At 42.6% G+C, this 576,716-nt stretch overlaps 4 protein-coding genes and 1 long non-coding RNA gene across 11 annotated transcripts; 2 read left to right on the top strand and 3 right to left on the bottom strand.

The window, feature by feature from the left end:
* The first annotated feature begins 48,245 nt into the window (after positions 1-48,245).
* On the top strand, positions 48,246-89,969 carry prpsap2 (phosphoribosyl pyrophosphate synthetase-associated protein 2). Of its 5 annotated transcripts, none has more exons than XM_063059320.1 (12): positions 48,246-48,420; positions 48,831-48,943; positions 51,898-51,950; positions 65,531-65,597; positions 66,551-66,723; positions 73,591-73,706; positions 74,668-74,723; positions 76,520-76,668; positions 77,054-77,124; positions 80,981-81,127; positions 81,310-81,421; positions 89,214-89,969. In XM_063059320.1, exons 2-12 carry the CDS (start codon positions 48,861-48,863, stop codon positions 89,231-89,233), a joined length of 1,047 nt encoding a protein of 348 aa, XP_062915390.1. In that variant the 5' UTR covers positions 48,246-48,420; positions 48,831-48,860; the 3' UTR covers positions 89,234-89,969. The 5 variants fall into 5 exon arrangements, with proteins under 5 accessions (XP_062915390.1, XP_062915387.1, XP_062915388.1 ...); XM_063059317.1 differs by having other exon boundaries at positions 48,258-48,420; positions 87,859-89,969; XM_063059318.1 differs by having other exon boundaries at positions 48,259-48,420; positions 81,310-81,454.
* A 20,771-nt stretch (positions 89,970-110,740) lies between these two features.
* On the top strand, positions 110,741-296,916 carry slc5a10 (solute carrier family 5 member 10). Its single transcript, XM_063059316.1, has 15 exons — positions 110,741-110,919; positions 118,484-118,555; positions 130,720-130,824; positions 139,042-139,101; positions 139,196-139,300; positions 163,166-163,271; positions 190,373-190,453; positions 199,158-199,363; positions 201,296-201,431; positions 287,058-287,165; positions 289,750-289,900; positions 290,995-291,163; positions 293,506-293,721; positions 294,012-294,117; positions 296,014-296,916. The coding sequence occupies exons 1-15, from the start codon at positions 110,809-110,811 to the stop codon at positions 296,205-296,207; spliced, it is 1,926 nt and encodes a 641-aa protein (XP_062915386.1). The 5' UTR covers positions 110,741-110,808; the 3' UTR covers positions 296,208-296,916.
* Positions 199,346-254,667, bottom strand: LOC134352111 (protein FAM83G-like). Of its 2 annotated transcripts, none has more exons than XM_063059313.1 (5): positions 254,097-254,667; positions 242,648-242,815; positions 215,225-215,349; positions 210,281-211,823; positions 199,346-199,924 (listed from the first exon to the last, which is right to left on the bottom strand). In XM_063059313.1, exons 1-5 carry the CDS (start codon positions 254,571-254,573, stop codon positions 199,481-199,483), a joined length of 2,757 nt encoding a protein of 918 aa, XP_062915383.1. In that variant the 5' UTR covers positions 254,574-254,667; the 3' UTR covers positions 199,346-199,480. The 2 variants fall into 2 exon arrangements, with proteins under 2 accessions (XP_062915383.1, XP_062915384.1); XM_063059314.1 differs by lacking the exon at positions 254,097-254,667 and adding an exon at positions 247,406-247,769.
* On the bottom strand, positions 255,101-269,124 carry LOC134352113 (uncharacterized). Of its 2 annotated transcripts, XR_010019346.1 has the most exons (5): positions 268,898-269,124; positions 268,044-268,175; positions 261,972-262,049; positions 259,361-259,563; positions 255,101-257,323 (listed from the first exon to the last, which is right to left on the bottom strand). It is a non-coding gene; the product is annotated as an uncharacterized LOC134352113 (long non-coding RNA). The 2 variants fall into 2 exon arrangements; XR_010019347.1 differs by lacking the exon at positions 261,972-262,049.
* A 9,331-nt stretch (positions 296,917-306,247) lies between the features above and the next one.
* LOC134351404 (GRB2-related adapter protein-like) lies at positions 306,248-379,170 on the bottom strand. The gene is made up of 5 exons (XM_063057504.1): positions 378,844-379,170; positions 356,303-356,400; positions 348,936-349,058; positions 307,931-308,099; positions 306,248-306,916 (listed from the first exon to the last, which is right to left on the bottom strand). The coding sequence occupies exons 1-5, from the start codon at positions 378,919-378,921 to the stop codon at positions 306,731-306,733; spliced, it is 654 nt and encodes a 217-aa protein (XP_062913574.1). The 5' UTR covers positions 378,922-379,170; the 3' UTR covers positions 306,248-306,730.
* Positions 379,171-576,716: the final 197,546 nt, after the last annotated feature.

The following is a 576,716-nucleotide window of genomic DNA, read 5'->3' as shown; positions in this document are numbered from 1 at the left end:
AGTATCCGCCTCCACCACTGACTCAGGCAGTGCATTCTACGCACCAACCACTCTCTGAGTAAAAAACCTTCCTCTAAAATCCCCCTTGAACTTCCCACCCCTTACCTTAAAGCCATGTCCTCTTGTATTGAGCAGTGGTGCCCTGGGGAAGAGGCGCTGGCTGTCCACTCTATCTATTCCTCTTATTATCTTGTACACCTCTGTCATGTCTCCTCTCATCCTCCTTCTCTCCAAAGAGTAAAGCCCTAGCTCCCTTAATCTCTGATCATAATGCATACTTTCAAAACCAGGCAGCGTCCTGGTAAATCTCCTCTGTACCCTTTCCAATGCTTCCACATCCTTCCTATAGTGAGGCGACCAGAACTGGACACAGTACTCCAAGTGTGGCCTAACCAGAGTTTTATAGAGCTGCATCATTACATCGCGACTCTTAAACTCTATCCCTCGACTTATGAAAGCTAACACCCCATAAGCTTTCTTAACTACCCTATCCACCTGTGAGGCAGCTTTCAGGGATCTGTGGACATGTACCCCGAGATCCCTCTGCTCCTCCACACTACCAAGTATCCTGCCATTTACTTTGTACTCTGCCTTGGAGTTTGTCCTTCCAAAGTGTACCACCTCACACTTCTCCGGGTTGAACTCCATCTGCCACTTCTCAGCCCACTTCTGCATCCTATCAATGTCTCTCTGCAATCTTTGAAAATCCTCTACACTATCTACAAAACCACCAACCTTTGTGTCGTCTGCAAACTTGCCAACCCACCCTTCTATCCCCACATCCAGGTCGTTAATAAAAATCATGAAAAGTAGAGGTCTCAGAACTGATCCTTGTGGGACACCGCTAGTCACAACCCTCCAATCTGAATGTACTCCCTCCACCACCACCCTCTGCCTTCTGCAGGCAAACCAATTCTGAATCCACCTGGCCAAACTTCCCTGGATCCCATGCCTTCTAACTTTCTGAATAAGCCTACCATGTGGAACCTCGACTGCTTCATTTGCGACACATAAACGTGGCAGCTTGCAGAATTAGAAGTAACCTGATTGCATTATGGATTGATGATGTCTGGAGCCCACCATAGTGGAGACAATGTGTGCTGGATCGTGGTCAGCTATTGAAAACAACCTGCAGCTTCTTTCCCTGTTCTCTTGTCAGGATGTAAGCCAGTATGGTTTGCCCATCCCTAAGTGCCCACCTGAGGTGTTCCTGAGCTACTATAGTCCATGTGGTAAAGTGGGAAGGTTGGAGCCACAAACATTGGTCAGAAAGAACTACAGTCTACAAATCAGATTCGGATAAATCAAGGACAGTGGAAGTAGACAAACCAATTGTCTTTGTTTCCTCCCATTTTGTGAACTCTGAACTGATCCTGGCTCTGGGATAATCCAATCAGAGCAATTGAATGTGGACACAAGGAGCTTCAGCTAATGACCTGCTATACCTGAGACCATTCTTAGGTGAGCAGCTATTTATTATATAAAGTGGTAGACTTACAGGGTGTGGGCACGAGGCCAAGTGGTTAAGGCGTGGGACTAGTGACCTGAAGGTCGTGAGTTCGAGCCGCAGCCGAGGGAACGTGTTGTGTCCTTGAGCAAGGCACTTAATCACACATTGCTCTGTGACATCACTGGTCCCAAGCTGTATGGGTCCTAATGCCCCTCCCTTGGACAACATTGGTGTTGTGGAGAGGGGAGACTTGCAGCATGGGCAACTACTGGTCTTCCACACAACCCTGCCCAGGCTTGCGCCCTGGAGAGTGAAGACTTTGCAGGCGCAGATCCATGGTCTTGCCATCTGCCACTTCTCAGCCCACTTCTGCATCCTATTAATGTCTCTCTGCAATCTTCAACAATCCTCTACACTATCTACAACACCACCAACCTTTGTGTCGTCTGCAAACTTGCCAACCCACCCTTCTACCCACACATCCAGGTTGTTAATAAAAATCACAAAAATTAGAGGTCCCAGAACCGATCCTTGTGGGACACCACTCGTCACAACCCTCCAATCCAAATGTACTCCCTCCACCACGACCCTCTGCAATTCTGAATCCACCTGGCCAAACTTCCCTGGATCCCATGCCTTCTAACTTTCTGAATAAGCCTACCATGTGGAACATTAAATCTCATTAAATAAATTAATTCATTAATTAATGTTCTTGATATGAATTACTATTTTTTTTTCTTTTACCTCCGCAGAATTTGTTGTCTTTTGCACACTGGTTGTTTGTCTGTCCTGTTCTAGTGTGTTCTCTCATTAATTCTATTATGTTTCATGGACTTACTAAGTATGCCCACAAGGAAGCAAAAGTCAAGGTTGTAAATGGTGACATATATGTACTGTACTTTGATAATAAATTGACTTTCAACTTCACTGACACTAACCACTGCACTACCGTGGCTTCCTGAGAAAAGGGTTTCCAATCTGCCTTTCTCCATGGCCCTGTAGACATCTTGCATTCCCAAGCAGAGATTCCTTTTGGACCATATTTGTTTTTATTGCCCTAATAGATAACAGATTCCTGTTCACAATAAAACTTTGTCTTTCAGTGGCTTTTTGCTGATTGTTTAAAATATTTGATATTTTGTACAGTTGATGCAAATGGTTCCTCCTTTTATAACTTCCATCAGAAACCCTCTGAAACTTGAAAGTCTTCTATAAATCAACTATTAATCCTCAGTGTGGCAGGTAGGATGGTCCCAATTTCTATATAATTTCTCCTTTATCTTGGTTCTAGTTACAGCTTAAACTGCAGAATCAGTTTTGCGCCTCTTATCTAAGAAACCATGTACTGGCATTGGAGAGGGTCCAAAGGGGGTTTATGAAAATGATCCCAGGAACAAAAGAGTTAGTATATGTGGAGCATTTGATGGCTCTGGGCCTGTACTCGCTGGAAGTTAGAAAAATGAGAGGGGATCTCATTGAAACCTACTGAATATTAAAAGTCTGAGATCAAGTGAACATGGAGAGGATGTTTCCAATAGTCAGAGAATCTACAACCAGAGGGCACAGCCTCAGAATACAAGATGTCCATCTAGAACAGAGATTAGGAGGGATTTCTTTAGCCGATATTTGGCTGTGGGGACCAAGATATTTGGCATATTTAAAGCAGTAGCTGATAGGTTCTTGACTTGTAAGGGTGCCAAAGGTTACGGGAAGAAGGCCGGAGAATGGGATTTAGAGGGAAAAGAAATCAGCCATGATCAAATAGTGGAGTAGACTCGATGGGCCAAATGACCTAACTCTGCTCCTGTATCTACTGATCTTATAGTCTTTGGAATGTCTGGAAAATATCTCCATTCAATCAGCTGCCAGGATGGTGTAAGACAAACATGGGCCATCTTTGACTATTGGTTCTTACATTCTAAAGACTGGAAGAACTTTATTTGATGGAGGGTTGCAGATTCTCAAGTATTTCTCAAAACACAAGAGATTCTGCAGATACTGGAAATTCAGAGTAACACACGTACACGAAAACGCTAGAGGAATTCAGCAGGTCAGGCAGCGTCTATGGAAGGGATTGAAGAGTTGATGTATCAAGCTGAGACCCTTCATCAGGACATCAGGTGAATCCTGATGATGGGTCTTCACCTGAAACATCAACTCTTCATTCCCTTCCCTAAGTGCTGCCTGACCTGCAGAGTTCCTCCGGCAGTTTGTGTATGTGTGTTACTTGAGAACGATATTTTCCTGTGTTCTGTATTTCTCTGCCGCACAACGAAGACTGGGTTGTACATTATATCTCTGCAAGAGTTCAGTTCCCCAGGGTGAGCTTCACCAATGCATCGTTCAGAGAGGTTTCTAATGGGCTAAATTTTCACTGTCACTGGAAGTAAGAAATGATCAAATTTTCTACAAACGTTTGTATAACAGCAAAAGCCTGATAATCCACTATTTGATCATTAGGAAATCCTGATGGATCAGTGTCTAGCTGACTGAGTGATGTTTCCCACAGTCCATTTGTACTCATTAGACAATCAAGGCCTCACTTGAAACTCTTCAGGGCCCCATTTCCTGTGCTCCACTCAAAACTTAACAGTTTCAGTGGAAAATTTATTATACCACTGTGTAACAACTGCTGCTCAGCATTTTTTTTTGAATTGTGGATCAGTTTTTATTTATTTTGAACTTTTAATATATTTTAGAGATACAGCTTGGTAAAGGCCCTTCTGACCCAACGACTCCATGCACCCATGTGACCAATTAATCAATTAACCCATATGTATTTGGAATGGGAAAGGAAACTGGATCTGTGCTATAGTGTCCGACAACTTTATATGGAGTCACTTGCATTTACATGTTGGACGTGCTAATGGCTCTGATTCTACCTTTCTTGCAGACGGTGATTTCCAGACCTCTTCTACTCTCTGGGTGAAAAACTACTCCTCGTCTTCTCTTTAATTTAAACCTGTGCCCTTTGGTGTTTGATAAGCAAGGCTGGCCCTTCCCATCTACTCTGTCCAGGCACTTTGTGTTCTTACACAAGTCTCCTTTGTTTCAAAGAAAGCAGTCTCAGCCACCTCATCACTTGGAGATCACCTACCAACCTGAAATTCATCAGCAGGTCTTAGCCGGTGAGCTTAGAAATCCTGGGATGCTGTGCAGGACCGCCATCAATCTGACCTGCACATATCCACCCAGTTCCTTAATGTGTTGGGCACGTGGCCAAGTGGTTAAGGCGTTCGTCTAGTTATCTCAAGGTCGCTAGTTCGAGCCTCAGCTGTGGCGGCGTGTTTGTGTCCTTGAGCAAGGCACTTAACCACACATTGCTCTAGTCTGTGCGAGGAGTGGCGCCCCACACAGACTTCCAACCTGCGCCTTGTAAGGCATGAAAATGCCCGACGCAGGCCTCTCGTGGTCTGAGTCGACGTTCCCCTCCCCCTCCTTAATGTTGTTGTTGCCTGGAGTGGTAGTGGGGATAAGCTCCCACCACCTCCCAATGGTGTGTACCTCAAAAGACCTCCTGCTCCTGGCCTTCAAGTGTGGCTTAGCTAATAAATCCAGTGGAACCATTTCTACTGAGGTGAAAAAGTGTCTTAAAACCAGTCACTTCCAGCAGGTGGCGCTCATCAGCCATGGTCAGCAGCTGAACTAGGAGAAGGAATAACTCCGAACTCAAACCTCTGCTGCCTCGTGGCTATACTCACTGACGGAGGCCTCAGATTAGTAGTAGTAGTAGTGCAATCAAAGCTTGATGTTCTCCAAAGGAATTGAATTATACCCAACGGATGTAACCAGTTACCTGATTATAACCAGCAGGAGAACAGTGGACAAAATGGCCTCACAATCTGTCATCAATCTTTTATGATTGCTTATTCCTTAAGACCAGTGGTCCCTAACCTCTGGGCCGCGCACCGATACATTGCCACGAAGAATGCAGCGGTGCAGCGGTAGCCGGAACGCACCCAGCACATGTTTAAGAAAAAAGCTGAAATAAACAAGCTAATTAATTAGGTGCCGCCTGGCGCGTAAACGTCGGCCCAGATCAGAGGCGATTGCTGATTGCGTCGCCTCTGCTCTGGGCCGACATCTATGTGCTGGGCAGCACCTAATTAATTAGCTTGTTTATTTCGGCTTTTTTCTTGAAGATGTGCTGGGTGCATTCCGGCTACCCCTGCACTCCTGCATTCTTCGTGGCAATGTATCGGTCCGCGGCCCGGAGGTTGGGGACCACTGCTTAAGACCATAAGGCATTGGAGCAGAATTAGGCCATTTGGCCTATAGAATTTGCACTGCCACTTCATCACAGCTGATTAAATCTGTTTTGTCATGAAGTATTATTTTAGTAGTAGCATTATGTGGACAAGTACAATTCCTTCTCTTAACCATGTGATTTCAGGTTGAAAAACTGACTACCTTCCCCCCCCCCCATCTCCTTTCATTAGATGTTAAATTTCCTTCACATTGGCTTTAGTAACGTTTCTCAAAGAAATACCCTGCAGAACATTAGAACATGATAGATGAGTGGCCTCTGCCAAGGAATTGTCAGATTCTCTATGACGGCTCACTGTAGTTACATCACTTACAATTGGATGGTTGGAAACATTGACAGGTTAGGCACAGAGGAACTATTTTCTCTAAAGGGGAGACAAAGACAAGAGTGAAGTAACTTAAGAATTAAAACTGAGCTGCTCTGATGTGATGTCTGCCCCTTGGGCCTGGTTGTAGATTCTTTTTGACTTTGTGTCCCCTGCTGATGGGAGAGGGGAGAAGGGAGAATATCTGGGGTTGGTGGGGTCTTTGATATGGCTGGCAGTTTTACCAAGCAAGCGAGGAATATAGACAGAGTCCATGGAAGGGAGGCTGGTTTCTGTGACGTTCTAAGCGGTGTCGCGCGGAGCAGTTGCCATGCCAACCCATGATGCATCCTGATAGGATGGTCCCTATGGTACACCAATAAAAATTGGAAACGACCATTGTGGATGAGCGGAACTTATTCAGCCCATTGAACTTTCGCCTGTTCTCACTGGAACAATCCCATCATTCCCATTCCATGCTCTTTACCCAAATGGCATCATGCATTGACATCATAAGCTGCAGGGCCTGTTCCAGTCCTGTATTGTTGTATGTTTTACGTTTTAAACTGCAACCTCTTGTTTGAGATTCTCCCACAGGAGGGAACATTCTCTTCGTATATATTCCAATCAAGCCACCTCTAACTTCCATGTTAAGCTAAGACTAGCCAACTTCTACAGTGGTACAGTGGAGAGCATGCTAACTGGCTGCATCACTGTCTGGTATGGAGAGGCCACTACTCAGGATTGGAACATGGTGGCTGTTGTAGCGTGGATGAAATCACTGGAGAGACAGAGTCACTGGTAGATACAAAGCAGCTTCTTTATTCGACACAACAAGCAGGCATCATACAGACGGAGACGCTTTCCGTAGAAAGGCCTGCTAGCTCATTGCGGGCTCGATATTTATATGCTAAATACAAAGGCAATTGCTACTTAAATAGTTACAGCCAACGCTTCCTTCTGAAGCTACATACAAAATATCACACCATCCTTTCCTTTTGACGCCAACATGTCTGGGTTGGTATCCACAGCCTTTAGGATTTACTTGGCATTTTACGTGCTAACATAGAAGACAATTAATATTTATAATGTATAGATAATACTGTCTTCGAAACTACAGCGCCAGAAGCATCTGGCGTTCACACCTTTTTAGGAAGCGCATTGTCGTGGACTCAATCCACAGTACTTTGTCAAATAGAAGTCTGGTGGCCAAAGTCATTTAAGAGTAAATAAATCATCTACCCAAAAAAAACTCGCTCTGACAGTGGCATTGCAGTTAGCACAACGTTTTACAGTACCAGTGACCCAGGTTGAATTCCCGCCACTGTATGTAAGGAGTTTGTGTGTTCTCCCCGTGATTGCCTGTGTGTACTTTGGGTGCCGTGGTTTCCTCCCACATTTTAAAGGCGCACTGGTTCGTCGGTTACTTGGTCATTGTAAATTGTCCCGTGATTAGGCTGGGGCTAAATCAGTGGGTTGCTGGGCAACGTGGCCCAAATGGCCGAAAGGGCCTATTCCACGATGTGTCTCAATAAATAACTGCAGAAAGCAGCAGCCTCAGCCAGCTCCATCATGGGCACCAGGCTTCCCAGCATCGAGCACACCTTCAAAAGGCAACGCCTTAAACACGCAGCTCCATCATTAAGGATGCCCATCACCCAGGATATACCCTCTTCTCATTGCTACCATCGGGGACGAGCTACAGGAGCCTGAATACACACACTCAACATTTCAGGAACAGCTTATTCCCCTCTGCCATCAGATTTCTGAACGGGAAAGGAACCAATCCAAGAACACTACCTCACTATTTTTACTCTCTATTTACGCAACTTATTCAATTTCATTTAACTTTTTTTATATCTGTTTCTCATTGTAATTTTTACATATTGTGTTGCAATGCTGCCACAAAGCAACAAATTTCATGACATTCGGTATGTCAGTGTTATTAAACCTGATTCTCATTTTGATTCTTTTCCTCACAAAACAACCCAAAATTTATCAGAAGTGTCTGTGTAGTTTCACTAGCTTACTCCCATCAGAACTCACCTCTTTGCAATGAGACTGTAAAGAGAGATGAAACTCCAACATGTGTGGATCCTTCCTTGTCTAAAATTCCTGCCCACACCAGACTCTGACCTGAAGCCAATAAGCTAGTTTCCTTTCTTCTTGAATCAGAATCAGAATTAGCTTATATTCACTGGCATAGGTCATGAAATTTGCTGTTTTGCAGCAAGAATGCAGTCAATACGTAAAAAAATGCTATAAATTACAACAGGAAATTTACATATATAAAAATTAAATTAAACAAGTAGTGCAAAATGAGAGCAAAAATAGTGAGGTAATGTTCATGGGTTCATTGTATGTTCAGAAGTTTGATGGTGGAGGGGAAGAAGCTGATCCTAAAACATTGAGTGTGTGTCTCCATGTTCCTGTACCTCCTCCTTGATGGTAACAATTTGAAGAGGGCACGTTCTGGGTGATGGAGGTCCTTAATGATGGATGCCACCTTTGTGAGGCATTGCCTTGATAGTGGGGAGGCTAAAGCCCTCTGTAGGGTTTTTCCGATCCTGAGCAGTAGCCCCTCCATACCAGACAGTGATGCAACCAGTTTAGAATGCTCTCCACGGTACATAGAAACATAGAAACATAGAAAATAGGTGCAGGAGTAGGCCATTCGGCCCTTCGAGCCTGCACCGCCATTTATTATGATCATGGCTGATCATCCAACTCAGAACCCCGCCCCAGCCTTCCCTCCATACCCCCTGACCCCTGTAGCCACAAGGGCCATATCTAACTCCCTCTTAAATATAGCCAATGAACTGGCCTCAACTGTTTCCTGTGGCAGAGAATTCCACAGATTCACCACTCTCTGTGTGAAGAAGTTTTTCCTAATCTCGGTCCTAAAAGGTTTCCCCTCTATCCTCAAACTGTGACCCCTCGTTCTGGACTTCCCCAACATCGGGAACAATCTTCCTGCATCTAGCCTGTCCAATCCCTTTAGGATCTTATACGTTTCAATCAGATCCCCCCTCAATCTTCTAAATTCCAACGAGTACAAGCCCAGTTCATCCAGTCTTTCTTCATATGAAAGTCCTGCCATCCCAGGAATCAATCTGGTGAACCTTCTTTGTACTCCCTCTATGGCAAAGATGTCTTTCCTCAGATTAGGGGACCAAAACTGCACACAATACTCCAGGTGTGGTCTCACCAAGGCCTTGTACAAAAGTTTGGCTCGAGGGATGACTTTCAGTAGATCGCAGCGAGGTAGCTGCTCTGCTACTTACGAAACCCTGAGCCCGAATTAGGTCGTCTGCGAATATTTTAGCACCGGGTTCCCCACGAACATTCGGTGTGCTAAACAGGTTTAGAGGCGGCGCCCATCTGTCCGCGCTCCAGGCCAGTAGCAACGGTACTTCTCGCCGGCCGCATTTGCAGAGCGTTGCTGGAATCTTTGTGAAATACCACTTCTCCTCAAGCTCCTAATAAAATATAGCTGCTGTTATGCCTTCTTCATAAGTGCATCCATATGTCGGGCCCAGGATACATAGATCTTCAGGAACTTGAAACTGCTCACCTTTTCCACTGTTGATCCCTCGATGAGGACTGGTGAGGAATCTTTTTCAACTCCATCCTCTTGTCTTCTCCCAATAATTCTTACACCCTTATGAGTGAAGAACCCATCAATCTCTGCCTTAAATACTGGAGCCATATTCAGCCCCAACACCAACGACTTTCATTTAAAACGGTTAAGTATCAAGAGCATAGAAATTAGGAGTTGGCCTCTCAGCCCCACAAGTCTGCTCTGCAATTTAATGAATGATCATATTGTAACCACACTCCCGCCTACCCTGGTGATCTGGATCTCATTGAAACTTATCGAACATTGAAAATCCTCGACAGAGTGGATGTGGAAAGAAAGCTTCCCGTAACGGGGAAGTCTAGAACTACAGGGCACAGTCTCAGAATACAAGGATGTCCCTTTAGAACAGTGATGAGGAGAAATTGCTTTAGCCAGAGAGTGGTGAATCTGTGGAATTCATTACCGCAGACGGCTGTGGAGGCCAAATCGTTGAGAATATTTAAAGCAGAGATTGATAATGATATATAGCCACTGGCATGCTTTCTTCATGAGTTGTATCAATATGTTGTGCCTAGGATAGATCTTCAGAGATGCTGACACCCAGGAACTTGAAACTGCTCACCTTAATGAAAACTCTGTCTCTAAACTGTAAGATCCAAGAATAGATGGGGTTCAGTTGAAAATTTCATTATCTGACAGCACTTGCAGCATGAACGTAGTACTCCCTGACATTAAGTAGAGCAGTGGAACCCGGTGTGAACCCATCTACTTTAAGGTTCAACATATTGTGCTTTCAGAGATGATCTTCTGCACATCACTATTGTAACATAGGGATAGTTGAGATAAAGTTGCCTTCCGGTCAGCTTGAATCAGTCTGGCCATTCTCCTCTGATCTCCATCACTAACAGGGCATTTTTTTCCCTCAGAATTGCCACTCACTGGATTTTTTTTTTGTTTTCCACGCCTTTCTCTGTAGACTCTAGAGACTTGTGCGAGAAAATTCTGGGAGATCAGCAGTTTCTGAAATATGCTAACCACTCCGTCTGGCTCCAGCAATTATTCCACAGTTGAAGTCGCTTCAACCACATTTCTTCCCCAGTCTGACATTTGGTCTGAACAACAACTGAACCTTTTGACCATGTCTACATGCTTTTATGCATGGAGTTGCTTCCAGATAATTGGATGATTAGATATTTGGATTAACGAGCAGGTGCTCGGGTGTACCTAATTGTGTATCTGGAAGGAGATCTCCACAGTCGGAAAATGTTGCTGACTAAGCTACACAGAGCAGGAATGAACAATCAACGCAGAACACACCATCGGCTGTTCAAATTGGTTCCAACCCCTTGAGGTTTGTTAGATTTGACATCACAGGAAAGAGCAAAATATCACAGAGAATAAAAATAACAGGCTCATTGCCAACAACAGCAAAAGCAGTACAGATACCCTGAGGAAGACCCGGGAGATAGCAAAGATAAATCCCTGATTCCCAACAGAGCGAAAAATACATCAGAAGTTCACTCTGTGGAAAATTACAAACAAGGCAGAAGGATTCCAAAACTAATTTAACATGTAAAATTGATGATAGGAATTAAACTGTTCACTAATGACCTTGATGGAAACGAGTAAGTATGTTATGTATCCGGATGCCTAACCCACATCTCCCCAATCAGATCCTTTATTCACAATAGAGGTAAAGTCAGTGAGCCCCTGGTGGGCAAGGGACATGCTTCCAGGATAACCTCAAAAGCCACCTGAAGGAATTCAACTTTACATCTAAAAGCTGGGAAGACATTGCACTCAATAGTTGCACCTGGAGGAAATCTGTTCAAGAGGGAGCTGCACTACACAAGAACGACCTCTGATGTGCCACAGGGAACAAGCAGTAGCTGTGAAAGGAGAGACTGGACCACCAAATGACCCAACCACTAACCACAGCCACCACTTACTCTTGTCTACACTGCACCAGAATATGTGGGTCCCGGACTGGCGTCTACAGCCACCTGAGGACCCAGGAATAAACAACCCTTTTGGAGAACATTATTCTCTATTTGAGTGATTACATTTCTACTACTTGGAGAATACTACAAGTTTTGTTGGGTTTGAAATGGAGGGACGTAAGGCTATGGAATGGGTCCCTGGATAGCTCTTGCCTCACCATCTACCTCATTAGGAACTTTCGCCTTATTGTCTACCTGCATTGCACTTTCTCCGTGGCTGCTACACTTCATTTTGTTGTTTTACCTTGTACCACCTCGATGTACCGTGTAATGAATTGATCTGCATGAACAGTACAGAAGACAAGGTTTTCACTGTATTTCGGTCGTCGTCATGTGTGGTGTCATATCATAGTCATAGTCATACTTTATTGATCCCAGGGAGAAATTGGTTTTCGTTACAGTTGCACCATAAATAATAAATAGTAATAGAAATAGTAATAGAACCATAAATAGTTAAATAGTAATATGTAAATTATGCCAGTAAATTATGAAATAAGTCCAGGGCCAGCCTATTGGCTCAGGGTGTCTGACTCTCCAAGGGAGGAGTTGTAAAGTTTGATGGCCACAGGCAGGAATGACTTCCTATGACGCTCTGTGCTGCATCTTGGAGGAATGAGTCTCTGGCTGAATGTACTCCTGTGCCCACCCAGTACATTATGTAGTGGATGGGAGACATTGTCCAAGATGGCATGCAACTTAGACAGCATCCTCTTTTCAGACACCACCGTGAGAGAGTCCAGTTCCATCCCCACAACATCACTGGCCTTACGAATGAGTTTGTTGATTCTGTTGGTGTCTGCTACCCTCAGCCTGCTGTCCCAGCACACAACAGCAAACATGATCGCACTGGCCACCACAGACTTGTAGAACATCCTCAGCATCGTCCGGCAGATGTTAAAGGACCTCAGTCTCCTCAGGAAATAGAGACGGCTCTGACCCTTCTTGTAGACAGCCTCAGTGTTCTTTGACCAGTCCAGTTTATTGTCAATTCATATCCCCAGGTATTTGTAATCCTTCACCATGTCCACACTGACCCCCTGGATGGAAACAGGGGTCACCGGTACCTTAGCTCTCCTCAGGTCTACCACCAGCTCCTTAGTCTTTTTCACATTAAGCTGCAGGTAATTCTGCTCACACAGAATATGACATACACAGTCACGGCAAATTTTTCTACAGAGTGGTTTGCCACTGCCTTCTTCTGGGCAATGTCTTTACAAGACGGGTGACCCCAGTCATTATCAATGCTCTTCAGAGATCGTCTGCCTGGCATCAGTGGTCACGTCACCAGGACTTTGTGATATGCGCCAGCTGCTCAAACTACCACCCACCTCCTGCTCCCATGTGAGCCTGATCGGGAGGCAGAGCAGGTGCTGCACCTTGCCCAGGGGTGACCTACAGGCTAGTGGAGGGAAGGAGCACCCTGCACCTCCTTTGGTAGAGACAAATCTCCACCCCGCCGCCCAATATCTCAACAATAAATCAATTTCAACCCCGTTTCCTCAGTGATGTCCCTGTACTGCCAGAGGAAGATTTTTACAGACATGCAGTAGCACCGATAGGGCATTCAGAGACCTGACCAGTTGATCTGATTGCAACCTTAACCTCACATTCTGTTAGAGCATAAGAATTATCAGCAGAAATACTGGTGCAAAAGAAAGCAAAATAATGAGGTGATGCTTATCAAGCCTCTGGGACCAAAATGGAGCACAAAACCTTCCAAGAGAATCTAGTTTTACTAACTGAATCATGTATGAAATCTCTGCTGTGTAAACTGTCACTTTCAAATAAATTTGAAAAAAAAAGAAGTCTTGGTATCATATTATTATCCTCTTTGCGTTATGTTTCTTCCACAGACTGTAATTTTCACGATAAAATCCTTTTGCTTACACTGACTGACCTTCAGCTTGTTTGGTGTCTTCCCACTGTTGGAGATACCGGTAGTAACAGAATAACATTTCACGTCTCAATAATGATATAAATCCTTCTAATGCACAGTGATTAGTATGTGTTAGTCTCTCTCAGGTCACATTAGGCCACCATGAGCTTCCACAGATTTCTGCAGGAGTTTTACTTTTCATTATTTTCATTCAATGGAATGAAAACAATTTTCAGTGGCTTGGAAACATTTTCAAACAGTCCCCAGCCATACAATAGTGAAAATATTATTTCAGTATTGTGAATTGGCTGTGCTTAATTTTACTGGAAGCAAGCTCCAAATTTCCAAAAAAGGATTATGTGTGAAAGCATTTTATAATTCTCGTGTCTATGCCATTTATACTCACTGGCCAGTTTATTAGGTACAGGAGTGGAAGCGGTGTGGTCCTCTGCTGCTGTTAGTTCATGAACTTCAAGGTTCAACGTGTTGTGTGTTCAGTGATGCTCTTCAGCACAACACTATTGTAATGTGTGATTATTTGAGTTACTGTCACCTTTTTATCTCCTTGTATCAATCTGGCCATCCTCCTCTGGCCTCTCTCATTAACAGCAACACACATCAAAGTTGCTGGTGAACGCAGCAGGCCAGGCAGCATCTGTAGGAAGAGGTGCAGTCGACGTTTCAGGCCGAGACCCAGGACTGACGAAGGGTCTCGGCCTGAAACGTCGACTGCACCTCTTCCTACAGATGCTGCCTGGCCTGCTGCATTCACCAGCAACTTTGATGTGTGTTGCTTGAATTTCCAGCATCTGCAGAATTCCCGTTGTTTGCGTCTCTCATTAACAAGTCATTTTCACCAACAGGACTGCTGCTCTTCGGATGTCTTTTATTTTTACACCATTTTGTTTTCACACCATTCTCTGCAAATACTACAGACTGTTGTGCTTAAAAATCCCAGGAGACTAGCAGTTTCTGAGATACTCAAACCAGCCCGTCTGGCATCAACAAATCATTTCACATTCAAAGTCACTTCAGGCTACGTCCACACTACGCTGGATAATTTTGAAAACGCCGGTTTCCAGTAAAAACAACAGGCGTACACACTAAGTGTTTTTCAAAATATCTCTGTCCACACTGATGCGGATATTTGGGCGAATCTCCTCTACTGGGCATGCGCAGGACACACAGAAAACAAGTGAAGAGGAAACGGTATACTTAATGTGCGATTGTCCAGTTACAGACTAGAAAAACTTAAAAGGAATTGCTCTTGGCTCTCGCGCAGGAGGACTTAAAACTAAAAAAAACAAATACTGGAGTGTACGGAGGCAACCGACAGGGAGTTCACGGACAGTATGACCCGGCTGACGACTAACATTGAAAAGCTGACTAACTCTGTTGCATTAATAAAGCATAAATGTATAAAACATGTCTGCATCAGTGTTATCTTGTATTTCCATACAATGTTACATTAGGCTGTTACACATCTATTGTCAGAGAAGTACTTGCATAAATAGGTAAAACACCTTCACACAAGCAAGGACAGAAAACAGGGCAAAGTGAGTATACTTATTTATTCAGTAAGCTATGAGTCAAAGTATTTGGTGAGTACATTTCTAACTCTTCTGGCTTCAGTCTTGCTGCCATCTGTTCTGAAATTGTTAGGTTCTGCGAAGCGCAGAATCAAATATCGCTGTGATGATTGTACGCACTATTATCAATTGTTTGGCGACAATAAAGTACTAATAATAATATTAAGAAGAAAACAATGAAATGCCGGGCTGCTGCCATCTGTTCCGGCACGTCATGACAGCGGTTTTAAAAAGCTCCGGTTACCCCGTACCCACTGCAACGGATATTAGGCATTTTCAGATTTATTTACTCTGGAGACTGTTTCTGAAAATCTCTGTTTTCGGGGGATGAAAACACCGTTTTAGTGTGGGCAGAGGGTCAAAACAAAGAGAAAAAGCTTCATTTTCAAAATTATCCGGCGTAGTGTGGACGTAGCCTTAAATCACATTTCTTCCCCATTCTTATATTTGGTCTGAACAACACATGAACCGCTTGGCCATGATTGCATGCTTTTATGCATTGAATTGCTGCCACATGATTGGCTGATTAGATAGTTGTATTAAAGAGCAGGTGTACAGGTGTACTTTACTTAATAAGATGGCCACTGAGTGCATATGAGCATCAGTAAATAAGAAAATGCAATTAATTTTAGAAATGTAGAAACACAGAAAACCTACAGCACAATACAGGCCCTTCGGCCCACAATGCCGTGTCAAACATGTACTTACTTTAGAAATTACCTAGGATTACCCATAGTCCTCTATTTTTCTAAGTTCCATATACCTCTACAAGACTCTCGTAAAAGACCCTTTCGTATCTGCCTTCTCCACCGTCGCTGGCAACCCATTCCACGCACTCATCACTCTCTGCATACCCCTGACATCTCCTCTGTACCTATTTCCAAGCACCTTAAAACTGTGCCCTCTTGTGTTAGCCATTTCAACCCTGGGAAAAAGCCTCTGACTATCCACACGATCAATGCCTCTCATCATCTTATACACCTCTTTCAGGTCACTTCTCATCCTCTGTCGCTCCAAGGAGAAAAGACTGAGTTCATTCAACCTGTTCTCAAAAGGCATGCTCCCCAATCCAGGCAACACCTTTGTAGATCTCCTCTGCAGCCTTTCTATAGTTCCCACATCCTTCCTGTGGTGAGGCAACCAGAACTGAGCACAGTACTCTGTGGGGTCTGACCAGGGTCCTATATAGCTGTAACATTACCTCTCGGCTCTTAAACTCAATCCCGCGGTTGATGAAGGCCAATGCACTGTGTGCCTTCTTAACCACAGAGTCAACCTGCGCAGCAGCTTTGAGTGTCCTATGGACTGGGACCCCAAAATCCCTCTGATCCTCCACACTGCCAAGAGTCGTACCATTAATACTATATTCTGCCATCATATTTGACCTACCAAAATGAACCACCTCACACTTATCTGGGTTGAACTCCATCTCCCGTTTCTCAGCCCAGTTTTGCATCCTATCGATGTTCTGCTGTAATCACTGGCAGCCCTCCACACTATCCACAACACCCCCAAACTTTGTGTCAACAGTAAATTTACTAACCCATCCCTCCACTTCCTCATCCAGGTCATTTATGAAAATCAGGAAGAGAAGGGGTCCCAGAACAGATCCCTGAGGCACACCACTGTTCACTGACCTCCATGCAGAATATGACCCATCTACAACCACACTTTGCCTTTTGTGGGCAAGCCAATTCTGGATCCACAAAACAAGATCCCCTTGAATCCCATGTCTCCTTACTTTCTCAATAAGCCTTGCATGGGGTACCTTATCAAATGCCTTGCTGAAATCCATATACACTACATCTACTGCTCCACCTTCATCAACATGTTTAGTCACATCCTCAAAAAATTCAATCAGGCTCATAAGGCACGACCTGCCTTTGACAAAGCCATGCTGACTATTCCTAATAAGAACATAAGAACATAAGAAATAGGAGCAGGAGTAGGCCATTCGGCCCATCGAGCCTGCCCCACCATTCAATAAGTTCCTGGTTGATCTGTCTGTATACTCAGCTCCATCTATCTGCCTTTTCCCCATAACCCTTAATTTCCCTACTATGTAAAAACCTATCTAACTGTATCTTAAATATATTTACTGAAGAAGCCTCGACTGCTTCCCTGGGCAGAGAATTCCACAGATTCACCACTCTCTGGGATAAACAGTTTCTCCTCATCTCCGTTCTAAATCTTCTCCCCTGAATCTTGACGCAATGTCCCAATCATAATATGCCTCTCCAAATGTTCATAAATTCTGCTTCTCAAGATCTTTTCCATCAACTTAACAACCACTGAAGTAAGACTCACTGGTCTATAATTTCCTGGGCTATCTCTACTTTCTTTCTTGATTAAGGGAACGACATCTACAACTCTCCAATCCTTCGTAACCTCTCCCGTCCCCATTGATGATGCAAAGATCATTGACAGAGGCTCAGCAATCTCCTCCCTGGCCTCTTACAGTCGCCTGGGGTATATCTTGACTTATCCAACTTGATGCTTTCCAAAAGCTCCAGCACATCCTCTTTCTTAATGTTTCTATGCTCAAGCTTTTCAATCGACTATAAGTCATCCCTACAATCACCAAGATCCTCTTCCGTATTGAATACTGAAGCAAAGTATTCATTAAGTACCTCTGCTATTTCCTCCAGTTCCATACACACTTTTCCACTGTCACATTTGATTGGTCCTATTCTCTTACATCTTATCCTCTTGCTCTTCACATACTTGTAAAATGCCTTGGGGTTTTCTTTGATCCTCCTTACCAAGGCCTTCTCATAGCCCCTTCTGGCTCTCCTAACTTAATTCTTAAGCTCATTCCTGCTAGCCTTATAACCTTCTAGATCTCTATCCTTACCTAGTTTTCTGAACCTTTTGTAAGCTCTTCTTTTCTTCTTGACTAGATTTACAACAGCCTTTGTATACCATGGTTCCTGACCCTACCATCCTTTCCCTGTCTCATTGGAACGTACCTATGCAGAATGCCACGCAAATATTCCCTGAACATTTGCCACATTTCTGTCTTACAGTTCCCTGAGAACATCTGTTCCCAATTTATGCTTCCAAGTTCCTGCCTGATAGCTTCATATTTCCCCTTACTCCAATTAAACACTTTCCTAACTTGTCTGTTCCTATCCCTCTCCAATGCTATGGTAAAGGAGATAGAATTGTGATCACTATCTCCTAAATGCTCTCCCATTAAGAGACCTGACACCTGACCGGGTTCATTTCCCAATACCAGATCAAGTACAGCCTCTCTCCTCTTGTAGACTTATCTACATATTGTGTCAGAAAACCTTCCTGAACACACCTAACAAACCCTACCCCATCTAAACCCCTTGCTCTAAGGAGATGCCAGTCAATATTTGGGAAACTAAAATCTCCCACTGTGACAACCCTGTTATTATTACACCTTTCCAGAATCTGTCTCCCTATCTGCTCCTCGATGTCCCTGTTACTTTTGGATGGTCTATAAAAAACACCCACTAGAGTTATTGACCCTTTCTTGTTTCTAACTTCCACCCACAGAGATTCAGTAGACAATCCCTCCATGACTTCCTCCTTTTCTGCAGTCGTGATACTTTCTCTGATCAGCAGTGCCACGCCCTCAGCTCTTGCCTCCCTCCCTGTCTTTTCTGAAACATCTAAAGCCTGGCACTCTAAGTAACCGTTCCTGTCCCTGAGCCATCCAAGTCTCTGTAATGGCCACAACATTATAGCTCCAAGTACTGATCCACGCTTTGTGCTCATCCGCTTCGTTCATGATGCTTCTTCATTTTTAGCTCTTAAATTTTGCTTTGAACCTATAGATATTAAGTGTTCTGATCAATGTAGTTATAATCAGACTACATTTTTTTCCATTTTCATCTTTGTAATGACCATCAGGTTCTTAAACCAAAGGAGATAACTTCACTCAACTTCACTTGAAAATTTCTCAAAGCCTATGGACTCATTTTCAAGGACTTCTTATCTCATGTTCTCAGTATTTATTGCTTACATATTTATTATTTTTTTCCTTTTAGTATTTGTGCAGCTTGTTGTGTTTTGCACATTGGTTGAACACCCAAGTTGGAGCAGTCCTGCAATGATTCTATTATGGTTATTGAGTAAGCCCTCAAGAAAATTAATCTCAGGGATGTATATGGTGATACATATGTACTTTGATAATAAATTCACTTTTAACTTTGATCAGCAAAGCTTTTGTGAAGGCTCACAACTACTGCTCAAAGGTTACGTCAGCTGGGAGGACGGCAAAGTATCTAAAGGAGCTGTGTGCTGCTTAATATTCAAGAAACAAACCAAGTCAGTCTGCTCATGAACTTTGAGATATCACTCCATCCTTGCAATGGTTTGCAAGCAGAGATATTTCTGTTTCTCAGTTCTCTTCCTTCATGTTTGCACAATGCTGACACCCAGCTGTATTTCTAAGATACATATTTTTTAAATTCACATTTCCATGTGAATCAGAATCAGGTTTAATATCACTGATACATGTGATTTTTTTTCTTTTGGGGCAGCTGTGCAGTGCAATACATAAAATGTACAATAAATCACAATAAGAAAAATACGTTAACAAATAACTAAATAGTGCAAAAAAAAGAGCAAAAATAGTGAGGTAGAGTTCATGGGTTGGTTCATTGTACGTTCTGAAATCTGATGACATCCTTTTGAAGCAGGTGGGGATCTCCCACTGCAGCAGTAGCAGATTGAAGACAACTGGAATAAATGAAAACTTTAGTATATGTTTGCAATTCCTAGCTCCAAAATCCATCTTTCTATGTTACTACTCCAGCTGTGTCAATAGTTCTTAATAAATCCAAATGACTACATTTATTATGGGATTTTTCTATCAGAGAACCATTTCCACTTCAGTTATCTTCACCCGAATATGACTGCCCCTCAATTTGGAAAATCACAGCTTCTGAACCCAATACTTCAATAACATTACTATGGAGAAGCCAAATGTAGTTGTCTGCTTCACCTTCTGTTTTACTATTGAACTATATAAATATTTAACAGATCTGTCCATAAATCTGTTCCTTTCCATTATGAAGATCTAGCTTCCACCACTTTGAATAAAATTGGAAGTCTAGTCATGCCACAGAATTATTAAAGCTTCCTTCTGTTGGTAAAGAGTGGAACCTGACATTTAAATCCTCCAATTCCTCAGTCTGCCTTTTGAAAGGCTCTCTCTAATCTTCTTCTTCTCTACACAATTGCAGGAGTATTTCACTTAAAGCACAACATTAAAATAAATAAAAAACATTTCCTGAGTAGCCACTTTATTAGGCACACCTGCTCGTTAATGCAAATATCTAATCAGCCAATCGTGTGGCAGCAACTCAATGCATAAACACACACAGACATGGGCAAGAGGTTCAGTTGCTGTTCAGACCAAATATCAGAATGGGGAAGAAATGTGGCCTAAGTGACTTTGAACGCAGAGTGATTGTTGGTGCCAGACGGGGTCATTTGAGTATATCAGAAACTGCTGATATCCTGGGATTTTCATGCACGACACTCTCTAGAATTGACAGAGAATGGTATACTATCAAATGAGACAATGTTTCTCCAAACCAGGGTGTAAATGAGAGTAATTAACACACTTTGTTAATAATGAGAGGGGTTAGAGAATGGCCAGACTGGTTCAAGCTGATAGTTACTCTGCGTTACCACAGCGATGTGCAGAAGAGCATTTTCTGAACGCAAAACACGTCAAACCTTTAAGTGGATGGGCTTCAGCAATGGAAGACCACCAACATACTCTCAGTAACCACCTTATTAGGTATAGGAGGCAACAAATAAAGTAGATACTGGGTGTAAATTTTACTTAAAGCACAACATAAAACATAAATAAGAATTATACAGTGTATGTGACTTTAAAAAGTGAATTGCATTTTCATTCTCTGACGCCTAGAGTCTAGACCAATTATTTCCAACCTGTAACCTCATTTGAACCAAATAATACACTTGATTTTTGCTCTTATTATAAAATGACATTTGAGATTCATTAGGAATTTAAAAAAAGGTTAGAATATACGTATAACATGATATCAACCAAATTGCTGTCCTATTATCCAGGTATTGTGACAATATCACAGCACAGACTGGAGGCATCTCATTTGTTACCCGTTAATCTACTCCACTAACTGTTTCACAGATTCATAGAAATGATTGCACGCATACAAACAAATTACCTATTTTATTAAAGATACATTTAATAGATAGATTCTCATAAATAGATTGAATAATTCATTATGAAGTACAATTTTTTCCATTTACACATTGAATTCGATCACAAAGAGGTAGTAGAAAGATAATGATCTAAAAAGTAATTTGCTGACAGCTTTATTTGAAACTTCATTACAACCTTCGCTCTTGTGGCATGAATTTTGAAATATCTAACATTTAGTTGATGAGCAATATGTTAAACCTATTAGAAACAAAGTAGTACAATAAGAAGAAAACATTTTTTTATCAGTATACACTAATTTTAATGATTGCATTCAGAATCAGGTTTAATATCACCAGCTTATGTCACGAAATTCATTGTAATACAGTAGCAGTACATTGTAATATATAATAATAAAAAACTGTAAATTTGTGTGTGTGTGTATATATATATATATATATATATCAAAAAAGTTAAATAAATAGTGCAAAAAGAGAGAAAAAAGGTAATGAGGTAGTTTCATGGGGTCATTGTCCATTCAGAAATCTGACGGCAGAACTCCTGAATCATTGAGTGTGTGCCGTCAGTGTCTGGTACCTCCTCCTTGATGGTAGCAGTGAGAAGAGGCCACGTCCTGGTTGATAGAAGTCCTTAATGATGGATGCTGCCTTTTTGAGGCATCGCTCCTTGAATACTATGGCAAGAAAGTATTTTTAAATCATTTTAAACATTTATTTGAAGATGTCTTTCAATGATAGAAGTAGAAGAAACTTTGACAAAGATGTTACCTTCCAAAACAGTTAAGAAGTTACAATTTATTCATTGTGATTCTTTAGATAATAGAAAATTAAGATCTCTCAACATTACATAGAAATCAGGCTTCACTGATTTGTATTCAGACTAAACTCTGAATTTAGACCAGGGTTATTAATCTCAGCTGGATCATTTCAATCTCTCTACAGCCCGAGGGCCTATTTAGAGCAATACACATAAAATGCTGGAGGAACTCAACAGGTCAGGAAGCGTCTATGGAAATGAATAAACAGGTGACATTTCGGGCCGAGATCCTTCATCAGGAGAGGGAAGTTGACCAAAGGAGAAAAGGAAGGAGACGGGACACCAGGAGGGAGGTGATAAGCAGGTGAGGAAAAGGGAGCCAGAGTGGGGAATGGAAGAAGGGGTGGGAAAAATAATCAGAAGTTGGAGAAATTGAAAAACATCTTTAGCTAACCTACGCCAATCCAATTTGCTTGCACTAAACCATATCTTTTTAAGCTTTGCTTTTTGTGTTTATCTAGACATTCCCCACCTTCGGTGTGAAAAACTTACCCCTCAGATCTCCCTTTAGTTTCTCTCTTTAGTTTCTCCCTTCTCCCCTTAAACCAGCACCCTCATGGTCTAGACTCCCCTGCCCGAGGAAAAAGATGCCATGTTTTCTCCATCTTCAGCAACTGCACTCACATTAACACCGTGCCCATGTTGATGTGCTACAAAGGAGAAAGCTACCTGAATCATGGTGACTCATACCAACTACCTTCCCCATTGTTTCAGAAATGTGTTCCATTCAACTGTAAGATAACTATGATATGTCCATGCATCTACAAGGAGCAGGCCATAAAAATGAACGGGGAGTGCAGTCCTGGTGAATTTAATGGGAGTTTTGGAAAATGATTTGGGTGAGTTTAAAGGGAGCACAGGAAACTGGGCTTAAAGGGAGTGTGTTGGGGAAGAACAGGTTACCACAGAGTTAAGGAAAGTGTGGGAAACGGAGCCCCCAGTAAGAATATAGAACAGTGCAGCACAAGAAGAGGCCCACAATGTTGTGCCAAACCAATTAAATGGCTAACTAAACTAATCTCTTCTATGTCCATATCCTTCTATTTTCCTCTAACTCATGTGCCTATCTAAATGGCTCTTAAAAGTCCCTAATGCTTCTGCCTCTACCACTGGCCCTGACAGTGTATTACAGGCACCCACCACTCCCCGTGCAAAGAAACTTACCCCTCATGTCTTCTTTGAAATGACTCCTCTCTCCTCAAATAGATGTCCTCTGGTATTAGACATTACACTTCTGGGAAAATACAAAAGATAAAGAATATAATAATAATAATAATAAATCATGCAATAAATATGAATACATAAGACAGCTTATGTACAGAGATTGATTATATGTCCATAAAGTGATGGCAGGCTGTGCATCATGTGACTAGCGGGAAATAGTAAATTAGTGGTGGGGTTAGTGGGTGGAGGCGTTGATCAGGCTCAGTGTTTGGGGAAAGTCACTGTTTCTGTGTCCGGTGGTCCTGGCGTGGATGCTGTGTAGAATCATCCCTGATGGGGGCAGGACAAAGGGTCCTTGAGCAGGGTGGGTGGGATCCTTCATGATGTTACTGGCCCTTTTCTGGCACCTTTCTGTATATATCCCCTTGATGGCAAGTAGACTGAACCAGGTGATGCATTGGGCAGTTTTGACTACCTGTTGCGGAGCCTTCCTGTCCACTACAAAGCAGTTTCCATACCAAACAGTGAAACCGCATGTTAGGATGCTCTCTAATGCTGAATTATCAGGATTGCTAAACAAGATTATCAGAGTTTTACTGAACACTGACTTTCACTTCAGTATGAAATGGGTCAATTCTTAATGATAAGCACCAGATCCTTTTTTTTCCCCAAAAAAAACATTTAAAGATAACATTTCAGAACAATAACAGCTTGTCATGCTGGCAGGAGTCTTTTAAATGCCTCATTTTGCCTTCACTTTTGACAAGCACAGTTTCATTGACCTTTTATATTGCAAACTGATACTTTTATTGTTGCTAGTGTGATCAGACTAAAATAGGCATATGTGAATCAGTTTGAATGATAAGTATTATGCAAATATTTATGCAAAGCCTCCCTTGCATTTAGACATTTTTAATTATGCTGATAATTTGTAACTGAGATAATTTTCCCTTGTAATGATATAAAATTATGCTGCAAATTGAGGCCTAATAAACTATTTAATTAAAAGCAAAAGAGCGCAGATGTTGGAAATCTGCAATAAAACCAGAAAACACTCAGCAGGTCAGGCAGCATTTATGGAGATAGAAAATCAGAGTTAATGTTTCAAGTTGATGATACAGATGACCTCAAGAATTAATGTTGTTTCTCTTTCTAGAAAGAGGAGGCTTGACCTGGAAATGGTGTTCTTTGAGGGATGAATATTGTCTAGGATACTGAGAAGAATTCCTGCTCTTCTCTGAGAAGTTCCAGGAACTCTGGGAAGTTCCGGGAATGAGGGAAGATGGGATCTTAGTTCAAAGCCTCATTGCAATGGTACTGCCACAGTCAGTCCGGCATTCCTCCAAGGCAGCGTCATAATACCAGGAAATTAAATGGGAGACATCACTTCAAAGGACAGTACAATGTCCTCCAAAATAGAATTTTTAAAGAAATTAAATAATCTTTCATTGTGGACCTTAAACAAATTCCCCTAACATTTCAAAAGCAAAATATTACAGAAACTAGAAATCCTAATTAACACAATAAATGGCAGGAAATACTAAATTGATAAATCGGTTAGTATTGTTATACGTACCAAGGTACATAAATGACCTGTGTGTCATCCGCACAGATCATTTCACCACATAAAGAACACAGATCAGTACAGTACAATACAGGCCCATTGGTCAACAATGTTGTGCCAACCTTTTCAACCCTTTAATCTACTCCAAAATTAATCTAATCTTAATCATCCCACACAATCCTCCATTTTTCTATCATCTATATGCCTAAGAGTCTCTTAAATGTCTCTAATGTATCTGCCGCTACCATAAGACCACAAGACAAAGGAGCAGAAGTCGGCCATTTGGCCCATCGAGTCTGCTCCGCTATTTCATCATGAGCTGATCCATTCTCCCATTTAATCCCACTCCCCCGCCTTTTCACCATAACCTTCGATGCCCTGGCTACTCAGATACCTATCAATCTCTGCCTTAAATACACCCAATGACTTGGCCTCCGCTGCTGCCCATGGCAGCAAGTTCCATAGATTCACTACCCTCTGACTAAAAACATTTCTTCACATCTCTGTTCTGAATGGGTGCCCTTCAATCCTTAAATCATGCCCTCTCGTACTAGACTCCCCCATCATGGGAAACAACTTTGCCACATCCACTCTGTCCATGCCTTTCAACATTCAAAATGCTTCTATGAGGTCTCCCCTCATTCTTCTAAACTCCAAGGAATATAGTCCAGGAGCGGCCAAATGTTCCTCATATGTTAACCCTCTTATTCCCGGAATCATTCTAGTGAATCTTCTCTGTACCCTCTCCAATGTCAGCACATCCTTTCTTAAATAAGGAGACCAAAACTGCCCACAGTACTCCAAGTGAGGTCTCACCAGCGCCTTATAGAGCCTCAACATCACATCCCTGCTCCTATACTCTATTCCTCTAGAAATGAATGCCAACATTGCATTCGCCTTCTTCACCACCGACTCAACCTGGAGGATAACCTTAAGGGTATCCTGTACGAGGACTCCCACGTCCCATTGCATCTCAGAACTTTGAATTCTTTCCCCATTTAAATAATAGTCTGCCCGTTTATTTCTTCTGCCAAAGTGCATAACCATACACTTTCCAACATTGTATTTCATTTGCCACTTCTTTGCCCATTCTCCCAATCTATCCAAGTCTCTCTGCAGACTCTCCGTTTCCTCAGCACTACCGGCCCCTCCACCTATCTTCGTATCGTCAGCAAACTTAGCCACAAAGCCATCTATTCCATAATCCAAATCGTTGATGTACAATGTAAAAAGAAGCAGCCCCAACAGAGACCCCTGTGGAACACCACTGGTATCCGGTAGCCAATCAGAATAGGATCCCTTTATTCCCACTCTCTGTTTGCTACCAATCAGCCAACACTCTATCCACGTATGTAACTTTCCCGTAATTCCATGGGCTCTTATCTTGTTAAGTAGCCTCATATGTGGCACCTTGTCAAAGGCCTTCTGAAAATCCAAATATACAACATCCACTGCATCTCCCTTGTCTAGCCTACTTGTAATTTCCTCAAAAAATTGTAATAGATTTGTCAGGCAGGATTTTTCTTTAAGGAATCCATGCTGAGTTCTGCCTATCTTGTCATATGCCTCCAGGTACTCTGTAACCTCATCCTTGACAATTGACTCCAACAACTTCCCAACCACCGATGTCAAGCTAACAGGTCTATAATTTCCTTTTTGCTTCCTTGCCCCCTTCTTAAATAGCGGAGTGACATTTGCAATCTTCCAGTCCTCTGGAACCATGCCAGAATCTATCGACTTTTGAAAGATCATTGCTAATGCCTCCACAATCTCCACAGCTACTTCCTTCAGAACACGCGGGTGCATTCCATCTGGTCCAGGAGATTTATCTACCTTTAGACTATTCAGCTTCCTGAGTACTTCCTGTGTCGTAATTGTGACTGCGCACACTTCTCTTCCCTGCCACCCTTGAGCGTCCGGTATACTGCTGATGTCTTGCTCAGTGAAGACAGATGCAAAATACTCGTTCAGTTCCTCCGCCATCTCCTTATCTCCCATTACAATTTCTCCAGCATCATTTTCTATTGGTCCTATATCTACTCTCACCTGTCTTTTACTCTTTATATACTTGAAAAGGCTTTTAGTATCCTCTTTGATATTATTTGCTAGCTTCCTTTCATAGTTAATCTTTTCTCTCTTAATGACCTTCTTAGTTTCCTTTTGTAAGCTTTTAAAAACTTCCCAATCCTCTGTCTTCCCACTAATTTTTGCTTCCTTGTACGCCCTCTCCTTTGCTTTAACTTTAGTTTTGACTTCTCTTGTCAACCACGGTTGCATCCTTTTTCCATTAGAAAATTTCTTCTTTTTTGGAATATACCTGTCTTGCACCTTCCTCACTTCTCACATAAACTCCAACCACTGCTGCTCTGCTGTATTTCCCGCCAGTGTCCCTTTCCAGTCAACTTTGGCCAGTTCCTCTCTCATGCCACTGTAATTTCCTTTACTCCACTGAAATACTGACACATCAGATTTCGGCTTCTCTTTTTCAAATTTCACAGTGAACTCAGTCATGTTATGATCACTGCCTCTTAAGGGTTCCTTCACCTCAATCTCTCTAATCACCTCTGGTTCATTACACAATACCCAATCCAGTACAGCCGATCCCCTAGTGGGCTCAACAACAAGCTGTTCTAAAAAGCCATCTCGCAGACATTCTACAAATTCTCTCTCTTGAGATCCAGTGCCGACCTGATTTTCCCAATCCACTCGCATGTTAAAATCCCCCACAATTATCATTACACTGCCCTTCTGACAAGCCTTTTCTATTTCCTGTTGTAATTTGTAGTCCACATCACTGCAGCTGTTTGGAGGTCTATAAATAACAGCCATCAGGGTCCTTTTACCCCTCCGATTTCTTAGCTTAACCCATAAAGATTCTGTACCTTCCGATCCTATATCACCTCTTTCTAATGATTTAATATCATTAAACCTGTTAGCTTGACATTGGTGGTTGGGAAGTTGTTGGAGTCGATTGTCAAGGATGAGGTTACGGAGTACCTGGAGGCACATGACAAGATAGGCAGAACTCAGCATGGATTCCTTAAAGGGAAATCCTGCCTGACAAACCTATTACAATTTTTTGAGGAAATTACAAGTAGGCTAGACAAGGGAGATGCAGTGGATGTTGTATATTTGGATTTTCAGAAGGCCACCCTCTGCAGTGTGTTCCATGCACTTACCGCTCTCTGGGTAAAATACTTACCTCTGAGATCCCCCCTCAATACTTTCCTCCACTCACCCGAAACAAGTGTCCTCTGGTGATCAGAACTGAACACAATACTCCAAATGTTGTCTAAGCAGAGTTTTATAGAGCTGCAACATTACCTTGCAACTCTTGAACACAAGCGCCTGACTACTGAAGGCATACATGCCCACCTTAACCGCCCTATCAATCTGTATGGCAGCGGTGATGGATTTATATATGTAGACCCCAGTATACTTTCGTTTCTTCTCACTGGCTAGAATCCTGCCATCAACCTTATATTCTGCTTTCAAGTTTGACCTTCCAAAGTGCATCACTACACACTTCAATGTTCAAAGTAAAATTTACTATCAGAGTACATATATGTCACCACGTAAAACCCAGAGAGTCTCTTTCCTGCGGGCACACTTAGCGAATCTATAGAACAGTAACAGTAAACAGGACCAATGAACAACAAATATAAATAAATAGCTCTAAATAAGAAGAGTCCTTAAAGTGAGATCATCAGTTGTGGGAATACTAAAAATAGAACGAGGGTAGTTATTCCCTTTGGTTCAAGAGCCTGATGGTTGAGGGGTAATAACTGTTCTTGAACCTGGTGGTACGAGTCCTGAGGCACCTGTACCTTCTACCTGATGGCAACAGCGAGAAAGGGCATGGCCTGAGTAGTGAGGATCTTTGATGATGGATGCTGCTTTTCTTTCTTTTTTCAATCTTTTTATTAATTTCGAAGTATAGAAACAAAACATAGCAATAATACAAATAGTAGGAGATATATTGTTACACTTAGGAAAAGTAATTGTAAAATCAAATAGTGTAAGTTAACAAAGCTCCCAATCATGTAGAACTGACAACAGATAATACAAATCAAAAAAAAACCGAAAAAAAATCATGAAAAAGAAAAAAAAAACAAACCCCATCCCCAAAGAAAAACAAAATTAATCAACTGAACTAAAAGACTTGGGCAAAACTAACAACTTAAAAATGGAAAAGAAGAAAACCTTAGTGTCGACGACTCCATTCCCCTCCAACAACAGTACAGAGAGATAAAACAAGTTCGGAAATGATCAAATTACATCAAATGAAAATGCTGAATGAATGGCCTCCAAGTTTTTTCAAACTTAATGGAAGGGTCATAAACTGCACTTCTAATTTTCTCCAAATTCAAACACACCATAGTTTGTGAAAACCAATGAAATACCTTAGGAGGGTTAATCTCTTTCCAATTCAACAAAATGGACCTTCTAGCCATTAAAGTAAGAAATGCAATCATCCTTCGTGATGAAGAGGTTAAATTATTTAAGTCTATCATTGGTAGTCCAAAGATAGCAGTATTTGGATGAGGTTGTAAGTCTATGTTTAGGACAGTTGAAATAATATCAAAAATATCTTTCCAATATTTCTCCAACAAGGGACATGACCAAAACATGTGGGTTAAAGAAGCTATCTCGAAATGACATCTGTCACATATTGGATTGGATGCTGCTTTTCTATGGCAATGTTTCATGTAGATGTGTTCAATGGTTAGAAGGGCTTTACCCATGATGGACTGGGCCAAATCCACTACCTTTTGTAGGATTTTCCACTCAAAGGCATTGGTGTTCCCGTACCAGGCTGTAATGCAGCCAGTCAGCACACTTTCCACCACACATCCATAGAGGTTTGTCAAGGTTTTCTGATGACATGCCAAATCTCGCAGACTCCTGAGGAAGTAGAGGCTCTGTGGTGCTTTCCTTCCAAATACCTTTATATGATGGGTCCAGGACAGGTCCCCTGAGATACTCCTCTGGTGCACTTCTCTGGATTGAACTCCATCTATCACTTCTCAGCTCAGCTATCAGTGTCCCGCAGTAACCTATGGCATCTTTCTAAACTATCCACAATACTACTAACATTCACGTCATTTGCAACTTACTAACCCACCCTTCTGCTTCCTCATCTAAATAATTTAGAAAGATCACAAAGAGCAGAGATCCTTGCAGAACATCACTTGTCATGGACCTCCAGGCAGAGTATACTCCATCAACTATCACCCTCTGTGGCTAGCCAGTTTTGAATTCTGAAGCAAAGGACCTCTCCTACCTCCTCCTTCTCTAGGCATGTTTCCTCTTATATCCTTGATTGATCCTACCTCCACTCTAATCATCCTCCAATTCTTCACACATGAGTAGAACACCTGGGCTTTTCTTAATCCTACTAGTCAAGGGCTTCTCATGTCCCCTTCTAGCTCTCCTAAGTCCCTTCTTATACTCTATTCTGTCCAGTTTGATATTCTCAAGAACCCTGTCTGATCTTTGCTTCCTAAACCTACGTGTGCTTCCTTCCTCATCTTGACAAGATGTTCCACCTCTCTTGTCCCATGATTCCTTCACCCTACCATCCATTCCTGCTATAAACCCTTCCACAAACCCTTGCAAATGCTCCCTAAACAACCTCCACATTTCTGTTGTGTGCATTTCCCTGCATACATCTGTTCCCATTTATGTTCCCAAATCCTACCTAATAGCTTCATAATTCACCCTCCCCAATTAAATACTTCACCAAACCATCTACTTCTATTCCTGTCCAAGGCTATACTAAAGGTCAAGGAGTTGTGGTCTCTGTCTCCAAAGTGCTCACCCACTGAGAGATCTGTCACCTCATCAGATTTATTGCCTAGTATTACATCCAGTATGGCCTCTCCTCTAGTCGACCTGTCCACATATTGTACCAGGAATCCTTCTTGAACACATCTAACAAATTCTGCCCCATCTAAACCTTTTGCACTAAAGAGGTTCCACGTCAGGGAAGCTGAAGCCACCAATGACAACAGCGCTGGCATTTTTGCACCTTTCCAAAATCTGCCTCCTAATCTGTTCCGAAATGTCTCTATTGATATTGGGGAGGGGTGGGGGGGATAGAATTATTCCAAAGGTGATTGCTCCCTTCGTGTTTCTGACTTCCACCCACACTAACTCAGTAGACAATCCCTCCATGGTGTCCTCCCTCCCTGCAACTGTATTACTATCCGTGATTAGCAATGCTACTCCCCCATCACTTTTACCCCCCACCCTGTTATTTTTCAAACATCAAATACATGGAACATTCAGCAGCCATTCTTGCCCCTGTAACAACCAAATCTCCATAATGGTCACAATGTTCCATCCACTAACCTTTGCTCTACATTCATAACCCTTGCTGCTGATACTTCTCATGTTAGACACATTTCAACCCATCCAGCTGACTGCATCTATGCCCTATCCTTCCTCACAGTATTTCTACATATTGCATCTACCTTTACACCAACTGCGCCTATCACTCTGGATCCCATCCCCCTGCCAATCTGCTTTAACCCTTCACACATAGGATGCTGGAGGAACTCAGCAGGTTGGGCAGCAGCTTGGGAAGCAGCTATGGAAATTAACAAACAGTCGACGTTTTGGGCCAGGACCCTTCTTCGGAAAGGGGGAAGATGCCAGAGTAAACAGGTGGGGGAGAGGAAGTAGGCTGGAAGGTGATGGGTGAAGCCAGATGGGTGGGAAAGGTAAAGGGCTGGAGAAGAAGTAATCTGATAGGAGAAGAAAGTGGACTCTAGGAGAAAGGGAAGGAGAACAGGAAATTTTTCCCCAACATCTTGAGGAAACCAGGCTGCTAGGATATTGCCCCAACTTGACTTCAAGTGTAACCCATCCCTTGTGTACATACAGTGCCTATAAAAAGTATTCACCCCCTTTGGAGATTTCATGTTTCATTGTTTTAAAACATTGAATCACAGTGGATTTAATTTAGCTTTTTGGACACTGATCAACACAAAAGACTCTTTCGTTTCAAAGTGAAACGTTTTTGAGGATGGCCTGCTCTTGGCAGATTTACAGCTCTCCGTATTCTTTCCATTTCTTGATGATTGACTTAACTGTACTCCAAGGAATATTCAGTGACTTGGAAATTTTCTTGTATCCATCTCCTAACTTGTGCTTTTTCAATAACTTTTTTTGCAGAGTTGCTTGGAGTGTTCTTTTGTCTTTTTGTGTAGTTTTTATCAGGATACTGGTTCCAAGGTTGTCAAGCCGAGGGGTGGTAGTGGGGACAAGCTCCCACTACCTAAAAGTGCTCCTCATGGCATGTGCCTCAAATAGCCTCTGACAACTAAGTCCAACTCCTGGCCTTCTCGTGTGGCTTAGCCTCTAAGCCCGGCGGAACTGTTTCTACTGACAGGAGAAGGGGTGAAGGCGGGTCCTGGCGCCTTAAAACCAGAGTTTTGGGTAGATGGAGCTCATCAGCCTGGGAAAGCAGTCCATCTAAGAGAGGGAAAACTCTGATTTCAAACCTCCGCTGCCTTGCAGCCATACTCACTCATGGGAAAGGCTTCGGGAGTAAACCCTGAGGACAAATCCGGAGCTGGAGTTCCTAAGGCAGTCCAACATTGTCTTCAACCTCTTTCTGGCAACTCCTGCGACGACACTGGTGCCAAGCTGTATCGGCCCTTGCCCTTCTCTTGGACAACATCGGTGTCGTGGAGAGGGGAGACTTGCTGCACGGGCAACTACCGGTCTTCCATACAACCTTGCCCAGGCCTGCGCCTTGGAGGTGAAGCAAGACTTTCCAGGTGCAGATCCATGGTCTCGCGAGACTAACGGATGCCACCACTGACTCAGCAGCACTTGAACCTTCCAGAAATAGGTGTTTTTTCACTACAATCAATTGAAACATGAACCACACAGGTGATCTCAATTTAACTGATTATGTGACATCTAAAACCAATTGGTTGCACCAATTATGATTTGACACAAAAAGTCTTTTTCTGTTGCTGTGTCAAAAAAAGCCAAATTAAATCCATTTTTTTTAAGATTATGAGGACACGCAGCCCTCTTTTATTCTCATTTGGTAATGCATGCATTAAGAAATGATACAATGTTCCTCCAGAATGATATCACAGAAATACAAGACAAACCAAGACTGAAAAAACTGACAAAAACCACATAATTATAACATATAGTTACAACAGTGCAAAGCAATACTGTAATTTGATAAAGAACAGACCATGGGCACGGTAAAAAAAAAAGTCTCAAAGTCTCTCGAAAGTCCCATCATCTCACGCAGATGGTAGAAGGAAGAAAAACTCTCTTCCTGCCATGAACCTCCAGCGCCGCAAACTTGCGGATGCAGCACCCTGGAAGCACCCGACCACAGCCGACTCTTGAGTCCATCTGAAAACTTTGAGCCTCCGACCAGCCCTCCAACACTGAGCACCGAGCACCATCTCTGCCGAGCGCTTCGACCCCAGCCCCGGCAACAGGCAATAGGCAAAGCCAAGGATTTGGGCCTTCCCCTCCAGAGATTCTCGATCGCACAGTAGCAATGGCAGTGAAGCAGGCATTTCAGAAGTTTCTCCAGATGTTCCTCTGTGCTTCTCACATCTGTCTCCATCAAATCAGGATTGTGCACGGTACCTACTTACAAATATGATATCATTTCGGAGCGGCCGCGTGCGCTGCGTCACGCCGCCATTTTCTCCTCCCCACATTTAATGTTATTTAATGTTGTAAAACAATAAAACATGAAAATTTCCAAGGGTGGTGAATACTTTTTATGTTGGTCAGTCGTTTAGTCGAGTCCAACTCTTTGTAACCTCATGGTCCATAGGGTTTAAATACGGAAGTAGATTGCCAGGCCTTTCTTCCATGCAGAAACTGCTGCTGCCCAGATTGGGACCTGGCTGGGTTCAAACTCAGGACCATCTGCCTTGAAGTCCAGTGCTGATGCCACTACACCACCAGCTAGCCTGAATACCTTTTATAGGCACTGTATATTCAACCAATTGAAACAACATTCCTCTGGACCACGGTGATTTCACACACAGAACACAAAACCAAATATTACCACAAATAATAAAATATAATTCAAAATACACATGGAGTACACAGCACAGGGTGAACAGTAAACATCTCGCTGTTCTGGTGACAAGACCTCTGTGGTGCCAGGGTATTCATTAGTCTCACCACCTGGAGGAAGAAGCTGTTAACTCAGTCCTAGTCCTGATGCTCAGGTACCTCCTTCCTAACAGTGTTGGGTCAAAGGGAATGTGATATGAGTCCTCAATAATGCTTCAGAACCTTCAAATACAATGCTCCCTGTAAATGTCACTAATAGGGGTGAGAGAGTCCCCAGAGATCATTTTGGTAGCTTTTATTGTCCTCTGTGGGGCCTTGCGGTCTGCCGCCTTGCAGCTTCCGTACCACACAATGATGCAGAAGAGAGGCCACTCTTGATGGTACTCCTATGGAAAGTAGTTAGAATGGGAGCGAGGAGCCTTGCATGCCTCAATCTTTTTAGAAAGCGTAGCCACCACTGTGGCCTCTTAACTAGTGAGGAAATGTTCTGGGTCCAGATTAGATCAGCCATTATGTGCACACCAAGGAACTTTGTGCTCTTCACTCCCTCCATGGCAGAGACATCGATGTGCAATGGGGAATGCCTTCCTGGAGTCCACAAGCATCTCTTTTGTCTTACCATGCTTGCGACAGTTTCTTTGGCTTTGCGTTGCTTCTTTCGAGGTTCATAGAGTTTCATCTATTGATACAAAACTGTTTTATCTCCATGATTAACTGTACAAAAAAAAAGCCCCATATTTACTAGTTATTTATTTATGGAGATACAGCACAGAATAGGCCCTTCTGGCCCCTTTAAGCCACACTATCCAGAAATCCCACGATTTAACCCCAGCCTCATCATAGAACAATTTACAATGATCAATTACCCCATCAACCAATATGTCTTCGGACTGTGGGAGGAAACTGGAGCACCCAGAAGAAACCCACGTGGTCATGGAGAGAACGTATAAACTTCTTACAGGCAGCGGTGGGAAATTGAACCCAGATCGCTGGTACTGTAAAGCATTGCACTAACCATTATACTACCGTCCTTTCCACAAGAGTTCCAAAATTCCTCGTCTTGCATAATTCCTCACCATCACATGGTCCCCTATGTCTCATTCTTGCGGATTGTTTAGACTACCAATTGTTCCCTTTTGCAACACACACACAAAGTTCTGGAGGAACTCAGCAGGCCAGGCAGCATCTATAGAAAAGAGTAAACAATCAATGACTCGGGCTGAGACACTTCATCAGGAAATTTGAGGCCCAAAACATCGACTGTTTACTCTTTTCTATAGATGCTGCCTGACCTGCAGAGTTCCTCCAGCATTCTGTGTGTATTTCTTGGATTTTTAGCATCTATAGATTCTCTCAGGATTTTTTCTTTATTTGATATTGTCTCCCTACATTTCCTCCAACTTGTCTACATAGTCCTACAGTTGCCTTTTTAATTTTCCCATGAAGGACTTGCTTCTTGGTCAACAGAATCAGAAATCAATGACATACGTTTTGAAATTTGTTTTTATGGTAGTAGTGCACTGCAAGATGTGTTACTATCTACGCTAATCATAAGGGAGAACCAGGTTCTTTCCCATGGCCATCGTACTCCTGAATGGTTCATGAATCAACTTTTGCACTTATTGTTAACTGAGTAATTAAAAATTACAAGTAAGGAAAAATAATAAATAGTGCAAAAGATGAATAATGTGGCATTCATAAACCATTCAGAAATCCAATGGCAGAGGAAAAGAATCTGTTCTTTCCGTATGATTAGAATAGTCAGTAACAAATGCACTGGCATTCGTAGAGGTCATGTTGCTATCAATATGTTAGAGATACCTTTTCATTAACAGTAATGGAACATCAGTTCCTTAAGGTTGTCATAGCCAGGGAAGGTAGTGGGATAAGCTCCCTCTGTCTAATAAATGCCCCCAATGAAGTCCCTAAAGGAGTTCAATGCTGACTGGCAACTTCTGCAATGCCACTGTTGCCAAACTGTACTGATCTTTGCCGCTCCTTTGGATCCTAATGATCAAATGCTGACCATTCTGTTTATAAGAAGATTTCTCCTCCATAATCCTTACCACCATTAGACATTTGAGATACTGCATAATGCCGTTGCCAAACAAGAAACAACCCACCCTGATGCATTTCAATCAGGCTTGTTTAAAGAAATCCCTGCCCAATTACCAGCAGCATATAACTTGTAACACCAGAAGTCACAACACACTAGAGCACTGCTATACTAATATACTATAATGAATGCCTACTATTCCATGCTCAGACTGCATTTTGAGAAATCTGATCAATTGGCCTTCCTCCTTCTACCTGATAACAGAGGTTAAAGAGCAAGGCTCCAGAGATTAGGACAACAATGAGGTGGTCGTGAGAGACAGTGGAGCAGAGGGATTGCTTCGAGTCAGTTCAAGGACTCATCTATGGATCTGAATGAATACACCATGTTGTCACAGACTTTATAAAAACAGTCATAGACAATACCATTCAGAGTCTTCCCCACGTGAAACCCTGGATGAACCATGAGATTGGTAATCTGCTGAGGGCCAAGTCAGAGGTATTCAAGTCTGGGGACCAAGAAAGTTACAAGAGGTCCAGGTACAATCTTCGGAAAGCCATCTCATGGGCAAAGTGGCAATTCACACAGTTCAGGAAACCCTCAACCATCAGGCTCTTGAACCAAAGGGGATAACTTCACTTGCTCCAACACTGAATGATTCCCACAACCTATGGACTTGCTTTCAAGGACTCTTCATCTCATGTTCTTAATATTTAACTAAATTTGAATCCATGAAGAATGCTTGACAGCTGTGGCAGGGCTTGAATGCTATCACTTCTTATAAAGTGACAGAGGTGACAACAAGGTTTCGCTTCCATAAGACCATAAGATATAGGAGAGGAGTAGGCCATGCAGCCCATCGAGTCTGCTGGCCATTCAATCCAATTCTTGATCCAATTCTTCCAGTCATTCCCACTCCCCTGCCTTCTCCCCATACCCCTTGATGTCCTGGCTAATCAAGAACCTATCTATCTCCTCTTTAAATACACTCAGTGACTTGGCCTCCACAGCCACTCAATGCCTTCTATGTTCACTTTGACCATTAAAACATGCAGGAACTCCCACATGACGAACTCTCACAATGATCCTGTGATTTCAGTCTCTGAGGCTGATGTGAGAACAATTTTCAGGAGGGTAAGCCCATGGAAAGCTGGGGTACTGACTGAGTAGTAAAAGACCATGCTAATCAACTGACTGGAGAGTCACTGAGATCTTTAACCTCTCATTTCAGCAGTCTGAGGTGCCCGCCTGCTTCAAGTATACTGGTATCTCAGAAGAATGTGGCAACTTGCCTGAATGACTATTATCCATTATCACTTACATCCACAGTGATGAAGTGTTTTCAGAGGTTGGTGATGAAACATATCAACTCCGGCCAGAGAAGTGACTTGAGCCGCTCCAGTTTGCCTACCTGCACAAGTCCACGGCAGATGCCATTTCATTGGCTCTTTACTCAACCTTGGAACATCTGGACAACAAAGATTCATACATCAGGATGCTCTTTATAGAACACAGCTCGGCATTCAGTACTATCATCCCCACAAAACTAATCAAAGGGCATCAAGACCTTGGCCTCAATATCTCCTTGTGCAAATTGGATCCTCAACTTCCTCACTTGCAGACCCCAGTCAGTTCGAATCTCCAACAGCACAGGTGCACCACAGGGCTGTGTGCTTAGCTTCCCACTCCACTTGCTTTACACTTATGACTCTGTGGCTAAGCATAGCTCCAATGCTATATTTAAGTTTGCTGACAACACCACTGTCGTAGTCTAAGTTAAAAGTGGTGATGAATCAGCATATAGGAGGAAGATTGACAATCTGGCTGAGTGATGCTGCAATAACAACCTCTTACTCAATATCAGCAAGACCAAGGGGCTGACTATTTATTACTGGAGAAGGGAACCGGATATCCATGAGCCAGTCCTCACTGAGGGATCAGAGGTGGAGAAGGTCAGCAACTTTAAATTCTTTGGTCTTATCATTTCAGAGGACCTGTACATATGTATCAGCACGTAAGTGTGATTACGAAGAAAGCACAGAAGTGCCTCAACTTCCTTCAAAGTTTGTTAAGATTTGATATGACATGTAAAATTTTGAGAAAGCTCTATAGCTGTGTGGTTGAAAGTATACTGACTGGCCGCATTACAGCCTGGTATGGAAACACCAATGCCCTGATGCCTAAACACGCTTTCCAGCATGGCACACTGCTTTTCCAGAAAACTGCTAATGATGAAATACCTACAGCACAGCAGTAAAAACTTTTAACTAGGGCATTACACTAATAAAACTGATTCTAATTTTGCTTCTGAAAGGTAATTTTATCCTAGCATGGGAAAGTTCACTCAGAATTACTCCAAAAGTTCTGAGTCTTCAAGGGATCAAAATTTGCAAACAATGGTCAAACTGGGAAACCCTTCAGTGAGTAGCAATCAGAATAGGCCTCTGCAGAACAGTGGTGGAGTAAACTTGCCATTGCTTGCAGAAATAGGCCAAAACTTTGGGTGGAATCACTGAATTATGGAGTGGTTACATCATGGAGGACGGCCTTTAGGCCTATCAATATCATGCAAAAGCAAACTTAGGCAATCCCAGTTTCCCACCCTTCTCCATAACCCTCCAGATTTTATTTTGTACTCGTCTACCTCCTTCTCATCCACTCTTCTCGCTGCTGCCATTGGGAAGGATATACAGAAGCCTTAAGTCCCACACCGCCAGCTTCATGGACAATTGTTCCCCTTCAACCATCAGGCTCCTGAAACAGCATGGATAACTTTACTCCACTCTACTGTGAACTGATTCCACAACCTATAGACTCACTTTCAAGGATTCTACAACTCATGTTCTCAGTATTATTTATTTTGTTTATTTGCAGCGTGTCTTCTTTTGCACATTAGTTGTTAGTCTTTGTGTGTAGTTATTCATTGATTCTATTGCATTTCTCTGTTCTACTGTGAATGCCTGCAAGGAAATGCATCTCAAGGTAGCATACGGTGACATACTGTATATGTACTGTATTTTGATAATAAATTTACTTTGAATTTTTGCTTTCCAGTGTTTGGTCCTTGGAAGACAAGCTTGACTGCCTTCATCTGCCATTGATCCAGCACAAGTTGAGGAACTGCTACACGCTTGTTCTTGCAGAAACGTGACTCCAGAACATCTCATGTGCCATCAATCTTCAGACCATGGGACTTAGGGACTTGTGCTAACAGTGTTTTGTGACTATCGTAACCATGTGTGCTGTGTGTGACTGTACTGTATGTGCTGTGTTTTCCACCTTGGACCCGAATCAACACTGTTTCATTTAGCTGTATACATGTGTGTGGTTGAATGACAATTACACTTGAACTTTTGAACTACTCTGGGTTAATAAAGGTGACTACCTCCACTCAATTTTCAGGGAACAAGCATGGGCAGCGAATAATGGAAATTAAGTAAGTTACCTGAGCATCTTCCAAGTGGTGCACTCCATAGGAATTTCACTGAAGCTCTCAGCATTCAACTACAGTATGTGGAAGTCACAGTAATTATGCTAAAAATATGCATTAAACACAACAGACTGAGTTGGTACTTATAACACTAAATAGTTCACTGAAATGAATAACTTGGTCATTGCCAACCAATTTCTCTCTGATACTGAAAATTAACTTACACAACTTATTTATTCATATTTTAATTATGGATGCAGTTTATTTTAAGTGACTTTATTTTACAGCTGTTTTCATATATCTGTTCATTTCATTACTCTGTGAGTGGCGTTTGGTTGCTTGTTGTGTTCTGTTTCGTTCAATTTCAAACCCCTGGGTGTCAACAACTCCGAGGATCTCTCCCTGGCACAACATATCAATGCAGTTACAAAGAAGGCACAACAGCAGCTGTATTTAATTCGGAGTTTGAGGAGATTTGGTATGTCACCAAAGAGACTCGCAAATTTCTCCAGATGTATCGTAGAGAGCATTATAACTGGCTGCATCACTGTCTGGTGAGGGGGGAGCACTGCACAGGATCAAAATATGCTATAGAAAGTTGTAAACTCAGTCAGCTCCATCATGGGCACTAGCCACCGCAGCGTTCAGGATATCTTCGAGGAGCTATACCTCAAAAAGGCAGCATCCATCATTACACACCCCCATTACCCAGAACATGCCCTTTTTTCATTGTTACCATCAGACAGGAGGTACAGGGGCCTAATGGCACACACTTAGCAACTCAGGAATAGCTTCTTTCCCTCTGCCATCAGATTTCTGAATGGACATTGAACCCCTGAACACTACCTAAATGCCAGAGCATCATTGGCAGTAAGTAAGTACTCATTTCTCTGTATGCTTGTGATAAATAATTGGGAATCTGAATCCCCTTGAGTTTACATTCTGAATTTGAAATTAAATGTTTTACTTTGTACATCTCAGGAAGGATTAACCAGTCTGAGAAAAACAAACACACTTACTTACTGTCCATTGCACCACTGGCATCTCGGCCAGCAAAAAAGGTCCTCTATCTCTGTTGATGTTCAGGACTTCCTTCAAGTCCATAAGGCAAAGGAGCAGAATTAGGCCAAATGACCCATCGAGTCTGCTCCGCCATTCAATTATGGCTGATCCTTTTTTACCCTCCTCAGCCCCACTCCTCGACCTTCTCTCTGTAACCTTTGATGCCGTGTTCAATCAAGAACCTATCCAGCTCTGTTTTAAATATACCCAACAAACTGGCCACCACAGCCATCCGCGGCAACAAATTCCACAATTTCACCACCCTCTGGCTAAAGAAATTTCTCTGCATCTCTGTTTTAAATGGATGCCCCTCTATCCTGAGGCTGTGCCCCCTTGTCCTATACTCCCCCGCCATGGGAAACATCCTTTCCACATCTTCTCCGTCTAGGCCTTTCAACATTCAAAATGTTTCAATGAGATCCCCCCTCACCCTTCTAAATTTCAGTGAGTACAGACCCAGAGCCTTCAAACATTCCTAGTATGAAAACCCTTTCATTCCCGGAATCATCCTTGTGAACCTCCTCTGAACCCTCTCCAATGCCAGCACATCTTTTTTCAGCTGAGGAGCCCAAAACTGTTCACAATACTCAAGGTGAGGCCTCACCGATGCCTTATAAAGCCTCAGCATCACATCCCTGCTCTTGTATTCCAGACCGCTTGAAATGAAGGCTATCATTGCATTTGTCTTCTTCACCACTGACTCTGCCTGCAAATTATCCTTCAGAGTGTTCTGCATAAGGACTCCCAAGTCCCTTTGCATCTCAGATTTTTGGATTTTCTCCCTGTTTAGAAAATATTCTGCACATTTAATTTTACTACCAAAGTGCATGACCATGCATTTTCCAACATTGTATTTCATTTGCCACTTTCTTGCCCATTCTCCGAATCTGTCTAAGTCCTTCTGCATCCTAACTGTTTCGTCAACACTACTTGCCCCTCCACCAATCTTCGTATCATCTGCAAACGGCAACAAAGCCATCTATTCCATCATCAAATCATTGATATACAGCATAAAAAGAAGCGGTCCCAACACCGACCTCCGTGGAACACCACTAGTCACTGGCAACCGAGCAGACAGGGATCCTTTTATTCCCACTTGCTGCCTCCTACCAATCAGTCAATGCTCTAACCATGCCAGTAACTTTCCTGTGATACCATGGACTCTTAATCTGGTAAGCAGCCTCATGTGTAGCATCTCATCAAAGGCCTTCTGAAAATCCAAACATACAACATCCATTGCATCCCCTTTATCTATCCTACTTGTACTCTCCTCAAAGAATCCAACAGGTTTGTCAAACCAGATCTTCTCTTAAGGAAACCATGCTTTGTCCTGTGTCACCAACTACTCCTCATCCTTAACAATAGACTCCAACACCTTCCCAGCCACTGAGGTCAGGCTAACTGGTCTACCATTTCCTTTCTGCTGCCTCCCTCCTTTCCTGAAGAGTGGAGTGACATTTGCACCAAGCCAGAGTTCGATGATTTTAGGAAGATCATTACTAATGCTTCCACAATCTCTACAGCTACCTCTTTCAGAAACCTAGGGCGCAATTCATCTGGTCAGGGTGACTTATGTACCCTAAGGTCTTTCAGCTTTTTGAGCACCTTCTCCCTTAAATTGACTTTATTACTTACATCCTTCATATACATGAGGAGTGAAGATCTTTACGTTATATCTCCGTCTAAATGTGCAATTTATAGTAATTTGTAATAAATATTATGTGCAACAGGACAGTCAATATAACATAGAAAGACAATCAATCTGATGGCCTGTTGGAAGAAGCTGCCCTGGAGCCCGTTGGTCCTGGCTTTTATGCTGTGGTACTCTATCCTAGATAGTAGCAGCTGGAACATTCTGTGGTTGGGGTGACTCAGGTCCCCAATGATCCTTCGGGCCCTTTTTACACACCTGTCTTTGTAAATATCCTGAATAGTGGGAAGTTCACATCTACAGATGCGCTGGGCTGTCTGCACCACTCTCTGCATTATCCTGCAATTGAGGGAAGTACAGTTCCCATATGAGGCAGTGATGCAGCTAGCCAGGATGCTCCCAATTGTGCCCCTGTAGAAAGCTTTTAGGATTTGGGGGTCCATACAAAACTTCTTCAGCTACCTGAGATGAAAGAGGCGCTATTGTGCTTTCTCACCACACAGTCAGTATGTAGACCACGTGAAATCCTCGGTGATGTGTATGCCGAAGAAATTAAAGCTGTTCACTCTCTCAACCTCAGATCCATTGATGTCAATAGGGATTAGCCTGTCTACATCCCTCCTGTAGTCCACAACCAGCTGCACTCACTTCACTTCCCTCACACCCTTCAACTTCTGACACACTGCTAGTGTCTTCCACAGTGAAGTCTGATGCAAACTACTCATTGAGTTCATCTGCCATCTCCTTGTCCCCGTTACTATTTCTCCAGCCTCATTTTCTTGCAATCCTATATCCACTTTCATCTCTTTTATTTTTTTTACGTACTAGAAAAAGTAGTTAATATCCACTTTGATATTGTTTACTAGCTTGCTTTCCCATTTCATTTTTTTCCCTCCTAATGATCCTTTTAGTAGCTCTCTGTAGGTTTTTAAAACCTTCCCAATCCTCTATCTTCCTGCTAATTTTTGCTTTTACATTAGCTTTGACTTCCCTTGTCAGTCACAGTTGTATAATTTTGCCATTTGAGTATTTTTTTTTTGTTTTTGGGATACATCTATCCCACACCTTCCTCATTTTTCCCAGAAACGCACGCCATTGCTGCTCTGCTGTCATCCCTACCAGCACCTCCTTCCCATTTACTTTGGCCAACTCCTCTCTCATACCACTGTAATTTCCTTTGCTCCACTGAAATACTCCTATGTAAGACTTTACTTTCTCCCTATCAAATTTCTAGCTGAACTCAATCATATTATGATCACTGCCTTCTAAGGGTTCTTTTACCTAAGCTCCCTAATCACCTCTGGTTCATTACATAACACCCAATCCACTATAGCTGATCCCCAAGCAGGCTCAACAACAAACTTCTCTAAAAAGCCATTCTGTAGGCATGCAACAAACTCACTCTCTTGAGACCAATGCCAACCTGATTTTCCCAATTGACCTGCATGTTGAAATCCCACATGACTATCATAACATTGGCCTTTTGACACACCTTTTCTATTTCCCGTTGTAATCTACGGTCCACATCCCAGCTACTGTTGGGAAGTCTGTATACAACTGCCATCAGGGCCCTTTTACCCTTGCAGTTTCTTAACTCAACCCACATTTTCCGATCCTTGGTCACATCTTTCAATTGGTTTGATGCCATTCTTTACCAGCAGACCCACACCACCCCTCCTACCTACCTTCCTACCCCTCTGTACAACATGTAACCTTAGACATCAGCTCCCAACTACAACCATCCTTCAGCTATGATTCAGAGATGGCCACAACATCATACCCAACAATCTGTAATATTGCAACAAGATGATTCACCTTATTTCTTATACTCCATGCATTGAGATATAACACTTTTGAGTACTGTATTTGCTACCCTTTTTAATTCTGCATCCCTAATGCATTGATACTCACCCTGCTGGCTGCAATTTTGTCCTATCATCTGCCTGCCTTTCCTGACAATCTGACTGCATGTTACCGTTACCATCCATACTATCCTGAGTCCCTTCTTGCTGGTTCCTACCCCCCAGTTAAAGCCTCCCCAAAAGATCCAACAAACCATGAGAATATTGGTCCCCCTTGGGTTCAGGTACAACCCGCCACTTCTGTTACTACCCTGGAGGTCCGACTTCTCAGCTTTCTACCTAGCTCCCTAAATTCTCTTTTCAGGACCTCTTTGCTTTTCCTTCCTATGTCAGTGGCTCCCACTTGGTTTTCACTACCGTCAGTCGTACAAGTCCCAGCTGGAGACTCAGGAATACTGTCACACTCAGATGTAGAAGCTGTTTCCATAACAATTTAGTTTTACTAGTCAGAGTTGGTAGCCCTGAGCTGAGCCCCTGAACCAGGAGGACTGGTGGACCACTGTTAGTCTGGTCTCGACCCTTTGACCTGCTTGGCATGGGTGATCATACCAAGAGCCAAGGCCCTGACTCTGGTCAGCATAGCTCTCTGGGTCATTGAAGCATGCAATCCTCCAAACCATGGCAATGTTGTGGTCCTCTTGAAGGGAGAAAATCAAACACTGGAATTAAATTACAGTCAATGTTAGACTGGGTGTGAGCAGTACCTTTGATCCAACCCATCCACGCCAATAAAGATATCGATCTGAGCTAGTCCCATTTGCCTATGTTTGGTTCATATCCATCTACTTTACTTATCTGTATAGTGTACCTGCCAATATGCGTTAAACACTGGAAGAACTCATCAGGTCAGGCAGCATCTATGGAGGATGATCCTTCATCGCAACTGGAAAGAATGACGAAGGGTTGAGACCCTTCATTGGGACTGAAAAGGATAGGGAGGGGCAGAAGCCAGAATAAAAGATTAGGGGGAGAGTGAGGAGCAGGCAAGTGATAGGTGAACCCAGGGGAGAGGGCGGAGGAGCTGGCATGTGAGAGGAGAATGGGACAGGAAGGAACAATATGAGAAGCTGGGTGGTGAGAGCTGGGAAAGGCAAAAGGCTGAAGGAGGAAGGCAAAGGGAGAGGACAGCAGACTATCAGTAGGGGGAAGGAGGTGGAGGAGATGAGCAGGTCATAAGGGCAGGGAAGGAGAAAGAGGAGTATCTGAGCCACAGGCAGAAGGGAAAACATGGGGGTGGGGTGGGGTGGGGTGGGGTGGGGTGGGGTGGGGGCTGTGAACCGAGGCCAGTGGTTACCGGAAGTTAGAGAAATCAATGTCCATACGTTCAGGTTGGATACTACCAAGACAGAATGAGCTGTTGCTCCTCTACTCTGCCTCTGGCCTCATGGAAAGGCAAATTAAAACTGCTTGGTGCCCAGATATTTTAATTCCTCTCTCTATTGCCACACTGATAAGAGCAACACCTCCAATCTACGTTCCCTGATGGACATCTCGTTGTAAAGGAAGACCAACAAGTTTCAGAAAGACAAAAGCCAACCTGCTCCACTTTGCAACACTGCCCACCACAATAAAGTTCCACTAAGAGATCTTTCCCCTCTCACAGAAACCATCACTTCTCAATTAAGGGAGAAATTGATGATGAAAATGTACCATCATCTTCAATGCACCAGCTCTTTGTCATCTGAACAATTTTTGAAAATTATCAGTCCAAACCCCTCCAAAACCTGTGATCTAACAAGCAACAGTGATTTAGAATCAGAGAATTATAGGAAAGTACAGCATTTAAACAGGCCCATCAGTCCATGTTGCACCATTTAAACTGCCTACTGCCATCAACCTACATCCAGACCATGGCCCTCCATCCCCTTACCATCCATGTACCTCCCCAAACTTAGATGTTGAAATTGGGCTTGCATACATCACTTATGCTGGCAGCTCAGTCCACACTCTCACAACCCTCTCAGTGAAAAAGTTGCCCCTCATGTTCCCCTTAAACTTTTCACCCTTAACCCATGACCTCTAGTTGAAGACCCACCCAACCTCAGCGGGAAAAGCCTGCTTCCATTCACCCTATTTACACTCTCAATCTTCAAAGACCTAACGAATAAAGGTCTAACTTATTCAATCTTTCCTTGTAACTCAGGTCCTCCTGTCCCAGCAACATCCTTATAAATTTTCTCTGTACTCTTTCAAACTTATTTATATATTTTCTGTAGGTAGGTGACCAAAACTGCACACAATACTCTCAGTTAGAACCTACTAACATCTTACACAACTTCAGCATAACATCCCATGTCCTGTATTCAATACTTTCATTTATTAAGACCAATGTATCAAATGCTTTCTTTATGACCCCCATCTACCTGCAGCATCACTTTCAATGAATTGTATTCCCAGATCCCTTTGTTCTACAACACTCCTCGGTGGCCTACCGTTCACTGAGCAAGACCTGCCCTACTTGGTCCTACCAACGTTCAACATCTCACACTTGTCGCTAGGTATACATGGAGGGGTGGTAAATTGGATTAGACATTGGCTCAATGGAAGAAGCCAAAGAGTGGTAGTACAGAATTGCTTCTCCGAGTGGAGGCCTGTGACTAGTGGTGTGCCACAGGGATCAGTGCTGGGTCCATTGTTATTTGTTATCTATATCAATGATCTGGATGATAATGTGGTAAATTGGATCAGCAAATTTGCTGATGATACAAAGATTGGAGGTGTAGTAGACAGTGAGGAAGGTTTTCAGAGCCTGCAGAGGGACTTGGACCAGCTGGAAAAATGGGCTGAAAAATGGCAGATGGAGTTTAATACAGACAAGTGTGAGGTATTGCATGTTGGAAGGACAAAGCAAGGTAGAACATACAGGGTTAATGGTAAGGCACTGAGGAATGCAGTGGAACAGAGGGATCTGGGAATACAGATACAAAATTCCCTAAAAGTGGCGTCACAGGTAGATAGGGTCGTAAAGAGAGCTTTTGGTACATTGGCCTTTATTAATCAAAGTATTGAGTATAAGAGCTGGAATGTTATGATGAGGTTGTATAAGGCATTGGTGAGGCCAAATCTGGAGTATTGTGTTCAGTTTTGGTCACCAATTACAGGAAGGATATAAATAAGGTTGAAAGAGTGCAGAGAAGGTTTACAAGGACGTTGCCGGGACTTGAGAAACTCAGTTACAAAGAAAGGCTGAATAGGTTAGGACTTTATTCCCTGGAGTGTGGAAGAATGAGGGGAGATTTGATAGAGGTATATAAAATTATGATGGGTATAGATAGAGTGAATGCAAGCAGGCTTTTTCCACTGAGGGAAGGGGAGAAAAAAACCAGAGGACATGGGTTAAGGGTGAGGGGGGGGAAGGTTTAAAGGGAACATTGGGGGGGGGGCTTCTTCACACAGAGAGTGGTGGGAGTATGGAATGAGCTGCCATACGAGGTGGTAAATGCGGGTTCTTTTTTTAACATTTAAGAATAAATTGGACAGATACATGGATGGGAGGTGTATGGAGGGATATGATCCGTGTGCAGGTCAGTGGGACAAGGCAGAAAATGGTTCGGCACAGCCAAGAAGGGCCAAAAGGCCTGCTTCTGTGCTGTAGTTTCTATGGTTCTATGGTTTTCTGTATTAAATTCTATCTACCCATTTTTCCAGCTGTCCAGATCCCTCTGCAAGCCATGATAGTCTTCCTCTCCATCCACAGCATTCTCAGTGTTGGTGTCATCTCTAAATTTGCTGATCCAGTTAACCACATTATCAACCAGACAAATAATAACGGACCAAGCACCGATCCCTGCGGCACACCACTAGCCACAGGCATCCATCTACTGCACTCCCTGGCTTCTCCCGCAAAGCCAATGTCTACTTCAATTTGCTACCTCATCTTGAATGCCAAACGACTGGACCTTCTTGACCAACCTCCCATGCGGGTCCTTGTTAAAGTCCATGTAAAAGTATCCACTGCCTTCTTGCCTTCATCCACTTGTTAACTTCCTCGAAAAGCCCTAAGAAGATTGGGTAGGCATGACCTACCACACACGAAGCAATGCTGACTATCAGTCCCTGTCTATCCAAATACTTATATACCCGGCCCCTTAGAATACCTTCTAATAACTTTCCCGCTACAGATGTCAGGCTTACCAACCTATACTTTCCTAGTTTATTTTTAGAGCCTTTTTTAAACAGCAGAACAACATTGGCTGCCCTGCAATCCTCCGCTACCGCTCCGGAGATGACGTCGGCGAAGCCAGCAGGCGTCAATCACTCGTCCAGCCAAAGAGCGCGCAGCCGCGGGCAAACCCGGCCGGGAAGAGCCCCGCCCCCTTCGCGCCTCCGCTCGTGGTCGAGCGGGGCAAGTGCGCGTTGGCGCGCACACGCGCGCGCCGGAGAGTGGGGGGTGGTCAGGTTTGCGCCGATTCCGCGAGGAGGGAGAGCCGCGCAGGCGCGCTCGTGCGGAGCCGTCGAGGCGCTGGGTAGTGGGGAGGCAACGGCAGGTGAGGTGGTGGGGGGGGGAGCCCCGGGTAATGGGGAGCCGCCGGTATTACGGTGGGAGGGTTGGTTGGTGGGTGGCAGTTATGAGGGGAAGTCCTCCCCCCCCCTCCCCTTTGGGAGCCGAGCTCCAATGGTCAGAGGATCCGAAAACGGCCGGTGGCCTCCAGGCCTCGTCCGATCATCGGGGCTGGAAGCCGATTCCATCCGGGGGCCCAGCGACACTTTGCAGTCATCCACCCGGGTACAGAGGCTTGGCAGAGCTGAGCTGGATCACGGGCAACGTGCAGCACCAAACGGCTCTTTGCATTAAAAATAATTCCAGTGACTGCACATTTATTAATGATGAAGCCCATGTGCATTTCGAAACATTGGATTTAAGCTCTAAACCATCTCATCTATGGTTATATTGCAGGCATTTGGAAGACTTCTTGATCCTTTCGCCATGAATATAACCAAAGGTGGCCTTGTGCTGTTCAGTGCCAATTCAAATACAGCCTACACAGAGTTGGCCAGGAAGATTTCAGAGTACGTGCTTATAGTTATTTTTATACCGTTAGTCTTGGTGATGTGCATTGAAAGCTGCTGCTTCCTGCCATTTTCATTGTTGGCCAAGTTTTATATGTGATTTTCTGGTGGCTGTGAAATGGGTGATGGTGATTATTTAAGTGGGTGTGGGGAATCGATTAACATTGTGGACTGTATTTTGTATTCAATTTATTGCCGTTTTGCTATTTAAATTGTGATATTGGATGATAATATGTATTTATTCAGAATCGTAGAATTTTTTTTCTCTGCACACTTAACAATACGAAGTTAATTGCATCGTAGATTTTACAATAGCAAGATTGAAATGTCAAAATTCTGTAGATCTAGTTTTTTGGTAAAAGAATAATGAATATAGTAATGTTTGAGTTTATTGTGTCTGTTGGACACATTTGTAGATTACTTTGAAGTTTAATCTCTGCAGTTCATAAATACACACAGTGCTATATTCAGCTTTTCTTTTAACTTTTAGGCTTTTTCCCATTGAGTGGCAGTGTTTTATTGGGTTGTGCAACCTGTTTCTTGGATTGATTTTGGGAATAATCTGCAGTACCTGTTTGTCTTCTGTACTCTGGTGTTCTTACTGATGCTAAACACAAAATAATCTGCAGATGCTGGGGTCAAAGCAACACTCACAACACACTGGAGGAACTCAGCAGGTTGGGCAGCATCCGTGGAAAAGATCAGTCGACATTTTGGGCCTGTCCTGACGAAGGGTTCCGGCCCGAAACGTCGACCGATCTTTTCCAAGAATGCTGCCCGTCCTGCTGAGTTCTTCCAGCGTGCTGTGAGTGTTGCTCCTTACTGATGCTGGTGCCTCAGTAAACAAAACTTCTGCCTTTCCAATCTGGTTTCTGTTATATCGGTTGACCAGCAGTAAGTATGCTGCAAATGGTTTCCTTTCCCTTGATTTTTGGTAGAGTTAATGAAGTGAGTAGAGTTCCCAGCCCTGCTCGCCATCTGGTGAGGATTGAAAATTATGCCTGTGCAGATAGCATATAAGGTTGTTTCTATAAATGCCTAATGCCTGTGGAACCCACTCTACAGCAGTAATCAATAGTTAGATAACAAATAAGATCTTCTCGAGTCAAGCAGGTTTCAGGTATCGATTATAACCAACGTTTCGATGACAAACTCTACCATCATCTTCATGCCTGGGCATGTCTAGTCCAGTGGTGTTTATACCCTTGTATTCCGTCCTTTCTGATTAGTTTGTCCTTATCCAATCAGGTTTACAATCAAATTCCAGTTCTTACTTAGAGCAAGACAAAATAGGTTCTTGATTAGCCAGGGCATCAAAGGGTATGGGGAAAAGGTGGGAGTGGGGATGACTGGAAGAATTGGATCAACCCATGATTGAATGGTGGAGCAGACTCGATGGGCTGAATGGCCTACTTCTGCTCCTATAATCTTATGTACACCAGGAAAGCTTTTGATCCTTTTTCAATACTTAGATAAGTTTTGTTCCAGGATTCGATCAAGTACCACAGCCTCAAATAAGGTGTTACGGTATTTTTTAGGAAAGAAAAGGCAAAAATACTTGAAGCAGTGAGAATGAAGGTCCACATAACTAGCTTGAAAGGTTTGAATTTAGTTAAACTGCAGGATTTTAAAATGACTTTGGTCTGAATGGTCTTCAGTTTGCTTAACCTATGCTGAATATTAGTAAAAGTTTTGCGATTAATGAATTGTGTCAGATTCTAAACCATAGTGATATTATTGTCATAAAAGACCTTTTGGAAATTTTTGCTATAAGAGTGTTTCTGCTAACTGATTCATCATGTGTAAAACAAATAACTATTCCTTGAACTTTTAAGTGTGCCTTCCAGCCTTGAATCTGTTTTTAGATGATTTTTCCAGTTTCTGTTAGCTTCTTGATTTAAATAAAATAATATTTGCTGATTTCTTTACTTATATTGCCTCATGGAAATACTATAGCAGTTTGAGATTCTTGAGCATTTTTTAAGTCCGAGTAGTAACCAGATTTCTTTAATTGTTGACCTTTTAAGTGAGAATGTGATGGTGTTGATTGGCATGTTTCTTTGAAGTCTAAACTTGTGTTAATTGTAAATCTGTGGCTTCTGCTTAAAGAAAATTGTTAATCTCCCCTCCTCCCCCCTGTAAATAAACCTCCAATAATCTTGCTGCATAGGGAACTTCACTTCCTAATTTTCTTTAATGATTCAATTTGTTCAGTAATTGAACCCATCAAAATTACTTTCTCTAGCATGCTCCAGGTCTGTCATCATGGTTTCTGCTTTATATTCTGTAGCTTTGTGTGGGAAGGATTACAGAGATTCTGGTGCCTTCCCACTTGCATCCTTGACAATTAGAACAATGCTTTCTTATTTTGAACAACATATTACCCAGTGTGTCATAAATCTATAATAAAGCTCTGTATTTCCATATCCATATGTTTTAAATTAATTTTCAACTTCCATGTGCCATTATAATACTGGCATGCTCTTTTCCTGCTATTGGGTTCCATCAAGGGAAATGATGACAGATTAGGAATAGCAGTGGATTTTCCGTTGTCTTCTCTCCCCAAAAAAGAAACTTTGGAAAACCATATTCACACCACTAAAACTAAGCAATTTATTAAACAAGCAGTCATCCTTGGGTCAGATGGATCAATATTTTGCACCACCAATCCATTAAATCACTGATCTGTGTTTTAATTTGCCCTTTAGAGGGCGTTGAATTCCTATTAGTACTAATTTAGTTACGTATTGGCTACTGATATACCAGTTGGAACATTTTGATGCAAAATTATTTGGAGGTTTACAGTGTTTCCACCATTGTGTAATATATTTATTTAGTTACTTTCAGTTATTGAGTTCTAGATGTTTCTACTATATGTTCAAATTTTGTGTAAGTCAGCGATAAGGTTTTAAGGAACGATTTTTTTGAGGGCTATTCCTCATCTTCAATTTTAGGCGACTTGGCGTAGAACCTGGTAAAGTTCAAGTCTACCAAGAAGCTAACAGAGGTAAGTGCATAAGGTAAAAAAAAGATTCTCATTGTAAAACACCTGAGGATTTTGATCAGATTCAGGTTTTTCATAGGTTGAACTTCACATGGAATAGTTCTTGCACAAATAGCAACACACACAAAAAGCAGGTCCAGCAGCATCTATGGAAATGAACAAGCGTTCAATGTTTCGGGTTGAGATCCTTTATTAGGACTGGAAAGGGGGAAAGAAGCCAGAATAAGCAGGTGGGGAGGGAGGATGTAATAAGCAGGGAGGTAATAGGCAGAATAGTTAAAGTGCTGGAGAAGAAAGAATCTGAGAGGAGAGTGGACCGTGCAAGCAAGGGAGGGGCGAAGTCATAGGTGAGAAGAGGTAAGGGAGGGGCAGAGTGGGGAATGGAAGAAGAAAGAACAACAGGGGAAATTACTGGAAGTTAGAGAAATTGATGTTCTGAGTAGGTTGGTGCCTACTCAGGCGGAATATGGAGTACGTATTGCTTCTCCAGTGTGAGATTGGCCTCAGTACGGTAGTAGGAGAGGTCATGGACATCTTGTTTTTACATAAATAGATCTTCTTGAATGGGGTAGCTATCTGATGCAAGAGATACTACCTTTGAAAGTTTTGTGGTAATAAAATATACATCACTTTAGTGTTTGAGGCATTGTAGAATATTGCAAAAGAGCAAACTTACTTAAGGCATTTTGAATTTGAAAGTAAAAGATTATGTTCCCGATACCTATGAAACTGCAATAAAAGAAAATGAGCAAAAACACAGTGCATTTCCATGAAAACCGTTTTGCCTAGCTGTTACTGAAAATTTTGTGATTGTTATGATCTTTACAAAGAATGAATAAAGCTTCAGGGACATTAGAAAGGTACATCTTTAGTTATATTACATTGGGAATTATTGGAGCATCTAGGATATCCTTGTGCCTTTAATTGTTTTGTTTCGTTTTTAATTATTCTGTTAAATACCAAGACTTTACCATGATAATCCTTCTTCAGTCAAGTGTGAAGGAGTAAAGGGTATGGTCTTTATATTCTCCTATCTATCTCTACCTACTCACAGCAGCACTCCTGTGTTTTCATCTCATTAGAGCAATTAGACAGCCTTGTTTCTTGAGCTTTTGGAAAAAAATACACTTAGTGTATTATGTCAGATCTCAGGGTTGTATTTGGTTTCATGCATGTATTCTGATAATTTTACTTTGAACCTGATTATCTTTCACTTGGTAGAAAGAGGGGTGATTTTTTTCTAACTTCAGAACTCGCTGCAACTATAATTGTTCTGGTAATTACAGTAATCTGTAAAAATACAGTGTCTTTGTTCCAGTCTGTAGATCCACCTGTGTATTTTTGCACATTCGTATGCTTCAGGGAATATGTAAAGCAAAACCAAAATTGTTCTGTGTTTTACACACAAAATGTTGGAGGAACTCAGCAGGCCAGGCAACATCTATGGAGAGGAGTAGACAGTCGATATTTTGGGACAAAGCCCTTTACCGGGACTGTAAAAAGAGGTGAGAAGTCAGAGTAAGAAGGTGGCGGAGAGGAGGAAGAAGTGCAAGCTGGTAGGTGATAAGTGAAACGAGGAGAAGGGTCTGTGTATAATGGATAAGAGTGATGGTTAAGAATCTATAAGGCTCAAACTATTACAGATCAAAGCCTTTAATGATTCCAAACCATAAACTTTTACAGGAAGAGGATTTTTATTTAGAATGGATATTTAAATAATCACTATTATTAATTTTTAATTTATTTATGAGCCTCCCTTGTCTGATAGACTCGGCAAAACAAGTAAAGATATGCCATTGTGAGCACTGACAACTTTGTAGGAGTATTAAAATTAGAGCTAAGCAGGAGTTTCATTCAAGAGAAGACATTCATATAGCCATTGTATCTTGCTAACTTGGTTCATAGGAGTGGCTTTTCCAAAATAGATCATTTCTGTTTTGTGCTCATAGCCTGCAGAATGTTTCTTTAGTCTACTCAGTGATTTGCCATTTATAATCCTAAACTAGAAAATGCATAATTTGTCAGATCGGTCTGATTGAAGATTTATGGAAATGTTTGGGCACCTTAACTTTGTATTCCAGTAGGCAGCAGCCCACAGAACCAACCTACTTCCATAAGTACAAAAGGCATTTTTTTTAATGTAAGCATTTGTTACCAGTAAACAAAGCATTTATGCTTTAGAAAGACTGAAACATTTAATTTTATGCTGATATCGAACTCTTTTAGACCATTTATAATGTCAGTTGTATTTGTTACACCAAATGGTTTAAATAAAGATGAAGAGTTCTCTTGTTCAGCTCTCATGGCTTCTGATAAAAATTAGATTGCTTCACTCTATTTTATGTGGGTTGACTTGTTTGATCAACACTTGCTTATTATGAGCTGGGATGAAGTTTCCAGGAACAAATTTGGCTTGTAATTACAATATGCAACGATATAATGTCTTACCAACTGGAAGAGGAGTGTTGAAATCACACTACTGTGGAGCACCACAATAGTGTAGCAGTAAGCACGGTGCTATTCCAACTTGAGGCATCAGAGTCGATAGTTCAGCTCAGTAAATCTGTCATCTCAGGGATTTCCTCCAAGTGCTCCAGTTTTCCTCACACATTCCAAAAATGTATAGGTTCATAGGTTAATTGGTCATTGTAAATTGGCCTGTGATTAGGCAAGTGTTAAATAGGTTTCTAGGCAGCACAGCTCGTTGGACTGAAGGGGCCTGTCCCACACTGTATCTAAATATCTAAATAAATAAAATAAAACTACAATATACCAGCACAATTTAAAACTGATTTATGTGATTTCACAACAGCTATGTGAAAGAGTAATACAATTCTCTGAATCAAGCTTGGTCAGATGGTCTTGTCAGTTTCTTCAATCTGACCTAATCAGTTCCCCTCTACCACCACTCTGCTCCGTCTAGCGGAATTAGTCCTTACTCTTAATAATTTCTCCTTTGGCTCCTCCCACTTCCTCCAAACTAAAGATGTAGCTATGGGCACCCGTATGGGTCCTAGCTATGCCTGCCTTTTTGTTGGCTTTGTGGAACAATCTATGTTCCGTGCCTATTCTGATATCTGTCCCCCACTTTTCCTTCGCTACATCGACGACTGCATTGGCGCTGCTTCCTGTACGCATGCAGAACTCGTTGACTTTATTAACTTTGCCTCCAACTTTCACCCTGCCCTCAAGTTTACCTGGTCCATTTCTGACACCTCCCTCCCCTTTCTAGATCTTTCTGTCTCTGTCTCTGGAGACAACTTATCCACTGATGTCCACTATAAGCCTACTGACTCTCACAGCTATCTGGACTATTCCTCTTCTCACCCTGTCTCTTGCAAAAACGCCATCCCCTTCTCGCAATTCCTCCGTCTCCGCCGCATCTGCTCTCAGGATGAGGCTTTTCATTCTAGGACGAGGGAGATGTCTTCCTTTTTTAAAGAAAGGGGCTTCCCTTCCTCCACTATCAACTCTGCTCTTAAACGCGTCTCCCCCATTTCACGTACATCTGCTCTCACTCCATCCTCCCACCACCCCACTAGGAATAGGGTTCCCCTGGTCCTCACCTACCACCCCACCAGCCTCCGGGTCCAACATATTATTCTCCGTAACTTCCGCCACCTCCAAAGGGATCCCACCACTAAGCACATCTTTCCCTTCCCCCCTCTCTCTGCATTCCGCAGGGATCGCTCCCTACGCAACTCCCTTGTCCATTCGTCCCCCCCATCCCTCCCCACTGATCTCCCTCCTGGCACTTAGCCGTGTAAGCGGAACAAGTGCTACACATGCCCTTACACTTCCTCCCTTACCACCATTCAGGGCCCCAAACAGTCCTTCCAGATGAGGCAACACTTCACCTGTGAGTCGACTGGGGTGATATACTCCGTCCGATGCTCCCGATGTGGCCTTTTATATATTGGTGAGACCCGACGCAGACTGGGAGACCGCTTTGCTGAACATCTACGCTCTGTCCGCCAGAGAAAGCAGGATCTCCCAGTGGCCACACATTTTAATTCCACATCCCATTCCCATTCTGACATGTCTATCCACGGCCTCCTCTACTGTAAAGATGAAGCCACACTCAGGTTGGAGGAACAACACCTTATATTCCGTCTGGGTAGCCTCCAACCTGATGGCATGAACATCGACTTCTCTAACTTCCGCTAAGGCCCCACCTCCCCCTCGTACCCCATCTGTTACTTATTTTTATGCACACATTCTTTCTCTCACACTCCTTTTTCTCCGTCTGCCCCTCTGAATATTCCTCTTGCCCATTCTCTAGGTCCCCCCCCCCTTTGTCTGTCTTCCCGGACCTCCTGTCCCATGATCCTCTCATATCCCCTTTGCCAATCACCTGTCCAGCTCTTGGCTCCATCTCTCCCCCTCCTGTCTTCTCCTATCATTTTGGATCTCCCCCTCCCCCTCCAACTTTCAAATCCCTTACTCACTCTTCCTTCAGTTAGTCCTGACGAAGGGTCTCGGCCTGAAACGTCGACTGCACCTCTTCCTAGAGATGCTGCCTGGCCTGCTGCGTTCACCAGCAACTTTGATGTGTGTTTCTTCAATCTGGTGTTCAGTGTATCCAGGATTATCAAAGCCATTGTCTAATGAAATCAAATTCTGCCTTGGGAATTTTTGAGGATGGATCATGGTGGACCACGAGAAAAGAAGGGATTTTTTTTTAAACAGTATTTGCATTTGTAGATGTATCATTGTTCAGTGGTAAGATATGGGTATGCTGTATTGGCACCACAGCCATGGTAATTCTGGTTGGCTGCCCTCACTGATTTGTTTTAACACAAACAGTGAATTTTGCTGTATGTTTAAATGTACATGTGACAATATGTTAAAATGTCTTTTAATTATTTATACACAATAAAAATGTTTTAATGCTAAGTTTTCTAGTTTTATTAAACTGACTTTATTTTTTACCATAAAGTTGAATTATGAAAAAGCTATAGATTGTTATTGGCATATCAAAATAGAGGAACCATTACTAGTTAAATTTTTTGCATATTCCTCCTCTTCCTGTATGCTTCTATGATTCTAAAATGCATGTACTGGTTCTCAGATGTTTCTCACCACCTCTTAAAGCTACTTGAGCTTATCTTGCGAGGCTTTGACTTCTTTCCCCTTTGGTTAAACTTCCATTTGATGTTTTATCTGATGATAGGGAGTTTGAGATGACGTCAAGGAGAAAAATGTGTTGGATCCAACTGTTTAATTCTTAGATTAGATGTTTGTTATTTTGCATTTTAACAATTATTTAACTGCTTGTATTTTAAGTAGTTCTTGTATCTATGTAACAATTTACTATGCTTCCTAGTGGTCACAGTGTTTATATGCAATTGATCAATGTGTCCCCTAGAGTGTATATTTGCATGATTCTGGAAGCTTCTCTTGATGCAGCTTTATTTGAATGAGAGCTTTCTCATTGGTTGACTAATATCTACAACTTTGGAAATTTTCTTATCTATGGGTGTAAAATTAGATGACCACAATGCAATGACATCTTGGTTCTTTTGTCTCTCCCTTCAGTTGGGCATGTGAAAAGGCAGGGAATAGATGGATTTAGACCATACGTAGGGAGATGGAGATTAGTTTACTTTGGTATCCCATCAGTGCATACGTGGAGGGCTAAAGTCCCATTCTTATCCTGTACTGTTCTGATTTGAATCCAGCAATGATAATTGTTGCTCAAGTGTGAGCGTGTAAAGAAATAAATTTTTTGGTTTTTTTTACATTATTTTGCTATTTTGTCAAAATTAAATATGACAACAGATTTTTTAATGGAAAAAAAATTGCATGATGTATGGAAATTCATTTTTAAAACAAAAATATCAAACAATGCACATGTTTGTGGTATTAAATTGGCCTGTGCTTCATGAAGATACAAATATTGTGAGATGGACATCCTCTAACCAAACATTTTTTATTCTTAATTTAAAACAGTTAAATCTGCAATTAAGTCTTGTTTGATCTGTTTTTGTTAACATCTGGGATATCATCTTCAATATTAAAAGTTTTCCTGTCTTACTTGATATTAAATGATCGGTACAATGACATTCTATATAGCAAAGGCTGGTGTGCTTTCAATCATAATGAATCTTATTTTGTGTGCTTGGTAATTTGTAAACTAATTGATAGGATAAATTCCTTTGGCTCCACGTTAAGTTAAGACTCTTCAAACAAAGAAAAGCTGTGAGCTAAGTTAATTCAGAAGGATTTGATGTTGTTTGCTTTAAGTTCCTTTGAACAAATTTGGGCAGATGTTTTTCTTGGAATATGTAGATTGTTGGCAGTAATGTGGTTGCATTTCGTAGTTACTGAAGGAAATACTGTTCTTGCCCAAAGAAGCAGGCAGCTGCTTTTGAGAATAGGATGTACTTTGTGTGAAGATTGGTGTTTGGCAAACATAAGGGTTGTTAAATACCTTTCAATAGCAATGGTGTCCTTTTATGCCTAAGTACTTGAGCTCTTTTGTGCTTCCACCAGTGTTTGATGAATAAACTGATTTAATCCCAACTTTGCCACTAACTAGAGCAGGGATCCAAGTGAGGACTGGCAGGAAGTGGAGGGCAGAGGAAGCTGTTCAGGAAGCAGAGGTGAGGCTGGTGGGAGTGGTCACATGAGGCCGAGCTGGGCTAGCATCCTTTGCAACTCCCCAAATGGACACCAGAGGGAAGGAAAGGCGTCTTCTAGTTCAGGAGGAGGTGAGAGCAGTAGTGGAGGAGACGAGAGCCTGCAAGCAACAGGAAGCTTGGACAAGATGGGAGAATGCAGTTGAGGGGAAAGTGACCTGGGCTGATCTTTGGAAAGCGGAACTACATCGCATCCAATTTCTCATCCAGGCAGTGTATGATGTGCTTCCAAGCTCATCAAACCTGCACACATGGATGGGGCAAGGCGGAGTCATCTGCATGCCCACTATGCTCCAAGCGAGGAACCCTGGAGCACATCCTCAGCGGCTGTGCAAGGGCACTTGGTGAGGGATGGTACAGGTGGAGGCATGACCAGGTCCTGAAGACCATTGCTGAAGCCATCAGCGCAGGAGTTGAGTGGGCGAAGTGGTCCTGACCCTCCAAGCAGACCATTGCCTTTGTCAGAACTGGGGAGCAGCCAATACCTGCCAAAAGAACATCTGCAGGCATCCTGACCTCTGTAAGGGACTGGCAGCTGGCAGCTGTTGGTGGACCTCGAACGGCAGCTGAAGTTCCCCAACCATATCGCAGCCACCACCCTGTGACCAGACATTGTCCTAGTATCTGAGTCTACTAAGCAAGTGGTGATACTGGAGCTGACAGTCCCATGGGAAGATAGCTTGGAAGAGGCCTTTGAAAGGAAGCTCTCCAAGTACGCAGGACTGATCAGCAATTGTCAGCAGGCTGGATGGAGAGCGAGGTGTCTCCCAGTGGAGGTTGGTTGTAGGGGATTTAGTTAGAGCCTTCAGCAATTTGGGCATCAAGGGAGAGAGGAAGAGAGCCGTCCGCAGTAGCACCGATGCGGCAGAGAGTGCCTCAAGATGGCTGTGGCTCAAAAGAGGGGAGCCATGGAGTCATAAGTAGCTAGCCATCTGGATACAAGCTGGGGTCTGATCAGCCCCGGCTGGGTCACCTGGAGGAGGTTGTATGATGTTGAAAGACCTGAAACACCCAGTGATTCCAGGAACATCACTGAAGATGTGTCCAGAAGCATCAATAGATGCATGTACACAGCAACAAGTTTATTCTTTTGTGTTCTGAATTTAGTACTTTTAAAATCTGAAGAGTTGCTGTAGTTTAAAGTTCCATTTTTGGGTGCTTTGGCACCAAAACATCAAGAGAATATTCAGCTGAGTCACAATCAGTGCAGTTTTCACCCATTGTATTGGTTACATTGTTTTGTTGTTCTGTTGTTATTTTCCCTTTCTTCCCCATTGGCCAGGGTTGCTAAAGCCAGTTGTGGTTGTGTATAATCACTTCAATCAATTAAGTCAGTGGAGTCTGAAAATTGAATCCATCTTTTGCATTTCCCCTTTGTTTGAATGGGTTGCTATTTTGAAGTTAAGGTATCATTAATTATTTATTCTTAAATTGTGTCATTTTTAAACAGTATTTTTTCAACCATTTCCATGTCTGTTTACAACAGATCTTGCAACACTCACAGATTTCTGTATTTTCAAAGACTTGTAATAGCAGCATATGACTGTAAAGCTAGTGTAGATGGTGATCTTGATATGCTTGCAAAGCTCCATGTGATTATTCATTAGCTTATAGTTCTGGCAAGGAGAACTTGTTTTGGGATTTTTTTTTGTCCACTGATTTTCATAGTACTGCATGGAGACACATGCAGTTACTCATTTCTTATTGTAATAGGAAAAATTGAAACTTGGGGGAATTACAGAAGATGCTATTACAGTTTGGGGCATTCCAGAGTGGTGTCTCTGTACATGCTCCCTGTGGAATGTGAAGGTTTTCCTTGGGTCCTCCCATATCCTCCCACAGTCCACAGACGTATTGGTCACTGTGAATTGTCCTGTGATTAGGTTAGGTTCCTTCGGTGTTACTGTTCCCGTGACTCAAAGGGCCAGAAGGGCACATTCTGTGCTGTATTTCTAAATAATTAAAGTAAAAGTATTTCCGGGTATGTGTGCTTTTTACAGTGGCATGCAAAAGTTTGGGCACCCCTGGTCAAAATTTCTGTTGTGAATAAATGAACTAATAGATGAGTAAAAGATGAACTAATTTCCAAAGGGCATAAAGTTAAAGATGACACATTTCTTTAATATTTTAAGCAAGAAAACTTTTTTTATTTCCATCTTTTACAGCCAAAAAGTTCTATTTTAACTTCATCAGTCCACAGGACTTGTTTCCACAATGCATCAGGCTTGTTTAGATGTTCCTTTGAACCTTTTCAGTAGAACTTTTTGTCCGCAATGAGCAAAGGTATGTTTGGAGAAAAAAGGGTGCAGAATTTCATGAAAAGAACCCCTCTCCAACTGTTAAGCACAGGGGTGGATCGATCATGATTTGGGCTTGTGTTGCAACCACTGGCGTGGGGAACATTTACTGGTAGAGGGAAGAATGAATTCAATTAAATACCAGTAAATCCTGGAAGCAAACATCACACTGTCTGTAAAAAAGCCAAAGATGAAAAGAGGGTGGCTTTTACAACAGGATAATGATCCTAAACACACCTCAAAATCCACAATGGTCTACCTCAAGAGGCGCAAGCTGAAGGTTTTGCCATGGCACTCAGAGTCCCCTGACCTAAACATCATCGAGAATCTGTGGATAGATCTCAAAAGAGCAGTGCATGCAAAACGCCCCAAGAATCTCACAGAACTAGAAGCCTTTTGCAAGGAAGAATAGGTGAAAATCCCCCAAACAAGAATTGAAAGGCTCTTAGCTGGCTACAAAGAGCGTTTACAAGCTGTGATACTTGTCAAAGGGGATGTTACTAAGTACTGACTATGCAGGGTGTCCAAACTTTTGCTTCGGGCCCTTTTCCTTTTTTGTTATTTTGAAACTATAAAAGATGGAAATAAAAAAAGTAATCTTGAAATATTAAAGAAATGTGTCATCTTTAACTTTATGCCTTTTGGAAATCAGTTCATCTTTTACTTGCTTAGCTATTCACAGTAACAGAAATTTTGACCGGGGTGCCCAAACTTTTGCATGCCGCTGTACAGTCCCTGGATTCTATAGAATTTCATTCCTGAGGACAGTCTATAAGATGATTTCTCTAAATAAATATCTTTTCTCTAGCTATCTATAAAATCTGTTTTATATATACTACTTCTTGCGCACTTGACTCCTGATGGAGTCATCGGGGCGCCATCATGACAAGCTTTGCACCAGCTTTTTGGTGTGCTCATCATGTGGCGTGTCTTCTGAAACCTGGCGGAGCCCATCCCTCTCCAGGTTTCACCACAGCCAATTTCCTCCAACTAGGTGGCACCGCTTGGTCATGAACACGTGGCCATTATAGTTCATCTGAGAACCTTTCTGCCCCGGCTGCTGACTTCATCATGGAAGTCTTTCGCCCAGTGGTGCCGTGTTAACACCACCCCCTCATGTGGTTTAGCCCGCCAGCTGAAGCAGTTTACCAGGGTATGGCACTTGGAGCCAATGTGAGAGATTTAGGAGATAGATGAAGACCAGTGATGCCCGTCCACCCTGTCTAGTAGGGAGCAGCATGCCAGACATCAAAGGTACTACCTCTATCCAGAGCTTCTTATACCCCTTTATATATACCAGTTATAATTTAATTTCACTCGCCCTAGTACCATCTATAACTAAAATGATTAATTATCCAGTTATCAATGAATTTCAAGAAGCATTATTACCAGCTAGAGAAATGTTTTAATGTGTGGGAGAATTTGTATAAAGTCAGATTTTAGTAAGTCATTTCATTCATAAACCAGGGAGCCCCTGTTCAATATTAAGTTATAAAAGGTTAGATGCCTATTGATTGAGTTGGTCATATTCTGTCGTCAAATTTCACTTGATTATTACGCCTGTTAAGAATTGCATAGCTGTGCAGTTCTTCACAGGCATAATAATGTTCTATAAGAACTGAACCAGTAGTTTTTCTTTCAGACTGCATTGGTAATCAGTATAACTGCTTTTAAACATCTTCAGAATAAATGTTTCTGTGAGACTGCCATTGTTATGCAACTAACATATACAGTCACTTATTTCTGCTCCAGGGTATTTTTCTGGGGAAAATATGTTTAATTTGTTCCCTTTTGACCTTCATCCTGTTCTAAATTAGAATGCACAGTGAATACTGAATGAGCAGTTCAAGAAATTTACTGTTTTGCCAACTATTGACAACACAAATATGGTGTGTAATGAGCATTAGTATGAGTGAAAACTTGCTGTAAGATCTACCATGGCAAGTTTACTGTAGCGTTTAGTGGGTGAGCAAAGTAAAACTAGAGACATGGCATTACGTATTTCTACTATGTGCTGCCATTTGCCTTGGTTGGAGAATCTATAAGCTATAAACTTCTGAGATAAGAAGTGAGTCATTTTGAATTCAGATGAGGCGTTATGAATCTTTGTGTATTCTCTTCTGAGACTGAGACATTTAAGGCTATAGAAGCCTATTTTCACTTTTGATGATTTTTATGACACTATTAAGTGCTTGTCACCTTATTTGATGAGGTAATTGATCATTCATACATTGAGGTTGTTTCTAGCCTTGTATCCATTTAGCAATGGAATACTTAAATCAAAACATGATTTTCTGCTTTTCTTCACTTTTTCTGTGCTTAACCTTTGAAGGTTAGAATATTTTTTTTAGTGCTCTATTTACATATCCAAGTATAATCCAACATAAATGTTATTTTTAAATTTCCAGTGTCAACGGCCTGTCCTTGAACTTTAATTTAAATTTTTATTCATACCTTTCTGAGCTTAGGCATCAGAATGGTTATGTTTTCGTAACCATATTATTGCAATCCTCAAATGTATGATTCTCCAAATTGGCCTCAGACAACCCTCAATTTTTAACGCCCCGTTGAAGTTGCTTGAGTGGCCTGTTATCAAATAGGTTTTTATTACATTTGTGGTGGAGTTTGTAGACTAAGAATAGAAATTTTTCTGATAAAGGATTGCAAGAGGAGAAGAGCATTATTCAACCATTTCTTGCCGATCAACCAATCACCTCTCCCTCCCACTTCACATGTAGTTGAACTATACTGCAGTGCCTTAGTCAATACCAGATTGAAATGAAATCTGTGCATATGAAATGAAAATGCAACTTTTCTGGTGCTGGGATAACTGCCCCTAACCCAGTGCTGCCCAAACAAGAGGTAGGAGGGTAGACAGTGAATCAAACCATAGAATTCTTTCCACCCTTGAGCTTTCACTCAAAGTCGTCAAATCTAGGTGTTTAATTTGCATCCCTCGTTGCATTTGTCTCTTCTTGTCTTCCTGCCTCTTTCTCTGCAGACTTCTCCCTTTCAACGTTGAGGTTACTGTTCACCTGTAACCCATGCTTGAAGTTCTCTGCATAGCTGCTCCTGCCTATCTTTGTGGCCAAACAAGGAAGGCAGAGCAAATGACAAAGGCTGTGTTTCAATACTTGCAGTGTGTCTGGGTCACTGGAATAACTGGTGAACTAGGTTGAATTAGTGTGGCTTCAAGTCTTTTTTGAGAGACTTGTTGCAATATTATCTGAGCAAGGGTGGGAAATGCTAGTGTTAGACCAGTGTCTTCTCCAGCTGAAACTGGTCTGTTGCTGGTTTGTAGTAAGCTCTTTGGAACAGCTGGCTATTGTTTTGTGGTAATCTGTTCTTCATTCTGTTTTAATTCAAACCAGACAACGGGGTGACCCTTTGGGACACCCTTTGAGAGAAGGGTGGTGCAGTCTGATGTGACCAGAATGAACATTAAATTTTCCTGAATACTATTGGTATCGCTTTGCTTTGGAAACTGAAGTAGAAAACCTCAGTATATTATAAGAAGGACGACGCGTAGCAAAGCAAATATAGCTGCTCTTCATTTAACAAAGGACTCTTGATGGCATCATTTCTGGTTTATCTGCCACCCTTGTGCCTCTCATTGTCATTCTGGAGAAGTGCAGTCCTTTCATCCCCCGTCTCTTCTGCTGTTTGTTGCTTGTCTCTGATCCTGGAGACGTGCATGCCTTTCTTCCTCTGTTTCTTCTTCTCTCATCTTTTTTTGTCCTGACTCTTTGATCCTGGAGTCGTGCGGCCCTGACCTCATCCGATTCTTGTTCTCTCCCTGTCCTTGCCACTTCTCGACGACATTTGGCGTCATCTCTTAACCATAATGTCCCCCTTCCTTTTTCACGTGGCATAATTAGGCTGACCATTTTTTTTTACCCTTATGCTAGATAGAAGATACAAAGCAGTAACACCAAAGAATGCTGATTATTCTTGATGATGTGGGTGGCGCTGTCCTAAATGGACGTGATATAGTCATCGCTGTTTTATGGGTGTCTCGAAGTATGTCATTACAATAAGATTTAATTATCTCTTATTGATGGATGGCATTTAGATCTGTCCTAATCCTGCACATGCTGATGGTGATTAGCAGAATTTGACCCCCGAAATAGAGCTGCCCTGCCCTTTTGCTCCGGTAGGTGTGGCTGCTGAGGCTGGCGGTGCGCATGCATCGGGCTATGGTGTCCTGATTTCCATGATGGCGGATCGGGTCTTGGGTGAAAGCCAGCCTGTTGATTTTTGGGGAATGAGCAATTTTATACGAATATATAACCCGGAACTTTGCCTGCATTCTGTAAGTTAGCGCATTTTAATTCGATTTAGCCAAAAAAAAAAGTGCTGCTGTAATGCACCGTGGGCTCTTATTGGAGGTCACAAACAGACAGACAGACAGAGCATGAGAGTTTTAGTAGTATATAGATAATCCATTTGGAAATCCTCTCAGAATAAAAATCTTTACTTTCTAATCATATGGAAAATGTTTTCTAGGTAACTTTTTCGTTGTTCTGTATCAACAGTTACTTTTGCTTTTCATGTGTAACTTGTTTGGATTGATTAGAAATTACAGATTAGCAATGTAGTTTGAACTGAAGTACATTTTAATGGTGTTTTTTCTGTTTTTTGATAGAAACAAGAGTACAAATTCAAGAATCTGTCAGAGGAAAAGATGTATTTATTATTCAGACTGTTTCAAAGTAAGTTTGTGGTAAAGTGAAATCTTCATCCTTAGATTTTAAGTTAGGATATCAAGAGGAACTTCAGCCTTTCTTGATTTCATGATGAAGCTGATTTACATCTGAATTGTACACCTCTGAAGGAGTAAACTTGTCCTGTTTGATTGTAGACCGTAAAAGTGATGTTCATTTCTTTTGCAGATATTGCACATGCATTTAAAAGTTGAAACTCTTAAGCAGCGTCTAAATATTCTATTTAGAATAAAATCACCAGGGGGAAAATGTTCACAGATAAAGCAGTTATGATTTAGTGATCATTTTGTCTGTGATTTTTTTTTGCCACAAGGTACTGGCCAGGCTATTGCATCTGTTCTGACATCTGTCTACAGTTACAGTATGTGCTGAAATCCAATACCATTTTTAAGAAGTAATGGTTTATTAGCTTTTTTGACAAATTTGCAAATATTAGTGTTTGTTTTGGAATGATCTGGTTAAACCAGCTGCATTAAACAAATTTCCAGGTGCTGCATAAAACTGCATTTCCAGCAGTGATTTAAAAATAGTCCCTTTGTAAATGAACCTAACTTAGCAGATGATAGTGTTTTTTTTTGCTTCTGTTTTACATGGGCCTTGTAGAGAATGTAATCTTGCCATAAAATTCCTAGTTGTTATAGTAGGGAATTTTGTTGCTTCTCTGAATAAGAGTTTGTGTCCTAATTTTAAGCCACTTGTATTTTTGATATTTATTGTTAACGAATAATATTAAACTTGTTTTTAATTCATTACTGCTAAACGGGCTCTTGCATTTCCTCATGTTTGTCAAAGAAGGTTGTTATGTGTTGGTAGTCACTTTAGTTGAGTTTGGTTTTATTTTTAAAGGAGTGTGTGATTTGAAAGCTGAAAGCTAGGGAATTGAAAATGTCAGTGCTTGATCTTGACCTTGTGTTTAAGAATGTTTTTTTTCTTGTACACAGGGATGTTAACACCACCATTATGGAGCTCCTTATTATGATCTATGCCTCTAAGACCTCTTGTGCCAAGAACATCATTGGTGTAATCCCTTACTTTCCATACAGCAAGCAATGTAAGATGAGGAAACGAGGTTCTATTGTGTCCAAACTTCTGGCATCAATGATGTGTAAAGCTGGTGAGTTGTACTTGTACCATTCATCCTGTCCCTCTTTTAGCAAATCTGTCTCTGGTGTTTTGTGGAGAAGATATTTATTTAGGAATTAACTTGGCTATCCCCACCACTTTTCACAAGTTATCCCATACTGATTAATAACCAACAAATTGCTACTGAAGGATAATGACTGTTAGGTAGGCAAATAAGAGGAAATCCATAGCAGTGATTGAGAAATGAAAGTTGAGCAGAATACCAATTCAAATATTTTCATGGGGCCTCTTCTGTAGACTGGGTATGAATTCAGATCTACCTAATGGCACCTCTCACAAGATAGTTCTCTTTGTGTAAGCCAAGATTGTGTTCTCATCATAAGAAGGTGCATGACTGCCCACATTTCTGATTGTGGCAACTAGCACTGACCTGAAGCAGCTGATGTTGGATATGCATTGGAGTTCCTGTGTAAGACACATCTACATTGAAATAATCTTTGTTCCAACCTTTAATCGTTTTCCCTTGTGAATCATCTGTTGTGATGAATTCTTTCCTTTCTGTAGCAGTGTTTATCCCATGGGATGAAGTTGTCTGTAGCTCCCTACTTGGGGAATTCTGTTGTCAGGCCCACCCAGTTAAAAACAGTGTGCTTTGGGAGGAAAGGGAGTCACAAATAAATGCTTCCTTTTTCTAGCTCTAAAAAAATTCTGTTGTTTTTTTTAATGGAGACTGCTTTTAAAACTGGGCCCTCATTGCAATTTAAAAGACTAGAGGAGTTTGCTTAGTGACATATATTAGAAGTTGGTGCCATGAGCTTTTGGAGTGGTAAACTCTTCAATTGTTGCTTGAACAGAAGTATTAAAGGCTAGGTGTTGAGTCTGGATGACCAGTTACAAGAAGCAAGTAGAATCAGTGGGCTGAATGGCTGAAGTCAAGCCATTTTATTCTGCAGTGTGAATCTATTTTGAACATATGAATGTTATAAATAGGAACAGGAGTAGTCAGCTGGTCCTTCATGCCTGCTCTGCATTCATTAAGGTCAGCTATGTCAATGCTTTTATTCTGGCATCGTCCCCATATTCCTTGATTTCCTTCAAGTCATCTTTTTGAATCATCCTTGTTCTGAAACTTTATTCCCCATGCTAGCTTTGGTAGAAATCCTAATTGTACCTAGCGGTACTAGACACGCCCAAGCATAATCCCTGATGAAGATAGCAGTTTGTCATCAAAACATTGATTATAATTGAGAGGTACAGTTGACGTTTCGGGCTGAGACCCTTCGTCAGGACCTGAAGTGTCCTGACGAAGGGTCTCGGCTCAAAACATCTACTGTACCTCTTCCTACAGATGCTGCCTGGCCTGCTGCGTTCACCCGCAATTTTTATGTGTGTTGCTTGAAATTCCAGCATCTGCAGATTTCCTCGTGTTTGCGATTATAATTGATACGTGTATCCGGCTGGAAACTCGGAAATGTTTATTTGTCATGTACGGGAAAGCATTAGATCCTTTTTCCAGTGTAGATATTTCCAAACACACAATTTTTCTTCATATGGTAAACCTGCCTTACCTGGAACCAGTCTGAATCTTAACTACTCTCCCTTTGTGGCAAGCAAATCACTTCTTGGGTTAAGAGAGCAAAACACTGTAGTCCTAACCCAAGAAGAAAGTAAAGAGTGTAGTTCAGATACACTCTTACCAAGAACCTATATGTTATCCATTTTACTACTTGCTTGGCTAATCTATAATTAGAGTCATAGAGAAGTACATCACAGAAGCAGGCCCACTGAGTTCATGCTGGAAAAAAAAATTCTTTTAAGGGAAAAGTGGTTTTTCAATAAGTTCAAATTAGTTTGTCCATTAACTCTCATTGTACTAGACAAGATCCAAAATAATATTTTCACTGGTTTAATCACCTGATATGTCCTAGCCTATCACCAAATAAGTTATTGCCTTAAACCCTGCCCTGGCATCTGCCCTCACCCAAGTTCTCCTTTGAAAGCTGTAAACCCTCCATTCTCCCCTGTCCTATTTCAGAAGGGTTGTTGACCTGAAATGCTTTCTCTTTCCACAGATACCACTTGACTGGATGAGTTCGTCCAGCATTTCTATTTCTGACTCCAGCATCTGCAGATTTATTTCTTTTCCTTAGTTGGTTTCTTTAAATATTTTATAATAGCTACTTTGTATTTACACTCGGTAGTTTAATTACTGTTGCACTTGCAACATAGGTTCTGGAAAGATGGGGTTTACAGTGGAAGATCAGAAACACTAAAGTTGTCCCTCATAATTACTTATGTTTAATCTCTTTATGAACAAGTGTTGAACATAACAAAATCTCTATATAGTTGGCTTGCAGTGGGCAGTAATGTGGTTAATTAGTTTTGTATATGCTGAATGTGGTTGACCTTTTTAAAACTTTATTTATAAAATGGGTTATGATCTAAATCCCATTGCTCGTCCTTCAGATTATTGTTTCTCATCTTAATTCTCTTCTAACAACATTAATTAAATTTCCCAATACTTGTTCTAAACAGTGAATTCATGGTCTGGGCTATTTGTTCATCGATGGGGGCAAATTCCTTCTATTTATACCATTCAAAATGGTCATCTTAATTTTGTGTACAGTTCTCAAATCTTTTGATCGACCTCCTTGACTACAATGGATCAAAGCTGTATATTGGTCCATGTGACAATAATCTTTCTTTTGTAATCTTGTAACAGATCCTCCTTCCCTCAAACCATTCTATTAAATCTTTTCTACACACACTAGCACCTTCATATCCATTTGAAGTTTGCTAAACAGCGTTGGATATAAACCAATAAAGATATAATCTATGATTTGTATAGAGATAAGTTGCCTTCCAAAAGCAAAATACTGTGTTCAATAGAAATCTAAAATAATAACCAAAAATGCTGAATAACATGTCTGGCAACATCTGTGGAGAGACGAACAGTTAATTTAGATAACACAGAACAGAACAGTACAGCACAGGAACAGGCCCTTTGCCCACAATGTTGTGCCAAACCAATTAATTTAGTAATCAGATGGCCAACTATAATAATCCCCTCTGCCTACATAATGTCCATGTCCTTCCATTTTCCTCACAATCATGTACCTATCTAAACTTCTCTTAAAAGTCTCTGATGTATCTGTCTCTATCACCACTCTAGGCAGTGCATTCCAGGCACCCACCACTCTGCGTGTTTTTAAAAAAAACACAACAGATCTCCTTTTGAAAATTTCCCCTCACCTTAAATGCACGTCCTCTGGTATTAGATATTTCACATCTGTGGAAAAGATATTGTCTATCTACTCTATGCCTCTCATAATCTTATAAACTTCTATAAGATCTCCCATCATCCTCCACCACTGCAGAGGGAAAAAAAACGAGTTTGTCCAACCTCTCGTTAAAGCGCATAATCCAAGCAGCATCCTGGTAAACCTCTTCTGCCCCCTCTACAAAGCCTCAACATCCTTCCTATAATGGGGTGAACAGAACTGTATGCCGTACTCCAAATGCGGCCTAGCTAGTGTTTTATAAAGTTATAGCATAACTTCCTGATATTTGATCTCAATGACCTTTGTTTAGTAAATTTAGAAATGAAATGTTTTAAATTACATAGAAAGAATTGAAGAGAGTCAAGATGAAAGACTGATTAAGCTTTTAATTTTTCTGAATATCACACTAGCTATTCCACCATGAGATTTGTTATTCGCTCTGTCACAGAGCTTTGCTTTGCTCTGGTTTATCTCCTCCTGTCCTCTGTGTCTCAAAACTTGTTTTATTTCTTAACTTTTCCCATTTCTGATCATAGGATATTGACCTGAAAAGTTAACACACTCTCTATACACAGATCTTGCTGGTTGCAGCATCCTTCTGTTTGCAAGTATCTGTGTATAGGATTACTCCATGTTAGGTCAGGTACCAGAACAAACCAAGTTACTTCATCACCGACTATCTCCTAGAACTGTGCCAGTTCACCTGTATTCTCAATCTATGTTCTTTCTAAAAGACTACTTGGCTGCTGAATGAAATTTTATGTGCTTGTCTACCCCTTCATACATAAAGCACTACAACACAAACAGGTCCTTCAGCCCATCTAGTCCACGCAGAACTGTTACTCTGCGTAGTCCCGTTGACCTGCACCTAAACCATAGCCCTCCATGCCCTTCCCATTCATGTATTTATCAAAATTTCCCTTAAATGTTGAATTCGAAACTGTACGTGCCTCTTCAGTTGGGAACTTGTTCCACACTCTTAACCGTCCTTTGAGTGAAGGAGTTCCTCCTCAAATATTTTACCTTTCACTCTTAACCTATGAGCTCATCTTTGTCATCTTGCAGTCTGTACCACAATCACAAGCACTGTGTCATCGAGATATTTGAAATATTTATTCTGTGCAGTCATGTTGGTCAATAATATGTTTATAGTATAATAAAATGGTCTGAGTACCAGGGAAAATCACAGTCTACCAACCTACTTTCTGGGAAGACTCCTTTTGTAATGATTCTGTTAACTTGGTATGCTACCCGTACTGCCATTCACCTTTTAATTCCACGGACTGAAATGTTAATAACCAGCCTATTGTGTGGGACTCTCACTCTCTCACTTATAGTGGCCATCATATCTTCTCAATCTCATTTTGTGATACTGTGTGTCCATCCCAGTCATCAACTACCCCTTTGCCTCCACAGAGGCCGCTTGAACTCTTCCAGTAGTATCTTTTACTACTTTTACTTTTCTTTCGAGCTTCTGAAAGTTTGACTGTAGAGCCTCATTCTTGCCCTCTCTGTCAAGCTAATGTGTGTCACAATTTTTGATTTGGTGCCCTTTAGAAATGCTGGATCCTCTGAGATGTTCTTTACCCCTCTACTGAGTTTGCTTGCAACACATGGAAAATTGGAAATGCCTTGGGTCATGTCTCTCAGTTTGCAAATGAATAGTTGTGCCCACTTTATTGCTCTGTCATCTCGTAATTTAGACAAACTCAAACAATTCATGATTGGTTGCATTTTAGTCACTGGTAGAACCTTGGACATTATACGAAGTGTACTCATTATACTTGAGTGTGTTTTTGTCTTTGCCCTAAACTGATCTAATATTCCTTGCAGATCGTGTGTTGATTAAAGGTTCCAAACTTGTGTGAACTTTTCCTGGTATAGGCACTAGAATTTATTTATGGGGCCATAATGCTTTACTTAAAACTACAATGAACAATATATTAGTCTAATACTGGCAATTAAATAGGTAACGCTTTATTCTGCTTCAATGTGCTGATGTATGGTTGGCCTGCAAAACAAGTTTTTCTCTGTACCTCAGTACATGTGACAGTACTAAACCAGTTTACCGATTTACCATGTGAGCTTCTCCACTCTTGATTGTAAGCTGCATTGACAATGTAGTCATGTGAGCAACTTTCAAGCCTTTATTTTAACCTTGAAGTTTCTGACACATGTTTTTACTATATAAAATATATCTTGTAGGACATTCTTGAGGGCCTCACCCTCCCACATAGCCTGTTAGATATTACTCTTTGAGCAAATTACTGCAGATTGAAGAAATATCCAGCGTTTTATTTTTCTGCATCTTGTTCCTAGCCTTTCTAGGCTAGTCAAAGTGCAGCTTGGATTTCAAAGTGTGAAATGCTCAAGGAACATCTTCAATGTAAATTGCTTTAAGTGCAAAACTTACAAATAGTCTTATGATGTGTTCAGTTCTTTGAGGGCTTTTGGACTTGCAAATGTCAGTATGTGGTGTAAAAGGGAAGAGCAGCAATGTGATTGATGTTCCAGCTCAATTAAAAGAGCAATATTAACAGACAGATATCAACTGGATGAAGATTGCTGTGCATCAGATTAGCTATGGAATATTGTAAATTGAAGAAAGGCTGACACCTTTGCAGAAATAAAACCTCATAATTGAACATCAGGTACCATCTCTTCTAGTACAGAGATTTCTTGGCCTACAGTTGACATTTGTGTTCGATTATAGTTCAGTTAGGAAAAATGTATTTTCCCCTGCATGTTGGTAGGACCAATATTGATTGCACTGGAACTGAGTGGTTCACAGGACCATTTTACTCCACTGATGTGCGGCTGAAATCATAAATAGGTCAGCCAGTAAGATTCCTCCCCTGAGGGTGTTAGTGAACTACGTGGGTTTTTAAGACGGTTTGTTTGTTTTCACGATCACTATCACAAGAATTTTTTTTTAAATTCCAGACCTCAGTGAATCGAGTGCAAGTGCTTTGGGTAGTATTGAGCTCTTGTTTTCAGATCTGGAATTCAGTCCTTGGAAATGTGCAATCCAGTAATATGAAACATGATACCACCTTTTCCAAAGTAATATGATTAAAATCTGGAGCCTGAACAAGCAGATGCCTAATTTGTATGAATGTTATCAAATCAAATTTTTGAGAGTTTCCACCTTAAAAATCTTCATAGGTTTTGCATTATGGTGGTGATACTTTCTAGGTAGCTTTTAACATAAATTGTGGAATGCCAGTAGATTGGGGTTTTGCAGACTTTGTGACCAAAGCTCAATTATTCTACGAACATTTGCTTGGATACCCCATGTCTTTTTGGTGCTGAATGAAGTCTGTTTGATGTTACCAGTGATCTTTGAATTATTTAAATTCATTAATAACCTTAATAATCTAAACTTGTTCTGAGTGCAATAATGCACAGGCATTTTCTATTCTTCAGGAAGGATTCATTATGCCTTAAAGAATGAAATGCATTCAGAAAGCAAAGGCATATGGGAAAAAAATGTGTGAATGTCCTGGTTTAGTATCTTTCATTTCCTTGTGTGGTTTGATTGCTGCTGCTAGGTCACTAAGTGCATAAATACTTAAGCTGCTGTTGCAGATTTGTATTCATTTCCACACTCTCCTCAGGCTTGACTCACCTGATTACAATGGATTTGCATCAGAAAGAAATCCAGGGATTTTTCAATATTCCAGTTGATAATCTGCGAGCGTCCCCATTCCTGTTACAATACATTCAGGAAGAGGTGAGGTTAATGGAGTTACTGACTCATAATGCACTGTTTACAGGGACAAGAAACAACCACTATTAGCTGCCGACAAAAATATCTATAATCTATATCAGTACTGGATTTCCTTTATTTGCCTCAATTTTTGATTCATCAAAAAATATGGAGGCTTCCTAATTTGTTTTAACATTATGCGTTATTGTTCTTCAACGCTGCTTACTGATAAGAACTTAAGGGTATGGAATATGAGTTAATCTGTAATGTATCAAATCACTCTAGAGTGATGACAGTGAAGTTATTTCAGGAATGGTGCTGATTTTAGTTTTTTGTTTAGTTTGTAGCATTGCTTGATTATAACTTATTGCTTGGAGACTACAACTTTTGAACTTATTTCTAAGACTCACTATTGTTCTAACCACTAATTTAAAATAAGAGTTGGGGTGGGTTATATTTGTGTGTACTTGTATCCAGTAAAATTTAATATTGAGATGTGTTTAACCCAGACTCTAACAAAGTTTTGGCATTTTGACTTAGTGGGAATGAGAGAGCTTCCTGGTAAGGTGATCCAACTACAAAAACAGCTTTTTGGTATTGTGTGATTTATGAAATAATTTTTGGTATGAAACCAATTAACATTATTGGATTATAATGTGAATTTAGAAATCTGTCATGCAGAGCAATGACTTGAGTGCTAAAGCTTCATTATTGGTATCGCTTAATAACAGAATGCTGCTCCATTTCAAATTGACATAGTACAATAGAAGTATAAAGAATTAATGTGCTTATTTTAGACATTAACAGATAGGGTTTCAGTTTTGCTAATTGCACTTGCAAGAAGGTGAAAACAACTTTATTTAAGAGTATTTTTAAGAGTGCTAATTGTAAGCAATCATAGTTTGGTAAAAGTGCATCAAATACTATGCATTGGGGATTGTTGAGGAATATGTATCTGATTATTCTCTCCACTTTTTTTATGCAGATCCCTGACTACAGGAATGCAGTGATTGTTGCAAAGTCGCCAGCATCTGCCAAAAGGTCTGCTTGGATTATCTTTCTATCTTCCATATGCAGTGGATTTCGGTTCATGGGGGCAACTTATTTGGGACAACTCTAAAAGGACAAAAATTAAATTGAAAAAATAGCGGGGATTCTCTTCATTTAATTGGGACAGGAGATTGGTGCCGAACAGTTTCTAACCAGCCTCAGTTACGCACACTTTTGTGACCATTAGACGCTATACCATTCTTAAAGTGAGCAGTTTTTAAATAGCGATGGTTGCATGTGTTTGTGTTCAAAAACCAGTAATTTTTGTCACTGGTAGTTAGCGAGAAGTAAGCAGTAAGACATATTTAGAATGTTTTGCTCACTCTGGTTTTAAGCATTCATTCTTGAAGATGCCAGAAATGGCCAGGAGTGAAAATGAATGGACTGCTTCAAGTTACGAATTTTGAAGCATTTGAAGGTATCAGCAGTCATTTTGCATGGTACAATGAAAATGAAGTTTTGGAGGATGCAGTCATTGAACGCATTATATGAAGGCAGTCGGTTATCTGCACTAGGTGTCTGCACTGATTTTGTTAATTTACAGTCAATTAAAAGAACATTGCAGCGTACTCTGGATAAATTCCTTCGTTAACTGTTAGGAATCAAGAGATAGTTTCATATAATTAGTAGTATCAGTAGTGTTGTAGTAACACTCACAACATGCTGGAGGAACTCAGCAGGTCGGGCAGCATCTGTGGAAATGATCAGTCAACGTTTCAGGCCGGAACACTTGGTCAGAAATGAAGAGGGAAGGGGCAGAGGCCCTATAAAGAAGGTGGGGGAAGGGTGGGAAGGAGAAGGCTGGTAGGTTCCAGGTGAAAAACCAGTAAGGGGAAAGATAAAGGGGTGGGGGAGGGGAAGCAGGGAGGTGATAGGCAGGCAAGGTGAAGAAGGAATAGGGGAAAGCACAATGGGTAGAAGGAGGAGGCGGAACCATGAGTGAGGTAGTAGGCAGCTGGGGGAGGGGCAGAGTGAAATAGGGATAGGGGAAGGGAGGGGGAGGGAATTACCAGAAGTTGGAGAATTCAATGTTCATACCAAGGGGCTGGAGACTACCTAAACAGAACAGCAACATCTCATATATCGTTTAGGTAGTCTCCAGCCCCTTGGTATGAACACTGAATTCTCCAACTTCTGGTAATTCACTCCCCCTCCCTTCCCCCATCCCAGTTTCACTCTGCCCCCTCCCTCAGCTGCCTACTTCCTCCCTCATGGTTCCACCTCCTCCTTCTACCCATTGTGCTTTCCCCTATTCTTTCTTCACCTTTCCTGCCTATCACCTCCCTGCTTCCCCTCCCCCACCCCTTCATCTTTCCCCTTACTGGTTTTTCACCTGGAACCTACCAGCCTTCTCCTGCCCACCCTCCCCCCACCTTCTTTATAGGCCCTCAGCCCCTTCCCTCTTCAATCCTGACGAAGGGTGCCGGCCAGAAATGTTGACTGATCGTTTCCAAGGATGCTGCCCGACCTGCTGAGTTCCTCCAGCGTGTTGTGAGTGTTGCTTTGACCCCAGCATCTGCAGAGTATTTTGTGTTCAGTAGTGTTGTAATTTGTTCTATGTTTAATGATTTGTTAATCAGTTAAACAGTAATTTGTCTCTTTTATACCTTTTTTGCTATTTCCATGAAATTTTAGTTAATTGGAACAATTGTTTAAATGAGCCAAAGTGTAATTGTTCCAATGTGTCCCAGTTAAGCGGAATCCACTGTATTGTGCTTAAGGCAGTGTAACATTACAAAAGATATATTGTGATTCTGTCCTGTTAATACTCTTTTGCATTGTTTCAGAGCTCAGTCTTTTGCTGAGCGGTTGCGTCTGGGGATCGCAGTGATACATGGTGAAGTGCAAGATGCAGAATCGGATTTGGTGGATGGCCGGCATTCACCGCCAACAGTGAAAAATGCAGCAGCCATACATCCCAGCCTGGAGATTCCCAGTAGGTTTACTGGATTCTTTGGTTAAGGCATATTCAGGGGAGATATTTATCTAAATTAAGCCAATAACTAATGTAAATAATGTTCTGTTTTCATGATTGTGTTGTTCCAAATTGGATTTTAAAAATTTTGTATGAGTCCCTGTTCTAATTTGTGACGAGGCCATATCTTTCCTACTGTACAGTGGAGCTCATTGCATGTAACAAGGGCAATGAATAGTTTTTGTGTTCTTATTTATAATTGTACCTAAGAAGGCGTCTTCATTTTAACTGCAAATCTTTCCAGTCATTGGCAATGAGAGTTCCTTTGGTATGAAAAGACTACACATGTTTGTGGAGCTAGCTCATATACTAGAGTGTTCATAATTATTGATTTTATCCCCTTCAGTGTCAATTCCAAAGGAAAAGCCCCCAATCACAGTTGTTGGAGATGTAGGAGGAAGAATAGCTATTATTGTGGTAAGTTGCTTCTTATACCTTTCAAGAGTATCTTTGTGAGCTGCATTCCTACAGTGTTGTGGACAATACCAGTAAAGAAAATTTCGTTTCAGTTTTTCACAAGCTATTCTCTGTTGCTGGAACTGCAAAGTAGTACAAATGAAAAAATTCTATATAGTAAAACGCAGATAATCCAGTACGTTCTGATTTTGGATGTGAAGTTCCAGTTGATTTTCTAGACTATCGGATTTTGGATACAGTAGACTGGATCTGTATTAGGTTTGTTAATTTGTTTACGGGGTCACTGAAAATGCATCTTGCACCATTCCTGATGCTTTGCTTGTCCCCCACACTATACTTTTAATGTGTTGCACAGTAGTATAATAAATTTTCCACTGAACTTGTTGACTTTAAGGGAGCTCAGGAGCCAGGCTTTTATTTATTGAGATACAGTGTGGAATAGGCCCTTTGAGCCATGTTGTCCAGCAATACCTCGATTTAATCCTGCCTAACATGAGACAATTTACAATGACATGTTAACCTACCAACCAATATGTCTTTGGACTGTGGAAGGAAACCCACAGGGAGAACATATAAACTCCTTACAGGCAGTAGTGGGAATTCTGTCTGAGTTGCCTGTACTGTAAAGCATTGTGCTAACCACTGCACTGCTGTGCCACCTTCTGGTAAGTCAAATGCTGAATGATTGCGACTAGGGTAGCAGATTGTCAGAGTTTTATTGTAGTTAAAACAACCTCAATACTTGCAGCTTTTACATACACATAAAATAAGTGATGCAAATATAGTGTAATGAGGAAGAAATTTAATTTGGGAATTATTTGAATGTAATGCAGACAGCATAGATTTCTGGAATAAGATTTGGAATTTCTAAACAAGGTGCATTTTTTTTAAAGCATTGTAGAGTGTTTCTCAACATGCAAAATTTATGACTGGTATAAATGATGAATAGTGTTGAGTGATATAAACTAATATTAACAAATCAGATATTACTTTCTTCAAAAGCCCATTCTTAACAACACATACAGGTGTACCCCGCTTTTCGAACGTTCGCTTTACGAAACCTCACTGTTACGAAAGACCTACATTAGTTACCTGTTTTCGCTAACAGAAGGTGTTTTCACTGTTACAAAAAAAAAGCAGCGCGCGCCCCGAGCAGCTGCTCCTCCCCCGGATTCGGAACTGCATTCTAGCCGGCATCGCTTAAACACGTGCCTGTAAGCAGCAGTTAGCAAGACGAGTTCTAAGGTATCAGAAAAGCCTACAAGAGCTCGTAAGGGTGTTACACTTGGCGTAAAACTAGACATAATTAAGCATTTTGATCGTGGTGAACGAAGTAAGGATGAAGTGAGTTTGGCTTGTGGAAGTTGACAAAGATGATGTTGAAGAGGTTTTGGCATCCCATGACCAAGAACTGATAGATGAAGAGCTGATGCAATTGGAAGAGGAAAGGATAACAATCGAAAACGAATGCAGTAGCAAACGGACTGAAAGTGAAGTCGTCCAGGAACTGAACATGAAGCAACTGCGTGAGATTTTCACTGCAATGATAAAGTACGACTTTAATTTTGAAAGGGTACGTCAGTTTAGGGCATATTTGCAAGATGGTTTGAGTCCTTACAAAGAACTGTATGATAGAAAAATGCGCGAGGCTAAGCAGTCAAGCAAGCCTTCCACATCAGCCACAGCAGACGACGAACCTTGACATTCGACATTGAGACAGGCAGACATAGAAGAAGATGACCTGCCTGCCCTGGTGGAAACAGACGACACCCCAATGTCCCACCACCCCAACTCCTGGGCCGCGGACAGATACCGATCCACGAAGAATGCAGCGGTAGCCGGGACGCACCCACACATCTTTAAGAAAAAAGTCGAAATAAACAAACTAATTAATTACGGGCCGGGCAGCACCTAATTAATTAGTTTGTTTATTTCAGCTTTTTTCTTAAAGATGTGCTGGGTGCGTTCCGGCTACTGCTGTACCCCTGCATACTTCGCAGATCGGTATTGGTTTGCTGCCCGGAAGGTGGAGGCCACTGCACCACCCCAACTTCCAATGACTCAGCCTAATACACCATCACCAGTGTGCTCTGTGCTGACTTGTCAATTTCGGTAAATGATACTACACTGTACATACATTATTTCTACTTTATATAGGCTGTGTATTTTTATGCGTTATTTGGTATGATTTGGCAGCTTCATAGCTTAAAGGTTACTGGAGAGAGTGTTTTTGCTGAGAGCGCTTGTGCCATGTTTCTGCCGAGAGCGCTTGCGTGAGATTTTCGCTAAGGAGAACAGTGCAGGCAATGATTGTAGAGAAGTATTTCTATTTTATATAGGCTGTGTATTTATCATATTATTCCTGCTTTTACTATATGATACTGTTATTTCAGGTTTTATGTGTTATTTGGCATGATTTGGTAGCTTATTTTTGGGTCTGCGAACGCTCACAAATTTTTCCCATATAAATTAGTGGTAATTCCTTCTTAGCTTTACGACATTCTGGCTTATGAACGGTTTCATAGGAACACTTTACCTTCGGATGGCGGGGGAAACCTGTACATTGCAAATTCTAATGTTTTAACTTTTTTTTTAGTGATGCCTTTGAGAGTTAAATAATGGGATAGAAAAACTTGCATATAATTGCACTGACAGGATAAAATTGATAAATTGGATCTTTTTAAGCCTTTATCTACCTTGCCAGTTTTTTTTAATAAATTGTCTTCCAGAAAACAAACTAACTTTTATGTGCATTTGGTCTTAATTATATTTCTAATCCCAAATCTTACTATGAATTAACACTTTCAAAATGAATGGAATCTATCCATGTTACATGAGGCATTTGGGTAAGTACATGGAGGGGGGAGGGGGCTTGGAAGTTATGGGCCAGACACAGGGAACTGGGGCTAACAGAGAGGATAATGGGATTGTCATGGACCATTTGGGCTGACGAGCCTGTACTCTGATTCTTGTGTAATAATTTTTTATTGAACCTACTAAGTTTAAAGGTTGCAGAAACGAGGGCTCAAGAAGTCAGATGCCCAACCATTGGTACTTCTGAACAGCAATCTCGTATTCAGTTTGTACTTAAATCTATAGCTAAGATGTGCTGGCTCATTCTCAGGTTAGAAACTCAAATTCATAGTTTAATTTCAGTTGGAAGAATACTTCCTATCAGCCTCAATTTTAGTGTGATATATCCACTGTTTGGAAACTCATAGAACAACGAATGATTGTGCAGACTGGAATGTTTCTGGCATGTGTTTAGGTGAAGTTATTCACTTCCAGTTTTCAGGTCTTTAAACCAGGTAGCTTTGGTGGTGTCTTGTCATTTTAATATTGAATAAGGGACAGAAAGTTGCAGTAAACTGGATCTTTATTAGGTTTGTAGGTTTGTTTACTGGGTCGTTGGAAATGCAAACTATCTTACATAACTCCTGTTGCTTTGCTCCTTCTCCAGATGCAGGACTTCAAATGAATTTTTAATTTAGATATACTGCACAATAACGAGCCCTTCTGACCCAACAAGTCTGTGTTGCCCAGTTACACCCATATGGCCACTTAACCTACAGACCTGTCTGTCTTTGGAATATGGGAGGAAACCAGAGCACTCGGAGAAAATCCATACCATCTCAAAGAGCTCGTGCAAACTCCTTACGGACAGCAGCAGGAATTGAACCCAGATTACTGATGTTGTGAAGCATTACACTAACCACTATGCTGCCATGGTGCTGCAACTTCCAAAGTCATTGTTCTGCACCATAAAGCTGACTTATTTCCATATCTCCTAAGGTTAGATATTTTTATAAAATTTTAATTGTTAAGGAATCTAAAGGAATTGTCTTCTGTTTGACAGGATGACATAATTGATGACGTTGACAGCTTTTTAGCAGCTGCCGATACATTGAAGGAAAGGGGAGCTTACAAAATCTATGTGATGGCAACCCATGGTCTTTTGTCTTCAGATGCACCTAGGTTAATAGAAGAATCATCAATTGATGAGGTAACCTGTTTAGTAATTTACTATGTCAAACTTAATTATTTATAAATATTTAACTACTATAGTAAATCTATTTACTTGGAGGAGAATAAAAGTCATTGCTAACTGGTAATTTTTAATATTGTTGATTTGTGAAACCTGGTACTTGTATTTTCCTATTAATCATGGACATTCCTCTTCCACAGGTGGTAGTAACCAATACAATCCCACATGAAATACAAAAACTTCAGTGCCATAAAATAAAGACCGTTGATATCAGCATGATCTTGTCTGAGGCTATTCGAAGGATCCACAATGGTGAATCAATGTCTTATCTATTCCGAAATATTGGTATGGATGATTGAAATCATGTTCCCTAAGGGCAACTTGGTGTCCTTTTACTTGCTGGAAAAGTATCATGATTCACTGGTACAAAATCTTAATTTTCTACCAAAAAAGGTCAACTTTGTAAAGTGAATTTTTAGGAAATTAAGCTGAACATAGAGACTACTTAGCAAAGAAATACTGAAATACATTGTTTTGTAAATGCTAAGTATGATCAAATTCTCTCATTGTTTTAGTTGTTTTTGTGTTTAGGAGTATTGTATTATGATTTTCATATCAGTCTTAAATTTTCTCTTGAAGATAATCCTCTCCAAGCTAACATGGCAGCTCAGTAAAGAATATCAAACAAAAGCATCTGAAATGGCCAACCTGAATTGTGCTGATTTCCTACTATGCTTTAGTGTCTACACTTGAAAGTTCTTTGGCTTTAAAGCGCTTTGGAATATCTTGAGATATTCAAAGATGTTATATGAATGAATGCAAGTTCTTTCTAATGTTTAAAAGCTGAATTTAAGTTAACATATCACTGTTACAAAGTGAAGTAGTTGAATAATTTGAATCATTTGGTATTTATTTTCTGTACAAGGAATAAAATTGGAATGTTCCATGTGGCTTTTACCCCATTTTTAAAATCTAATTTAAAGGCTATTTTAATAAAACATTCCCCTAAGATTGTTCATTTGTAATTCCCATTGTGTTTTTTGTGAAGGAGCATTATCCTTCTGCCACTAATTATTCAGGCTTGGACAGCATCAGTATCAGATCCCATGATCATTTGGTTACCATACATTGTAAATATGTTGAATAGTAACCACTGAGAAACAGACTTGTAATTTCAGTTTCCCTTGCATAGTCCAAGAACACTGAGAAAGATCATAATGTGTTATTCATACTAATGTGATCAAACTGCATGCTTATTGATTGGCATTGTAAAAATCCACAACATCTCTGGGCATTACTTGGTAACTTTGAAAGCTCTTTCATTTTTGTTCTAACAGAAGTTTTGCTAATGGAAAAACAAAAAAAAAGGAAATTCAAACTGGAGTTGGTGAAGAAGCCAATGCAAGTGATACATAGATCAGGCAGCATCAGTGGTGTACATTAGAACTTCTCAGTATGTAAGATCTGTAAAGTCATCAAATAAGAACAACTTGGGTTGTGATTGAGATCTGAGAAGACTTCTGTGTGTGTGTGTGTGTGTGTGTTCAAATAATAGAAATCCTTGTGTGTAGGCTTCGCCAAGCCTGAAGGATAGAGAGCAACCATTTTGTTACCAGTTGAGGTGACATCATCACTGCACAACTGAGTGTTGCTTCTGCGGAGTGCTCCACGTACTGAGAAGAGCAAAAGAGGGTCATATCTTCTTACAGCTAGACACTGTCTTCTGTTGCTCATCTCAGTACTTGAACAGCAAGAAGGACACAGGTTCGTTTGGGAAACTACAAATCCTGACAGAAGCACAAAACAAGAAATCAAGAGAATTCTTGGAAGCTTGTTTCTCAGTGGAAGACTTAGCAAGCCAATCTTGATTGGTCAGGGCATGAAGGGATACAAGGAGAAGACAAAAGATTGGGACTGAGAGGAAAATTGTATCAGCCATAATAAAACAGTGGAGCAAACTGGATGGCCTGAATAGCCTAATTCTGCTCCTGTATCTTAAGGTCTTGCATTGAACAGGACGCAATTTACAAACCTACGAATCTGCGGGATCGGGCCTAAGGGTGAGCCACAGAAACCCGGGGAACCAATGCTCACAAGGACTGATATCCAGGGCTACAGACCAGTTGGAGATCACTCAGCTATCTGGTTGTCTGGGACCCAACAGAGACTAGCGACCAGCTCAACAGCCAACTAATCAGAACAATGAATTGGACCAATATAAGTGAAAGCACTCAGCAGAAACAGCACACAATTGCGCACTGATGATGTCACCTAAACTGGTGATTAAAATGTTTGCAACTTAACCTCCAGGCTTGCCAAACCCTACAAACAAGAAACTACCCCAAGCTACCAATTTTCTCTTTCTTTTTAATTGAAAGTCCTAATTCACATCTTATCTTGGGAGCAAAGGCAATAATAGCATGTGTTTGATTATTTTTGATATTGGATTACTGTTTTTTTTTGCTTCATGACAGCTCTATGATTAATTGGCCAACCTTCTCTGAATGTAAGATGACAAGGTAACTTACAGATTTATTAGTCACACTGATCTACCCTTCTCTGTGAGGATGCAATCAAGGGTGGCAAAATAAGAAAAGTAGTTTGTTACAGTTGTGATTTGAGCTGGACAGCTTTGATGAATGGTTACCAGTGAAATTCCATGTCCATCCATTGCAATTAATTATTGAAGAAGATGCTGAATATATTGTTAGCATTTAAAGAATACACCCAGTAACCACTTTATTGGGTACCTCCTATGCCTAATAAAGTGGCCACTTTATTATGTTTGTGGTCTTCTACTGCTGCAGCCCATCTGCTTCAAGGTTCAATGTGTTGTGCATTTAAAGATGCTCTTCTGCACGCCACTGTTTAAACGTGGTTATTTGAGTTACTGACACCCTTGAACCAGTCTGGCCATTCTCCTCTGACCTCTCTCATTTTTGCCCACAAAACTGCTGCTCACCGGATGCTTTTTGCGCCATTCTCTGTAAATTACAGATTGTTGTGTGTGAAAGTCCAGATAATTTTCTGAGATACTCAAACCACCCTGTCAAGCACCAACAATCATTCTACAGTCAAAGTCATTTAGGTCACATTTCTTCCCCATTCTGATATTTGGTCTAAACAACAACTGAATCTCTTGACCATGCCTGTATGCTTTAATGCATTGAGCTGCTGCCACATGATTGGCTGATTAGATATTAGCATTATTGAGCGGGTGTTCTAAATAAAGTGGCCACTGACTGTATTTTGGTCATGGTGGCATGTTTTTGACGATCATATGTTGGGAAGGAACTTCTATATGCACTGTGATTCAAGCTGTAACTCCTGCTGTCATTCATGGTGTACAAAATGCCTTTGATTTGCCTGAGCCTCAGGGTACAGTAATGCCTTAACATTCTATATGTAACCTTGTAGAATGAAAAATAAGTTTTAAAATTTTCGCAACTTTAAAGGAGTAATCATTAGTAAAGCTACAACAAAAGGATGTTCGTGTTTTTCTGCAATGTAGTCTGATTGTTTAGTGACAGCTTGCAGGCCAAGTTTAAAACTCAACTTCAAATTCAGTGGACTGTCCAATAGTACCAGAGGGGATTGTTTCATCCTCACCCTTGCCTTCCCTGAATCAGCCATCCATCCCAAATTCATAAATAGTTATGGAGGTTGTATTCATTGTGTGATTTTTAGCCTAAGCCTCAGTACAGAAAAGAATTGGTACTTCACGAGAAGATACTAGGTACTGTGGATCCTCTGCTGGTTTGATAGTGAGCCAATGTTTGTGTGCTGCATTGGGGCACCATTTACTAATTAAATCAGACAAAGCAGGATGTTAATGCCTCATGTTTAATTAAAGACATGCTTACTCTAAAGTTTAGCATTTTATTTTATCCTTGCCTATACTTGATTGAGAGATTGAGCAACTGAAATCTATTGGTACAAATCTACATTTCACTCTTCATTGGACATCTCGGTGTCAAGTAGCAACTGGAGCCTGACGTGTAGATGCTAACAAAAAAAACACAGCTTTTGAGTGGTATTAGCATATTAATTGATGTAATTTGCATATATTAATTAAATTCATATAAATGCTTAACTTTACATTTATGAGGAGCCTAGTTACAGCTTTCTATACAGTTATGTATTTAACTAATAGCTTGGATTTTTTTGTTTTAAATGGAAAAACCCTGTCTAAATGCCATTGTATAAAGCACAAGTTTACATAATATGACACAGAAGCAGAATTAGGCCATTCAGCTTCTCAAGTCTGCTCCGCTGTTTGATCATGGCTGATTTATTTTTCCTTTCAATTCCATTCTCTTGCCTTCTCCTGTAACCTTTCTAGCCCTTGCCAATTAAGATCTTATCAGCCTCCAGTTTAAAAAAAATACTTACAAGGTGGACAAGGTGATGGGCAAGCAGAAGGTCATTATGACCTCAAGCTCGTACCACCAATAATGTCATATTTGATTTATGACCTAATTCCAGATTATCACAAGATATGAGGAAAATAATATCTTTTGGCTAGCAACTTTGCAAACTTGGGTTTAAAATTACAATGGACCCAATATCCATAATAGTCTGTGGAGTTCCAAATTGTCATCACCCTGTTCATGTGGACTGCATGCACTTATACGTGTGTTGGACATTCCAGTTGATGAAACTAATTTTGTCTCTTCTATCACTTCACTATAGCCCTCAATCTAATCAGAATCGTTCAAATTCCATGGAGTGCTACCCTAGTTTCCACAATCTACATTTCAATTTATTAGGATTTAACTGTTAACTTTCGTTTGGAAAGAAAGATGCTGTTTAGACCGTAGTAAGGATGGATGTTCAAAATTCTAAGAAAATTTCTTATCAAAATACGTAAATGTCACCATATATAACCTTGAGATTCATTTTCTTGTGGGCATTCACAGTAGATACAAAGGAATATAGTGAAATTAATGAAAACCTACACAAACAGATTGGGCAAACAGCAAATGTGCAAAAGAAAATAAACTGCAAGTGCAAACTTAATAACAAGTAATAAGTAATATTGAGGACATGAGTTATAGAGACCTTGAAAGTGTGGAGTCAGTTCAGTGTTGAGGTGAGTGAAGTTATCCGTTCTAGTTAAGGAGCCTGATGGTTAAGGGATAATAACTGCTCCTGAACTTTGGTGTGGGACCTAGGGCTCCTGTACCACCTTCCCGATGGCAGCTAGAACATGAGAACCCCCACAACAGGAATGGGGTGGTTCCTGGATGCTGCTTTCTTGTGTGATTTGTATTACAGAGAGATTTTATCAGAGGTAAGTTACTGTGCATCAAACCTCATCACATTATATGCGACAGTATCAAATGTTGTTGCGAAAACGCAGGTGTACTAGAAAGAAAAACAAAGGATTCACTTAAGGTATACTCATTTACTGAATGACTCTTACTAACTTCTGCTGTCATTTAAAGCTGAGAAGTCCTAGAATGTTCTACCATTCTCCAGAGTTAACTTTAGGATGGAAGACATGAAATTTGAAATCAAAGATGTGTTCTTTCAGTGAGTAGAAACATCCATATTTTTAAAAAAAAATTCTCTTGTGGCTGTCAAAGGTTGAGAGGTTACACACAATTTCTGGAAGTTTGGAATTCTTGTCCCATTGTTAATGAGGTAACAGCACCATCATTTGTAGAACTTAACATTAGCGGTTATGGTTCCAAATTACAAGGATACGTTTGTGATAAGTATCTCATTTGTCTTGGACCACCTTGTCTCAGAACCATGATCTTGCTGTACGTCTGTCTATGTGGTGTCTTGTGCCATGTCAACTGAAAGTTAAAGAATTTGCACATACAGCTTCTATCTCTCGACTGGAGTGGAATCAGAGTCATCCTCGAATCTGAGGGACTACCCAAAAAAAGTCTTAATAACAAAATTCAAGAACCTGACAAGAAAGGTAGTGCCTTATGGAAATTGCTGGCCATGGAAGAAACTAGGAACTTTCATCCAGCTACATCCTTAAGTTTAAACAAAAGGCTTAACCCTCTGCTTTGACTTCAAGATATTCTCAAGAAGAATTAACTTCAATGAAAATTTCTGCCTTTCAAGTGGAACTTTCACTTGAACGAGAAAGTGTGCGTGCCGTTCTCTCTCATCTTGATCAGTGCCATGAGGGTTTGGTTAACCAGTGGTTAACCCACTGGTCTAGTTTCCAGAGTCAAAGGCTAAGGAAATACATTTTAATTAAATTGTACTTTAAATTTTGTAACTTTATACGTAATGCAAATTAATAAAATTGTCATTTATATCAAAATCAAAATGTTGCTTTAGCTGGTAGTTCGAGTTTAAGCCTCTGACTTATAAAGCGAGGAATACCGACTACTTTGGCCTTTCAGTTTTGTAACATTTGTTCTTGCATTTACTTTCTGCTGCTTATCAGGTTTCTTGCCTGATAATGAGTTTTATTTTAAAATCTGTGCAGACTGTTTCTTCATGTAAGGTTCAAAATGTATAGGTCGCTTGTTCTTAAGAGACATATTGGTGCACATAGAGTTCATTAATATTGAAAAGAATATTAAATCCAATAATTATTGCAGTGTTTTAAAACTGGAAGAATTATTTTCCAGTTTGCCTTGGAGGAGATTACCTTAATATTAGGTGTTAGTCACTGAGAAGATGTTTTATTTGTAAATTAGTTTTCCCTTGAAATACTTGGTCTTTTTTTCAGTCTGTATCATGAGTAGCAAGTTTGTTTAATTTATTTGTGTTTTTAGGTTTTGAGAATTCTGGATGCAGCAGAAATTTGCATCAGCATAGGAAATTTTCAAGTTTCAAGAAACTGGGCTGCATGTACAGCATTAAAGTAAATGTTAAGGGGTTCAATTTTACATGTTAATGCAACGGGTAATATAACAATGGTTAAACAATAATTGATCTGCTATCATTTGAAAATATAATTTATTATATAAACCTCAAGGTTTCCAGATGAATGGTCAAGTGACAATAAGGCAGGTAAACTTTTAGTGTATACATCTTCTAGCAGTGCTGAAGAGTGGACTCCAGTGATTGTGCCAAAGCTGCCTCTTCTTTCCACTGGAGAATCCCAAGCCCGGATATCTCCTTGGGCCTTCAATTGAATAAGAATACCATCAGCTGTGTTCTGATCCAGTTCTATATCTATCCTATTTGTGTTGACCAGCTTCAGATGACTGTAGGTCAGATGATTATCAAGCATTCTTGAGAGAATTGTCTTGTGATTATATTGTTGTGATCCTTAGAAATACTGGACAGTAGTTGCTATATTGAATCTGAGGAAACTTGAATATTGTATTTTTATGTAATTGTACACAATACACTTGGGAAGCATTCCTAGAACTTTATCATATGACAATGATTAAGTTCATGATGTCTGTACCAGCTTCCCATTTGCCCCCTCATTTCACTGTACCCCTACAATTTATTTTCTCTCAGGTATGTCTGTCAATTCCCCTAGATTCATTTTGCCATTAACCTAGCCAAAGGTGTAATATTTAAGTAACCATTTCACTTACCAGCATGTTGGGATGTGAGAGAAAACTTACTACCCTGGGGAGAGTGAACAATCCACATAAGCAGTGCCTGAAGTCAGGATCGAACCCAGGTCTCTGCTCAATGGACAGCAGCACTAATTGCTGACCCTCCACACTGCCCACATTTGACACATTTTTAATTGAACTGTTTCAATTAATAATTGGGAGACATGATGTTCTAGGGCCAGAGTGGGTTTTTTATTCAATGTTTAAATTTATTATCTGGTTGGATCAAAATGTGTCAACATTGAATTAGTTTTCATTTTGTTTTCTTTAACCTGAGCAAGTTTGAATTATGAGTAGTACTGTTCATCCAGAATCATTACTGCAGTAGTACCAATGGTGAATTCAAGGGCTTTGAAGTTTCATTTTAACTACACAAACTAATTTTATGCATTCCCAGACAATTTCACCAATGTAATTGCCACAGGTTGCTTAATGTTAAAAAATCAAAATATAAAATTTGAGAAATGACTTGTTGAATGTTTTATTTTCAATGACAATTTGCAATGGGACTCTGCTGAAAAACAAATTGAGGTTCTTCATATTCTTTTTATTAGGACTGATAAGATCCGCCTGAAGAGAGATTTTGCCCTTGTGCAAAATCATCGCCATGGTTCCAGATGTGTAAGGACGGTGATCTAACATACATAATCCTCTGTCTCTCGCCAAAGCATTATGACAAAATCCAAAAATATGTGTGCTGTAATTTATTTTTTTAGATTTTGATGTGTGTTCACAAACAATGTTTGTATATTTATAATCAAATACTTAACATCATAAGTGATTGTAGTGCCATTTGAGATAGTTGCACAAGGCTTTGTGCACTTGTCAATCTTGCTTCACGAAAGGTACTGAGTTTTGATTTTTTTTCTGTATTTAAAATGATTAAACATTTAAAATTGCTAAATTGTAATGTCCTTTTTCCTTTAGAACTATATATTTTTTATCTTGAAAGCCATAATGGCTAGAATTGCAAGTTAGTTTGTTTAAATACAATTGTCACCAAAACAATTGGCTGAGTGAGAACTCTGGCATTAATTTTCAATTTTTAGAATAATTCAGTTGCCTTAGACATCATGATAAATTTTAAAATTGATATTCTGCATCAGAATTGTGTATCCACAATGTGATGAATCTCATTGTAACTTGCAGTTCCATGATGTCATTTCTTCATCATTGTATGAAAGTGAATACATTTCTTTCCAATTCCTTTGCCCTGTATATTGGTTGAGAACTGTATCCTGAAATTATGCTGCTTGAATTCATTGATCGTGCATTCACACCCGAATTTCTTCCAATAAAGATGCTTCTTAAAGGCAAACCAGTAATAACTATTCTATATTGCTAATAGCCTGTGTCAAATTGGCAGTTCTCTCCTAAGAGTCTGGTTGGGTTGAGAACATGGAGCTCTCATCCATTCAAACAAAACTCTGTTCATTTGATTCTCTTGAAAGGAAGATATTTGCTGTAGTAATTTTGTCAGTCACCAAGAGAAACTGGTTTCTTCTTATCAGAATTAATCCAGAGGTAACATTGGCAAAAGAACTTGAACTCAAACCATGTTGTCAATATAAAATGAGATTTGGCCCCATGATGAAGACATTAGGATAACCAAATATATGCTTAAAGGTAACTGAAGGTGTTTTGTTAAAGGAGGATGGAGAGGGCAAAAGCATGCTTGTACTCGGACAACATTGAAGCAGGCTTTTTGTACCATCGACTTACAGTGGTGCTAGAGATTTTGTGAACCCTGTAGAATTTAATCTATTTCTGCATAATTATGACCAGATCTGTGATCAGATCTTCACTTAAGTCCTAAAACTAAATAAAGATAACCCAATTAAAATAACACAAAAACATTATACTTGTTCACTTTTATTGAGAAAGTTGATCCAATATTACATGTATGTGTTGGGAAAAGAATATGAACCTTTGCTTTCAGTAATTGGTGTGACCCCCTTGTACAGCAATAACTTCAACCAAACGTTTCCAGTAACTGTTGATTGGAGGAATTTTAGGCCATTCCTCCTTACAAAACTGCTTACTTCAGGTCCTTCCACAACACTTCTAAAGTATTAAAGTCAGGACTTTGACTCGGTCGTTCCAAAGCACGGATTTTCTTCTTTTTAAACCATTCTACTGCTGATTTACTCTTGTCTTTCAGATCATTGTTTTGATGCATTATCCTACTTCTATTAAGCTTGAAGTGACAGGCTGCTACGCTGGCACTCTCCTGAAAAATGTCTTGATATAATTTTGAATTCATTATACCTTCAATGATTGCAAGCTGTTCTGGCCCTGAGGTGGTAAAGCAGCCCCAATCACGATGCTCCTTCCACCGTGCTTCAGAGTTGGGATGAGGCTTTGGTTTGGTTTGCAGTACCCTTTTGCCTCCAAACATAGCAATGTGTATTTATGTTAAAAAGTTCAACTTCTGTTAAATCTGTCCACAGATCATTGTCCCAGAAACATTGTAGAACCTTAAAAGGTGGTCTTTTGCAAACTTGAAAAGTGCAGAATTTTTTTTGTTTGACAGCAGTGGTTTCCTCTGTGGTATCCTTCCATGAACACCATTCTTGTTCATGCTTTTCTGATAGTAGACATATGAGCAGAGACTTTAGCAAGATCTTTGCAGGTCTTTTGCTGTTACCCTTGGGTTCTTTTTCACCTCCTTCAACATTGCACATTGTGCTCTTGGTGTGATCTTTGCAGTGTGCCCACTCCTAGGGAGAGTAGCAACTAAGTTTCTTCCATTTGTTGTAGACAATTTCTCTCACTGTGGACTGATGAACACTCGAGTCTTTAGAAATGCTATTGTAGCCTTTTCCAGCTTCATGCATCTCTACAATTCCTCTAAAGTCTGAAAGTTGATTTGATCGAGGCATGGTGCACGCAAACAGATCTGGAGAAGAGGAGGCTCTATCAGTAACCTAACTTTGTGTGTCTTTTTTATAGGGCAGGGCACCTCTACAACCCACACCTCCAATCTCATTCGTTGATTGGAACATCTGACTCCAAATAGCATTACCCCAGAGAAAAATAGATCATTTCTCTCAGTAAATAAATGAACAGGTATAATGTTTTTGTGTTATTTAATTGGGTTCTCTTTATCTAGGTTTAGGATTTGCATGAAGATCTGATCACATTTTAGGTCATATTTATGCAGAAGTAGAGAAAATTGTACAGGGTTCACAAACTTTCTAGTACACTCTTAATTGCTGTAAAAGGAATGTCCACCCAGAATCCATTTCCTCGTTATTGAAATTGATGGGGCCAAAAATATTGTTGCATTCTCCAAAGCCCTCAAGCAGTTAAAGACAAAGGTTTTCCAGTAGAACATTGCAAATGCACTTTCCTCACTCCAGCAATCAGTGATTCGTCAGTCTTCAGGCATCATGTTTATGAGGAGCAGATTGACCTAATTTCCATCAGTCTGCATATTGGCCCTTCACTTCATCAATAGTCCATTGAAATAAATGTAATTGCCCTTCCTGGAAAGGAAGAGTGAAGGCACAATTGAGACTGTAAATTGAATTCCTTTATTAAGGGACAAATTGTGCATCTCAATGCAGAAAGTGCTCCATATTATGTCCTAATTTCAAATAACTGCAAATTCTACAGGGTTCTCAAACTTCCTAGCACCACTGTAGCACTGTACAAGCAGCCATTTACACTCATTCTAAACTTTTCCCATCTTATTCTCTGTATTCCCCTATAATCCCCAGAAGGCAGCACTAGTAACCTCCTTGGCTGCATACTGGACACAGCTTACAGTGGCCAATTAACCTACCAACTCTGGCATGGAAGTTGGCACTTCTATTGTGGATAATGGACTGCTTGATTAGCAGAACAGTTTGTGCAGCTTCAGAGCTGTATGTCAGACATGGCTATAAGCTGCACTGGGGCCCCACAGGGGACTGTATTGGCTCCCTTCCTGTTTACCCTGTATACCTCAGACTTTAGATACAACACTGAGTCATGTCATCTAGAAATTCTGATGACTCAGCAATAGCTGGATGTATAAAAGGAGGACAGGTGGATGAATACAGGGCCCTGGTGGAGGACTTTGTCAAATGGTGTAAGCTGAGTCATCTGCAGCTCAAAATCAGTAAGACAAAGGAGATGGTGGTGGACTTTAGGAAGACTAAACCTGCTCTGTTCCCTTTTAATATTGATGGTGAGGACCTACAAGTACCTGGCAGTGCACCTAGATGACAGATGAGTGGAGCACCAACACAGAGACTGAGTACTAGAAGAGCCAGAGTCATCTCTACTTCCTGAAGAGACTGACGTCATTTGGAGTATGTGGCCCTCTCCTTCAAATGTTCTGCCAGGCTGTTGTCATTAGTACAATCTTTATGCAGTGGTATGCTGGGGTAATGGCACCAACATGGGTGATGCCAACAGGCTCGATTACATAATTAGAGAAGCTGGCCCGGTTATGGAGTCAAACTGGACATACTAGAGGCTGTGGTAGAACAAAGGACCCTATGGAAAGTCCTGGCAATTCTGGACAATGGTTTTCACCCTCTGCGTACCACCTTGGCTGAAGAGAGGAGCACTCTTAGTAATAGACTAAGAAAACTGCATTGCTCCAAAGAGTGCTATATGAGGTCTTGCTTACCCTTGGCCATATAATGAGTTAACCTATAGCTGGGGAAGTGATGACTGCCCCCATCCTCCTGTTAGGCTGTTTGAGGTAATTTATTTTTTTACTCTTTCTACTTCTCTTCTAATATTTGTATATCTGCACTTGTAATGCTACTGTGACACTAATTTCCTTTGGGATCACCGAAGTATCTATCTATCCACGGATGATCCCAAGCCCAGCTACAAAAGGTGGGTTGGTTATAGGGCTAGCAACCCCATCTTGTAAAATCCTAGAGCTACAGAAACTCCAAAGACCTCATCCCTGGAAAAGGAAGAATATACCCAAGAGATGGGTGACACCTGGGACAACTTGAAAGACTGGCCTTGGACAGAGGACCCTAGTGAGCTGCTGTCGGTGATTTATGCTCCTGTAGGGGTGATGGATGGACTTAAGTAAGTAATTAACCTTCTAACCCCACACATCTTCATGATATGGGAGGAAACCAGAACTCTTACAGCCACAAACACCAGTACTGGACCTTGGTTGATAGGAGCACCTCTTCTGGATGTTTGATGTGCTTCCCGTTCCTAGAGATGAATCTGGAGTGTGGCCTTCTGCAGTCATAGGAACTGTCCCCTGTGTAAGAAGAATTCAGAATTGTAGTTGCCTTGGAACTAGAATTGGAGCATGTGGCTACCTCAGTGAAATAAACCCGGAGAAGATTAGAGACATGACACAATGCAATGTAATGGAGGCAGTTAAAGCTTAGATGAGAAACTTGGAGACAATTTATGTCACCAAGGAAAGTTATGGAGAATAGAACTTTGTTTGAGTTAGGAAGGATGTGAGCATTAGAATTTATGGTCTACGGCAAATGGAAATGTGTAAGGATAATTGATGAAGTAATGTTTATAGTAAGTTAACCATACAGTTGTCAAAACCTGTTTCCTGGTGAGCCAGCATTGTCCAAAATTTCTTTCCCTGGAGGCTGATCCTCTACCGTTTCCCGGAGCAACATTTAGTGGAATGTACTGGTGTATAACTAACTGGACTTACAGAATAATTTAGGCACTTGGACAATAAAAAGGGAAGCTCATTTATGAAAAAAAAGATTAGGATTTGAGGTTTGCGTGCAATGGAATTGAGAGCACCTGATAAGAAACTTCCACCTCACCACATGTAGAACATTCCAGGCACACACCACTGTGTGGGGGTTGGGGGGGGGGTGTGAATAAAACTTGCCCTGCAAAACTCTATTATCAAAACAGTTGTAGATGAATGTGTCACCACAAAATCATTCAGATTCTTCCCCAACCAGAAGCCTGGATGAGCCATGAGATCTGCAATCTTCTGAGGGCCAGATCATAGGCATTCAAGTCTGGTGACCAAGGAAGTTATACAGCCATCTCACAGGTGGTGGCAGTTCTGGACTAAACTTGAATCAATGAAGGATGCTGCACAGCTGTGGCAGGGCCTGAATGCTATCACCACGTATAAAGTAAAATCAAATGACATAGACGACAACAGGGCGTTGCTTCCAGATGAGCTCAATGCCTTCTATGGTCACATTGACTGTCAAAATATCACGAACTATTACAGCCCCGATCATCCTGTGATTTCAGTCTCTGAGGCCAATGTGTAAGCATCCTTCAGGAGGGTGAAAAGCAAACACCCCAGTTGGGTACCTGGCCAAGTATTAAAGACCTGTGCTGATCAACTGGCCACAGTGTTCACTGAGATCTTTAACCTCTCACTTTGGCAGTCTGAAATACCCAGCTGCTTCAAGCAGGCTTCAATTATACTGGTGCCGAAGGAGAATGTGGAAACTTGCCTCAATAACTATCGTCCACAGTGGTGTTTTGAGAGGTCGATGATGAAGCATACCAATACCTGCATGAGAAGCCATTTGGATCAGCTCCAATTTGCTTACTGATGCAACAGGTCCACAGCAGATGCCATCTCATTGGCTCTTAACTTAACTAGGACATCTGGACAGCAAAGGTGCATATTGACTACGGCTTGGCATTCAATATTATCATCCCCTCAAAACTAATCAATAAGCTTGAAGACATCAGCCTCAATCCTTGTATCCTTGAAGGGTATCCTTGTACAATTGGATCCTGGATTTCCTCACTTGCAGACCCCAGTCAGTCCAGATTGGCAACAACATCACCTCCACAATCTCCAACAACACAAGTGCACCACAAGGCTGGATGCTTAGTTCCCCTGCTCTACTCACTTGGGGGATCAGAAGTGGAGAGGGTTAGCAACTTTAAATTCCTCAGTGTTATCATTTCAGAGGATTTGTCCGTGTCCAGAACGTAAGAGCCATTATGAAGAAAGCATGGAAGCTCCTTTACTCTTTTTAGAAGTTTGGGAAGATTTGGTATGTCATCTAAAACTTTGACAAATTGTTATAGATGTGTAGTGGAGAGTATATTGACTGGTTGCATCATGGCCTGATATGGAAGCACCAATGCCCTTGAACGGACAATCCTACCAAAAGTAGTAGATACAGCCCAGTCCATCATGAATAAAGCCTTCCCTGCCATTGAGCACATCTACGCAGAGCAATGTCCATCATCTACAATCCCCACCATCTATGACAGACTGTCTTCTCACTGCTGCCATCAGGAAGAAGGTACAGGAGCCTCTGGAACCACAGCAGATTGTCCAGTACATTTTTAAAGCATTTATCAAGCTAGTAATAAAATATTTAATGGTTTCATGGGTGACTGGATACAGTATACATTGTATGTAAATATTAGCTTTCTTTGTCACTAATGTACTTCAAAACATACAGTGAAATGCGTCATTTATGTCAACGGTCAACACAGTCCAAATATGTGCTGGGTCAGCCCCGCAAGCCTTTGATACCAATATAGTATGACCATAACTTATTAATACTAACCTGTAAAACTTTGGAGTGTGGGAGGAAACTGCAGCACCTGGAGGAAACATACGCAGTCACGGGGAGAGCGTACATACACCTTGCAGACAGCAGTGGGAATTGAACTCTGGACACTGATTGCTGGCACAGTAATTGCGTTGTGCGAACCACTACACTACAGTGCTACCCTATGTTACCATACCACCATTTCAATTACAGGTGGTGTTGGGATGTATATTCAATAAAGTGAAAGAATTGTAGTGAGTGATGGTGCATAAGATGTTGGTAGAGTCAAATTTGGAGTATCGTGTGCAGTTTTCATCACCTACCTACAGGAAAGATGTAAATAAGTTTGAAGGAGTATAAAGAAAATTGATAAAGATGATGCCGGGACTGGAGGACTGGAGTTATAAGGAAAGGATGAATAGGTTAGACTTAATTCCCTAGAATATAGAAGATTGAAGGGAGATTTGATAGGTTATACAAAATTATGAGGGATATCGATAGGGCAAATGAAAGCAGGCTTTTCCCACTGAGGCTGGGTGAGAATAGAATTAAAATAAAAACATGAGAAAGTATGCACATGCTGGAAATCCAAAGCAACACACACAAAAATGCTGGATGAACTCAGTGGGGCTGATAACTGCATATAGATAAGAACCAAAGCAGACAGGGGGCTAGATATGGCAGTGTTAGACCACCAGCTTTTGTCCTCTGGTTCCAACAAGCATAAGCAGAGGGATTTAGTGTCATAAATTCCTGGAGTTATATGCCCTTTGGCCCATCTTGACAATGCTGACCAAGTCTCATTTGGCCCATACCCCTCCAAACCATGAAAACCCGTCCAAGTATCTTGTAACTGTTTGAAATATACCCACCTCTACCACTTCTTCTGGTAGCTTTTTCCATATACTCACTACCCTCTGAGTGTAAAATGTACACCTCAGGACCATTTTAAACCATTCCCTCCCTCCTTAAACTTGCCCCCTCTAATTTTCCACTCCCATAGCCTGGGAAATAGATTGTAATCTTACCTATGCCCTTCATGATTTTATAAACTCTCATCAGGTCATGCCTCAGCCTTGTTTGATCTGGAGAAAGCAGTTCCAGCTTATGCAGTCTCTCCTTTTAATTCAAGTCCTCCAGTCCCAATAACTTTCTTGTAAATCAGTTCTGCACATGAGTTAACTTAATCTTTCCAAGAGTGTGATAGCAAGAACTGAGCTGAATATTCGAATAAGACCACAAGACATTGGAGCAGAATTAGGCCACACAGCCCATTGAGCCTCCTCCATTGTATCATGGCTGATTCATTATCCCTCTCAATCCCATTCTGCAACCTCCTCCCTGTAACCTTTGGTGTTCTTACTGATCGAGAACCTATCAACCTCTGTTTTAGTCAAAGTCAAGGTAAATTTATTATCAAAATACATATTTATCTTGAGATTCATTTTCTTGTAGGTATTTACAGGAAAATAAAATGAATACAATAGAATTTATGAAAATCTATACATAAAGAAAGACTGACAAATAACCAATGTACAAAAGAAGACAAATTGTGCAAATTAATAAATAATAAATACATGGAAGTGACAGTTTAATTTTCTTCATTTGTCCAAATCGTTCATGTCACTGCACTCTTCCAAAGTTTTACAAACCACACTGTGGTAATTCATTCAGTTTAGTCCGATGCTATCTCTCAAACCCACAAACCTCCGAAACTACCAAGAAAGACAAGGTCAGCAGATGCAAACTTGTTGCACACCTTTGTCGAAAGCATTGTTCATTGTCACAGGGGCTAAACCCTGGGAGGCCCAATCCAACAGCATCTTCACTGAAAGGTGTGCATAGGAGTGCGAAGAAAGTTTGCCACCTTTGCAAGAGTAATTAGGGATGAGTGATATATGCTGGCCTTGAATTTATGACCAGATCAAGGATTCTTAACTTTTTTCATGCCATTAACAAAGGGGTCTGTAGACCCTAGGTTAGCAACCGCTGGTCCAGATCCTAAAATTAACCGAAAAAAAATGAAGTAAGGTTGTTCTGCCTAGTTTAGGAATTAATTCTCAATCATCTAATGATATTCATAGTATGAGAGCTGATCAGTAACTTAATCTGTGATACTGAGCTAACTGATGATTAAGGTCTCAGCTCCAATTCCTGGTCAGTTTTGCAAAAGGTTTCAGAATGGTGCTAGAATTTTCCCTAGGCAGGAATATGATATTAGGGGTGTGATACTGACTCATGGTGGCATGGTCTGGTACAGCAACTTGAATGCACATGAGGAAAAGAGACTGCAGAGAGCAGTGAACTCTGCCCAATACATCACTGTCACATCCCTCCCCACCAGGGGTAGTATCCACATGAGGTACTGCCTCAAGAAGGCAATACCCATCATCAAAGATCCTCACCACGCTACCTTCTTACAACTACTATTGAGCAGAAGGGTATAGAAGCCCAGAGTTCCACACCACAAAGTTCAAAATCAGCGACTTCGAGGACATAGACCAGTATAGCACAGGAACAGGCCATTCAGCCCATAATGTTATGCCGAACTAGCTAAAAAGCAAATCAAAAGCATCAAAACAAAATTCCCTCCTGCCTATACCACATTAATGTCCCTCCATCTAGCTTACATCCATGTGCCTATCCAAATGTCTCTTAAAAGCCTCTAAAGTTTTTGCCTCTACCACCTTAACAGGCAGTGCTGTCCAGGCATCCACCACTCTCTGAGTAAAAAAAGTTACCCTTCACATCCCCCGAGCCTACCCCTCTCATTTTCAATGCATGCCCTCTGGTATTAGACATTCTATCTATGTCTCTCATAATCTTGTAAACTGCTATCAGATCTCCCCTCAGCCTCTGGCTCGCCAGAGAAAACAACCCAAGTTTATCCAGCCTCTTGTGATAGCTCATACCCTCTAAACCAGGCAGCATCCTGGTGAACCTCTTCTGCACCCTCTCCAAAGCCTCAACATCTTTCCTATAGTGGAGTGACCAGATCTCTATGTGGTCACTCCAGATGTGGCCTAACCAGAATTTTATAAGGTTACAACATAACCTCCTGACTTTTGAACTCAGTGCCTCGACTAATAAAATTGAGCATTCCATGAGCCTTTTTAATCACATTATTGACCTGTGTAACCAGTTTCAAGGAGCTAGAAATCTGGATCCCAGGATCTCTCTGCTCAGTAACATTGTTAAAGATCTTGCCCTTAACAATGTACTGTCTCTTTACATTTGCCCTGCCAAGGTGCAACACCTCACATTCATCTGGGTTAAACTCCATCAGCCATTTCTCAGCCCATATCTGCAACTGACCTACATCACGCTGTATTCTTTGCCAGTAGTCTACACTATACACAACTCCATCAATCTTGGTACAATCTGCAAATCTGCTAACCCTCCCATCTACATTTTCATCCTGGTCATTTATATTGATCACAAACAGCAGAGGTCCCAGCATGGATCCCTGCAGAACTCCAGCTCAATTAAGTCCCTTCAACTACTCCACTGTCTTCAATGCACAAACCAGTTCTGAATGCAAACAGCCAATTTGCTGTGGACCCCATGCATCGTGATCTTCTGGATTAGCCTTCCATGAGGGACTTTGTCAAACACCTGACCAAAATCCATGTAGACAACATCCACTGTCCTGCACTCTTCCATCTCTCTTGTCTCCTTGTCGAAAGACTCAATCACGACCTGCCCCACATAAAGCCATGCTGGCTCTCCCTAATTATGCCACGGGTTTCCTAATGCTCATATATCCTATCTCTTTGAATTTTCTTCTGCAATTTCCCTACAACTGACGTGAGACTCACCTGTCTGTAGTTCCCAGGATTTTTCCCTGTTCCTGCCTTAAATAGAGATACAACATTATGATTATGATGATTATGATTATAAGGACACACAGTCCCCTTTTATTGTCATTTAGTAATGCATGCATTAAGGAATGATACAATGTTTTTCCAGAATGATATCACGAAAACACATGACAAACCGACTTAAAAACTAACAAAAACCACATAATTATAACATATAATTACAACAGTCCAAAGCAATACTGTAATTTGATAAGAACAGACCATGGCACAGTAAAAGTCTCAAAGTCTTTCGAAAGTCCCATCATCTCACGCAGATGGTAAACCTCCAGCACCGCTAACTTGCCGATGCAGCATCCTGGAAACATCCGACCACAGACCACAGTCCGACTCTCAGTCCGTCCAAAAACTCCGAGCCTCCGACCACCTCTTTGACACCGAGCACCGAGCACCATCTCTGCCGAGGGCTTCGACCCTGGCCCTGGGAACAGGCAATAGGCAAAGCTGAGGATTTGGGGCCTTCGTCTCCAGAGATTCTCGATCGCACAGTAGCAGCAGCAGCGAAGCAGGCATTTCAGATGTTCCTCTGTGTTTCTCACAGCTATCTCCATCAAATCCGGTTTGTGCACGGCCCCCTAGTTACACATAATCGATATTCATTCGGAACGGCCACGCACGCTGCCATCTTCTCCTCCCTATGGGAGCTTGCCTGTAGCTAGAGAGGACACAAAGATACTGGTCAAGGGCCCAGCAATCTTATCTCTTGCCTCCTTCTATAACTTGGGGTAAATCCCATCATGCCCTGTGGACTTAACCACTTTAATGCACATTAGAAGGCCCAAGGCCCAACATTTCCTCCTCTTTGACCTCTAAACACCCTAATGTATTTAAATACTCAGCCCTGATCCTCCGGTCCTCCATGTCCTTTTCTTTGGTAAATACTGAATCATGGTATTCATTAAATACCTCACTCACATTCTCTGCATCCAAGCAAATGTCCCCCCCCCCCCGCTTTATCCTTGAGTGGTCCCAACCTCTCCCTTGTTATTCTCTAACTCTTGATGTATGTATAGGATGCCTTGGGATTCACCTTAGTCCTACTTGCCAAGGGCTTTGCATGGCCCCTCCTGGCTTTCCTAATTCCCTTCTTTAGTTCTTTTCTGGCTTCTTTATACTCCTCATGTGCTTCATTTGATCTTATCTTCTGAAGCTTTACGTACTTTTCCTTTTTCTTCATGACTAAATTCATCACCTCTCTGGGCATCCAAGGCTCTTCTATCTTTCCATCCTCATCCTTCCTTCTAACGGGAACGTAACTTTCCTGTACTCAGTGCAAATGATCTTTAAGCACCTTCCGCATGTCTCATGTGGACTTGCCAGAGAAAAGGTGTTCACAATTAACATTTCTTAGCTCCTGCCTAATGCCCTTGTAATTTGCCCTACTCCAGTTTAATACTCTTCCACAGAACTTTGAAAACCTGGTACATTAATCATCCATTCCTGCCCCTCTCTCAACCAAGTTTCAGCAATGGCTACAACATCGTAGTTCCATGCTCTGAGTTCATCACCCTTACCGATAATACTCCAATACTCCATTAAAATATACACACTTCAATTTATCTGGCCCATTATACCTTTTGTTTTGATTTTGCCTTTCAATACTTTCCCTGACAATTACCTTCCAGTCCGATCCTTCACTTGCTGACCTAGCACTTCGGTTCCCAGCCCCCTGCAAAACTAGTTTAAACTCTCCTGAGCAGCATCAGCAAACCTCCCAGCCAGGATATTGATGTCTCCTCCAATTCAGGTGCAACCCGTCCCTCTTGCCTGAATGAACCTGAGTATATCTAACTCCAGTTCCAACTCCTTGACCCGGTCAGTCAGGCGTTGAAGTTGGGTGCAGATGCAGGCATCAGAGAAACTGTCGGGTATCCTGAATTCCCACATCTGGCAGGAACAGCGTTCCGTCCTGACTGCTCCATACTGAAAAAGAAAAAGGATTACCTCTTCTTAATTGTGCCTTCGCCTGTTCACGCCAAAGCCATCACACTCTGGCACAGATACACTCAAACAGTGGCCACTCCATCAGTGAGCCTACCCTCCTTTAATTTGCAGCTGAATTTAGGTCTCTGATACTTCTGTGTCTGCACAGCCCAAAAAGATTGGCTTTGCCCAAATATGCTCCTTTTATCCCTTCTCTCCTGACTTTTGCAGGGCTCTGACACTGACACACTTCTCTCGCCTGTGCCGCTGAAAAATGGCCAGTTTTACCCAAGTCTGCTCTTTTTATACTTGCACTCCAATCTTCGGTAGGCCTCTGTTACCAACACTTTCCACACCTGCACAGCCCAAAAAGACCAGCCTTGCCTGAATCTGCTCTTTTTATCCTCTCTCTCCTGACTTCCGTAGGGCTCTGACACCGACATTGACATGCCTCTCGCCTGAGCCACCGATAAAGGAGTCCTCCTCTTCAATCGTTTGGTTCTTGAACCAAACTGCATAACCCGAATCACTCCCTCAGTATAGTAACACCGTGGCCTCTATTATCGCTTTGCATTACAAAATGCATTTTGTATTTTTTTTTGTTCTAATTGTATTCTTTCTTGTAAAAACATATATAATTTATGTTTAACCAATGGCTTGCGAATGCTACTGATCCGATGCAATATGTCTGTCATGCTGCTGCAAGTGAGTTTTTCATTGCACCTGTGCATACATAGACTCGTGCAGATGACAATAAAGTTGATGTTGACTTCGAGCTCAGCCTTCTCCATCAGAAGCCCATTCAAGGTTTGATATTTTCTGTTGACCTGGGCCTCAATAGGTCTTTTTGGTGGGGAGTAATTGGATATTTTCTCACTCCTTTATGTGGACATTGCCCTGGGATTCCCTGCCCCAAATTTTGAAATTTGAGTTGAAAATTCAGAGGTAATTTATTATCAAAGTAGGTATATATCACCATAAATTACCATGAGATTCACTTTCTTATGTGCGTTCACAGTAGATACAAAGAAACACAATAGAATCAATAAAAAAATACACAGAGACAAAGACGGACAAACAACCAATGTGCATGTTAGGCCGTATTCTGAAATTATGGAATACAGCAAATATTAATTTCAACTGCAACCAGTTTTCAGATCTGAATGTGGATTGTAGATTGAGTTTAAAATGCAGCTCAGAACAATAGTCTTCCTGGAGCTGTAGACTGGGGTTGATTGCAAATCAGGAAACATCCATTTATCTGAGCTGTATGCATACGTCAGCAACAGAGACAGAGGTGATTAACACTCATTCTGAGTGTGTTGGTGTGAAGATTTAGGTGTTTGAAATTCCAAGATCAGACGGGATTGGGCGTTTTCATTTTGATGGATGCCGCCTTTTTGAGGCATCGCTCCTTGAAGATGTCCTGGATGCTGGCAAGGCAAGTGCCCATGATGGAACTGTCTGACTTTACAACCAGACTGCAAAAGACAACAATCAATGCAAATACAAAAATGAAATTAAAATAATAATTATCGGGAACATGAGATGAAGAATCAAGATGGCACCAGCGTGCAAAGCTCCCCCGGTCGACATCTTCCAGATTGCAAATGAAAATGGATGTTTTACATCTGTTTTTCACCTTAAACATGTTTCTGGGACTGTTAGAGCCTGTGATTTACAGCTTGGAGATCATCCGAATGATCCAACGCTTGCTAGCTCCGAGAAGATTCTGCGAAGTGAGCATGTCCTCGGACAGCCTTGATGCAAAGGAACTTCAAAATGGGGCGCGAGCTGATGTCTGATTCTGCTTTGCCACCTAAAGTGTCCATTAATCACCAATTGAAGTGCCGCAGAAGACTGAGATATTGAGGCAAATGTGGAAGGCGAGCAAGAGTTTTAGCACCAACTGCCTTCCTTTTGATTGCTGCCGGAGAAGGAATTATCGCTGTGTGGCTCGCTGTAGAAGGTGAGTAGGCCTCTCTGCCCCATGTGGTGTCCCTCTCTTTCAATGAATGTCGGCGATATTGTAGGATGGTATCGCAGTTCTGTGTTTATGGATTGGATTATTGCATTTATGGACTGTGGACTTGTTTAGACTTACAGTTTTTATATTCTCTTTTTTTTATCACCTGTTCCTCTTCCATTTTGTTGTGTGGGAGGAGGGGCGTTTTGGGGGTTGATGTTCCATTAGTGTTTTGTACGGGGGGGGGTTGATGATTCTCTCTGAATGACTTTCATGTTCTTTCTTTGTTTTTTGGCAATCAGGGGAAATACATATTTTGGACTTGTTTATGGATACATCCTTTGATAATAAATGGACCTTTGAACCTTTGACCCTTTGTTGAACTGTTTTTAAATTATGTGCAACTCAAAGGAAGCATTGTAACCATAGAAATTGTCCTGCTGTTCCCTTTGTTCTTTAACATATAAAATGCGATGTAATATTGGACCAGGAAGCCTCTTCTTCCAAGAGTGTCTCTAGTAGGATGCCTGTTTGTGCGCTTTAATTCGCCAGCTTCAGTGCCTCTCCGGTGACAGTGTCCACAGTGACAACAGTGCAAAGAAGGAAAACTGTGCAAATACAGAAAGAAAACAAGTATGTAATAAATAATATTGAGAACTTGAGTCTTTGAAAATGAGTCCATAAACTGTGTAATAGTTCAGTGTTGAGATGGTTCAGGAACTTGATGGTTGAAGAGTAATAGCTGCTCCTGAACCTGATGTCTGTCTTGACGCTCCTCTACCTCTTTCCTGATGGCAGCAGCAAGAAGAGAACTTGGCCTGGATGGTGGGCGTCCTGATAATTTTCATTTCCACCATCAAACTGAAATAGATGATTACAGTTGGAAATAAAGAACATCCAGGCGTGTTTATGAACGAGGTTGACAACAGCAGCGCAGTGACACAGCAGAGCGGCTGTCCGACGGCTCTAGAAACCTGGGTTCAGTCCTGACCTCAGCTGCTGACGAGGTGGAATTTGCATGTTCTCCCTGAGAGAGCATGGGTTCCTTTAGGTGCTCTAGTTTCCTCCCATGTCCCAAAGACCTGCAGGTTGGAAGATTAGTTGGCCACTGTAAAATACCCCCTGTGTATAGGGGAAGAGGAGTATGGGGTGGTTGGGGGTAAGGAAGAGATTTTGGGAATGTGCGGTGAATGTAGGGTTAGTGGAAATGAGTGTTCGATAATCAACATGGGGCCAAAGACTCCATAATTCCTGTCTCTCTAAAGAGAAGAGTTTAATGATTATTAGAACCTCAATATTAGTAGAACAGTGACATTAAAAGAATCCTGTTTCTGTGCTGTAGTGCTCCATGACTATAGTTCTGCTTGGACTAGATGGGCTGAAGGGCCTGTTTCTGTGCCTTAGTGCTCTAGAATAGGGGATCCAAACCCTTTTTTAATACCATGGAGCTTTACCAATAACTGAGGGGTCCATGTACCCCAGGTTGGGGAATCTTGCTATAGAATGTCGACTCAAGGGTAACTGGTAATAAGGGACTAAACGCCAGTTAAATATAATGTTATTACTTGATGAATTTTATATTCCCTCTGACGTATTTAGAAGTGAATAATCGGCCATTAAGCTAAATGGACAATCTGTAAGCAGCACCTTCCATTCCAATAAGGCATTACTTGTTGAGGTAAAACTCAAAAAATCTTCAAAGTATGAGAAAACAGGTTCTGGGGAAATAACAGAATGTTATTTGTTACTTAACTCCAAGCAGCAATCCCAGAATAAACTGTAACCTAGAGAGAAATTGTGAGAAATCCTCAGAATTATCAATTAATGTCATTTGGCCAAAAGCATAATATAACAGATGAGAAGTCCTTGTTTTCTCATTCGACAAATTTATTATGTTGTGCGGTGCTGGTGTTTGAACATCTTAGCGATAAAAATGTAAAACAACAGAGTGTCTTCCAGCTTAGCTGAGCATAATTCAATATCTGTGTCTCATTAATCTTGGCTGATGTTGCAAAGTCACCAGCTGGTGAACTGTTTTGCAAATGGACCCACTCACTTAGTTATCCTATTTACTCTAAATTGAAGCCTAAAACACTGACAGGTGTATTGATCTGTTGTCCCCTATTAGATGCTAGTCTAAGCATCTGCTTGATAACACAAAAAACAAGGATTAAAGAATGATTTTTTTTTTGTTTAGTGAACTGAATCTTTATTTTAACAGAGAACACTGCTTTGTTAGTAACACACACAAAATGCTGGAGGATCTCAGCAGGTCAGGCAGCATCTTTGGAGTGGAATAATCAGCTGATATTTTGTTAGTTGGCCACTGTAAGTTACCTCCAGTGAATAAGGAGTCGACCTCTCAGGCTGCGACCCTGTCTTCTTTCCTGATTCTCATTCTAGTACCGTAGCCTATCATGCTATGTTAAATGTTTATAAATGTGAGCTCCACCTGCAATCTATGTTTGTAAGTTACGAAATCATACAACATGGAATCGGCCTTTTGGCCCATCATTCCTGCACTGACCATCACCACCATTTACAAGAAAAAGAAGAAAGCCCTTAACTCTGAGTGGAGTCATCGGGATGCCATCATGATGGCGTTTTTTTAAGCAGGCTTTCTTATTTTTACGAGGCCGAGTTGCTAGCTCGATGCTCAACCCAGCACGGATGGAAAGTTCGGAGCCGGCTGGATTCGAACTCGGGAGCCTTCGCTCCGAAGTCTGGCGCTGATGCCACTATGCCACCAGCTGGCACCACCATTTACACTTATCTTATAATATCATCATCATCATTACGTGCCGTGTCGTATGATGTAGACGATCATGGTCTCGTGACCATGATAGTTCTTGGCAAATTCTACAGAAGTGGTTTGCCATTGCTTTTTCCGGGCAGTGTCTTTACAAGACAGGTGACCCCAACCATTATCTATACTCTTCAGAGATTGTCTGCCTGGAACCAGAACTTGTGATATGTACCCGCTGCTTGTATGACCATCCACCTGCCTTCCACCTATCTTTGTATCATCCACAATCTTGCCCACAAAGCTATCAATTCTGTCATCCAAATTATTGACATATATTGTGAAAAAAAAGCAGTCCCAATACCAGCCACTGCAAAACACCAGTGGTCATTGGCAGCCAACCAGAACAAGTCCCCTTTATTCCTATTCCCTTCCTCCTGCCAATCAGCCAGTCTTCTATCCATGCTGATATCTTTCCTGTAATATCATGGGCTCTTATCTTCTTAATCAGCTTCATGGGTGGCACCTTCTCAAAGGCCTTCTGGAAATCCATGTTAATAACATCCACTGACTCTCCTTTGTCTATCCAGCCTGTTATTTCCTCAAAGAATTCCAATAGGTTTCTTAGGCAAGATTTCCTCTTAAGGAAACTATGATGATATTGGCCTACTTTGTCATGTGCCTCCAAGTACTGTGAAATCTTATCCTTAATTATGGACTCCAACATCTTCCCAACCATTGAGGTCAAGCCAGTTATCCTACAATTTCCTTTCTTCTGCCTCCCTTTCTTCTTGAAGGGTGGAGTGACATTTGCAGTTTTGCAGTCTTCTGGAAACATTCCAGAATCTAGTGATTCTTGAAAGATCATTACTAATGCTTCCACAGTCTCTTCAGACACCTCTTTCAGAACCCTGGGGCCTAGTACATCTAGCCCTGGTAACTTATCTATCTTCAGACCTTTCAGTTTCCCAAGCACCTTTTCCTTAGTAATAGCAACAACACTCACTTCCACATCCTGACACTCTCAAATCTCTGGCGTACTGCTAGTATCTTCCACAGTGAAGATTGACACAATTTACTTTTTTCTGCCATTTGTTTGTCCCCCATTTCTACTTCTCCAGCATCACTTTCCAGCAGTCTGAGAGCAACTCTAGCCTCTTTTATACTCTTTATACTGCATATCTGAAAAAAACTTTTGGCATCCTCTTTTATATCATTCATATCACATCTTCATATTTCATCTTTCTCTCCTTGTTGGTTTTTAAAAGCTTCCCTATCCTCTAACTTCCCCCTAATTTTTACTCTATTATTTGCCCTTATGATGTCTTTGACTTGTCAGCCACGGTTGCCTCATCCTCCCTTTAGAATACTTCAGAATACTTCTTCATCTTTGGGATGTATCTATCCTGCACCTTCCGAATTGCCCCCAGGAACTCCAGCCATTGCTGTTCTACCATCATCCCTGCTAGTGTCCCCTTTTCAATCAACTTTGGCCAGCTCCTCTTTCATATCTCTGTAATTCCTCTTACTCCACTATAATACTATACAGTACATTTGGCTTTATCTTCTCTCTCAGACTGCAGGCTGAACTCTATCATATTATGATCCTTGCCTCCTAAGGTTCCTTTACCTTAAGTTCCCTAATCAAATCTGGTTTGTTACACGGTACCCAATCCAGAATTGCCTATCCCCTGGCGGGCTCAACCATAAGCTGCTCTAAAACACCATCTCATAGGCATTCTACAAATTCCCTCTCTTGGGATCCAGCACCAACCTGATTTTCCCAATCTACCTGCATATTGAAATGTCCTATGACTATCATAACATCGTCCTTTTGACGTGACTTTTCTATCTCCTATTGTAATGTTTAGCCCACATCCTTTCTTTTGTTGGGTGTCTATATATAACATCCATTGGGTCTTTTTATCTTGCTGTTTCTTAACTCTACCAACAAGGACTCTGTATCTTCTGATCTTACGTCACCTCTTTCTGAGGATTTGATTCATTTTTTAACAACTGAGCCAAGCCACCTCCTATGCTTACCTGCCCGTCATTTTGTTGCAAGGTGTACCCTTGAATGTTAACCATGATCTTCTTTCAGCCTTGACTCAGTGATACCCACAACATCACACTTGCCAGTCTCTAACTGCAGTCCTGTATTCAGCATCCTTTTCGACTTTGTCCCCATGTTACGCTTCAACTCAGCCCACACTGACTGCAATTTTGCCCTATCATCTGCCCATCCTTCCTCACAGTCCCCCTGCACAATGCATCGACTTGAATACCAACTGCCCCAACCTCCAGTGCCTTATCACTCCGGTTCACGTCCCCAGGCCAAATTAGCTTAAACCCTCTGTAACAAATCTAGCAAACCTCCCCACAGGGATATTAGTCCCTCTCAGGTTCAAGTGTAACCCATCCTTTTTGGACAGGTCAACCATTCACTAGGAGAGATCCCAGTGATCCAGAAATCTGAAACCCTGCTGTCAGCACCACTTCCTCAGCCACTCCTTCATCTGTACTATCATCCTATTCCTGCTCTTGCTAGCATGTGGTACTGGGAGTAATCCAGAGATTACTACCTTAGAGGTCCTGCTCTTCAACCTCCTCCCTAACACTTGATACTCACTGCACAAGACCGTTTCTACCTCAGTCTTTGGCGTCAATGTGTACCCTCCCTCTCGTGAATCGTCTGTAGCTGCTCTGAAACATCATGGACCATAGCACCTGGAGGCAACATGCCATCCTGGAATCTCTTTCACAACCCCTAACTACTGAGTCTCCTATCACTACCATTCTGCCTGACTTTAACCTTCTCTGATGCACCTCAGAGCCGGCCACAGTGCCACTGGCCAGGCTGCTGCTGCTGTGCTCTGATAGCTCAACACCACTCCCCTGAAGTATTCAAAGGGGTACAGTATATTTGTTGTTGATAGGAATAGACTCAAGGGACTCCTGAACTGACTGCTTACTCCTCTTTCCTCTCCTGGTGGTTACCCGTCTACTGGCTGAGGCCTGCACTCTGGCTGTGACCACCTCAGTGAATTCATCCTCTGGGAAGCTCCTGAGTGCATCCAAATCTATCTTCAGTTCCTGTACCTGGTCAGTCAGTAGCTGAAATTAGGTACACTTTCTGCATATGTGGTCATGAGGGAGACTGTCAGGTACCCTGAAATCCCAACATCTCACAGGAGGAGCATTCCACTGCCTGAACTACCATCCTGCCTACACTTTTCATGCCTCCAACTTCTCAAACTTCAGCCCTAGCCTGTGCTTGTTCTTGCCCAAATCTGTTCTCTCCAACACTGACCGCTCCAACTCTAGCCACTCCAACAACGTCCATTCTACTTATGCCTTGCTCCTTTTTATTTGCCCTGCCAACTACCTGAGAGATCACTTGGGGTGTCAAAGGTTAATACAGGAGAATGGGACTGAGCGGGGTTATGATTCAGCCGTGATTGAATGGTGGAGCAAACTAGGCTGAATGGCCTAGTTCTGCTCCTATGTTTTATGGCCTTAATAAACCCTTGTTCTCATTTACAAAAACAGATTTTAGAATGCTATGAGGGATTCTCTAACTGTCTCGTAATGGCAGGTTATAATATGATGTGTTATGTTTCTGTTAAATGGTAAAGTAATAATTGAACTAATTATCTTGCAAGCATTGAAAACTGCTAACGCTAGAAATCTGAGTTAAGGACTAAACCCACTGACAACACACAACAGATGGATCCCACCTGAACAGATTTTGCTTTCTTGATGTCGAAAGCCTTTGTTGAATTGGCAAAAGAGAATGTCCTCTTGCTGTAAAATGTTCCAAGGAGAAGAACATAACACTTAGAAAGTCTTCTCTGGTTAATTGTTAATACCAGCCCCATGAAACCTGCTGCATTAAGTAATGAAAACAACATCTTACACCATATGGTTATGGCATGCTGTACATTTCAGTATGTGTATTAGGATTCCTGACAGGGTGATTAAGAGCTTTGCTTTTTTAATTTAAGGGACAAACAAGCTGCTACCACATTTGGTTCATTGGGTTGAGATGAGACATTTGATTAATGTTCGATTTCCTACGTTAATCAGTTACCTCATTGGCAATCAAAGTTCATAGAGAATTGATTTGGTTCAACCCTCTCAAACTCAAGAGGAACAATGGAAATGAACGAGACCAGCAGCTACTACCTTGCTGCCCAGACCTTCAGCATCTCAGATATTATAGTAATCGTGGCTTATTTCATCCTGAATGTCTTTGTTGGCATGTGGGTAAGTGCTTGGTGTTAATTGTTGCCTATTAGTTTCTACAGTTTGTCTCTGTCCTTTAAGAATTGGCCTATTGTCCAAATGGTGAATCAACTGAATAAACTGTGGCTGAAGATTTATTCCACAGTTGATTTAAACCTGACCATCCAGGCATTAAGCAAGCATCCTACTGAAAGGTGACACAGTATTCCATTAACAAACATGAGAAATTGAGAAAGTCAGCTGGGTGTATGATCTCTTATTTTGATACATGATATACTGGAGTTTGTCTTTAGCACATCCAATCTAGGCAAGAATTAAACAAAACTGAATTTAAATCTTGAAAGCCATTATGATTGTTTAGCAAAAATAATGCTTGGGATTAGTAAGTTTTAATGGTCCTGATGAAGGGTCTATGGTGAAATGTGGACTGTTTATCCTTCATTGATGCTACCTGATCTGCTGAGTTCCTCTAGCATTATGGTAACTTTTGATTGTTCTTTTGATTCTTTCACAGAGTATTAATGCAATGCTGATCTTTTTAAGAATCTCAGTACTATCTTCTGCTGAGTTATTCCCATTTGGAATCTTTGAAAGGAAACTCCTCTGATTTCTGAAATGTCGGAAAATTATTTCAATCACACAGGATTTTGTACACAAGTTGAGAACTTTGCACTTGGCTCAGGATTGAAATTAGGTTTTACTCTGTAATTAAAAAAAAGACATATATATTGAAATTCACAGTACGTGGGCAGGGTCATGTCAACTTGCACTTTTGCCTAAACATGAAGAGAGCTTGGTCTCTTAACCTTGTTTGCTCATTCATGTATCTGTCTGAGTCGCTTTCAATATTATTTCTGCATTAGTGAAACGAAAGAGCCACATGAATATCTGTAATAAAAAATACAGAATATGTAGGAATATCTCAATGGATCTAGCAGCATCTGTGTGATAAACTCCAACAAAAGGTCACAGATATGAAATCCAAGCTTTCTTTTTCCACAGATGCTGCCTGATTGCTGAATGTTCCCAGCCTTTTCTGATTTTTTAACCTTGTTACTTCTTTATTTTCTGTGGGAGTAATTGCACTGCCCCCAGGAACAACATTCAGCGAGACCATGGTGGCTCTAATAATTCCCTTTTCCCACTCAATTTCTCCGATAGCCTAAAAATGTACCTATTCCAGTAGGGTGGTATGATAGCGTAGCTGTTAGAGCGATTCGCTTTACTCCGCCAGCGATCACTGATCAGGGCTCAATTTCCGCAGCTGTCTGCAAGGAGTTTGTATGCAATTTGCATGACCGTGAGGGTTACCTCCGGGTGCTCCTGTTTCCTCCCACATTCCAAAGGCGTTTGGTTGGGGTTGGTGGAGCTATGTTGGTGATGGAAGTGTGGTGACACTTGTGCGTTGCCCTTGGACTGTGTCGGTTGCTGTAAACAGCACATTTCACTGTATGTTTCAATGTGCACATGACAAATAAAGCTCATCTTTAAAGATCTTTAATCATTTATTAAATTTTTCTTATATTTTATGGGAGTACAAAGAAGGTTCACCAGATTGATTCCTGGGATGGCAGGACTTTCACATGATGAAAGACTGGATCGACTAGGCTTATACTTTCTGGAATTTAGAAGACTGAGGGGGGATCTTATTGAAACGTATAAAATCCTAAAGGGATTGGACAGGTTAGATGCAGGAAGATTGCTCCCGGTGTTGGGGAAGTCCAGAACAAGGGGTCACAGTTTGAGGATAAAGGGGAAGCCTTTTAGGACCGAGATGAGGAAAAACTTCTTCACACAGAGAGTGGTGAATCTGTGGAATTCTCTGCCACAGGAAACAGTTGAAGCAAGTTCATTTGGCTATGTTTAAGAGGGAGTTAGATATGGCCCTTGTGGCTAAAGGGATCGGGGGTATGGAGAGAAGGCAGGTACAGAGTTCTGAGTTGGATGATCAGCCATGATCGTACTGAATGGCGGTGCAGGCTCAAAGGGCCAAATGGCCTACTCCTGTACCTTTTTTCTATGTTTCTATATACTTCCGATGTAAAGATCTCTTCTCAATGAAGCAGTTTCTCTTCACCTCGGTCTCAAATGGCCAGTCGCTTTTTGTAAACTGTGACCCAAATTCTAGACACATTCCATCAGGGAAACGTCCTTGCGTTATCATCAGTGCCATCAGGACCATTCCTGATCTTCTACACTTCAGTGAAATCGCTCGTCATTCCTAGAAGCGTTGTGGAGTACATTTCCACAGGCAAATCCCTCATCCCTGGAATCAACTTGGTGAACCTCCACTTCTCCATCTTCCTTGCCAAGCTTTTAATGCAATGTGTTTCAAGCCCAAAACTGTACACAGTAACCCAGACGTAATCTTGCCCGAGAGCAATGCAACTGTAACAAAACATTTTCTTCGTTTTAACATTTTATCAGTTTGCAGAGAAATCGTCTTCACAGCTCCCCGGAGAACTTCAGCCAGTGATCTTATTTCAATGACCTCTGGCTTTCTCTTCCTTCAAGTTCCTCAGTACTTCATTTATACACAGTCTCTTGTGACCTCAGGACCTTCTAAAGCACATTGCGTTAATAGCATTAAAAAGCAAACTGGGTCTATTCCAGTTTACGGGACAGTAATGGGCTCTGTCTACACTTCCTGCTGACTTGGGAAAGCAGATAATCATAGTCCTTTCCTAGCATGGACATTCCCTCTTCTCCCACCTACCACTGAGCAGAAGATACAAATGCTTAAAAACATACAGACCACCAAGGTGAAGGGCAGGTTCTGTCTTGTATAATGAAGATGAACTCTTGACCTTGTGGCCAATTGCACCTTACTGTCTATTTACACTGTACTTTTTCTGCAAATGTTACACTAAATTCTGCTTCAAAGTTCAAAGTACATCTATTTTTGAAGTATGCATACTATATACAACCTGAGATTTGTCTTCCTGCAGGCAGCCATAAAACAAAGAAACACAATAGAGGCCATTAAAAAAAACCCACACAACAAAGACGGTCAGACAACCAATGTGCAAAAACAAAGAACTAACTGTGCAAACAATTAAAAGGTAAACAAATAACATACAGAACCTGAACCGTAGAGTCCCTGAACATGAGCTCAGAGCCAGAGAGCCAGTTCATCAATGAGGCAAGAGAGCCCCGTCGAGGAGCCCGGTGGCTGCAGGCCACGGCCACAGGGTCCATTCAATGTCGATGACTGCAGGCCACAGCCACAGGGTCCATTCAATGTCGATGACTGCAGGCCACAGCCACAGGGTCCATTCAATGTCGATGACTGCAGGCCACAGCCACAGGGTCCATTCAATGCCAATGACTGCAGGCCACAGCCACGGAGCCAGTTCAGTTCTGAGGGAGTGCCGATGACTACAGGCCACAGCCACAGAGCCAGTTCAGCGTTGAGGGAGGGCCGATGACTGCAGGCCACAGCTACGGAGCCAGTTCAGTTCTGAGGGAGGGCCAATGACTGCAGGCCACAGCCACAGAGCCTGTTCAATGCCGGGTGACTGCAGGCCAGAACCACGGAGCCAGTTCAGTGCTGATGACTGCAGGCCACAGAGCCCGTTCAGCGTTGAGGGAGTGCCGATGACTGCAGGCCACGGCCACAGAGCCTGTTCAGTGCCGACAGGAGTAAGCCTCACGGAGTAGTGAGCTGAATACCGGTTCAAATCGCGCAAATAATGAATAAAAAGATAAACAGGAACACAAGGAGTATGAACTACAGAGTTCTCGAAAGTGAGTCCACAGCCGTGCAGCCTGTTTGGCGCTGAGGCGAGTGAAAACCCATCCAGGAGCCCGGTGGCTGCAGGGCAACAATTGCTCTTGAACCTGGTAGCATGAAACCCAAGTCTCCTCCATCTCCTGCCCGACAGTAGTAGTGAGAAGAGAGGAAGACCAGTCAAACGCAGGCAGACAGCGCTGAACACCTGTTTGTTTTTCACTCTCGTCCTCGACTATTAATCCTGTTCGACACTTTAATCAGTGCAGAGTATTGATGCCGACCACGGGTTCATCTTCCGCCATCGGGCCTTGAGGTAGCGTACGTCCCCAACAACGACTAGCCGACTGTACCTACACTCTCACGGGTCTAGTTCGCCAAACACCCTCCCAGGATGTTGCAAAAAGGGCCAGATCGTTTAGTCACAAGCAAGAGGAAATCTGCAATTGCCAGAAATCCAAGCAACACGCACAAATGCTGGAGGAACTCAGCAGGCCACGCACCATCTAGGAAACGAGTACAGTCGACGTTTCCGGCCGAGACCCTTCAGCAGATCGTTTAGTCAGTACAAAAGTACATTCTTAAAAGGGAAATTCCAGGCTGCACCCTGCAGCAGTCGCAGTTCAGAAGTATATTTACTACAGCATCTAGTAGTTTTGTGAGCCGTCTGTAAAACAGTTGGTTGTTGGCACCATCTTGCCAACTGTACTCCAAAGTTATTTTTCCCTAGTACCACCACGATGTACTTAACACTTTCAGATGAATTGTATGGATGGCATTCAATGCAAAGTTTCTCACTGTACCTCGCTGCCTGTGACAGTAATAAACCAACTATTAACCTGCTACAGTAGATGATTGCAAAGATTTGTCATCGAAACACAAAGGGCAATGCTAAGTCAACCATAAGACATTAAAAGTAAGTTTAAATGTATGTAATCAGCATTTTCCTCTTCCTCAAACCATAACCAGACAAGTTTTTTATAGAACTTCTTCCTCCCCCTTGAACTTTTTGCAAGCTTAGCAAGACTTCTTACAGTCTAGCGGTCGGTTATATGCATTTATATGTCACACTTATAAGTAAAGAGATAAAACAGGATGATACATCTCACAGAGCTCAAAGGAAGTGACCACTTCTGGAAGCAGTCTGATTTGGTTGGCGACCGATTTCCGTGTCTCATATTTTATTAGGAGTCAGCCTATGCAGACTCACAGCACAGTAAGATTCTCTCACTAACTTTCCCTGTAGTTTATTCAGCATAATGGATGAATCAAAGTAATGCAGTCGGGTTTCTCTGCTCTGTATTAAATATTAGGGTCAAAGAGTCACACAGCAGAGAAACAGGTCCCTTGGCCTATTGAGTTTCTGTTGACCATCTCCTAGGGCCCTTAAGCTCCCAGTGGAGCACAGGCGATCGACGACCTCCGTCTCCATCTGACCTCTGTTCTGAGCCATTTTCTTGAGAGTAGACCTGGAGTGTCCCCATCATCTAGCTTCAGCCTTGCATCTCTCCTCTACGTGTTCTCTGGATGCCCCTTTTTCATCTTTCCTTGGGATTCCATTTTAATGCCTGCCCAGTGATGTTGTTGCTTGGCTTCCTCAAGGTCTGGACAATCCACCTCCGACTCAAGTACAGAAGCAGGGAGGTTCTACTGCAGCTGTACAAGGCCTTGGTGAGACAACAACTGGAGTATTGTGTGCAGTTTTAGTCCGCAAATCTGAGGAAAGACATCCTTGCCATAGAGGAAGTACAAAAAAGGTTCACCAGATTGACTCCTGGGATGACAGGACTTTCATATGATGAAAGGCTGGATCGACTAGGCTTATACTCGCTGGAATTTAGAAGATTGAGGGGGGATCTGATTGAAATGTATAAAATCCTAAAGGGATTGGACAGGCTAGATGCAGGAAGATTGTTCCCGATGTTGGGGAAGTCCAGAACGAGGGGTCACAGTTTGAGGATAAAGGGGAAGCCTTTTAGGACTGAGATGAGGAAAAACTTCTTCACACAGAGAGTGGTGAATCTGTGGAATTCTCTGCCACAGGAAACAGTTGAGGCCAGTTCATTGGCTATATTTAAGAGGGAGTTAGATATGGCCCTTGTGGCTAAAGGGATCAGGGGGTATGGAGAGAAGGCAGGTACAGGGTTCTGAGTTGGATGATCAGCCATGATCATACTGAATGGCGGTGCAGGCTCGAAGGGCCAAATGGCCTACTCCTGCACCTATTTTCTATGTTTCTATGTTTCTGTTGGTGTATTTTGCTGACCATCATGCATCTACTTATAACAATTCCATCCTGTCCTCTTATGTTCTCCCAACGTTCCCATCAACTCTCCCAGATTCTACTTCTCGTTAAAACACTGGGGACAATTTATAGCAGGCAGTTCGGGAGGAAACAGGAACACTTGGAGGAAAACCGCACAGTCACAGAGAGAATATCCAAACACCATTCTGTGTGGCAGAGTTCCCAAGGAGACTGTGTAGTGGGAGAGAAAGTTTAAAAGAAGCAAGCGGGGGTAGTCTGGACATTCTGCAAGCCACTTTTTCCGAGATTGTGCATAATTAGGTGACTGGCAAGGGCTAATAAAAAGAAGTTAGGTTTCAGCAGAGTGGCCAAAGTTTGAATGGGCCAGTGTTAGAGTGGGAAGTTCAGACTTTGGCTCATAGAGGCTTCGGTGAGAAGAGACAAAGGCTCGCTTGATTTGTCTTTCTTTCTTAGAGAAAGCAGGATCGTGGAGTGCTGCTCTTGCAGGGAACGTGATGCAGTCTGACCTGCTAATTTCCTCCAGCATTTTATGTGTGTGTGTCTCTCTAGGTGTAGACTCCCCTACCCTGAGATAAAGGCTGTGTTTTCTGCCCCACTATACAGTGAAGTCTCCACGTCCTACACTGCAGGGAAACAAAGTCCCAGTCTATCAAGTGTCTCCTTATAACTCAAGCCCTCTAGTCCTGACAGTGTCCCTGTGGACCCTTTCACAACACCCCACACTGCTTCATAAGCCTGATGTGATTTTTAGCTGCCCACTACTGCTGTGCCATCAGTTTGCACACAGGGCAACCCCACAAACAACTACAGCCAAAATTTGCCAGATTAGACTGATTTTAACTATCAATCACTTTCTCTTTCTGTAACCCAAAAAAAAACCACAGGAGGGTTTTTTAAAAAAATCTTCTTCCTCTTTCTTCATGTAACCCTTCCAATCTGAATGAGATAAACATCATCGACTGAGTAATGGCCCTTGGCCAGGATCCTGGTGAAGAAGTATTCCTCTCTTTCTGTGACATGGTTCATGTGATCGCGGCAATTTCCTAATATACGTATATATACACCCAGTGGCCATGTTACTGGGTACACTTGAACATCTGCTGTTAATGCACATATCTAATCGTCCAATCACCTGGCAACAACACAATGCATAAAAGCATGCTGATGTGGTCAAGAGGTTCAGTTGTTGTTCAGACCAAACAGCAGAATAGGGAAAAAATGTGATCTGAGTGTCTTTGATCATGGAATGATTGTGGGTGCCAGACGGGATGGTTTGAGTATCTCAGAAACTGCTGATCTCCTGGGTTTTTCATGCACAATAATCTCTAGAGTTTACAGAGAATGGTGCGATAAACAGAAAACATGCAGGGAGCAGAAGTTCTGTGGGCGAAAATGGTTTCTGCTACTTTTAGATTTTCATTGACTGCAAATTACTGTTTCATTTGATTAGAGAGGTATTATACAAAATGATTTATTTATTATTTCAAATGTATTTCCACAAAGCTTATTTGCTGCGAAATGTTATGCATCTTTGCAGCATCTTCTGAACTTCTCAGTCCAGTAATTCTCATTTTCTTTTCTTCTTACAGTCCTCTTGCAAAGTGAGCAGGAATACACTCAGTGGGTATTTCCTGGCTGGTAGAGAAATGTCCTGGTGGCCGGTAAGTACTCAAAGATTCAAAGTACATTTATTACTTTAAAGTACACTTATTATCAAAGTATGTATGCAGTATACAACTCTGAGATTTGTCTTCCCCACAGACAGCCATGAAACAAAGAAAACTAAAATGAGTTCCTCATCTATAGATCAAAAAAACTACCTGCTGAAGATACACCCATTCTCTAATGTTGAATTTAATGGGAGCCAGCTCTAGTCTATTTAATTTATCGGTGGCTTAATTAGATTCTCAGTGTCCAGCAAGATGTTAATTGATCATCTTGCTAACTTAATGAATGTCAGGATTTTCTATTTTCCTGAATCAGTTGTTCTTTGCTGTAGAATGAAAAATAAAATCTATTTTAGTTTCAAGAGGTTTGTGTAATTGTCAAAAGCTAAAGAACTGTAGGGGTTGAAAATCTGAAATAACAGTAGAAAACGTCGAAAACATTCAACAGAACAGAACAATATTTGTTGCTTTGTAATTCCTGTAATTTTCTATTCTTTTTCTATTTTATTGCAATCCCTTAAAATGCTCTGCACTGAAGCTTGCATTTATTTTCAAGTTGAAGTTGAATTGTCATTCGACCATACATGAATGCCTTTGAGTACAACCAAATGAAACAGTGTTCCTCCAGGGTCAAGGAGCAAAACACAGTACCAACAGTCATACACAGCACAAAGCACACATAGCACATATAATTATAATAGCACTAAACATGCAGTCACACAAAAGAATATATAATATAGCTCAAGTCCCTCTGCAACAGGCAACCGCGTGCCATTAGGGCCCGGTCGCGCTACCACCAAGGCCACGTAGCTCTCTCACTGTTGGTCTTGCCATCGAACTAGTCAACTGGACTTGCAGTATTCTACATTAGCAATGTCCAACAGGGTCTTGTGATGCACATGCTGTTATTATGCATATGTTAAATATAAACATGAATAATTTATTGGGGACACAGGAGATTCTACAGATGCTGGAAATCCACAGCAACACACACATTAAGTGCTGGAGGAACCCAGCATGTCAGGGAGTATCCGCAGGACTCTGCAAATGTCTTAGGCATGCACATATAGCTAGGGTGCCTAAGACTTTTGCACAGTACTGTAGTAATTTCATGTATTGCACTGTACTGCTGCCACAAAAAAAACACAAATTTCATGACATATGTGAGTGATGATAAACCTGATTCTGATATGGGTCTCTATTGTGGACTGAGAGTGGAAAGGGGACAGGGAGAGAGGAATTATTGTTGGGAAAAGGGGAAGTGAAAGGGGAGGGAGTGGGAAGCACCAGAGAGACATTCTGTAATGATCAATAAACCAATTGTTTCGAATCAAATGACTTTGCCTGGTGTCTCAGGGTTGGGTGTGTCTGCTCTTGCGACACCCACCCGGCCCCTAGCACTCCTTCTCTGTCACCAATCCCACGTCCCTCCCAATGACACTCCACCCTCGCCATTCCCAACATCCTTTGCTCCCGTCAGATTTACAAACTCGCTTTCCTCTCCTCATTGACAAATACAGTGTTGTGCAAATGCCTTAGACATCCTAGTTATATATATGTGCCTAAGACTTTTGCACAGTACTGTATGGAGAGGAATAAACAGTCGACGTCTCGAGCCAAGTCCTATTGAAGGGTCACTAGCCAATAAAGACCTTATCCCTTTTCACTCTTCCTGTTACCACCACCATTGGGGAGGAGGTGCAGGAGCCTGAAGGCTCACACTCAGACATAGACTCTTACATACCATTTCAGAGCAGACCATGAACCCGTGAACACTACCTCATTAACACAGGAGATCCTGCAGTTGCTGGAGATCCAGATCAACACACACAGAATGCTGGAGGAACTCAGCAGGTCAGGCAGCATCGATGGAGTGAAATAAGCAGTCGATGTTTTGGGCGAGACCCTTCATCAGCCTGAAACATTGACTGTTCAGTAATTTCTGTAGATGCTGCCTGACTTGCTAAGTTTCTCCAGCATTTTGTGTGTGTTGATCTGGATCTCCAGCATTTGGAGAATCTTTTGTGTTAATAATTTATTCAGTCTTTGTTTATGTATTATTTTTCACAAATTCTACTGTATTTCTTTATTTTCCTGTAAATCCTGGCAAGAAATGAATCTCAAGGTAGTATATGGTAACATATATGTACTTTGCTAATACATTGGACTGCTTTGAATCGGTGGACTGGACTGTATTCAGGGATTCATCTTCGAACCTGGATGAGTATGCTGCAGTTGTATTGACTTCATTAAAACCTGTGTGGATGAGTGTGTGCCCACAAAGACTTACTGTACATTCCCAAACCAAAAGCCATGGATGAACCAGGAGGTACATCATCTGCTGAAGTCTAGATCTGTGGTATTCAAGTCTGGCAACCCAGGCCTGTACCAGAAAACCAGGTATGATTTGCGGAGGGTTATTTCAAGGGCGAAGAGACAATTTTGAATGAGGTTGGAGGTGACATCGGATGCACGGCAACTCTGGCAGGGTCTGCAGGACATTACTTCCTACAAAGTGAAACCCAATAGCATGAATGGCAGCGATGCTTCACTATCAGATGAACTCAACGCCTTCTATGCCCGCTTTGAAAGGGAGAACACAACTACAGCTGTGAAGATCCCTGCTGCACCTGATAACCCTGTGATCTCTGTCTCAGAGGCCGATGTTAGGCTGTCTTTAAAGAGAGTGAACCCTCACAAGGCGTAAAGTCCAGATGGAGTACCTGGTAAGGCTCTGAAAACCTGTGCCAACCAACTAGCGGGTGTATTCAAGAACATTTTCAATCTTTCACTGCTACAGGAGGAAGTTCCTACTTGCTTCAAAAAGGCAACAATTGTACCAGCGCCTAAGAAGAATAACGTGAGCTGCCTTAATGACTATCGCCCAGTAGCACTCACATCGACAGTAATGAAATGCTTTGAGAAGTTGGTCATGACTAGACTGAACTCCTGCCTCAGTGAGGACCTGAACCCATTGCAATTTGCTTATTGCCACAATAGGTCAATGGCAGATGCAATCTCAATGTCTCTTCACACGGCTTTAGGCCACCTGGACAACACAATTACCTACATCAGGATGCTGTTCATCGACTATAGCTCTGCATTTAATAGCATCATTCCCACAATCCTGATTGAGAAGTTGCAGAACCTGGGCCTCTGTACCTCCCTTTGGAATTGGATCCTTAACTTCCTAACCGGAAGACCACAGTCTGTGTGGATTGGTGATAACATATCCTTCTCACCGACGATCAACACTGGCGCACCTCAGGGGTGTGTACTTAGGTCACTGCTCTACTCTCTGTATACACATGACTGTGTGGCTAGGCATAGCTCAAATACCACCTATAAATTTGCTGACAATACAACCATTGTTGGTAGAATCTCAGGTGGTGACGAGAGGGTGTACAGGTGTGAGATATGCCAACTAGTGGAGTGGTACTGCAGCAACAACCTGGCTCTCAACGTCAGTAAGACGAAACAGCAGATTGTGGACTTCAGGAAGGGTAAGATGAAGGAACACATACCAATCCTCATAGAGGGATCAGAAGTGGAAAGAGTGAGCAGCTCTAAGTTCCTGGGTGTCAAGATTTGTGAGGATCTAACCTGGTTCCAACATATCGATGCAGTTATAAAGAAGGCAAGACAGTGGCTATACTTCATTTGGAGTTTGAAGAGATTTGGCATGTCAACAAATACACTCAAAAACTTCTATAGTTGTACCGTGGAGAGCATTCTGACAGGCTGCATCACTGTCTGGTATGGAGGGGCTACTGCACAGGACCGAAAGAAACTGCAGAAGGTTATAAATCTAGTCAGCTCCATCTTGGGCACTAGCCTACAAAGTACTCAGGACATCTTTAGGGAGCGGTGTCTCAGAAAGGCAGCATCCATTATTAAAGACCTCCAGCACCCAGGGCAAGCCCTTTTCTCACTGTTACCATCAGGTAAGAGGTACAAAAGCCTGAAGGCATACACTCAGTGATTCAGGAACAGCTTCTTCCCCTCTGCCATCTGATTCCTAAATGGACATTGAATCTTTGGACACGACCTCACTTTTTTTACTACCGCACGTTTTAAAAAATCTATTCAATGTAGGTAATTGATTTACTTGTTTATTTATTATTATTAATATTTTTCTCTCTCCTAGATTATGTATTGCATTGAACTGCTGCTGCTAAATTAACAAATTTCACCTCACATGCCGGTGATAATAAACCTGATTCTGATTTTGTGCAGAGATGAAGACAAAAGAAACTTAAATTTCAATACTGCTCTTCACCACTAGGGGTCACTACAGACTGCATTGTAACTGGTCTCATATTTTGAGGTATCAATGCTGATAATTAGGAAAGAAAATACTACAGCCAATTTGCACATAACAAGGTCACATTAATATCTTTGTAATTATCCCTTGAAAGCGGCATCCTAGGTCAAAAGAGTCATAAAGAAAGCTTCCTGGCACATTGGCCTTCATAAGGGAATTGGGATGTTATATTGAAATTATATGAGACTGCTGAGGCCTAATTTGGAGTATTGTGTCTAGTTTTGGTCACCTACCTACAAGAAGGATGTAAATCAGATTGAAAGAGTGCAGAGAAAATCACAAGGATTTTGCTGCGACTTGACCTGAGTTATAGAGAGAAGTTGAATAGATTAGAACTTTATTCTCCAGAACGTAGAAGATTGAGGGGAAATTTGGTAGAAGTACACAAAATTATAAGACCATAAGACCATAAAATTTGGGAGCAGAATTAGACCATTTGGCCTATCGAGTTTGCTCCATCATTTCATCATGGCTGATCTAATTCTCCTCTCAGCCCCGGTCTCCTGCCTTCTCTCCATATCACTTCATGCTCTGACCTATCACGAATCGATCAACTTCTACCTTAAATATACATAAAGACGTGGCCTCGACAGCTGCCATTTCTTTACCCATTCTCCTAATCTACCCAAGTCCTTCTGTAGAATTATGAGGGATATAGGCAGGTTAAGTGCAAACAGGCTTCTTCCACTGAGGTTGGGTGAGACTCCAATCAGAGGTCATGGGTTAGGGGTGAAAGGTAAAATCTTCAAAGGGATCTCCTGCACTCAGAACTTTCAGCAGCGCAGCACTCCCTCAGTACTGGCTGAAATGGTAACCTAGTCACTGTGCTCAAGTCTGGGGATTGGGATTTCAATTCTCGAGTTTCTGACACAGTATGTTGTGCTGCAGTAGCGTAGATGTAGTGTCAAGACCTGCAATGTCAAGTCAAGTCAAGTTTATTGTTGTTTAACGATACCCACGTATACCGTCAAACGAGATGATTCTCCTAACCAGGGTGTAAAACACTGTAGTATTCATAACACACATAGCACATAACTTACGTATGAAAGTAAGGATGAAATTACAGATGGATTACACATAAATAAAGTGCATACATTAAATATTGTAAGGTACAGAACAGATTAACCAGTGACACTTTGAATACGATGCAGCAGGGAGTTCGAAGCCTAATGGCCTGAGGGAAGAAACTGTTTCTCATCCTGACCGTTCTTGTTTTTATGCACCATAGTCTCCTGCCTGATGGTAGAAAGTCAAAGAGGATGCTGGATGGATGGTTGGGATCTTTAATAATACTGTCTATTTTCCTCCCCTCTGTCTCAGCACACAGTCCCACATCTCTCTTTTCCATTCTCCATTCTGGTGGCTCTGTCACCTCTTCTCTTCTCCACACCAGCCCATCACCTCCCTTTGGCTCCCCTTCCCCATCCCCTTCTCCCATGCTCCACTCTGCTGTCCTATCAGATTCCTTCTTCTTCAGGCCATTTCCCATCAGGCCACCTCCCATCTTCTTACATTATCCCCTTGTTATGTTTCGTAACTCCAGAACATAAAGCTAATTGCAAGAAAAAGATGGGAGGCCAAGAGATGCGAGGCTTAGTTTGTTCTACTTTAAGCAAGGCTCGCACGTATCACGCGGTACCCTCATGATGTATGCAAATCATGTACTTTGCATGTATAACCATAGTGAATTATTTAAACAACAAGGAATGATTAATCACATAATATATTTATGATATTACTTAAATATTGCCTGACTTAATGTAATTCATAGTTTCCACAGTTTTCATAATTCATATACTATATATAATAGTAAAATTTAATAAGTAGTGCAAAATACAAATTTTTTAAAAGTAGTGAGGTTGTGTTCATGGGTTCAATGTCCATTCAGAAATCTGATTGCAGAGGGGAAGAAACTGTTCCTGAATCATTGAGTGTCTTCAGGCTCCCGTGCCTCCTCCCTGATGGTAGCAATGAGAGGAGGGCATGTCTGGGTGATGGGGGTCCCGGAGGCTAGTGCCCATGATGGGGCTAACTACATTCACAACTCTCCGCGGCTTATTTCGATCCTATGCAGTAGCACCACCCCCACTCCCGACACACACACACACACACACACACACACACTCATGCAGTCAGATAGAATGCTGTCCATAGTACATCCGTAGAAATTTGCGAGTGTCCTTGGTGACATATCGATTCTCCTCAAACTACTAATGAACAACAGCCACGGTGGTGCCTTCTTAGTAGCTGCATTGATATGTTGGGCCCAGGAAAGATCCCCAGAGATACTGATAACTAGGAATTTGAAATTGCTCACTCTTTGATCCCTCTAAGAGGACTTGTCTTACCCTTTTTAAGGCCACAATGAGTCGTTTAGCTGCCTGAGCTGCAGAGTTCCTCCAGTGTTTTGTGTGAGGCTTAGGATTTCCAGCAGCTGTAGTCTCCTGCTTCTGTAGAGCCGATACTAGGTCAACCTGCATTGAGTTTCTCTTCAGCGGTGATTCGAAGAATCACAGATTGAGAATAATGAGGTCCCCGTTTAAACAACGGGAGAATTGCTCTGAGAGAGTGGTGAATGTTTGGAATCTGCCCCCCCCCCACCCCAACGTACTGAATCATTGAATATAATTAGGGGTGAGATAGAAATTTCTTTGATTTTAAAGAACTCATCTCATTACAACAATCAGGAAAGAGGTATAGGAATCTGAGAATGCACACTCAGTGTTTTAGGAACAGCTTCTTCCCCCGCGATAGATTTCTGACAGACAATGAACCAACCCATGAACACAACTTCATTATTTTGCTCTTTTTTTCATTACTTATTTATTTTTTTAATACACTCAGTGGCCACTTTATTAGGTACACCTGCTCTAATCAGCCAATCATGTGGCAGCAACTCAATGCATAGAAGCATGCAGGCATGGTCAAGAGGATCAGTTGTTGTTCAGACCAAACATCAGAGTGGGGAAGAAATGTGATCTAAGTGGCTGACTATGGAATGATGGTGCCAGAAAGGGTGGTTTGAGTATCTCAAAAACTGCGGATCTCTTAGGCTTTTCACGAACAACCGTCTCTAGAGTTTACCAGGACTGTTGCAAGAAACAGTGAGAGCGAGTTCTGTGGGCAAAAACACCTTGTTAATGAGAGAGGTCAGAGGAGAATGGCCAGACTGGTTCAAACCGATAGGAAGGCGACAGTAACTCAAATAACCATGTGTTACAGCAATGGTGTGCAAAAGAGCATCTTCAAATGCACAACACATTGAACCTTGAAGTGGATGAGTAACAACAGGAGAAGACCACACCAGGTTCCACTCCTGTACCTAACAAAATGGCCTTTATGCAACATTTTCATATGATGTAATCTGACCTTTCCGAATCTTTTTTCTAAACTTAAGTTATATGATGAGAGGAGCGGAGTTAACGACATTATTGAACGTGTCCGATACAAGCTGTTGGTCTAGCCCTGTTTTGTTTTTTTTTCTTGGGTTTATTTTTCTCTTTTTCTTTTGGGGTTTTTTTTGTTTATATATATATTTTTCTTTTTATTTCTTTTTTAATGTTTAATCTTATTATGAGTTTGGAAGTCTTTTATTTCTATGTTACTTAAAATTCATTTTATATATGCTGATGAACATTTTTCCAATCTCTTTGTACCAACTTTGTTATTGAGTTTATAATTTTGAAAAATTAATAAAAAGATTAAAAAAGAAAGAAAGACAAAATGGCCAATGAGCTTATATTCCTTATTGTAACTTACAGTGTTCTTTAATGTATTGCACTGTACTCCTGTTGCAAGACAGCAAAGATCACAACATATCTCAGTAACAATAACCTGATTCTAGATCAATCTTTCCGAACAGGAAGTTAAGTGGAGGTGGAGATGAAGCAGGGTTTCTTCCAGGGCAGGCGCTTCCATCCATTTTTATGCCATTAAGGAAGGCATCCGTAGACCCCAGGTTGGGAACCCCTGCTCTAGGTGCTCCAGTTTCCACCCACGTCCCAAAGTCCTGTGAGTTTGTAAATTGGTTGTCCGAGTACGTAGCTGGTTGGCCAGATTGGGAGAGATAACGAGAATCAAATATATTCCATTGTGCGCAGTCTGTCTGTGAATGCTACTTATCTGATGGAATGTGCCTTAGATGCAGCTGCTAGTAAGTTTTTCATTGCGTCTGTGCACACATTTACACGAAGCATCATCGCAGGAAAGTAGCATCCATCATCAGGGTCTCCCACCACCCAAGTCATGCTCTCGTCTCACTGGTGCCAACAGGAAGAAGGTACAGGGCTTCAGGACTCACAACACCAGGTTCAGGAACGGTTACTACCCCTCAGCCATCAGGCTCTTGAACCAGAGGGGATAACTACACTCAAATCCACTCGCCCCAATCACTGAAATGTTCCCACAACCTATGGACTTACTTTCAAGGACTCTTCATCTGATGTTTTTGGTTTTTATTTTTTATTTATTATTATTATTTCTTTCTTTTTGGATTGGCACAGTTTGTTGCTTTTTGCATGCTGGTTAAAGACCCACGTTGGTGTGGTCTCTCATTGATTCTTTTTTGGTTATTATTCTACTATGGATTTATTGAGTATGCCCGCAAAAAATAAATCTCACGGTTGTACTTGGTGACATATAAGTACTTTGATAATAAACTTACTTCAAACTTTGAACTTGTACTTGAGCACGCATATGACAGTAACCGCACTTGGTGAACTGTGAGCCGATGGGTCGGCATTGTATTGGCTCCAGAAGAGGTTCACAAGAGTGATCCCAGGATTGAAAGGGTTAACTCGAGGAGTGCTTGATGCCTCTGGGCCTGCACTTGCTGGAGTTTTGAAGTTTAGAGTCTTGTGGTGTCAAAGGTTATGGGGAGAAGGCAGGAGAACGGGGTCGAGAGGGATAGTAAATCAGCCATGATGGAATGGCGGAGCTGGCTTGATGGGCTGAATGGCCTAATTCTGCTCCTAGGTCTTATGAAATACAACGAGATACATAAAGATAAATTCAGCTTTGACTTACATAGGGGGCTTGAGGGGTCGAACGGCCAGCAGCCGCTCTGATTTGTGTACCCACGATCCATAAGCTCAACACACAGGAGACTCAGACTCCGGTTACCTGCCTGGACAGCTTCCTGCAGAGATCCACAGGATAGGAGTGATGAGGGTGAAAACGATTCCATAAAATTATTGGAGGATCAAAGATAAAACGCAAGTGCTTCTCCAGCAAATTTAGCTCAGGAAACATTAAGCTAGCAGCTGGCAAATATTGTCGTTGTTAAAGGTACCAGACTATACTTGCTTTAATCTGATTCATTTACTGAGTCAGTCTTTTTGGAACTTGCCTGAAAATGAAAACACTAATCTGGAAATCTGCATTTAACAAAATAAAACAGGGAGGTACTACTACAGTTCTACAAGGCCTTGGTGAGACCACACCTGGAGTATTGTGTGCAGTTTTGGTCCCCTAATCTGAGGAAAGACATCTTTGCCATAGAGGGAGTACAAAGAAGGTTCACCAGATTGATTCCTGGGATGGCAGGACTTTCATATGAAGAAAGACTGGATGAACTGGGCTTGTACTCGTTGGAATTTAGAAGATTGAGGGGGGATCTGATTGAAACGTATAAGATCCTAAAGGGATTGGACAGGCTAGATGCAGGAAGATTGTTCCCGATGTTGGGGAAGTCCAGAACGAGGGGCCACAGTTTGAGGATAGAGGGGAAGCCTTTTAGGACCGAGATTAGGAAAAACTTCTTCACACAGAGAGTGGTGAATCTGTGGAATTCTCTGCCACAGGAAACAGTTGAGGCCAGTTCATTGGCTGTGTTTAAGAGGGAGTTAGATATGGCCCTTGTGGCTACGGGGGTCAGGGGGTATGGAGGGAAGGCTGGGGCGGGGTTCTGAGTTGGATGATCAGCCATGATCATAATAAATGGGGGTGCAGGCTCGAAGGGCCGAATGGCCTACTCCTGCACCTATTTTCTAAGTTTCTATGTTTCTATGTTAAAACAAATGCAGGACATGCCCAGCAGGTCAGGGAAGGTGGCAGAATGAGTGTTGCAGGATGTGAGGCATTCAATAGACATTAGACAATAGGCAATAGGTGCAGGAGTAGGCCATTCAGCCCTTCGAGCCAGCACCACCATTCACTGTGATCATGACTGATCATCCACAATCAGTACCCTTTTCCTGTCTTCTCTCCATATCTCTTGACTCTGCTATCATTAAGAGCTCTATCTAACTCTTTCTTGAGAGCATCCAGAGAATTGGCCTCCACTGCCTTCTAAGGCAGAGCATTCCACAGATCCACAACTCTCTGGGTGGAAAGGTTTTTCCTCAACTCCGTTCTAAATGGCCTACTCCTTATTCTCAAATTGTGGCCTCTGGTTCTGGACTCCCCCAGCATCAAAAACATGTTTCCTGCCTTTAGCATGTCCAATCCCTTAATAATCTTATATGTTTCAATCAGATCCCCTCTCATCCTTCTAAATTCCAGTGTATGCAAGCCCAGTCGCTCCAATCTTTCAACATATGACAGTCCCGCCATCCCGGGAATTAACCTCGTGAACCTATGCTGCACTCCCTCAATAGCAAGAATGTCCTTCTTCAAATTTGGAGATCAAAACTGCACACAATACTCCAGGTGTGGTCTCACCAGGGCCCTGTACAACTGCAGAAGGACCTCTTTGCTCCTATAGTCAGCTCCCCTTGTTATGAAGGCCAACATGCCATTAGCTTTCTTCACTGCCTGCTGTACCTGCATGCTTACTTTCAGTGACTGGTGAAAGTCGTTCGTAGGTTCACAGAGAAATCTGGCTCTGCAAAAAGCCCTTCGGCCCAGATAAGAGGTCAGTAGTCAATTTAACTAATCTCATCCCTCTGCATCCCACAATTCCCGGCCTATCATACCATATCTGCTTCTACTACCTCCCCTGGCAGGGTATTCCACAAAACAGAGTCAGAATTCTTATCACTGACCTGTCATGAAACTTGTTCTGCAGCAGACATAAAAATGACTATAACCTAGAACAAGAAATGGTGCAGTCTAGGAATAGTGAAGCAGGTTTCACGATCCGTTCAGAACTCTGATGGCAGAGGGGAAGCTGTTGCTAAAACGTTGAGTGTGAGGGAGTCCTCCGGCTCCTGTACCTCCTCCCTGATGATAGTTATCAGAGGAGGGCATGTCCCAGAGGGTCCTTAATGATGAGACGCCATCTTTTTGAGGCACAGCCTTTTGAAGATGTCCTCGTTGATAGGGAAGGTTGTGCCTGTGATGACGTTGGCCGAGCCTGCGACGTGAAATCAGTCCCTTTGGCTCACTGGTACAGGTTGAAGTGCTGCCTCATCGGGAAGGAGGGTTTAAGACCCTGAGTGGTGGTGAGGAAGGAGGTGTGGGTGTAACTCTGAGACAAAGTTGCAGGGGTGAGCTCCTGGAGGGCAAACGGAAGGGAGGGACGAACAGACAAGCAGGTCGTAGAGAAAGCCATTGACATGCCTTCTTTATGATGGCACCAATGTGCTGGACCCAGGACGGATCCTTGAAGACGTTGACACCCAGGGACTTTCCACCATTGACCCCTCAATAAGAGCGCTCTCCCAACTTCAGTCCTGAAATATTCCCGAGCTGAAACATTAACTGCCCATTTCTCTCCACAGATGTTGCCTGACCCCCCCCCCTAAAGTGCATTGCTCTAGATTTCTAGCATCTGCAGAATCTCTTGCATTTCCTAGTTTGGGTGTAATGCATGGTTTCGGTGTCTAGAGGGCAGCCAATAATCATTGTTAAGTTCCTTACCATGGACAAACTCTGATCCTGCTGTTCTTCACAGATTGGGGCATCGCTGTTCGCCAGCAGTGAAGGTTCTGGGCTGTTCATTGGACTGGCTGGCACTGGGGCAGCTGGAGGGATCGCGGTTGCCGGATTTGAATGGAATGTAAGTCTAGCAACCAACTTACCTCCAAAAACTGCATGGTCCATTGTTTCTTTAATAAATCGTACGGATAAACCTGTTACTGTTGGCTGGGGGGTGTATTACTGGAATTGGAATTGGTTTATTATTGTCGGGTCTACTGTGATATAGTGAAATACTTGTCTTGCATATTGTTCATATAACTGTAGATCCATTTATTACACAGTGCATTGAGGTTCTTTCATTTTGTACCATGTCGTATGACATAGACAGTCATGGTTTTTCCATGACAATGATTGTTCTTGGCAAATTTTTTACAGAAGTGGTTTGCAACGGGTGATCCCGGCCATTATCAATACTCTTCAGAGATTGTCTGCCTGCCGTCAGCGGTTGCATAACCAGGATTTGTGCAACCAGGCCTGTTTGAGGCGAACCTGTTGGAAGCAAACCCTGATCAATTATCACCAGCATGTAACCTGTAGCACCAGAGGTCCCAACACACTGCTACACTATGATAGGGAATGCTCGCTGATGCTCTCATCAGGCAGAAGTTGCAAAAGCCTCAGCAATCGCACCAGCGGCTTCAAGAACAGTTACTACCCCTCAACCATCAGGCGCTTGAACAAAAGATGATAACTACACTCATTTATTGAGATGTTCCCACAACCAATGATCTCATTTTAAGGACTCTTTATCCTGTTATTTCATGCTCTTGTTATTTATTGCCATTTATTTATATTTGCATTTTTAGATTATGAAGACACACAGTCCTCTTTTATTGTCATTTAGTAATGCATGCATTAAGAAATGATACAATATTTCCTCCGGTGTGATATCACAAAACACAGGACAGACCAAGATTGAAAAAAACTAACAAAACCACATAATTATAACATATAGTTACAACAGTGCAACAATACCATAACTTGATGAAGAACGGGCCATGGGTACAGTAAAGTTCAAAGTTTCTCAAATGTCCCACATCTCACGCAGACGGGAGAAGGAAGAAAAACTCTCCCTGCCATGCCGACCACAGTCCGACTCTGAGTCAGGGCCCTACTTGATCTTTCATTGATCCTGTTACAGTTACTATTCTATAGATTTGCTGAGTATGCCCAGAGGAAAACGAATCTCAGGGTTGTATGTGGTGACATGTATGTACTCAGGTAATAAAAATTTACTTTATGCACCAGCCTCTCCTACAACCAGCTCCCATGGCTTCACATGACCGTGATCGAGGGGCAAAGCCAGTGCCACACCTTGCCCAAGGGTGGCCTGCAGGCCAGTGGAGAGAAGGATCATCTTACACCTCCTCTGGTAGAGACGCATCTCCACCCCGTCACACACAAGGTGGTAGACAAGGGAAAACTATAAGAACACAATAAAATGTAGCTGTCACAGAGAAGGTGCAGGGCAGGTAAACAGTAAGATAAATATCATAAGGTAGATTGTGAGGTCAAGAGCTCATCCTTTCATACCAGGGAGCCATTTAATGGTTTTAAAACATCAGGATAGAAGCTGTTCTTGAAGTTGATCGTATGTGCTTTCAGGCCCATGGGAGAGGGAAGAAGTCAGAATATCAAGTAGTGGGGGTGGGGGTAATAAGTTAGCTGCTTTACTGAGATTGTTTTACTGTGGTTATGTTTTGGATTGCTGAATATTGATAGGCCTAGGTAGAGTGGACATGGAGAGCATATGTCCGACAGTGGGAGGCGAGTTTCCAATAGTGAGAATGTAGTTGTGGAGAGGATGTTTCCAACGGTGGGAGAGTCTAGGACAAGAGGGCACAGCCTCAGAATACAAGGATTCATTAGCCAGAGTGTGGTGAATCGGTAGAATTCATTGGTACAGATGGTTGCAGAGGCCATGTCATTGGGTATATTTAAAATTTGAGTAGGTGCATGGAAGGGAGGGCTATGGTCAAGGTGCAGGTCGATGAGGCTAGGCAAAATAGTAGTTCAGCATGGACTAGAGGGGCTAAAGGGCTTGTTTGTGTGCTGCAGTGTTCTAAAAGGGAAAGAAATCAGCCTAGAAAAGGCCCTTTGACCCAGAATGCCTGCACTGCACGTGATGCTCATCCCATCTGCCCGAACATGATCCACATCCAAAGTTCAAAGTTCAAATTAATGTATTATCAAGTATATATTTGTCACCATCTACTATCCTGAGATTCATTACTTTGCAGGCATTCACAGTAGAACGAAGAAGTACAATAGAATCAATGAGAAAACTGCACACAACACAACAAACAACCAATGAGCAAAAAAGAACAAACTGCAAATACAAATAAATAAATAATACTGAGTTTCCTTGAAATTGAGTCCATAAGTTGTGTTCGGTGATCAGTTCAGTGTTGAGGTGAGTGAAGTTATCCACGCTGGTTCAGGAGCCTGATGGTTGAAGGGTAATAACCGTTCCTGAACCTGCTGTTGTGGGATCTAAGGCTAAGGGAGGTGTGATTGGCAGAGGTGGAGAGGGATCCAGTGGGATGAATGTGTGGTTGCTGAGGGCTGGGGGTGGGTGTAGGAGGAACTGGTAGATCAGGAGGAGACAATAAAGGGATGGGGGGGGGAGTAACTTACCTTAAAATGGAAAATTTAAAGCAACACCATTGGATTGTAGACTACCCAGAATCAGAATTAGAACCAACTTCAATACCACTGGTATATATCGTGAAATTTATTGTTTTGTGGCAGCAGTACATCGCATTACATAATTTAAAAAAAAATTACAATATATATAAAAATGAAATTAATTAGGTAGTGCAAATAAAAAAAAAAGAGAGCAATCAAAGAAAATAGAGAGGTAGTGTTCATGGGTTCATTGTCCATTCAGAAATCTGATGGTAGAGGGGAAGAAGCTGTTCCTGAAACAGGAATCTTCAGGCTCTGGTACCTACTCCTTGATGGTAACAATGAGAAGAGGACATGTCCTGGGTAAAATAAAGTATAAATTATGAGTACTACACATGTATGTATATATATATACACACACAAAATAAAGTTAGAAAGCATGAAGAATTCTAACAACCTGCTCTGAAGACCAATGATAGTTAAAAGGCTGACATAGTACATTCTAGCCCAGTACAGGCCCTTTGGCCCACTGTGTTCTGCTGACCTTTTAACCCACTCTAAGATCAATCTAATCCTTCCCTTCTACGCAGTCCTCCATTTTCTACCACACAAATATATATTTGTATTTAAACTAATTATTGTTGGGCAAACATGCATGGTGAAATTTGTTTGTTCTTGCGGAAATACACAATAATAAAACAACTATAAATTACATAAGAAATATATACATATCATGAAATTTATTGCTTTGCAGCAACAGTACGTAACAATAAAAAATTACAATAATGAATATATATAAAAATAAATGAAGGAAGTATTGCAAGAAGAAAACTATAAAAGAAAGTGGTGAGGTAGTGTTCATGAATTCACTATCTATTCAGGAATCTGATGGCAGAGTGGAAGAAGCTGTTCCTAAAACATTTAGTGTGTATCTTCAGTCTCCTGTACCTCCTCTTTGATGGTGGGAATGAGAAGAGGGCATGTCCTAGGTGAAATATATATATTATTAAATTAAATCGCTGGTGCAAAAACAGCAAAAAAAGGAAAAAGAGATTGTGAGGTTGTCCAGTCAGAAATCTGTTGGCGGAGGGGAGGAAGCTGTTCCTAAAAGATTGAGTGAGTGTCTTCGGGCTCCTGAGCCCAGCTTGAGTTCCCACCCCATTTCCACCATCTGCCATTTAGTTCCATTTAACAACCGGAAACTTTGGCATAAGTATCAGAGCATTCCACTGTTTCCTCATTTTACTAAACCACAAATTTATCAATTGAAATATAAATCTACCTGGTATTTTTTCGCATAATTTAATAATTTCATGATATTTTTAAAAATCTTTCAGCAAAATACCTGCTCTGTGTACCATCTGAGGTCAGATGACAATTGTATTCGTTCTTACAAATCAGTTGATACACCTTATGGAGCTTCCTTATTTTAAAGTATAATAATATTTTTGGGTGTTCCCTTATAAACTCAAATAGTAGTTAGGGCGTAAATAGAAACCAGGCTTGTTTCAGTGGATATTACAGGAAAGAATTGTTTTGTTAGTCGTTTGTGCTAAACACGCAGTAGTTCATCACTGCTTTTGACTGTGCAAGCCAAGTCATTGGGTACATTGGGTATGTTGATAGGTTCTTAATTAGTGAGAGTGTCAAATGTTATGGAGAGAAGTCAGGGCAATGGGTTTGAGAGGGATAATAAATCAGCCGTGATTGAATGGCGGAGCAGACTCGATAGACGAAATGGTCTAATTCTCCTTCTATGTCTTATGATTGTATGTCATATTTTGTTCCATAAATCTGTTCTGTTGCCTCAGTAGAGGTGAACAACATATGTCAGCGATAGTAAACCTGATTCTACTTCTGAATTTCAGAGATGGACTACATCTCATGGATGAAATCAGATTGTGTGCTTAGACTAAAATACAGGGGCAACTCAGTTTAGACCACACTTGGAATGTTGTGTTCAGTTTTAGTTCTGTCATTATAGGAAGGATGTGGAAGCTTTAGAGAGAGTACAGAGGAGATTTACCAGGGTGTTGCCAGGATTAGAGAGCAGGTTTTATGAGGAAAGGTTGAGTGAGCAAGGCCTTTTTTCTTTTGTAGTAAAGGAGGATTATGGGGATTGGATACGCTAGAGGTAGCAAACATATTCCTGATGTTGGGGGAGTCAAGAACCAGAGGCCACAGTTTAAGAATAAGGGGTAGACCATTTAGAACAGAGTTGAGGAAAAACTTTTTCACACAGAGGGTTGTGGTTCTGTGGAATGCTCTGCCTCAGAAGGCAGTGGAGGCCAATTCTCTGGATTCTTTCAAGAAAGAGTTAGATAGAGTTCTTAAAGATAGCAGAGTGAAGGGATATGGGGAGAAGGCAGGAACGGGGTACTGATTGTGGATGATCAGCCATGATCACAGTGAATGGTGGTGCTGGCTCAAAGGGCTGAATGGCCTACTCCTGCACCTATTGTCTATTGTCTATTGACAGCTGAACTGAAAGAGGTGTGCAAGATGATAAGAGTTATAGATAGAGTGGGCAACCAATACTTTTTCCCAGGACAGCAATAGCTAATGTCAGAGGATATTTGTTTAAGGCTGGGGTTCCCAACCTGGGGCCCATGACTCCTTGCTTGATGGGATTGGTCCATGGCATAAAAAACATTGGGAACTCCTGGCTTAAGGTGAGTGAAGGAAAGATTAGGGGCGATATCACAGGTAGGCTTTGTTACACTGTGTGGTAAATGCCTGGGCTGGTGATGGAGGCTGATATATTATGAACAATAAAAAATATTCTTAGGTTTCTTAAGGTGGGAGATATAGTGGGACGAGCTCCTGCTACCTATTAACTACTCACATTGGTGTGCGTCTCAAATGGCCTCTGACAACCAAGTCCGGCTCCAGTCCTTCACGTGTGGCTCAGCTACTGAGCCTGGTGGAATCATTTCTACTGACAGGAGAATGGGGAAAGGATGGTTACTGGTGCCTTAAGACCAGTCTCTTCGAGCAGATGAGGCTCGTCTAGGTTGGCAGGTCACCTAGTTAGGCCACACTTGGAGTATTGTGTTCAGTTCTGGTCGTCTCACTTTGGGAAGGATGTGGAAGCATTGGAAAGGTTACAGAGGAGATTTACCAGGATGCCGCCTGGTTTAGAGAGTATGAATTATGATCAGAGATTAAGGGAGCTTGGGCTTTACTCTTTGGAGAGAAGGAGGATGAGAGGAGATATGATAGAGGTGTACAAGATAATAAGAGGAATAGATAGAGTGGATAGCCAGCGCTTCTTCCCCAGGGCACCACTGCTCAATACAAGAGGGCATGGCTTTAAGGTAAGGGGTGGGAAGTTCAAGGGGGATATTAGAGGAAGGATTTTTACTCAGAGAGTGGCTGGTGCATGGAATGCACTGCCTGAGTCAGTGGTGGAGGCAGATACACTAGTGAAGTCTAAGAGACTACTAGACAGGTATATGGAGGAATTTAAGGTGGGGGGTTATATGGGAGGCAGCGTTTAAGGGTCGGCACAACATTGTGGGCCGAAAAGCCTGTACTGTGCTGTACTATTCTATGTTCTATGTAGGAGAAGGAAAATTCTGATCTCAAACCTCCACTGCCTTGCAGCTATACACACTCATGGGGAAGGCTTTGGGAGTAAACTCCCAGGGAAAACTCCGGAGCTGGAGTCCCTAAGACAGTCCTATGTTGAGTTCAACGCTGACTGGCAACTCCTGTGATGCTGCAGGTGCCAAACTGCATCGGCATCTGCCGTTCTTTTGGGTTCATCAGCTGCACGAAGAGGGGGAGCTGACTACATGGGCGACAGCTTGCTCTCCACATTGTACTGCCATGGCTTGCATATCTAGACAGCTAGGACATAACATGCATGGTCAACCCTGATCGATGGAGACTTCACAGAGATACAGCACGGTCACAGGTCCTTCCGGCTCGCTAAGCTCGCGCCGCCCCATGTGACCGAGTAATCTACTACCCCATACATCTCTGCAACGAGGGAGGAAACGGAAACACCTGAAGGAAACCCTTGTGGATACCAAGATTCTCACCATGAGGATTCCCCACAAAGCCTCTGCCTCCCAGAATCCCCTCTGAGACTGCAGAGCGCTGAAACACACCTGAAATAATCTCCAAACTGTAACTCACGGGCTCCAACAGTTCCAGAATCACAACCAAGACAATAAAACAGACGTAAAAGACATAAAAGAAGTGAATTATCTGGTTTTGTGATCTATCCAGAAGATGCCGACTGAAGGAGCATTATGCGCAGGCGCCATCTTAATGGAATTGTGCTAGAAGCAGTTTGCAAGCAGCAGAGAATGGCTTTCCTCTCACAGATGCTGCTCGACCCATTGAGTTCCTCCATCAGACCGTTTGTTCCTTCAGTTTCCAGCACCTGCAGACTCTTGCATCTCCAAATTAGTACCAGATTCTGGAAGCTGCAAATTCATTCTCTGTAATCCACAGCACCATTTATAAGCAAGGAGAGAAGTTGTGGCGAATGCCAGAGAGGGAGAGTTAAGGCAAATGGAGTTCAACATTTCTAGATGCATTGAAATTTTACACAATATTACAACTTCCTATTTGCTGACAACCCATAGTAAATTAAACTCATGTTCCATTACAGAATCATCACCCATATGTGATGCATTCAGACCAGCGCAGAGGGAAAAAGAAATCATTGCCTTCTCTTCTGTTTATTCTATGCTTTCACGATTTACATTTCAATTATCTCAGAGTCAATTCCAAACCATGACTGAGACATAACAGGGGTGGGGGGCACGGTAGCATAGTGGTCAGCATAATGCTATTACAGTGCCAGTGACCCAGGTTCAATCCAGCCACTCTCTGTAACAAGTTTGTACGTTTTCCCTGTGACTGCATGGATTTTCTTCGGATGCTCCAGTTTCCTCTCACATTCCAAAGACGTGCGGCTTAGTAGGTCTATTGCTCACATGGGTGTAATTAGAGTCATTGTCAGAAACTGGCCCTTCAGCCCATCTAGTTTGTGACAAACCAATTGAACAGCCAATTTAAAATTGGGCAGCACAAGCTTGTTAGGCCAGAAGGTTCTCTTTCCATGCTGCATCTCTAAATAAGTGGATGAACATAGAACGTCAACAACACAGTAAAAGCCCCTTAGCCCACAATGCAGTGCTGACTTTTTAAACTAGGTGGAGTTTGGTACTTTGCAGGAGTTGCCAGTCAGCAATGAACTCTGCGTAGGACTGCCTTCAGGACTTCAGTTCTGGATTTTCCCTTCGGTGGTTTCTCCTGAAGCTTTGCCATGAGCGGGTATATCCGCAAGGCAGCGGAGGATTGAGATCAGAGTTTTCCTGCTCCTGGATCAGCGACCAATCATGGCTGTCTAGCCCCTCTGCCCAAAGCAACAGGTTATATAAGTAGCCAGTGACCTGCCTTTGCCCTTTCTCCTATCAATAGAAATGATTCCCCCAGGCTTAGTAGCTAAACCACACATGAAGGCGAGGAACTGGACGTGGTTGTCAGAGGCCGTTTGAGGTGCATGCCATTGGGAGCATTTAATAAGTAGTGGGAGCTTGTCCCATTACGAACCCCCCCCCCAGCTATAACAAACTTCAGGAACATTACATTTAATAAACAAATACTTTACTTGTGTAATTGAATATTAACATGAGGACAATTTCTACAGGCTACCTATGTGCTGCTGCTGCTGGCTTGGGTATTTGTACCAGTCTACATATCCTCAGGGGTAAGTACAAGTTGTGCACCTTACAAACAGCACAGTTAGAGGAAAGAGAAGAACGGGTGGGTTCCACTGACATTTCCTTGCTTCTGCTGAACAGATCGTCACCATGCCTGAATACCTGCAGAAAAGATTCGGCGGAGAAAGAATTCGGATGTATCTCTCTGCCCTGTCACTGCTGTTGTCCGTATTTACAAAGATATCTGTAAGTAAAGACGTTGCTTCCATTCAGTATTGTTGGATCCTGATGTTTTTGATCTGAGGTTCTTCAGAAGTCAAGGATGAGGCATAAAACTTCTTGCTTATGTCCATTTTTATTAAGCACTAAAAGAACAAAGGAATAAGGAAAGGGGAAGAGAAGGACCAAGAGTAGAGTCCAGTAATGTGGGGGGAAGACGAATACGAAAGAGACCAATCCAATGTGTTTGATCCTCTTATTCCAGACAGATGCTAACAGTAAAAACTCCATTCCAATTCCATTGCTTGAATTAACCAATAAGCTAGTCCCTATTCAAGTAATACAATACCCACTAAAACCATGAAGTTTCTACAAAGACACAAGGTGACTTTAACCACTAAAAGTACACTGAACAATTACATGCACTTAGGCAGTGTTCAAGGACTCATCTCTGGATCTAAAAGAATACACCACAGTGGCCATGGTCTTGATAAAAACAGTCGTAGACGAGTTTTCCCCAACCAGAAGCCCTGGATGAGCCATGAGATTCACAATCCGCTGAGAGGCAAATCAGAGGCATTCAAGTCTGGCACCAAGAAAGTTACACGAGGTTCGGCTATAATCTCCAGAATGCCATCTCATGGGTGAAATGGCATTTTCCGACTGTACTTGAATCAATGAAGGATGCTCGACAGCTACGGCAGGGCTTGAAAGCTATCACCTCTTACAAAATGAAATCAAGTAACATAAGTGGCAACAGGGTTTCACTTCCAAATAATCTCAATGCCTTCCATGCTCATTTTGACTGTCAAAACATGGATGCATATCAACTTCTGCCTGAGAAGTGACTTGCATCTGCTCCTATTTGCCCACTGGTGCAACAGGTCCACAGCAGATGCCATCTCATTAGCTCTTCACTCAACCCTGGAACATCTGGACAGCAAAGATGTATACATCGGGATGCTCTATTCTTACTTTCTTCTTCTTACTTTTTAATTTACGTTATTTTTTGTATTTTTTTTCTCATGATAACACGTCGAAGCTGCAACCTCTCTAACACGCTGGTCGAGAGAGTTTTATTTGGGTTTTTTTTAGTGCTGGAAATGGTTACATCCTGACACGCGGGACAGAAGCAAGGTCGCATTGTGTATTCCAGGGACCAGCTAATGCCGGCCGGTTTAGCGAGCAGAGCGGCGGACACCCCTGCTGAAATCTGGAGGAAAACACACAGAGGATGCAGAGGGGGATCACAAAGTTGAGGAAAGAGGACCGGGTCAAGACAACAGAGATATATGGAGAAGAGGAGTTTGGTGGGTAATACCGTTCCAGCTGACCAGAAGTGCACTGAGAGCGGTAAGCGTAAAGGAGTTGGGTGCTTACTGATCTGGTTAACAACAGATGGTGCAATCCGGGGCATATTACAATCGAGGAACGTGTTTGCAGACTGGATATTGAACTTTTTACTGTTGGACTTCGGCCACATTCCACCGTCATACAACACTTGGCGGCACGGGAGGTTGTTCCTGCCTGTGGCCCTTGAACGTGCAGCTCCTCCCGTGGAGGGTCAGACACCCTGAGCCAATAGACTGGTCCTGGACTTATTTTCCATCTGGCATAGTTTCCATTTTGTTGTTTGATTGTTGGTGGTTTTTGTATTGCTATATTTACGCTTTTTTCTTGGTTGGTGCGGCTGTAACGAAACCAAATTTTCCTCGGGATTAATAAAGTATGTCTATCTATCTATCTTTATTGACTACAGCTCGACATTCAATACATCATCCCCTCAAAACTAATCAATAAGCTTCAAGTTCTTGACCTCAGTACTTAGTTGTGCAACTGGATCCTCGATTTCCTCACTTGCAGACCCCAGTCAGTTCAGATTGGCAGCAACATCTCCTCCAAATCTCCATCAGCACAGGTACACCATAGGCAGTTCTTAGCCCCTGCTCTACTCGCTTCACACTATGCTTATGAGGCTAAGCACAGCTCTAATAATGCCGTAATTGTTTGTTGACAACACCGCCACTGTAGGCTGAATCAAAGATGGTGATGAACTAGCGTATAGGAGGGAGATTGCGAATCTGTCCGAGTGGTGCCATGACAGCCTCTTGCTCCATCTCAAGAACACCACACCAAGGAGCTGATTATTGACTTCTGGAGGTCCTCATTGGGGGATCAGAGGTGGAGAGGCTCGGCAAATTTAAATTCCTTGGCGTTATCATTTCTGAGGACCTGTCCTGGGCCCAGCATATAAGAGCAATCATGAAGAAAGCACGGCAAAAAGCCATCCCTCCAAAGTGGAAACAAAGCCAAGAGACTCGCCTATGCACAAAACCCAAGGACTGGGGTGCTGAACAACGGCAGCAAGTGCTCTGGACTGATGAGTCAAAGTTTGACACTTTTGCTCAAACAGGAGGTCATCTGTCTGTAGACGATTAGATTAGAAGAGCAGGAGAGTGTGACGTGGATGAGTGTCTGTAGCCAACAGTGAAACACGGCGGGCATGGGCTGCATTTCTGCAAATGGGGTTGGTGATCTGGTCAGAAGTAATGGGATCCTCAATGCTGAGAAGTACCAGCAGATTCTCATCAATTACGCAATACCATCAGGGAGGCATCTGATCAGTCCTAACTTCATTCTGGGAGGACAATGACCAAAGTCATAAAAAACTACAATACTGTGCCAAAGTCTTAGATACCTACTATATAAACAACTAGGGTGCCCAAGACTTTTGCATAGTATTGTAGTAATTTTATGTATACATGTACTGTTGCCACAAAAAAAATTCACGACATATGTGAGTGATACCTAATTCTGATCTGGGTCTCTGTTGTGGACTGAGAGTAGGAAGGGGGTAGGGAGAGGGGAATCATGGTTGGGGAAGGGGGAAGGGAGAAGGGAGGGAGCAGGAAGCACCAGAGAGGCATTCTGTAATGATCAATAAACCAATTGTTTGGAATCAAATAACCTTGCCCGGTGTCTCAGGGCTGGGTGTGTCTGCACTCCTTCTCTGCCACCTGTCCCACATCCCTCCTGCAGTGCTCCACTCTCGCCATTCCCAACACCTTTTGCTTCGCCAGATTTACAAACTTGCTCTGCACTCCGCATTGACAAATACTGTAATGTGCAAGAGTCTTAGGCACCCTAGCTATACGTGTGCCTAAGATTTTTACACTGTATCTTCAGTGAAAAGAAGAGCAAGAAGCTCTGCTGAAGATGTTCTGGCCTCCACAGAGCCCTGATCTCAATATCACCGAGGCTGTCTGGGATTTCCTGGAGAGGCAGAAGCAAGTGAGACAGCCAAAGTCTGCAGAACTGCGGCAAGTTCTCCAAGGTGCTAGGAACAACCTACCAGCCAATTTTCTTATAAAACTGCAGGACAGGTTACCTAAGAGAACTGATATAGTTTTAAAGGGAAAGGGTGGTCACACCAAATGTTGAGTTGAATTAGGGATTTACTGTTCTTTATGGTAAATATTCTGATACTTAGAAATATCTCATTTTCATTATTTTTGAAGGACTTCACTTTACAAAATATTTTTACATGAGCCTAAGACTTTTACACAGCATGTACCTTGATAATAAATTGACTTTAAACTTAAAATACAGACAAGCATAAGAAAGTTAATCTTCAAGAAAAATAACAATTAAAGAGTCCAATCCTACAGTATTGTGTGTGTGGTCATGGAATCACGTTAAGTTGACCAGAGAAAGCAGGTCGGACCTGGTTTAATGATGCTTTGAAACAGGGTACCTCTGATATTCTGAGATGTCCTCATCAGGAAGGGAACGCCTTATTAAAGGAGCAGCTCTCTCCACGGGACTTAAAGCTATAGGCTGCTGAGTCAGTGATGATGTGCCACCATCCAACAGGGTCAACACGCCCTGGAAAGATTGGCACCACAGAACCCTGATTTCCTCATTCATTGCGAACCAGGCATCAGTGAGACTGGGATCAGGACACGGTTCCCCGATAGATCAAAGTAATGTTTTCTCCTAGCGTTATGTTTGTAGCTTTGTACTTTCAGAAAAAAATAGGAGGTACATGGAACGTGCCAGGTGTGGTGATAGTAGATTTTTTAAAAAAAAATTTATTTTATTGAGATACAGCTCAGAATAGGACTTTCTGGCCCTTCAAGCCATGCCACCCTGCAATCCCCCAATTTAATCCTAGCTTAATCACAGGACAAGTGACCTAGCAACCAGTACGTCTTTGGACTGTGAGAGGAAACTGGAGCACCTGGAGGAAACCCATACCATTACAGGGAGAACTTACATGAGGAATATTTAAGAAACTCTTAAATAGGCACATGGATGATAGAACAATGGAGGACTATGTAGGAGGGAAGGGTTAGATTGAGTTTAGAATGAGGTTAAAATGTCAGTAATGTTCTATGTTCTGTGTAATTGTTACTATTTGTTGGTCTCCAACAAGTAACAATTACACAGAACATCATCAATGCCTGATAAACTCTCTAGCTTTACAAAAGCACACTATAGACTACAACCATAATACAATAAGACCATAAAACATAGGAGCAGAATTAGACAATTTGGCTCATCGAGACTGCTCTGCCATTTCATGGTTGATTCATTTCTCTCTCAATCCCATTCTCCTGTTTTCTCCCCATAATCTTTCACTTTCTGACTAATCAAGAACTTATTAGCCTCCAATTAAATACTCCCAATGACCTGGTCCCCACAGCCATCTGTGGCAATGAATTCCACAGTTTCACCACCCTCTGCCTAAAGAAATTCCTTCTCATCTCTATTCTAAATGGACACCCCTCTATTCTGAGGCTGTGCCCTCTGGTCCTAGGCTCCCCCACCATAGAAAACATACTGTCATGGTGCGTTCTCAGAGGACTGGACCCAGGTGCAGAGGAATGGCAGGATCCCCAGGAAGAGACAGAAACACGGGATGAAACATTGGAATTAGAGCCTCATTGGAACGACAGAGCAACACCACGAGGTAATTCATCCTCTCTGACACAATGACCCTCAATAAGACACTGAATGAGGGCCCTCTTTTAAATAATCATAGACTTTGGCAACACGAGCCAGCCACAATTAACTTGACAAGGTCAAACCGAAAACACAAGGGCTTATCAACTCTAGTTAAAGCAGTGATTAGCAATTGCAGGTGCTCAAAAAGCCCAGAAACTCAACAATCTACGGCAAGCTGCAGGGCTCATGACACATCCTCTCCACATCCATTCAAGGCCTTTCAAAATTTGATAGCTTTCAATGAGATCCCTCCTCATGTTTTTGAATTCCAGTAAGTATAGGCCCAGAGTCATCAAATGCTCTTTATATGATAAACCTTTCAGTCCTGGAATTATTCTTACCAGCTTCCACTGAACCTTCTCCAATGTCAACACATCCTTTCTTAATTAAGAGGTCCAGAATTGCTCACAATGCTCCAGGTTAGGTACCAGTGCCTTATAAAGCCTCAGCATTACACCCCAGCTTTTATATTCTAGGCTTCTAGAAATGACTGCCAACATTGCATATGCCTTCCTCAGCACAGACTCAAACTGCAAGTAAGCCTTTAGGGAATCCCCCACGAGGACTCCATAGTCCCTCTGCACCTTGGATTTTTGAATTTTCTCCCCATTAAGAAAGCAGTCTATTTCTTTTAAGTACCTCTGCTACATTAGGAATGAGAAATCTGCCCTCCCTGCTGGTGGGGTTCAATAAAGACACAGAGCTGCAGGGCAGAGAGATGGGCTCTTCAGTCCAACTTGTCCATGCCTATCTGAGTTAGTCCTATTTGGGCCACATCCCCACACTTCCCTTGGCCAAAGACAGTATAAAGTGATACTCTAAAGTGCCTCTAAGTGACACTCTATTAAAGTGAGTAAAACAGAATATCAGAGGAAGAGCACAACGTGCTGTTGCTTCTGCATAGAATGTCCACAGCTAGTAACTGGGATGATTTTACTTTTATTTTATTGAGAGATACAGCACGGTAACAGGCCCTCCTAGACCAACGAGCTCTTGCCGCCCAATTACACCCATGTGACCAATTAAACTACTAACCCATATGTTTTGGAATGTGGGGCACCCGGAGGAAACCCACGCGGTCACGGGGAGAACGTACAAACTCCTTACAGACAGCGGCGGGAATTGAACCCGAGTCACTGCTGCTGTAATAGCGTTACGCTAACCGCTACACGGACTCACGCAACTTGACAGCAACAGTATAAGTGTTGCTATAAGCCACAAAGGCAGCTGTGTCTCTTGTAGTTCTCTCCGTGTTATGAGATAACTTTGTCTCTGACATAAATAACGATATATTTGTTGAACACTGTCCAATGGGCTCTGGAGGATTGAACTGGCGAATGGTTGTTTTCAACAAAGTAACCGGTGATGCATGGTGCTAATCTACTGCCAGGATCTTTGGTATTTATGTACGTTTGCTGCTTAATAATACACTCAGAATTCCACTCGAATCAAATCTAAGAACTGGTTTGCAGGTTTTCTTTTAGATTATGAAAACATGCAGTCCTCTTTTATTGTCATTTAGTAATGCATGCATTAAGAAATGATACAATATTTCCTCCGGTGTGATATCACAAAACACAGGACAGACCAAGACTGAAAAAACTGACAAAGCCACATAATTATAACATATAGTTACAACAGTGCAACAATACCATAACTTGGTGAAGAACAGTCCATGAGCACAGTAAAAAAGTTCAAAGTCTCTCAAATGTCCCACATCTCACGCAGACGGGAGAAGGAAGAAAAACTCTCCCTGCCAAGCCCAACCACATTCCGACCCGGTCGTCTGAAAACTTCGAGCCTCCGATCAGCTCTCCGACACCGAGTACCGAGCACCATCTCTATCCGAACGATTCGACCTCAATCTCGGTTGCCAACAGCAGGCAAAGCCGGGGATTTTGAGGCCTTCCCCTCAGAAGATTCTCGATCCTGCAGTAACAACAGCAGCGAACTGGCGTTTCAGAAATGTCTCCAGAAGTTCCTCTGTCCTTTCACGTCTGTCTCCATCAAATCAGAATTGCCCACGGCCCCTATTTAACGGGTACGATATCATTTTCACCGGAGGGCTGCGCGCGCGGCACGCCACTATGCCCTCCTCCTGCCTTAGCAGTGATATTGGTATTGGAATTAGTTTATTACAGTCACGTGTCAAGATAGAGCGAAAAGCTTGTCTTGCATACAGTTCAGATCATTACACAGTGCACTGATGACCATGACGACTTCTGTGCCTCATCATGCCCTTTGGTCTCCATGGAGCTCCTGTCTCCCCAGAGCCTGTCCACCATCTACATGGCTCAGGTCAGGAGCCTCTCGCCTGGATGAGTGCAGCTCCATCAACACTCAGGAAGTTTGACATCGTCCAGTACAAGGCAGCCCACTTGATTGGTACCCCTTCCGCAAGCATCCAATCCCTCCACCATCGACAAACAGTTGCAGCAGTGTGTACCATCTACAAGATGCACTGTAACAACACACCAAAGCTCCCAAGGCAGCACCTTCCAGACCCACGACCACCACCATCTAGAAGGACGAGAACAGCAGATATCTGGGAACACCACCACTTCTTGGAAACGCCTTTCCAAATCACTCACTATCCTGACTTGGAATCATATCACCGTTTCTGAATCAAAATCATGGAATTCTCTCCCTCCTAACAGCACTGTGGGTGTACCTACGCCTCAGGGACTGCAGCGGTTCAAGAAGACAGCTCATCACCACCTTCTCAAGGGCAACTACGGATGGGCGATAAATGATTGCCAGTGATGTTGTGGGGATGGAACTGGTCTCTCTGACGGTGGTGTCTGAAAAGAGGATGCTGTCCAAGTTGCATGCCATCTTGGACAATGTCTCCCATCCACTACATAATGTACTGGTTGGGCACAGGAGTACATTCAGCCAGAGACTCATTCCATTGAGATGCAACACAGAGCGTCATAGGAAGTCATTCCTGCCTGTGGCCATCAAACTTTACTACTCCTCCCTTGGAGGCTCAGACATCCTGAGCCAATAGGCTGGTCCTGGACTTATTTCCTGGCATAATTTACATATTACTATTTAATTATTTATGGTTTTATTACTATTTAATTATTTATGGTGCAACTGTAACGAAACCAAATTTCCCCCGGGATCAATAAAATATGACTATGACTATGACTATAACGGCTTAGCTGGCGATGCCCACATCCCATAAATGAATAAATAACAAAAGAAAGGTCTCATTGGGTGTCATCCACCCAGTCCACTGGAGCTGATTCCACATGCTAGGACAGGCATGTCTCTACATGGGGGTATGAGGCCACTGGCTACCCTCATCTGGTTGAACCTGTCTGTCGAAATGGTGCACCAGGGTGTGGCCGCTGTTGAATGCAAACAGCAACAGTGGAGAGCTAAGAGTCTGGAGGGGACCAAAGGTGAGTGAGCTGCCCCAGACTGGACACAACAAGCCCCTTCACCAGAGGTGCTGTCCCTGGACATCCCCAAATCCTCCACCGAGCTACAATAAGGCAAAATGATAGCAATGCAGAATAAAGTATAAAAGCTCCTGGAAAAAACGTTCAGTGCAGGTAAACAATGAAGTGCAGGAACGTAACTTGATAGACGAGTACAAACTGATATGAGGCGTATAGAGTGGACAGCCAGAGATTTTTCCCAGTGCGGAAATGGCTAATCCAAGAGGGCATAATTTTAGGGAATTGGAGGAAAGTATAGAGAGGAAGACAGAGGTCAGTTTTTTACACAGAGTGGAATACTCTGCCATGGTGATGGTACAAGCAGACTCAATGTGTCTGCAGGGTTTCCATGAATCGCTAATTGTTTCATTCACTTTGAACCAGGTACCAAGGAGATTGGGATCAGGCGTGGCTCCCTGATACGACAAAGGAATGCTTTATCTCAGCGTTATGTTAGCATCTTCTAAAGGAGTGGTAGATGTGTGGAGCTGCTGTCGGGTGTGGTGATAGAGGCAGATACATTAAGGATATTTAAGAGACTCTTACCTAAGCACATGAATGCAAGAAAAATGGAGGGCTATGTGGGACGGAAGGGTTAGGTTGATCTTTTTTTTAGATTATGAGGACACGCAGTCCTCTTTTATTGTCATTTAGAAATGCATGCATTAAGAAATGATACAATGTTCCTCCAGAATGATATCACAGAAACACAAGACAAACCTAGACTAAAAAAATTGACAAAAACTACATAATTATAACATATAGTTACAACAGTGCAAAGCAATACCATAATTTGATAAAGAACAGACCATGGGCATGGCAAAAAAAAGTCTCAAAGTCTCTTGAAAGTCCCATCATCTCACGCAGACAGTAGAAGGGAGAAACTCTCCTTGCCATGAACCTTCAGCGCCGCAAACTTGCCGATGCAGCACCCTGGAAGCACCCGACCACAGCCGACTCTTGAGTCCGTCCGAAAACTTCGAGCCTTCAAGCAGCCCTCCGACACTGAGCACTGAGCACCATCTCTGCCGAGCGCTTCGACCCCAGCCCCGGCAACAGGCAATAGGCAAAGCCGAGGATTTGGGGCCTTCCCCTCCGGAGATTCTCGATCGCGCAGTAGCAGCGGCAGCGAAGCAGGCATTTCAGAAGTTTCTCCAGATGTTCCTCCATGCTCTCACATCTGTCTCCATCAAATCAGGATCTTAAAGCAGATTATAAGCTTGGCATAACATTGTGGGCCAAAGGGCCTGTACTGTGATGTGTTCTATAACAAGATAGATTGTGAAGTGATCTTATCATACAAGGTGTTCATCCAAGAGTCTGACAACAGTGGGATTGAAGCTATATTAATTATTCATTGATATTTGCAATATTTGAGTATCAGGGATGAAATTAGTCTTGGCAGACACTGATCTTGACATGATCATGAATGGATAACCGTCCTTGGGTGTGTTGGTTGTTAACACAAACCACATGCTTCACTGTATGTTTCAATGTACATGTGATAAGTAAATCTGAATCTGAATATTGCTGTTACTCACACATTCTATTCAACTGGCTGTTAAGCGACATAACCAGCTCTCCCTAGTCTCTACCCATGAAGATCAAGGGGTGCACAAATTTGACTGGGTATCAGTGAAAGTCATCGCACACGCAAACACGCGGCACGCAAGAGAATTCCTAGAAGCATGGCTGTCCGCGGACAATTCTGTAAACAGGCACGTAGACCTCCATCCCATTTATAAATTCCAGACCACAACGCACCGTTCGCCATGCAACCAATTAGTGATGAGACCCCCTCCTTACGTCACGATTGAGCTTCTGTAATGATGACCGATCTGCTGATTGATAAGTATATAAAGGCCAAGCATTCGGAGGACGCACCACAAATGAACAGCGCACTGATGATGTCTCCTTGTCTGGTGACAAAACATTTGCAAATAGATTAGCAAGATCAGAGAACAACTCAACCCAACACACTCTATACGTGTCAATAGAACGTAAAATGGTCTGCTTGTCCACTCCTGTTCACAGGGAAGAATTCTCAGCCAGTTACGTCAAGCAAGCATTTTCATGGCAGTAAATCTTATGACAGCGGTAATTCTTCTCTAAGTTAGTTTACTGACTCAGCAATCTGTTTCAGAGCACCTGGATTTTCACCGTTACAGGAAGTCTTTGGCTAAGCTACATTTACGCTTAGGCTGATCTTTGAGTTTGTTAGAGTTTGCCCCACCCTGTCGTTAGAGGCTGTTGTGGGGTTGAACAGGCCTCCACAACTTCAGCAAGTTACATCACAGTTAAGTCACTCTCTGTCAGTTTGCTTTAGCATGGCACACCCAGATACATTAAAATGATTTCAGAGGATACTATTTGTTCAGGCTGAATATACTTAGACTCAGAATCAAGTTTAAAATCACTGACATATGTTGTTTTGCCGCAGTAGTACAGAGCAATACATAAAAAACTATAAATTGCAATAAGAAATATACAGTATGAGATATAAGATATATACTGTTTTGCTTTCTTTATTAGAATTACTTAAAATTCTTAAAGTGCAAGAAGAGAGCAAAGCCAGTGAACTAGTGCTTATGGGTTGGTTCAATGACTGTTCAGAAATGCAATGGCGGAGAGGAAAAAGCCATTTCTAAAATATTGAGTGTGCGTCTTCAGGCTCCTGTACCACCTGTTGATGGTCGCAATGAGAAGAGGGCATGTTCTGAGTGACAGGGGTCATTAATGATGGATGCCACCTTTTTGAGACATCACCTTTCAAAGACATCCTTGACGCTGGAGAAGCTAGTGTCCGTGATGGAGCTGGTTGAGTTTGAACCCCTCTGCAATTTTTTCCGATTCTGTGCAGTGACTTAATAATCAATTTCAATGTTAGTAAAACCAGAGTGTGCTGGAAATACACGGCACGTCAGACAGCATCTGAAGAGAAAGAAGAATAAGTGTTTTGTCAAAAAGTTTGTCATGGCTTCTTTGAATTTCAAAAGTCAAAATCATGTATTTCACGAACTCCATATCTAAATCTCTCTAATTTGGTTATAAAATCAGATCTTATCAAGATTCAAGTTCAAGTTTATTGTCATTCAAATGAAACAACACTCCTCTCGGACCAACGTGCAAAACATAGTATATATATCACTACAGTACATACAGTGGTGCTAGAAAGTTTGTGAACCCTGTCGCATTTTCTCTATTTTTTGCATAAGTATGACCTAAAAGGTGATTAGGTCTTCACGTAAGTCCTAAAACTAAATAAAAAGAACTCAATCAAATAAATAACACAAAAACATTATACTTGTTCATCTATTTATTGAGAAAAATTATCCAATATTACATGAATTTTGTTGGAAAAAGTATGTGAACCTCTGGGGTCATGACTTCTACTAAAGCTATTTAGAGTCAGTTGTTCCAATCAATGAGATGAGACTGGAGGTGTGGGTTGTAGAGGTGCCTTGCTCTATAAAAAAGACACACAAAGTCAGGTTTCTGACAGATTGTAAATTGTCCAGTGATCAGGCAAGGGTTAAATAAGTAGGTGCAGCTCGTTGGCCAGGAGGGCCTATTCCGTGTTGTATCGCTAAATTAATTAATTAATTTTCGTAGGTTGGAATGAGCAGAGACAGTGTGTGGGAGAGGACTGCAGGAACAGTGGTGATGGGAGAGCAAGCAGGGCTGGGAAGAATGGCCGCTAGCCAGCCTCACGGACTCAGCGGGTGAGAGAGAGTCTGCTCAGGGTTCCCAGCTCTGCTCGATTCCACCCAGCCCCCTCCAATAGTTGCGCCTCTGGATTGGGAGCGAAGGCATGTGGAAGTGTTGCGTTCCCACCCACCAGAAGATGCCCGCAGCCCTGCAGCAGCCAGAAAATCCATGCCCATTCAGTCCGCCGAACGGCTGGAATGGCAGCTCAAACCAACTAATTTCCGGTGAAAAGATTGCCTCTACCTTGGTAGCATACAGCCACAGTCAGGTTCTAACCACACTGGCTAACTTTCAAATCACTTGATTTCCTTCCTGGGAAGCTTTGCTATAGAGGTAGAAAATCTTAACTTGTTTCAAAACCACACTTGGGGAATTGTGAGCAGCTTTGGACTCCTTTTCTGAGAAAAGATGTGCTGGTATTGGAGAGGTCCAGAGAATGATTCTGGGAATGAAAGGGTTAAAGTATGAGGGACGTTTGATAACTCTGGGCCTGTGCTCGTTGGAAGTTAGAATGGGTGAGGTCTCATTGAACCCTATGAATTTTGAAAAGCCAAGAGAACTCGAGTGTGGAGAGGATATTACCTATAGTGAGGGAGTTGAGGAATAGAGGGCACTAATCAGAATAGAATGATGTCTCATTAGAACAGAGATAAGGGAGGAATTTCTTTAGCCAGATGGTGGTGAATCTGCGGAATTCAAAACACAGGACTACAAGTTTTTTTGAAAGTGTTGCTTCCTCAGAATTTTATTTGTTTATGATAGACAGCTTGAAGCCAAACGCAAATATATTTTCAGACTACTTGTATGACGTAGGAATTTGGAGAAACAAGATATTAACTTTTATTGAATATAATGTGCAACCCCCTCACCAGGCTCGTGTACAAGCTTGGCTCATTAGATAACTCTGCTAACGACCACGTGACCTAATGGTGAAAAGGCCACCTTACATAAATAACACACGTCTAGGGTTGGTATCATTTAGGCTTAACCAAATAGGAATGTTCTGGTTAAGGAACATTGATTGTAATGAATGCTGTGTAAATAATGCCCCATACACAACTAACGATCGCCAAGAAATGACAGATTGTACACCAGCATAAAATTATAAAGGAAGTATATTTACCAGTTTTCAACTTTATCTAACAGTTAACAGGAAAAGAAAGATAAAAGGGCCCATTACAGTTAAACCAGTCCAATATGCACATAAGCATTGGAGCTCGTTTCTGGAGTAGTTGGGTGTATCGCTTTACTCACATGTTGAACCCACGTTCTGCATGAAAGACATCAGTCACAGTTCGAACTTCCCTCGAAGACCATTACAAATGAACTGGCTAACTCAGGAGTATTGGCACTTCCTCCTTGGAACCATTCATCTGCACAAAACATTTCTTACAACGGGGGTCTCTCCTTTAAATGACATTTGGAGGGCATCTTCCCTTGTGCCCCGTTCTGCAGCTCCCATCAAAAGACCCCAAAGCCAGACTACTGTCCATCAGAAACCTGATCCTGCCCAGCCCCCTCGAATGTTCCATGACATCCCACTCGGCGGAAAGTTACAACACGTACCAAGATGATCTGGCTTGGCTGACACAACATTCCGAAGCTGGCCAAGTAGCTGAAGCCAAAACATTGTTACTAGCTGGACACTGCTTTTGCAGAAAATTGCTAAAATAGAAATACCTCACAGCATAGCAGTAGAAATTTTAACCAGGGCTTTACATTCTCCCCCCATCAAAAATAGTCATGTCCTCATGACTTTGGAACTTATTAAACCATTATTAAGAACACAGTGTTCAAATAAATTTTGTGATTTTACAACCCCCAATACATTTGGTAATTGGAGGTAATGTATCTCACTATTGGGATGGGTGCAACATTTTGTTTCCCCAGTGCATCAAATGCCAGCCTTTCTGAGGGTTTCCTGACTCTCTCAGACCTCCTTATCTCATCTTCAGCTTCTTCAGCTGCAGCTACTCATTGTGACCATTCCTGTCTACTTGGAGACGCCTCCCCTTGTTTATCTCTCGTGCCTTCCAGTGACTCAGGATCCCCTGCCACCCGACTGAACCCAAGTCATCCCCAACCATATTGGAGGCCAGTTTAAGCAGGTGCTGCCGAACATCTTCAACCTCCGCTCATGCTAATGGCGGGTCCCTGCTTGGAAAGGGGTGTCCTCGGTCACTCCAGCTACTCCTCCAGGATGTAACGTGACAGATTTGGACTGGGTGTACCACACGGTTACTCATTACTGCTCACCATTCTGCTTAGGAGGAACTTGCACCTTCTCAAAAGCAGCTCTGAACACCGGGTGAATGGACAGGGTTTTCAAAAAAAAATCTCTCCATTCCTCTTCTTGCATGCTCACGTGAGCCTTCTCACAATGGGGGCATCTGTTCCAACAACAATGGAAGCTTCACCTTTTTCAACTGGATCTGAGCAGACCAGCACTGGGGTACCAACAGTCCCAGTTACTCCAACATCTGCTTCCAAGAACCCTAGTTGAAACGACAAGTAGCCATCAAACGAGTACTCTACAGTACTAAGCCCCCAAATCTCAAGGCCACTGACTGGTGTCAATGGTAAATGCGTCAAGTACTGGTTGTAAAAGGATCTATTAAGCAAGGTAACTTGAGAACCTGTGTCAAGAATGGCTTTCGTATGAACACCTTCAATCCGTATGGATACATCAGAGCTCGGTCCCACTAAACCAAGTGTTTTGTACTTTAGTATGTCCCTTGATGCACTGATTGGAAAGTATTCTTTCCAATACTCCAGGTCATTCCGTTACTGGATCCCTCCATAGTTTTGCTTCTTTTCCTCTCTGTTTGATTAACCGCTAACTTACTTTTTGAAGATTTCCCTGTCCCTCATAGTCTCATTTGAAATGTCCATTTTCTCACAGTGGTAACAGAAAATGCCGGTCACCTCTCCAGACAAAAGACCCTTTCAGCAGCAGTCCTGCAGGTGGGTAGGGTTTCCCAATGGACCTGTGACAAGGTGCCACACTCGAGGCTGCTCACTACGTTAAGAGCCCATGGCATTATAGGAAAGTTACTGGCATGGTTAGAGCATTGGCTGATTGGTAGGAGGCAGCAAGTGGGAAACGAGACTGTGAGGGACAGGAAAATCTTTGAAAAGTAAGTCAGTGGTTAATCGAACAGTGGGAATAAAAGAATCCTTTCCTGGTTGGCTACTGGTGACTAGTGGTGTTCTGCAGGGGCCGGTGTTGGGACTGCTTCTTTTTAGATAGATAGATAGGTATACTTTATTGATCCCGAGGGAAATTGGGTTTCGTTACACCCGCACCAACCAAGAATAGAGCATAAATATAGCAATACAAAAACCACAAACAATCAAACAACAATATGCAAACTATGCCAGATGGAAATAAGTCCAGGACCAGCCCATTGGCTCAGGGTGTCTGACCCTCCACAGAAGGAGGTGCAAAGTTCGATGGCCACAGGCAGGAACAACCTAGCATGACGCCCAGTGTTGTATCTCGGTGGAATATGGCCGGAGTCCAACAGCAAAAAGTTCAATATCCAGGCTACAAACACGTTCCTCGATCGTATTATGACCCAGATTGCACCATCCGTTGTTAACCAGAATAGTAAGCACCCAACTCCTTTACACTTACCGCTCTCAGTGCCCTTCTGGTCAGCCCGAACAGTCTGGAAACCCTCTGTGGAAAAGTTTTGATCGGGAATGTCCTCGTGCAGCCCCGTTCCAGTGAAACACATAACATTGCACTCCCGAAATGTTCTCTGATGCCTGGCTAGCGCCATGAACTCGTCCATTTTAATACCCACCGAACTCCTCTTCTCCGTAAGTCTCTGTTGTCTCGACCCAGTCCTCTTTCCTCGACTTTGTGATACCCTTCTGCATCCTCTGTGTGTTTTCCGGTTTTCCATGCTTTATGCGGTATCTCAATGATTTAGATGATGGAATAGATGGCTTCGTTGCCAAGTTTGTAGATGATATGCAGATTTTGTGGAGGGGCAGGTAGTAACTGCACTTGCTTCTCTTCCCTCACACCCTTCAACATCTGACACACTGCTCGTGCCTTCCATAGTGAAGGCTGATGCAAAATACTCATTTAGTCCATCAACCATCTCCTTGGCCCCTGTTATTATTTCTCCAGCCTCATTTTCTAGTGGTCCTATATCCACTCTCATCTCTCTTTTCTTTTTTATATACTTGAAAAAGCTTTTACTACCCACTTCAAAATTGTTGCTAGCTTGCTTTCATATTTCATTTTTTCCCACTGAATGATTCTTTTAGTTACTCTCTGTAGGAGTTTAAAAGCTTCCCAATCCTCTGTCTTCCCACTAATTTTTGCTTTGTTGTATGCCCTCTCTTTGGCTTTTACATTAGCTTTGACCTCCCTCATCAGCCATGGTTGTACTATTTTGTTACTTGAGTATTTCTTTGTCTTTGGAATACATCTATCCTGCGACTTCCTCATTTTCCCCAGAAACTCTTGCCATTGCTGCTCTATGCGTGTAAAGCACTGATATTAAACCCTGGCTTAACAACCAAATATACCACTTAATCAATTCTTATACATCATTCACAGCGCAGGCGTTGAGTGGGCGAAGCAGTCCTGACCCTCCAAGCAGACCATTGCCTTTGTCAGAGCTGGGGAGCAGCCAATACTTGCCAAAAGAACATCTGCGGGCATTCTGACCTCTGCAAGGAACTGGCAGCTTTTGCTGGACCTCGAAGGGCAGCTGAAGTTCCCCAACCATATCGTAGCCACCTCCCAGCGACCAGACATTGTCCTACTGTCTGGGTCTACTAAGCAAATGGTGCTGCTGGAGCTGACAGTCCCATGGGAAGATAGCTTGGAGGAGGCCTTTGAAAGGAAGCTCTCCAGGTACGCGGGACTGGTCAGCAACTGTCAGCAGGCTGGATGGAGAGCAAGGTGTCTCCCAGTGGAGGTTGGTTGTAGGGGATTCGTAGCCCGTTCTTTAGTTAGAGCCTTCAGCATTTTGGGTATCGAGGGAGAGAGGAAGAGGAGAGCCATCCGCAGTACCACCGATGCGGCAGAGAGGGCCTCAAGATGGCTGTGGCTCAAAAGAGGGGAGCCATGGAGTCATAAGTAGCTAGCCATCTGGACACAAGCTGGGTCACCTAGAGGAGGTTGTATGATGTTGAAAGACCCGAAACACCCAGTGATTCCAGGAACATCACTGAAGATGTGTCCGGAAGCATCAATAGATGTATATACACAACAACACAGCATCCAAACTCTGAACGAGCACTGCACAATGCAACCCCCGCACCGGGCCCGTGTACAAACTCGGCTTGTTAGCTAGTTCTGCTGACAACCTCGTGACTCAATGGTGAGAAGGCCACCTTCCAGAAGAAACACACCTCTAGGATCTGATCTGTATCATTTGGATTCATTTCAATTGTTATCAGTAACATTCCTCAGTTGGAAAACATGGTTCTTTACCCTTAGCTGAAGCCAAACCACTCTTACTAGCAGGACACACTGCTTTTGTTGAAAGTTGCTAAAATAAAAATGCCTCACAGCAGTAGAAATCGTAACCAGGGCATTACAGTGTATTTATTTGCATAACAGTGCCAACACTTTACAATAGTTCAACTAAGCTAAGAATATTTTGTTGATGTTTTTTGTTTGTACCCAGTGTCTTAGGCTTCTTGCTTAAGTGTCCAATGTTAATCAGCCAGTACTGATGGATTCCCATTTCCCTGATACTGCTTCTCCATGAATCACAATGTCCTGGTGAAACCTTTCACCATGCTCGTCACTGACAGCACCAAGATTTGCAGGGAAGAAATCTAAATGGGAATACAGAAGATGAATCTTTAGTGACATGTTGCCCTTCATGGTTTTGTATGCTTGAAGCTCGTTGTCAACCAGCTGCCTGCACGTAGTTTGGTGCTCTGAAGATGCCAAGAAAATTTTCAGCAACATTCTTGAATGCCTTCCATGTGATTTTCTCTGGTCGCACCAGAAGGTCTTCGAATTGCCTGTCATTGATGACCTGTTTGATTTGTGGACCAACAAAAGTGCCTTCCTTAATCTTGGCAAAAGTTATTCTGACTTGAATTATGAATTGAAATAGCAAATAGAGGAGATTTCAAAAATAATGGTGCATGATAGGAAAGTTTCATGGTGATTTTCATGATCAGTAGCCCAAAATGCATAAGATGGACCCAAAAGTATTCAGGAAGCAAAATCTTTGTTGTCCAGTGTTATTACAGACAGTTGTGAAGGTCAAGTCATTTTGTATATTTAAAGCTGAAGTTGATAGGTTCTTGCAAGGGCATCAAAGGTTATGGGGAGAAGGCAGAGGAATGGGCTTGAGAGGGATAATAAATCAGTCTTGATGGAGTGGTGTTGCAGACCTGATGGGCCGAGTGGCTTAATTATGCTCCTGGGTTTTATGGTCTGAAAATTGTTTAAAGCTTCAGCCAAAAAGTCTGGTACATCAAAAATTCGTAAGTGAGGGCATCCATAACCCAGGCTGCCTGTACTTAAAAAGGCAGAATCATTTTCTCTCGTGGAAGCTTGCCATATTCTGCCTCTAATTACAGTTTCATTGTGTAAGGTAGTGACCTTGTCTTGAAGATTAATGTGTTGAGATCAACATGAATTTTAGCCCGAATGCCCTTCACTGTACCTATCTCATCTTTGAAAACTTCCTGACACCCCCTGAACTGTTTCAGTCCTGATGAAGGGTCTCGACCTGAAATGTTGACTGTTTATTCTCCTCCACAGATGCTGTCTGATTGGTTAAGATCCTACAGCAGTTTCTGTGTGCTGCTCTGGATTTCCCGCATCTGCAAACTCTTTTGTGTCTATCATATTGAAATTGTTTTCCCCCCAATTCAGAACTTTAGCATCCAATTAATTTACCTTTGCCATTCTCCATAACTGCCTTGAAACTTCCAAGTAATGGTCACCCACTGATGCTCTCCCACTGATATGGGCCTGGTCACATTCCCAATGACTAGATCCAGTGTGGCTTCTTCTCATGTAGTGGACAACATGGTTCCTTATCCTTAGCCAAAGCCAAAACACTCTTACCAGCAGGACACACTACTTTTGCAGAAAATTGCCAAAGTAAAAATACCTCACGGCATTAGAATTAGCACCCACCTATAGTGCACCGTTCCCATTGAGAAGTTCCCAGCTAATAATGAGAAGATGAAATACGCTGACTGCTACTCTATTATTTTTACACTTCCCTATACTTTGCTCTGCTCCTCTAGTCAGACATTTTCACCTTGAAGTTTCTGGGATCTTACAGTTCACAGGTTGCCTATTACATTTCTTACAGTACATCAACAAACTTTGGAATACATAGTTGACTGTAAAATGCTTTGCAATGCTCTACAACTCTGAGGAGCATTAAAGAAACGCAAGTCTTTGATATTTTATATCTCGCCCACACAACTTATATTTAGCTCCGGCGTTCTAGAGCTAAATATATTGTCGGCATTCTCTGTTATAGAGCTTAGACTTTTGTTTCCAGCTATTATAAATGAATGGAAAAGCTCTTCTCGTTTTTGATGACTTTTTGACTGCTCGGTTTGTTATTCTAATAGATTTATAGTCTACTGAAGCTTAGTTCAGTTGCTACAAAGGGTTTTATAAATCAAATGTTCCTGACGAAACACTTTGTATACCAGGATTAATGTCCAAACATGTCACCTCAAACATGTTACTTCATCAGATTCTCATCCCAATATTATTTATCATCCAGACTCTCTCAGACGTTTGTCTGTTCTAAGTCGCCACTTTATTAGGTACACCTGCATGTTAATGCAAATATCTAATCAGCAAATCACGTGGCAGCAACTCAATGCATAAAAGCAAGCAGACATGGTCAAGAGGTTCAGTTGTTATTCAGAACAAACATCAGAATGGGGAAGAAGTAAATGACTTTGACTGTGGAATGATAGTTGGTGCCAGACAGGATGGTTTGAGTATCTCAGAAACTGCTGATCTCTTGGGATTTTCTCACACAACAGGCTTAGAATTTACAGAGAATGGTAGAAAAAAAACAAAAAAAAAATCTAATGAGTGGCAGTTCTGTGAGCAAAAACACCTTGTTAATGAGAGAGGTCAGAGGAGAATGGCCAGACTGGTTCAAGCAGACAGGAAGGTGACAGTGACTCAGATAGTCACACGTTACAACAGTGGTGTGGAGAAGAGAACTTCTGAAAGCATGACATGTTGAACATTGAAGTGGATGGGCTACAGCAGCAGAAGACCACGGACATACACACAGTGGCCACTTTTTAGATACAGGGTGTGCCTAATAAAGTGGCCACTATGTGTAGCGTGTAATTGTAATGTGAATTTGGCAGGATTTTCTTGCTCTGAAATCTGTCTGCCTGATCAAGAGATATAAACACAGGTACTATAGTTAAAGAAAGTAATAAGTGTGGGTTGAAGGTTCAATAAGTTATGTCACTTAAAATGGTTTTGTTTGTTGAACATGTAAGGACTCAGTTCAATAATAGCCAGAGGGGAGAAGAGTAGAAATCAAGGAACAGATTAATGGTAATAATAACAGCAGCACAGGCGCACAGAATGGTAGAACATTCACCCATGGAGTCCTGCTATCTCAATGTTAACTTCCATTTGGTCACTGGGTTCTTGAACCAACCTGCACAATCCTAATCACCAACTCATTACAGCAACTCTTTGGCCAATTTGATCACTTTGCAGTAGAGCTACTGGGACTTGATGTTTCAATCCCTATGACAAGTCGGCGCTCTCGATGTTGGCAGTGGGCTTGGAGTGGTGACAAGGAGGGAGGGTAGGTACGTCATCGGGGTCATCAGGTGGGCACCCTCTTTCTTTGACGTTTCATTGATAAGCCCACGACATCTCCAGAGGGCTCAGCGGTGCTACCTGGCATCCCAGATACACCCCCCTCAGTTCCATACCCTCCCGTCTTCATCTTGCAGCCCAGTTGTTGTCTTTCCTTTTAATCCAAATCCAATTGCTGCTTTCTTCAGCTGCATTTGACTAGGACTTGATTGCTTGTTGGAGGGAGTGACCCCTCACCCCCATCTTCTTCAATAGACTAGTTGTAGATGTAGCCACGAATCCCCTGCATCCCACTTCTACAGGGAAAATCTTGGTCTTCCAGCCGTTCTGGGCAGCTTCAGTTGCCAGTTCAGAGTACTTGGTCTTTTTCCTCGCATAAGCTTCTTCAACACCATCTTCCCATGGTGCTGTCAATTCCACAACATGTGCCAGTTTGGCTGTTGTGGACCACAGGACCATGTCTGGCCAGAGTGTTGTAGCCACAATGTCTGGGGGAAAAACAAGCTTTTTTTCCAAGTCCACGTCCATTTTCCAATCCCGAGCAACCTGCAGAACGCTTACATCTTTTGATGTTATATGGTGCTCTGGAGGTTGGCCTGCTGGTACAAATCGTGTGATGTGGACATTTCCTGCCAGTACAATAGACTTTGTTTTCTTTGGTTTTCATATAGTGTTCTTTCTTGTAAAAACTGCATATAATTTGAATTTGTTTTTTTGTGAATGCTGGCATGAGTAAGCTTTTCATTGTACCTGTGTTTACATATACTTGTGCATATGACAATCAACTCTGTGTTGACTTTGATTAACCTACTCCTTTATACCAAAAGAGAACTTTCTGACCATAATCCTGGACTATCAGCTCTGTATCTTTCCCCACGGATGCTGCACGGCATGCTTTAAAAAAAAAGGTGCCAAAGCAGAGACTGAAATTGGATCAAACTGGAGGGCTTTGGAGGGAAGGTGTAGCCATTGTTGAGGGCATGGACATCCAGGTCAGAGCAAAGAGACCCAAAAGTGAGGGGAGTGTTGTAGGACTGGAGTATTCTTGGGCGATATCTGCATCTGAGTGCTTCATTCTGTTTCTGAAATTCCTGACGTCAGTTGCACAAATAATGAAGGCGGCTGATACAACAGCAACAGTTAAGAGGCGTTTACACAGGTGCCGGGACAGGCAGGGAATGGGTGGGATATAGGTCACATGGGAAACATCTAAAAGGCACCTGGATGTGTACCTGGACCGGAAAGGTGTAACGGATATCGGCCAATCACAGGTGGCACGATTAGTTTAATTTGGCATCATGGACAGTTATCACCCCTCAACCATTAGGCTCTTAAACCAGGGAGAATAACTTCACTCACCCCATCAAAAAAAAATGATCCTACAACCTATGGACTCACTTTCAAGGACTCTTCATCTCATGTTTTTGACGTTTATTCCTTATTTACTTATTATTATTACTTCTTTAATTTTGTATTTGCACAGTTGGTTGTCTTTTACACACTGGTTGAAAACCCAAGTTGGTGTGGTCTGTCATTGATTCTATTATTGTTATTACTTTATTATGGATTTATTGAGTATGCCAGCAAGAAAATAAATCTCAGGGTTATATTTGGTGACATATATGTACTTTGATAATAGATTTACTTTGAACTTTGAACTTGAACTTTGGTCAGCACGTATAACCATATAACCATATAACAATTACAGCACGGAAACAGGCCATCTCTGCCCTTCTAGTCCATGCCGAACTCTTACTCTCACCTAGTCCCACTGACCTGCACTCAGCCCATAACCCTCCATTCCTTTCCTGTCCATATATCTATCCAATTTAACTTTAAAAGACAGCATAGAACCTGCCTCAACCACTTCTGCTGGAAGCTCATTCCACACAGTTAGGACTCTCTGAGTAAAGAAGTTCCCCCTCATGTTACCCCTAAACTTTTGTCCTTTAACTCTCAACTCATGTCCTCTTGTTTCAATCTTCCCCACTCTCAATGAAAAAAGTCTAACCACGTCAACTCTATCAATCCCCCTCATAATTTTAAACACCTCTATCAAATCCCCTCTCAACCTTCTACACTCCAAAGAATAAAGACCTAACTTGTTTAACCTTTCTCTGTAACTTAGGAGATGAAACCCAGGCAACATTTTAGTAAACCTCCTCTGTACTCTCTCAATTTTATTGACATCTTTCCTGTAATTCGGTGACCAGAACTGTACACAATACTCCAGATTTAGCCTTACCAATGCCTTATACAAATTCAACATTACATCCCAACTCCTATACTCAATGCTCTGATTAATAAACGCCAGCAAACCAAAAGCTTTCTTCACCACCCTATCCACATGAGATTCCATCTTCAGGGAACTGTTCACCATTATTCCTAGATCCCTCTGTTCTACAGCATTCCTTAATGCTCTACCATTTACCATCTATGTCCTATTTTGATTAGTTCTACCAAAATGCAGCACTTCACATTTTTCTGCATTAAACTCCATCTGCCATCTTTCAGCCCAGTCTTCTAACTGTCCTAAATCTCTCTTCAAGTTTTGAAAACCTACTTCATCATCCACAACAACACCTATCTTAGTATCATCTGCATACTTACTAATCCAATTTACCACCCCATCATCCAGATCATTAACATGTATTACGAACAACATTGGACCCAGTACAGATCCCTGAGGCACACCGCTACACACCGCCCTCCAATCTGACACACAGTTATCCACCACTACTCTCTGGCGTCTCCCATCTGAAGGACCCCCTTCCTGGGAGTCCAATTGTATTAACTGCTAACACTAGAGTGATTTTCCTTTTCAATGGCCTTTTTCGTTTACTTATTTCACCTTTTTTTCCCCCCTGATGTGGAGAGTGAAATGATGATCACATTGTTTTATTTCCTCACCAGACAGATCTGTATTCCGGGGCTCTGTTTGTGCAAGTGTGCCTTGGATGGAATCTGTACCTCTCCACAGTCCTGATGCTTGTTGTCACGGCTCTCTACACCATAGCAGGTAACAGTCCATTGAACTAACAGCATGGAATTGCCGGCAAATTAAGAAACGTTCTTTAAGTTCCCATTAGTTTTGAGTAATACAATGCGGACACTGCATGGTGGCGCGACACTGTTTCAGCTCGGGTCGTCAAGTCACGGGGCCGCCGCACGGGACCGCAGAGCTCATGACATTAAGAAGCTGCTCTATAGGCGCATGAAGACACAGGGAATGGTGGAAAAATGGATCAAATGAGGGCAGAAGGGATTTAGTTTAATTTAGATCTGAAGGACGCAATGCTGTGCTGTGCTGATCTTTGTGCATTCTCTGTCACACACAAACAAAGAACAGTACAGTTCCAGAACATCTCTAACTAGAGTCGGCAGCCCTGTGGGAGAGGTTATGTGAGCTTGCCCTAATGCTTAGAGTCAGTAATCTAACGATATCAATGATTAAAAGCGCTCCACTAATGGTTCACTCCATTCCAAAATACCTTTTGAATTCAGTCAAGTTGATATCTCCTATGAACAATTGGTGCATTATGTTATAACCAGTCTGCAGCTCTACCCATTTCCAAAGTGCTTTATTTCAATGCTAACAGTGATTGTTTATGCGTTTTATGTTCTATTATAAAAACAGATTTTCCAAAGCAATCTCACAATCTGTAATACAATAAAAAGAAAAGAATTACTTCCCCTTCACATTAAAATATTGAACTAAATAACAGTCTCCAATCAGCCACCTGGATCCATTGTCCAAAACGGTTTGCCCCGCCAGATCCATTCCGTGTGTGTGTTTAAGAGATCTAACATACTTGGGTGCGGAATTAATTGAGGGGTGTTTGTTTACTGGTGTTAAAAGCTATTAGATATCTCAATAATTATAAAGCAGAGATAACTAACCCAGAAGGTCCACGGAAAGATATTTGTTGGCACCAATACAGGAAACCACTTACAAGAGAAAATGCACAGATGCTGGAAGTCTGAGCAACACACACAAAATGCTGGAGGAACTCAGCAGGTCAGGCAGCATCTAGGAAAAGAGTAGAGCTGGCATTTCGGACCAAGACCCTTCGGCAGGAAATCACTTCATGGGAATATCAAAGGAATGGGTACAATGTGATTGTGTGGTGGCTAGGATTGTTTGGAAACTCCAAGTGCTCTCCTCTTTATTTTTTATTTGTTTGTTTGTTTATTTATTGGGACACAACACAGAATATGTCCTTTCAGCCTCTCAAGCCATGCTGCCCAGCAGTAACTCAAGTTAATTCTAGCCTGATCATGGGACAATTTACAATGACCAATTAACCTACCAACTGTTCGGTCTTTGGACTGTGGGAGGACACTAGAGCATTCAGAGGAAACCCGCATGGTCTCAGGGAGAACGTACAAACTTATTACCTGCAGCGGCAGGAATTGAACCCAGGCCGCCTGAACTATAAAGCATTTTGCTAACCACAACATGACCATTTAGTCTCTCACTCTGACATCATCTCCTTTGGCTGGGTGACAATTTTTGCTGGTCTTTGCTTCTGTGAAGTTCTTTTGATCTTATCAAAGCAATATTTGTTGATCATAGATGAACATAAAGGATGCCAAAAAGTAGGCCATTCAGCCTACCGAGCGATTGTTACCGTTCATTTTTTTAGATTTAGATTTAGGTTTAGAGGTCGAGGTATTTAAGATCAGCAACCATGATATATGAAAACTGATGGTGATTTAATTCAATACATATCTGAATCCAAGTACGAATTATGAGAGCACGAGTTTGGATAGATTGGTAAAGTAATTAAAGATAAGACAACAAAATACATTGTAAGGGTTATGATGTAAGAAAGTCAAAGGTCATGTAACACAAGAACAGGCCCCTTGTTCCATTGAGTCCGTGCTGATCATTAACCATTCCTTTACAGAAATCCTACATTAATCCCAGTTTATATTCTTGGTAAAGTCTCATCAATCTCCCCATCCCTAAATTCCACCACTCACTTACACACTTGGGAACATTTAAAGCAGCTATTTAATCTTGCCAGAGGCTGAGACGAGATATGATAGATGTTTATAAAGTTACGACAGGCATAGATAGAGTAGACAGCATCTTTGTCCTAGGGTTGAAATGTGTAATACCAGAGGGCATGTGTTTAAATAGGTGATGGGGTGGAGATACGTCTGTCTACCAAAGGAGGTGTAAGGCACTCCCCTCTGCTAGCCTGTATATCAAACCTTGGGCAAGGTGCACCTCCTGCCTAGCCCCCCTCCCCCACCCCCTATCATGGTCACATGAAGCCATGGGAGCAGGTGGTGGATGGTCATATGAGTCCTGGTTATGCGACCACTGACGCCAGACAGACAATCTCCAAAGAGTATTGATAATGGCTGGGGTCACCCGTCTTGTAAAGGCACTGACCAGATGAAGGCAATGGCAAGCCACTTCTATAGAGAAATTTGCCAAGGACAATCATGGTCATTGATAAGACCATGATTGCCCATGTCATATGACATGGTACGTAATGATAATGTTGATGATGCATTTAAGGTGAGAGGAGGTAATTTCAGAGGAGATGTGAGGGGTATGTTTTTACACAGAGAGTTTTGGGTGCCTGGAATGCGCTGCCTAGGGTGGTGGTAGAGGCAGATACATTAGGGATGTTTAAGAGACATTTAGATAGGCACATGAATGTGGGGAAAATGGAAGGATGTAGACATTGTGTCGGCAAAATTGATTGATTTCATTGCCCATTTGATTACTAATTTAATTGGTTTGCCATAACACAGAGGGTTCCTGTGCTGTACTGTTCTATGTTCTATCATAACATCTATCGACATGTTTAGGATGTGGGAGGAAATTGAAGCACCCAGGCGAAACCCGAGCAGTCAATAGGGAAAACGTGCAAACTCCACATAGACAGCACCCAAGGTGAGGATTGATTGAACCTGAGTCTCTGGCACTGTAAAGCAGTGCCTCTACTCAATGTGCTACTGTGCTCCACTACATTTTAGAGGAGGGGAAGGTCATGTAGAATCCTTGGATAGACTAGTGAGAATTATTAAAAACAGACTTGACAGTCTTTATTTATGTATAGTTTTTCTTAGATTCTGTTGTAGTTCTTTATTTTCCTGTAAATGTCTACAAAAAGTGAATCTCAAGATAGTATATGGTGACATGAAAGTACTTTGACGTTGACTTTAAAAGGTTTTTGTAGACATCTAAATTCTGGAATTAAATGCATCTGTGTTGATCCCTATCATATGTTTTCACAGTAAGGAATATGAATAGATCTCAGTGTGAACTGGAAATAATTTTTTTTAAGAATCAGAAAATTAATAAAGATAGAGCAAACTCCTAGGTTCCTGGATAGGAGAGGATGTGGGCCAAATGCAAGCAACTAAGCCAAGTTCAGGAAGGCACCTTAATCTAGAACAGCGGGGTTGAAGGCCCTGACTCGGATCTGTACATCTCCATAAGTTGGGTGTTTCCAACTTATTCAGTTTTGTACGATCTCCAAGAGCTATGGAATATACTCCCTGTCATGCCTACTCTTACACTCTTTCAATGTTTAAGGCCAATCCCTATCATCTCCTCCATCCTGGAAACCACCCGTGAGGTCTGAATCAAGCTTATTATCACTGACATGTCGGGAAAATTGATGTTTTGCGGCAGCAGTACAGCGCAAAGCATAAAATTACTATAAGTTACGATCAGAAATATATATATAAAGTAAATAAGTAGTGCAAAAGAAAAGCATAAAATGAGGGAGTGTTCATGGATTCATGGTCCAACCTGATGGCAGAGGGGAAGAACGTTGAGTGTGTCTCTTTAGCACCCTACACCTCCTCCCTGATGGTAGCAATGTGATGAGGCACGTGCTGGATGGTGAGACCCTTAATGATGGATGCCACCGTTTTAAGTCATCACATTTTGAAGATGTCCTTGATTGTGGGGAGGCTAGTGCCCGCGATGGAGATGAGTCTACAACCCTCTACAGCTCTGAGTGACATCCGCACCTCAGATAGTGCAGTGATGAGGTCCTGTCCCTGAAAATAAATCCACCTTGCGCCCTGTAACAGCTGGAACTCACTTTAACAGTTTTCTAAAATGCTGTGGCATTTAAAAGCTGAGGGTGACCTTACGGTTCGTTTGTTAAGTACCGTGTCGTATGACATAGGCAATCACGGTCTTCCCATGACCATGATGGTTCTTCGCAAATATTTCTATAGAAGTGGTTTGCTATTGCCTTCTTCTGGGCAGTGTCTTTACAAGATGGGTGACCCCAGACATTGTCCATACTCTTCAGAGATTGTTTGCCTGGCATTAGTGGTCGCATAACCAGGACTTGTGATATGCACCAGCTGCTCATACGACCATCCACCGCCTGCTGTCATGGGTTCACGTGATCCTGATCAGGGGGTTAAACAGGTGCTACAGCTTGCCCAAGGGTGACCTGCAGGCTAGTGGAGGGAAGAAACACCTTACACCCCGCCACCAAGATAGAGGCATATAAAATCATGGTGAATAGATAATGTTCACAGTCAGTTTTCCCCCAGGGTAGGTGAGACTAAAATTGAAAGGCATAAATCTGAGGTGAGAGGGTTTGGTTTGCCGGGAGCTGTACCATCAATTTGAGGGACATGTCTTGGACTATATACGTATGTTTTTGCTCACAATTTTGAACGTGCTTTGTATGTTTAGCACCTTGGCCCCTGAGGCACACAGTTTCATTCACCTGTATTCATGTATGGTTGAAAGATAATTAAACTTGATTTGATTTGGTAAGGGGGACCTGAGGGGCAACTTTTCCACATGGAGGGTTTTGAGAACATAACATAGATTTCCAGAGATGGGTAGAAATGCAACTCATGAAAGACATTAGACAGGTGCTTGGACAGGAAATGTTGAGTAGGATATGGGCCAATTTCAGGCAATTGGGAGAAAGCCAATTTGTCAAACTGCTCAGCACGTATGGGTTTGACAAAAGACCTGCTGCCGTGCTGCTATGAAAGCCATGTTCATGAGAGCCAGGTAAACCAAAACAATTCCAATATGCAAACATTTTTAATACTCTCTAAATGCATTAATATTTAAAAGGATTACATTAAGACATAATAGTCACTGTGTAAAAGGAAGGGTGTGGAAGCTTTAGAAAGAGTGCGGATAAAGTTCACCAAGACGTTGCCTGGATTAGAGAGTATCAGCAATAAGGAAAGGCTGGACGAACATGGATTGTTTTCTCTCGAGCAGGGGCCTGTAATCTGAAGTCCACTGACCCGTTGCTTAACGGGATTGGGCCATGGCATAAAAAGGTTCTCACTAGAGCCTCTCGGAGGACTTGGCTCTTGGGCTAGGTTTAATCAACATGATTTGTGGACCGGGCTCTGTAGCTCACGTTATGATATGTTTCCGCTTTCTGGTTGCTCCTTTCTTGTTGCTATTTTGGTGTGATTCTGATCATGGTGCATTGGCTCTGCAGCCTGTGGTGAACGAACAACACAGCGCCAGACTGAACCGAACTGAACTGAGCCGAAACTGAACATTCCTGGACTGTTTTGGTGACTTTGTGGTTTGATGTTTTATATTCTGCGTTTATCGCTCATTTATTTGTCCTGCCGATTGTGAAATTTGGTCTTTTTTTTTTACATGTTGGGGGTTTGATGTTTTCCATGGTTTTCTTTGTTTCTTGGCTGTCTGTGTGGAAGATGAATCCCAGGGTTGTATACTGGATACATACTTCGATCATGAATGTGTTTTGAATCCTTGAGTGTCAGAGGCTGAGGGACAACCGGATAGAGGTTTATAAAATTATGAGGGGCATGGATAGCGTAGATGGTGTCTTTTTACCAAGGTGGAAATGCCACGTTCTCAGGTGATGGGTTTAAAGGAGATGTCGAGAACAAGCCTTTTTTAAACAGAGAGTGGTGAGTGCCTGGAACAAGTGGTTGAAGCAGATCCAACAGTGGTGATTAATAGGCACTTCGAGGCAAGAGGCATGAACGTGAAGGGAATGGTGGGTCATCATTATGTGCAGTAGGCTGCAGTTAGTTTAACTCAGCATCATGTTTGAAAGGGCCTGTCCAGTGGCGAATTGTTCAATGTTGTTTGTAATGGGAGCCACGGTAGATTAGCATTAGGGAGACGCTGTTACAGCTCGGTGCGTCAGAGTTCGAAGTTCGATTCCGGCGCTGTCTGTAAGAAGTTCGTACATCCTTCCCGTGACTGCGTAGTTTTCCTCTGGGTGCTCCAGTTTCCTCCCACATTCCCAAGCCGTACCAGTCAGTGGGTTAATTGGTCATTGTAAATTGTCCTGTGATTAGGCCAGGATTAAATAGGTGGGGTGCTGGTTGGTGTGGCTCGTTGAACTGGAAGGGCCTGCTCTGCACTGTGTGTCTAAATAAATAAAATAAATAAGTAACAGTTTAAAAATTCGCCTTGGCACTTGCTTTCTACTCCCTGACTGAGTTATCCCCATTGAAGTTAAGCAAAAGAAAATCTGCCGATGCTGGAAATCCTGGCAACACACGCAAAATGCTGGAGGGACTAACCAGGCCAGGCAGCGTCTATGGAAAAGAGTGTAATCGATGTTTGGGGCCGAGACCCTTCATCAGGACTGGAGAAAGAAAAGATGAGGAGTCAGTAGTAGAAGGTAGGGGAGGGGAGGAAGAAACACAAGGTGATAAGTGAAATTGGGAGGGGAAGGGGAGAAGTAAAGAGCTAGGAAGTTGATTGGTGAAAGAGATACAGGGCCGGAGGAGCACTTTAATTCCACATCCCCATTCCCATTCCAACATCAGTCCACGCCCTCCTCTTCTGGCGTAATGAGGCCACATTCAGGTTGGAGGAGCAACACCTTATGTTCCATCTGGTTAGCCTCCACCCTGATTTCATGGACGTCGAGTTCTCGCACTCTCCCCCCCCACCCCCACCTCCTTCACCATTCCCCATACCCACTTCCCTCTCACCTGATCTCCTTGCCTGCTGAAAACCTCCCTCTGGTGTCTTTCTTCCATGGCCTGTCCTCACCTATCAGATTGCCCCTTCTCCAGCCCTGTATCTCTTTCACCAATCACCTTCCCAGCTCTTTACTTCAGCCCTCCCCCCTCCCGGTTTCACCAATCACCTTGTGTTTCTTCCTCCCCTCCCCCCACCTTCTAACTCTGACCGCTCATCTTGTTTCCTCCAGTCCCGATGAAGGGTCTCAGCCCAAAACTCGACTGAACTCTTTTCCATAGACGCTGCCCGGCCTGCTGAGTTCCTCCAGCGTTTTGTGTGTGTCCCATTGAAGTTAATATGTCTGCATGGTAAGTGTATCAGAAACAAGAAAAGGTTTAGGTTGAGAAGAAGGCGTTTTATAGAGAATCTGAGGGGGCAGGTGTTGGGCACGTGGCCAAGTGGTTAAGGCGTTCGTCTAGTGATCTTAAGGTTTTTAGTTCAAGCCTCAGCTGTGGCAACATGTCTGTGCCCTTGAGCAAGGCACTTAACCACACATTGCTCTAGTGTCTGTGTGAGGAGTGGCGCCCCACACAGACTTCCAATCTGCACCTTGTACGGCATGAAAATGCCCGACCCAGGCCTCTCATGGTCTGAGTCGACGTTCACTCCCTCCCCCCTCCCTCCCCTCCCTCCTGAGGGGGCAGCAGTTAGCAAAACACAACTTGGGTTCAATTCTGCTGTTGTCTGTAAGTTGTTCCTGTGGTTTTCCCTATTTCCGCGTGGATTTCCCCCTGATGCTCCGGTGACCTCCCACATTTCGAAGATGTACCGGTTAGCAGGGTGTGATTGGGTGGCATGGGCTCACTGGGTCAGAAGAGTCTGTCATCATGATATACAGTATTGAGCAAACGTCTTGGGTATATGGGTAGCTAGGGTGTCTAGGACTTTTGCACAGTACTGTATTTGTTAATCTGAAGTGAAAAGCAAATTTGTAAATCAGGCGGGAGCAAAGGATTTTGGGAATGGTGAGGGTGGAGTGCAGTGGGAGGGGTGTGGAACAGGCAGCAAAGGAGTGCCAGGGACACTGGGGGTGGAAGTTAGCTGGTTTCAGGTGTAGACACACCTAGCTCTGAGACATCATGCAAGGTTATTTGATTCCAAACAATTGATTTATTGATCATTACAGAATGTCTCTCTGGTGTTTCCCACTCCCTCCCCTTTCCCTTCCCCTTTTCCCAACCATGATTCCCCTCTCCCTGCCCCCTTCCCACTCTCAGACCACCATAGAGACCCCGATCAGAATCAGGTTTATCATCATCACAGCAGCAGCAGTACAGTGCGATACATAAAATTGCTACAAAAGCCTTGCGCACCCTGGCTACTTACATAACCAGGGTGTTGGCCCAAAATGTCTACTCATTTCCATAGATGCTGCCTAACCTGCTAAGTTTCTCCAGCATTTTGTGTGTGTTGCTTTGGATTTCCAGCACTGCAGATTTTCTCATGTTTGAAATAAAAGCATAGACTATTTTCTAAGTGGAGAGAAAATTCAAAAATCTGAGGTGCAAAGGGACTTGGGAGTCCTTGTGCAGGATTCCGTAAAGGTTAATTTGCAGGTTAAGTAGGTGGTGAGAAAGGCAAATGCGATGTTAGTATTGATTTTTCAGAGGACTAGAATATAAAAACAAGGATGTAATGTTGAGGCTTTATAAGGCACTAGTGAGACCTCACTTGGACTATCGTGAGCAGTTTTGGGCCCCTTGTCTATGAAAGGAGGTGCTGACATTGAGAGGGTTCAAAGGATGTACACAAAAATGATTCTGGGATTAAAAGGCTTGTCCTATGAGGACCATTTGATGGTTCCGGGCCTGTGTTCATTAGAATTCAGAAGACAGAGTAGATGTGGACAGGATGTTTCCTCTGGTGGGGTGGGGTTGGGGGGAGGAAGATCTAAAACCAGAAGACACATGCTCAGAATAGAGGGGTGTCCTTTTAGAACAGAAATGAGGAGGAATTTCTTAGCCAGAGCGGTGAATTTGTGTTTATCACCACAGGCGGCTGTGGAGGCCAAGTCATTGGGTATAATTAAGACAGAAATTGATAGATTCTTGATTAGTCAGAGTATGAAGGGATACCGGAAAAAATCTGGAAAATGGGGCTGAGAGGAAAAATTAGATCAGCCATGATGAAATGATGGAGCAGACTCAATGGGCCAAATGACCTAATTCTTCTCCTTTATCATATGGTCTTATGGCTGCTGTGCTATACCACACCATGAGCTGCTGAACGATCTGAGAGACATTCTCTGCTGTGTAACGCTGAGAGTTCCCAGCAAGACTGGGCCCTCAGAACTGAATTCAAGCCTCTGAAGCTGATAGTAAATCTCAGCCTCTTGTGGTTAACACCATGCGTACAGAATCCCGAGCCTTCCCACATTCCAAATGGGGATATGCTGGTAGTTCCAATCAGGATTTCTAGGCACAGTTAGCAACATTGTGGCATGACATCTTGGTATTTTTTAAAAGATTACTTAATCTCAATGACATTATTTTGATTTGTCCGTGTAAACAATAATGTTAAAAGGGACATTGATACGGGTGGACCTGTAGTGCAATACGCTGACGCAGTGGGACCAGTCTCTACATGTTGGATATTTTCTGGTTTGGGATGTTCCTATGAAGCTAAAAAAGTTTTGTTTATTACTGATGTGCCGAAGCTAATTGGTCCACCCAAAATAATTGTAGCATTTTGCATCCAATTGACATGGCATGTGGAAAATTAACACACCCAAAGGAGAACTGTGGAGTATCTGAAGACATCCTGAAAGCACTTTGGAGCCAAGTTGTCTCAACTTTGGTAAATACAATGACCAGGTTTCCACATCACAAAAACTCGCAAAAAGAAATTAAACGAAGTTGAAAGTAAATTTATTATCCAACTACATACATGTTCAAAGTTCAAATTTCAATGTAAGTTTTATTATCAAAGTACATATATGTCACCATATACAACCTTGAGAATCATCTTCTTGCAGGCATACTCAGCAAATCTATAGAACACTAACTGTAACAGGATCAGTGAAAGATCACCCAGAGTGCAGAAGATATCAAACTGTGCAAATGCAAATATAAATAAATAGCAATAAATATCAAAATAAAGAGTCCTTGAAAGTGAATCCATTGGTTGTGGGAACATTTCAATGATGAGGCAAGTGAGTGTAGATATCCACTTTCCTTCAAAAGCCTGCTACTTGAGAGGTGGAAACTGTTCCTGAACCTGGTGGCGTGAATCCTGAGGCTCCTGCACCTTCTACCTGATGGCAGCAGCGAGAAGAGAGCATGGCCTAAGGTAGAAGGAGATGAGTTATTAACTTCAAACTTTCTGCATAATCACTCAAAGAGTTTGAGCTGCACGTGCATGTAACAAGAGCTGTATTGTACCCTAGGCCACAAACTTATCAATCACCCCTGCTGTGGACCACTTCTACAAAGAAGGGATCCGTATGCTCCACGACCGCTGGACCAAGTGTGTAAATGTAGGAGGGGACTATGTTGAAAAATAAATGTGCTAGGTTTTCTAAAATCGACTCCTTCTACCTTAGCCCATGAACTTATCAATCACCCCTTGTATATATAAAAATGTGAGGGTTCTCGATAAGATGAATAGTCACAGTGTGGGTGATTCTGTAGCTAAAGGAGAGACTTAGAGTGAGTGCGGAAAGATTTGAAAAGGGCCTCAGGGGAAAACTTCTCATCAGAAAATTTTGGGTAAATGGAACGAGCTGCAGAAGCGGGTACAACTACAACATTTAGACAGGAACATGGATATAAAAGACTAAGAGGGAGATGGGACAAACGCAGGCAATGGGTTAATCTCAGACAGACATTTTGGTCAGCACAGACAAGTTGGACCAAAAGGACAGATTCCATGGTTTATAGTTCAATGACTCTCCTGCTTGTTAAGTTTTGTAACTTCAAAACATCAAACTAATTCAAAGAAACTCAGCAAGTCCAAAACTACAGAAGAAAAAATCTGCAGATGCTGGAAATCCAAGCAACAGACACAAATTGCTGGAGGAACTCAGCAGGCCAGGCAGGATCTATGGAAAAAAAGTACAGTTGACATTTTGTGCTGAGATCCTGCCGAAGTGTTTTGGCCTGAAACATCGACGGTACTTTTTTCCATAGATGCTGCCTGGCCTGCTGAGTTCCTCCAGCGTTTTGTGGGTGTGGTTCAAGTTTACCTTTAGCGAGGTGCACATGAATTATGTGGTAGCGTGATGATGTCAGCAATAAATATATTTTACATAGATTATTAGATTATGAGGACACGCAGTCCTCTTTTATTGTCATTTAGTAATGCATGCATTCAGAAATGATACAATGTTCCGCCAGAATGATATCACAGAAACACAAGACAAACCAAGACTGAAAAACTGACAAAAACCACATAATTATAACATATAGTTACAACAGTGCAAGGCAATACTGTAATTTGATAAAGAACAGACCATGGGCACGGTAAAAAAAAGTCTCAAAGTCTCTCGAAAGTTCCATCATCTCACGCAGACAGTAGAAGGAAGAAAAACTCTCCCTGCCAGGAGCTTCCAGTGCCACCATCTTGCCGATGCAGTACCCTGGAAGCACCCGACCACAGCTGACTCTTGAGTTCGTCCGAAAAAATCGAGCCTCCGACCAGCCCTCCGACACCAAGCACCGAGCACCATCTCTGCCGAGCGCTTCGACCCCAACCCTGGCAACAAGCAATAGGCAAAGCCGAGGATTTGGGGCCTTCCCCTCCGGAGATTCTCAATCGCACAGTAGCAGCGGCAGCAAAGTGGGCATTTCAGAAGTTTCTCCAGATGTTCCTCCGTGCTTCTCACGTCCGTCTCCATCAAATCAGGATTGTGCACGGTACCTAATTACAAATACGATATCATTTTGGAGCGGCCGCGCGTGCTGCGTCACGCTGCCATCTTCTCCTCCCCCCTCCCATATAACCTTGAAGCAGAGAAAGGATGGTAGGGTAAAAGGACTATGGTGTACAAAGGATGTAGAAAATCTAGTTAAGAAGAAAAGAAAAGCTTACGAAAGTTTCAAGAAACTAGGTACTGTTAGAGCTCTGGAAAATTACAAGGGTGCCAGGAAGGAGTTCAAGAATGAAATTAGGAGAGCTCGAAGAGGCCATGAGAAGGCCTTGGTGAGCAGGATTAAGGAAAACCCTAAAGCATTCTACAAGTATGTGAAGAGCAAGATGGTGAGCGATGTGAGAACAGGACCAATCAGGAGTGAGAGTGGAAACATGTGTGTTGAGTCGGAGAAGGTAGCAGAGGTGCTTAATGAATACTTTGCTTCAGTATTCACTAGCAAAAAGGACCTTGGCAATTGTGGGGATGACTTACAGGGCATTGGCACGCTCGAGTGTATAGACATTAAGAAAGAGGATGTGCTGGAGCTTTTGAAAGGTATTAAGGTGGATAAGTCACCGGGACTGGATGAGATATACCCCAGGCTACTGTGGGAAGCGAGGGAGGAGATTGCTAAGCCTCGAGCGATAATCTTTGCATCATCAATAGGGATGGGAGAAGTACCAGAGGATTGGAAGGTTGCAAACGTTGTTCCCTTGTTCAAGAAAGGGAGAACAGATAACCCAGGACATTATAGACCAGTGAGTCTGACTTCAGAGGTGGACAAGTTGTTGGAGTAGATCCTGAGAGGGAGGATTTATGAGAATTTGGAGAGACATAATTTGATTAGGGATAGTCAGCATGGCTTTGTCAAGGGCAGGTCATGCCTTATGAACCTGATTAAATTATTTGAGGATGTAACAAAACACATTGATGAAGGTAGAGCAGTGGATACAGAGATATGGATTTCAGTAAGGCGTTTGATAAGGTTCCCCGTGCGAGGCTCATTTAGAAAGTAATGAGGCATGGGACCAAGGAGACCTTGTTTTGTGGATCCAGAAATGGCTTGCCCACAGAAGGCAAAAGGTGGTGGTGGTTGGTTCATACTCTGCGTGGAGGACAGAGACCAGTGGTGTTCTGCAGGGATCTGTTCTGGGATCCCTCCTCTTCGTGATTTTTATATATGACCTGGATGAGGAAGTAGAAGGGTGGGTTAGTAAATTTGCTGATGACACAAAAGTTGGGGTGTTGTGGATAATCTGGAGAGTTGTCAAAGGTTACAGCGGGACATTGATAGGATGCAGAACTGGGCTAAGAAGTGGCAGATGGAGTTCAACCCAGGTAAGTGTAAAGTGGTTCATTTTGGTAGGTCAGATTTGAAGACAGAATATAATATTAATGGTAAGACTCTTGGCAGTGTGGAGGATCAGTGAGATCTTGGGGTCCATGTCCATAGGACACTCAAAGTTGCTGCACAGGTTGACAGTGTTGTTAAGAAGGCGACTGGTGTGTTGGCATTCATTGACCATGGGATTGAGTTCAAGAGCCGCGAGGTAATGTTACAGCTATATAAGACCTTAGTTAGACCCCACTTGGAGTACTGTTTTCAGTTCTGGTCACCTCATTACAGGAAGGATATGGATACTATAGAGATAGTGCAGAGGAGATTTACAAGGATGTTGCCTGGATTGGGGAGCATGCCTTATGAGAATAGGTTGAGTGAACTTGGTCTTTTCTCCTTGGAGCAACGGAGGATGAGAGGTGACCTGATAGAGGTGTATAAGATGATGAGAGGCATTGATCGTGTGGATAGTCAGAGGCTATTTCACGGGCTTGAATGGCTAACACGAGGGGGCGTAGGTTTAAGGTGCTTGGAAGTAGGTACTAGGGGAATGTCAGAGGTAAATTTTTTACACAGAGCGATGGATGTGTGGAATGCACCACTGGCGGCAGTGGTGGAGACAGATACAAGAGTGTCTTTTAAGAGACTCTTAGATAGGTACGTGGTCCTTAGAAAAATAAAGGGCTATGTGCTAGGGAAATTCTAGGCAGCTTCTAGAGTAGGTTACATGGTCAGCACGACATTGTGGGCCAAAGGGTCTGTAATGTGCTGTAGATTTTCTACGTTTCTAAGTAACCCGTAATGAATTGAGGAATTGAGGAAAACTTTTTCACCTGGAGAGTTGTGGATCTGTGGAATGCTCTGCCTCAGAAGGCAGTGGAGGCCAATTCTCTGGATGCTTTCAAGAGAGAGACAGATAGAGCCCTTAAAGATAGCGGAGTCAAGGGATATGGGGAGAAGGCAGGAAAAGGGTACTGATTGTGGATGATCAGCCATGATCACAGTGAATGGCGGTGCTGGCTCAAAGGGCCAAATGGCCTACTCCTGCACATATTGTCTATTGCCCATTGTCTATTGTGAATTATTTAAATACCAAGAATGCTTAATCAACCAATATATCTACAAGATTACTCAAATATAACTGAAATATTAAATACACTGTTCATTGGTAATGATATAGCTCAAGACTGAGGCCCACACTTTACAGGTTAGATTCTAAAGTTATTACACAATTTTCAGTTTGCACTTTTAGCCAACAAGCCTGCAAATCAGGTATGCGTCAGTCAGCTGGCCTGCATTCATTTTCACTCAAGGGTGGAAGTGTGGTTGAGATGGAGAGCACTGATGTCCAGATAAATTGGATACACCTCCTCAAAAAATGCTCTGCCGTCTGTGCCTTTGTTTTGATGACAAGCGCACCCACTCCTTTCCCCGATGTCAGCAGCCTTGTGGTTAGCAAGCGTCAAAGAGCATGACACTCAGATTACCAGATAATCACCTGATGGCATCCTTAAATACTTTCGCAGTTCATGATTTATTAGGTCCCGAGGAAGGTGACAACTGAGGTAATGTTACCATAGCAACGAGGGTTAGATTCAGGGCCTGGATGAACAGGTACAACACTCTTGAATAAACCATTCAATAAATTATGCAAAGTGGGTCTGAAAATTACCTGCGATCTTTGTTTATTTTATTTAACGTTTGCTTTGGTTCCTTTTTTTCATTCCCTCAGTATCTATCTGAAAATTTATGTCAGTTTATAAAGACTGCTGAAGACTTTCTCATGCTTTGGTGTGGTTTAGAAGAACCCTTCTAATTTGGTTTGGTGGAAGACTGTCAAATTCAAACACCTGGCAAACTCAGAACCTGCAACCTCTTTGTATCATTTGTTTTAATAGAAAGTTTAGCTTTATTTGCCAAATGTACATCAAAACTTATGATGAAATACACACACAAAATGCTGGAGGAACTCAGCACCTATGGAAAAGAGTACAGTCAACATTTCGGGCCGAAATATGTCGTTTGCATCCACAACCAACGTCGTCTGAGGATTACGCTGGGTGTAGCCTGCAAGTGTTTTTGGCACCTACATAGCAAGTGTCGAAACCTATCGAATATTGAAAGGCCTGGATATAATGGACATGGAGAGGATGTTTCCTATCGTGGGGAGTCTACAAAAGAGGACACAGACTCAGAAGGGAAGGAAGTCCCTTTACAAGTCTATGCTTTATCTGGATTTCATGGCTATCTGGAGAAGACGAATATCAGAGTTGTATTGTACAGGCAAATTTTGACAGTAAAATGAACCTTTGAACCTTTGAACCTTTAGAACAGAGATGAGGAGGAATTTCATTACCAGCAGGTGAAGAATCTGTGAAATTCATTGCCACGGGCAGCTGTGGAGGCCAAGTCATTGGGTATATTCAATGCAGAGGGTGGGTAAGTTCTTGATTAGTAAGGGTCTCAAATGCTACAGGGAGGTGGCAGGAGAATGGTGTTGAGAGGTATAATAAATCAACCATAATGGATGGCAGAGAAGACTTGATGGGCTGAATGGCCCATCCATGTTCCGATGTCTTATGGTTGTATGCTCACAAACTTACTGACCCTAACCTTTAAGTGTACGTCTTTGGAATGTGGGAGGAGACCAGAGCACCCAGAGGAAACACACACGGTCACAGGGAGGATGTGCTGTACCCCTCCTTGCAGAGAGTGGTGGGAAATGAAGCCAATCGGCGTAACCTGTTGTGCTAACCACTAGGCTACCTGCCATCCTTGACAAGCTGCTGCTTTATCTTTTTTAGTTACAACATAATTGAAAATGGTGCTGAATTTGATTAGAAGTGTCCTTCTTAAAGAACTTTGTTTGCAAAGAAGGTGATTACATGACAATGACACCACATATAAAGAAACTAACAGACGCCTATTCATCACTACTTAATGGGTTAAGACTTAGTAATCAATCATGTGTGTGATTAACTATTACTGAGATGAAGTGGAAAAACAAGTTTAAGAGCACAGACTTTGCTTGTGAAGTTTAATACACCCAATATGCTTGGAGGAACTCAGCAGGACAGGCAGCAACTATGAAAATGAAGAGGTCTCGGCTCGAAACGTCGACTGTTTACTGCACTTCCGTAGATGCACAGGTGGGCGCCGCAGTAGCACAACGCTCTTACAGCTTGTGCATTGAGCTTTGAGTTCAGTCCCGGCGCCCTCTGTAAGGGGTCTGTACGTCCTCCCTGTGGAATGCCTGGGCTTTCTCCAGGTGCTCTGGTTTCCTCCCGCAGTCCAAAGTCGTATCGGTCAGACTTTGGGAGGAAACCAGAGCCAGTACCAGGTTAGTAGGTTAATTGGTCATTGTTAATTGTCCCATGATTAGGCTAGGGTTAAAGTCGGAGGTTGCTGGGAAGCATGGTTTGAAGAGATAGAGGGACCTGTGATGTATCTAATAACTAAATAAATCCCATTAAATAAATAAATAGATAGACAGATACTCAGATAGGCAGATGGAAAGATAGATGGACAGATAGACAGACACACCCATAGCACACAGACAGACAGACAGACAGATAAATACATAAAAAATGCCACCTGTCTTGCTGAGTTCATCCAGCCTCTAGGGTTTAAAAATACATTCCCACCACATTACCATGCTTTCATCTTGCCAAGAATCCGAATGAAAAACAGCTGTATCTCTCTGTCTGCTGGCTCCCTTTGTCTTTCCTCTAGGAAAAGTTGTTAGTTTGTGGAGACTTCCTTGTGATGTCACACCGTTACTGAAGTATGGCCTCTCCCTCTCCCTCTCCCTCTTCCCTCTCCTCCCCCTCTATCCCTCTCTCTCCCATTATCCCTCCCTCTCCCTCTCTCTCTAACCCTCTATCCCTCTCTCTCTCTCTATCCCTCCTTCTCTCTTTCTCACTCTCTGTCTCTCTCTCTCTCTTTCCCTCCAACCCTGCAGCTTATTCTCTCTTGCATGCCCATTTGTTCCCCTGAGATTCTTTTACCTCTTCAGATTCAGATTTATTTATCACACATACTTCTAAACAGACTGAAAGTGCGTGGTTTGCGTTAACAGCCAACACACCCAAAGCTTTGCTGGTGGCAAGCCGCAAGTGTCATTACACATTCCAGTGTCAACATGGCATGCGCTCAATGTTCAGTTCAGCAACACAAGCAGCAGAAACGACAACAACAACAACAACAGCAGCAAAACAAGCCCCTTTCCTACCCACCCGCTCACACATAACAGAGTCAGGCCTCGAATCCTAGGACAGGCTGCCTCTAGGCCTTCAGTTCCTGGCCCTGAACTCTCAGACTCACAGACATCGGGTCGTCAGCCTCCAGTTCTTGGCCCGGACAAACGACCTACATAAAGGCAGGATTTACTGTGGCTAATTCACCAACACCTCCAAGAGGACCACAACCTTGTCATGGTTTGGAGGCCTGCGTGCCTCAGTGACCCAGAGATCTATGTTGGCTGGAGTCAGAGCTTTATGCATTGGTTCTTAGTAGGGTCACCCATGGTAAGCAGGTCAAAGGGTAGAGGTTAGACTAAGCGTGGTTCACCAGTCCTCCAGGTTCCAGGGTTCAGCTCAGGGCGAACAACCCTGACTGGTAAAACAAAACTGTTACAGAAACAGCAATGAAGAATCCTTCCACATCTGAGTGTGATGGTATTCCTGAGTCTCCAAATGGAGCTTGCATGACTGACAGTGCTGAAAACCGAGCTACTGACATGATGAAGAAAACCCTGAACTCCGCCAGAGATGGGGGAGCTTACATTGTGGTCTAAAAGTCAGTGGAATAATGGGCAGTAGAGAGAATTAGCCTACCGTCACGTTGGAGGAAACCGGAACACCCAGGGGAAAACCCACATAATTATGTCCAAACTCCAGAAGAATAACATCCAAGGTCAGGATCCTTGGAACTCTGAGGCAGCAACACTTGCTTGCAAATTCAAGTTTGACGTTCATTCAGCCATACACAGGAATACAACCAAACAAAACAGTGTTCCTTTGGGGTCAAGATACAAAACACAGTACCAACAGTCCCACACAGCACAACACACACATGTACCAGGGTGTACCAGGATGTGGCCACTGTCACATGCAGTACTTGGAGCCACAGGTGAGAGCTGAGTGTCCGATGGGGACCAAAGGGAGCTGCCCCAGAATGGATACGACAAGCCCCTTCACCAGAGGTGTTGCCCCTTCCTGGACACCCAATATAATACAGCACATATATATATAGCACATATACATAAGATAACAGTAAAACGTAGTCACAAAAATAACACAAAAATAAAATTGGATCTGCCTTGATGAAATGGTGGAGCAGACTCAATGGGCCAAATGGCCTAATTCTGCTCCTATATCTTAATATAGCCAAAGTCCCTGAAGTAGCATGGCTTGTAGATTGTTGGTGCGTAGGTTGTTGTCCTGGAGCCACATCTCTGCAAGAACAAGCACACAGCAGTTCCTCAACTCATGCCAGTGCAGCCACAGACAAATACCGTCAAGCTTGTCTTCCACTGAGCGAACGCTGACGAACAGCACCGACGAAAGGGTCAGCCCCCTACCCAGCCCACCACGTGCCGTGCCATGCTGCCTCTGGCGTCTCCTTCCCCGGGAAGCTGCAACAGGCGACCCCGCGGCTTGAGGGCCTAGTCAGCACAGCACCAAGGTAACACAGCTCCCACCGCCATTGCACTATTGGTCGTGTCACAAACAAGATGACCTACACCCACAGTGTTCCCTCAGACAGCATTAGAATCTCAGAATGGAGCAACACTCTCAAGTACTTGTTGGGATTTCAACCCACAACCTTCTATTCCAGAAGTAAGAGAGTGTTTGCTACTGATCTGTGACCGCCATTTAGGTTCAGTGCGGTTCATCATCATCATCGTTATGTGCCGTGTGGTATGACGTGGGTGATCATGGTCTTCCATCTGTCATAACCATGACTGTTCTTGGCAAATTTTTCTCCAGAAGTGGTTTGCCATTGCCTTCTTCTGGGCAGTGTCTTTACGAGAAGGGGGACCCCAGCCAATATCAATACTCTTCAGAGATTGCCTGCCTTGCATCAGTGGTCAGATAAGCAGGACTTGTGATATGTACCAGCTGCTCATACGACCATCCACCACCGGCTCCCATGGCTTCACATGGCCCTGATCGGGGGGGGGGGGGGCTAAACAGGTGTTACACCTTGCAGGTGAGCAGAGGGAAGAAGCTCACACCTCCTTTGGTAGAGACCTATCTCCATCCCAGTACAATTACACATGGGAATTTTTGATTTTGCGATTATGTTGGGTGGCAGGGTATTGTTGCTAATAACAGTAGTGCACTGCGATTACAATGCCAGTGACCTGGTTACAAAGGCAAGTCCAATCATACCAGATGAGGTAATCTGTTGCACGAATAAAACCAGTCAGTCATGTAAATAGTTTTTGGCAATGTTGACAATATATTTATATATGCTATCTGTTGAAAGGTTAAGGAATGTAGATTCCTTAACCTGTTTTGCTACACACTTGCTGCATGTATTCCATCCTAGAAAAGAGAAGGCCATAGCTTTCAGCAACCTGATGTGGTTGATTAATGACACCCCACTAACACCAACCTCACCCCATGAACAACTTCCAATTCATGTGGCTCGGTGGGCAGTCTCATACTTCGGAATCACCAGGTTGTGGGATCTAGTTCTGCCCCAGATAAACGAGTACAAAAATCCAAACTTTGTTGACACACTAGCCAGTGCTCCCTGGTAGATGTGCTGTCTTGTAAACTGATGTTACACCAAGGCTCAATGCTCCCTCAAGAGGTAAGAGATGAACTATTATAAGCACAAGAGATTCTCCAGGTGCTGGAAATCCAGAGCAACACACACAAAATGCTGGAATGACTCAGTAGGTCAGTCAGCATCTGTGGAGGGGAATAAACAGTTGATGTTTCAGGTTGAGGCCTGAAATTCCTCCTGACCTTTGTCATCTCTCAGTCGACATTGGTAATATAGATTTTCTGGTCATCATCACATTACTGTTAATGGGACATTCATACGCTCAAGTCAGCATTTCTGCATTGTAACAGAGGCTGCCCTTCAAGCATAGCTCACTGGACACTGTCGACACTTCCCACCGCCCCAGAAAAGCAGCCAGTATAACAAAGACTCTTCCCACCCTGGGTGTTCACACATCTCCACCCTCCCATTGGGCAGAAGATACAAACGCCTGAAAGCACATACCAACAGGCTCAAGGACAGCTTCGATCCTGTTGCATAAGACATTGGTTTGGAAACACTAATGCCCAGGAATGGAAACGTTGACAAAAAATGGTCCATCACAGGAAAAGCTCTCTGCACCACTGAAGACATTTACATGGAACACTGCCACAAGAAAGCAGTATCTATCCATCATCAAGGACCTCAACCACCCAGGTCATGGTCTTTTCTCACCACTACCATCGGATAGGAGGTACAGGAGCCTTAGGACCCACACCATCTGAACCACCATAGATTACTTCACCCACCACAATTCAGAACTGATTCCACAACCTAATGACTCACATTCAGGGTCTCTACAGCTCACGTTCTTAAAGTTACTTATTTTTTATTTGTACGATTTGTCTTCATTTGCACAGTCTGTCAGTCTTTGTTGACGTGCAGTTTTTCATAAGTTCTATTGTATTTCTTTATTTTCTTGTAAATACCTGAAAGAAAATGAATCTAAAGATAGCATATAGAGTCATTGAAAAGTACAACACAGAAACAGGCCCTTCAGCCCATCTAGCCTGTGCTGAACCATTTAAATGATCTACTCCCATTGACCTGCACCGGGACCATAGCCCTCCATGCTCCTACCATCCGTGTACCTATCTGAACTTCTCTTAAATGTTGAAGGTGAGCTTGCATGCTTGCATATGGTAACCAATACAATATGCCTTCCTAAACCCGTCACACCTACTGGGGCAAAGGCTGCCGACTGCAGCTCGTCAGAATCCTCTGTCCTGAGCCAGTCTTTTAAGTTATCCTCAGCTGCAGTCCATCCTCGAAGATCCTTCCTTTCCCAGGGATGAGATCTTTGGAGCTTTTGTCAGCACTTCTGTAGCGCTGGGTTTTTACAGGATGAAGTTGGGCTCCATGCCCAGCCCTCCTCCTTTTGCAGCCGGGCTTGGGACTGTCCATGGTGGAGTTACCACTATCCACAGCGAGTAGTTACTTTTGCCCACACTCCATCAGAATATGAACATCCACAGCCACCTGAGAACCCACCAAACGACAACACCTTAGGAGGACATCATTCTCGACTCGAGTGATCATGACCTGTCTTTCATATACAAATTTTGATAACAAACTTACTTTGACTTGCAAAGGTTCTTGATATGACAAAGATGCACTCTTGATTTGTCAGTCTACGTTATCAGAGGGAGTATCTGACCTCTTTGCCGTGTGTGGATGGGTGAAGAGGGACGCGACGCCAGTTTTGCGAATGTTCTCATGCTTCTGGAATTCGAGCAATGCTGTTCTTTGGTATTTGTGCGATTAGTAAGGAATGAAGGAATGCTGGTGAATTATCTCATGATTTCTCCCTTTGATCTATAATTAAGTCTGAAAATCTCAAAACTTGGCATAAGGGAACCTTCACCATCTGGAGCAGTCCTCTTCTCATCGCTAAAATTAGTCTAAGTCATTGTAAATTTATTATCAACTACAGATATGTCACCATATACTACCCTGAGATTCATTTCCTTGTGGACATTTACAGGAATATAATATAAAATATACAATAACATTTCATAAACAAAGACGGAACCACAACCAAAATGCAAAAGAAGACAAATCATGCAAATAATAAGAGGAGGTACAGGAGCCTGAATATTTCAGGAAGAGTGTCCTCCTCTCCGCCATCAGATTTCTGAATGGCCCATGAACCCAAGACCAGTACCTCCCATTCCACTTTGCATTATGCAGCACGGTGGCATAGCGGTTAGTGGAACACCATTACAGTGCCAACAATCTCTGATTGGGGTTCAATTCCCACTGCTGTCTGTAAGGAGTCTGTACTTTCTCCCCGTGACCGCGTAGGTTACCTCCAGGTACTCTGGTTTCCTCCGACTTTCCAAAGACATACAGGTTAGGGTTAACAAGCTGCTTATGGCTTACTAACCCGAACAGCTTTGTTAGTGATGGAAGCATGTCAACACTTGTGGGTTGTCTCCAGCACAACCTCAGACAGCGTTAGTCAATAACGCAAATTACCCATTTTACTGAATGTTTTGAGGTTTTAATGTACATGTGACAAATAGTTAATCTTTTATTTTTCTATTTTATTTGTTTGTTTTTGTAACATAGTAATTTTTTATTTATTGCACTGCACCACTGCTAAAAACAACACATTTCACAACAAATTGGTGCATGGATGATAGAAAAATTGAGAGACAGAGGAGGGAAGGGTTAGATTTATCTTTGTGTGGGCAGAAGGGCAGTACTGTGCTATAATGTTCTATGTTCTCTACGTCAGTGGCAATAAACTTGGTTCTGATTCTAAGGGCTGAATATTATGAGCGTCAACTGATGAATCATTTTTCACAACACACCTGACACTTGGTTTAGAATGACAATTAGGCCACAAGGTCTTCCGGAGTGGGAAATGGAAGACATCACAATGATGTAATCTTTTTCTAAGGTTAGAATTAAAGCACAGAATTAACACCTATACATAATGCTAATGTAGTGTGACAGGTCTCCAACATTTTTACTAGGTGACCTTCAGCAGAAAGTTATGACTTCCTCATGCTTGACTTACCCTGTCAGACAAGCATGGAGAACCTGGTTCTTATCCTTTGAAAAATGCACAGCTTCATCTAGCATCCATGATAGTTCACAGCTTCTATTCTGATGCTCAAGAAGTATTTAATAGGCAATGTGAGAGCAGAATTGGGCCATTCAGCTTATACTTTATACTTTATTGCCGCCAAACAATTGATCCTAGAACGTACAATCATCCGATTGTGGCATGCTTCCATTGATGCAGTGTGTTGTTGTCAGCTCTTTGAGGTAGGTGGACACGTCCCGTGGGGATCGATCGGCGAGTCGCGTCGTCGGGCACCCCTGGTTGGACCGAGTGACGAGGGAGGCTCTGCTGCCATTTCCAGCTGCCGGGGGCCCGGGCTGTCGATTGGGTCAGGCCCTGAAGCTGACACTTAATCCCGGAGGGTTGGGCTCCTGGCTGAAACAAGTCTCTAAGCCGAGTCACAGTTGCGGAGGCCTCCGCTCCAGCCGAGCCTCGGGCTCGATTTCCGAGGTCGGCGGCAGAGGCCTCACTTCCGACAGCTGTGGATATCCACCAACGGGGTTTTACGGTGGTCGCTCCGGGGAATCATCCGGGGCACTTTGAGGTCTCCGCCGTCACTTCTGTGTGGTCGCCTGCTCCGGAGAGGTGCTGGTCGGAATGGGCCGTGTCTCCAAGCGCTCCGGCACGGTAGCAGACCGCGAGTCTCCAGGAACGTGGTGGGCCTCGCTGGTCTGGTCCAGGTGCGGTCCGGAGTTTCAGAAGCAGTTCTGGCGCGGTGGTCTCCAGCTGGGTCAGTAGCTTCGCCAGGGTGTTGATCTTGATCTTGCTAGATTGGAGGTTTAGAAGGGTTTCTCGGGTATAGGATAGTGGAGAGGGCAGTTTGCTCAGGAGAGCACACGCAAAGTTGCCAGTTACCGGTGCCATCTTTAACGAATTATGGAGTCTGCTCTACAATTCCATCATGTCTGAATTATTATTCTGCTCAAACCCATTCTCCTGCCTTCTCCTCATAACTTTTGAAACCCTTGCTAATCAAGAACCTATCAGTCTCCATTTTAAATATACCCAGTGACTTGGCTTCTACAGACGTCCACTGCAATGAATTCCACAGATTCACCAGCCTCTGGCTAAAGAAATTCCTCCTCATTTCTGTTCTAAAGGTTCAAAGCTTCATTTTATTATTAAAGTATGCATATATAATACAACTCTGATATTCACCTTCTCCAGATAGCCATGAAATACAGAAAAATCATGGGAGTTGCAAAGGGACTTCCTTCTCTTCTGAGGCTGTGCCCTGTTTCATAGACTCCCCACTATAAGAAACATCCTCTCCATGTCCAGCGTATCCAGGCCTTTCGATATTTGATAATGTTCTATGAGATTCCCCCTCACTCTTCTAAACTCCAGTGAAATTCTTCACTTTGTCAAAGCTGCTGGGTGCAGTGGTTTATAAGGAAGCATTTGTGTAGAATCGGGGAAGATCACAGGGAAAATTGGATTATTTGAATAGATTTGCCGGGACCAATAAAATGTGGGCTTTCAAGATAATTGACCAGGAAGCCATTTCTGATTTCGAAGTGGAATGTGTCCTTGGAGCGGCATAATTGTTCTGTACTGTGAACTTCTAGTGAGAGTGACGAAAACTTATGATAGAAAGAGTCTGTGCAAGGGCTGGCCAATGGAAGGCAGAAGACAGACTCACATTGAAGTGCCATATTGTACGAAAAATAGGTTTCCATCGTTAGCATCAGAGCAGAAAGAATTAATTCTTCAGATCTGAAGCATTTTCACATACTTTTTTTTTCACTTGCGGGTTAATACTACACTGAACTCGCTAAAAAGTAATTAAACAAACGGAGACAGAGATTGCTGGAAACCCCCAGCAGTTCAGGCTGCATCTGTGGGAAGGAAAACATATGAGCAACAAACACAAAGTTCTGGAGGAACTCAGCAGGTCAGGAAGCATCTATGGAGATGAAATGAACAGTTCACAATTTGGACTGACGCCCTTCATCAGGACTTAGAGACAAAATCTGTTTCTTCTGCTGAGTTCAACTATTGAATGTTTCCAACATTTTGCTTGTATTTCAGATTTCCTGAATCTTCAGATTTTTTTTGTATTGTTTCCGAATAAGCAGCATGGTAGCATAGTGGTTAGCATAACACGACTACAGCACCAACGGCTCGGGTTCAATTCTGCTGCTCTTTTGCTGTAAGGAGTTTGCACGTTCTACCCAAGTGCTTTGATTTCCTCCCACGCTGCAAAGACATGAAGATTATTCGGTTGAAAGGTTGTTGCTGTTGAGTGGCATTGAGTCTGTGGATGGTGTTTTCCTGGCAAGATACAGAAGAAGATTGCCAGGCCTTTCTTCCATGTCAGACATCCCACCTCTCCCGGAAGTTCCAGGAGACTCCCACATATTGATAGTGGCTCCCTGATGCCCGCAAATTTTATACAATGTCCCGGGAACTGATTTTTTTGAGAGCGAGCACAAGAGCAAGAAAGCAAGCGCGCGCGAGAGAGCGAGGGAGCAAGCACGCAAGAGAGAGAGAGTGAGACAGCAAGCACGAGAGAGCGAGCACGAGAGCGAGAGCAAGAGCGAGAAAGCAAGCGCGAGAGAGAGTGGGAGCAAGAGGAAGAGCAAGAGCGAGAGAGTTCCAAAAAAAGAAAATATGAAACGTACGTCACCCCAGACAACACTAAATTGTACCCCTGCCTAATAGGAGTCAAAAATAATGACAGTGATGCTCGCTGCACTGTTTACAACAGTGAATTTTCTATTGCCCATGGTGGGTTAAGACTGTAAAAGACATGTTGAGGTGAGTTTAACAGGTGTCCTTCGTTCATTAGCACAGCTAACGTTATTTAAACTAGCTGGCTAGCTGCTAAGGAGCTACTCTATTGCAGACATCCCACCTCTCCTGGAAGTCTCCCGCAAATTGATGATGTTACCTCCCTGAAATGAGTTTTTGCAGGGTGGGATGTCCGCCATGTAGATACTGCTCCTGTCCAGGTTGGGACCTGGCCAGATTCGAAATCAGGGTCATACGCCTTGGAGTCCAGTACTGATGCCACTACACCACTGGCCGGCCCAAAGGTTAGAAGGTTACATGGGTGTAATTGGATGGCATGGGATCATTGTGCCAGAAGGGCCTGTTACCAAGCTGTATCTATGAATAAAATCTACAGAACTGTGCAAAAGACATAGGCATATATATAAAGCTAGGTTGCCTAAGACTTCTAATGCAACACACATAAAATGCTGGAGGAACTCAGCAGGCCAAGCAGCATCTATGGAAAAGCATGAACAGGCAACGTTTTCAAGGTCTTGGCCCAAAACGTTGACTGTTTGCTCTTTTCCATGGATGCTGCCTGGCCTGCTGAGTTCCTCCAGTATTTTGAGTGTGTTGCTTTGGATTTCCAGCATCTGCAGATTTTCTCTTGTTTGTGCCTAAGACTTCTGCACAGTACTGTAGTAATTTTATGTATTGCATTGTACCGCTGCCGCAATAAAAATAAACAAATTTCCTGACATATGTGATATGGGTCTCTATTGTGGACTGAGAGTGGGAAGGGGTCAGGGAGAAGGGAATCATGGTTGGGAAAAGGGGAAGAAAGAGGAGAGGGAGCAGGAAGCACCAGAGAGACATCCTGTAATGAACAAGAAACCACTTGTTTGGATTCAAATAACCTTGCCCGGTGTCTCAGGGCTGGGCGTGTCAGCATTCCTTCTCTCCCACACCCCTCTGGCGGCACTCCACCCTTGCCATTTCGAACATCCTTTGCACCCATCAGATTTGCTCCACGTTGACAAATACAGTACTGTGTAAAAAGTCTTAGGCACCCTAGTTATATATTGTATATGTGTCTAAGAGGATTGCACAGTACTATGTCTTAAAACTTTTCTTTTGTCTTCTTACATTCACTCTACTTTGAAATCTGTAACCCCTCCATTCTTCCCCATTTCTGAGGAAGAGATCCCAGGTCTAAGCCATTAACCGATTTCTCCTTCCACAGATGCTGCTTGACTGGGTGGATTCTTCCAGCACTTTTGTCTTTGTTACACCAGCATGAGATCTTATTAGATGTTCAATCTATTCTGCAGTGTTGACAAGTGAGGATAATAACTTAGTTTCATTCTGATTTGATCTGGTTTCAGGTGGCCTGGCTGCTGTTATTTACACTGATACTCTTCAGGCACTCGTCATGATTATCGGAACGGTGATACTGACCATTACAGGTAACTTTTGACCACTAGTTTTCTGGCATGACTGTGAGGGAGCAGATTTACTCTCAATTCACTAATGAGGTGGCCTTTCCTTGTTTGTTTTGGGACATTCCAATGCATTTTAGAGATAGGGAGTTTATGAGAAATTTACAAGGATGTTGCTGGGACTTGAGTTAAGGGAAAATGTTGAGTTGGCTAGGACTTTATTCTCAGGAGCAGAGGAGAATGAAGGGAGATTTGATGGAGGTTGGCAAAATGATGAGGGGTATAGATAGCTTTAATAGAAGCAAGCTTTTTCCGCTGAGGTTGGGTGAGACTAGAACTAGAGGTCGTAGGTTAAGAGTGAAAGGTGAACTGGTTATGGGGAACTAATTCACTCAGAGGGTGGTGAGAGTGTGGAACGAGCTGCCAGAAGAAGTAACGGATGTGGGTTCGATTTCAACGTTTAAGAGAAGTTTGGATAAGTGAGTGGATTTGAGGATGTGGAGATCTATATGGTCCCAAGTGTGGGTCAATGGAACTAGCTGGAATAACAGTTTGGCACAGACTAGATGGGCCAAAGGCCCCTTTTTATAGTGCTCTGTGACTATAAGAGATTGCTTCTTCTGGCTTGTGTAATTGGACAGCGAAGGGAGGAGATCACAGATTTAGGATACAAACTAAGGCATTTTGGACTGAGATGAAGAGGAATTTCTCTGTTTAGGGACTTGAAAATCTTTAAAATGCTCTTTGTCAGAAGTCTATAAATGTCGTATTATTGAGAATATCTTCAGTGTTGACTAAAAGTGCATTAATAATTAAAAACATTAAATTAAGTCATAATTGTGTCCAGTTCTGATCAGCACATTATAGGAAGGACATGGGAGCTTTGAAGAAGGTACAAAGAGGTTCACCAGGATGTTGCCTGGATTACGGAGTGTTACTAAAAGGAGAGCTTGGACAAGCTTTGATTGTTTTCTCTGGAGTGTAGGAGGCTGAGGTGTGAACTGATAAGATTTCTATAAAATTATGAGATATCAATAGGTAGTCAGTGTCCTACCCAAGGTAAAACATCAAATACTGAGAGCATAGCTGAGGGGGAAATGCTAAAGGCGATGTGCAGGGAAAGTCTTCCTTTACACAGAGTGGTGGGTCCCTGGAACATGCTGCTGGGGTGTTAGTGGTGGCAGACATGATAGTTTAAAAGACCTCTAGATAGTGTCATGATAGGATGCAGAGGACATTGACCAAAATTAAAGAGTATGACTAATGAGGATAAACTGAGTGAGCCAGGGCTTCTATCTATGGAGCAAAGGAGTTTGAGAGGTGACTTGACAGAGGTGTACAAGATGACAAAGAGACATAGATTGAGTTTTATTATTTCAGCGGATGACTGGGTGCAGATTTTACAACTAGTCAATACTTCCTCTATCTGTGCTAAACATTCCCTAATTCAACTTAAAGTTGTCCATAGAGCACATATGTCCAAAGATAAATTAGCTCGTTTCTATTCTCATATTAACCCTTTTTGTGATAGATGTCAGGGGCAGATAGCCTCTTTAACTCATATGTTTTGGTCCTGTCCCACTCTGGAAACTTTTTGGAGAGACATTTTTAATATTATCTCAAAGGTATTGAATATAGATATCTCTCCTCATCCTATTACTGCTATCTTTGGATTACCTAAAATTTCCAGTAATCTGTCTCCTTCAGCCTGTAGCATGATTGCATTTCTTACCTGAATGGCGAAAAGATGTATTTTACAACATTGGAAAGAGACTAATGCTCCAACTACCTTTTTTTGGTTTTCCCAGACGATATTATGTTTAAATTTGGAGAAAATTAGAAGTAATCTTTATGATTCTTCAGTTAAATTCGATCAGACCTGGAGATCTTTTATTCAACATTTTCATTTAATGTAATTATTTTTCTCTCGGTCCATATTTATATTCCCTTCTTGTTTTTTTTAAAATTGTTTTTAATGGAGGTCGGGTTTGAGGACGTGATTTTAAATACTTTAACTTTACTTGTTTCCTAGTTAGCCCATTGCTTTGCTTTGCTTTTTAGTTTAGTTGCACGGTGGGGTTTTTTTTTGTTTTTTTTTTCTTTTTCTATTGATATATATAAAAATTAGTATACTATTATATTACCTTTTTATTTTATGTTTAAATTGCACTGTTTGTATTAATTTTTTTCTGTATTAATATTTCCTGTAATATATTATATTCTAACAGTGTAATAGTGCCTATATGGCTTACCTTCTGTGTACTTATTCAATAAAAAGATTTAAAAAGAAAGAGACATAGATTGATTGGATAGCCAAAGACTTTTTGCCAGGGTAGAAATGGCTAATATGAGGGACCATAATGTTAAGGTGATTGGAGGAGAGTATAGGAGGGATATTAAAGGTAAGTTTTTTGCACTGAGCGTGGTGAACGCCCTGTCAGGGATGGTGGTAGAGGCAGATACATTAGGGGCGTTTGAGAAACTCTTAGGTAAGCACATGAATGATATAAAAATAGAGGGTTATGTAAGGAAGGAAAGGGTTAGATTGATTTTAAAAGAGGTTAAAGGGCCGGCATAACATCACGAGCCAAAGGGCCTGTACGGTGCTGTAATTTTCTATGTTCTAAAACAACACAATACAGGCCCTTCAGCCCACAATGATAAGCATCCGTTAGTTTTGCGAGACCATGGATCTGCACCCGGAAAGTCTTCACTCTCCAGGGCACCGGCCTGGGCAAGGTTGTATGAAAGACCAGCAGTTGCCCATGCTGCAAGTCTCCCCTCTCCATGACACTGATGTTGCCCGAGGGAAGGGCATTAGGACCCATACAGCTTGGCACCAGTGTCGTCGCAGAGCAATGTGTGATTAAGTGCCTTGCTCAAAGGCACAACACGCTGCCTTGGCTGGGGCTCGAACTCATGACCTTCAGATTGCTAGTCGAATGCCTTAACCACTTGGCCCTTCAGCCCACAATATTGTGCCAATATTCTGACCTCCTCACTTCCCACTTCTCAGCGTTGAACTCCATCTGTTGTGTGCTATGTCCTCAGTAGGGGAGGGCTGGATATAGACCATGTGCAGGCAGATGGGTTCAGTTTAATCTGGTCAGCACACACATTATGCGCCGAAAGGCCTGCTCCTGTCCTGGACTGTTCCATAGATTTTTGTAAAAGAAGGAACTTGGGGAAATAGGGAATGAATGGATAAATGCTACTGGAATTTATTCAGACAAATATAACGTTTTAAACAGGATATTAAGTTGGATGGATGGTTGAAGCTGGACTGAAGTATGCCTGCCATCCCAACTTACCCTGGCATAGGAAAAAAAATTATTAACTTTCAGAAACGTGGCTGAGGAGGACAGGTTTCATTCACTGACAGAGCAGCATTTATTTTAAGTGTCTGCAGGTTGAGTTTAATCTGATGTTGCTGGTCGCAGATTCGCTGCTTACTTGACAGTTCTGCAACAACTCAGCGAGACCCGCCTCACTGAAGTGAGCCACCAGACAGCCAGTGAACAACTCCACCCCGGCTGTGGCTGACAAATAAGCTGATCGAGAATGAGCCGGTCAGAAGGGCCAGCAAGAAAAATGGAGAGGTGTGGGCTGTGTGGGTGGGAAGGATGAGATTGACAGTGGGAGTAGGTTTTAATAGGTCAGCACGACATTGTGGGCTGTAGTGCCCGTACTCTGCTGTACTCTCCTATGCTTTATGACCCCACACCCTCAACACTGACCTTAGAGAGGGTGCAACAAGCATATAATAGAATTATTCAATTAGTAATACAATGAGGACAGTTTTACTAACCGTAAGAGCACCTCCACACCATCCTCTACAGGTGGGACTTCCCGGAGGCCAAATATTTTAATTCTGATTCCCATTCCTATTCTGACGTGTCAGTCCATGGCCTCCTCTTATGCCCAGGTGAAGTTACCCTCAGGGTGGAGGAGCAACACCTTATATTCTGCCTGGGTACCCGCCAACCTGATGGCATGAAAATCCATTTCTCCTTCTGGTGAACAAATCCCTCCTGCACCCTCCCCTATTCCCCACTCTGACCTTTCACTTCTTCTCACCTGCCCATTACTTTCCCCTGGATCCTTTCCTCCTAAGGTCCACTCTCCTCTCCTATCAGATCCTTTTTTCTCCAGCCCTTGGCCTTTCCCACTCACTTGGCTTCACCTAATACCTTCCAGCTAGGCTCTGTCCCCTCCCATACCCCACCTTTTTATTCTGGCATCTTCCCCCTTCCTCTCAGTCCTGAAGAAGGATCTTGGCCTGAAACTGTTTGCTCTTTTCCACAGAGATTTCCTGACCTGCTGAGTTCCTCCCAGCATTTTGAGTGCGTTGCTTTGGATTTCCACCATTTGCAGACTTGCTCGTGTTTGTAATACGCAAAATCTTGGAGCAACTCATCAGGTCAGGCTGCATCTACAGAGGAGAATAAAGTTCTGATCCTGATGGAGGGTCTTGGCCCAAAACACCAACTTTTGATTTATTTCCATAGATTCTTCCTGACCTGCTGAGTTCCTCTGGCACTTCGTGTGTGTTATCAAGACATACAGCACCCTTTGGCCCATCAAGCCCATTCCGAAACAATTTAACCTACCTAGACCCATTGACCCGCATTGGGACCATAACCTTCCATCCCCCTACTAGCCAGGTACCTATCCAAACTTCTCTTAAAAGTTGGAATTGAGCTTGTGCTGGCAGCTCATTTCACATGCACACGACCCTCTGAGAGAAGTTTCCCCTCATGTTCCCCTTAAACTTTTCACCTTTCACCTTTAACCCATGACCTCTGGTCATAGTCCCACTCAACCTCAGTGTAAAAAGCATGCTTGCATTAGCCCTATCTATACCCCTCATAATTTTATATTCCTACTTTGTTACTCTGGATTACCAACATCTGAAGAATCTATTATGTTTATTAACTTGGTAATGGGTGACATAGAATTTGATAAAACTCTTCATGCTTAGGACCAGCAGATTTTAAGACCATAAGATATAGGAGCAGAATTAGGCCATTTGTCATTGCTGATCCACCATTTCATCATGGCTGATCTGATTTTTCTCTGAGCCCCAATCTCCTGCCTTCACCCTGTATCCCTCCATACCATAACCAATCAAGAATCTACCAATCTCTACCTTAAATACAGATAAAGACTTGGCCTACATAGCTGCAAGTGGCAAAGAATTCCACAGATTTACCACTCTCTGGCTAAACAAATTCTGTCTCTTCTCCATCCTAAAAGGACGCCCCTCTGTTCTGAGGCTGTGTCCTCTGGTCTTAGACCCTCCCATCACAGGAAACATCCTCTCCACATCCACTCTATCGAGGCCTTTCAACATTCAATAGGTTTCAATGAGGTCACCCCTCATTCTTCTGAATTCAAGTGAATACAGGCCCAGAGCCAACAAACGCTCTTCATATGATAAGCCATTCAATCCTGGTTTTCTGGATTATTGGAGTGCCCTCTTGTGAATAATGTATTGCATTTTAATTCATAAACATTCAGTTGTTCCACAGTTGAGGAACAACTTCTCCAGTGAGCACTGAGAGTAAAGGGTGAGTTTACAGATACGCGGGAAATAGATACATTGACAAATACAGTACTGTGCACAAGCCTCAGGCCACTAACAATATATACTGTATGTGCCTACGAATTTTAGACAGTCCTGTATAGGGAAGGTTTCTGCCTCCACCATCCTTTTAACAGAGAGTTCCAGATCCCAATACACATCAAGTGAAAAATGACATCCACAGGTGAGCTTACAGTGAGTCTGGGAAACAAAGTCCCACTGAATTTACAGGGGGAGATGTATTAAGGGGAAAGAAATGGGATAGCAGATGCCAGGGTCGCAACAAATGGGATAGTGGATTTTCAGCAACTTGCAAGCATTTTCCTGTAAGCTGATGAGAATGTTCTTGTCATACAAAAATATGGCAATTTCTCCACTTCAGTTTAAAGTGGACCAATTTAACTTTTGATTGCATAATGTTAGATAAGGTGGCTGCAAGGAAGCTATCTCCTCAGGAATATTCCAGAAATGGAGAGTAACCTTTTAGAATTCAGTAATTTAACTGGAACAAAATTAAGATGGTGGGAAGATTAAAGAGGAATTTGTTTTTCATTCCATGGGCATGGGGATCTGGAATTCTGGTGGTAAACGCAGGAGTCTTCACTATACAGTACTCTGCAAAAGTGTCAGGCACATATATATAGCTAGGCTGTCAGGACTTTTGTACAGTACTGTATTTGTCAATATGGAGTGGAGAGTGAGTTTGTAAACCTGGTGGGAGCAAAGGATGGCGAGGGCGGAGCGTCGCAGGAGTGTGGTTGAGAATGAGTGCCAGGGGTGGCGGGTGGCACAGGTGCAGACACACCCAGCTCCGAGACACCAGGCAAGGTCATTTGATTCTAAACGATTGGTTTATTGATCATTACTGAATGTCTGTCTGGGTGCTTCCCACTCCCTCCCCTCTCCTTTCCCCTTTTCCCAACCATGATTCCCCTCTCCCTGCCCCCTTTCCACTCTCAGTCCACAGTAGAGACCCATCTCAGAATCAGGTTTATCATCACTCACATATGTCATGAAATTTGTTTTTTTTTGTGGCAGCTGTACAGTGCAATACATAAAATGACTACATGCAAGTGTCTAAGGCACACTAGCTATATATACAGTACGTACCTGAGGTTTTAGCACAGTACTGTATTTAGGGACATGCACTATAAAAGACATAACCCACAAGACTGGGATCAAGAGCCAAGAAGTGAGATAGGTCCCAAGAGTCTACTTTTGGTTACAATGATCAAAGGGGCTGATTTCTGTGTCATGAGTGTCCGTGATTCCATGATTTATGTTGGAGTGAAATTGGAATATACCTTGGTTCATTGATGCTAAGGCAACCTGGAACCTGGCCCCCAGAGGAACATGGGCTCTGGGACAGCTCTAGTTTGACATGTTTTTGTTGGTATATGCCTGCCACAGCACATGGCGTTGTGGTGAGTAGACTGCGAAGCTGAGGATCACATTAACCAGGATCGAATTAAGTAGACTCTTCCCTTGCAACACACACAGAACTCTAGAAGATCTTAGTGGGTCCGGCAGCATCCACGGAAATGAATAAGCAATCAATGTTTCAGGCGGAGACACTTAGTCAGGACTGAAAAGGAAAGGGGAAGACATCGGAACAAAAAGGTGGAGGATGGAAAGCAGACTAGCTGGAAAGTGATAGATGAAGCCAGGTGAGTACGGAAAGGTAAAGGGCTGGAGAAGGAAGGGAACTGACCGGAGAGGAGCGTGGACCGAAGAAGAAAGGGAAAGAGGGGATCTAGGGGGAAGTGATAGGCAGGTGAGAAGATGTAAAAGGACAGAGTGGGGAAACTCTTCCTTTTCCTTATGAAGTTGATATAGTCTTACACCACGGAAACAGGCTCTTTGGACCATCTGGTCCACGCCAACCAAGATTCTCATCTAAGCTAGCCCTACTTGCCCATAATAAACCCATGCTTTTCTCTCCATGTACCTGTCTAAGTACCTTTTAAATGCTGACATCGCACTTGCCTCAACCACTTCCACTCGCAGCTCATTCCATATACTAACCACTTTCTGTGCGAAAAAGTTGCCCATCAGTTTCATAGTAAATCTCTCCCCTCTCATGTTAAAGCTATGCCATCTAGTTCTTGAGTTCCCAGCCCTGGGTGCATTCATCCTATCAATACCCCTCAGAATTTTATACCCCACCCCTCATTCTCCAAAACTCCAGTGATAAATAGAAACGATCCGCTCAACCTCCCTCTGTAACTCAGTCTGAGTCTTAGCAACATCCTCCCAAATCTCCTCTCAACTCTTCTCAGCTTAATGGCAGTCCAGGATAAAGTTGAAAACACACTCAATTGTTTATGAAACAATATGGTAAAGCCATAACCTATAAGATATAGAAGATACAGGCATTCAATCGTGATAGATTTTTTTTAAACCTACCTTTCTCCCCGAAACTCTCAATTCCCTTACCAATCAAGAACCTAGGCATCGGAAGCATGATGAAATTTGTGGGCCACCCCCAGTGCATTAACACACTTCACTGTATGTTTCAATGCACATGTGACAAATAAAACTAACCATTATCAATCTCTGTCTTAAACCCGCCCAACTATTGGGCTCCACATCCCTCTGTAGCAACGAACTCCACACGTTCATTAGCCTCTGGCTGAAGAAATCCTTCCTCAACTCAGCTTCAAAGGGACAACGTCCCTTTATAGAGGATAATAAATCAGCCATGTGGAGTAGACTCAAGGGGCTGAATGGCCTATTTCTGCTCTTATGACTTAAGGTTTTGCAGTCTTATTCTGAGGCTGTGCCATCTAATCTTGAACTCTCCTACAGATGGAAATATTCTCTTCACATCCTCTCTGTAGGCCTTTTCACTCTCGAGTGACAACAATAAGGATAAAATATGAAGCTTAATGAAACAAATTTATATGGTTTAAAAAATAGATGAGAGGTGCTGGAGAAGGAGTGCACATTCAGTTGACTTGGATGCAATTTTCAAAAACATTTATTGCACATAAGCATTGCCAGATACAAGACAAGTTGCTCTTCTTACCCCTGAAACAATTCCACAGGCTCATTAACCAAAATTGTTAAAATAATAATTCTAGCATATGTACTGTGGTGTTATAAGTTATTTTTTTTTTAAAAACCTTATTTACATTATTCCTGTAGCTTTTAACAAGATTGGAGGGTACCACAACCTGGAAAGTGTATACCTAAAGGCAGTTCCAAGAAAGATTATCGCTAATACGACGTGCCACCTCCCCAGGGCAGATGCCATGCACCTCTTCAGGGATCCCATTACAGGAGACCTTCCATGGACCGGCATGATTTTTGGTCTGACCATCTTAGCCACATGGTACTGGTGCACAGATCAGGTAAATGTAAACATGCTCCACCTCACATTCACTTGCCTTTTATGTACAATACTGGAAGCAGCTTTATTTTAACTTAAGGGGGCTTGTACCAGATCCCACATCTTGGATCCAAGGTGGTCATTTGGTGGAGGGCTCTGGACTGATTACCATCCTGCTGGCTGGCAACTTCAGTTTCAAGTTCCTCAACGTTGATAGCTTGGAGACCGAGAGCCCCAGAGGTGTGGTTGTACCACCTATAGACATATCCATCTTGGAAGAAACCCCTTGCTGGGGGGCAGACTTCTTGTATGAATCGGACTCGGTCACTTTCAACCCAACTGTTGCGACTTTGCTGTCATATCGCTTTTGTTCGTGGTGTTCGGGTACAGAAGAACGCACCAAGTGTTTTGGGTAACTTTTATGCAACAACTGTGAGATCACAGGTTTGGCTACCTCCCTTCTGTTTTTGCTCAGCTCGGGGCTCCTTGAAATGGTGTCCAGAGGTGGCCGTAAGCTCTGGTTATTTGCAGCTGCCCTGAGCAAATTGGTTGATGTCTTTGTGAACATTGGGTACCTGTTCCTCTGTAACAGAGAAGAAGCATTTGTTAGAGATAAAGTTCTGGAGCTTCATGTTTTATGATACATACTGCTGCACTAGAATTAGCCAGAATTAGACCATCTGGTCCCTCCAGCACGCCCTTCCATTCATTACGATTGTGGCTCGGTCAGTACAGGTTACCTCCTCGTCCGTGCCAATTCCCTGTAGCCCTCAGTTTCTTGGTTTTCTGGAATTTCTCTGCTTCCTTTTTCAACACCCTTAATGGCTTCCCAAACCCTCTGAGAACTCCACAGATTCACCACTATCTGAGAGAAGTTGCTGCACAATTCCATCTCAAATGACTATCCCCCAATCTTGCAACCGTGCCCCCTTATTTGAGATTCCCCCACTGGTGGAAACATCTCGACATTTACCCTGTCATGCTCCTGTAGAGCAGAACTTCAATCTTAATCTAGAAACAAACACAAATTATATGGAGTAACCATGCTCCAATGTTAACCACTTATGTAGATTCTCTCTTTTTATTTATGTTGACCAAAGCATGGCATATCTCCCCCTTTTCAGAAAATAACCAATTACTAAATAAAACTATTTTACATCCTATTCCATGATGCATTTTCTGCATCCATAAACTGAAGTTCCAAGTAGTAAATTTATTATCAAAGTACATAAATGTCACCACATACTACCGAGATTTATTTTGTTGCGGGCATTCACAGTAGATACAAAGAAGCACAATAAAATCAAATGACCAATGTGCATATGAAGACAAATTGTGCAATTACAAAGACGAAATAATTAGTAAGTAAATAACTACTTAAATAGATAAATAAATATGTAATTATTTGATATTGAGAACATGAGTTGTAGAGCCTTTGAAACTGAGTCCATAGGTTGTGGAATAATTCCGTGTCGAAAATATTATAGCTGTAAATATGACACACACACAAACTGCTGATGCACATCGGATATAGGGATATTAGGAACAGATGGAGATAATTCAATGCCTGTTGTCGGTTATGGCTAGATCATGGCTGATTTTCTGTATCACAGGCTAATCTCCAGTCCTCTGTCTTATCCCTTGACTGCTTAATTAATAAATAGTTGAACTAATTTTTTTTTTCCTGTTCAGGTTCTGGTCAGGCATACTATGAAGTACAGGTTGACCTTCACTAATCCGGCACTATTGGGACCTGAGGAGTGCCGGATTACTGAAGGATCACATTAAGCATAATCAGTGCCGGATTATCGAAGGAACCGGATTACAGGTAGTCGGATTAGTACCACAGGTCTATCCTGATTTAATTCACCAGAGGGAGAGGCTTGAGGTATTTCCTTCTTTCTTTGTCCTGAGCTGGAAATAGATTGATGGAAAATCAATTTATATTTCTTAGGTGATTGTTCAACGGTCTCTATCAGCAAAGAACCTGAGCCACGCAAAGGGTGGCTCCATCCTAGCAAGTTATCTCAAGATGCTGCCGATGATATTCATAGTCATGCCTGGGATGATCAGCCGTGCCCTCTTCCCAGGTAATGCAATCCAAATAGTTGTCTTATGCAAGACAGGCCATATGAAATGGTTCCAAATAATAGATATCATTATAACTTCATAAATTTTATGCACAAATGGAAACTGTTCCAACTTTTACTGGGAGGTGATTACATTCGTCTTTAAAGCCCACAGTTTCATTGAACGTTATGACCTTTGCAATTGCTTTTCATTGTCAGAATGTGTGGGAAGGAAGACCAAATAGATTCACTGCCAGTTTGAACCACCTTCGTAATGAGGGTAACCTTAGAGGACCTCAAATACCCACAGAATCTTCAAAATCAAGGGTCATTCCTGTCACCCATGCGGAAGAATCTTTCGAGTCCAGATTTGTGCAATCGGCCACTTCCAAACACATTGCAACACAATTGACTAGAAAAGATTTCTTTATTTTAAAAACTAGATTTGTCACCCGTACACCAAAACCTACAGTGGAATGCGATGCTTGCAACAAGGACTGTGGGGGAGGCAGCCTGCAAGTGTTGTTGCACTCCAGTACGCCCACAACTCACTAACCCTGACCCTGACCGTACGTCGTTTTCGACGTGGGAGGAAAGTAGAGCACCCGGAGGAAACGCACACGGTCGTGGGGAGAACGTACAGACAGCGGTGGGAATTGAAGCCCTGTCAGGGGTCACTGGTGCTGTAAAGCAGTGCTCTGACTGCTATGCTACCATCCCACCCCAGATGTGGCGCTCTTACTCGAGGTCAAATAGCACAAAAGCGCAGTCTCAAAGGGCTAGGATTTAAACTGCGTGCATTTAGGGTGATTTGAAGGGAACTGGTAAGACAATATGGAGTGTTTTCGTGACAGGCTGGTTTTTATTAAAGAGATTAGGAAGTTATGTCCAAGAACATAATTTGGGTGTCGGGCGGTAATTCATTTTCCTAGAGAAACGGAGCTTTAGAACAGGATGCTCTGTGCATCGGATGCCTTTAATTGTGTTTCAAAAGGGCAACAATTATACCCGTGCCCAAGAAGAGCAGCGTGAGCTGCCTCAGTGACTATTGTCCAGTAGCACTCACATCAATGGCGATAAAATGCTTTGGGAGGTTGGTCATGGCTGGAATCAGCATCAGGACCTGGACCCACTGCAATCTATCTGGGCCTATCGCCACAATAGGTCTACTGCGGACGCAATCTCAATGGCTCTCCACACAGCCTTGGATCACCTGAACAATGCAAATATCTACAGTATGTCAGGATGCTGTTTATCGACTGTGGCCCAGCAATTAACACCATCATTCCTACAGTACTGATTGAAAAGCTACAGAATCTAGGCCTCTCTACCTCCCTCTGCAACTGAATCCTCAGCTTCCTAACTGGAAGACCATAATCTGTGCAAATTGGAAATAACATCTCCACCTCGCTGACAATAACCACTGGCACACCTCAGGATTGTGTGCTGAGCCCACTGCTCTACTCTCTCTACACCCATGGCTGTGTGGGGTGAGGCGCAGCTCAGATGTCAACGATAAGTTTGCTCATGATACACCCATTGATGGCAGAATTTCAGGTAGTGACAAAAGAGCGAACAGAGGCAAGATATACCAGTTAGTTGAGTGATGTCGCAGCAATGACCTTGCACTCAATGTCAACAAGACCAAAAAGTTGATTGTCGACTTCAGGAAGGGTAAGACGAGGGAACAGAAACCCATTCTCAGAGAGGGATCAGAAGTGGAAAGAGTGAGCAATTTCAAGTTTCTGGGTGTCAATATCTCTGAGGATCTAACCTGCTCTTAACATATTGATGCAGCTACAATGAAGGCAAGCTGCAGAATTCCTCATGTTTGTGCTAGTGACTATATGTTCATTCAGAGTTTGAGGAGGTTTGGTTTGTCAACTAAAACACTCAAAAACATCTACAAATATACCGTGGAGAGCATTCTAACCGGCTACTTCACCATCTGGTATGGCGGGTGGGGGGCTACTGCACAAGATCGAAGTAAGTTGCAGAAACGTGTAAAATTAGTCTGCTCCATCATTCTTATGAAGGAAGCGTCCATCATTAAGGATCCCCACCACCCAGGACGTGCCCTCTTCTCACTGTTACCATCGGGAAGGAGGTACTGAAGCCTGAAGGCACACACTCAGCGATTCAGGAACGGCTTCTTCCTCTCTGCCATGAACACTGCTTCAGGACTTTATTTTGCACTATTTATTCTAAATTAATTATTTAATAAACATATATATACACGTAACGTACCTCAGTTGTTTTTCCTCTAAGCAGCACACACAAAATGCTGGATGAACTCAGCAGGCCAGACAGTATCTATGGGGAAAAAGTACATTTTCCACAGATGCCTCCTGGCCTGCTGAGTTCCTCCACCATTTTGTCTGTGTTGCTCAGATTTCCAGCATCTGCAGATTTTCTCTTGTTTGTTTTACTTTTCTATATATTTATTTATCACGTATTTCATTGTATACTGCTGCCATAAAGTAAACAAATTTCACAACATATGCCAGTGATATTAAATTTGATTTTGATTCTGATTATATTCATCTTGTCCACCTGCTCTGAGTGCACCCAGTTATAGAGATGTGTCTGTATGTTCTGGGCAGAGTGGCACGGCATGGTAGTATAGCGGCTAGCATAACATTATTGCAATGCCAGCAACCTGGGTTCAAATATGTGGCTATCTGTAAGGCATTTGTACATTCTCCCCATGATTGTGTGGATTTCCTCTGGGTGCTCCAGCTTCCTCCCACATTCCAAAGACATATGGGTTTGTAGATTAATTAATCACATGGGTGTAATTGGTCAGCATGGGGCTCATTGGCCCTATTACCGTGCTGTATCTCCAAATCTAAATCTAGAACACTCTGGTCCAGACTGGGTCAGGATATGCTGAGCCATGCCAGCCTAGCTCAGTACCGTGGGCACAAGAGGCAGCTGGCATCTGGAACAACAATCGGCTGGAGAAACTCAGCAAGGTGAGCAGCCTCTGTGGTAGGGAAGAAATTACAGCCATTTTGGGTTGACTCCCTTGAACTTGCTTGTGCTTTCTGCAAGATAACGGTTGATGTGATTGTGACCCCTCTCTAAACTTTCCCAATCCATCTATCTATTGAAATGGTGCAGAGGAGATTTACCAGGATAATGCCTAGATTGGAGAGCATGTCTTATGAGAATAGGTTGAGTGAACTAGGACTTTTTCTCTTTGGAGTGAGGGAGGATGAGAGGGGACTTGTTAAGAGGTGCACAAGATAAGAGGAATAGATCGAGTAGATAGCTAGAGACTTTTTCTCAGGATGGAAATAGCTAATATGAGGGGGCATCATTTGAAGGTGATTGTAGGTGATGTCAGAAGGTGTTTTTTTTTTACACACAGAGTGGTGGTATAAGAAATGCCCTACTAGGGATGGTGGTACAGGCAAATACATTGGGGACATTTTAGATAGGTACACAAATAATAGAAAAATGGAGGACTATATAGGAGGGAACTGTTAGACCTAAGTAGTTTAAAAGGTCAGTACAACATCATGGGCTGGAATGGATTAGACAGATCTTGGAGTAGGCTGAAAGTTCAGCACAGTATTGTGAACTGAAGGCTCTGTCCTGTGCTGTAATATTCTGTTCTATGTTCTTTGTAAGTGACATTCTTGAGTTATAGGTTAGAAGAGTATTTTCAAGTGCCCTATCACCCCCTCCCCCCTATTCGAGAGCTTCTCCTGTGAGCTAAGCCCAAAGACTGCTCCATGCTACAAGCAGTGGGTGCCTGTAATCCAGGCGGAATGTTCCCAGCTACCCTGATAACATTTCAGCCCTTTCTGAAGGCAAGAACCACATTCCTCTCCCCGTTTGAAACTGTGTGGAGCTGGGAGAGATTTTCCTTGGCCATAGAACTTCCAGCAACAGTTAGAGAGGGGGAATTGGTTTATTATTGTCACGTGTACCAATGATTAAGAAAATTAGAAAGATATGGCATTAGAGGGGTGGCACATGACTGGTTAAGTAGTTATTTGGAAGACAGGTATCAGTATGTAGATATAAACAACTCGAATTCAAAACTTGTGGGGTTCCACAAGGTTCAGTGCTTGGTCCATTGCTGTTCATTTTGTATATAAACGATATATGTATGGTCTCTCAGACATTAAAATGTATGTTATTTGCTGATGACACAACTATATTTTGTAGTGGGGAACATCTGAAACAACTTTTGGATACAGTCGAGAAAGAATTAAAAATTATAAAGAAATGGTTTGATACTAACAAATTATCACTGAACCTAAGTAAAACTAAATTTATAATATTTGGAAACTGTGTACCAAACTCATATAGTAAACTTAGAATAAATGATATTGAAATTGATAAGGTATCTGAAACAAAATTTTTAGGAATGGTAGTAGATAATAAATTAAGCTGAATACCACATATAAATTATATCAAAGCAAAAATGTCAAAATCTATTGCAATACAGTACAAAGCGCAAGATTTCTTAAATCAGGAATCTTTGTATACATTATACTATTCACTTATAGTCCCATACATGACTTACTGTGTAGAGGTATGGGGAAATACATACAAAACAAATAAAAACTCAATTTTTCTACTCCAAAAGAAAGTCATACGAACTGTAAATAAGACAAGTTATTATGAGCCAACCAATCCACTATTTATTCAAGTAAACACTTTAAAATTCAGAGATTTCGTCCTTGAAAGTGAGTCCGTGGGTTTTGGAATCAGCTTAGAGTTGTGCTGAGTGAAGTTATCCATTCTGGTTCAGGAGCCTTATGGCTGTGGGGCAATAACTGTTCCAGTTCCTGGTGGTGTGGGACCTAAGGCTTCTATAACTCCTTCCTGATGGCAGCAGCCAGAAGAGAGCATGACCTGGGTGGTGGGGGTCCCTGATGTTTGATGCTGCTTTCCTGTAACAACACTTCATGTAGATTGTGCTCAAGGGTAGGGAGGGCTTTACCCATTATGGGGTGGGCCAGAGCCATTACTCCATGTAAATATGCTCAATGGTGTGGAGGGCTAGGCCGGTGTTGGACTGGGCTCCATCCACCGTTTTCCATTCCTGGGCAATGGTGTTTCCATACCAGGCTGTGATGCAACCAGTTAGGATACTCTTGTAAGTTAGGATCTCTTAATCAGTTAGAATGTGGGGGGGGGGGGGTGCTTAACTAATTCTTGGTTAAAAAATCTGACCGTGTAAGAATTGACAAATATTCAGTTTTATTGTTCACCCTTATAAAAATTGAACAAGATGTCCTGATAGTAGACGTTGAAGATAAAGGTGTAATCAGGGACCTATCACTATTTAAGTGGATAGTTTCAAGAGAAAAATATGTATTTGGCATTTGTATTACTGATCACCAGATACCAGACTGTATTTCTGACCATCAGCATTGCCAATTAATTTTTCATTCAATGGAGCTGCTATTTATATAATAAGATTAGCTCTGTGTTATCTAAACAGATAGCTGAATAAATAAGTACAGTACTCAATGACAGGCCCCAATAATTCCTTTGATTATTAAGAAAAGCCCACAAAATGGGCACCAGACAACCACTACAGCTTGGTCATCAGTTGGTTTGCGTTCTCCGTGGCAGACGGCATGTCAAGCTAGAAAGAATGCGTCTTCAGAGAACAGGCAACCATATTGAGAGTTGGATTACAGAGTATGTTTTATGAAGAAAGGTTGGGCTTTTCCTTCTAGAGTGAAGGAGGATTAGAGGTGATCTGATAAAGATGTACAAGATGATAAGACGCACAGATTGAGTGAACAGCCAGAGAGTTTTAAACGTGGAAATGTTGGCTCCATCTTGGACACCAGCCTCTGTAATGCCCAGGGAATAAGTTGAAGGTGATTGGAGGAAAGTATAGGGTAAGATGTCAGATATTTTACACACAGTGCGTGGAACCTACTTCCAGGGTGGTGGTAGTTGTCGAGTTCCTTCTTGCGCCTTGTTTGGTGCATTGGGTGGCACTCTTGCTGTTTCTTAAGCATTTGTTTTTTTTTAAAATGAAGACAAGTTTCTAGTTCGACACTCAACCCAGCACAGGTGGAATGCGTGCAAGGAGCCAGCCGGATTCGAAGCCGGGACCACTCTCTCGACGTCTGGTGCTGATGCCACTGCACCACCAGCCAGCTCGGTTGGTGGGAGAGGCAGATACACCATAGATGGCACATGGATGAGAAGGAAATCGGAGGGCTGTGTGGGAGGGAAGTGTTAGATTGATCTTAGAGTCAGTTCAAGGCTGGCACAGCATCATCGGCTGAAGGGTCTGTACTGTGAAGTTCTGTATTCAATGATAGGTTTCAACATCCAATGGTATTGCAGTTCATGATGGCTATGTTCTACTTTAATGACAAATCTGCTAATCTGGTAGCATCAGCAATGATTCCTGCCTTTACATCAGATGTTTACAAGTTCAAATCTCATGCCAGAGACAAATATTTCAGCAGAATGTTAGCAGATGAATTTAATCTTGATATTGGATGCTTGGGAGGTCTAGTAGGGGTAAGGCAGATACAGTAAATGGTTGTGCACTGAGGGAAATTCATGAATAGAGGGACTGGAGACTGGTTTGAGGAGATTTGGTCTGTCACCTAAAACACATGCAACACACATCAAAGTTGCTGGTGAACGCAGCAGGCCAGGCAGCATCTCTAGGAAGAGGTACAGTCGACGTTTCAGGCTGAGACCCTTCATCAGGGTCTAAAACACATGAATTCTTCTACAGACGTACTGTGGAGAGCATTCTGACAGGCTGCATCACTGTCCCGTGTGGGGGGACGGAGCTACTGCACAGGATTAAAAGCTACAGAAAGTCGTAAAATTAGTCAGCTCCACCTTGGATACCAGCCTCTGTAGTATCCAAGACATCTTCAAGGAGCGGTGCCTCAAAAAGGTGGCGTCCATTATTAAGGACACCCATCACCCAGGCCATGCCCTCTTCTCATTGTTATCGTCAGGAAGGAGGTACAGAAGCCTGAAGGCACACACTCAGCGATTCAGGAACAGCTCCTTCCCCTCTGCCATCTAATTTCTGAATGGACATTGAAACCATGAACACTACCTCATTTCTTTTTTTAAATGTTATTTCTTTTTTGCTCTTCTTTTAATTACTTAATATACATAGTTACTGCAATTGATTTACTTATTTTTTTCTATATTACTGTATCATGTATTGCACTGTACTGCGGCTACTAAGTTTACAAATTTCATAACATATGCTGGTGATACTAAACCAGATTCTGATTCTGATTCTAGTTCACTGAAGGTGGCTGTGCAGGTAGAAAAACGTATATGGTATGCTTGCCTCCGTAGGTTCAGGTACAGAATATAACAAAATGGGATATTATATTGCAATTTAGCAAAACACTGTTTGGGCTGCACTTGCAGTATCGTGTGCAGTTTTGAACACCACACCATAGAAAGGCTATGGACATGCTGGGGATAATGCAGAACAGATTCACAGTCTTGGATTGGAGGACTTTAATTACGGAAATAGAGTAGATAGGATGAATTGTAAAATGGTGGATGGAATTTAATGCAGGTATGTGCGAGGTGTTATACTTTGGGAGGGCCAACCAGGGTAGGACTTACAGGTAAACAGTAGGGCACTACGGAGTATGGTATAACAGAGGGCTTTGGGAATACAGATCCACAATTCCTTGAAAGTGGCATAACAGGTAGATACAGCCATCAAGAAAGCTTTTGGCGCGTTGGCCTTCAAAGATATATCAGTACGATTGAAAGAGAAAGTTTACAAAGATGTTGCCGGGACTTGAGGGACTGAGTATAATGAGGAAAAGGCTGGAGAGTTTACAACTCTGGAGCATAGGAGAATGAAGGGAGACTTGATTGAAGTATACAAAGTTATGAGGGGTATAGATATGGCCCTGGTGTGGGGTAATGGGACTAGGCAAAACAACAGTAGATGGGCTGAAGGTCCTGCTTCTATATTGTAATGCTTTATGACTTTATATATAAACTTGAGCAGCTTCTTTTTACCCGAAGGGTGATACTTATATGGAAGGAGCTGCCAGAAGTAGTAGTTGAGACAGGTACAATGGGTGCTATATTATTAGGTACACATGCTCATTAATGCAAATATCTAATCAGCCAATCATGTGGCAGCAACACTAAGCATGAAAGCATGCAGCCGTGGTCAAGAAGCTTAGTTGTCATTCAGAGCAAACATCAGAAAGGGGAAGGAAAACGTGATCTAAGTGACTTTGACAGTGAAATGATTGCTGATGCCAGATAGGATAGGTTGAGTATCTCAAAACTGATGGTCTCCTGGAATTTTTACACACAACAGTGTCTAGAGTTTACACAGAATGGTGTAAAAAAAAAACCATCCAGCGAGTAGCAGTTCTGTGGGCGAAAACGCCTTGTTAATGAGGGAGGTCCGAGGAGAATAGCCAGACTGGTTCAAGCTGACAGGAAGGTGACGGTAACCCAACTATCCATGTCTTACAACAGTGGTGTGCAGAAGAGTATCTCTGAATGCACAACATGTCGAATCTGGAAGTGGATGGCTACAGCAGCAGAAGATAAGGAACATGGTGAACCTAGGAACGTTTATGCAGAGGCAACCTGGAACTCACTTCCCATGGGACTGAGCATCCCTGGGACAAGTCTAGTTTGATTATCAGAATGTTTTAGTGTCACTACGGCTCTGTCAGGAAGGAAACTTTTGGAAAAAGGTTCTGAATTTCAATTAGTTGCCGATTCTGAGATAATTAAAGTGCAGGTTGAAACTCTAGTCCAGTATTCTATTGCTTTGGAAAACCATCATGGCACTTAGACACCTGCACTTTTATGATGTGGTAATACAAGCTAAAGTTACTGTAAAAAGAGAAGAGTTTTACCTGCAATCTGTCTTGATAATTTATTTCCAGTGTGAGTTTAAATTTATTTAGCGCCTTCTCCCTCAACATTGTTTGCTCATTGAAGAAAGCTTCCACTGTTTTTGGTGTTGATTTTGTACAGTTCCTTAAATCATTCATCGAGTTGGGTACTTCCCCGAACTTACTCAGGGGCCTCTCAGTGTAACCATGGCTGATAAAGTTATTCTCTTTCCTGACTGCCACTTCGTTATGGGCCTGGTATATCATCGGGTCTGTTGTCCGTCTTTTAAACAGGGCACTGGTGCAGTCGAAGAAGTCATCAGAATCAGAGGAAGCAATGGATTGCTCAGGAGGGGAGCTGCTGTCTGTATTCCAGTCGGGAGTGTAATTTGTTGAAGGGTTTGATTGACAGTCATCTTCTAGATTGATTAAGTCATACTCCACTGGGAGAGCATTCTGATCTGCGTCAGCTTTATTACTCCTACTAACATCCTCACTTTCACCTGCATCACACATAGGTACCACTTCTTCATCGCTTTCCTCTCTGTCTAGGCCGTCCAAGACACCATCTACTTGTTTCTTGCCATCTAGCTTATCTGCCGATGCATGTGAATCCACCTGCACAGCTTCACTGTCTATTATTCCATTCTCTTCTTCCTCTTCTTCTTCCCCTACTTCTTCCTCTTCCCCTTCCCCTTCCTCCACCTGCTCCTCTCCCTCTTCCTCCTCCTCCTCTCCCTCTCCTCCCTCCTCTTCTTCTTCTTCACGATAGGTTGAGTTTCTCTGAAGAACTTCTATCAGTTTTACTTCCTCTTGGTCCACATCTGCTTCCAGCTCCTCCATAACCTTTGGAGCTGTGACTGCATTCGCCGATATTACATCTAATCCTGATTCACTTTGGGAGTCCTGGTCACCTCTCCGTGCCTGAGAGTGATTTTGAACTAAGCTTTCTTTCAACATTGGAGCTTCTGCCTGGGTCCGACTGGGGTTTTCACAAGCTGGCTTCTTTTGCCTTATTGCTTCTTTAAAGACACCCTCTTTGGCGGTGCGTATTTTTGTAGAAGTTTGTTGACAAGGCTTGCGTTGCACCTCCTTCACGTTCTGCTGTTGCTGTTCTGCTTGAGGGACTTCCACATAAGTGGGCAGATAGAGAAACATGTTTATTTTGGGCAGGTTCACTAGAGCTGGATGAGATATCTGCTCTTCTATGAAGGCTTCTGCTGGCTTCGGTGCTTTGGCCGGCCCATCTGATTGCTTCTGGCCAGCCTCTTTTAAGTTGGCCTTCTTCTCTGAGGACTGAGAACCCGTGTTGTTGACCCGCACCAGCGCGTATTTAGGATTGATGAGTTTCTTGGCTATAGCAGCAGTTTGCTCTGCTGTGAGGGCGACCGCTTGTGGAAGTGGCTCAGGGGGATCCTCCTCTGGAGCGAGGTCCAGTTGGCGCAGGTTGACTGGCTTGGAAAAGTGCAGTAGTTCTCTGAATTGGTTATCAAATATTTCCACGGCCTGGCCCGAAAGAACCGTGATGATGTTGCGATCAAGTCTAGATGCAGTCCAGGTGAAACTGAAAGGGATAAAACGAAAATTTATGGACGTACAGGAACTCTGTAAGCAACGTTAGCATTCATTTCAAGAGGACTAGAATATAAAAGCAAGGGTATAATGTTGAGACTTTATAGAGCATTGGTCAGATTATATTTGGAGCACTGAGAGCTGTTTTGGGCCCCATATCTAAGAAAGGAAGTGCCGATATTGGAGAAGGTTCATGAGAATGGATCCAGGAACGAGAGGGTTAATGTATGATGAGCATTTGATGGCTCTGGGCCTCTAGAGCTTAGAAAAATGGGGGAAGGCGGGTGTGAGAACGTCATTGAAACTTATCAAATATTGAAAGGTATAGAAAGAGTGGATGTGGAGAGGATGTTTTCAATAGTGGGGAAATCTGGGACCAGAGGGCACAGCCTTAGAATAGAAGGACATCCATTTAAAACAGAGATAAGGAGGAGTTTCTTTAGCCAGAGGGTAGTGAATCTGTGGAGTTCATCGCACAAAGGAAGTTGGTTGTGAAGGCCACGTCACTGGGTATATTTTAAAGTGGAGTTGATAGGTTCTTGATTAGTCAGGGCATCGAAGATGACGGGCAGAAACAGGACAGTGGGGTTGAGAAGGATAATAAATCAGCCGAATGGCCTAGATTTGCTCCTATGTCTTATGGTCGCTCTTGCTCACCCATGTTGCAAGTATATAAAGTTTTGTTCCTGCTACTATATTCAGATGCACAGTCGAGAGCATCCTAACATGCTGTATCACCGCATGGTAAGGAAACTGCACTGCGATGGACAGAAAGGCTCTACAGTGGGTGGTCAGAACTGCCCCATGCATCACTGGCACCAACAGCCTTCATAGACATACCTATATTCAGAGAAGTGCCAGAAAAAGTCCAGCAATATCATGAAGGATCTCACCCACCCTGCTCATGCACTGTCTGTCTCACTCCCATCAGAGAGGAGGCTATGTAGCATCCATGCCAGGACCACCAGACTTGAAAACAGTTACTTTCTCCAAACTGTAAGGCTGATCAACACCTCCATCCACTAACTCACCCCTCCACACCCCCAAACATCACTACTTTATCAGAATTACCATATGTACAGACACTTCTGTACTGAGCATCACTTTACACACACACACACACATATATATATAAAATCTATGTGTATGTTATCTTATGTATCTATATTTATAGTTTTATCAATATTGTGTTTTTTGTGCTGCATTGGATCCACAGTAACAATTATTTTGTTCTCATGTATACTTGTATTCTGGAAAAGAAATTAAAGAATCTAGAATCTTGAATTTATTTACTTATTTATTAAGATACTGCGCTTTCCTGCCTTTCAAGCCATGCCGCCAAGCAATCCCCTGATTTAATCCTAGCCTAATCACAAGACATTTTGCAACGGTCTACTAACCTCCCAACTGGTATGTCCCTGGACTGTGGGAAGAAACCAGATCACCCGGGGGGGGGGGGGGGGTCACGGGGAGAACAGACAAACTCCTTACAGGCAGCTGTAGAAATCACTCATCCGGTCACCATACAGGCTCAACACCTACTCCAGCATTCCCCTGGCTGTGGTTTTTATACAGAGCACTGCATACAAAGAATTTGCCTGTACTTCTTGTTGCCTCAGTAAAGCAGCAAGCATAATCAAAGACCCCACCCACCACGGTCATTCTCTCTTCTCCCCTGAGGCAGAAGATACAAAAGCTTGAAAGCATGTACCACCGGGCTCAAGGACAGCTTCTATCGCATTGTTACTACTGAATGGACCTCTTGCATGATTAGATGGCATCTTAGCCTCACAATCTACCTCATTATGCTCTTGCACATCATCATTTACTTACACTTAACTATTTTGGTAGAAACTTAGAAACATAGAAATCTACAGCATATTACAGGCCCTTTGACCCACAATGCTGTGCCAACCATGTAACCTACTCGAGCAGCTGCCTAGAATTTCCCTACCACATAGCCCTCTATTTTTCCAAGCGGTAGCTCTTACACTTTGTTCTGCATTGTTATTGTTTCCAGCTCAGTGCACAGTGCAATGATTTGATCTGTATAATCAGTGTGTGAGACAAGTTCAGTGTAACTTGGTACATGTGTTCAAAGTTAATAGTATGTATATGTTACCATATACTACCTGGGGATTCATTTTGTTCTGCAATCATTTACTGAAAAGTAAAAGATATATAATTGTTATTTGTATTTTTTCCTGAATTCTAAGACTAGCAAACAACCAATGTGGAAAAGAAGATAAATCGTATAAATAGTAAAAAAAAAGAAAATAAATAATGCTGAGAACATGAGTTGTAGAGTCCTTGAAAGTGAGTCTAAAGGTTGTGGAGTCATGTGACAGTAATAAACCAATACATTACCAAGACTGATCTGGCAAAGTTTGCATTTTGCTGTTTGATTGTTTGTGGTTTTTGTATTGCTATATTTATGCTCTATTCTTGGTTGGTGCGGCTGTAACGAAACCCAATTTCCCTCGGGATCAATAAAGTATATCTATCTATCTGTCTTCTTGGACAGGACTCAGAATGGACAACAGCAAATGAAACCCCTCCCCCTTCTAACAAGGAAGCAAAAGAGTAAAATAATTTACTCTTACCCATCTTGCACCATTGTTACAGAGACTAGTACCTGCCTTTTTTTATTTTTAATCTTCAGGCCACAGCATTTGCACCAGATGCAAACTTAGTGTATAACTGGGTATAATGGAGATAACAGGTAATGGTGTGAAAAAGCCCAAAACTAGTGCCCAACAGTCTCTGAAAATCATTAATAAATCCAACCTGGAATTCAGCAGAAACATTTCCCCGGGGAACGGTGAAGTATTGGACTCACTATCACAAGGAATAGTTTAAATGGGAGAATGGCCACCACCCAGCACGTGCTCCCTTCTCACTCCTGCCACCAGGTTGAAGGTACAGGAGCCTCAGGGCTTACAGCTCCAGGTTCAGAAACAGTTATTACCCCCGACCTATAAGGCTCTTGAACCAAAGGGGATAACTTCACTCAACTTCTCTTGCCCCATCACTGAAACATTCCCATGATCTAGGGACTCAATTTCAAGGATTCCTCATCTCATGTTCTTGATATTTGTTGCTTTTTAATTTATTATTATTATTTCCTTTCGTACTTGCACATTTTGTTGTCTTCTGCATACTGCAAGCCCAGTTGGTGTGCTCCTTCAATGATCTTGCTAGTTATTATTCTATTAGGGATTTATTGAGAATGTTCCCAAAAAATGAATCTCCAGGTCATATATGGTGACATATATGTCCTTGATAATAAATTTAGTTTGACCTTCGGTTCATTTATGATAAAAGTCAGATAAACGTGCAAGGGGTGTGAAAAAGCGATGGTTCAAAATCTACATTGAAAGTCTTTTAGATTACCTATATGATCCAGACGCTGCCTTGTCCCCATCGATCAGTAGAAATTTCTGCATCTGTCTTCCGACGATCGTTTTAGCTGAGCGTGTGGTGAACTCATTTCCATTAATAGTAAAGACTCGAAGATTCTGCAGAAGCAACAAAATACCAATTTTTAATAGAAGGCTTAAATGCAATTCAGTGGTACATTATGAGAAGAGATTCCATTTTCTTCCTGTGGTATTTCACTTGCACGATAGGGATCAACTTTATTGGCCATATATACTCAGTGGTCATTTACTGGGTACACCTGCTCATTAGTACAAACATCTAATCAGCCAATCATGTGGCAGCAACTCAATACAGAAATGCACGCGGACATTGTCAACAGGTGCAATTGTTGTTTAGACTAAACATTAGAATAGAGAAGAAATGTGATCTAAGTGACTACGGCCATGGAATGGTGGATGATGCCAGATGGGGTGGTCTGAGTAACATGGAAACTGCTGATCTCCTAGGTTTTTCACACACAACAGTCTCTGTAGTTTATGGAGAATAGTGTGGGAAAAAAATTTAAAAATCCAGTGAGCAGCAGTCCTGTGGGAGAAAATGCTTGTTAATAAGAGAGGTCAGAGGAGAATGGCCAGACTGATTAAGCTGATAGGAAGGTGACAGTAACTCAAATAACTACATGCTACAACAGTGGTGTGCTGAAGAGCATCTCTGAACGTATGGCACCTCAAACCTTGAAGTGGGCAGGCCACAGCAGAAGACCATGAACATACAGTCAGTGACCACTTTATTAGGTGTAGGAGGTAGCTAATAAAATGGGCACTGGGTATACATTTACATGTATTAGGAAAGTGCAGTGGTGTGTTGGTCAGGGTGTGACATGCAACGAAAACAACACTGAACAATTATAAAGAAAAAAGAATTCTATAAAAAAAAATTAGAGGTTATAGTACAGATATGGAATAAAATGTGCATAAATACCAGCATTTTAAAATGTAGTTTAAAATGTTTATGGTGCAGTTTTGGGGGTAGTAGATAGAGGGGGGGGGGGTGTGATGGGCTAACTAGAACAGTTGATCAAATTAACTGCCTGGAAAAAGCACTTAAGAGTACATGATTTTTTTGTTTTGTTTTAATAGCCCTATAGTATTTTTCAGAAGGGAGTTTTTAGAAAAGGCAGTTTGCAGGGTGGGTGCCCGCAATGATTTTACTGCCTGCCTCTTTGTCCTGGGCACAAACAAGTTGTGCAGAAAGGACAAATAGAATACAAAGAGTAGACTATATTCTAGGAAAGAAACATTAACTGTCCATTTCCCCCTATAGATGCTGCCTGACTTGGCCACACATTTCAATTCAACTTCCCAATTTAGGCAAGTCAGTTCATGGCCTCCTCTACCATCACACTCAGCTCCAAGGAGCAACACCTCACATTCCGTCTGGGTAGCCTCCAACCTGATGGCACAACCATTGACTTCTTGAACTTCTGATGATTCCCCCCACTTTCTCCCTTATTCCGTTCTCCATTCTGGATTCTGGTTTTCCTCTCACACTTTCTCTTCTCCACACCTGCCCATCATCTCCCTCTGGTGTCCCTCCTCCTTCCCTTTCTTCCACAGTCGACTGTTCTCTCCTATCAGATTCCTCCTTCCTCAGCCCTTTACCTGTTCCATCTATCGCACCCAACTTCACCTTCACCTGGCCTCACTGATCACCTGCCGGCTTGTACTCCTTCTCCCTCCCCCAGCTACTCACTGTGGCTCCTTCCCCCTTTGTCTTGAGTCCTGATGAAGGTTCTCGGTCTAAAATGTCGGCTGTTTATTCCTCTCCCTAGATGCTGCCTGACCTGCTGAGTTTCTCCGGCATTTTGTACGTGTTATGTAAGATTTCCAGTTTGTGGAGAATATCTTGTTTTTTTGATTTGCTCCTGCAGCATCTTGTGTATTGTTCCTAAACTGAGGTGATTTCTCTTGGGTTTCTTATTCAAGTTCTTAATCACTATTTAATGGTGAGAAGCCCCACATGGTGTTCAGGCTCATAAACTAAGCCTCTAGACTAGCAATTATTAATAAGGGCTGCTTACAAGCAGGAAATAAAATTTATTTTGGAACTGGAGACTTAGTTTCCTCAGTGATATGTTTGGCATAGAACTGATCTTTTATCATCCCTAGTAAATACCAAGTGAAATTTTGTCCAGCAGAAGAACAGGGCTCATTTCCAGTCAGTTCCAGGAGGCAACAACACCCCCAGCTTCTTCTACATCAAAGATTAGAGTTGAAAGCTTGCTGTTTTGGGAGGACCTCACTCACGGTGCAATGCTGATGAATTACCTGTCCGCAGAACCTCTCAGAGCTTGTTCCCAGTGACATTAAATGGTCATTACAGAATAATGAAGGATGTGAATTGGTAATGAAGCCAATTAGCACAGCTTTGCAAATGTGCTATTTACTTTAAGAACTTTTCCACACCGACCATTAAACCAAAAGTCTCAAGGGCAAATTAATGCAGCCGACCTACTTTGCAATGCCTTATCAGAACTGACATAGTGCACCATCAGAAATCGACTCGCAGAGTTGGTCAAAAGCTCACCTGCAGATAATGATGAATGCAGCTCACTTCCATGAAGAGAAATTAATTTATTACAACACAACAGTGTCTTTAAGTGAAGTAGTTCCACTCTGTTTGATGCTTATTTGTTTCTTTACCTCTAGTTCGCCTGAGCTATTTTGTTGAGTGTCCCCCATATTTTGTGGGGGTAATTTAGCAGAATGCCTGCTCCATAACCACATCCCATTCAAACTAGCACCAAATGTTTAACAATCCACATAATTACAGACAAGCTGCTCCTAGTGGCATTAAGATATTTACCTTGACACCACACAGCAGAGTAACATACAGAACCACAAGCCACCATTTAAAATGGCCAGCTGGTAAAGTCCTGAGACTCTAGAGATTCTGCAGATGCTGGAAATTGATGAGAAAATTGCATCACCTCAGCACAAACACAAGAGGTTCTGGAAATGCTGGAGACCTTCAGAATCAGAGTATCTCTGACATACACTCAGTCGGCTCTTACTAGGTACACCTGCTCATTCATGTAAATAAATAATCAGCCAATCACGCGGCAGCACTCAATTCATAAAAAACTTGTAGACATGGTCAAGAGGTTCAGATGTTGTTCAGGCCAAATATCAGAATGGGGAAGAGATATGGTCTAAGTGACTTTGACCTTGGAGTACTTGTGGTGCCAAACAGGGTGGTTTGAGCATCTCAGAAGCTGCTCATCACACACAACAGTCTCTAGAGTTTACAGAGAACGGTGCGAAAAGAAAAAAGCATCCAGTGAGCAAAAATGCTTTGTCAACGACAGAGGCCAGAGGAGAATAACCAGACTGGTTCACGCTGACCAGGAAGTTGACAGTAACTCAGATAACTACATGTTACAACAGTAGTGTGTAGAAGAGTATCTCTGAATACATAACACGTTGAATCGAGAAGTAGATGGGTTTTAGCAGCAGAAGTGGCTACTGAGTGTATGTCATGAAGTTTTTTGTTTTGTGGCATAAGTACAATGTATTAGATAAAATATACTATAAATTACAACCACATATAGTGCAAAAAGAGAGCAAAAATAATGAGGTATTTTTCATGGATTCATGGACCATTCAGAAATCTGACAGTGGAGGGGAAGAACCTGTTCCTAAAAGGTTCTGCGTCTGTCTTCAGGCTTTTGTACCTCCTCCCTGATGGCAGTAACAAAAAGTGGGCATGCCCTGGCTGGAGGACGTTCTTCATGACAGATGCCGCCTTTATGAGGCATCACCTCCTGAAGATGTCCTCAATATTGGGAAGGCCAGTGCCCATGATGGATCTTGAGCAACCCACACAAAATGCTGGAGGAACTCAGCAGGTCAGACCAACATCTATGGAGAGAAATGAAAAGACGGCATTTTGGACTGATGGAAGTTCTCAGCTGAAACGTTGACTTTTTATTTCTCTCCACAGATGCTGCCTGACCTGCTGAGTCCCTACAGCATTATGTGTGGGTTGTTAACAGAAACATGATTATTTCTGAGATGTTGGAAATCAAAAACAACACATACAAAATACTGGAGGAACTCAACAGGTCAGGCAGCATCTATGGAAATAGATAAACAGTTGACATTTCGGACCAAGACCATTCTTGGTCCTGAAGGAGGGTCTCGGCCTGAAATGTTGACTATTCTTTCATTTCATACTCAATCTAACCCTCACTCCTACATAGCCTTACATTTTTCTACCATACAAATACATATTTGCCTTTCAACTAATTATTGTTGGAGAGGCAATTTTTAATATTAGCCCCAGAGGAAATTTGAATAACTAGCTTATACCAGATCTGGTATATTTAGTGCTACAAACCAAGGTTGAGTTGTTCTCCTTTCACGCTTCTTTGCCAATGAAACCATATATTATACACACTTTGCAATAAAGTATTTGATTCAAAAATTAATATCTCTACAGTGATCATGCTATTGGCATGGTGTGGGATACCAGTTGCTTTCTTGACTGTTTAAGTTTGGATCTTAGCCCAGACTTTGGAAGAAGGGGATTGTTTTCCAGTGATGAAGTTATGAGATAGAGCATTATGGTGGGAATCTCCCAGAAAGATTTCAAACAGGGAGAGCTCACTGGGTAATGGATTAGTTCCCCTCACCCATTCGTCACCGGTTGGACTTTTTCTCCAGAGTCACAAAAGAATTTATAGAAAGACTCGAGCAAATTCCTACAGGTGTACCATGGAGAGCATTCTAACTGGTTGCATCACTGTCTGGTATGGACGAGCCACTGCACAGGATCAGAATGATCTGCAAACTCAGCCAGCTTCATCACAGATACTAGCCTCCCCACCCTTGAGGGCATTTTCAAAAGGCAAAACTTCAAAACTCCATTATTAAAGACCCCCACCATTGGGTAATGGATTTATTACCCAATATGGAATTTGGATTGAGAGAAGATCTTGAAATCTCTCCGACATATCTTTATGCAGCTTATCCAGGCGGGCAGAGTATACTCGAAGATCATCATCTGGTATTCTTTCTTTCTCTTCCAACTCAGAGGGGCTCAGAAATTGGAAATGGTTGTGACGGCCAATGTTGCACGTAAATAGGGTTAACTTGCCAAATATGGAGATAGCTGACGACTTTGATAAATTTCATGTCATTTCCTTGCTATCGAAGAGTGACGTAATTAAATTTTCTGAGTAATTCTGACAAATAAGCAATGTCATGTCTAATATTCTTGAGTTTATGAATGAAACATTCAAGTCCTCAAAGAATTTTATCATTTTCAAAAAGAGCATAAAAGAGTCTCAGGTAGTTTCCTTTTGAGAACCACCTGACTTTTGTCTACAAACGCAAGTCTTCAAATTCTTCATCATTCTCAATATAAGGCTCTTGAAATAGTCAGGATGTGGGAGCATGGGACTTAATTTTATTTACTGCTGTGACAACAGTATTTAATGATCTGTGCAGCCGATCACTGAGGCTTTTGCAACCAGATGTTTTTTATTTATACAAGAATACAGCGCAGAATGGGCCCTTCTGGCCCACAGAGCCGTGTCATACACATGTTGTCTGTGAATGGTAAATATGCCAGACTTTATTTTTTTCCAAAAAGCTAATAACCCCACGGGGGCATCCTGTCATTGACAGAGCCCCATCTGTTGCACAAGCAAGAACGTGGGTGAGCAAAGTGTCTTTCTCTTCAAAAAATTGCTCAACTTAAAATATTGACTCCCCCTTTATATCCGTTTCTAGTTCCCATGCGAATAACAACTCTTGAACTATGCTTTTATCTTCTATGAAGTGAACAGAAGCAAGAAGCAGAGACTTGTTGCCTGCCAAAGTAGATTCACTCAACTGCAGAGCAAATTCTGTTGTCCCAAGTCTGCTGCTCAATGAGTCTTCCACACTTTCAGACATTTCATCTATTCATCTTTGAACAGAGCTGCCGCTGACCAGAATGGCTTTGTTTGGTCTGGAGACTTAATGCAAAACCATACTCAGAACCTCCCTTACTGCTGGCAGAATCAGTTCTTCTCCAATTGGATGGGGCTTTCCAGATTTAGCAATGAGTAATGAAACGTTGTATGAAGTGCACAAACCATCACTGGCTGTTGAAAAATGCTGGCAAACATGCTTTGAGGTGTTTTCAGTTTCTGAAAGTTTCCTTGAAGTAACTGAAAATAAGTCAAGTTCTTGTTTGCTTTATCGGAGTGTCTTCAAATTCTCAAGGCTAACCTATGAGGATCATTCGATGGCTCTGCCCTCTACTTGCTGGAGTTTAGGAGAATGAGGGAGGATCCCGTCAAAACCTACTGAATATTTAAAGACCTAGATAGATTGGATGTGGAGAGGATGTTTCCAATGGTGGGAGAATCTAGGACAAGAGGGCACAGCCTCAGTAAACAAGGACGTCACTTTAGAAAAGAGATGAGGAAGAACTTCTTTGGCCAGAGTGTGGTGAATCTGTTGAACTCCTTAGCACAGGCAACCACAGAGGCCAAGTCATGGAGCATATTTAAAGCAGAGGTTGACAGTGTTCTCGATTAGTAAGGGTGGCCAAAGTTACAAGGAGAAGACAAGAGAATGGGTTTGAACAGATATGATCAAATGGTGCAGCATAAACTCAAGAGGTTCTGCAGATGCTATAAATCGAGTAACAGACACAAAATGCTGGAGGAACTCAGCAGGTCAGGTAGCATCTATGGAAAGGAATAAGGTTGGCATTTTGGGCTGAGACCCTTCATGGTGGAGCAGACGTAACTTGCCATATGCTGTTCCTATGTCTTACAGTGATAGACTACATTACATACAACCTTACTTCATCAATATTTAAAACAAATTAATTATGAATAAAGAACAAACCAGCCTAGTTTAACAATCAACACAACATGAGAAATATGATTACTTGGGAGTGATCCAGAATATAACCTGTTTTTTTTTTAGCAGAGATTATGCCAACATAAAGTTTTTGGATCGTCACATTTTTAATCGGCTACTTAAATTCATTTGACTAACTAAAGAATAAAGCAAGTTTTTTTTATTTGACTGGCTGAAAAATGGTTGCAGGTTATTCAAACCAGCTAACACCTGACCAGTTCTGTGTTGTCTGGAATACTTGTGACAACGTGAGTAGGACTGAGTTCCTTATCTCGGAATTCCACTCAGCAACATGAAATTTGACAGCAGAGGCAGGCTTGGGAATCACTGCCACAAACCAGAAGATAAAAGTTTAGGAAGAGATAAGGATGAGGAGAGGGAATGTTGAGTAAAGGATCCCCAGTTTGAACCGTGGGTGAAAAGAAAGCTTTTAATTTTTTTTGAAAGAAAATTGGTGAATGAAGATAAAAATCAGAAAGCTGCAGTTGCTGGAAGCCTGACATAAAAACAAAAATTGCTGGAAATACTCAGTAGCTCAGGGAGTGTCCACGAAGAAGGAAACAAAGTTAAATGTTGAAATCCCCTGAAGGAACTGGGAAAGAGAAAAAAATTAAGTTGCAGAAAACGTGGGAGGAAGAGGAGAAAGTATGTATTATAGGGTGAGACTAGGATTGCCATTGTGAAACTGTTGATGAAGTCATCTGGATGAAAAGTTAATGAGGGAAGTTATGGAGAGAACATGAACAGAGAAACATCAGAGTTACTCTTTATAATCTCATCCTTTCTCCTTCTCTATGAGATGTGTTAACCTTATCTTTGCATAATTCTGATGAAAGGTCAGAAACGTTAGCTCTGTTACTCTGCACTAGAGGTTCCAACCTTTTTTATGCCCTGGACCAATACCATTAAGCAAGGAGTTTGTGGACCTGAGACTGGGAAACCCCGGGTCTACACTGATGATCTGTTAAGAATTTCCAGCATTTTCTGTTTTTATTAAGGAGAATGAAGAAAAAAATTGGTCAGATCCCATCAGGAGAACTGGATTTTTTGGTATTGAATCCCAGGAAGGATTTGGAAAGGAGATGCAGTGAACAAACCAAAACGGCACAAGAAATTGAAGAAGGGACAGAGAGCTAAAACCAGACTTACCCTTTCCTGATTCAGTCAGTTGAGGAGTTCTCTTTTTGCATATATATTAATGCAATTCACATGTAAATATAGTGCCTATAAAAAGCATTCACCTGCCTTGGAAGTTTTCATGTTTTATTGTTATACAACATTGAATCACAGTGGATTTAATTTGGATTTTTGAGACCAATCAACAGAAAAAGACTCTTTCAGATCAAAGCGAAAACAGATCTCTACAAAGTGATCTAATTACAAATATAAAAAGACAAAATAATTGATTGCATAAGTATTCACCCCCTTCAAGTCAGTATTATGTAGATGCACCTTTGGCAGCAATTACAGCCTTGAGTCTGTGTGGATAGGTCTCTATCAGCTTTGCACATCTGGACACTGTAATTTTCCCCCATTCCTCTTCTAAAAAACTGCTCAAGCTCTGTCAGATTGCATGGGGATCATGAGTGAACAGCCCTTTTCAAGTCCAACCATAAATTCTCAATTGGATTGAGGTCTGGACTCTGACTTGGCCACTCCAGGACATTAACTTTGTTGTTTTTAAGCTATTCCTGTGTAGCTTTGGCTTTATGCTTGGGGTCATTGTCTTGCTGGAAAATAAATCTTCTCCCAAGTCGCAGTTCTCTTGCAGACTGCATCAGGTTTTCCTCCAGGGTTTCCCTGTATTTTGCTGCAGTCATTTTACCATCTACTTTCACAAGCCTTCCATGGCCTGCTGCAGTGAAGCATCCCCACAGCATGATGCAGCCACCACCATGCTTGACGGTAGGGATGGTGTATTTTTGATGATGTGCGGTGTTTGGTTTACACTAAATATAGCATTTAGCCTGATGGCCAAAAAGCTCAATTTTGGTTTCAGACCATAGAACCTTCCGACAAACTGAAGAGGATAAACAACTATGTTCCATCATTGGTAAACCAAAAATTGCGGTAATAGGATGAGGTTGTAAATCCATACACAAAACTGTTGAAATAATATCAAAAATGTCTTTCCAATATTTTCCAACAGGTATATGGAGGAATCTAAGGTGGGGGCTTATATGGGAGGCAGGGTTTGAGGGTTGGCACAACATTGTGGGCCAGCACAACATTGCGGGCCGAAGGGCCTGTACTGTGCTGTACTATTCTATGTTCTATGTTAATATTTTTCCAAAAGAAGGCAAGACCAGAACATATGAGTCAAAGAAGCTACCTCATAATGACACCTATCACAAACAGGACTTATATGAGAGTAAAAAAGAGCTAATTTATCTTTAGACATGTGGGCCCTATGCAGCACCTTAAACTGCATCAACATATGTTTAGCACATATAGAGGAAAAGTTAACTAATTGAAAAATTTTCTCCCATTTCTCCATAGGTAAGAAAAGTTGAAGTTCCCTTTCCCATTCATTCTTAATTTTATCAGATATACCTGGGCTGTATTTTCATAATCATATCATAAATAGTTGCTATCAAACCCTTCTGATAAGGGTTTAAACCTAAATTTTTTTTCCGTGATATCAATTGGATATGAAGTCGGAAAAGTAGGTAGCGTAGTATTTTAAAAGTTTCTAATTTGTAAGTATCTAAAAAAAAAAATGGGATTTGGGCAAATTATATTTATTGGACAACTGTTCAAAAGACATGAAACAGTCACCCAAGAATAAGTCACGAAAACATATTATACCCTTCCTTTTCCACACAAAAACGGCTTGATCCATAACAGAGGGTTGAAAAAAGAAATGAGGTTTAATAGGGCTTGATACAATAAATTTGTTCAAACCAAAAAATTCACGAAATTGAAACCATATTCGTAATGTATATTTAATTATTGGATTAACCATTTCAATTTAGAGAGAACAAAGGGAAGTGAAGTCCCTAAAATAGAAACTAATGAAAACACTTGTATAAATTTACATTCAAGGTTTACCCATTGTGGACTTGGAATTATATCCAAATCCCGTGTCCAAAATATTAAATATCGGATTATTAATTGCCCGGTAATAAAATCTTAAATTCGGCAATGCCAAACCACCATCCTTTTTAGACTTCTGTAAGTATTTTTTACTTTGCCTAGGATTTTTATTCTGCCATATGTATGAAGACATTTTAGAGTCAACAGTATCAAAAAAGAATTTAGAAATAAAAATTGGTACCGCTTGAAATAGATATAAAAATTTAGGTAGAATAATCATCTAAATAGCATTGATTCGACCAATCAGTAATAAAGACAATAGAGACCATTTGGTAAGCAATTGTTTAACCTGATTAATTAAAGGTAAAAAATTGTCCTTAAATAAATCCTTATGTTTCTTAGTAATTTTAACACCCAGATAGGTAAAATAGTCAGATTTTACTGCCGGAATGGATTTCTCAGGGTTAGAGATTTATAGTAACAGATCATCTGCATATGATAACTTGTGTATCCCATTCCCACGGGTAATGCCAAATATATTAGGTGAGTCACGAATAACAATAGCTAAGGGTTCCAAGGCAATACTGAATAATAATAGGCTAAGAGGACAGTCCTGCCTAGTGCCACGAAACAACTGAAAAAAGATCTTTGATTATTGGTAAATTCCAAAGCCGAAGGGATATGATATATCAATTTTATTGAATTGGAAAGATTAATCCTCCTACTACAGTTCAATGGTTTTCCCAAACCATATCTTGTTCAAATTTAGAAAAAAATCAGAAGTGTCACTTTTGATCCTTCGGTTAAATTTGAAGAGACTTGGAAGCTATTTATTCAACACTTTCATATGATGTAGATTGACCTTTTCCGAATCCTTTTTATTAACCTAAAGTATATGGACAAAGGAGTGGAGGTAATGACATTAATGACGGTATCCAATGTAATATAATAGCTCAGCTTTGTTTAGTTTAGTTCAGTTTAGTTTAGTGTTTTTTTTCTAATTTGTGTTTTTTTTTCCTCAATACTTTTTCATTTTTCTTTTTATCATGTTTAATTATATTAAGAGTTTGGGAGGCTTAGTATACCTGTGTTGTCTGTATTTGCATATGTTAGTTACCAATAATGTAATCCCAATCTTTTTGTACTAGCATTGTTGTTATGTTTATGAACTTGAAAATTAATAAAAAGATTGAAAAAGAAAGACAGACCGTAGAACCTTCTTCCAGCTGACTTCAGAGTCCCCACTTGCCTCTGGCAAACTCTAGCTGACATTTCAGTGAGTTTTTTTTTCCAACAGTGTCTTTCTCTTTGCCACTCTCCCATAAAGCTGCAACTGGTGAAGCACCCGGGCAACAGTTGTACGTGCAAGACTTCCCCATCTCAGCCTCTGAAGCTCTTGGAGGCCTCCCTCAATAGACCCTTCTTGCACGGTTACAGTCTTTGAGGACGGCCTGCTCTAGGCAGGTTTACAGCTGTGTCATATTCTTTCCATTTCTTGATGACTGACTTAGCTGTACTCCAAGGGATAGTCAGTGACTTGGAAATTTTCTTGTATCCATTTCCTGACTTGTGCTTTTCAATCACCTTTTCATGGAGTTGCTTGGAGTGTTCTTTTGTCTTTATGGCATCGTTTTTGCCAGGACATTGACTCGCCAGCAGTTGGACCTTCCAGCTACAGGTGTATTTTTTTACTACAATCTATTGAGTCACCTTGACTGTACAAAGGTGATCTCCAGTTAACTAATTATGTGACTTCTAAAACCAATTGGTTGCACCAGTGATGATTTGGTGCATCGTATTAAAGGGGGTGAATACTTGTGCAATCAATTATTTAGTGTTTTATATTTGCAGTTAATTTAGATCACTCTGTAGAGATCTGTGCAACACACACAAAATGCTGGAGGAACTCAGCAGGCCAGGCAGCATCTATGGAGAAGAATAAACAGTCCAGGTTTTGGGTTGAAACCCTTTGGCAGCACTATTTCCATAGATGCTGCCTGGCCTGCTGGGTTCCTCCAGCATTTTGAGTGTGTTGCTCTGATTTCCAGCATCTGCAGATTTTCACTTTTGTAGATTTTTTTCAGATTTGTAGAGATCTGTTTTCACTTTGACATGAAAGAGTCTTTTTCATTTGATCAGTGTTTTAAAAAAAGTCAAATTAATTCCACTGTGATTCAGTGTTATAAAACAATAAAACATGAAAACTTCCAAATGGGGGTGTGAATACTTTTTATAGGCACTGTATGTGTTTTTTATGGAGAAGGAAAACTCTGATTTTAAACCTCCGCTGCCTTGTAGTCATACCAACCCATGGGAAAGGCTTCGGGAGTAAACCCCAAGGAAGAAATCCGGAGCTGGGGCACCTAAGGCAGTTTGATGCTGTTTACAACTTCACTCTCGCAACCTCTGCAACGACACTAGTGCTAACCTGTATTGGCACTTGCCCTTCCCTTGGACTACATCAGTGACGTGGAGAGGGGAAACCCACTGCATGGGCAACAGCCGGTTCTTCAAATCTTCCTGCCTAGGCTTGTGCCCTGGAGAGGACACAGTCCACCAGACTGTGCAGTCCCCTGGGATCGACGGCTGCCGACTAGATGCTTTTTATGTATTGCTCTGTACTACTGCCACAAATCAACACCTTGCATAACATATGCCAGTGATTTTATACATCATTCTGATATATCTGAAAGTATACAGGGTTTATCACATTAGAGACAAACAGTTTCCCTGAAGTAAGAAGGTTAATATAAACCATAGCCTTTCCCGTAAAAAGTATGAATGCCTCAAATGCAAGATTGACAATTTTAAATGTTGGCTCGGAAAATTGAGAAACATGTCAATGATGTATTTTGAGTAGGATGAACTGCCTCTTCTTGTTCCTTTATTCCAAAGTTTTTCTCAATGCAAGTTACACTGGGGTGTACTTGGGTCCAACTTGCTATGGCTTGCTGCTGGAAGGGGCTAGAGACACATTAGCCTCACGAAGACAGCATCCTCTTACATATTCTCAACTTCCCTCAAGGTGAAAACCCACATTCTCTTCAGATTCACTCTATCGGCTTCTGAGACTGAACATAGGACAGTATAAGCCCTTCATCCCACAATGTTGCGCTGATCTTTTAACCTACTGTAAGATTAACCCTTCCCTGCCAAATTCCTCCATTTTTGTTTCATCCATGTGCCTTTCCAAGTCTCTCCTAAATGTCCCTAGTTTAGCTGCCTCTACAACCACCCCTGGCAGGACATTCCACACACTCAGTACTCTCTGGTGAGTGCCTCTTACATCCCCCCTCCCCATACTTTCCTCCAATCAGCTTAAAATTATGACCTTCTTATTGAAAAAGTCTCTGGTTGTCCACTCGATCTTTGCCTCTAATCATTTTGTACACCTCTATCAGGTCACATTTCATCTCCTTTCCTCACAATACATGCTCTCCAAACCCCAGGCAGCATCCTGGTAAATCTCCCCTGCACCCTCTCTAAAGCTTCCACATCTTTCCTACAATGAGGCGAGGAGAACTGAGTGCAAAACTTCAAGTGTGAGAATAGTCAAAACCCAGTGCATAGTTTGCGGTGGACAGCAGATGTGAAAATTAAACAAGTTCAAAGCAGTTTTGTAAATTGTAAAATCAGATAAGTTACAGCCTGTATGCCCGGAAGGCAGGGTGGTGGGGTGGGGTAGCTAATATTTTCACCAACATACCTCTATGACAAGTGAGACTGCAGCCATAGCCAAAAACGTTGGGCTTGTCACAGGGCCAAGGAAGTTCTCAGGAAAGAGTTGAGGACATTTCTGCCTCTCTCTTTGATCTAATTCCAAGACTAAAATATAGCTTGGACATCAGAAGAATTCTTACAAAATTTAAATGCATTAAGAATATTAGACTTAATTGAATGATGTAACACATGAAGTCATGGGATTATTTCAAGGAGGCTCCTGATGATAATTGCTGGAAGGCTGCAATGTATTGGCAGGCAATAAAGAATGAAATATGAGAGAACAAAACTGTTTAGAAACAATTCTCATTTTGTTTCCAGTAATGAATCAGAGCTGCTACCTTTAAGAATTCTATTGAACACATCGAGTCTGTTCTAATGCTTCGAAAGAGCAGTGCAATTGGAACATCTAGATGAGCATTTAAATCATCCAAGCATTGAAGTATATGGACCAAATGATAGAAGGGGGGATGAATGGAAGACAAGTGCTCATTGGGTGACATGGATGGACCAAATAGCCTGTTTCCACCCTGTGTGAAATTATTTCCCTGTTCCTTCCCCCGGTAATGTAAAATGCACTAAATATAGTCTAAAAAAAATCTAATAAATTTCATGTATCTACCTGATCCCTTATGACTAATAATGAGTGTGCGATCTGCATCATCTAGCTATGTTTAAATAATTCTACTGTTGGTAGGATTTAAAAGCAACTTTGGATTTCCCCAGAACAGGGTATGCGGAGAAAGTGGACGGAAACATATAAAAAACTCTAAGATTTTTGGAGAATTAGGGTTTTCGGTCCATCGAGTCTGCTCTGCCATTCTATCATGGTGGACCTGCATTCAGTAGTAAGTGATATTGTGAAGTCCAAAAACTAAAACCTGCAGATGCTTGAAATCTGAAATAAAATGCAACACACAGCAGGTCATGGAGCTTCTGTGCAGAGAGAAACTGAGTGTATGTTTAAGATCAAAGACCACTTTGCCAGTTCCGATAGAGAGACCTTAATTCAAAATATTAACTGTTTCTCTTTCCACAGATGCAGTCTGCCCTGCTGAGTGTTTCCAGCTTTTTTTTTTAATTTCAGAGTCCAAATCTTTTATTGCATATGTATTTATATTATTGTTTCTTCTTTTTATATTTGCACAGTTTGTTGCCTCCCGCACTCTGGTTGAATACCCTAGTTGGGTGGTCTTTCATTGATTCTGCAATGGTTATTATTTTATAGTCTTGTTGAGAATGCCCACAAGAAAATGAATCTCAGGTTTGTATATGGTGACATATATGTACTCTAATAATAACATTTATTTTGAACTTATGTTTACACAATAAAAATTGTAACCAGCTGGCGATGCAAAGGCATCCTCACTGGGCTTCAAGGCAAGTGTTCCGGGTTCAAATCCAGCCAGCTCCTTGCATGCTTTCCACTCGTGCTGGGTTGAGCGTCAAGCTAGCAACTCAGTCTCGTGAAAAAAAAACAGACAAATGCTAAAGAACTGGCAAAGTTGCCGTCTGACGCACCATAAGGCGTGGAGGGGATCAACAAACAACAATTGCACAATAAAAAGCAGAAAATGCTGGAAATACTCAGCAGTTTAGCCCACAGCTGTGGGAAGAGAAACAGAATTAATGCTACTGACAATGGATCTTTGACCTGAAATGCTTACTCCATTTCTTTGCTACTGCTGTGGTTTGACTTACTGAGTCTTACTTTATTTTAAATTTTGGCACCTCCAGTTTTGTTAATTTTCAAAGTATTTAATCAAAGCAGAAATCTGGAATTACATTTGCAACAACGACTGAGGAAATTTTCACAAACTTAACCTAAATGTGAATTCTGTCAAAACCCACTACATAACGAACCTATTCCTTTTGCAGTGGTTTTCATGGAATTCAGAATCAATCCTATTGATGGAATATATCAATGTTCTGCTGTTTTTCACACATTATGTATGGCCAAAACTCCCAGATACATTGCAGACACACACACACTACTGTTATGTGCTTACATCCGAACAGGTCCCAACAGGCACTTATCTTTGCCAAATGCCTATTGGTCCAAAGAAAACAATGTTTCATTAAGATGTATTGCAGGCAAATTACAATCAGGAGCAGGGTGGTATAGTTTAACTCGATTCATCCAACATATTTGAAGGTCTAGATAGAGTGGATGTTGGGAGGCTCTTATAGCGGGTGAGCCTAGGACCAGACGACACAGTCTCAGAATACAAGGACGTCCTTTTAGAAAGGAGATAAGGAGGATTTACTTTAGCCAGAGTGTAGAGAACCAGTGAAATTCACTGCCACAGGCAGCTGTGGAGGCCAAGCCAATGAGTATATGTAAAGTGGAGATTGATAGGTTCTTGTTTAGTAAGGGTGGCAAAGGTTATGGGGAGAAGGCAGGTGATACGGGTTGAGAGGGATAGTAAATCAGCCATGTTGGAATGCCTGAGAAGACTTGATGGGCTGAATGGCCTAATTCTGTTCCTATGTCTTATGGTCTAACATATCTCAATTTAGGAAGATTGTTTTGATTTTGCAGACTGCCACATTTTCACTTGCATTTAGTTTCCCACTTATTCAATCACCTTTCTCGGCAACTCTGAATCACAGATATGAAGTCGGCTCTAATTTTTAACTTGAGCCATGCAGTCCACAGTCCCACATGTCTACACTTGTTGGTCACTACATTCAGCACCTCCTAAAGTGGACACTGAGTGTATGTTCATGGTCATCTGCAGCTGTAGTTCATCCACTTCAAGGTTCAATGTGTTGTACGCTCAGAGACGTCTTTTGCACACCATTGTTGTAATGTGCGAATATTTGTCACTTTCCTGTCAGCTTGAACCAGTCTGGCCATTCTCCTCTGACCTTTCCCATTAACAAGGTGTTTTCACCCACAGAACTGGCACCCACGGGATGTTTCTAAAAAATTTTTTCACACCATTCTCCGTAAATTCCGGAGACCGATCTGCATGAAAATCCCAGGAGATAAGCAGTTTCTGAGATACTCAAACCACCCCGTCTGGCACCAACAATCATTCTATAGTCAAAGTCACTTAGGTCATATTACTTCTCCATTCTAATGTTTGGTCTGGGCAATGACTGAACCTCTGGACCATGTCTGCATGCTCTTGTACATTGAGCTGCTGCCACTCGATAGGCTGATCACATATTTGCATTAATGAGCAGATGGACAGGTGCACCTAATTACGTGGCCACTGAACACAAGTGCTATACCCTATATTGCGTTCTATCTACTTGGGTTATTTTTTCTTCCATTACAGATGATCGCTAATATATTTTGTTTAATATATAAAAAAAGAACATTTCATGTTTTGCTTTAAGTCTAAGTAATCTTAAGCAAGATGTAGTTTGTCCTGACTTGTCCAGATGATAATAAAAGACTCAGCATTATTAGATGGTCACAACTGGAACTTCCATTATTTTAATACACTAACTGGTGAGAATGTGGAACAAGTTGCCTGCAGAAATGGTATATGCTAGTGCAATTTCAACATTTAAGAGAAATTTGGATCAGTAAATGGAAAGAAGGGGGCATGGGAGGTTATAGTCCGGATGCAGGTTAATGGGACTCATCATGTGCCGTGTTGTATGACGTGGGCAATCACAGTCTTTCCATAACCACGATCGTTGTTGGCAATTTTTTTCTACAGAAGTGGTTTGCCATTGCCTCCTTCTGGGCAGTGTCTTTGCAAAACGGGTGACCCCGGCCATTATCAATACTCTTCAGATATTGTCTGCCTGACTTTGGTAGCTGTATAACCAGGACTTGTGATATGCACCAGCTGCTCGTACGACCATCTACCACCTGCTCCCATGGCTTCATGTGACCCTATCAAGGGACTAAGCAGGTGCTACACCTTGCCCAAGGGTGACCTTCAGGCTAGCAGAGGGAAGGAGCACCTTACACCTCCTTTTGGTAGAGATGCATCTCCACCCTGCTACCCACGAGGCAAAGTAATAGTTTAGCATAGACTAGATGGGTCGAAGGGCTTGTTTCTGTACTGTAGTGTTCTATGACTCTACAACTTATGCACATCTTTGTTTCGTAGAACATAGAACAGTACAGGCAGACGAACAGGCCATTTAGCCCACAATGTTCCGCCGAACCAGCTAAAACGCACATCAAAGACACCCAAGCACTACCCTCCTGCCTACACCATGTCCATATCCCTCCATCTTCCTTACATTTATTTGCCTATTCAAACGTCTCTTAAAAGCCTCCAATATATTTGCCTCTACCACCATGCCAGACAGCGCATTCCCAACATGGATAACTCTAAGTAAAAGCTTACCCCTCACATCTTAATTGAAGTGACTCCCTCTCACTTTAACTCCATGCCTTCTGGTATTTGACATTTCAACCTTGGGAAACAGATACTGTCTGTCCACTCTATCTATGACTCTCATAATCATGTAAACATCTATCAGATCTCCCCTTGGCCCTTATCCCCCCATTTCCTTGTGTTGACAACACCCTAAACTATGCAGTCTGGTAGAAATTCTTGTTTAATATTTCTTGTACTTCAGGATAACTTGGATGTGTACAAAGGATTTGGTTCTTTCCAGTGACAGAACCTCAACACCATTTCTCTAATCGGTTTAATGTCGAAACCAGACAGAGGGAGATCAGATTAAATATCAACCACACCATCAAGGACTTGCTTGACTGGTACCACAACCAGTACTCTAAACATTAACCTCCCCCAGTATAGTGGCTGCAGTTTATACTGTCGACAAAACACACTGAAGTTACTTGCCCAGGCTTCTCTCCAAACCCACAGCCTCCACCCCCAAAGGCCGAGGCACAGGCTTTAAATTTAAAAATTAAGTGCAAGACCTTTGACAGTGTTGACGAGCAGAGAGATCTTCGGGTCTAAGTTCATAGCTCCCTTAAAGTGACTACACAGATTGATTGAGGGGTTAAGAAGGCATATGGCTTGGCCCGAAACGTCGAATGTTTATTCATTTCCATGACTGTTAAAGCTCCTCCAGCATTTTGTGTGTGTCGATATGGCATGCTCGCCTTTATCAGTTCAGGCATTAAATTCAAAAGACAGGAAGCTATGTTGCAACTTTATAGAACTACAGTTAGAAGCCACAGCTGGAGTACTGTATACAGTTCTGGTTGCCCAGTTATAGGAAGGATGTCAAGGCTTTGGAGAGGGTGCAGAAGAGGTTTACCAAGAATGTTGCCTGGATTAGAGGTCATGTGCTGTAGCGGGAGGTTGGCCAAATAAGGGTTGTTTTCTCCAGAGCAGCAGAGACTGGGGTGAGATCAGATAGAGGCAGCATTATGAAAGGCATAGATAAAGAAGACAGACAGCATCTTCTTTTTCCCAGGGCTGCAATGTCTTAGTACCAGAGGGCATGCAGTTAAGGTGAGAGGGGTAATTTCAATTGAGACGAGAGGGGCAAGTTTTTATTTTAAACGTAGAATGGTGGATGCCTTGAATATGATTTGATTCGAAGAAGGAGTCTGAGAGTCTGAGTGGGAGTGCCGAAAAAGAGATTTTTGAAATTTTCGTTATTTTTTTTTCTCCAACGGCTTTCTGAGAGGCGGGACTGCACAGGCGTGTGACGTCGGGCAGTGCAGCGCGGCAGATTTAAAAGGGCAGACATCCTGCTTCGGATTTGATTCGAAGAAGGAGTCTGAGAGTCTGAGTGGGAGTGCCGAAAAAGAGATTTTTGAAATTTTCGTTATTTTTTTTTCTCCAACGGCTTTCTGAGAGGCGGGACTGCGCAGGCGTGTGACGTCGGGCAGTGCAGCGCGGCAGATTTAAAAGGGCAGACATCCTGCTTCGGATTTGATTCGAAGAAGGAGTCTGAGAGTCTGAGTGGGAGTGCCGAAAAAGAGATTTTTGAAATTTTCGTTATTTTTTTTTCTCCAACGGCTTTCTGAGAGGCGGGACTGCGCAGGTGTGTGACGTCGGGCAGTGCAGCGCGGCAGATTTAAAAGGAACAGAGCCTCAGAGAGCGGGCAGCGGAGTGAGCCGGGAGCAGAGTGAAGACTTAAGGGCTTCGGCTCACCGGGCTTAGGCGGAAGCGGGCGAGGCGAGGAAGGTTTGACATTCATTTTCTGTTGCTATTTGAGGAGAGGGGCATTATGACTGTGAGGGCAGTTTGCTGTTCTCGGTGTCGGATGTGGGAGGCCCTGGAGTCTCCAAGCCTCCCGGACGTCTACATCTGCGCCAAGTGCATCGAGATGCAGCTCCTAAGGGACCGCGTTACGGAACTGGAGCTGCAGCTCGATGACCTTCGTCTGGTCAGGGAGAGCGAGGAGGTGATAGAGAGGAGTGGAAGGCAGGTGGTCACGCCGGGGCCACGGGAGGCAGACAAGTGGGTCACGGTTAGGAGGGGGAAGGGGAAAAGGCAGGTGATGGGGAGTACCCCGGCGGCTGTGCCCCTTAACAACAGGTACTCCTGTTTGAGTACTGTTGGGGGGGACAGCTTACCCGGGGGAAGCGACAGTGGCCCTGCCTCCGGCACAGAGTCTGGCCCTGTAGCTCAGAAGGGTAGGGCAAGGAAGAGGAGGGCAGTTGTGATAGGGGACTCGATAGTAAGGGGGTCAGATAGGCGATTCTGTGGACGCAGTCCAGAGACTCGGATGGTAGTTTGCCTCCCTGGTGCCAGGGTCCGGGATATTTCTGATCGTGTCCAAGATATCCTGAAGTGGGAGGGTGAAGAGCCAGAGGTCCTGGTACATATAGGTACCAATGACATAGGTAGGAAAAGGGATGAGGTCCTGAAAGAAGAATATAGGGAGCTAGGAAGGGAGTTGAGAAAAAGGACCGCAAAGGTAGTAATCTCGGGATTACTGCCTGTGCCACGCGACAGTGAGAGTAGGAATGCGATGAGGTGGAGGATAAATGCGTGGCTGAGGGATTGGAGCAGGGGGCAGGGATTCAAGTTTTTGGATCATTGGGACCTCTTTTGGTGCAGGCGTGACCTGTACAAAAAGGACGGGTTACACTTAAATCCTAGGGGGACCAATATCCTGGCAGGGAGATTAGTGGGGGCTACTGAGGTGACTTTAAACTAGAATGGTTGGGGGGTGGGAATCAAATTAAAGCGGCTAGGTGTGAGGAGGTTAGTTCACAACAGAGGGATGGGAACCAGTGCAGAGAGACAGAGGGGTGTAAAGTGAGCGTAGAAGCAAAAAGTACAAAGGGGAAAAGTAAAAGTGGCAGGCCGACAAATCCAGGGCAAGCATTAAAAAGGGCTAAGAGAGTTGTAAAAGAGCGCCTGAAGGCTTTATGTGTCAATGCAAGGAGCATTCGTAATAAGGTGGATGAATTGAAAGTGCAGATTGTTATTAATAATTATGATATAGTTGGGATCACAGAGACATGGCTCCAGGGTGACCAGGGATGGGAGCTCAACGTTCAGGGATATTCAATATTCAGGAGGGATAGACATGAAGGAAGGGGAGGTGGGGTGGCGTTGCTGGTTAAAAAAGAGATTAACGCAATAGAAAGGAAGGACATAAGCCGGGAAGATGTGGAATCGATATGGGTAGAGCTGCGTAACACTAAGGGGCAGAAGACGCTGGTGGGAGTTGTGTACAGGCCACCTAACAGTAGTAGTGAGGTCGGAGATGGTATTAAACAGGAAATTAGAAATGTGTGCAATAAAGGAACAGCAGTTATAATGGGTGACTTCAATCTACATGTAGACTGGGTGAACCAAATTGGTAAAGGTGCTGAGGAAGAGGATTTCTTGGAATGTATGCGGGATGGTTTTTTGAACCAACATGTCGAGGAACCGACTAGAGAGCAGGCTATTCTGGACTGGGTTTTGAGCAATGAGGAAGGGTTAATTAGCGATCTTGTCGTGAGAGGCCCCTTGGTTAAGAGTGACCATAATATGGTGGAATTCTTCATTAACATGGAGAGTGACGTAGTTAATTCAGAAACAAAGGTTCTGAACTTAAAGAGGGGTAACTTTGAAGGTATGAGACGTGAATTAGCTAAAATAGACTGGCAAATGACACTTCAAGGATTGACGGTGGATATGCAATGGCAGGCATTTAAAGGTTGCATGGATGAACTACAACAATTGTTCATCCCAGTTTGGCAAAAGAATAAATCAAGGAAGGTAGTGCACCCGTGGCTGACAAGAGAAATTAGGGATAGTATCAATTCCAAAGAAGTAGCATACAAATTAGCCAGAGAAAGTGGCTCACCTGAGGACTGGGAGAAATTCAGAGTTCAGCAGAGGAGGACAAAGGGCTTAAATAGGAAGGGGCAAAAAGATTATGAGAGAAAACTGGCAGAGAACATAAAAACGGACTGTAAAAGCTTTTATAGATATGTAAAAAGGAAAAAACTGATAAAGACAAATGTAGGTCCCCTGCAAACAGAAACAGGTGAATTGATTATGGGGAGCAAGGACATGGCAGACCAATTGAATAATTACTTTGGTTCTGTCTTCACTAAGGAGGACATAAATAATCTTCCAGAAATAGTAAGGGACAGAGGGTCCAGTGAGATGGAGGAACTGAGCGAAATACATGTTAGTAGGGAAGTGGTGTTAGGTAAATTGAAGGGATTGAAGGCAGATAAATCCCCAGGGCCAGGTGGTCTGCATCCTAGAGTGCTTAAGGAGGTGGCCCAAGAAATAGTGGATGCATTAGTGATAATTTTTCAAAACTCGTTAGATTCTGGACTAGTTCCTGAGGATTGGAGGGTGGCTAATGTAACCCCACTTTTTAAAAAAGGAGGGAGAGAGAAACCGGGGAATTATAGGCCGGTTAGCCTAACGTCGGTGGTGGGGAAACTGCTGGAGTCAGTTATCAAGGATGTGATAACAGCACATTTGGAAAGCGGTGAAATGATCGGACAAAGTCAGCATGGATTTGTGAAAGGAAAATCATGTCTGACGAATCTCATAGAATTTTTTGAGGATGTAACTAGTAGAGTGGATAGGGGAGAACCAGTGGATGTGGTATATTTGGATTTTCAAAAGGCTTTTGACAAGGTCCCACACAGGAGATTAGTGTGCAAACTTAAAGCACACGGTATTGGGGGTAAGGTATTGGTGTGGGTGGAGAATTGGTTAGCAGACAGGAAGCAAAGAGTGGGAATAAACGGGACCTTTTCAGAATGGCAGGCGGTGACTAGTGGGGTACCGCAAGGCTCAGTGCTGGGACCCCAGTTGTTTACAATATATATTAATGACTTGGATGAGGGAATTAAATGCAGCATCTCCAAGTTTGCGGATGACACGAAGCTGGGTGGCAGTGTTAGCAGTGAGGAGGATGCTAAGAGGATGCAGGGTGACTTGGATAGGTTGGGTGAGTGGGCAAACTCATGGCAGATGCAATTTAATGTGGATAAATGTGAAGTTATCCACTTTGGTGGCAAAAATAGGAAAACAGATTATTATCTGAATGGTGGCCGATTAGGAAAAGGCAACGAGACCTGGGTGTCATTATACACCAGTCATTGAAAGTGGGCATGCAGGTACAGCAGGCGGTGAAAAAGGCGAACGGTATGCTGGCATTTATAGCGAGAGGATTCGAGTACAGGAGCAGGGAGGTACTACTGCAGTTGTACAAGGCCTTGGTGAGACCACACCTGGAGTATTGTGTGCAGTTTTGGTCCCCTAATCTGAGGAAAGACATCTTTGCCATAGAGGGAGTACAAAGAAGGTTCACCAGATTGATTCCTGGGATGGCAGGTCTTTCATATGAAGAAAGACTGGATGAACTGGGCTTGTACTCGTTGGAATTTAGAAGATTGAGGGGGGATCTGATTGAAACGTATAAGATCCTAAAGGGATTGGACAGGCTAGATGCGGGAAGATTGTTCCCGATGTTGGGGAGGTCTAGAACGAGGGGTCACAGTTTGAGGATAGAGGGGAAGCCTTTTAGGACCGAGGTTAGGAAAAACTTCTTCACACAGAGAGTGGTGAATCTGTGGAATTCTCTGCCACAGCAAACTGTTGAGGCCAGTTCATTAGCTATGTTTAAAAGGAAGTTAGATATGGCCCTTGTGGCTACAGGGGTCAGGGGGTATGGAGGGAAGGCTGGGTTCTGAGTTGGATGATCAGCCATGATCATAATAAATGGCGGTGCAGGCTCAAAGGGCCGAATGGCCTACTCCTGCACCTATTTTCTATGTTTCTATGTTTCTATGCTGCCTGGTGAGCGGGGTGGGGGGGGGCAGGGAGGCCTTTTAGGGACTTCAGGAGACGTGTAGGCACATAGGCACATGAATGTGGGGGAACTGGAAGGATATGGCATAAGGAATAAGCTTAGTTGTCCATCTGATTACTAATACATTTGATTCAGTGCAACATTGTGGACCGAAGGACCTGTTTCTGTGTTGTATGTTCCATGTTCTAAAATTAGGTTCTAAAAAATACTATAAAAGGGAATTAAAGGGTTAACATATGAGGACCATTTGATGACTCTAGGCCTTTACTCACTGGAGTTTTATAAGAATGAGGGGGATCTCATTGAAACCTATTGAAAGGCCTAGATAGAGTGGACATGGAGAAGATGCTTCTAATAGTGGGAGAATCTAGGACCAGAAGACACAGCCTCTGTATAAAAGGACATCCCTTTAGAACGGGAATGAAAAACAAATCTTTAGCCAGAGGGTGGTTAATTGGTGGAATTCATTGCTACAGACACTGTGGAAGCCAAATCATTAGCTATATCAGCCTGAAATGTTGACTGTTTATTCAATTCCACAGAAGCTGCCTGACCTGCTGAGTTCCTCCAGCATTTTGTGTGTGTTGCCCTGGATTTCCAGCATCTGCAGATTTTCTTGTGTTTATATTTAAAGATTGATAAGTTTTTAATAGGAAGAGTGTCCAAGGTTACAGGGAGAAGGCAGAAGAATGGGGCTGAGAGGGAAAATAAGTCAATCCTGTGGTGGAGCACTGATGGGATGAATGGCATAATTCTGCTCCTCTGTCTTATGCCTCACGAGGTCAAAGGCAGTGGTACAGGTATAAACCTGGGTTCAGGCACAAACTCAGCTACTGCCTGTGTAGCATTTGCAAGTACTTTTTGTGGCCATCTGGGTTTCCCACATCCCAAGCACATGAGTTTGGTAGATTTCCATCTGCGAAGGACAATCATAGAATTTGGAGGGAACTGATGACAAAGTGGTGCCCGTGTAAATAAGGAATTCACGGTCTCCAAGGCATGGCGAGATATAGGACCTATTTTGTGTTGTTTGACTACCTATTATTCTCTAATGAGGACAAAACACAAGGCACATGGGAACAGAACCCTCAACAGATGTCCTCCAAATGATTCTGCATTCTGATATGGAAAAGTAATCACTGTTTCCTCAGTCTCAACTGTCCAAATCCTAGAGCTCCCTCTCCGATAACACTGTGGGAACAGCTCTACCAGAAGTTCAAGGACGCAGCACCACAACACCTTCTTAAAGGCAGTAAGAGTCGGCCTTTCCTGCAAAGTTCACCTTTTGCCTGTGAATGATAAAACAGCTGAGTCTTAAACATGGTGGTGCAGTAGAGTAGCGACATTCTACAGTAGCCACTGTAAGATTGGGGTTCGATTCCTGTCACTGTCTGAAAGAAGTCTGCATTTTCCCCGTGACTGCCTGGGTTTTCTCCGGGTGCTCTGGTTTCCACCCACATTCCAAAGATGCGCTGTTAGGATTAGTAAACTGTGGGCTTGCTATGTTGGTGCCAGAAATGTGGCAACATTTGAGGGGCTGCCCAGCACAATCTTCACAGATTTGCTTTGACACAAGTGACACATTTCAGTGTATGTTTCAATATACATGTGACAAATAAAGCTAATCTTTAGGTGGGTCAGGTGTTTCATAAGAACAAAAGAACATTTGACAGCAAATTGATGAAATACTAGAGCAGATGACCAAAAGCTTGAAGCAGGGTGGTTTCCTTTACTACTGGGACAGGAAATATTCATTGGAATTTATACAATTGAATGCAGAGGTAAAAAAAAATTAGATAAATATTGGGCGATTCTTTCCTCTCCCATGAGATAGATTACATTGCTTTGACCTGTTATAATTTATACAGCTCAAACTGAAATATCAGTCCAGTTCCGGATCCAAGAGATGGCAGCCTAACAAAAAAGCTGGAATCACGTGAGATTCTGGCATGAATGTGATTTAAAATGGAAGCCTGTTAGCCAGTATCAGATGCTCAGAGCTTAGAGTTCAAAGGTGATTGTAAAGTGATAATACTATTCGGCTTGTTAAAAGAAATAATCTGGGTAATAATTCACTAACAAGGATAAATCCATAGCCCAGATGCGTGTTTCCCGTAGCATTAAAGCTGGTGTAACAAAAGATTCTTTTTTATAATCAAGGGTGTTTTATTATTATGTAACGTTTTTTTCAATATCATTTTGCTATCAGCAAAGAATGATTATTGGAGTGATACTTGGCATAGATGGGATATCTCAAAGTACAAATGCATTCACTGACCTCTTTATTAGGAACCTTGTGTTCGACGTGTTGTGCATTCAGAAATGCTATTCTGCATGTCACTGTTACAAAGTGTGGTTATTGGATTTACTGTCGCCTTCGTTCAGCTTTAACTCACCTGGCCATTCTCCTCTGACCTCTCTCATTAACAAAGCATTTTCACTCACAGAACCACCACTTACCAGACGTTTTATGTTTCTCACACCACTCTCTGTAAACTCTAGAGACTGCCGTGCGTGAAAATCCCAGAAGATCAGCAGTTTCTGAGATACTCAAACCACCCCATCTGGCACCAGGGTCAAAGTCACTTAAATCACATTTCCTCCCCATTCTAATGTTTGTTCTGAACAACAACTGAATCTCTTGACCATGTCAGCATTGCTTTTATAAACTGAGCTGCTGCCATGTGATTGGTTGATTAGATATTTGCTTTAATAAGCTTTACCTAATAAAGTGACCATTGAGTGTATCAAATGTGTGAATGTGAATGGTCCACTTCCACTCCTAATCCAAATCTGTAATCACTCATGTTTCTTTCCCTGTATAGATGTGTTGCTCTTTATATATTCTTTAACCAGAGGGTGGTCAATCTGTGGAATTTACTGCCAAATGACCGGGGAGGCCATGTCATTAAAAAAAGTCTTGCAGCTTGATACCAGGCCCTTCCAGCCCACACCGCCCAATTAACCTACCAACCAGTTATTCTTTTGGACGTGGTCACGGGGAGAACATACAACTCCTTACAGACAGCAGCGGGAATTGAACCTGGGTCGCTGGCACTGTAGTAGCATTATGCTAACTACTACGTTACCGTGCTGTGCATTTAAAGCAGACATTCTTGATTAGTAGGGGTGTCAGAGGTTACATGGAGAAGGCAGGAGAATGGGGTTGAGAGGGATAATAAATCAGCCATGATGGAATGATGGAGCAGACTCGATGGGCTGAATGGCCTAATTCTGCTCCTACATTTTATGGTCTTTTATATGATGGACTTTCTGAATCCTTAAGAGAATTGATGCCAGCCATGGAAATGGGAAGTGACTTTGGATACATGTCCATACTAATCCAGCATGAAGTCACACTCTAAAATACATTAACTTCTACACAAATAAATAAAGGATCTTTGAGTATCCTAGTGCAGAATCCAGGAGGAGGAAGAATTTTCCCTCTCCTCCCAGTGCAAAGGTATTTCATCTTTTTTTGAAAAAAGTGATCATCTGATGGACTTGATATTTCAACTGTGAATCACACGACACCAAGGCTGATCAGCATGGCTGTCTACTCATTTGCTTACTTACTCTCAGCATTCCCATATGCATTCCCGCATTCTGGCACATCTTCAGGAAATATTTGATGTTAGTCTCATCATGAATGATGTAGACAGGAACCTTCCTCTTGAAGCTAGCATCCAGCAAGTCTTTGAATATATCGATGTCTGTAAATATGTCCATGACAACAGCAATTACCTGGGAACAGGAAGAAAGCAGTTAATAGTCATTTGCTCTGATGTTTGACTAGACAGGACAAAGGTTACAGGGAGAAGGCAGGTGAATGGGGTTGAGAGGGATAATAATTCAGCCAGGATGGAATGGCGGAGCAGACTCATTGGCTAAATAGCCTAATTTTGTTACTACGTGTCATGGTCACATGACAGTGATTGCAGCGGTTAGTGTAACACTGTACAGTGCCAGCTATAAGATCATGGTTCAATTCCCGCCATTGCCTGTAAGGAGATGGTACGTTCTCCCCATGACCGCGTGGGTTTCCTCTGGGCGCCCTGGTTTCCTTCCATGTTCCAAAGACGTATTGGTTACGGTTATTAATAAAATGCTCGAGGAATTCAGCATTAGGGTTACGGCCAGCATCTACGGAAATGAATGAAGAGTTGACATTTGAGGCCAAGACCTTCATTAGCCCTGACTCTTTTCTTCCCTCTTTCCATCGATGCTGCCTGACCCGCTGAGTTCCTCCAGCATTCGATGTGTGTTGTCTGAATTTCCAGCATCTGCAGGATCTCTTGTGCTTATAGTTAGTAAGCTGTGAGAATGCTGTACGGGCACCGGAAGCATAGAGACATGAGGGCTGCCCGCAGCACGGGCTCAAATTATGTTGCTTATTGACACAAATGACACATTTCACTGTATATTTCAATGTTTATGTGACAAATAGAACTAACTTTTAGGAACCTGTAGACCAGTGAGACTGTACTACTGCTTGTGGCTGCAACTCATTTCACTGCTAGTAATGAATGAAATTCCTTTCAGATGGGGTTGGCTTAGAAAAATAAATTTCCATATAGAAAATAGAAACTAAAACTGCAAGTAACAAAGGAATTAAGGAGAAAGTTATTTACTCAGCGGTTGATAAGACCAGAAGTGATGATTCACAGGTTCATTAGGGAGACAATAGGAGGATATACTGAAGTGAAACAGTGAGAAGGACATTAGTGAGACTCATCGTAAACTTGAGGGACCACTTCGTTGAGCACCTCAGCTCCATCTGCCTAAAGTGGAACTTCACGGTGGCCAAACCTTTTAATTCTGATTCCCATTCCGACGTGTCAGTCCATGACCTCTTCTTGTGCCACAATGAGGGCCAATCTCAGGGTGATGGAAAAACACCCACTATTCCATCTGGGTACCCTTCAACCTGATGGCATGAATATCAATTTCTCCTTCCCCCTCCCCTCATCTTCTAACCCCCACTCTGGCCTGTTACCTCTTCTCACCTGCCTTTCTCCTGTGGTCCACTCTCCTCTCCTATCAGATTCCTTCCCCTCCAGCCCACCTGGCTTCACCTATCACCTTCTGAATTGTCATCCTTCCTTCCCCCTCCTCCACACCTTTTTATTCTGGCATCCTCCCCCTTCCTTTCCAGTCCTGAAGAAGGATCAAAGCCTGAAACATCAACTGTTTATTCCTCTCCATAGAAGGTGTTGGACCTGCTGAGTTCCTCCAGCGTTGTGTGCATCTACAGAATCTCTTGGGTTTATTCTGGCCACCGACCTTGTCTGTGCTTCTCATAGAATGGATATCTATTTTGCAGCAGGTTTTGTGTAGTTCCATGTTTCAGGATAACATAAATGTAATATACAAACATGTTTTTTTTTAACAAGTTTGTGCTGATGGGATAATGCAGGAAATATCTTAGTCAACTTAGGCACAGAAAGCTCCCACAAGCAGTGATATTAGCTACATCATCCACTTTAACAATAAAGATTTCCTTAGTGCTGGGGAGGCTAGCGCCCATGATGGTGCTGGGTGAGTTTACAACCTTCTGTTCCTGTGCAGTGGCCCCTCTGTACCAGAGGGTGATGCAGCCGAGCAGAATGCTCTCCGTGGTACATTTGTAGAAATTTACCAGACTTGGTGACTTACCACATCACCTCAAACAAAACGGCAGCTTTCAGAAGGTCAGGCAGATTCCCTTATTAACTTTCAGCAAGTGGCTAGTGCCCCCGCCCCCACCCCCCCGGGCCCACCTCACCATTTATAAATGTGTCAGCATTTATTGTCCATCCTTAATTGAACTGAAAGCGGGGAGCAAGATGCCTCCTTAAACAGCTATGACCCTGTCTGGTGAAGGTACACCCACCATGCCTATAGGGATGGAACTGTAGGAGTTAGACCCCGCGATGGAAGACTGGTGATTACAGTTCCAAGTCAGGATGATGCACAACCAGAAGGGGAACTTGTTCCAATGCCCTTGCTATCCCTTGTTCTTTTTGGTAAAGCAAAAAAAAAAAAAAAAATCCAGTGAGCTGCAGTTGTGTGGAGGAAAAAAAAGCCTTGTTACTGAAAGAGTCGGAGGAGAATAGCCATAATGCTTCAAGCTGACCAGGGAGGTGACAGTAACTCAAATAACCACACATTACAACAGTGGTGTGAAGAACAGCATCACAGAATGCACAATACGCCAAACTTTGAAGTGGATGGGCTACAGCAGCTGAACACTCAGTGGCTACCTTATTAGATACAGGGGGTACTTAATAAAGTGGTACTGAGGGTATTTTAGCAAATGGCACACACTGCAGACATCGTGCACCAATGAATGTTTATGGTTCTTGGTGAGGCGGCAATCAAACAGGCCAATTGCCTTGATGGCATCAGGCTTCTTAGGAGTCATTGGCACTGTATTTACCCAAACACGTAGAGAGCAACTCATTGCTTCGTAAATAGTGTAAAGACCTAGGAGAGTGAGGAGATGAGTGCTAGCCTCTGACTCGCTTTTGTAGCCACAACATTTAGGCAGTTGATCCGGATAAATTTCTGGTCAATGGTCTGTGGGAAACTGGCCAATGGCGATACCACGGAAATGTCAAATATAGATGGTTGAAGCTTCTCCTGTTGAAGATGGTAACTGCCTGGCACACTTGCGGTACATGTTATTTGCCAGCTATGCATCCATTTTTGAATGTTGTCTGATTGCATTCAGATTCTGCTTTATTTAGTCACATGTCCATTGAAACACGCAGTGAAATGCGTCACTTGCGTTAACAACCAACACAGCCCAAGGATGTAAGTATCACATGTTCTGGCGCCAACACAGCATGCCCACCACGTTCAGCAGAACAATACAAGCAACAACAGCAGCAGCAAGACAACTGCCTTCCCCTCCCTCCCACCTACACACCCACTCGCACAGGCAGCATGATGTTGAGGACAGACTGAACACTGTAATTATCAGTGAACACTTCCACTTCTCACCTTACAAAGGGAACGTCTATGGAGAAGAAAGTGAGCTCATGTGGCCTTCACCAGGTTTCCCGAACCACTAAGATTCACAGCAGATTCTGAGGAAGGCTCTTCACCTGAAATGTCTCTTTATTCCTTTCATAGATGCTGCCTGATCTGCTGAGATCCTCCACCATCTTGTGTGTGTTTCTCCAGATTTCCAGAATGTCTTGTGTTTATGAATCACAGCATATTCTGGTTTTATTGTAGAAAGGTACCCCTCTGCTCTTCCCCAAGTGCCAAAGAATCCCTTACCTTCTCCCTGAAGGCAGTTTCACATCTAGTAAATGCCAGTAATAGCATTTCCCACACAGGTGAACTCCTTCAATGATATACCTGAATGTCAGCTAGACTTTTCTGCTCAATGTTCTCGAATGACTATTGATAAGATAGTTATAAGATAGACCCTCAACCTTGTAATCTACCTCTACCTTACTGTCTACCAACACTGCACTTTCTGAATAACATTTTATTCTGCATTGTTATTGTTTCTCCTTGTGCTATTTCAACATACTGTGGTAATGAAATGATTTATGGATGGAATGCCAACCTAAGTTTTTCCAACTGTACCTCAGTGCGTGACCTTAAACAAATTTACCAATGACAAGAGTGCTAACAATGAATCAGAATCAGGTTTATTATCACTGGCATATGTTGCGAAATTTGTTAACTTTAGGCAGCAGTACAACAAATGAATACAACATGATAAATAAAGAAAGTGGGGAAAAACTGAATTATATTAAGCATATATATGTCTATTAAATTATGTTAAAATAAGTAATACAAAAAAACCAGAAATAAATAAAGTAGTGAGGTAGTGTTCATGGGCTCAATGTTTATTTAGAAACTGGACGGCAGAGGGGAAGAAGCTGTTCCTGAATTGCTGGGTGTGTGCCTTCAGGCTTCTGTACCTCCTTCCCGACGGTAACAATGAGAAGAGGGCATGTCCTTGGAGGTGGGTTCCTTAACAATGGACGCCGCCTTCCTAATGAACCAATCCTTGAAGATGTCTCAGATTACAGAGGCTAGTACCCATGATGGAGCTGACCAGTTTTACGTTTCTGCAACTTACTTTGATCTTGTGCAGTAACCCGCTCATACCAGCAGTGATGCAGCAAGTCAGAATGCTCTCCTTGTGATATTTGTAGAATCTCCCCAAACTCTGAATGGACACATAGTCACTGTCTTGGCTTCTTTAAAGCTGCATCGATATGTTGCACCCAGGTTAGGTCCTCAGAGATACTGACACTCAGGAACTTGAGATTTCTCACTCTTTCCACTTTGATCCCTCTATGAGGTTGGGTTTCTATTCCCTCGTCTTACCTTTTCTGAATCCGCAATCAGCTCTTTGGTCTTGCTGGCATTGAGTGCAAGGTCGTCGCTGCGACACCACTCAACTAACTGGTACATCTTGTTCCCGTTCGCTCGCTCTTTCGATACCAACTGAAATTCTGCCAACAATGGTTGTATCATCAGCAAATTTACAGATGCTCTTTGAGCTGTGCCTAGCCACACAGTCACGGGTACAGAGAGATTAGAGCAGTGGGCTAAGCGCACATCCCTGTGGTGCGTCAGTGTTTATTGTCAGCGAGTTGGAGGTGTTATTTCCAATCGGCACGGATTGTGGTCAGAGGGAGGTACAGATCTGCACCGTAGGAACAATGGTGTTAAATGTTGAGCTAATAGGACCATCACTGGAAGGGAGACGTGTACTTTCTGTACATTTTTTTCCTGGTGGACTCTGCAACTCAGAACCAGCAGCTGATTCATTGAATCAGGATGTTGAGGAGAACACACTACACAGTTATGGACCTACTTCAACATGTAATGTAGATAGAGAAGTTCAGAAGAGATACACTAGAATTATCCTGGGAATGAAAGAGTTACTGCATGTATTCACTGCAGTTCAGAAGAATGGGGGGGGGGGAGAAGGGGGGGGATCTCATTGAAACCTATTGAATACTGAAAGGTCTGGATAGAGTGGGTATGGAGCAGATGCATCCTATGGGGTGGGGGGTAGTCTAGAACTAGAAGGCACAGCCTCAGAAGGACATTCCTTTAGAACAGAGATGGGAGTTTCTTTAGCCAGAGGAGGGTGAATCCTCCGAGTGATTTGACATTTTTACGGCAGAGGTCGATAGGTTATTGATTAGTAAGGGTGTCAAAGGATACAGGGAGAAAGCTGGAGAATGGGGCTGAGAGGGGTGATAAATCAGTCATGATGGAATAAAACAAGCTTGATTGGCTGAGTGGCCTTATTCTTCTCCTATGTCTTACTGTTTTAATTACATCAAATTGGAAGATTAGTTCAAAACACTCAGCCAAGTTGTTGCAAGTTGTGCAGTTTCAATATTTACTATGCTACTGAAAATGCTATCTATACACAGTCATTTTCTTATACCAAAGTAAGTTGAATTTCATCCTTATAGTGTTGGAATTTTAGATTTCACAAATAAACACTTGCATTATAGTAATAGATAGCATCTGGCAAAAGTAATTTCAATGAAAATATTTTACATTACTCTTATGCCATGGGCAGTGAGGTCTCGCTCTTAGAATTCACCGAGCCACCTGGCATTTCAGTATCTCCAGAAGCAGCTCAGAAGACAATGTACATTCAGGGTGCGGCCCTGTCGATGATCCAATTCCTTGCCAACGTCGCTGACAGAAGCGTCGCAGGAAATCGGAACATCAAGGCAGTGGGTGCAGTTACCGAAGGCCTCTCTACTCGAGCGATCTCTCTCTCGACGGTGAGAGAAAGTCTGCTGGTTCGAGTCGGGGGAACTCCAATCAGCGACGCTACAGAACTTAATATTGGAACAGCGAGCTACTGGTCTCCCTTTCAATGTGACAGACGCGATATCTCTTTCTCCCCCATTGGTGAGAGAGAGGGCCTGTTGAAATGTTGGGTTGGCAGTAGTTTTTAATGGACTCTAGATCATGGTCTCTAGGGGCTTGTTATTGCATGGTGGGTGGGTTGCGGGGGGGGGAGGGGGGCTTTGGGATTCTAACATTTTTCCGTCATTCATTCCTTGGAATTTATTTTCTCTCTGTTTTGTGGATGTCTGTGAAGGGCAAGGATTTCAGGTTGTATACTGTATACATTCTCTGACATTAAATTGAACCAAGCTTGTGGTATCAACATTATAGTATTTCAGTGCGACATTTCACATCGTCTCAGAAGGTTTCTTTCCTCAGGCAGTTAATTTGATCAACCACTCTAGTTAGCCACCCCACCTCCCACTCTATCTATTACCTCTGTCACAGTAATGTAAACACTTTAAAGCACTTTTATAATGCTGATTACAATGTAAATACCTGCTGGTATTTATGTATTTATGCACATTTTATTCCATATGTACTTTAAACTCAAATGTATTATAATTATTGAATGTTGTTTTTACCCCCAAGATCAAAGTAAATTTATTATCACAGTACATATATGTCATCATATACTGCCTGAGGTTCATTTTCTTATTGGCAGTTAGTACAAAGAAACCCAATAGAATTAATGAAAAACTAAACACAAAGATGGACAAACAGCCGATGTGCAAAGACAGCCATTTGTGCAAAAAGATAAAGGAAAACAAAATAAAAATAAATAATATTGAGAACATGAGTTATAGAGACCTCGACAGCAAACCTAGGGGTTGTAGAATCAGCTCAGTGTTGGGGTGAGTGAAGTTACCCACTCTGTAAGATGATTCAGAAATGTTTCATTCACTATGATTTCAAACATTCAGGCTCACTAATGCCAGAACCCGGCGGGAGTGAAAAGGAAACAATTTTGCTACTTCAACAAGTTAGGTACTATGAAGAATTAGAGAGGTATCAACAAGCATCCTGATTGAAGATTTGGAGGATGCAATCATTAATAGCATTAAATAAAGGTAGTCCAATATCTGCACTAGGTGCCTGCACTGATGTTGTTCATTTACAGTCAAAAGAACATGGAAGCATACACTGGATGAATTCCTCCGTCAATAAATATTAAGAACTACAATTTTATAGACTGTAGTAATATTGGTAGTGTTCCAGTTTGTTTTGTATTTCATTTAAGTACATAATTCATTACTCAATTTATCTTTTTATGTCTTTTCAAGTATTTCTATTAAACTTTGGTAGCCAAAATGTACTGGTCCGATATCAACCAGAACCCATTGTACATATAAATGTATATGACAAATAGATTGATCCTTATAACATTTTGAGTGGGCACGTGGCCAAGTGGTTAAGGCACTGGACTAGTGACCTGAAGGTCGTGAGTTCGAGCCCCAGCCGAGGGAATGTGTTGTGTCCTTGAGCAAGGAACTTAATCATACATTGCTCTGCGATGACACCGGTGCCAAGCTGTATGGGTCCTAATGCCCTTCCCTTGGACAACATTGGTGTCACGGAGAGGGGAGAGTTGCAGCATGGGCAACTGCTGGTCTTCCATATAACCTTGCCCAGGCCTGCGCCCTGGAGAGTGAAGACTTTCCAGGCGCAGATCCATGGTCTCGCAAGACTAACGGATGGCTTTACTATAATATTTTAAGTGTGGGTACCAGCATATAGAGCAGTATTGAGGGAGCTCTGCATTGTCACAGGTCTCTTACTTCAAAAAAGATGTTAAACCAGGACTCTGCACGTTCTCTCAAATGAAAGATCCCATGGCAATATTTCAATTAACATCCCCAGATTCTCCTCCAAGCGGACTACAAACTTGTCATGGTTTGGGTCATTGCGTGCCTCAATGAACAGGACAGCTATGTTTGCTTCCACCTCTTTAGTCCTCTTCCACCATCAGATATTTCTGAAAGGACCATGAACACTGTCTCATTTTTTGCACTACTCATCTATTTTTATAGATTTCTCATTGCAACTTACAGTAACAAATACCACAACATACAGTACTGTGCAAAAGTCTTAGACACACTAGATTTTTTTATGGTTTCAGATGATATAGCCTCAATAGAACCCTGATCTCAATATCATTGAGGCTGTCTGGGATTACCTGGAGAGAACGAAACAAGTGAGAGAGCCAGCATCTGCAGAAGAACTGTGGCAAGTTCCCCAAGATGCTTGGAATAACCTACCAACCAATTTTCTTATAAAACTGCATGACAGTGTACCTAAGAAAATTGATCCAGTTTTAAAGGCGGGGGGAGGGGGGGTCACACCAAATATTGATGTAATTTAGTTTTTTACTGTTTACTGCTACTTACAGTAAATTTGTTTATATTTAGAAACTTATCATTATTTTTGAAAGCATCGTCACTTTACGGATTTTTTTTTACACGAGTCTAGGGTTTTTGCTCAGTAATTAACACACTCAACGATTCAGGAACAACTTCTTCCCCTCTGCCATCAGATTTCTGAATGGACATTGAACTGATGAACACTACCCCATGACTTCTTTTTATTTCTATTTTTGCACTAATTTAATTTAGCCATTTAATATATACACTTTCTGCAATTCACATTTTCCCCTTATGATCATGCATTACACTGTACTGCTGCTGTAAAGACAGCAAATTTCATGATATATGCCAGGGAGCTGGTGGTGGACCTGAGGAGAGCTGAGGCACCGGTGACCCTGTTTCCATCCAGGGGGTCAGTGTGGACATGGTGGAGGATTACAAATATTTGGGGATACGAATTGACAATAAACTGGACTGGTCAAAGAACACTGAGGCTGTCTACAAGAAGGGTCAGAGCTGTCTCTATTTCCTGAGGAGACTGAGGTCCTTTAACGATGCTGAGGATGTTCTACGAGTCTGTGGTGGCCAGTGCTATCATGCTTGCTATTGTGTGCTGGGGCAGCAGGCTGAAGGTAGCAGACACCAACAGAATCAACAAACTCATTCATAAGGCCAGTGATGTTGTGGGGATGGAACTGGACTCTCTCACGGTGGTGTCTGAAAAGAGGATGCTGTCCAAGTTGCATGCCATCTTGGACAATGTCTCCCATCCACTACATAATGTACTGGTTGGGCACAGGAGTACATTCAGCCAGAGACTCATTCCACCGAGATGCAACACAGAGCGTCATAGGAAGTCATTCCTGCCTGTGGCCATCAAACTTTACAACTCCTCCCTTGGAGGGTCAGACACCCTGAGCCAATAGGCTGGTCCTGGACTTATACTGGCATAATTTACATATTATTATTTAATTATTTATGGTTTTATATGGCTATATTTATATTCTGTTCTTGGTTGGTGCAACTGTAAGGAAACCAAATTTCCCTCAGGATCAATAAAGTATGACTATGACTATTAAACCTGATTCTGATTCATTCCCTGACCGCTCCTCGTGCCTTCACAAGGCAGGTTCAACAGAGACAAGATGACTAACTTTATAAACTGAGAGGAAATGTTTAGCAATGTTACTCCATCAAGGTGTCAGAATCTCCCACAGCAGGAACACTTAAACTTTACTCTATGAATGCAGTACATTAATTTAAACTTGACTGACTTATGATGCAGCACTAGAGTTACACAATTCTAAAGTTTTAAGATTCTAAGCATGGATGAATCAGAATGGTTAAACCATAAATTGTTAAGGAAACTAGGTACTAAATAATTTAGGTCTGCTAAATAACACCGGTGTAGTTGCTCTCTAAATCCACATCCCTCTGCCTTTTAGAAACATAGAAACATAGAAAATAGGTGCAGGAGTAGGCCATTCGGCCCTTCGAGCCTGCACCGCCATTTATTATGATCATGGCTGATCATCCAACTCAGAACCCAGCCTTCCCTCCATACCCCCTGACCCCTGTAGCCACAAGGGCCATATCTAACTCCCTCTTAAACATAGCCAATGAACTGGCCTCAACAGTTTGCTGTGGCAGAGAATTCCACAGATTCACCACTCTCTGTGTGAAGAAGTTTTTCCTAAACTCGGTCCTAAAAGGTTTCCGCTCTATCCTCAAACTGTGACCCCTCGTTCTGGACCTCCCCAACATCGGGAACAATCTTCCCGCATCTAGCCTGTCCAATCCCTTTAGGATCTTATACGTTTCAATCAGATCCCCCCTCAATCTTCTAAATTCCAACGAGTACAAGCCCAGTTCATGCAGTCTCTCTTCATATGAAAGACCTGCCATCCCAGGAATCAATCTGGTGAACCTTCTTTGTACTCCCTCTATGGCAAAGATGTCTTTCCTCAGATTAGGGGACCAAAACTGCACACAATACTCCAGGTGTGGTCTCACCAAGGCCTTGTACAACTGCAGTAGTACCTCCCTGCTCCTGTACTCGAATCCTCTCGCTATAAATGCCAGCACACCGTTCGCCTTTTTCACCGCCTGCTGTACCTGCATGCCCACTTTCAATGACTGGTGTATAATGACACCCAGGTCTCGTTGCACCTCCCCTTTTCCTAATCGGCCACCATTCAGATAATAATCTGTTTTCCTATTTTTGCCACCAATGTTTCTCTTCCAATGTTCCCTAAGGCATCCTACGAAAGAAATGCTTATATTGGTGTCTAACTAATGAAACTTTTAGGATTTTCTTTTCCTATTTTAATTATTTGTGAAGTTATTTGAACCAACTTAGATTCAACTTAATTTCCAGTGGGTGACATACTCCACGTCCTACTCCCAGACCCCAATCTAAGCTGACACCAGCACAAATTGAGGGCGCACAGTATTGAGACAGCGTGGTACCGACTGTCAGCCATAAGATATAAGAGTAGGATTGGGTCGCTCGCCCCATTAAAGTCTCCTCCACCGTTAAACGGCAGATGATTTTCAGTTTCAAATCCCATTCGCCTGCCTTAATCTCGCAGTACCAGGGAGCTCAGCGTCATCAGAGATGCTGTGTGAAGCGCATCGAATACTGAACCATAAGCCCCATCTCAACTCCTTAAGAGGAATGGAAAGGGATCACAGTGAAACTATTTTACAGAGGGGCAAGTTTACTTCCCCACCCATCCCCAGAACTTCAAAGAAACAGTCGTCATCACAGCACTGGGATCCTGCTGTGCACAAGTTTTCTACTGACGGGTGCTACGTAAAGTCTCTCTCACCTTCTGCGCTTGGCTGATCATCCGGCGAAACATCTCCTTGATGTGGACGGAGCCCTCCATGGGGGGCTGCGTGTACACGTTCGCGCGGGTCACCCCGCGGTACCCGGAGCAGTCCGGCCAGCCCAGGTCCAAGCTGGGCCGGGACACGTCCGAGGAGTCCGGCCAATAGTGGAGCGAGAGGGGCGTGCGCTTCGCTTCGGGACCCGGCTCCTCGCCGGCTTCATTCCGCAAGCTGCCGGCCCTTTCTTCGTCCAGGAAATCCCTGACCGACCTCAGGATCTGCTGGATGTCCAGCTCGGAGAGGAACTCCCTCAATTTCTCCTTGGTCACCGTCTCATTAAACGCGTGAATCCCTTCCGCCACCAGCGCCTCCACGGCCAGCCTCTGCCCCTCGCTGTAGAAGAACTCCGGCTTCGACTCATTGGTGCGAAAGTTGACGTTGCCTTCGTCCAGGCACTGCAGCTGGGACAGTGCCATTCCTCACAGCCCTTGAGACCGGCTCCCGAGCGGCAGCGTGCACTGACCCACTGACACGTCGCTCGCTCGCACCTCCCCGCAACCCCGCCCGCTCCGGCCACACCCCTTCAGGTAATCCAAACCACACCCAGTGTGTCCTCAACGCGTTACTTTTCTTGTAACACCCGTGTGCCCATAAAAGAGGAAGATGACTCAGGCGGAGCGCTGGGTTGGGTCGCCCTCAAGTCATAGACCATCTGCTGGAGGAATTCAGCGGGTCGGGCTGGGTTACCGCCAGCGGAAACGTAAACTGCGCTGGGCTCCTCCGGCCGGTTTGTCTGCTGATTGTTACCGCTGTCACAGGTCCTGAGACAGGGTGAAAAGCTCTCGGTTATACGCCGCGACCAGAATCAGGTTTAAAGTCACTGCCATACGTAGTGAAATTCGTCGTTTTGCGCAACGGTCCAGAAACATTAAAAAAAACAATAAATTACAATAAGAAATACAATATGCTGGAAGTCCAGAAAACACAAAGAGAAATATATATACATAAATAGTATAAAAAGAGAAAAAAAAATTAGCGGGGCGGTGTTCGTGGGGCCATTGACTGTTCAGAAATCTGATCGTGGAGGTATGGAAGCTGTTCCTAAAACTTTACCAGTGTGTGTCTTCAGGTTCCTGTGCCTCCTCCCTGATGGTAACAATGCGAAGAGGGGTGGTGGGTGCCCTTAATGATGGGTGCCACCTTTTGGAGGCATCGGCTTTTGAAGATGTCCTCGATGAGGGGATTTCCGTACTTTGGAATGTCGCAACGCAGGGACACAAATGAAGTGAAAGGGCCACGACAAGGTCAAGAGTTCATCTTCATTGTACAAGAGGTCAGTTTAAGAGTCTTATAACAGCAGGATAGAAGCCAAGCTTGAACCTGGTGGCACTTAAAGTCAGCCTTTTCGTATCTTCTGCCTGAAGGGAGTGGGGAGAAGAGAGAACAGCTGGGGTTGGTGGGGTAGGTTGTAATAGTTTTGGCTACCTACTTTCCCTAAGGCAGTGGAAAGTGTGGTCAAGAGTCCATCCAATCCAGGGGAGGTTTCCAGACAGCAATTATGAACACCTTTTTACTGTGTTCTTGATTGGTCAGGGTGTGAAGGGATCTGGGGAGGAGGCAGGTTATTGGAGCTAAGAGGAACATTGGATCAGCCATGATGAAATGGTGGAGTGGACTTGATGGGCCAAATGGCCTAAATCTGCTCCTATATCTTATGGTTTTATGTGTTGCTGTGTTGGCACATGGCCATGTGGTTAAGGTGTTTGTCTAGTGATTTGAAGGTCGCTAGTTTGAGCCTTGGCTGAGGCAGCGTGTTGTGTCCCTGAGCAAAGTACTTAACCACACATTGCTCTGCAACGATACCGCTGCCAAGCTGTATGGGTCCTAATGCCCTTCCCTTGGACAACATTGGTGGCATGGAGAGGGGAGACTTGCAGCATGGGCCACTGCTAGTCTTCCATGCAACCTTGCCCAGGGCTGCGCACTGGAAACCTTCCAAGGCACAAATCCATGGTCTCACGAGACTAATGGATGCCTATATATATATATATATATGTGTGTGTGTGTAGTGTGTGTGTGTATGTATATATATACATAATATACACACACACGTGTGTGTGTGTGTTGCTATTGTTGCTGCATGCATTAACATAAGAGGTTCTACAGATGCTGGAAATCCAGAGCAACACACACAATGCTGGAGGAACTCAACTGGTCAGGCAGCATCTCTGGAAGGGAATAAACTGTGGACATTTGGACCAAGACCCTTCATCATGACAAAGAACTCAGCCTGAAACTTCGACTGTTTATTCATTTCCACAGATGCTGCCTGACTTGCTGCTGAGTTCCTCCAGCATTTTATTATTGCTGGGTACACGGTTCGGACCCTGAGCCTGATGTGAGCAAGGAATTTCATTGAATAGTGATGCATATGGCAATAAATGAATCTGAATCAGAAGAGATTTATACAGCTTCAAAACAGGCCCTTTGGCCCAACACGTCCTTGCTGTCCCATGCATCAGTCCAATGACTTCTAAACATCACAATTGTACCCTCTTCTATCACTTCCTCTGGCAGCTCGTTCCATTATCCCCTCAGATTCTTTGTGTAAATCTTTCCCCTCTTACCCTAATGCTTGCTGGTGGTATAGTGGCCTCTGCACCAGACTTTGAGGCAAGTGGTCCTGGGTTCAAATCCGGCTGGCTCCTCGCATGCATTCCATCTGTGCTGGGTTGAGCGTCGAGCTGGTAACTCAGCCTCATAAAAAACACAGACAAATGCTAAGAGAAACCGCAAGGTTCCCACCTGACGTGCCTCCAGTCATGGAGAGGAACTAACCAATGCCCTTTAATTTTAGACTCCCATACTCTGCGGAAAAGCATTGTGACAAATCACCTTAACTCTGCTCCTCATTAGTATATGAACTTCTGTAAAGTCAACCTTTAGACTCTTATGCTCAGGGAAAATTGTCCCCACCTATCCTTGTAGCACAAGCCTTCCAGTCCTGGTAACATTCTTTGCGAACTGTTTCCATTCTTCCTTTACCGAGCCAGCAGAAGTGTGCACAATACACAGGTGTCTTCTAGAACTGTGATGTGATGTCCAAATACTTGCACTCAATGCCCTGACCAATGAATTTCTCGCATCTCCCTTCAAGCCACAAGGGGTTTTCCCAGTGACCAAAGCAAAACTGCAAAACAGAAACACTCAGCAGGCTGAGCGGCGTCTGTGGAAGAAGGAAGAAAGAAAGTTAATATTCGGTTCTCACAGGGTTACAGTACAAAACAGGCTCATCAACTCCGCACTGATCATCAAACCATCCATGTTACAGTAATCTCATATTTTCCGAGACTTGCCCTGTCACATCAGAATCAGGTTTATTATCACAGTCATATGTATTGTTTTGTGGCAGCAGTACAGTGCAATATATAAAATATACTATAAATGAGAATAAGAAATATATTAAAAAATCAGTGGTGCAGATGAGAGCAACGATAGTGAGGTAGTGTTCATAGTTTCATTGTCCATTCGGAAATCTGATGACGGAGGGGAAGAAGCTGTTCCTAAAACCCTTGTCTTCAAATTTCTGTGCAACTTTCAGAGTTATACCATTGAGCACATCTACATGAAACGCTGTCGTAGGAAAGCAGCATCCATCATCAGGGACCCCCACCTCTCAGGACATGCTCCCTTCTTGCTGCTGCTCCTTGGTGAAAACCAATCTGAAATGCTCATTAAGGGCCTCAGGAAAGCAGCATCCATTGTCATCATGCTCTCTTGCTGCTCCTTTCAGAAGAAGGTACAGGGGCCTCAGGACTCGCACACCAGGTTACTACCCCTCAACCATCAGGTTCTTGAACAAGAGGAGATAATTTCACTCAACTTCACTTGTTCCATCACTGAAATGTTCCCCCAGCCATCGGACTCGCTTTCAAGCCATCTTCATCTCATGTTCTCAGTAGTTATTGTTTATGTATTTATTATTATTATTTCTTTCTTTTTATATTTGTAGTTTGTTGTCTTCTGCAGTGTGGTTGAACGGCCAAGTTGGGCAGTCTTACATTGATTCTATTTTATTATGGATTTGTTTTATTTATTTTGAAATTTGTAGTAAATTTATTTACTTTGAACTTTGAGGGTAGTGGTGGGGGTCCTTAATGAGGGATGTTGCCTTTTTGAGCCATTGCCTTTTGAAGATGTCCTCATTGGTTAACCTTGAGGACCAGAGAGGAGTGCTGAAGGAGTTAACTCTGTTCTCCTTTCCATTGTCTATGCCGCTGACTCCTCCTGCATTTTCTGTTTTCATTTCAGATTCCCAGGGTGGGTGGTCAGTACTTTTGCTGTTGCTTGTGTGTGTGTGGGGGGGGCTTCGATGTTTCTATTGTTCTGGGACCTTTCTTTGTTTCGTAGATATCTGTGAAGAGGACAAATTTCAGATTGTATTCTGTTTACACACTCTGATATTAAATGTACTTTGAAACTTTTAAACTTTGAATTGCAGTTAGTAAAATGGTTTTGCCATGGATTGTAATGTGTTTGCCCACCCCCTCCGTGTTAGCTAACCATCCATTCGGGATTGTAAGACTGACAGATTATAAATGTGCGTGGCCACAAATATAAATGTGTTGCCCATCCCCATCACTCATCCTAATGTTTAGGTAATAAGTGCATCAGTGGGGAAGACTCAGAAAACCATGTGGAAGTGAAACAGATGCCGGTTTTCAAAGGCATTTGAGAGTGGCTACAGAGTAATTAATTAATCCAGAGTAACAGTATCTAGTGGGTATCTGAGCTTTCTCTGTTCCACGGAGAGCAACCCAGGCTTCTCTGGACTACAATCCATCCACGAGTAAGGAATGCATTCTGTTATTTTTTCCCCAGAGGAATATCAAGCCTCTGGAAAAAAAAACTGAGACATACGTGGTTTTGCAGATGCTACACATCTTAAACAACGCACGCCAAATGCTGCAGGAACTCAGCAGCTCAGACATCATCTATGACGGGCAATAAACAGTTAATATTTTGGCTGATACCCTTCAAAGGCGTGGAAAGGCAAGAGCTAGAAGCCAGAGTAAGGTGGCGGGGGTGGGGGGGGGCTTAGAGGGAACCTAGGTCTGACCACATGAGTATATTGATCAGTGATCAGTAAATCGTTAACTGAGTGTTGGCCTGAAATGTGGACTGTTTTTTTCCCCTCTATAGATGCTGTCTGACCCGCAGACTTCCTCCAACATGTTGTGTGTGTTGCACTGAGAGGACTTACCTGTGTGATTGGCTTTGAGTTGTGAATTTAGCTGACTGTTGCATCATTCTCCCCCTTTTAAAGATCTCAAACTGTCCATTCATGCTTCATGCCAGTGAAGCTATCTTGAAGTTTTGTTGACTGTTAAGTCCATTACTGTTCCAGAGGATATTTTGATTGTACAACAGCTTGGAACTCCCAAAGCAGTAAATCAGATCAGTTAGCTGTGACAAAATAAAAATAGCTGTATATATTAAAGGTTCAAATGTTCATTTATTATCAAAGTATGTATCCATATACAACTCTGAAACTTGTCTTCTCCAGATAGCCACGAAACATAGAAAAAGCATGAGTCGTTCAGAGAGAAACATCAAACCCACCCCTGCACAAAACAAGCAAGAACATTGGTTTCCTCCCAAACCCACCTCCTCCCCCGCTCAAAACAGGACAAGAACATTGACCCCAAACCCCCATCCCTTTTCACAAAGTGGTTAATGTTAATGTTTTATTAACATTAAATAATAATTTTCCACAGAGACTGAGTCTTCTGTATAGAACCTACATGTAATAAAGTTTATTAATTCATCTATTTCAATAAATATACATAAAATGGATGGTTTATCAATAGTGAAAGAATAAGGATGAATTGGCAAGCTCTATTAGAGTGCAATCAGCCTCTTATTTCCCTTGATAGGTTATAATCCCTTTCTGCTGATTAAGGACATGAAAATCATTACATAAAGTCAGGACAATTTCCTACCATATTTTTCCATTGTCAAGGCTGGAGATTGAAAACATAAGCACCAACTAAAGAGCGATATCTGATATTCAAGTGCCAAATTATACAGGATAAAAAGCCAGAGCAACTTCCTCTCCACTCTCCCTGGCCCCCACCCAAAAAAACGTCAGCAATACCTGGGCTGGAAAATAAATTCTGGAGCAGAAATTATTGCAATTACGCAATAGATTCCTCAGTGCCTGAAACTGCAAATAACTGAAGGGTCGCAGTCTGAAATGTCAGCTTATTCTTCTCCATAGATGCTGCCTGACCTTCTGAGTTCCTCCAGTGTTTAATGTTTGTTGTAAATAGCGGGTTGGTCCAAGCAATGTGAATGCACTAAAGTGGAAGCTAATTCACTCACAGGACTTGGGTGTTATATGGCAAAACCAACATCTATTACCCATACCCGATTGCCTTGTGGAAGAAGGTGAGGAGCCACCTTGTTCATCTGCAGCAATCCTCCAGACGAAAGCACTTCCATAACCAGCAACGATCAACGTTCAAAGTATTTATCTGTCTGTCTAGGTACCATATCCGATGCGGACTTTGGTGACCATGGTTTTCCATGTAGATCTATCCTTCGTTTTTTGGATGACTTCCATTTCCTCGATGTGTAGCCACCTGGCTATGCTTTTGATGTACATAAGCCGAGATCTTCCTCTAGGTTTACTCCCCTCAATCTTTCCAGAGAGTATGAGTTTTTCTAGTTCATCTTTCTGCATGATGTGTCCTAGGAATCTGAGTTGCCTTTCTCTTATTGTTGGTATGAGTGATCGAACTGCTTGGGCTCTTCTGAGAACTTCTTCATTTGATGAGTGTGTGGTCCATGATATTTTTAACATTCTCCTGTAGAACCATAATTCAGCTGCTTCTAGTCTCTTTTCCATTGCTGGAGAAATGGACCAGCATTCACTTCCATAAGTCAGGATAGAATTAATGTAGCACTGCAGTATTCTGTTTTTAGTGTACATACTCATCTTTCTGTCTGTTAATATGGTCTTTATTTTTTGGAAAGCTTCTTTCGCCATTCTATTCTGTATTTAATATCTGTGTCGCACCTGCCATCACTTGTTATTAGGCTGCCAACATATTTGAATTTGTTGACTTGTTTGATGTTTGTATTTCCGATCTTGATCACACATTGTGGGATGTTTGTCTTCCTGGAAATGACCATGCTTTCTGTCTTCTTGGTATATATACGTCACCATATACTACCTTGAGATTCACTTTCTTGTGACCATTCAGAGTAGAACAAAGAAGTATAATACAATCAATGAAAATACTACACACTAAGACTGACAAAAAAATCAATGTGCAAAAGATGATCTGCAAATACAAATAGACAAACAACAAACAAACAAATAAATTATATGTATAAAATACTGAGAACACGAGTCCATGGTTGAAAGGTAATAAATGTTCCTGAACCTGGTGGCATGGACATAAAGCTCCTGTACCTCCTGTACATTATATAATATATATATTATCGTAATTTATTATTATGTATTGCACTGTACTGCTGCCACAAAACAACACATTTCATGGAGTGAGAAGAGAACACAGCCTGGATGCTGGGCGCCTTGATGGTGAATGCTGCTTTCTTGTGACAGCACTCCTTGTAAACTTTGTGATGAACTGGGCTGCATCGATCACTATTTGTAGGTTTTTCCCTTCTTGGATTAGTATTTCCATACCAGGCCATGATGCAACCAGTCAGGATACTCTCTGCTGTGCATCTATAGAGGTTAGTCAAAATTTTAGATGACATGCTAAATACGTGCACACTTCACTGATGAAGGAAGGGTAACCTATTTTCAAATAAAGGTGGTTTGTGAGTTGATAGGAACTTACAGGTGATGCTGTTCCTTTTTGCATCCTGGCACGGTCCTTTCTTGAGAGTGCAGGTTTCAGAGGAGACTTTGGAGTAGCCTAGGGGAGTAAGGCAATGCAAAGTCATATATGGGAGAAGGGAACCGAGGGTATGCTATAGAGATGGATTAGGGAAGCTCAGGCAGCTCCATCACGGCCTCTAGCCTCCCCAGCAGCAAGGCAATGCCTCAAAACGATGGCAGCTGTCATTAAGAACCCCTTCTCCCAGTACGTGCCTTTTGCTCACCGCTACTATCAAGGAGAAAGTACAGGAGCCTGAAGAGACACATTCAACATTTTAAGAACAGCTTCTCCTCCACCATCAGTCTTCTGAATGAACAATGAATCCATGCACACTACCTCACTTTTTTTCTACTTTATTTTAACTCTCTTTTTGCCTTACTTAGATAAGTAATTAAATTGCTTATTTTATTTAATATAATGTATATTATATACGTCCACCAACCTCAAAGAGCTGACAACAACACACTGCATCGATGGAAACCTGGAAAGATGCACTATTTACCGAGGAAGCGTGGGAAAAGAGCTGGGCTGCTGGTCAGATTGAAGCTGAGGGGCTTCAGGGTCCCTATGCCCACCATCCCACTAGCTAATGTGCAAGCCATACAGAACAAGGTGGATGATCTTAAAGGGAGTCTCACCTACTGCAGGGAGATGTAGAATTGCTGTGTATTCTGTTTCACCGAGACCTGGCTCTCCTCTGCCACCTCCGACTGTGCCATCCGACTGGAGGGATTTTCGATCCATCGGATGGATCGCATGGCATCTTTGGGCAAGACGAGGGGAGGTGGTGTCTGCCTACTGATCAACACTGGGTGGTGCTCGGACACAGTGCCACTGACAAGCTCCTGCAGCCCGGACCTGGAATGCCTGTCGGTGAAGTGTCGCCCCTACTATCTGCCATGGGAATTCACCTCAGTCATACTGACAGCAGTCTACATTCCCCCCCAGGCGGACGTGGAGTGTGCTCTGAACATACTGTATGCCAACATCAGTGAACTTGAGACCAGGTATCCGGAGGATTTGCTCATTACAGCCGGGGACTTTAACCAGGCCAACCTGAGCAAGGCGCTGCCAAAGTTATACCAACATGTCTCCTGCCCCACTAGATGCCCGAATATACTTGACCACTGCTACACAGCAGTCAAGGATGCCTACTGTTCTGTCGACCTCACTTCGGAAAATCAGACCATCAGGCCGTACTCCTCCTCTCGGCTTACAAACAGAAACTGAAGCGGGAGGTCACGGTGTCAAAAGTGGTGTCACGTTGGACAGAGGAAACGGGTGAGGTCCTCCGTGACAGCTTTGAATCGGTGGACTGGTTAGTATTCATGGACTGGGCAGCTAATCTCGATGAGTATGCCTCAGCTGTCACGGACTTTATCTGGAAATGCAAAGAGGACTGTGTGTCTTGCAAGACGATCCAGGTATTCCCTAACTGGAAACCTTGGATGAATTATGAGGTCAAGTCCCTTTTGAAGGATAGAGCTGTGGCTTTTAGGTCTGGGGATACCAGTCGCTACATGGAATCCAGGCGTGAACTCCGGAAAGCCATTAAGGGTGCCAAGAGGCAATATCAAGCCAAGTTGGAAGCCCAGTAACCAGAGGGATGCCAGTAGACTATGGCAGGGTCTAACATGAGATCACTGGGCACAAAGAAAAGGCCAGGAATATCAATAACTGTGGCAATTCTCTTCCTGATGAACTTAATGTATTCTACGCAAGATTCGAACAGAAGAGGAGCGTTCCGCTCCCTCCGGATGAACCGGACCTGGTGGCATCGAGATTCATTGTCACCGAGGAGGACGTTAGAAGGGTCTTCCTGAAGATAAATCCAAGGAAGGCGACAGGCCCAGATGGTGTCCCAGGACAGGTTCTCCGGACCAATGCAAGCAAGCTAGCTAGAGTGTTTGCTGACACCTTCAACTGCTCCTTGCTTCAGTCTAAAATCCCCTCGTGTTTTAAGAAGGCAACGATAATCCCAGTGCCGAAGAAGAGCAAGGTGGCATGCCTGAATGACTATCGACCTGTGGCTCTGACATCAATTGCTATGAAGTGCTTCAAGCGATTGGTTATGGCACACATCAACCACAGCCTACTGGTCAACTTCAACGCTTTGCAATTCACCTACTGGAGCAACAGGTCAATGGCAGGTGCCATCTCTCTGGCCCTACATTCCTCCTTAGAACACCTGGAGAATAAAGACGCATACATAAGGCTCCTTTTCATTGACTACAGCTCTGACTTTAATACCATCATTCCAAATAAACTGATTCCTTAGCTCCAGAACCTGGGCCTTAGCACTCAGATCTGCAGCTGGATCTTCAACTTCCTCAGACAGGACCCAGGCTGTAAAAACATGGGACAAGCTCTCCTCTACAATCACTCTGAGCACTGGTGCCCCACAAGGGTGTGTACTCAGCCCCCTGCTATACTCACTGTATACCCATGATTGTGTAGCCAAGTTTCCATCAAACTCAATATATAAGTTTGCTGATGACACAACAATTGTAGGCCGTATCTCAGGTAATGATGAGTTTGAGTACAGAGAAGAAGTTAAGAACCTGGTGGCATGGTGCGAAGACAATAACCTATCCCTCAATGTCAGCAAGATGAAGGAATTGGTTGTTGACTTCAGAAGGAGTAGTGGACCACACGACCCCATTTACATCAGTGGTGTGCAAGTGGAACAGGTCAAAAGCTTTAAGTTCCTTGGGGTCAATATCACAAATGACCTGACTTGGTCCAACCAAGCAGAGTCCACTGCCAAGAAGGCCCACCAGTGCCTTTACTTCCTGAGGAAGCTGAAGAAATTTGGCCTGTCCCCTAAAACCCTCACTACTTTTTATAGATGCACGGTAGAAAACATTCTTCTAGGGTGCGTCACAACCTGGTATGGAAGTTGTCCTGGCCAAGACAGAAAGAAGCTGCAGAAGATCATGAACACAGCCCAGCACATCACACAAACCAATCTTCCGTCCTTGGACTCACTTTACATGGCACGCTGTCGGAGCAGTGTTGCCAAGATAATCAAGGACACGACCCACCCAGCCAACACACTTTTCGTCCCTCTTCCCTCCGGGAGAAGGCTCAGGAGCTTGAAGACTTGTATGGCCAGATTTGGGAACAGCTTCTTTCCAACTGTGATAAGACTGCTGAACGGATCCTGATCCGGATCTGGGCCATACCCTCCAAATATCTGGACCTGCCTCTTTTTTTGCACTACCTTACTTTCCATTTTTCTATTTTCTACTTATGATTTATAATTTAGATTTTTAATATTTACTATCGATTTGTACTCCAGGGAACGCGAAATGCAGAATCAAATATCGCTGTGATGATTGTACGCTCTAGTATCAATTGTTTGGCACAATAAAGTATAAAGTAATGTATATATTACTGTAACTTATAGTTTTTTTATTATTATATATTGCACTGTACCGCTGCCACAGAACAGCACATTTCATGGCATATTCCAGTTTTATTAATCTGATTCCAAAATCCCAGAGGAAGCTCCTATGGTACTCAAATACTTTCTACTTTATTGTCACCAAACAATTGATACTAGAACGTACAATCATCACAGCGATATTTGATTCTGTGCTTCCCACTCCGCGGATTACAAATATTAAATATTAAAAATAGTAAAAATTAGTAAATATTAAATATTTAAATTATAAATCACAAATATAAAATAGAAAAATGGAAAGTAAGGTAGTGCAAAAAAACCGAGAGGCAGGTCCCGATACCTGGACTAGCAGAGAATAGCTTTTCTGTGTGGTACCTTCTATATAGTTACTGGGAAAGAGACTACTCTGGGGTAGAAGTTGTTAATCCCTACTTCCTCTTTGCAAACGTTTAGTCTTGACATGGAATTTGCTGTTCGGAAAGAATTTTAGTTATTTGCATGATTTTGCATGAATACAGTCGGTCTTTTTCCCACGGTTGAGAAATCAAGAGCTAGACAGCAGAGGGTTAAGGTGAGAGGATAAAGGCTCAGTAGCGGCTTGGGGGGGAGGGCAACTGTTTTTACTCAGAGGGTGACACGTAGGTGGAATGAGCTGTCAGAGGAAATAGTCAAGGCAACTACAGCAGCAACTTTTAAAAAAGCAGCTGGACATGTACATGGATAGGAAAGGTTTAAAAGATTATGGGCCTAATACTAGCCAGTGGGAAGAACTTAAATAAACACCTAAGTGGGTGTGGATCAGTTGGACCGAAGAGTCTGTTTCCACCCCTTCCAACTCAAATACTTAAAAAATCATGTAAAAATGAATAAAATATATATCATTTGAAAAAATTAGCCTTACGAATTTTAAACATCCCCGATCGAAATATCTTGGAAGTCATCATACCTTTCTCATAAGTGATTTGGAATTTCCCAATACAAGTTCAGTAGGGGAATTACAGATTTAAATTTTACCAAATGAAGTAATAACTTGTGCAAAAGGATTCTGTTTCCTGGGGCAGCTTATGTTTGAAGTATATTGTTATTATACTAGATCCTCCAGCGTGTTGTGCGAGTTCCAAGGGGGGAGTGTGGGACAGGTGGCAGACATGAGTGCCAGGAGTAGTGGGTGACATACCCAGACCTGAGGAACCAGTCAAGGTCATTTGATTCCAAACAATTGGTTTATTGATCATATTGTTTCCCACTCTCTCCTTTCCCTTTTCCCAACCATGATTCCCCTCTCCCTGCCCCCTTCCCACTCTCAGTCCACAATAGAGACCCATATCAGAATCAGGTTTATCATCACTCACACATGTCGTGAAATTTGTTTTGGCAGCAGAAATACAGTGCAATACTTAAAGTTACTACAGTACTGTGCAAAAGTCTTGGGCACCCTAGCTATATCTATGTGGTAGTTGGCACGTATACAGTATATGTAAGTCCACTTATATTTTTATATGTGCACCTGACACATCATATAATAGAAGGATACTTCTCCGCCAAAGGAGATGTAAGTTGCTCCTTCCCTCCGCTAGCCTGTAGGTCACCCTTGGGCAAGGTGTAGAACCTATTTAGCCCCCCGATCAGGGTTGCACGAAGCCACAAGAGCAGGTGGCGGATGGTCGTATGAGCAGCTGGATGCGTATCACAAATCTTGGATGTGCAACCACTGACACCAGGCAGACAATCTCTGAAGAGTATTGATAATGGCTGGGGTCGCCTGTCTTGTAAAGACACCGCCCAGAATAAGGCGATGGCAAACCACTTCTGTAGAAAGATTTGCCAAGAACAATCATGGTTATTAAAAGACAAGGAGTGCCTACGTCATATGACATGGCACATAACAAACGAACAAATCATGCATCTTGAATTGGTCAAGTAAATCCAACTTTTAAGTGAAGGGAATGAAGGTGAAGTAGTACACTACAATACACACAAAATGCTGGAGGAGCCAAGCAGGCCAGGTGACATCCACGGAAATTAATAGATAGTTGGCATTTCGGGCCAAGACCATTCCTGAGGCCTGATACATCGACTATATATTCACATCCACAGATGCTGCCGGACCTGCTGAGTTCCTCCAGCATTTTGAGTGTGTTCCTCTGCATTTCCAACTTCTGCAGATTTTCTTGTGTCTGAAGTAGTACTCTGCTGGGTTGAGGTGTAATAAGATGGGTGGAGATTTGTCTGGAGTACAAAATATTATTTTGAAATATTCCTCCTCTTTAAAGAAGATGGTAAGGTAAAACTGCAAAGTAAAAGAATTTCAGGATGTATATTATATGCATTTCTCTGACATTAAACGTACCTATTGAATTGAATAAAAAATAAATACTTTGATAAATTTTAACAAAACATATGATACCGGTTGTGTTTGCATGGAGCATGAATGACAGTAGAGCAGTAGAATTAAACGTTTTTACCCTTTACACACTGGGCAACCTACAGTGTGGGAGCAACCAACAGGGCCTACTGAGAGGAAAAAAAACAGGCACACTTAAAAGAAACATCCTTAATCTGATGCCCAACTCCCCTCTCTGTCCCCAGAACCATCCCCATGAATTTTAAAAACAACTACTGACTTTGAGCCACGATCTTGATGGAGACTATGGCTTGAACACCATTTTGGCCGGAAGTCAACACAACACATAACTTGAGTTTTCAGCATAGGATGTGCCATGGGATACGAGCTACAACTGTTTGGAGCATCCAGTCTAGAGGTGAAGAAGACATGGACCAAGGTTATAAAGCCAGAGAAGAGTAAAAAGAAGCTGGAAAATAATATGGAGCATATTTTATAACCACAAGGCCATAAGACATAGGAACAAAATTAGGTCATTTGGCCCATCATGTCTGCTTGGCTATTTCACCATGGCTGATCCAATTCCCTCTCAACCCTGTTCTTCAATAAGACCATAAGGCATAGGAGAAGAATTAGGCCATTCAGCCCATCATATTTTACTGGATCTGGCCCATTAATAACCATCCTGATTGTCATATTCTCCTGGTTCCTATGTTGGTGGTCCACCTGGGTTAGGCAGGGAGGTCTCATGTCAACTTGGCCTCAGGCAGCTCAGCAGAGTGACTCCTCTGTGCAATGTCCCCAACAGGTTCCAGCAGAAGACAAAACCGAGGGAGGAGCTTTGAGTTCTCTTACTTATTTAAGGTTTTTGAGAAAAAACTAACACAATTTATAAAGTTAAGTAGAACATGGAGTGTGGGACACTACAGCACAGTCAGGCAGTCGGGCCCACAATGTTGTACCAACTTTTTAACCTATTCTAAGATCAACCCTTCCTTCACACATAGTCCACTATTTTTTTATCGTTCATGTGCCTATCCAAGAGTTTCTGAAATGAGCCTGAGGTATCTGCCTCTAACACTACCTCTGTCAAGGCATTCTATTCACTCAGCACTCTCCATGTAAAGCACTTACCTCTGACACCCCCTGGACTTTGCTTCAATCACTTTAACATTATCCTCTCTGGTGTTAGCCATTTCCACCCTGCAGCGTGAAAAGTCTCTTCCTATCCATGTGATCTTTGACTCTTATGATCTTGTACTTCTCTATATCGGCAAAGTGAAAACAAGATAACATTAACTGAAATACAAAAAGCACTCCGGAATAGCTGAAATTCAATAACTATTTCATTCTTTGAAATTAAATTCTAGTTTGCAGTTTGGAATTCAACCTGGACCTTTGACCCAAATCTTCAACTGGTAGTTCATTAACTAGTGCACTACCGTACTCTGACTGGTTCTAAAAATAGAAATCATCTATCCCATGAAACTTATCGAACTGAAACTAATAATAAACACGAGCTTTTGCAGATGCTGGAAATCTGCTTGTGTTGAACCGAAACTAATCTTGTTTCTCCACAGATGCTGCCTGCCTTACTGAGTATTTACAGCATTTTCTGCATGTATTTCAGATTTCCACCACCTATTTTTTTTTAATTGGATAATCGGGTAATAGAAAATGTGAGTAAGAAGTAACATATATGTTTTGAAATATGTAGCCAAATCAAACTAGTGTTGAGGACCTTATAGAAATTCAATAAATCAAAGTCTAGAAGTATCTGCATTTTGGATCAGAATAATGCACCATCTGAGTCAAGTCAAGTTTATTGTTATTGAACTATACCGTCAAACAAGACAACATTTCTCTGGACCAGAGTTTAAAACACAGTAGTACACATAACACTCATATTAGACACAGTAACTTGGGAAAGTAAGAATTAAAATCTGTAAATGAATGACACATAAATAAAGTGCATCAATTAAATATCGTAAGGTGCAGAACAGTGATATTTTGAATGTGATGCGACACGGCGTTCAGAAGCCTAATGGCCTGTGGGAAGAAGCTGTTTCCCATCCTGACCATTCTTGTCTTTAAGCATCAGAGGCTCCTGCATGATGGTAGAAAGTCAAAGAGGATGCCGGAGGGGTGGGTGGGATCCTTGATAATACTAAGGACCCTGCGTATGCAGCATTCCCGATACATGTCTCTGATGGAGGGGTAGGGAGACCCTTACAAGGCTCACTGAGGCTTTTCTGTAGCTAATTATTATTTTGTTGATTACTTTCAATGCTGGTCTGAACAAATGGTAACATAGAAAATGAAGGTTGTGTAACTTAAGTGTGCGAAAATCTAACATTCAAAAAAAAGGATAAAAAGCAGTCTCCTTTTCGAAAATATATAAATGCCCATTGTATGATATACAGTATTTTAATAGCCAAAGATTTGAATGCCTCCATTTGAATCATAGTACCATTGAACTATATATTATACAGTTGCCAAGTGGCCAAGGTGTCGGTCTAGTGATTTGAAGGTCGCTAGTTCGAGCCTCAGCTGAGGCAGTGTGTTGTGTCGTGTCCTTGAGCAAGGCACTTAATCACACATTGCTCTGCAACGACACCAGTGCCAAGCTGTATCGGCCCTAGTGCCCTTCCCTTGGACAATATCAGAAGCGTGGAGAGGGGAGACTGCTGGTCTTCCATACAACCTTGCCCAGGCCTGCACCCTGGAAACCTTCCAAGCCGCAAATCCATGGTCTCACGAGACTAGTAAAGGCATCCATTAGTCTTGTGAGACCATGGATCTGTGCCTGGAAACTCTTCACTCTCCAGGTCGCAGAGCAATATGTGATTAAGTCTTTGCTCGTTGCCTCGGCTGGGGCTTGAACTCATGACCTTCAGGTCACTAGTCTAATGCCTTAACCACTTGGCCACGTGCCCACTCACGAGACTAACGGCTACAGATAACGGATAACCCATATTATAAGTGCCCAATGCTTAATATACCTACTTAAGTACGCTTTTTTTTACACTGAACAGTCTTTCAATTTAAGACTGTATTGTAGAAAGTCTGGCTGGAAAGCTTAAAGTATGGTGTGAATGGTTTAAAGAAAGCCTGTTTAAAGAAAGATACAGTTATGTGCAAAAGTCTAAGGTACATACATATAGCTAGGGTGTCTAAGACTTTTGCACAGCATTGTACCTGTCAACACAATGCGGAGAGCGAGTTTGTACAACTGGCAGGAGCAGAGGGTGTTGGGAATGGTGAGGGTGGAGTGCTGCGGGGGTGAAGGGTGTGGCAGAGAAAGAGTGCCAGGGGCAAGGGTTGGTGCGGGTGCAGCCACACCCAGCCCTGAGACTCCAGCCAAGATGATTTGATTAGAAAGTACCTATTTATTGACGATTACTGAATGTCTCTCCAGTGCTTCCCACTCCCTCTCCTCTCCCTTCCCCTTTTCCCAAACTTGATTCCCTTCTCGCTGCCCCCTTCCCACTCTTGGTCCATAACAGAGACCCATATCAGAATCAAGTTTATCGTCACTCACTTACGTCATGAAATTTGTTTTCTTTTTTTTTTGCAGCAGTACAGTGCAATACATACAATTACTACAAAATCCTTAGGCACCCTAGCTATATATGCGTATGTGCCCAAGAATTTTGCATAGTACAGTATTTTTTTTTGCAGGTGTGTTTGCAGAAGGTTCATCGAGGATCTTGGATATGGAGGGAAATTCCTATGAGGAAATATTGAACAGGTTGGAACTTAATGAGTTCAGAAGAATGAGAAGTGATTTTATTGAGACAGAATGGATTATTGGAGGGCTGAGAGGATGTTTCCACTTGTGGGAGGTACCTGAACTACTGGGTATGGATCCAGAAAAAGAGTGAGATGAGGAAGAGTTTCTTCTCTCAGAGGTGTTGCAACTTTGTGAGACTTTGGAACCCATTTCCACAAAGACCTCTGGGGCCAGAGTCCTTCTGTGTATATAAGACTGAGGTAGACAGGTTGCTAAATTGTGGCAGAGCTAAAGATTACTGTGGCAGGGCAGGAGGTAGGGTTGAGTAGCGTTCTAGTGGAACATGCTGACTCCTACTGATTAAGGTTTCTTTTTCATCTATTTTTGTAAAGATTAAACATTTAAAGGTGTTCTTTATTTGTCACACGTACATCGAAACATCAAAACATACAGTGAAGTGTGTCTTTTGCATCGAAGACCAGCGCAGTCCGTGGATTCTGCTGGGGGTAGCTCAAAGGCGTCGCTACAGCTCCAATGCCAACATAGCATGTTCGCACCTCACCACCCCGATCCTAACCCTAACAGTACGCCTTTGGAATGTGGGAGTAAACCAGAGCACGCGGAGGAAACCCACGCAGAACGTACAAACTCCTTACAGGCAGCGGCGGGAATTGAACCCAGATTGCTAGCCCTGTGAAGTGCTACATTAACTGCTACACTGCTGTGCCAACTCTGTTACATCACTGTATCGACCCTGCTGTGCTTACTTTAATTACGTCATTTGTCACAAAGGTTAAATCTGCGTGACGATGAGGAATTGAAGATTCAAGGTCAGAGTCAGGTTTAATATCACTGGCACGTGACCTGAAATTTGTTGCTTTCAACAGCAGCACATTGCAATACATAAAAATAAAAACTATAGTAAGTTACATTAAGTGCATGGAGGTGCTAAGCAGTCCAACTGCTCGGGGAAAGAAACTGCTTTTGAGCCTGGTGGTCCTAGTGTGAAGGCTTCGTAACAATTTGTGACATTGTTCCATCATAAATATTGAAGTCCTGTTTACTTTCTCTCCTTGAGTTGACTTTAAGTAAATGACATGCATTATTAAAACAATATTATCTTTTATATGAGCTTGTCCCATCTCAAGGAAATAATTACCAGGGGAGTGGCTGCTAATGGCAATGCAGGAACGTGAACCACGGTTATACAAGTTTGATGGCTTTCTGGTTTGCTGCTAGGTTTATACAGGTATTGATGATTAATTTTTCATTAATAAGTTAATGTCATTTATAAATAAATTGCTGCCATTGCACTGAACTGTGATCCCCCAATGACAACGAGAAGTGTCATTGCCAGATTTGCAAGTGGTACCATAGACATATTGATACAATAACCTTTTGCAACATATCGATGCAATTACAAAGAAGGCACGACAGCAGCTATACAGTCGGCCCTCCGTATCTGTGGGGGTTTGGTTCTGGGACCCCCGTGGATACCAAATTCCGCGGATGCTCAAGTCCCGTATATAAAATGGCATCGTATTTGCATAGAACCTACACACATCCTCCCGTGTACTTTAAATCATCTCTAGATTACTTATAGTACCTAACACAATGTAAATGCTACTTAAGTAGTTGTAATCCTGTATTGTTTAGGGAATAATAACAAGAAAACAAGTCTATACTTGCTCAAACAACGAGTGCTGGAGAGAGAACTTCCGGGTTTTTTTTTATTCCGATCCGCGGTTGGTTGAATCCACAGATGCGGAACCTGCGGATATGGAGGGCTGACTGTATTTCATTTGGAGTTTGAGGAGAATTGGTATATCACCAAAGACACTTACAAATTTCTACTAATGTACTGTGGAGAGAATTTTATCTGGTTGCACCACCATCTGCACAGGATTGGAAAAAAAGCTCCAGAAAGTTCTGTTTCATGCAATTCTAGTTTAATTGTCATTCAACCGTGCATGAACATCCACGAATACAGCCAAATGAGACAATGTTACTCTGGGGCCAAGGTGCAAAACTTAGTACCAACAGTCACACATAGCACCCACAAGATAGCAAGTACATGCAAGATATGGGTAAAATACAGCCACGCACAAAAAATAGTCCAGACCCTGAGCCTATGAATGCCACAGAAATCTTCAGTCGACCATGATACAACTTGCCTTCTACTGAATGAATACTGGTGGGGAGGTGGGGCCGCTCTGATTTCAGCCCGGACATCGTGCTACACCGCCCCCTAGTGGAGCACACTGGCTCCAGCGCTTCTCTCCTGGCGTCTGTAAACAGGCAGTACCGCAGCTTGAAGCCCAGTCCTTGCTACAACCGTGGCCACGCAGCTCCCCCGCAATCTGCCCCTGCTGTCCGCTAATAAATCAGTGATTCAGACTTGTAGCATTCCTCGTTAACAATGTCCAAGAGGGTCCTGCGATCACAAGAAAAGCAACTAAGGTGTCACTCACTATTAAAATGCATACCACCTTCATGCACCGACTTTTCTGACGCCTCTCTGACACAGGCAGCAGCGCAATCCACAGCAAGTCCAGTTCCTTCAGGTTCTCCACCAACGAACACCTCGCTGATTAGATTATGAAGACACGCAGTCCTCTTTTATTGTCATTTAGTAATGCATGCATTAAGAAATGATACAATGTTCCTCCAGTATGATATCACAGAAACACAAGACAAACCAAGACTGAAAAACCACATAATTATAACATATAGTTACAACAGTGCAAAGCAAGACCGTAATTTGATAAAGAACAAACCATGGGCACGGTAAAAAAAAGTCTCAAAGTCTCTCTAAAGTGCCATCATCTCACGCAGACGGTAGAAGGAAGAAAAACTCTCCCTGCCATGAACCTCCAGCGCCGCAAACTTACCGATGCAGCACCCTGGAAGCACCCGATCACAGATGACTCTTGAGTCCGTCCGAAAACTTCGAGCCTCTGACCAGCCCTCCGACACTGAGCACCGAGCACCATCTCTGCCAAGTGCTTCGATCCCGGCCCCGGCCGCCAAGCAATAGGCAAAGCCGAGGATTTGGGGCCTTCCTCTCCGGAGATTCTTGATCGCGCAGTAGCGGCGGCAGCGAAGCGGGCATTTCAGAAGTTTCTCCAGATGTTCCTCCGTGCTTCTTCATGCCTGTCTCCATCAAATCAGGATTGTGCACGGTACCTACTTAACAAATACCGATATCATTTTGGAGTGGCTGTGTGCGCTGCGTCACGCCGCCATCTTCTCCTCCCCTCCTCCCCGATGGAGAAGACCTTCAATACTTCAAGTTCTTAATGTCTAGCAGGATCTTGCGATCATAAAGTATACATTTAAAAAGGACGGTAGCATCTATTGTTAACCCTGTAGAAGCCAATGCAATCGACAGTGCCACCATCTTACTGGTGTGTTCAACTGCAGCTGATCTCTGGCACGAGCCTCCCCATCATCCGGGACATGTACTGCTGCTGCAAAACAACAAATTTGACAATATATGCCAGTGATGATGAACCTTATTCTGGAGACACAAGAGTTTACAGATGCTGGAGGAGCTCAGTAGTTTGAGCAACATCTTTGGGGGAGGGGGGAAAGGAACGTCCTGCTGTAGGGATTCAATCTGAAATGTCGACATTTCCTTCCCCCCACCAGAAGCTGCTCAGCCTGCTGAGTTCCTTCAGTAGGTTGTGTGTTGAAGCAGGTGGTATAACCTGAGACAAATACCCAAATCCAGATTTCCCAAGCAGCCACTATATTCCATGTTCAGCCATGGAAAAGGGTTGCCAATAGATTCAAGGAAAGAGTAAAGAAAGTTTTGGAAGCCACCGTCGTGTCTTTTAGAGTCATAGAGCACTGCAGCACAGAAACAGAAACACAGGAGATTCTACAATGCTGGAAATCCAGAGCAAAACACACAAAAAGCTGGAGGAACTCAGCAAGTCAGGCAGCATCTGCGGAAGTGAATTAACTGTCAACGTTTCAGGCCAAAATCCTTCTTCAAGACTGGAAAGGAAGAGGGAAGTTGCTGAAGTATTCCCTTGACCCTTCTAGTTCATGCCGGGCTATTATTCTGCCTTGTCCCATCGACCCACACCTGGACCACAGCCCTCCATATCCCTTCCTTCCAAGCACCTATCCAAAACTGCTCTTAAGTGTTGCAATTGAACTTGTATCCAAGGAATTATGGATCTGTGTTCCCAGATCCCTCTGTAGTACCGCACTCCTTAGTGCCCTACCATTCACTGTGTGAGTCCTGGTCTGCTTTGTTGTCCCAAAGTGCTACACCTCACACTTGTCTGTGTTAAATTCCATCTGCTATTTTTCAGCCCATTTTGGAGAACATTTCCACTGACTGCTGGGAATCTCTGGCCCAATACTACTTAGGGTGGAGGAAGAACATTCGGGGCCATGGGCAGTGAAAGCAATGAAATGACCGCATCACCTGCTTCCCCAGTCAGGCCCTTAACGCAATTGCAGGCCCCCACCTCCGCCCCAGGACCCCAATGAGTGCTACCGCTCCTCTTCCAGCACGACTCTTCACCCACCTCTGGTCCTTCATCCCACTCCTCATCCTCCTCTCACTCCACCAAACCCTGAGATCAGATGAAGGGCCTCCACCAGAAATGTTGACTGTCTGTTTCCATCCTTAGACACTGCCCAACCCACTGAGTTCCTCCAGCGCCTCCCGTATCACTCCAGGTTCCACTGTCTGCAGGTCTCTCGAGGATCCAGAAGGTTCAAGGCCATGATGGTCCTGGAAGCCTCCCTGAGAAAATGGGCCCTCCCCAGTGATTTCTGGGGATCTCTGGCTGCTAACCACTCAAGTGCCGGAGGAACATTTGAGATGGTTCTGAAGACACTGGCCACTGCATCAGGAGCATAAAACGGAGTGCCTAAGCAGAGCAGGCAGCACATTATTCCACAATCAGAATCAGTTAATTATCAGTCAGAAACAGCGTTAATGTCACTGACATATGTTGTGAAATTTGTGTTGTTTGGCAGCAGCAGTACAGTGCGAAACATAAAAAGCTAAAAATGACAGAAACAAATATACAAAAGAATTAAAATTCTTCCAATTATTTTATATATTATAGAGAAAATTAAAAAATCTGAGGTGCAAAGAGATTTGGGAGTCCTTCTGCATTCCCTAAAGTTTAACTTGCAGGTTGAGTCCGTGGTGAGGAAGGTGAATGCAATGTTAGTCTTTATTTTGACAGGACTAGAATATAAAACCAAGGATGTAATGCTTTATAAGGCATTGGTGAGGCCTCACTTGGAGTATTGTGAGCAGTTTTAGGCCCCATATCTAAGAGAGGATGTACTAACATCGGAGAGGGTTTGAAGGAGGTTCGCAAAAATGATTCCAAGATTGAAAGGCTTATCCTATGAAGAGCATTTGATGGCCCTAAGCTTGTACTCACTGGAATTTAGAAGAATGGTGTGGGATCTCATTGAAACCTATCGAATGTTGAAAGGCCTATGAAGAATGGATGTGGAGAGGATGTTTCCTATAGTGGAGGAGTCTGAGACTAAAGGGCACAACCTCAGAATGGAGGGATATCCATCTAGAATGTAGATGGTGGTGAATGGTTGAGGAAAAACTTTTTCACCCAGAGAGTGGTGGATGTATGGAATGCTCTGCCCCAGAAGGCTGTGGAGGCCAAGTCTCTGGATGCTTTCAAGAAAGAGGTGGATAGAGCTCTTAAAGATAGCGGAATCAAAGGTTATAGGGATAAGGCAGGAACTGGATACTGATTGTGGATGATCAGCCATGATCACAGTAAATGGTGGTGCTGGCTCAAAGGGCCGAATGGCCTACTCCTGCACCTATTGTCTATTGTCTATTGAATGTGTGGAATCTGTTGCCAAAGGCAGCTGTGGAGGCCAGGTCATTAAGAGTATTTAAAGCAGAGGTTGATAGATTCTTGATAAGTAAGTCAGGGTGTGAAAGGTTATTGGGAGAAGGCAGGAGAATAAGGTTGAGAGAGAAATGGATCAGCCAAGATCAAATGACAGAGCAGACTCGATGGGCCAAATGGCCTAATTCTGCTTCAATGTCTTATGCTCTAGACAAGTAGTGCAAAAAGAGAGCAAAAATAGTGAGATACTGTTCATGGGTTCATTGTCCGTTCAGACATCTAATGGCAGAGGGGAAGAAGCTGTTCCTGAATCATTGTGTGTGTGTGTCTTTGGGCTCCTGTACCTCCTTCCTGATGGTAGCAATAGAAGAAGGCATGTTCTGGTTGATGGTGGTCCTTAATGATGGATGCTGCCCTTTTGAGGCATCGCCTTATGAAAATATCCTCGATGCGAGGGAGGCTAGTGATGATGAAGCTGACTGAGTTTACAACTCTCTGCAGCTTTTACCAATCCTGTGCAGTGGCCCCTCCGTACCAGATAGTGATGTAACCAGTTTGAATGCCTACTACGGTAGAAATCTGTGGAAATTTGCTAGAGTCCTCAGTGACATACCAAATTTCCACAAGCTCCAAATGAAGTATAGCTGCTGTTGTGCCTTCTTCGTAATTACATCAATATGTTGTTCAGAGATGTTGGCACCCAGGAACTTGAAACTGCTCGATTCCTGGATGAGGACTTGTGTGTGTTCCCTTGACTTCCCCTTCCTGAACTTGACAACCAAGTCAAGGTACTGACGCTGAGTGCAAAATTGACATATGTCATGAAATTTGTTGACCTATGGCAGCAGTACAATGCAAGACTTAAAAAAAACATATAAATTACCTTAAAAATAAATGTTGTAGAAGAGGAATAGCAAGGTAGTGTTCATGGATTTGGAGATCTGATGGCAGAAGAGAAGTTGTTTCTCGGACATTGTGTGGGTCTGCAGCTTCCTGTACCTATTTCCTAATGGTAATAATGAGAAACGGGCATGTCCCAGATGGTGATGGTCCAGAATGATGAATGCCTCCTTCTTTTGCGCATTGGCTTTTGACGGTATCCTTGTTGGTGGGGAGCGTTAAGGTCAGAAGACATAGGAGCAGAATTAGGCCATTCAGCCCATCAGGTTTATTCCGCTATTTGATTATAGCTGATTGATTTCTCTTGCCTTCTCCCTGTAACCTTTAATATCTTCACTAGGACTGTGAGCTGTTTACTGTTCATCTGTGCTGCGCACTACATGCATTTTGAATTATATTTTATTAACTTACTTGTGGTAATATTTCGTTTTATGTGCGGTGTGGGTGTATGTTTTGTGGGCGGACTATGGCCTGGAGGAACATTGTTTCATTTGGTTGTATGTACAGTCAGATGGTCATAAACTTGAACTTGAATCCAGATCCTATCAACCTCCACTTTAAACATACCCAATGATATGGCCCCCATAGCTGTCTGTGGCAATGAATTCCACCGATTTGCCATCCTCTGTCTAAAGAATTTGCACCTCATCTCGTTCTAAAGGAACGTCCTTGTATTCTGAGGCTGTGCCTATTGGCCCTAGACTCTCCCACTATTGGAAATATAATCCCCATGTCCACTCCATCGAGGCCTTTAAATATTTAATAGGTTTCAATGAGACCCCCCCCTTAATTGTCTCATCAATGTAGAGGATAGGTAATAAATGCTAGCATTTCTAATGACATTCGCATCCAGAGAATAAGTATAAGAAAGAACCACTGGGCTCAGAGCCATCAACAACATCTTTACCGCAGATGCCTACAGCAATGTCTCATCGGCGGAAATGCTTCTGGGAAGCTCCTGGCCACAGAGCCTTGCATTGACTTTGGCTTTAATTTGCTTGAGTCACCAAGCAGTGAAGTCATTTGGTAATGAGAGGCTGATGTGCTCATCCTGGTTATTTGTAGTAGGTAGAGCATTCCTGACGGAGTTTCGAAGAGTCTGAACTTGCCACTTACGTGACAAACTGCTTTTAGGCAAGTGCCTTCGCAAAATACATTTCAAAAGGTTTCCAGTGGATATCTGCTTGTAAATGAAAAGTAATTAGATAACTCACTGTGATTAATTAATAATTTCCAATGTCCAGGGTGCATGAAATGTTAAGCTCTTAATGATAAATGTTTCCTGCTAACTTGTTGAGGAAATATGTTAGTCATAATTTTTCCATAACTCGAGATATCTTCTTAGATTTGAAGGGTTGTTATTTCAGGGTTGCGTAGCAGGGGAAGGTAGGTAGGGTTGAAGTACAAAGCATGGCAGCACCTCTACTTCTTAGGAATTTGCGAAGGTTCAGCATGACATCTAAAGCATCTATAGATTTGTAGTGGAAACTATAAATTGTCTCAAAACGTGTGCCCGAGATGTGGCGAGTACATTAACTGGCTGCATCACAACCTGGTATGGAAACACCAATGCCCTTGAATGGAAAGTTCTACAAAGAGTAGTGGATATGGCCCATTCCATCAGGGTAAAGTCACTCCCAACCATTGAGCACATCTACATGAGCGTTGTTACGGCAAAGCTGCGTCCATCATCAAGGACCCCCACTGCCCAGGTTATGCTCTCTTCTCGCTGCTGCTATCAGGAAGAAGGTACAGGAGCTTCAGGACTCACACCACCAGATTCAGTAACAGTTATTGCCCTTCATCCATCAGGCTCTTGAACCAAAGAGGATAACTTCACTCATTTTCACTTGCCCTATCATCAACTGCTCTCTGAACCTATGGTTTCACTTTTGAGGACTCTTCATTTCACGTTCTTGATATTTATTGCTTCTTTCTTTCTTTCTTTCTTTCTTTCTTTCTTCTTTCCTTCTCTCTTTCCTCCTCTCTTTCTTTCTTTCTTTCTGTATTTGTCCAGTTTGCACACTGGTTGAATGCCCATGTTGGTGCAGTCTTTCATGGATTATATTATGGTAATTATTTACAAGAAAATGAATTTCAGGGTTGAATATGATGACATATATATACTTTGATCATAAACTTTGATCAGAACTTTTACTTTGAATTTGAACGTTGGTACAAACACATCAATTTAAAATTACTTGTAGGAAAGCTACTGTAATGGGCTGCAAGTATTTCTTGAGAGATTTGTGAATCAGAATCTGATGGGGTTTTTTTGCAGCTGCATTACGGTGCAATACATAAATGAGAACTATAAATTACAATAATTAAATATTTTAACATTTGAATTAAGTAATTAGTGCAAAAAGCAGGCAAAAATAGTGAGGTAGTATTCATAGGTCGGTTCATTGTCCATTCGGAAATCTGATGGCAGAGGGAAGAAGCTGTCACCAAAACATTAAGTGTGTGTCTTCAGGCTCCTGCATCTCCTCCTTGATGGTAGTAATGATAAGGGAGCATGTCCTGGATGAGTGTGGTGGTATTGGAGTGAATTTGGGTCCTTTATATATCTGAGAGGGCAGATGGAGCTTGTTTCAACGTCTTATCTGAACACCAGCACAGAGATTTGTATAGAGATCTTTTGAGGTCTGCTGGGTATAATCTAAAATCTTTGGGCCAACTAACCCCATCCCAGGGCCCATGTACTTCTTCCTACCTGACCCGGAGACATTCGTAGAGAAGAGGACACTTGATGTACTGCACATACATTGATGTTGATCAGGGACAGCGGACACACGGGGTGACAGTAAGTAGATCACCTTGACCTGGAGATGGTATTGAGCTGGATGGAAAGGCATGGCTCAACCCAAGGTTCTTAGCAAAATACACATCTAACCTGACCCATGTAGTAGGGCTCTTCCGACTTAGCTAAGGTTGGGTCCGTGCATGAGGGATAGGGCAGCCAGGCTTGAGCTCAAACTGCGGTATTCTGAAGACCTATCCTGGGCTCGAAAGATCAAAGCAATTACAAAGAAGGCATAGCAATGGTTATACTTCATTGGGAGTCTGAGGAAGTTTGGTATGTCACCAAAGACCGGAGCAAATTTCTACAGATGCACCATGGGGAGCATTGTGCCTGGTTGCATCATTAGCTGATATGGAGGCACCAATGCGCAGGATGAAAAAAGCAGCAGAGGGTTGTAAACACAGCCAACTCCATTATGGGCACCAGCCTCTCCAGCACTGAGGATACCTTCAATAGGTCATGCCTCAACAAGGTGGCTCCCATCACTAAGGACTCCCGCTATCCCGGACAGGCCCTCTTCTCATTGCTACCATCAGGAGGAGGTGCTGGAGCCTGGACCCACAGTCAATGTTTTTGGAACAGCTTCTTCCCCTCTGCCATTAGATTTCTGAATGGTGCAGGGACCCATGATCATTACCTCACTTTTTGCTCTCTTTTTACACCACTTATTTCCTTATATTTCTTAGAACTTAGAACAGTTCACCACAGGAACAGCCCATTCGGTCCACAATGTTGTGCTGAACCAGCTGATCAGCAAATCAAAAACACCCAAACACTGACCCCTCCTGCCAACTCATGTCCAGATCCCTCCATCCACGTGTCTATCTACATTTCTCTTAAATGCCTCTCATGTATTTGCCTCTACCACCATACCAGGCAGCACATTTCGGGCATCCACCACTCTCTGAGTTAAAAACTTACCCCTCACATCCCCTTCAAACCTACCCCCTCTCACTTCAATGCATGCTCTTTGGTATTAGACATTTCAACACTGGGAAACATATTCCCTGTCTACTCTATCTATGCCTCTCATAATCTTATGAATTTCGATCAGATCTCCCCTCAGCCCCTGCCGCTCCAGAGAAGACAAGCCAAGTTTCTCCGGCCTCTCATAATAACACATGCCCTCTAAACCAGGCAGCATCCTGGTAAACCATTTCTACACCCTTTCCAAAGCCTCAACATCCTTCCTATAGTGGGGCAACCAGAACCGTATACAATACTCCAGATGTGGCCTAACCAGAATTTTATTAAGTTGCAACATAACCTCTTAACTTTTGAATTCAAGGCCTTGACTAATAAATGCAAGCGTAAGACTTCTTATCCACTTTATCAACCTGTGGAGCCACTTTCAAGGAACTATGAACTTGGATGGCAAGATCTCTCTGCTCAGCAACACTGTTAAGGATCTTGCCCTTAACAGTTTGCAGTATCTTTGCATTTGCCCTAGCAAAGTGCAACACCTCACATTTGTCTGGGTTAAACTCCATCTGCCATTTCTCTGTCAGTATCTGCAACTGATCTACAATATATCATGCTGTTTTCTTTGCCAGTCTTCTACACTATTCACAACTCCACCAACCTTGGTATCACCCACAAACTTCCTAACCCACTCAGTTACATTTTCATCCAGGTCATTTATATACTGTACATCACAAACAGCAGAGCTCCCAGCACAGTCCTTGCAGAACACCATTAATTACAGACCTCTGGCTCAAAAAAGCTCTTTCAGCAATTACCCTCTGTCTTCAGTGGGTAAGCCAGTTCTGAATCCAAACAGCCTATTCTTCTGGATTAGTTTCCCATGAGGAACTCTGACAAACACTTTATCAAAATCCATATAGGCAACATCTACTGTCCTACCCTCATCAATCTCTCTGGTCACCTTGTGAAAAAACTCAATCAAGTTGGTGAGACATAGCCCGCCAGTCACAAGGCCATGCTGCCTTTCCCTAATTAGGCCATATGCTCATATACCCAATCCCTAAGATTTTTTTCAGCAATTTCCCTATAACTGAGTTGAGATTCACCGATCTATAATTCCCAGGACTTTCTTTTGTTCCTTTCTTAAATAGAAATACAAGATTAATTACTCGTCAGTCCTCTGGGGCCTTGTCTGTGTCTAGAGAGGACATGAAGGTACTGGTCAAGGCCCCAACTCTTCGTCTCTTGCCTCTTTCAATAACCCGGGGTAAATCCCATTTGACTCTGGAGACTTACCCACCTTAATACTCATTAGGAGCCCAGTACTTCCGCCCCCCCCCGACCTCTAAACACCCTAACATATTTATACATTAGTACTGATCTCCTGTTCCTCCATATCCTTTTTCTTGGTAAATACTGAAGCAAAGTACTGATTAAGTACCTTGCTCACAACCTCTGCATCCAAGCAAATCCCTCCTTTATCCTTGAGAGGTCATACCTTCTCCCTAGTTATCCTTTAACTTGATGTATGTATCGAGTGTCTTGGGATTCACCTTAATCCTACTTGCCAAGGGCTTTTCATGGCCCCTCCTGGCTTTCCTAATTCCCTTCTTTAGTTCTTTTCTGGCTTCTTTATACTCCACAAATGTTTCATCCAATCCTGACTTCGGAAACTTTACATACTTTCCTTTTCCTTCTTGACTAAATTCATTACCTCTCTGGACATCCAAGGCTCTCTTATCATCCCATCCCTGTCCTACCTTCTAACAGGAACTTACCTTTCCAGTATTCTGTGCAATTGATCTTTAAGCACCCTCCACACATCTGATGTGAACTTGCCAGAGAAAAGAGGTTCCCAATTAATGCTTCTTAGTTCCTGCCTAATGCCTTTGTAATTTGCCCTAATCCCGCAAGGACCGTATTTATCCTTATCTATAGCTATCCTGAAAGTTAAGGAGTTGTGTTCACTGTTCCCTAACTGCTCTCCCACTGAAAGGTCAGACACTTGGCCAGGCTCATTCCCCAACACCAGATCCAGTACAGCCCTCCTCTTGTTAGACCATCCACATATTGATTTAAGAAACCTCCTGGATGCACTTAAATTCTGCTCCATCTAAACCCCTTGCACTAAGAAGGTTCCAGTTTATGTTAGTGAAGTTGAGATCCCCCGTGACAACAACCATATTATTTTTACGCATTTCCTCAATCTGATTACATACCTGTTCCTCAAGGTCCTGGTGGCCCTGTAGTAAAATCCCATCGGAGTGATTGCACCCTTCCTATTCCTGAATTCTACCCAAATAGACCCAGTGTCTGACCCCTCCACCATATCTCCCCTGAGTGCAGCACTGATATCGTCCCCGATTAGTAGTGCAACTCCCCCAGCCCCCCCAACCTTTTACCTCCTTCTCTATTTTTTCTAAAACTTCAAAAACTTGCTACATTAACCACACATTCCTGCCCCTCTCTCAACCAAGTAATGGCCACACCATTGTAATTCCAGTTACTTATTGTAATTACATCAATATTGTATGTGTTGCACTGTACTGCTGCCACAAAACAAGTTTTCATGACATATATCAGTGACAATAAACCTCATTCTGAAACAGAGATGAAGTTTCTAGCTTACGCAAGTCTCGACCTGAAACACCAATAATTCCCCTCCCCCACACAGATGCTGTTCAGCTTCTTGACTCCCTCTAGCAGTTTGATTATTGCGAAAGCTTTCCACAAACTGTGCCACGACAGACAATGCAAATGAATAGATGCTTATTTCGAAGAACAGAGACTAAGGCGTGAATGGAGCACATCCTGTACCGTGAGACTTGATGCCTTAGGAATTGCAGCCAACCCCTGACAAAGTTCGTTCCTGCTTTATTTCTGATTTTCCGATTAACGCATTGTTGACGTGGGGTGGATCTGGATCTAGTACTAGTAACACTTGGACCTGGATCTAGTGCCAGTAACGTTACACTGCCTTACAACCAACAGGCCCATCTTACTAACCACAGTCAGTTAGTCAGTCAGCCCATCAGCCCTGCGTTGGTATAGGAGGCTGAGAGCAGATCGCCAGAGACATCTGTCCTGGGCTATTCTTTCAAGTTTTCCCCAGCTGTAGCCTATCTTTGAAGATCTTACCTCTCCCAGGGATGAGGTGTTTGGAGCTCTTGTTGGTGTTTCTTTAGCTTTGGGTTTTTATGAGATAGGGTTGTGAGCCCCACGCCACCGTTCCTCCTTTCAGAGCCGTCCGTGGTGGAGTTACCGTTAGCCACAGCCACCACTCCCTCTTGCCCACACTGCACCAGAACACGTGGATTCTGGATCAGCCTCTGCGGCCACCTGAGGACCCACCTACTGACAACTCCTTGGGAGAACATCATACACGACTGAAGTGGTTGCACTGTTACTATCCTGTCTTACATTAACATGCACTTTGCACATGTCAACCCGTCAATCTTCGAGTCTCGTCCCTCAGGGACTTTTTTTTAATAGGTTCAGCACGGTAACAAGCCCTTCATCCCAATGAGCCTCTACCGCCCAAATACACCTGAGTGACCAATTAACTTACTAATATGTACTTGTCTGGAATGGGGAAACCCACATAGTCACAGGGAGAACGTACAAACTCTTTACAGACAGTGGCAGGGTTAGAACCTGGGTCACCAGCACTATAAGCACTACCTACTATGCTATCATAGCAAAATAATACTAGTGCTAATATTGTTTTGTGACTGTATGCACTGGATTGTTACTGTGTGTGACTATATGTACTGTGTTTTGCACCTTGGCCCCAGAGGAACAATGTATGGTTGAATGGCATTAAACTTGAACTTAAATTCCATTGTTAAACTGCGCTAGTATTGAGTGAAATAAAATCTGTCTGTAGCGTAGAGTTCCAGCTAGCCAGGTTCAGTCCTGACCTGTGCACGTTGAGTTTGTGCGTTCTTCACGTTGACCACTTAAGCTTCCTCTGCACGCTTCAGTTTCCACCCATATTCCAAAGATGAGAGCGATCGGCTGCTGTAAATTGCTTCTAGTGCTTAGGCGAGTTGGTAGAATCCAGGGAATGTTGATGGGAATGTGACAGAATGAGCGTAAATCAGTACTAGATGGTCAGCATTGTCTTGATGGACTGAAGGGCCTATCTCCATGCTGTATGGCACTTGACTTTGAAAGCACATAGTACCACAGGGTTTGAGTTCACACTCTTCACCAGTCTCGTTAACTGGCTATCGTCTTGAACAACAACAAAATAAAATATGCATTGAATGGTTCCCTAGTCTGATCAGATCACAATTTAACTCATTATGTCCATCTGCACTGCGCTTTCTCTGCAGCTGTTACACTATACTTGGCATACTGTTATTGTTTTATCTTGTGCTACCTTATTGCACTGTGTAATGATTTAATCTGTGCGCAAGACATGCTTTTCAAGTATCTCAGTATGCACTCAGCGGCCCCTTTATTAGGAACCTCCTGTACTTAGTGAAGTAGCCACTGGGCGTATGTTTGTGGTCTTCTGCTGCTGTAGCCCATCCACGTCAAGGTTTGATGTGTTGTGCATTCAGAGATGCTCTTCTGCACACCACATGAGCTTATTTGAGTTACTGTGCCTTCCCGTCAGCTTGAACCAGTCTGGCCATTCTCCTCTGATCTCTCCCATTAACAAGGTGCTTTTGCCCAGAGAACTGCTGCTATTTGGATGTTTTTTCTTTGGTTTTTTTTTTGCACCATTCCCTGTAAACTCTAGAGATTGTTGTGCATGAAAATCCCGGGAGATGAGCTGTTTCTGAAATACTCAAACCACCCTTTCTAACACCAACAGTCATTCCATGGTCAAAGTCACTTAGATCACATTTCTTCTCCATTCTGATGTTAGGTCTGAACAACAACTGAACCTCTTGACCATGTCTGCATGCTTTTATACATTGAGTTGCTGCCACATGATTGGCTGATTAGATATTTGTATTAACAAGCAGGTGTACCTAATAAAGTGACCACTGAGTGTATGTAACAATCATAAACCAGTTCCAATTCCATACAGTGATACTATTTCCAATCCTTCATCCACAGATTCGGTTGCGTGCGTTGACCCAGAAGAATGTTTAAAAGTGTGTGGGACAGAAGTGGGCTGCTCTAACATTGCTTTCCCGAAGCTCGTGATTGAACTGATGCCCGATGGTAATCTCTTACTCTTTCTCTCATGTGGAGCTTATCTGCTTTAAGAAGCTGATGATTACAAGTGAACTAGCTAGCACAAGAGGGAAGTAGCCAAACATTTACCAAGCATGCCAAGAGTTCCTATTGCAGACTGTATAACTTTTATTCATCATTTGAAAATTGTTGAACAATAGAAGGAAATTAAAGAATGCTTTCCACTTTCTTAATTCTTTTTGTTAAAATGAAATGCGTATGAGAGTGGAATAACCCCAGATAGTCTATATGAAAAAAACATATTAATTAAAACTTTCATTGAAAGAATTATGTTTTGTAATTACTTGGAGTACCATGTCCAGTTCTGGTCACCTCACTATAGGAAGGATGTGGAAGCATTGGAAAGGGTACAGAGGAGATTTACCAGGATGCTGCCTGGTTTGGAGAGCATGCATTATGATCAGAGATTAAGGAAGCTAGGGCTTTACTCTTTGGAGAGAAGGAGGATGAGAGGAGACATGATAGAGGTATACAAGATATTAAGAGGAATAGATAGAGTGGATAGCCAGCGCCTCTTCCCCAGGGCACCACTGCTCAATAGAAGGGGACATGGTTTTAAGGTAAGGAGTGGGAAGTTCAAGGGGGATATTAGAGGAAGGTTTTTTACTCAGGAAGTGGTTGGTGCGTGGAATACACTGCCTGAGTCAGTGGTGGAGGCAGATACACTAGTGAAATTTAAGAGACTACTAGACAGGTATATGGAGGAATTTAAGGTAGGGAGTTATATGGGAGGCAGGGTTTGAGGGTCGGCACAACAATGTGGGCCGAAGGGCGTGTACTGTGTACTATTATATATATATGTAACAAAAACAAATTACATTTATACCACGGTACAGATACCAGGGAAAAGCTACATTGCACAGCACACCTGAACCCGTTCAGCTGCTAATGGTAAATTGGTATATTTGTTTATTTATTTTTTTAATTGAGATGCAGCTCGGAATAGGCCTTGCTAGCCCTTTCAGCCGTGCCACCCAGCAACCCCAGTGTAACCCTAGCCTAATCATGGGGCAATTTACAATGACCAATTAACCTACTCTCCAGTACGTCTTTGGACTGTGGGAGGAAACCGGAGCACTTGGAGGACACACACACAGTCATGGGGAGAACATGCAAACTCCTTACAGGCAGAGGTGGGAATTGAACCGGGGTCACTGGTACTGTAAAGCGTTGTGCTAACCACACTGTGCTGCCCTATTATTGTCACATCTACTCAGGTACAGTGAAAAAGTAATTGTTTTGCATGCTGTCCATACAGATCTTGTCATTACAAGCAATTTTTTGTGGTAGTAGAATGTAATGCAATGACAAGATGCAGAACATAGAACAGTACAGCACAATACAAGCCCTTTGGCCCATGATGCTGTGCCAACTTTTTAACCTACCGCAAGATCAATATCACCCTTGCCTTCTACATAGCCCTCCACTTTCTCTTTCATCCACATGCCTACCTAAGAGTCTGGGTAGCGGGATGGAAGTACGTCTCTACCAAAGGAGGTGAAAGTTACTCCTTCCTTCAGCTAGCCAGCAGGCCACCCTCGGCACTTGCTTAGCCCCCTAATCAGGGTTACCTAAAGTCATGGGAGTGGCTGATGCTCACAAGTCCTGGTTATGCGACCACTGACGCCAGGCAGCCAAACTCTGAAGAGTATTGATAATGGCAGGGGTCATCCCATTTGTAAAGACTCTGGCCGGAAGAAGGCAATGGAAAACCACTTACAATTATGGTCAAGAACATGATCACCTGCCTCATACAACATGGCACATAATGATGATGATGATGAGGATTTAAGAACCTCTTCAATGTCCCTAATGTATGTACCCCTACCTCCACCCTGGGAGTGCTTTTGAAGCATCCACTACTCTGTGTAGAAAACCAACTTCTGACATCTCTCCATATCCAGACCTGCCTCTCGGTTTTTTTTACACTACCTTACTTTCCATTTTTCTATTTTCTAGTTATGATTTACAATTTAAATTTTTAATATTTACTAATTTTTACTATTTTAAATATTATTAATACTTAATATTTGTAATCCAGGGAGTGGGAAGCGTAGAATCAAATATCACTGTGATGATTGTACGTTCTAGTATCAATTGTTTGGTGACAATAAAGTATAAAGTATATATTTTTCTCGGATCACCTTAAAATTATGCCCCCTCATATTAGCCCTGGGAAATGTCTCTGACTGTTCACTCAATCTATGCCTTCTACACTTTTATATCTTTTACACTTCTATCAAGTCATCTCGCATTCTCCTTCGTTCCAAGGAGAAAAGCCTTAGCTTACTTAGCCTGGTGTCTCAGTTTCAGAAAACGACAAAAAGAGAAAGGTAGACAATTGGGTGCAAGGCCACAATGAAGTAGATTGTAAGGTTAAGAATACATTAGCTCTGGAATTCACTTCCTAAACTTTTCCTTTTCTACACCTATCCTCCTTTAGGATTTTTTGGTTAACTGCCATAGTAACTTCTCAGGTAGATTTCATTTTTTGCCTTTTGGTAACACTGCTGTGAAATGCATTGGCTTTAACTGTTGTTGCTCTCTGAAGGCTTACGAGGACTGATGATTGCAGTTGTAATGGCCGCTCTCATGTCATCCTTGACGTCAATATTCAACAGCAGCAGCACTCTGTTCACCATGGACATATGGAGAAAGATCCGGAAGGATGCCAATGAACGGGAATTACTCCTGGTTGGAAGGTAGGGTTGATCCAAACATGCCTCACCTGGCATTGACTTTGAAATATATTCTAGCCAAGTATATTATATTAATGCTAGAAAAGTAGACCAGAATCAGATTTACTATCATATCTCATGAAATTTATTAACTGTGCGGCAGCGGTACAACGCAATACGTGATAAATATAGAAAAAAAACTGAATTACAGTAAGATATATATGTATATAAAATACCTAAATTAAAATAAATAGTGCAAAAACAGAAATTTTAAAAGTAGTGAGGTAATATTCATGGGTTCAATGTCCATTTAGAAATTGGATGGTAGAGGGGAAGAAGCTGTTCCTGATTCGTTGAGTGTGTGCCTTCAAGCTTCTGTACCTCCTTCCTGATGGTAACAGTGAGAAGAGGGCATGTCCTGGGTGGTGGGAGGGGGGCTCCTTAATGATGGATGCCGCCTTTCTGAAGCACTGCTTCTTGAAGATGTCCTGGATACTATGGAGGCTAGTGCCCATGATGGAGCTCACTAATTTTACCAAACTCTGCAGTTTACTTCAATCCTGTGCAGTAGGCTCCCCCCCACCCTATCAGACGGTGGTGCAGCCAGTCAGAATATTCTCCACTGTACATCTGTAGAAATTCACTAGTGTATTAGGTGATAAACCAAACCTCCTCTAACTCCTAATGAAATATAGCAGCTGCCTTGCCTCATTTATAGCTGCATCAATATGTTGCACCCGGGTTGGGTCCTCAGAGCTGTTGAAATTGCTCACGCTCTACAATTCTGATCCCTCTATAAGGATTGCTTTGTTTTTCCTAATCTTACCCATTATGAGTTATGAGCAACGTAATTCAGTTTTGTATCACCTCTGCAAGTATCTCGTAGCTTGATGGTTATATGAACGTACAAGTACCATACAGAGAGCTGCGGAATTGAACCCGGGTTACAGGCGCTGTAAGAGCATTACAATAACTTTTACATTACTGTACCAACCTAGAGACAAAGTGGTAAGGTAAACTTACACTCGCCTCTATCTTAAAGAAAACTGATTTGAATGTCGAATCTGCCCTGAACTCTTTAGGTAAGTTCTCACCTCTGTTTTGTTCTTTCCCTCTAGGATTGTGACTGTGATATTGATTGCGGTCAGCCTGATCTGGATCCCCATACTACAGAGTGCCAATAGCGGCCAGCTCTTTGTCTACATTCAATCAGTCACCAGCTACTTAGCTCCTCCGGTCACTGCTGTCTTTCTGCTTGCCGTATTTTGGAAAAGAACAAATGAGCCCGTAAGTAATTTGAGCCTATGACACCAACTGTCAACACCCTCAGATCTAAAATTCTCACCCTGTCCGCTCTGCTTTCTCCTTTTTCAAGGTGCTCTCTAGAAGTAAGTTCTTTGGCATATAAATGATGATTTTTTAAAAAATCTGCAGGTGCCAAAATTACAAAATAAAACAGAAAATGGTGGAAAATCTCAGCACGTCAGGCAGCTTCTGTGGAGAGAACACTTAATGTCTCAGATCGAAAAATTTAAAACAAAACTTACTTTTCTCTTTCCCAACTCTGACGAAGGTTCTTCAACCTGAAACATTAACTGCTTCTCTTTCCACAGATGCTGCCTGATATGCTGAAAATTTCCAGCAGTTTATGTTCTTTTATTTCTCTAACACCTCATTACCCACCTCAACACTAAATGATTCCACAACCTATGGACTCACTTCTATTGACTCTACAACTCATATTCTCAGTATTATTTATTTACTTGTTGATTTTTTTTTGTATTTGCACAGTTTGCCTTCTTTTGCACATTGGTTGTTTGTTAGTTTTTGTGTATAGTTTTTCATTGCTTCTGTTGTATAGAGAGAAACAGGCCCTTCAGCCCATCTAGTCTGTGCGGAACCATTTTGAACTGCCTACTCCCGTTAACCCACACTGGGACCAAATTTCTCTTAAACATTAAAATTGAGCTTGCATGCACCACTTGTGCTGGCAGCTCATTCCACATTCTCACGACCTTCTGAGTGAAGAAGTTTTCGCTCAAGTTCCCCTTAAACTTTTCACCTTTCACCCTTAACCCATGACCTCTAGTTGTTGTTCCACCAAATATCTTTGCTCTACTGTGAAAGCCTGCAAGAAAATGAATATCAAGGTAGTATATGATGCCGTATAGTATACTTTGACAATAAATTTACTTTAAACTTTGATCTTTGAAATATTTTAGCCATGTACTCTAATGGTTCCTCATGTCTGTGAAGTACCTTTGGTGCGGGACTGCTGATGTGGAGTGGTTAGCCTGATATGAATCCAATATCGTTGCTTAGTCACCGTGAAGTGGAAGCAAATATCCTTAGCAGCATCTTTTCTTTCTTTTATCCCCCTCAGCTCATCAACTTGATAATCCAAGCACAGAGGGAGACAATTTCAACCTTTGTTGTCACTGTCAGTGAGTTAGTATCCCAGCCCAGACTGTGTAACCCAGGCTGGCACTCTACTCCTGGGCTGTCAAAGTTCAAAGTTCAAAGTAAACTTATTATCAAAGTACGTACATGTCAACATATAACTACCCCGAGATGCATTTTCTTGCAGGCATTCACAGTATGACATAGAAATACAATAGAATCAATGAAAATAACCATTGTGCAAAAGAAGTGATTTTAGCCCAATCAATCCATGGAGACACAAAAGATTCCTTGAGATTGTTCCAAAGAATAGTAGGGAAGTTCTGGGCATATTTAATCCTAGACAGAAAATCATTTAAAAATGTTATCTGACCATTATCTTATTGGATTTTCTGCAGCTGGATTACATAGTTAAATCTGTGGAGTATAATTGAATTCCTTACTCGGACTCTGAGGGTAGAGTCACAACTGAGACCCAGCTAATGCTTTTCCTTCTGGCTTGTGTCTGAATGATTGAACTGATTCATTTTCCAAATATCATGTCAGTCGGGAAAACAGTTCATTACCCACCACAAGGTCCATTACCCATCCATTGACTGGCTGCATCACGGTCTCACACAGCAAACTTGAATTCTTAGAGTCTGCAGGGAGCAGTGACCTCGGCTCAATACGTCACTGTCACGTCCCTCCACCCCATGGGTCATATCTACATGAGTCACTGCCTCAAGCCGGCAACACCCCATCATCAAAGATCCACACCATCCAGACCATGCCAATTTCTCACAGGCATGAGGTATAGAAGCCTGAAGTCCCACACCACCAGGTTCAGGAACAGTTTACCATTCCGTTCTTGAAACAACCTGCACAACCCGAAGCGTCTTGACCCGAAGCGTCGACTGTACTTCTTCCTATAGATGCTGCCTGGCCTGCTGCGTTCCACCAGCATTTTGTGTGTGTTACTACAGTTTAATACGATGATGGCCACTTTGATCACTTTGCAGTTTTTTAAAAATGCTGATTTTGTTAAATGTGTTCTTTCCCGTAAAAAATAGCGACTATGTTTTTGTTGTGAATACTGCACCTTTGTGCCAGCAATGCTGCTGCAGGTTTTTCATTCCACCTGTGTGTTTACTGTGCGTATGACTATCAACTCGACTTTGACTTTGAGTTGATAGCTTTGCACCCAGAAGGCCAACATGACTCGATCAGTACTAGTTGCTTGTTTGCAGGGTGCGTTCTGGGGACTGATGATCGGATTGGCAGTCGGACTGGTGAGGATGATTATGGAATTTGCGTACCCTCCGCCGCGGTGTGGGGTGTACGATCCAAGACCTTCCATCCTAAAGAGGGTTCATTACCTCCACTTTGCGATCATACTGTGTGCCCTGACCGCTCTCATTGTCATGGCCACCAGCCTGCTGACAGAGCCTCCCAATGAAGCCCAGGTATGTTCCAGCTGCTGCTTTTTAGAAATGCACCTCTCTCCTTAATGGCATAGGTGGGCGAGGAAGTAGGTGGAATGGGAAATATAGAGTGTTTTTATTCTCCCATTTCATCTATTAATCCTATATCTTCCCCATTATCTCACATCTCCACAGATGCCTCCTGACCTGCTGGGTGTTCCCGGGATTTTATGTCTTTTATTGGTGTTATGTTAACTTACTTGCATTCATTTGAAAGCTGAATCTTTCCAGATCATAAATAAGTGCTGTGACTAAATATTTTTGATCCTCAGAAGACAGGCATTACTTGGTGGGCAATTTCACGAGAGAGGAGGCAGCCCGACATCTCCCTGGCAAAGACATCTCCTGAGAGACGGGCATGGGAAAGTAGAACAGAGGGTAGGCTGATTTTAACCTTTCATTATTTTACAGATTGAAGGAACTTCCTCATTCTATGAGATATTTGTCCCCTCCTACCTTCACACTCCTTTCCCGATGATAACGACCGGGTAGTGCCACCGATAACGATGACCCTGGTTGTCCATGATACTCATGGAGCAGCAGCCTGCTTCCGAGCTCAAAGGTCCTGTGCCAGAGGCATCATTATCTGAACAGGTTGGCACAGTGGCACAGTCAGTAGATCTGCTGAATCACATCTCCACAGACCGGGGTTCAATCCCGACCTCGGGCACTGTCCGTGTGGAATTGGGCTCATTCTCCCTATCGATTTCCGATCTCCTCCCGTACCACAGGGATGTGCGGGTTGGTGGGTTAATTGGCCCCTGTAAGTGGTCGCTGGTGAGCAGGTGGGTGATAGAATTGGATGATAATTATTAATAATATTGTACTAGGATCAGGGAGAGCTGAGAACAAGACAGGGTCAGTCCCAACTTTATTGAATGGGGAGAGCGTGCTCAAGGGGCCAAATGGCTTCTATTTCTCTGCGTTATGCTTCACACTCAGGAACCTGTGGCACTTTCCAGCCAGTAGAGTACATTCCACAGTGTTGTAGCATAGAAATACAATGGCCATTTAAGCAATACCATTGGCAAAATAACAAAGGAGTGTTTGATGGCTGTGGGCCTCTACTCACTGGAGTTTAGAAGAATGAAGGGGGATCTCACGAAAACCTATCAAATATTGAAAGTCCTAGAGAGAGCAGATGTGGAGAGGATGTCTTCTATACTGGGGGAGTCTAGGGCCAAAGGACACTGCCTCAGATTACAAGGATGCCCCTTTAGAACAGAGGAGGAATTTCTTTAGCCACAGGGTGGGTGAATCTGTGGAATTCATTGCCACAGATGGCTGTGGAGGCCAAGGTATTGGGTACATTTAAAGCAAAGATTGATCAGGAAGAAGACAGGTGAATGAGAATGAGAGAGGTAATAAATCAACCATGATTGAATGGCAGAGCAGACTCGATCGGTCAAACGACCCAATTGTGTCCTTAAGTCTCCTAGTCTCATGGTCTTATAATAGGTAGGTCATCCTGCTGATGCTCTTGAAGGAAAATTATCAACCAAGGCATCAGGTAGAACTCTCCCAGATGTTCCAGCCAAAGAATCTGCACCACCCACTTACACCCATGTGACTGAATTAACCTACTAACCATTATGTTTCTCGAGTCTGTGATGAAACTGGAGCACACGGAGGAATCACGTGGTCACAGGGAGAATGCACAGACAGCAGCAGAATTGACCCCAGATTGCTGTGCTTTAATAGCTATATACTACTTACTATGCCAACATCCCACCACAATAGCAATACCAGGTTTTATAAGGAGAGGTACGGGACGCTACAAGTGCTTACATTTTATAAGCACTTTCAGTTCCACGTCTGATGATTACTTTTTACCCCTGTTGAATATTCGTTACCGCCACAGTGCGCGCTGGCAACGACTCAACCCAGGTGCGGATGAATGGCCGACTCCCATGTAGAACAAGAGAAACAAGAGGCTTTACATAGGAATACCAACCGAGCATCAGCGGCACGGCTGAGCGACGCCGTGAGACAAATCATTCTCGAAACAAGCACCCTGCGATCTGCGCAAATTGAGAGTTAAAATGAAATAGAACACGGAAAACTCGTGCCAGTCACAATTAACTTGATAAGACAAAACAGAAAGCACAAAGGCTTAACAATTCTAGTTAGGAAAACGATTGTGAACCTAGAAACCTAGAAACCCAATGCTCTATGGCTCACTACAGAGGCCTGCAGGCCTCATGACAGTTGTTGGTAATATTTATGTTTCCCGTTTCATTTGCTAACAATGTTATTCTGTTCTTTGCATCTTAGGCACAGAAGAGACAATAGCACAGAAGTGGTCATGGACTAAGCTCTTCTGCAATACTAAGGCAAGCAGAGATGGCCTGTCCATACAGTACAACCTCACAGATGTCCATGAGAACCCATTTTGGTCAAGAGTCTGCTGTATAAATGCAGTCATTCTGGTTTCTGTGAACATTTTTCTGTATGCATACTTCGCTTGAGCAAGCAATGTCACATCTAAAAGACGTCTGAATGTGTTTCCTATGTAGTCAGCGGAAGCTGTAGATCAAATTGGTTTCTACAGGGTTCTCCATTCTGAGATAGTTGTGTGAGAGATGTATTAGTTTCGATTAAGCTCTGATTGCTGTCATTTTCTCCAGCCCTACAATATCCCCAAACTCTGTGTCCTCCTCTAATTCTGTCTTCTCCCACTCCTCTGCTCGAAGGGGAGAGTGGCACTTGATTGGGTTGTGGGAGGAGGAGAAAAGGAACGTGGTCCCAGAGGGCTGACAGGGCAACAGACTCCTTCCTAAACTTCTCTATCTTTCCTCCTGGTGTAAGATGGTCCATTAAACCTGCCTCTCTAACCTGTTCTTTGGTCGTGTCCCCATGCTTCTGATTTAAATTGTTTTTGATGATACATTTTTGGCGTGTTTACAATAAAAGTTACCACACAAGTTGTTGTTCTATATACTGAATGTGCTTTCAGTCTCAGAATTGCTTATTCCCCCACACTACTCCTACCTAAGTGGAAAAGACTGACAGCATACAGTATTGTGCAAAAGCCTTAGGCAATGTATATATAACTAGGGTGTCTAAAGTTTTTGCAAAGTACTCTAGTAATTTTATGCATTGCCTTGTACTGCTGCCACAAGTAAAAACAACTTTCATGACGTATGTGAGTGATGATAAACCTGAATCTGACATGGGTGTCTATCGTGGACTGAGAGTGGGAAGGGGCTGGAAAAGGGGAAGGGAGAAGAGAAGGAGTAGGAAGCACCAAAGAGACATTCTGTGATGATCAATAAATCAATTGTTCGGAATCAAACGACTTTACCTGGTGACTCAGGGCTGGGTGCATCTTCACTTCCGCCACCTCCTGCCCTCTCACTCCTTCTCTGCCACCTGTCCTATAACCCTCCCACAGCACTCTACCCTCGCCATTCCCAACACCCTTTGCCCCTGCCAGATTTACAAGCTCGCTCTCTGCTCTACATTGACAAATATAGTACTGTTCAAAAGTTTTAGGCACCCTAGCTATACAGCACTGTGCAAAAGTCTTAGGCACATATACTGTGCCTAAAAAAAGTATTCACCGCCCCCCCGGAAGTTTTCATGTTTTATTGTTTTACAATGTTGAATCACAGTGGATTTAATCTGGCTTTTATAAACACTTATCAACAGAAAAATACACTTTTGTATCAAAGTGAAAACAAATCTCCACGAAGTGATCTAAATTAATTACAAATTTAAAACACAAAATAATTAATTGCATAAGCATTCACCCCCTTCAAGTCTATTACATCTGGTGCTCCCAGTGCGGTCTCCTCTACATCGGTGAAACCCAACGCAGATTGGGGGACCGCTTCGTCGAGCACCTCCACTCTGTCCACTACAAGAGACAGGATCTCCTGGTAGCCACCCACTTCAACTCTGCTTCCCATTCCCATTCAGATATGTCCGTACATGGCCTCCTCTACTACCATGATGAGGCTAAACTCAGGATGGAGGAGCAACACCTCATATACTGTCTAGGTAGTCTCCAGCCCCTTGGTATGAACATAGAATTCTCCAACTTCCGGTAATTCCCTCCCCCTCCCTTCCTCTATCCCTATTTCACTCTACCCCCTCCCCCAGCTGCCTAATGGTTTCGCCTCCTTCTTCTACTACCCATCGTTTTCAGGGCTATGACGTCAATGCTTCCCCTCCCTCACCCCTTTGTCTTTCAAATTACTGGTCTATCAACTGACGCTACAAGCATTCTTCAAATCCTTCCCCATCTTTCATTCTTCAGTCCTGACGAAGGGTTCCGGCCCGAAACGTTGACTCATCATTTCTGACTGATGCTGCCCGAGCTGCTGAGTTCATCCAGCGTACTGAAAGTGTTGCTTTCATCCCCTTCAAGTCAGTATTTAGTAGATGCGCCTTAGCCGCAATTACAGCCTTGAGTCTGTGTGGATAGGTCTCCATCAGCTTTGCACATCTGGACACTGCAATTTTTCCCATTCTTCTTTACAAAACTGATCAAGCTCCGTCAGATTGTATGGGGATTGTGAGTGAACAGCCCTTTTCAAGTCCAGCCGCAAATTCTCAATTGGATTGATGTCTGGACGCTGACTTGGCCACTCCAGGACATTAACTTTGTTGTTTTTCAGCCATTCCTGTGTAGCTTTGGCTTTATGATTGGGATCATTGTCTTGCTGGAAAACAAATCTTCCTCCAAATTGCAATTCTCTTGCAGATTGCATCAGGTCTTCCTCCAGGATTTCCCTGTATTTTGCTGCATTCATTTTACCCATTATCTTCACAAGCCTTCCAGGGCCTGCTGCAGTGAAGCATTCCCACAGCATGATGCAAGCACCACCATGCTTCATGATAGGGATAGTGTGTTTTTGATGATGAGCAGTCTTTGGTTTACGCCAATCATCATTTAGTCTGATGGCCAAAAAGCTCAATTTTTGGTTTCATCAAACCATAGAACCTTCTTCCAGCTGATTTCAGAGTCTCCCACATGCCTCCTGGCAAACTCTGGCTGAGATTTCATGTGAGTTTTTTTCAACAATGGCCTTCTCTTTGACACTCTCCCATAAAGCTGTGACTGGTGAAGCACCTGGGCAGCAGTTGTATGCGCGGTCTCTCCCAGCTCATCCACTGAAACTTGTAACTCCTCCAGAGTTGTCATAGGTCTTTTGGTGGCCTCCTTCACCAGTCCCCTTCTTGCACGATCATTCAGTTGTTGAGCATGGCCTGCTTTAGGCAGATTTACAGCTGTGCCATATTCTTCCCTGTTCTTTATGATTGACTTAACTGTACTCCAAAGCATTGTCAGTGACTTCTTGTATCCATCTCCTGACTTGTGCTTTTCAATAACCTTTTCACGGATTTGCTGGGAATGTTCTTTTGTCTTCATGGTGTCATTTTTGCCAGGAGACTCACCAGCAGCTGGACCTTTCAGATATAGGTGTATTTTTGGTACAATCAATTGAAACACCTTGAATACACATGTCTTCAAAAACAGATCTCCATTTAACTGATTATGTGACTTCTGAAACCAATTGGCAGTACCAGTGATGATTTGGTGTGTATTAAAGGTGGGGGGGGGTGGGGTGTTGAATACTTATGCAGTCAATTATGTTGTGCTTTATATTTGTAATTAATTTAGATTATTTTGTAGCGATCTATTTTCACTTTGACATGAAAGTCTTTTTCTGTTGGACAGTGTCAAAAAAGTCAAATTAAATCCACTGTGATTCAATGTTGTAAAACAATAAAACATGCAAACTTCTAAGGGGGGGGATACTTTTAATAGACACTGTATATACCTCAGGTGTCTAAGACTTATGCACAATACTGTATTTGTCAAAGTGGAAAAATGGATGTTGGGAATGGTGAGGGTGGATTACAGCGGGAGGGTTGTGGGACTGGGTGGCAGAGGAGTGCCGGGGTGGAGGTTGTCATGGCTGCAGACACACTGAGCACACTGAGACACCAGGAAAGGTCATTTGATTGGAAACAATTAGTTTTTTGACCATTATAGAATGTTTCTCTGGTGGTTTCCACTCCCTCCCCTTTTCCCAACCATGGTTTCCCTCTCCCTGTCCCTTTCCCACTCTCAGTCCACAGTGGAAACCCATATCAGGATCAAGTTACTCATCACTCAGATATGTCATGACTTTTTTTTTGATGCAGCAATAACGTGCGGTGCATAAAATTACTACAGTACTGTGCAAAATTCTTAGGCATCCTCGCTATGCCTATGTGCACAGTACTGTAACTCAGAAAAAGTCGAGAACAGCAAACGAAACAGCATCTGTGGAGAAAGGATGCAGATTCCAGCTTATTTAGGATTTCCTATTTTTGCAGCTTTGTTCATACTGTTGTAGTTTGACACTGGCAATGATTAAAATCAGCTTTTGATCAACAAATCAAGGTCTATGGTGATGTTAATGTCAATATTAACTGATTAGTTGTCAAATCTTTAACTACTTAACAGGGTGATTTGCAGATACTTGCAGGCCAGTTGTTGGTTGGCACTGGGCTATTTTACAGGTATGAGACAGGCTGATAACTGATAGAGCACACTCTGTGACTGACTGAAATGTTGACAAAGGCATATAAAGAGATTTTTTCCCAGCCCTGATCTGATACAAACAGAAATTCCCAGCATGCCTTGACATGCCACTTTCCCTTGTTCCTCTCCTTACTTTCCCTTCCCAGCTCCCTTTCCTACCATTCTTTCCTCTTCCCCACACTTCTATCTACAATCTCCCCCTCCTCCCCTCTCCCATCTTGCCTACTGCTTGTCTTCTATTATCACTATATATCTACATCGTATTATATCTATCATCTACTCATCAATGCCTTCCACCTAATCATATCCCCTCTCCACCTCAGATTGGAGTCTGCAAGTCTAAGTCCAAGTCAAGTTTATAGTCAGTAAACTAAATACATGTATACTGCCAAACAAGACAACGTTTCTCCAGACCAAAGTGTAAAGAACAGTAGTTCACATTACACACATATAACAAACAATAACTCAGGAAAGTAAGAATAAAATCCACAAATGAATTATGCATAGATAAAGTAAAGTGCAAAAAAAAATTGCAGGGTACAGTACAAATTATCCGGTGACACTACGAATACAATGACACAGGGAGTTCAGAAGCCTAATGGCCTGAGGGAGTTTCCCATTCTGACTGTTCCTGTCTTTATGCATCAGAGTCTTCTGCCTGATGGTAGAAAGTCAAAGAGGATGCTGGATGGATAGGTGCGATTCTAAGGACCCTGCGTATCCAGCACTCCTGATAAATGTCCCCGATGGATGGTAGAGAGACCCACATGATCCTCTCAGCCATTCTCATTCTCCCTTTGCATGGAGGTCCGGTCGGATGCTCGGCTGCTCCCAGACCAGATGGGATGCAGCTTGTCAGGACAGTCCCAATGGTGCTCCTGTAAAATCCCGTTAAGATGGGGAGTGGGGGGACAGCCTTGCTTGCATCCATCTCCTCGGGAAGTGGATGTGCTTCTGTACCATCTTATTCGGGGAGATGATATTGAGGGACCAGGTGAGGTCATCGGTGATGTGAACTTGTGAACTCCCAGGAACTTGGTGCACTTAACCCTCTCTATAAAGGAGCCATGTATGCGCAGAGGGGATGGTTCATCTGTACCTTCCTAAAGTCAACAATCATTTCCTTGACCTTCTCCAGGTTCAGACTTAGGTTGTTGTTCTCACACCAGTCGCTCCACTTCCTCTCTGTACTCAGATTCAGTTGTGAAGAAGGCGAATGCAATGTTGGCATTCATTTCCAGAGGTATAGAATAAAGAGAAGGGATGTGGTGTTGAGGCTCTATAATGCACTTGTGAGATCATGCGTGGAGTATTGTGTGCGGTTTTGAGCTCCTTATTTTAGAAAGCATATAGTGACATTGGAAAGGCTTCAGAGAAGATTCACGAGAATGATTCCAGGAATGAAAGGGTTACTGTAGGAGAATGTCTGGCAGCTCTTGGGCTGTATTCCCTGGAGTTCAGGAGAATGAGGGGGGATCTCATAGAAACATTCTGAATATTAAAAGGCCTGAACAGATTAGATATGGCAAAGTTATTTCCCATGGTAGGGGAGTTGAGGACAAGAGGGCATGACTTCAGGATTGAAGGATGTCCTTTTAGAACTGAGATGCAGAGAAATTACTTTAGTCAGAGGGTGGTAAATCTGTGGAATTTGTTGCCACGAGCGGCTGTGAAGGCCAAGTCACTGGGTGTATTTAAGGCAGAGATAGATAGGTTCTTGATTAGCCAGGGCATCAAAGGGTATGAGGAGAAAGAAGGGGGGTGGGGATGACTGGAAGAATTGGATCAGCTCACGATTGAATGGTGGAGCAGGCTTGATGGGTCGAATGGCCTACTTCTGCTCCTATATCTTATGGTCATCATGGTTGTTGATGATGAAGTCGATGTTCATGCCATCAGGTTGGAGGTTACCCAGACGGAAACATCGACTTTTCTAACTTCCACTAATGCCCCACCTCCCCCTCGTACCCCATCTGTTACTTATTTTTATACACACATTCTTTCTCTCACTCTCCTTTTTCTCCTTCTGTCCCTCTGAATATACCCCTTGCCCATCCTCTGGGTCCCCCCCCCCACCTGTCTTTCTTCCCGGACCTCCTGTCCCATGATCCTCTCGTATCCCTTTTGCCTATCACCTGTCCAGCTCTTGGCTCCATCCCTCCCCCTCCTGTCTTCTCCTATCATTTTGAATCTCCCCCTCCCCCTCCAACTTTCAAATCCCTTACTCACTCTTCCTTCAGTTAGTCCTGACGAAGGGTCTCGGCCTGAAACGTCGACTGTACCTCTTCCTAGAGATGCTGCCTGGCCTGCTGAGTTCAACAGCAACTTTGATGTGTGTTGCTTGAATTTCCAGCATCTGCAGAATTCCTGTTGTTTGAGGACAGTTTCCACACCAGTTTCTGGGGTATGATGGTGTTCAATGCCAAACTGAAGTCGATAAACAGCAGCTGATTTTCCAAGTGGGACAGGACAAGGTGGAAGGCAGAGGGCATGGCATTATCAGTGGATTGATTCGAGCAATAAGTGCATGGAAAGCATCCAATGCAGCCGGGGAAAGGCTTTAATGCGCTCCATGACTAACTGCTCAAAGCACTTCATGATGGATATTAATGCCATTATGAGGTCTGTCTACAAGAAGTCACTTTAAAATCAATTCTAAAAGAAACAGGAGGCCGATGCAGAGCAGTTAGGATGATAAATAAATAATATTGAGAACAAGAGTTGTAGGGTACTTGAAAGACGAGGACCGCGATACTCTAACCCTGTTTTCTGCCCTGGAGCACGGGTAGGTGGGTGAGGGCAGTGATACGGGAAAGGGATTTTCAGGTTCTGTATTACCTCGCTGGCTGATATACTATTGCTTATCTGATCAGCACATTCCTAACTAACAGAATGATGTAAAGATGTCCCGTAACAATTGTTAAAAGCTGCACAGATTTATTTCCAAATGGTGTGCTTTGCTGGAAGTTAACCTTCTGATCTGGTGGTTTTAGATTTTTAGTCACCCGACACCCTCCAAACTCTGCATTCAGTCTGAAGGCACTGCTGTCTCAACATCAAGCTCTGGGCTGGCTTGTGATAGGCATCGTTCCTGTCCATTCCTAAAGGGAAATGACTGGATAGTTATAGTCGCAGTACTGAAACAGTCTTATCGACCTACATCTGGACCACAGCAATCCATGCCCCTCCCATCCACGTCTCTTAAATGCTGAACTCAAACCCACAGCCACCACTTCCGCTGGCAGCTCGTTCCACGCTCTCACTGCCCCGAGTGGAGAAGTTCCCCCTCATGTCGCTGTTAAGCATTGCACCTTACACTCTTAAGCCATGACATCTAGTTCCAGTCTCATTCAACCTCAGTGGAAAAAAGCCTGCCTGCATTAACCCTACCTATACCCCTCATAATTTTGTATACCTCTATCAAATCTCCCCTCATTCTCCCATACTCCAGGGTATAAAGTCATAATCTATTGATCCTTTTCCAATAACTCAGGACCTCACGTCTTGGCAACGTCCTTGCAAATTTTCTCTGTATGCTTATGAATATCTTTCCTGTAGTTAGGCAACCAGAATTACACATAACATCAACCTGACTTGAAAATGCATACACGAGGAAATCTGCAGATGCTGGAATTTCAGGCAACACACATCAAAGTTGCTGGTGAACGCAGCAGGCCAGGCAGCATCTCCAGGAAGAGGTACAGTCGACGTTTCGGGCCGAGACCCTTCGTCAGGACTAACTGAAAGAAGAGCTAGGAAGAGATTTGAAAGTGGGAGGGGGAGGGAGAGATCCAAAATGATAGGAGAAGACAGGAGGGGGAGGGATGGAGCCAAGAGCTGGACAGGTGATTGGCAAAAGGGATACGAGAGGATCATGGGACGGGAGGCCTAGGGAGAAAGAAAGGGGGAGGGGGGAGCTCAGAGAATGGGCAAGGGGTATAGTGAGAGGGACAAAGGGAGAGAGAGAGAGAGAGAGAGAGAGAGAGAGAGAGAGAGAAATAAATAGATAGATAGATAGATAGATAGATAGATAGATAGATAGATAGCTAGCTAGCTAGCTAGCTAGCAAGCTAGCAGATAGGGTACGAAGGGGAGGTGGGGCATTAATGGAAGTTTGTGAAGTCAATGTTCATGCCATCAGGTTGGAGGCTACCCAGATGGAATATAAGGTGTTGTTCCTCCAACCTGAGTGTGGCTTCATCTTTACAGTAGAGGAGGCCGTGAATAGACATATCAGAATGGGAATGCGACGTGGAATTAAAATGGATGTGGAAATGCATTGTCATTATTCCTTCCTAACTGTGGTATGGATGCAGCCACACCATGGGCATTGCAGTGGTTCAAGAAACCAGCTCACGAACACCTTCTCAAGGTTAACTAGGAATAGGAAACTGTATCATAAACACAAGGCATTCTGCAGACGCCAGAAATCCAGAGCAACACAAACAATACGCTGGACAAACTCAGCAGGTCAGGCAGCATCTATGCAGAAAAATAAACAGTCAATATTCCAGGCCATGACCTTTCAACCCCATTCTCTTGCCTTCTACCCATAACCTTTAATGCCCTTGCTAATCAAGAACTTCCGATTTAAATATACCCGTGACTTTGGCCTCCACAGCTGTCTGTGACAATAGATATAGGAGCAGAATTAGGCCATTCAACCCATCGACATAGCTTAAGCAATACACTGCTCGGACTTTAAACTAGATTCTTGAACTCTGTTCCTCCTACATCCACCTCTGTGTAAGATAATGGCGATCAGTAATCTCAGTTAGATATTTCCCATTGAAAGCTACCATAAGAGATAGGAGGAGAATTAGGCCATTTGGCCCACCGAGTCCGCTCCGTCATTCTATCATGAGTGATTTATTATCCTTCTCAACCCTAAAATCTTGCATTTTCCGCATGACATAGAAACATAGAAAACCTACAGCACAATACAGGCCCTTCGGCCCATAAAGTTGTGCCGAGCATGTCCCTACCTTAGAAATTACTAGGCTTACCCATAGCCCTCTATTTTTCTAAGCTCCATAACCTCTGGCTTCCTTACTAATCAAGAAACTATCAATCTCTGGTTAAATGCACCCAATGGCTTGGCCTCCTCAGCCTTCTGTGGTAATGAATTCCACAGATTCACCACCCTCCAGCTAACGAAATTCCTCCTCACCTCCGTTCTAAAGGAGTGTCCTTCTACTCTGAGGCCGTGCTCTCTGGTCCGACACTCCCACTACAGGAAACATCCTGTCCACATCCACTCTAATCTAAGCCTTTCAATATTTGAAAGGTTCTAATGAGACCTCCACCCTTTCATGCTTCTAAATTCCAGTGAGTACAGGCCCAGGGCTATTAAAAATTTCCTTCATATGTTAACCCTTTCATTTCTGGGATCACTCTCATGTACCTCCTCCTCTGCTCCAATGCCAGCGCATCCTTTCTTACGTAATGTGCCCAAAGCCATGTTTAATACTCCAAGTGTAGCCTAATCAACCCTTCACAAAGCCTCAGCATTGCATTATTACTTGATTATATTATATTTTTATTATATTTACTGTACCTTCTTATCTTAGGTTATCAAGACACACAAGCAACCTTAAGCTGCTTAATCCTTTTCAGGCACGAGGATTTACGAGATAAGGTAATATAATTTATTTCTCTTTATTTAGAGATACAGCACAGAACAAATCCTTCCAGCCCAATGAGTCACACCACCCAGCAACCCGCACTATGTGACGCTAGCCTAATCACAGGACAATTTACAATGACCAGTTAAACTACTAACTGGTATGTCTTTGGACTGTGGGAGGAAACCAGAGCACCTGGAGGAAACCCATGCAGTCACGGGGAGAACATATAAACTGCTTACAGACGCTGCCGGAATTAAAATCCAACCTTTGTTGCCCCGGGGTGTGCTGCTGTATGTATGTATCCCATATAAGAAAAAGGAAGAGACAAAAAAAATTTACATACTATACATTTTATTTATGAAGATGATCTTTTTTAAACTTTTCTGTTTGACAACATCCTCAAATGTTACATACACAGCAGAGATTTGCCATTGACACGTGAACTGAAATGCTGCAACAATTGGGGGTTGTTATTTCGTTGGACCTCTGGATAACTTCTCAGGATTTAATTTATATTCCACATCAATATGAGGCTCAGAGATCCAAGTGCAAAGCAAATAAAGTCATGCACAAAACTCTACACGGAAGGAAGGGACATAGAGTCTGTCTGACTACTTGTAATTTTTGTGCTTAAGTCAATGAGGAAGAAATTTGCATTTATATAATGTCCTTCATAATCTCAGGATATCCCAAAGCGCATTACAGCCAATGAAGTACGTTTGAAGTGTAGTCACTGATGCAGGGACCAGGCCTGACATAAAACAGAAGCGGTACGATGTAAGGCTTCTCCTTGATGTTCTTGATCAGATCCAGTTGCAGCTAGGCGTCACTGCATCATTGGCTGCACGTAGTTCCGTGGGAAGTAGCCAACGCGGCCGTGGCACCTTCCTTTCCACCAGTTGGCATCCATGGTGTCCAGCACTTCGATGACGTCGCCCCGGTAGAAGTTCAGCTCCGTATCATCTTGCGGAGAGAAGTCAAAGCAAGCCTGCACAAAAACGGGTTTATCCACCTGCCGCACAAGAATTTAGAACATCCTGAGCAAAATAGTGCACAGATCAGACATCAAATTAACCAATACAAGACAATCCTTCGTAAATATCAAATAGTACTTTAGAACATGAATATCGTGTGTTGTTTCACACATTCGTTCATCCGTCCACCCACCCATCCATTTACTCACTCATTCATTCACAGGATGTAGATATCACAGGCAATGTGAACATTCACAGTATTGTTCATCCCTCTTTGTCCCCGAACACTTAAGAATCATCAGGTCATACGGTATTAAATAGACACTTCGGACCATCTGGAGCACGCTGACCAAGATGCCCATCTAAGCTAGTCTCATTTGCTTGCATTTACCCTATACCCCTTTAAATTTTTTCCTATCCAAGTACCCGTCCAAGCATTTTTTACATGTCCAAGAGATTTAAAAAATTAGTTTTATTTGTCACACGTACATTTGAACCATACAGTGAAAAGCATTGTTTGCACCACTGACCAACACATTTCAAGATGTGCTGGGGACAGCCCGGAAGTACTGCCATGCTCTGGCACCAACATGACATGCCATAACTTACTAACCCTAATCTGTACACTTCCAGAATGAGGGAGGAAACAGGAGCTCCCAGAGGAAACCCACATGCTTGCAGAGAAAACATACAAACTCTTTACACACAGCGGCAGGAATTGAATCCTGACCCTACAGCTGGCGCTGTGAAGCGTTACGCTGACTGCTATGCTATTACACTACCCACACGTTATTAGTGTGTCTGGCTCAAGCATTTTGTCTGGCAGTACCTACCACGTTATGTACCTCTCTCTGGAGTGGAAAATATTCCCCTCAGCTTCCTATTCTATCTCAGCATTCTCACCTTAAACCTATGCTCTCTAGATCTTGATATCCTAACCTTAGGGAGAAAGGCTGAGGGAATTCACCCCATCACTGTCCCTCATTCATAGGCTGCTCACACACACACAAGAACACATACAATTTCTTCTACGACGTCTACAATCATTTTACCTCTTCGTCAGGCTTTGTATCTCTCAGGAAAATCTGTTGTTTCTTTGCAATTGTAGTTGTCCTATAGAAGTCCACGAGCTCATTGAGGGAGTGGAACTTCTCTTCCCACAAATAATATTTGCCCTCGTTATCACGAAGAACCTTAAAGTGCTGCACGTGTTTGCCATAACTGTGGAGAAATCAACAAGATGGTGAGTTTTACACTTTCAGTCCCTCGTGCCCTTGATTCCTTTCATCTACGAGAGGTTTCTGATCATATCCCTGAACATTCTCAGCAAGCGTATCTCTCATTTGGAGGAGAGAATTCTAAAAATGTGACACACATTTACTTCACATAGTGCTAAACGATCACCCTGTTAGAACACAATATAGCATTTGATTTCCTCCCCCCCCCCCACATCATTCCCATTTCTCTTTCTTACATTATCTCCTTATCTGTCCATCACCTTCCTCTGGTGCTCCAGCCCCTTCCCTTTCATCCACGGTCTTCCACCCTCTCCTATGAGATTCCCCCTTCTCCAGCCCTTTATCTCTTTCACCAATGGACTTCACAGCTCTCTAATTCACCCCTCCCCTCTCCCGGGTTCACCTATCACCTGCCACCTGTGACTTCTTCCTCCCCTGCCCCCCACCTTCTTCCTCTGACTTCTCATCTTCCTTTCCCGCCTGAAACAACAAATGTTTACTCTTTTCCATAGATGCTGTCTGACCTGCTGAGTTCCTCCAGCATTTTATGTGCACTGCTCTGGATTTTTGTAATTTAAAAAAAATCTTTTTCTGTTTTATTTTTGTGCTACACTGGATCCGGAGCAGCAAGTACACTTGTGTACAGGAAATGGCATAAACAAGATTGAGCAAGGTACACAAGGTGCTGGAGGAACGCAGCAGGCAGGCAGTATCTATGGAAAAGAGTACAATCGCCGTTTCGGGCTGGGACCCTTCATCAGGATTGGAAAGGCAGAGGAGAAGTCAGGGTAAGGAGGTGGGGAGAAGGAGGAAGTAGTACAGGGTGGTAGGTGATAGGTCAAAACCAGGAGGGGGTGAAGTAAAGAGCTAGGAAGTCAATTGGTGAAAGAAATAAAGGGCTGGGGAAAGTGGAATCTGATAGGAGAGGACAGAAGACCATGGAAGAAAGGGAAGGGGGAGGAGCACCAGAGGGAGGTGATGGGCAGGTAAGGAGACAAGGTGAGAAAGGGAAATGGGAATGGGGAATGGTGGGGGGGGGGTGCAATTATTGGAAGTACAAGAAATTGATGTCCGTGCCGTCAGTTTGGAGGCTACCGAGATGGAATATAAAACAATCTTGAATTTATATTGAGGCTTTATAAAGCACTAGTGAGGCCTCTCTACCTCAAAACTACCTGCCCCTCCACCTATCTTCATATTGTCCACGAACTTTGTCACAAAGCCATCAATTCTGCCATCCAAGTCAGGAAGAGTGTCATAGACTCAGCCAGATCCAACACAGGCACAACCCTCCCCACCAGGAAATCTTCGAGAGTCGGTGCCTCAAGAAGGTAGCATCCATCATTGAGGACCCTCACCATTCCGGAGCATGTCCTCTTCTCATTACTACCATCATGGAGGAGGAACAGGAGCCTGAAGACCCCCACGGATTGATTCAGGATTGGCTTCTCCCTCTCCATCATTTTGAATGGACTATGATCTCCATAACACTACCTCACTACACTTATTTTCTTTTGCACAATTGATTTATTTTCTAATTTACAGTAATGTTTAGGCCTGCATTGTACTGCTGCTACAAAGCAACACATTTCATGATATATCCATCAGTGATAATAAAGCTAATTCCAATTCTGGTCATCGTAACATCTTCACAACCACTATTTCTGAGCAACACACACAAAATGCTGGAGGAACTCAACAGGCCAGGCAGTACCTATGGAAAAGAGTAAAGAGCCGACGTTTTGGGCCAAGACCCTTCATCAGGACAGGTCCTGATGGAGGGTCTTAGCCTGAAACATTGATCCTTTATTCTTTTCCATAGATACTTCCTGACCTGCTGAGTTGCTCCAGCGTTTTGTGTGTGTTGCACTGGATTTCCAGCATCTGCAGATTTCCTAGAGTTTGTGTACCACTATTTCTGAGTCTATTTGATACTATAAGGCTACAAAGATCAGAACAATACTTTGACATACTAGCCTGGAGAATGGATCTCGTTGTACATGTTATCATCTTCATCATCATGCGCCATTTCGCGTGACATGGGCCACCATGGTCTTTGACCATGATTGTTCTTGGCAAATATTTGTACAGAAGTGGTTTGCCATTGTTTTCTTCTAGGCAGTGTCTTTACAAGAGGGGTGACCCCAGCCATTATCAATACTCTTCAGAGATTGTCAGTGGTGGCACAACCAGAACTTGTGATATGCACCAGCTGCTCATACATCCATCCAGCACTGCTTCCATGGTTTTACATGACCTTGATCGGTGGGGAGCTAAACAGATGCTACACCTAGCCCAAGGGTGAGCGAGTGGAGGGAAAGAGTGCCTTACACCAACTTTGGGAGAGACGTATCATCACCCCTCCGCACAGGCACAATTATTACTCATGCCCAAGTAAATTATTCATAAAAGTGGTTTTATTTGGAATAAATCACACCAGCATGCTCTTTGGAAAGAAATCCTGCCAACTGGGTTATTGGCCAGGGCTTTTCTGTCCATGATTTATCTTCAAAGGGCTGACGATTTGTTGGCTTTAGCCAGCAGCTAATCTTGTATTTCCTTTTGACATTCAGCCCATCAAATCAATAGCAGCTCTGAGAGTATTCCCATCAACCTCACTCCACTCATCATTTCTCAGTAATCCACTCCCTTTTACTTGCCAGTCAGCATTTAACATCTACCTACCCTACGGTGCAGTTCACAGCCACCACGCACACCGGCATAGCCAGCCAGTGACGTAGCAGCATCAGCACTGGACTTCGAGACCAGTGGACCCAGGTTCGAATCCAGCCCACTCCTTACACGTTGAGCGTCAAACTAGCAACTCAGTCTCGTTAAAAAATGCTCAAACAAATGGTAAGGAAACAGTTGCAGCAGTATGTACTATCTACAAGATGTACTGCAACAACACACCAAAGTTCCCAAGGCAGCAGCTTCCAGACCCACGACCACCACCATCTAGAAGGACGAGAGTAGCTGATACCTGGGAACACCAAAATGTTCTGCAGATGCTGGGGTCAAAGCAACACTCACAACACGCTGGAGGAACTCAGCAGGTCGGGCAGCATCCGTGGAAACGATGAGTCGACGTTTCGGGCCAGAACCCTTCGTCACGATTGAAGAGGGAAGGGGCAGAGGGCCTATAAGAAGGTGGGGGGATGGTGGGAATGAGAAGGCTGGTAGGTTCCAGGTGAAAAACCAGTAAGGGGAAAGATAAAGGAGTGGTGGAGGGGAAGCAGGGAGGTGATAGGCAGGAAAGGTGAAGAAGGAATAGGGGAAAACAAAATGGGTGGTAAAAGGAGGCGGAACCATGAGGGAGGTGATAGGCAGCTAAGGGGAGGAAATTACCAGAAGTTCTCCAACTTCCGGTAATTCCCTCCCTCTCCCTTCCTCTATCCCTATTTCACTCTGCCCCCTCCCCCAGCTGCCTATCACCTCCCTCATGGTTCCACCTCCTTCTACTACCCATTGTGTTTTCCCCTATTCTTTCTTCACCTTGCCTGCCTATCACCTCCCTGCCTCCCTCCCCCCCACCCCTTTATATTTCCCCTTACTGGTTTTTCACCTGGAACCTACCAGTCTTCTCCTTCCCACCCTCCCCCCACCTTCTTTATAGGGCCTCTGCCCCGTCTCTCTACAGTCCTGACGAAGGGTTCCAGCCCAAAACGTCGACCGATCTTTTCCACGGATGCTGCCCGACCTGCTGAGCTCCTCCAGCGATTTGCGAGTGTTACCTGGGAACACCACCACTTGGAAATCCTCCTCCGAGTCACTCACCAGCCCGACTTGGAAACATAACGCCATTCCTTCATTGTCGCCGGGTCAAAATCATGGCATCCCTTCCCTAACAGCACTGTGGGTGTATCTACACCTCAGGGACTGCTGCATCGGTTCAAGAAGGCAGCTCAACACCACCTTCTCTAGGGCAGCTGGGAATGAGTAATAAATGCTGGTGACACCCACATCCCTTAAATGAATAAATTTTAAAAAAGGCAGAAAGTGCCACCTGATGCACCACGAGGCGTGAATAGGAACAATGCAAACCAGCATGTGGTAGAGTCTTTACTAGCTGCTCTGTGATGCGACCTATTGATCTCATAGTTCATACAGCCTGCATTTCATTCACTGTCAGCAGAAACCATTAGGAGAGGTGATGGACCCTACACTTCACAGTACAATGTGCAAAGTGATAGGTTATGACATCGCTGAATCACATGCAGACAATGCCTACTGCAGTTTTCAACAGAGCACCTCTTGTGGAAAATAACTTAGTGATAATCACTTTTCAGAATTTTACCCTGCACATCAGTTGAGAGCTGGGTGCGGCAAACCTTGTCTGTTCATCAGCCCACATGTGCAAAAGTGTGGGGCCACTTTCAACACAGGAGTTAGGGTCATAGAGTTCTATAGCATGAAAATAGGCCCTTCGGTCTATTTTGTCCACACCGATCAAAGTGCCTGTCAAAGCTAGTCCTATCTAATGATGAAAGGCCTCGATAGAGTGGACATGGAGAGGATGTTTCCTAAGGTGGGAGAGTCCAAGACCAGAGGACGCAGCCTCAGAATAAAACAAAGATGAGGAGGAATTTCTTTAGTCAAAGGGTGGTGAATCTGTGGAATTCTTTGCCACAGGCAGCTGCGGAGGCCACGTCTGTATGTATATTTAAGGCAGAGGTTGATTGTTGATTGGTCAGGGCTTGAAGGGATACAGGGAGAAGGCAGGAGATTGGGGCTGAGTGGAAAATTGGATCAGCCATGATGAAATGGTGGAGCAGACTCGATGGGCCAAATGGCCTAATTCTGCTTATATATGGTTTCATCTGCCTGCATTTGGCCCATAACTCTCTAAACCTATCCTATCCATGTACTCCCTGAATTTCTATTAAGCATTATAATTGTTGGGTGGCGGGGTGGAGGTATGTCTCTACCAAAGGAGGTCTAAGCTTCTTCCTTCTGCTAACCTGCAAGTTCCCTTAGGCAAGGTGTAGACCCCTGATCCGAGTCACATGAAGTGGTGGATGGTCGTATGAGCAGCTGGTGCATATCACAAGTCCTAGTTATGTGACCATTGATGCCAGGCAGACAATCTTTGAAGAGTATTGACAATGACTGGGGTCAACTGTCTTGTAAAGGCACGGCCCATAATGCCACAGCACATAACAAATGAACAATTGTAATCTTACCCACCTCTACCAATTCTGTTGTCAGCTTATTCTATATATCTACCACCCTCTGCCTGAAAAACTTGCCTTTGAGACCTCTTTTTTTTTCACTTCTCACATTAAACCATTTCCTCTAGTTTTAGTCTGCTCTATCCTGTGAAAAATACTGTGACTATCCACCTTAGCTACATCCCTCATGATTTTATAAACCTCTACTGAGTCACGTTTTAGCCTCCTTCACTCCAGTGTAAACCATCCCAGCTTATTCAATCTCTCCTTATAACTCAAGCCAAGTAGCTCCACTTGGCCCATCAAGCCGGCTCTGGCATCCCATTATGGCTGATTTATCATCCGCTCAAGTCTACTCACCTTAACCTTTGACATCCTGCCTTCTCCCCAATAACATTTGACACCATAGAAATATAGAAAACCTACAGGCTCAATACAGGCCCTTCTGCCCACAAAGTTGTGCAGAACATGTCCATACCTTAGAAATTACTAGGCTTGCCCATAGCCCTCTATTTTTCTAAGCTCCATGTACCTATTCAAAAGTCTCTTAAAAGTCTCTATTGTATCCCCCTCCACCACCATTGCTGGCAGCTCATTCCAAGCACTAACCACTCTCTGCGTAAAAACTTACCCCTGACATCTCCTCTATACCTACTCCCAAGCACCTTAAACCAGTGCCCTCTTGTGGCAGCCATTTAAGGCCTGGGAAAAAGCCTTTGACTATCCACACGATCAATGCCTCTCATCATCTTATACACCTCTATCAGGTCACCTCTCATCCTCCGTCACTCCAAGGAGAAATGGTCGAGTTCACTCAACCTGTTTTCATAAGGCGTGCTCTCTAATCTAGGCAACATCCTTGTAAATCTCCTCTGCACCCTTTCTATGGTTTCCACATCCTTCCTGTAGTGAGGCGACCAGAACTGGGCACAGTACTCCGAGTGGAGTCTGACCAGGTCCTATATAGCTGTAACATTACCTCTTGGCTCCTAAATCCAATTCCACGATTGATGAAGGCCAATGCACCGTATGCCTTCTTAACCACAGAGTCAAACTGCACAGCTGCTTTGAGCGTCCTATGGACTCAGACCCCAAGATCCCTCTGATCCTCCACATTGCCAAGAGTCTTACCACTAATACGATATTCTGCCATCATATTTGACCTGCCAAGATGAACCACCTCATACTTATCTGGGTTGAACTCCATCTGCCACTTCTCAGCCCAGTTTTGCATCCTATCAATGTCCCACTGTAACCTTTGACAGCCCTCCACACTATCCACAATACCCCCAACTTTTGTGTCATCAGCAAACTTACTAACCCATCTCTCCACTTCCTCATCCAGGTCTTTATAAAAATCACGAAGAGTAAGGGTCCCAGAACAGATCCCTGAAGCACACCACTGGTCACCGACCTCCATGCAGAATATGACCCGTCTACAACCACTCTTTGCCTTCTGTGGGCAAACCAGTTCTGGATCCACAAAGCAATGTCCTCTTGAATCCCATGCCTGCTTACTTTCTCAATAAGCCTTACATGGGGTACCTTATCAAATGCCTTGCTGAAATCCATATACACTATATCCACTGCTCTTCCTTAACCAATGTGTTTAGTCACATCCTCAAAAAATTCAATCAGGCTCATAAGGCATGACTTGCCCTTGACAAAGCCATGCTGACTATTCCTAATCATATTATACCTCTCCAAATGTTCATAAATCCTGCCTCTTAGGATCTTCTCCATCAACTTACCAACCACTGAAGTAAGACTCACTGGTCTATAATTTCCTGGGCTATCTCTACTCCCCTTCTTGAATAAGGGAACAACATCTGTAACCCTCCAATCTTCCGGAACCTCTCCCGTCCCCATTGATGATGCAAAGATCATCGCCAGAGGCTCAGCAATCTCCTCCCTCACCTCCCACAGTAGCCTGGGGTACATCTCATCCAGTCCCGGCGACTTATCCAACTTGATGCTTTCCAAAAGCTCCAGCACATCCTCTTTCTTAATATCTACATGCTCAAGCATTTCAGTCCACTGCAAGTCATCATTACAATCACCAAGATCCTTTTCCATAGTGAATACTGTAGTAAAGTATTAATTAAGTACCTCTGCTATTTCCTCTGGTTCCATACACACTTTCCCACTGTCACACTTGATAGGTCCTATTCTTTCATGTCTTATCCTCTTGCTCTTCACATACTTGGATAATGCCTTGGGGTTTTCCTTAATCCTGCCTGCCAAGGCCTTCTCATGGCCCCTTCCAGCTCTCCTAATTTCCTTCCTGTTAGTCTCATAATCTTCTGGATCTCTAACATTACCTAGCTCTCTGAACCTTTCGTAAGCTTTTCTTTTCTTCTTGAGTAGATTAACTACAGCCTTTGTACACCATGATTCCTGTACCCTACCATCCTTACTCATCAAGAACCTATCAACCTTTGATTTTAATATACCCAATAAGTTACGACCCTTCCTGTTACTCTGTTACCATATTTCCTTATGATTTGGTAGGAGCCCATTTCAGTTCATGATATCTCCCATTCCTTCACTAATTTCCCTTCTAATTTATTCTCCTCATGTTCCCATCAATTACATAGAACGTAGAAAATTGCAGCACAATACAAACCCTTCAGCCCATGATGCATCAATCTTTTAACCTACTCTAAGATTAATCTAACTCTTCTCTCCCACATAGCCCTCCATTTTTCCATCATCCACGTGCCTATCCAAGAGCTTCTTGAATGCCCCTAATGTATCTGCCTCTACCATGAGCCCCAGCAGTACATTCCATGCACCTACCACTATCTCTGACAACCCCTCCTTGCTTTCCTCCAATGCCCTTAAAAATTATGACCCTGTTGTTAGCCATTTTTACCCTGGGAAAAAGTCTCCAGATGTCCACTTGATCTATGCCTCTTATAATCTTATACCAAGTCACCTCTTATCTTCCTCTGCTCCAAACCAAAAAGCACTAGCTCACTCATTTTCATAAGACATGGTCTCCAATCCAGTCAGCATCCTGGTAAATCTCCTCTGCACTCTTTCTAAAGTTTCCACATCCTTCTTGTAATGAGGCTACCAGAACTGAACACAATATTCCAAATGTGGTCTAAGTGTGGCCATTATCTCGTACTCTTATCAGTTTTGTCCGGGATTTGTTGCACGTTCTTGCTTTACCAAAGCAGAGTGAAACCGGGACATACACTGAGTGAAGGGGTCTCTTGCCTTCTACATTGCTTTCTCTTGCCTGTTCCAGCAAAACCCAACACAGGCTCAGCTTCCGGTGCAGTTCTCAGTTCTGATCAATTTCAGATAGCCAACCTTTCCAGTTTGCACCACAACTGGCCAGTTCCAATGCAAGATGAGGTGCTGAATTTCTCTCTCTCTCTCTCTTCCCTCGCCACAAACTCCATCTAAGCTGCTGGGGATTTCCAGTAACTCTTTTATATCACATTTCCAGCAACTGCTGCATGCTGCCTCAGAGTCCGACTTTGTTTTCTTCTTGTTTTTTAATCCACTTCATTCATCTCTGAGTCACCTGGACAACTTCGGTCTCCACCCTGCCACAAACATTCACCTTGTTCTCTCTAACCCTGCCCCTCTTGACAACCCAAAATGCACTTTTTTTTTCTATTCTCCAGAAAAAGAAATGAAAGATTTTGCTAAAAGAAATCTGCTTAAAATTATTTTACTTTCTATTCACTCCCTTAGTGATTCCCTACCCGGATTTACAATAAGAAAGCTCTCATCAGTGGCCACTTTATGAGGTACAGGAGTGGGACCCAGTGTGGTCTTCTGCTGCTGTAGCCCATCCACTTCGAGGTTCAACATGTTGTGCGTGCAGAGATGCTCTTCCGCACACCACTGTTGAACGTGTGGTTATTTGAGTTACTGTCGCCTTCCTGTCAGCTTGAACCGGTCTGGTCATTCTCCTCAGACCTCTCTTATTAAGGAAGTGTTTTTGCCCACAGAACTGCCACTCGCTAGATGCTTTCAGTTTTTAGCACCGTTCTCTGTGAACTCTAGAGCAGGGGTTCCCAACCTGAGGTCCACAGACCCCTTGGTTAACAGTAGGGATCCATGGCATAAAAAAGTTTGAGAACCCCTGTTCTAAAGATTGTTGTGCGTGAAAATCCCAGGAGCTCAGCAGTTTCTGTGATACTCAAACCACCCTGTCTGGCACCAACAATTATTGGATGGTCAGTCACTTAGATCACATTTCTTCTCCAATCCGATGTCTGGTCTGAACCTCTTGACCATGTCTGCATGTACTTATGCGTTGAGTTGCTGCCAACGGCACTAATGAGCAGGTGTACCTAGTAAAGTTGCCACTGACTGTTACAGTGTCAAGACAAGCAGCAGTATGAAACCACATGCGAGAAGATCAGCACTGCAAAACCAGACACTGAGGCACAGCATCTGGATAAGGCTCTGTGAAAAATCCCCCCTGTGGTTTCTGAGGTGGCAAACATTTCAAATTTTAAAGCAAGTTTATTATCAAAGTACATATATGTCACCATGAGATTCGTTTTCATGCGGGCATTCACAGTAAATAGAAAGAAACACAATCGAATCAATGAGAAACCTCAATGAAAATGTGCACATTAAAACAAACTTGTGCAAATACAAAAGGAAAATAAAACTAATAATAATAATATAATGCCTGGCTAAGAACATGGTTTGTTGTATCCCTATTGTTATGCTATTAGATATGTTATTTTAGCAGTTTTTCTGCAAAGCATGTTCTGCTACTTAGGCTTCAAAGACTAGTATTTTGGTTTGTGCTAACATAAGGAGACGTTTGCTCATCTTAGGAACATTGCCAGCCAATTGGGTTTGTCTGGCCAATACCTCTGAGTTTGCCAGTTCGTTCGTAATGGTCTTCGAGGGAAGTTTGAACTGTAGCTGGTGTCTTTCATGCAGAACGTGGGTCAGTGCATGAGTAATCAAAACGAAGCACCCGACTACTCCAGAAATGAGCTCCAATGCTTATGTGCACACTTAGACTGGTTTAACTGGAATGGGCCAATTTACTTATATTTAATTAACCTTTAGTTAAAGTTGAAATATCTGTAATTATACTTCCACTTTAATTTTATGCCGGTGTAAGATCTGTTATTTTCTGCCGAATGATAACTTTGAATAGGGCCGTAGTTATACAGTTTCCACACTCTCAATGGAACATTCCAGTTTTCCTGTTTGGTTGAACCTGAGTCATATTGACCCAAGACGTTTTTTGCTTATTAAAGGTGGCCTTCTCACCTTTACCCATGCAATACTGAGTCATGTGGCTGTTAGGCAGAGTTAGCTAATGAGCCTAGTTTGTTCCAAGCCTCAATGAGAGGGTTACAATAATAAATAAATAAACATCGAGAACTCAAGTTGCAGAGTCCTTAAAAGTGAGTCCACAGGTTCAGTATTGGGGTGAGTGAAGATATCCTCTGTGGTTCAACAGCCTGATGCTATCTCCTTCCTGATGGCAGCAGTGAGAAGAGAGCATGGCCTGGATGGTGACTTTCAGTGCAATTACTTTGCATGAGTAATATCATTATTAGTTAGTACGAGACATTTAAGCACTTCTGTGTGATTAGGAGTAAGGTATCAGCTAAATATTTTTCCCTGAAGAGTCAGTAACTTAACATGGAAGGTTCCTCCTTTCAAGGGATGACAAATCAACTGAATTATACTATAAATAAAAGTCCCAAACAAAAGATAGTTGATTTAAGCATGACTGTTGGGGCTTTGGATAAAGTCTGGGAAACAACTCAAGAGCTTTTCATGTGGTGAGATATCCCAGAATGCTTTGAGGCATAATTTGCAACAAAACTTGACACTGAATCACATAAGGAGACATTAGGACAGATGATGAAAGTTCTTGTCAAACAGGGTGGAACAGCTTAAAGGAGGTGTACAGGTAGGCGTGTGTGGGATCCTGATGCTTTTGAGATCCAAAGGTTCTTCAGACATCAGGAATTAGGCATAAAACTGGCAGTTTACAATCATTTTATTAATAGTACAAGAGCCAAGAAGATGATGGGGGAAGAGCCAGAGTGAGAGACAAAAAGTAAAAAAAACAGTGAACAAAGGTGGCCTGGTATTCTTATACCAGACTACTGATAACAATAAATTCCATTGAAATTCCAATAGAGAACAACTAACCAATTAAACAGCTAAATTCAAGTAAATTGAAAACAAGACATTTCCAAAAATAAGACTATTAGACATAGGAGCAGAATTAGGCCACTCAGCCCATCAAGTCTGCTCCATCATTCCATCATGGCTGATTTATTACCCCTCTCAAACCCTTTCTCCTGCTTTCTCCCTGTAACCTTTGATGCCCTGACTAACCTAGAACCTATCAAACTCTGCTTTAAATATACCAAATTCTTGGCTTCCACAGCTGTCCATGACAGTTAATTCCACAGATTCACCACACTGGCTAAAGAAATTCCTTTTCATTTCTGTTCTAAATGGACATCCCTCTATTCTGAATCTGTGTCCTCTGGTTCTAAATTCACCCACTATAGGAAACATCCTCTCCATATTCGCTCTGCCTAGACCTTTCAATATTCTATAGATTTCAACGAGATCCACCCCCCCCTTATTCTTCTAAACTCCAGTGAGTACAGGCCCAGAGCCATCAAACATTAACCCTTTCATTCTCAGAATCATTCTCGTGAACTTCCTCTAGACCCTTCCGAATGCCAGCACATCTTTTCTTAGTTAAGGGGCTCAAAACTGCTCACAATACTCAAAGTGCAGTCTGACCAATGCCTTATAAAGCCTCAGTATTACATCCTTGCTCTTATATTCTAGTCCTCTTGCCTATTTTATCATGTGCCTCCAAGTAAGCCGAAACAACGTCCTTAACAACCAACTCCAATATCTTCCCAACCACTGAGGTCGGACTAACTGGCCGATAATTTCCTTTCTCCTGCCTCTCTCCCTTCTTGAAGAGTGGAGTGACATTTGCAATTTTCCAAACCTCCTGAAACCATTCCAGAATCAAATGATTCTTGAAAGATCATTACTAATGCCTTTACAATCTCTTCAGCTACCTCCTATAGAACCCTGTGGTGACTTATCTACCTTCAGACCTTTTAGTTTCCCAAGGACCTTATCCCTAGTAATGGCAATTCACACACTTTTGCCTAGAGCATCTCTTATGAGGATAGGTTGAGTGAACTAAGGCTTTTCTCTTTGGAGTGAAGGAGGATGAGATGTGACTTGATAGAGATGATAAGAGGCATAGATTAATTGGACAGAGACCTTTTTCCCAGGACAGGAATGGCCAATATGGGAGTGCATAATTTTAAAGTGATTGTTGTAAGGTATAAGGGGGATGTCAGATGTATATTTGTTTTTTTTTGCACAGAATGACGGGTGCGTGGAACCCTCTGCCAGGGGTGATGATAGACGTCGATACATTAGGGATATTTAAGAGACTCTTAGATAGGTACACGGCCAAAGAAAAAGGGAGGACATTGTGGAAGGTAAACATCAGATTGATCTTGGGGTAGGTTAAGAGGTTGGCACAACATTGTAGGCCAAAGAGACTGTACTGTGCAGTACTGTCCTATGTTAGGGTATGTATTTAGCGAAAATAATGTGTCCACCACTTCGCTCCTGGTTGCACACCATTCAGACTTGGAAATAGATCACTGCCCCTTCCATTATCACAGAGTCAAATCAAGAAAATCCCCGCAAAAGCATCGTGTGAGTATCTTCATCGGTAGGAATGTAGCCGTTCAAGAGGATCATGAATATCTCTTGTAAGGCAACAAAACTTGGCCTCGGCAGCAATACCCACAAGGCAAACAAACAACAGAAGGTGAGTGACTGGTTAGGAATGTATGGGAATTGTCAACTAGAATTAGCAAGAGCATGAAGGACCATTAACAGGAGATTAGTTTTATTTCAGAATTAGACACAGTAATATCACGGATATATGTCATTAAATTAAATGTTTCGTGGCAGCAATACAGTGCAATACATTAATTACAATAAGAAATATTATACAGTACACACACACACACACATATTTGTTGTTCAGTCGTTTTGTTGAGTCTGAGTCTTCGTGACCTCATGGAACATAGGGTCCATAAGGTTTTTGTGGCAAGATATGGAAGTAGATTGCCAGGCCTTTCTTTTTGCTGCTGTCCAGGTTGATCATAAGACCATATGACATAGGAGCAGAATTAGGCCACCAGGCCCATCAAGTCTGCTCCATTATTCAATCATGGCTGATCCTGTTTTTATTAATCTGCTCCTCAACCCCATTTTCCAGCCTTCTCCCCGTAACCTTTGAGGCCATGTCCAATCAAGAACCTATCAATCTCTGCCTTAAATACACCCAATGACCTGGCATATGGCAACAAATTCCACAAATTCACCACCCTTTGGCTAAAGAAATTTCTCTGCATCTCTGTTTCGAAAGGGCGCCCCTCTATCCTGAGGCTGTGCCCTCTTGTCCTAGCCTCGCCCACCATGGGAAACATCCTTTCCACACCTAGGTTGGGACCCAGCTGGGTTTGAACTCAGTACCATCTGCCTTGAAGTCTAGAGCTGATGCCACCACACACACACACATTATATACACACATATAATTGAATATGTAGTGCAAAGAGAGAGTAAAATAATGAGGTAGTGCTCATGGGTTGGTTTATTGTTCAGAAATCTGATGGCAGAAGGAAAGAAAGCTCTTCCTAAAATGTTGAGTATGTGTCCTCAGGCTCCCGGCACAAACCAGAAAACCTGCAGATGCTGGAAATCCAAGGCAAAACTCAGAAAATGTCAGAGGCATGTCAGATAGCATCTACAGAAATGAATAAACAGTCATCAGGACACAGGATCAAGTGTTGATGAAGGGTCACAGCCCAAAATGCCAATTTTCATTAATTTCCATAGATGCTACTTGAACTACTGAGTCCCTCCAGCATTTTGTGTGTGTGTTTGCCTTCAGGCTCCTGTACCTCCTCTCCGATGGTAGTAATGAGAAGTGATCATGTCCTGGGCGATGGGAGTCCTTGGTGATTATTAGTCACATGTACATTGAAACGTACAGTGAAATGCATTGTTTCTGTCACAGTAAATCGGTGAGAATCATGCTGGGGGCAGCCCCCAAGTGTCACCATGATTCTGGTGCCAACATATCATGCTCACAACTCACTAACTCTAAATTTACATCTTTAGTATGTGGGAGGAAGCGCATGTAGTCACAGGGAGAACGCCCATCCCCAATCTTACAGCTGGCACTGTAAACACAATATGCTAACTACTATGTTAATTCGTTGAGGTTGTTATAGCCAGGGCTGGTAGAGAGGACAAGCTCGCACTACCTATTAAATGCTCCCAATGGCATGCGCCTCAAATAGCCTCTGACAACCGAGTCCAGCTCCTGGCCTTCACATGTGCCTTAGCTACTAAGAACAGCAGAACTGCTTCTACTTACAGAAGGGGCAAAGGCGAGTTACTGGTGACTTAAAACCTGTCACTTTGGTCAGATGGGGCTTGTCAGGCATGGTTGGCAGCTCATCACGGAGAAGGAAAACTCTGATCTCAACCCTCTGCTGCCTTGTGGCTCTGCCCACTCCAGGGGAAGGTTTCGCGAGTAAACCCCCAAGGGATAATCTGGAAGCTAGAGTCCCTAAGGCAGTCCTACATTGAGCTCAACTGAGAAATGGCAGAAGCAGGAGATACAGTTTCCGTCAGCTTAGAAAAAAAACTAACAATGTGGCCCCAAAGATTTTAAAATGGAATGTAGTCCTATGGCCTTGTGTTGCCCTCACAGGCAAAGATGATAAGATTAGAGTAAGCAGAGTTATTAAAGCGAACGGTTTTGATTCAATATTTGGGATTAGAGTTTCAAAAACAGACAGTGGGCAGAACAAAAACACTGATCTATTTCATGTGTGGTGCAGCAAAACAAGTTATGTGTATTATGTTTCAGTTCAAACAGGAAATTTCTAGCCACAACCGCTGTGCAATGTCTACCGCCTATTATCAACTATGCAGGGGGAGAAAAAAGGAGGTGGGGTTGTTATCCCCTCATAACTTTAAATACCTCTATCTAAATTCCCCTCGTTCTTCCACGCTCCAGAGAATAACATCCTAACTTATTCAACCTTTCCCCATAACTCAGATTCTCAAGTCCCAGTATCATCCTCATAAATTTTCACTGTACAATTTCAATCTTATTGATATCTTTCCTGTCGAAAGGTGACAAGACCTGCACACAATCCTTCAAATTTGACTTCACCAAAGTATTATACAACTTCAAAGTAACATCCAACTCCTGTACTCAGTACTCTGATTTCTGAAGGCCGATGTGTCAAAACTCTCTCTAAGACCCTGTCTAACTGTGATGCCACTTTCAAGTAATTATGGATCTGTATTCCCGGATCCTTCTATTCTATTGCACTCCTCAGTGTCCTACCATTCACTGTGTAAGTCTTACCCTGAGTTGCTCTCCCAAAGTGCAACTCCTCATACTTCTTCTGAGCTGTGATCAATTGCAGCCTGTAATTTCCCTTTTAAGAATGTATTTTTTGGCTGACTGAACGAGCTGGCACTTCTGTCATCTCCTGGAGGATTCAGTGTGGGGGTGCAACTACGACCGTCTCTGGGTGGGGGGGGGGGGGGAGTCGTACGCTGCGCTGATTCCTAAGAGCGGAATGTGAACCCGTGGTCGGCTCCATTACTCTGTGCTGATTAAAGCGTCGAGCAAGATTAAGATCAACGGAAGGAGAACGGGTGTTCAGTGCTGCCTTGCCTGCATTTGGCCAGTCTCCCTCTTGCTGCTGCCAGCAGAAGCTGCAGGAGTCTTGGGTGCCATGCTGTAAGATTTGATCATCTTGGCAGCTCATGGACATAGACTCACTTTCGGCTACGGTTTGATGTTTAATGTCGTCAGTGCTGAATGCGCTTTACTATTTGTGCAATTTGACTCGACGCACTTCGGCCCGGAACTGGATCTACGGCCGTGGCCTGCAGCCATCGGCACAGTGCTGAATTGACTGAGTTGGTGGCTGTGGCCTCAGCCATTGTCTCCTGGACTGCCTTCATTCACCTCGGCAGCTCGTGGCTGTGGACTGGCTTCTGGAGACTCTGCGGTTTGATGTTTGATGCTCCGTCTGTTACTTGTTCACTATTTGTTGCTTGCGTGAGTTGTTCTTTTTTTTTGTACCATTGATGATCTTGTTGTGTGGTACTTTAAACAGGTTCTATAATTTTTCTTTGTTTAGTGGCAGCCTGCAAGAGGACGAATCTCAAGATTGAATACTGTCTACTTATTTTAATAATATCAATCAATATTCCCTAATATTGATTGGCACCTGATTAGTTCCAAGGGCTTAGATGGGGCAGAATTTGTTAAGTGTGTCCAGGATGGATTCCTGTCACAGTATGTGGACAGGCCGACCAGGGGGAATGCCATACTAGATCTAGTACTAGGTAATGAACCGGGTCAGGTCACAGATCTCTCAGTGGGTGAGCATCTGGGGGACAGTGACCACCGCTCCCTGGCCTTTATAATTATCATGGAAAAGGATAGAATCAAAGAGAACAGGAATATTTTCAATTGGGGAAAGGCAAATTATGAGGCTATAAGGCTAGAACTTGCGGTGTGAATTGGGATGATGTTTTTGCAAGGAAATGTACTATGGACATATGGTCGATGTTTAGGGATCTCTTGCAGGATGTAAGGGATGAATTTGTCCCGGTGAGGAAGATAAAGAATGGTAGGGTGAAGGAACCATGGGTGACAAGTGAGGTGGAAAATCTAATCAGGAGGAAGAAGGCAGCATACATGAGGTTTAGGAAGCAAGGATCAGATGGGTCTATTGAGGAATATAGGGAAGCAAGAAAGGAGCTTAAGAAGGGGCTGAGAAGAGCAAGAAGGGGGCATGAGAAGGCCTTGGCGAGTAGGGTAAAGGAAAACCCCAAGGCATTCTTCAATTATGTGAAGAAAAAAAGGATGACAGGAGTGAAGGTAGGACCGATTAGAGATAAAGGTGGGAAGATGTGCCTGGAGGCTGTGGAAGTGAGCGAGGTACTCAATGAATACTTCTCTTCGGTATTCACCAATGAGAGGGAACTTGATGATGGTGAGGACAATATGAGTGAGGTTGATGTTCTGGAGCATGTTGATATTAAGGGAGAGGAGGTGTTGGAGTTGTTAAAATACATTAGGACAGATAAGTCCCCAGGGCCTGACGGAATATTCCCCAGGCTGCTCCATGAGGCGAGAGAAGAGATTGCTGAGCCTCTGGCTAGGATCTTTATGTCCTCGTTGTCCACGGGAATGGTACCGGAGGATTGGAGGGAGGCGAATGTTGTTCCCTTGTTCAAAAAAGGTAGTAGGGATAGTCCGGGTAATTATAGACCAGTGAGCCTTACGTCTGTGGTGGGAAAGCTGTTGGAAAAGATTCTTAGAGATAGGATCTATAGGCATTTAGAGAATCATGGTCTGATCAGGGACAGTCAGCATGGCTTTGTGAAGGGCAGATCGTGTCTAACAAGCCTGATAGAGTTCTTTGAGGAGGTGACCAGGCATACAGATGAGGGTAGTGCAGTGGATGTGATCTATATGGATTTTAGTAAGGCATTTGACAAGGTTCCACACGGTAGGCTTATTCAGAAAGTCAGAAGGCATGGGATCCAGGGAAGTTTGGCCAGGTGGATTCAGAATTGGCTTGCCTGCAGAAGGCAGAGGGTAGTGGTGGAGGGAGTACATTCAGATTGGAGGATCGTGACTGATGGTGTCCCATAAGTATCTGTTCTGGGACCTCTACTTCTCGTGATTTTTATTAACGACCTGGATGTGGGGGTAGAAGGGTGGGTTGGCAAGTTTGCAGACGACACAAAGGTTGGTGGTGTTGTAGATAGTGTAGAGGATTGTCAAAGATTGCAGACAGACATTGATAGGATGCAGAAATGGGCTGAGAAGTGGCAGATGGAGTTCAACCCGAAGAAGTGTGAGGTGGTACACTTTGGAAGGACAAACTCCAAGGCAGAGTACAAAGTAAATGGCAGGATACTTGGTAGTGTGGAGGAGCAGATGGATCCCGGGGTACATGTCCACAGATCTCTGAAAGTTGCCTCACAGGTGGATAGGGTAGTTAAGAAAGCTTATGGGGTGTTAGCTTTCATAAGTCAAGGGATAGAGTTTAAGAGTCGCGATGTAATGATGCAGCTCTATAAAACTCTGGTTAGGCTACACTTGGAGTATTGTATCCAGTTCTGGTCACCTCACTATTGGAAGGATGTGGAAGCATTGGAAAGGGTACAGAGGAGATTTACCAGGATGCTGCCTGGTTTAGAGAATATGCATTATGATCAGAGATTAAGGGAACTAGGGCTTTACTCTTTGGAGAGAAGGAGGATGAGAGGAGACATGATAGAGGTGTACAAGATAATAAGAGGAATAGATAGAGTGGATAACCAGCGCCTCTTCCCCAGGGCACCACTGCTCAATACAAGAGGACATGGCTTTAAGGTAAGGGGTGGGAAGTTCAAGGGGGATATTAGAGGAAGGTTTTTTACTCAGAGAGCGGTTGGTTCGTGGAATGCACTGCCTGAGTCAGTGGTGGAGGCAGATACACTAGTGAAGTTTAAGAGACTACTAGACAGGTATATGGAGGAATCTAAGGTGGGGGGTTATATGGGAGGCAGGGTTTGAGGGTCGGCACAACATTGTGGGCCGAAGGGCCTGTACTGTGCTGTACTATTCTATGTTCTATGTTCTAATTAAATTCCATCTGCCATTCTTCAGTTCATTTTTATTTGGCTTTGCTGTCAGGATTCTAGACTGGGATATGACCTAAAGTCTTCCAGCTTAGAGGTGACAGAGCACTTTAGATTCAAACATTGGGTTAATTTCTAAACAATGCACTGAGCTCCAAGTTCAACAGAGTGCCAGAACAAAAGTATTGCTGAACTTACAAGAGCTAAAAAGTTCAAAATTCAACACTCATAATAAATTTATCAAAGTACATATACGGTACGTCACCATATAAAACCCTGAGATTAATTTTCTTGTGGGCATTCAACGTAGATACAAAGAAACACAATAGAATCAATGGAAAACTACACAAAGATGGACAAACAACCAATGTGCAGAAGACAGCACATTGTACAAATACAAAAAAGAGAAAAAAAATAATAATAAATAAGCAATATTGTGAATTTGAGTTGTCAAGTCCTTGAAAGTGACCTCATAGCGTAGGGGTGCAAAGTATCCAGTCTATTTCAGCAGCCTGGTGGTGGTATGGCAATAACTATTCCTGAAGCTGGTGGTGTGGTACCTAAGGCTCCTGATGACAGCAGCAAGAAGTGAGCATGGCCTGGATGGTGGGAGTCCTTAATGATGATACTGCTTTGCTGCAACAGCACCCCTTGTAGATGGGCTTTACCTATGATAGACTGGGCAATCTCCACTACTTTCTGCTCAAGGGCATTGGTGTTTCCATACCAGACTGTGTTGCAACCAGTCAGCATACTCTCCACTGTGCACCTATAGAATTTTGTTAAACTTGAAGATGACATGCCAAATCTTCACAAACCTCGACGAAAGTGCAGGCGTTGCCGTGCCTTCTTTGTAATAGCATCTAGGTGTTGCTCTCAGGATGGATTTAAATTCCAGACTAACAATGGGGTTGAGTTCAATGCAGGCATGGAACCCCAGCCAACAATCAGGCTGACTCTGCAGAGGGAATCTGTAAGTAGGTGTGGCTCATCTGTGTGACAAGGTTGCAGGCGAGTTTGAGAAGCATGGCTTTTTCGTTCTAAAATCTGATTTGCTGTTTCTGAGCTCCAATCAAAGTACAGGGTGATGATGTCAGACTGGGAAATGAAGCCGGATTTCCACATCCATTGTCAACATTATTGCCTCATTGCTGGGCAACATTCTAACCAATCAGTTCTAGAAAACGTTGTTAGTTCCGTCTGTTTTGCAAATCAGGTGTAAGCCTTGATCATGTCCCTAGGCAGGGGCTTGACTAGAGTGACTCAAGGCAAAGGGACCACCAACAAATTCAAACTGGTGTATTATAGTCCTGGCAAAAACTAAACTATTGTAAAATTAACTGCAAACAACAGGAATTCTGCAGATGCTGGAAATACAAGCAACACACATCAAAGTTGCTGTAAAATTAACTGAGCAGTTTTAATACTGAACTTATAGATGTACAGTACTTACTCATTGGCTCTCCTGTAGTGCTGACCAACCCAAACCACTTCAGATCTGGTCTGATTCCGTGGTCTCAAACCAGGAGATCACATGTTTGAAATGGTACAAACAAAGTACAGAAGTACTTCTGATAGCACTTAGTCCTTCCAGCTGAGATAAACTTCACCTGCAAATCTGCTGGGGTCACCTATTGTAGCTGGTGTTACTGATGTGGCCTCCTCTACATTGGCAAGATCCGTCGTAAATTGGGGGAACCACTTCATCGAGCACCTCCACTCTATCCACCATAAATGGGACCTCCCGGTGATCAAACATTTCAATTCCCATTCCTGTTCTGGCATGTCGATCCAAGGCTTCCTCTTATGCCAAGATGAGGCCACCCTCAAGGTGGAGGAGCAACACCTTATATTTCAACCTGACAGGATGAATATCAATTTTTTTTCCCTTCTGGTAAACAAATTTCACCTCCCCCTTTCCTCTATTCCCCACTCTGACCTTTTACGTCTTCTCACTTGCCAATTTCACCCCCCTGAGTCCCCACCTCCTATGGTCTATTCCCCTCTCCTTTCAGATTCTTTCTTCTCCACCCCTTTGACCTCCCCCCCACCACCTGGCTTCACCTATCACCTTTCAGGTATCCTTCTCCATCCCCCCCACCTTTTTATTCTTATATCTTCCCCCTTTCTTCTCAGCCCTAAAGAAGGGCCTCGGTCCAAAACATCAACTATCTTCATTTTCATAGCTGCTGCCTGACCTGTTGAGTTCCTCCAGCATTTTGTGTGTGTTGCTTTAGATTCAAGACTGTTTAATGTCATTTCCATTACACAGAACTATTCAGATCTGGCTGGAGGGGGCTGACTCTGCTCTTCAGCACCAATTCCAGCACTCAGACTGGAGTGCGTTTGCTGCCCATGCCACCACAGACTCTCAGATTAACATTGACTTGTATACCAACTCTGTCCTTGAGCACATCAACAAGTGTGTAGGTAGAGTGACATCACAAAAACAGGTAAAAGTTTTCCCCAATCAGAAACCATGGATGAACAGAGAGGTTCACCTCCTGCTCAAAGCCAGAGATTCAGCCTTCAGGTCTGGAGACCGGGAGGCTTACAGCTCAGCCAGGGCCAACCTGAGGAGGGGAATCTCTCAGGCTAAACACATATACAAATAGAGAAGTGAGGAGTATTTCAACTCCTCGGACCCCTAGCGCATGTGGCATGGCATACAGGTCATTACAGACTTCAAACCACCGAGTACTGTGCCCCCTTCCAGCTCTGCTTCCCTCCCTGATGAGCTCAATTACTTCTACGCTGGCTTTGACCGAGAGAACAAGGAGGTCACCCTCAAAGTGGATCTCCCACCTGGTGAACTGTCTCTCTCACTTTCCACCTCCGATGTTTGTGCCACCCTGAGCAGGGTGAATGTACGGAAGGCAGCTGGTCCGGATGGAATACCTGGCCGTGTGCTCAGAGTCCGTGCGGGGCAGTTGGCCGGGGTCTTCATGGACATTTTTAATCTGTCCCTGGCCCAGGCAGTTGTCCCCACAAGCTTCAAGATCACCACCATCGTGCCAGTGCCAAAGCATTCCACTGCCAGGGGCCTGAATGACTTCCGCCCAGTTGCATTCACCCCCATCATTGCAAAGTGCTTTGAGGAACTGGTTCTATCACATCTGAAATCCTGTCTACCCATTACCCTGGACCCCCATCACTTTACCTATCGCACCAACAGGTCAACAGAGGACGCCATCTCCACGGCACTTCACTCTGCCCTGACCCACCTGGACAGCCCCAACTCTTACGTCAGAACGCTATTCATTGACTTTAGTTCGGCATTCAATACTGTGATCCCCTCCGAGCTGATCACCAAACTTCACCAGCTTGGTATCAGCTCATCCCTCTGCAATTAGACCTTGGACTTTCTGACTAACAGACTCCAATCAGTTAAGTTACACAACATCTTCTCCTGCACTCTCACCCTGAACACCGGCATGCCTCAGGGCTGTGTGCTGAGCCCTCTTCTGTACTCCCTTTTCACCTATGACTGTGTTCCTGTACATGGTTCTAACTTGATAATCAGGTTCACAGATGATATCATGGTGGTTGACCTGATCAGAGGGGATGACGAGACGGCCTACAGGGATGAGGTCCAGCACCTGGCCGCGTGGTGTGCCGACAACAACCTGGCCCTTAACACCCAGAAGACCAAGGAGATCATTGTGGACTTCAGGCATGCTAGGAGCCACACTCACATCCCCATCTACATCAACGGAGCTGTAGTGGAGCGTGTATCAAGCTTCAAATTCCTTGGTGTCCACATTTCCGAGGATCTCACCTGGTCCGTGAACTCCTCCATCCTGATCAAAAAGGCACAACAGCGCCTTTATTTCCTGCGGAGCATCAACAAAGCTCACCTCTGTTCCAGGATACTGACGGACTTTTACCGCTGTACCATTGAGAGCATACTCACCAACTGCATCTTAGTGTGGTATGGCAATTGTCCCGTATCGGACCGCAAAGCACTCCATGTTGTGGTGAAAACTGCCCAGCGGATTATTGGCACCCAATTGCCCACCAGTGAGAACATCTACCATAAAAGCTGCCTGGGCAGCGCGAAAAGCATTATCAGGGATGCATCTCACCCTAACCATGGACATTTTACTCTCCTCCCATCTGGTAGGCGCTATAGGAGCCTCCGCTCCCGCACCAGCAGGCATAGGAAGAGCTTCCTCCCTGAGGCTGTGACCCTGCTGAACCTCACATCACAGCGCTAAGCAGTATTACACCCATATTGTACTGTCTCAGTACTTCTATATTTGTGTGCTGTAGCACTTTTTATTCGCAATTATTTTGTAAGTAACACTGTTCTTTGCATTTCTGGTCAGATGCTAACTGTATTTCATTGGCTTTATATCTGTACTCTGCACAATGACAATAAAGTTGAATCTAATCTAATCTAATCTACACACGTGTAAAGGAGAGGGGAACAATTATTCGTCTGATGTAGCAAGAAAAACGCAATAAATATAAATACATAAGATAGCTTATCTATATAAATTGATTGTACGTCCGTAAATTAATGCTAGGCGCCAGGGTGACTGTACATAAGATAGCTGATGGAAAATGATAAAGTAATGGCGATGGGTTGGGTTAATGGGTGGAGGTGTTAAACAGCTTTACTGCCTGGGGAAAGTACCTGTTTTTCAGCCTGGTGGTCCTGTGTGGATGTGACATATACTCATATACTCCTGACCAAAGGAGTGGGACAAACTGTCCTGTGATGGTTGGATTCATCATGATGTTGCTGGCCTTTTACTGGCAGCTTTCTGTATATGCGTCCTTAATGGCAGGTACGCTGGTGCCGGTGATGGTTGGGCAGTTTTGACTGCCCTTTGCAGAGCCTTCTTGCCCACTGCAGTGCAGTTTCCACACCATGCATACACATCTCAGGAGCAAATCATAAAGATATAAGATACCGGAGATGCTGGAAATTTTGTGCAACACACACAAGACACTGCAGAAACTCAGCAGGTCAGGCAGCATTTATGGCGAGGAATAAATGGTCGACCTTTCATGCAGAGTCCTGATGAAGGGTCTCAGAGCGAAACAACGGCAGTTTATTCCACTCCATAGATGCTGCCTGACCTGCTGAGTTCCTCCAGTGTTTTGTGGCATCAGAGGAGATTTTGGATGATTCCTTCGATCTCCGAAAACCAGTAAGGGTGTATGGCTTGTTAAAACAATGAGTTTATTGATAAGCCAGTCCAGAAGTTTGCCTTTTGAATGGCAAAGACTCTACCTGGATTTGGAGGAGTATCTGTGTATGTACGTGGTCTAGATGGGGAGTGAGGAATGGAGTTTGTTTTACTGTTGTGCTCTTGTTGCTTGTTGTGTTCGGTTTTGTTCCGCCAAGCATGGTGGGCATGTTATGTTGGCGCCAGAATGCGCGGCGCCACCTGCAGGCTGCTCCACGCATATCCTCGGGTTGTGCTGGTTGTTAACACAAACAACAGATTTCCACCCCTATGTTTTCATGTACATGTGATAAGTCACATTCAGTGATTCAGGAACAGCTTCTTCACCTCTGTCATATGATTCTTAAATGGACATTGAACCTATGAACACTACCTCAACTTTTTAAATATATTTTATTTCAGTTTTTGCACTGTATTTAATCTATTCAATATATTTATTTATTTATTTATTTCCTTTCTTTCTATATTATCAGGTATTGTATTGAACTACTGCTGCTAAGTTAACAAATATCACAAAACATGCCAATGATAATCAACCCAATTCTGATTCTGAAACGAATCTGAATTTGAATATGTAGGTATAAAGCCATTGAATGGTTTCCTAGTATGACAAGATGGACTCTTGACCTCACAATCTACCTGATTATGATCTTGCACCTTGTTGTTCACCTGCTTTGGATTTGCTCTGTAGCTGTTACACTTTATTCTGTATTCTCGCCTGGTTTTATCTTGTTCTACCTCAGTGCACTGTAACGATTGATCTGTGCGAACAAAGTGCAAGGTAAGCTTTCCACTGTACCTCGACAATAATAAACCAATTCCAATACCATTTGGCTCATACAGATCAAATCATAACACAGTGCATTGAGGTAGAACAAGGTAAAACAGTAACAAAGTGTAAAAGCTACAGAGAAAACTATGTTGTGGGTAAACAATAAATTACAAAATTACAACTTAGTAGATTGTGAGGTCAACGGTCCATCATATTGTACAAGAGATCCACTCAAGAGTCTGATAACAGCAGGATCGAAGCTGTCCCTGAGCCTGGTGGTACGTGCTTTCAGATTTTCTTATCTTCTGCCCAACCGGAGAGGGGAGAGGAGAGAATGTCAAGTGGGGATTATGCTGGCTGTTTTACCGAGGCAACATGAAGTGCAGAACAGTCCATGGAGGGAGGCTGGTTTCTGTCATGCATTTCTGTAGTAATTTTAACACAAAGGTCAGCATGTTCCAAAGGGCTTTGTGGCCAGTGAAGTACTCTGAATTGCGAACAATATCCTGATGTATGACTGCGGCTGTGAATGTATACAAGTCGACAAAAACAGGAATATATTGGAAATGTTGAAGTGTGATAATCATTGGGCAAGCCAACAGGGAAGACACCACATTCATATTAGATTACAATTGTTTACTCTTTTCCGTAGATACAGCCTGGCCTGCTGACTTCCTCCAGCATTTTGTGCATGTTGTTTATGCAATTTTCTGTGCATACATACTGGGTAACCCCATCTAAGAAAGCTCACATTATAAGATACAGTGAAAACTCTTGTACACTTTTTAAAAGATGATATTCCGAGAGAATGGTGCTGATAAAGGGCTTGGACAAACTTTGCAACAGAAATAATGTGAATATCTCATACAAAACAGTAGAATTTTGAGTCATTATTTGACTGGTCTCACAAGAGCAGATTTGACCTTTGACTTGTGTCCTTAAAATTGTCCTCTCTCACCGTACAAATATGTACAAACTCCGAATCAGAACCATTATCACTGCCACATGTTGTGAAATTTGTTGTTCTGCTGCAGTAACAGAGTGCAGTACCTAAACATACCATAGCAGTCCAATGGGTGGGGGGGGGGGGAAGATGGGCATGGTTGACAGCCCACATTCCTATTGACCAGCACTATTTATTGTTCTTTTTTTTAAAAATGCTTTTGTGGGATTATGGTGGGATATTTAAATTCATTTATTGTTGCATTTTAGTTTGGGTCATACAGTTATTCGCATGTGTGTTTGTGAGTCACCCTGTGGTGTGTGATCATAATTTCTGCCCCCCCTCTGTATGTGACTGAGTGGGTTCTCTCCCCAGGTCAGAGTGTCTGGTCTGTTTTTGAGTCTGTCAGTTGAGCTAAACGAGCTTCTCTCATCTGTCATCATGAGACAAAAGCTCACCATATTGAAAAAAGAGAACAAAATAACTGTGAGGTAATATTCACGGGTTCGTTGTCCATTAGAAATCTGGCGTCAGCGGGGAGGAAGCTGTTCCGCAGACATTGAATGTGTGGCTTCAGGTTTCTGTACCTCCTCTCTGATGGTAGCATTTCCTGGGAGGTGAGGCCCTTAATGATGGATGTCTCCTTTTTGAGGCATCACCTTTTGAACACGTTTTTTGGTGGTGGGGAAGACCAGGGCCTATAATGGAGCTGGCTGAGTTTACAACCCTCTGCAGCTTTTTCCTATCTTGTGTGGTGGCCCTCCATACCTCATAGAATCAACCTCTGAAGGGATGGTGTGAGGGAGATCATTTGTCCACCATATCAATGCCAGCCAAATTGAAATCAATCCCAGTCAAAAAGCTCTCCACAGTACATCTGTAGAAATTTCCTAGAGTCTTTAGTGACATGTCTAATCTCCGCAAATCCCAATTAAATATAGCAGCTGGTGTTCCTTCTTCATAACTACATCAATATGTTGGGTCCGGAACAGATCTCCTGAGATTTGATACCCAGGAACTTGAAACTGCTCACTTGTGATTCCTCGATGAGGGCTGGTGTGAGTTCCCTTGACTTCCCCTTCCTGAAGTCCACAATCAATTCCTTGGTTTTACTGACATTGAGTGCAAGGTTGTTGTTGTTGTGACCCCAGTCAACCTGCCGATCAGACAGCACCAGAGATCAGGACTGAACCTGGGTCTCCGGTACTAAAAGGAGGAAGCTTTCTAGCTTTGCCGGGGCAAGGGTTTAACGTCCACATCAGCAAGTTCAACTCAAATGCAAAATCTCTGTCTCTAACCTTAAAAGTAGAACCCATTTCACCAGCACACTCAACGAAGAGTTGAAGCTTGTTTGATTTACCATTTATTGTAGAAATACACTTTGCTTTTGTATGCTTTGCAGCTTAACAATTAGCAGAGGATCTTTGATTTTATGTTCTTTGGAGCAGTTTGATACTCTGGGCAAAGGAACACCCAGTTCTTCAGAATATTGACATAATTATGAGAAAGTAAGATCTCAGCTTACCCAATTAATTCAAGTGACACCTGAACCAATATGAAAGCCTCTTGTTCTTGTGAAAGCAACAATAGAACTAGACCCAATTTGAGGATGAAAGATTGCATTATGCTCTGACTGTTGTAGCACACCCATTTTTGTCAAGAGGTCTTTGGCTAAAGGTTCATTCTGCACCGTAGCACAAAAATTAAACCTGATGTTTCAGTATTGTACTGAGGGATTGCTGCACTATTGTAAGTGTCATGGGAAAGAGTCACAAAGAACAGGAGCAGGGAAATGTCATTCAGTTCTCAAGTCTGCTCTGATATTCAGATACAGATTCAAGTATTTATCAGCCGTACATCAAAACATGCAGTGAAAAGCATTCTTTCCGCTAACAGCTGCCACAAACCAAGGAAGTGCGGGGGGCAGCCTGAAAGTGTCGCCCCACATTCTGGTACAAACATAGCATGACCACAACGCTCAGCAGAACAATACAGAACACAACAAAAAACAAATCTCAAAAAGATTAAGTCTTGTCTGAACACGACTTTGCTGTTGTTTCTAACCACACCTTGTGGCACATCGGGCAACACCTTTGCCAGTTCATCAGCAGTTCTGCCCATTTTTTAACGAGGCCGAGTTGCTAGCTCGATGCTCACCCCAGCACGGATGGAAAGCGTACAAGGAGCTGCCCGGATTCAAACCTGGGACCATGTACACCACCAACTGGCAGCAACATCATCTTACATACTTCACTCTTTTATAGCTTTATTGTCTGAATCTATTCAATATTGCATTCACTATGACGGGAACATAATTCCAAATTTACAACCACCTGAGACAAAAAATTCCTCATCATCTCCATGGAAAGTGGTGATTCTGTACTCTGGAACTATCCTTCTTGGTTCAACATAAATCTACGTACTTCAACCAATCTGTCAGTCCCCCTCAGAACTATTTAAGGTCAGATCACCTCACTCGCGTCCCCACTCCAGTGAGCTCACCCTACTCAAATAGCAATGCAGAGCGACGGAATTATAAAGGAAACACATGGCGTGCTTGGCCTCACTCCAAAATGAAAGATGCCAGGTAAAATGTTCCAAAGAGACTCCAATAATGTTGTTGGTGAATCCATGCAGGAAATATCAGAGTTTAATGATAGAGTGTTTCTTCCTCTTATTTTTAACACACACTTCCTTGGGCCTGTCATTTTGTTTTGTTCTGATATTGTTGTACTGCTGCTTGTGTTAGATCATAAGATATAGGAGCAGAATTAGGCCATTCAGCCCATCGAGTCTGCTCCGCCATTTCATCATGGCTGATCCATTTCCCTCTCAACCTCAATCTCTTGCCTTCCCCCTGTAACCCTTCATGCCCAAACTAACCAAGGACCTACCAAACTTTACCTTAAATATACCCAATGAGCTGGCCTCCACAGCTGCCTGTGGAGATTCACCACACTCTGGCTAAAGAAATTTCTCCTCATCTCTGTTTTAAATGGACATTTTTCTACTCTGAGGCTATGTACTCTGGTCCTAGATTCCCCCACTATAGGAAACATTCTCTCCACATCCACTCTTCCAACATTCGATAGATTTCAATGAGATCACCCCCCTCCTTCTTCTGAATTCCAATGACTACAAGCCCAAGTTTATCAATTGGTCCTCATTTCGTAATCTTCTCATTCCCAGGATCATTTTCATCAACCTCATCTGAACCCGCTCCAATATTAGAACATCAGTTCTTATGCAAGTGGCCCACAACTGCTCACAATACTCCAAGTAAGGCCTCATGAGTGCTTTACAAAACCTCAACAGTACATTCTAGTCATCTTGATATGAATGTCAACATTGCATCTGCCTTCCTCAACACTGACTCAACCTGTAAATTAACCTTTCTGGAATCCTGCACAAGGACTCCCAAGTCCCTTTGCACCTCTCATTTTTGAATTTTCTCTCCATGTAGAAAATAGTCTACCCTTTTATTTCTTCTGCCAAAATTCAACACTATACACTTCCCCACATTGTATTCCATCCACTGTATACACCTCTTTGGCCATTCTAATCCAAGTCCTTTTTCAGACTTCCTGCTTCCTCAACACTACCTGCCCCTCCACCTGTCTTCGTATGGTACTCAAACCTGGCCACAAAGCCATCGATTCTGTCATCCAAATCATTGACATATAACGTAAAAAGAAACCAGTCCTAAAATAGACCCCTGTGGAACACCACTAGTCACCGGCAGCCAAACAAAAAAGGCTTCCTTAATTACCACTCTTTGTCTCCTGTCAATCAGCCAATGACTTATCCAGGCTAGTATCTTTCCTGTCATACCATGGGCTCTTAGCTGGTTAAGCAGCTCATGTGCTTGCTTGTTCTCTGTTGTAAGTTGTGGTGTGGTTGTGTTAAACATTGCGGACTTGCTACAGTACACTGACATTGGAATGCCTGGGCTGCCATGCATGTCGTTGACTGTGCTGGGTTGTTAACGCAATAACACATCTCACCATGTTTTGATGTATAAGCAATAAGTAAATATATGAATCTAAGTCTGAAGGGGGTCTGTGTTGTGAGCTGTTGTTGTTCTGCTGCATGTTTTGGGCATTGATTGTTCAGAATTAGAGTCGGCAGTATAGTGGTTAGTACCATGCTTTACAGTATAGGTGACCTGGATTCAATTTCTGCCATTGTCTATAAGGAATTTGTACATTCTCCCTGTGACCACATGGTGCTGGTTGGTAGGTTAATTGGTCATTGTAAATTGTACCGTGATTAGGCTAGGATTAAATCAAGGGCTACACAGTAATATGTTAAATTAAAGAAGTAGTGCAGAATGAGAGCAAAAAAAATAGTGAGGAAGTGAACATGGGTTCGCTATCCAATCAGAAATCTGACGGCGGAGGGGAAGAAGCTGATCCTAAAATGCTGAGTCTGTGTCTTCAGGCTCCCGTACCTCCTCCCTGATGGCAGCATGCAGTAAATTGGCCCCAGACACTTGCAGCATAGCCTCAGGTGTGCTGGTTGTCAACACAATTGATTAATTTCACTGTATGCTTTGATGTAAATCGGAATACAAATCTATTTTCTTTTGACCCATGTCTGGAATAAATTAAGTTTACAGAAATTACTTCCATGTAATTTCTTGCTGCATATTAAATTTTGTCTGATTATGTACCTATAACATCGTTATCATTATGTAAAAATGTACATAGAGAAACAAAACAGAAAATCCAGGAATTACTCAGCGGGTTGGGCAGCATCCGACGGACAGAGGCTTTATGTTTCAAGTTAAAAACCTTTTGTCAGAATTAGAAGTTAGAAATCAGACAAGTCTTCTAAGTTCAAAGTAAATTTATGATCAAAATACATATGTCAGCATTTTTTGTGGGATTCTCGATAAATCCATCATAGAATAGTAATTATAACAGAATCAATGAAAGACTGCATCAACTCGAGTTTAAACAGTGTGCAAAATACGCAAACTGCGCAAACACAAAAATAAATAAATAAATAAATAAATAATACATAAATATGCAATAAATATCAAGAACATGAGATGCAGAGTCCATAGGTTGTAGGAACATTTCAGTGATGGGGCAAGTGAAGTTATTCCCTTTAGTTCAGAGCCTGATGTTTGAGGGGTAATAACTGTTCCTGAACCTGGTGGTGTGAGCATTAAGGCTCCTGTACCTTCTTCCTGATGGCAGCAGTGAGAAGAGAGCATGTTCTGGGTGATGGGGGACCCTGATGATGGATACTATTATGTGACAACTCTTTGTGTAGATGTGCATGTAGGAGGAGGTATAGGAGCCAGTAGACACACACCCGATGGTGGGGAGAACTTTACCCATGACAGACTGGGCCGTATCCACTACTTTTCGTAGGATTTTCCGTTCAATGGCATTGGTGTTTCCGCATCAGGATGTGATGCAGCCATTTAATATACTCTCCATCATACCTCTATAGAAGTTCGTCAAAGTCTTAGATGTCATGCCAAATCTTTGCAAACTCCTAAGAAAATAGAGGTGCTGCTGTGTTTTCTTCATAATTTCTTCGGCGCAACGCAGCGTGCGCAGCTCTCCGGTGAAATGATATTGTATTTGTTAAATAGGGTACCGTGCACAATTCTGATTTGATGGAGACAGCCGTGAGAAGCACGGAGGAACATCTGGAGAAACTTCTGAAATGCCCGGTTCGCTGCCGCTGCTACTGTGTAATGGAGAATCTCCGGAGGGAAGACCCCAAATCCTCGGCTTTGCCTGTTGCTGGCGGCTGGGGCTGGGGTCAAAGCGCTCAGCAGAGATGTTGCATGGTGCTCGGTGTCGGAGGGCTGGTCGGAGGGTCAAAATTTTCGGACGACTCAGAGTCGGACTGTGGTCGGGCATGGCAGGGAGAGTTTTCTTCCTTCTCCCATCTGCGTGAGATATGGGACTTTCGAGAGACTTTGAACTTTTTCTTACTGTGCCCATGGCCTGTTCTTCATCAAGTTATAGTATTGCTTGCACTGTTGTAACTATATCTTATAATTTTGTGGTTTTTGTCAGTTTTTCAGTCTTGGTCTGTCCTGTGTTTCTGTGATATCACACCGGAGGAATATTGTATCATTTCTTAATGCATGCATTACTAAATGACAATAAAAGAGGACTGCGTGTCCTCATAATCTAACCTAATCTAATCTAATTGCATTTAGGTGCTGGGCCTAGGACAGTTCCTCCAAAATAATAACACAGAGGAATTTAAAGTTCCTAACCCTCTCCACCTTTGATCTTCTGAAAAGGACTGGCTTATTGGTTACAACGCTACATGGACCTTCGGTTTCCTTCTCCTGAAATCAATAATCAGCTCCTTGGTCTTGATGACATTGAGTGAGAGGTTGTTGTGGCACCACTCTGCCAGATTTTCAATCTCTCTCCTATATCCTGGTTCATCACAACCTTTCATTCAGCCTACGACTGTGGTGTCATCAGGAGACTTGAATGTGGCATTTTAGCTATGCTTGGCCACACAGTTAAAAGTGTAAAGCGAGTAGAGCAGGGGGCTAAGCACACAGCCTTGTGGTGCAACTGTGCTGATGGAGATTGTGGAGGAGATGCCATTGCCAATTTGAATGGCTAGGGTCTGCAAGTGAGGAAATCGAGGATCCAATTGCAAAAGGAAGTTTTGAGGATAAGGTCTTGGAGCTTATTGATTAAGTTGCAGAGAAGGAAGAGCGATGAAGGGAATATCTGTAACAGGTTGGGATTCAAGAGAGGTTGCATACTCAAGTAATAATGATGCAAACAGATAGCAAGAGCGGAAAGACTTTTGTTCCCAAGATGGTGCCGAGCTGAGGTCCTTGTAGCTTCTGCCCGATGGGAAAAGTGAGACGAGAGAATGTCCGGGGTGGGTGGGGTCTTTGATTATGTTGGCTGCTTTATCAAGGCAGTGAGACGTGTAGACAGAGTCCATGGAAGGGAGGCTAGCTTTGCGTAATGCGCTGAGCTGCGTCCACAACTCTGCAGTTCTTTGTGGTCACGGGCGGAGTGATCGTCTCACCAAGCCATGATGCATCCAGATAGAATGCTTTCTATGACGCACCAACAAATATTGGTAAGGCTCAATGGGGATATTTTCCAAAGTTCATATTCCCTAGATCTTTTCTGCCACATTCCTTCCTAAATGCTGCAATTGACTCACCTTTACCACGTCGTCCCGCAGCTTGTTCTATATACCCACCACTCTGTGTGAAAACGGCACAGACAACTTGCAGTGAACGTCACCCAACAGAGCCGTTGGCCCCCGTTGCAATCCTTCTCTCTGTACTACAGCGTTCTATATCAGCAGTACTCACTCCCTGGCCCACCCCCTCTCAATTAAACTAACAAGGACAAAGCATGAATATGTAACTATACTCATTTGCTTATATCACACCCCAGCCCACGTGACAAACTACCATCATCCGTAACAGAAATCCGCAATACAATATACAATATAGACAGAAGGAAAATGGCTCCTCCAAGAAGAACACCTTCATCTTCTGACAATTTTTGGACATCCTCCCTGTCTAGTGAGGGCAGAGACTGGAAATGCTCACACTTTATAGATTTGGTGATAACAGAGGGACAACATTCTCTGCTAGGCAATCGGACCCTGGGTTCCTGTCACTGGAGAAAATACTGAGGCCCTGCTTTGGTTGGGGTTGACCATGGATGTTGTGTCCTGGCTGTCTACATGGTACATTGGTCAGTATGATGTGGAGAGGAAGCTGTTGCTCATGCAACAGGCCCCCCCTCTCCACACAGCTGATGAATCCGAACAATTGCCATAGACCGATGCAACTTGACACCAGAGGTGTCACAGGAGTTGCCAGTCATCATTGACCTCAACGTAGGACTACCTTAGGGACTCCAGCTCCGGATTTTTCCTTGGGGCGTACCCCCAAAGCCTTCCCCATGTGTAGCTATAGCCTCACGGCAGCAGGAGTTTGAAGTTAACGTATGGCAGAGCGCTAGACTGCACTGAACTGAATATGCCTGGACTCTTTCAGTGACTGTGTGGGTTGGTGTTTTATATTCTGTGTTTCTCGCTTGTATTTTTTTGCCATTTGTGCAATTTGGTTTTTTTTGGCACATGGTTTTCTTTGACTAGGTTCCATGGTGTTTCTTTGTTTTGTGGCTGTGTGTGGGAAGAAGAATCTCAGGGTTGTATACTGCGTACAGACCTTGATAATAAACATACTTTGAATCTTTAATCCTGAATCAGATTTTTTTCTTCTCTTAAGTCAGCTGCCAACCATAGCCGATGAGCCCAGAGAAACCAATTTTATCCAAAATTGGATAAAAATTAAGCTGTTAGTAAAGCCTTTCAAAAAGGTCCCCAGGAAAGATCACACAAGCTTTTAATTATCAGCCTGATATGTAATAACTAGACTTTACAGCTGAACCTACAGTACATTTAAAATCATAAGCAAGGATAGCTACAAATTTTTGCAGGAGTGCACTTTAAATTTGTCTTTAACTGCATTCCCACGGAATAATTGCCTTTCCATTTAGAAAATTGGTTTGTTATTGTCACATGTACCAAGGTACAGTGAAAAAAATTGTTTTGCACGCTGTCCATACAGATCACTGTAGGGAAGGGATAGTCTGATCTCTGAGTAGGTTAAAAGTTTGGCACAGCATCATGGGGCAAGGGGCCTGAACTACATGGTAGTGTCCACGTTTTATGCTCCATAAAGGCTTATCTTAAGATCAATAACAGAGAAATTTTTAAATTGTCACTAAAAAAAATTTATAATATGAACTAATATGTTCTTTTGTATTTTGGCTTCATGTGACTTGAGGTTCGCCAACATAATTGACTCTTCATTGACATCTTCAAGGAACAGTGCCTCAGAAAGGCAGCATCCATCATTAAGGACCCCCATCATCCTGGACATACCCTCTTCTCACTGACACCATTAGGAAGGAGGTACAAGAGCCTGAAGGCAGACACTCAGTGATTCAGGAACAGCTTCTTCCCCTCTGCCATCAGATTTCTGAATGAGCAGTGAACCTATGAACACTACCTCACCACTTTTTTTAAAGTTTCTGTTTTTGCACTACTTACTTAATTTAACTAATTAGTATAAATATATACTTACTCAAATTCAGTGTTTTTTCTACAAACCCCATTTCCAGAAAAGTTGGGATATTTTCCAAAATGCAATAAAAACAAAAATCTGTGATATGTTAATTCACGTGAACCTTTATTTAACTGACAAAAGTACAAAGAAAAGATTTTCAATAGTTTTACTGACCAACTTAATTGTATTTTGTAAACATACACAAATTTAGAATTTGATGGCTGCAACACACTCAACAGAAGTTGGGACAGAGTCATGTTTACTATTGTGTTACATCACCTTTCCTTTTAGTAACACTTTTTAATCGTTTTGGAGCTGAGGATACTAATTGTAGTAGATTTGCAATTGGAAATTTTGTCCATTCTTGCTTGATATGACTTCAGCTGCTCAACGGTCCGTGGTCTCGGTTGTCTGATTCTCCTCTTCATGATGCGCCATACATTATCAATAGGAGATAGATCTGGACTGGCAGCAGGCCAGTCAAGCACACGCACTCTGTGTCTACAAAGCCACGCTGTTGTAGCCCGTGCAGAATGTGGTCTGGCATTGTCCTGCTGAAATAAGCATGGACGTCCCGGGAAGAGACGTCACCTTGATGGCAACATATGTCTCTCTAAAATCCTAATATACGCCTCAGAGTCAATGGTACCTTCACATACATGCAACTCACCCATGCCGTGGGCACTGATGCACCCCCATACCATCACAGATGCTGGCTTTTGCACCTTTCGCTGATAACAATCTGGATGGTCGTTTTCATCTTTGGCACGGAGAACTCGACGCCCGTTTTTCCGAAAACTAGCTGAAATGTGGACTCATCTGACCACAGCACACAGTTCCACAGTCTTTCAGTCCATCTGAGATGAGCCCGGGCCCAGAGAACTCGCCGGCGTTTCTGCATAGAGTTGATGTATGGCTTCCTCCTTGCGTAATACAGTTTCAAGTTGCATTTCTGGATGCAGCGACGGACTGTGTTGAGTGACAATGGTTTTCCGAAGTACTCCCGAGCCCAGGTGGCTATAATTATCACAGTAGCATGACAGTTTCTTAGGCAGTGCCGCCTGAGGGCTCAAAGATCACGCGCATTCAACAGTGGTTTCCGACCTTGCCCTTTACGCACTGAGATGTCTCCGAATTTTCTGAATCTTTTCACAATATTATGTACTGTAGATGTTGAAAGACCTAAATTCTCTGCAATTTTGCATTGAGAAATGTTCCTTTTGAACTGACTAACAATTCTCTCACAAATTTTGGCACAAAGGGGTGAGCCACGACCCATCCTTGCTTGCAAAGACTGAGCCTTTAATGGACACTACTTTTATACCCAGTCAGGATACCTCACCTGCTACCAATTAGCCTGCTTAATGTGGAGTCTTCCAAACTGGTGTTACTTGAATATTCTGTGCACTTTTCAATCTTATTTTAACTCTGCCCCACCCAACTTTTGTTGAGTGTGTTGCAGCCATCAAATTCTAAATTTGTGTGAATTTACAAAATACAATTAAGTTGGTCAGTAAAACTATTGAAAATCTTTTCTTTGTACTTTTGTCAGTTAAATAAAGGTTCACGTGAATTAACATATCACAGATTTTTGTTTTTATTGCATTTTGGAAAATATCCCAACTTTTCTGGAAATGGGCTTTGTATATTTATCATGTATTTTACTGTACTGCTGCTGCAAAGTTAACAAATGTCACAACCTATGCCAGTGATCTTGATCCCGAATCTGATTCCGATTATCTTTTTAATTTTGAGGTAAATGGGATGGACGGATGAAATACCAGCATTACCACAATGTTGTGACTGAGTAAGTGTTTATAAAAACAGACTTCCAAAGTAATAAAAACTTTAAAATAAATATTCTGCCTAAAACCTCACACCCACAACACCTGCTCGAGACAGCTTACAAGAATTGTGGGTGTGTCTTTGCACAGGCTATCAGCAAATCTCCTGAAGCCTACAGCAAAACAGTTAGAGTCAGCCAAACTGTTTGAAGATTCAGCAAATCGTGAATCGTCAATTAGATGCGGTTCTAATCTTTTTTTAAGCAATTTCCTTTACCACTTGCAACAAAGATAACATAGGAAATCAATAGCTCCCCTGTGTGGCAGGGATACAACTCCACAAAGACGCTGCGTAGTAGAGCAACGCTCAAAAAAATGCTGGTGGGACTAAGCAGGTCAGGCAGCGTCTATGGAGAGGAACAAACAGTTGAAGTTTTGGGCTGAGACCTTTCGTCAGGACTGGAAAGGAAGGGGGAAGAAGTCAGAAAATGGAGTAATCCAGGTGAGACAATGGTCATAGAGTCGGAGTGCAGCAGAGGTCACGGAGGGCAGCAGTGAGAGAGAGTCTCTCTGAAGTCCCGTCACAGAGAAGAATTCAGAATCAAAATCTGAATCAGGTTTAACGTCACAAGCATATGTCACAAAATTTGTTGTTGCAGCGCAATGGACAGAAAAACCTATAAATTACAAGCAGACATAGAACAAGTTATATGTGAATTAAATTAGTACAAAAAAAGAGCAAAATATAATAATAGTAGTCTTTCTGACATCTTCCTCATTCCTATCCTGAAGAAGAGTCTCAGCCCAAAATGTCAACTGATTATTCATTTCTGTAGATGTTTCCTGACCTGCTGAGTTCCTCCAGCATTTTGTTTATGCTGCTTTGGATTTCCAGCATCTACAGAATTTATCTTTTTTATAGTGAGGTAGCATTCATGAGTTGGTTCATCATCAGAAATCTGATGGCAGAGGGGAAGAAGCTGTTCCTAAAATGTTGAGTGCATGTCTTCAGGCTCTTATACTTCATCACGATAGGAACCTTGTGTTTATGATTCCCTACATAGCAGGACAGCCTCAATACTGCAAATTAGCAGCAAAAACTGATCCCTACCATCTAGGCCATGCCATCTCCTTGTAGCTCCTATCGGGCAGGAAGTACAGATGTGGTACCTGGAATTCCACAGCTACATCCCTTCAACCATTCAGTGCTTAAAACAAATGGTGCAACCCTAATCATTACTTTAGTATAGCAACACTGTGACTGCCTAGAATACCTTGCACTACAATACACTTAGTTTCGTTGTACTTGTAATCTTCCTTGGAATAATTGTGTATATTTTTTTATTAAAATATTGTTTCATTGCGACCTGCTGAATTCCTCCAGCATTTTGTCTGTGTTACTCTAGATTTCCAGAATCTGGTGTCTATAATTTCGGGTGAATGTTGTGTACCTGATGTCACGTGCCTGTGATGCTATTACAAGTATGTTTTCCATTGGATCTTTGCCTACATGAACTTGTGCACACAACAATATTCTCAACTTCAACTTTGATCAATTGCTGCTTTATGTTTTTTTTAGTTTAGATTGACTAAGTCACTATATTTTTAAGATAGGATGGAACAAGGTAAAGGCCAGTCATTTTCGACTGAGTGCCATGCAAATTTCTTCTCTCACGATGGTAATGAATCTCTGGAGTTCTCTTCTCCAGATGAACAGGACATCATTACATATACTTATGGTGAAGATACAGAAATACTTCAAAGATCAATGGACTGAAAGCTATAAGGAAGAGGCAAAGAAGAGGAAATTAAGCAGAATAGGTCAGTCATAATTCTATTGAATGGGAGTGCAGGTTTGTGGGGCAGAGGTACCTATTCCTGCTCCTAATTTCATGTGCTATTGTCTTCCAGAAGGCAATTATGAATGTACTGGATCTATTTAACTTGCAGCACGATGAAAAGAAAGGGAAGCATTTATTTGAAAGTTCATCTGATGAAGGGTCTCAGTCCGAAACATTGCCTGTTTGCTCTTTTTCATAGATGCTGTCTGACCTGCTGAGTTCCTCCAGCATTTCGTGTGTGTTTTTCTGGATTTCCAACATTTGCAGACTTTCTGGTGTTTGAGGTGCATTTATTTCTCATGTTCACTATCTGACCATTCTCCTCCGACCTCTCTCATTAACAAAGTCTCTTTGCCCACAGAACTGCTGCTCAATGAATTTTTTTTTTTGCTTTTCACACCATTTTCTGTCAACTCTAGAGACTGTGCATGAAAATCCCAGGAGATCAGCAGTTTCTGAGATACTCAAACTACCCAGTCTGGCACCAACAATCATTCCACAGTCAAAGTCACCATTCTGATGTTTGGTCTGAACAACAATTGAAATCTTGATCATGTCTGCAAGCTTTTGTGCTTTGAATTGCTGCCAGATGATTGGCTGATTAGTTACACAGGTGTACTAATAAAGTGGCCACTTTTAATCACTGAGTCCGAGAATTATACAGATCTTTTGGCCTAACCTATCCACTTCAGCCCAATTCAATCTCTTTAAAAGAAGTCTGTCATCAATACTGAAACATGCATGCAAATTAGCTTTCCCTTTTACAACATTATTGCAGTGACTAAGTATCGGAAGTTATTTAATGGCAATAAAATGCTCTGGCACATTCTCAAATGTTAGATATGTTAGATACGAAAATGCCAGCCTTCCTTCCAAAGTGCGGACAATTACTTCCACTTGTCACACATACTTTGAAGCGTACAATGAAATGCGTCATTTGTATTAAATACAATCAGCAAGGACTAAGCTCGAGAGCCTACAAATGTCGCTGTGCTTTTGGCGCCAAGATAGTATACCCACAGTTCACTAACCCTAAATGGACATCTTTGCAATGTGGGAGGAAACTGGAGCTCCTGGAGGTAAGAACTCAATGGTCCAGTTTTGTTGGTGAGGTTACACATACATAAGCAAATTTAAGAGGAAAATATTTTTATCATATTTAACTATGAACAATTCTTGTCTTTCAGTGGAAGATCTTATTTTTTTCCTAGACGATGCACAAATGAGGCAATTGCACCAAATACGCAGGGAAGAAATATGAATAGTCTGATTTGACTCATTTAACTAATTGAGAAATAATGCACTTTGCATTTTTTAATAGTTATTGACCAACTTGGATTGGTCTGAAAGAGGTACAAGTAACTGAAAGGTAATGAGTGGAAAAAAATCCTCCTCATGGAGATGAGGAGGAATTTCTTTAGCCAGAGGGTGGTGAATCTGTGGAATTCATTGCCACAGACGGCAGCGGAGGCCAAGTTATCAGATATATTTAAAGAGGAGGCTGATAGGTTCTTGATTAGTAAAGGCATCAAAGATTACAGGGAGAAGGCAGGAGAATGAGGTTGAGAGAGATAACAAATCAGAAGATGGAATGGTGGAGCAGATGCAATGGGCTAAATGGTTTAATTCTTCTCCTATGTCTTATGGTCTTATTGAAGTGAAATGGGACAAATTGGATATCTCTTTCATGTAACAGTGGGACGTGGCCTTCACCCAGGCTGAATAATCTACAATTTTATTATATTCTTTACTTTTAAAATCAAATCTGAACAAGATAGAAATTTTCCCCAAAAATATGGGCGCATTTGAACTTTGAAATCTGTCTTTGAAATGTGGTTCCACTAATGTTGTGGGAAATGACCTTCAGAAGTAGAGTGCAAGACAGGCGATTCACTGCATTACATACTTAGCTCTTACAACAGATATTGAATCCTCCACCTTAAATTGCAACCTCATATATAATATATCCCCAACGGGCTGAAAGGTCTTCACTTCCTCTATCAATGTAAAAGAGTGCTCACATTAGTTATCCTCCAACTTCAACTTGCTAGTTTTTGGTCTGCTGACTCTAGCTCGGGAGAATTTTTTCAGGCTGCTGTTATGAGAGTTTCTCTCCGACCATCTCTATCACGCAAACAACACAAAAAACAAACTTTTAACACCACGTCCATCTTTTGGCTTCGGGCCACAGAGAAGGAAACCTGTTCGTTTGCAATCTTTGTTGACAGGGGTGATGATTTGCCTGGCTGATTGTTACATTACTTACTTTACAGATATGGAGAATTCACCGGGTGAGCTCTCACTTTCTCGTAGTAGAAAAGCCCCGATGAATTCTTGTTTCAGAAGCATTTCTTCTGCTGACATCCTGGAGATTCTGCCTACATACCAGCTGTGGAATAAAACAAACGCATTGGAATCAGTATCAGAAAATGCCATTAATTACTCCTGAATAATGACCTGTTTGTGTTATCTGGGTAAAGGAGACAGTCATAGCTCAGTTTTCTCCCTCTGAGATGTCAGCTTTACCTCGGTTGGTAGCATGCTGCCTCTAAGTCCAAACTAACACACTTTACCCCATAACCAAGGCTGACAATGAGCTGCATTGTCTCTTTGCATCAGCTGTTAAGCCAAGATAGCCTCGGTTCTCTTGGAACCATAGGGAAATTGCACTGTTTCAATTTCAAATAATGCTATGTCTTTTATTGCTTATTTTGTGGTGTAAGTGATGAAATAATTTAAGGTCGTGTAAATAATGTTTGTATTGCACTGTGCTGTTGCTGCGAAAAGCAAATTTTCATGGTATGTATACCTTGGGTAGGTATATCCCCAACAGCCAATCATGCGGCAGCAACTATAGATATTTAGATAGAAAGACAGAAAGATAGAGCAGTTGACTTCAAATTCCTTATCCAAGTTGGTCATTATCCCCAGATCAACATCTCCAGAGAATTAATTCTGATTATTAACCCTTTTCTGTTTGTGGAATCTTGTTCAGCATTAATAATCAGCCATGTTTCTGCCAAACAATAGTAATCACCATGTTAAAAGCTCTTAATTATTTTCAAAAGTTTTACCACGTAGATGCCACAGCCAAGAAAGTTTCCCAGTGCTTCTACTTCCTCAGGAGGCTAAAGAAACCTGGTATATCCCTGGTGACGTTTACCACTTTTTATTGATGTATCTATCAACTGGCAACTGCTTTGAATGTGACATTGAGAAGCTGAAGAATTGCGGACACAGCTCAGAGAAACCAGCCAGCCTCCCCTCCGTGGACTCGGTCTGAACTTCTCACTGCCTCAGTAAAGTAGCCAGCATAATCAAAGACCACCCCCATCTGGACACTCTCTCATCTCCCACTCCCCCCGCCCCCACCTCCATCGAGCACAAGATACAAAAGCACCAGCAACCAGCTCAAGGACAGATTCCACCCTGCTGTTACAAGACTATTGAATGGTTCCCTAGTACAAAAAGATGGACTCTTTACCTCACAATCTACCTCGTTCTGATCTTGCATCTTATTGTTTTCCTGCTCTGCACTTCCTCTGTAGCTGTTACACTTTATTTTGCATTCTGTTATTATTTTATTTTGTTCTACCCCAGTGCACTGTGTAATAATTTGATCTGCATGTTAGATAAGCTTTTCACTGTACCTCGGTACATGTGACAATAATAAACCAATTCCAATTCGGAGATCCTGAGATTGATATAGAGAAACCACATTATTCATTTTTTTTCCTCAAGGGACCAAGTGGATTACAAAGCGACTATTTCATCCTTTGCAAAGAGTGATGATCATAAACAGCTGTGTATAATCACCAGCAGAATAATATTTCTGAAAGCACATGATAAATACTTTGTATGGTACATTCAATCATTTGAAAATCTATAGTCCTCTGTTAAAGCATTTTTCTAAGTGCTCCCTTTATGATTTTATTTTTACAAAGGACATGACTGCTAATGCGGGAAGTGGAACATTTTCCAGTACGAGCTCCTACAATTTAAAATCACTCCAGCTTGAACATAATGAAGCCACTCAGGCAGAATGACTTTTGTTGTTCTAAGAAGAAATGGAGTAATTTCTTTCCTCCCAAAAGATTAAAGGGGGCAATGTTTTCAGCACAACTATCTGAAGATTAGATTTAAAGATTAGCTTTATTCGTCAAAATATCGAAACATACAGTGAAATGTGTCATTTATCTCAATGTGTGCTGGGGACCGTCAGCGAGTGTCGCCATGCTTCTGGCTCCGATTTAGCATGGGCACAACTTACTAACCCTAACTCCTACGTCTTTGGAATGTGGGGGAAAACTGGAGCACCCAGAGGAGAACACGCAAACTCCTTAAAGACAGTGGTGGGAAGTGACCTCCAATCGCTGATCAATGGCGTAGAGTAATGTTATGCTAACTGCTACACTACCGTATATGTTGAAAAACACTCAACACTTGGACTTGTCAGATTTGAACTTCCCAATTAAGCAGAACTTTATCATACAAAGGATATCAAATCAGATCTAGAAAAAGTAAAATGTCTGTTTTCTATGTGTGACTAAAGCAAAGATAGAATTTTGGGCAGGTTTTAAAGTGTTGAATCCATTTCTGGCTTTAAGTTCCATCTGTCGAATAATTGTAACAGTGAAAGGATATTCATAATTCCTGCAGAGATTCACCCTAACTCCAACGTGAATTCCTTATGGTGATTTCACACACGTCACAGTGACATCAGTAAGTCACACATTAATGACTTTATAATCAAAACTGGGTCAAAGGATAATAACTCATGACCTTTGTAGCTTCATCATGCTTAAAGAGTTCCTCCCTGGAATACTATCTTTACAAGTTAAGGAACTATGGAATGAGAGACAATAGCAAGAACATTATGATCTAATTTTGTTGGCAAGGTTACATTTAACTAAGTAAATTGAAGTGCAAAATATCAATTCATATTTGACTATGAGCAATTCTTCTTGCATCTTAGTGGGAGATCTTACTTCATTGTACGATGAGGCACTTATGACTACTGAACCAAATATGCAGGGAAGAAATAAGTACAATCTGATTTGGTTCATTTTAACCAGTTAAGAAACCGTGTGCTTTCCACATTTTAATAGTTATTGGATTGGTCTGAAAAGGTAAAAGTAACCAAGTTTATGAGGAAAATGTGGACGTGAGATGGGATGAATTGGACATCTCACATAATATCAGAGAAGTGGCCTCCACCCAGGCAGAATAATCTACAAATCATAATCCTTACGATGAAACGTTGCGTACGCAGGGACTATGGCATTGTCAAGGATCCCTCCCATCAGTCCCACAATCTCTTTGAACCCCTGCCATCAGGCAGGAGGTACCCTAGCATTAGGACAACAACTGTTAGGATGGGAAGCAGCTTCTTCCCCCAGGCCGTGAGACACCGAACTCCCTGCCACCACCCAGGTCTCATCACGTATGAAATGCCACTTGCATTATACTATTTATTTTTTTAAACTTCTGTCATAAAAGTTCATGCTAAATGCCAATCTTCAGGAGTATGTTTTATTAGTTGTTAATTAATATGTGGTAATATTACTTCATGTTTTGTGTGTGAGTTATATGTACTGCATTGTGCACCTTGGTCTGGACGAACGATGTTTCATTTGGCAATATACACATATATAGTGGAATGACAAACAGATTGTTAACGATAACCAAACAGGCCATTTGTAGACCACTGCTGCTGTTGCCACCATTCTTGAGGACCCAGGGCTCTATGACGAAGGGGGGCATCATTGGTGATTTCAATATTCATATTAATGAACTTTCAAATGAAAACTCTATGGCAGCTGAATTCATGAATTTGCTCGACAGCTTGTCACTGGGCCCACCCATTGACTTGGAACTACACCTGACTTGGTAATGGCAAAAGGGTTCAATATTACTAACATTTCTCAGCAACACACACAAAAAAAGCTGGAGGAACTCAGCAGGCCAGGCAGCATCTATGGAAAAGAGTAAACAGTCAACATTTCAGGCCGAGACTCTTCATCAGGACTGGAGAAGGCTCTCAGACCAAAACATTTACTGTTTACTCTTTTTCATAGATGCTGCCTAGCCTGCTGCGTTCCTCCTGCATTTTGAGTGTGTGCTTGGTTTTCCACCATCTGCAGATTTTCTCGTGTTTGTAGTAACATTCCTTTGCCTACTACCATTATCTCTAATCATTTTGTGTACTTTTTGATGCCCTCCTGCCTATACCCAAAATGACGGAAGAAATTACATTTATAAACCGCTCCATGATGCCGCATCGCAAATTAAATTCTCTGAGCTGGTTAGTTTATCTGACCCATGTGACTTAAACTGCTCAGTAAATCAAATGGTTGATTCTTTCAACAATAACTTGACAAATATATTTAACACAGTGGGCCCACTCAGTGAAACATCACCATGGTTACAGGATTCTGTCCAGGAACTCAAGAGATTATGCGGAATATCTGAGAGAAAATGGAAGAAACCCATGCTAGACGTCCACCATAATATTTTGAAAGAAAAACTAGCCTCCTTTAACACAGCTATACGCTCTGCAAAAAGAGACCATTTTCCCAAGATTATTACAGAATAGCCATGATACAAGAATATTGTTTTCAACTATAACCCAACTGTTAAAGCCTGCACCATCCCATAACGTCCTCAGTCAAGCATCTGCCACAAAACATGAGGAATCTGCAATATGTTTTAATCGACAAAATTCAAAGATTCAAAGTACATTTATCATCACAGAATGTATAAATTATACACCTTGCAATTTGTTTGCTTACAGGCAGCCACAAAGCAAGGAGCCCACAGAGCTCAATTAAAAAAAAAAGACCATAACCACTGCGCTGAGAAAAAGGGAAAAGCACACACATCATGCAAACAATAGGAGAAAGCAACAGCATTCTGAACCAGATTGTGTCTTTAGATCTGCTCCCCGCGCAGCTGGAGTAGACCCAAACCTCTATCTCAGTTCATCATATCAGTGGGGCAAAAATGCAGTGAAACTCGCAAAGACGACAGCCTCCAGCGCAGCTCACAGCCTCCGACCACGCAGGGAGGAATGAAGATCGCGGGAGATCGAGTGAAATCAGCCCAACCCTCGCCTCTGGTCCCAACACTTGGGCTTTCCAGTCTACCTGGACCAGTGTTTAAATTGTCCAAGCACCAGGTAGTGCTTCGTTCTCAGACCTCTCCTATAACTGTACATCTCAGTTGAGCCTGATGATAACACCCTATCATCTTTGACTTCTGGTATGCTTGCAATGAACAAATGGACAAGCAATAATTTCCAAAAGCTAAATGAGAATAAAACTGAAATTCCAAAGCCAAAGGAGATACACATTGATAAACTTGTGAACTTGGCTTCCCTTGTAAAATCAGAAGTAACAAGCCTGGGTGTTGTCCTTGATTCCGATTTGAATTTTAACCCCACATAAAGAAAATGACCAGTTCTATATTTCTACATTTAAGAAATAGTGGAAAGGTACCCCCATTTCTGTCATGCAATGATGTTGAAGTCTAATACATGCCTTTATATTGAATAGACTAGATTACTGCAATGCACTTTTTGTTGGCTCTCCAAAGCAATCTATTGACCAGTTCACTGGGAATGTCACTGTTAGATTTTTAACCAAAACCACGATGAGCAAGCATATCACTCCCATCCTAGCTACTCTGCATTTGCTTCCTGTATCTCTGAGAATTGACTTTAAAGTTCTCTTACTTGTTTTTAAAGCTCTTAATGGTCCGGGACCAGAGAATTGCTTTCATTTTATAATCCTGTTCAAGCTCTCAGGCCTTTTTCCGCCAGTCTCTTAAATTTAAACAATCTCCAACAAAAGATATTGGCAGGTCAGGATTTTTGAACTGTGCTTCCGAACTGTGGAATTCAAGACCAACTGCAAAACCAGAAGGGATGCAGACTCGTTTAGCACTTTTAAACACCAGCTCAAAACCTATTCATATAATCTTGCTTTTAACTAACATCTTTTTGCCTTTTTGTTTTCATGTTTATTTTTACTTTTAATTTTATTTTCATGTTTGTACGTTTATCCCATTGTGAAGCACTTTGAACTACATTGTCTGTATGAAAAGTGCTCTATAAATAAGTTATTGTTATCTTGCTTAACCATGTTCTGCCTTCTCCCCATAAATTTGATACCCTTACAAATCAAGAACCTGTCGACCTCTGCTTTAATTACACCCAATGATTTGGTTTCCACTGCCATCTGTGGCAATGAATTCCATAGATTCACCAACCACTGCCCAAAGAAATTCCTCCTCAACTCTGTTCCAAAGGGCCATCCTTTTATTCTAAGGCTGTGTCCACTAGCGCTGGACTCCCCCACTATAGAAAACATCCTCTCCACGTCTACTCTACCTAGGCCATTCAATACTTAACAGGTTTCAATGAGATCCCCACCCCACCGCCCCATCATTCTACTAAACTCCAGCTAGTACAAGCCCAGAGCATCAAATGCTCCTCATGCGTTAACCCTGTCACTAAGTTATGTACTGATTTCTAACTTTTAATTATTCTAATGAAAGACCACCAAGATCATAAGATATAGAAGCACAATTAGGCCATTTGGCCCATTGAGTCTGCTCCACCATTTCATCATGGCTGATCCATTTTTCCTCTCAGCCCCAATCTCCTGCCTTTGCCTTGGTGCTTCCCCGTCCCCCACATATCCTTTCATGCCCTGATCAATCAAGAATCTATCAACCTCTGTCTTAAATATACGTAAAGACTTGGCTTCCACAGCTACCCGTGGCAAATAACTCCACAGATTCACAGTCTCTGGCTTAAGAAATTCTTCCTCACCTTCATTCTAAAAGGACGCCCCTCTATACTGAGGCTGTGACCTCTGGTCTTAGACTCCTCAACAAAGGAAACTTCCTCTCCCCATCCGCTCTATCAAGGCCCTTCAACATTTGGTAGGTTTTAATGAGGTCACCCCTCATGCTTCTGAATTCCAGTGAATACGGCCCCAGAGCCATCAGGCTCATATGACAAGCCTTTCGATCTTCGAACATTTTTGTGAACCCCCAAACTGCTCACAATACTCAAAGTGAGGCCTCACTAGTGCTTTATAAAATCTCGACATTACATCCTTGATTTTATATTCTAGTCCTCTCGAAATGAATGCAAACATGACATTTGCCTTCCTCGCTACTGGCCCAATCTATAAATTAACCTTTAGGCAATTCTGCATGAAGACTCCCCATGTCCCTTTGCACCTCATATTTTTGAATTTTCTCTCCACTTAGAAAATAATCTACCCTTTGATTGCTTCTACCAAAGTGCAGGACCACATACCTCCCTACACCATATTCCATCTGCCATTTCTTTGCCCGTTCTAATTCTGTTTCTCCATCCACGGATGCTGTCTAACCAGCTGACAACCTTCAGCATTTTTGAACTTTATTTCAGAATTCCAGCATCTGCAGTTTTTACTCCAGGCTTTCCATTTGTGTTAATCTGCTCCCTTCCAGGCGCTGAGGTCAACTGTAGAACTTCCCCTCCCGCTCCATCTAGCAACACTGAGCACACTGTTACGGGTCAGCAAGATTAAATAGGAAGTTGTAGAGGAAGTTAAATAGGAAATCCCAGTAAATACTCACGTGTGTGGCTTCAATTTAATGTAGTTCTTGGGAATAAAACCTTCTACGCCATGTAATTCAGCCTTATACCAGTTCGGGTCATCTTCCATGTTCAGCACCTGAAGAAAAGAGATTGTGTTTATTGTAAACAACAGGAATTCTGCAGATGCTGGAAATTCAAGCAACACACATCAAAGTTGCTGGTGAACGCAGCAGGCCAGGCAGCATCTCTAGGAAGAGGCGCAGTCGACGTTTCAGGCCGAGACCCTTCGTCAAGACAGACGAAGGGTCTCGGCCTGAAACGTCGGTTGTGTTTATTGTAGAAAGCTTTCACCTCACTGAAGAGCAAACATTCAGAAAGTATGTTGTCCCTCTTCATGCCTTGTGGCACATCGGGTGGCAACCTTGCTGTTTCTGTAGAATTTGTCTGCTTTCTTCGAGGCTGAGTTGCTAGCTCGACGCTCAACCCAGCACGGATAGAGTGTGTGCTAGGTGCCTGTCGAATTCAAACCGGGGACCATTCATCTCAAAGTCCTCTGTGGATGCTACTACACCACTGTCCGGCTATTCTAACACTATAGTAACACTATATTCTGCATTCTCTTATTGTTTTTCCCTTGTACTATCTCAATGTACTGACGTGGGGGAATGGCAATAAGAGACCAATTTACCAATCAATAAAATTACCAACTTACCAGCACTCCACACTCAGTGGCCACTTTATCAGGTACACCTGCTTGTTAATGCAAATATCTAATCAGCCAATCATCTGGCGGCAACTCAATGCATTAAAGCACGCCGACATGGTCAAGAGGTTCCATTCCGAAACCTAATTAGCTCCCTGCAATGTCAGTGTTTTTCTAAAGCAACACACACAAAACGCTGGAGGAATTTAGTAAGTCAGGCAGCATCCAGGGAAATAAACAGTTGACAGTTTGCGCCAAGATCCATCTTCAGGCCAGAAAAAGAAGGGCGAAGATGTCAGAATAAAAGGCCGAATTTATGAAGCAACCAATAGCCTGCAGATATGCATTCAGTGGCCACTTTATTAGTTACCTCCAGTACCTAATGAAGTGGCCTCTGAGTGGATGTTCCGTTCGTGGTCTTCTGCTCCTGTTGCCCATCCAGTTCAAGGTTCGATGTGCTGTGCGTTCAGAGATGTTCTTCTGCGCACCGTTCAAATCTGGCTATTTGAGTTCCTGTCGCCTTCCTGACAGCTTGACCCAGTCTGGCCATTCTCCTCTGACCTCTCTCATTAACAAGGCATTTTCACCAGCAGAACTGCTGCTCACTGGATGCTTTTTGTTTCTTACACCGTTCTCTGTAAACTGTAGAGACCGTTGAGCATTAAAAATACCTGCAGATCATCAGCTTCTGAGATTCTCAAATTCACCCTTTCTGGCACATCAATATTATCAGCAGCTAATAAGGAGCATTCTAATGAAAGTACTTGATTTCATAAGCCAATGCAAGTGTGTACAAAGTACATGAAAATTTTGCCCCATTTCTCACTCCCAACAGATGGACAGTGACAATTAGACCCACCATTCCAACACAAAACCAACTCCACCACGCTGCTCCAACCTTACACTCAGTTTGCAAGGTTCCATTAAAGTTTCTGCCTCAGCTACATTCTACGGGTCATCACGTAGCAAAGCGCCTATCGTAATACCTCACAGCGCCATCAATCAGTGTTCAAATCCTGCAACTGTCTGCAAGGAGTTTGTAATGTCCAAACACTCTTTCTCCTCCAGGTGCTCAGCTTTCCTACCACATCTCAAACACATACCGGTTAGGAAGTTGAGGGTGTGCTATTTTGGAGTCAGAAGAAAGGCGACACCTGTGGGCTGCCCCCAGCACATCTTAGGATTGTGTTGCTCATTGACACAAAGGACACATTTCACTGCGTATTTCAATGCAACTGTGACAAATATAGCTAATACTTACAGCAAAGAATTTGATATCCAAAAATCCCATTCATCATTTTCTTTGTGGTGGATTTAAACTGTTGATTTTTAATTGCATTGGAAATATTTAAAAATTCTTTACCTGTCAAGTCTCTGCCTCTATTTGAGTGTTAATACTGCTGACAAATCAATGCTAAACATTCTCTCGAGTCAGGGCTTCCCAACCTTTTCACTGCCGTGGACCAATACCATTAAGCAAGAGGTCCATGGACACCAGGTTGGGAACCCTTGCTCTTGTCAACGTCTTTTCAAAATGGGGACCGTACAAAGTTCTCCATTTGTGGCTTGAGAAAGTTATTACTTGCATTTTAAGCTTTACTGTTGAATTCTGTTCCTCTCTTACAACCATGTCTGAGCAAAAGAATTCCAATCAGTAACCTCAGTTGGGCACTTCATATTGTAAGCCACCATAAGACATGGGAGCAGAATTAGGCCATTTGGCCCATCGAGTCTACTCCACCATTCCATCATGACTGATTTATTACCCCTCTCAACCTCATTCTCCTGTCTTCTCCCTGTAACCTTTGATACCCTTACTAATCAAGAAACTATCAATTTCTGCTTCAAATATACACAATGACTTGGCTTCCTCATCTGTCTGTGGCAATGAATTCTACAGATTCATCACCCTCAGACTAAAGAAATTCCTCCTCATTTCTGTTCTGAGGGGACTTCCTTCTATTCCATTATTTTAAACTCATTGGATTATTTTCTGTGCAAAGACTCTTTTTAAGAACTGCAGGAGAACTTGTCATAGGGACGTCCACCTTGAGGCACTCACAGCAAAGCTTGGTGACATACCCAAAATGCTGGTCTGGCAGGGCTGTGGGTATTAGAGAACTTAACCAAATCCTCACACCACCAATCTCTACCTCCCACATTGAAACAACATCCTCCATCCACATCTAACCTGTCACCTCAAACCGAGATCTCTGCCGCCTGTCCCAGTTCCCCACCTTTGCTCCTCGCCTTTCACAAGTTTGCATCCTGATCTCCTGATCTTGCCGGAACCCAATGACAGGCTGCTGGCCCAATCGCAAACGTTAATCCCACCTTCCCCATTTCCACCGACGGCCAGTGTCTCCAATTCCTTCCCTCTCTTTCCAAAGTACAGTGCACTTGCTGTTTGCTCCTTCCACATCCCAAGACCAGCAATGCTGTTCAACACTTTATACCATCTACCTCACCTCCAGCAGAAGAGGGCACCACTTCCAGGGCTGCAGCCTGTGACCAATATTTGAATTCTGTCATAGAGTTATCAAACACTAAGCAGAAAAATGGGCCCTGCAGCCTACCAAGTCCATGACAAAATATTAACCTGGCTAGCCTTATCGACCTGCACCCGATCATAGCCCTCCATACCCCTTCCATCCACGTACCTATCCAAATTTCTTTTAAATCTTGAAGCCAAACCCACAGCCACCACTTCTGCCGGCAACTCGTTCCACACACTTATCACCCTCTGAGTAAAGTAGTTCCCCCTCAGGTTCCCCTTAATTATTTCACCTTTCACCCTTAACTCATACCATGGGCTCTTAACTTGTAAAACAGCCTCATGTGTGGCACCTTGTCAAAGGCCTTCTGAAAATCCAACTATACAACATCTACCAATTCTCCTTTGTCTATCCTGCTTGTTATTGCTTCCAAGAATTCCAACAGATTTGTCAGGAAGATTTTTCCTTGAGGAACCGTGCCGACTATGGCCTATCTTATTTTGTGCCTCCAAGTGCCCTGAAACCACATCCTTAACAATTGACTCCAATATCTCCCCAGCCACCAAATTCAGAGTCACTGGCCTATGGTTTCTTTTCTTCTGTCTCTCTCCCTTCTTGAAAATTAGAGTGATATTTACAATTTTCCATTCCTTCAGAACCATGCCAGAATCAATTGATTCATGAAAGGTCATTCCTAAGACCGGGTCGAGACAACAGAGACTTTTGGAGAAGAGGAGTTCGGTGGGTAATACCGTTGGGGCTGACCGGAAGTGCACCGAGAGCGGTAAGCGTAAAGGAGTTGGGTGCTTACTGTTCTGGTTAACAACGGATGGTGCAATCCAGAGTATATTACGATCGAGGAACATGTTTGCAGACTGGATACTGAACTTTTTACTGTTGGACTTCGGCCACATTCCACCGTGATACAACACTGGGCGGCACGGGAGATCGTTCCTGCCTGTGGCCATCGAACGTGCAGCTCCTCCCGTGGAGGGTCAGACACCCTGAGCCAATAGACTGGTCCTGGACTTATTCTCCATCTGGCATAGTTTGCATTTGTTGTTTGAGTGTTGGGTTTTTTGGATTGCTATATTTACGCTCTATTCTTGGTTGGTGCGGCTGTAACGAAACCAAATTTCCCTCGGGATTAATAAAGTATATCTATCTATCTATCTAATGCCATCACAATCTCTTCAGCCACCTCTTTCAGGACCCTGGGCTGTACACCATCTGGTCCAGGTAACTTATCTACCTTGAGACGTTTCAGTTTCCCAAGAACCTTTTCCCTAATAATGGCAACTTCACACACTGCTGTTCCCCGACACTCTCAAACTTCCGGCATACTGCTAGTGTCTTCCACAGTGAAGACTGATGCAAAATCTGGTGACGTATATGTATTTTTAAAATAAAATTTACTTTCAACTCTGTATTCTTTTGCACACTGAGTGTTTGTCAGGCTTTGTGTGTACCTTTTCATTCATTCTGTTGTATTTCTTTGTTCTACTAGTAATGCCAGCATGAAAATGAGTATCAGTGTAGTAAATGGTGACATACATGTGCTTTGATAATAAATTTACGTTCAACATGTATGCTATTATCCGTATTACTTATTTTACTACTTTCACTTTATTTGTAACTTACAGCAATTTTGATGGTCTTGCATTGCACTGCTGCTGCAAAACAAAAAAACTTCACAACATATGCCAGAGATAATAAACATTTTTATTCCAATTCTGTTAAGGTTGAGGGTGGGAAGGGGAGTCAAAAGAGACGTGTGAGGCAAGTTTTCTTTTTTAAAAACACAGTGCGGTGAGTCCTGGAATGCCAGGGGTGGTAGTGAAGACAGTCACGGTGGTGGTAACTAAGAGGCTCTTAGATAGGCACACGAATCTGCAGAGAATGTCCATGTACAGGCAGAAGTGTAATTAGAGGCCATTTACCTAGTGTGATGCCATTACGGAGCGTTCCAGAGTTCGGAGTTCAATTCCAGCATAGTTCTGTAAGGAATTTCTGCAAGTCCTCCCTGTGGAATGTGTGGGGTTTCCCCCAGCTACTCCAGTTTCCTCCCACAGTCCAAAGACCTACCAGGTAGGTTCACTGGCAATTGTCAATTGGCCTGTGATTAGATTAGATTATGAACACACGCAGTCCTCTTTTATTGTCATTTAGTAATGCATGCATTAAGAAACGATACAATATTTCCTGCGGTGCGATATCACAAAACACAGGACAGACCAAGACTGGAAAGAACTAACAAAACCACATAATTATAGCATATAGTTACAACAGTGCTATAGGTTAGCGATAATCGGGGTTGTGGAGTGGCTGAGGCAGTGTGGCTCAAAAGGCCAGAAGGCCTAATTTGTGCTGTACTGTTACATTCTGCCGAAGGGTTTTGGCCTGAAACATCGACGGTTCTCTTTTCCAGAGATGCTGCCTGGCACTCTGTGTTCCTCTTGCATTTTGCGTGGATTTCCAGCACCCGCAGACTTTCTCTTGTTTGTAAATAAATAACTTGGAATGTCGTGGGCCAAAGGGGCTGTTCCTGTGCTGTACGCTTCCATGTACAATGTTCTATTTAAAATTGATCAATACCAGTTTAAAAATTGATCCATGCAACCCTCTCTCTAAACAGTGTTTAGTCTGGAATTTGCCGGTGGGTTTATCTCCCTCTGTGGAGTAAACTATGGGAAGAAAAATGCTACTTTGCCACTCTAATCTATTATTTAATAAAGGACCCAAACAGTTAGTTTGAGTTACTGCCTATTCCCATGTCTGTAGGAGAAAGAGATATGGAGACATTCACTACCACCTGTAGATACATGTAAGGTTTAACAATCCCTTCTGCACTGTAAATTTTAACTTCCTTTTGCATAATCGCTATCCTCTTGTGAGGACATTTCTTATATTACGATTGCTTCAAAGAACGTTCATTGATGGGAAATCCTATGGTAAACTGGTAAGGGCTGGAGAGGAAGGAATTTGATAGTTCATCAGGGAAAGTGAAGGAGGAGGGGACCTAGGCGGAGGTGATAGGCAGCTGAGAAGATGTATGAGGCCAGAGCAGGGATAGAAGAAAAGGGGAGAGAGGGGGAATTTTTTTTTAACCAGAGGGGAAATTGATATTCATGCCATCAAGTTAGAGGCTACCCAGACAGAATCTAAGGTGCTGCTCCTCTGCCCTGAGGAGGTACAGTGAAAAATTTGTCTTGCATACTCTTCATACAGGTTTATTCATTACAACAGGGCACTGAGGTACTATAAAGTAAAAAGTCCTTTCTGAGGGTCATCACTTTGCTGTGGTGGAGAGGCTTCTGAGATCCTGAGAGCAATGCCATATGGAGCTTAGTTCCTGGTAGAGTCGCTCATGGTGCTAAGGTCAAGAGGGAGGTTCCAGACAAAGAGCAATCCAACTAAGACCTCGCTGTGGAGCTGGCAGAAGACGATGACACCTCGTATTGCAGTGATGGCAGAGGAAGGCTGCAGCAGTGAAGGGTCCCACAGTTGTCTTCTGTTCCACGCCGCTGGACCCTGACCCCAATCTGTCAAGGACCGTGCCCACCCTGACATCGCCAGAACATGCGGATCTCAGATGGGCCTCCAGACCGACCTGAGGCCCCAGCAATAGACAATCCCCTAGGAGAACATCATACTGGACTCAAGTGATCGCACACCAACTATGAGGTAAAACAATAACAAACTGCAGATTAAAGTGCTACAAATACAGGGGAAGCACAGTGCAGGTAGAACAGTAAGATGCAAGGTTGTGATGTGGTAGATTGTGAGATCAAGAGTCTCTCTTATCCTCCAAGAGAACTATTCAATAGTCTTCATATGGTGGGACAGAAACTGCTCTTGAGACGTGGTCTTCTTTACAATGGTGATACCTGTCGTCAATTGGTGGACCACTTCATCGAACATCTCTGGTCCATCTACCAGAAGTGGAACTTCGAGGTTGTCAAATATTGTAATTCTGATTCTCATTCCTGTTCCATCATGTTGGTCCACGGCCTCCTTTTATGCCAAGATGAGACCAACCTCGGGGCAGAGGAGCAGCACCTTATATTCCATCTGGGTAGCCCCTAACCTGATGGCATGAATATCGATTTCCCCTCCGGTAAAAAAAATTCCTCCTCCCTCCCCTTTTCTTCTATCCCTATTCTGACCTCATACATCTTCTCAGCTGCCTATCACCTCCGCCTAGGTCCCCTCCTCTTCCCCTTTCTCAGATGATCCACTCTCCTCTCCTATCAGATTCCTTCCTCTCCAGCCCTCTAATTTTCCCACCCACCTGGCTTCATCTATCACATTCTATCTATCCTCCTTTCCCTCCCCATATCTTTTTATTCTGGCTTCTTCCTCCTTCCTTCCCAGTCCTAAGGAAGTCTCGGCCCAAAATGTTGACTTTTTTCCATTTCCAAGGATGCTGCCTGACCTGATGAGTTTCTCCAGTTGCTTTGGATTTCCAGCACCTGCAGAATTCCTTGTGTTTATGATATATCCAATATCTAAGTATATTGCTATCTCACTGATATTAGGATATAATAGAGGACATGTCCTTCCCTTGTAGAACGTGCCTAATTTTGGTATCACTGAGGCTGAACTATCTGATAGGTTTTATAGTGGGTGGGAACACTTTCTACCAGATTAGTTATGATCATCACAGTCCTGTAGTGGTTCGCACAACTTGGGGCATTGGAGATTGGAGTTCTGTAAGGAGTTTGTACATTCCTCCTGTGAACGCATGGGTTTCCTCCAGGAGCTCTGGTTTCTTCCTACATTCCAAAGGTGTAGAGGTTAATAGGTTAATTGGTCATTGTAAATTTCTGAGATGCAACGGGACTTGGGAGTCCTCGTTCAGGATTCCCTTAAAGTTAACCTCCAGGTTGAGTCAGTAGTGAAGAAGGCGAATACAATGTTGGCATTCATTTCTAGAGGAATAGAGTATAGGAGCAGGGATGTGATGTTGAGGCTGTATAAGGCGCTGGTGAGACCTCACTTGGAGTACTGTGGGCAGTTTTGGTCTCCTTATTTAAGAAAGGATGTGCTGACGTTGGAGAGGATACAGAGAAGATTCACTAGAATGATTCCGGGAATGAGAGCGTTAACATATGAGGAACGTTTGTCCGCTCTTGGACTGTATTCCTTGGAGTTTCGAAGAATGAGGGGAGACTTCATAGAAACATTTCGAATGTTAAAAGGCATGGACAGAGTGGATGTGGCAAAGTTGCTTCCCACGATGGGGGAGTCTAGTACGAGAGGGCATGACTTCAGGATTGAAGGGCGCCCTTTCAGAACAAAATGCGAAGAAATTTTTTTAGTCAGATGGTGGTGAATCTATGGAATTTGTTGCCACGGGCAGCAGTGGAGGCCAAGTCATTGGGTGTAATTAAGGCAGAGATTGATAGGTATCTGAGTAGCCAGGGCATCAAAGGTTATGGTGAGAAGGCAGGGCAGTGGGACTAAATAGGATAAAATGGATCAGCTCATGATAAAATGGCGGAGCAGACTCGATGGGCCGAATGGCTGACTTCTGCTCCTTTGTCTTATGGTCTTATGGTCTAAATTAGGCTGGGGTTAAATATGTTGGTTGCTGGGCGGTGTCACTCGTTGGGCTGGAAGGGCCTATTCCGCATTGTATCTCTAAATAAATAAATCTCAGCAATTCTATTATCTCTGTGTCATTCAAGGCACAGGCAATCAAGTCCACAGTTCAAAGGGAAGCAACAGACTTTTATTGTGCCTTTCAGTAATCCAGTCCTATTGATGCCTTCCTGAACCCTTGGGAAATTTTCAGTATCTATATGCAATAGTGTGAAGCCAGGTTTCTAATGTTTGAGGTAAAAGAGTAACCACTGTCACAGGTATTCTACAAAAAGAAGTGGATACAGTCCATCACAGGAAAAGCCCTCCCCACAAATGAGCATATCGATAAGGAGCTCTACCACAAGAAACACACACAAAAAGTGCTGGCGAACGCAGCAGGCCAGGCAGCATCTATATTTTTTCGTGTTTGCGTTTTTAAATTTACTACCACAAGAAAGCAGAACTCATCATCAATGACCCCCACCATCCTGGACCTGTTCTCTTCTTGCTGCAGGAGGTACAGGTGCCTTAGGTCCCACACTATCAGGTTCAGGAACAGCTATTACCCTTCAACCATCAGGTTCCATATAACAATTACAACATGGAAACGGGCCATCTCGGCCCTTCTAGTCTGTGCCAAACTCTTACTCTCTCCTAGTCCCACCAACCTGCACTCAGCCCATAACCCTCCATTCCTTTCCTGTCCATATATCTATCCAATTTAACTTTAAACGACAACATCGAACCTGCCTCAACCACTTCTACTGCTACCAGCTACCACTCTCTGAGTAAAGAAGTTCCCCCTCATGTTACCCCTAAACTTTTGCCCTTTAACTCTCAACTCATGTCCTTTCGTTTGAATCTCCCCCACTCTCAATGGAAAAAGCCTATCCACGTCAACTCTATCTATCCCCCTCATAATTTTAAATACCTCTATCAAATCCCCCCTCGAGCTTCTACGCTCCAAAGAATAAAGACCCAACTTGTTCAACCTTTCTCTGTAACTTAGGAGATGAAACCCAGGCAACATTTTAGTAAATCTCCTCTGTACTCTCTCAATTTTGTTGACATCTTTCCTATAATTCGGTGACCAGAACTGTACACAATACTCCAAATGTGGCCTCACCAATGCCTTATACAATTTCAACATTACATCCCAACTCCTATACCCAATGCTCTGATTAATAAAGGCCAGCATACCAAAAGCTTTCTTCACCACCCTATCCACATGAGATTCCACCTTCAGGGAACTATGCACCATTATTCCTAGATCCCTCTGCTCTACTGAACTAATGTGGATAACTTCACTCACCACAACGGTGAACTATTTCCACAACCGATGGGACTCACTTTCAAGGACTCTGCAACCTTTGCTCCCCATATTACTCATTTATTTAAATGCATTTTCACAATTTGTCTTCTTTTGCACATTGGTTGTCAATTTTTGTGTTGTTTTTCAATGATTCTATTGTACTTCATTATTCTATTGTGAATGCCGACAAGAAAATGAACCTCAACGTAGTATATGGTGTGTTTGATTATAAGCTTACTTTGAGTTTTGAACTTTGAGGACAGAGCAAACTGAAAGGGTTAAAATCTACAAAATTCTAAAAAGGGCTTGACTGGGTAGTTTGCCTCCAGCAGCTGTGGAGGACATTCTGTACACACACAAAAAAAAGGCCCAGCCATTCAGGAGATGAGAAGAAATATCTTCCATCAGAAGGTAGATCAAAGTTATGAGGGATATAGATAGGGTAAATGCAAGCAGGCCTCCCCTCCCAGGTTTTGGGTGATACTAGAATGACAGGACGTAGCTTAAGGGTGAAAGGTGATATAGTTAAAGGAGACCTGAGGGGGAACTTCTTTAAAGGGCTTTGCGAATGTAGAATGAGCTGGCAGCGGAAGTGGTAGATGCGAGTTCAGTTGCAATACTTAAGAGAAGTTTGGATAAGTACATGGATGGGAGAGGCATGAAGGGTTATGGTCTGGGTGGGGTTCTATGGGCCTAGACAGAATAACAGTTTGAATGGACTAGATGGGCTGAAGGGCCTGTTTCTGTGTTGCAGTGCTCTATGACTCTATAACTCTAAATGAAGGTACATTGAATTACATCTAAAGAATCTCAGTACAGCAAACACAGGAAGTGTCTCGTGGGTGTCTTCTATGGCCTCAAAACCACACGGTGTCTTGAAACTCTGTCGGTGGAAATAGCGAGTCTGGTGGTCGTCAGGCTCCACGTGGCAATGGAGGAAAGCCTGGAGTTACGGGTGGGGCAAGGTGGCCTCACTCTGGGCACCACTCACGGAGAAGCAGATTTCCACGTTGCTGAGATGACTTAAGGGGCAGCAAGCATCAACATCCCATCCATGCCCCCACCCCACATACACTGCCTTCCAAGCCTTCCTTGTCCGTTGGTTGTGAATGTATGTTACTGTCTCATACACTCTCCCTGCTTTTCCTCATTACCCTGCAGCCAAAGGAGACAAAATATCTCCACAAACCATGTCACCATGGCTGGACAATGCCCACGTTACTTCAGACATGTACTGTCATGTGCTGTCTGCTTCACTTTCACTTCCCCTTAAAGCTGCCAGTCATTCTGACATAAGAAGTGAGTAAAAGGTGGTTTAAAACAACATGGGCAGAGTTGTTTTTTCACTCAAGAACATACATGGAACATAGAGCAGTACAGTACACAGACAGGGTCTTCTGCCCACAATTCCTCTGCCGACTATGAGCCAGTCTAAACCAATCCCATCTGCCTGCACGTAGTCCATATCTTCCTTCCCTGACTGCTCATATGGCTGTCAAAATGCCTCTTAAATGCTGATATCATATCTTCTTTCACTTCTTCCCCAAGCAGTGCACTTACTGCTGTCTAAAAACAAAACTTTGCCTTGCACATCTCTCTTAACCCCACCCCCCCCACTATAAACTGAAGCCCTCTAAAATTAGGCATTTCCATCCTTGGGGGGAAAAATCTTGGAATGCCTACCCTATCGCTACCTCTCATAACATTATACATTTCCATCAGGTCATCCCCTCAGCCTCTGGTGCACCAGAGAAGATAACCCATGCTTGGCCAAGTGCACCAATCTGAGCAAAGAAAATCTTGTGCATCATTTCCAAAACTTACATGACACAGTGGTGACCAGTATTTACTCAACAAGCTGGTACTGCCCAGTTACACCCATTCATCTATGGACCTGTTCATCTTTGTACGGTGGGGGGAAACCCATGCACTCCTCACAAGACAGCGGCAGGAAATGAACCGGGGTCACCGGCACTGTGAAGCGTTTTGCAAACCGTTACATTACCAGACATCCCACCCTACAAAAACTCATTTCAGGGAGGTAGCACCATCAATTTGCGGGAGACTCCCGGAACTTCCAGGAGAGCTGGGGCGCCTGCAATAGAGTAGCTCCTTAGCAGCTAGCCAGCTAGTTTAAATAACGTTAGCTACGCTAATGAACGAATGACACCTGTTAAACTGACCTCAACATGTCTTTTACATTTTAACCCACCATGGGCAATAGAAAAGTCACTGTTGCAAACAGCGCAGCGAGCAACACTGTCATTATTTTTGACCCCTATTAGACAGGGGCACACTTTAGTGTAGTCTGGGGTGACGTACGTTTTATATTTTTTTTGGAACACTCTGCCATGGTGTGCGCTCATTCTCTCTCTCACACGCGCTCTCTCTCGTGGTTGCTCTCGTGCTCTCTCTCTCTCGCGCGCGTACGCGTTCTCTCGCTCATTTTCTCTCTCAAAAAAATTGATTTCCGGGACATTTTATATACAAGCGTATTTTGCGGGCAACCGGGAGCCGCTGTTAATATGCGGGAGACTCCCAGAGCTGCCGGGAGAGGTGGGAGTCTGCATTACTGTGCTGCCCTGTACTTCATACAATTTTCTAAATGTGGCCTATTTAAAGTTTTATACCCAAAGCTCCAACTGACGAAGACAAGCACACCTGACTTCTCCCTTACCACCTTATCCAATTGTGTTGTCACTTTCAGTGGGCTATGGACTTGAACCCAAAGATCTCTCTGTACATTAATGTTTCTCAGGGTCCCTCAAATTACTAAATTTTCTTCTTGCATTTGACCTCCCAAGATGCAACACTGCATACTGAAATTCTATCTGCTAAATCTCTAAGCCGGTCGATAACCTATTGTTTACTTTGACAAATGCTGGTGCTATCCACAACACCACCAATCTGTTCTAATGTTCCCCTTGATGGTTTGAAACCATAGAACGGTACACCACAGTGCAGGCCCCTTGGCCCACAATGTTGTCCTGACCTATATAAATCAACTCCATGGTCTCAATGAAGGGTCTAAGCCCAAAATGTCGGCTGTTTACTCTTTTCCATAGATGCTGCCTGGCCTGCAGAGTTCCTACAGCATTTTGTGTGTGTTGCTAGGATTTCCAGCATCCACAGATTTTCTCCTGTCCATGATCAATCCCACACAACTCATTGTCCTCAATTTTTCTTTTGTCCCATGTGCTCATATAAGAGTCTCGTAAATATCCCTAATGTATCCGGCTCTACCACCAGCACTGGCAGTGTGTTCCATGCACCCACCACTCTCTGTGTAAAAATATATCTCGGCCACCTTCCCTAAGCTTTCCTCCAATTGCCTTAAAAGTATGTCCTTTCGCATTAGCTATGGACACCCTGTGAAAAAGTCGCTGACGGCCACCCTATCAATGCCTCTTATCATCTTACACACCTCAATTAAGTCGCCTTTCATCTTCCTTTGCTCCAAAGGAAAAAAGTTTGCTCCACCTTTCTATATAAGACATGCTCTCTAGTCCAGGCAGCATCCAGGTAAATCTCCTCTGCACCCTCTCTGAAGCTTCCACATCCTTCCTATAATGAGGTGACCAGAGCTGAACGCAAGTTGTCAAGGACTCAAGTTTAGTTTGCTAATGTTCAAAGGGTGACATTTCCTTACACGAGAAGCACTTTATAAACGCAAAATGCTTTTTGGGTTTTATTAAGTCAATTTTTGATATAAAGATAGACACGTCTGATATTATTTTCTCTAAATGAGAAAAGACCACAGTGACTGAAATGTCAGTAAATCCCCTCAGCAAAACTAGACTTTCTTTTTCCCTTGTTTTACCTCATATTTTCCTTTAAATTGCTCATCCTCTGACCATCAGCCAATGGATGCCATTTTCTGCTCCTATCAAAGACTCAAGTTGGCTGCTGGTACCAGGTGGTGGCACTGCAACACAGCAGATAAAAGCTGTGGCCTCATCGCTCTGGGGAAACCAGGCTCAACTCTGACTTCTGGTGCTTTCTGTCCAGAGTTTGCAAATTCTCTCTGTGACGACGTGGGCTTCATCTGGGTGTTCTACTTTCAAAGTTCAAAGTAAATTTATTGTGAGTATACCATTTACAACCCTGAGGTTCATTTTCTTGAAGGCACCCACAGGAAAAGAAAGAAATACAATAGAATCTGTGAAAAAACTATACAGTTACATAACAAAGGCAGAGACCCTGAAAGTGGGTCAGTGCTGAAGTAATTGGGCCACTGGAATTTTCCCCTCCGTACAGGTGGTAGACAAGAAAAATCAAAGGTAAATTGATGAGTGTGTTGAAGAATACATTGCATGGGTACAGAGGTACAAGGACCATAAAACTTAGCAGCAAAATTAGGCCATTCAGCCCATCGAGTCTGTTCCGCCATTCCATCATGCTGATCCCGGATCCCACTCAACCCAAAACACCTGTTTTCTCGCCTTTGATACCCTGAATGATCAGGACACAATCAACTTCCTCCTTAAACATACCCACTGACTCGGCCTCCATCGCACTCTGTGGTAGAGCATTCCACAGATTCACTACTCTCTAGCTAAAAAAAAATTCCTCCTTACCTCTGCTCTAAAAGGTTGCCCCTCAGTTCTGAGGCTGTGCCCCCTAGTTCTGGATACCCCCACCATAAGAAACATCCTCTCCACATCCACCATATCTAGTCCTTTCAACATTCGGTAGGTTTCAACGAGATCCCCACACATTCTTCAGAATTCCAGTGAGTACAGGCCCAAAGCTGCCAAACGCTCCTCATATGTTAACCCCATCATTCCCAGAATCATCCATGTGAACCTCCCTGGGACTTTCTCCAATGGCCCAAAACTGTTGACAATACTCCAAGTGCGGCCTGACTAGTGATTATAAAGGCTCAGCATTATCTCCTTGCTTTTATATTCTATTCCCCTTGAAATAAATGCCAATATTGCATTTGCCTTCTTTACCACAGACTCAACCTGTAAATTAACCTTTGGTGATTCTTGTACGAGGCCTCCCAAGTCCCTCTACACTTCTGATGTTTGAACCTTCCCTCTGTTAAGATAATAGTCCGCACTATTGTTCCTTTTACCAAAATGCATTATCATACATTTCCCAACATGGTTTTTCATCTGCCACTTTTTTTGCCCATTCTTCCAACATGTCTAAGTCCTGCTGCAATCACATTGCTTCCACTCACTGCCTCCTGCCTGTCAGCCATTCCTCTATCCATGCCAGTATCTTTCCTGTAATGCCATACAATTTTATCTTGTCAAGCAGCCTCATGTATAGCACCTTATAAAATGCCCTCTGAAAATCCAAGTAAATGACATCCACTGCCTCTCCTTTGTCCACCCTGCTTGTTACTTCCTTGAAGAACTCGAACAGATTTGTCAGGCAAGATTTCCCTTCACAGAAACCATGCTGACTTTGACTTATCTTATTGTTAGTCTCCAAGTACCTCGAATACTGGCAGCAGCGAGAGGAGAGCATGACTCGGAAAGTGGGAGCCCCGATAATGGATGCTGGTTTTCTGCGACAACGCTTTGTGTAGACATGCTCAATGGTGGGGAGGGTTTTACCCATGATGGACTAGAACATATTTACTACTTTTTGTAGGATTTTCTGTTCTAGGGCATTGGTGTTTCCATATCGGGTTGTAACGTAGCCGGTCAATATACTCTCCACTTCTCCGGCACATGCTTTGAGGCAATTTCTAGGGATCACAGATAACTTGCTCCCAGTTCCTTGGGCCTGATGAAGTGTGATGAAGCCGTGTTGGGTTTACAAGACTCTCTATAGATGATGTGGGAAGTGCCGCACAGGGCAATTGAGAAGTTAGCGTAATCCTCTCAGAGTCACACTGGACTGATGTGCCCTCCTGGACAATGGACCCAAAGTTTTCAATGGCATCCTGAGTGATGCTTATCCATTTCGGTAGGCTACGAGTCAGGAACCAGTGCAGACATCACAGATTCTCAAGAGGTTTTGAACCTCTTTCTTTTTTCCTCCTGGAAATTTCATGCTGCGATAGAACACTGGGAAAACAGTGTCTGTATCAGATGTGCAAGCTATATGTCCTACAACTTTGGAAAATTAGGGCCTTACTGCTCGCAGTGTCGGCTTGGAGATACAGCGCAGAACAGTGTTTCTGGCCCTTTGAGCCACACTGCCCAGCAATCTCCCAATTTATCCCTAGCCTAACCATGGGACAATTAACAATGACCAATTAACCTACCAAGTAATACATCTTTGGACTGGTGGGGGGGGGGGGGGGGAGAAACCAGAGCACTCGGAGGGAAATCCACACGATCACAGGGAGAACGTACAAACTCTAACAGACGGCAGCAGGAATTGAACCCAGGTCACCTGTACCGTAAATCGTTACGCTAACCGCTCTACTACCATTTAGTTTCTTACCCTGACATAATCTCCTTTGGCTGAATGACAATTTTTGGTGGTTTGTGCTTCTATGAACCTCTTTTGGGCATTTGATGGACTCTTGATCTCACAGTCTATCTTGTTGTGACCTTACATCTTCCTGTCTAGCTGCATTGTACTTTCTCTGTAAGACTTTATTCTGCACTGTATTGTTTTACAATGCACTACCTCAATGCTCAATGGTTCTGGATGGACCATATGCAAAACAAGCTTTTCACTGTACCTCAATACATGTAATAATAATAAACAAATTTAGTTGATAGCACCTTCAAAAACAAACAGGCAAAACGGTTGCCATGACTACAGAGGGAGTGTCACCACCATTGTCCCCCTCATGCTCTCCTGGCTGCTCTTCAAGTTGGAGTACGGATTGCTTTCGTTTAGAGCCATGAGAGATATGACTTTCACCTATATCTGTATATTTGAGATATACAAAATTATGAAGGGTAGAGAGAGGATTAATGCAAGCAGGCTTTTTTCCAGAGGTTGGGCGAGACTGCAACTAGAGGTCATAGTTTAAGGGGGAAAGGTGAAATGTTTAAGGAGAGCCAGGTGCTGAACTTCTTCATTCAGATGATGGTACAAATGGGGAATGAGCTGCCAACAGAAGTGGTGGATATGGGCTTAACTGCAACATTTAAGAGAAGTGTGGATAAGTAAATGGACAGGAAGGGTATGGAGGGCTATAGGCTAGGTGTGGGTAAAAGGGGCTAGGCAGAATAATGGTTCTGCACAGACCAGATGGGCCAAAGAGTCTGTTCCTGAGATGTAGCTCTCTGTGACAATGACTTCTATCTCATCTCCAGCTCGCAGAGGGCAGCAATAGCCACAGGATGTGACTTTTATTGCCCTCTCAAAAGCCATTGCCTCTGCCTATTGACACAGACTGGGGACCTCCTTCTTCAGATAGGTTGCTACGTTACCTCTGCCAAATGATGAGATGCAAACCATGATCCAAACTAATTGGTCCTCAGCGGAGTCAATCTTAGTAGGGTCTGGTGTCAAACATAGCTGCATTAACATTTTTTTTCCTCTCTGCACTTCACTTCCAGTTGCTGCTGGAAAAATGGGAAACTGTTCAACCTACGATCAAGGTCATTCCAGATTCAGATTTGTCACACGTACATCGAAACATACACTGAAATGCGTCATTTGCGTTAACACCAACACACCCAAGGCTGTGCTGAGGGGTAGCCCGCAAGTGTCGCTATATATTCCGACACAACATGCCCACAATGGTCAGCAGAATAACTCAAGTATCAACAACTACCCCCCACCCACCAATTCCTGCCCTTGACCTCCAACTCTCCCTAAACCATAACATGACCTCTAACCCCCTGCACTGTCCCCAGAACCATCCCTACAAACCTAGAAAACCCAGATGGACCACACAGCTTATTGCCATTTTGACCAGAAATGAAGACTCACGGTGAAGAATAATGGATCTTTTCTTAATGGATGTTGAAAATTAGTGGACACTGAGTTTTGAAATGACTATCTGACCCCTAACTCCCTGTGCTGTCCCTAACACTGTCCCTACAAACCTAAAGAACAGCCTAGTCTGACAGCATCATGGTATACACCATCACAAGACTTTCCTTTGTACACTTTTGGAACTGACAAAGTCAGCATTGACTTGTTCATTTAACTGTTCAAGAGTTAGGAAGTTATGTTGCATGCTTAAAAAAAAACTTTGGTTAGGCCACATCTGGAGTACTGCATTCAATTCTAGTTGCCCTGTTATAGGAAGGGCGTTGAGGCTGCGGAGAGGCGCAGAGGTTTACGAGGATGCTGCCTGGATTAGAAGGCACGTGCTACAAGGAGAGGTTGCAAAAACTAGGGCTGTTTTCTCTAGGGTGGCGGAGGCTGAGGAGAGATCTGATAGAGGTTTATAAAATGATGAGAAGAAAAGATAGAGGAGACAGCTGGGTCAAAATGCAGAATATCACATGGCATGTTTTTAAGGTAAGGAGATGTGTGGGGAGGTTTTTTTTAAAAAACACAAAGAGTGGTGGGTGCCCGGAATGCACTACCAGGAGTGGTGATGGAGGCAGATACAATTGAGATGTTTAAGAGGAGGTATTATATAGGCACATGAATATGTAGATAATGGAGGGATATGGACCATGTGTAGGCGGAAGGCAGTAATTTAATTCAGCATCACTAGTTTAAGTATTCAAAACATTATGAACTGTGGGGCCTGTTCCCTTCCAATACTGCTCTGTGTTCTATGTTCAATGTCAATTACTCATTGAATGGGCCTTACATTCAACACATGCAATACAGAGATTACCTGGTCCATGGTTATCCCTGAAACAGATTATTTTGGTCATTCAATGCCCTGCCATTTATTGGACCTTATGTTAATTGACTGCCAAGTTTTCTTCATTTAGTGACTGCACTCCACAAGTACAAAGCACAGCAAAGAATGAAATAAATGACAGCCTCTAATGTTGAAGAATGATCGTGAATCTCTAGTCATTTTCTAGTCTAGTCTAATCTCCAGATAACTACTGTTGATTGTGGGCATTTGATCAGCATTTGCTGTTACCATTTGTCCTCAGCCCAGCACGCAAGTGCCATTACAAAGATGGCATATCAGTGCCTCTTCTTTCTTAGAAGATTGCATAGATTCAGCATGTCATCTAAAACGTTAACAAACTTCTGTAGATGCACACTGCAACGCACACAAAATGCTGGAGGAACTCAGCAGGCCAGGCAGCATCTATGGAAAAGACTGCAATCGATGTTTGGGCCAAGATCCTTCATCAGGAGAGGAGTGGTGGTGGAGGCAGATACGATTGAAATGTTTAAGAGGATCATAGGTTATATAGGCACATGAAAATGTAGATAATGGAGACCTGATGAAGGGTCTCGGCCTGTCAACGTTCCCATAGATGCTGCCTGGCCTGCTGAGTTCCTTCATCATCATATGTGTGTTGCTTGGATTTCCAGCATCTGCAGATTTTCTCTTGTTTGTGATAGTTGCACGATGCTTCATGGTCTGCTATGGAAACACCAATGCCCAAGAATGGAGAAGTCAGCAGAAAGTGGTGGATACAGCCCAGGGCATCGCAGGAAGCATCCTCCCCATCACTGAGCACATTTACAGGGAGTGCTGCCACAAAAAAAGCAGGACCCATCATCAAGGACATCCGCCATCCAGGCCATAACCTCTTCTTGCTACCACCATCGGGCAGAAGGTACTGAACCCTTAGGTCCCACACCACCAGGTTCAGGAACAGTTATTACCCTACAACCATTACGCTCCTGAGCCAGCGTAGATAACTTCACTGGCCTCAACTCTGAACCTAGTCCACAACTTATAGTCTCACTTTGAAGGATTCTACAACTCATATTCCCCATATAGTTTTGCATCCATTATACCGCATTTCTATAATATCCTGTAAACGTCTACAAGAAAAATACCATCTTGAGATTCTATGATAACATATTCATATTTACATAATAAATTTACTTTAACTTTGACAGAAGTGATGCAATGAGATCTCTGGGATGAGATGCAGGAGGATGAATGGTGCCCAGTAAATGGTGTCCCAGACATTGCAAGTTTTATTTTGCCATTCATTAATTTTCTCTTGTAACATAGCCTGGGCACAAAGACAGACTATGGAGATTATAATGCATTTATGTCCTGGAGATCATGACCGTGGCCTGAAGCTGGGCTCCAACTGTTTTTCTTTCATTTTAAGCTTAACATTTCTGACTGGTTGCATCATAGCCTGGTATTATAACTCCAATGCACATGATCATAAGAAGCTGCTGAGGGTTGTAGACTCTGCTAGATCCATTACATGCACAATCCTCTTTACCATTGAGGACTCCACCAAGAGGCAATGCCTCAAAGAAGATGGCATCCATCACTAAAGACCCTCATCAACCTAGACATTCCCACTTCTCATTCCTACCATCAGGGAGGAATACAGGAGCCTGAAGACCCAAACTGAATAATTCAGCTTCTTTCCCTTTGCCATCAGATTTCTGAACCCATGAACACTTCCTTATAGTTCCTCTTATTTTGCACTATTTAGTTATTTTTGTACTTGGTAAATTTTTATGTACTGCTATCACAAAGCAAATTTCACTTCATCTAAGTGTAGCCCCCCGGCCAACCTCAGGGTCGCTCAGCTCCTTGTTACTGCCTACGCAGTAACATAAGAGACAAAACCCCCTTCCACGTCAATGATGATAAACCTTATTTAGATTCCAATTTCAGATTTTAAATTAATGTAAGTGTACAGGTCCAATGGGGCAGGGTGGCAGACTAACTGTGAAGGAGCTAGTAAGTGGGGAAAAGATAATTAGGTATATTACAAACATTTTCATGTGATTATCGGTGAGTTAAATATTTCACATATTACTTTGTAAATTTCAATGAAAACCTCCTATTGTGATTCCTCGTTATTTTCTCAGTGGAAATCTCAGAACTTGTATCAATAAATTCAATAACGTTCCCAAACAATAATTATTTTGTTTTATACTGGCTGATTTTTGACTTGCTTAAAGCTAGCCTCTGTGCCAATTTAACAAAATTAAATTAAACACTTTTATTTAATATTTACTAATGGCATTCACTTAGGACTGGAGTGGGCCGTTCAAAGGTATCACTAAACAAATGGGGATATACAACCAGCCCAACAACTGTGAATGTGGAACTGAGGCACAAACTATGCAACATCTCCTGCAATGCCCATCACTAGAGGAACCCTGTACTGTTGCAGATCTTGCCAAATTCAACAACAAGGCGCAAAAATGTGTCTAGTTCTGGCTGGGCCATGTATAGACTGACTGTGAACACGATAAGAAGAAGATTCACTTTATTACAAATACACAGTTTTATTTTCCTTCCTACACTAAAATTTGAGAAATAAAGTTGCCATAAACTTAACTGTGACAATTAACCTGATGAATATCGAGCTACAAAGATCTTGCAATAGGATTCCAGTTTGAGCTCTATCTTAACAATCTATTCAGCACATCAGATCTTTGCAATTTTCCTGAGTAACCTGCATATATTCAAGATTTCTTCAGTGCAGCTGAGTTGAAGAACCTGACAAACATGAAAGTTAATTAATGAATTAACTTGGGCCAAGCAAAAGTTAAATTAGAATCCTTAATAAAATGTAGAACACTACAGCACAGTACAGGCCCTTTGACCCAGGTTGTTGTGCTGACCTTCTAACCTACTATAAGATCAATCTAACCCTTCCCTCCTACACAAGCCTCTATTTTTTTTTATCATCTATCTGCCGACCCAAAAGCTTCTTAAGTATCCCTAATGCATCTAGCTCTACTGCCATCTCTGGCAAAGTACCCACCACTCTTCCCAAGTTTTGACCTCTGACATTCCCCCCCCCCCACACACACACACATATTTTACTCCAATCACTTTAAAATTATGCAGCCACGTATTAGCTACTTCTGCCCCCAGAAAAAGTCTCTGGCTATCTACTAATACATCTCTCATCCTCCTTGCCCCAAAGAGAAAAACCGATCCAGGCATCCTCCTAGTAAATCTCCTCTGCATACTCTCTAAAGCCTCCACAACCTTCCTATAATTAGGCAACCAGTACCGAACCCGATATTTCAAGTGTGGTAAATGTGTTATGGCTGTGAAGTACATCGGCAGAAAATCTTGCATTGGAAGGTGCTGGAGCAACCTAGAAGCATTAAAATTGGAGCTGGGTTTTCATTTCGGGTTAGGGTTAGGCGGGAGAGTAGGTTCGTGAGCATTTCTTTATAGAAATAAAGGGGAGATCGTTCCCCCCTATTTTTTTTGGTTGGGGGCAAGAAAGGGTCAAACTGCGTGCACCAAAATGTATGTGGAGCAAGCAATTGTATGGCCAAGCAATTACCGACATACAACCCTGGCTGTCTAAGTTTATTTCATAAACAACTCCAGCATCGTTTTGATAAATGGGCGATAAGGTTGAATAGCCCTTTAGAAAGCATACCATATTGTATATTAACTGGACGAATGCGGCGCCAGTTTTAATTACCGAACTGCGCTCGACATTGCTGTTGAAGACTCACCTTCAGAATATCTGCCTTGTTGAAGCTCAGCTCATCCGCGGCCGACGCCACAAAATTGTACAGCGCTTCTGCTTCCATAGTGTGCGGGTGACGGGAAGGGCGCCTGGGTCCTCCTGCCCGGCCCTGCGCGACGTGAAGGGTTAATCCAGGTAACGGTGACAAACGGCAGATCCCCCCCCTCACCTCTCGGTGCTAATGTCGGCTTTCGCTGGTGCTTGCCTTCCGAGTTTTAACGGGGCTGTGTTCGTGTATCGAGGAGAAACCGTACTGCCTGCAGCTTCTGGCAGTGTCTGCATATCACTCGAGTGTGAATTGCATTTCCGTCAGCTGCGTCTCAAAGGGAAGGGGGATTTTTTTCTCTCTCTCTTCTCCACATTCAAATGCAGTGTCCAGACAGGAAGCTGGAGCCTCATCACTGCATATGTAACAGTAGACTTCTCAGGGTTTTTTTTTGTTTCTCTTCCCATTGCGAGCTACACTGGCATGTTGTTCTTGATCAATGCTCACGATAAGATCCACTCGCACCTCGCTTATTTTCACCCCACCTCTAAAAGGTGAGACCATTTGTGTACCATCCACGTACACGGTGTTTTCTCATATTGACTTGGATATCACCCTTCCATGATATCCAGTCCTTCCAGTGTGAATCAAATCGTGAGCTGGCACAATTAATTTCACTCTTCAACCTGGTTTTATATTAAAAAAATACATACATGCCTCAGATTGCCAAGACACTGGGTATATCTAGACCATAAGACCATAAGCTACTGTCTGCTCTGCCATTTCATCATCATTAATCCAATTTTCCTCTCAGCCCCAATCTCCTGCCTTCGCCCCCCCCATCATGCCCTGACAGATCAAGAATCTATCAACCTCTGCCTTAAATATGCATAAAGACTTGGCCTCCACAGTTGCCCGTGGCAACAAATACCACAGATTCACTACTCCCTGGCTGAAGGTTTAAAACAGAAGTTGAGGGGTTCTTAATTATTAAGGACAGCAAAGGTTTCAGAGGAATGGGATTGAGAGGGTTAATAAATCAGCCATAATGGAACACCCGAGAAACCTGATGGACCGAATAGCCTAATTTGTTCTTATGTATTATGGTCTTATATGTTATCAACGTCAATGTGCAGATCTCACCTAAATGCATCAATGTATCATTGCAAAGATGTGACATGAGTTTAAATCCATGTATATATGTTTGTCTGACTTTCAACATTCAAAGTAAAGTTACTATCAAAGTGCATATATGTCACCATACAATAACCTGAGATTCATTTTCTTGCAGGCACCCACAGCAGAACAAAGAAAAACAGTAGACTTGGTGAAAAACAACACACACCCGAAGAGCAACACACATCAAAGTTGCTGGAGAATGCAGCAGGCCAGGCAGCATCTCTAGGAAGAGGTGCAGTCGACATTTCAGGCCCTGACGAAGGGTCTCGGCCTGAAACGTCGACTGCACCTCTTCCTAGAGATGCTGCCTGGCCTGCTGCGTTCACCAGCAACTTTGATGTGTGTTGCTTGAATTTCCAGCATCTGCAGAATTCCTGTTGTATACACCTGAAGATTTGTATACAGAGTCTCTCAATGTATAAAGCATAATGTGAGGCAGCGTAACTTCAAGGTGATTGGAGGAAACTACAGAGGATGTCAGAGGTAAATTTTCTATACAGAGAGTGGTGGGAGCTTGAAACACACTGCCAGGGGCATTACTAGATGCAGGACACTCTTATATAGTATAGGCACATGGATGATAGAGAAATGGAGTATTATGCAGGAGGGAACATTGATCCTGAGAGCAGGTTAAAGGTTGGCACAACGTTGTGGGCTAAGACCCTGTACTATGCTGTAATGTTCGATGCATACAGTATATAAGGCTTAGTTTTTAAAAATTCTTTCTGAATGTCCTTGATAATCAGAGACATTTGGTCCCGGTGAAGGGCCTGAGCATGAGCTGTCAAAGAGCCATCAAGATAGTCAGTGGGCGGGGTTTAATCTCCAATCGAGGGACTAGTTGCTGCATATGGCTCTCTCAGCTGTGGTTTCTCGTGGGTCCTGAAGGATCTCAGACTGAAACATCAACTCTGTTCCTCTCCACGGATGCTGCCTGACTCATTGAGATCCTCCAGCGTGTGTTACTCTAGATTTCCAGCATAACCTCTGATAATCTCTTGTGATTATGGCTGTCTCCAATTTGCAGCATCGCTACCGTGCTGCAACAGGTAGGAGGCAACTCCAGCTATCTCACAAGAGATGAAGGGAAGGCGCAGGTTGGGTCCAATATGAACCAAACAATATCACAACACGTTTCACTCATGATGAACTGTGCACGGGATTGTGTTAGCAGTCCTGCGATACACTCTTAGTGGCGACGCTCCCCTTAAAGTGGGACTTGCAGACTTTTGGACGTTCACGGTGTCATGGAGCTTACAGAACGGAGACAGGACAGGCGGCCGAACACATCCATGGTAGTCCAGCGAGGCAGTCCCATCTGCGCTCGCTGGCCCGTTGCCCCCCCCCCCACCCGAAATCTCTTAAAAGATTAGTGCTACTGGCAGCCCATAACAACTGTGCACCGTCCTTTGTGTTAGAAAGACATCCGATGACCCTTTTAAATCTCTCCCCTCTGATCTTAAACCAGAGCTCTCTTGTATTTAGCGCACCCTCCCTGAAAAAAAAACTATCCGCTTTTACACTGACTACGCCCCTTACGTTCTTCTATACCCCGAACCGGGTCACCGCTCAATCCTCTCTATGGCATGACATTTGACTAATCCAATGCGCATCATGGAGCATTGGTTCTGTTGTCAGCGACGCAAGATTCCGCAGACGCTGAAACCCTACTAACCTGGATGTCTTTGGAGCATCCCGAGGCAGCCCATGGGGAGGGGAGGGGAGGGGGAACGTCGACTCAAACCATGAGGGGCCTGCGTCGGGCATTTTCACGCCTTACAAGGCGCAGATTGGAAGTCTGTGGGGTCACGGGGAAACCGTACGAACTCTTTACCGAAAATGCTGGGAATCGAACCTGGTTCGCTGCTGCGGTAATAACGGTACATAAAATACTCCACCATCCGGCTGCTCCATTGAACTGGAGATAGATGAATATTTAAGACCATAAGTAATAGGAGCAGAATCAGGCCATTTAGCCCATAGAGTCTGCTCCGCCATTCCTCATGGCCGATTTAATAATACTTTATTGATCCTGAGTGGGAAATTCTCCACAGCAACAATTAAAAACACAACTTAGCAGTGTGCAGACTTAACTAATAATAAAGTGTGGTATAATGATATACACAATAATAACAACACACACAACAAAAATGCTGGAGGAACTCAGCAGGCCAGGCTGTACTTTTTTTTCCATAGATGCTGCCCGACCCGCTAACTTCCGCCAGTATTTTGTGTGTGTTGCTCGGATTTCCAGCATCTGCAGATTCTCTCTTGTTTTACACAATAATAATGTACTCAATAATAAAGCAGAGACTGTTGTACTATGGTGTGTGTTCTCCTGTCGCACCGAGATGAACTGTTCTATGTGGTTATTGCATTTGGTAGGAAAGATTTTCTGAAATGATCCTTGTTACAGCAGAGCTGAATGAGTCCGTTTGAAAGGATGCTCCACTGCTATTTCGGAGGGTCAAGGAGAGAATATGCCAGATTGTCCATAATGGATAACAGTTTGTTTAGTGACCTCCTCTTCACCAATAACTTAAAAGAGTCCAGGTTGTAGCCAACGACAGATCCTGGCTTTTTGATATGTTTATTTTGTCTTTTTGCATCACCAGCACCAATGCTGCTCCCCCAACATGAAGCAGCAAAGAAGACTGCACTCGCTACAACAGATTAGTAAAAGATCCCCAACATCCTGCTGCATACATTGAAGGAGCTCACCTTCCTTAGAAAGTAAAGTCTGCTCATCCCCTTCTTGTAAACAGCTTTGGTGTTTTTCCAAACACAAAATAATCTGCATATGCTGTAAAAGATCAAAGCAACACTTTCAGTACACTGGATGAACTCAGCAGGTCGGGAAGCATCAGTCAGAAACGATGAGTTGACGTTTCGGGCCGGAACCCTTTGTCAGGACTGAAGAATGAAAGATGGGGAAGGATTTGAAGAATTACTGGTCTATCAACTGACGCTACAAGCATTCTTCAAATCCTTCCCCGTCTTTCATTCTCCAGTCCTGACGAAGGGTTCCGGCCCGAAACGCCGACTCATCATTTCTGACTGATGCTGCCCGACCTGCTGAGTTCATCCAGTGTACTGAAAGTGTTGCTTTGGTGTTTTTCCAGTCAAGTCTGTTGTCAAGGTGTTTGTACTCCTCCACTGCAGAATGTATACAGGATTCGTCACAGTCCTCTTCCTCCCAAAATCAATCACCATCTCCCTAGTTTTGGCCACATTCAGAAGCAGGTGACTCTTCCCGCATCACTCCACAAACTTGTCCACCAGTTCTCTGTACTCTGACTCCTGCCCATCTCTGATACATCCAACCACCCCAAAATCATCAGAGAACTTCTGCAAGATGCAAGACTCAGAGTTGTACTGGAAGTCTAAGGTGCACAGTGTTAACAGAAACGGAGACAGGACAGTTCCTTGTGGGGTTTCAGTGCCACTCATCACCATCTCAGACAGAGAGCTACCCAGCCGTACAAACTGGGGTCCATCTGGAGATAGTCGATTTGTCTACGCCCATCTTTTGCAGCTTCTCGCTCAGAAGAAGTGGCTGGATTGTGCTGAAGGCACTAGAGAAATCCAAAAAAACCGATTCTCATAGTGTCACCAGCATCATCCAGGTGAGAGTGAGCTTGCTGCAACAGGTAGATGATGGCATCATCCACCCCCAAATGAGGTTGGTAGGCAAACTGTAGAGGGTCCAATGAAGATCCCACCTGTGCTCCAAGTCAGGACCAGCCTCTCCAGCACTGTCATCACATGAGATGTGAGGGGAATTGGTCTGTAGTCATTAAGTCCAGATGGAGTCACCTTCTTGGGTACAGGAACCAAGCAGGAAACCTTCCATAGCACCGGTATCTTTTCCTGGCTCAGACTCAGGTTATAAAGGGATTTATTATCCCTTTCAACCCCATTCTCCTCCTTTCTCACTGTAACCTTTGATGCCCTAATTAATTAAGAACCCATCAACCTCCGCCTTAAATATACCTAATGGATTAGCCTGCACAGCTATCTGTGGCAATGAATTCTATAGATTCACCGCCCCCGGATTAAAAAGATGTTTCCTCAACTTTGTTCTAAATGGACATCCCTCAATTTTGAGGCTCTGTCCTTTGGTTGTAAACTCCCCCACTATAGGAAACATCCTCTCAACATCCACTTTATCCCAGAACTTGCAATATTCGATAAGTTGCAGTGAGATTACTCCCCCCCACCCCTCCCAATAGTTCTAACTTTGAGCAAGCACAGGCTGAGAGCCATCAAATGCTCCACATATGTTAACACTTTAATTCCAGGAATCATGGAATCATTCTCATGAACCTCCTCTGGACCTTCTCTAATGCGAGCACATATTTTCTTAGATAAGCGACCAAAAATTGCTCACAATACTCCAAGTGCAGTCTGACCAATGGCTTATGAAGCCTTTATATCCTTGCTTTTGTATTCCGGTCCTCTCAAAATGAATGCTAATATTGCATTCTATACTACTGACTCAATCCGCAAGTTAACCTTCAGGGAATCCTGCACAAGGACTGCCAAGTCCCTCTGCACCTCTGATTTTTGAAAATAGTCCACTCCGTTATTCCTTCTGCCAAAGTGCAGGACCATGCACTTCCCTACATTATATTCCATCTGCTATTTTTTGGTGATTTCCCCAATCTGTCTAAGTCTTCTGCAGACACCCTGCTTCATCAACACTACCCGCCCCTCCACTAATCTTCGTATCATCCACAAACTTGGCCACAAATCCTTCGATTATTTCATCCAAATCATTAACATAAATCGTGAAAAGAAGCAGTCCCAACACCGACCCTGTAGGAACACTATTAGTCACCGGCAGCCAACCTGCAAAGGTCCCCTTTATTCTCACTTTTTGCCTGACTCTCCTTCGTCTATCCTGCCTGTTATTTCCTCAAAGCATTCTAACAGATTTGTCTGGCAAGATTTCCCCTTTAGAAAATCATGCTGACTTTAACCTGTTTTATCTTGTACCTCCAAGTACCCTGAAAACTCATCCATAATAATAGACTTCACCATCTTTCCAACCACGTAAGTCAAGCTAACTGGTCTATAATTCACTTCCTTCTGCCTCCCTCCCTTCTTAAAGAGTGGAGTGACATTTGCAATTTTCCAGTCCTCAAGGAAGCATTCCAGAATCTATTCATTCTTGAAAGATCATTACTAATGCTTTCACAATCTCTTCAGCTACCTCTTTCAGAACCCTGGGGTGTAGTCGACCTGATCAAGGTGACCTATCTACCTTCAGGCTTTTTAGCTTCCCAAGCACCTTCTCCTTAGTCATAGCAATGACACTCATGTCTTCCCCATGGCACTCTCACAGTGTCTCCAACAGCGGAGACATGCAAAATACTTATTAGGTTCTTCCACCATTTCTTTGTCCTCCATTACTACCTCTCCATCGTCATCTTCCATTCTGATATCCACTCCCATCTCTCTTTTATTCTTTATTTATATGAAAAATCTTTTAAAATCCTCTTTTATATTATTGGCAGCTGGTTTACTCTCACATTTCATCCCTTCTCTCTTTATGGTTTTTTTAGTTGACTTCTGTTGGTGTTTAAAAGCTTCCCAATCCTCTAACTTCCCATTATTGTTGTTCCTCTCCATGCCTTGTGGTGCATTGGGCAGCAACCTTGCTGTTTTTTAGCATTTGTCTGATTTTTATGAAGCTGAGTTGCTGTGTGGATGCTCAACCCACAGGAATGGAAAGAGTACAAGGAGCCAGCCACTAATTTTTACTATATTATATGCCCTTTCTTGTGCTTTTATGCTGTCTTTGACTTCCCTGTCAGACATGTTGGCCTCATCCTCCCTTTAGGATATTTCTTCATCATTGGGATGTATCTTTTCTGCACCGATATCCCTGCTGGTGTCTCCTTCCCATTAACTGGCCAGCTCCTCACTTGTGCCTTTATAATTTCCTGTACTCCACTGTAATGCTATATTCCATTTTACCTTTTTCTTCTGAAACTGCAAGGTTAATTCTATCATATTATAATCACTGCCACCAAAGGGTTCTTTTACCTTAAACTTACTAATCAAATCTGGGTCATCACATCTCACCCAATCCAGAATTGCCGTTCTCCTAAAGGTTCTAAAATGCCATTGCGTAGGCAGTTTACAAATTCCCTGTCTTGGGATCCAGCACCAACCAAATTTTCCCAATATACCTGCATATTGAAATCCGCAATGATTATTGCAACATTGCCCTATTGTCATGCCTTTTCTATCTCCCATTGTAATTTGTAGCCCACATCCTGGCTACTGTCCAGTGGGCCGTCCATCAGGGTCTTTTTACCCTTGCAGTTTCTTAACGCTGCCCACAAAAATTCTGTGCCTTCCAATCCTATGTCACCTCTTTCTAAGTATTTGATTTCATTTTTTACCAGTAGAGTCACCTGCTTGTCCTTTTGATACAATGGGCATCCTTAGACATTAAACTCCCAAGTATGATCTTCCTTCAGGCCTGATTCAGAGATGCAATAATATCAGACGTACCAATTTCTAACTGCAGTACTAGATCATTCTACATTACTCAATATACTGCGTGCATTCAAATATAACACCTTCAGTCTTGTATTCATTACCTTTTCGTACCGGTGACCCCTGTTTTCATCCGAGGGGTCAGTGTGGACATGGTGGAGGATTACAAATACCTGGGGATACGTATTGACAATAAACTGGACTGGTCAAAGAACACTGAGGCTGTCTACAAGAAGGGTCAGAGCCGTCTCTATTTCCTGAGGAGACTGAGGTCCTTTAACATCAGCCGGACGATGCTGAGGATGTTCTACGAGTCTGTGGTGGCCAGTGCTATCATGTTTGCTGTTGTGTGCTGGGGCAGCAGGCTGAGGGTAGCAGACACCAACAGAATCAACAAACGTATTCGTAAGGCCAGTGATGTCGTGGGGATGGAACTGGACTCTCTCACGGTGGTGTCTGAAAAAAGGATGCTGTCTAAGTTGCATGTCATCTTGGTCAATGTCTCCCATCCACTACATAATATACTGGGTGGGCACAGGAGTACATTCAGCCAGAGACTCATTCCTCCAAGATGCAGTACAGAGCGTCATCAAACTTTACAACTCCTCTCTTGGAGGGTTAGACACCCTGTGCCGATAGGCTGGTCCTGGACTTATTTCATAATTTACTGGCATAATTTACATAGTACTATTTAACTATTTATGGTTCTATTACTATTTATTATTTATGGTGCAACTGTAACGAAAACCAATTTCCCCCTGGGATCAATAAAGTATGACTATGACTATGACTGATTTTGGACCCCTGTTACACTTTTAACTCATCCCACCGACTGTAATTTTGTCTCATCATCTGCCTGTCCTTCCTAACATTTATTCTCTCTTTAGGACCTCTTCCCTTTTCCTACCTTTGTTATTGGTACCAATATGTATCATGACTTCCAGCTGCTAAAAAAAACTTAAAACATTGAAGAAGTGAGAGTTAAGGCTAATTGGCTCAGACAAAGAGTTAAGACTGGTGTAGATCACCATAAATGTTGGTGCAGGCTTCAAAGAGTTGCTGGCCTGTTCTTGCTCTTATTTTCTTGACATCTTGCGATCATGATTTCTTTGGGTTCAAAGCCACAAGTTCTGTATCTCTGAGTTATGTAAGCCAAGTGTTCACTGCGGGTCAGCAGGTTGTATCTTTGGACCACAATCAAAAGGTGGAAACAACATTTTCAGAAATTTGTTCAATTCGCAACTAGATTATGCACTGAAAATAACAGGCCAATAATCTTGTAAATGTTAACTTCTGTTGTTCCCTGATTTGGTCTTTTGGGTGACATCTTGCTTGCTATTTGTGCATTCTTCTGAAGTTATAATGAAAGGCAAACATTTTTAGCCAGGAAAATTTGATTTATTGTCAGAATACTAATTGCTGTAGAGAGATTCTTTATCAAAACAACTCTCTACGATTATTATTTTGCTCCATCATGCCATAATCCACTCAGAATCAGATTTATCATTGACTTGTATGACGTGAAATTTGTTGTTATAGATTCACTCAGAGCCACCTTTATTAGTTATCTCCTGTACCCAATAAAGTGGTCACTAAGTGTACGTTTGTGGTCTTCTGCTGCTGTAGTCCATCCACTTCAAGGTTGGATGTGCTGTGCATTCAGAGATGCTCTTCTGCACACCAGTGTTGTAACGTGTGGTTATTTGAGTTACCGTCGCCTTCCTGTCAGCTTAAATTAGTCTGGCCATTCTCCTCTGACCTCTCTTTTCGCCCACAGAACTACTGCTCACTGGGTGTTGTTTTTTGGATTTTGCACCATTCTTTGTAAACTCTAGGGATAGTTGTGTGTGAAAATCCCATGAGATCAAGTTTCTGAGATACTCAAATCACCCTGTCTGGCACCAAGAATCATTTTATGGTCAAAGTCACTTAGATCTCATTTCTTCCCCATTCTGATGTTTGATCTGAACAACAACTGAACCTCTTGACCATCTCTGCATGCTTTTATGGATTGAAATACTGCAACATGGTTGGCTGATTATATATTTGCATTAACTAGCTGGTGTTCAGGTGTACCTAATGAAGTGCCCACCGAGTGTATTTTTAGTTGTGAAAGTTAATTTTCGTAATGTTAATTATTTGCTGCAGCGATACTCTGTGATCTCTCCTGCTCTCCGATTCTTTGATCATGTTCTCATCTGGACTACTCCATACCTTCCTCCTACGTTCTTCCAACTTCCCTTCCAGTCCTGATGAAGGGTTTTGGTCCAAAATGTTGATTGTCTATTCCTCTCCATAGATGCTACCTGACCCTCTGAATTCCTCCAACATTTTGTGTGTATTACTCTGGATTTCTGGCATCTGCAGAATATCATGTGTTAATGGAGTAGTGTTCATGGGTCCATGGACAGATCAGAAATCTGGGAGTGGTGGGAATGGGCTCTTTCTGAAGCATTGACTGTGAGTCTTCTAGCTCCTGTAACTCTTCCCCAATGGGATAATGAGAAGAGTGCATAGAAAGAAGATTTTGAGTGATTATCTGACTACATCAACCCATTACAAACTGTGAAGAAGTTGAGAGTCAGATGTCAATGAGAGGTTCATCATGCTCTTCAACCAAAGGGGATAACTTCACTCAACTTTTACTTCCCCATCACTGAAATATTCCGACAACCTATGGACTCACTTTCAAGGACTCTTCATCTCATGTTCTCGATATTTATTGCTTCTTTCTCTCTTTCTCTCTCTCTCTTTCTCTCTTTCTTTCTCTCTCTCTTTCTCTCTTTCGCTTTCTCTCTTTCTTTCTTTCTTTCTTTCTTTTTCTTTCTTTTCCTTTCTTTCTTTCTTATTTGCAGTTTGTTGTTTTATGCACACTGAATGAACACCCAATCGGTGCGGTCTTTCTTTGATTCTATTATGGTTATATTCTATTATGGATTTATTGAGTCTGTCTACAAGAAAATGAATCTCAGGATTGTATATAGTGACAAATATATACCTTGATAACAAATTTACTTCGAACTTTGTGATCTGCCACACATCGTAGTAAAGATTGCTCTGTTGGCTTTCCGTGTGAATTTAACTCCAGATAGCACTGGTTTACAGGAAGTTGTTCAGTATTCGAGGCAGGAGAGTTTAGTATTCATTTTTTCAGTACAGACAACTTAAGCATTCTGCATTGATTGACATTAACTTAAGGTGGTTCAGTCAGGCTGCTGATTATGTGAAATCTCACCGATTAGTGCCTGAGAAGTTGATTTGCAGAAGTAATCTTATTTAGCAGCTGCGTATGCAAATATTTTCTCTCCAACAAAATATGTATTATGAAAACAGCTTCACATTTGTTTTCATTCTTGTAGGATTTGAAAAGCTTTTGTAGAGCGATAGAGTCATAGAGCATACTACACAGAAACAGGCCCTTTGGCCTATCCAGTCCAACTGTTAATCTACCTAATTCCATCGACAGCACCCAGACCGTATCCCTCCATACCCCTCCCATCCAGGTACCTATCCAAACTTCTCTCCAATGTTGCAATCAAACCCACATCCACTCATTACAGAACACAGAAATCTACAGCACATTACAGGCCCTTCGGCCCACAATGTTGAGCTGACCATATGACCTATTCTAGAAACTACTTAGAATTTCCCTACTGCATAGCCCTCTATTTTTCTAAGCTCCATGTACCTATCGAAGAGACTCTTAAAAGACCCTATCGTATCCGCCTCCACCACCGTCGCTGGCAGTGCATTCCACACCCCCCATCACTCCCTGTGTGAAAAACTTACATCAGACATCCCCCTTCTACCTGCTTCCAAGCACCTTAAAACTATGACCCCTCGTGTTAGCCATTTCAGCCCTGGGAAAAAGCCTCTGGCTATCCACACGATCAATGCCTCTCATCACCTTATACACCTCTATCAGGTCACCTCTCATCCTCCGTCGCTCCAAGGAGAAAAGGCCGAGTTCACTCAACCTATTCTCATAAGGCATGCTCCCCAATCCAGGCAACATCCTTGTAAATCTCCTCTGCACCCTTTCTATGGTTTCCACATCCTTCCTGTAGTGAGGTGACCAGAACTGAACACAGTACTCCAAGTGGGGTCTGACCAAGATCTTATACAGCTGTAACATTACCTCACGGCTCTTGAACTCAGTCCTACGGTTGATGACTTCCAACACATCATATGCCTTCTTAACAACACTGTCAACCTGCACAGCAGCTTTTCTATAGACACGGACCCCAAGATCTCTCTGATCCTCCACACTGCCAAGAGTCTTACCTTTAATATTATATTCTGTCTTCAAATTTGACCTCCCAAAATGAACCACTTCATACTTATCTGGGTTGAAATCCATCTGCCACTTCTCAGCCCAGTTCTGCATCCTATTGATGTCCCAGTGTAACCTCTGACGACCCTCCAGACTATCCACGACACCCCCAACCTTTGTGTCATCAGCAAACTTACTAACCCACCCTTCTACTTCTTCATCCCGATCATTTATAAAAACCACAAAGAGGAGAGGTCCCAGAACAGATCCCTGAGGAACACCACTGGTCACCGAACTCCATGCAGAATACGAACCATCTACAACCACCCTTTGGCCTTCTGTGAACAATCCAATTCTGGGTTCACAAAGCAAGGTCTCCTTGGAACTCATGCCTCCTTACTTTCTGAAGGAGCCTTGCATGGGGAACCTTATCAAATGCCTTACTGAAATCCAAATACACTACATCCACTTCTCTACCTTCATCAATGTGTTTTGTTACTTCCTCAAAGAATTCAATCAAGCTCGTAAGGCACAACCTGCCCTTGTCAAAGCCACGTTGACTATCCCTAATCAGATTATATCTCTCCAAATGCTCATAAATCCTGCCTGTCAGGATCTTCTCCAACAAATTGCCTACCACTGAAGTCAGGCACACTGGTCTATAATTTTCTGAGTTATCTTTACTCCCTTTCTTGAACAAGGGAACAACATTTTGCAACCCTCCAATCCTTCAGTACTTCTCTGGTCTCTATAAATGAAACAAAGATCATCGCAAGTGGATCAGCAGTCTCCTCCCTCGCTTCCCACAGTAGCCTGGCGTATATCTCATCTGGTCCCAGTGACTTATCTAACTTAAAGCTTTTCAAAAGCTCCAGCACATCCTCTTTCTTAATGTCTATATGCTCAAGCATTTCAGTCCGCTGTAAGTCATCCCCACAATTGCCAAGGTCATTTTCCCTGGTGAATATTGAAGCAAAGTATTCATTAAGTACCTCTGCTACCTCCTCCGACTCCATGCACGTGTTTCCACTATCACATCTGATTAATCCTATTCTCACACAGCTCATCCTCTTGCTCTTCAGATACTTGTTTAGAATGCCTTGGGGTTTTCCTTAATCCTGCACACCAAGGCCTTCTCATGGCCCCTTCTGGCTCTCCTAATTCCATTCTTAAGCTCCTTCCTAGCAAACTTGGAATTTTCTAGCACTCTAATGGTACCTACTTCCTTGAAACTTTCATAAGCTTTTCTTTCCTTCTGAACTAGATTTTCTACATCCTTTGTACACCATTGTTGTTTAACCCTACCAATCTTTTCCTGCCTCAATGGAACATACCTGTGCAGAACTCCATGCAAATATTCCCCGAACATTTGCCACATTTCTGCCGTGCGTTTCTCCAAGAATATCTGCTCCCAATGTATGCTCCCAAGTTCCTGCCTAATAGCATCATATTTCCCCCTACCCCAATTATACATTTTCCCAAATTGTCTGCTCCTATCCCTCTCCAGCGCTATGGTGAAGGAGATAGAGGTGTGGTCACTACCTCCAAAATGCTCTCCCACTGAGAGATCTGACACCTGTCCAGGTTCATTTCCCAATACCAGATCAAGTACAGCTTCTCCTCTAGTTGGCTTATCTATATATTGTGTCAGGAAACCTTCCTGAACACACCTAACAAACTCCACCCCATCTAAACCCTTTTCACTAAGGAGATGCCAATCAATATTTGTAAAGTTAAAATCTCCCATCACAACAACCCTATTATTATTGCTCGGTTCCAGAATCTGCCTCCCTATCTGCTCCTTGTTACCCCTGTTACTCTTAGAGAGTCTAAAAAAAACACCCAGTAGAGTTATTGCCCCTTTCCTGTTTATGACTTCCACCCACACTGACTCAGTAGACCATCCTCCATATCTTCCTCCTTTTCTGCAGCTGTGACACTATCCGTAATTAGCAATGCCACTCCCCCATTCTTTTGTGTCCCTCTCAGTTCTTTTTGAAGTACCTAAAGCCTGGCACACTTAGCAGTCATTCCTGCTCCTGAGACATCCAAGTCTCTGTAATGGCCACAACATCACAGTTCCATGTCTTGATCCATACTCTAAGTTCATCCGTCTTGTTTATGATACTCCTTGCATTAAAATAGACACATCTCAAACCATCAGGCTGAGTGTATCTTTGCTCTAACATCTGCCTATCCTTCCTCACAAACTCTCTACAAGCTGTCTCTACTTGTGCTCCAACCTCCCCATCCTCTGCCTCTTCACCAGTTCCCACCACCCTGCAATTCTAGCAACCCTCCCCGCCAGGATATTTGGCCCCCTTGGATTCAAGTGTAACCCGTCCTTTTTGTACAGGTCACTCCTGCCCCATAAAAGGTCCCAATGATCCAAAAATCTGAATCCCTGCCCCCTGCTCCAATCCCTCAGCCCCACATTTATCCTCCACTTCATTCTATTCCTATACTCACTGTTGCATGGCACAGGCGGCAATCCCGAGATTACTACCTTCGAGGTCCTGCTTCTCAGCATCGTTCCTAACTCCCTGCAGTCTGTTTTCAGGACCTCCACCCTTTTTCTACCTATGTCGTTGGTACCAATATGTATCACAACCTCTGGCTACTCACCCTCCCATTTTAGGATATTGTGGACGCGATCAGGAACATCGCGAACCCTGGCACCTGGGAGGCAAACTACCATCCTTGTTTCTCACTATAATGGGGTATTTCCATTTCCACGTGCATCAATGCACATCATCCATATTTGCAGCAGATAGGACATCTGATGTGAAGTTATGGATCATTGTGACAATTGTACAGATCGAACTGAAATTTCTGAACCGCAGAAACATATAATGCAATGCCAGTATGCAAATGGCCATGCAAATATTCAAGTATGCAAATGACCATTCGATATCCAAGTACTGGAAGATTAATTAGCCGCTGTAAGTTCCACTATAGTAGAAGAATTACAAAGGGGGCAGGGAAGAATTGATAGGCACGTCAGGTACAGGGAAAAATACATATGAAAGTAAGACACTTGGAAATGTTCTGAGTGCCAGTATAGACCCAATAGGCCGTATGTCATTAGTAATATGAGAAATAAATGTGAGAAAATTATCAGGTCGCAAGTTATTCTCATGGTCTTATTTGGAAATACAGAAGTAGCTGTTAAATCCAGGGTCCAATATTTGCTTTGAGGGGTATTTATTTATTCATTTAAATCACAGCAACAGGCCTATCCAACCTAATGAGATCGCACTGCCTAATTACACCCCTGTGATCACTTAACCGAGCAACCGGTACGTCTTTCGGTACGTGGGAGAAACCAGAGAGCCCACCCAATCACAGGGAGAACCTGCAAACTCCTTACAGACAGCGGTACAATTGAACCCGGGTCAATGGTGCTACGATAGTGCTAGGCTACCATGCCACCCACAAATAGATGTTTTAAATATGAACGCGCTTAAACTGCACGCACTTGGAAGCAAACTCATGTCATATGTTCATCAGATTCCAAATCTCTGTTTGATTTAGACAATTTCCTTCACCACCCATAGTTTCATAAACACACACAGCTATATAAAAAGATCTTTACCTTCTATCATAGCTTCAGTTGGCCTCATGGTCAGCAAAGACGCAGTTGGCTGAAGGGCCTGTCCCTGTGCCATCCTGTCTTGAAGCGGATAGGCTACAATAACAGAAGCACACACCAGATTCCCCTCCTGTAGCTAATAAAGAACATGTCTCATGAGGAAAGGGTGAGAAAGCTCGGGCTTTTCCCTTTGGAATTAAGCAGGACGAGATAAGACACGATGGAGATGTATATTCCATTACATCTCATATTCCAGAGCAGGTGAGGGATGGCAGTTCTTCCACTGAGGAACATTAGTGGCCCAGATGTTCTTTATAGCTTCATGGCTAATGACTGAGATTAGCCTCCTCACTGCTTTTCCCACAGAGAAATTGGCATGAAGCATACAGTGTCTTAAATGTCCCTAATGTATCTGTCTCTGCCACCTTCCCCGCAGTGTGTTCCATGCACCCACCACTGTCAGTTAGAATAAAATCCTACCTCTGTCATCCCTCCTATACTTTCCTCCAATCACCTTAATAGTATGTGCTTGCATAGTAGCCATTGCCATCCCTGGAAAAAGGATGCTGGAAGTCTGATCTGTCAGTCTCAGCATCATATATATCTCTATTAAGTTTCATCTTGTCCTGCTTAACCCCAAAGAGAAAGGCCCCAGCTTGCTCACCCTTTCCTCATAAGACATGTTCTTTAGTCGAGGCAGCACCCTGGTAAATCTCCTATGCACTCTCACTAAAGCATCCACATCCTGTCTATTTGAAGCAGTGAAACTCTGCAAAGTACTTCAATTGCTGGTCACTCAGCCATATAAAGAGATATGGTGTACCAGATGGATTTTAAATTGCATCTTAGAGGAGGAAAGACGGGTAGAGAAGAGGGGAGGTTTAAGGAAGAAGTTCTGGAACTCAACGTTTTTCGGTCTGATCTTAAAGGTAGGGGAAGATATTTCTCATGAAGGGTTGGTGACCTGAAATGTTAACTCTACTTCTCTCTCCGTGGCCCTTTGATCTATTGAGCATTCCCACCATTCTATAAACACAGGAGATTCTGCAGATGCTGGAAATCCAGAGTAACGCACACAAAAAGCTGGAGGAACTCAACAGGCCAGGTAGTATTTACGAAAAGGGATGAACAATCAACGCTTTGGACAGAGACTCTTCATCAGGAATCAGTCCTGACGAAGTTTCTTGGACTGTAGTGTTGATTGTTTATTCCTCTTCATAGACGCTGCCTGACTTGCTGAGCTCCTCCAGCATTTTGTGTGTGTTATTGTCAGCATCTTCTGTTTTGAACTAATATTATGACCTACTGTGGTTGAAATGTAAATGTACCTGCCTTCACCTGGCGCAGAGGTGGAGCCTTAACAACAGCTAGTGTTTTGTAACACACATCAAAGTTGCTGGTGAACGCAGCAGGCCAGGCAGCATCTCTAGGAAGAGGTACAGTCGACATTTCGGGCCGAGACCCTTCGTCAGGACTAACTGAAGGAAGAGTAAGTAAGAGATTTGAAAGTGGGAGGGGGAGGGGGAGGGATGGAGCCAAGAGCTGGACAGGTGATTGGCAAAGGGGTATGAGAGGATCATGGGACAGGAGGCCTAGGGAGAGGGAAAAGGGGGAGGGGGGGAAACCCAGAGGATGGGCAAGGGGTATAGTCAGAGGGACAGAGGGAGAAAAAGAATGTGTGTATATAAATAAATAACGGATGGGGTACGAGGGGGAGGTGGGGCATTAGCAGAAGTTAGAAAAGTCGATGTTCATGCCATCAGGTTGGAGGCTACCCAGACGGAATATAAGGTGTTGTTCCTCCAACCTGAGTGTGGCTTCATCTTTACAGTAGAGGAGGCCGTGGATAGACATGTTAGAATGGGAATGGGATGTGGACTTAAAATGTGTGGCCACTGGGAGATCCTGCTTTCTCTGGCGGACAGAGCGTAGGTGTTCAGCAAAGCGGTCTCCCAGTCTGCGTCAGGTCTCGCCAATATATAGAAGGCCACATTGGGAGCACCGGACGCAGTATATCACCCCAGCCAACTCACAGGTGAAGTGTCGCCTCACCTGGAAGGACTGTCTGGGGCCCTGAATGGTGGTAAGGGAGGAAGTGTAAGGGCATGTGTAGCACTTGTTCCGCTTACAAGGATAAGTGCCAGGAGGGAGATCAGTGGGGAGGGATGGGGGGGAAGAATGGACAAAGGAGTCACGTAGGGAGCGATCCCTGCAGAAAGCAGAGAAAGGCGGGGGGGGGGGGAAGATGTGCTTAGTGGTGGGATCCCGTTGGAGGTGGCAGAAGTTATGGAGAATAATATGTTGGACCCGGAGGCTGGTGGGGTGGTAGGTGAGGACCAGGGGAGCCCCATTCCTATTTTTCAGCAAAGCGGTCTCCCAGTCTGCGCCGGGTCTCGCCAATATATAGAAGGCCACATCGGGAGCACCGGACGCAGTATATCACCTCCAACCTGATGGCATGAACATTGACTTCTCTAACTTCCGCTAATGCCCCACCTCCCCCTTGTACCCCATCCGTTATTTATTTTTATACACACATTCGTTCTCTCACTCTCCTTTTTCTCCCTCTGTCCCTGTGACTATACCCCTTGCCCGTCCTCTGGTTCCCCCCCCCTTGTCTTTCTCCCCTGACCTCCTGTCCCATGATCCTCTCATATCACCTGTCCAGCTCTTGGCTCCATCCCTCCCCCTCCTGTCTTTTCCTATCATTTTGGATCTCCCCCTCCCCATCCCACTTTCAAATCTCTGACTAGCTCTTCCTTCAGTTAGTCCTGACGAAGGGTCTCGGCCTGAAACGTCGACTGTACCTCTTCCTAGAGATGCTGCCTGGCCTGCTGCATTCACCAACAACTTTGATGTGTGTTGCTTGAATTTCCAGCATCTGCAGAATTCTTGTTGTTTGCCAATGTATTTTGTTTACTGTCATCTGTTTCAGTCAACAATGCCAGATACAAAGTTTATTCACCTGTCACTGTCTTCCATCTCGACCCCTTCTCCCCTCCCTACCTGCTGTCTTACACCTCTCGCCAGTCCACCAATCAGCTCTGACTCTTTTCTCACTACACCCTTCCTCTTGTCCACACCGACCACTGTGCCTCTCCGCTCTCAGTCCTGATGCAGGGTCTTGACCCAAACTGTTTCAAAGCTTCAAAGTACATATATTATCAAAGAATGTAGAAATTATATAATCTTGAGATTTGTTTGCTTACAGGCAGCCACAAAGCAAGAAACCCAAAAAAACAATTAAAAAAAATAAAATAAGGACCAATGTGCAGAGAAAGGGGAAAAAAATCACAAATCATTAGATTAGATTATGAGGAGACGCAGTCCTCTTTCATTGTCATTTAGTAATGCATGTATTAAGAAATGATACAATATTTTTCCAGAATGATATCACAGAAACACATGACAAACGGACTTAAAAACTGACAAAAACCACATAATTATAACATATAGTTACAACAGTGCAAAGCAATACCGTAATTTGATAAGAATAGACCTTGGGCACGGTAAAAAGTCTCAGAGTCTCACGCAGACACTGAACCTCCAGCGCCGCAAACTTGCTGATGCATCATCCTGGAAGCATCCGACCACAGTCCAACTCCGAGTCTGTCCGAAAACTCCGAGCCTCTGACCAGCTCTCCAGCACCAAGCACCATCTCTGCCGAGCGCTTCAACCCCAGCCCCAGCAACAGGCTATAGGCAAAGCCAAGGATTTGGGGCCTTCCCCTCCGGAGATTCTCGATCGCACAGTAGCAGCGGCAGCGAAGCGGGCATTTCAGAAGTTTCTCCGGGTGTTTCTCTGCGCTTCTCACGGCTGTCCCCATCAAATCAGGATTGTGCACGGCCCCCTAGTTAACACATATCGATATCAGTTCGGAACGGCCGCATGCGCTGCGTCGCGCCGCCATCTTCGCCTTCCTCATTTTCTTCATGCAAACAATAGAAGCGAGCAACAACATTCCGAACCAAAGTGAGTCCTTAGCTCCAAACCCCAGAGTAGGCCCAAAGCCTCGGTATCAGTTTATCATATTAGCAGGTATGGAGCACAGTGGCCGGGGTGGTCTTCATAGCCTCAGCACTATGGAGAGAGGAGTGATCACTGCAGGAGAGCAAGTGAAACTGGCTCTTGCCTCTAAACCCCACACCCCATCTTTCCATTCTAGTCTATCTGGGTAGCATTTAAATCATCCAAACAGTGTACTGTACCTCGCACCAGGCCCCGGGCACCATTGTAGCAAAAGGTTCTGGGCCTTGACCATGCTGCCTAGCGACTTGCTCCGGGCCCAGATTTCACCATCCAGCCCAAAGCCACTCTCAATTTCTCCAAATTGGCTCGGTGCCCAGAGCAATCCAACCTCACACCCGGGCCACTAGTATGGGCATTGAAACTCCCCTGCCTCGACTTCTCCTCTCCGAATGGCTCGCTCCATCTGTGCTGATGCTGCAGTGTACCAACACGGTTCATCCCTTGAACTCGCTTCACCTTTGTTTGCCTCTTCATCGTCTGTGGTGATAATTTACCACGATTCACTTCAGCAAAGGTGTTATTAGTAATGTTTTCAGTCGAATTTCTTGCCTTTTGAACTACTAGTGAACTGTTGCAAGCGTTCAGTGGTGCCATTTTAAAACAAAAGTGTGATTCCTTTCCTCCCACAGGTGCTGCTCAGCCTGCTGAGTTCCTCCATCAAACCATTGCTCTATTCCAATTCCATCTGCTTAATTAAATTGCAAATGTACCCAAACTTCTACACTGACGAGCTTCCATTGAACTGTCGAATATGATATCCAACCGAAACAAATTCAAGTTGAAGGTTATTGTTATTCGACCATGTAGATGTATACAGCTAAATGAAACATTGTTTCTCAGGGGCCAAAGTGCAAAATGCTGCACATGTAGTCACTGTCTGCACATATATTCACGCTACAGCACAAATAGGCAAGTTATTTATTATTTATTTATTTATTTAGCAATACCGTACAGAATAGGCCTTTCTGGCCCTTCAAGCAACCCCTGCCAAACCCAATCTAACCCTAACCTAATCATGGAACAATTTGTAGTGTCCATTTAACCTACCCAGTACATCTTTGGACTGTGGGAGAAAACTCATGCACTCCACAGGGAGAATGGACAGAGACTCCTTACAGAGGACATCGGGATTGAACTCGGAAATCTTACGCCCTAAGCTGTGATAGCATCTTGTTTACTGCTGTGCTACCACAGTGCCCCACATACGCACAAACAGTTATGATCAGGCTCAAGATGGTCACAAGATAATATTAGCACAAGTCCCTGAGTACCACGGTCTGAAGATTGATGGTGTATCGGATGTTGTTTTGGAGCCACGTTTCTGTAAGAACAAGCATGCAGCACTTCCTCATCTTGCAGATGAAAAGTGAAAATAGCATAATTTCTCCTCTCATCTGCAGTCAAATAGCGAACACAGTAGTCATGGAGTTACAGACACTTCAGAGATTTATGCACAGTATTTAGGCTGACATTTCAGTGGACTGCTGACAGGAACAGTAAAAATTGGTACATTTTTCTTTGAGTGCGACATGAAATCAAGGCTCTCTCTGCTGTTTCTATTGACATGAGACATTACATGGCACCAATTCATGGAAGAGCAGGAGAACTGTCTCTGCTCGTATCAGTTCCTCTACCAGCATGACCAGAACCAAATGATCTGGTCATCCACTTGAGCAACACAAAAAATGCTAGAGGAACTCAGCGGGTCAGACAGCATCTATGGAGGGAACTGTCAAGGGTTATTCACTTCTTCCTAACTTTAGGAACTGGCACAAATAGGCAGCTCTACAGGTAGCGGCATGGTTTTGTAGTGGTTAGCACAATGCTTTACAGTACCACCGACCTGGGTTCAGTTCCTGCCACTGTAAGGAGTTTGTATGTTCTCCCTGTAACCACTTGGATTTCCTCCGGGTGCTCCAGTTTCCTCCCACAGTCCAAAGACGTACTAGTTAGAAGTTTAATTGGTGATTGTAAATTAATTAGGTAGGATTAAATTGGGATTGCTGGGCACCACTTCTCAGGGCTTATTTTACGCTGTATTTCAATAAATAAATAAATAAATAAACATTATATAAGAGGCAGCACTCCAAAGTAACACACAAAAGGCTGGAGGAGTTCAACGAGTCAGACAGCATCAATAAAGAAAATGGTCAGTCAACATTTCAGATCATGGCCCTTCAAGTGGACACTTCAAACTACTCCATTGGCTGCAAAATATGTCTATCATACCAAGCAACACACACAAAATGCTGGAGGAACTCAGCAGGTCAGGCAGCATCTATAGAAAAAAAGTGCAGTCGCCGTTTCAGGCCGCGACCCTTATCATACCAAAGTCAAGAAAGACATTCAGAATCAGGTTTATTGTCATTGACACTAAAATTTATTGTTTTGTGGTGCAGTACAGTTGGTTCATTCATTATGTGCCATGTCAAATGACGTAGGTGATCATGATCTTTCCATGACCATTACTGTTCTCAGCAAATTTTTCTACAGAAGTGGTTTGCCATTGCATTCTTCTGGGCAGTGTCTTTACAAGGCGGGTGATCAGCACTCTTCAAAGATTGTGTCCCTGGCATGAGTTGTCACGCAACCAGGACTTGTGATGGGCACCAGCTGCTCATACGACCATCCACCGCCAGCTCTCATGGCTTCTCATGACCTTGATCTAAGCAGGTGCTACACCTTGCCCATAGGGTAGTGGGGAGAAGGAGTGCCTTACACTTCCTTTGGTAGAGACGTATCCCCAACCTGCCACGCAAGAACAGTGTAAAACATAAAAAAAAATTACGGTTACAAAAGTAAAGAAATAGAACAGACTTGGAAAAGTGAAGTAGTGCTCATGGACCATTCAGTAATCTGATGGTGGAAGGGAAGAAACTGTTGAGTGTGTGTCTACATGCCACACCCTGATAGTAGTAATAAGAAGAGGGCATGCCCCCATTGGTGAGGGTCTTTAATGATGGATGATCTCTTCCTAAGGAGCCACTCTTGAAGATGTCCTCAGTGGGCATGAGTGAAGAGAGAGTAGAGTATTGGGCTCAGCGTGCATCCTTAAGGTGCACCTGTGTTGTTTATCAATGACAATTGACATGACAGATCTGTTAGCTTGCCATAATTAGTAGTGCAACAATTGAGGGCTGTTTTTCAAAAGGCTATTGGCTAAAACATTAGATAGGCTGAAAATCTGCAAAGGTGTTAGGAGTGTGTTGAGAGTGAGACAGTCTCGACTGTTCTTCAGATGAATTGCTGCATATTCAATGGGCCAAAAAGCCTTGCCCAGTATCACACTTCTTTCAACCAACTGATTCTATAGAAGCTAGCTTTACTTACTTCAAGTCTTACTTTAAAACAGGGCTTCCCAATCTGGGGTCCACAGACCCCTCGCTTAATGGTATTGGTCCATGGCATAAGAAAGGTTGGGAACCCCTGCTTTAAGACAGACATGATGGAATAGCTTCACTAGTTTCCTGCAATGATACTGAGATACATTGTAGGATGCACTGGGACACATCATCAGTGATGTAACCTGGGGTCATTGAGTGTTTCGGGTCTTCCAATATTAGACATCCTTGCTCAGCTAGGGTTGATCAGGTCCCGGCTTGATCAATAATAATAATCAGCATTAAGATGATAAAGGTAACAATATCCATGTGAGAACTTGTGGGAGGCTTATTTTCATTGGCTGGGGGCAGCCATTAGTTCTGCTGTCTCACAGTTCCAGGGACAAGGAGGTGAAATGCTGACTGTGTAGCCTTCGCGCAGTCTCCATTTGACTCCCTGACATGCTCTGGTTTGCTCCCGTATCCCAAAAATAATGCCAATAGATTCTGTATATACTGTAATTGCGTACCAGAACAGCTCCACCCCTGTTACTGACCTGGTCAAAATTGTCCATCTTTATACAGTTATTAAACCAAGAAAGACTTCGTGCACTTGTAAATTCCATTATTTGCATATTTAAGTTCCAATCATAATACATATTTCAGGTGTTAATAACCAAAATTAATGCTTTAAAGGCTAATAATATTCTAGACTTAGTTAAAATTACTGTACAATAGTCAGTGCCAACAATCTTTTGTTAGCATCCTTATCTTGCCTCGGTATTACTGATAACCTTGCATCCCAAATTAGAACCGAAAGGCTGTACGAAGGGGAATTAGGCTTTTAAGGGTCTTTTCAACTGCACTATTTCTGTGCACTTTCTCTGTCAATTTATCTTAATTCTTGCCTGACTGGACTTCCACAATAGTGTACACTCCTTATGCAATGCATGTCACTGAATGTACGTGTGATAAATAAATCTGTATCTGAATCGATATCCAGCCTGCAAACCCTGCAAGAATTTTCTAACTGCTAGCTGCTCATTGCAAAAGACTTGATTGCAATCAAGTAATTCATTTTTCCCTTTTACTTCCTGTGCCCTAATTAATGTGAAGTAATTAATGGATAATAACTTCAATTGCTGGAAAAACTTAGCAGGTCCAGCAGGATCTGTGGGAAGAGAAAGAGTTAGTGCTTCAGCTTGAAAACCCTTTGTAAGTATTGATGAAAAGTCTTCGGCCTTAAACTGCAACCATTTTTCTTTGCACAGTTGTTTTCTGACCTGGTAAGTTTTTCCAGCAATTTCAGTTTTTTTTCACTCACCACAATCTGAACTGATTGCACAACTTATGGACCCACTTTCAAAAACTACAACCCATGGTCTCATAATTACTTTTATTTGCAGTTTGTCTCCTTTTGCATATTGATTGCTTGTCTTTCTTTTTATACAATGTTTATCATAAATTCTATTGTTTTTTTATTTTTCTGTAAATGCCTGCAAGAAAATGAATCACAAAGTAGGTAGATGGTAACATATATGTACATTGATAATTTCAACTTTGACTTTGAAATAAAATTGAACCTTGTGCTTCTGATCTGAAACATCAAATGTTCTTGGATATAGATGCTTATCTATCATTATCCCATTATCTCCACTATTTAATCTCTTAAGATTCCCTGACACAAAATGTTTGGATAAGGCTGGAACATTTTTTTTCCAGGAGCATAGGAGGCTGAGGGATGACCTTATAAAATCATGAGGAGATTGGCCTACTCCTGCACCTATTTTCTATGTTGCTATGTTTCTATAAGGTGAATGGTCAGTCTTTTTCCTGTGGTAAGTGACCTTTTCGCATAGAGTGTGCCGGGTTATGTGTACTGACAGAAGATGTGGTGGAGGTGAGTACAATTTTTAGAAGGCATTCAGACAGGTCCATAGATAAGAACAGTTTAGAGGGATACAGATGAACACAGACCAATGGAAAGAGCTCAGAAAAGCAACTTGGTCAGCATGGATGTGTTGGACAGAAGATCTATACTTTATAACTCTATGACTTTATAATTTCTATCTAATGCTCGCTTAAAATGAGTTATTAATGGACGACCAAATCAGTGGCTTTCTCAGACAAAATCAGAAGCTTTAAACCAGGGGTTCTCAACCTGGGGTCCACAGATCCCTTGCTTATGGGTATTGGTCTATGATATAAAAAGGGTTAGAAACCCCTGTTTTAAATGATACATTTTGCATTATTTATTTATTTTATTTTATATTGTAAATTACAGTAATTTTTATGTCTTGCTCTGTTCTGCTGCCACAAATTTCACAACATATGTCAGTGATATTAAACCTGATTCTGATCCAGTTGGGTAGTACGGTAACGTCGCTGTTAGCGTAATGATTTTGCAGAGCCTGCAATCAGCGATCAGGGTTTAATTCCTGCTGCTGTCTGTAAGGAGTTTATTCGTTCTCGCCATGACTGCATGGCAAGTCTTCCTCTGGCTGCTCCAGTTTCCTCACTCATTCTAAAGACATACGGGTTGGGGTTAGTGAGTTGCGGCCATGCTATGCTGATGCCAGATGCATGGCGACACTTGCGGAATACTTAGCATAATGCTTTTTGAATTGGTTTGTCACAAGTGTTGCATTTCACTGTATGTTTCAATGCACATGTGACAAATAAAGCTAATCTTTAAGGAGAAGAATTCAGGCGGGAGGAGAAGATGGCGGCGCGACGCAGCGCGCGCAGCTCTCCGGTGAAATGATATCATATCTGTTAAATAGGGGCCGTGGACAATTCCGATTTGATGAAGACAGACGTGAGAAGCAGAGGAATATCTGGAGAAATTTCTGAAATGCCTGGTTCGCTGCTGTTGTTACTGTGCGATCGAGAATCTCCGAAGGGTAGGCCCCAAAATCCCCGGCTTTGCCTGCTGCTGGCGACCGAGGCTGAGGTCGAAGCGTTCGGACAGAGATGGTGCTCGGTACTCGGTATCGGAGGGCTGATCAGAATTCTAAGTTTTCGGACGACTCAGAGTCGGACTGTGGTCGGGCATGGCAGGGAGAGTTTTCTTCCTTCTCCCGTCTGTGTGAGATGTGGGACTTTCGAGAAACTTTGAACTTTTTTTACTGTGCCATGGACTGTTCTTCATCAAGTTATGGTATTGTTGCACTGTTGTACCTATATGTTATAATTATGTCGTTTTGTTAGTTTCTCAGTCTTGGTCTGCCTGTGTTTTTGTGATATCACACCGGAGGAATATTGTATCATTTCTTAATGCATGCATTACTAAATGACAATAAAAGAGGACTGCGTGTCCTCATAATCTAATCTAATCTAACAGTAAGATGCGGTGTACTTGGGCACAACGGCTTCTCCGGGTCCAACAAATGGTGTAATTATTCATCTTTTACATCTTTCTTACGATCGCAAGACACTGCTGGTTATTAAGAACAGCAAGTGCTGCAGGCCGACCTGACCAATACAGTGATACAATTTCACAGCTTAGGCTTTTTGGATACCATGTCGTCACCTGCTACAGCCACCCAGGAAAGAAGGCATCGGAGGCAGTGTGTGGTCCACAAACAGTGCAAGTGATTGTCTTGGACGTTTCTCTTGTGGTCACAAGGCCGTGTTGGACATTGGTAATGTAGAACACTGCAAGCCCGGTTCGCTGGTTCATTGGCGGGATCAATGGCTTGGGGGCTGCAGGGCCTCGGTAGTTGCACGGACCAGGCCGTCATGCCGCGGCAGTCCCTGTTGCATCCCCCGGGGGAGAAGGTGGTACAGGAGTGAGCAGGGGCATGGCAGGCATGCTGGAGTCCGTGCTGGGTTGGGTCTGGTCCCTTCTGTTGGTGCTGCTTGGTGGAAGGCAAGCTGGGTTGTGTTTGTGGCTGCATTATGAGGGACTGCTGAATGCTTGTTTTCACGGAAACATGGCTCCAGGATAATATCCCTTGCACCATCAATCTTCAGGCCATACCATTCAGGGACTTGGGCTAATATTATTTATTTGAGACCGTACCTGCTATCATAACTATATGTGCTGAGTGTCACTGTATGTACTGTGTTTTGTACCTTTGCCCGGAGCATTACTGTTTTGCTTAAGCTATATACATGTGTATGGTTGAATAACCATTAAACTTGAACGTGAAACTCGAACTTAGTGCAGATGGCATTGACATTAATTGACAGGAGTGCACTGAGAGTGGTAAGCGTAAAGGAGTTGGGTGCTTACTGATCTGGTTAACAACAGATGGTGCAATCCGCGGCATATTACGATCGAGGAACGTGTTTGCAGACTGGATATTGAACTTTTTGCTGTTGGACTTCGGCCACATTCCACCGTGATACAACACTGGGCAGCACGGGAGGTCGTTCCTGCCTGTGGCCATCGAACGTGTAGCTCCTCCCGTGGAGGGTCAGACACCCTGAGCCAATAGGCTGGTCCTGGACTTATTTTCCATCCGGCATAGTTTGCATTTTGTTGTTCGATTGTTGGTGGTTTTTGTATTGCTATATTTACGCTCTATTCTTGGTTGGTGCGGCTGTAACGAAACCAAATCTCCCTCGGGATTAATAAAGTATATCTATCTATCTATCTATCTATCTATCTATAAATTAATTTAAATCCTCTGAATTTACAATTGATTCGGTGTTTGACCCTTACAACAGTTGACAAGTCCTAAATTACCAATATAAGCTAAAATAATTTGGGGGAAGTTGTTAGCAATGATTACTACAGAGGAAATGCTTGGAGGACAGTTGGTAAGTACTTCGTGAGGATGTTCGCAGGTGTTCAATGCTGCACATGTGTGATAAAGGAATGTGTGGGCTGATGTAGGGTACATCACCAGAAACCCATATAATTCAAACAGCTCTTCATTTCTTAGTTGTTTCTTTATAACATTCTTCTTAATATTTGGATAAAATATGTCATTTCAAGTACAACAGAAACTGGTGTGATTTTTGATCCAGTCAGGACATCAGACTTTCCACTTGCACTGTCCCACACGATCTTCTCTGAATCACTATGTAAAGTTTCCACTGTGGGTGAAAAAGATTGCGGTTAAAATTGTTTTTCCTAATAACAATCCTAATATTTTTACAAAGTGCAGCTGCTTTGAAAAGAAGAACTGCTTAACTCAGGGCTTTAAATTGTTTTGTTTATGTAAACCCCACAGATAATAAGGCAGTTTTCAATTTTCTGTGGTGGTACACCCAACTAATCAAACGTCATTATTTTCAATCAGAAAAAAATACTAAAATCAAGTATTTCATGTGTTTAGTGGTGTTTAATATTAATCTGTCAACTGTGGCTTAATTGTCAGCAGTGGGTTAACAGACCAATGTCAATCCATTGGTGACAGTTGAGCTTTACAAATTTTAGGATGAATTATCAGTCCTGTACTGGGTGGCGGGGTGGAGATACATCTCTACCAAAGGAGGTGTAAGGCACTCCTTCCCTCCACTAGCCTGCAGGTCACCCTTGGACAAGGTGTAACACCAGCTTAGCCCCCTGATCAGGGTCACATGATGCCGTAGAAGCAGGTGGTCAATGGCCATAGGAGCATCTGGTGCTGGTTAAGTGACCACAGACGCCAGGTAGACAATCTCTGAAGAGTATTGATAATGGCTGGGGTCTTCTGTTTAGTAACAACACTGCCCAGAAGAAGGCAATGGCAAGTCACTTTTGTAGAAAAAATTGCCAAGAACAATCATGGTCAAATACTAATATTTACATCGGGATGCTGTTTATTGTCTGTAGCTCAGCACCTAACACAATCATTCCTATTGTTCTGATGAAATAGCTCCAAAACAGGGGCCTTTGTACATCCCTCGGCAATTGGATCCCCAACTTTCTCACCAGAAGTCCATAATCTTTGCAGATTGGAAATAACATCTTCACTTGTCACACATCAGGGATGTGTGCTTAGCCTATTGCCCTGCTGTCTCTACACCCATGACTATGTGGATAGGCACAGCTCAAACGCTGTCTATAATTTTGCTGATGACACAACTATTGTTGGCATAGTTTCAGATGGTGACGAGAGGACGTACAGGAGCGAAATATATCAGCTAGTTGAGTGGTGTCACAGCAACAACCTTGCACTCAACGTCGGTAAGACCAAAGGACTGATTGTGGACTTCAGAAAGGGTAAGACAAGGTTATACATACCAGTCCTCATAGAGGGATCAGAAGTGGAAAAAGTGAGCAATTTCAGGTTCTTGGCTGTCAACATCTCTAAGGATCTATCCTGGGCTCAACATATTGATGCAGTGACAAAGGCGGCACAATAGTGTCTATATATTTCATTGGGACTTTGAGGAGATGAGGTATGTAACCAAAGAGAGTTGCAAGTTTCTACAGATGCATCGTGGAGAGCATTACAACTGGCTGCATCACCATCTGGTATGAGGAGGCGAGTGCACATGATCGAAACAAGCTGAAAGAAAGTTGAAAACTTAGTCAGCACCATTATGAGCACTAGCCTCCACAGCAGCCAGGATATCTTCAAGAAGCCATGCCTGAAAAAGACGGCATCCATCATTAAGGACCCCATCACCTAGGGCACACCCTGTTCTAATTGCTACCATCAGGAAGAAGATACAAAAGCCTGAAGGCACACACTCAATGATTCAGGAACAGCTTCCTCCCTTCTGCCACCAGATTGACTGTGTGGTTAAGAAGGCGTATGGTGTGTTGGCCTTCAATCATCAACTGTGGGATTGAGTTCAAGAACTGAGAGGTAATGCTCCAGCTATATAGGATCCTGATCAGACCCCACTTGAAGTACCATGCTCAGTTCTGGTCGCCTCACTACAGGAAGGATGTAGAAATTATAGAAAGGGTGCAGAGGAGATTTACAAGGATGTTGCCTGGATTGGGAGCATGCCTTATGAGAATAGGTTGAGTGAACTTGGCATTTTCTCCTTGGAGCGACGGAGGATGAGAGGTGACCTGATAGAGGTGTACAAGATGGTGAGAGGCATTGATCGTGTAGCTAGTTAGAGGCTTTTTCCCAGGGCTGAAACGTCTAACACGAGAGGGCACAGTTTTAAGGTGCTTGGAAGTAGGCACAGAGGAGATGTCAGGAGTAAATTTTTTATGCAGAGAGTGGTGAGTGCGTGGAATGGGCTGCCGGTGACAGTAATGGGGGTGGATACAATAGGGTCTTTTAAGAGACTCCTGGATAGGTACATGGAGCTTAGAAAAATAGAGGACTATGGACAACCGGAGGTAATTTCTAAAGTAAGTACATGTTCAGCACAGCGTTGTGGGCCAAAGGACCTGTAATGTGCTGTAGGTTTTCTATGTTTCTATTTCTGAATGGACATTGAACCCATGAACACTACCTCACTACTTTTTTGCACTACTTACTTAATTTAACTACAACATGTATATAAATCAGCAGTTTTTATTATTATGTATTGCAATGTACTATTGTGACATAACAACATATTTCACAACATATGCTGGTGATATTAAATCTGATTCTGATCGCCAATGTCATACAACACAGTACATAACAAACACATTGTTGAAATTCGACACTGTTGGATTTCTCATCTTTATGATTAGAGTTAGAACTGGAATTGGTTTATGATTGTCACATGCACCATAAAACAGAGAAAAGCTTGTCTTGCACATTGTTCATACAGATCAAATCATTACACAGTGCTTTGAAACCAACCTCCTCTCCATGGACTCTGTCTACACTTCTCACAGCCTCAGTAAAGCAGCCGGCATAATCAAAGACTACCCCCCACCTCAGATATTCTCTTTTTCATTATGCAGAAGGAACAGTTCAGTAATTGGGCAAGTGAAGTTGAGTGGTTATCCCTTCCAGTTCAAGAGCCTGATGGTTGAGGGGTAATAACTGTTCCTGAACTAGTGGTGTGAGTCCTAAGGTTCCTGAACCTTCTTCCTGATGACAACAGTGAGAAGAGAGTGCTTCCTGAGTGATGGGGGTCCCTAATACAACAGACTACTAACATGGTAAATCAGCGAGTTGTTTTGTTCTGTCTCCCCTCTCGCTGTGAAGTGGAGACACCCCTTTCTCCCTTATTAGGGAGAGAGAGCCTGTGGTATGTTGAATACCGGGTGAAAGAGTAGTCTTTGGGGTACTGCAGGTCTGTGTCTTTGCTGTTGCTTTGCTGCACGCTTGAGTGCTCGATGGTGGGGGCCGATGCTTTTTTTTGCTAGTGGGGGAGGAGGAGTAATTGCTTTGCTGCTGCTTATGTGTGGGAGGGGGGAGCTGGGGGGGACTTTGGGATTCAAACATTTAACTGTGATTCATTCTTTGAGGCACTCCTCTGTTTTTCATGGATGGTCGTGAAGAAAAAACATTTTAGGATGTATATTGTATACATATCTCTGACATTAAATGTACCTTTGAAACCTATTGTTTACCCACAATGCACTTTCTCTGTAGCTGGTACACTTTATTCTATGTTCTATTATTATTTTACCTTGTACTCCTGATGTAGAGTTGTAATACAATTATCCGTATGGGTGGCAAGCAAAACAGTTTTTTCGCTATAACTTGGAATGTGTGACAACAATAAATTAATTTAGATTTATTTTTGAGGGAGGGGGCTTTTTATACTTCCACCATCATCTCAAGGCATGACAACAACAATTCAAATGTTGTACGAGCCAACTAAGCCGAGCTGTGAATCAACTTGTTCACGCTGATAAAATACTCATTTGTTTCTATCTCATCTCAATCCCCTCTGTAAAAAACAGATGAAATCACCAGTTGCTCCTTCAAGGAGTTGGGGGCTGTCCTCGGAATTTACAGAAGGGTAACTGATGCGCCACGTTTTATTATTTCCACATGCTCCCTTGCAAAATCATAGAACATGAAACAGTACAGGCCATTCAGCCTATAATGTTGTAGCAACCCTTAACCTACTCTAAGATCAATCTAGCTCTTCCTTCCTACGTAGCCCTCCATTTTCCTATCATCCATGTGCTTATCTAAGAGTTTCTTAAATATCCCTAATGTATCTGCCTCTAACACTATCCTTGAGAGAATATTCCATGCATCCACCACTCTCTGTAAAAAAAAAACCTAACTCTGACATCCCCCTATGTTTTCTCCAATCATCTTAAAGTTTTGCCCTCATTATATTAGCTATTTCTGCCCTGGAAAAAGTTTCTGGCTGTCCACTTGATCTATGCCTCTTATCATCTTGTACACCTCTATCAAGTCACCTCTCGTCCTCCTGCTTTCCAAAGATAAAAGCCCGAGCTCACTCAACCTATCCTGATAAGATATGCCTTCTAATCCAGGCAGCACCCTGGTAAGCCTCTACACTCTCTCTAAAGCATCCACATCCTTCCTATAATGAGGCAAACAGAACAGAACACAATACTCCATGTATGGTCGAACCAGGGTTTTATAGAGCTGCAAATTACGTCGCAGATCTTGATCTCAATCCGCCGACTATTGAAGACCAGCTCACCATACACCTTCTTAATTAGCCCGTCAAAAAACAACCCAATATGATTAATTCCCCAATAATCTTTGATAATCTGCTCTGAAGCAAGACCAAAGAACTGATTGTAGATTTCAGAAAGGTTAAAATAAGGGAGCACACACCATTCCTCACAGAGGGATCAGAAGAGGAGAGAGTGAGTAATTTCAAGTTCCTGGGTGCCAAGATCTCTGAGGACCCAACCTGGACGTGACATATCGATGCAGCTACAAAGAAGGCATGACTGTGGCTATATTTCGTTAGGAGTTTGAGGAGATTTAGTATGCCACCAAAAACATTAGCAAATTTCGAAAGATGTACCGTAGAGAGCATTCTAAATGGCTGCATCACTGTCTGGTATGGGGGCTACTGCAAATGACTAAAGTAACCTGCAGAAAATTGTAAAATTAGCCAGCTCCAACATGGACATTAGCCTCCGTAGTATCCAGGTCATCTTCAAGGAGAGGTGCCTCAGAAAGGCATCACCCTTCATTAAGGAAATTAACCACCCAGGACATGCCCTCTTCTCGTTGCTACCATCAGGAAGGAGATACAGAAGCCTGAAAGCACACACTCAATGATTCAGGAAAAGCTTCTTCCCCTCTGCCGTCTGATTTCTGAATGCAAATTGAACCCATGGACAGCTCCACAATACTTTATTTTATTTCCTATTTTTGGCCCTACTTATTTAACTAGTTAGTATGTTTACTGTAATTCAGCTTTTTCTCTCTCTATTATCATATAGGGCGCCAAGTGGGGCCAAGTGGTTAAGGCATTCGTCTAGTGATTTGAAGGTCACTAGTTCAAGCCTTGGCTGAGGCAGCGTGTTGTGTCCCTGAGCAAAGCACTTAACCACACATTGCTCTGCGACGCCACCAGTGCCAAGCTGTATGGGTCCTAATGCCCTTCCCTTGGACAACATTGGTGGCGTGGAGAGGGGAGACTTGCAGCATGGGCAACTGCCGGTCTTCCATACAACCTTGCCCAGGCCTGCGCCCTGGAAACCTTCCAAGGCACAAATCCACAGTCTTACAAGACTAACGGACGCCTATTATCATGTATTACATTGTACTACTGCCACAAAGTTAACAAATTTCATGACATATGCCAGTGATATTAAACCTGATTCTGAAGTCTCCACTGGAACCCCCACTCCAGGCTGGTTACCAGGGGCAAGATTGTTTGTTATCATTCTTCTGTACACAAGTGTAAAGGAAAGCAAAATGTTTGTTACTCTGGTCCAAGGCAGAATGAAAAAAAAACACATTAAGCCTAAGGGACACAATAAAGGTGCCACGGTAGCGTAGTGGTTAGCACGACCCTATGCTTGGGGCGTCAGAGTTCAGAGTTCAATTCTAACATCTTCCGTAAGGAGTTTGTATGTCCTTCCCGTGAGTGCATAGGTTTCCTCCGGGTGCTCCGGTTTCCTTCCACAGGCCAAAGTTAGAAGGTTAAATGGTCATTGTAAATTGTCCTGTGATCAGGTAAGGGTTAAACAGGTGGGTTGTAGGGTGGTGTGGCTCATTAGGCCAAACGGGCCTGTTCCCTGCTCTCTCTCAATAAATAAATCATCAATTAAATAAATAAAACACAAGTAAAAATATAAAAACAATCCTATAAAGTACAATATTCAAGTAACTGTAATATCCGTAGACCGCTTGTATGTACAATCTGACTGGATGTGAAGAATCTTACCTTCCTGTATGGTATAACCTTTTAAATACATTTGGCTTTGACTGAGGCTATGAGGAGTCTGGAGATCCGGCAGAATGTCATTACAATGAAGCGGTTACTTTGAAGTTTATTAAGAGTTCAACGTTGGGATTAAAGGACTGTCCTTGATTCATCCGAATTCACAGATTTGTAGACTGTAGTTCTTTCTAGCCAACATCTTCCTCCTCTTGATCCAAAGTTATTTATCTTCGGATCATCATCCTCCTCTCATTCTGTTGACTGCCCATGGAAACCCAGTGGGTGTGCAACACTTCAATCCTATGAATAATACTAACATTGTGAAAGAGCTTAGCATGAAGTATTACATATTGGTATGAGTACACATAAAGTGTACTTGAAAGCTCAGACATATATATGCTCATTGGCTTGACTCATTGAATCTTTAGCATTTGGAAAGAATTGTTCATAACTGGTTTGAGTCACAGATTGTTAGAGAGAGATACAGCATGCAAATAGGCCCTACTGCTCACACAGTCTTTACCAACCATTAGCAACCTACTTATACTAATCCTGTCTTTATCCTACATTTTATTCTTCCCACATATACTTCCCCAGGTTCTATCACTCACCAACACAGAGGGCTGATTTACAGCGGCCAATTCACCACACATTTTTGGGATGTGGGAGGAAATCAGAGAACTTGGAGGAAACCCACGTGGTCACATTGAGAACTTGCAAACTTCACACGGACAGTCACAGGTCAGGATAGAGCTTGGGTCTCTGGCACTGTGAGGTAGCAGCTCTACCAGCTGCACCACTGTGCTGATAGGAATTCTGGTTCAGGGTACTGAGTGCAGAAGCTGGGATGTTATGTTCTATAAAACATTGGTGAGGCTAAATCTGGATTATTATGTGCGGTTCTGGTCACCTACCTATAGGAAAGATAGCAATAAGATTAAGAGTACAGAGAAAATTTACAAGGATGTTGCCAGGACTTGAGGATCTTAGTGAAAGGGAAAGACTGAATAGGTTAGGGCTTTATTTCCTGGCGCGTAGGAGAACAAGGGGAGATTTACATAGAGGTATACAAATTTATGTGGGCCATAGATAAGGTTAATTAATACAAGCAGGCTTTTTCCACTGAGGTTAGGTGAGACCAGAACTAGAGGCCATAGGGTTGAAAGGTGAAATAATTAAGGGGAACCTGAGGGGGAATTCTTCATTCTGAGGGTGGTGAGAATGTGGAATGAACTTGCAGCGGAATTAGTGGATGCAACATTTAGGAGAAGTTTGGATAAGTACATGGGAGGAATATGGAGGGCTATGGTCTGGATGTGGGTTGATGGGACTGGACAGAGTAATAGTTCAGCATTGATGAGATGGCCTGAAGTTCTCTTTTCTGTGCTGTAGTGCTCTGTGACTCCATGACTTAGATAGGAAAGATTGTATATATTGGTTTCAAAGTTCACAGTAAATTTATTATCAAAGTACAGCACATGTATGTCGCCATATACAATCCTGAGACTCATTTCCTTAGGGACCTACTTTAATAAATCCGATAGCCATAATAGAATCAATGGAAGACCACACTGACAGGTGGATAAATAGTGTGCAAAAGTCAGCAAACTCTGCCAATACAAAAATAATGACAATAATGAATAAATAGGCAATAAATATCAAGAACATGAGATGAAGAGACCTTGAAAGTGAGTCAATAGGCTGTGGGAACAGTTCAGTAATCGGGCAAGTGAAGTTGAATGTTTATCCCTTCTAGTTCAAGAGCCTGATGGTTGAGGGGTAATAACTGTTCCTGAACTAGTGGTGTGAGTGCTAGGGTTCCTGAACCTTCTTCCTGATGGCAGCAGCGAGAAGAGAGCGCTTCCTGGGTGGTAGGGGTCCCTGACGCAATGGACTACTAACATAGTAAACCAGCAAGTTGTTTTGTTCTGTCTTCCCTCTTGCTGAGAAGTGGACATCTCTTTCTCCCTTATTAGGGAGAGAGAGCCTATGGTATGTCAAATACCGGGTGAACGAGTAGTCTTTGGGGTACTGCAAGTCTGTGTCTTTGCTGTTGCTTTGCTGAACGCTTGAGTGCTCGATGGTGAGGGCCGATGCTTTTCTTTGCTGGTGGGGGGGGGGAGTAATTACTTTGCTGCTGCTTATGCGTGGGAGGGGTGGAACTGGGGGGGACTTCGGGGTTCTAACATTCAACTGTATTTCATTCTTTGGGGGCACTCCTCTGTTTTTCGTGGATGTTTGAGAAGAAAAAGCATTTTAGGATGCATATTGTATACATATCTCTGACATTAAGTGTACCTTTGAAACCTTTGATGGATGCTGCTTTCCTGTGACAACACTCCACGTAGATATGCTCAAAGGTGGTGATGGCTTGATTCGTGATGGACTGGGCCTTATCCACTGCTTTTTGTGGGATTTTCCATTCAAGGGTATTGGTGTTTCTTTATTTAATTAAAGATATATCGTGGAACAGGCCCAATGAGCCATACCACCCAGCAACCCACCTGTTTAAACCTAGCCTAATCATGGGACAATTTACAATGACCAATTAACCTACTAACCAGTATACCTTTGGACTGTGGGAGGAAACTGGAGCACCCAGGGGAAAAAACCCTCATGGTCACAGGGGGAACGTACAAACTCCTTACAGACAGAAGTGAGCTTTGACCTCCAATACTATCTGCCATGTGACCATGACACCCCATACTTAGAGGGATATTGCCCAAAGCCGGGAAATAAGACCAGCTTAGATGGGTATATTGGTTCTCATGGCTGAGTTGGACCGAAGGTTTTTTCCCGTGTTGACCTCCATTGCTATTTGCATAATGTTTGCACGCTATCCTAGTGGCTGCCTGCTTCCCCTTTGGGGCTCTTGTTTCCTCCCACATCCCAAAGATATGCTGACTTGGTCACTGAATTGACAACTATGGGAGGGCTGCTGGACGTGTGAGAGAGGTTTAGTCACGGGAAAGTAATTAGGGAATAGAATTGCTCCGAAAGCAACAATCAGTGGACTGGACCACCACCTTCCATGTTGTAAGGAAATGTGAGGAGTCCCCCGAGTCTTCAAAATAACGCCACTGGTATGGTTTGGTGCAGATACTCTCACAGTACACACGAACCACAGCAAGCTGCCAGGTCATCACTGCAGGACTTGTATGTGCCCAGGAAAAAGAAGCAGGCAGGAAAAATCATTGTGAACATTGCCCACTCTGGAAAATGCCTTTTCCAAAAGCTCCATTCTGGAAAGCACTACAAGGCTATTAAAATTAAAACTTCAAGCCATCTTAAAAGATTCTTCACCTAGATAGTTAATCTGATCAACCATTCGAGTTAGCCCTGGCACCCTCCTCTATCTATTACCCCGTCACCGCACTGTACTGTCAGCACCTCAAACCACTTTAGTAATGCTGCCTACATTGTAAATACATTCTGGTATTTATGTATTTATGTACGTTTTACTCCATATCTGTATTTGAACCTCTAATTTTATATTTTATATAATTCTTTATTCTTTCTAATTGTTGAATATTGTTGTTTTCTTGTCATGCCAACACACCACAGCAAACTTCTAATACATGTAAATGTACGCTCGGTGGCCACTTTATTCGGTACCTCCTGTAGTCCACCCACTTCAAGGTTTGACATGTTGTGCATTCAGAGATGCTCTACTGCACACCACTGCTATCTGAGTTACTGTCACTTCCTGTTAGCTTGAACCAGTCTGACCATTCTCCTCTGACCTCTCCTATTGACAAGGGCCATAGAACTGCTGCTCATTGGATGTTTATTTTTATTTTTCACATTGTTCCCTGTAAACTCTAAAGACTGTGCATAAAAATCCCAGGAGATCAGCAGTTTCTGAGATCCTCAATCCACCCTGTCTGGCACCGAAAATCATTCCATGATCAAAGTCTGATGCTTGGTCTGAACAACAACTGAACCTCTTGACCATGTCTGTATGCTTTTATGCCTTGAGTTGCTGTCACATGATTGGTTGATTAGTTATATGCATTATCGAGCAGATGTACCTAATACACTAACCACTGAGTGTATATGCTGCATAAAGATGATCCTTGGTCCTTGATTCTTGATCTTTTGTGATTTTTTTACATCCACTTACAGAGTTGAGAGAGCTTCAGTTTAGCGTCTCATCCAAAGGGCAGGACCTCTAACGGTGCAGTATCCCGCCACGACTGCACTGGAGTATATTTTTGGTCAACTGGGGTGTTGAATTTGAATACACAAGCAGAAATGAAATTGTAACCAGCTGAACCATAGCTGAGAAGCTTCCTATCCCTTGAAAACAAATAATAATCCTAAACTGTAATAGAGCTCTCAGTCTTTTTTTCTTTTTTCTTTTTAAATCCTTTTATTAAATAAGTATACAAAAGGTAAACCATATAAGCACTAATACACTGTTAGAAATTACAGGAGGTATTAATACAGAAAAAAATTGATACAAACAGTGCAATTTAAACATAAAATAATAGTATACTAATTTTATATATATCAATAGAGAAAAGGAAAAAAAACCCAAAAAAACCCACCGTGCAACTAAACTAAAAGCAAAGCAAAGCAATGGGCTAACTTGGAAACAGGTAGAGCTAAAAAACTTAAAATCACGTCCTCAAACCCGACCTCCATTAAAAACAGTTAAAAAAAGCAAGAAGGAAATATAAATATGAAACAAAAGAGAAAAAAAAATTACATTAAATGAAAATATTGAATAAAAGATCTCCAGGTCTGTTCAAATTTAAATGAGGAATCGTAAAGATTACTTCTAATTTTCTCCAACTTTAAGCATAATATCGTCTGGGAGAACCAAAAAAAGGTACTTGGAGCATTAGGCTCTTTCCAATGTTGTAAGATACATCTTTTCGCCATTAAAGTAAGAAATGCAATCATTCTACGGGCTGAAGAGGAAAGATTACTGGAAATTTTAGGTAATCCAAAGATAGTAGTAATAGGATGAGGAGAGATATCTATATTCAATACCTTTGAGATAATATTAAAAATGTCTCTCCAAAAAGTTTCCAGAGTAGGACAAGACCAAAACATATGAGTTAAGGAAGCTATCTGCCCCGGACATCTATCACAAAAAGGATTAATATGAGAATAAAAACAAGCTAATTTATCTTTGGACATATGTGCTCTATGAACAACTTTAAATTGAATTAGGGAATGTTTAGCACAGATAGAGGAAGTATTGACTAATTGAAAAATCTGCCCCCAGTCATCCACAGAAATAATAGAACCCAATTCTTGTTCCCAATCTGACCTAATCTTATCAAATGGAGCTTTCCTAAGTTTCATAATAATATTATAAATAATAGCCGTTGCACCTTTCTGATATGGATTAAGGTTAATTATAGTATCTAAAATATATGTAGGAGGAAGCATTGGAAAGGAAGAAAGTATAGTACTTAGGAAATTTCTAACTTGAAGATATCTAAAAAAATGTATTCTTGGTAAATTATATTTATTAGATAATTGTTCAAAAGACGTAAGGGAACCATCTAAAAATAAATCCAAAAACCGTGAAATACAGTCTTTTTTTAAAGTTTGTCAATAGATGCAGCTGGGTTAACCACAAAATTTGTTTTGTTGCTTTTTTGGCCAAATTGCTAAATTTTTATTCCAATTTGTAAGAAATGGCAGGTGAATACCAAGAGTAATCGAGCATTAAGGTGGTGACAATATTGCATCACCAAATCCCACTATTTTATCTGTCTACAAAAAAAAGGAAGAATATTAAAGGTATAGAAACCATATCAAAGTTGCTGGTGAACGCAGCAGGCCAAGCAGCATCTATAGGAAGAGGCGCAGTCGACGTTTCAGGCCGAGACCCTTCGTCAGGACTAACTGAAGGAAGAGTGAGTAAGGGATTTGAAAGCTGGAGGGGGAGGGGGAGATGCAAAATGATAGGAGAAGCCCGGAGGGGGAGGGTTAGAGCCGAGAGCTGGACAGGTGATAGGCAAAAGGGGATACGAGAGGATCATGGGACAGGATCTGGGTCACCCCCCCCCCACCTGTCTTTCTTCCCGGACCTCCTGTCCCATGATCCTCTCGTATCCCTTTTGCCTATCACCTGTCCAGCTCTCGGCTCTATCCCTCCCCCTCCTGTCTTCTCCTATCATTTTGCATCTCCCCCTCCCCCTCCAGCTTTCAAATCCCTTACTCACTCTTCCTTCAGTTAGTCCTGACGAAGGGTCTCGGCCTGAAACGTCGACTGCGCCTCTTCCTATAGATGCTGCTTGGCCTGCTGCGTTCACCAGCAACTTTGATGTGTGTTGCTTGAATTTCCAGCATCTGCAGAATTCCTGTTGTTTGCGTATAGAAACCATATGTCTGTATTAATCTGACCAAAGGTCTGTGGAGAGTCCATGATCGCCCACGTCATAGACATGGCACATAATGAACAAATGAGATTTGTAGAGCACCACATCACAGAAACAGACCATTTAGCCCATCTAGTTCATGCCAGCCTCATCGTCTGACTAATCCCATCTATCTGTACCCAGGCCATAGCTCTGTCATCCATGTACCTATCAAAACTTCCCTTAAATATTACAACTAAACCTGCATCTATGATCAAATAGTACTGACAAGTAAGGATTGATGGGTTGTCCAACAATGACAGATAGATTTGAGCAGTTCTTCATGGTGTGAACTGCACAACAATACCTGTGCAGGAGAGTAGTTAAAGCAGAAAAACCATTACCCTGAGCCAATTCCACTCTCTCGACCTCAGAAGTCTGGGTCCAGTGGTATGAATAGTCATCACAACTGGGGTCTTCCTTGAAGTGGATGGCCTTGACTTCTTCTGTACCTTGTCATACCCTTCATTCTCCATAGAGCATTGCAGAACTGCCTTCTTGCCCATTGGATCTCATCTGTCCAGTCCACCAGAGCTGACTTCACATATTCATGTCAAAGGTGAGTGAGTTGCTTCAAAATGGACAAGACAAGCCCCTTCACCAGAGATGCTACCCCTCCCTGGACACCCCATGCATCCCAACTAAAGATTACAATGTAGTAAAATTGTATAAATCACATCTTAAATAAAGAAAAAAAAATTAAATGTATCCACGGAATGGGATTGTAGATGTTTCAAAGGTTACCAAGGTTGACATTCATTCCTAATTCCTGTTCATTCCTAATTAATCAGGAACCAGGAGAACTATGGAATTTTGTGGAATTCATTGCCACAAGCAGTTGAGGAGACCAAGTCATTGCATATATTTAAGGGAGAGGTTGATAGATTCTTGATTTGTCAAGGCATGAAAGGATACAGGGGACTGAGGCTGAGAGAGAAAATGGATCAGCCATGATGAAATGGTGAAGCAGACTCAATAGGATAAAATGGTCTAATTCAGCTCCCATAACTTATGGACCATGTTAGAGAATGCAAATTTCCTTTCTTGAAGAATACGGGTGAGGCAGATGGATTTTACAACAATTCAGTATTCTTGTAGGTACTGTTGGATTGGAGTGTAGAACTATTATTTTTATTGTATTCGTCTTATAGCTTACCATGCCTATGCTTGCCTCTAATTTTATATCATCACCTATTTCATTCATTCATTATGTGCCATGTCATATGATGTGGGATCTTGACCATGATTGTGCTTGGCAGATATTTCTGCAGAAATGGTTTGCCATTGCCTTCTTCTGGACAACGTCTTTACAAGATGGATGACCCCAGCCATTATCAATACTCTTCAAAGATTGTCCACCTGGCATCAGTGGTCATATAACCAGGACTTGTGATCTGCACCACCTGCTCATATGACCATCCACCACCTGCTCTCATGCTTCACATGACCCTTTTCAGGGGACTAAGCAGGTCTACACCTTGCCCAAGGGTGACCTCTAGGCTAACAGAAGGAAGGAGCTCCTTACACCTCCTTTGGTAGAGACGTATCTCCACCCCGCCACCCAAATGATCACCTACATATGTGTCATTGTTCAGTAAATTTTCCAGTAATTGCAGTACAGTTGCTTCTATTTTTTTCTAGAAACTTCTTAGTTTTGAGCAGCAGGTGTCACGCCACTTGAATCTGGCCATTTTATAGGTTAATTGTTATCACTGGAACTTGTGTTATCTCTAGTCTGACCACGACTACTTTTTTCTTTGTTCTTTGTTCAAGTAACACTTAATAAAATTGTTAGTAATAAGTTTTATGCCTCATTCTTGACTTCTGAAGAATGTTTGGATCGCAAAAGCATCAGGATCTAATAGTATCTATAGGAAGATACGTTTCGACGTTTCGGGCCAAAGGGTCTCGGCCCGAATCATCGACTGTACCTCTTCCTATAGATGCTACCTGGCCTGCTGCGTTCACCAGCATTTTTTGTGTGTGTTGCTTGAAATTCCAGCATCTGCAGATTTCCTCGTGATGGTGAGGATCTAATAGTAACATGTTGATAGTAGCTTTTTAAATTCCAGTTTCTATATTTTAACTTTCATATCAATTCTCCAGCAGCCATATTGTTATTCGTCTCTAGATCAATAGACCAGTCTCTCCATGCTGATTCTGTAAGTTACGCACTGTGACACCCACTCATGAGGTAGATTCCATGTTAAGAAAGGGCAAGAATAAGGTTGAGGTAGAGTTGCTGAGAAGAAAAAAAATCAGCATAATTGGGGGAAAAGGAGAGGCAGCAGTATTTCATTAAGAAGGAATGGTAATTTCTTCAGGAGATTGGGACTGAGAGGGATAATGGATTAGCCATGGTGAAATGGCAGAACAGACGTGATGGGCCAAATGGTCTAATTCTGCTCCTGTATCTTATGGTCTTATGGTAATAGATGAAGCTACCACTGCTGTAAACAACTTAAAAAGAGCAATATATAAACCACAGCAGGTCAGAGTAGATTTAATATCAAACTATGTTTATGTCAAAATATACTACTTGGGAGTCATTCTCTTGCAAGCATTTACAGAAAAATAAAGTACAATGGAATTTATGAAAAACTATATATAGCCAAAGACTGACAAACAACCAAGGTGCAAAAGAAGGCATATGTGCAAAAATTATAAGATGATAATGTTGAGAACATGCATTGTAGAGTCCTCGAAAGTGAGCTGTAGGTTGTGGAGAGGTCGAGGTGAGTGAAGCTGAATCATGGACAGCCAACATTTCAGGTCAAGACCATTCTACATCGCTGTGTTTCAAATACTGATACAGGCTTTTGGAAAAGCCCACTCAGTTTTTTCAAATCAAGCACAGAAACACAAGAGGTTGCAGATGGAATCTGAAGCAGAAAATAACCTACTTGGAGGAACTCAGCAGGTGAAGAGACATCTGTGGGAGGAAAGGAATGGTCGGCGTTCCCGATGCAGGGCTTCAACCTGCAATGCCCACACTTCCTTTCCCCTTACAGAATTCTGCTTGACCCACTGTGTTCCTGCTGAAGATGACTTGTTGTTTTCAAAGCAGGGCCTTCAATGTCAAAGCCACGCTCAGCATCATCAGATGTAGGAGTCGCAAACTTTAAGGTTTGCAATGTTGGAAGGCGTCACTTTGTCAGCGTTTTTGGATAAACATAAACTGCTCAAATATAATTTTAAAAAACCACAGAGCTGTGCCAGCGCTATTATTTTTCAGTACTTTCTGAGAAATAATAGAACATGAATTGTAAGAACAGCCAAAAAGCTTTCCTAATTTGCTAGGAATGTAATCTCCCCAAAATAAATTCAGAAAGCTTATACTTGTGAAAATGAGTTCAGTGCTGAGATTTGAATATTGTTCACTTGATGCATAAGGATTCTAAGTACATTTATTATCAAAGTATGTAAATGCTGTGATTCCTCCTCCCGCAGGCAGCCATGAAACAAAGGAAGAAAGAAATACCATGGAACCCACCAAGAAAACATCAAACTCTCAACTCGCAAAAAAAGCAAATTGCACAAATGGCAAAAAACTGAGCAAACACCGAATAGAATACCAAATATCAAACTAGGAGCCCAGTAGTATTCAGTTAAGTTCAGTTCAGCTCTGCGCCACGAGCTGACTGCAGGCCACAGAGCCATTCTTTGCCAAAGTGCCCCAGTTTATATCAAACTGCTCAAAGAAAGTAAAAAAAAAAGTAACTAGAATTCAGAGGCACATGCAATGTAAGCCTCAAAGTCCCCCAAACTAAGTCCATAGCTTCACCAATCAATCCTTGCAACATGGAACCCGGACTCCTGCAATTTCCTCCGACAGCAACTAGAGAAAGGGAGAGGAAGAGCAGACAAATGCAGGCAGGCGGTGCTGAACATCCACCTGCACTCCACTCTTGTCTCCGTTGACTTCAACCCAACTTCACTCGGAGAGAAGCAATGGAGTTGATCATGGGCTTGTGCCCTGTTTCCAGGCTTTCAGGTCACCAGGCCGTACAATCCGCTCCCGACCTCATTGAACTCCCTCGGAGAAAGCAAAGTGCCAGATCACTCAATCAGCTCAAAAACACGTAATCAAGATGCATCACAGGTTCCAATTGCACATAACTTAGTAATAGAATCATGTTTTAAAAAAGAAGTAAAGGACATAGTTTAGTGACCTGCCTGCAGGACGTCGCTGTTGGTAACACTGTTTGCTACCGCTATCTTACCACGTACCAGCACATTTACTTAGAAGGTTAAGGAGGCTTGGCTTGTCGTGAAACGCTCTAACAAACTTCCACAGGTGTACAATTGAAAGTATCCTGACTGGTTGCGCAATGGTCCGATGCGCAGGAACACGAAGAACTGCATAGAATCAGGTTTAATATCACTGGCATATGTTGTGAAAGTGTTAACTTTACAGCAGCAGTGCAATGAAGTACATGATAAATAAATATGGAGTAAAAGACTGAACTACAGAAAGTACATATATTTTATGTCTATTAAATAGTTAAGTTAAAATAAGTAGGTGCCAAAAAAACCAGAAATAAAAAGTATTGAGATCGTGTTCATGGGCTCAATGTCCATTTAGAAATCAGATGGTGGAGAGGAAAAATCTGTTCCTGAATCGCTGAGTGTGTGCCTTCAGGCTTCTGTACCTCCTTCCTGATGGTAACAGTGTGAAGAGTGCAAGTTCTGGGTGGTGGGGGTCCTTAATAATGGTTGCCGCGTTCCTAAGGCACTGCTCCTTGAAGATGTCTTGGATACTGCGGAGGCTGGTACCTATGGTGGAGCAGACTAATTTTACACGTTTCTGCAACTTACTTCGATCTTGTGCAGTAGCCCCCCACCCGCCATACCAGATGGTGATGCAGCCAGTCAGAATGATCACCCTATGGTATGTTTGTAGAAGTTTTAGAGTGATTTAGTTGGCAAACCAAATCGCAAACTCCTAATGAAATGTAGCCGCTGTCTTGCCTTCCTTATAGCTGCATCAATACGTATGTCCAGGTTAGTTCCTCAGAGTTCCTCAACACCCAGGAACTTGAAATTGCTCACTCTCTCCATTTCTGATCCCTCTATGAGGATTAGTTTGTGTTCCCTTGTCTTACTTTTTCTGAAGTCCACAATCAGCTCTTTTGTCTTGCTGAGAGTGAGTAGTGGACTCTGCTCAATACATCATGGGAGATCCCTCCCACCAGCAGTAGTATCTACAGGAAGTGTTGCCTCAAGAAGGCAACTTCTATCATCAAAGATCCCCACCATCCAGGCCATGTCATCGAGCAGGAGACACAGAAGCCTGAAGTCCCACACTATCAAATTCAAGTACAGTACAACTACTTCGCTTCAACCATTTTGTTCTTGAACCAACCGGTGAAACTCTAATCATTAAAGACTGGCAACACTATGAACACTTTGATCACTTGCCTATACTGAAGTAGTGATTAGGGTTTTGTAAATTACCTCAAGAACCAACTATTTCTTGTTCTAAATGCATAATTCGGCGTTAACTTATGCTTTTCTTGTCAATGCTACTTATCTGATGCTACAGTTAAGTTTTTCATTGCACCTGTGCATATGTGGACATATGCATATGAGAAAAATATGACATTGACTTTGGCTTTCAAGCTCTAGATCCACAAAGTTATAGCCAAATCAAACACAGTCAGTGGAGCTGGAGACACAAATGACCTGCAGATCCTGGAATCTGAAGCAAACAATTAAATTGCTGGAAGACCTCAGGGCGAGGTCATGACCAAAAACATCAAACATCCATTTGTCTCCACAGACCAGCTGAGTTCCTCCAGCCTTTTTGTACAGCTAGTTAAGCTGTTACTGCACGGATTCAACAATATGAATTAGTAAATTGGTAAATTGGTTTATTGTCACAAGTACCATGGTAGAGTTAAAAAAAACTTGCATACCATCCATAGAGATCATAAGACCATAAGACATATGAGTAGAGTTAAGGCATTTGCTCCATCAAGTCTGTGCCACCATTCCATCATGGCTGATTTATTATCTTCCTGAACCCCATTCTCCTGCCTTCTGCCTCATAACTTTTGACATCCTTACTAATCAAGAACATACCATCCTCTACTTTAAATATACTTAATGACATGGCCTCCACAGCCATCTGTGGCAATGAAGGAGACGATCAAGTCAAGTCGCTTTTTATTGTCATTTTGACCATAAACTGCTGGTACAGTGCACAGTAAAAATGAAACTATGTTCCTCCAGGACCATGGTGCTACATGAAACAACACAAAACTACACTAGACTAAGTGAGACAACACAAGGCTATACTAGACTACGTAAGACAACACAAAAACTACACTAGACAACAGACCTACACACGACTACATAACGTGCCCAAAACAGTGTAGGGCAGTACAATAAATAACAAACAAGACAATAGGCACAGTAGAGGACAAATTACAATATATTAATAAATGATGTAGACGTCAGTCTAGTCTCTGGGTATTAAGGAGTCTGATGTCTTGGGGGAAGAAGCTGTTGCACAGTCTGGTCGTGAGAGCCCGACTACTTGGGTAGCTTTTACCAGATGGCAGGAGGGAGAAGAGTTTGTATGAGGGGTGTGTGGGGTCCTTCATAATGTTGTTGGCTTTACTGGTGCAGCGTATGGTGTAAATGTCTGTAATGGCAGGAAGAGAGACCCAATGATCTTCTCAGCTGACCTCACTATCTGCTGCAGGGTCTTGCGATCCGAGACGGTGCAATTCCCGAATCAGGCAGTGATGCAGCTGCTCAGGATGCTCTCAATACATTCTCTGTAGAATGTGGTGAGGAAGATGGACTTTTCTCAGCCTTTGCAGAAAGTAGAGACACTGCTGTGCTTTCTTGGGTATGGAGCTGGTGTTGAAGGACCAGGTGAGATTCTCCATCAGCCGAACACCAAGAAATTTGGAGCTCTTAATGATCTCAACAGCAAAGCAGTCAATGTTCAGCAGAGAGTGGTCGCTCCGTGCTCTCCTGAAGTCAACAACCATCTCTTTTGTTCACATTCAGAGACAGCTTGTTGGCTCTGCACCAGTCCGTTAGCCGCTGCACCTCCTCTCTGTATGCTGACTTGTCGTTCTTGCTGATGAGACCCACCACGGTCGTGTCATCGGCGAACTTGATGATGTGATTCAAGCTGTGTGTTGCAGCACAGTCATGGGTCAGCAGAGTGAACAGCAGTGGACTGAGCACACAGCCCTGGGGGGCCCTGTGCTCAGTGTGATGGTGTTGAAGATGAGAATGTGGCTTAGGATGAGACAATGGCACCTAATGGCAACTCCTTTGCTTGTATCTTCGGAAACAGCTCTATTTCCATCTTTAATATTTCTATTTTTCCCTTTCAGGGTTCTTTTGAAGACCCTGACCTGGAGTTTCACACTGACTTTGGTTCTTTGCGGGAATGGGACCTGCTCTCGGGGTTTCACGACTAGCCGTTATTCGATATGCCAAGGATGTGGCCTAAGAGATTAGCTTGCTTTCGGGGTTCTGGGATCTTGTGGCTCTGGAGACGTGTGGACCGAAGATCAGTGTCCCGGCAGGAAATCGGTGTGTCGTGGGAGACGGGAGATCTCTGGCCGTGTGCCCAGAGACCCGAGATCTTTGAGCACAGAGCTTGGAAAAAGTGACACAATGGACTTTTTAACATCGTAGATCAGTGAGTTGTTTGCTAAGTCTCCCCTCTCGCTGTGAAACAAAGACACCTCTTTCTCCCTTATTAGGAAGGGAGAGCGCCTGTGGTATGTTGAATATCGATCGGGTGAATGAGTAGTCTTTGGGGTACTGCAAGTCTGTGTCTTTGCTGTTGCTTTGCTGCACGCTACAGTGCTCGGTGGTGGGTGCTGGTGCTGTGTTTTTGCTTGTGCGGGGGGGAATTGTTGCTCTGCTGCTTCTTACACATGGGGTGGGAGGAGCTGGGGGGACTTTGGGGTTCTAACATTTAACTGCCATTCATTCTTTGGGGGCACGCCTCCTTTTTCGTGGATGTTTGCGAAGAAAATGAATCTCAGGATGTATATCGTATACATTTCTCTGACATTAAATGTATCTTTGAAACCTTTGAATTTCACAGATTCATCACCCTCTGGCTAAAAAAAATCCTCCTCCTCTTTGTTCTAAAGGGACATCCTTTTATTCTGAGGTTGTGCTACCTGGTCCTAGGATCTCCCACTACTGCGCTCCACATCATCTCTATACAGGCCTTTCAATATTCAATAATAGGATTTAACTAGATTCCTCTTCTTCCTTCTAAACTCCAGTGAGTACATACCTAGAGCCATCAAATCTCTTCTCATCCCTGGGATCATGTTTGTCAACCTCCTCTGGACCCTCTCCAACACTAGCACAAACTTTCTCAGACAAGGGACCCAAAATTGCTCGCATCGTTGCATGGCTGTCTTCTCAAGGACTTTGCTTCCGTGTCTTAATGCCAAATCTCATTTAATGCCACTGTTATGAAGAACCATGACTTTAATGCAATAAACACATCCTGATGCAAAAACAGCTGATATGAAAGTTTCTATTATGTCAAGAAATTAGAGGTGAGATAATGTGTCAAGCTCACTGTCAAATAAATCTTTCATTGTTCTATTAATGTAATAGGAATTTATTCTCAAAACAAGATTCATTTCAATCTGAATGACATTTATAATTCTCACCCCTGCCACCCTTACAGTATTCCTAAGTATCATTGACATTTTAATTACTCGTGTAACTTGGCAAAGATCAGATTGTGTGATAGATTAGAATGTAGTCCTCTATTTCTGTGGCCAACTTTGCTCTCAGTATTAAGGATCCACACAGAATTAGTTCCAATATTGTTCATATAGTTTTGAGCAAATGTTAGGGAGTGAATCACGCACAGTGTGTGGGAGGTAAGCTTAGTATATTGTAATACCAGACTAGAGGAAATGCCACGTCAGTGCTCGCTAGAAAGATAAGTCCAGGTGGGACAGTGTTAATTGAATTTAATGCAGACAAGTGCGAGGTGTTGCACTTTGGTAGGATCAACCAGGGTAGTGACCAGTAGGGCACTAAGGAGTGCAGTAGAACAAAAGGATCTGGGAATACAGGTACGTAATTTATTGAAAGTGGGATCACAGGTAGATAGGGACGTAAAGAAAGCTCATTGGCCTTCATAAATCAAAGTATTGAGAACAGGAGATTGGATGTTATGTTGAAATTTTATAAGACGTTGGTGAGGCGTAATTTGGAGTATTGTGTGCAGTTTTGGCCAGCTACCCACAGAAAAGATGTAAATAAGGTTGAAAGAGTACAGAGAAAATTTGGCCATAAGGATATTGCCGGATCTGGAGGACCTGAATTATGACGAAAGACTGAATAGGTTAGGACTTAATTCCTTGGAATGTAGAAGATTGAGAGGAGATTTGATAGAGGTTCACAAAATTATGAGGGGTATTGATAGGGTGACCCGGCTGGTGGCATAGCGGCATCAGTGCCGGACTTTGGGACGAAAGGTCCTGAGTTCGAATCCAGCCGGCTCCCCTGCACGCTTTCCATCCATGCTAGGTTACGAGCTGGTGACTTTCTTTGGAAACTCACCCGGCAGAAGGCAGTGGCAAACCACTGCTGTAACTTGCCTCGTACGCGGTTCCCCACTACATCAAAGAGGCGTGGAGGGAAATCGTCTGCTAACCGGAGAGACTCCGGATGCAACATACCTTTCCTTTCCATAGATAGGGTAAGTGCAAGCAGGTTTTTTCCACTGAGGTTGGGTGGGACTACAACCAGAGGTCATGGGTTAAGGGTGAAAGGTGAGAAGTTTAAGGGGAACATGAGGGGAAACTTCTTCACTCAGAGAGTCACGAGAGTGTGGAATGAGCTGCCAGCACAAGTGGTGAATGCGAGCTCAGTTTCAACACTTAAGATAAGTTTGGATAGGTACATGGACAGCAGGGATATGGAGGGCTATGGTCCCAATGCAGGTCAATGGGACGAGGCAGTTTAAATGGTTTCAGCATGGACCAGGTGGGCCAAACGTCCTTTTTCTATGCTGTACTATGCTATGACTCTAAGAGCTTCTTTTGGACATTGAATGATGTTAGAGACTGAATTCAACAATTAAGGAAATAGGAAGGTGAAGTTAAATGTTATTTATGCTGGTGTCACGGTAATGTAGAAGTTGGAACAGCGCTTTACAGCACCAGCTGTGAAATCGGGGTTCAATTCCTACTGCTGTCTGTGAGGAGTTTGTATGTTCTCCCTGTGATCGCATGGGTTTCATCCCGAGTGCTCCAGTTTCCTCCCACATTTCAAAAAGACCTACAATGTTAGAGTTAGTAGTTGTGGGGATGCTATGTTGTGCCAGAAGGGACCCTCAGCACATCTTTGGATTGTGTTGGTCATTGACTTAAACGATGCATTTCACCTTATGTTTTGATATACATGTGACGAATAAGGCTAATCTTATTTTATTTGGGATGGAAATTGCAGAAGGCATTGTTAATTGTGGATTTGGGAAACTTGTGGGGGCTATTGAGACAGCATGGGATATTGGAGGCCCAAGGTATTTGTATACGTATGGTCGTGGAGAGTGAGGGATCATGGGAGTTACACAACCCAACACCAAAATCCCCAAGCACATTTCAGACAGGACAATTGAAGTTAAAAGGAATGGCCCTTTAGAACAGAGATGAAGAGGAATTTCTTCAGCATGAGAGTAGAAGAAATCTGTGGAAATCATTGCTACAGAGAGCTGTAAAAGCCAACCCATTGGGTAACTTAAGGCAGGAATAGATAGGTTCTTGATTGGTAAGGGGCTAAAGCATTACGGACAGAAGTTGGGAAAATGAAGGTGAGAAAAAGGGGTCATCCATGACTGAATAAGACCATAAGACACAGGAGGAGAATTAGGCCACTTGGCCCATCAAGTCTGCTCTGCCATTCCACCCCTCTCAACTCCATTCTCCTGCCTTCTTCCCATAATCTTTAATGCCTTTACTAATCAAGAATCTATCGACCTCCGCTTTAAATATACTAAATGACCTGGCCTCCACAGCCATCTGTGGCAATGAATTCCACAGATTCACCATCCTCTGGCTCAAGAAATTCCTACTTATTGCTGTTCTAAAGGTACATCCTTCTATTCTGAAGCTATGCTCTCTGATCTTAGACTCCCCCACTATAGGAAACATCCTCTCCATACCCACTCTATCTAGGCCTTCCAGGATTTGGTAAGTTTAGTGGTGGTAGAATGGACTTATTGGGCTGGATTGTCTAATTGTGCTCCCCTGACTTACAGCAGACTATCTGTTAGATGGAAGTGACCAACAACTCTGATAGAGGCAGATGCCAAGTTTTTAAGCTCACCAGTGGGAGGTGGTGCCTTAGCACTGCTGGCCCACCACCTCGAGGGAGTCTTGATCATAAGCGGGCTGAAACTCCTAAAGACAGGTGGCAGATCAACTGATGATCCCACTGGTGATAGCACAGGACAGTTAACATCTTAGTCCGCGTGTATTTTTTTTTAACTTTGGTCTATAAATCACCCTGAAGGGTCATTCGCTAATTTCTGGAAGATCCTGTTTATTTACTTTGCCATCCCGTTCAGTACCTATTCCTCAGTTCATATCATTAGTAATATGTCTTTAAATATGCATCTGCTGCTCTATCTGTACATACTGTGACCCTTTGATACTGTACAGCAGGCAATGTCCCTTCTTTATAGGAATGTAACTTCTTCCCAGACAGTCTAGAACAGGGGTTTCCAACTTTTTTTATGCCATGGACCTACCATTATGCAAAGGATCCATGGAGCCTAGCTTGGGAGCCCCTGGTCGAGATCGTACCGTCTGCCTATTAAAATAATCAGCACACAAATGGTTTATAGCACTGTTTTGGAAATAAATCATTCCCTCTTTGAAATTCATACATGCCATGTCTCAATGCATTTGTGAGCTTTGCAAATTGACTATAAGGATGAAAGCAAAATACAATCTATCACCAGGGTAACAGATGCTCCGGTTTCCTCCCACGTTCCAAAGACATTAATGCGGGTTAATTGGCCGCATGGTTGTAATTGGACGGTGTGGGCTCATGGGCCGCAAGGTTCTCTTCCCGTGCTGTGCCTCTAAACAAGTAATAAGAAAATAGAATTAAATTTTCCTTTGTAAATGAATTAACACCAAGCAAATAAATAAATCATAAATACCAGGGGTGATTGATAAGTTCGTGGCCTAAGGTAGAAGGAGTCAATTTTAGAAAACCTAGCACATTTATTTTTCAACACAGTCCCCTCCTAAATGTGCACACTTAGTCAAGCAGTCGTGGAGCATATAGATCCTTTCTTTGTAGAAGTGGTCCACAGCAGGGGTGATTAATAAGTTCGTGGCCTAAGGTAGAAGGAGATGGGTTATACAGCTCTCGTTACATGCATGTGCAGTTCAACTGAGTGAAAATGCAGAAAGTTTGAAGTTAATAACTCATCTCCTTCTACCATAGGCCACGAACTTATCAATCACCCCTGCTGTGGACCACTTCTGGAGGTCCACAACGCCGACCTCTACAAAGAAGGGATCTGTATGCTCCACAACCGCTGGACTAAGTGTGTAAATGTACAAAAAATAAATGTGCCAGGTTTTCTAAAATTGACTCCTGCTACTGTAGGCCACGAACTTATCAATCATCCCTCGTATAATAAGCGACGTCAACAGGGAGAGAAACAGTTGACGTTTTATGTCAAGGACCCTTCAGTGGAATTGGGAAAACGAGGAGACAATTGTGTGGAAGTATGAGATCATGCATTTTGATAAAGGAAATCAAAAGATGATGACTACAGTATAGATGGATTAACACTCAGTGGCCACTTTATTAGATACATCTGTACACCTGCTCATTAATGTAAATATCAGTCTATCATATGGCACCAACTCAATGCATAAAGGCATGGAGACATGATCAAGAGGTTCCGTTCTTGTTCAAGTCAAACATCAAAGTGGAGAAGAAATATGATCTAAGTAAGTGACTGTGGAATGATTGTTGATGCCAGACAGGGTAGTTTGAGTAACTCAGAAATGGCTGATCTCCGGGGATTTTCATGCACAACAGTCTCTAGGATTTATAGAGAATTGTGCGACCAACTAAAGCACATCCAGTGAGCAGCAGTTCTGTGGGTGAAATTACTTTGTTAATGAAAGAGGTCAGAGGAGAATGGCCAGATTGGTTTAAGCTGACAGGAAAGCAATAGTAATTTAAATAATCATACATTACAACAGTGGTGTGCAGAAGAGCATCTCTGAATGCACAAAATGTCGAATCTTGATGTGGTTGGGCTACAGCAGCAGAAGACTATGAATGTACAGAAATGCACTCAGTGGCCACTTTATTAGGTTCAGCCTGAATTGCAAAAAGTTGACAGGTAAATCCAAAATGCAGTTAAGAAGATGGTCAGTATGTTTTCCTTTATTGCAAAGGGGTTGGAGTTTAAGAATAGGGTGGTTGTAATAATAGTAACAGATTTCCAAGTAAAATTGTTCATTAAAAGCCAATGCACTGACATGCAAGCTGTTGCTGATGCAGACTGTTTGATTATGAGTCAAGACACCTGCCCTAGCACTTTCAACACGATATCGCTGACAAAGTTAACTGTCACCAACGAAAATCTATTTTGGTATTTTTGGATGGAATACAGAGGGCATCGGAACTGACAAGTACAGAATCAGAATCAGATTTTATATCAGTGACATATGTCATAAATTTGTTGTTTTGCAGTAGCAGCATATTGTCGGATATAATAATTTAAATACAATGAATTACATGCAATGCCCTACTTAAGATTTCTACTGCTATGCTGTGAGGTATTTTTATTTCAGCAGTTTTCTGCAAAAGTTGTGTGTCCTGTTAGTAAGAGTGTTTTGGCTTTGGCTAAAGGTAAAGAGCCATTTTGCCCAACTTAGCCATGTTGTGTCAGCCAATCAGAATAGTCTTGGTACATGTTGTAACTCTCTGCCCAGTGCAATGCGATGGAAGATTCAAGAGAGTTGGGTGGGATCAGACTTTTGAAGGACAGTAATCTGGTTTGGGGGTCTTTTGGCAGGACCTGAAGAGTGAGGCACAAGGGAAGATGCCCACAAAATGCTGCTCAGGGGAAAGACCTCATTGTAAGAAGTGCTTTGTACAGATGAATGGTTTGAAAGAGTAAGTGCCCATACTCCTGAGTTAACCAGTTCATTTCAGATGGTTTTTGAGGGAAGTTCAAACTATGGCTGGTGTCTTCCACGCAGAACGTGAGTTCAGTGTGTGAGTAAAGTGATACACCGGACTAATCCAGAAATGAGCTCCAATGTTTATGAGCATATTTGACTGGTCTAGCTGTAATAGGCTCTTTTATTTTTCTTTTCTTTTTCTGTTAACTGTTCGTTAAAGTTGAAATGTTGATAAATATATTTCATTTGTAATATTATGCTGGTGTACATTCTTTTACTTTTCTGCCGAATAACTTTGCATGGGGCAGTATTTACACAGCATTCACTAGAGTGTTCCACCCCAGAACGTTCCAACTTCCTCGTTTGGTTGAAAGCAAATCATACCACCCCTTGTGGTGTGTTGCTTATTGGAGGTGGCCTTCTCATGCAGAGTTAGCTAACGAGTCAAGTCTGTATATAAGCCTGGTGAGAGGGCTATACACAATAAGAAATATATATTAAAATTAAATTAAATAAGTCGTTAAAAAAAGGAACAAAAAAAAATAGTGAGGTAGTGTACATGGATTCATTGCCCATTTGGAAATCTGATGGCAGAGGGAAAGAAGTTGTCCTGAAACGATGAGTGTGTGTCTTCGGGCTCCTGTACCTCCATCTCACCTCAATGAGAAGAAGGCATGTCCTGGGTGATGGATGCCAAGTTTTTGAGGCATCAGCTTTTAAAGATGTCCTTGACGTTGGGGAGGCTAGTGGCCATAAAGGAGCTAGCTGAGTTTGCAACTTTCTGCAGTTTTTTCTGGTCCCGTGCAGCGTTGTGTTCATTAATGAGAGGGAGAGTGTAGAGCACACAGCAGTACAGCAGCATGCAGGCTATTCAACTGAACTTTATTGATCACTCTGCTTATGCAGTATGTGAACTCCTCCCGTGTGGGGGTGGCTAACTGAGTGACATACGAATAACACTGTTAACTACACAACATCTCCCCTCCTTGAAAAAAAGAAAAACTAGGTGTGTACATCTTGAACTGAATTGAACTGCATTGGAATTATAGCCACTGAAACTGTGCGATTCAGTTCACTTTACCCATAGCACATAAATTATGCTCCTTACATAAAGAAGAATTGCCGACATTATAACTGTCTTTCTCTTTGTTTTTAATAGTCTCTCATTCTCTTTGTTTTCCTCCTTTTTTCACCAATTGCTTTTTTTTAAAGAACAGCCTTATTTTGTGAAATGTTTCCAACATTAGAACTCTTTTTTCAAAAACACTAAATCTAATGGAGGTCAGGGTAGACTACCTGAACACTCCAGCAAAGTGAGATTAGAATAGATTAGATTATGAGGACACTCAGTCCTCGTTTATTGTCATTTAGAAATGCATGCATTAAAAAATGATACAATGTTTCTCCAGAGATATCACAGAAACACAAGACAAACCAAGACTAAAACTGACAAAACCACATAATTATAACATATAGTTACAATAGTGCAAGGCAATACCATAATTTGATAAAGAGCAGACCATGGGCACGGTAAAAAAATGTCTCAAGTCCTGATAGCCCCATCATCTCATGCAGACGGTAGAAGGGAGAAACTCTCCCTGCCATGAACTCCAAGCGCCGCAAACTTGCTGATGCATTGGAAGCACCCGACCGCAGCCGGCTCTGAGTCCGTCCGAAAACTTCGAGCCTCCGACCAGCCCTCCGACACCGAGCACCATCTCTGCCGAGCGCTTCGACCCCGCCCCGGCCGCTGAGCAACAAACAAAGCCGAGGACTCGGGGCCTTCCCCTCCGGAGATTCAGGACCACACAGTAGCAGCAGCAGTGAAGCAGGCATTTCAGAAGTTTCACAGATGTTCCTCCGTGCTCTCACGTCTGTCTCCATCAGATCAGGATTGTGCATGGCACCCTACTTGACAGATAACAGATATCATTCACCGGAGTGGTGGCTGCGAGCTGCGCTGCGCTGCCATCTTCTCCTCCCTTAATCTCAATGATTAATCTGCCTCCTTATTCTCTTGATCAAAGGCTCTATGTGGTGGAACAGATAGACAACCTGATCTCGTAAGGGTTCTTGAAAGTGACGTTGGAGAAGGGAAGGAAAGGTGGGCAGATTTGTACTCAGCTTTTGGCCCACTGACAGCTCTGATGGACTGTAGCCATTCACAAGAGGTGTGGAGCAATAAGCTAGCTGTGCTTTTGCCTTCAGCAGGAGACTCTTAGCGGCTTGCACTGCTCTTTCTGCTTCCCCATTTGCCTGTGGGTACTGTGGACGGCTTGTCTGGTGTTTGAACTCATAGACCCTAGCAAAGGCTTTGAATTCTGAGCAGCTGAATTGTGGACCGCTGTCCAACACAAGGGTCTCCGGTATTCTGTGGCGAGCAAATACAGCTTTCAGATGCTGTATAACTGTCACTGATGATGCAGAGAACAGCTTGGCCACCTCAACATTCTGTGAGTAGTAATCCACAGTGAGAAGATATTTGTCTCTTTTCAGCTTGAAAAATGTCTGTGCCTTCAATTTGCCATGGAAAGTCTGGGAATTCTGTGGGAGAGAGAGGTTCAGCATGATTTTTGTGCAGTTTACATAGTTTCCCAGCTGTGCGCTCAGACCAGGCCACCACATGGATTGCCTTGCTCTTAGGCAATATTTCTTGATTCCTTGATGTCCTTGGTGTATGTGACGGATAATTATTGCATGAATAGAAGCAGGAATGACAAGTCTGGAGCCCTTTAGCAGCAAACCATCAAGAATGATGAATGTGTCTCTTTTAGGCCAGTAAGGTTTGAGTTTGTGACCTCCTTTTGGAACAGCTGGCCATCCATGCTCACAGTATTGCTGCAGATTTGGTCCTTTTTCAACTCATTGCAAATTTTGTCCAGTTTACTCTGTGATGCAGGAAAACTTTCACGTACTTGAGCTACAGTAAGTAGATGTTGGTATCTTCCATGAGGACAGAGTCAGCTTCCGTCCACTTACTTTTACATGGCATCTTCAACAGAGTGTCTGCTGTTGTGTAAGATTTGCCAGGGACATATTCAATGTCATAACAGTAACGCATAAGCCTCACTTTGAATCTTTTCTGACGTGGAGGTAAGTCATCCAGGTGTTTCAAGCTGACGAGTGGCTTGTGGTCTGCTTCAAGGAGGAATTTTGTGCCTTTCATGTAGCAGCTGAAATGGTCGCAAGCCCACACGAGAGCCAGTGTCTCCTCTTTGATTTGGGTGTAGTAATGTTCAATTAGAGTCAGTGCTCTTGATGCATATGCCACTGTTTCCTTACACTGCTGTAGCACTCCCCCAGGCTAAAGGAAGAGGCACCTGCTGAGACCTTGGTCACCTTTGTTCAAATCAAAGAATGCCAGTGATGGTGGAGAAAGAAGCTCTACTTTAGGTGATGAGAATGACTTCTTATGTGATGTGTCCCAGGTCCAAACATTTCTTAGAGAGAGAAAATCATGTAGTGGCCTTGTTTTCTCTGTCAAGTCAGGAATGAATTTTCTCATCAGGTTTACCATGCCAAGGAAAATGTGGATCTCTGATACATTCATAGGTTGTTCCGTGTTCTGAACCTCTGCCACTTTGTCTGAATCTGGTTGCCCTCCATCTGAGGACAGTTGGTGGCCTAAGAAGTTCACCTCCAACTTTGCAAATTCACATTTTTTTTTTGTTCAAGGTGATTCCAACTTGTTTCAGTTTCTCCAAGGCAGCTTCCACTCTTTTGTCATGTTCCTCACTTGAGCCCCCAAAGATGAGTATATCCTCCATGTGGCAGAATACTCCTTCTAGTCCCTCCAAAATTTGGTTCATCCTCGTCTGAAAGATGAGATGCCAAAAGGGAGTCTCTTGAAGGCATAGTGTCCATATGGTGTGATAAAGGATGTGAGCTTCTGTAACTCAGAAGCTAAATGGATCTGCCAGAGCCCTGAGTGTGCATCTAGTTTGGTGAAGAACTTTACTTCACCAAGCATACCCAATGTGTGCTCAACAGAAGGCAGAATAAATGTCTCCCACCTCACTGCATTATTCAATTCTATTAGATCAACACTGATCTTCACTGTGCCATCTGGCTTGGGAACAGGAACAATGTTTGCACACCAGTCAGTAGGTCTACTCACTCTAGCTATGATGTCAAGTGCCTCCCTTCCCTCAAGGTCAGCTTTGACTTTGTTCATCAATGGGACTGGTACACGCCTCACTGCGGTCAGAGAGTAGGGCGTCACTCCTGGCCTCAGTTGGATAAGGTTCTCTTCTTTCAGACTCCCAGCCCTGTAAGCAATTCCGGGTTCTTCTGCCACTAAGCATTGTTTAGCAAACCCAACCATACAATAAGGTTCAGCTTCTCGATGGCATGTCGTCCCAATAGTGGTGAGAAGAGATTCTGAACAACATAGACATCCTCTTTTAACTGTTCCTTATTTTTACGGATGGAAAGAGTAAACATTCGTTTCACACTGTGAGTTTATGCTTCCCTGGCCCCATGAACACTTTCTGTCTGGATTTAGTGTAATGCCTGTTTTCTCCACCAGTTTTGTGAACAGACATTCGGGAATGGCTGTGACATCTGCCTCAGTGTCCATTTTGAACGCCACTGCTTCATTTTGCAACTGAACCATAGTACACCAGCCTTGTCTATTTGAATCTAGAGTACCAAGGAAAGAACTCTTCTCGTCTGAATCATGGTCTTCTTTGACCTCCTGAAGAGCTGTTTTTGAGTGACACGAGCTTTTATAACAGCCAACCCTATCGCATTGGTGGCACTTCACTTCTTTTGCTGGACAGAGCTCTTTGACATGGAATGGAGACTTGCTGCATCTCCTGCAGATGGACGATTTACCTGCTCTTTGTTTTCGCTTGTTTGTTTTGTCTGAGCTGAGCTCTACTGTTACCTTCTTTTGTAGTCCTTTTGACTGCATCTTGCTTCCTCTCATAGATCACATTTTGCTTTCCTGTGAGATTTTCTTCGAATTTGTCCTGCACTGTTTTATATTCCTTTTTCTGAGCAATTGTCAGTCCTAATCCACCCATACTGTCGTCTGTGTTGTCACCCATGCAGTGTACTTGATGCTCTTCTGAAGCCCGAGTGAGATTGCTAGCAACCCTAAATCTCTCAAAGTGTCTGAGCCAATTCTCAAAGTCCACCAGTTTAGAGAAATTAAATGTCTTGGAGAGCTTTATTAAGTAAGTAGATGTAGGTACTGCAGGTAGTTTCCCCATTTTCCTGTTTGTTTATGTATTATTCTGCATTACTCAAATGCAGAACAATGAAAACTGCACGTTACCACAGGATACTGCAGCCGCAGAGCTTTCAATAAGGACTGAGAAAACACTTGAGCACCATTCAACCAAATATGGCCTTCAGCACCGAGTGGAAGCAGTTGAGTCAAAAAAGTCACTATGACACCAATCAAAGGGAGCACAGTTCCAGGCAAAACAAATGTGCTTGTGTTCTTAGGCCACCTAACAAGTTTCACTTACAAGTGTGGGAGGTGGGAACGATTGCAGAGATATGCAGTGCAGTAAGACCTTTTGCTGGAGTTTGTGAGAAGACCCAAAAGTGAAATACGTAGTCTCCATTAGAGGAGTGCCAGAGAGTGGCGAGTCTGTGGAGTCCATTGCTACAGATGGCTGTGGAAGCCAAGTCATGAGGTGTATTTATCGTGGAGGTTGATTGGTTCTTTATTAGTAAGGGCACCAAAGGTTACAGCGAGAAGGCAGGAGAGGGAAAATAAATCAGGCACGATCAAATGCCCTAATATTGCTCCTAATACTGCTCATGGTTTTATGGTTAACTAATCCTTCGTACTAACTGAAAGTTGTGAAACTATGGTGTATTCTCCAGAAACAAGGTTACCCAAACTTCTGTAATAATACACACAAAACGCTGGAGGATCTCAGCAGATCAGGCAGCATCCAAGGCCCAATGTTGACTATGTATTCTTCTCTATTGATGAGTTACTCCAGCATCTCATTTCTGTTACTCTAGATTTCCAGCATCTGTACAATCTCTTGTGTTGAAGCGTGCAGATGGCTCTTACATTTGCCCACACTCAGAGGGCAAGCACCAAGTCACAGTAGGTGATTTTACTGCTGGTTACCACAGGAAAGTCCTTTCGCTCAGTATCATGAACTCCTCTAACAATTTACCTCACTTGCTCTGAACTGTCCTCTGACAATAAAAGTTCATAGATAGACCATGGAAAATGTAGCATTACATTTCTCAAGTTGAATATGATGTTCTCCTATAGGGTTGTCTATTTATGGGTCTCAGGGGGCTGTAGAAGTTGATCTGGGATCCATATACTTAATCCGGGATGTTACAGTGGATTTCCTTAATGGAGAACGCCTGTGCATGATTTTGTTTAATGTGGGGAGGCTGATGCATGGGCAGCCACCACATGGTCCTTGACAGATTGGGGTCCCGTTGCATGGAATGCAAGACAACCAGGGATTCTACATTACTACAGCCTTCCTCTGCCATCACTGCTGTTGTGATGTGTCATCATCTTCCACCAGCTTCTCCATTGAGGAATTGGTTGGATCACTATATGCCTGGAATCTCCACCTTGACTTTACCACATGGGCCACCCCACCAGGAGCTAAGTGCCAGATGGTTAAACTCCAAATGGTGTCGTTCTTGGGATATCAGGAACACACAAGCCTCTCCACCATGATAAGCTGGTGATCCTTGGAGAAGATGTAGACCAGGTCCCATATATTCATGATTAAGTTCAACATCACTTTCAATGCCCTAGCACATTGATGAAGGGAAAGGTATTTGAAGGTGTGGCTCAGGACTCACAACCTACTGGGCGGCTGTGATACCTGCTCACCTTCGTGGACCTGGATTACTTACACACTATCTCAAGGCATTAAAAGAATTACACAACCACCGTCTTTACAAAGTCCTCCAAATTTACAGGAGTTGGTGTCTTCTACCCATCCAATATCCCCAGTGCTGAAGCTTGAGTTACACACAGTTATCTGTGTTAGGTATGCCTTATCCTTTGCATGCCCATCACCACGCTCCAAAGAGTATCCTGACTAGTATGTAAAGATCAATGCCCAAGAACAGAAAAGCCTACAAAAACCGATGGATACAGCCCAGTCCATCACAGTCAAAACCCTCCCCACCATTGAGCACATCTACAAGGAGCCCTGCCACAAGAAAGCAGTATCCACCACCAAGGACTTCCGCCATCCAGGCCATTCTCTCTCAATCAGGAATGAGGTGCCGAAGCCTTGGGTCTCTCATCACCAGGTTCAGGAATAGTTATCATCCTTCAACCATCAGGCTCCTGAAGCAGCGTGAAGAACCTCATCTCTGAACTGATTCCACAACCTATGGATTCTCTTTCAAGGACTCTACAGCTCATGTTCGCAGTATTACTGATTTATTATAATTATTATGCTTTGTATTTGTAGTTTGTCTTCTTTTGCGCACTGGTGCTTGTTAGTCTTTGTATATAGTTTTTCACTGATTAAATTGCATTACTTTGAATCACTATGAATGCCTGCAAGAAAATGAGTTTTGGGGTAGCATATAGTAACATATACATACTTGGATAATAAATTTACTTTGAACTGTTAGATATCAATACTATTCTCAGCAGCCAGACAGACAGAGGGAAAGATTCAATGATGTGCTCACTGTCTCCTTAAAGGATTACAGCATGCCCATTGATTCTGGAATCTCTGTCGATCACCGTTTAGAGCGCAGAAGGAGCATAGTACTAAGAACCCTGAGATTGTGTGCTCCTGATAGGTGGGACGGAGGCAAGAGACTTGCTTCTCTGTTGGTATTTTGTTGTTTATTGTTTTTGTTTTGTTGTGTTGTGTGTTGTTCTGCTGAGCAATGTGGGCGACACTTAGGAGCTGCTCCAGGCACAAGTCCTAAGTTGTGTCTGTAGTGTAGATGCAATAAATAAATTGGAATCAGAAGGGTCTGTAGTTCCCTCATTTGCCTTACCAGTCATCTCAGAACCCACAAAAGCAGAGAGCAAGCAGATCATCCTCAATCCCACCTACCAAGAAAACTGGATTTGCATCAAGACTCAACAACAAACTACTCAGTATTGTTTGACATCTGTTGTGTATATCTCAGTAGTATTTGAGTAATATTGTAAATACATTGTTTGATTAAGCATTCTTTGTTTTAATAATTTGTTATGGTTATTTGTACCAAGTATGTGAATGGCATACGTCATCATGTCACCCTTTCATACCCGCACCCCTCACTTGAAGTAAAAACAAAACTAAGATGTTATTCTTGGCTCTATGTTCATATTTTCATTATTTTTATGTTTTGGATTTACAAAATAAAATAGTGGCGATGATTAAGTTTTAAAATGTACGTAAGATAACTACCTACTTGTTGAAGAGAGTGGGATGTTCGAGTAAAAAAAGTAGTGCAGTGAGAAATGATCGAGAAAACAAAACACAGTGCAGCATGTTTTTCTTCTTCCAACAGGAGAAAGATGTTTGAGTTAAAGAAAAGGCAGAAAATGGACAAATTCATGAGTTCATAAACAGTGAGTACCGGGTAATAATAATCATACAACAAAGAGCAGAAATGGCTGGCTACATTAGAAAGATTAATGCGTTCGATTGCACAAAACATAATTGAATTTTGTATAGTGACCAAATTGAGCAGTATTTTAAAGCAAATGAAATAGCCAATGATAAGCAAATGCCAATTTTGCTAAGTGCACTGGATTTCAAGGCATACAGTTTGCTTAGATGTTTGACTGCTCCAGCCAAACCAGCTGAAATGAGTTTTGCTGATATCATGAAAGTAATGCAGAAACATTAGAACCAAAGCTATTCTTGATTGTAAAATGCTTCAGGTTGCATAAGCGAAATCAAAAGGAGAGGTAGTCCATTTAAGCATATGTGGCTGAATTGAACAGATTACCTATGTATTGTCAGTTCAGTGGCGGGCTTAATGATGGACTGAGAGGTTGTTTAGTTTCTGGAATCTTACTAGAAAGCATTCAAAAATGCCTCCTAACTGACGCACAACTTACATTTAAAAGAGCAGTTTAAATCTCTGGAACAGAAGTACCAATAGGAACAGCAGACAGAGATGCAAATGAGTTGCAGTCAGGAATGAAAGTGAGGTGAACAAAATAGCAATGTCTAAACAGAAACTGGCCTGGCCGAACAAATTGCGTTACCATTGTGGCAGGGGTACAAATACACCTAACCAATGAAAGTTTAAGAGCAAAACTTGCAGAAAATGCAACAAAATAGGACACATAGGAAGAGTATATCATGCAAACAAAAATAAGTGAACCACACAAGGGATAAAAATGATAACAAAATCAAGTTACTGTTTCAAAAAGAGCACTAAGCTATTCATAAAAGATCTAAAATAATGATGAAAGTGAAACAGGAATAAGTCATTATCATCTTTATCTGTTGTGTTGTATGACGTGGGTGATCATAGTCTTTGGCCATGATTGTTCTTGGCAAATTTTTCTACATAAGTGGTTTGCCATGGCCTTCTTCTGGGCAGTGTCTTTACAAGATGGGTGACCCCAGCCATGTAAATACTCTTCAAAGATTGTCTGCTTGGAGTCAGTGGTTGCATAATCAGGAGTTGTGATATGCACCAGTTGCTCATCTGACCATCCACCACCTGCTCCCATGACTTCACGTTGGGGGGCTAAGCAACTGCTTCACCTTGCTCAAGGATGACTTGCAGGCTAGAGGAGGGAAGGAGCATCTTAGACCTCCTTTGGCAGAGACATATCTCCACCCCACCAGCCAGGAACTGAGTAGACTTGAGATTTACATGTGAAAACTAACATAGACAAACAATATGGCTTATACCAGAAGTGAACAGCAAATTAATTAAAATGGAATTGGACACTGCCTCAGCTATTTCAGTCATTCCACAAAATGAGTTTGAATGGCATTTCAAAGATACTGAACTGAAGCCTGCAGATATTGAACTATGATGTTATACTGGGGTAAATATAATTCCTGCGGGAATGACATTTGTAACAGTGAAATTCAACACCACAAGCCACATTGGGCTTGTATGTGGTAAAAACAAGACGGCCAGCATTGTGGTGGTGTGATTAGCTTAAACAACTACAATTTGATTGGAGATCCATCCACTCTTTGTATGTCACATCCTCTGTAAAAGAGTCAACTGAAAGTGAACTAAGAAAGATACTGGATGATGCCACAGCAGTGTTCAAGGATGGCATTGGAAAACACAAACATTTCAAGGGTAAAACAGTGTTAAATGAAAATGCCACACCCAAGTTTTACAAAGCCCATCCGATTCCTTGTATGATCTATGATAAAGTAGCTAGTGAGCTAGATCACATGGAGGATAAAGGAATTCTTTCCAAGTGAGTGGAGCCCATGGCCAATGTCAGTGGTCCCAGTAACCATGAAGGATGGGTCTGACAGGATCTGTGATGATTTTAAGGTCACCATCAACCCAGTACTGATATTAGATCAATACTCTCAGCCCAGAATAGAGGATATCTTTGCAAACCTTTCTGAAGGAAAACACTTCAGCAAAGTGGACTTAGCTGAGGCCTACCTATAGATGGAGATGGAAGAACAGACCAAAGTATTTCTTGGCATAAACACTGACAGAGGGCTTTATCGCTACAATAAACTTATTGGTGGAGTAGCATCTGCCCCTGCACTCTAGCAGAAAGCTGTGGACGAGTTGCTGCAAGAGTGTCTAGGCACTCAGTGCTGCATGAATGACATCACTGTTATTGGTCAGGATGACAAGGAACATCTCCAAAATCTCAAGGATTCCACAAGTGTGCTGAGAAAATTCAAGCAGTGGTGGATGCCCCATGGCCAAAGGACACATCACAGTTGTGGTGCTTTTTAGGATTTGTCAATTCCTGCCAAACCTGGCTACTGTGCTCCACCCATACTGAACTCAATACTACAGAATGGGAAGAAATGGTAATAGACATATAGGTGGTGGGGAAAATGCTAGAGTCAGTTATCAAAGATGTGATAACAGCATATTTGGAAAGCAGTGAAATCATCGGACAAAGTCAGTATGGATTTGTGAAAGGAAAATCATGTCTGACGAATCTTATAGAATTTTTTGAGGATGTAACTAGTAGAGTGGATAGGGGAGAACCAGTGGATGTGGTATATTTGGATTTTCAAAAGGCTTTTGACAAGGTTCCACACAGGAGATTAGTGTGCAAACTTAAAGCACATGGTATTGGGGGTATGGTATTGATGTGGATAGAGAATTGGTTGGCAGACAGGAAGCAAGGAGTGGGAATAAACGGGACCTTTTCAGAATGGCAGGCAGTGACTAGTGGGGTACCGCAAGGCTCAGTGCTGGGACCCCAGTTGTTTATAATATATATTAATGATTTAGACAAGGGAATTAAATGCAGTATCTCCAAGTTTGCGGATGACACGAAGCTGGGCAGCAGTGTTAGCTGTGAGGAGGACACTAAGAGGATGCAGGGTGACTTAGATAGGTTAGGTAAGTGGGCAAATTCATGGCAGATGCAATTTAATGTGGATAAATGTGAGATTATCCACTTTGGTGGCAAGAACAGGAAAACAGATTATTATCTGAATGGTGGCCAATTAGGAAAAGGGGAGGTGCAACGAGACCTGGGTGTCATTGTACACCAGTCATTAAAAATGGGCATGCAGGTACAGCAGGTGGTGAAAAAGGCGAATGGTATGCTGGCATTCATAATAAGAGGATTTGAGTACAGGAGCAAGGTGGTTCTACTGCAGTTGTACAAGGCCTTGGTGAGAACACACCTGGAGTGTTGTGTGCAGTTTTGGTCCCCTAATCTGAGGAAAGACATTCTTGCCATAGAGGGAGTACAAAGAAGGTTCACCAGATTGATTTCTGGGATGGCAGGACTTTCATATGCAGAAGGACTGGATCGACTAGGCTTATAACAGGATCAACAGAGAAGCTGAGGGCAGTGTGGACAGGGCCAACGAACTTAACCTGTTCTTTAACAAATTTGACATTGTGACCCCTGCCATCTGTTGTCGGCCCCCAGTCAACACATGTTCCACTCTCCCCTCCTACCCCTCCTCACAGTCCCCCACCCTGCCCTCATGACTATACCCCTCCCCCACACAAAACCACCACGGTGGGCTTCACGGCTGAACAGGTGAGAAGACAGCTGAAACGTCTCAACCCAGGCAAGGCTGCAGGACCGGATAGTGTCAGTACCAGGGTGCTCAAAACCTGTGCCCCTCAGCTATGTGGAGGACTTCACCATGTATTCAACCTGAGCCTGAGGCTCCGGAGGGTTCCTGTACTGTGGAAAACGTCCTGCCTCATCTCTGTGCCGAAGACGCCGTGCCCCAGTGGCCTCAATGACTACAGACTGGTGGCATTGACCTCCCACATCATGAAGACCCTGGAGAGACTTGTTCTGGAGTTGCTCCGGCCTATGGTCAGGCCACACTGAGATCCTCTCCAGTTCGCCTACCAGCCCCGACTAGGAGTTGAGGATGCCATCGTCTACCTGCTGAACCATGTCTACGCGCACCTGGACAAGCCAGCGAGCACTGTGAGGGTCATGTTTTTTTTTTCTTTAACCAATTTCTCCCTGGGATCAATAAAGTATGACTATGACTATACTCGCTGGAATTTAGAAGATTGAGGGGGAATCTTACTGAAACATATAAAATTCTAAAGGGATTGGACAGGCTAGATGCAGGAAGATTGTTTCCAGTGTTGGGGAAGTCCAGAACGAGGGGTCAAAGTTTAAGGATAAAGGGGAAGCCTTTTAGGACCGAGATTAGGAAAAACTTCTTCACACAGAGAGTGGTGAATCTGTGGAATTCTCTGCCACAGCAAACAGTTGAGGCCAGTTCATTGGCTATATTTAAGAGGGAGTTAGATATGGCCCTTGTGGCTAAAGGGATCGGGGGTATGGAGAGAAAGCAGATACAGGTTTCTGAGTTGGATGATCAGCCATGATCATACTGAATGGTGGTGCAGGCTCGAAGGGCCGAATGGCCTACTCCTGTGCCTACTTTCTATGTTTCTATGTTTCTATTATGATCCACATCATTCAGTGAAGCTTGTCTTGCACTGTTTGGGATGCCAAAATGTCCAGAAGAAAGGTGTCCAGAGCTATCAGCACCACTTCCCGCTGTCCCAGAATCTACTGCTAAACCACCACAGCGAAGGCCCCAGGACCTGTGATTGTTTTACAGCCTCAAGTCGCCCCTGCCGAGCAGAGTTATCCCCCTTGGCAGGAAAGATATTATCCCACAAGAGTAAAAAATCCTTAGCTGCGATTAAATCTTTAGGCCTGGTTGGGACAATTTTAAAATTTACTAAGCAGTGGATGTCTATATAGCAGTTGTATTATCTGGCATACTGTATATACAGTATATATGTATATAAGTTGCGATGCATTCTATATTGAGTTGGAGTTTATAGCTAAGCAGGGAGGAGTGTTGTGTAATTAGCAATAATATTTCAGTAATATTGTAAATATATTGTTTGATTAAGCATTCTTTGTTTTTTAAATAATTCAGTATGGTTATATGTATGAAGTATATGAATGAATGGCACATTTCATCACACTTCCGTGTCATACGTACACGCCTCGCTTAAAGTAAAAATGAAACTAAGACATTATCCCAGCTCTGAGCTCTTATTTCAATTAGATTTATGTTTTGGAGTTACAAAACATAACAAGTTCCAATGCAGGTTTTAGGAGGTAAGATTCCAAATCAAAGCAAATCTGAGAGAAAAATACAATCTTCTTTAGCCAGAAGATGGTGAATCTATGGAATTCATAATCATAGACGGCTGTGGAGGCTAAGTCATTTAGTATATTTAAAGTGGAGGTTGATAGGTTCTTGATTAGTAAGGGTGTCAATGGGGAGAAGGCAAGAAAATGGGACAATAAACTAGGGATAATAACAGCCATAGTCACATGGTCAGAAACAAAGTGTCCATACATTAATCGAACACCAGAACCTCCAAAACATTAGGAAGACTTTGAAAATGATTTAGTAGTTGCCGCTCATTGAACTTGCATACTGTATAGGTGATTTTCTTGTATCTCTGTAATTTGAGAAATCAGAATCAAAATCAGAATTAGAATCAAGTTCGTTATCATTGATCGCTATCACACTGTCTACCTCCCTCTCACACACACACACACACACACACACACTCTCTCTGTCTCTCTCACACACACACACACACACACACCCTCCTTTCCTCTACCTCTCTGGCTCCCCCTCACTCTCTTCTCTCTCACAGTCTCTCTCCCTCACACATACACACACACACACACACACACACACACAAAACCTCCCTCCCTCCCTCCCTCCCCCTCTTTTCTCTGTTGCTACATTCACGGAGGTGCATCTTGTTTTCTCACCCAGCTCTGGCACTGAACCAAAGTGCACAGCCATGCACTACCACAGACCTCAGGTTGCTTTGATTGTGTAACAGAATTTGACTAATACGTATGGTTATGTGCCTCAGAAGCAGCAGATGCCAGGAAATAACCAGAGTAACAACCTTTCCCAGCACAGAAACTGTTCTTCAGATGTTCATGCTCCACACAAGTCTCCATGCACCCTGCAGGTTTGAACATTAACCATCCTTCAACACTTTCAGTACCCAGTTTAGTTCAATAAATTTGTAAAAGGTTTTCTTTGGTTCCTAATCATGAAAAATTTAACTTGCTGCTGGAAAATGTAATTCTAAATATTAGACAATATTTGGAAAAGTTTAGTATTGTGATTGATTGTTTAAAGCATACAAAATATTACAGTATTACAAACTACTCTCAGTCCCTTTAGAACAGAGATGAGAAGGAATTTCTTTAGCTGGAGGCTGGTTAATCTGTAGAATTCATTGCCACAGACAGCTGTGGAGGTTAAGTCATTGGGTATATTTAAAGCTGAAGTGGTAGGTACTTGATTAGTAAGGGTGTCAAAGGTTATGGAGAGAAGGCAGGTGAATGGGGTTGAGAGAGAAAATAAATTAGCAATGATGGTATAGCAAAGCAGACTGGAAGGGCCGAGTGGGCTAATATTGTTCCTATGTCTTATGGAGTTATTACACAGTGTGTTGGGGTAGTACAAGGATAAACACTAACAGAATAAAGTGTAACAGCTACAGAGAAAATGCAGTGTAGGTGGACAATAAGGTACAAGATCATAATAAGGTAGATGGAGTTCAGTTCTGGTCACCGAATTATAGGAAAGATATCAACAACAGTTCTGGTCACCAAATTATAGGAAAGATATCAACAACAGTTCTGGTCACCGGATTATAGGAAAGATGCCAACAACAGTTCTGGTCACCGAAATATGGGAAAGATGTCAACAAAATTGAGAGAGTACAGAGGAGATTTACGTGAATGTTACCTGGGTTTCAGCACCCAAGTTACAGAGAAAGGTTGAACAAGTTGGGTCTTTATTCTTCGGAGCGTAGAAGGTTGAGGGGGGACTTGATAGAGGTATTTAAAATTATGAGGGGGATAGATAGAGTTGACATGGATAGGTTTTTTCCATTGAGAGTAGGGGAGATTCAAACAAGAGGACATGAGTTGAGAGTTAAGGGGCAAAAGTTTAGGGGTAACACGAGGGGGAACTTCTTTACTCAGAGAGTGGTAGCTGTGTGAAACGAGCTTCCAGTAGAAGTGGTAGAGGCAGGTTCGATTTTGTCATTTAAAAAAAAATTGGATAGGTATATGGACAGGAAAGGAATGGAGGGTTATGGGCTGAGTGCAGGTCGGTGGGACTAGGTGAGAGTAAGCGTTCGGCACGGACTAGAAGGGCCGAGATGGCCTGTTTCCGTGCTGTAATTGTTATATCGTTATTGTGAGGTCAAACATCCATCTTATTATAGTAGCGAACTATTCAATTGTCTTATAGCAGCAGGGTAGAAGCTGTTCTTGAGCCTGGTGGAATGTGCTTTCAGCTTTTCTATCTTCTGCCTGACGGGCAAAGGAGAAGATGGAATATTGAGGGTAGTTATGCGCAGTTGTCCTTTGACCTAAGATATCCACTTAATCCAATTTGAAATATCGTTTATTCTTTTTGATGATGGAAATATATTCATTGCCTAGGGATAGGAACAGGGCCAGGCATTCCTTCTCTCCAGGTGCGTAAGGACAATGTGGAGAGCTGTGGCTATTGCGTCATCTGTTGATCAGTTGTGTTGGTAGGCGAATTATAGGTGGTCCAGTGTGGGTGGTAGCAAGCTGCAGATGTAGTCCTTAACCAGCCTGTCAAAGCATTTGCTTATTATTGAGGTGAATGCAAAAACCGTTAGGATGTTAAAACAAGCAGAGAGCAGATGATCAGAATTTTACTGTAATTCAGCATTCAAAGTTAAAATTTCAAAGCAAGTATATTATTAAATTATGTATATGTCGGCAGATATTACCTCCAGATTCATTTTCTTACAGACATTCACAGTAGAACAAAGAAATACGATAGAATCAATGAAAAGCTACACCTAAAGACTGACAAACAACCAATGTGCAAAGGAACACAATGTTGCTGATACAAAATAAATGAATGAATGAATGAACTAATTAGATAGATAAATAAAGAAAGAAAATAATACTGAGAACATGAATTGTAGAATTCTTGAAAGAGAGTCCATAGGCTGTGTTTAGTGATTCGTTCAGTGCTGATTGAGTGAAATTATCCACACTGGTTCAGTAACCTGATGGTTAATTCAACATAAGATTTGCAGGTACTGAGAACACTGTGCAGCATCTGCAAAGAGGGAAGCAGAGATCATGTCCCAGATTGATGAACCTTTCAGCAGAATGAAGTAATCTTTCACTCCAGAAGTTCAAGAAAGCCACATTTGTCGGCAAAGGACTTTAAAGCAGTACCTTTGTCTTGAAGTTATGTAATCTGCCTCCAGTCAACAGCAGGCAAAACTGAAGAACATCAGAAACAGGTTTATTATCACTGGCAAGTGTCGTGAAATTTGTTAACAGAAGAAGAAAAATAAATAAAAATAAATAAATAAATTACAGTGTACATATATTGAAAATATTAAAAAGTGAGGTAGTGTTCACGGGTTCAATGTCCATTTAGGAATCGGATTGCAGGGGGGAAGAAGCTGTTTCTGAATCGCTGAGTGTGTGCCTTAAGGCTCCTGTACCTCCTACCTGATGGTAACAGTGAGAAAAGGGCATGCCCTGGGTGCTGGAGGTCCGTAATACGCTGCCTTTCTGAGACACCACTCCTTGAAGATGTCCTGGGTACTTTGTAGGCTAGTACCTAAGATGGAAGGTGAAGAAGAGATAGTAAGATTTTAGTTTAAATAATACCTTTCTCTGGTTATACTTTCTATGCTTTTGCTAATTAATATTGACACCACACATTTAGATTAGGACATTATTCCCTAGAACATTGGAGAATGAAGGGAGGTTTGACAGAGGTATACAAAAATTATGAGCAGCATAGATAGGATAAATGCAAGCAGGCTTTTTTCCACGAAGCTTGAGTGAGATTAGAAACAAACACGAAAAAATCTGCGGATGCTGGAAATCAGTGCAACACGCACAAAATGCTGGAGAACTCTGCAGGCCATGCAACATCTATGGAAAAGAGTACAGTCGACGCTTCAAGCCAAGAAATTCAGCAGGACTAAAGAAAAACAGATGAGTCAGAGTAAGAAGATGAGGGAGGGGAGGAAGAACCAGGTGATAAAGTGAAACTGGGAGGAGGGGCAGGGGTAAAGTAAAAAGCTGGGAAGTTGATAGGTGAAAGAGATACAGGGCTGGACAAGGGTGAATCTGATAGGACAGGACAGAAGTCCATGGAAGAATGAAAAGGGAGAGGAGCACCAGACAGAAGTGACGCGCATGTAAGGAGATAAGGTGAGAGAGAGAAATGGGAATGGGAAACAGTGAAGGGGGAGGGGGCATTACCAGAAGTTTGAGAAATTGATGTTCATGCCATCAGGTTGGAGGCTACCCGGACAGAATATAAGGTTTTGCTCCTCCAAGCTGAGTGTGGCCTCGTTGCGATGATAGAGGAGCTCAGGGACTGACATGTCAGAGTGGGAGTGGGAAGTGGAATTAAAATGGATAGCCACTGGGAGATCCCATTTTTTTTTTCTGGTGGATAGAGCATAGTTTCAGCTGTCACCTTGTGTTTCTTCCTCCCCTCCACTCACCTTCTCACTCTGGCTCATCCTTGTTTCTCCAGGTCCTGATGAAGGGTCTCGGCCCAGAAAGTTCACTGTTCTCCTTTCCGCAGATGCTGCCTGGCCTGCTGTGTTCTTCCAGCATTTTGTGTGTGTGTGTTTGGTGAGACTAGAAATAGAGGTGATGAGTTAAGGGTGAAAGGTGAAATGTATAAGAAGAATTGTTTGCATGATTTGTTTTGGTGTTTCTTTTTTGCTTTCTCTGTGGGCACTAGGGGTTGGTCTTTTTTAATTGGGTTCTTTCCATTTCTTTGCTTTGCGACTGCCTGTAAGCAAACAAGTCTCAAGGTTGTCGAATTTATACATCCTTTGATAGTAAATGCACTTTGAACCTTGAACCTTTGAGCCTTGAAAACATGAGAGAGAACTTTTTAACTCAAAGGGTGGTGAGAGTGTGGAACGAGCTGTCAGCGGAAGTGGTGGATGTGGCATTTATTGTAACTTTTAAGAGAAGTTTGGATGATGACGTGGATGGGAGGGATATGGAGGTCTGTGGTGCGGATGCATGTCAATGGGACAAGGCAGGATATTAATTTGGCACTGATTAGATGGGCTAATGGCCCTGTTTCTGTGCTGTAGTGCTCTATGACTCAATGAAGTCAAAATGAAAAACGATTAGGCAATTAATTTTATTTATTCCTTTAAATACCATTTTACTTGCATTACAGTCAGGATGAAAATGCTCTCTATGTCACTACAAAAGCTGAAGAAGCTGCAAGGCCAAATTTGGAACATCACCCGCTTGGATATTTATACCAATCTGTAAAGAAAGGACTTGCATTTGCATTCCCCATGACCTCAGTGTATAAAGTCAATTAGGGTACTACTGATGTGTGGTCACTATTGTAATGTGGGAAATGTGGCCACTAATACATACCACACTCCCATTAAAAGCAGCACAGTAAAGCACTCAATCATTAGTATTTATTCAGGACATGAAGAGCAACTCCTGTGACCTCCTTCAAATTTTAATTATTTTTCAGGATCTTAGCATTGATGACAAGGCCAGTATTTGTTACACAGGCCTAAATGACCTGGAGAAGACCAAACACCATAAGACATAGGAACAGGTTTAGGCCATTTGGCCCATCAATTTTGCTCCATCATTCCATCATGGCTGATTTGTTACCCCTCTCAACCCCCATTCTCCTGACTTCTCCCTGTAACCTTTGACACTCTTACTAATCAAGACCCTATCAAACTCCGATTAAAAATACCCAATGACTTGGCCTCCACAGCCATCGGTGGCGATGAATTCCACAGATTCACCACTCTCTGGCAAGAGAAATTAATCCTCATTTCTGTTCTAAAGAAGCCAATCACTGGCTTTGGAGGTGCTGTCAGAGTAATCTTGGTAGATAACCAGAGTGACGTTTATAAACGATATTGCAACTCTTAAGAGAAGTTTGGATAAGTACATGGATTGTGTGTTGACAGTGGGATTATACAGAATATAGGTGCCAGTCAGGTGGGGGTGTTTGGTCCTGGATGATGCTGTGCTTTTACAGAGTTGTTGGAGCTTCAGCAGAGAGTACTCTACAAATTCATGGCTTCTGCATTGTAGAAGATGGCAAGCCTTTGGGATGACAGTAATTCCAAATAACATTTAGGTGGCTGGTCCAGAAGAGTGTCTTGTCAATGGTGACCGCCCCCCTCCCCCGCAGAAGTCAATGGTGGGAGCCTTCTGTATCAGGTCAATAATCACCGAAATATGTTGTGAAATTTATTGTTTTGGGGCAGCTGTATGATGCAAGATATAAAAATTACTTTGAGTTACAGTAATAAATAGGTGGACAGACAGATAGACAGACGGACAGACAGACGTATACCAGAATTCAAGAATCTTCTGAATCTCGTGTTTAAATTAAGCTCCCTTGTTTGGATGATGATTTGAATATTTTGGGCTACTTATTTATTTATCTTTTATGTCACAAAACAACAAATTTCATGACCTAACATCAGCGATAATAAACCTGATTCTAATTCTGATTCTGATTCATGTGCCTGGGAGTAGTCAGTGAGGATAGAAAAGCATTGCAGGGAGTCACAGGAAGACTGATCCCTTCCGAATGCTCTCGGGTGGGGGGGGGGGGGCTGCATGGGATATGAAGGAAATCTTATTAGAGCTGGCTGATGATCCATTGAATATAGAGGATGGTGGGGTGGAAGGTAAGGACCGGGGGAATCTGTCCTTGCTTTGTCCAAGAGGAGAAAATGCTGGAAAAGGATGAGATAGAACATAGAACATAGAATAGTACAGCACAGTACAGGCTCTTCGGCCCACAATGTTGTGCCGACCCTCAAACCCTGCCTCCCATATAAGCCCCCACCTTAGATTCCTCCATATACCTGTCTAGTAGTCTCTTAAACTTCACTAGTGTATCTGCCTCCACCACTGACTCAGGCAGTGCATTCCATGCACCAACCACTCTCTGAGTAAAAAACCTTCCTCTAATATCCCCCTTGAACTTCCAACCCCCTACCTTAAAGCCATGTCCTCTTGTATTGAGCAGTGGTGCCCTGGGGAAGAGGCGCTGGCTATCCACTCTATCTATTCCTCTTATTATCTTGTACACCTCTATCATGTCTCCTCTCATCCTCCTTCTCTCCAAAGAGTTAAGCCCTAGCTCCCTTAATCTCTGATCATAATGCATACTTCCTAAACCAGGCAGCATCCTGGTAAATCTCCTCTGTACCCTTTCCAATACTTCCACATCCTTCCTATAGTGAGGTGACCAGAACTGGACACAGTACTCCAAGTGTGGCCTAACCAGAGTTTTATAGGGCTGCATCATTACATCGCGACTCTTAAACTCTATCCTTCGACTTATGAAAGCTAACACCCCATAAGCTTTCTTAACTACCCTATCCACCTGTGAGACAACTTTCAGGGATCTGTGGACATGTACCCCGAGATCCCTCTGCTCCTCCACACTACCAAGTATCCTGCCATTTCCTTTGTACTCTGCCTTGGAGTTTGTCCTTCCAAAGTGTACCACCTCACACTTCTCCAGGTTGAACTCCATCTGCCACTTCTCAGCCCACTTCTGCATCCTATCAATGTCTCTCTGCAATCTTTGACAATCCTCTACACTATCTACAACACCACCAACCTTTGTGTCGTCTGCAAACTTGCCAACCCACCCTTCTACCCCCACATCCAGGTCGTTAATAAAAATCACGAAAAGTAGAGGTCCCAGAACAGATCCTTGTGGAACACCACTAGTCACAATCCTCCAATCTGAATGTACTCCCTCCACCACCACCCTCTGCCTTCTGCAGGCAAGCCAATTCTGAATCCACCTGGCCAAACTTCCCTGGATCCCATGCCTTCTGACTTTCTGAATAAGCCTACCATGTGGAACCTTGTCAAATGCCTTACTAAAATCCATATAGATCACATCCACTGCACTACCCTCATCTATATGCCTGGTCACCTCCTCAAAGAACTCTGTTAGGCTTGTTAGACACGATCTGCCCTTCACAAAGCCATGCTGACTGTCCCTGATCAGACCATGATTCTCTAAATGCCTATAGATCCTATCTCTAAGAATCTTTTCCAACAGCTTTCCCACCACAGACGTAAGGCTCACTGGTCTATAATTATCCGGACTATCCCTACTACCTTTTTTGAACAAGGGAACAACATTCGCCTCCCTCCAATCCTCCGGTACCATTCCCATGTGGTCAAGGGCTCTGTTGCTAAGGCAGGGAGGAAGCCACAGCTTGGGAAGCAGTAGAGCATTTTAGAGGCAAAATGTCTCATCTTTGGAGCGAATAAAAATATATTCTTTATTAACTGAAGCAACCTGAACTCAAGATTCTAGAACATTTCTTGAAAGAGTGCCATAGTAGTACCTTCACCACACTGGAAATGGGTAAGGTTTAGAGGGATATGGACTAAACATGGGTAAATGGGGTTAACTTGGGTGTACTCTTTGGTTGGCATGGACCAGTTGGGCCGAACAGCCTGTTTCTATGCTATATTATTCTATCAACTCTATTTCTCCAGGGCAATTAGGGATGGATGTCAGTTAACCTGATCAACCATTCTGGTTAGCTCTCCCCCCACACCGCCCCCCCCGCCCAGTCATTACCTCTGTCACAAGCATTGACTCTGCTGCAGGGCCTACAGGCAGGCTGCACATCAGGTTCAGCAAGCTCCCTCCTGAGTTTGCACATTCCAGCTGATCGCTGTTTCATTATGGTGGTATTTAACTCCCTTCTCTTCATTCTAGTCTTGTTGAGTCTTGACCATACAGTAACTTTTACGCTCCCCACTTACCCTCGTCCTTGTTTGACAGATGCTGTAAGTAAGCAGTATTCACTTAATATTTAGCAATATTTGGATATGGCCCTAGTGGGGGGTGGGTGAGAGAGAGATAACAAACTGCAAAGGAACAAGCCCCCTCCACACACTTGGGCCACTCCGAACATTATGTTAACTACAGTCATTGCACTGTAAACACTTTAAACAGACGTCCCACCTCTCCCAGAAGATCCGGGAGTCTCCCGCATATGAATAGTGGCTCCCTGATGCCCGCAAGTTATATACAATATCACGGAAATCAATTTTTTTGAGAGTGAGCGAGCGAGAGAAAGCAAGAGAGCGCGAGAGCGACCACGAGAGAGAGTGCGCGAGAGAGAAAGCAAGCGAGAGCACGTGAGTGAGAGAGCGCGAGAGAGCAAGAGAGAAAGCAAGCGAGAGCGCGAGAGAGAGAGAGAGAGAGCACGACAGCAAGCAAGCGAGAGCGCGCGAGCGACCACGAGAGAGAGAGCGAGAGCGCCATGGCAGAGTGTTCCAAAAATATATATAAAACGTACGTCACCCCAGACTACACTAAAGTGTACCCCTGCCTAATAGGGGTCAAAAATAATGACAGTGTTGCTCACTGTACTGTTTGCAACAGTGACTTTTCTATTGCCCATGGTGGGTTAAGACTGTAAAAGACATGTTGAGGTGAGTTTAACAGGTGTCATTCGTTCATTAGCAGAGCTAACGTTATTTAAACTAGCTGGCTGGCTGCTCAGGAGCTACTCTATTGCAGACATCCCACCTCTCCCAGAAGTCTCCCGCAAATTGATGGTGCTACCTCCCTGAAATGAGTTTTTGCAAGGTGGGAAGTCTGCTTTAAACCACTTTCTATAATCTTCACATTGTAAATATATGCTGGTATTTATGTATGTTTTATTCCAAAAATGTCTAACATTCTTTTTAATACAATTTTATTTCAAGATACAGTGTGTAACAGGCCCTTCTGGCCCAACGACCCAGCTATTTAACTCTAGCCTAATCACAGGGCAACTTACAATGCCCAATTAACCTACTAAATGGAACGTCTTTGGACTGTGGTGCCCGATTCTTCATTCTTTATAATTGTTGAATGTCGTTTTTTTTTGTTGAGTGCAAAGGCATATGGTGAATAAAGTTGATCTTTGATGCTACCAGAGTTACCACCTGCCACAGAATATTTAAATTTTAAAAAAGATGATTACTGATTGTGTAAAGATGGAAACAGATCTTTTATTTGGGCTTCCCCATTGTGTACTCTGTTGCATAGATAAGCAAAGAATTCTCTCCCATTGTCTTTCCCTTTGCTGAAGAACTTCACAGTTCCCGGATGCACAGAGTACCTCGCCTGCCCTACTTGTATGATGACAGCTTGCTCAAGCAGATGCAGAGTGCAGCATGGAAACGAAGACGCACGTTTTTGAATTACTTACAACTTCCTGAACTGCTGCCTTCCGACCAATTCGTTAAACCAAAGTCCCATCTGCTCTCTCAGGTGGGTGTGTACAGTGTCACTCCTTTACAAATAACAGCAGTGTTGTTGTTACTCACGGTGCATCAGTTCACAGCTCGCTGAACATCAATGCAACAAACTACTTAGTTTCGAATCACGTTCCTAGTTTATAACATTGAGAGCCGTTGCCTCACGAGGATAGAGACACAGGTTCAACCCTGACCCCAGTGTGCTGTCTGTAAGAGTTTGCATGTTCTCCCTGTTGCAGGGTGGTGCCGTGGTTTCCTCAAACATCCCAAAGACTTGTGGGTTGGTAGGTTAATTGGCCAATGTAAACTGCTTCTGCTGTGATGGTGAATGGTGCATTCTGTTAGGAGTTCAAAGTAAATTTATTATCAATGTACATAATATGTCACCATATACAATGCTGAGATTCATATTCTTGTGGGCATACTCAATAAATCTATGCAATAGTAATCATAACAGAGTCACTGAAGCATCATGCAACTTAGGCATTCAACCAGAGTGCAGAAGACAACAAACTGTGCAAGTACCAAAAAATATTAAAATGAGTAAGCAATAAATATCAAGAAAGTGAGATGAGATAAAGAGTCCTTGGAAGTGAGTCCATTGGCTGTGGAAACATTTTGATGAATACATTAGGAGAATAAATTAGATTCAATGTAGGTTTTATGTAAATAGATTGGTTTGGTTGAGTTGTTTTCCAATCCTGGCAATCCATTTGCAAATGTTTTTTTGTCACCATATGAGGAGACATCATCAGCATTGATTTGTGGTGTGTCCTCTGAATGCTTGGCCTTTATATACTTAACAATCAGCAGATTGGTCATCATTACATAAACTCAGTTGTGACGTAGGGAGGGGGTCTTGTCGCAGATTTCTTGCATGGTGAACTGTGTGTTGTAGTCTGGAATTTTGCCCACATTGGCTGATAAAAAGGACCGAGGTCTACATGCTTGTTTGAGGGAACCATGTTTCTAGGAATTGTCTTGTGTTTGCTTGTGCCATGACTTTTGCTGATGCCCAGTTGAACTTGTGCCCCTCTCGATCTTCATGGGTAGAGACTAGGGAGAGTTGGATAGTATTCTCCATCTGGCCAATGTAATATTTTCTGCAGTCTCTGCATTTAATTTTGTGGACCACACTGGTCTTGTCCGATAGTTTGGTTTGTTCTTTTGGTCTGCAGGGTACTCTTCTCAATGTCACTGTTGCTGTCACTATCGGCTTGATGGCAGGAAAGGACTGTTTACATGCTGCTGCCCTCTATAATAATAGAGCATAGAGCAGTACAGCTCAGGAGCACACCCTCCAACCCATAATATCTGTGACAACTATGATAATCAGTTTAAAATTATTCTAAACACAAGAGATTCTGCCGGCGCTGGAATTCCTGAGCAACACACACAAAATACTGGAGGAACTCGGCAAGTCAGTTGGCATCTATGGAAGGGAATAAATAGTTGACATTTCTGGCTTCTGTCCCCCTCCTTTGCAGCTTGGATGAAGGGTCTCGGCATCTAACATCAACTGTTTATTCCTCCCTACAGATGCTGCCTGACCTGTTCAGTTCCTCCAGCATTGTGTGTGTGTTAAGCTAATCTTATCTGTCTGCACATGATTCATATTATCTTTCCACATTAGGTACTTCCTGTACCTAATAGAGTGGTCACTGAGTATATGTTTGTGGTCTTCTGCTCCTATAGCCCATCCACTTCAACGTTTAATACGTTGTGTGTTCAGGAATGCTCTTCTGCACATTGCTGTCATAATGAGTATTTATTTCAGTTGCTATCACCTTGCTGTCTGCTTGAACCAGTCTGGCCATTCTCCTCTGACCTCTCTCATTAACAAGGTGTTTTTGCCTATAGAAATGCTCCTCACTGGATGTTTTTTTAATTTTTGCACCATTCTCTATAAATTCTAGTGTCTGTTGTGCATCAAAACCCCAGGTTTCTGAGATACTCAAACCACCTCGTCTGGCACCAACAATCATTCCATGGTCAAGGTCACTTAGATCACATTTCTTCCTCATTTTGATGTTTGGTCTGAACAACAACTGAACCTCTTGACCATGTTTGTATGCTTTTATACATTGAGTTGCTGCTACGTGACTGGCTGATTAGGTATTTACATTCACGAGCAGGTGTACATGTGTACCTTGAGTGTATATTCTCTCAGCATGTACAGGAAGCTGAAATTGAAAACTATCAGTCATTCAATAATGTACAATGTCTCCTTTGTTAAAGGGTTTCAAGAAAAACAGATGTTCAAAAGGAACCAAATACTTTAAAATCCCCCCACAGTTGCCCTTTTACAGAATTCTATACATCATTCAATTGCAAAAGTTTCAAACTTTAATTAAATATAATGTAGCTCTTACTGCCAGTGATTAGTATGATGAGATCTTATATCATTACAATGCACATGAAGCTGAATTTTATAGAACAATTACAAGTCAGTAGAAGTGTCCCAGAAACACCAGTTACAAATTAATAATTATGGAACCAAGATCTAGAACAGTACAGACAAACAAATTAAACTAATGATACCTAATTACATTAACCTCATCTGCCTGCACGTTATCCATAGCAAGATTCAAGATTGTTTAACGTCATTTTCAGTACACAAGTGTTTAAATGAGAACAAAATAATTGTTACTCTCAATCCAATGCAGCACAAAAAAATTTATAAAGAACACAATAGTAAACAAAACAATAAATATAAACACATAAGATAGCTCATATAAATTGATTGTATGTCCACAAAGTGACACTAGGCACAGGAGTGTCTGTACATAAGATGACTGACAAGAAATGATAAAGTAGTGGTGGTTGGGGGTAAGGAAAGGTGGGTTAAGGGGTGGTGATATTGATCAGCTTTACTGGTATATAAACCAGAGTTTAATAAAGCTGCGGCGTAACTTCCTGACTCTTGAACTCAATGTGTCAACTAATAAAGGCAGATATGCCATACAGCTTCTTTACTATCGCATCAACTTGTGCAGCCACTTTCATGCAGCTATGGAATTGGACCCCAGTTTCTCACTCTACAGCAACACTGTTAAGCACCTTGCCATTAGCTGTGTTCTTTTTACATTTTATCTTCCAAAGTGCAACTCCTCATACTTTGCCGGATTAAACTCCATCTACCATTTCTATGCTCATATCTATACTGTCCACATGCCACCAATCTTTGTGTCCTCTACAAACGTACTAACCACCCATCCATGTTTTCTTCCACATCATTTATATATATCCAGCAAAGGTCCCAGTACGAATCCCTGCAGAACACCCTTACTCAGGGACCTCCAGCCAAAATAATTGCCATCGATCACTACCTTATGTCTATGAACAAACCAATTCTGAAGCTAAACATGGATCCCAGGCATCTCAAACTTCTGATACGCCTCCCACGAGCAGTCTTGTCAGACACTTGACTGAAATCCATGTAGATGATATCCATAGTTCTTAGCAGTCATCTTTGTGACTTCCTCAAAAAACTCAATTCAGAGCTTTCCCGTGACGGGATGTATCCACCCTTTTCTGTTGACTTTTCCATTCCAGGGCATTGGTGTTTCCATACCAGGCTGTGATGCAACCAATTAGGATACTCTCCACTCTGCATCTATAGAAGTTTGCCAAAGTTTTAGGTGACATGCCAAGTCTATGCAAACTTTTGAGAAAGAACTGGCTCTGCTGTGTCTCCTTTGCCAGCACTGATGTGCCGGTCCCTGGAGATAAAATATCAGCTGTGCTTTTACTGAATGGCAGAAAAGATATGAAGGGCCAAATGGCCTACTTTTGCTTCTGTTCCTGCTATAGTGGGAGAAATACAGAGAATTACAGTTTGGTTCAGTAAAAATAAGATATTTTTATGGGTCTGCTCACTGTTTTGGACAGAGAGTGAGGGAGAATGAAGAATATGTTTGAACACATGTGGTGTTAACACAAATTCATTTCATAGAAACATAGAAAACTTACAGCACGATACAGGACCTTCAGCCCACAATGTTGTGCTGAACATGTACTTTAGAAATTCCCTCGGATTAAGTTCACGTATAGCTGTGTCAAGTGTACTGGAATGGCACAGCCCAGGCCATGCACACGTTACAGCTAAGTGAAGAACAGAAGCGGGATTGTGCTAACCATCAGCACTCTTCCTCCAACTAATCAAATACAGCCCATACCCTTGGCACTTAATCTACAATCTTGTATCAGCTCTCATGCAGCAACAAGCGAACTAATTAATGCAAATACAACTAATTTAAATGGTAAACTCTATTCTGAAATACCCATTACATAACATATTTAATACTATCAACACGAAACAGATGACATTCCTGCTTAGATCCATGCAGCAGCTAACAGCCAATTGGAAAAGTGTTAGCATGCAATTATCATTAAATTTTCCAAATACTTAAACAAAATATATTAGCAAAAAGACAATTTATGCACTTCATCTGTATAATAATTTTATCCAAGTGTTTAAGCCCATTGTTACAACATTAAGATATCATTCCTTACAATCCAATTTAATTCTACTGTTAATAAAGTGTATTAACACAGGAGGCTAAATTTTGCAGACTTTTTATGTCAAAGTTCTCTTTGCATTTAGCAGCATTATTTTGGGAATTGTCAGTGACTTTAAACTTTGCCTTCAATGCTGCCTCAGAAGTACACAATAAAAAAGGCATTATATTTCCATTATCAAAGCTTAAGTTGGACAACTGCTGTTTACCCCATCCAGCCATGGAATTATCTCAATGTACTGCATTGCAATTAATCAATGACAGATGTAGATTTGGGGTCTTTGCTATTTTATACCTGCACTGAGTTGGCTGGATGTACTGGGTCAGACTGAGCTTATTCTGCAGACCAACAGGACCAATTGAGCTGGATCCCCAGTTGCTGCATCTTCCTGTAGGACAAGGAGTCAACAAGTAGCATCTGATGGCTATTTGATAAGTTCTTGAACTGTTTCAAATCATCTCTGATAAGCACAGACATATAATTCCAGTTCAAATAGATTTAAATACCTTACATATCTTTTTATATATAGGCATCCGTTAGTCTTGTGAGACCATGGATTTGCGCCTTGGAAGGTTTCCAGGGCGCAGGCTTGGGCAAGGTTGTATGGAAGACTGGCAGTTGCCCATGCTGCAAGTCTCCCCTCTCCACGCTTCCCCTTTTGTTGTCCAAGGGAAGGGAACTAGGGCTGATACAGCTTGGCACCAGTGTTGTTGCAGAGCAATGTGTGGTTAAGTGCCTTGCCCAAGAACACAACACACTGCCTCAGCCAAGACTCGAACTATCGACCTTCAGATTACTAGACAGACGCCTTAACCACTTGGCCATACGCCAACACCTTACATATCTTTAAAACTGTAAATAATACATTTACTTAAAATACATCTTTCAAGTACTACTTTTATCAAGGGAAAGAGAATCAAAAACTAGAGCACTAAGGTGAGAGAGAAAAGATTTAAAGGAGGCCTGAAGGGCAATTTCTTCACACAGGGGTGATGTGTATATGGAATAAGCCTCCAGAAAGAGTGGATAAGGCAGGTACAATATCAACATATAAAAAAAAAATTGTTCAGGTGCAAGGATAGGAAAGATTTATAGGGATATGGGCCAATGATGGAGAAAATGGGACTGGCTTATATGGACACCTTGGTCAGCAAGGACTAATTGAGCTGAATGGCCTGTTTCTGTGCTGTAAATCTCTATACCTCCACTAGAAATTAGTATCAACAACAAGCAAATGCATTTGGGCTCACAAACACCCCTCCTGTGTCCAGGTCCACTTCTCGCACTAAGGCTTGGCAAATAAGCATCGATCATGGAGGAAACTACTTGAATCCTGGTGCACGCCCCTCTGTATTCACACAGTTCAATTGAAGAGTTAAAATTTGAATCCACTTCTCCTCAATGCCCAGAATAATACTCACAGAGGCTGGGTACTTCGTAAGAGTAGCTAAGACCACCTTGGCATATTTTACTGATTTCTTGAATCTCTCAACTTGTTGGCTAACTTTTCAATAAATTGTTCAAACAGTTCAGATGTTAGTTCTACCTTTCCCTCAAGCAACACGTTTCATCCAAATTATTTTAACAAACAGGCTGAAACATACATTTCTCAAAATTATTGATAGATTTCACAGATAAAATATTTCAAGTACCTATTTTAAAATTGGGAATAAGATTCTGACTTGAACGAGGGCTATTACAGCTTTTTTGGTTTGCTTATGCCCATTATATATAAAAGACAACGACAGAAAGCGAAATTTATTTTGATTGCTTGCAGGATAACATTCACAAGGTGTCATCATTTGAGCTACACAAACTGTTCAGGAGTCCGATTTCGAAATACTTTAGATGTTATGAAGTTGCACAGATCAGTAATTATGTATTAATTTTTATATTTCAGAGAAACTAAGCTCTATTACATTATATAAGCAAGGTACAGTTTCATATTTATAATGCAGAAGCAGCCTGCCTGGCATTAATGATCAACATGGGTCTCCTCAAAGCCTTCTTTGTATTAATGCAGGAAATCCAGAGTAATACACACAAAATGCTGGAGGAAATCAGCAGGTCAGGCCGCATCTATGGAGAGGAATTTACAATTGACCTTTTGGGCCAAGACCCTTCATCAGGACTGGAAATGAAGGGGGAAGGAGACAGAATAAGGAGGGAGAGGAAGGAGTACAAGACCAAAACATCAAAGGTTTATTCCTCTTCATAGGTGCTGTCTGACCTGCTGAATTCCTCCAGCATTTTGTGCGTGATCCCTCATCAAAGACTCCTACCAGCCAGGCCAGGCCCTCTTCTCACTACTGCCAATAAGAAAAAGGTGGGGAAGCCTTAGGTCCCATACCACCAGCTTCACGGTTATTACCCTCAACCATCAGGCTGCTGAACTGGCATGGAAAACTTCACTCACCTTAACACTGAACTGATTCCACAACCTACAGACTCACTTTCAAAGACTACAACTCATGTTCTTACAATTATTTGTCATTTGCATAGTTTGTCTTTTACACATTGCTTGCTTGTCAGTCTTTGTCTGTATATGTAACGTTTTTCATAAATCCTATTTAATTTCTTCTTTCCCTGTAAATTCCTGCAAGTAGATTAATCTCAATGTAGCACACGGTAACACAGATGTATTTTGATAATAAACTTACTTTGAACTCTCTGAACCTTTGAACAGAGATCAGCCATGATTATATTAAATGGTGGGGCACATGGCCAACTCCCACTCCTGTTCTCTTGTGTTCTTCCTGGTCATCTTCTCTACGTGTATATTCTTTATGAATAACTTAAAATCTTCTCACAGTTCACCCTCAAACCTCTTTCTGAAAAACCCTCATCTGTTCAGCCTTCCTGAATGACATAACCTCTCAATACTCTGATCATTTTGTCAAATCTTCTCTGCACCTTCTCTAGTGTCTTTGTATTCTTACAATGTAACGTTTGGAAATGATCACTGTGGGCTCTAGACCAAGATTGTATATAAATTTAATATAATATCTCTGCTTTTCAAGGTGACTTTCTGACATATCAGTGCTTGGCCTCCTCTACTGCCAGGAAGAGGCCAACTCAGGTTGGAGGAGCAACATTTTATTCATCTGCGTAACCTCCAATCTGATGGCCTGAACATCAATTTCTCAAATTTCTGGTAATTGCCACCACCCCCTCTTTCACCATTCCCCATTCCCACTTCCCTCTCTCACCTTATCTCCTTACCTGCCCATCACCTTCTGCTGGTGCTCCTCCCCCTTCCCATTCTTCTATCCTCTCCTATCTGATTCTCCCTCCTCTAGCCCTTTATCTCTTTCACCAATCAACTTCCCAGCTCTTTACTTCACCCCTACCCCTCTCCTGGTTTCAGCTATCACCTGCCACACTGTACTTCTTCCTCCCCTCCCTCCATCTTCTTACTCTGACACTCCCCTTCCTTTCCAGTCCCGATGAAGGGTCCCGGCCCGAAACATCGACTGTTTACTCTTTTCCATAGATGCTGCCTGACCTGCTGAGTTACCCCAGCATTTTGTGAGAGTTGCTTTGGAGTTCCAGCATCAATGTTTTTGTCTTCTTATTGTTTTATCAACTTACATTGATACTCTTATGATTAACTCCCAGGTGCCATTGCAGCGGGTAGTTTAACGGTTTCTCCGTTCCCATGGCCTAGGTTCGGTCCAGTCGGTGTGACACTTCCACATTCTCCATGATACTGGCGGGGTTTCCTCTGGTGCTCCAGTTTCCTCCCACATACCAAGAACGTGCTAGATGGTAGATTCATTGGCTCCTTTAAGTTATATCTATTGTAGGAGGGCAGTAGAGAAAAGGCTTGGTGGTGATAGGCATATCAGGAAATAGGTTGTAGCAAAGTTTGAGGATGAATTGGATTGAGGGGAGTGCCCTAAGAGCTGATATAGACTTGATAGGCAGAATGGCCTGTTGTAATGAAATAAGAAATATCCCTCTTCTCCTCTACCCTATTTAGAAACTTGCATTCTTTCTGTTAAAATCCTACTAAAATTAGTGTGATGCTTAGAGGAACAGTACAAGTCAAGTCAAGTCAATTCAAGTTGCTTTTTATTGTCGTTTCGACCATAAACTGCTGGTACAGTACACAGTAAAAACGAAACAACGTTCCTCCAGTACCATGGTGCTACATGAAACAACACAAAGTTGCACTAGACTAAGTGAGACAACCCAAGGCTACACTAGACTACATAAAACAACACAAAAACAACACTAGACTACAGACCTACACAGACTACATAAAGTGCACAAAACAGTGCAGGGCAGTACAATAAATAATAAACAAGATAATAGGCACAGTAGAGGACAAATTACAATATAATAATAAATGATGTGGATGTCAGTCTAGACTCTGGGTATTAAGGGGGATGATGGCTTGGGGGAAGAAACTGTTGCACAGTCTGGTTGTGAGAGCCCGAATGCTTCAGTACCTTTTGCCAGATGGCAGGAGGGAGAAGAGTTTGTTATGAGGGGTGCGTGGGGTCCTTCACAATTCTGTTGGGTTTATGGGTGCAGTGTGTGGTGTAAATGTTCGTAATGGCGGGAAGAGAGACCCGATGATCTTCTCAGCTGACCTCACTATCCACTGCAGGGTCTTGTGATCCGAGACGGTGCAATTCCCGAACCAGGCAGAGATGCAGCTGCTCAGGAAGCTCTCGATACATCCTCTGTAGAATGTGGTGAGGATGGGGGGGGGTGGGAGATGGACTTTTCTCAGCCTTCGCAGAAAGTAGACACGCTGCTGGGCTTTCTTTGCTATGGAGCTGGTGTTGAGGGGACAGGTGAGATTCTCCGCCAGGTGAAAACCAAGAAATTTGGTGCTCTTAACAATCTCAACGGAGAAGCCGTCAATGTTCAGCGGAGGAGCCATATATGTTCAGCGGAGAGTGGTCGCTCCGTGCTTTCCTGAAGTCAACAACCATCTCTTTTGTTCACACTCGGAGACAGGTTGTTGGCTCTGCACCAGTCTGTTAGCCACTGCACCTCCTCTCTGTATGCTGACTCATCGTTCTTGCTGATGAGACCCACCACGGTCGTGTCATCGGCGAACTTGATGATGTGATTCGAGTTGTGTATTGCAGCACAGTCGTGGGTCAGCAGAGTGAACAGCAGTGGACTGAGCACACAGCCCTGGGGGGCCCCCGTGCTCATTGTGGTGGTGTTGGAGATGCTGCTCCCAATCCGGACTGACTGAGGTCTCCCAGTCAGGAAGTCTAGGATCCAGTTGCAGAGGGAGGTGTTCAGGCCCAGCAGTTTCAGCTTTCCAATCAGGTGCTGAGGAATGATTGTGTTGAATGCTGAACTGAAGTCTATGAACAGCATTTGAACGTACGTGTCTTTTTTGTCCAGGTGGGTGAGGGCCAGGTGGAGGGTGGTGGCGATAGCATCGTCTGTTGAGCAATTGGGACGATACGCGAACTGCAGGGGGTCCAGTGACGGGGGCAGCAGGGTCTTAATGTGCCTCATTACGGCCTCTCGAAGCACTTCATGATGATGGATACAGAGTTCTTAGAGAAAGAATGTTCAGATAATAGGAAAATTATTATCACATGCCTAATTCTTTAAACTCTTTTACCAATTATGTCTGCAGATTTATTAATATCTCAGGTAAAATATCTCATTGTTATTATTTCATTCCTTTTCTGGTAGAATAATTCAATTTTTTTTGTTGCAAAAATTCTCGATCTTAAGATTACCCTGCAGATTTTGAAAATATGCTTGCAATTCTCTAATCCATATCGTTTATGTAAATATTGACCCTTACCATTAATCACTGGGCTCTATCCTTTGACTCCTTGATGCCTGTTCCCTGTTGCATTTTTATCGCAAGCTTGATAACCTGGTGAAAATGGTTTGACTTGTTCACTGCCCATGTGATCACTTAAAATTTCAGAACGTTTATCATTCTTGTTTCTTGGTGTTTGTTCAGTAATGATCTGGGAAAAATGCTTTATCTTCTGCTGTCATAAAGAACTCTCAACTGAGGTATTGCCTGATCAGCCACAAGGCAAATCCATATCCTGTTTGGTTTGGAGTTAATGCATTTTGTGGTCTGGTTTATTACTAAGGAGTATTGTGAGCAGTTTTGGGCCCCATGTCTTAGAAAGGATGTACCGGTACTGGAGAGGGTTGAAAGGAGGTTCACAAAAATGATTCTAAGATTGAACAGCTGTCAAATGATGAGGATTTGATGGCTCAGAGCCTGTATTCACTGGAATTCAGAAGAATGAGGGTGACCTAATTTGAGAGGTGATCAAATGTTGAAAGCTGCGGAGAGAATGGTTCCTGTTGTGGGAGAGTCTAGGACCAGAGGGCACAGCCTCAGAATAGAAGGGTGTCCTTTTAGAATGTAGATGAGGAGGAACTGCTTTAGTCAGAGAGTGTAAATCAGTGGAATTCCTTGCCATAGGTGGCTTTCAAGGCAGAAGTTGATAGATTTTTGATGGGTCAGGGCATGAAGAGATACAGGGAGAAGACAGGAGACTGGGGCTAAGAGGGAAATTGGATCAGCTATGATGAAACGATGGATCTGACTCGATGGGCCAAATGGCCTAATTCTGCTCCTATATCTTATGGTCTTATGGTGAAGGTATTTGTTTTTTGTTACTATTGTGTTGGCTTTCTGATAGAAGTCATTTAGTCTTTATTTCAACCACCTACTAATGCAGCTTTAAGAGATTAGGTTATTATGAACTCCTCATCACGTAATTTTCACCAGGAAGGTCAGATGATACTGTCAGTCTATATGAAAGCTATCAATTTTTTGAAATTCTCCAATTAAGAGTCAAATTGCTACCACATCCTGTCAAAACTTATTTGGCTTGTTTAATTTTGCAGGCTTACCTCTTCTGCAAGTAACCTCTTCAACAGACAAATGTACATTGCTGCACACATACACCAACCACAGTGACTAATATACAGGAAGCATCACCGAGGCAACCATCACTTAGCACCAAGAGGAAGCTTCCTCTGAGGTATATGATACATCTGCTTCTGCAGATTTGCAAATCCGTTCTTTTTTATTTTTTTTTCCTTTTGTCATTCTTGCACACCCTATAAATCTCAACAGACTGTATTTACCAAGGCAACAGAGATATACTAGCTACAAGTAACCTAATTCTCCAAGAGGACCACAACCTTGTCGTGGTTTGAAGGCTTGCGTTCCTCAATGACCCGGAGAGCTATGTTGGCTGGAGTCAGGGCTTTATGCTTTGTTGCTAGGGTCACCCATGCCAAACAGGTCAAGGGGTAGAGGCCAGACTAAGAGTGGTCCACCACTCCTCCAGGTTTGGGGGGTTCAGTTCGGAGCTAGCAACTCTGACAGGTAAAGCAAAATTGTTACAGAAACAGCAATGAAGAATCCTTCTACATCTGAGTGTGACGGTATTCTTGTGTCTCCACCCAGGAATTGTATAACGGACAGTCATGAAAACCAGGAGGAAGCTACTGACACGATGACGGAAGACGTGAACACCGTCAGAGATGGAGGACGTTCGTTGCTGCCCTCGACGCCAGCAACGTAACAGGCAGTAAGTAAGTAACTTAATGGTATGGAGACTGTATTAATATATGATGATCCCTATTTACACCATTGAAATAAAACAATTATGCTGGCACATTAACAGCATGAAATTGTAGGAGAAGGAACAGTAGCGTGAGATTAGTTGGATAGCTCTTTCAAAAAGTCATAGAGTGATACAGCACGGAAACAGGCCCTTTGGCCCAACAGGTCCACGCCAACCAAGATGACCCATCAAAGGAGGATCAACATAATTTGCCATATACAAAGATCCAAAGTACATTTATTATCAAAGTCTGTAAGCAGTATACAACCCTGCGATTCGTCTTTCTGCAGACAGCCACAAAACAAAGAAAACCATGGAACCCGTTCAAAGAAAAAACATCAACCACTGCAACCCCTCCCATGTGCAAAAAAAAATAAATTACACAAACAGCAAAAAAAAACGAGCATAAAACACACAATATAAAACACCAACCCACAAAGTCATTGGAAGAGTCCAGGCATATTCAGTTCAGTCCAATCTAGCACTGTGTCATACGTTATGTGCAGGCCACCCCAGTCAAAATTGCCCAAAATAGCAACAAAAAAAGGAGCCACCTGAAATCAAAAGCACATCATAATGTGAACTACAGAGCCTAATCCACAAACTGAGTCGATTAAACCCTGCCCAAGACCCAGGACTCTGCCACTGTCCTCTGGCAGCATTGAGTGAGAGGGAGAGAGAGAGAACACTCGAAAGCAGTAACCATCCTTCAGGAGCAGTGAGTGGGAGGGAGAGGGAGAGAGACCATCACGCACAGACATCATCTTCTAGTAGCAGCGAGCAAGAGGCTGGTAGATGGCGCTGAACACCCACTCACCATCCGCTCTTGCCTCGATGACTTAATCTTCCTCGATAGTTTGATCAGTGAGTTTGGTGAGAAGTAGAGTTGATCATGGGCTCACCACCAAAATGTAGGTCACAGGCTCCAACAGTAGCAGAGCCACATTTGAAAGAAAAAGACCTAAAAGAAGTGAAAGACACAGTTTTGTGAACCGTCTGGAGGATGCTCCTCTTTGTCCTGTTGTTTGTTGGTGCCATCTTCATGTATTAGGAATAGGCTATGTTGTCGAATGGACTATTCTTGGGCTTCCAGCCAGGTACAGGTATCAATTATAAACAATGTTTTGATGACAAACTCTGACATCCCTGAAGATGATGGCAGAGTTTGTCATCGATACATTGGTTATAATCGATAACTGTACCCGGCTGGAAGCCCGAGAAGAGTTTATTCATCATATATGCCAGGAAAGCACTAGATCCTTTTTGCTGTGTGGTGTTGGCGTCAAATTCAATAAGAAAACAACAAAATTCAGCAATTATAAAGAATTATATAAAATAAGTTAGAGGTTAAAGCATGGATATGGAATAAATATACATAAATACGAGCATATATTTACAAAGTAAACAGCATTTTAAAAAGTGCTTTAAAGTGTTTACAGTGCAGTGCAGTGACTGAAGTAATTGATAGAGGGGATGGGGAGGGCTAACAGGAATGGTTGATCAGATTAACTGCCTGGAGGAAGAGATTTTTCAAAATGCATAAAATTTTCATTTTAATAGCCTATAGCATCAGCGCTGGATATGAAACAAAAAAGAACAACATTCTCAAATTATAAAGAATAATATAAAAAATAAAGCTAGCGGTTAAAGGACAGGTATGGAAACAGCATTTAAAAAGTGGTTTGAAGTGTTTATAGTGACTGAGGTAATAAATAGATGGGGCTGAGGGGGGGAGGTAACTAGAACAGTTGATCAGACTAACTGTCCAGGGATCAGATTAAAAGCTAGACCCCTTTGCTTGGGTTTGGAATTATCCCATAAATTTTTAAACAACCTTTTAAAACGTTCTGATCCATGCACCTGTCCAACTCTCTTTTATAAGGTGTTATTCTATCTACCTCAACCATTTCTTCTGACAGCTCATGCACATATGTAGTAGTAATAGTAGTAAACAACCTTGAGATTCATCTGCTTGCAGGCAGCCACAAAGCAAGAAACCCAAATGAACACAATTTTAAAAAAAGACCAACACCCGATGCATAGAGAGAGAGAGAAAAAATACACATTGCCTAAACAATAAAAGCAAGCAACAGCATTCAGAACCAAATTGAGTCCAAAGACCTGGAGTCTGGAGCAGTCAGAGCAGGCTCATGGCCCTGAATGTACTCAGGGCCCTGACTGATCAAGGGCAGTGGGCCAAAAACCTTTTTAGCCGCCATGTCTACCTGTGATTCCACTTTCAAAATTATTTATGACAACAACAGAGAAAAATTTCAAGCCTATACATCACTCTACATGTGTCCCATTAATAAGCTCCTCATAGACACAGGCAGATATTACCAATACAAATTGAATGACAACACCAGGTCTCCCATTCCCATCTCTCATAGTCCATCAGACAACAAGGCATAGGAGCAAAAATAGGCCATTTGGCTCATTGAGTCTTCTCCACCATTCAGCCAAGGCTGATTTATTATTCCTTTCAACTACATTCTCCTGCCATTTCCCCATAACTTTTGATGCTCTTACTAATCAAGAATCTATCAACCTCCGCTTTAAATATACTCAGTGACTTGACTTCCACAGTCATCTGTGGCAATCAATTTCAAAGATTCACCATCGTCTAGCTAAATAAATTACTCATCTCTGTTCTAAAGCAGGATTCGCAATCTTTTTTATGCCATGGACCCAGGTTGGAACCCCTTGTGAAGGGGTCACCCTTTTATTCTGAGGCTGTGCCCTCTGATCCTAGACTCCCCCACTATAGGAAACATCCTCTCTATCTAGGCTTTTCAATATTCAATAGGTTTCAGTGAGATTCCCCTTATTCTTCCAAACTCCAGTGAATATAGGCCCAGAGCCATCAAACACCCCTCATATATTAAACCTTTCATTCCTGGGATTATTCTCCTGAACATCCTCTCAACCCTTTCCAATGCCAGCACACCCTTTCTTAGATAACGGGTTCAAGTGTTCTCACAGTACTCCAAGCGTGATCTGACCAATGCCTTATAAAGCCTCAGCACTACATCTTTGCTTTTATATTATAGTCCTCTCGAAATGAATCCTAACATCACATTTGCCTCCCCCAACACCATCACGATCCAGCCCCTCTTGATCAGAAGTGTGACAAGAGGCAACTTGGAAAATTTTTAGCTGGAGCTATGCATAATACAAGTGTACTGACAAAAATCTGTGTTGTTCACAATATAGCAATTTGAGATAAGGGTGGTGAAATGTGTATTTATTTATTTATGGAGATACAGCATGAAATAGGCCCTTCCAGCCCCTCAGGCTGCACTGCCCAGCAATCCATTGATTTAATCCCAGCCTAATCACTGGACAATTTACAATGACTAATTAACCTACCAAACAGTAGGTCTTTGGACTGTGGGAGGAAACCAGAGTACCCGCAGTAAACCCATGCGGTCACAGGGAGAACAGACAAGCTCCTTACAGACAGCAGCAGGATATTAGGGATTGTGCTAATTCAGAATGTACAAATTTAAGGTGAGTAGCAAAAGAATCAAGGTTAAACTTTTGCTGTAGGATTTGGAATTCACTGCCTGATTGATTGGTAATTACTGATACAATCCTTCAAGTTCAAGTCCAAGTTTATTGTTATCATAGGCATACGTATACAGGGTATAAATGCATTACAGTGGCAGATGAGGACAAAAATAGTAAACATAAGTATTTTTGTATATGTCTATTTTTATTAGGCATAAAGTTGATATTCAAAAAGAAAAGAAATGTAGCCAGAGGGAACAGGTAAAAGTTCAAATGAGTAAATGAAAACTGGAGGGATGGAGCAGAAGATGGGGGATAACTAGAATTTTGAATGAACAGTCATGATGGGCTGAATAACCTCCACTTCCGGTGCTATGTTCTATAATTCTGTATGTTATATGGTGAGTGCATTCCGCAGTTTGACACTCAGACCTGTCCCCTTGTACATAATGGCAATCAAGGGTTAACATTTGTACCTTTCCATTCTTTTTATCTTACGAAAAGAAAAGCAGAAATGAGTCAGGAATGTAGCTAGGTAACCTTGGAGGCGTGAGAGTTCTCTGAGTACAAGAGCTGGAACAAATCTTCTGTTTTGATGAAAATACATTCAGTGGCTACTTTATTAGGTGCAACTATACACCTGATCGTTAATGTAAATATCTAATCAGCCAATCATGTGGCAGCAACTCAATGCATAAAAGCACGCAGACACGGTCAAGAGGTTCAGTTGCTATTCAGCCCAGACGTCAGAATGGGGAAGAAATGTGATCTAAGTGACTTTGACTGTGGAATGATTGTTGGTGCCAGATGGGATGGTTTGAGTTCCTCAGAAACTACTGATCTCCTGGGATTTTCATGCACAACGGTCTCCAGGGTTTACAGAGATTAGTGCAAAGAACAAACAAAAAAAAACAGTAAGCGGTGGTCATGTGTTAATGAGAGGTCAGAGGAAAATGGTCAGACTGGTTCAAGCTGACAGGAAGGTGATAGTAACTGAAATAACCATGCAATACAGTAGTGGTGTGCAGAAGAGCATCAACATGTTGAACCTTGAAGTGGATGGGCTACAGCAGCAGAAGACCACTAACATACACTCACTGGACACTTTATTAGGTATAGGAGGTACCTAATAAAGTGGCCACTGAGTGTATTTTTGTAATTTACTTTTGTCAAGACTTTTCCAGTTTATAATGGAAGAGCATTGCTGATTATTATTTATTCCTACACTATCCCCTCAGCCTCAGTTATTCTAGTTTGTCCAAATCTATCTTCTCCTTACAGCACATGCCCTATGACGTCAGGTTCTTCAGGCATCAGTCATTATTGCTACACTCACAACACGCTGGAGGAACTCAGCAGGTCGGGCAGCATCCGTGGAAAAGATCAGTCAACGTTTCAGGCTGGAACCCTTCGTCAGGACTGTAGAGGGAAGGGGCAGAGGCCCTATAAAGAAGGTGGGGGGAGGGTGGGAAGGCCAAGGCTGGGAGGTTCCAGGTGAAAAACCAGTAAGGAGAAAGATAAAGGGTTAGGGAGGGGAAGCAGGGAGGTGATAGGCAGGAAAGGTGAAGAAGGAATAGGGGAAAACACAACGGGTAGTAGAAGGAGGCAGAACCATGAGGGAGGTGATAGCTACTCTTCGCTGTAGTTTTGTTACATATAATTTTACAGTACTGTGCAAAAGTCTTAGGCACATATACTGTAAATAACTAGGGTGCCTAAGAATTTTACATAATTTTATGTATTGCACTGTATTGCTGCCACAGAAAAAATTCTGACATACCTATGTGAGTGATTCTGATATGAGTCTCTATTGTGGACTGAGAGTGGGGAGAGGGCAGTGAGAGGGAGTCATGGTTGGGAAAAGGAGAAGGGAGAGGGGTGGGAGAGGGGAGGGAGTGGGAAGCACCAGAGAGACATTCTGTAATGATCAATAAACCAATTGTTTGGGATCAAGTGACCTTGCCTGGTGTCTCAGGGCTGGGAGCGTCTGCATCCGCACCACCGTCTCCCCCCGGCACTCCTTCTCTGCCATCTGGCCTATACCCCACCCGCAGCACTTCACCCTTGGCATCCCTAACATCTTTTGCCCTGGACAGATTTAAGAACTCGCTCTCCGCTCCATATTAACAAGTACAGTACTGTGCAAAAGTCTTAAGCACCCTATCTATATATATGTGCCTGATACTTTTACAAAATATTGTATGCTTACTGATAATAAGGGTGCTTTGTTACATTATGAACAGGGTACAGCATGGAGAAGTAACCATAAATGGGACTCTCCTGCTAAAACCCAGGTTGGACCACACCTGGAATATCATGTTCAGTTCTGGTCACCTCCTTATAGGAAGGATGCATAAGCTTTAGAGAGAGTGCAGAGGAGATTTATCAGGATGCTGCCTGGATTAGAGAGCATGTCTTATGAAATTTGAGTTGAGTGACCTGGGGTTTTTCTCTCTGGAGCAAAGGAGAATGAGACATGACTTGATAGAGGTGTACAAGATGATAGGAGGCATTGATAGGATGGATAGTCAGGAACTTTTTCCCCAGAGTGGAAATGGCTGGGCATAATTTTAAGTAGATTGGAAGAAAGTATAGGGATGGCGTCAGAGGTAGTTCTTTACACAGAGAGCAGTGGATGTGTGAAATGCCCTGCCTAGGGTGATGGTAGAGAAACACAGTACATTAGGACCTTTTAAGAGACTCCTACATAGGCACATGGACAAAAGAAAAATGGAGGGCTACGTAGAAAGGAAGGTTTAGATTGATCTTAGGGTAGGTTAGAAGGTCGGCACAGTGATGGGCAAAGGGCCTGTACTGTGCAGTAAAGTTCTATGTTCTATGTATAATTTAGAAACAACTCTTCAGATGTTTGCCTAAGACCAATGGTTGTCCAGTTGAGTTAAAAAGCAATTCCCAAGGGCTCGGTTGTTTCCCTGAGTAATCACGCCCCCACAGGAAGTCCCTGAACAACTGAGGACATGAACTCACTTCTTCCTTGCACTGAACACCTGCACACTCTTTCCCTATTGGTTGTATTGTGCATAATAAACAAGAAAAAGGTCTGCCCTTGGCTCAGGCAGTAATCCTCAGCAGACTACCGACACTTGAATGGTGATAGTCATTGGGCCACCTTCCTTTCCATCTCCACATCAGACCAGGATTTCTCTCTTCAGAATCAGCAAGCCGGCATTTCTCTGCTGTGCCACTGGGAATAATTAGTCTGCCTTTCTCACCCAACTACATCTATTCATTGCAGCACTCCTCATGCTTTTATGTCATAGGGAGAACTACAGCACAGAAGAAGCCCCTTCAGCCCATCTAGACCATGCCAACCCCACTTTTTGCCTAGTCTTCTACCTGCACCCCAACCATATTCCTCCAAATCCCTCTCAATTTCAAGTTCAAGTTTATTGTCATTCATCTATCTTTGAGGAGCTAAACAAAACAACATTCCTCAGGGATGTTGCAAAAAAGACTAAAATACAGTGAGCCTTCCACGCAGCGGGCTATCATGGACTATCTGAAGAATATTGGTTGGGACATTCAGGGGATGCGGCATGAACCCGCAGTGTTTGGATACCATGGACTCTTATTTGTGAAAACTGCTAAGACTCTTGCACCAGTGGGACTCTCCCGTTTGACACGGGCTGACACTTGCTCTCCCCATAGTGCGGGGTACACCGCACATAAAATAATAACAGATAAAATGTACTTATCAAAACTTTCCTTAAATATGTATTCGGATATAACGTGTTCTGTGTGTGATAATCTTACTTCATTGGAAAGAACAGCATACCGTGGGGAGGTACTATAGTGTAGTAGTTAGTGCCTCGCTTTACAGTGCCAGTGATTACTGATTGGGGGTTCAATTCCCACCACTGCCTGTAAGGAGTTTGTAAATTTCCCTTTGACTGTGTGGGTTTAATCTGGGTGCTCTGGTTTCCTCCCAGTTCCAAAGATGTACAGGGTTAGGGTACCAGAAGCATGGTGGCCCTTGCAGGCTGCCCCCAGTACAATCCTCCTTGATTTGATTTGACATTTCACTGTATCATTTGATGTTTCAATGTACATGTGACAAGTAGAGCTAATCTTTTCTTTTTAATCTCCCTTTGTTCTCCACAAAATCAGAGCGTTAAGATCTAATCATTTTCAATTCATTGATCGAAATAGTGTTTGTTCTTACAAAAAGGAAGTTCTTAATTTTTTTCCTGCAAGCTTGCCAAACTGAGGAGTGTACTTCACATTGTCTTTTCCCACCTCTTCCATTTCCGTGATGTAAAGTCTCTCCAAGTTACTCAATGAACCAGAGGTCACAAACATGCACATGCGAGGAATCAGCAGATGACAGACTCTAGACCATGGGATGCCAATGTTGATCATGGATGACTTCTGGAAACAATATGTAGATAGTCCAAGTAGGGATGAGACCAGATTAGATTTATGCGGGGATATAAACCTGGTAATGATTTTCTCCGCTAGAAACATTTATATTTAGGAGACATTTGTAGAATACTGTGTTTCCAAGAAGTGTGTGATATTAATTTACATGTCCCTATACAAAATATTGGTTGATGAGCTTTTATCATCCTTTAAAAAGAAAGGAAGACAAGCTTTTATTATCCTTTAAAAACAAAGGAAGATATTTTTGTTTTCAGAGGTCAGTCATCTGTTGGGTTTCCTTAGGGCAGTTCACAATAAGTATGTGGAATGTGACATAACAAATCCAGGGATTTTAGTTCACAATCTCACAGTGATTTGAGTACAATTAGAATCAAGATTTATCTTATAGATAGAGACATGAATATGAAAGAAGTGGACGGATATAGATGATAAAACTGAAGAAGACCTTTAGTATAAACTGGCATCAAGATCAGCACAAGATTATGGGCCAAATGGTCCATTCAGTGTTAGTAATAATAATAACTTCTGGGTAGTGGGGTGTAAATACGTCTCTACCAAAGGAGGTGTAAGGCTCTCCTTCCTTCCTCTAGCCTGTAGGCAACTGCTTAGCAGAACCCCCGCCCCCCACCGTGAACACTTGGAAGCAGGTGGTGGATAGTTGTAATGGTTGCATGAGCAGCTGGTTATGCAACCACGTCAGGCAGACAATCTCTGAACAGTATTGATAATGTGTGGGGTCACCCATCTTGTAAAGACACTGCCCAGAAGAACACAATGGCAAAACACTTCTGTAGAAAAATTTGCCAAGAACAATCATGGTCATACGACACGGCACATAACGAACAAACGAATGAACGATTAATAACTTATTTATTGAGCACTTTTCATATAAACAATGTACTGTACTTCAACTACTTTACAATGGGATAAAGTGAAAACATGAAAATAAAAAGACAAAAAGATGACAATAAAGTTAAAAACAAGACTAAATAACATAGACAACATGCTGGAGGAACTCAGCAGGTCAGGCAGCATCTATGGAAATGAATAAACAATCGACATTTTGGGTCAAGACCCTTCTTCAGGACTCGAAAGGAAGGGGGAAGAAGCCAGAATAAGAAGATAGGAGAGAGGGGAAGGAGCACAAGCTAGATCCAGAAGGTAATAGGTGAAGCCAGGTAGGTGGGGGAGGGGGGATGAAGAAAGAAGATGGAAGGTGATAGATGGAAAAGGCTGGATAAGAAGGAATCTGATAGGAGAGGGGAGTGGACCATGGGAAAAAGTGAAGAAGGAGGGGCACCAGGGGAGACCATAGGCAGGTGAGGAGAAGAAGTTAAGAGGCCAGAATGGGGAACAGAAGAGGGAAAGGGTGAAAAATTATCAGAAGGAGAAATCTTTGTTCATGCCATCGGGTTGAAGGCTACCTAGATGGAATGAGATGTTGCTCCTCCAACCTGAGAGTGGCCTCTTTGTGGCGGAAGAGGAGGCTATAGACCAACATGTCAGAACAGGAATGGAAATAGGAATTAAAATGATTGGCCACCAGGAAATTTCGCTTTCTGCGGATGGAACAGAGGTGATCAATAAAGCAGGTCCCCAATTTACGTGTGGTCTCACCAATGCAGAGGAGGTCACAACAGGCGCACTGGATAAAGTAAACAACCCCAAAAGATTTGCAGGTGAGTGTTGCCTCACCTGGAGCCATGAATGGGGATGAGGGAGGAGGTGACTGGACAGGTGTAGCACTTCTGCTGCTTGCAAGGATACATGACAGGAGGAAGATTTGTTGGGAGGACCAAATGGATAAAGAAATCATGAGGGGAATGATCCCAGTGGAGAATGAAGAGTGGGGGGAAGAAAAGATGTGTTTGGTGGTAGGATCTAATTGAAGATGATAGAAGTTGTGGAGGATGATGTGTTGGATGCGGAGACTCATGGGGTGGTAGGTGATGACGAGGAATTCTATGCCGTTTAAAGTATTTCACCTGTGAATCTGGAGGGGTCGTCTATTGTATCTAGTGCTCCTGATGCACTGGACGTAAATTGACTGAACATAAATTGGGGGAATGCTCTGTCAAGCACCTCCACTCCATCCGCAAAAAGCAGAATTTCCCAGTGGCTAACAATTTTAATTCCTACCCCCATTCCCATTCCGACATGTCGGTGCATGGCGGCCTCTTCTGCTATGATGAGGTCACTCAGGTTGGAGGAACACCTGATATTCCGTTGAGGTAGCCTCCAACATGATGATATAATTAGGATGACATCATGAGATGATGACGGTAAATTTTTTCCCTCCCTTTCTCCCATGGTCCACTCTCCCCATCATCTTTTCCAGTCCTTTGCCTTTTCCACCTATCACCTTCCAGTTTTTTACTTCATCCCCTCTCCCCAGCTGGCTTCACCTACCATCGTCTAGATTGTCCTCCTTTCCCCACCACCATCTTGTTATTCTGGCATCTTCCCCCTTCCTTTCCAGTCCTGATGAAGGGTCTTGACCTGAAGTGCTCACTGTTTATTCATTACCATAGATGCTGCCTGACCTGCTGAATTCCTCCAACATTTTGTGTATGTTGCTCTGGATTTCTGGACTCTGCAGAATCTCTTGTGCAAGATTAGATAAATAGGTTTCGAGCTGGTGTTTAAAATTGTCAACTGAATCAGTATCCCTCAGGTACTGAATTCCACAGTTTAGGTGTGTAGTTCAGAAAAGCTGATCCACAAATTAACTTTTGAGGGAGATTGTTTAAGTTTGAGAGATTGGTGGAAGATGGCCTGTGAATTATAAAACAAAAGCAATTCTGTGATGTAATCTGGTCCCAGACCATTAAGAGCTTTTAAAACAAATAAAAGTGCTTTAAAATCAATTCTAAAGGGAAGCCATGCAGAGTAGTTTGGACAGGAGTGGTATGCTCCTTCATCCTGGTTTAGTTACAAGTCTGGCATTGACGTTCTGAATGAGTTGAAGTTTGTCAATAGATTGCTTAGGAAGACCAGTTAAAAAAGCATTGCAACAATCAAGTCTGTTTGTTATAAAGGCGTGAATCAGTTATTCAGCATTATTACGTGACAGAAATGGATGTATCTTTGCAATACTTCTTAAGTGTAGAAATGCTGTTCTGGTCTCTGTTCTGTCCTCTATATTCTGCTAAAAATATAGTCAATAATAATGAACATCAAGTTAGCACCTTACTCTAAAAGAACATGAAGTTCACCAGTAACAGGGAAGGGAGGAAATCCGACATTCAAACCTCCTCCGAGAGGTTTCTGAAGGACCTAGACCAATATGGTTGCCTTTGAATTTAATGTTGATGGATAATAAATTCTGTTTATGCCAGTGATGCTCAAATTCTGGAAAATGATTAAATACAAAATCTAAGCACCTCATTGTAATCACCCCTCAATCTGACCATGACTAATACAGTTCCGCCCCAGTAAAACTTCCCAAACCTCTTTGGCACCGTCTCTATTGTTACCACATCCTTCCTGTACTGTGTTGACCAGAACTGTATGTGATACTCCAGCTAAAAATGTGTTTTCTTTAGTTTTTGTGGCTCTCGTATCCCATGCCTCAAGCAAGAGCTCCATATATCTTCTATTTTATACTGTACAGTCCAAAAGTCTGAGACACACACACATATATGCAAAATATACAAAACTACAGTACTATGCAAAAGTCTTAGGCACATATATAAATAGCTACGGTGCATAAGGTGTTTGCACAGTACTGTAGTAATTTTATGTATTGCACTGTACTGCTGCCACAAAAGAACTAATTTCATGACATATGTGAGTGATGATAAACCTGATTCTGATATGGGTCTCTATTGTGGACTGAGAGTGGGAAGGGGGCAGGGAGGGGGGAATCATGGTTGGGGAAAGGGGAAGGGAGAGGGGACGGAGCAGAAGCACTAGACAGACATTCTGTAATGATCAATAAACCAATTATTTGGAATCAAATGACCTTACTTGGTGTCTCAGGGCTGGGGTGTCTGCCCCTACTCCTGGCACCCCTTCTCTGCACCTGAACCACATCCCTCCTGCAGTGCTCTACCTTCAACATTCCCAATATCCTTTGGTCCTGCCAGAGTTACAAATTTGATCTCTGCTCCACGTTGTGAAATACAGTACTGTGCAAAAGTCCTAGGCACTCTAGTTATATATATATATATATATATATATATATGCCCAAGACTTTTGCACAGTACTGTAGATTTATAGAGATTCATAGAGTGGTACAGCATGGAAACAGGCTTTTGATGAAGGGTCTCAGCCTGAAAAGTGACTCTTTTCTCTTTTCCTGCTGAGTTCCTCTAGCATTTGGTGTGTGTTGCTTTTGTTTAACTTGTCCATGCAGCCAAAATGCCTATTTAACAATCCCATTTACCTGCATTTGGCCCAATCCCTCTAAACGAGGGGCTCCCAACCTTATTTATGCCATGGACCCCTAGCATTAACTGAGGGGTCCCTGGACCACAAATAGGAAACCCCTGCTCTAAACCTTTCTAGCCATATATCTGTCCAAATTGCTTTAAGGTTGTAATTGCACTTGCCTCTACTACTCACCACCCTGTGTCGAAAAACCTGCTCCCTCAAGTCTCCTTTACATCTTTCCAGTCTCACCTTAAACCTGTCGCCCCTTAGTTTAGATTTCCTACCCTGGGAAAAGACTGTCTACACTATCTATTGTTGTTGTTCCTGTTTGCGCCTTGCGGCATTTTTTTTTGTTTCTGTAGCATTTGACTGTTTTTAACAAGGCCGAATTGCTAGCTCGATTCTCAGCCCAGCACGGATGTAAAGCGTGCGAGGAGTCAGCTGGAGTTAAACTTGGGACAATTCGCCTCGAAGTCCGGTGCTGATGCCACTACACCGCTGGCCGGCTACCCTATCTATGCCCACATAATTCGGAAACTTCTGCAAGATCAGCCATCAGCCTGTTTCCCTTTCTTCATTTAGTGTTTATCTCCACCCTAAATGCTTTTATTTGCATTAACTACCAAAAGGCAGAAATATCATCTGTATTTCTGCCACTTTTACCATGTACATTTTTTTATGATATGTACTATCTGTTCATTCTGTTCTTGGTTTGATCTCACAGGTGGTAGATTCTGGAAATGGATAGATTTACTTGTGCTAATGTGTTGAAACAATTTCACTATTTTAAATATCAGCAGCTGAGAAGCTATACAGTTATAAATTCCTCAAAGGAATTCTTAAACATGTTTGTTATTTAACTGTGGTTATGGGGATTTGCTGAGGAGGTGGGTCTGGAAGTGAGTTGCAATGATCACATTTCCTTGAAATTAGATGTTTTATGCAGAGAATCTGACAGTTTAACATCCACCTATCAAAGTACTGAGGAGCAATAATCTCCTTTTCAAAGTTCATGACTCTTCTTCTCAGGCCCTTAGCTTCCAGTGGAGCATAGGCCATTGATGACCTTTGGTTTCCATCGTCTTCTGTCTGAGCCAATTTCTCAAGGGTGGCCAAGGAGTGACCCATCATCTAATTTCAGCCTCACCAACTCTTTTCCATGTGTTCTTTGGACATCGCTTTTTCCCCTTTTCTTAGGGATTCCATATTAATGCCTGCCGGGAAATGTTGTCGGTTGGGTTCCTCAAGGTGTGGCCAAGTTTATGACTGCTTGGCTGGATATTGAATGCCCGATCACCATTTTTATTCAGGGACATTCACTAATCAATAATAACTCTAAATTTCAGTAATAACTCTAAATTTAAAAAGAAATCCATTTACAGCCTTAAATCTAAAAGTATAGCAATCTGAGCCAGTCTTTATTTTCTATCTCTCAATTTGTTCTTACAAATAGTGTTTAACATCCTATTTTGTCCTCTTTGTTTTGGTGCCATTTAATCTGAAAATGATTTAAGATTCAAGATTCAAGTTTATTTGTTACGTGTGCATCAAAACAGACAGTGAATACATTGTTTACATTCGCAACCAATGCCCCTAAGGATGTGCTGGGGGCAGCCCTCTGGTGTTACCACACATTCTGGTGCCAACATAGCATGCCCACAATGCTTGGCAGAACAAGAAGCAACAAACAACAATGGCAAAAAAACCAAACCCTATTTTACACACACACACACACACACACACACACCCCTTTAACCCTAGGACCAGCCTAGGGCTCGCAGCCTCCAGCAGGCATGGGCTCAGGTCTGCAAATACCAGCCTTTGACCTCCCCAGAGGTCTCATAGAGATTCGCAGACTTGGCTCCTGCCAGCGGGCTTCGACATTCAGACCTCCGATTCATCCTCAGTCCTTCATCCACGCTGATCCTTTTTTTTTAAAGAGTAGCTCATTTGAAACCACAGAAAATATGGAATTAGAATCTCAGTCCACAGATGTCAAATGATTATAGTGGATTATCTGTCTTAACCAAACATTCACCTTGAATTTATTTATTGAGGTACAGTACAGAGTAGGTCCTTCTGGGCCATAGAGCCGCACTGCCTAGCAACCTCTGGACCAATTAACCCAGCGGTCCCCAACCACCGGGCCGCAAGGCAAGCGCTACCGGGCCGCGAGGAAACGATATGATTTGGCGATATGAGTCAGCTGCACTTTTCCTCATTCCCTGTCACGCGCACTGTTAAGTTTGAACGCACGCGAGGTCATTACCCGCGCGTTATCCATGTCAGCGCAGGAAGGAGATCAACTCCTCGAGTTTGCAAATGACGGCGGGCTGAAAATCATGTTTGCCATAACATCTCTGCTGGCATCCTGGATCAAAGTCAAGGGCGAATATCCTGAGATAGCCATGAAAGCACTGAAAACGTTGCTTCCATTTCCAACTATCTCTGCAATGAATGCAACGAAAACTAAATTGCGGAATAGACTGGACATTAGGAACCCATTCGAGTATCGCTGTCTCTCGTCACCCCTCGATGGGGCCGTCTTGTTGCAGGAAAACAAGCCCAGGGCTCCCACTGATTCAGCGATATTGGTGCGTTGCAATGATTTTATTTGTTCATACGGGGAAAATATGCAGTGTGTGTTTAATATTAAATTTGTTAGATAAACCCTTTTAGAAACGAAATTGAGTGTATTAGCCACTTATCACCGATATTACGGTCGTGATTAACAGCGCCCCCCCCCCGAACAGAATCGCCAAACAACAGGAATTCTGCAGATGCTGGAAATTCAAGCAACTTTGATGAGAATCGCCAAAAACGGTTTGTAGCGAAAAACGGCACGTGCACGCATACGCAAGTCACGCATGCGCACTGGTGCCCACGCAAGGCTTCATGGTCATTGTAGTCTTTCCGGGGTAAACACAATGTATTTGACTGCTACTGTACTCTTGTCCGTTGGCAACCATCCCGCCCCCTGGTCGGCCGGTCCGCAAGAATATTGTCAATATGAAACTGGTCCGCACTGCAAAAAAGTTTGGGGACCCCTGATGTATAGTATATATCAATGAATGCAGAAACAGTCAATTCCATCAGTATCATTTTTATTTTATTTTAGAGAATCAGCATGGTAACAGGATCTTCTAGCTCAATGAGCCTGCACTGCCCAATTACTTCCAATTGACTAATTAGTTTACTAACCCATATGTCTTTGGAACTTTGGAATGTGGGATGAAACCGGAGAACCTAGTATGTTATTGGAACCTTAAAGTTGCTTTAAGTTCCAGCAACCAGGAACACAAAGCAAAGTCGCTCTGATCTTCTTATTCAGCTTCTTGGGCAGCCTAGCAAGTTCCATTCACCTCCAAGAGCACAATAATGAGCTTTATTTTACAATATTCTGATGATCAGACAGGTACTTGGGATGATGGGTTGCAGTGGGCATTCAATGCAAGATCAAAGAAAAGCTGCAGATTTTCAAAAATCCAAAATTAAATCCAAAGCTGGCTGTTTGCTTTACTTTTCTCATTCTAGAATATTTTGTGCCTCTTTTCAATATTTAGTACATCTCAGTTTCTAAACTTTTAATCTTCAGTCTTTACAGTGCTGGATTGAAAAGATTATAAGGAGTGTAATTTTAAGGCAGCCTCCCTCACCACCTTGTTTTGTCCTCAAACTAATAACCAGGAAGCTAACAGCAGATCCTCTACCAGTGAAGAATATCTGCCTATCCTGTTTAGTTTCAAGCTGCTGAACAGAAATATTGTTAATGACATGGCTGCAGTTATTAACTGATTAGTTGTTTTATTTCTCTTGCACTTAGTGTGCTGAGTGTTGCTATTTCTTGAAGCCAGGTCCTCAAGCTCAAAGTTAGTCATGGAGTCATTCAGACCTACAGCACAGAAACAGGGCTTTTGGCTCTTCCAATGCATGTCATTAATATTATTCTGCCTAGTCCCATTGACCCGCACCTGAACCAATGCCCTCCATAACCTCCCATCCATGTACTTATCCACATTTCTCTTAAATGCTAAAATCAAATCCACATCCATCACTTACACTGGCAGCTCGTTCCACACTCACACCTCCATCCAAGTTCCCCTTCAGGTTCTGTTTACTTAATGATTCAGTCTATGTATTTATATTATTGTGTTTTTTTAGTCTGTTCTTTATGCTCTTTTTATGCTGCATTGGATCTGAAGTAATAATCACTTCTTTCTCTTTTACAATTGTGCACTGATGAATAACAACAAACAATCTTCAATACAATATGACGATAGCCAATACCTTTAGTTACTAAGCAACATAATAATTGTTTAATGAGTTGTACATAGGCTGGAGATGCCTGCTATGGCTTCAATCAAATACAACTGATATGGAGTCAGTTGACAGAGGGACTGAAGGAGGAATAGGTATCTTCAAAGCTCTTTTCTTAGTCTATCCATCTGGTGTCCTTAAAATGTCACTTTAGCAGAACCAAATTTAATTGAAGTTGGGTAAGTCAACAGTTGGGATTGAATCCAGAGGCGGCTTGATGTTCGTGGATCGGTAATATTCTTTATGCTTCTCCAACCAACTGAACCACCACATCAGCCCACTTAAGTCTTACTCAGAGAAATGTAGCACTCATCAAGAAACATGTTACTTTCTTTGCATCTGTGTGTTTTCAAGTTTTCGCCCTACGAAAAACAGTATTTGATGTCATCACATACTGAGATTCATTTCCTTGCAGGCATTCCAGTAGAACAAAGAATAACAATAGAATCAATGAAAAACTATACACAAAGATTAACCAACAATCAAAGTGCAAAAGAAGTCACACTGCAAATACACTAAAAAGATAATAATAATAAATAAGTAAATAAATAATACTCAGAACATGAGTTGTCGAGTCCTTGAAAGCGAGTCTATAGCATGTGGAATCAGTTCAGTTTTGAGGTGAATGAGGTTATCCACACTTAATTGGAAACTTGATGGTTGATAACTGTTCCTGAACCTGGTGGTGTAGGACCTATGGGTCCTGTATCTCCTTCCTGATGGATGCCTCTAGTAAGGTAACAGATATTCAGTTTGCAGCAAGTCTTGAAAAGTTGACATGAAAATAATATTACAGCATTTGGCCTAAAACACCATTCCTTCTTAAGTCTCAATGTATTTGTCTAAATTTCAGAAGCAAGCAGCGCTAACTTGAAAGACATTTTCTGAAGGAGTGGTGAAAACATTTTCACTGGTAAACACTGAAAGTGAGATTTGATTTCCAGAACGCTATTTGCTTTAGCAAACAAGCTTTTGGAGGAAATTGAGAGTAACACTCCTAAAATGCTCAGCAGGTCAGGCAGCATCTATGGAAGGCTTGAAAGCTCTCTGCTTCTTTAGAAACATAGAAAACCTACAGCACAACACAGGCCCTTCGGCCCACAATGCTGTGCTGAACATGTACTTACTTTAGAAATTACCTAGGTTTACCCATAGCCCTTTATTTTTCTAAGCTCCATGCACCTATCCAAGACTCTCTTAAAAGACCCTATTGTATCCGCCTCCACCACCATTGCCGGGAGCCCATTCCACACACTCACCACTCTCTGCATAAAAAAACTGACCCCTGACATCTCCTCTGTACCTACTTCCAAGCACCTTAAAACTGTGCCCTCTTGTGTTAGCCATCTCAGCTTTGGGAAAATGCTGCTGACTATCCACACGATCAATGCCTTTCATCATCTTATACACCTCTATCAGATCACCTCTCATCCTCCGTCACTCCAAGGAGAAAAGTCCAAGTTCACTCAACCTATCCTCATAAGGCATGCTCCCCAATCCAGGCAACATCGTTGTAAATCTCCTATGCACTCTTTCTATAGTTTCTACATCCTTCCTGCAGTGAGGTGACCAGAACAGAGCACAGTACTCCAAGTGGGGTCTGACCAGGGTCCTATATAGCTGTAACATTACTTCCTGGTTCTTGAACTCAATCCCACATTTGATGAAGGCCAATACACCATATGCCTTCTTAACCACACAGTCAACCTGAGCAGCAGCTTTATGGACTTGGACCCCAAGATCCTTCTGATCCTCCACAATGCTATGAGTCTTACCCTTAATACTATATTCTGCCATCATATTTAACCTACCAAAATGAACCACCTCACACTTATCTGAGTTGAACTCCATCTGCCACTTCTCAGGCAAGTTTTACATTCTATCGATGTCCCGCTGTAACCTCTGACAGCCCTCCACACTATCTACGACATGCCAAACCTTTGTGTCATCAGCAAACTTACTAACCCATCCCTTCACTTCCTCATCCAGGTCATTTATAAAAATCACAAAGAGAAGGGGTCCCAGAACAGATCACTGAGGCACACCACTGGTCACTAACCTCCATGCAGAATATGACCCGTCTACAAACACTCTTTGCCTTCTGTGGGCAAGCCAATTCTGGATCCACAAAGCAAGGTCCCCTTCGATCCCATGCCTCCTTTTTCAATAAGCCTGGCATGGGGTACCTTATCAAATGCCTTGCTGAAATCCATATACACTACATCTACTGCTTTCTTGGCAAAAGAACCAACCAATCCCCCTCCACTACCACCCTCCTCCATCTGGCAGAACTGGTCCTTATCCTGGACAATCTTTCCTTTGGCACTTTCTGCAAACTTGAGATACAGCCATGGGTATTCACATGGGCCCCAGCTATGCCTGCCTCTTCGTCAGCTATGTAGATCAGCCTATTTTTGAAGCCTTCCCCAGAAAAACTCTCTAACTCTTCCTCTGCTATGTTGGCGACTGCACTGACACTGCTTCATGCACCCATGATGAGCTCGTCAATTTTATCAACTTTGCCTCTAACTTCCAGGCTGCCCTTATATGCATTTGGTCTATCTCTGACACCTCCCTCCCCATTCTTGATCTCTCAGTCCACCATCTCTGGAGACAAAATGCCAATGAACATATTATATAAACCACATGTTGATTCCCATGGTTATCTTGATTATATCTCTTCCCACCCTATCTCCTGAAAAAAATGCTATTCCCTTTTCTCAGTTTCTTCACCTCCATTACATCTGTTCCTGGGATTTGGCTTCCCATTCCAGGACATCAGAGATGTCCTCCTTCTTTAAAGAACGGGGTTTCCCACCTTCTACTATCGAATCTGCCCTCACCCGTATTTCCTCTATTTATCAAACATCCACGCTAACCCCATCTTCCCGCTACTTTAATAGTAATAGACTCCCTCTTGTCCATACCTACCACTCCATTCAATAGTCCTTTCAGGTGAGGCAACATTTGATCTATGAATCTTAGAACAGAGGGATCTAGGAATAATGGTGCATAGTTCCCTGAAGATGGAATCTCATGTGGATAGGGTGGTGAAGAAAGCTTTTTTGGTTTGTTGGCCTTTATTAATCAGAGCATTGAGTATAGGAGTTGGGATGTAATGCTGAATTTATATAAGGCATTGGTAAGGCCAAATCTGGAGTATTATGTACAGTTCTGGTCACCGAATTATAGGAAAGATGTCAATAAAATTGGGAGAGTACAGAGGAGGTTTACTAAAATGTTGCCTGGGTTTCATCTCCTAAGTTACAGAGAAAGGTTGAACAAGTTAGGTCTTTATTCTTTGGAGCGTAGAAGGTTGAGAGGGGACTTGATAGAGGTGTTTAAAATTATGAGGGAGATTGATAGAGTTGACGTGGTTAGACTTTTTCCATTGAGAGTGGGGAAGATTCAAACAAGAGGGCATGGGTTGAGAGTTAGAGGACAAAAGTTTACGGGTAACATGAGGGAGATCTTCTTTACTCAGAGAGTGGTAGCTGTGTGGAATGAGCTTCCAGCAGAAGTGGTTGAGGCAGGTTCTATGTTGTCTTTTAAAGTTAAGTTGGATAGATATATGGACAGGAAAGGAATGGAGGGTTATAGGATGAATGCAGGTCGGTGGGACTAGGATAGGGTAAGATTTCGGCACGGACTAGAAGGGCCGAGATGGCTTGTTTCTGTGCTGTAATTGTTATATGGTTATATGGTTAATCTGCTGCTGTCAACTATTATATCTGGTGGTCCCGATGCAGCTTCCTTTATGTTGGTGAGAAGAAGATGGAGAAGATTGAGGGACCGTTTGATTAAGCACCTCTGCACCATCCGCCACAAGTAGGACATCCTGGTGACCAAACATTTCAATTCCGATTGTCATTCCCGTTCTGACGTATCGAGCCTTGGAGGCCATCCTCAGGGTGGAAGAGCAACACCTTCTATTTCCTCCGGGTATCCTCCAACCTGATGGCATAAATATCAATTTCTCCTTCCGGTGAACCGATTTCTCCTCCCCCCGCCAACTTCTTCTATTCCTCTAATCCCCACTCTGACACTTTACTCCTTCCTATTACTTCCCCCTGGGTCTTCTCCTCCTTCACTTTCACTTATTGTCCATTTCTCAGCCTGGAATGTTGATGGTTTACTTTTTTCCATAGATGCTGCCTAACCTGCTGAGTTCCTCTAGTGTTTTGTGTGTGTGTACCTATGGAGAGGAATTAACAGGTAACATTTCGAGCTGTTTCCCTTCATCAGGATCCAAAACGACTGTTTATTCATCTCCTTGGATGTCACTGGACTTTGTGTTACAAGAATGTGGCGGTGGAATGAACCCAAGTGCTGAACACGGACCTGGAGGCCGAGTTGGGAGGCATTACGGGCATAGCGAGTGTGGAATTGGTGTCCAAGAGTCTTTACCAGAGGTCTTGGTTTTAGTAGCGAATTCAGGAACGATGCTAGACTTAGAACTGATCGTCCTAAGAATCATGGAACGAGGTTACTCATGCATAAGTTGACCAATGAACTGGCAACTCCTTGTTGCGATCACAGGGTCTTTATCCTGTCGTTTCTGATGGGAAGCAGGTGTGTGTAGTTAGTGGAACCTGGGAATGATTGGAAATTAAATGAGGTGATTGAGGCCCAATTCCTGTGGTAAATAGCAAGGTGGGGGATTGCCAGAAGTGACCATGACACTTTGTGTGCTACTCTGGATCCCTAGCATCAGCAGAATCTCTTGCGTTTGTGATTTGCTGGAGGAACTCAGTGGGTCGAGCAGCATTTGTTGTGGGGTGGGAGGAATGGGAGGAACCATAGAAATTTTGGGTCAAAATCTGCATCAGCACTTCCATAATTCCGTTACCTAGATAGATGCGGCTCTGCCTGCTCAGTTCCTCCAGCAGATTGATTGTTGTTCCAGGTTCCAGTGTCTGCAGTCACGCGTCTCCACATGATTCAACTTCTCGACTATGATCTCTGGCTCAACAGTTTGTTTGTTTGTCTGCTCACAAGGCACGTGGTCGGCAACTGATACAATTTGTTCTCTTTATATCGAATATAGTCCTTCAGTGAGTGATGTGGTATATATAAAATAGCATGCTTGTGCCCAACAATAAGGCATCTATTTATTCTTCTGATATATAACAACTAACTGGTCTAAGGGGAACCTATAGATATCCCTGACAGATATTTGCAAACGTTGGGTGACAAGAGTTCAACAGGAAAAGGTAGAATAGGTTAAGATTTCATTTCCTAGAGTGTAGGAGAAACAAGGGGAAATTTGATAGAAGCATACAAAATTATGAGAGGTATAGATAGGGTAAGTACAAGCAGACATTTTCCACTGAGAATATAACCAAAGTCATCAGTTAAGAGAGAAAGGTGAAATGTTTAAGTGGACATGAGGGGGAGCTTCTTCACTCAGGGTGGTGAGAGTGTGGAACAAGCTGTCAGCAGACATTTATTAAGAAAAATTTGGATAAGTACATGGATGGGAGGGGTATGGAGAGCAATAGTCCGGTTACTGGTTGATGGGACTCGGCAGAATAATAGTTTGGCACAGACCAGATGGGCCAAAGGGACTGTTTCAGTGCTGCAGTGTTCTATGACTCGATGGCTCCAACAGTTCTTTGTAAATATAATCTTAGATTATCTGTTTAAAATATTTTCAATCCTGTTATTTGTTATTCAAATAACAAACCATGGGTAACAAAGGACATTAAGGACATCCTGAACGCTAAAAAGAGGGCGTTTAGAGATGGAAATAGGGAAGAGCTGAGGGCGATACAGAGGGACCTGAAAGCCAGGAACAGGGAGGCTAAAGACAAGTACAGGAGGAAGCTTGAGTGGAAACTCCAGCAGAACAACATGAGAGAGGTCTGGAGGGGGATGAGGACCATCACTGGGTTCCGGCAACTAGTAACAGAGGAGCTGAAGGCAGTGTGGACAGGGCCAATGAACTTAACCTGTTCTTTAACAGATTTGACATTATGGCCCCTGCCCATCCCCCACATGAGCCATCTGTTGTCGGCCCCCAACCAACACATATTCTACTCTTCCTTCCTACCCCTCCTCACAGTCCCCCACCCTGCTCTCATGACTATACTCCTTCCCCACACGAAACCACCACGGTGGGCTTCACAGCTGAACAGGTGAGAAGACAGCTGAAACGTCTCAACCCAAGCAAGGCTGCAGGACCGGATGGTGTCAGTACCAGGGTGCTCAAAGCCTGTGCCCCTCAGCTATGTGGAGTACTTCGCCATGTATTCAACCTGAGCCTGAGGCTCCGGAGGGTTCCTGTACTGTGGAAGATGTCCTGCCTCGTCCCTGTGCTGAAGACGCCGCGCCCCAGCAGCCTCAATGACTACAGACCGGTGACATTGACCTCCCACATCATGAAGACCTTGGAGAGACTTGTTCTGGAGCTGCTCCGGCCTATGGTCAGGCCACACTTAGATCCCCTCCAGTTCGCCTACCAGCCCCGACTAGGAGTTGAGGATGCCAGCGTCTACCTGCTGAACCGTGTCTACGCCCACCTGGACAAGCCAGTGAGCACTGTGAGGGTCATGTTTTTTGACTTCTCCAGTGCGTTCAACACCATCTGCCCTGCTCTGCTGGGGGAGAAGCTGACAGTGATGCAGGTAGATGCTTCCCTGGTATCATGGATTCTTGATACCTGACTGGCAGACCACAGTACGTGTGCTTGCAACACTGTGTGTCCGACAGAGTGATCAGCAGCACTGGGGCTCCACAGGGGACTGTCTTGTCTCCCTTTCTCTTCACCATTTACACCTCAGACTTCAATTATTGCACGGAGTCTTGTCATCTTCAGAAGTTTTCGAATGACTCTGCCATAGTTGGATGCATCAGCAAGGGAGATAAGGCTGAGTACAGGGCTACGGTAGGAAACTTTGTCACATGGTGTGAGCAGAATTATCTGCAGCTTAATGTGAAAAAGACTAAGGAGCTGGTGGTAGACCTGAGGAGAGCTAAGGTACCGATGACCCCTGTTTCCATCCAGGGGGTCAGTGTGGACATGGTGGAGGATTACAAATACCTGGGGATACAAATTGACAATAAACTGGACTGGTCAAAGAACACTGAAGGTGTCTACAAGAAGGGACAGAGCCGTCTCTATTTCCTGAGAAGACTGAGGTCCTTCAGCATCTGCCGGACGATGCTGAGGATGTTCTACGAGTCTGTGGTGGCCAGTGCTATCACATTTGCTGTTGTGTGCTGGGGCAGCAGGCTGAGGGTAGCAGACACCAACAGAATCAACAAACTCATTTGGAAGGCCAGTGATGTTGTGGGGATGGAACTGGACTCTCTCAAGGTAGTGTCTGAAAAGAGGACGCTGTCTAAGTTGCATGCCATCTTGGACAATGTCTCCCATCCACTACATAATGTACTGGGTGGGCACAGGAGTACATTCAGCCAGAGACTCATTCCACCGAGATGCAGCACAGAGCGTCATAGGAAGTCATTCCGGCCTGTGGCCATCAAACTTTACAACTCCTCCCCTGGAGGGTCAGACACCCTGAACCAATAGGCTGGTTCTGGACTTATTTCATAATTTACTGGCATAATTTACATATTACTATTTAACTATTTATGGTTCTATTACTGTATTATTTATGGTGCAACTGTAACAAAAACCAATTTCCCCCAGGATCAATAAAGTATGACTATGACTATTTCATTACTTCCTGGGCTTGTTAATTAATTTCTGGACTTAGGAAATGCTGCCTAGTTCCATGGAAGCAGGTGGTGGATGGTTGTATGAGCAGCTGATGCATATCACAAATCCTGGTTATGCGACCACTGATGCCAGGCAATCTCTAAAGATTATTGATAATGGCTGGGGTCACCCATTTTAAAGACACTGCCCTGAAGAATGCAATGGCAAACCATTTCTTTGCCAAGAACAATCATGATCATAGAAAGACCATGATCATCCAATCATATGACACAGCACATAACGAATGAATACAATTAATAAATACTTTTGTAATAGAACATAGAACATAGAATAGTACAGCACAGTACAGGCCCTTCGGGCCCACAATCTTGTGCCGACCCTCAAACCCTGCCTCCCATATAACCCCCCACCTTAAATTCCTCCATATATCTGTCTAGTAGTCTGTTAAATTTCACTAATGTATCTGCCTCCACCACTGACTCAGGCAGTGTATTCCATGCACCAACCACTCTCTGAGTAAAAAACCTTCCTCTAATATCCCCTTTGAACTTCCCACCCCTTACCTTAAAGCCATGTCCCCTTGTATTGAGCAGTGCTGCCCTGGGGAAGAGGCACTGGCTATCCACTCTATCTATTCCTCTTAATATCTTTTACACCTCTATCATGTCTCCTCTCATCTTCCTTCTCTCCAAAGAGTAAAGCCCTAGCTCACTTAATCTCTGATCATAATCCATGCTCTCTAAACCAGGCAGCATCCCGGTAAATCTCCTCTGTACCCTTTCCAATGCTTCCACATCCTTCCTATAGTGAGGCGACCAGAACTGGACACAGTACTCCAAGTGTATCCTAACCAGAGTTTTATAGACCTGCATCATTACCTCGTAATGGATAAAGTATAAACATTGAAGCAAATGTCTTAACTTGAAATGTAATTCAGCTTCTCTTTGCGCTGATGCAGCCTGGCCTGCTGAATATTTCCAGTATTCTCTCCTTTTATTCTGTCCATCTTCCCACTAATTCCAAATCATTCAACTTAACAGCTTAGTAAGGTGTAAGGGGAGGAGGGAGTCTCATTGAAATGCATCAAATATTGAAAGGTCTAGATAGAGAGGACATGGAGAGGATGATTCCTATAGTGGAGGAGTCTAGGACCAGAAGGCACAGTCTCTGAATAGAAGAATGTCTCTTTAGAACAGAGGAGAGGAGGAATTTCTTTAGCTAGAGGGTGGTGAATCTGTCAAATTCATTGCTGTGAAAGCTGTGGAGGCCAAGTCTTTGGGTATATTTAAAGTAGAGGTTGATAGGTTCTTGATTAGTAAGGGCATCTAAGGTTACAGGAAGAAGGCAGGCAAGGGTAAACAGATTAGGCACGATGGAATGGGGGAGCAGTTTGATGGGCTGAGTAGCCTAATTCTACTTCTGTGAATCATGGAATTGTAAAATCAGAGCAAAGAAATAAATACTTATGAAATATTGTGCGTGCCTCGTAATGCATATCATGACCCCAGGAAAAAAAGCTAATTGTATTCTGTATTTTTCTATTTGTGAACCTGTACAAATGAGGTCAGGTTATTGGATTCTGGTTTTCATGTTCAGCTGCTTCCTTCCGGGCTGATAGATATGCTTTGCCTCAATTACAGCTACTTCCCTTTGTAAGGTGAGATTCTGGCTTCCAGCCACCCTTCCAATCTAATCAGTTCAGGAAATGACATATCGGTCAGCGTGAAAGATAAGTAAAGCAGCTGCATATTAATTATAGCTCCAACACTCATTTATATTTATTTATATTATTTAGGGATACAGCGTGGAACAGGCCCTTCCGGCCCAACAAGGCACATCGTCCAGCAATCCACCTATTTAACCCTAACTGAATCACAGAACAATTTACAATGACCAATTAACCTGCAAACTGGTACGCCTTTAGATTGTGGAAGGAAGTCAGAGGATCCAGAGGAAACCAACGAGCTCACGGGAAGGACGTACAAACTCTACAGGGTGTGCTGGAACTGACCTCCGAATTCCAACGCTCCAGGCTATAATTGCGTCACCTTAACCGCTACACCTAGCGTTGTGCCCCGATTATAAGCACGTTGTAGGTAAATCCACAGCACTGTGCAAAGGTTTTAGGCACATATGTATAGCTAGGATACCTAAGACTAGTATTGTAGCAATTTTATTTATTGGATAGATTCCATATCAGAATCAGGTTTATCATCATAAATAGTGGGAAGCCGCTCCGTCCGACACAACAGACAGGATCTCCCAGTAGCCACCCACTTCAACTCTGCTTCCCACTCCCATTCAGATATGTCCATACATGGCCTCCTCTACCGCCATGATGAGGCTAAACTCAGGTTGGAGGAGCAACACCTCATATACCGTCTAGGTAGTCTCCAGCCCCTTGGTATGAACATAGAATTCTCCAACTTCCGGTAATTCCCTCCCCTCCCTTCCTCTATCCCTATGTCACTGTGCCCCCTCCCCCAGCTGCCTATCACTTCCCTCATGGTTCCGCCTCGTTCTACTACCCATTGTGCTTTCCCCTATTCTTTCTTCACCTTTCCTGCCTATCACCTCCCTGCTTCCCCTCCCCCACCCCTTTATCTTTCCCCTTACTGGTTTTTCACCTGGAACCTACCAGCCTTCTCCTTCCCACCCTCCCCCCACCTTCTTTATAGGACCTCTGTCCCTTCCCTCTACAGTTCTGATGAAGTGTTCCGGCCCGAAACGTCGACTCATCTTTTCCACTGATGCTGCCCGACCTGCTGAGTTCCTCCAGCATGTTGTGAGTGTTGCTTTGACCCCAGCATCTGCAGAGTATTTTGTGTTTAGGACCCAAGGAGCATGATTATGCCAACACTCATCAGTCAGAGACGCCCACGGAGCAGCCTTTACAGAGCGGTGAAACTTCTCACGTAGGTCATTGGACTGTGGGTGAACCACTGTTGTGTGATGTACCCTAACCCTGAGGTTGTGGGTCATCACAGCCCAGAGGTTTAATATGACTGGGGACTGTAGTCAGAGGAAATATCAGATGGGTTGCCAAATCAAGCAGCCCAGGTTTTGGTGAACGCCTGAGCCACGAATGCGGCTGTCGTTGGTTAGAGGGACAGCCTCTGGCCACCTTGTGGTGTGGTCCATCATGGTGAGAAGGTGCATGAAACTGCAGGAGTGGGGAAGAGGACCAACAAGGTCACTCAGGGACCTCAAGAGGTGCCAATGGAACCTGAACATGATGGTTTGTGGTCAACAAATGCTGTGAAATGGCGACTCTCTAGAAGAAAACAAAAATGGTCAACTGCCAAATAGAGACTGAAAAGCTCATGGTCAAATGTGCTGTACTTCCTTTTGTGGGGGTGGGGGGAGAGAATGGAGCTGCTGGCTGAAGAAGGCAAGCGGCTACCACACACCCTCAACTGATTGTTCATGCGTGGCACCCCACAAAATAGTCTGAGGCATCAGTAATAATGGCTAGAGGCTGGAGGAAATCAGCAGGTCAGGCAGCATCTATGGAGAATATTATAAAGAACCCACCCTGAAGACGTTTAATTCTTCTGTTTGACATTGAATTCAGTGAGACCCTCTCTTAGTGCTCCCCCTCTGTAATCTCTGCTGCACTATGACTCTTCAACCATGTCTTCACCCAGAATCGTCACCATTGCCACGTGTTTGCACCTATCACATTCTGGCTTGTAGTCCTACCCCTCCCTCCACCTTCTTATCCTGGATTCTCCCACCCTCCTTTCCAGGTCCAAAATGTGGCCTGTAATTTATCTCCATAGATGCTATCTGACCTGCTGAGTTCCTGCAACATTTTGTGTTTCACTCTGGATTTCCAACATCTGCAGAATCTTTTGTGTTTATCAAATCCCTGAGATTGTTTTGCCTATGTTAGGGGGTGATTTACAGGAGAAATATATACATATATATATTTTAAATTGTCCCATTCAGGCACAAAGATTTAATTGCCGTGGAAGATTTTTCTCTCTCTTGTGGGATAATATCTTTGCTGACAAGGGAGGTCACAATGCTTGGCAGGTGGGATTTGTGGCCCTGAAACTATCTCAGATTGTGGACCCTCCCCATGGTGGTTATAAGAGTTGACTCTGGAACTGCAAGAAGTGGTTCAGACCCCTCTGGACGACTTTCTTCTCTAACAATTGACTCTGCTCTCCTCAGCTGATTGATGTGCTATCTCCAGATATCATCAAATGAAATCTCCACTGTGTAAGAGGGTGGACCAGTTCTGTCCTTAATCTTTCCAAGAACCTCTGTAATCTCTCACCAGGACTGCTTGTTCAGGAGTGAAACATAGAACCTCCTTGTTTGAAGAGCTCTCAACTTGTTTGTCCTGTATTCTCCTTCTGAGACTGAGTTTGAGGAGATCCAAGCGTGAGCGCAGGGGCTGACCCAGGAACAGTGTAACTCGAGAGCTGCATGGAGGAGTGTGCTGCATTGTGATATACAAGGCGGAAATTGGCAAGTTTCTGATTCAGTGTTATTGTTGTGTGTTCTGCTGACATTGCTTGAAGTGCTTCCTTTAGACTCAGGATAAACCTTTCCGCCAAGCCAATAATAGCTGGATGGTACAGTACAGATGTAATTTGTCTTACTCCGTTCATTTTCAGGAATGACTGAAACGTTTCTGCAACAAACTGAGGGCCTTTGTCACTGACTACGTGTTCTGGAACACTACTCCTTGAAAAGAAGCTCCTCTTGTCACCAGGTTTGGATATGGCCCAAGTGCGGAGCAAGAGACACTGAAGCCGGTCAATAGTTCACAGACTTTAATGCGAACAGTGTTAAAGGGAAAAGAAAACAATAAATGTTAGGTCGAACAGGGTTGTTAGCTAAAACTCTTCAAATGGAAAATGAAGCCTACATTGTGGCTGAAAAGAACAACTAAGAATAAAATGAATACTGCTAGTCTTCAGAGTCAGTTGACTCAACCGTCCAATTTCTCAGGCAAGGCGGAATGCAAGCAGGCAGCAGAAGTGTTGCTGTGTCCAAGCCTCGGCAAGCACTACGACAGAATGAATGGAGTTAAATACTATCACAATGAAATAATAATTAGTTGACACGTGCATATTCACGAGTGCAATTGCCGTATCTGCTGCGCTGCTGAATCCGTGGTTATGACACCTCTAGACATCAACAGTGTGCAAGGTTGTAGTGGAAGCTATTGGGAACACTTTTGGCCACTATGTAGCTGCATCCACTACTACCAAGAACTTTTTGCCCATAAATGGTCCACAAAATCCACATAAATCCTCTGCCAGGGCATTGCAGGTCATTGCCAGGGCTGGAGGGGCACTACTCTTGGTAGTTTTTGGACATGCTGGCATCCTGAACAGCGTCTGGCGAGCTGCTCAATCAGCTGATCTACCCCAGGCCACCAGACAAAACTTTGAGCCAGACTTTCATTTTGAGCACAACTAGATGACCAGTATGTTCAGCAAGTCCTCCAACACTTTAGCTCTCAGCTTGGATGATGCAACAGCTACCCATCCTCATAAGGCAGCCTCGGTCAAGGGCAAGTTCATCTTAGCACTAGTGAAAATGGGGAGTTTCTGCTGCACGTGGCCATGTAGGCCTGAGACAGTGTACAGTCTTTGGATCATCTCTGCCGTAATAGGGAGACTTTCAATTTGTGATAGGGAGAATATGTCATGAGGAATGTCCTTTTTTGTAGATTTTTCAGGTATCTCTTTTTCCAAGGGTAAATGGGACAATAAATCAACATTTCCATGATTTTGTCCTCTGAATTTGATCTTGTACTTGTGGGGTCCAAGAAACAGAGCCCATCTCTACATTCGTGCAACTGCTGCTAGTGGAACACCCTTCTGTGGATTGAAAATGGACACTAGTGGCCAATGATCAGTAATGAGGGTAAACTCTCTCCCATAAAAGTACTGGTTGAAATGTTGTATACCCCAGACCAGACTCAAGATCTCTCTATCCATCTGTGTGTACCTTTTCTCTGCAGTGGTAAAGGAACATGATGCAAGGGCTATGGGACGCTTGCTTCCATCCCTCATAAGATGTTACATGACCGCACTATACCTTACGGCGAGGCGTCACATTCGAGCTTCACTCGATGATGTGGATCACAATGTGTGAATACAGCACCTGACATCACCAATTCCTTCGCCTTTCACACTGCTTTGTCCATTGCCATTTCTTCCCGATCTGTAGTAATGAGTTCAAAGGGTGGAGCACAGTTGCCAGGTTTGGCAGGAACCTGTTATAGTAGTTGAGAAATCCTAAAAAGGACCACCACTGTGACACATTCTTTGTCCTTACGGCATCCATCAATGCTTGAATTTTTCTCAGCACAGTTGTGTAATACTTGTGCATCAATGGTGTGACCACAGTAAGTGATGCTTAGTTTACAGAATTTACACTTGTTCCAATGTACTCTAAGCCAATAATCTTCTAATTCTTTTAATACTGTATTGAAATTTTGGAGATGTTCCTTGTCATCCTAACTGGAAACAATGACGACATCTAGGTAACGCTGAGTACCTGGACAGCCTTGCAGTTCCAGGTCCATACTTTCTGCTGGAGTGCAGGTGCAGATACCACTCCAAGAATAAGCCTATTAAGGTGATAAAGCCCTTTGTGAGTGTTTATCATGAGAAACACTTTCATCTCCATCTGTAGTTAGGCCTCAGCTTCAACTTTGCTGAAGTACTCCCCTCCAGATAAATTTTCAAAGATATCCTATATCCTGGGCAAAGGGTGTTTATCTACTTTCAGTACTGTGTTGATGGTAATCTTAAAATCACCGCAGATCCTGACAGACCCATCCTTCTTGACTACTGGGATCACTGGTGTTGCCCATGGGCTGCACTCAACCGTGGAAAGAATTCCTTCAACCTCCATGTGACCTAGCTCACTGACTACTTTATCATGGATGGTATGAGGATCCAGATGGACTTTGTAAAACTTAGGTGTGGCATTTTCATTTAACACTATTTTACCCTTGAAATTTTTGAGTTTTCCAAAACCATCCTTGAACACTGCTGTGACATCATTCAATACATTTCTTAATTCATTTTCAGTTGATTCTATTGCAGGGGATGTGGCATGCAAATGGTTGGTGGATTACCAATCAAGTTGTAGGTGTCTCAACCAATCATGGCCCCAAAATGCTGGCCCTCCTGTTTTTACCACACAGAAGTACAATGTGAGTTTGTGGTTGTTGTACTCCACTGTTACGAATGTCATTCCCACAGGAATTATCTTTTCTCCAGTACAGTATCTTTGAAGTGCCATTCAAATTCATTTTGTGAAATGACTGAAACAACTGAGCAAGTGTCTAATTCCATTTTAATTAATTTGCTGTTCACTTCTGGTGTAAGCCTTATTGCTTGTCTCTTGTTAGTCTGCACACTGTAAATGTCAAAGCTAGTCAGTCCTCTGTCACTCTCATTATAATCAGATTTTTCATGAACAGCATGGAAATTACTGCTCTTTTTGAAATTGCAGCCTGACTTTTTATCTTTCCTGAACAGTCCATTTATTTTTGTCTGCCCATCATGCTCTTTGTATGTGTCCTAATTTGTTGCATTTTCTGGAAGTTTCACCATTGGTCTAATGTACAGTACGTGAGCCTCTGCCTCAATGATAACAAAATTTGTTTGGTCAGGCAGGTTTCCGTTTAGACATTGCAATTTTGTTCATGCTCACTTTCATTCCTGATGGCAACTCACTTGTGTCTCTAAACTGCTGCTCCCACTGATACAGTGATTTCAACTTCTCTTTTAAATATGAGTTCTGCTTCAGTTGGGAGCCATTTTTGAATGCTTTCTTGTAAGATTCCACAAACTAAATGATCTCTCAGTGTATCATTAAGCCCATCACTGAACTGGCAATGCTCAATCTCTTCAATTCAGCCACATAAACTGAAATGGGCTCCCCTTCCTTTTGGTTCTGCTTATGAAACCTAAAGCATTCTACATTCTACAATGGTTTTGATACTAAATGTTATTTATTTATTTTGTTAGTGATCCAGTGAAGAGTAGGTCCTTCCGGACATTCAAGTGACACCTCCTCGGAAACCCCCAACAACCCCTATTTAACCCTAACCTGATCACAGGACAATTTACAATGACCAACATATCCAGTACAACTTTAGACTGTGGGAGGAAACTGAAGCACTCTGAGGAAACCTACACATTCCACAGGAAGGACGTACAAGGTCCTCACAGAGGGCACTGGAATTGAACTCTGAACTTCAATATCCTGAGCTGTAATAGCTTTGTGCTAGCCACTATGCTACCATGTTACCCATTCCTACATTATTTTCACGATATCAGTGAAGCTCTTTTCAGCTGGTTGGTTAGAGCAGTTAATCTTCTGAGCAAACTATATACTCTTCCACCAATGACGCTCAACAAAACTGGTACTCGTTTTCCATTGGCTATTTCATTCACTTCAAAGTACTGCTCAATTTGTTCAGTATACAATATCCAGTCATCTCTTGCTTCTATCTTTCTGATGTAACCAGCCATTTATGCTTATTGGTTATTTATTATCATTATCACCTGGTACTCACTGTTTATGAATCCATGAATTTCGTCAATTTTCTGTCTTTTTTACACTTGAACACCTCACCACACTTCTGAAGAAAAAACATGCTATGCTTTTTTTTAAACTCAAACAGGTCTGTCCCCCTTACAAAGTAGAGATCATATTGCACTTCAATAGGGAGGTAATCATCTTGGGTTTGTTCCAAGATGTATGTGAGATTCCTATACTAAGCATTTTCATTCGGAACAACTCTTTATTAAAAAAAAATCAAAGGGGAAAGTGACACACATTTTGGCCTTGTTCTATATTGGAACAGTTCTGGAAGTCAGTTTTTTCTACAATTTCTAAAGCACTTAAAATTAATTTACAACCTAACAAATTAACTGTGCTTTTTGGAATAATTCCTCAAAATATCCATAGTATTTCTTTGTCTGACCAACATGTTATTGCACTTGTTACATTGATAGCTAGGAGGGCCATTTTGTTGAAGTGGAAGGATACGTCAGCTCCCACTTTGTCACAGTGGTTCTCTCAAGTGTTGCTATGTCTTAGTTTGGAGAAAATTAGAAGTTGAACCTTTGAACCTATGTTTGATTTTGAGAAAAGATGGGGTTCATTTGCTCGTTACTATCATTTGAGTTAATTGATAGATTTTCTCCACGATCTAATTGTAAATTTTTGGTACATTTTTTTCTTGCTGGCAGTTTGATGTTTATCTTTAGAAGCTTTTTGTATGACGCATGGTTCTGGGGTTGAACACCTAATGGGTTTTTTCCCCTCACTTTTCTTTGCTTTAGTAGGGTTTTTGTTTCTTTTTTTTTGTCACCAAAATTTTTTCAATTTTTAAAACAATGTTTTCTTTCCTTGAGACATTATAAGTGTTGCCTACTTTGATGTACTCTTGTTAATTTTGGATAATAATAATAATAATAAAAAGATTTGAAAAGAAAAAGAAAGACAAGTGCGGGTTGAAGGGCCTTTTTCCATGTTGTACAATCCTATGAAAGCATCCTATCTGGATGCATCATGCCTTGGTATGGCAACTGCACTGCCCAAGATCATAAGAAACCGTAGAGAGTTGTGGACACAGCACAGCACATCATGGCAACCAGCCTCCCCTCCTTGGAATCTTCCCACTGCCTCAATAAAGCAGCCAGCATAATCAAAGACCCCATTCATGTGACATTCTCTCTTCATCCCTCTCCCATCAAGCAGAAGATACAAAAGTCTGAAAGTACACACCATCAGGCTTGATGACAACTTCTATCCCGATTTTATAAAAATATTGAACAGAAGGGGCACCAATGTAGTGTAGAAGTTAGTGCAATGCTATTACAGATCGGGGCTTTGGAGTTAGGAGTTCAGTTCCAGCGTCCAGTGGATTATGGAATAGATGGCTTTGTGGCTAAGTTTGCTGACGATACGAAGATAGGTGGAGGAAATGGAGAGTCTGCAGAGAGACTTGGATAGATTGGAAGAATGGGCAAAGAAGTGGCAAATGAAATACAATGTTGGAAAGTGTATGGTTATGCACTTTGGCAGAAGAAATAAACAGGCAGACTATCATTTAAATGGAGAAAGAATTCAAAGTTCTGAGATGCAACGGGACTTGGGAGTCCTCATACAGGATACCCATAAGGTTAACCTCCAGGTTGAGTCGGTAGTGAAGAAGGCGAATGCAATGTTGGCATTCATTTCTAGAGGAATAGAGTATAGGAGCAGGGATGTGATATTGAGGCTCTATAAGGCGCTGGTGAGACCTCACTTGGAGTACTGTGGGCAGTTTTGGTCTCCTTATTTAAGAAAGGATGTGCTGACGTTGGAGAGGGTACAGAGAAGATTCACTAGAATGATTCCGGGAATGAGAGGGTTAACATATGAGGAACGTTTGTCCGCTCTTGCACTGTGTTCCTTGGAGTTTAGAAGGATGAGGGGAGACCTCATAGAAACATTTCGAATGTTGAAAGGCATGGACAGAGTGGATGTAGCAAAGTTGTTTCCCATGATGGGGGAGTCTAGTATGAGAGGGCATGACTTAAGGATTGAAAGGCGCCCATTCAGAACAGAGATGCGAAGAAATTTTTTTAGTCAGAGGGTGGTGAATCTATGGAATTTGTTGCCACGGACAGCAGTGGAGGTCAAGTCATTGGGTGTATTTTCGGCAGAGATTGATAGGTATCTGAGTAGCCAGGGCATCAAAGGTTATGGTGAGAAGGCAAGGGGAGTGGGACTAAATGGGAGAATGGATCAGCTCATGATAAAATGGCGGAGCAGACTCAATGGGCCGAATGGCCGACTTCTGCTCCTTTGTCTTATGGTCTTATGGTCCTCTTAAGAATTTTGTATGTCTTTCTTGTGAATGCGTGGGTTTCCTCCGGGTGCTCCAGTTTCTCTCTCAGTTCAAAAGACATACCGGTTAGTATGTTAATTGGTCATTGTAATTTGTCTTGTGATTAGCTAGGGTTAAATTGGTGGGTTGCTAGGTTGTGCAGCTTGTTGGGCTGGAAGGGCCTGTTCTGCGCTGCAAAGGAGAGAGGAGAAGATGGCAGCACGACGCAGCGTGCACGGCCGCTTGGAATTGATAACGTACTTGTGAGTAGGATGCCGTGCACAATCCTGATTTGATGGGGACAGCCGTGAGAAGCATGGAGGAACATCTGGAGAAACTTCTGAAATGCCCGCTTCGCTGCCGCTGCTACTGTGCGATCGAGAATCTCCGGAGGGGAAGGCCCCAGATTCTTGGCTTTGCCTATTGCCTGTTGCCGGGGCCAGGGTCAAAGCGCTCGTCAGAGATGGTGCTCGGTGCTCGGTGTCAGAGGCTCGAAGTTTTAGGACGGACTCAAGAGTCGGCTGTAGTCTAGGTGCTTCCAGGGTGCTGCATCGGCAAGTTTGCGGCGCTGGAAACTCATGGCAGGAAGAGAGTTTTTCTTCCTTCTACCGTCTGCGTGAGATGATAGGACTTTCGAGAGACTCTGAGACTTTTTACTGTGCCCATGGTCTGTTCTTCTATCAAATTACTGTATTGCTTTGCACTATTGTAACTATATGTTATAATTATGTAGTTTTTGTCAGTTTTTTTAGTCTTGGTTTGTCTTGTGTTTCTGTGATATCATTCTGGAGGAACAAATTGTATCATTTCTTAATGCATGCATTACTAAATGACAATAAAAGAGGACTGCATGTCCTCATAATCTAATCTAATCTCAAAATAAATAATTAAATATAAAACCCTTAGTACAACGAGATGGACTCTTGACTTCACAATCTACCTTGCACCTATTGTTTACCTGTACTTTCTCTGTAGCTGTTGCACTTTATTCTGCATTCTTACCTTGTACTACCTCAACACACTGATGTAATGAATTGATCTGTACGAATGGTTCACTGTACCTCAGTAGGCGTGATGACAATAAATAAATATACCGATGTAAATATTCATTGTCCCCACTAGGGGGTGCGATTGGTTTAATATTGGTAAAATATTCTTCATACACTTTGGATTTACATGCTTGGCTACAGTTTTAAGTGCATTAATATTTGGTTACAGAGGTTTGTTTCAGTTGTAAGGGTGTTGTTGAAGCTCCACCTGTGCAGTTTTGGTTATCTTACCTAAATAAGGATTGGAGGAAGTCCAAAGGCGATTCACCTGGCTACTTCCTGGGATGGCAGGGATGTGAAATCAAGAGAGGGTTGACAATTTGGGTTTGTTTTAAGATCAGAAAATTATAAGTTGTAAGACTATATGACATAGGAGCAGAATTAGTCTATTCAGCCCATCTAGTCTGCTCAGCCATTTAATAATGGCTTGATTTAATATCCCTCTCAAGCCCATTCTCCTGCCTTCCCCCATCATCTTTGACACCCTTACTAATCACGAATCAACCTCTGCATTAAATATACCTAATGATTTTGCCTCCAGCAGACTGAGGTCATTTTTTTAAAACAATAGCTTTATTTGTCACATGTACATTGAAACATATAGTAAAAAACATTACCTGTGTCAAATTAAAATCAGCAAGGATTGTGCTGAGTAGCCCACAAGTGTTGCGACACTTTCGGTGTTAACATAGCATTAGCACAACTTACTAAACCTAGCCCCATGCAGTTTTTTGGGATGTGGGATACAAAAGGAGCACCAGAAGGAAACATGCATGGCCACAGGGAGAACGACTAAAGTCCTTACAGACAGCAGTGGGAATCGAACACCAATCTTACAGCTGGTTCGGTAATGCGTTGCGCTAACTGCTATGTTACTGTGCTGCCCAACAAGTTTGCTCCTCCATTCAAACATGGCTGAATTTTTTTCTCAAACCCATTTTCTTGCTTTCTCCCCCAAACCTCTTAACCCTTATTCCCCAAAGTCAGAAGAATGGAGGGGTGATATTATTCAAAACTTAAGGATCTGAGAAGGTAGACACTGAAATATCTTCACTTGCAGGAAACATAGATCCAAAATGAAGGACTGGTCATGTAATATTGAGGTGGGTAGAAAGGTCTTCCCTCCGAGGGTGGTGAATCACTGGGGTTCTCCGCTCGCAAGGGTAAAGGAGGCTGACCATTAGTAATTGAAAGATTGAGAAATTAAGAGCTATAGGGAGCTGGTACAGAAGAGGTGTTGAGAACAGAAAAGAGCAATCCATGTTGGCATTGAATATTGGGCCAGGCCAGAATGTTTGCTTCTGCTCCCATTCTCTCACAGTGTTATGGAAGATCTCACATAACAATACTCACATAACAGTTCAAGAGACGGAATTAAAGGAGGATCATGCTTTTACTTCCTACTATTGGTGTAAAAGCTGGTGCAGTTTGCAAGATTGGTAAATTGGTTTATTTTTGTCACATGTACTGAGGTACAGTGAAAAACTTTATTTCACATGCCATCTAACTATATGGATCATTTCATTACATCAGTGCACTGAAGTAGTACAAGGGAAAACAGTAACAGAATGAAGAATTAACAGTTACAGTTACAGAGAAACTGCAGCACAGGTGGACAATAAGATGCAAGGCCATAACAAGGTAGGTTATGAGGTCAAGAGTCCTTCTTACCGTACTAAGTGACCACTCAATAATCTGATAACAGTGTCTTTGAGTCTGGTGGTATGTGCTTTCAGGCTATTGTATCTTCTGCCCAATGGGAGGGAAGGGAATAGGGAATGTCCAGGGTGGGGCTCCTTGATTACTGTATATTGGTTGCTTGACTGAGGCAGTGAGAATTGTAGAGAGAAGGCTGGTTTCTGTTTTGTGCTGAGCAGTGTCCACAAATCTGATATGGTGAAGAATCTACTCTGACTGTACGATGAGTCATACAACTTCAACATCAGCAGCAGCATTACATGCCAAGTACTATGTCACGGGCGATCATGGTTTTCCATCTGTCTTCTCAACCTCTTCATGCTGCTGTTTTTATTCTTTTCTCTATCCATGACCATGATTGTTCTTGGTTTGCCATTGCCTTCTTCTGGGCAGTGTCTTTACATGACAGGTGACCCCAGCCATTATCAAAACTCTTCAGAGATTGTCTGTCTGGCGTCAGTGGTCGCATAACCAGGACTTGTGATAAGCATCAGCTGCTCATACGACCATCCACCACCTGCTCCCATGCCTTCACGTGACCCTGATCAAGGGAGAGCTAAGCAGGTGCTACACCTTGTCCAAGGGTGACCTGCTGTCACAGTCCTGATCATTTATTCCCTAGTTTCCTCTAATTTCCTTTGATTGTGCCACAGTTCCGACCGTTAATTTCCCAATTGCTTCTAACTTTCTTTCATGACGACACACCTGGTTTCCACCAGGACCTGCAGTATAAGAACCCTGGCGTTACAAACCCTAGTTGCCAGATCATTTGTCTTTTTTCTGTGAGATAACTACATTTCCTGACCGCTTAGAACTGTTTGTTCAAAGTTTAGCTCCAGTTTCAAAGTTTACTATTGAGACTCTGTCTCTCTGAGTCAAGGCTCCACATTAGGGCTCCGTGTCAAGTCTCTGAGTCAAGGCTCCACATCAGGGCTCTGTATCAAGATCCTTCCTGTTTACTGTTCGGTGTTTATGCCCGCATAAGCATCTAAACTCAACCTCCGTGCCTGTGTCCTGCACTTGGGTTCACTTCCTTTGCTCATTGCAACAGAACGATCTGGCCACAATGAACCCAGCGGACACAAAGACCCTTCAACAAGCCCCCACCAGCCAGGGCTCCCTACTGGGTCTGCACGATCAACTTCTCCAGGACGTGGTGGAGAACCTCCGTTCCCTGTCCGCTAACATAACGAAGATCGGTGACCAGGTGGGCCGTGTATCCACTAATCTTACCCCATCCACTCCTGGAACTCTGTCAAACCAGTCCAGACAGTCTGCAGTGGCAACCCCTAACGTGTCAGCAACACCCCCACCAAGACAGCCGCATGTACCTAAACCAGAACACTACGCTGGGGATTTGGGGAAGAGCCGGGCCTTCCTTCTGCAATGCTCTTTGGTGTTCGATCAGCAATCATCCACATACTCCACGGACAAGTCGAAGATACCTTATATTATGGGGTTGTTGCCGGGAAGTGCCTTAGTGTGGGCTACAGCTGTCTGGAATAATCAACTGGAAATCTGCTTTTCTTTCCCCACCTTTATCACAGAAATGAGAAAGATCTTTGACTACCCTGTCCATGGTAAAGATGCCGCTAGGCATCTACTCTCTCTCTGTCAGGGCTCACGCAGTGTTGCCGAATATTCCGTGGAGTTCTGGACGTTAGCGGCCAACTCAGGGTGGAATGACAAGGCACTCCAAGAGGTATTTCGGGATGGTCTCGGCGACAGGGTGAAGGACAAGTTGGCGGCAAGAGATGACACCAACAGCCTGGATTCCTTATTCTCCCTAACCACCAGGTTGGACAATCATCTCCTAGAACGCCATAGGGAAAAATCTGATTGTCCTCCACCTTTGGCCACTCCACGGCACTCATTACCATCTCCCACCAGCACAAGCCTTTCTTCTCCTCCTGCCCCTAGAATAGCTCCCAGCCCGGCCGTTTTTACCACCCCGGGAGAGGAACCCATGCAGCTGGGACGAACCGTCTTTCTCCCACAGAGCGACTTCGGAGATTCAGAGCAGGGAAATGTCTCTATTGCGGTTAGTCCCGCCACTCCCGTGCTACCTGTCCCCTTCGGCCGAAAGGAGAGGCACCAGCAGAAAGGGGGACCCCAGTGAGCCAGACAATATTCCCTTCCGTCCCCCAAACCCAGATGCAGATCCCGGTTACTTTACGTTACAACCAACAATCCCTGCCTCTGTCAGCTGTAGTGGACTCCGGCACTGAGGAAAACCTTATGGATGAAGACATAGCTTCCTGGGCTGGAATTCCTCGGGAACCATGGAGTACCCCTTTGGAAGCCCGAGCACTAGACGGCAGACTTCTGGCCCAGGTCACACACTGCACAGCACCCCTGTCTTTAATTCTCTCTGGGAACCATCGGGAACAGGTATAGTTTAACTTAATTTCCTCTCCTCAAGCTCCTACAGTTCTTGGGTATCCCTGGTTGGTCCGCCATAATCCTCACATCGACTGGTCCACTGGGAAGATAGCCAGCTGGAGTCCGTTCTTGACCACTTGTCTTCAATCAGCCCTTTCCCCTGTGAAAGTCACTGCGACCTCATCTGCCGCTGAAACCCCCGACTTATCCAAGGTTCCAGCAGAGTACCACGATCTGGGAGAAGTGTTCAGCAAACAACGGGCTCTTTCCCTGCCTCCACACCACCCTTATGATTGTGCTATTGACCTTCTCCCCGGAGCCCCTCTACCCACCAGTCGGCTGTATAACCTGTCCCGGCCAGAAAGGGAAGCAATGGAGGCTTACTTAAATGACTCTCTCATGACACGCATTAACTAACCCTCATCCTCCCCTGTTGGCGCCGGATTCTTCTTTGTAGGGAAGAAGGATGGCTCACTGCGCCCCTGCATTGACTACCAAGGCCTAAAGAGCATAACCATAAAGAACAAATATCCACTGCCCCTTCTCAACTCTGCTTTCGAACCACTTCACAGAGCCACCATCTTCTCCAAGTTGGACCTACGAAGTGCCTATCATCTGGTCAGGATAAGGGAGGGAGATGAGTGGAAAACAGCATTCAACACCCCTCTTGGTCACTTTGAATACCTGGTCATGCCATTCGGCCTCACCAATGCCCCCGCTGTTTTCCAAGCCCTGATAAACAATGTCCTTAGAGATTTTATTAACGCTTCGTGTTTGTTTATTTGGATGACATCTTAATCTTCTCCAGCAGTCTTCAGGAACACGCCCACCATGTCCATCAGGTTCTGCAGAGGCTTTGGGAGAACAAACTATTCGTTAAAGCTGAGAAGTGCGAGTTACACATTCCTTCTGTCAGTTTCTTAGGATACATCATCGAGAGCAGGCAAGTGAGGGCGGATCCCGAAAAGATCCGGGCAGTGGCGGAGTGGCCAACACCCATGACACTCAAGCAACTCCAGCAATTTCTGGGGTTCGCAAACTTTTATCGTCGTTTCATCAGGGATTACAGCTGGGTGGCAAAGCTCCTTACTCAACTCACCTCTTCAAAGACCCCTTTTCACTGGAACCCCGAAGTGGACGCTGCCTTCTCGGAGCTGAAGAGGCATTTCACCTCAGCTCCCATCCTGGTCCAACCAGACCCACCTCGCCAATTTATTGTGGAGGTCGACGCCTCCAACTCTGGGGTGGGAGCGGTCCTCCCCCAACGCTCCGGCCCTGACCAAAATCTTCATCCCTGTGCCTTCTTTTCTCACTGGCTGTCCCCCGCCGAACGAAATTACGACGTAGGGAAACAGGAGTTACTGGCGGTCATGCTTGCTTTGGAGGAGTGGAGGCACTGGCTGGAGGGAGTGGAACATGAATTCATCGTCTGGACCGATCACAAGAACCTCGCATATATCCAAACCACCAAACACCTGAATTCCTGCCAAACCTGTTGGGCATTATTTTTTGGCCGGTTCAGATTTACACTCACCAATTGTCTGGGGTCCAAGAACGGGAAGCCCGATGCTCTCTCCCGTCAGTACATTTCCGAGGAGAGTCTTCCCAACCCCGAGACCATCCTTCCACCATCCTGTGTAGTGGCTGCCCTCACCTGGGAGATCGAATCCATAGTCAAAGAGGCCCAACGGACTCAACCTGACCCAGGCAACGGACCCTCCAATCGCCTCTTTGTGTCTGATTCTGTTTGATCTCAGGTTCTGCAGTGGGGGCACACTTCTTATTTCACCTGCCATCCTGGGATCAATCGGACTCTGTCCCTTCTGAAGAGACATTTTTGGTGGCCCTCCATGGACTCTGACACCCGTTCTTTCGTGACCCGTTCTTTCGTCTCTGCCTGTTCTGTTTGCGCCCGCGGAAAAGACTCCCACCGACCACCTGCTGGATTGCTTCATCCACTACCTGTCCTTAGTCGCCCTTGGTCTCACATCGTGCCAGATTTTGTTACTGGACTCCCCCTTCACATGGAAACACTGTGTACTCACTGTGATGGACTGCTTCTCCAAAGCTGTGCACTTCGTAGCCCTTCCCAAACTCCCAACAGCTCATGAAACAGCCGACCTTCTCGTCTATCACATCTTCCATCTTCACGGGATTCCCTCTGACATTATTTCTGACTGGGGTCCCCAATTCGTCTCTCAAGTCTGGAGTTCTTTTTGTCAAGCCCTTGGAGCCTCAGTAAGTCTGTTGTCTGGCTTTCATCCGCAGACGAACGGTCAAACAGAAAGAGCTACCAGGATTTAGGAGCAGCACTGCACTGCATAACCGCCAACAACCCGTCTTCCTGGAGCACCCATCTCACTTGGGTAGAGTACGCCCACAACTCCCTGGTCAGCACTGCCACCGGAATGTCCCCCTCTGAATGCTCCCTCGGTTACCGACCCCCTCTGTTCTCCGCTCATGAAGATGACATTGCTGTGCCTTCTGTTCAGGCCTATCTCCGCTGGTGCCGCAAGATCTGGAAGGACACACACGCGGCCCTACTCTGCTCAACCGACCGCAACCGGAGGATTGCCGATTGCCATCGGATTCCTGCACCTGATTATCGGCCTGGGCAGAAGGTTTGGCTGTCTTCTAAAGACATCCCCCTCAAGAAGGAACCCAAGAAATTCGCCCCTTGCTATATGGGACCATTCGAGATTGAGAATATTATCAACCCCTCGGTGGTCAGAATCAAACTGCCCAAATCTATGCATGTCGTTCCTACATTCCACATCTCCCAATTGAAACTGGTATCTGTCAGCCCTTTGTGCCCTCCTGCCGAACCCCCTCCACCTGCCCCGATCATTGATGACCACCCAGCGTACACCGTCCGGCGATTAATGGATGTGCGCCACCGAGGCAGGAGCCTCTAATACCTGGTCGATTGGGAAGGATACAGCCTGGAGGAACATTCCTGGATTTCCCGCTCCTTCACCCTGGACCCTTCCCTCATCCGTGATTTCCATCGTGACAATCCGGACAAGCCTGGTGGTTTGCCTGGAGGCTCCCATTGGGGGGGAGAAACTATCACAGTCCTGATCGTTTATTCCCTAGTTTCCTCTAATTTCCTTTGATTGTGCCACGGTTCGGACCGTTAATTTCCCAATTGCTTCTAATTTTCTTTGATGACGACACACCTGGTTTCCATCAGGACCTGCAGTATAAGAACCCCGGCGTTACAACCCTAGTTGCCAGATGGTTGGCCTTTTTCCTGTGAGGTAACTACGTTTCCCGACCGCTTAGAACCGTTTGTTCTGAGTTTAGCCCCAGTTTCAAAGTTTACCTATGACTCTGTCTCTCTAAGTCAAGGCTCCGTGTCAAGTCTCTGAGTCAAGGCTCCATATCAGTGCTCCGTGTCAAGATCCATCTTGTTTGCTGTTCAGCGTTTATGCCCGTGTAAGCATCCAAACTCAATCTCCGTGCCTGTGTCCTGCACTTGGGTTTGCTTCCTTCGCTCATTGCAACACCTGCAGGCTAGCAGTGGGAAGGAGAGCCTTACACCTCCTTTGATAGAAACATATCTCCACTCCACTACCCAATACAATTTTCATAATAAAACATAGAACACTACAGCACAGAACAAGCCCAATGAACCATGATGTTGTGGTGAGCTTTTAACCTACTTTAAGATCAATCTAGCCCTCCACTTTTCTATCATCCAAGTGCCTATCTAAGAGTCTCATAAATGGACCTAATGCATCAGCCTTGACCATCACTCCTTCACCCACCACTTTCTGTGTATGAAAAAAAACTTACCTAGACATCCAAATGCTTTCTGATATAATCCAATGCTTTCTGGTTGGATGGACAAAGCTTCAATGGATTCCTAAAAACAAAAACATTATGGCTCAAATCATGCTGTTGCTGCAAATTTCTCCCTTGTCAAGTTTGTTGATTTCCTGTGCCTCATGCGATAGAACATTTGGCTTTGTGGCAGGGCAATTTAAGCCAGTAATGTCGCTTGGAAAGAGAGAGGCCCCAATGAAGCTATCACAGATGGATATCACCTTTCCCAAACTCACAGCTGTGTCGATGATGAAATTCACTGAAACCCTTGGAGAAAAACTCACAGACTACAGCAAGTGGTTTGCCTAAGACTGGAAGAAATTGCAGGGAGTTGTGGACGCAGCCTAATCCATCATGGAAAACAGCCATTGACTCTTGTCTACACTTCCTGCTTCTGCAGGAAAACCAGCCAACATAATCAAGACCTTTCTCACCCCAGTGCTTCAATCTTCCTTCCCAAAAACCCTAGCCTTCCTGAATAGCAGAATATACAAAAGCTTAAATGTATGTACCGCCAGGCTCAATGACAGCCTCTAACTGTTATCGGACTCTTGAACAGACCTCTCATATATCAAAGACAAACTCTCGATCTTCCAATATCACTCTATGGTGGCACAAGAAACTGCAGATAATGGAATCTGGAGCAAAACATAAGATGCTGAAGGATCTCAATGGGTCAGGCAGCATCTATGGAGGGACATGGACAGTTGATATTTTAAGTCGAAATCCACCATCTGAACTTTTATATGTCCCTTGCACTTCATTTGTCTCAGTTCTCCATCTCCACCGCATCTGTTCACAGGAAGGTGCTTTTCATTTCAGAACTAATGAGATGTACTCCTTCTTCAAAGAAAGCAGCTTTTCTTCCTCTACTATCAACACTGCCCTCACTCGCATCTCTTCCATTTTGTGCACACCTGCCCTCACTCTATCCACCCACCACCCCACCAGGGGTAGGGTTCTTCTTGCCCTCATTTACCACAAACATGCCTCCACATCCAGCACATAATTCTCCATAACTTCTGCTAATTCCAATTCCTCCCCCCCCCCCACTTGCTGCTATCCACAGGGATCGCTCCCTATGTGACTCCCTTCCCCATTTGTCCCTCACCACTGATCTCCCTCCTGGTACTTATCCTTGCAAGCAGAAAAAGTGCCATACCTGCTTCTACACCTCCTCCCTCACTACCATTCAGGGCCCCAAACCGTTCTTTCAGGTAAGGTGACACCCCACCTGTGCGTCTGTTGGGGTCATCTACTGTATCCGGTGCTCCCGGTGGGTCCTCCTATATATCGGTGAGACCTGACATAGATTGGGACACCACTTCAATGAGCACCTATGCTCTACCTGCCAGAAAAAGCAGGATCTCCCAGTGGCCACCCATTTTAATTCTACTTCTCATTCCCATTCTGACATGTCAGTCCATGGCTTTCTCTACTGCCGTGATGAGGCCACACTCAGGTTGGGGAAGCAACACCTTATATTCTGTCTGGGTAGCCCCCAACCTGATGGCATAAACATCAATTTCTCAAACTTCTGGTAATTGACCCCCCCCCCCTCCACCATTCCCCCATTCTGGTCTCCCTCTCTCCCCTGATCTCCTTACCCATCCATCAGCATCTGGTGTTTCTGCCCCTTCTCTTTCTTCCATGGTCTTCTGTCCTTTCCTATCAGATTCCCCCTTCTCCAGCCCTTTATCTCTTTGACCAATCAACTTCCCAGCTCTTTACTTTACCCTTCCCCCCTTTCAGTTTCACCTATCACCTACCACTTGTACTTCATCCTCCCCTCTCCCCAGGTTCTTACTTTGACCTCATCTTTTTTCCCAGTCCTGATGAAGGGTTTCAGCCTGAAACGTCGATCATTTACTCTTTTCCATAGATGCTCTCCGGCCTGCTGAGTTCCTCCAGCATTTTGTGTGTATTGCAAAAGAGTGAAGTAGTTCATAGACGATTCAGAGATCTGATGGTGGAGGGGAAGAAGTTAAAAATGTCCTAAAATTTGAGTGTTCATCTTCAGGCACCTGAACCGCTTCCCTGATGGTAGTAATGAGAAGAGGGCATGGCTGGATAGTAAGAGTCCTTCATGATGGATGTCACATTCTTCAGACATTACCCTTTAAAGATATTCTTGATAGTGGTGAGGCTAGTGCCCATGATGAAGACAGCAGAATTCATAATCTTCAGCAGCCTTTTCAAATCCTGTGCACTGGTACCACCATACCAGAAAATGATGCAACTAGTCAAAATGCTCTCCTTTTAAGAGATATGAAAAGAAGAAAGAAAGAACACACTAAAACTTAATAGACAAGTGCTGAACATGGATAAATCCATGCATTAAGCTGAAAATAAATCCTAACATTTTCCAAAGTTATGGAATAAGATTTACAAAGAAATACTAAAATTTAATTGGATTGTCTACCAATCAAGGGATAAAACATATTCTGTTAAAAGAAAAAATATTAGCTTTATTTGTTATATGTACACTGAAATAGCGAAACGTGCAGTGGAATGCATCACTTCATGTCAATAACCAAGGATTATGCTGGCGGCAGCCCACAAGTATAACCACACTTCCAGCACCAACATAGGATGCCCACTGTTCACTAAACCTATTTTGTACCATATAACTTTGGAACGTGGTTCGAAACAGGAGCATCCAGAGGAAATCCATGCCTTAACTGGGAGAATATACAATTTCCTTACGGAAAGCAGCAGGAATTGATTCTTAATTGGTGAATGTTGGCATTGTAATGCAATTGAGTTGACCACTTCACTACCACACTTTCATAGGCAATGTACCAGTAGGGGTGCCAAAAGCCAGGGATGTTATGCTTTGTAACTCCAGAAACTATTTGAAAGAAAAACTTGGGAGCCAGGAGATGCATGTACTTAGTTTCACTTTAGCGAGGTGCTCACAAATGATGTGATGGCGCAATCACGTATGCCATTCATGTACTTCTTACACGTAACCCATTGTGAATTACGTAAACAAACAAAGAATGCTTAATCTACTATTAGTATTTACAATATTACTCAAATATTACTGAAATATTAAATACACTACAAGGCATGATGAATAAAGGCTGCAAATTTCATCAAAACTTTCATATTGGGATTAACTGTGATAATGCTTGAGGTGATGATCAGGCTACCAGCAAAACAGGGAATTGGTTTTACATCATACATGTCCACCACAAAGTTGTTTAGTCCCAGCCTAGCAGGTTTTCTTGAGCAATGCACACAAAACGCTGGAGGAACTCAGCAGGTCGGGCAGCGTCTATGGAGACAAAGGAACAGTCAATGTTTCAAGCTGAGACCCTTCATCAGTCCTGATGGAGGGTCTTGGACCGAAATGTTAACTGTTGATTCCTCGCCACCCTCATAAATGCTGCCTTGTCTGCTGAGTTCCTCCAGAATTTTATGTGTTTTGATCCATATTTTCAGCACTTGTAGAATCTCTGTAGCAGATTTTCTTGTTGCTTTTTCTGGTGAGGGCTGGCTTGATTGCATTCATTCTTATGACATTTTTTGCATTGACGTTACATGGGTCCCACATGAAAGGGCAATCACATGCCAAGCTGATTTTGGACTCTTAATAAAAGTGATATTTTGATCTTTGATAATACAGGTGAAGTTTAACATCTTCATTTTTTATTGACCAAAGGATACATTTTTTAAGTGGGCTTAGGCTTATACATTTCTTTTAAATTAGGTAAATATCAATTTGCTGCAAATCATAAAGCATTGAAAATGAACTTGAAAGTTAGCCAATAAAACCAGGTTGGGCTTCATTCATCACTGGTCACCCGAGGGGTGTGGGAGCTCGGCTGCTGGTTATACTGACCTCTACATATACAGTTGTGGTGAACATCAGTGGAGCCAAGTTATGGAGGTGATAACAAAGGCAGAAAATATTTTCCATGTCCTTACTACTGGCAATCAAAGACTGATTCCATCTGAGTAAGAATAATTTTTTCAAATTTGCAGATTCTGGGGCATCACGGTTGCAAAGCGGTTAGAAGCAACACTATTACACTTTAGAGCATTGGAGTTGGGGTTCAATTCTGGTGTCTTCTGTAAGAAATTTTGTATGGTAAGTTCTGCCCATGTGTTTCTTCTGCGTGCTTTGGTTTCCCCACATTCCAAAGACGCAGGTTAGTTGGTCATTTTAAAATTGTCTTGTGATTAGGCCGGGGTTAAATAAATAGCTGAGTTGTGAGGCAGTGCAGCTGATTGGGCCAGAAGAGCATTTTCCACACTCTAACAAACTAACTAACCAACCACTAATTACAACCCTTCCCCACCCCCCAGAGCTCATACACCAACATGGCTCGCCAGCTGACTCTGCTAACAATCATGTGGCTCAGCGGTGAGAAGGTTGTCTCTCATAAGCAATACATGTCTAGAGTTAGTATGATTTGGGGTTCAAATGAACAGATGTTCGTTTGGGATGTTCCGATTAAAGGAACCTTGATTTGAGCAAGTGCTGTGTAAATACTGCCCCTACACAGTTATCAATGGCCCAGAAATGACAGATCATACACCAGCATAAAATTATAAAAAAAGTATATTTACTAATTTTCAACTTTATCAAAGAAAAAGAAAGATAAAAGGGCCCATTACAGTTAAACCAGTCTAACTGCGCACATAAATGTTGGAGCTCATTTCTGTAGTAGCTGGGAGTAGATTTACCCATGGTGCTGAATACTCCTCTATAACCACAGGTAGAACTTCCCTTCTTGCAATCCTCTGCCACGGGAGGTGCTCCTTGCAATAGAGTCTCCCCTTCCAATGGGACCCTCCAGGCATATTCCATGGTGTTCTACTCTCTGCAACTCCCGCCAAAAGACCCCAAACCATTCTACTGTCTTTCAGAAAACCCTTCCCACCCAGCATATGAAAATGTTCCATGCCATCCCATTCCTGATTGGCTGACACAACATTCCTAAGTTGGACAACATGGCTCTTTGTCTTTAGCAGAAGCCAGGACACACTGCTTTTACAGAAAAGTGCGAAAATAACAAACCTCACAGCATAGCAGTAGAAATTTTAACCAGGGGATTATTTAACTAACTGAATGAATGAATGAATAAATGAATTGATAGATAGATGAATGAATGAGAGAATAGATGAATGGATGAATGAATTGATCAATAGATAGACAGATAGATAGATGGAAAATTTCCCCTCACCTCTTTGTACTGGCTACATCCCCTCTACTCTGTCAGTCCAAAAGAAAGATATTGACCAAAATATTAACTGCCGATTTCCCTCTACAGATGCTGCCTAACCTTCTGTTCTTCCAGCAGTTTTTTTTTGTTTTTTTTTACTTTCTTTGTTATGAACAGCAGCATACATTAAAGAAATATTGTCTATAAATTGTATGTGGCCGAACAGACTCACTAGGTCATAAACAGAATCAGAACAGTTGTAGCAGAGAAGATGCTGTCTTGAGTTGAGAGCGTATCTTATGAGGATAGGTTGAGTGAGCTAGGGCTTTTCCTTTTGGAAAGAAGGAGGATGAGACGTGACTTCATAGAGGTGTACAAGATGATAAGAGGCATAGATTGAGTGGATAGCCAGTGACTTTTCCCAGGGTGCAAATAGCTAAAACCAGGGGCAGTAATTTTAAGATGATTGGAGGAATGTATAGGGGTGATGTCAGAGGTAAGATTTTTAAACAGAGAGTGGTGAGTGCATGGAATGCCCTGTCTGGACAGTGGTAGAGGCAGATACATTAGGACACTTAAGAAACTCATAGGTGGACGCATGAGTGATAGAAAATATGGAGGGCTGTGTAGGAGGGAAGGGTTAGTTTGATCTTAAAATGCCAACACAATACTGTGGGCCGAAGGGCCTGTACTACACTGTAATGTTCTATGTTCCAGAATCAGGTTTATTACCACCAACTTATACTGTGAAATATGTTGTTTTGTGACAGAACAGTGTAAAACATAAAAATTACTGCAAGTTGCAAAAAGAAATAAATATAAAAAATAAGTGGTGCAAAAAGAGAGCAAGTAGTGAGGCAGTGTTCATGGACCATTCATGTTTTTAACCGGCACTGAGCTAGGATTCAAAGGGGAAAGTGACAGCTGGCTTTGCATAAGGACCCCAAAGGGTAAAGTTCTCTTTCAAAATAAGTTTAAGAGGAGTCCAACAATAGGTGAGATTGCATACTACCCTAAAAGCTAATGGAGCTTCAATCTTCTGTCAAAATTACAGTACTGTGCAAAAGTCTGAGGCGCATATATATCGCTACAGTGCCTAAGACTTTTGCACAGTATTGTAGTCATTTTATGCATTGCACTATATTAGAACATAGAACATAGAATAGTACAGCACAGTACAGGCCCTTCGGCCCACAATGTTGTGCCAACCCTCAAACCCTGCCTCCCATATAAGCCCCCACCTTAGATTCCTCCATATACCTGTCTAGTAGTCTCTTAAACTTCACTAGTGTATCTGCCTCCACCACTGACTCAGGCAGTGCATTCCACGCACCAACCACTCTCTGAATAAAAAACCTTCCTCTAATATCCCCCTTGAACTTCCCACCCCTTACCTTAAAGCCATGTCCTCTTGTATTGAGCAGTGGTGCCCTGGGGAAGAGGCGCTGGCTATCCACTCTATCTATTCCTCTTATTATCTTGTACACCTCTATCATGTCTCCTATCATCCTCCTTCTCTCCAAAGAGTAAAGCCCTAGCTCCCTTAATCTCTGATCGTAATGCATACTTTCAAAACCAGGCAGCATCCTGGTAAATCTCCTCTGTACCCTTTCCAATGCTTCCACATCCTTCCTATAGTGAGGTGACCAGAACTGGACACAGTACTCCAAGTGTGGCCTAACCAGAGTTTTATAGAGCTGCATCATTACATCGCGACTCTTAAACTCTATCCCTCGACTTATAAAAGCTAACACCCCATAAGCTTTCTTAACTACCCTATCCACTTGTGAAGCAACTTTCAGGGATCTGTGGACATGTACCCCGAGATCCCTCTGCTCCTCCACACTACCAAGTATCCTGCCATTTACTTTGTACTCTGCCTTGGAGTTTGTCCTTCCAAAGTGTACCACCTCACACTTCTCCGGGTTGAACTCCATCTGCCACTTCTCAGCCCACTTCTGCATCCTATTAATGTCTCTCTGCAATCTTTGACAATCCTCTACACTATCTACAACACCACCAACCTTTGTGTTGTCTGCAAACTTGCCAACCCACCCTTCTACCCCCACATCCAGGTCGTTAATAAAAATCACAAAAAGTAGAGGTCCCAGAACAGATCCTTGTGGGACACCACTAGTCACAATCCTCCAATCTGAATGTACTCCCTCCACCACCACCCTCTGCCTTCTGCAGGCAAGCCAATTCTGAATCTATCTGGCCAAACTTCCCTGGATCCCATGCCTTCTAACTTTCTGAATAAGCCTACCGTGTGGAACCTTGTCAAATGCCTTATTAAAATCCATATAGATCACATCCACTGCACTACCCTCATTGCTGTTGCAAAAAAAAACAAATTTCATGACTTAAGTGATTGATGATAAACTTGATTCTGATATGAGTTCTACTGTGCACTGAGAGTGGGAAGGGGGCAGGGAAAGGAGAATCATGGTTGGAAAAGGAGGAAGGGAGAGGGGAGGGAGCAGAAAGCACCAGAGGGACAATCTGTAATGATTGATATACTGATCGTTTGGAATCAACTGACTTTGCCTGGTGCCTCCAGGGCAGGGTGTGTCTGCACCTGCGCCCCCACCCACTCCTGGCACTTCTCTGCCACCCTGTCCCACACCACTCCCGTGGTGCTCCACTCTCATCATTCCTAATGTTCTTTGCTTCACCCGCCAGATTTACGAACTGACTCTCCGCTCCACGTTGACAAATACAGTACTGTGAAAAAGTCTTTCAGCTTTTAGCTATGTATATGTGTGTGTATATATATATATATATATATGTGCCTAAGACATTTGCACAGTACTGTACATTGGAACAAGTGACAAAGAATTATGAAATGAGTAACCTTTTCTTTGCTACAATGTCTTAAGTGCTTGCAGCATTGCAGCCTATTATAATGCAGATTTATCAGAATATAGTGGGCAGGATGATAGCTTAGTGGTTAATGCATCACTTTACAGCACCAGGACTGGGGTTCAGTTCCCACTGCTAGCTGTACGGACTTTGTACATTCTCCCTGTGACTGCGTGATTTTCCTCCGAGTGCTGTGGTTTCCTCCTACATTTCAAACATGTACAAGTTAGGGTTAGTAAGTTGTGGGCATGTAATGCTGTCACCAGAAGCATGGTGATATTTGCTGGCCACCCCAATATCTCTCAGACTGTGTTGGTCATTGACACAAACAATGCATTTCACTATATGTTTAATCTTTGACAAATTTGACTTTGACTTTGATATTGCTCATGCTCCTTTGGAAGTACAGTAATAGAGAGAAATAAAAGTGGAGTTTTAGTCGAGATGGGAGTCTGGGTCACAAAAACATTGAGATATAGTTAGGGGAATTTCTTCTGTAGAGTAATTAATTGGATTGGCACCTTCATCTTTAATGTAATTTGTAACCATGGCCTTTCAGGAAGATGTAGGACCTCTTTCTAAAGCGGTTCCATGGCAGATTAACTCCAATATGTACAAAAGTTGAATGATTTGAATATGAATTTGAAATTGGGGAACTGCAGAACTAGAAGGAGACATCGAGCAAGAAATAGTGGGATAAGGATCAGATCAACCATGACCATTTTGAAATAAGGAACAAATGAGTGGCGGCACAGCAGTGTAGTGGTTAGCTCATCGCTTTACAGCATCAGCAGCCTCAGGTTCAATTCCCACCGCTGTGTGTAAGCAGGTTGTACGTCCTCCCCGTGACTGCTCTAGTTTTCTCCCACATTCCAATGACTTACCAGCTGGGAGGTTAGTTGCTCACATGAGGTATAATTGGGCAGCTCAGACTCATTGGATCAGAAGGGCTGTAACTCTGAATTTAAATTAAATTAGATATGAACATTACTCTCTCTGGAAATGTTCAAATGAAGGAAAAAACAGCAATGGAAATTTAAGAACATAAAAGAGTTGATGGTTGTGATTAATCTAATATTTTTTCACTAATTCAATTCTGTTAAATATTTGCCTTGTTCTATTACAATTCTGCCTACTAAGTAAGCTGCAAAATATATTCAGTAACTAAGTTATATCAATATTGCTGTGCTGCTGCTTATAACAACATTTGTTTCTTATTAACTGTATGTTATATGGATCATTGATGCGATTACCAAGTAGATCTTTCATGTGCTCAAGTGAACTCTGTTTCAACTGATTATAAAGTTGATGTAAATGGTTTCATTCCTGAAATTCAATGTAAATTAAGCATTACAAATATTTAATTGTAAGAGCATCTTATAATTAAAACAGTTAGTAAGATAAATAATATTTCCTTGCATTGCTTGCTATATTTAGACTTCAATCTTAATTTAAGCAGGAACTTAGCCAATGAGTTGCCTTATCCATTTGGAAACTATGAAAGTAGTCTAATTCTGGCTCAAGAAATAGTAAGGATCTAACTTCCTTTTATTCTAAGGAATAAAAAATGTTAAAATGTATCAAGGAAATTACACTTAGTGGCTACTTTATTAGGTACCCCGTTCCTAATAGAGTGGCCACTAAACATATGTTCATGGTCTTCTACTGTGGTAACCCATCCACTTCAACATTTGACATGTGTGTGCAGAGATTCACCTCTGCACACCACTGTTGAAATGTGGTTATGTGACTTTTGGGGGCTACTGCACAGAACCGAAAGAAGCTGCAGAGGGTTGTAAATATAATCAGTTCCATCTTGGATACTAGCCTACAAAGTACTCAGGACATCTTCAAGGAGCAGTGTCTCAGAAAGGCAGCATCCATTATTAAGGACCTCTAGCACCCAGGGTATGCACTTTTCTCACTGTTACCATCAGGTAGGAGGTACAGAAGCCTGAAGGCACACCCTCAGCGATTCAGGAACAGCTTCTTCTCCTCTGCCATCCGATTCCTAAATGGACATTGAACCCTTGGACAGCACCTCACTAATTTTTTTAATGTATAGTATTTCTGTTTTTTGCATAGTTTTTAATCTATTCAATATATGCATTATAAAGTAGACTGAATATGATTTACTTATTTACTATTACTATTTTATTTTTTTCTATATTATGTATTGCATTGAACTGCTGCTACTAAGTTAAAAAATTTCACGTCACATGCCAGTGATAATAAACCTGATTCTGATTCTGACTTACTGTCACCTTCCTGTCAGCTTGAACCAGTCTGGCCATTCTGACCTCTCTCATCAACAAGGTGTTTTCTCCCATAGAACTGCCACTCACCTGATGGCTGTTTGTGTTTTTTTTTTTGCTTTTTACAGCATTCTCTGTGAACTATACAACTGTTGTGTGTGAAAATTCCAGGAGATCAGCCGTTTCTAAGATACTCAAACCACCCTGTCTGGCACCAACAATCATCTTATGGTCAAAGTCACTTACATCACATATCTTCCCCATTCTGATGTTTGGTCTGAACAACAACTGAACCTCCAGACGATGTCTGCATGCTTTTATGCATTGAGTTGGTGCCATGTAATTGGCTGATTAAATAATTGCATTAACTAGCAGGTATACAGGTGTACCTAATAAACTGGCCACTGAGTGTATAATTTATGGAAGCAAACTGTTGGAAATCTGAAGTTTCATAAACTTAATTAAAATGGGAATGTGTAGGAATTACTTCTAGGATTTCCAGCCAGTCTGTAAAGGTGGATAGTTGTCTTGAGTGCGAGTTTAATGTTAGAGCTGAAATTGGATAACCTCTGTACAACAAGATCAGTTTCATTGCGTCATTGCAATGAATCCAAAGAAAGCTCCAAGTCTTCGAAGGCAAGAGATGCAAACTGTGATTGGACTACACCCCTCACAATAGTTACAATCACCTGATAGATACCTGACACTCCAAAATTCTGTAAACTAAACCCCAGCCTTTGTGATACACCGTGCAAACATTATTTAGTGAAGTCTATTTCTTCAGGCCTCCTTCAAATGAAAACAATTACAGTGTCTTCCAATTACTTCAGATAATAATTTCAGCAGAAATGTATCAAAGGCCAAAAACACTGAACTAAGAAACGAGATCATTCAACTAAACAGCAAATATTTTCCAAGTTAAAACTGGATAAGTGTTCCCAGCTGCATGTTACATTGTAAGTGATTTGGTTCAAATTAATGTACTTTATACTTTATTGTCGCCAAACAATTGGTACTAGAACGTACAATCGTCACAGCGATATTTGATTCTGTGATTCACACTCCCTGGATTACGAATATTAAATATTAAAAATAGTAAAAATTAGTAAATATTAAAAATTTAAATTATAAATCATAAATAGAAAATAGAAAAATGGGAAGTAAGGTAGTACAAAAAAACCAAGAGGCAGGTCCGGATATTTGGAGGGTACAGCCCAGATCCGGGTCAGGATCCGTTCAGCAGTCTTATCACACTTGGAAAGAAGCTGTTCCCAAATCTGGCCTTGAGTCTTCAAGCTCCTGAGCCTTCTCCCGGAGGGAAGAGGGACAAAAAGTGTGTTGGCTGGGTGAGTCGTGTCCTTGATTATCCTGGCAGCACTGCTCCGACAGTGTGCGGTGTAAAGTGAGTCCAAGGACGGAAGATTGGTTTGTGTGATCTGCTGCGCTGTGTTGACGATCTTCTGCAGCTTCTTCCAGTCTTGGATAGGACAACTTCCATACCAGGTTGTGATGCACAGTAGAAGAATGCTTTCTACGGTGCATCTATAAAAATTAGTGAGGGTTTTAGGGTAGATAAGTAGGTGTTCAGGTGATTGTAAATAAATCGTTTTTTAATATGTAAGTATTGCTGGCTAGGCAACTTTTATTGCTCACTCTTGAGAGCATAGAGGATTACAGCACAGTACAGGCCCTTTGGCCCATCATTTTGTGCCTACCTTTTAACCTATTAAGATCAATTTAATCCTTCCCTCCTACATAACACTCCATTTGTCTATCGTTCATAAGAGTTTCGCAAATGCTGCTAATGTATCTGCCTCTACCGCCACACCTGGCACAGCATTCCACGCACTCACCACTCTCTGGGTAAAAATACTTGCCTCGGACAACCTCCTATGCTTGCCTCCAATTATCTTAAAATTATGCCCTTGCGTATTAGCCATTTCCTGCCTGAGAAAAAGTCACTGGCTGTCCACTCTATCTGTGGCTCTTACCATCTTGTACACCTCTATCATGTCACTTTGCTCCAAAGAGAAAAGCTCTAGCTCACTCAGCCTACCTTCATAAGGCACGCCCTTTAGCCCAGGAAACCTCCTGGTAAATCAGCCCTGCACCCTCTCTAAAGTTTTCACATCCTTCCTGTAATGAGAAGTTAGTGGCAGATCACCTTATCGAAAGCTGCAGTCCTTTTATTGAAGGTGGCCTCACATAATTGTTAAGGAAGGAATTTCAGAATTTAGACTGAGCAATGATGATGGAAAAGCCATATATTTCTAAGTCAGAATTGTGTGGCACTTGGAGCGGTGTTCAAATGTGCTGGCTGGTCCTGTGCTTCTTGGTGGCAGAGGTTATGGGTTCTGGAAGTCCTGTCTCAGTGGGCAGGAATTTGTAGATGTCACACTACAGAAAACATCAATGATGGATGGAATGAATGTGTAGAGAAGTGGATAGGGCATCAATTGGGTAATTTGCTTTCTCATTGACAATGTTGGCGGCGCAGTGGAAAGTATCCTGACTGGTTGCATCATAGCCCGGATGATGCATTTCCATTGTAGTGTAATGGAAAAACCACTACAAAAAGTAGTGGAAACAGCCCAGTCTATCTCTGGTAAAGCCTTCCCACCATTGAGCACATCTACAAGGAGCACTGTCATGGGAAAGCAGCAATTATCGAGGTCGTGCTCTGCCATCAGGTTAGGTACTGGAGCCTCAGCACCCACATCACCAGGTTCAGGAACAGTTAGTACCCTTCAACCTTCTGGTACTTGAACCAGATAACTTATCTCAACTTCACTCACCCTAACACTGAACTGCTCCCATAACCTAGAGGCTCACTTGCAAGGACTCTTTATCATATGTTCTCGATATTTATTGCATATTTATTTATTATTTTTATTATTTTTTTCTTTTTTGTATTTGCACAGTTTGTTGTCTTTTCTAAATTAGTTGTTTGTCCGTCTTGTTATGTGGGTGTTTTCAGTGATTCTAGTGTTTCTTTGTACTTATTGTGAATGCCTGCAAGAAAATGGATCTCAGTGTAATACATGGTGACATACATGTGGTTTGATAATACATTTACTTTGAACTTTGAATTTAAAGATAAAAATCCTCTTTATTTGACACATGTATATCAAAATGTTGAAGCATACAGTGAAATGTGCCAGTTGTGTCAATGACCAACACAATCTGACAATGTGCTCGGGGCAGCCCGCAAGTGTCGCCATACTTCTGGCACCAACACTGCATGCCCACCATTTACTAACTTCAACCTGTACATCTTTGGAACGTGAGAGGAAACCAGACAACCAAGAGAAACCCATAAGGTCACGGGGAGGGAGCTCCTTATAGAAAGCAGTGATCATCAGTGCTGTAAAGTATTATGCTAAGTGCTTCATTACCATGCCACCCTGCCACTTGCAATCATCCAGGTAAGTGGCGAGCATCCCATTGTGGCCCAGATTATGAAAAAGGGTTAGGGATGTGAGTCACTCACCACAAGATACCCAGACTCTCACCCTCTCTAGCATTCATGATTTTAACGGAGAGGGTTTTGCAATCTTAATGCTATTGAATATATGGGACAGTTTCTCTGTAACTGTAACATTTTATTCTGCATTCTGTTATTGTTTTTCCTTGTACTTCCTCAATACATTGTTGTATTTAAATGATTTGTATGGACGGCATGCAAAAGAAAGATTTTCAGTGTTTTTCAGTACATGTGACAATAATAAACCAATTTACCATCTGCACCATTTACTCTTGTCAGGTTCCTGCAGAATCTCTTTTTTTTACCCAATAAGAGCTCCTTCCATTCTTCAAAGCTCCACAGAATAGAGAAACAACCTATTCGACTTTTTCTCCAAAGCATTCCCAGAAACATTCCAGAGCATCTTTTCTGAACCGCCTCCAATAATAACATATCTTTCCTTAAATAAGAGAAACAAAACTGCTCACAGTACTCTAAAAAATTACAACGTCTACAGATGGGCAGGTCCTGCTGAGTTCCTCCAGCATTTTGTATGTGTCACAGTACTCTTGATGTTATCTCAATAGTTTCTTGTAGAAACAATCTCCCACCTCAATATTCCAACCTTCTTAAAGGAAAAGCCAGCATTCTACTAGCCTATTTAATTACCTGCTACACCAGTAAGCTATCTCATTGTGTCTTTAACAGACTTTTGTTATAACCATCTGACAAAGCCCTTTGGATGTAGTAGAACTCCAAGGCAATAACCCATTAGAAAGAGCTTAAACTCCAAATGATTAACTCAGATGAATAGTCTTGTGAAGATAGGTTGAGCAAGTTAGTGCTTTTCTCTTTGGAGTGAAAGTGGATGAGAGGCAACCTGACTGAGAATGGCAATAGCTAATACAAGAGGACATCATTTTAAGATGATTGGAGGAAAGTGTAAGGGGATTATTGGAGGTAGCTTTTTTTTCCACAGAGTGGTGAATGCATGGAAGACAATGCCATGGGTGGTGTTAGAGATGGATACATCAGTGAAATTTAAGAGATACTTAGATAGGCACACTAATGAAAGAAAAATGGACACACAAATGGAAGAAAAATATGTGAGGAGGGGTCAGATTGATCTTGGAGTAGGTTAAATGGTTGGCACAACATTGCAGGCTGAAGGGCCTGTACTGGGGTTCTGTGTTTGAAGAATTCTAAAAGCGATGATCAGTCCATTGCAAGCAAAAGAAAATGGAAATGAAGATTAAAATGAGGACAAGCCACAATTTTCATTTCCCCAATTTTTGCTTATGGAGAAAAAGTTGAACAGGTTGAGTTCCTATTCAGAGGAGCTTTAAAAGTGAGAAAAAAGTCTTAATAAGACTTATGGAGGTTCATCTTTGGTTGCTAGTAGTGAAAAGGTTTGAAAGTATCAACCACCATTGTATATTGCCTTCCACATCATCAGTTTCTTTGAAATCAGTGAAGCCGGTGAGCACAATCAGTAAATAGACCTCTCACAGGAATTTAGCACTAGTTACCATAGTCTTTTCTATCTATTTAGACTTGCTTCTCATGAAGAATGCTTCCACAGCAGAGGGAACAAGTCTAACACTGTTCCCACAATTTTCTTTTCTGCTTTGACACAGTCTTCCAGCTTTTCCTGACAACCAACGACTTCCTGGGAACTCCTTAGAAAAGTAGGAAGTGCTAATGCTGCCATATAGGACAGACAAGTAGTTCTGATGAACCTATCTGCATTCACAAAAGATACGGGATTCCAAATTTCAGACATCCCACCTCTCCCGGAAGTTCCGGGAGTCTCCCGCATATTAATAGTGGCTCCCTGATGCCCCCAAATTATATGCAATATCACGGTAATCAATTTTTTGAGAGCGAGTGAGAGAAAGCAAGAGAGAGCGCGAGAGTGACCACGAGAGAGAGAGAGAGAGAGCACGCCATGGCAGAATGTTCCAAAAAAAAAGAAAATATAAAACATACGTCTCCCCAGACTACCCTAAAGTGTACCCCTGCCTAATAGGGGTCAAAATAATGGCAGTGTTGCTCACAGCACTGTTTGCAACAGTGACTTTTCTATTGCCCATGGTGGGGTAAAATGTAAAAGACATGTTGAGGTGAGTTTAATAGGTGTCATTCGTTCATTAGCATAGCTAACTTTATTTAAACTAGCTGGCTAGCTGCTAAGGAGTTACGCTATTGCAGACATCCCACCTCCCGCAAACTGATGGTGCTACCTCCCCGAAATGAGTTTTTGCAGGGTGGGATGTCTGATATTCGGAGGGCTGTGGAAGAGTTGGTCAGCTTAGGAGGCTGTTCATGTCAATCTTAGTCTATCACAACAGTCATGGAAGCTTGGTGGAAACAGTAGGATAAAGCTCAGACAGCCACTGATAACTGTATTATCAATAAAACAGATAGACAAGGAAGGATATAACAGAGGAGGAGTTTAGAAGTAGAGCTGAGAGTAGGATCCCTCATTTCTCTCCACAGATGCTGCTTGACACACTGAGTTCCTCCAGAAGTTTATTTTTTGCTGGAGAAAATGTTTCCCATACATGAAATCATAGCAAAATAGAAATAATATGTTACAGAAGGCCATTCAGCCCATTCTATTTACCAGTCAAATACGAACTATATAGCCCAATTCCATTAGATCCATAGTCCTACAAGTCTGTGCATGTCCAAGTATGCTTGCCTTTGCTTGCACTTCCAAATTTTAAGGTAATGTGTTCCAGATTCCTAACACTAACTAGGTGAAAAACATTTTCCCTCTCTCCCCGCTAATCTTTCCAGTGATTACACTGTGTTATTGAGGGGTTGCATTGCAAGAAAACCATCTGTATCATGACTTTCTGTGAATCTCTTTTTTCTCATTGAATCCCTTGTTATAATGGAGATGCATTCCTAATGGAAGATTTTCTCCCAACAGTAATGTCCCTGTGAATATGTAGTCTAAAGGCAATGGAATTCTGATTGTATAGTTGACAGAAGCAAAACAGACATTGTTTTCATTGAATTAAATGGATGTAACAATTTGATCATCATTGTACAACTATCAATAGAAGAGGTTGTCTTGTCAGTTTCCAAAGCAAATCCCTTAAGTGCCTCTTCACTGTGAACTGGCAACCTGTAATTGTTCTTGCTGAACTAGTTTAATTCTTTATGTACATATTGTGTTTATTTTTCACATACATTCTGTAAGAAACATTTTTGTTCTGTATCTCAAATTTTTGACTTTTTTATGAATTTTGTGAGAGTGAATTTCCCTTACCCAAACTAATGTAATGTAGAGATACACTGTATTTAAATCTATGCCTCTTAGTTCTTGACTTGTTACCTACAGGAAATAGGTCCTAATTACTTTCTTATTCTAGGTCCTTTATAATTTTATACACCTCAATTAAGTCTCCTTTCAGCCTCCTTCATTTCGATTAAATCAACCTTAATTTATCTAATCTATCCTTAAGGCTTCAGTTTATCAGTCCTGTATCATTCTTGTAAATCTCCACTTTATCTTTTCCATATAATCACATTTATCCTGTCATGTGGTCCCTGGACCTGATACAATTCTGAAACTATAATTCACCTTTGCTGTGGCTAAAGTGCCTATGGTTAAAAAGCAAAATGTTTTCTCACTTAAATGAATAATACAAACTCCAGATTTAACGCTGGAAGGGATGCAGAAGTTGCATTTAAGATTAATGAAGTCTATTTGCTTCACTGCGGTTGATGACAGAAAGGTGAAAACATTTCAAAGGGAACTCAATACTTTAGCTTTATTTTGCATTGGGGTTTCTTAACCAAGTAAATATGGCCCGTCACACCTGGAGTCAAAAATCCCCACATCTGGCCTTTCAAATTCCCAGATATTCCAGGTTTGGATTGGAATGTCTCCTACCTCTGATTATCATTTATAATTTCTTAAACTTCGTGGATTTGGTAAAGTGGGATCTATTGATTTTTCAGCACCTAGGAGTTTCAGAGACCAAAGGCCACTGCCATTAGAAAATATTTCCCCAGCTACTTGTACGAGACAGGAAACGGTATGAATTCAACAACTCCTTGGCAATCAGTGCTGTTTCCTGATTATGCAATATATATTTGTTTGGTTACAGTTTTGGCTTTGTAAATATGTGGGAAGTAAAATGATGTTGAATTTGCCAGCTACCAGACATCCCCTGAATTCCTGAAACCCACTGCAAGGAGCTCAGATTTTTACAGAGCCAAGCCAGCAAAAAGCTTGCTAATGCCAGCTCTATGAATCAAAACAAATATGTTTTGAAGAAAGTTTGTTCAGTTCTTTCACATACAAACATAAGAAGTAGGAGCAGGAGTAGATCATTCAGGCTTTCAAACCTGCACCACCATTCACCAAGGACGGGGCTCCTCTTCCTCCTCACCGATATTTTCAGCACTATCACTATATAGGTTAGTTCCTTGAATATCAAGGTTTTTTTCACCTTTTTTTCCCCTGGCTGTTCAGGGTAGAGACTGCCAAAGATTCATCATCTAAGTGAAGATATACGTTTTCTTCCCAGCCCTAAATGGCCTACCCCTTATTCTCAAACTGTGCTTTCTGGTCCTCATGTATTCAGAGTTATACTCCTCCATGATGTCTACCAAAGCTAGGCCCATTTATATGTGTTTGGCCCACATCCCTCCAAACCAAGGGTTCCCAACCTATGGCTCACGAACCCCTTGGTTAATGGTAGGGGTCCATGGCATAAAAAGGGCTGGGAAAAGCCTTTTCCACCCTGTGCCTGTCTAAATGTCTTTTAAACATTCTAATTGTACTCACTTCTGCTATTTCCTCGGGTAGCTCAATCCATCTACTTTCCACACTCTGCATTAAAATATTGTCAATCAGGTCCATTCCAAATCATTTCCTTCTCATTTTAAATCTGTTCTCTAGTTTTAGATAGGACTGTCACCATTCACCTTACCTGTGACCTTTATGACTTTAAGTACCTCTACAAAATCACCCCTCAGCCTCTTAAATTCCGGGAGATATAGTAACAGTCTATCCACTGATTTCTGCCTGGAATACAATCGGTAAATGGGCCTCCACGGCCCTCTTGGGTAGTGAGTTCTAAAGGCTCCATCCTCAGGAAGAAGACTTTACATCTCATCTCTATTCTGAATTGCTGGGCCCTTATATTGAGACTGTGACCCCTATTTCTCCACCACCTAGACTGGAGACACATCGATTCTGCATCTACCCTGTATGATTTCAGCAAACTTCAATGAGATCAAGTAATTGGGTTCCCTTCTGAACTCGTCCATGGGCCCCGAACTGTTTCACCATACCAATCAGTAGTTTTCTCACAGTGTTAATAAACAGGGAATGCTAAATACAGAATACATCCCAAAAAAGAGCAAGAATCTATGAAAAAAAACTTCAAATATTTTGAAATAAATTATGTGAACTGTCAAGGTCAAAGTAAACTTATTATCAAAGTTTATATATGTCTCAATATACTGCCTTGAGATTAATTTTCTTGCAGGCATTTATAGGAAAGTAAAGACATTTATGAAAAAACTATACATAAACAAATACTTATAAACAACCAATGTGCAGAAGAAGACAAATTGTGCAAATAGCAATAAATAAGTCATACTGAGAACATGAGTTGTAGAGTCCTTGAAAGTGAGTCTGCTTATGGTAAATAAAGAATATACAAATTAGTTTTCAATTATAGTCGGAGATATAATCAAGAATAATTATCTTTAAGAGCCATTAGGAATTCAACACAGACAATTGATTGAATACTTGAGATAGGCATCACACACAGGAAATGTCCTCAAGGCACTACTTCTTCTTATTCTTCTTCTTAAAGAAACATCTGCATGATGCTAAGTTAGGGCACATCATCAGTGATGTTACCTGGGGTTGTTGGGTGTTTCGGGTCTTTCAACATCATACACCCTCGCCCAGGCGACCCGACCGGGGTTGATCAGACCCCGGCCTGTGCCCTAGCAGCAACCCATGGATCTGCCCTCTTTAGCCAGAGCCATCTTGACGCTTTCTCTGCTGCATCTGTGGTGGCAGAAATGGTTCTCCTTCTTCTCTCTCCTGTGATTCCAAGTGCAGTGTATACTTTGCAGAGCGACTGGCCTGCAAAGCCACGACACCCGACCTCCACGGGCCAACACTTTGCTCTCCAGCCTCTTCTTTGGCAGTTGTTTTTCAGATCTTCATACTTGGCTCTTTTCCGCGTGTAGGCTTCCTCCAAGCGTTTTTCCCATGGGACGGTAAGCTCAAGCATAAGAATGTGCTTCAATGAGTCGGACCACAACATGATGTTGGACCAATCAAAGATAACAGATTACAGCTACCCTACAATATAAAAAACCCACAAACTACAAGGATTAAAGGCAAGTCTGTTGGTGAATTAGTTCTAGATCTACAAATCCATCTCCTGATGTTTTCATAATATATCCAACTTGACTTGCTTAAAATATATTAAAGGAAACAGAGCAAAAATATATCATGGCACAATTTAACCACCTGAGTTAAAGGTTAATCATCCACCATGCTTGAATAAACTTAAGCTTCTCCATGAAACCATATATTTCCACAGTACTAGGTTTTATAGATTAGGAAATCCATTAATCTGCCATTGGCAATGACAGGAAGAAAACAGTAAAAATATATTCAAAGAGAGTAAACAGGCAAAGACAGAAAACTCAGAAAAGTCAGGAAGATTTACAGATTGCTAAGAACTACTCCATAAATTACGCAAGAGTTTGGTACATACAAATGACTATGGCTGTGATAGAGATCCTAGTTTGATTAAAAAAAACATTGGCTGCTGTACATTCTCAATTATTAGAATCAGCCTTATTATCAGTGACATGTCTTGTGAAGTTTGCTGTCTTGTGGCAGCAGTACAGTGCAATACATGAAAATATAAATTTAAAAGAAATATATATGTCTATATATAAAATAAATAGTTCAAAAAGAGAGTTAAAAATAGTGAGGTATTAACCTGTGATGCAAAAGACATAATAGTGTTTATAAACCCATGAACTCTATTATGTCATATCTTTTTCACTTGCCATTCTCCTCAATCTGCCGGACGATGCTGAGGATGTTCTACGAGTCTGTGGAGGCCAGTGCTATCATGTTTGCTGTTGTGTGCTGGGGCAGCAGGCTGAGGGTAGCAGACACCAATAGAATCAACAAACTTATTCGTAAGGCCAGTGATGTTGTGGGGATGGAACTGGAATCTCTCACAGTGGTGTCTGAAAAGAGGATGCTGTCTAAGTTGCATGCCATCTTGGACAATGTCTCCCATCCACTACATAATGTACTGGGTGGGCACAGGAGTACATTCAGCCAGAGACTCATTCCTCCAAGATGTAGCACAGAGCGTCATAGGAAGTCATTCCTGCCTGTGGCCATCAAACTTTATAACTCATCCCTTGGAGGGTCAGACACCCTGAACCAATAGGCTGGTCCTGGACTTATTTCATAACTTACTGGCATAATTTACATATTACTATTTAACTATTTATGGTTCTATTACTATTTATTATTTATGATGCAACTGTAATGAATAATTTCCCCCTGGGATCAATAAAGTATGACTATGACTATGACTATGAAAAAGACAACTGACCTCCGAAGATCGAGTTTTGAGCTGCTGAATGAGTCAGAGACAATTTCTATCCCAAAGTCAACCGCTTTCCATGAAGGTCCAGGGTTGTGCAATGAGCAGTGGGTGCTGTTGGCTCACTGATGACTCCCTTTTAGAGAATTATGAAATCAGTACCATGCAGATGGACCATTTGACTCATCAAGTTCATGCAGTGTTGTAGACCATCAAGCCAATGTTGAACATTGCTCCTTGTGGAGCAATCTATTCAGTTTCAGTTCCCCCATTATTTTCCTGTAACCTTTTAATTTTCCATAATGCCTACTTAAAAAAGATGATCTCTTGACCTCACAATCTACTTTGTCATGGCCTTTGCACCTTACTGCCTTCTTGTACTGTACAGAATATTATATTCTGCATTCTGTTATTGCTTTTCCATTTGTACTGTTCTGATGTACTTATGCTAGAAACAATTTGTAGAAATAGCATGCAAAACGAAGTTTTTCACTGCATCTCAGTTCATGTGACAATAATAAACTAATTATCTTAATTCCTTTTAAAAACCTCAATTGACTTACAAATGGTGAGTCTTAGACCTACAAGTAGACAAATTAATGGACATTTGGTTCTCCAGATTGGAGGATATCTTCAAAAGATGATGCCTCAAAAGGCCGCATCTATCCAAATAAACTGATTCCTAAGCTCCGGAACCTGGGCCTTAGCACTCAGATCTGCAGCTGGATCTTCAACTTCCTCAGAGACGGGACCCAGGCTGTAAAAATAGGGGACAAGCTCTCCTCTACAATCACGCTGAGCACCGGTGCCCCACAAGGCTGTGTACTCAGCCCCCTGCTGTACTCACTGTACACCCATGATTGTGTAGCCAAGTTTCCATCAAACTCAATATATAAGTTTGCTGATGACGCAACAATTGTAAGCCATATCTCGGGTAATGATGAGTTTGAGTACAGAGAGGAAATTAAGAACCTGGTGGCATGGTGCAAAGACAATAACCCATCCCTCAACATCAGCAAGACGAAGGAATTGGTTGTTGACTTCAGAAGGAGTAGCGGACCGCATGACCCAATTTACATCGGTGGTGCACAAGTGGAACAGGTCAAAAGCTTTAAGTTCCTCGGGGTCAATATCACAAATGACCTGACTTGGTCCAACCAAGCAGAGTCCACTGCCAAGAAGGCCCACCAGCGCCTTTACTTCCTGAGAAAACTAAAGAAATTTGGCTCGTCCCCTAAAACCCTCACTAATTTTTATAGATGCACGAAAAGCATTCTTCTAGGGTGCATCACAACCTGGTATGGAAGTTGTCCTGTCCAAGACCAAGAGAAGCTGCAGAAGATGGTGAACACGGCGCAGCACATCACACAAACCAATCTTCCGTCCTTGGACTCACTTTACACCGCACGCTGTCGGAGCAGTGCTGCCAGGATAATCAAGGACACGACCCACCCAACCAACACACTTTTTGTCCCTCTACCCTCTGGGAGAAGGCTCAGGAGCTTGAAGACTCATAAGGCCAGATTTGGGAACAGCTTCTTTCCAACTGTGATAAGACTGCTGAACGGATCCTGACTCGGATCTGGGCAGTACCCTCCAAATATCCGGACCTGCCTCTCGGTTTTTTTGCACTACCTTACTTTCCATTGTTCTATTTTCTATTTATGATTTATAATTTAAATTTTTAATATTTACTAAGTTTTACTATTTTTAATATTTAATATTTGTAATCCAGGGAGCGGGAAGCGCAGAATCAAATATCGCTGGGATGATTGTACGTTCTAGTATCAATTGTTTGGCGACAATAAAGTATAAAGTATCATTAAGGACTCTCTCCACCCAGGACATGCCCTCTTCTCATTTCTACCTCCAAAGAGGAGGTACAGGAGCCTGAATTCACATACTCAATGATTTAGAAACAGCTACACCATCAGGTTTCTGAACAGACAATGATCCCATGATCACTACCACATTATTTCTGCATTACTTACTTAACTGCATTACTGACTTAACTTGTAATTCATTTCTTATTGTAATTTATAGTTTTTAAATAGTATTTATAGCTTTTTTATGCATTGCACTGTACTGCTGCTGCAAAGCAACACATTTCACAATGTATGCTGGTGATATTAAACCTGATTCTGATTCTGATTCCAATGGGGAAAAGACAAAGTTTATTTTGTTTTCTTTTTGTTTCATTTTCATTTAGAATGCTTTTGCTCAGAAACAGAATCAAAATCAGGTTTAATATCACTCAGCAATGTCATAAAATTTGTGTGCGTGTATATACACACACACACACACACACACATATATATATATATATATATATAAAGTAGCATTATAAAATAATTAAAAAAACAGTGATGTAGTGTTCATGGGTCCAATGTCCATTGAGAAATTGGGTGGCAAAGGGGATGAAGCTGTTCCTGAGTCACTGAGTGTGTGCCTTCAGGCTACTGTACCTCCTTCTTGATGGTAACAACGGCCTGGATGGTGGGTGTCCTTAATGATGGATGCCGTCTTTTTGAGGCATCGCTCCTTGAAGATGTCTTGGATACTATGAAGGCTAGTACTCATGATGGAGCTGACTAATTATACAACTCTGTGCAGCTTACTTCGGCCCTGTGCAGTAGCCCCCCCCCCCCCGCCCCCAATACCAGATAGTGATCAGTCAGTCAGAATGCACTCCATGGTACATCTGTAGAAATTTTTGAGTGTTTTAGGTGACATACCAAATCTCCTCAAACTTCTAATGAAATATAGCTGCTGTCTTGCTTTCCTTATAGCTGCATTGATATGTTGGAACCAGGTTAGGTCCTCAGAGATATTAACACCTAGGAACTTGAAGTTGCTCACTCTCTCCATTTCTGATCCTTCTATGAGGATTGGTGTGTGTTCCCTCATCTTACCCTTTGTGAAGTCCACAATCGTTAAAAAGGGCAAACACTAGGGGATGTGTCCCTTGTCTGAGAACCATTTACAGTTTTTTGGTAATTGTTCTATCTAAACCCATCATAATTTTGTATACTACTATCAAATCACGTTTCAACTTCAATCCTCCAACCCATGATAGATCCCTCAATCTAAGTGTATAACTGAAGTCCCTCATCCATTGAAACATTTTAGAAAATCTTTTTTGCACCTTTTCTAGGATTGTTGATAAAATGTGATGGCCAGAAGTGGAATGTAACACTCCAGTTGCAATTTAACATAACCTCTGTGCTTTTTGTACATCGTCTCTATTTAAGAATCACAGGACCCCGTATATTATTTGCTGCTCTCTCAAAATGTCGCACCACTTTCTAAGATTTATGCACAAAATACATCTTGTTCTTGCACAGTTTAGAGATAAGCCATTTTACCCTTCAGTGGCTCTTCTTGTTTTTCTCTCAAAATGCATCGCTTGGCATTTTTTGTACTAAATTTAACTTGCCTGTTCATGTCCTTTTGAACCATATTATTATCCTCATCATATAGAATGGCTTAAAGTTTGACACCTTCTGAAAATTCTGAAATTTTCTGTTCTCAGGCTACCAACTGGTACAGGTATCAATTTTAACCAGCATTTCAATGACAAGCTCAGCCATCTTTATCAGGGGTGATACCTAGGCATGTCTAATTTGGCGGTCTGTCCCTCCTGATTAGTTAGTCCTCAACCATTCAGGTTTCCGCTTTTCCACTTTGTTTACAATCGTATTCCAGTTCTTGCTTAGAGTGAGACCTTCGTCTTTGTTAAAATTCTTATTCTCTAGTCTTATTTCAATGGCTTCCTTCACCAGGTGGTCCCAAAAACCATTGGCGCAGCACAATAGTTTGTGCCATCAAAGTCAATCCTCTGGTCATTGTGAATGCAGTGTTCTGATACTTGGTTTGCCAATGGAGTACCAGTGTCCCACCCACTCTACCTGCCTTCACTGTTGGTGATGAAAAGCTGTCAGCAGTGCCATCTTTCAAATATCTGGGGAGCATTCTCTCTGAGGATAGCGGCATTGACAACAACATCCAGAGCTGCATTAAACAGGCATCAGCTGCCTTTGGGAGACCTTGGCATAGAGTCTTTCAGAACAGCAGCCTTTGTCCCTCCACAAAGGTCGCCATATACCAAGCGGTCTGTGTCACCACCCTCCTTTATAGCTGTGAAGCTTGGGTAACCTACAGCCGTCACATCAAGTCCTTGGAGTGCTTCCACATAAGCTGCCTCCAGTGCATCCTGGGAATTACCTGGCGTGAGCGGGTGCCTCACACTGAAATACTTGTAAAGACCAACTGCAGAAGTATTGAGGCCATGATCACCCAGCGTCAGCTACAATGGCTGGGGCACGTGATAAGGATGCTCCCATGTTGGCTACCCCGCAGAGTGATATACAGCCAGCTACCTCATGGTTGACACTCAGCTGGAAGGCCGAAGAAGCACTATAAGGATCAGATGAAGAATGTTTTAAGGAAGTGCAATATCAGACCCGAGGACCTGGAGGAGGTTGCTGCTGACAATACCACTTGGCGACAGCTGTGTAGGGATGGGGTTCATATCCTGGAGATGGAAAGAACAACCAGAAGACAGTAGAAGAGAGCCAGGAGAAATGCAGCCATGGTTGCCACCACTACCACCACCACTACTACATATACATGTCCCACCTGCAATAGAGCTTGTGGGTCCAGGATAGGACTGTATAGTCATCAAAGATCTCACCGTTAAAGGAGTGGACGTCGTCATCAAATTTCAATGGACAACCGAAGAGAAAGAGTTCTGATACTGCCGATTTCTCTGGGAAACCCAAACTGATACACCTCTTATGCTCTTTGATGTGATTTCCACTGTGTGCCCCTTCTTGCTTGTTTGAGTTATCAAAAAGGCAGTCCTAGTACTGCCCCTTGGGGAACTTTTGCGTTTGCCATATGAGGTTATTTCACGTGATAAGAACACAAGGTATTGAAATAATTTATGAATAAGAACAGTGGATTGGTTAACCAATAGAAAGCAGTGTGAAAAAGTGGATCAGTTTAGCTTGCCAAACTATAATTAATGGGGTGCTGCAGGTATCAATGGTGTATAACCTTTCCCAAAGATAACCATAAAATAGGAAGACATAAAAAGCCTGCAAAACGATAAAGGTTTCTGAAGTAAGTAGGAAAAATTATGACAGATAGTATAAACAAGGATAATATAAACATAAATAGAAAAATAAAATGTTATTGAAATGGCGTGAGACAAATGAATGATGGTGCTTAAAGAGATCTGGAAAAATTGGATGGTGGCATGTAAGTGATTAGAAGCCAAAAGACATGTTGGTCTTTATTACAAGGGGGAAGGACTCCAAATAAGTGATGCCTTTCTACAATTGTAAGGGCTTTGATGAGGTCACACATGGAAACCACAAAAACATTAGTCTCCTTATTTAAGAGGGAGAATATTTGCTTTGGAGACAGGGTAGATTAGGTTCATTAAGTTCAGAGTCATACAGCACAGAAAGAGTACCTTCAGCCCATCTAGACCATGCTGACTAACATGCCCATCTAAACTATCTCCATTTGTGCATATTTGCCAATACCCCTCTCAACATCTATCCAACAGTTTTTTAAACAATGGTTATTATTTTTGAACTGTTAATCCACCTACATTTACTCTTGAGGTGAAAGGTTTAGATTATGAGAAAAGCTGGAATCGACTGGACCTGTGCCGAGTTTCAAAGTATGAATGATTTTATTGAGACACAAGACGGTCGGAAGTTTGATAGCATAGATAATGTGTACATGGATCCTTAGTATGGATCTGGAATCTGCAGTTAGTGTCAGGATGAAAGAATTTGGACTAATAAGGAAATAATATAAATTTCTTCTCTAAGGAGCTCTGAAACTTTGGTACTCTCTATTTGATAGAATTGCAGATGTTCACTCATTAATTAATTTATTTATTTATTGGGATACTGCACGGAATAGGCCCTTCCGGCCTTTTGAACCACACTGCACAGCAAGCCACCAATTTAACGCTAGCCTAATCATGGGACAATTTAAATGACCAATTAGCCTACCAGCTGGTACATCCTTGGACTATGGAAAGAAACTGGAGAACCTGGTGGAAACCCACATGGTCATGCGGAGAATGTACAAACTCCTTACAGCCAATGTCAGGAATTGAACCCGGGTCACCTTTACTGTAAAGCATTGTGCTAACCACTACACTATCATTCTGAAAGTTTATGTTAACAAATGCTCGGTGTGTAAAATGATCAAGGATAAAGGTGGCCTGACAGGGAACATAAGGTCATCAGTTAGATTAGACAAGACTTCAATGAATGGTGGAGGAGACTTAAGAGAGAACATGCCTGAATTCTACTCTTAATGTTCTTAGTTCTATTGTAGTTGCCTGTCACATCCTTTCATCCCACAAGGGTATTATATTTGTCTAACCCCCTAGCAACTCTTTTCATCTACGGAAGATTGGAAGATTATGGCAAACCCTTTTGCAAGCACCACCCACATGTCTCTAAGCAACCTAGGATGCTCCACCAGGGCAAGATTACTTACTTACTGTAAACAGAACTAACTTTTGAAATTCCTTCTTTACGTACTGAGACAATGGCAGTATCTTCTCCTCTAATAAAGACGAGTACAACATATATCATATCTTCCAGGTTTACCTCCTGTTTCTGTGGATGGATAGACTTTTTGATCACAAAAGAGCTTCTGCAGTACTTATGTTCTCAGACATTCTAGTTCAAATGTTCAAAGTAAATTTATTATCAAAGTACCTTCGTGTCACCATATACTACCCTGAGTTTTTTTTTTCTTGCAGTCATTCACGGTAGAACAAAGAAACACAATCAATGAGAAAACTGCAAACAACACAGAATGACAAACATCAAATGTGCAATAGAAGACGAACAGTACAAATACAAACATAATAAATAAATTCCAACATAAAACTGTGAACATGAGTTGTCGAGACCTTGAAAGTGAGTCTATAGGTTGTGGAATCAGACAAAATGCTGGAGAAACTCAGCAGGCCAGGCAGCATCAATGAAAAAGAGTAAACAGTCAACATTTCAGGTTTTCCAGTCCTGATGAAGGGTTGTGTTTTGAAACGTTGACTGTTTACTCTTTTCTCTTGCTGCTGTCTGGCCTGCTGAGTTCCTCCAGCATTTTGTGTGTGTTGCTTGGGTTTCCAGCATCTGCAGATTTTCTTGTCATCGGATGTGGAATCAGTTTATTGGTGAAGTGAGTGAAGTTATCCATGCTGGTTCAGGAGCCTGATGGTTGGAGGGTAATAATTGTTCCTGAACCAGGTGGTGTGGGACCTAAGGCTTCTGTACATCCTTCCTGATAGCAGCAGCAAGAAGAGATCATGGACTGGATGTTGGGGTTTTTTGATGATGGATGCTGCTTTTTTGAGGCAGTGCTACTTGTAGATGTACTCAATGGTAGTTAAAGCTTTTCCTGTAATGCATTTGGCTGTATCCACTGCTTTTTGTAGGCTTTTCCATTCTTGGGCATTAGTATTTACATACAAAGCCATAATGCTACCAGTCAGGATATTCAGCTCACTGATTTGGCTGGCATCATACCCCCTGCTTTATTCTTTTGTCATATTCACCTTTATCACTCATATAATCTTGGTTCTGGTTCTCTTGTTTTCCCCTTTGTGAGAACACATATAGCCTGAACTTAAAAATACAGTTTCTTTAATGATTTTTCACCATCCACTAACTATTTCTCAATAACACAAGGAATTCTGCACTTCTGCTAGAAATCCAGAGGTACACACACAATGCTGAAGGAACTCAGTGGAGTCAAACAGCATTCATGGAGAAGAATGAACTGCTGATGTTTCTGACTGAGACCCCTCTTTCGGACTATTCCTCAGTTTTATTTTAACTTGGCCAGAATTCCTTTCATTACTTTGAACCTGACTTCCTTCCAGTTAAAAAAAAATTGACACTGGACTTATACCCAAGCATTATTAATTTAAACTTTATGAAACAGTGGTTATCATTCTCAATATGTTCACCCACTGACACTTTGTCTATCTCATTCAACAGAATCAGATCTAGCAATGTCTTCTTAAATATATTAATTGTGGAAATTCTGCTGCTCATATTTAAACTCGTCTCACAGAGATCTTCCTGGTGGGTATTTCTGGGAACTGGCAAATATTAATCACGAAGGTTTTGCCCACAACAAACCCAGCTCACAAAACGCTTTGGCCGCTGGCCAAACCATGCCCCATGACTAGGCAGCTGTCAACACTGTCTAAAACAACAAGTTACTTAGCATGCTAACAAAACTGGCCTTTTATATATGAAAGGCAGTGTTGGAAACCCTACTGATTAGGTACTACTCATCAGATTCATGTGTTTCAAGTTCAAAGCAAACTTTAAAGAGAAACAATGATAATAATTGGTACAAAATGTTTCAATTTCACACAGACAAAATAAATATTATTATTAGCTGTGAAGTATTGTGGTCTTTTCTTGTTCTTCTATGTGTTTTACTCAGCACCAGTTCAAGGCAACACACAAAATGCTGGAGGAACTCAGCAGGTCAGGTAGCATCTATGAAAATGGATAAATAGTTTCTTCAGGACTGGAAAGATGCTAGAATAAAAAGGTGAGGGGAAGGGGAAGGAGGATAGCTAGAAAGTGATGGGTGAAGCTAGAAGAGTAGAAAAGTTAAAAGGCTGGAGAAGAAGGAATCTGATAGGAGAGAAGAGTGACCAGTTCCCAGAGGGGATACGTGACTGTGCTAGTGAGTCTGGGTGAGTACAGAGTCAGAGTTCAAAGAGTCAGACAGAAGTGGAGATCACAGTATACTTCTCTTGTTTCTGACTCAGAACTGTGGTTTCAAATGCTGTTCCGGTGACTTGACCGTTTGAATCTCAGCTGACTAAGTTAACTAGTTGAATGTTCTGTCCTCTTGAGATGTCTTCTTACTTTGTTAGGACAAAGATGGAGGCCATTTGACCCCTTGAATCTATGCTAGCAATCACATCAGTGCGATTCCTCCCTATTCTCACATGTCCATATGTGCCATGGTAATGTAGCAGTTAATGTGATGCTCTACCAGCTCAGGGTGTCCTGGAATTCGGAGTTCAATTCCAGTGCCAACTGTAAGGAGTTTGTACATTCTCCCCGTGACCACTTGGGTTTCTTCTGGGTGATCCCATTTTCTCCCACAGTCCAAAGATGTGCTGGTTAATAGGTTAATTGGTCATTGTAAATTGCCCTGTGATTAGGGTAGGGTTAAATGGGTGGGTTCCTGGGTGATGTTGCTTGTGAGCCAGAAGAGCTTGTTTCACGGTTTATCGCTAAATAAATAAATAAATAACCCCAATGGCTGTCTCCCCCACCAACACTTAGGTTAGTCTCCTCAAACCCATCTGCACCTTGGTTAATTTAGAGTAGTCATGTCTTTGGGATGTGTGGAGAAGCCAGAACAATGCAAGAAATTCCACACGGAGAGAACACGACATCAGGTTCGAGCATAGGTTGCTGGAGCAGTGTGTCAGGAGTGTTAACTGCTGTACCACACAGTTGCCCTTGGCCTCCCATTGCACCGCCTTCCACAAAGCAATGCTTGCCAGTCCTTTATTGAAAGTGAAAGATTCCATGATGCAATGTAAAATGTCTATGCTTTCTCTCAATTAACATCAGTAAAAATGATTATAACATCCTTCCTTAAGGAATGTTGCTGTGCACGAGTTTATTTTATTCATTGTGTGCGTATATCACAGGTAATGACAACAACTATTGTCTAATCAGATTCCTTCTTCATCCCTTTACCTCTCCACCCATCCCCTCTCATCTTCTCACTTCATCCTCTTCCCCCACCCACCCATCTTCTAACTCACCTAGTCTCACCTAATATATGCCAGCTTGCACTCCTTGCCTTCCCCTCACTTTCTTATTCTAGCTGCTTCCCTCTTTCTTTCCAGTCCTGATGAAGGGCCTCGGCCCAAAACATTGACTGTTCATTGCTCTACACAGATACTGTCTGACCTGCTGAGTCCCTCTGGCATTTTGTATGTGTTCCTCTGGATTTTCAGCATCTGCAGAATCTCTTGTGTTAATTATTGTCCATCTGGCTTAAAGAAAAGTATGATGGATCAGAATCATTTATCAGGAAGAGTAGGCAGATTTCATTCTTAGAAGCACAATAATGAACATAGAACAGGACAGCACAAGAACAGGCCCCTCAGCTCATGAGGTTGTGCAAAACTAATTAACCTAATGGCACCTAATTAAACCTGTTTCTTCTGCCTGCACACAGTCCATATCCCTCCATTCTCCACATGTACATGTCTATCTAAGGGCCTCTTAAACACCTCCATTGTATTTGCTTCCACCACCACCCCTCACAATACATTATAGGCACCACGCCTTTCTCTGTATAGAAAAAACTTGCTCCATGTATCTCCTTTTAACTTTTCCCCTCACCTTAAAATTTCTAGTATTAGAAATTTTGATTCTGGGAAAAAAATTGATAGTTGATGTATCTACTCGATCTATGCCTTTCATAATCTTATAAACTTCTAGTCGGTTTCCCCTCAGCCTTTGCCACTCCAGATAAACAGCACTAGATTTTCCATCATCTCCTTCTAGCACCTGGTAAACCTCTTCTGCAACCTCTCCAAAGCTTCCACCAAGCAAGATTTCACAACTATCCGCTGGTTTCATGGTTTCCAATACTAATCATATATTTTTCATTTATTTAATTATACAAATGTAAATTCTCCAGTTTTGCCACTACTGTGGAACAATGGCTCAGCCTTCAGGCTGCTTGTCCATGGCTTTACCACCAAACTAGCAGACTTACACTTTGCACCTTGGCTACTGTATTTCATATCAGTACAATTACAAAGCTACATTGACTCCAAAGTTCTCTGGGACCTCCCGGAGACATAAGAAGTTTGAATTCTTTCCTCCCCACATGAAAATAATCCAAGTTGTGGAAGTCTAAGAACTCTAAGAACACGGCAAGTGTTCAAACTCACACTCAGTTTCTACTTCCTGGTGCTTTTTGTGACTTGGAACATGAGGTAGAAATATTATGACAGGAAAGTGGAGAATTACTCTGCAATGAAATGATTGAAGATGCTTAATCATTTGCACCCACATGTATTATTCTACAGTGTTAATCTGAATGAATTTCAAGATAATCTATTACAATGTTTAAGAGAAGTTTGGATAAGCGCAAGGACAGGAGTGGTATGGAGAGCTATGGTCCAGGTATGGGTCGAGACTGGATGGGCTGAAGGGGCTGTTTCTATGGTGTCTTGTTCTATGACGATGATGAGTGGCATTTCAAACCAGGGTGTTATAAATTACCATAAAACTGCTGCCCACTAGATTACAATTGCATTCCTTCTCCTTTGTGTCACACAGGGCAAACTATTAAAGGACGACAAAAGAGCTGTACTTCTGAAACAATTCAAAATCTATTAATTGCAGATTGTGTTTTCACCCCAGATGGAAATTTACATTTCATTTCCTCCTGTCATTTTTAATTGCAAACATTGTTTAGGAATGTGGCTGAGATCCTTACTGAAGTCAGACTGCTGGTATGATTATTTGTTCTTCGGGTATGCCTACAGTACCGGGCATGCCTACAGTACAGGGCATGCCTACAGTACCTGGCATTCCCAGGTGCTGTCCTATCCAAATTCTGAGTAGGATTCAGCGTAGGGTACTCTTAAGGAGAATGAGAGGAATTCTTACTAATTTCCTCAACTAAAATCCAATAATAATTATAATAAATACTTTATTGATCACAAGTGGGAAATTCTTTAAGATACATAAATGAAAAACTCAGCCGAAGTTTTCCCCATGATCACCAATGAGGTTCGTCACTCTTTGAAATAAAGCATCACTGTATGAAACCACAGTAGAGATGATAAGTTATTAATTTAGACAAAATGCAAATACAAAAAACTAAAATTGCAGATGCTGCAAATCTGAAGTAAAAACAGGAAATGCTGTAAAAGTTCAGGACGTCAGATAGCATCTCAGAAAGAGAAACAGAGATAATGTTTCAAACAGCATTTAGTGTTGCTGCCTCATAGTTCCGAGAACTTGGGTTCAATTCCGACCGCTGGTGCTGTCTGTATCTCAACTTATGTTCTCCTTTTGATCAAGGGTCAAAGAGGAATTCATGAACACATTGGAAAGAGACTAAGTTTCAGGCATACAGTGGGAATAGGATTGCTGGCATGAAGTAATGAAGCACATGGCCACCTTCTGTATCATTATAAGACAAGAAAGAATATCTGTGGGAAGGAATCAGAATCAGTCTTATTATTACTGACATAGGTTGGGAAATTTGTTGTTTTGACATAGCCGTGCAGTGCAATACATAAAAACCTCCTATGAGTTCCAATAAAATTAATTAGTTAATTGTACGAAGGAGGAATATGAGGTAGTGTTCATGGGCCGTTCGGAAATCTGATAGCAGAGGAGAAAAAGCTGTTTCTGAAATGTTGACTGTGGTAGTAATGAGAAGAGGGCATGAACCAAATGGTGAAGGCCCTTAACAATGGATGAGGGACTGCTTTTTGAAGATGTCCTTGACAGTGGGGAGGGTTGTGCCCATGATGGAGCTGACTGAGTCCATAACCCTCTGCAGTCTCTTTCAATGCTGTGCATTGGAGCCTCTATACTAGGCGGTGACGCAACCACTCAGAATGCTCTCCATGGTACATCTGGGAAATTAGTTAGTGTTGGGTGACATACCAAATCTCATCAAAGTCCTAATGAAGTTTAGCGCTGATTACATCATTGTTGAGTATTAAGTGACAAAAGAGAGGATCCAAGCAAAAAATTATCTTCAACGTTAAATATTATCTATTTCTGTTTCTACAAATGCTTCCGGACCTGTTGAATGTTTCCACCATTTTCTGTTTTAATAACCAACTGTATGCTGAAGGAAGAGGGTTCATTAAAAACTCGTAACTAAAAGTATTTAAAATGCATGCTTATTTCCTGATAGTCACTGGAGGTAAAGATATTTCCCCACTGTAGTGCTGTGCCATTTAGACAAAAAGGGGATCAACATCGTAACATCCTCTGCATGAAGTGAATAGAGGGCATCTATTGTGTTGCCACAGCTGTACTCAAATGAGTACATGAGGCAGGTAATGGCAACAATGGACTCATGTCCTGGCATGAATCATACTTTCAGGGAAGTAGAAGTAGCTATTCAGGATATTGTAAAGAAAATTACCAAACATGGCCATCTGTAACATCTGTTAGTTGTTCCATCTGGATAATTTGTAACATTCGCAACAATGTCATCATGTCCCATGGTAAGTTAATACCTTCAGGGAACCTATTAATATTGAGTACCATGATGAACATACAGTATCAAGGCTACAATACTGGTTGAGAACATAACCATGTATGGCATTCACTGGTTGATCTGAATAATGTAAATTATATACATTAGTTCTTAATTATATGTTTATGGATAAAATATTCACTCATATTATAGGTTCTCTTGAAAGTACTAGTTAAGGGGAAATTAGCAGTTTATATGCTCTGCAAGCTATTGCTAGGTCTGCATTTAGAAAAGCAGCTGATTATTTGTCTAGCAGTAGAACAGGATATGAATGCATCGTTGTGCAAGAACATTTCTTATAATTCATTAACTGCACAAAGGATTTCTTTGTATGGAATGGATAATACTTCTATTCATTTAAAACAGAATGGGAGCTGTATAAAACTTTAATTTGAGAGATAATATTCCATCATACTGTCCACAAAAAAAAACACGAGATCGACTATTTGTGATAGGTCAGAAAATCCTAATATTTAAAAGATATAAGAAGTAATGCAAGAGAATGCTTTCTAAGTGGTTCCGTAAATGGGTCATTGGAGTCATGGAGCAGTACAGCACAGAAGTAGGCCCTTCAGCCCAACTAGTCTATGCTGACCAAGACGCCCATTGAAGGTAGCCCCACTTGCCTGTGTCTGAACCATATCCTTCTAAACCTTTCCTAGTCATGCACCTGTCCAGGTAATTGGCACCAAGTCATACTGAATGATGAAGTTTCATGTATAATCTGTTTTAATCTCATTTCCGTCAAACTAGGGACAAGGTAGGGACTGGTAATACTAGTTACAGTGACATCAAAGATGGGAGAGGGATTAAGTTTGCCAGTATTATTAGAATCAATCTACAATTACTATTCCAGGAATATGAAAGAGGATATAACATAATAACAGAATTGTGACTGATTGTGATTCATGCCAGCAAAAAAAAACAAGGCTCTCCATTGGGAGAGTTGCTATCTGATGTCTAAATCAGCCACCTGTGGATGGATTGATTTGTCACTTCCACAACAAAAATGTTCATATTTATGTCTTTGTGATACGAGGTGTAAAAAAGCATACAAATAAGTGATCTTAAAAAAGACAACTGAGTATCCTGACAAGGGCAGTACATCCAATGCGTTAAGAGCTATAGAAAGTGATGGAAGCATTTTAAATTTTGCACTTCAAATTTTCTTTTGCACCCCAAACAACTCTCAGAGCTCGGGATTTGCGGTAATAAACTATCAAAGCACATGCAAATGAATTGATCCCTGAATTAGAGTCAAAGAGCGCTACAGAAAGGGGCCTTCAGCCCATCTCGTCCATGCCAAACGATTATTCTACCCTGTCCAGTAGACCTGCACCTGGACCATAGACCTCCATATCCCTCCCATCCTTGTGCTTATCGAACTTTTTCCTAAATATTGAAATCGAACCTACATCCACAAATTCCACTGGCAGCTTGCTCCACACTCTCACCACTCTCTGAGTGAAGAAGTTCCCCCTCATGCTCCCCATAAACATTTCACCTTTCATGTTAGCACATGATCTCTAGTTTTGTTTTCACACAACCATTTACCCTATCTATACCACACGTAACGTTGTATAGCTCTATCAAATCTCCCCTCATTCTCATATGCTCCAGGGAATAACATCCTAACTTCTTCAACCTTTCCCTATAACTCAGGTTCTCAAGCCCCGGCAACATCTTTCTAAATTTTCTGGGCCAATTAAGAAGTAACAAGAATTGTGGAAGAGTTTGGGAGGTGGGTCATTTGGGAATTCAGGCCAAGAACCCAGCTGATGGGAAAACTATGATCCATCCATGAATACTCTTAGGATGGTGGTTGTCCGCTACATCCAACAATGTCAGGAAATCTGTGTGAAAGAGTTTTTAAAAGTGAAATAGCCGTGGTAGTTCCACTCCCTCAATCTCGGAAGTCCAGGTCCAGTGGTACATGTAGTCATCACAACTGGAGTCTGAAGAAGGGTCTTGGCCCAAAAGATCGACTGGTTATTCATTTCCATAGATGTTGCCTGACCTGATGAGTTCCTCCAGCATTTTGTGTGTGCTGCCATGGGGTCTTCCTTGGTTTCAGCGGATAATGTGGTTTAATTTGCCCTGAATGCTCCAGTAGTAGTACTGTATAGAGGTAGGAGCCTGAAGACCCACATTCAACATGCATTGAGCTAGTACCCCTCCGCTTGATTCTGATCCTGACAAAAATTGCTAACAAGTGCACATCTGAATTTCTGGAATGAAGCAAAACAACATGGAAATGGTTAGCACACGTTACTCAGTGGCATCTCTGAAGTACTGTATTGTCTGTAAAGTATATATAATGTTTCTTCAAGTCTTTTTATAAGTAAGAATATCTCCAACATAAAAGCAGATTACTACTGATACATTGGTGGGGCTAGAGAGGGTCAAGAGGGCTAAAACACATTTGTGATTTTCCTGCTGGAGGTAGCATTAAAGTCTTTACTAATTGGTAGCTTACCATTAAATTGGATTCTTCAAACTCTCAGTCAACCACTAGTAAAGAGGTGTTAAATGTGATGCTTTGAGGTAACAAGAAAGGTTAAAGAAAAGTTAGGGAAAGATAATAAATTGATAGAGTTATATGATATAGGACGTGAGGAAGCAACTTTGATGCTTTTATTTAGCAATGGTTCAGTGTACTGGCATTTTTTAAGATTCTTTGTGAATGGGTGTTTCATAGCTGCCTGGCCATTCTGCTCTAATTCCATCTACAAATATGGAGATGATATGCAGCTGCATCTTAAATAATAGTGAATTGGAGTACAGTACAAGAAAGAGATAGAGAGCTTAGTGGTGTCATGACAATAACTTTTCCATCAACATCAAAAAAACAAAAGAGCTGGTCATTGACTTCTGGAAGGCAGTAAGCATGCTCCTGTCTACATCAGCAATGTTGAGGTTGGGAGGGTTCAAAGCTTCAAGTTCCTAGGTCTGAACATCACCAATCGCCTGTCTGGACCAAACATATTGATGTCATGGTCAAGAAAGATCACTAACTCCTCTACTTCCACAGCAGGCTAAATAAATTTGGCATGTCCCTGTCCACTCTTACCAATTTTTACTGATGCACCATAATAAGCATCTGTCTGGATGCATAACTAGCAACTGCTATGTATGTGACCACAAGAAATTGCAGAGAGTAGTGGCACAACCAGTGCATCACAGCAATTAGCCTCCCCTCTCTTCTTACTACCAGGGCCAGATTTAGTGAGGCCGGGGCCCCTGGGCTGGAGACCCTGATGAGCCTCTGCCAACACCGTAAAATGCTGCTGTACCAAGCAAAAAAAGGCAAGAACTGGTCTAAATATCAAAGCTGTAGACCAAGACATTGGTTTAGTACAATATGTAGGCTATAAACTTACAGGCCTTAAGAGGGAGGACAGAAAGTAATGCAGATTCTTAGTTTGAAGGACAGCATCTAAAGCACTCAAAAATTGACCTAGGCTTAGTTGGCTTAGTAAAGTTATGAGGGAGGCGAAGTATGATGTACCCATTCTTAAATCTTTATTTAGCTATTGGTTCACATACCATAGGCCTTATTTCTCATACAATTCCAAAGCATTTTTACCTAGGTATTTTTCTCAACCGTGTGTTCTGAGAAAGTAAAATGGAAATGAGCTCAATAAACTCCTCACATGTTTTAAGTGAAAGATATGAAGGGGTGCCTGATCCTGCATTTCCAAATTTCTGTACGTGCGCCTTCAAACTCACTTATTACCTCTAGAATGCCCATGTAGTTGCTGTTATCAGGCCTGCCAAATATGTCACTGGAGCCTCAGACAGCCAGTCCCCTCTCAAACAAAAACTTCACAACCGTCACCACTCTTCTCAATATGTCAGTCCAGTAGACACACTCTGACTCGAACTGCTTTAGCAGTTCTGTATCTATTCTTCCGCTGTCAGACGCTAGTGTAACATAGGTCAGTATCGTCTTCCTGTGGTGTTCGCTATTTTCATGCTCTCCTATGCGCTCAGCGGCATGTTTCCAGTCGCTAAAGCCAGTTTCGAAGATGGACTGACAGTTACCATCACTGAAGATGCAGCATGCAAAACAAAACACACAGCCAGTGGAAGGGGAATATAAGAGCCATTGCCTTGATATGTACTCGCCATTTACGAGCTTACATTTGAAGTGAAGTTTGGAAAAAAAAATGTCTCTGCTGTTTTTTTACTTGTTCTGAGGCTTTGATATCCACATCCTTATTCTGGCAGGACTCCGGCCCTTTCTTAGCCTAGTACGCTCGGACTGAATCATCTAACGTTTCCTTTCCCCAACGAGCAGGATCAGTGCTGTAAGGATCCTCAGAAGCGGTAACGTTAACATTCACGGCAGCCCGTCTTGGTTGTTTGGAGGCTTCTGTGGTCGGGAATCCCAAGGTCATGCTTTCTGCCTCTTCAACATTAGCTGCTGACTGTGGCAAGGACGGTGGTCCTGCCTTAACGCTGGTGCTAGCGCTAGCTGTTGAACAAGTCTCCATTTGTCCACCGGTCTCAGACTGTGACAAGAGCGATGGTACTACTGCATCATTGAGAACAAGTTAACAAAATTCTGTCAATTTCAATGTCTTTCTAATCCTTCTTTCTCATGGTCCTCTTTTTCTTGTTTCTTTTTTCTTTTCTGTGCTCCACTCTTGTATTTTTTTTTGTCTGCCATGATGATAGCTACCTATTTTGGGCCCCTCTGCAGCTCTGGCCCCTGGGCTGCAGCCCAGCCTAGCCATGCCTAAAGTCCGGCCCTGCTTACTACCACCACTGGTGAAGAGGTACAGGAGCCTGAAGACCCACATTCAACATTTTAAGAGGAGTTTCTTCCTCTCAGCCATCAGATTTCTGAACAGTCCATGAACCCATGAACTGTTATTCCTCTTTTGCAGTATTTATTTTTGTAACATAAAAATGTCTATGTTTTGCACTGTACTGTTGCACAAACAAATTTCTTATCAGTTATAACTAATCTGATTCAAATTCAATTTGCCAACTCACTGTGGATTATATGTGAGTTAGTCTACATAGAGTGTAAGAATTTGTCAAATTATAATTGAAAATGGAACGGTGCTACTGTTAAGCTATAGCAACGTGGGAAACTGGACATAGCATGATTTAACTGCAGGGATTTTTGTTTCAGATTTCCAGCAAACTTAACAGCCGTCATCCACTGGTGCAATATTCTTATTGTGGAATGAACACATCATCAAGTTTATATGCAATGGTGATGTGCAAGCAGTCTAGATAACTGTGAAAAAGATGAAAGATGAGAATGTAAGCAGACGAGATTCTAATCACTTTGAACAAAAGGCACTTTGCTTTGCAAAATGAATGCTTATCAGCTGCGGTAACTGACCAGTTGAAATGAATTCTACAGTGTAGAAGGAAATATGTTGATATTTCTGATGACTTTACTGGGAAAAGCAGTCACAATAATGTGGTAAAACAGGGAAATAATCCCAGCAAAGTAATTGTATCCATTCTGGATATGATTGCTCATAATGAGCTGAATTCCTGGCAATATGCCAATGGGAAATGTGCTAGACTTTGGTATTACAACAACATATTGTAAAGTGTTAGCAAAGCCAGCTATATTAGCGTAGTAAGATGCCTGTCTCAGATGAAAGGACTACAGCTGTACGGCCACATTGAACTGAGACTGCCATATCCCATTTTCTCTGTACATACAGCTGTTGCCCTATATACAGACATTTCACTCACAGAGTACTAAAAAAGCATCATTTTTACTTTGGCTCTTCCTGTAATCAGTGAAGCCAACAATTCCTATTTCTGCACTCATGTACTCATGGGAGAGGGGGAGGAAGGGTTGGGAAATGAGCTATTTTCAGGAAGTAGATAATCAAACTACAGGAAATGACACATATAAGAAGAATCCACTTCATAGAGCTGATCGCAAAAAAATAAACTGTAATAGAAAAATGAACTGCAAGGACTTGTGTTATATTCTGGATTAACCAGTGATGACTACTTGCCCTTTCAAAAAAATCAGGTGAGGTGTGCAGTGGGCTGCTGACGTGTTCTAACCCATTCTGCACTCCACCCAGTTTGATTCCACCCACAGTGAATCAAAAACATTCCATAGTTTTGCAATAATTACAGGTGATTGGCAGCCATGAAAAAGTCGAGGTATTTATTAAAACTCTAATTAACTGACGATTCATAGAAATATATATAAAACTATGAAATGTCTAGACTGAGCGAACAGGGATAACAATTTCCTTAATAGTGAAGTGAATAACTAAGGGGAAAAGTAATTGGGAAAAAAAATATAAGTACAGAAAAAATACGATTTTTGGAAAGAATGCGGAGTATTGTGTTCAGTTCTGTATGCCAAATTTTAGGAAGGAAACTTTAGAGAGAGTGCAGAGGAGAATTACCAGGGTACTGCCTGGATTAGAGAGCATATCATATGTGGAAAGACTGAGTGACTAGGGCTTTTTTCTTTGGAGCAAAGGAAGATGAGAGGTCACGGACAGAGGTGTACAAGATGATAAGAGGCAAAGATTGAGTGGATAGCCAGAGACTTTTTTCTAGGGTGGAAATAGCTAATACAAGGGTGCATCATTTTAAGGTGATTGGAGGAAGGTATAGGGGATGTCAGTGGTATGTTTTTTTCACACAGAGAGTGGTGGGTGGGTGGGTGGAACACACTGCCAGGGTTGGTGGTGGAAGCAAATTTTTTTTAAATTTCAAGATATACTTTATTCAAAAATAAAATTATATACAATAAACCATTCAATGACTCTCAATCCTTTACATACGTTTCCCTTATGGTCTCTACCTATCCACACTTTTGGCCACCCATGTGGCAATCCATTGGTTCACCTTATCACATCGTTGTTGAGGGGTATACTCCCCGCCACTCGACCCTACCCACTCTCATGGAAGAAGAACCCTAAACTGTGGTCCTTCCCCACCGGGCCCTTGCCGTGGCTGCACCGAGTTTCAGCGCGTCCCTCAGCACGTACTCCTGCAGCCGAGAATGTGCCAGTCGGCAGCATTCTGCCACGGACATCTCCATGTGCTGGTAGATCATCAAGTTTCGGGCTGACCAAAGAGCGTCTTTCACCGAGTTGATGATCTGCCAGCAGCACCGGATGTTGGTCTCCGTGTGCGTCCCTGGGAACAGCCCGTAGATCAGACAGGCCTCTGTTATGCAGCTGCTGGGGATGAAACGTGACACTAGCCCGTCCATCCTCCTCCACACGCTCTCTGCGAACTGACAGTGTGCAAAGAGGTGGGTCACAGACTCCTCCTCACTACAGTCCTCCCGTGGGCAGCGGGGCGCGGAGACGACGTTCCGGGCATACAGGAGGGGTCTGACTGGGAGGGCCCCTCTCACCGCCAGCCAGGCGAGGTCTTGGTACCTGTTGGTGAGGTCTGGCGATGAGGCATTTTGCTAGATGAACTGGACAGTCTGCTCAGGGAACCACCCCACTGTGTCCATCACGTCCTTCTCCTGCAGTGCCTGCAGGACATTACGTGCCGACCACTGCCTGATGGCCCTGTGGTCAAAGGCGTTCTCCTGGAAGAACTTTTCTACGAAGGACAGGTATGGCGGCAACGACCAGCTGACTGGGGCGTTGCACGGGAGTGGGGCCAGACCCATCCTTCGTAGCCAGGGCGACAGGTAGAACCTGGGCACATAGTAGTACTTGGTGCCCACATATCTGGGTTCTACACACAACCTGGTGCAGCCACACACGAAGCAAATACATTAGGGACATTTAAGAGACTCTTAGATAGGCACATGGATGATAGAAAAATGAAGTGGTATGTTGGAGGGAAGAATCTTATTAATCTTAAAGCAGGTTAACAGGGTGGCAGAACATCATGGGCTGAAGGGCATGTACTGTGCTGTAATGTTCTGTGTTCTCAATTTAAAAGATGTGGAACTCATTGCCCTTTAAAAGTACCTGAATATGCATTTTAACTATTGTAATCAATGAGGTTAAGGACTAAGTGCTGGAAAGAAAGATTAAGCTGGACAGCTTTGTGGCTGTAACATACATAATGAGGAAGCAGTAAATAACAATTGGTAAATTGGTTTATTATTGCCACAGGTACTGAAACACAGTGAAAAACTTATTCTTGCATACTATTCATACAGATCAATTCATTACAACAGTGCATCGAGGTAGTACAAAGCAAAACAATAACAGAAAGCAGAGTAGTGTTAAAATTACAGAGGAAGTGTGATGCAGTTAGACAATGAATTGTATGGTCATAATCAGGTAGCTTATGAAGTCAAGAGTCTATTTTGTGGGTAAAAGTGACATATCTTTCTTAGATTTTAAGAAACACTACCAGTTTCTCAGATTAACTATCATGACATTACGTTTTATTCGTTTATAATGGAACTTAACTTTGAAATTAGGTCATAGTTTTTCCATGCAAATTAGTTCTAAGATAGATTTTTGACAACTCACAATTAATAAATTAGTTCATGTTTCTCCCCCAATTGTTGACCGGCTGAACAGCATTTTTGTTAGAGTGATTAGTCACCAGGGATCACCTCAGTTTATTTCAGGGAGAAGTTTTAAAATTACACATTTGATGCAAATCTCTTAAACCCTATTGTTAGAGCTAAACTAGTGAAAGTCATTCAATATCCACATTGAACGTTCTGTGGACAGATTGAATTACCACCTATTTAAACCATTATCATTATATAGGTGACATTAATGATGTGCAGCTTCAAAAGACATTTGACACAAGTAAATTCTATTCTAGTAATATCTGATAACAATAAGAGCTATAGTCGGTGAAGAAAATGCATCACAATAAATGCAAATATTGTGGTTGATGAAGGTACAATTGCAATAATCGAAGAATTTGGATAGGTATATGGAGGGGAAGAGTTTGGAGGGTTATGGGCCAAACACAGGCCACTAAAACTAGAAGGGAGGATGCTATGGTCAGCACAGACCCGTTGAGTTGAAGGGACTGTTTCCATTCTATAGTAACCTATGTATTATTTTCAGTCTTTTTACTTTGGGCATACCTCGAACACTTTTGGAACTCATTGTTCAACACATTTTGGCAGAATTCCTGCTTACTACCTGCCTATTTGAGTTCAAAAGAATGGCCATATTTCATTTGTGAGATTTCGTGTTTAAGCTTTTGATATCGATTTCTTAATGACTCAATGCAATGTCATATCTTTCTGATGACCCAGTTACTGTTCCTGGGCAGGACTGAGATACTTGCATTGATTTGAATCAGGCGTACATGGTGATGTAGAATGGGTGGGACTGAAAATGAATTAGTCCAAAATTGCCCCGACACAAATAATCTGCTTATGATCACTGCTTCTTTTTGAACAGAATTTCTTAGTGGGTTTTACATCAAAGTGAACATCCCAATATGTTCATTATTAAATTTCTTTCATATTCTTTATTTGCAAACCATTATCCTTTTCAGAGATTAATTCATTAAACGTTAATCATCCAAGTATATTGTGCCTTTACCTCTTCTGCTTTCCTTTTATATTGGAATTCTGCTAACACACAACTGCATGGCCAAACACCCAAGCAATCACATTGTCAAGTTCACCAATGACATGACAGTGGTGGGGCTCATCACCCACAATGAAGAGGCTGCCTACAGAGCTCGAGGCTTGGTGCCAGGCAAATAACCTCTTCCTCAATGTCAACAAGACAAAGGAGACGGTTAACGACTCCAGGAAAACACGCACCACTCACACCCCTCCTTATGTCAGCGCGCAACAGTGGAAAGCGCGAGCAGTTTCAAACTCTCTTGGGAGCGCACATCTTGCACAACCTCTCATGGTCCCTCCACAGTTAAGAAAGCTCACCAATGCCTCTACTTGCTGAGGATCAGAATTAATCAAAATCATTATTGAGTTTTGTTATGTTTTGTAACTCTAAAACATTAAGCTAATTAAAAGGAAAAGATGGGAGTCTGAAATGTGAGTTTAACTTAGTTTTACTTTAAGTGAGGTGTGCACATATCATGTGGTAGCATCATGACATATCCAGTTCATGTATTTTTACATATATCATGTAACACATATGCCTGGCACCCATAATGAATCATTTAAACAAATAAAAGAATGTTTAATCAACAACCCCTGCCCTATGATTCCCAAATGGACATTGAACCCATGATCACTACGTTACATTTTTAATATATATATTTTTTGGCACTATTTTTAATCTATTCAATCTATATCTATATCTACTGGAATTTATTTATTTATTCTTTCTATATTATCATGTATTGCATTGCACTGCTGCTGCTAAGTTAACAAACTTCATGACAGATACCTGTGATAATAAACCTGATTCTGATTTACATTATTACTGAAATATTAAATATACAAGTTTAACAAAATCTACCTTGTAGGTACCCATCAATGGAAACTAATGTGGCACAGTATGATTCCATTTATTTTGTAGGTCTCCCCACTGTCCCCCATATTTTGGTAATATTTCTGGAAAGATGAAAGGAATGGTAAATATAGTTCACTTTAGCCTAGATTCTGCACAGAACTTTTAGCAAAATTGCTGCACATTTAGGACTTCCATGTGGGTAACAATAAGTTTTAAACTTAACAGCCAAGTCCTGTCAGTGATTTATATACTAAAAGTTGCCACTAGAATCTGCTGAGAGGAATCTCCTTGAAACTTTGACCCGCTGCAGTTGCCATGAGCCCATTCTTTAGAATTGCAAATTTACACATGCAATTAATTGCGCTGGGGTTGAAGGGTCCAGAAGAGGTTCATTAGAATGATCCCAGGAATGAAAGGGTTAATGTATGAGATCTTGATGGCTCTGGGCCTGAACTTGCTGGAGTTTAGAAGAGTGAGGAGGGGGTTCTCAAATATTGAAAGCCCTAAATCAAATGGATATTGAAAGGATGTTTCCTATAGAGGGTGAGTCTAAGATCAGAGGGCACAGCCTCAGTATAGAAAGAAGGGTGGTCCCTTTAGAACAGAGATGAGGAGGAATTTCTTTAGCCAGAGTGGTGAATCTGTGGAATTCAGTGCCAAACAGCTGTGGAGGCCAAGTTATTGGGTGTACTTATTGAATTGAATTGAATTGACTTTATTACTTACATCCTTCACATACATGAGGAGTAAAAATCTTCATGTTACATCTCCATCTAAATGTACAATGTGCAATAGCAATTTGTAATAAATAGTATGTGCAACAGGACAGTCAATATAACACAGAAATACAACTGTAGCAGAGTGAATTAATCAGTCTGATGGCCTGGTGGAAGAAGCTATCCCAGAGCCTGTTGGTTCTGGTTTTTACGCTGCAGTACCGTTTCCTGGATGGTAGCAGCCGGAGTTTGTGGTTGGGGTGACTCAGGTCCCCAGTGATCCTTCAGCCATGATGAAATGGTGGAGAAGACTCCATGGGCCAAATAGCCTAATTCTGCTCCTATATCTTACGATCTTGTGGTCTTATGTTCTCAAATAGCTAGAATGAAATGTTTTATTTTGCATGGGTCATAAGGATGTATTTTATGGGAAAGTTACATTGCTTATTATCCCACGATAACTGATTTGAGCTTCGTGAGCCTCAAATCAAATGATTTACAAATTTCTATTGTTCCATCATTGGAAAATTGTATCTGAGTTTTGTTGCTCCAATTCAGGTTAGGCCTATAATACTCCAGGACTTCATTATTATCTGGGTTGTCAGAGATGGCTTAGCTTATGGGGTGCTCAATTTGTTATTACAGACTGGGAACCTTCCAGCCTGCAAGTCAGTTTTTCAGTATGGTGCTAGGCATAGCAGTAGGTGTAAGTTCAGCAGCTCTGTGTACCTTTAAGGTAAATAATTTCCAAAAGATTCATTTACACAACTGGTCCCAAAATCCATGGTTCCTGGAAACCCATGTTTAAATTCAAGGAATGTTTCAATGTGGTGCATATACTCAATGTTGTGCACAGATAACTTTGATAAATTTGAACTGTTCAGATAGTTTGACAAATTGGTCCAATAATAATTTGCAGCACACATTCATCTCCTGGGTGACTAAAGACTGGTACATGTGAAGAATTCTTCATGACTGTGTGTAACTACCTTCAGTTCCTAAATGAGATAAAACTTGGAATTAATTCCCCCTTTCTGAGAAAACTGTTATTGTCTCACTTTCTGATCAAAAATGAAATCATACCTCTAGAACTAGGAATTAACAACATTTAGAAATAAATTTTGGAAGTTGTGTCCCATTCTTCAGTTGAACAAATGTTGTAAAGGAAATGCAATCAAATATAAGAATATGACTTTATTAACTGGATGTAAGTAATTAGTAAAACCTATTAAAGCACTGGATTAGATTTTCAATAGAAATTGTATGATATATGTATTCCTAAATGGAAATATAGTCCTTGTATTATTTTTAAAGTCAAACAATATTTATGAGTATTTTAATTTGGCCTTAGCATTGTCTCAATGGTAACAGAACAAGTGCATCTTATTCAATGAATGTCATTGATTCTGGCCAAGAAAAGGCGGCAATTGTTCCACTGACCACTAAAAACAACTAACTTTTTTAATACATTGTCTGCCTATCAAGTCCAGTCCAGATGGAAAAAAGCTGGAAATAGCTGAATATTATATAACAGAATGAAAAGTATATAAATTATTAATACCATAACATGATTTTACATAAGTCTTATTAAAATTATATTTCGTACATCAGATCTGGAATTTGGGGGGGGGGGGGCGGAAATCAAGGCAGAATTTGATCGACTGTGGCATCGAAGAGTCCTGACTAAATTGGAGTCACTGGGAAGCAGGAAAACCCCACTATTGGTTGGACTTGTACTTAGCACATAGGAAGAGAAAGGTCAATCATCACAGCTGAGCATCATGCAGGTGTTCCTCATGGTCATGTCCTAGGCCCAACTATCTGTAGCTGCTTCATCGATAACCCTCCTTCAATTGTAAAGTCAGATATATGGATGTTTGCTCATGATTGCACAATGCTCAACAATATTCAGTGCCCCTCATATAATGGAGCAGTCCACATCTAAATGCAGAAAATCCTGGATAATGTCCAGGCCTGGGTTGAAAGGAGGCGAGTAACATTCATGCTACACCAATCCCAGGCTACGATGATATGCAATATGAGAAAATTCAGCTATCACCTCTGATGTTATCATCATTTAATCTCTAACCTCAACATCCTGGGGATTACTACTGACCTAAAAAAAGGGCAGAAGCAGGTACATAATGTGATTATTAGAGCAGATCAGAGGCTTGGAATCCTGCAGCGAGTTACTCAACTCTTAATTCCCCAGAGCCTGTCCACAATCCACAAGGCTGGAGGCAGAAGTGGGATGGAATCCACTTGCCTGGATGAGTGCAGTTTTAACAGCACTCAAAAGCTCAATTCCATTCAGGGCATAAGGAGCACACTTGATGGACCATGGATCCACAACCATTCGCTCATTCTACCACCAATGCACAGTTGCAGTAGTTTGCACAAAATTGTAAAAAGCTGCAAAGGGTTGAAAAATCAGCCAGCTCCATCATGGGCCCAAGGGCAGTTACGGATGAGCAATTAAAAGCTGTCTCAACATGCAATGTCCACATCTTTGGAATGAATAAAAACAAGCATTTCTCAAGGCTAGTTTGAAAATATGCAAATATGGACGACACCCACGTTACAGCCAAATGGGCAATGTTAATTCACCCTTATGGCATTCACATATCACTGCCCAAAAGTTAAAGATACAGAATAAAATTCTCTCTCCCTGTATTTATGTGAAAAATGTAAAGCTCAAATTTTCATTCTTCCAACTCAAAATTGAAAATAACAGGGTGTCATGAAAGCATAGTGTTTAGCACAACAATATTACAACTTGAGGTGTTCTGGAGGTGGAAAATTGATCAGGTTCTAACTCCTGGGCATCAACATCTCAGAATATCTGTCCTTGGCCCACTATATCGATGCAATCATGACAAAGGCATGTCAGTGGTTCTACTTCATTAGGAATATGAAGCTAGTCTTCCGCCAAAGACTCTTGCAAATTTCTACAGATGAACTGCGGAGAGCATTCTGACTAGTTGCATCACCATCTGGAATGCAGGCTCCAATGCACAGGTTTGTAAGAGGTTTCAGAGCGTTGTACACTCAAGCCAGCTCTGTCACTGATACAAGCCTCCTCACTATCGAGGACTTCTTCAAAAAGGTAGTGCCTCCGGAAGGTGACATCCATCATTAGGACCCTCACCATCCTGGATGTGCCCTCTTCTCATTACTACCATCAAGGAAGAAGTACAGGAACCTGAGGACCCATACTCAACATTTTAAGAACTGTTTCTTCCCCTCTGCCAACAGAAATCTGAACAGTCCATGATTACTAACTCTCTATTCCTCTTTTGCACTTACTTACTTTTTATTGTAACTTCTAGTAACTTGTTATGCCTGTACTGTACTGCTGCCAGAAAACAACAAATTTCATGCATGATGACGTTGATTCTGTTCCTCTTTCGAGAAATGTCGCTGACCTGCTGAATGTTTCTAGTATTTTTTTTGTGCTTTGGTTGTTGAATTTGAATTCGCTATTACTGAATCTCCCTTTCATTAGCAACTCATCTTTGACATGAATTATGAAAGGCCTTTTTACCTATTTGTTTACTAGAACACTTTATGAGGACAATTGATATTTCTAATTTAGTGGCATTGCATGATAATTGGATACAGAGTTTATTAATGGATCTGTAATACTAAAGGTTTTATTGGGACAAGAAATTCAGCATAAACCCAAATTCTCAGCAGAAGAAACACAAGTGATTTGAATTTTATCTAGTGGTGTGTGTGGCCCACTGGGAAGCCACATCACTTTAGCTTTCTCCTTGTTGCTGAATAAGTGCAGCTGGTGTAAAGTTACCATAAACTTTCAAGCTGCCTATTGAACCATTCTGTAATTAAAGTCAAGTCTTTAATGCTACGAAGAGTTGACAAAATGTTAAGACTTGGTTAGATTTAAAGATTACACAATTCGTTATGGGTCAATAAGTTAAGCTCTGTATGTTCACAAAAATATTTTCACTGATCTCTTGTGCTTGATCAGATAGCACAAATCACACACTCCATTGATTGCTCTCTAAAACTAACACTGACATAAATCCAGCATATCCAAAATGGATGTCATGAAGACAAGGCAGTACATATAAAAATAATTAAGTATGCTGATTTAAACAGCAAGTTCTGATCATTATGATAGTTTTGCATACAGTTAAGTTTCAAAAACAAAGCTAGTGCTCACATTAAAAATACACTAGGTGCCTGAACTGCAGTCAGGCCTGTTTAATAACTAATTTTGTAGAAGTTATACAAAGTTTTATGAAATATACAAATATTTAATTTTTTTCATAGTAGTGGATTTGGATATAATAGGATTATATTAATCCAATTAAAGACTGGCAGCACGGTAGCATAGGGGTTAGCACAACACTTTACAGTAGCAGTGACCAGAGTTCAACTCTTGCCACTGCCTGTTAGGAGTTTTATGTTCTCCTTCTGACTGTGTGGGTTTCCTCTGGGTGCTCTTGTTTCCTCCTAAAGACCTACCGTTTGGTAAGTTAATTGGTCATTGTAAATTATCCTGAGATTAAATTGGGGGGGGGGGGTTGCCAGATAGTGCGCTCGAAGGGCCAGAAAGGCCTATTCCACGCTGTATCTCAATAAATAAATGAATACATTATTTTGTTTTTTTTTAAGCAAATAATGTTATCTACCAGGTATTTTTAACATGCTTCCAAATACTTCTGGCCATTTAGATTTGGAACCCAAAGAAAGTTGGAAATTTGTGACTATTCAGAAAGATAACATGCATAGCCACTGGAAATTGCCTAAGAACATAGCGAGTAGGTTCATGGGGAGTTGATGGAAATATGAACAGAATAAGTGATCACAATATGATTGAGTTCACTTTAAAATTTGAGAAGGAGAAACTAAATTCCAATCTGTCAGTATTTCAGTGGAATAAAGAAAATTACGATGGCATGAGAGGAGAACTGGCCATATTGACTGGAAAGGGACACTGGCAGGAAGGACAGCAGAGCAGCAATGGCTGGAGTTTCTGCGAAAAATGAGGGAAGTGCAAGACTGATATATTCCAAGTAAGAAGAAATTTTTGAATGGAAGAAAGACAAGTGGCTGACAAGTGAAGTCAGAGCCAAAGTAAAAGCAAAAGAGAGGGCATACAAGGAAGCTAAAGCTAGTGGGAAGCTAGAGGATTGGGAAGCTTTTAAAAACTTGCAGAAGGAAACTAAGAAGGTCATTAGGAAGGAAAAGATAAATTATGAACGGAAACTGGTGACTAACCTCAAAGAATATACTAAAAGCTTTTTTAAGTATATAAAGGGTAAAAGGAAGTTGAGGGTAGATATAGGACCAACAGAAAATGATGCTGGAGATATTGTAATGCGAGACACAGAGATGACAGAGGAACTGAATGTGTATTTTGCATCAGTCTTCACAGTGGAAGGCATCTGCTGTATACCAGACATTCAAGAATGTCAGGGAAGTGAAGTATGTGCAGTGAAAATTACAACTGAGAAGGTGCTCAGGAAGCTTAATGGTCTGAGGGTGTTCAGATCTCCTGGATCTGATGGAATGCACCCTCGGGTTCTGAAGAAAGTAGCTGGAGAGATTGTGGAGGCATTAACAATGTTCTTTCAAGAATCTATAGATTCTGGCATTGTACCGAATGACTGGAAAATAGCAAAAGTTACTCCGCTATTTAAGAAGGGTGGGAGGCAGCAGAAAGGAAACTATAGACCTGTTAGCCTGACGCCAGTGGTTGGGAAGTTGTTGGAATCGATAGTTAAGGATGAGATTACAGAATACCCGGAGGCACATGAAAAGATAGGCCAAAGCCAGCATGGTTTCCTGAAAGGAAAATCCTGCCTGACTAACCTACTGCAATTTTTTTGAAGAAATTACAAGCAGGGTAGACAAAGAAGATGCAGTAGATGTGGTGTACTTGGATTTTCAGAAGGCCTTTGACAAGGTGCCACACATGAGGCTGCTTAGCAAGATAAGAGCCCATGGAATTACAGGGGAGTTACTGGCATGGGTGGAGCACTGGCTGATCGGCACACAACAGAGTGGGAATAAAGGGATCCTATTCTGGCTGGTTGCCAGTTACCAGTGGAGTTCCACAGGGATCGGTGTTGAGACCGCTGCTTTTTACGATGTATGTCAATGATTTGGACTATGGGATTAATGGATTTGAGGCTAAATTTGCCGATGATACCAAGAGAGGTGGAGGAGCAGGTAGTGTTGAGGAAACAGAGAGCCTGCAGAGAGATTTAGATAGTTTAGGGGAATGGGCAAAGAAGTGACAAATGAAATACAATGTTGGAAAGCACATGGTCATGCACTTTGGTAGAAGACATAAACGGGCAGACTATTATTTAGACAGGGAGAGAATTCAAAGTGCAGAGATGCAAATGGACTTGGGAGTCCATGTGCAGGATACCCTAAAGGTTAAACTCCAGGTTGAGTTGGTGGTGAAAAAGGCGAATGCAATGTTGGCATTTGTTTCTAGAAGCATAGAATATAAGACCAGGGATGTGCTGTTGAGGCTCTATAAGGCACTTGTGAGACCACACTTGGAGTATTGTGTGCAGTTTTGGGCTCCTTATTTTAGAAAAGATATACTGACATTGGAGAGGATTCAGAGAAGATTCACGAGAATGATTTCAGAAATGAAAGGGTTACTATATGAGGAATGTCTGGCAGCTCTTGGGCTGTATTCCCTGGAGTTCAGGAGAATGAGAGGGGATCTCATAGAAACATTCCAAATGTTAAAAGGCCTGAATAGATTAGATATGGCAGAGTTATTTTCCATGGTAGGGGAGTCTAGGACAAGAGGGCACGACTTCAGGATTGAAGGACATCCATTTAGAATAGAGATGCGGAGAAATTACTTTAGTTAGAGGGTGGTAAATCTGTGGAACTTGTTGCCACGGCAGCTGTGGAAGCCAAGTCATTGGGTGCATTTAAGGCAGAGATAGATAGGTTCTTGATTAGCTAGGGCATCAAAGGGTATGGGGAGAAGGCTGGAGCGTAGGGATGACTGGAAGAATTGGATCCGCCAATGATTGAATGGCAGAGCAGACATGATGGGCCGAATGGCCTACTTCTGCTCCTATTTCTTATTTGATTAGATTAGATTAATGAGGACACTCAGTCCTCGTTTATTGCCATTTACAAACGTTTGTAGAAATGCATGCATTAAGAAATGATACAATGTTCCTCCAGAGTGATACTGCAAAAAAAACAGGACAAACCAAAGACTAACACTGACAAGACCACATAATTATAACATATAGGTGCAGCAGTGCAAAAAAATACCATAATTTGATAGATTAAGAGCAGATCATGGGCATTGTAAAAAGAAGTCTCAAAGTTCCGATCAACTCCCGATAGTCCCGATAGCAGGCGGCAAAAGGGAGAAACTCTCCCTGCCATAAACCTCCAGGCGCCGACAACTCCCGATGCATTGGAAGCATCCAACCACAGCCGACTCTGAATTCGTCTGAAAATTTCAAGCCTCTGACACCGAGCAACAGCTCTGCCGAGTGCTTCGACCCCGCCCCGGCCGCCGAGCAAGAAGCAAAGCCGAAGACTCGGGGCCTTCTCCTCCGGAGGTTCTGGATCACACAGTAGCAGCGGCAGCGAAAAAGGCATTTCAGAAGTTTTTCCAGATGTTCCTCTGTTCTCTCACGTCTGCCTCCATCAAATCAGGATTGTGCACGGCACCCTACTTGACAAATAACAGATATCATTCACCGGAGCGGCCGCTGCGAGCTGCGTCGCACGACCATCTTCTCCTCCTCCTTATGGTCTTAAATGTAAGATTATTAGAGGGTACTACATAGCTGGCATGTATTGTTTGTTTCTTGTGCATTTACATAAATCTGAATATATTAACTAACCACTCTAATACTGAATTCAATAGCATGTCTTTGCAACAAATAAACGGAGAATTGTGTTATAGCTTGTTAAATGGTAATTTATCTTAGAAAGTTTACTATTCAGTTATATTTGGCAGCTCCCTTAATATATTATAGTTCCTGCTAATGTAGATTATATTTCTCTAAATTCCATGCCCGCCAGGTGAACAAATCGTGGTTTCCCTTCTGCCGTCATCAATGGTGCCCTCATCCGCATCTCCTCCATTTCCTGCACTTCGGCCCTCACCCCATCCTCCCGCCACCACAACAGGGACAGAGTTCCCCTTGTCCTCACCTACCACCCCACCAGCCTCCAGATCCAGCACATTATCCTCTCTAACTTCCGCCACCTTCAACAGGACCCCACCACTAAGCACATCTTCCCTCTCCGCAGGGATCGTTCCCTCTGCGACTCCCTGGTCCATACGTCCCTCCCCACAGATCTCCTAACCGGCACTTATCCCTGTAAGTGTAAGTGCTACACCTGTCCCTACACCTCCTCTCTTGCCACCATTCAGGGCCCCAAACAGTCCTTCCAGGTGAAGCAACACTTCACTTGTGAGTCTGTTGGGGTCATCTATTGCATCTGGTGCTCCCGGTGCGGGCTCCTCTACATTGGTGAAACCTGACGCAGATTGGGGGACCGCTTCATCAAGCACCTCTGCTCCGTCCGCCACAACAGACAGGATCTCCTGGTTGCCACCCACTTGAACTCTGCTTCACATTCCCATTCGGATATGTCCATATATGGCCTCCTCTACTGCCATGATGAGGCTAAACTCAGGTTGGAGGAGCAACACCTCATAGACCGTCTAGGTTGTCTCCAGCCCCTTGGTATGAACATTGAATTCTGCAACTTCTGGTAATTCCCTCCCCCTCCCTATCCCTATCCCAGTTTCTCTCTGGCCCCTCCCCCAGCTGCCCACTACCTCCCTCATGGTTCCGCCTCCTTCTACTACCCATTGTGCTTTCCCCTGTTCCTTCTTCACCTTTCCTGCCTATCACCTCCCCCACCCCTTTATCTTTCCCCCTTACTGGTTTTTCACCTGGAACCTACCAGCCTTCTCCTTCCCACCCTCCCCCCACCTTCTTTATAGGGCCTCTGCCCCTTCCCTCTTCAGTCCTGACGAAGGGTTCCGGCCCGAAACATTGACTAATCGTTTCCACAGATGCTGCCCGACCTGCTGAGTTCCTCCAGTGTTGTGAGTGTTGCTTTGAACCAATTACAAGAGCTGAATCATGTTAGGATGAAAGTTTATCATGAATTGATTAATAAATAACCTTAATCACTTGAAACCAATATGCAGGCTATCCAGTGCCATGTAAAAGAATACACAATGCTTACTCATTATCAAGAAATATATTTCAGGCAATAAAGATATCTGCAATTAACATCAAAAGTAATGTGTTTGTAGATGTTCTATAGACAATTGCACAATATTAACAAATAATAATCAAAAAGGAACTTTTCACAAAATAAAAGAATGCATTTTGAAAACAAATCATGCATAGGTTGATGGCAATATACTATCCATGCCTTCTTTTTAAAGCGGGATCTCCAAGTGGCCACCTATTTTAATTTCACTTCCTATTCCCATTCCAATATGTCCATCCATGGCCTCTGCCACAGTCTGCCTTCTCCACTGTTGGGATAAGGCCACACTTAGGTTTGAGGAACAACACCTTATATTTGTTTGGGTAGCCTCCAACCTGATGGCACGAACACCACTTTCCTCAAACTTTCAGAAGTGCTTCCCCCCTCCCTCACCTTTTCCCATCCCCTTGTACCTCTCTCATGTTATCTCCTTGCCCACCCATCACTTCCCTCTGGTGCTCCTCCCTCCCCTTTTTTCTTTCTTCCATGGCCTTCTGACTCTTTCACCAATCAACTTGGTGGCTCTTTGCTTCATCCCTCCCCCTCCAAGTTGCCTTGCCTGGCATTTCTCTCTTCCCTCCCTCCACCTTTCAAATCTGCTCCTCAGCTTTTTTCCTCCAGTGCTGCCGAAGGGTTTCAGCCTGAAACGTCAACTGTACTTCTTTTTCCATGGATGCTGCCTGGTTTGCTGAGTTCCCCCAGCATTTTGTGTGTGTTACTCAGATTCCCAGCATCTGCAGATTTTCACTTGTTTATTTTAAAGTGTGGTTTTAATGATTTCATTTAAAAGTGTAGTTTCTAGAAGTGTCACATGTAAAAGTATCACTGAATCATAAAAAGTTACAGTACAAAGAAACGTTATTCAACCCATTGCAACAATACCAGCCAAAAATTGAATATTTTTTTCAGCTCAGTCCAAAGCTTAATAAAATATATCTCTTCAATAGTTGATGAAGGGTCTCAGCTCTAAAAGTCGGCTGTTTATTCCTCTCCATAGATGCTGCCTGATCAGCTGAGTTCCTCCAGCACTTAGTGTGTTGCTCTTCCACTGCTTTTCCAGGAGGTTTTTAAATGTGATACAGGTTTCAGACATCGAGTCCTATATCCCCACTACTCATACAATATACACAAAACAGCACAAACTCTTCAGCCCATAATGCTGTGTCGACCTTTTAACTTAGATCAATCTAACCATTCCCCCCTATATAACCCTCCATTTTTCTATCATCTTTGGATGACGTCCTGGATGGTTCCCTCTACTCCCAACCCTCAAAACTCCCTCTCCTTAGATTTAAACCAACCTCCATTTTACTAAATTCCTTGAAAACAAACACAATATCAAGAGCAGTAGTCTTGTCTCACCTATTAAGTTCTGTCCTTTTATATAGGCTTGGACCACGGTTCGAATATTGTTTAGAGTGGCCCAAGTGAAACCCCAGCTGAGCATTTTTGCACAAGGTATTGGCAAGTGCTGCTTTTAATCTAATTCCTCTCCATAGATGCTGCCTGACCTGTTGAGTTCCTAATTTGCCAGTTTATTTGAGGTAGCTCTGCTTTCATGTTCTGATAACTGCCCCTATTTAAGTTGAAAATACTACTCCTGGTCCTGGTCTTCTCTTCTCCAAAGTGAATGTAGAATTCAATCATATTATAATCTTTGTTACCTAGATCATATACTGTGCGCCAGGAGAAGGATCAAATTCATTAGTTAGTTCTATTCTGGCACACAAAGCCAGATCCAGTACGGTTTATTCTCAAGTTGGCTCCACATGTGCTTTCTCAAAGAAACAGTCAATAAATTCACCTAGGCTACCTTCAACTGTCTGAATTTCCAATGTCTATATAAACTAAAATTCTATAATTGTCACTATCTTTTTAACACACTCTCAAGGTTTATTGCATATACAGTTCAATACCATCCTACTGTTACTATTAGGGGTTTGTACCCCTCTCCAACAGGTTAATCTTGAGTTTATTAGCTTTTAAACTCCAATCAAACTACTTCTATATCCTTATTGACTGTAATCCTTTAAAGATCATTGAAGATCATTTTGATTAGTTTCATGTTTTGAAGTTGTAAAATATTACACTGGGTATCTTGTAATCTGGTTCAACGGCATCATTTGTATGCTATATTTACAAATCAGTTGCAGGTAAAATAATAATTCCGTTGTAGATTTTTGACGTTCAAAACAGATTTACTATGTTGAATTCACAGACTGTGTTACGGAAATTGACCATGGTAGCCAAAGTTCAAAGGACAAAGAAAACTAGATTAAGATTCCTGATATCAACCTAGTTTCTACCTGTTCATGAAAATATATTAAAGGGATCAAACATAAGTATGACTCTGTAGAAATTGAATTCCTGGATGCCCATGAAGAATGCCACTTGGAAAAACAAAATCAAAGGATGGCTGCATTCAATAATTTCTAATTTCTAAAGTCTGTACTTTCGGGCAAAGAAGAATATATGGCGGATAATTTCAGTGTTTAACTAACTCCAAATTAGACAGTGAATCGGTTCTAAAGGTAACGATGCCATCAGTAATCCATAGCAAAAACAACATCCAAAAATAATCCCTTCTGAGGGGGTATACAGGACTGTGCAAAAGTCTTAGACACATATATACAGCTAAGACTTTTTGTACGGTATTTTATTTGTCAACATGGAGCAGAGCGCTATTTTGTAAGTCTAGCAGGAGCAGAGGATGTTGGGAAAGGCTAGACAAGAGCACCATAATAGGGTTGTGGGACAGGTGGCAGCGAAGGAGTGCCAGGCAAGGTCTAGTGCAGGTGTGAAGACATCCAGCCTGAGATACCAGGCATCTGACTCCAAACATTTGGTTTATTGATCAGTACAGAATGCTTCTCCAAAGTTTCCTGCTCTGTCTCTTCTCCATTCCCTTTCTCCCCCCAACCATGATTCCCCTCCCCCGCCCTCGTCCCATAATAAAGACCCATTTCAGAATCAGGTTTATCATTCACATATGTCATGAAATTTGATTTTTTTTTGTTGCAGCAGTACGGCACAATACATAAAATTACTACAGGGCTGTGCACGAGACTGAACAAAGAAACTCTATAAGTGTAGCTGAATTTAAATAACTTATAAAAATTCTTAGCCTGTTAATATATTAGTCTTTATTTTTCCTGGCCTAAGGAGACTGCATGACCACTGCCCAACCATCCAAGTTAGAAATGTAGCTTTATGAACATTAACTTCATAAACCTGGAACACGTTATTTTCAATGTTTTATCCTAATTTTAGTAATTATCAAACTTGAAATTATATTTTTATTTTTAGACTCTCACAATTATAACTGCTAAAATACAAAGAATTTCCATACCCAAGTGCCAGCTGTGCCTAGCCCTACCTAAGCATTTCTGGAATGCCCATTGGTCCATTGTTTTTGAAAGGAATTCCTATTATTCTTGATTTTTAAATGAGTAAGTTAAAGCAACTTACAACCACAGTAGATTTCACTGTGTAGGTCTGGTATGTGTTTTAGGATTAGACCAAAACCTGAATTCCTTAATCAAATGTTGCTGACCTTGGGTCCTGATAAAGGGTCTTGGCCTGAAATGTCAGCTCTTTATTCCTTCCCACAGTCGCAGCCTGACCTACTGAGTTCCTCCAGCATTTTGCGTGTGTTGATCTCGGTTTTTCTATCTTTTCTACAAAATTGTTAGATGACCTGAGTATTTTGAATTAGATTAGATTAGATTCAACTTTATTGTAATTGTGCCAAGTACAGATACAAAGCCAATGAAATGCAGTTAGCATCTAACCAGAAATGCAAAGAATAGTGTTATTTACAAAATAACTGCGAATAAAAAATAAGTGCTACAGCACACAAATATAAAAGTACTGAGACAGTACAGTATGAGTGCAATACTGCTTAGCGCTGTGATGGGAGGTTCAGCAGGGTCACAGCCTCAGGGAAGAAGCTCTTCCTGTGCCTGCTGGTGCGGGAGCAGAGGCTCCTGTAGCACCTACCGGATGGGAGGAGCGTAAAAAGTCCATAGTTAGGGTGAGATGCATCCTTGATAATGCTTTTCGCCCTGCCCAGGCAGCGCTTACGGTAGATGTTCTCAATGGTGGGCAATTGGGTGCCGATAATCCGCTGGGCAGTTTTCACCACACGCTGGAGTGCTTTGCAGTCTGATACGGGACAATTGTCATACCACACTGAGATGCAATTGGTGAGTATGCTCTCAATGGCACAGCGGTAAAAGTCCGTCAGTATCCTGAGACAGAGGTGAGCTTTCTTGAGCTCCACAGGAAATCAAGGCGCTGTTGCACCTTTTTGATCAGGATGGAGGAGTTCAGGTGAGATCCTCAGAAATGTGGACACCAAGGAATTTGAAGCTTGATACACGCTCCACTACAACTCCATTGATGTAGATGGGGACGTGAGTATGGCTTACTAATTAATTGCTTACCAATTACTCCAAGCTTCTCAAGTAAACTAATATTCCACTGAACTGGGCAGTGACAAGGACTTACTAAGTACAGTGGTAAATTGTTTGGCAAGCTCCGATTGAAGAGGAGGATATATGGTACTTTAAATCCAGAGGATTTTTTAAAGAAAACAAATAATTCTGTTAAATAAATCAAGTAAAAAAATTGGCTTGGAACTCACTTCCACAAATGATAACTGACGTTAGGTCAACTGTTAATTTTATATTGTAAGTAGATTTATTTTTATTAACTATGGGTATTTATTGGATTAAAGAGTGTATATGGAATTAAATAGTAATTATATCTTGGTACATGTGACTATTATGACAGTGAAAACCTTTTGGTTGTATGCCACCCAGACAGATCATGCTATACACAAGTACATCAAGGCAGTATAAAAGGGAAAAAGAACATAATGCGGAATATAGTGTTACATTTACTGTGAAAGTGCAGTGTAGGTAGACAAAATGTAACAGCCATGAGGAGGTACACAGAGAGATCAAGATTTTACCTTATCTTGATAAGGGGTATGTTCAAGAGTTTTATTACAGCACGATAAAAGTTGACCTTGAAACCTGGTCCTGATGAAGGGCTTCGACCTGAAGCATCAAAATTTCCTTTCCTTCCAACACTTGCTGCTCGACCTGCTGAGTTCTTCCAGCACTTTTGTGTCTTTTTTGCTCCAGATTCCAGTATCTGCTGTTTCTTGTGTCTTCTGTGTTTCTACACCTCTCTCCATTTTTTACTTCTGACCTTCTCCCAATGACAGACTGGAACTTTACAAAAATTGAGCAAAGTAATGCAGATGCTGGCTGGAAATATGAATAAAGAAATATTGGAATATTGACCAGGGAGCATCTGTAGAGAGAAAGTAAAAGAAGAAAGTTGAAGCTTTTGACCAAAGACCTGGTGGTCTAACCACGGTGTTGCTAGTAAAACACCTCCCCTCCAGGTACTATTGAGAACATCATCACCCAGTATTTATTTGGATGTCTAAAATGTTGGCTTTAGGCATAATGACATTCTGATCATTATCATGGTTAATTCTCATGGGAAAGTGCTTCTTCGATTTAACAACATTAACCATGCTGAGACATACCACGGAATACGTTTCCAATAAAATGGTATGTGTGCTTCTATACTCAGTTCCATTGTGACTCCCATCAACTAAAAGCATCAAAATAAAATTCTTAATTTTCAAATCCCAAGAATTTTATTGTGTTTTCAGACAACTATTTTTCTGACCATGCTTTCAATTACCATTACCAATTCATGTATTGTAATGTAGCCACTATTTATTTTATCTCTTTCTTAGGCATTCCCTCAGGATTGACGGTGACAAGTATCTTCGGTGGCTAAAGAGCCCTCTGGAGGAATCACACACTCTGCCACAGATGTGAGAGGTGGTACTTTGCAAGGCAAGTGAGTAATTGTAAGGACTTTTGCACTCACAGAACATAGAATATTACAGCATAGTGCAGGTCCTTTGGCCCACAATGTTGTGCCAACCTTTTAACTTCTTAAGATCATTCCAATCCTTCACTGCTTCTAAATTTTTCCATCATTCGTTTGCCTATCTAAGAGTTTCTTAAATGACCCCAATGTACCTGCCTCTAATAGCACCCGTGGCAGCGTGTTTCACGCACCCACCAATCTCTGTGTAATCATCCCTCTGACATCCCTCCTATACTTTTCACCAATCACTTTAAAATTATGCCCCTTGTATTAGTCATTTCTGCCCTGGGAAAGTCTCTGGCTATCTGTGCCTCATTTCATCTTACACATCTTTAGCAAGCCACCTCATATCCTCCTTCACTCCAAAGAGAAAAGCCAAGGCTCACTCAACCTTTTTTCACAGACATGGCCTCTAATTCAGGCAGCATCCTGGTAAATCTCCTTTGCACCTTCTCTAAACCTTCCACATCCTTCCTATAATGAGGCGGCCAGAACTGAGCATAATATTGCTTTACTGTTTGCATATACATCGAAGTGTTCCAGTTGTAGAGAATTAGAGTGCAGACAGTCTTTTTACATGCTTCAAATCTATTTTGAGCAGTCACAAGTCAGGGATACCAATCATTCTGTGAAGAGGTAATATTATTTCCAAGAAGACTTTTAGGAAGTCCTTGCAGCACTTTCTATGACCCACAAAACTATTCCCACAATAGAGATGAAAAAACAGTGTCCTGGCGAAGGGTCTCGGCCTGAAACGTCGACTGCGCCTCTTCCTATTGATGCTGCTTGGCCTGCTGCGTTCACCAGCAACTTTGATGTATGTTGCTTGAATTTCCAGCATCTGCAGAATTCCTGTTGTTTGCGTGAAAAAACAGTGCTTGTTTTCCAAACCTATCCCAGGCCCACAGATGAAAAGACCCTCCTATCAGAACTAGTTTCATTCTACCAGAGCTCCATGATTAAGGATTTTGGCCTGGGAGCAGACACTAACATTGGTTCGCCAACCCAAAATTGTACAATTTACAGAGTGTGTTAGGACCTCTCCAATGGTTTTATGTGTCCTCTCTACATTATTCATGTTTCTAAAGCATTCAGGTAATTGGAATAAATTACTGTTATCTACCCAGGTCTAGTGAAGAGTACTAAATCATGGTTAAGTTCAATTTCAAATATATTTTGGCCGTAGCAAGGCTAAAGTGTCTCTTTTGTGGAATTCATTAGCCACACATGCATAGATCAGGTATTGCTTTTCTATCTTGCCAGTCTTTCTTACTTTGTAACTTTTCTCATAATCTACTGATACAGACATCAATTATTCAAGTGGCCTGTTTCTGCCAAGCTTGTGCATTTACTGGTGTAGTTAGGCTCTCCCCAGACCCCAGATTCCTTTTTTTTTTTACGGTACCTCCTCTCTGGAAGCACATCTAGATTCTCATCACTCTCCCTAACCGGAAGACCACAAACTTTGCGGATTGGTGATAACATATTCTCCTCGCTGACGCACCTCGGGGTGTGTACTTAACCCATTGCTCTACTCTCTATATAGACATGACTGCATGGCTACGCATAGCTCAAATACCATCTATAAATTTGCTGATGATACAACCATTGTTGGTAGAATCTCAGGTGGTGACGAGAGGGTGTACAGGAGTGAGATATGCCAACTAGTGGAGTGGTGCCGCAGCAACAACCTGGCACTCAAAGTCAGTAAGACAGAAGAGCTGAATGTGGTCTTCAGGAGGGTAAGACGAAGAAACACATACCAATTCTCATAGAGGGATCAGAAGTAGAGAGAGTGAGCAGCTTCAAGTTCTTGGGTGTCAAGATCTCTGAGGATCTAACCTGTTCCCAACATATCGATGTGGCTATACTTCATTAGGAGTTTCAAGAGATTTGGCATGTCAACAAATACACTCAAAAACTTCTATAGATGTACTGTGGACAGCATTCTGACAGGCTGCATCACTGTCTGGTATGGAAGGGCTACTGCACAGGACTGAAAGAAGCTGCAGGAGGTTCTAAATCTAGTCAGCTCCATCTTGGGTATTGGCCTACAAAGTACCCAGGACATCTTTAGGGAG

This window comes from Mobula hypostoma, chromosome 9, assembly GCF_963921235.1.
Source record: "Mobula hypostoma chromosome 9, sMobHyp1.1, whole genome shotgun sequence".
NCBI lineage: Eukaryota > Metazoa > Chordata > Chondrichthyes > Myliobatiformes > Myliobatidae > Mobula > Mobula hypostoma.
This window is presented reverse-complemented; position numbering and strand designations above follow the sequence as displayed.

Bases quoted from the DNA above. Each gene is read 5' to 3' on its own strand.
- prpsap2 (XM_063059317.1), top strand. From the start codon at position 48,861: ATGAATATAACCAAAGGTGGCCTTGTGCTGTTCAGTGCCAATTCAAAT. The intron at 48,944-51,897 runs GTACGTGCTTAT...CTTCAATTTTAG, and splicing joins TTGGCCAGGAAGATTTCAGA to GCGACTTGGCGTAGAACCTG. The intron at 66,724-73,590 runs GTGAGTTGTACT...CACTCTCCTCAG, and splicing joins ATCAATGATGTGTAAAGCTG to GCTTGACTCACCTGATTACA.
- LOC134351404 (XM_063057504.1), bottom strand. From the start codon at position 378,921: ATGGAAGCAGAAGCGCTGTACAATTTTGTGGCGTCGGCCGCGGATGAG. The intron at 356,401-378,843 runs GTGAGTCTTCAA...TCTTTTCTTCAG, and splicing joins ACAAGGCAGATATTCTGAAG to GTGCTGAACATGGAAGATGA. The intron at 306,917-307,930 runs GTAAAATGATTG...CTTGTGCGGCAG, and splicing joins ATACAAAGCCTGACGAAGAG to GTGGATAAACCCGTTTTTGT.
- slc5a10 (XM_063059316.1), top strand. From the start codon at position 110,809: ATGGAAATGAACGAGACCAGCAGCTACTACCTTGCTGCCCAGACCTTC. The intron at 201,432-287,057 runs GTAATGCAATCC...CTTCATCCACAG, and splicing joins CAGCCGTGCCCTCTTCCCAG to ATTCGGTTGCGTGCGTTGAC. The intron at 289,901-290,994 runs GTAGGGTTGATC...CTTTCCCTCTAG, and splicing joins GAATTACTCCTGGTTGGAAG to GATTGTGACTGTGATATTGA.
- LOC134352111 (XM_063059313.1), bottom strand. From the start codon at position 254,573: ATGGCACTGTCCCAGCTGCAGTGCCTGGACGAAGGCAACGTCAACTTT. The intron at 211,824-215,224 runs GTAATCTAAAAG...TATCCCTTTCAG, and splicing joins GCAGCGTCTGGATCATATAG to TTTCACCTGGACTGCATCTA. The intron at 199,925-210,280 runs GTAAAACTCTTC...TCTCTGTTACAG, and splicing joins ATTATCAAGACAGATTGCAG to AGGAACAGGTACCCAATGTT.